General features: G+C 38.6%; 4 protein-coding genes and 1 pseudogene across 17 annotated transcripts; 2 read left to right on the plus strand and 3 right to left on the minus strand.

The window, feature by feature from the left end:
* Window positions 1–25168: 25168 nt before the first annotated feature.
* Window positions 25169–266730, plus strand: TP63 (tumor protein p63; the record flags this gene model as incomplete). 13 transcript variants are annotated; one of them, XM_079922211.1, is made up of 18 exons in its annotated part: window positions 25169–25580; window positions 26017–26174; window positions 35297–35379; window positions 39501–39600; window positions 44282–44452; window positions 124747–124875; window positions 125640–125772; window positions 185928–186182; window positions 235696–235882; window positions 237860–237975; window positions 239016–239125; window positions 239773–239909; window positions 241815–241897; window positions 244755–244891; window positions 256244–256401; window positions 258592–258736; window positions 260046–260139; window positions 263470–266730. In XM_079922211.1, the coding sequence occupies 14 exons, from the start codon at window positions 44442–44444 to the stop codon at window positions 263764–263766; spliced, it is 1992 nt and encodes a 663-aa protein (XP_079778337.1). The 13 variants fall into 13 exon arrangements, with proteins under 13 accessions (XP_079778337.1, XP_079778345.1, XP_079778342.1 ...); XM_079922219.1 differs by having other exon boundaries at window positions 239773–239897; XM_079922216.1 differs by having other exon boundaries at window positions 44287–44452.
* Window positions 266731–283571: 16841 nt separating this feature from the next.
* Window positions 283572–283845, plus strand: LOC307186353 (TP53-regulated inhibitor of apoptosis 1-like; the record flags this gene model as incomplete). Its single annotated transcript, XM_079921409.1, is given in 3 exon segments — window positions 283572–283664; window positions 283668–283687; window positions 283689–283845. Coding segments are annotated over 3 exon segments (270 nt in total).
* A 41034-nt stretch (window positions 283846–324879) lies between these two features.
* On the minus strand, window positions 324880–470988 carry P3H2 (prolyl 3-hydroxylase 2). The gene is made up of 15 exons (XM_079922017.1): window positions 470387–470988; window positions 366944–367096; window positions 365332–365521; window positions 355114–355245; window positions 353341–353483; window positions 352924–353013; window positions 347569–347609; window positions 345494–345588; window positions 339110–339237; window positions 338455–338550; window positions 337772–337922; window positions 336544–336661; window positions 335512–335587; window positions 331262–331402; window positions 324880–325926 (listed from the first exon to the last, which is right to left on the minus strand). Exons 1-15 carry the CDS (start codon window positions 470858–470860, stop codon window positions 325834–325836), a joined length of 2121 nt encoding a protein of 706 aa, XP_079778143.1. The 5' UTR covers window positions 470861–470988; the 3' UTR covers window positions 324880–325833.
* LOC307186647 (RAD52 motif-containing protein 1-like) lies at window positions 394625–396017 on the minus strand (annotated as a pseudogene). The gene has a single exon. The product of its transcript is annotated as an RAD52 motif-containing protein 1-like (transcript).
* Window positions 470989–520068: 49080 nt separating the features above from the next.
* Window positions 520069–520904, minus strand: LOC307186677 (nascent polypeptide-associated complex subunit alpha-like). The gene has a single exon (XM_079922092.1). The coding sequence runs from the start codon at window positions 520847–520849 to the stop codon at window positions 520202–520204; it is 648 nt and encodes a 215-aa protein (XP_079778218.1). The 5' UTR covers window positions 520850–520904; the 3' UTR covers window positions 520069–520201.
* Between the last annotated feature and the right edge of the window lie 55812 nt (window positions 520905–576716).

Here is a 576716-nt window from a genome sequence, read left to right on the forward strand (position 1 = left end):
ATTTCTTATAAGGTCCTTATCAATGTGACATTCCAGAACTCTGGAGGGATAGAATAAAACGAAAGGAGAAGAAAGAATGTTTTGCATACTTTTGCATCAGTGAAGATATACTTCCTGCCTTTTAAACCCCTCACCTTCACAGTAGCAAAATTCTAAGCTCAAGAACAGACCCTGGTATATCCTCTCTGAAGAGTTACAGGCAAAATGCCCAGCATTGCTGTGCCAGCAGGACTATTCCAGTAACCCCAAATAGCAGACTTCTCCTTTCCACCTTCCCTAATGCCTTGTGCTAGCGGAGGGGCAGGAGAACTGCAGTGGAAGAAAGCTGGGTTTGACAGTTCACAGCACTTCAGGTTGGTTGGTTTGTTTTTCAATAGCTTACTGCTACCAAGATTTTCTCTCACTCATTATGTGCATGAAGTGAGTGGACAAGAGAGATACGCTCATCACAGACACTCAGGGACAGAGGCTGATGGAGGCTACATTTTGGTACACACTTCCATGATTGCAGACACAAAGAAAAAAGAACATGGTGAATCATGTCCTGACTCTTGAAACTTCTACCCAGATTCTGAGGTGATAGCAGTGGTATCATGCCACATAGTTTTGTAATTCTCTGTGTTTTTTCCCCTAAGGGATTACTAAGCATCCCAGACACAATATCTTTCACATTTCAAGAGAAATATTATCAAATACATCTGTTTTTTTTTGTGACTCAGCCCCGTAAAACAGCATCAGCCAGAATTTACATGTTCAACTCTCCCAACTCTTAGAAATGGGAGAGAGATAGTACATTTTCTCCATACATTTTCAATTTTGACTTTTGAATCCTAGAAAGTTTAGATCTGGAAGGATCCTTAGAGGTCTTTGATCTTCTCACTTGGTAAGTATAGAAACTGGAGCTCAGCAAGAAAGACTGTTGAGGAGCGTGGGAGTCAACAGTGGAGCCTTTATGCCACAGATCATGTGATGCTTTTCCCAGAGCTCATTCTAAAACATTTGTTATCCATGCTCAGCGCTATTGGCAGATGTGGTTATAAAATGCATACTACTTACTGCATAAACATAAGAAGTAACTGAGATCAGTAGGGTAAGCCACAAGTGTAGAGAGCTACCCATGGGACCTGTTTTTTCAGTTTTTTTGGCAAGGTCACGATAAGTAACTAAAGAACAAAAGGACACCAGACAACTGAGTGGGAAGATTACCATTAAATGTGGAACAAAAATCAGAAGAAAAAAAAAAGCCAAGGGAAAGAGCAAGCTAAAAAATTCCACAGGGACACTGGGATCTGTTCTTTTGACTGTGCGTGCCAATGAGAGCCACGCACAACAGTATTTTGCCATGTGCACACATGCAGCCTAATTGGAACATTGTCATTGAGCTGAATGACACATGGTAGCATACTTTGCATGTTTATGAGCTATTGTTAATGCTGCCAACTTGATTATAAAGGAGCTTTGTTCCAAAGGCTTTGTTAATTGAAGCAACACTGTAATGTTACAGATGGCTTATAAAAGATGCCGATGAAATTGGAAAGTTAGTTTCGAGATGCCTGGTTCATCACCCACCAAGCTCTCCAAATCCCACAGCTGGGGTCCTTTAACTCTGACTGTGAGGTGAGCATTGTCCTAATGTCTGGGGCCAAAATCCATTCACTTTTTTTGTGTATTTATCCATTCATTTTTCCATCCATTTATTCAACAAGTACACCTACTTATGTTGGAAATTCAGCTGCATCCACCAACAGGGAGGATAGTCTGACACTGGCTTGTTAATAAGTTTGACCAGACCCCTTCTATGTAATCTATCTGTTACCAATATATTGATATCTTGATTCCAGTCTACCCACGTACTTGTTTCTAAGTTTATCAGCTTAGTGTTCACACATATGTGATGACACTTCCTCAATGTTCAATGCCTTTAGATATTACAGTTAAAAATTAAATGCATAATGAAGTAAATATGGATTTCCATTCACTATTTGTTATTTCATTGATATTTCCAAAGGTATAAGAAAAATATAACAAAAGAAAAAGGTAGCAGAAGCTTATAATATCCTTCAAGTTTTAGTAAATATTTGGCTATTGTCATCTGTTGTCAATGCAAACAAATATATATTTATTCTGTTGTTATGTAATGCCATCACCTTGGCTTTTAATGTAGGTTGCAAGAAACCACTTTGGCATTTTAGATAAAGCCTTTATAGATAATCTTACTAAAATGTTTTATTTAAAAATTTCATACTATGAAAAATTATATTTTCTAAGTAGCATATATGCTTTTTCTTTTTGATAATGAGATTTATGTATTGGATAATGTTTCCTTTTTTGCCTTGGCCGCCTGGAAACAGATTCAGATGTGATACTATGCTTATTCATAGAAACATATCAACCCTTCAGTTTTATATGTTTATTTATTTCATTTTTACTTTGTACTGAATTTTTTATTTGTATTTAGTAAACAAATTTCACAAATAGGCTTTTTTCCCTAAGCCATCTTAAACTCTAGCTAAAACTGAAAATAAATTAAAATGTATAAGGATCATAAAATAAACATGTGTTTACATATTTTAAATTGTCTAATAAACTTTGGATTTCAGTCATGATAGAATAGTTTTTATTATACTGAAGACAAATATAACTATTAAAATATGTATTTCTTTTTCACATCTTTATTGGAGTATAATTGCTTTACATTGTTGTGTTAAAATATGTATATTTTATGTTTATATATAAAACAAGTATTTGAAGGCATTTAAGAACAAATAATATAGGCATGATCTGAGGGCAATGAACCCCGAAAGAATAAATGCACAAGTATTCAGCTTCAAATTCACCTGCCAGTTCCCCCGGAAAGATTTTCTCATTTGCACTGTAGGGCAGCTAGGGGTGGGTGGTGCGGCGCCTGAGCAGAAAGCAGCAGTCTTACCAGGAACAGGAGCCAGAGGTTGAAGTTTGTGGCTACCAAAGTGGCAAGGATTTAAGGTAAGAAATCACAGAGAAGTGGAAACCCTACAAGTGAACTCCAACATATGATATAAATATTTCATTGGAGTTTTGGCTAACTCCAGTGCTGGACATGGGCAGGACTAGAAATCCAGAAGGAAAAAATGCAGAACAGTAGTTTGGAGACTACAGACATGGTCAGAAATGTAAACAACCATGAAGTGTTGGGAACACAGAGATTGGGGCTCAAACCCCACCAAGGTGGAAGAGCCTTGATAAATACTCAGGCTTTCAGTTGAGAACCCAGAAAGGACCATGACTAGGAGATAGGACTGAGGGCTGTGTCTTCAAAGTATGAGCAAAGCTGAAATAGAGCTGACCTAACAAAGTCAAAAACCAGTCCTAGTAAGACCAAAGTGATGTGCAGGTATTCTATCTGCCTGCCTGAGGAAATCTTATTCCTCTTTGGAGAAAAATAACATTATTCAGAATGTCTAAAGTGCTTTACTCAAAATATCTGAAATCAAATTAGGAATTATAAAACATGGTAAAAGCAGAATCAAATGACCAAAACCTCAGAGAAAAATGTAGATAATTGAAACAAAGCCATAACATAGTTATCAGATGGGGACTTATAACTAGGATTACTATGTAAGAAAATAGAGGAAAAGAGAAATAATTTCACCAGTAACTTAAAATTTATGAAAAGGTCAAATGGAAATTGTAGACCTATAAGATACTAAAGTAAACTTACAAATTCAATAGATAAGATTGGTAGCAGATTAGAAGCAAAATGATGGAAGATAGTGAACTAAATGACAGATCAGTAGAAAATATCCAACCTAAGCACCAAAAGGAGAAAGATGAAAGATAAAGAAAAGCATCTAAGAAACATATGAGACAATTTTTTTTAATATAACAAATAAATGGAATACAGAAGGAGAACTGATAAGAGAGGGAAAGAGGGAGAGGACGAGAGAGAGAGAGAGAGAGAGAGAGAGAGAGAGAGAAACAGAAGTAATAAGATTCTAGTTGTTTTTCAACACAAGTGAAAGGCATGAAACCACAGTAAGCTCTATGAACCTCAAACCAGATAAAATCAAAAAGAATATCTAATGTACATAGAAGGAAGCACAGGGTTCATAGTACATAAGCTTATTTCAACACTATGAAGCATTGCATAACACCTGAACCTGGCCATTAAAAAGCTGCAACAATACCACTAGTAAACCACTATGTCCAACAAAATCTTGTCTAGTGCGAACCGTAGGGCTGAACTTAAACTAGAACTCCAGAGCCTGTGGAGAGTATTAATCCAACCTGGCCTGTTGTCTGAGGTGTATAAAGTCAAAGGAACCTAAAAAAAAAAACATATTCAGGGGTAAGGCATTCACCCGAATAGTCTGGACAGGGGCAGAAATCAGACTCACAGAAATCCATGCATGTATGGGATAGAATTTGCATGTCTCAGACTGAGTCAGCTCTTGGGAGAAACCAACAGAAGGCAGGTCCTGGAAACATTTCCCAAGGTTCAGAGGCCTAACTGCTAAGAATCTGTATGGGGTATCATGACCTAGACCACAGCAAAGCAGAAACTGAAGAGCTCATACTGGTTTAAATAATGCCCAAACGTACCTCTGAGTCCCTCCAGCTCCTTGGCCCCCTTTCAGTCTTCAAATTTGGAGCTTGCTTCAACATTATATTCACCTCTTCAGATCTCAGTCTCTCTCTCCCTACCTTTACTTCAATTTTTGCATGCATAATTATCTTGTTAACTGGTTTCTGTTTTCCTAGTCTTTGCACTTAGAATTTGCCTCATGTTGAAACTTTGACCAATTTCCTGCTGCTACCAGCCACTTCACTGCCTCAGCCTCATACCTGTATCCAACTTGGCCTAAATGTAATCAATAGTCTTGGATTTCAGACTCTATGAACTCTCTGGACCCATCAATTTCCATAATTTACAAGGGCATTGGACTTACAACCATGGCCTGCTTTCTCAGAGGCTCTCTCTGTTCTTTTCAACCATCATCTTCATTTTGAAGCTGGAGTACTCTGAGAAAATCATGAATTAATCATCTTTTTTTCAGAGGCAGAAGAATATCCAAAGTGAATAATGATGAGAGACCAGAACAGTAACAGCAACAGCAGCAGTAACAGCAGTAGTGGCAGTAATGTTCAGTGAGGCCTGGCAGCTTCTTCCTTATGAGCTGTTTCTAGGGTTGCAGACTAAAGAGTTTACCAAAGCCAAGTCGTTAATAGGTTCTGTGGTGCTAATCCATATTTTATAGTTCTTTCAGAAGAGTTTCCTGTCTCCAGGAACACAGAGCAAGGCTCCATCTCAACCTGTTTGGTAGCTGGTTTTATCATTGTCTGGGTAAAATATCGAATTTGAAAATTGTTTACCCAACTTTGTACTTCATTTGTTCTTTTCTCTCTTTTGAATGTATTTATTTCTCTCAGCAACGTTTGAAAAACCTTTATGTAATTCATTTACATAAGCTTCCTGGGACTATTGTTGAAACAGGAATTTTTCCTATTTCACAAACAAATGGGTAAGATCTCATTCCAAAACACATAACTGAGAAGTAGTAGCATGTTGAAGAGATGAAAACAATTCATTTGGAATCATAAGACCTTATGTTTGAGAATTAAATTTGTCTTTTACTTTTGTATAGGAGGAAGTGCTGAGAGAACTCCAATCCTGAGAAGAGTTTGATAATACTTGTTTAATTGAATAAATACAAATAACTTATGCAGTACTATTGGGGAGGGTGGTGGAACAAGGGAAAGGAGGGCATGGGTTCTAACTCCAATTCTACCTTAAATTTGCTACATGACTTTGAATAATGCATTTAACCTCTATAGGCTTCAGTATTTTATCTTGTGAAATGAGAAAGCTGACTGAGTTAAAAGTTAACATTTATTAGACACTTACTACATGTCAATTATTCTAAGCCCTTTATATTGAAATTATTTAAAATAACCCTAAGAGGAATGCAGTTTTGTTGTTGCATCCATTTAACAGATGAGCACACCAAAGGACATAAAGTTTAAGCAACTTGCCCAAAGTCTAACAACTCGTAAGAAGCAGAGATGGGGGTGGGAGTGGGGGGGAGAGTTTAGATAGTCTAGCTCTCAAATTCATTCTCTTAGTTATTACCCTCTTCTGCCTCTTTATACTGTTCCCCACTATTTTAGATATTCTCTAAAGCCTTTATTCTAATTAATGTTGGCTATAAGACTACTAAAACTCCTGTCAGGACTGTTCTCTATTAACTGAAGAAATTTGCCTTTTAGAGTTTTTCCAAAGGTAGTTCCAATAAAGGTGGCAAAAACACATCTGCAGAATCTGGCAATTACATATTAGTATTTAATCTCCCTATCAGCTTTTTTTTAAAAAATTATTTATTTATTTATTTTTGGCTGTGCTGGGTCTTCGTTTCTGTGCATGAGCTTTCTCTAGTTGTGGTGAACGGGGGCCACTCTTCATCGCAGTGCACGGGCCTCTCACTGTCGCGGCCTCTCTTGTTGCGGAGCACAAGCTCCAGACGCGCAGGCTCAGTAGTTGTGGCTCACGGGCACAGTTGCTCCGCGACATGTGGGATCTTCCCAGACCAGGGCTCAGACCCATGTCCCCTGCATTGGCAGGCAGATTCTCAACCACTGCGCCCCCAGGGAAGCCCTCCGTATCAGCTTTTGAGGTCACCACAAATACATTTTTTAAGATCAGCACATATATAAATTCAAATGTCCATTAGGAAACACACATACCATCTGATGCAGCTGTCTATGCTATATAGAGAACCTAATTGAATCTCTAATCAGTATAACATGTGCTGAATTTTAGTGTTGTGTTTCTATTACTTTGTGATTTGAGATTTGCACTAGATGTTTGGTAAAAAGCTTACACTTCGTTTTCTGTCTAGAAAGTCGGTGCTTATTTTTGGTCCCAGCGTTGATGTTTCAAACCCTTCTTCAGTTCAGGTTTAATGTGAGTTTTTTTAGACTTTGCTCTTGGATTTAAACTTCAATCTCGTGAGTAGCTAAAATCTGTGCTTTTGTGAAAGTCCAGGAATTTTTGATGAGAAGGAAATAGGGAATTTCTAAATGGTTTTCCTTTTAGCACCCTTGAAAAAGCCACATGCACTCATTTACTTTTTTTCAGAAATGCCCAGATCTAGCTTCCAGAAATCATTCCCTCACATGCCTCACATGTCTGGTTGGAGTATATTTGGATGTCAAGAACCACTTGTTTTCCTGGAGCCTCCTGCTTTGGGAGTGCTGCGTATCATCTTTGAGCCTTCCTGGGCACCTAAGCTCTTCATTTGCTGATTGCTTTTAAAACCATAAATACTCTGAAAGCCAAAGGATTCATTCAAAAATTCTGAATTTACCACCTTGAGTAGAAGCCCTTATTCTATCAGGTGACTCTCCTGTCTTTAGAATATTGAAAGAGTAATGAGAGGAAGTCTAGATAAATAGCTAAACTTTTCCTCAGTCATGAGTAGTGTTCATACACACATTATTCAAGTTCAGAAATGAAGATGACATTGTGTTACAAATTATGGTATTTCTCGGGGAATTCGTAGATCTATTTCCCATATTCGGGGCAGTCTAGTGGGTGATGAATACCTGGTTCTTGGAGAAAGCAGGTGGAGCTCTGATTTGCAGTGTGTGTCAATTTCATACTCACCATGGCCAACTTCAAGCTACTGATAGGAGTCACTGAACATGAGACTGTAAAGAGTTGCCTACAATTTGCTCCTGTGAGGCACTGCAAGCTGGATCTGGCACACCCGTACTAGCCCAATGAGAAGTTAAATACTGCTTTCAAATGATGCATGACAGTAATGAGTGTGAAAGAGTGGGAATCAAAATCAAAAGATGTGACTTCAAGCCTTATTCTGCCACTGATTGTGTCACCTTAAGGAAACCATTTAAACTCTCTCTCTCCTCTCCAGTGAAAAATGAGGACAAAAACAGCTTTCTTGTAGGTTCTCAGAAGGAGTTCAATAGTAGCTTGAAGTGATAGCACTGAAGATAAAGAAAATAAAGTAAAATGACTAATTAAAGATTATCTTTGGCGGGGAGGAGAGTAGATATAGAAAGAAGATATGTTGGATGTTAACTAGACTTACGTGATCATTTTGAAACTGAATCATTATGTTGTACATCTGAAATTAATATAATGCTGTATGTCAATTACAGCTCAAGTTTTTGAAATGATTAAAATTTTTATAAAAAGAAAGGAAAAGATTTGTGAACAGGAAGTTACATATGACCATGGCATTGGAAGAGTTAGCTGGCCAGAGTGTTTATAATAACAGCAGAAGAAAATTATTCACGAATGGAACAAACTCAGACACTCCAGACCTTCTGAGGTGATCAGAGCGTCACAAACATTGTCTTGGTCTATTCAAATGTACCATTGAAGGGACAGTCCACAAGCCAAGAAAGGAAGGAGGAACTCAGAGCCAGCCTGCCACGAAATCCCTCAGATCTTTTTTACGTGTGGAAGTTGTGAAATGTTTTTGCATATATAATTAGGGAATGAAGTGGAATAGATAGCTACAGCTCAGTTATAATTAAAGTATAATGCACAGTAAAATCACCTTGTGCAGCCAGTGATGCATTCACACCAGAAAATATTAATTCTCTTTGACTGTGTTTTCAGCCTCTTCTTTGGGCTGCAGGGAATGGCTGTCACATCATGACATGGATTTCACACACTCTTTTTGTACCAGAAGCTCTGTTTGCAAATTCTGGATGGCCCTGTATTCAATTATATAGCTCATAGAGTCTGCTGTTTCATAATGAACACTCTATTGTTAAAATAGAGGCACATGTTTCTTTTTAATAGCACAGAGCTAATGTGCCGCCATAGATATAGGCTCCTGGGTTAAGAATTCATTTATACGCTTCTCAGATGCACTAGTACGTTAGCTCTGAAGGATAAACATCTAATGCAAAAGGATAGAGTCTCTTTTTTCCTGGAGCTCAGTTGCTAGGAATATAAGAAGGTTGAAAACCAGTTATGTAAGAGTAGAGGCACACATGAAAATTCCTGAAATGCTGTGTGTATGTTTCTCCTCCCTTCTACATAAGCAATAATGCAGTGGTGGAAGCATCACTGGGCTGGAAGCAGATGGCTGTGATGTTCATCTCAACTGGTTTCTAACTCCCTGTGTATTCCCAGGCAAGTCACTGACCCTCTTTGGGCCTCTTTTCTCACCCATAAAGTGAAGAAGTTGGACTACATATCAATGCGGGCCTTTCAGGTTCTGTTTTCTTCTTTCCCCACTCTGAGTTTACCGTATGACCTATTTCGTCTATAGTAAATATACTATTACTAATTCTAACTTTTCTTGAGAGAAGCATGGCAAGGCAGAAGGGTTTCTTCCTTTGAGGGTTTATTTTATTTTGTTTAGCTTGCCAAAGGAGGTGAGATGTCAGTGGCTCAAACTGATTTCTGCTTCTCTTTTGCCAGGAACCGTTGGACACCCCATGTAAGCAACAGGTAGTCACTTTTGGAGGTTTTATTCCACCCTAGTTTTTATTGCTTCAAAGAAAAAAGAAGGAAAAGAAGCACAGTTCTGAAGTCCCAATTTTTTTTCCCTCTATTCTCTGACTTATTTAGACATTTCACCTACATATTTTTTCTTTAAATAATTAAACTACTTTTTACTATTATAACAAAAGTGTATAAGGCATACCTTGGAGATACTGAGGGTTCAGTTCCAGGCCACTGCAATAAAGCCCAAGTCTCAATAAGGCAAATCACACAAATATTTTGGTTTCCCAGTGCATATAGAAGTTATGTTTACACTATAGTCTATTAAATGTGCAATAACATTATGTCTAAAAAACAATGTACGTATCTTAATTTTAAAATAATTTATTGCCAAAAAATGCTAACCATCATCTGAGCCTTCAGCAAGTTATAATCTTTTTGCTGTTGGCTGTGACAATTTCTTAAGATAAGACAACAGTGAAGTTTGCTGCATCAATTAACTCTTCTTTTCACGAACAATTTCTGTAGCATGCAATGCTATTTGATAGCATTTTACTTACAGTGGAATTTCTTTCAAAGTTGGAGTCAATCCTCTCAAACCCTGCCGTTGCTTTATCACCTAAGTTTATGTAATATACTAAATCCTTTGTTGTCATTTCAACAATCGTCACAGTATCTTCACCAGGAATAATTTTCATCTCAAGAAACCACTTTCTTTGATCATCCATAAGAAACAACTCCTCATCTGTTCAAGTTTTATTAAGAGATTGCAGAAATTTAGTCACATCTTCAGGATCCATTTCTAATTCTAGTTCTCTTGCTATTTCTACCACATCTGCAGTTACTTCCTTCACTGAAGTCTTCAGTCTTTCAAAGTCATCCATATGGGTTAAAATCAGTTTCTTCCAAACACCTGTTAATGTTAATATTTTGAACTTTTCCCATGAATCACAGATGTTCTTAATGGCATCTAGAATGGTGACTTTTTTCCAGAAGGTTTTCCATTGATTTTCCCCAGACTGATTGGAGGAATCACTATCTATGGCAAAAATAACCATACAAAGGATATCTCTTAAGTGATAAGACTTAAAAGTCTAAATTGCTCCTTGATCCATGAGGTACAGAATAGGTGTTGTGTTAACTGGTGTGAAAACAATATGAATCTCATTGTACATCTCCATCAGAGCTCTTGGATGACCAGGTGCATTGTCAGTAAGCAGTAATATTTTGAAAGGAATCTCTTTTTCTGAGCAGTAATTCTCAACAGTGGGTTTAAAATATTCAATAAACCATGTTGTAAACAGATGTGCTGTCATCCAGGCTTTGTTCTTCCATTTATAGAGCACAGGCAGAGTAGAGTTAGTATAATTCTTAATGGCCCTAGCACTTTTGGAATGGTAAATGAGCATTGGCTTCAGCTTAAAAGTCACCAACTGCATTAGCCCCTAAGAAGTGAGTCAGCCTGTCCTTTGACGCTCTGCAACCAGGCATTGAGTTCTGTTCTCTAACTATGAAAGTCCTAAATGACATCTTCTTCCAGTAGAAGGCTGTTTGTTTACATTAACAATCTGTTGTTTAGTGCAGCCACCTTCACTAATGATCCTAGCTAGGTCGTCTGGATAACTTGAAGCTTATACATCAGCACTTGCTGTTTCAGCTTGTACTTTTATGTTATAGAAATGGTTTCTTTCTTTATTTTTATTTTTTACGTATTTATTTTTCTTTTTGCGGTACGCGGGCCTCTCACTGTTGTGGCCTCTCCCGTTGCAGAGCATAGGCTCCGGATGCGCAGGCCCAGCGGCCATGGCTCACGGGCCCAGCCACTCCGTGGCATGTGGGATCTTCCCGGACCGGGGCACGAACCCATGTCCCCTGCATCGGCAGGCGGAATCTCAACCACTGCGCCACCAGGGAAGCCCAGAAATGGTTTCTTTCTTTAAACTTCATGAATGAAGCTCTGATAGCTTCAAACTTTTCTTCTTTATCTTCCTTACCTCTCTCAGCCTTCATAGAATTGAAGAGAGTTAGGGCTTTCTTATGGATTAGGCTTTGGCTTAAGGGAACGTTGTAGCTGGTTTGATCATCTACCTACGAAAACTTTTTCCAAATCAGCAATAAGGCTGCTTCACTTTCTTATCATTCTTGTGCTCATTCGAGTAGCACTTCAATTTCCTTCAAGAACTTTTCCTCTGCATTCATAACCTGGCTAACTGGCACCAAGAGTCATAGCTTTCAGCCTATTCTGGCTTTCAACATGCCTTCCTCACTAAGCTTAATCATTTCTAGCTTTTGATTAAAGTGGGAGACATGTGACTCTTCCTTTTACTTGAAATTTAGAGGCAACTGTGGGATTATTAATTGGCCTAATTTCAATATCGTTGTATTTCAGGGAATAGGGAGGCCCAAGGAGGAGAAAGATGGGGGGAATGGCTGGTAGATGGAGCAGTCAGAACACACACATTTATCATTTAAGTTCACCGTCTTATACGGGCGTCCCAAACAATTACAATAGTAACATCAAAGATCACTGATCACAGATCACCATAACAAATACAATAACAATGAGAAGGTTGAACTATTGTGAGAATTTCCAAAATGTGACACAGAGACACAAAGTGAGCAAATGCTGTTGAAAAAATGACACCAGTAGACTTGCTCCATGCCGGGCTGCCACAAACCTTCAATTGTAAAGTGCAAATAAAACAAAATGCAGCATCACTCAATGTTGAAGGACTTCAGCCCTCACCTGGAAAAGATGTTTTCGTTTTTATTCTCCCATCAGAAAAACTAAACAAAAACAAACCAGAGACAAAACAAACAATCAAAAGCCCCTCTTACTCCAAGATCAGCCCCAACAGTTAATTTTCCAGTCAAGTTCCTACCGACAATTTATCTTAAACTAAATGGTCAGCTACTAAATGAATAGGTTAATGGAGCACTTGAAAATCATAAATTTACTTTCCTTAACAAAGAATGAGTAGAAAAGACAAAATTATTTTACTATCGTAGGGAAGCATTGTGCAAAGGACATGGTCTTTGGAGTGAGAGTCCTGTGTCTGGATTTTAGATACGGCACTACAATGGGGTGTGACCTTGGATAAGTTTTTTTACTTCTCTGAGTTTCATCTTCCTCATCTGTAAAACAGAAAAAAATGAAACCTAGATTGCAAGGTAAGTGAAAGGATTAGATCTAGTAAATATAATGTGTTTGGTAAACTGGCACTCATTAAATTATATTATTTACCTCTCATCTATCTGATAGATTTTTAAAAATATGCTTTCACTCTTCTTCACCCCCACCCCCACCCAAATCCTTACCCATCTAGCCAGATTGGGAGATTTTTTTGGTAAAAATTAAGAAGTAGAAAGAGGACTGGAAATTTTCCACATGAATTCAGATGGGTTAAAGAGAAACCTAGGCCTCTGCTAATTTCCTTTCTTGGATATTTAGCTGAAGATAACCTCTAGGGAGATGTAAACAAGGTCTTGGCTAAAAGCATGGTGAAACAGGATCTCTAGGCTAACAAGAACCCAAAATTCAACCATGTGTTAGAAAGGTTTAGATTTCTTGTAAGGTGGGGGGAAGGAAAGTTGGGATTGAGTTTGGGAAATGGGCCATTTAATTAAACTATATTTTATTATGTTACTCCCTAGGCAAAATATGAAACAAAACTGAGAAAACCACCATTACAGTTTGTAAAGTTTGTAAAGCCTTCACATTAATTATCTTATTTGATCCTCTAAAAATCCTGGGATACAGATAGATGAGAAGTTCACTTTACATGTCTTATTTACCTGGGAAGAAAAGAGAATATGTCATCTTTCCAAGCCTTTGAACAAGTAAGCAGAAGGACTTTCCTTAGATGCACACCTCCAGACATCCTATTTATTTTTCAAACACAATATAATGACAAATAAAACAACAATGAAAAGCTTGAACTATTGTGAGAATTACCAAAATGTGATACAGAGACATAAATCATACCAGTGACCAGGCTCTGATGTATTTTTTCCCCAGTGACTACCACGCAGTATCTCAGAGCTTTCTAGCAGTTTGGTTCTCTTCTAGGGGTATCACTTGTCCTCACTGAAACAACACACAGAATTGAAAGAGAAAGGCATATGACCTCCTGAGGGCTCAATTTCCTACAAACAAAATGAAAACAAAGATGCCTGCCTAGTCTACTGACACCAAAGCCAAGAAGGAAACTCTGGCTCCTAATGTGAGGCCACTGCTCCTCACAAGTCAATATACTATTTCATTTAAATTTGACAAGAAGTTTCATATAATTAGTAAACATTTTCTCAGAAGTATGTTTTTGTCAAAGGTTTCTCACTGTCATTTGGAGAAAATACAAGAGTATCTGAGTTATCCTTCAAAATACAAAAGCCAGATACCTACCTTGAAAGTCCCATTGTGGCTGAGTTATTTGTACCTGCCTCTGTGCCCTCATAGTAATATCTTTGCTTCAACGATGAATTTATACTGTATTATGTCACAATTTGCAAAATTGTCTCCCTGCTAAACAGTGAGCTCTTTGAAGGTAGAGCAATGTCTGATCTTCCAAAGCCCAGTATGGATCCTGGGACCTAATATCAGATCTATAAATATTTGTTCAATAAAATGAAGAACCATGAGAAACCCTCAAGTTTTCTTTTTCTGGTAGTATGATGGTTAGGAAACTGGATACAATCTCACTGAAAATAACTAAGTATCATAGAAAAAAAATTCTTAATCTTATATGCATCAGTGAGCTAGAGAAGTAGTAAAATATCCTCTTGATAAAGCACTAAGTGAAGGTAGGAACACAGGAATATGATGGAGTACCAAAGGTAAATTTCACTCTGAGGGTGTTAATTGACCATTGTGAACTTGAGCTTTAGTGTTCACAGTTTCAAAGAGCATAAAGAACAAAAAATAAAATGTCTACCCAATATAAAGAGTCTACAAAGATATCAACCTGCCATTAAACTGGGGTATCAAACACTACACACAGTACAAAATATTGAAACAAAACTAAGCATGTATTCCCTCTCACCAGGATGACGTTAGGGGAAATCAACAGCCACAAACCTAAATAAGAGTAAAAGAAGAAAACATCACTACTCATAATTTAGAATCTTAAGCAAATTCTTGTGCCAGTTTCAGCCTAAATTCACAGTATGTTATTGATCCCAAGGTGTAGAGATGAAAACTTAATTGCACATTGACTGGTAATTCCCATAGGTACCTGATAGAAGCAAATGCAAATGCTCTCTAGAGAAATTCACCTTCGTTCCAGATCTCAAAACAATTGTTTTGCCACAAATAAAACTGAATAAAACAAACTGTTTGCAGTTAAAAATAACAAAACACACAAGGAGACAAGGCACCAGGAGTGAGAAGCGGTAAAAACAACAGAGCAGAGCTAGGCCTGATAATAGGGAAATTATTAGGTAGAGTCTATAAAATAACTGCTTAATTGTGTTAGACAGGTTTCTGAAATGGTCCTCAATTATTCCCACCTCTTAGTATTCACTTTCTTCTATAATTTTCTCCCCTTGAGTGAGAGAGCCAGATGTGGTGACTTACTCTGAGGAACAGAAGACATCAAATGTGATGGAATGTCGCTTCCATGATTGTGTGTGACTGTGACTTCGGTCTTACCAGCACTCTCTGTCTCCTTGACTTGCTTGCTTTAATGAAGCTAGCTGTAATGTTAAAGAGCAGCTGAGGGTGACCTCCAGCCTACTGCCGGTGAGAAGCTGAAGCCCGTAACCCAACAGCCTGCAAGGAACAGAGTCCAGCAAACAACCATGAGTCAAGCCTCGAGATGTAGATACAGCCCTGACGGATACCAGGAGTGCAACGCTGCAAGAATCCCTGAAGCAGGGGACCCAGCTGGGTTGTGCCTGGATTTCTGACCCATAGAAAATGGGAACTAATAAATGTGTGTTGTTTCAAGCTGCTATGTCTTCAGGCAATTTGTTATGCAATGGATAATTAATATATTACTATATTTAAGGAAATGAAAGCAAGCATGAAAAATACATGTGGAAATTTAAAAAAGGTAAAGAGGAACTAAATATTTTTGAAAAAGTACCAAATAAATCTTTCTAGAGATTAAAAAGATACAAAAAAATATAACAAAAGCCTGGAGGAGGGGCTTTGCAGCAGACTGACACAGCAGATGAGAGAATTAAAAAATTAGAAGATAAACTTGAAGAAATGGCCCAAAATGCAACATAGAGGGACAGACATAAGAAATAGCAAAAAAGAAGTTAAAAGAAAGGGATAGCAGAGTACAGTCAATATTTTAAAATACGCTGGCTGATAATTTTCCAGAACTAATCAAAGATATCAACCAAAAGTTTCAAGATGGTCATTAACGTAAAAACTGGTGAATTTGTCTAGAGTCTGTAGTTTAGTTAACGTTAATATTTTTAATCTTGACAAATGTATCATGGTTATGCAAGATATTAACACATAGGGAAGCTGGGTAGCATGATACATGGGAACATGTCTACTCTCTTTGTAACTTTTCTGGAAATCAAAATTATTTCAAAAAAGTCAACTCAGTAGAGTCATTTGTGAGAAGGTATTTATTGCAGCCTTATCTCTTATTACATATAATTTTTCTCAATTGTAAAAAATTGAAGAAAAGTTGAAATTTTTATTATAGTAAAATTGCTAAGTAAGTGGGAGCATTTTAAGCCAATAGACATGAAATAGTTTAAACTGATAATTATGACTATTGTGAGTATATAAAAATTTCTTCTATTATAAGGTTAAGTTGAAAAGCAGAATATTTATAATAATAGTGTACAGGTCATTATAAATATACATATACATATATATATATATCTCCAAAAGTCGTTTACATACATAAATTTGTATGCTTTTAAACAAAGTCTAGAAGGAAGTACCAAAACATAAAATAGTGGATAGCAGGATAATTATGTTTTTCACTTTAATGTATTTATGTAGTTTTTAAGATAAGTATAAAATGTTTTTGAATACAAAATACAGTCTCTCAAAACTAATGATCCTAGTATTCTATCATTGGTGGTAAATTTAATGAAAAGCTAGCAAACATAACTCAAAACTTCATTTGACTTGAAGAACGAACAGTGAATTTGGGAGGTTTAGTCCTTATGAAAAGAGGGAAAAAGTTTTAAATTGCTTAAGATATAAAGATATTTGATCACAACAAATTCATACGTTATGAGTTAATTAACTACTATAACCTGGCTTTTTAAAATAAAATGATTATGGAACTAATCAAGTTCCTATTTCTAAGTAAAGCAAGAAAGAAGGAGGTATGTGTGTTTGTGTTGGGGTAGAAGATGTGGATACTCTTGAAAATCCCTGAAAAGTCCTGAGGAAAGACATTTATTAAGTATAACATCAGGCCAAATGAAAGTTTTGTAAGGAATTAGAGCAGTGGGCAGAGTCCATTGTAATAAGTTCAGTTCCTTAATTCTCATCTTACCAGCTCATCTGTGATCAGATTTCTAGAAATGAATTTCCTTGTGATTCATCCTTCAGCTCATGGGCTAAATTCTTGGGCACGTGATAAGCCAGGGTTACTGAGGCCATATGTCTTTCATAGTCAGAAACACAAGGAGACAGGCAATGATTAAGGTGTGAGATCATGACAGGTCAAAATTCCAGAGTGCAGGTGATGTAAAAAATTTTATATATTTTACTTTCTTGGGCTGTTTATTCAGCTTGCCTTGGTTCATTTTGTACCTCATTTTCAAACAAATTTAAGGCAGAATGTGGTTTATATATATTATCAGTTATTTACATAAATTGTCCCTGAAGGTATTTATCCTATCTTTTTTCACCTTGAAGCTAGAGCTCCAATCAGCAATGCCATAATTTGTTACCCAAACACTAAGCCCTGATTATTCTGTCAGGATTATAATTATTTTAATATCTTTCCAAAGAAACCCGCATTCACAGCACTTCAATATTAAAATCAAAAGGGTACATTTTAAAAACGTCACAAACTTCCAGTCTCTCAGTAATATACAATAGTCTTTCCCCCAACATTTGAAACATCAGTTATGGACTTTATGAATGGGTACAACTGGTTTCAATCTTAGGACTCAGGAAAAAAATGCTGTAGTTTCATATGATGATTTTTTTCTTTGTCCTTCTCATATTATCTAGTTGAGATACCACCAGCCTGATTGTATCATTGCATTTTTATATTTTCTGAATTAGTAATCATTAAGGGCAGATTTCTGATGAAAAATACTCATAAACTACAAATGAGAAATCATTTTAGTATAAATCTTAATTCTCTTTTTAAAATTCTTTCTATATTTGAATGACAAGTGAGTTTCATGAAGCATAGAACAGATTTGTGAGCCCAGTTTATCTAAGTGAATGCTTCTCCTTTTTTCTATTGGAAAACAGTAATATTCAATGAGTTGACACCATTAACAGAGAGTAAATAAGAATTGAATTACAATGCTTTCAATGAAGTGGTTATGTTATCTCTCATTGATGTTTTTTTCGAAGAGCAATCAAATTGACTAAGCTCAAGGTTGGCAGATGTTCTTGAAGATTCTGTGTTCTTTGGGAAAGTGTTGCCCTGTATAGCTAGCACCCAGGCAACCTCGCAGACTCAACAAAGCTAAGTGGGAACTTACTCCTTTTCTTTTTAACTGCATCCAGACCCTTGTAAACAATTCTTTGTATACAGATATATGTACACACAGAGATTTAATTCCTTCATGATTTTGGTTTTCTTATTTATTTCAATATGGGTCTAGGGGTAGAAGCTCATGTGTAGGACATTTAATCTGCAATTGACTATAGGAGTCGGCTTTCAAAAGACAAGATATGGGGCCGGGGGATGTTTGAAAGGTACAGCAGGTAAGCTCTTTCTTTCTTTCTTTCTTTTTCCATTTACATATTTTCATTCTTTCTGAAGCTGTGGCCAAACACCATGATACAAGAGGTCTCTTTGTGGGCAGGGTAAATACCTCACAGAATAGTGTCCTTCGTGAGCATATAGACGTGGAAAAATTTGGATAAATAAATGAAGCTTGCATTTTGCTAATTTCCAAGAAGTTATGAGGAACCCACGGAGGAATATCTTCTCATTGTTGTGTCATTCTTTCCATTTAATGCATGTGAGTAATTTATAAGATTCTTGTTTAAAGTAAGTCAGTAGTTGAAGCATGTTCAATATTAGCAATTTTGACAAACTTTCTTATTTGCATATATTCATGAGAGAAATATTTATATATTGAAGACTTCTTTTTTAGGTTTCAATATCCATTTATGAAGTGAATGTGCTCCATGAAAAAGATCTTGTAAGTTCTCAATAGTAACTGGCTTTAAACATCAATGAGTATTCTCACTACACTTTTTTTTTCAGAAAGTATTTTTATAAAGGCATAATAACTGCAGCTGTGAGGTAATTTTTTTCCCCTCTGCTGAGATTTTGAGAGCTATACTATCCTTTCAGAGTTCAGACAAACTACCTGAGGAATTATTATTATTATTTTTTACATCTTTATTAGAGTATAATTCCTTTACAATGGTGTGTTAGTTTCTGCTTTATAACAAAGTGAATCAGTTATACATATACATATGTTCTCATATCTCTTCCCTCTTGCGTCTCCCTCCCTCCCACCCTCCCTATCCCACCCCTCCAGGCGGTCACAAAGCACCGAGCTGATCTCCCTCTGCTATGCGCCTGCTTCCCGCTAGCTATCTACCTTATGTTTGGTAGTGTATGGTAGTATGGTAGTATATGTCCATGCCTCTCTCTCGCTTTGTCACAGCTTTACCCTTTCCCCTCCCCATATCCTCAAGTCCATTCTCTAGTAGGTCTGTGTCTTTATTCCTGTCTTACCCCTAGGTTCTTCATGACATTTTTTTCCCTTAAATTCCATACATATGTGTTAGCATACAGTATTTTTCTTTCTCTTTCTGACTTACTTCATTCTGTATGACAGACTCTATGCCTATCCACCTCATTACAAATAGCTCAATTTCGTTTCTTTTTATGGCTGAGTAATATTCCATTGTATATATGTGCCACATCTTCTTTATTCATTCATCCAATGATGGACACTTAGGTTGTTTCCATCTCTGGGCTACTGTAAATAGAGCTGCAATGAACATTTTGGTACATGACTGTTTTTGAATTATGGTTTTCTCAGGGTATATGCCTAGTAGTGGGATTGCTGGGTCATATGGTAGTTCTATTTGTAGTATTTTAAGGAACCTCCATACTGTTCTCCACAGTGGCTGTATCAATTTACATTCCCACCAGCAGTGCAAGAGGCTTCCCTTTTCTCCACACCCTCTCCAGCATTTATTGTTTCTAGATTTTTTGATGATGACCATTCTGACTGGTGTGAGATGATATCTCATAGTAGTTTTGATTTGCACTTCTCTAATTATTAATGATGTTGAGCATTCTTTCATGTGTTTGTTGGCAGTCTGTATATCTTCTTTGGAGAAATATCTATTTCGGTCTTCAACCCATTTTTGGATTGGGTTGTTTGGTTTTTTGTTATTGAGATGCATGAGCTGCTTATAAATTTTGGAGATTAATCCTTTGTCAGTTGCTTCATTTGCAAATATTTTCTCCCATTCTGAGGGTTGTCTTTTGGTCTTGTTTATGGTTTCCTTTGCTGTGCAAAAGCTTTGAAGTTTCATTAGGTCCCATTTGTTTATTTTTGTTTTTATTTCCATTTCTGTAGGAGGCGGGTCAAAAAGGATCTTGCTGTGATTTACGTCATAGAGTGTTCTGCCTATGTTTTCCTCTAAGAGTTTGATAGTTTCTGGCCTTACATTTAGGTCTTTAATCCATTTTGAGCTTATTTTTGTGTATGGTGTTAGGGAGTGATCTAATCTCATACTTTTACATGTAGCTGTCCAGTTTTCCCAGCACCACTTATTGAAGAGGCTGTCCCTTCTCCACTGTACATTCCTGCCTCCTTTATCAAAGATAAGGTGACCATATGTGCGTGGGTTTATCTCTGGGCTTTCTATCCTGTTCCATTGATCTATATTTCTGTTTTTGTGCCAGTACCATACTGCCTTGATTACTGTAGCTTTGTAGTATAGTCTGAAGTCAGGGAGCCTGATTCCTCCAGCTCCGTTTTTCGTTCACAAGATTGCTTTGGCTATTCAGGGTCTTTTGTGTTTCCATACAAATTGTGAAATTTTTTGTTCTAGTTCTGTGAAAAAATGCCAGTGCTAGTTTCATAGGGATTGCATTGAATCTGAGGATTGCTTTGGGTAGTATAGTCATTATCACAATGTTGATTCTTCTAATCCAAGAACAGGGTATATCTCTCCATCTATTTGTATCAACTTTAATTTCTTTCATCAGTGTCTTATAATTTTCTGCATACAGGTCTTTTGTCTCCTTAGGTAGGTTTATTCCTAGATTTTTTATTCTTTTTGTTGCAATGGTAAATGGGAGTGTTTTCTTGATTTCACTTTCAGATTTTTCATCATTAGTGTATAGGAATGCCAGAGATTTCTGTGCATTAATTTTGTATCCTGCTACTTTACCAAATTCATTGATTAGCTCTAGTAGTTTTCTGGTGGCATCTTTAGGATTCTCTATGTATAGTATCATGTCATCTGCAAACAGTGACAGCTTTACTTCTTCTTTTCTGATTTGGATTCCTTTTATTTCCTTTTCTTCTCTGATTGCTGTGGCTAAAACTTCCAAAAGTATGTTGAATAAGAGTGGTGAGAGTGGTCAACCTTGTCTTGTTCCTGATCTAAGTGGAAATGCTTTCAGTTTTTCACCCTTGAGGACGATGTTGGCTGTGGGTTTGTCACATATGGCCTTTATTATGTTGAGGAAAGTTCCCTCTATGCCTACTTTCTGCAGAGTTTTTATCATAAATGGGTGTTGAATTTTGTCGAAAGCTTTCTCTGCATCTACTGAGATGATCATATGGTTTTTCTCCTTCAATTTGTTATTACGGTGTATCACATTGATTGATTTGCATATATTGAAGAATCCTTGCATTCCTGGAATAAACCCCACTTGATCATGGTGTATGATCCGTTTAATGTGCTGTTGGATTCTGTTTGCTAGTATTTTGTTGAGGATTTTTGCATCTATGTTCATCAGTGATATTGGCCTGTAGTTTTCTTTCTTTGTCACATCCTTGTCTGGTTTCAGTATCAGAGTGATGGTGGCCTCGTAGAAGGAGTTTGGGAGTATTCCTTGTTCTGCTATATTTTGGAAGAGTTTGAGAATGATATGTGTTAGCTCTTCTCTAAATGTTTGATAGAATTTGCCTGTGAAGCCATCTGGTCCTGGGCTTTTGTTTGTTGGAAGATTTTTAATCACAGTTTCAATTTCAGTGCTTGTGATTGATCTGTTCATATTTTCTATTTCTTCCTGATTCAGTCTTTGCAGGTTGTGCATTTCTAAGAATTTGTCTGTTTCTTCCACGTTGTCCATTTTATTGGCATAGAGTTGCTTGTAGTAATCTCTCATGATCTTTTGTATTTCTGCAGTGTCAGTTGTTACTTCTCCTTTTTCATTTCTAATTCTATTGATTTGAGTCTTCTCCCTTTTTTTCTTGATGAGTCTGGCTAATGGTTTATCAATTTTGTTTATCTTCTCAAAGAACCAGCTTTTAGTTTTATTGATCTTTGCTATCGTTTCCCTCATTTCTTTTTCATTTATTTCTGATCTGATTTTTATGATTTCTTTCCTTCTCCTAACTTTGGGGATTTTTTTGTTCTTTCTCTAAGTGCTTTAGGTGCAAGGTTATGTTGTTTATTCAAGATGTTTCCTGTTTCTTAAGGTAGGATTGTATTGCTATAAACTTCCCTCTTAGAACTGCTTTTGCTGCATCCCATGGATTTTGGGTCGTCGTGTCTCCATTGTCATTTGTTTCTATGTATATTTTTATTTCCTCTTTGATTTCTTCAGTGATCACTTCGTTATTAACTAGTGTATTGTTTAGCCTCCATGTGTTGGTATTTTTTACAGATCTTTTCTTGTAATTGATATCTAATCTCATAGCATTGTGGATGGAAAAGATACTTGATACCATTTCAATTTTCTTAAATTTACCAAAGCTTGATTTGTGACCCAAGATATGATCTATCCTGGAGAATGTTCCATAAGCACTTGAGAAAAATGTGTATTCTGTTGTTTTTGGATGGAATGTCCTATAAATATCAATTAAGTCCATCTTGTTTAATGTATCATTTATAGCTTGTGTTTCCTTATTTATTTACATTTTGGATGATCTGTCCATTGGTGAAAGTGGGGTGTTAAAGTCCCCTACTACGAATGTGCTACTGTTGATTTCCCCTTTTATGGCTGTTAGCATTTGCCTTATGTATTGAGGTGTTCCTATGTTGGGTGCATAAATATTTACAATTGTTATATCTTCTTGGATTGATCCCTTGATCATTATGTAGTGTCCTTCTTTGTCTCTTCTAGTAGTCTTTATTTTAAAGTCTATTTTGTCTGATATGAGAATTGCTACTCCAGCTTTCTTTTGGTTTCCATTTGCATGAAATATCTTTTTCCATCCCCTCACTTTCAGTCTGTATGTGTCTCTAGGTCTGAAGTGGGTCTCTTTTAGACAGCAAATATATGGGTCTTGTTTTTGTATCCATTCAGCCAATCTTTGTCTTTTGGTGGGAGCATTTAGTCTATTTACACTTAAGGTAATTATTGATATGTATGTTCCTATTCCCATTTTAATTGTTTTGGGTTTGTTATTGTAGGTGTTTTCTTTCTCTTGTGTTTCCTGCCTAGAGAAGTTCCTTTAGCATTTGTTGTAAAGCTGGTTTGGTGGTGCTGAACTCTCTCAGGTTTTGCTTGTCTGTAAAGGTTTTAATTTCTCCATCAAATCTGAATGAGATCCTTGCTGGGTACAGTAATCTTGGTTGCAGGTTTTTATCCTTCATCACTTTAAATATGTCTTGCCAGTCCCTTCTGGCTTGCAGAGTTTCTGCTGAAAGATCAGCTGTTAACCTTAGGGGGATTCCCTTGTGTGTTATTTGTTGTTTTTCCCTTGCTACTTTTAATATGTGTTCTTTGTATTTAATTTTTGACAGTTTGATTAATATGTGTCTTGGCCTATTTCTCCTTGGATTTATCCTGTATGGGATTCTCTGTGCTTCCTGGACTTGATTAACTATTTCCTTTCCCATATTAGGGAAGTTTTCAACTATAATCTCTTCAAGTATTTTCTCAGTCCCTTTCTTTTTCTCTTCTTCTTCTGGAACCCCTATAATTCGAATGTTGGTGTGTTTGATGTTGTCCCAGAGGTCTCTGAGACTGTACTCAGTTCTTTTCATTCTTTTTCCTTTATTCTGCTCTGCAGTAGTTATTTCCACTATTTTGTCTTCCAGGTCACTTATCCGTTCTTCTGCCTCAGTTATTCTGCTATTGATCCCATCTAGAGTATTTTTAATTTCATTTATTGTGTTGTTCATCGTTGTTTGTTTCATCTTTAGTTCTTCTAGGTCCTTGTTAAATGTTTCTTGCATTTTGTCTATTCTATTTCCAAGATTTTGGATCATCTTTACTATCATTATTCTGAATTCTTTTTCGGGTAGACTGCCTATTTCCTCTTCATTTGTTAGGTCTGGTGGGTTTTTATCTTGCTCCTTCATCTGCTGTGTGTTTTTCTGTCTTCTCATTTTGCTTATCTTACTGTGTTTGGGGTCTCCTTTTTGCAGGCTGCAGGTTCGTAGTTCCCATTGTTTTTGGTGTCTGTCCCCAGTGGCTAAGGTTGGTTCAGTGGGTTGTGTAGGCTTCTTGGTGGAGGGGACTAGTGCCTGTGTTCTGGTGGATGAGGCTGGATCTTGTCTTTCTGGTGGGCAGGTCCACGTCTGGTGGTGTGTTTTGGGGTGTCTGTGGACTTATTATGATTTTAGGCAGCCTCTCTGCTAATGGGTGGGGTTGTGTTCCTGTCTTGCTAGTTGTTTGGCATAGGATGTCCAGCACTGTAGCTTGCTGGTCGTTGAGTGAAGCTGGGTACTGGTGTTGAGATGGAGATCTCTGGGAGATTTTCGCCATTTGATATTATGTGGAGCTGGGAGGTCTCTTGTGGACCAGTGTCCTGAAGTTGGCTCTCCCTCCTCAGAGGCACAGCACTGACTCCTCGCTGCTGCACCAAGAGCCTTTCATCCACACGGCTCAGAATAAAAGGGAGAAAAAGTAGAAAGAAAGAATTAGTAGAAGTAGAAAGAGAGAAAGAAAGAAATAAAGAAAGGAAGGAGGGAGGGAGGGAGGAAGGAAGGAAGCAGGGACAGAAGGGAAAAAAAAGGAGATAAAGTAAAATAAAATAAAGTAAGATAAAATATAATAAAGTTATTAAAATAAAAAAATAATTATTAAGAGAAAAAAATTTAGAAAACAAAACAAAAAAAAAGGAGGGATAGGACCCTAGGACAAATGGTGGAAGTAAAGCTATACAGACAAAATCTCACACAGAAGCATACACATACACACTCACAAAAAGAGGAAAAGGGGAAAAAATCATAAATCTTGCTCTCAAAATCCACCTCCTTAATTTGGGATGATTCCTTGTCTATTCATGTATTCCACAGATGCAGGGTACATCAAGTTGATTGTGGAGCTTTAATCCGCTGCTTCTGAGGCTGCTGGGAGAGATTTCCCTTTCTCTTCTTTGTTCTCAGAGCTCCCAGGGGCTCGGCTTTGGATTTGGCCCCGCCTCTGCGTGTAGGTCACCGGAGGGCGTCTGTTCTTTGCTCAGACAGGACGGGGTTAAAGGAGCCGCTGATTCGGGGGCTCTGGCTCACTCAGGCAGGGGCGGGGGAGGGAGGGGCACGGAGTGCGGGGCGGGCCTGCGGCGGCAGAGGCCGGCGTGACGTTGCACCAGCCTGAGGCGTGCCGTGCGTTCTCCCGGGGAAGTTGTTCCTGGATCCCGGGACCCTGGCAGTGGCGGGCTGCACAGGCTCCCCGGAATGGGGGTGTGGAGAGTGACCTGTGCTCGCACACAGGCTTCTTGGTGGCGGCAGCAGGAGCCTTAGCATCTCATGCCCGTCTCTGGGGTCCGCGCTTTTAGCCGCGGCTCGCGCCCGTCTCTGGAGCTCCTTTAAGCAGCACTCTTAATCCCCTCTCCTCGCGCACCAGGAAACAAAGAGGTAAGAAAAAACCTCTTCGGCAGGTCCAGACTTTTCCCGGACTCCCTCCCGGCTAGCCGTGGCGCACTAACCCCCTGCAGGCTGTGTTCACGCCGCCAACCCCAGTCCTCTCCCGGTGCTCCGACCGAAGCCCGAGCCTCAACTCCCAGCCCCGCCCGCCCCGGCGGGTGTGCAGACAAGCCTCTCAGGCTGGTGCGGGCCGGTCGGCCCTGATCCTCTGTGCGGGAATCTCTCCGCTTTGCCCCCCCGCACCCCTGTGGCTGCGCTCTCCTCTGCGGCCCCGAAGCTTTCCCCCTCCGCCACCCGCAGTCTTTGCCCGCGAAGGGGCTTCCTATTGTCTGGAAACCTTTCCTCCTTCACAGCTCCCTCCCACTGGTGCAGGTCCCATCCCTATTCTTTTGTCTCTGTTTATTCTTTTTGCTTTTGCCCTACCCAGGTACTTGGGGGATTTCTTGCCTTTTGGGAGGTCTGAGGTCTTCTGCCAGCGTTCAGTAGTTGTTCTGTAGGAGTTGTTCCACGTGTAGATGTATTTCTGGTGTATCTGTGGGGAGGAAGGTGATCTCCGCGTCTTACTCTTCCGTCATCTAGCAGCAGGTAAGCTCTTAACATTAAATCTGTACTGATTCTGCTGAACCATATGTATAAAATAACATATCACATGTAAACTGGGAACGGAGTTGGTCAGAACATCAGACACTGCACTGTCAGCTGTAAGAGGGAGGCTGTGTCATCCACCTACACAGCTACTTTCCACTCAAGGATAGACAATGTTACCCATGTAACCCATTCAGGTGAAAGCCTGTCTTGATTTGGATTGGTATTAATTCACATGATTGCAATACCTTCCTAACTAATCTTCCCATCCCCCTCTTTCCCCACCTCCAGTCCATTATCCACAGGCAGGAAAGAGTCATCTTTTTAAAAACTTTCACTGGATCAGATCACATCTCTATGTGAAGCCTTTCAAAACTGTTTCGTTACTTCTTAGAATAAGACCCAGACTCCTTTCCTGGCTTGGTATGATTTGGCTTCTGTATATCTCACTCTCCACTTGTGCCATCTGCCTGTTGTTCGCCCTGGTCTGGTTGCACTGTCTTCTTTCAATCGCTTAAATAGTCCAACCTCTTTCCCACCTCAAAGTCCTATGTATGCTGTTCCCTCCACCTGGCGTGCTCTTCCTTCCACTTCACATGACTCACTCCTTGCTCCCCAGATCTCAGCTTAAACACCGGTTCTTCAGAAAGACCATTCCCACCTATGTAATCCAAAGTAGTTCTTATCACTGCTACTGCCTCTCCCTCCCATTATTCATAATTCAGTCTCTTCACTGGTTCCTTTAATGGTACTTGTCACATTTACATAATTTTATTTGTTTACTTGTTTGGTCGCCTTTCCTGAGTTCTGGTGGAAGTTAGCACGTGACACAAAAATCTTCACACGTTGTGCCCAAATCCATATGTCCGTGCCCCTGTGCTAGACCTCCTTGCCTCCTGTCTTCCTGCTCTTTTCTTTCCAGTCCCCTAACAAGAGAGTCAGGCCATTGCTCACTGCCCAGACATTTTTTTACATCTGTTTATTTTATTACTTCAGGTCATTTCTTCTTTCTTCCTCACAAAGTGGGTGACCAGGTTTACTAGTCACAACTCCACTCTTTGGTAACATTTCTCCTCCCTAGTGGCTTTCAAAGCCAACTTCAAATGTGCTGGAAGCAGCCACTTGTCCATTTTTGGCCTTCATCCACTTACCCAGTTCATAAATCATGTTTTATCTTGAGGAAGAGGAAAGCAGTTCCTGCCAGGAACTGGTTGGGCACCATCAGCCAAACCTCGGTATTGCTAGAAGCCGGCCTGGAACTCATATCTACGCCTTGCTGTCCTCCTATTAAACACCAACACAATGTCACAAAGTATCAGTGTTAGACAAGGCCTCCCCATGACTATGATGGGTCAAGACAAAAGTAAGACCAGTCTGTAATCACTTATAAACACTAAAAAAGATGAACATTGGTCAAACCACAAAAATGACCACACAGCCCCTTATCACAGCCGATATGATTGTGTGGCTTCTTTGCCCAAGTATAGCTTCAGCTTCACTTCATTCATCCTGTCTTATAGATAAGATTTATCAAGATGCCCATTCATAGGATTGTCCCACCTCCTGACAGCATCCAGTACATAGCAAACTCCCAATCCCTTGAACACTCCCCCAAATAGGCTAACACAAACCCAAATTCTAGAGTCATTTCTTTCTAACACTCTTACTGAGATGTCCAATGAACCCCATGGTGTAACTTCTTCCTTGCTATAACAATAAGTCCTACGTGTTCAGCTACAGAACTGTGCGGTCTGTGGCTAGAGGGCATCGACAGGCTCTTCCACCTCCTTCAGCTAGTCTTAGGTGCAAAGTTGAGGAGGCTTTCTGGTGCAACTGCTATAGCTGACAGGTGTATCTTAGGTACCTTCTCATGGCTCTGACCTAGTTCTGGTCCTGCTCAGGCCCAATATGGGTGTACCATTTTCATCTTTTGTTTGACTGATTCCAGGCTGACTTTATGATTTAGAAGAATGGAAATCACCCAGCTGATGATGCGAAGTTATAGATACATGGCCATTGAGTACCCCACGGTCAAGTATTCTATGGCTCTCGAGACCTGGTAAAAACCAGGAGCTCTTTTACCAAAAGGCGTATTATTTTATCTACCGTGGGTCGTGTAAACTTACTCCAGAATATTAGGGTTTGCATTGTGATTCTCTCTTCGGGGCTTGCCATAAGTTTCATGCTGCATATTTTTCCACCAGACACCTGAAGTCTTCAGTGTCACCCAATACCTGGGCCTGAGCACTATTCCTAGGCATGGGATATGTTTCCTCCAGAACCCAGAAAGTGCTATCAGCCTCCCTTGCTTCCTTCTTTATGGTAGGGGATGCAACGTGCAGCATTTTGTGTTTTTTTAGAAGGCATATTTTGACAAACTCCTGACCACTGGATCCCTAAAGACTTCACCGAATTATCAGGATTCTGAATCTTTGTAGGGTTTCTCCCCCATGCCCTGGAGCATGTGCCTTATCAAGGCTTCCAGCAAGGCTATCTCTTATTCGTCCTGCCTGAGCAGCATGATGTTATTGATATAAAGCATCAGTGTGATGTTCTGTGGGTTGACCAGGCAGTCCAGATACCTTCATTCTACAATACGACAAAGAGCAGGAGAGTTAACATAGCCCTGAGGCAAAACTATAGATGAATATTGTTGCATGTCCCATGTGAATATGACCTGTTTATTTTCTTCCTTTATAACCAGAATAGGCAAGAATGCATTTACCAAATCAATAGCTACAGCTCCTATACCCGAGAGCTTGTTAACCTGCTCTAGCAGAGATATCACCTCTGGCATAGCTTTGCAATCAGAGCTATTACTTGATTGAGCTTTCAAGAGTCTAGGCTTAGTCTGCAGGACCCATCTGAGTTCTGCACACATTGAGAACCTAAACAGAGATATGATCAGGATACTCCCTCCACCCCTGTTCCATTCCTTACACTATTTAATGAGATCATTAGTCACCATCCTTCTTGGAATGTGATATTACTTTTTATATACCCTTTGGCCAAGTGAAGTAGAGGGCAGTTTCAGAGGTGTTCACTTGAACTTTCCCACTCTGATAGCTCTTACTCCGCAGGCCAAAAACCCAATGTGGGCATTACTCAGTCAAGTATATTAATTCCAATTACTTGATGACTGGATAAATGACCACTGGGTGGGTCTCCAGACACAGTGGACTCATTGTCTGGTGGATTGGAACCAGAATTCCATATATGACCTGATCACGTGAGCTCCCACTTCAACAGGGTACCATGACTAACTTAAGGTCTCTGGGTATCAATGTCAACTCAGATTTCGTGTACTCAGGTCAATAGCTGTAAGCAAGACTGGCTATATAATTTGCAAGGTCCACTACTAATGAAAATGTGGGGCCACTTGTTTAAAATTATTAAAAATTTCAAGAGGGTGACAATACAGCATTAAACCAAGTTAGGAACCCTTCTAAATACAGAGCACACCCTTGAGGCCGGCCCTGGCTCTAGGTTTCTTAAGGGGAACCTAAAGGCATTGCCATGGCATATACTTGCCATAGCATTAGAGGTTACTTTTTCCCAGGAATCCATCCAACTCTTCAGTCAAAGGATTCTATATCTAAAAATTGACTCAGGTCCACAAATCAAGCAAGACACTGTGACTTTGTGTTGGATGACCACCTTTAGCCTCCCACTCCCCCATCTTGCTTTTCTTTGGCTGTAGATTTAAGCAGAACCCTGGTTGGCTTAAATTTATTTTTCCTGTCCATTTATTTTTCCCCTAGGTTGGCCATGACCATCTCCACAAACTTCCTGCAGGCCAAACCCCCTTGGCCGCACCTCTAACATTTCTGGTCATTATGGTACTTATGATCTCCTGGAATCTGGCAGCTAAGTGCCACTATCTGGACTCTATTACCTGGTGGTAAATGGACATCATTGCCATGAATATCATTGAGCCCAACTCTGTGAGCATCTCTCCCACAAGCAGCCTTGGGTTGCAGAGGAGAGCCAGCACTGAACTTCTTAGTGATGTGGCTACTCTTTTCCCTAGCATATTTCTCATGGCCTTGGAGGATTGTGTGTCTTCTTGGCCCATCTAAGATATTTCCCCTGGGAATCTTCTGGCTCCTCAGAATATATCCTTCTAGCATGTCTACCTCCCTTAGACTCTTTATTCCTTCCCACCATCTGCTAGAAAAACTCAAGCAATTCCTCTTTACTCATCATTGTTCATCACTTTTTCCAGAGTTATAAGAACCACTCCAGCAGTGATCTTGCCCCATCCACGATGGTTCTTACCAAGGTTTTAAATCCCATGTCATGAGAAAGTACACCTAGGTCAATGAACTCTTTCTCATGTAGTCTTATATTCCAGCCCCCTCAATCAAGAATTCTCAAAACCCAATCCCAGGGATATTTCCCTGACTTTTGTTGGTACAAGCTAGATAATTCTGGTAACTCCTTTGGTATATAATTAATTTTTTCCCTTATTATGACCAGCTGGGTTATGCTGTGCTGTGCTTTAACTGTATTTAGGGTCCTTGCAGCCAAGAGAGAAGGTAAAATCATTCCTGATGTGGAATATTTACTGCTTTTATAGGAAACACCTCTGTAGCCACTTCCAATATGAAGGAAGTTCTTACTAGGAAAGGGTAGTCCATTCTACAAGCTCTGAGGGTTTAGGGGAATGCTACGGTCAGAATATTTCTGTCCCCTCAAAATTCATATGTTGAAATCCTACTGCCCAGTGTGATAGTATTAGGAAGTGGGGCCTTTGGGAGGTGATTAGGTCATGTGCCTGGAATACTCATGAATGCAATTAATGCTCTTATAAAAAAGACCCCACTGAGCTCCGTAGTCCCTTCCACCATGTGAGGACACAAGAAGAAGTCTGTAATCCAGAAGAGGGCCCTTCCACGACCATGCTGGGACCCTGATCTCAAACTTCCAGCCTCTAGAATTGTGAGAAATAAATTTATGTTGTTTATAAACCATCCAGTCGGTGGTACTTTGTTACAACAGCCTCAACTAAGACCAAAAAGCCTACAGAACCAGCTTATCAGAGGCATCCACTTAATGTCCCCAGTCCATATTTCAGGGTCTCAGGTATTTCCAACCAGCCTTGGCTGACCGTTCAAATGTCTCTTGAGCTCTGTGACTTGATCAGGAGCTCAGTCTGTTGCTTAGCTTGTTTATTTTTGCAAAGAGGCCCTCAGGTCTTTGTAAGCTATCAAAGAGGCAATCTGACTCTTACTTACTTAGCCTTTAACTGCCTGTTAAGAGCCCTTTGTTTCTCAATATCCCTCTGCAGAGTGTCAGTACAACCGAGCAGTAATCATACAACTCTACTTCCTTGTAGGAACTGTTTTCCCTTGTCTTCCTAAAAGCCTGAGTCTTAGAAGCTGCAAGTCTGCCCCTACAGTGGGTATTTTCCCAGGTCAACATTGGTGAAATCTATAGCAATTGGGCCTCCATCTTGGAGCAGAAACAATCCAGACTCCACATAGCTCTGGATGCCATTCTGTTTGCTTGACATGTACAGAATGAGTCAGTCCTAAATATTCAACTTCTATCTGCATTCTTGGACCACTCTCAGGACCGCTTGTATCACTTTGTGTTCTCTGAGAAACAGACCCCAAGATGGAATCAGATGTGCAAAAGATGTACTAGGAAGAATGTCTTTGGAGGATAAAGAAGAAGAAATCAGAATAAGGGGGGTTATGTCAGAGGGTGATAAAAACTCTCTCTGAAAAACCAAGAAGAGGAGAAAATTAGGAGAATTCAGCAGAAAGAGTTTCAGACCAAAGTTTAGTCAGCCCAATGAGGTATTATTGATGCAAAATCACATTGGAGGTGTCCCATGTGTTGCCAGAATGGTCCTGGTTTGGTAGCCCCACTAGGTTCAGTGCTTGGCTGGGAGGAGCCTGGATGTACAATGGCCTCAGTGAGAAAGCAATAAGGATGGAAGGGGCACCAGCTGTGGCTGTCAGTCAGTGATGTGTTCCACATTAGAAGAGCTGAGCTGTGTATTTCCTTGGCCGCCACATTCGTATCACAAATGTCTCATAAAATCCTTTTTTTTCCCCTCTTGAGCCAGTGGTTGGCAATGGACAGAACTCATTGCGAAACACTGCACCCTGACTTGGTGACCCTGGGCCACACCATTCCACCCTCATCCGCCAACCCACGTAAACTCTCTGAGTTCCGTTCAACCTCGAATGCCACACTTCTAAGCATATTTCAAATCAGGGTGAGCATTTATTTCCCATTTCTTAGTAGAAATTCTCCACATAGAAACAAATCCATCAGGAAATTGAGACTCATTCTTTGACACCCATTCATCCTGGCATAATTTGTGTCACCCTCTTATTGTGCACACCTTCCAGAGACAAATTCTTCAGGAAGGTATTTTTGATGGTTATTAATGATGGGGTTTTATTTTATTCTTTTGAGTATCAAAATGTAGTATTTTCACTGTACAAAATTTGAAAACTACAAAAAGGTATCAGCAAGAAAATATTTTCTTCACTCCATAACCCCATCCACTCAGAAATAATAACTGTTAAGAGTTTATTAACTTCCTTTCCTTGTTTTGCCTTTGTGATAGGGTCCATATAAATCTTTCCACACCATGAGAATACATTGCCTACATTGTTTTATTTCTTCTATTAAAGGGCTTTTAAAATTTACTTTTTAAATAATTTTGCCTTGATATTTTGTCTTGATTATTAGGAGGAAAATAAGCAAGTTAGAGGAGAATGTAGTCTAATAAATACTCTCTCTGTCTATAATTATTGTGTATATATATAAATATATATTTATTAGAAATATATTAGATATATATATAAATATATGTGTGTATATATAAGTATATACACATATTATAGGTAATATTTGTAAACATATATATTTGTAAATATACACATACACATATATCTGTATATTATACATATAGACATACATATATCTCTGTATAAATATCATCACTATATCTTGTGGCTCTCTCCCTCTTTCCTCTCTCTCTCTTTCCTGTATATATATATGTAAACATATGTATATATATATATATACACACACACACACATATTATAGGTAATATTTGTAAACATATGTATTTGTAAACATACACATATATCTGTATATTATACATATAGACATACATGTGTCTCTGTATAAATATCATCACTATATCTTGTGGCTCTCTCTCTCTTTCCTCTCTCCACATATTTCTCTTTATGAGGATCTCACAATCTGAAAAAGAAAGATGATTTTTACTTTGAAAATATATGTCTCACAATCATTATTCTAACAAAAATGATCATTCAGGCCCATGGGGAAAATTATTTACTCTCTTCAGAAGTATAACATAAGTGATACTGAGTAGGGATCCAGATGGTCTAAATGGATCAGTGGCTGAGTAGCAGAACAATATGTTACCTACCCAAAGGCAGCCAAGAGTAGTTGTGTTTTCAGACTGATGTTATTCCTGCAAGGTTGTGCTTTAAATTTACTCCTAAGAAACTTGGCACAGAGACGTTTCTGTAAACAAGACCCATTCAAGGGTCATCCCATGTGGATTCCCCTGTAAGGATACCCTGAGAATCACTTCCATCCCACAGAAGCATCTGATCAGTGCATCCACTCCCACATGCTTACACAGTGTGCACAACCCAGATTTCAAAATAAGCAGCGTTAACATTCTTGACTCCCAGCCCAAATGTGGGTGCTCGTCATGAACTCAAGCCTTCCTTTAGGAGCTGGCATTTGTGGTGCTTATGTTATCACAGGCTGACTGGCCCAGGAAAAAGTCACCAAAAGACATGTGCTGGAGACCGTGCATAGCCCTCCAAGACATAAAAATATACACAATGCATTCTGGATCTTTCGGCAGGGGAGCGGGCTATCAAAAGTTTGGTGATATTTTCAGGCAAACAGGTTTACCTGAGTTTCAATCATGATTCTACCACTACCTGGCTGAGTGATGAATGCAGAGTCACTAACTATCTAGAGATAATAAGACCTAACTTGACTAATTCCTAGAGTTTGTATTGGCTATCTATTAATAGATAGATAATGGACATGAGATATTTAATAAATGCCAAACACTATAAAAATTTTGGGTTTGTAGAGGTGCTGTAAGGAAAGAAGATACAGTTTATAGTTACCTTTATTTTCCCAGAGTCCTGCACAATACAAGGCATACCATAGGCATTTAATTCGTGTTATTTTATTGAGTAAATGGACTCATGTCTGGGAGTAAGTGAAGCTGGGTCCACTGCCACTGATGTTTATGTGATTGTGTGACTAGGAGTTTGTTTCTTAAGCTGCCTGAGTCTTAGCTTCCTCATGCATACAATGGAGGAAATGACACCTCTTGTCCTAGTATTAATACATCTACATGACTTTTGGGAGACTGATGAGATACCTTCTATGAAAGTGTTCTGTAAAATTTAAATCACTATACACATGCTTGTTATTTTTAAGTCATTTGCTGGGGTGTTTTTCGAAGCAAATGATCACTAAATTCCTTTTTAACTTTGAGTATAGCTTATTTTTTTTAAAAAGCATTTATTAAATGTCTCCTAGTTCCTCTGTTGGGAGCTGTGCTCCATTGGAAAACAGTATATCTCACAAAGCTATGTACCAGAAAAGCAGCCGGTCGTTTAGGAAATCATCACACCATAGTTTTTGGTTGTCACTAGTATATACAGATCAGATCTTTTTTTTCTTGGCCCACACCCACTCCTCTTCCTTCCACAAAGGATGGCTTTTGTGGCTTCCTGATAATCAGGATTCAAAAAATAAGGCACACATTTTTGAATGCGTGTCTGAGGGAAGGTTCAGCCACAGCTGTCTCTCTTGGGCTGAAACCTCAGGAAAGTAAATAAGAATGCTACATTCTATCCTCTCCCACCTACACACGTTTCATGAATTCTAGTAAACATATTCTTAGCTCGTCAATTTAATCAGGCACCACATACCTCAGCGAGCAAGTTGGTCATCGGCAACTCAGGGACACAGCTCTGCAAAAGTCTTTTGTTTTTTCATCTGTGAAGCTTAAGATGCAAAAAGGCAAAGAAGATCGTTCTCAACTCTACTGGAGGCCAGAGACTGGATCTTATTGATCTACTTTATGCCCACAGCTCCCAGGACGCTGACAGGCACACAGAGGAAGACTTTAAGGAATATGCACGTTGAAGCTATTAATCAAACATCAAATCAGTGAGTAAGTACCATAGAGTCTTGCGAGAGAATTATACTGGAAACCACTAGAAATTCAGGTCTCATTACAATATCATCCCTTCTCATTTATTTGTAATAAGCAATCAAACAAATGCATTAGATTCAGAGTCTAGAAGCTGAAGGTCAATTTATTTTACATATTATCTTTTCCCCTCATTCTTTTAACAAATATATATTTTGTACCTATGATGTGCTGTGTGTAACAAGAGCCTAAGCAATTATTGTGGATAAAAAAAAATTCATATAAGTAATTGGTTGCTTAGAAGTTCACAGAAAAATAAATGGCCCTTTAGCACAAGTGTAGAACATCATGTAATACATTTTGTGGGCAAATATTGTCCTTGGTTTCCTCCTATTTTTCTTTCTCTTGATGTTTATACTGGTTATTGATTTTATCATTTACCTACGTATTTAATTTTTTAAACTTTTTCATTGTGGTAAAAACCACATAACATAAAATTTACCAGCAAAGCCATTTTTAAGTGTACAGTTCACATTGTTGTGCAATGACTCTCCTGAACTTTTTCATCTTGCAAAACTGAAACTGTACCCATTAAACAACAACTCATTTCCTCCTCTCAGCCCCTGGTTACCCTGCATACGTATTTTTTTTTAATTTTTTAAATTTTTAATTTTTTTTTGCAGTACGCGGGCCTCTCACTGTGGTGCCATCTCCCGTTGCGGAGCACAGGCTCCAGACGCGCAGGCTCAGCGGCCATGGCTCACGGGCCCAGCCGCTCCGCGGCATGCGGGATCTTCCCGGACCAGGGCACGAACCCGTGTCCCCTGCATCGGCAGGCAGACTCTCAACCACTGCGCCACCAGGGAAGCCCTGCATATGTATTTTTAAATCTCCTTCTGTGTATTTTATAAGCCACCTCAAATCACTCTGGAACAAAGTGATTTTGTGTAGATGGATAGATAGATAGATAGGTAGATAGATAGATAGATAGATAGATAGACGATAGATAGATGAACTCTCTGTAAATGTAGCCTACAAGCCACGAGGCTTGTGGGAGTTTAGTTCCTCGACCAAGGATTAAACCTGGGCCACTGCAGGGCAGTGAAAGCACCAAGTCCTGACCACTGGACCACCAGGGAACTCCTGAGGCTACAAGTTTATAGTCTTGGACTCTCAGGGTTGGACAGAATCTTAACATCATATATTCAGCCTTATCTTCTGCAGCCCCAATATAAGAATTAACAGACACACTTGCTGTTTACAGCACTGACAGACATTTGTGTTCCTACAAACACACACAGTATAAGGATAAATACTATTTAATGCAACTCTCATCATAAAAGACCAAATAATGTATGGGGCATTTATAATTGTATATGCTGAACAATAGACAGGGAAAACCTGGTTTTGATATTGATTCCTCTGCTTACAAGTTTGTATGCCTGATAAAAGGAGGAAAACTTTCCACAGAGAAGTTTCAGTCTCTGTGCAGTTCCAACTCTCCTCCACTAGTCACACATTTTCCGTGGCAGCCATTGTTGGGGACACGCATATTGTGATGTGTCCTCCAGCCTGGGTCTTCAGTGACACCATGCCTAGTGTCATGGGCAGGAGGAGTATATACTTGGAAGCCATTCCTATACCAGGATGAGTAGCAATACTTTAACTCTACACAAACACAGCTACAGACCACATTAATGTATTCCCCCAACCCAAACTAAAAGTATCCTCTATTCAACTTGCCCTTTCCTGGATCTTAGAAATCCCACGGCCTCTCTATCACCACTCTATGTGAGACGAATGGTGATGAAGGGGAAATTGGAGTAGAAAGAGATGGTAATATTAGAAGACTGTATTTAAAATATCTCACATTTGTATATTTTACAGAAACATAATGGCCATGTATACATATTACTAAGATATTTCCTAGAACCTTAGAGGGGACTATCTATGTAAGTAAGAGGTCTTGACAGTCAAACTTTCTTAGGTTCACAGTAAATCTGTGCCTGAAATGAGGCTTGGAGAAGACCCTTCAATGGGCTTTAAAAACGGAGCAATTCCTGATATGATGCACTGAGATGTACACAATATCACAGTATCACAGGTGTTTCTGCCAAAAGTAGAGAACTCAATCTAATCATGAGGAAACATCAGTCAAACCAAAACTAAGTTACATTCTACAAAATAACTGGTTTGCATGCTTCAAAAATATCTGTCATGCCGTTAAGACTTGCGTTTTCCAGGGAAGGGTGGGAGGCAAGAGAGGGTTGGATTGGGGGTTTGGGATTAGCAGATGCAAATTATTCTATATAGGATGGATAAAGAACAAGGTCCTGGGACTTCCCTGGTGGTGCAGTGGTTAAGAATCTACCTGCCAAAGCAGGGGACACGGTTTCAATCTCCGGTTCAGGAAGATCCTACATACTGCGGAGCAGCTAAGCCCGTGCGCCACAACTACTGAGCCCGCGTGCCACAACTACTGAAGTCCGTGTGCCTAGAGCCCATGCTTCCCAACAAGGGAAGCCACTGCAATGAGAAGCCCACACACCACAGCAAAGAGTATCCCCTGCTCCCGGCAACTAGAGAAAGTCCGTGCGCGTCAATGAAGACCCAATGAAGCCTAAAATAAATAAATAAATAAACGAAAAAATAAATACATTTATTTAAAAAAAAAGAACAAGGTCCTACTGTGTAGCACAGGGAACTATATTCAATCTCCTGTAATAAACTATAATGGAAAAGAATATGAAAATATATATTCTTCTTCATATATATGTATATATATATATAACTGAATCACTTTGCCATACACTTTGCTATACACAACATTGTAAATCAACTATACTTCAATTAAAAAAAAAAATCTGTCATGAAGCACAATGACTGAGGAACTGTTCCTGATTACTAAAGACTGAAGAAACAGAACAATGGAATGCAACGTAGGATCCAGAATTTTCTGTTGCTATAAAAAAACGTCATTGGGACAGTTGGCAAAATCTGAATAAGGTATGTAGAGAAAGTAATCGCATTTTATCAATGTTAATTTCTTCATTTTCTAACTGAACTGTGATCATATAAGAGATTGTCTCATTTTAGAAAATATGCACCAAGACACTTAGAGTCAAGGTGCACCGTATCTGCATCTGACAAATGGTTCAGGAAAAAAAAATGCCAAATGCCAAATAAGGACTTCCTGTGTCTCCTTATTTATCTCTCTCTCACGTGGGCACTGAGCAAAGGAGGGGTGGGAGTCAGGAGCAGCCCCCATACAGCTGTTCAGGGATGTCTGGAAAAGAAGCCCACCCACATTGCTCTGGAACACTGGGTGTGACTTGGAGGGTATCGGGTTTGTCTGTTAGGGACACTGCCAACCTCCTCCTTCCCCAATTGGCCTCTGTGTTTCCTTGCATGCCCTCTGATTAGAGAAGTGTCCCTTTCCTCAGACACTTCTCTAAAGCATCTTCTTTCTTCTCAGTAGACTCTGAGACATAAGCTTTATGCACTTTCATTCTATTTGATGAATTCCGGTGACCTGTAAGAAGGTGGAGGTCAAATTAGAAGAAGTACATGGCTAAGCTTGCAATGCACTTGCTTTTTCATTGATATCAAAAAGCATTTGACCCTAATCCAGGACACTTGAATTCTTGGCCCAGCTTTACTCCTACTAGATGTCCTACGTCAGCAAATATTAGATTAATAGAGCATAAAGCTGGGAGGGTTGGTAGGATCCCCCCCAAAACAGAGCCTGGTTTCTACTTCTATGAAACAGAGATTGTGGAGTTGAACTGAAGTTATGTCCAGAAAAGTGTTTTAAAACTAAAAACCATCAAACTCTTCAGTCCCTTTGATTTGGGTGACACTTGATGAATTTACTCGGCCACCTCTTATGCTAGAAAGTTCTCTCCTCATCCCCATATTATAAAAGAAGGGCAGGTCAGGATGACTTGGAGAAGAGAGGACCTGAGGTCCAGTTACCCTGACAAGAAATTCAGCTTCTCCAGTCACACAGCCACAGACAGCCAGAGCTCTAAGGAATGTGAGAGATCATCCACTTTAAGCCCCTCGTGGTGGCATCTGTTGTTTTCTGTTGCCCTGAACCTATTGCCCTGTCCTCGCTTAATAGAACCTCTATTTTCTTTCAGAAACTCTCTTTGCTCCAGTCTTGGTAGGGCTATCAATCAAGGCATTCGGATTTCTCCTGGCCTAACATGGCATCTTCCTTCTGAGAATTTGAATCTTAAGGTAAGTGACTCAAGTTTAAAAAACAAAAAACAGAAACCTGTTGGGTCTGACTTATTGCTATGGTGGCACTATGAAATGACTCTATTCGTTCCTGTTACTTAGATCTCTGAAGCTATTCTGGTTCCAGCCTTTTCCCAAATCTTGTTTTTCAACTTTCTCTTCCAGTCTGTGAATTTTCATATTTTAATCTATTTTTATATTTTTAGTTTTACTTAGCAGGAGTTAGTTTCCATTGCTAATAACAAAAGAATCCTCACTGGTACATCCTTCCTCTTAAAGATCAAGAATGTAAGGCCCAAAGACAGTAGGCTGCTTGCCTAAAGTCAGGGAGGAAGTTGGGACCAGAGCCCAAACCAAACCCAGGTTAGTCAGTTTCTCTCTACATCTGCTGCCTTCTCTAGAGCTACAGCAGCCTTGGAAGGAATGAACTATTCCACATCATTAAGGGACTCAATGGAATGAGTCATTATTGAGCTCTTAAAAAGTCTATTGGACTTCTGCTTTGGGCCATAATTGAGGATATGAGACCAGAATTTGTTCTTAATAATGAAAAAAAAAAAAAAAAGAGCAATCCACATGTTCAACAGCCATAAAAAAGAACCAGTTACTGACATACATAACTATATGGATGTATCTCAAAAGCAATATGTTGAATGAAAGAACCTACTAGGCACAGAATGCATGCCATGTGCCTCCGTTTATGTGACATTCTAGCATTGTGAAGTCCAGCATGGTAGCCACTAGCCACATGTGGCTTTTTAAATACAAGTTGATTAAAATTAAATAAAAATTAAAATGCAGTTTCTCAGTCACATTAGCCGTATGTGGTTAGTGGCTACCATGTCAGACAGTGCAAATGTCGACTATTCCCTTCATCACAGAAAGGTCGATGGGATAATGTTGTTCTAGAAAACATACGTCTGATACATAATGACAAAAAAAACAGGAGAGTGATCGTTTAGGGTCAGTGGTGAAGAAGGATTAACCACAAAGGGGAGTTTTTAAGGTAATGGAAATGAGGGGATTTGGGGGATAATGAAATATTCTATGTCTTGTTTGTGGTAAAGACTATATGGTATATACTATGTCAAAATTCCTCAAATGGAAAGGTAGAATTAGTGAATTTTATTGTATGTAAATTATACCTCAATAAAGTTGATTCTAAAAAGTCAAGTGTTTCATGGAAGTACTTTTTTTTTTAACAACTTTATTGGGGTATAATTGCTTTACAATGGTGTGTTAGTTTCTGCTTTATAACAAAGTGAATCAGTTATACATATACCTATGTTCCCATATCTCTTCCCTCTTGCGTCTCCCTCCCTCCCACCCTCCCTATCCCACCCCTCCAGGCGGTCACAAAGCACTGAGCCGATATCCCTGTGCCATGCGGCTGCTTCCCACTAGCTATCTAGGAAGTACTTTTTTAACCACTTATAATAATTATTAGATGTGTGTTTTTTGTTTTTTTTTTTTTTGCGGTACGCGGGCCTCTCACCGCCGTGGCCTCTCCCGTTGTGGAGCACAGGCTCCGGACGCGCAGGCTCAGCGGCCATGGCTCACGGGCCCAGCCGCCCCGTGGCATGTGGGATATTCCCGGACCGGGCACGAACCCTCGTCGCCTGCATCGGCAGGCGGACTCTCAACCACTGCGCCACCAGGGAAGCCCCTAGATGTGTTTTTGCAAAGATATAAACATGTTATTTGTCCACTAGACCGTATTTTGCTAGTCCCTGGAGATACAGAGATGAATCATAGCAAACCCACCCTCAAGTTGTTCACGGTCCAGTACAGGAGATGGGTCTTATGCAAAAATAGCTCAAATCCAGGAAGAAAGTAGCAGGTGCCCTTTCACAAGTGAAAATATCATGATTTAAGACATTAGAGGTAGCGTAGCTCCCTTTACCTAGAGGGATGAGAAAGGCTTCCTGTTCTTTGAAGTATTTGTGAGATATATGCACATGGGGTTTAAAAACATTCTGGATGGAAGACAAAATATGGTCCAAGGTGGGGGACAAAACAGAAAAGTATGTCACCCAGTGGATAGAGTGCATAAAGGAGAGCAGTTAAGAAGTAATTCACATGGATATAAATGAGAAGGGTTTGTGTTTTGAATACCTGAGTTTAGCAAAGTGCACATACTTGGCTGCTAGGCGCTGAAAGGAAAAAGTGTACTTTTATCTTACATTGTGTCCAGAGTTCCAGGCCCTCAATGTTACTGTTTCCCTAAGCTCTTTACTTTCTCCTCCTCTTCCTACAAATCAAAAATCTTCACAAACAACATAATTCAAAGATGTAGGTCATGGTCAGAAAGGCAATCACCTTCTCCCAGCCTCATGCGTAACTTATTCTATTACAATCTCTACCTAAAAGACTTAAGGTGTTGGAAAAGCATCTAACTTGCACAGCAAAGAAATAATTTATGCATTTGTATAGTGACTTGAGCCGCCCTGGGTGAAGAGGGTTGTAATATAAATGTAAGTGGCAATTATGGTAATTATAGTATAATTGTCACTTATTTTCCCAGGTTCTGGATGGTTGTGTGCCATGGGTGTGCTGTTGAATTCTGGAGAGTTTGCCTTTTGCCCTTGGTCAGGGTGGCTCTCTGCATTTATTTTCACAATGCAGTAGGAACCAATATGTTTCATAATTATTTACATAATTTTTTACCATTTAGTATCTGTCCCTCTTACCTAATAATTTTACGACTTTTAAAAATAACAGCTATTGATGTCAGGGCACACATTTTAAATGGTCTTTTTTATAAATTAGGCTATAAAACTTTTGAAATTAAAAGCATACTAGGGCTTCCCTGGTGGCACAGTGGTTGAGAGTCCACCTGCTGATGCAGGGGACACGGGTTCGTGCCCCAGTCCGGGAAGATCCCACATGCCTAGGAACGGCTGGGCCCGTGAGCCATGGCCGCTGAGCCTGCGCGTCCGGAGCCTGTGCTCCGCAACGGGAGAGGCCACAACTGTGAGAGGCCTGCGTGCTGCAGGAATAAAAAAATTTTAAAAAAAGCGTACTAAGAATATTTGCAAATTAATAATTTCTGTGGGAGCCTAGAGCCTCTGTTGGTAAGTTAAAATATTTGGAAGAGCACTGCTTATTTCCTAGAAGTATATAAAAGTATATAAAAAGCCTGAAAAGAGCACTAGGTCTTGCTACTCAAAGTGTGATGCAAGGACCAGCAGCACCAGCAGCAGCTGGGAGCTTGTGAGAAATGCAGAGTCTCAGGCCTCCCCCCAGACCTACTGAACTAGAATCCGCATTAGCAAAGTTTCCAGGTGACTCGCAGGTGCATCAACATTTGAGAAGCACTGCATTAGGGACCATTATTTCACCTCTCATTTTATAAATGGGAAAGGCCAGGCACTTGATGGAACTTGGCCATGCTCAAAGGAAATTGAGTATTTTTAATTTAAGAACTCTATATACTCCGGTCATCTGTATTTGCTAATAGCAGGGAATAAAGCCAAACACTTTAACTCCAATTAACAAATCTATAATTAATTAGTAAAATGACCTTCCCTCAAATTTCCCATTTTGTAGAACAAGCTGTTTGAATTGGCTGGGGCTCAGGCCGGCATATTTGTGAATTTCACAATTCACAGATGTTAGACACTCTCAGGCTAAGTAAGGAAGAGAATGTCGAGTTTTAAATAGCTTCTCCCTTCTATCCTGGCTGAAGCAACAAATAAAATATTTTTATGAAACATATTTTGAACCAAAATTTCTCAAAAGGAGATGTCAAATCGCTCTGGAAATGACCTTAGATTATCTTACAACTTTGATAACTTCTGATGTCACCAAATTACAGGTAACCTATGGTTGGGGGTGAAAGGAAGTTATGAACTTGCCATGTTAGTGACACTTGGGCACGCTGTTGTGTGTTTTTTTTTTTTTTCTGTTGGAGTCTATTTTAATTTAGCTTCTGAAACATATTTCATTCAATATCCAAATCCACAAAACCATGATAGGTTTACAGCCTGTATTCAGAAAGGAAGTGAATTATTCTGTATGTAGATTTTTTGATATTATATTAATTTTTGGATATATGAACAAGTTAACGGTTTTACTCCAAAGTAGCTCGAGCCAAAGCAAAACCAAAACCAGCAAAAACAATGACATAAATAAGAGAGTGGGAGAGACTGAGAGAGATGGAAAGAACTCGAATGTTTTCAGTAACAGGCAATTTGAAATAATTTTGTAAGCTTTAAAATAGTTGAAAATAGTGCATTATTTTCCATTTTAATATTACTTTAATATTACTTTAATATGTGTGTGTGTTTGAGGTAGGATATTTGAAAAACTCAGTAAAGGTTATTATTATTTTTTAATTAGGGAAAGCAAAGCTAAGGGGATGTGAATGGGTATCTCTTTTAGTTGAGACGAAGAGTGAGTTCTAGGTTAAATATAATCAAGGAATTTCCCTGTCTTTGCTATTTGAGATTGTGACCACAACAGGCGGTTGGCTGAAAGGGAGAATGAAGGGTGGGGGGAAGGGGGGGTGGAGGTGGAGATGAAGAAGAAAAACAAAACAACTTCCTAAGCAGCTCTGTGAAATATTTAGTTCTAGAAGCAGTTACAGAAGCCCTCAAATCAAATCAGTATGCAGAGACAAGGAAACATTAATTAGCTGGAGCAGGGTGGACACTCATTAGCTCTTGTTCTGTTGTGAAAGTCCAGGCTGCTGAAATTAAACTCTGATGCCATTCATGCCAGCATCCAATCACCAGAGAGACCAGAAGTTCAGAGATGACTCCAAGTTGCCAACAAGTGTGGCCACTATACGACAAGGACTCTAAAGCCGTGGTAGAGGGGGAAGAACAACTTTAGAGAGGATGCCCAGCTGGTAAGATTCGACTGTTTCTGATGTTTTAGTCCCTTGATGAATCTCATTGGCTCAAATCAAGAAACGCTCCGCCTCTTTGCAAATGTGTGTGAAGGGGGGAAGTGTCTACACTTCTATGTCTGATAGCATTTGACCCTATTGCTTTTAGCCTTCTGGCTTTATATCTATGTATACACAGGTATATGTGTATATGTTATAATACTGTTCTCCATTTGTTGATATCAAAGAGAGTTGAAGGAAATGAATTTTGAAACTTCACGGTGTGCCACCCTACAGTACTGTCCCGACCCTTACATCCAGCGGTGAGTTTAAACGTGACGTAACTTCTATCAAAACTTAATTGGAGTGCCTTGTGTATGATGAGTGTTTCTGCTGTGTACAAAGAGCAGCCTCTCTTTGTTTATGAGCACAGTGATATTATTTTGCACTTTCTGTGGACTTAAAGTGGTCTGTGGGCATCTCTTCTGGTTTTCTTTTTTAGTTCCTATCTGGATGTACAAAGTAACAAAGTTTGTAGACCATCTTCCCATGGTTTCTTAAAAAATGGTCACACCATTTTAAGATGTTTAAAATCTGTTATTTGTCTGGATCAGCGCTCACCAACCCAAGAAGAAGACATTTCATTGGACAGGAATAGAATAGTCTGTGGGTGATCTTCAAGTCAAAAGAAACACAGAATAATTTTGATTTATACCTTAAAAACAGATAAATAGCCATTGTTATACCAAACAGATTGTGGCTTGTCATTTTGGCTCTGTGGCATATTTTCTTCTTGATTTGTTTCATAACAAACAGCATCTTTTGACAAATCTGACTTTTAAAACTTAACAATTATACTCAATTTTATTTCTGTTTATAGGAAGGAACGTTTGCCTAGCACTAAGAGGGAATATTAGTGAGCATGCACGATGTGTGTGTGTGTGTGTGTGTGTGTGTGTGTGTTTCAAATTAGAGTTTGCTATTTTTAAACTGGTAAATGAAATCTGAACAGTGTTTTTCCAGTCATAAAGTTATGGGAGATATTCAAGTCGTATGTAGCAGTGTGATGTTGTTAATTTAACAGTATGAGATTTGATGTTGGAATTTCATACTTTACTTTCTGAGACTAATGAGGGAGGTCCTCTGATTGCTGAAAATGGTGTGGTTCCAAAGGGGTTAACTTGTCATTCACCATGGTGCCTATTAGAGCCTCATCCCAGCAGTCCAGTGGGCTCTCTGGCCAGGACTCACGGTCACATTGCTCAGGCAGTTAAGGAAACTGTGTGATCTTTTTTCATTAATAAGATTTGTTACCTTGTAAACATGAATGTGGACTATGTAGACGTAGCTTCTTTTCCTGGGAGATTTTTGGTGGGCTGTGTGAGACAGCAGAAGAGGAAAAGTAAGAGAGAAATGTAAATGGAATGGTGGACAGAGTAAGAAAAGAAAGGAAGAAAAAGGAAAGAGAGAGAGGAAGCAAGTTTGTGGTCCTCCAGGTTGAAACGGGAAATGTGAATGGTGATTTGATTCCTGCCTTGCTGTGTGCCATGAACAATAGTAGCAAAAATGAATGGCTCTGGAGTTCACGTTCTTACATAAGATTTCGTTGGTGTTGGGGAGTGGGTGGATAAAAAGCAAAACACTAAAGATTTTCTAGTTCTTGAAATTTTTTCCAGCCTCAAAATTTTCTACTTCAATAAAATCTTTGAAATACTATTTCTAAGAGGGTAATTGTGGTGAAACATTTGCTGTATAACGCTTCCCTTGATGGCATCTTTTTTAAAGTAGGTACATGGATCTATCTCAGCTCTGGCAGAAGTTTTTTTCTATTGACTAGCAACCCACATGTCAATCATGTACACCTCTGTCCAGAGGTATTCCTAGTGATTGATGAGGGAAGCCTGTAAATATAGATACATGAGGAAATTGCTTTTCGGAGTGTCCCGGAAACCGGCTAATTCATGGAGCAAATATCACCTCAGTTTTTGTCAGATTGTAAAATTTAAAATAATAATAGTACTTTAAAAATACTTTAAATTTTGCTGAATCCCTGAACTTTAATTATGGTGAGTGTCACTTTGGGGGAAGGGGGGGCATGTTGGGGAGCTGTGAGATGGTGGTGCAGGGTGGTCAGGGAATATTTATTTGCCAAGTAAATTGTTTTAGGCAAGATTATGTACTTTCCATTTGTAATAAAAACTTAATCCGCAAGTAAACGAAAGAAAAATATTTGCTGCCGAGCATCTACTCTGTGCAAGGCACTGGAAATACAAAAATGAGTAAGATATAGCTGTAATGCTTATTTATTTAACTTTATAGTACTTATATATTTAATAACATATATTTGCCTCATATATTTTAACTGCTTTGTCAGATATTTCTAGACTACTTAGTGAATGAATGAATGAATAAATGGGATATCACTATAAGAAATCTATAATAATATATATTGTCGAAGCAAGAATCAAACAATATTCTCTTTGCTACCTAAGGAGTGAATGAGTTTGAGCTGTTTTTTCTAAGCAGACAACCCTTGCAGTTCTCAGTTTACAAAATCTATTTTAAGTAAGACCAAATTTAATCATTCCATAATCATAGTCATCTACATAGTTAAATTTGTCTTTTTCCTGACCTTGTCTTTAGAAAGAAACTATAAAAGAGAATTTTCAAAAAAGGAAAGAACAGGATTTCTTGTTATTTTTAACTCTAAGCTACCTTAATGCATAAATTTCTTTTTATCAGAAAATCGAATAAATGAGAGCTGTTATTATCATTTACTGCTAAATGTTAATGCCATTCCTCAAAAGCCAATTTTAATATACATTTCAAAGTATGATGGTAATCATTCTCTCAGTTAAAATAGAGATTTCACCCTCTGTTATTTTTTCCTTTGCACCTGAACATATTGACACATTATGTATTTAGTTGTGCTCTGATGTGGATGCTAATTTACTCTAGTCTTTACAAAAACTTTTCTGAAAATCAAAACAGTACTTAAGCTATAGAGCTTCGATTTCCCCTTTGATGCTATTGACCATTACAAGAAAAAGAGAAGGTGGACAAATCACAAGTTTTGTCATTTTATTGCTAACTTAATTTTAACAAAAATAGATGAAATTATGCAAAATCAATAAATAAGAGCCAAAGGGTAAGATACAGTTTCCTTATAGATTAAAACCATAACAGTGAGTTCTGTTTACTTTTTATTAGTAAATATTCAAAATGAATCTAAAATTTAGCATTTTACAAGTTAAACTTTTGTTAATTTATGGTTTGGGTTATAATTTGGGTCTTCTTGCACCCTTTAGTTTTTAGAATTGCCACCTAGTTTTTAACATAAATCTCTTTAACCAAGTAATTCTAAAAGACAGATTAAATTCCTCCAAATATCATTTTGAAAATAAACCAGCTAAAATGATAAAAAGGAATCCAGATTAAATTTTGAAACACTGTGATAGCTGAGGACTAAAAATAAGAGAAAGTAAAACATATTACTATTTGAACCACTTGTAAAATGATTTTGAGTTATTTTTTTCACTCACCCTCTACTCAAAAGAAGCTTGAACTGTTAAAGTACTGTATGGATGAGTAAGAAGTATTTCCTGTGTAAATTACATATTGATTGTGAATTTTATGCTTTACTAGCTTAAAGGTCAACTTTATTAACTGTATTTTCTAAATATATCCCAAAAGGAGGAGGAGGGGAGTGGGTGACAGCGAACTTACAATGGATCATTTTGTTTGTCAAATGCAATCGCATAAAGACAGATGTAGTCCTGTGTTGAGTGTCTTCCACTTGCTTCTCCACATCCACCCTACATCCTTCTTGTTCTGAATCCCAGGAAGCTGACTTATGAAGATTGCATTGACAGTTCCTTTCTCCTCTGGTTTCCTCTTGGGTTCAACCAGTGGGCACCTCTAGTAGGAGATCGAAGAGCAGGAGGAGAGTGAATTTGGGGTATATGTTTCCCTGCTGTTCTGCTACGTTTTCTACTAACGGCTGCAGGTCCTGTAGGGGCTCTCAACCACAGTTCCGGACGTCTTGAGTTTGAGTAACTGCTCTCTCCTTTTCCTTCGAGCATAGGAGTGGTGCTTCCTTCGAGCATTTCTAGCCACTGCTAACTCCAAAAAGCCATACCATATCTCTTCTCCCTTGATCAATAGTTCCTTTATTAAACTATCTCCAACTGCTTTTTTTTCAAATGCTCTTTTTCCTCCCAAGGTCATACCCAGTAGAAAAACACATGAAAAATGTGCCCATAGTGTTGTTTATGTGCACACGGAAACTTCAAAAATTGATATAACATTTAATAATATAATTGCTGATGCCAATTAAGGATGTATCCATCCATTTCAGTGAGCAGGCCAGTTTTTAATAAGGCTAATCCGTTAATTTTAGCTAGCTCCAGAATCACTAAGTTTCTTTGTCTGACTGAAAGGAATGAGCTGACATGCTGCAGTCTGTGTAGGTTGTTATGTCAGTACTTGAAATGAAGCAAGGCAGAGGACAGGAAGAGCTGGTTCATAAAGAAATACAAAGGTACAGTTTATCAGCAGGGACTAAAGTAGCCACCAGTTGTAGTCAAGAAAAATCTGCCTCCAACCCTTACAATTTCCACAAGAATACATGTCAAAAGACCTTCATGACCCACTGTAGAGTTAGCCAAAAGTATGATGTATTATAATTCTGTATGCTGCTCCTGAGCTGTGAGTGCATTTAAATGGCAGAGAGGCAGGGAAGTGTGTCAGCTGAGGGCACATAGGACTTGTCAAAAGACTGTTATCCAATAGTCTTAACTCCACCACTCACTGATTATGTGACCTTCATAAAATCACTTAAGCTATCTAAATCAAAGTTTCTTCATGAGATAAGTAGGGATAACAACTTCTGGCCAACTGTTCACAACTAAGACATTGAGAATTAAATATTAACCCAACCAGAGTCTGAAATGCATCCCCTTAGGGTATTGCTCAGCTCTACTCTTGTGGGTATGGCACAACAGTGAACTGGAGATTCCTTCCCAGCGACAATTGTGTCCTCATGGAGGCAAACCTGAAGTTCCATTTTGCTCTATATCATCTTTCAATTAAGCACAAAGATGATTATGAGTCTTGACATGATCTTGACTTGTCCCAATTCTTCTGCTTTAGAATTGAGAAATCTAAAACCTTAGAGAGGTTAAGTGATTAGCCCAAAATCACACACACAAAAATAGTAGCAGAACCAAGTCTAGAATTCAAGTCTCTTCCCTGTTCAGTGCTATTTCTACCATAGAACATAACATTTTATTAGATCTGTATAGAACTTTATGATTAACAAAGTGCTATTCAACACATTACGTAGCTGATCCACTGTGGCAGGTATGGTAAGCAAAATAATGGCCTCCAGAGATAGCCACGTCCTAATGCTCAAAACCTGTGAATATGTTAACTTACACAGCAAAGGGGTATTAGGTTGCAGATGGAATTAAAGCTGCTAATCACCCAACCTTAAAATAGGTAGATTATCTTGGACTGTCCATGTGGAGCCCAATGTAATCGCAAGAGTCCTCAAGTGGAAGTGGGAGGTAGAGAAAGAATAAAAGTGATGTGAGGTGAGAAAAGATTCAACAGATTTTGAACATAGAAGAGAATCAGGATCCAAGGAAGGCTGGCTGTCTCTCGAAGGTGGAAAAGGCAAGGAAGCACATTTTCCTTTACAGCCACCAGGAGGAACACAGTCCTGCCAACACCTTGATTTCAGCCCGGTGAGATCTGTATCAGGCTTCCAACCGGTAGAACTGTGAGATGATACATCTGGGTTGGTTTAAGCCACAAGTTTGTGGTAACTCGTTACAGCAGCAATAGGAAATGAATTCACCACATAACGGATTTTTATCCTCAAATTGTAGGTATGGAAACTAAAACTTTGTTTTGATTTGTTTGTTTAACTAAAGTATTCCATGAGCTTATTTATTTTCTTGGTGCTGAGTGGGGAAGATAGAAGGTATGAGTAAGATACCATCCTAGACCTCAGGGAATCCAAAGAAGAAGTTCACACATAGAAATACTACAGTGAAATGTCTATTTAGGTCTTCTGCACATTTTTGGATTGGGTTCTTTGTTTTTTTGATATTGAGCTGCACCAGCTGTTTGTAAATTTTGGAGATTAATCCTTTGTCAGTAGCTTCATTTGCAAATATTTTCTCCCATTCTGAGGGTTGTCTTTTCATCTTGTTTATGGTTTCCTTTGCTGTGCAAAAGCTTTTAAGTTACATTAGGTCCCATTTGTTTATTTTTGTTTTTATTTTCATTTCTCTAGGAAGTGGGTCAAAAAGGATCTTGCTATAATTTATGTCATAGAGTGTTCTGCCTATGTTTTCCTCTAAGAGTTTGATAGTGTCTGGCCTTACATTTAGGTCTTTAATCCATTTTGAGCTTATTTTTGTGCGTGGTGTTAGAGAGTGTTCTAATTTCATTCTTTTACATGTAGCTGTCCAGTTTTCCCAGCACCACTTATTAAAGAGGCTGTCTTTTCTCCATTGTACATTCTTGCCTCCTTTATCAAAGATAATGTGACCATATGTGCGTGGGTTTATCTCTGGGCTTTCTATCCTGTTCCATTGATCTATATTTCTGTTTTTGTGCCAGCACCATACTGCCTTGATTACTGTACCTTTGTAGTATAGTCTGAAGTCAGGGAGCCTGATTCCTCCAGCTCCGTTTTTCTTTCTCAAGATGGCTTTGGCTATTCGGGGTCTTTTGTGTTTCCATACACACTGTGAAATTTTTTGTTCTAGTTCTGTGAAAAATGCCAGTGGTAGTTTGATAGGGATTGCATTGAATCTGTAAATTGCTTTGGGTAGTATAGTCATTTTCACAATGTTGATCCTTCTAATCCAAGAACATGGTATATCTCTCCATCTATTTGTATCATCTTTAACTTCTTTCATCAGTGTCTTATAATTTTCTGCATACAGGTCTTTTGTCTCCTTAGCTAGGTTTATTCCTAGGTATAGATTGCCAACAAACACATGAAAGAATGCTCAACATCATTAATTATTAGAGAAATGCAAATCAAAACTACAATGAGGGGGCTTCCCTGGTGGCACAGTGGTTGGGAATCCACCTGCCAGTGCAGGGGATGCGGGTTCGTGCCCCAGTCTGGGAAGATCCCACATGCTGTGGAGCGGCTGGGCCTGTGAGCCATGGCCGCTGAGCCTGTGCGTCTGGAGCGTGTGCTCTGCAACGGGAGAGGCCACAACAGTGAGAGGCCTGCGTACTGCAAAAAAACAAACAAACAAACAAACAAAAACTACAATGAGATATCACCTCACACCAGTCAGAATGGCCATCATCAAAAAGTCTACAAACAATAAATGCTGGAGAGGGTGTGGAGAAAAGGGAAGCCTCTTGCACTGCTGGTGGGAATGTAAATTGATACAGCCACTGTGGAGAACATTATGGAGGTTCCTTAAAAAACTAAAAATAGAAGCACCATATGACCCAGTAATCCCACTACTGGGCATATACCCTGAGAAAACCATAATTCAAAAAGAGTCATGTACCACGATGTTCATTGCAAGTCTATTTACAAGAGCCAGGACATGGAAGCAACCTAAGTGTCCATCGACAGATGAATGGATAAAGAAGATGTGGCACATATATACAATGGAATATTACTTAGCCATAAAAAGAAATGAAACTGAGTAATTTGTAGTGAAGTGGATGGACCTAGAGTCTGTCATACAGAGTGAAGTAAGTCAGAAAGAGAGAAACAAATATCGTATGCTAACACATATATATGGAATCAAAAAAAAAAAAAAAGGTCATGCAGGACCTAGAGGCAAGACGGGAATAAAGGCGCAGTCCTACTATAGAATGCACTTGAGGACACGGGGAGGGGGAAGGGTAAGCTGGGACAAAGTGAGAGAGTGGCATGGACATATATACACTACCAAATGTAAACTAGATAGCTAGTGGGAAGCAGCTGCATAGCACAGGGAGATCAGCTAGGTGCTTTGTGACCACCTAGAGGGGTGGGATAGGGAGGGTGGGAGGGAGACGCAAGAGGGAGGAAATATGGGGATATATGTATATGTATAGCTGATTCACTTTGTTATAAAGCAGAAACTTTATAAAACACACCATTGTAAAGCAATTATACTCCAATAAAGATGTTAAAAAAAAAGAAGAAGAAATACTACAGTGAGGTGCAAGGAAGGGTAGAAGGCCCTGGCCGTGCAGGCTGGGGACTGCAAGTACAAAGCACCCCTCTGAAGGCAGCAAGTTTGAAGGGTGACTTTGGTTAGTAGCATCTGTTGAGGTTTCTCAAAATGCTTCATAGTGAAATACATTTGACTCTTAGGAGGTAACTGAAACTGTGATGCCCAAATTCAGATTCAGGAAAATATAGTAATATACACATTCACTTCTGATGCTGTCAGGAATTCAGAGAGCTGTTACATCGATACCCTGAGACTATGACTTGATAAGTCCAGGTGGAGCTTCGGAATTGCATTGTTAACAAAAACAAACAATTCTGATTCATGAACGTCTCAGACCACTCTTGGGAAAAAACAGCTGCAGGCCTTCTGGTGGTATACGTTTCCCAGTTAATTTTAGGTTTAAATTACACTGATGCCTCCCTCTGAGAAATTGAGGGTGAGGGCAAGGAATGCAAAAGCAGCATTTTTATCAAGCACACCAGATGATTGGTTTGTATGCACACCCAATTTTGAGAGAGCGAGACAAACTTGCACCCAATGTCCCAGTTGAAGCTCGTAAAAAGGTACCCCCAGTGGTATGAACAGCAGAGACCACATGCCTTTCCAAAGACAGACTTCATGTTCTCACTTTACTTAAAAGCCGAGTGGATTGTGAGATTAAAGTGGCAATTTTCAATCTGTTTCAAGTCAAGAGAGCCAAGTTTTTGATTAGCTGTTTTGTAGCTCAAATTTGTCCTGACAGGGTTTCTATCTCCTTTAAAGAACTCACCAAGGAATACTCCTCAAGCAACAAGTGATGGATGGATAAAGCACTATAATTATGATCAAAGTCCAAAGACTCCAGCCTATGTAATTATGCACTTCCCAGCCTCTGAAAGTCACTTTGTTCCATTTAAAATAGGATGAGACATGGACATGGGGTGGTGTGTACTTTTTGGTTTGTCAGGTTTTGGGAAATGACAGTTATTAACATTTCTGTTTTACCTTAAGCCATAATATTTGGGGGATAATTTAGACGGAGAGAGTTGTCACTCTATTCTTATCGTTTGCCTTCCAATCTTCACTTACATTTGACTCTTTTTATTATGAATTAGACTCTTTCAAGTTCAGAGTTAAATAATTAAGCTTAGAAGAAGAATTATGAGGGCTGAAAATCTCCTTGCCACTTTTAAATTTCTCGCATCTTTTTCTTTTGTTTCAAGAGAGCAAACTTAATTTCTCAAGTTGAACAGCACCCATTCGCACTTTCCATGAACTCGTGCAGCTGTCTCATAATTGAGGGCAATACCAGCATTATAATAATAAGACGGATAAAGCATTTTGAGTCAAGAAGTACAAAATTGGGGGCTTCCCTGGTGGCGCAGTGGTTGGGAGTCCGCCTGCCAATGCAGGGGACACGGATTCAAGCCCTGGTCCGGGAGGATCCCACATGCCGCGGAGCGGCTAGGCTTGTGCGCCACAGCTGCTGAGGCTGCACGCTGGAGCCCGCTAGCCACGGCTGCTGAGCCCACGAGCCACAACTACTGGTGCCCGCATGCCTGGAACCCATGCTCCGCAACAGGAGAAGCCACCACAATGAGAAGCCTGCGCACAGCAACGAAGTAGACCCCCACTCGCCACAACTAGAGAAAGCCCGCACACAACAACGAAGACCCAACACAGTCAAAAATAAATAAATTTAAAAAGAAAAAGAAGTACGAAATTGGAAGCTAGTGTGATAATTTAATCAGCCACATGGTTACCTAGAGTAGATTTTTTTAAAAAAAATTTATATACTTTCGGCTGCATTGGGTCTTCATTGCTGCACACGGGCTTTCTCTAGTTGTGGCGAGTGGGGGCTACTCTTCGTTGCGGTTCATGGGCTTCTCATTGCGGTGGCTTCTCTTGCTGAAGAGCATAGTCCCTAGGCGCACGGACTTCAGTAGTTGTGGCATGCAGGCTCAGTAGTTGTGGCTCGCGGGCTCTAGAGCGCAGGCTCAGTAGTTGTGGTGCACGGGCTTAGTTGCTCGGCGGCATATGGCATCTTCCCGGACCAGGGCTTGAACCCGTGTCCCCTGCGTTGGCAGGTGGACTCTCAACCACTGCGCCACCAGGGAAGCCCTAGAGTAGATTTTTAATGTAAGCTTTTTTTACAGATGGTGATATAGATTGAAATAAATAATAGAATACGTACAAATTTATGACAGGGGTAACACTGCAATAGAGACTTTTGCCTCTAAAGTTAAGTGTGTCATGTCTTAAGATTGTTGATTGTATTTAACTTATCCCCCATGTTGATTGTATTTAACTTATCCCCCAGTCATATCCTGACATTTCATCAAGGTGGTCAATTTTTAGAGCTTCCTTAAAAATATCAGGCTTTAGATATTTTATTTGAAATTTAGCATTAGCTTTTCTTTTCCTTTTCTGACTCAGTGTTTCCATTTCTGTGCTTGAACTTAGTAGTGTCATTTACTTCTTAACTACCTAAATAATTTATTGAAGATTTCCATGGGAAAACTCACTTTCTTCCAACTTTTTTCATTGCAACCTCCCCTAAGTAAAAAGTGCTAATAAGATGTATGTTTCCATTTTATTTTTCTTGTGAACACTTTTATCTCAGGCAATGAATGAAAAACTTTCTTCTTGACAGGATTTTCCAACTAAATTATGAGCAATCAAAAGTCAGCATCTCAATCTAATGTGATATATCTATGGACCTGCATAAGCTATTTTTTAGTATCCTGTAGAGGCTGATGTGGTTTTAATGAATATTTCAAGCTTAGTGAAGAGATCTCACTGGATGACTTCTCTTCACATTAGCACTGGTGTGAATGTGGCACACTTTATAGAATCTTATGTTGAATCATGTCTTCACTGAGTGAAAGGCTTGTCTATGAAAGCACTACTTGCCCTTCTATCTGACATTTGAGGACCCACCTTATCTTCCTACATAAAATGTATATACAGTTTTACCTCTAAATCTTGAATATTTTCCCTCTCTACTTTTCTCCCCCCTTTCTTCCTTCTCTCTTTCATAGAAGCTCTGTGTATCTTTGCTTCTTGGGAATATAGAATATTCCTGAAAAAGCTAAAAATGTCACAAAACAGTTTTTTAAAAACTAGTTCAAGCTTTGCTCTGCAAAAGTAAAATTGGGGCATTTTGTGAGAGAAATTATGACAGCCACATATCAAAAATTAAGAACTGACAAAATATATAACTTCTGGATTTTATTTAAAAATACGTCTTAGTATTGCTATCTAGTTTATCTGAGTTGCTAAGCAGATTTTAAAGGAGTTTTGTAAGTTAGCAAATATTTAAATAAACTGATAGATATTGTTTGTTGGGGTGACAAGGAGGAATAGAAAAAAGGAAATGACAAAGGCTTAAATAGTCCAAGCTTATTGGAAACTACAAAATTATTCAATAATGTTCAGTAAATATTTATTAAATGAATATATGATAAGAAGTTTAAAAATTCAAAGTTTTTAAGTACTGGTTTTTGCTATATCAGATCTTCTAGCACCATATGAATTAAGTGCAAGTTAAAGAAAGATCTTTGAAGCTCAGATCGAAACATAAATGTCAGAGCACTTTAGATGAAATATTCATTCTCAGATGAAATATTCAGATAAAAGCATTTGTGACTTGATATTAATGATATCAAAAATTATTAGAGAAATGACGTGTTCTCAACAATAGTAGAAGCCAAAAAAACAAATCTAGTAAAACAGTTGTTTTCCATGTCATCTTCTGGCTCCATAATTTTTATATATAAATTGTAATCATAAAATAATTTCAATATTCTATTACATAAATTACATAAGACCTTTCCATTTGTCATATATTTTGTATTTATGATAACTGCATAAGGATTTCATCATATCAATGCAAATTAATACATTTATTTCCCTTATTGAATATTTAGATTGGTTATTATAAGTTAAAAATAGTATATAGCCACTTTTTTTGAGTTATTTTCTTGGGTTCATTTCATGAACCAAATATTTAAGGAAAGCAACTAATACATGTTCAATCTATACAAATTGCTCTGTAATTTACCCTTGTTATCTCATGTAATCTGTTTTTTCTTAGCTATGTAATATGCCCAGTTTGCAGATGAGAAAATGATGCTCAGAGAAATGACTAGCTGAACCAAGATGACTTAACTAGTATGTGGAAGGAACTCTTTGTATTTTCATTTTTACCTGAGTCAGAATTTGAAACCAGGACGACCTGATCTAAAGTCTTTTCTGTTTCCCCCAGAATATGCTGCCAGCTAAGAAGTAAGAGGGTTAGCAAATAAAAGTGTATATACTTTTTCAAGTTTCTGGAAAACATTGTTCATTAAAAGGGTATGCCAATAAACTTTGCCTAAGAGTTCCAGTTTTAGATATTATTTTTAAATTTTGCTAATTTAGTAGATGACATATGGTTTTAATTAGCACTTTTTTATTATTAACTAGATAACTACAGAAACCACGATTACTAATTTTCTAGGATCTCAACTTCTGATCCTGTATTTTTAGAAAATGAGGATGAGACATAAGCCACTAAATATCTAGTATTTTTTGAATTCTTATTATGTGTCAGAAACTGTTCTAGGCACTTTACACATTTAATTCTCAAATCACTTTAAGAGGTATTTACTAGTATTATCTATTACTAACCAAGAGACAGTAGTATAATGTTTAAGAGACTGGTTTTTGTGGCCAGGGTGCCTTGGTTCAAATTCTCTGCCAGTTGTTAGATCTCCTAACTTAATCTCTGTGTTTGTTTTCTCATGCATGATTGATAGACCACCTACCTGAGTGAGTGGCTTTGAGAATTAAATGAGTTAATTGTACAAAGGACTTAAAGACAGCAACTGGCACATAGTAAGTATTGTATAGGCGATAGCTCTTATCCTTATTCTACAGATGAAGACATTGAGGCACAGAGAGGCTGTGTAATCTGCCCAGGTTAAAATAGCTGGACACTGGTGGAGATGAGTAGGATCTTGATTTCTATAACATTATTTTTTTATGGTCATACCTTAATTAACTCTCAGTAGATTCTATGTAGGGATGACTTTTGTCCTTAGTTTAATTGTTTTCTAACTGTTGTTGTTTATTTTGAATCACTACTTTTGCTCCCCCATTGCTGTTAATAATTCACAAATCCCTCATTCCCTAATTTCTGTTATGAAATTTGGTGACATAAATAGAATCCTCTTCCACATTCTCTCAACTCTATCCAAATTAATTCAGCCTTTTTTCCCATTTCCACTACCCATGTGACATTTTTTCCGGTGTGGTATTTTGACTTGCCACCACCTTGACCTTTTGTTCCTTGTACTCCTCTGCTAGCTCGTCTCAACTGAAAGCTGTTCTTTCTCTGCAAATACCCATATTACCCATTGTTCTTCAGTAGAAGCAAAGCCTTTTTATTCAGAGGGCCAAGGGATGGACCTAACATATTTCACGTTCAACAGTGCTGTTTTCAGATCATTGTTTACCCACCATCACTCATTTATTTCATGTCTTCTGAAACCTCTTCCATCAAAGTGATTTACTGAACTTCATGACAATGCACTGACTTTAGGAGCTTCTCCTCGGTAACTTGGCTCCATTTTCTTCTTTACTTCTGCCAACTCTTTGGGAACTTCAGTATCCTTTTGATGTCCTTCCTATAATGTAGTCTCACATTTCCTTGGCTTCCTTAACTCAAGGAGCTCCCATTTCTGCTCTGTTCCAGTTACAGACCCATATAACCATGTCCTGGACTTCCTCATTACTGGAAGTTATTGCAGTCCCAAATCATACCACCTCACACTTCCATTTCTGATCAAAATCTATTGTCCCTTTCCCTCTCTCACACCCCCAGCCTGCCCTGAACCTGTTCTGTCTGCACACTCTCACACGCCCCCTGCAAAAACCCCATCCCTTCTTCAAGGTTTGTCTTAATTACTGTTTATTTCATAATGTCTTCTGTGCGTATTTCCTTACAAGTTTCTGTCCACCTACTAAACCCTCACTACTCAAAGTGAAGTATATGGAATATTACAGAATCTGGGGCCCTGCATCAGTCCTACTAAATGTTCTTAACAAGAACTCAAGGGGATTCATGGACACTAAATTTGAGAAGCACTGCTCTAGCCTCGTAGTTCTCCAGGTATAATCCTGAGATCACAGTAATAGCAGCACCCAAGAACAAGGTAGAAATGCTGACTCTCAGGCCCAATCTGAGCCCTACTGAATCAAAAAAATACCTGGAGTTGTGACCCAGCAATCTGTATTTTAACACACTCTTTAGGGGATTCTGATCACACTGAATTTTGAGAAGCTACTTATACAACTTTCAAGTGGTGGGACTGTCTTGTTTATTTTGATATTCCTTGAGTGTATATAGGAGGTGCTTTACAAATGCAAAATAAACGAAGAAGTGAATGGCTGAGTGAATAATGCTTTTGCTTATCATTGCAAATAATGTGTTATATTTCTTTTCTCATATGCCATAGAACTTTATTTATATTTCTGTAAAGGTATTTATATGTATTTACTTAAAAAAACTAAGCTCTTAATTATTTATGAATATATACCATGTCTAATATTGAGTCCGGAACATAGTAGGTATTCAATAATTGTTTAATTCAGTTAGAATGTTTTTGTTCTACATTTTTATATTTTTGTTCTCTCTCCCTCACTCCTTATCTACCTTTCCCTTACTTGATACATTGTTTCAGATCAAGTAAAGGACCAAATAGGAGACACAAGGCAGGCAGGGACCTGACCTATTGGAATTCATATCCATATAACAACAGAAATAAATCTTAGGGGAAAAAAAAGTTGATAGAAGTGAAAAAGGCAAATGAATTGGGTTTGAGACTAGAGGTGGTGGCTGGCCACACCTATAATCTATTCCCTGACAGAATGGCTTTGGTTGTCATGTCAAACCCTGTGAGAATGTGTGCAGTGCAAACACTACTAGAAACCAGAGGCAACTTGGGTCTGAAAGAAGCTTCGCTAGTCATAAGAGAGGTCTATGATTTTCATTGCCTAAAGAACTCTGTTCAGTCTCAACCAATGAGAACCCTGAAATGAAATTGTCAGGCTGGGTAACTAATGCTGCTCTTGGCAACAGCAGCCCATGGATTCTTTTCATTGAACAGGGACAGACTATAAATAATAGCATTTGTGTCACATTTTGTCACTTCCAAGAACTCCAGAAGCACTGACAAATAGACACCAATGTTCTACGCCAGGTTGCAGGTGGATATACAGGTTTTTTATACTCAGGGAGGAGGGCTGCTGTAACCAGATAGGAACCCAAATAATGATGTGTTTCTTCAGTTTAAGATTTTAGGCTAAAAATGACCATTCTGTCATTTTGGACTTTTTCTTTGTTAGTCATGCCCTAAAATTTAGGTCTTTATTGGGGCATTAAAAATTTCTAACATAGTGAGTATCTGTGCTAAAACAATGACTGCTTCGTATGTCTCAGTTCTGTGATGAGCAGTTCACCAAGGTCATTAAATATAACCCATAAACTAATTCCAACTCTCTCCCTCTTAGAGTGCCCACTTCAACAGGTCTTCCTCTGGTGGCTTCTCTAGTCACACACTGCAATCCAGAGGGCTGATGGAGGGGATCAATTGATTGCGTTTGCCTAGAAAGCCATTTCAGACTCTACATGGTTGTTCTCTGGAAGCCTAACATCCCTTTTGCCATTTTCCTGATCCTACGAGGCATGGTTGCCTGGTCATTGTGCACGCAGCCTTCCTAGGAAGGCAAAAGCCAAATGATGGGACATTGTCTTACGTACATAAAAAAAGCCTCTGCCTTTCTACCTTTCCTCCACTCACCACCTTGCTTTAGCAGTTTCCAGAATAGAAAAGTTAACACTAAAATTCATGAGTTTCAAAATAAGTGGACTAAAGAATATGTATGAGTTTTAAAGATATTACTATTTATTTCATTTGCAATGAGAATTTTGCTTCTTTTAAAGAAATCAGTATTAAGAAACCTTATGAGATCAACTGCATTTTGTAAGAAGCTTACAGATTTCTGCATGGAAAGATTAATTTCAAAGGTTTTTACAATAATATTTCTTCAAAGGTTTATTATTATAATCTGCTACTTCAGTGGGAGTACATATTTTCTATAATTTTAAGCAAAATATATTTATAGTATCAAATTTTTGAGCAAAAAAAATAAAAGCGGAAGGAGGAGGAGAGAAAGTCTTTCAATGGCAGTGCATGCTCAGATGTCATGGCCTCTTATTTAATTGCAAACTCATCCCCTTCCCCTTCCACATTTCCAATCCCCAGTTCCTTACTATGCTATTTTGTCCGTATAATACACATCACCTTCCAAAATACTACTTCATTTACTTATGTTTATTGTTTCTTACCTGTCTCTCCACAGTGGAAGGTAAGCTCCATGAGGATATGTGTCTGATTTATACCCTGATTTATCCCAAACGCCTAGGAAAGAGCCTGGCACGTGTGGATGCTCAGTGAATAACTTGTTGATTGAAAAATTACGGAGAAGCAGTTAATTAAAAAATCCTTAGTCACTGATGCTTTCCCTGATGACTAAGGTACAACTTCTTTAAAATGACTGAAAAAATCTGATTGAGAAAAGGAGTTTTTTCTTTCATCAGGGATATGAGGTTTAAAAGGGTGGCGACCCAAAGTCACAGAGCTGGTCAGTGGGAGAGCTGGGACTTAGTCAGCATTTCACACTCAGGATTCAGTGTGCTTCTCACTAAACTTTGCCGCTTATCCTGTCTGTAAGCCTGGATATCTTGTTTGTCCAAATCTCTCATAATTTTTCAGGGTTTTATTATGTAAAACCCTTTCACATGTAGTATTTGACCCACAGAGCTATTATTAGTTGCATTTTATAGATAAAGAAGCTGAAGATAGGGAGCCAGTGACTTGTCAAATATCACACAGAAGTCTAATTGAGGGCAAAGGCAGGACTAGATTCCTGGAAGCTAATCTAATAGCCTTTGTTATTACACATTTCTCTTGCAACTGTTGATTTAACAAATGTACTGGGTACCATCTATGCATCAAGCCCTATTCCAGGCACTAGTGAGCGAAAACTCATCCCCGCTGTCATGGAACTGATACCTTCAGTTCACAAATAAACACATGATGTGCTGGGTAGTGCTAAGTCTCTGCATAAAAGCGAGGCAGGATAAGGGCTATGTAGAGAGAATGACAGGTTTGGAAGGAATCCTATATGAAATGGGATGTCATCTAATAAGTCCTCTCGGATGAGGCGACCTTTGAATAGAGATCTGAAGAGAATAAGGAAGAAATCTGGGGAAGAGAGAATTCCAGGATGCGAGGAGATTGGAGTGGCTGAAACAGCGTGGGCAAGAATGGAGAGATGAGATGAGATCGGTTGTTAGGGAGCAGGGCTGCAGCGTCTAGATGTAAAAAGGGGTTGACTTTTCTCTCATAAGAATTTTATTGTCTTACATTTTAAAGAATTACTTTGGCTGTGTGCTATGTGGGAAACAGACTGTAGAGACCAGATCTAGGGGCTATTGCTCTAGATGAGAATTGATGATTCTTTGTACTAAGGTGATAAAGAGTGGTAGTATCAAGGATACATTTCAAAAGCTGACCAATAGAATTGTTGAAGCTTATAGAGAAGGACCTTATTTGGGCCTTGGGTGTCATCCATAGAGAGCATCTAATTTCCACAGCATGGTATTACCTCAGTGAATACGTCAATGCAAAGCTAACCCTCAAACTTGAAAGCTTAGAGGTCTGATGCTTCAGCACAAGATCACTTCTTTGTTAACACTCAGACTGATATACGAACATGAGAAAGCCAGTGTATCATCTCTTACAATGGGAAATATGGCCATCTTGAATAAGCTTCCTTCGGCTGATAAGCATATTCTTTTCTTGTAGACATATTGTAGGGGACAGCAAATTAGATTCAGGATGTTGCTAGATGAATATGACATGGCAGAAAAATGGAGGTCAATGGATAACTTCATAGCCTGATAAATCCATCTCCATACAGCTAACTCCATAAAGATATACACACTGAGAGAACCATGTAGGTACTCATGTTCTTGAGCCAGAATATACATGTGTCAGGACAAAGCTGGAGACCCAATAAAATGTACCCCTCTTCTTGTTCCTCAGCCCTGACAATAACCAACAAATTCTCTATCCTTGACTACACATTTTTCCTTTAGATATGTTAGTATATTTGATCAGATTTCACTCTATTTTTGGCCTAAGATCATTTCTGTCTCTTGACTTTGCCAATGAGATCCAGTATATTTTTGTTTTGCTCACGAAAGGCAATTAATCTTATTTCTCAGTTTCTGAGTTGTCCCCATTATTGGTTACTATTATAAACTATCTTATATAATTCTCCTAAAACTCTGCTCAGTAATTATCTGCTAAATTTAGACCAATTGAATCAAAACAAATACAGTTTTCTTTTCAAATCATGGTACCTGCTGGTTGTTGTGGTGGTGGTGTTCTTATTATAATAGTAAAATAACCTAATTTCCAGATGTCTCAGTTCAATCTACCTAAAACTAGACCTTTTTGGATATATGGTATGATAGTTTTTATGAGCTGTAATTATTAAGCAAAAATTCCTTTAATTTTCTTAAAGCTTTTGCCCTAAACCATGTTTTATTTATAATAAGCTGCTTGTCTATAACCTTTATATATTTAATGATTAAATATAAACAGATTCTTAGTCTTTGTTATTTTTTTTTTTTTTTTGCCGTACGCGGGCCTCTCACTGTTGTGGCCTCTCCCATTGCGGAGCACAGGCTCCAGACGCACAGGCTCAGCGGCCATGGCTCACGGGCCCAGCCGCTCCGCGGCATGTAGGATCTTCTCGGACCAGGACACGAACCCGTGTCCCCTGCATCGGCAGGCGGACTCACAACCACTGCGCCACCAGGGAAGCTCTAGTCTTTGTTATTTTAAACCCAAAAGAGTATGTTAGAAGCATCTCAAGTCTTTCATGTGGTTCTTTGTACTTGGGGGAGAAATGGTTAAATTTCAGCCCACCCTCCCCTAGGGCTGAAGAGATTAAATAATCAAATGATGATTAGATCCTCTCTTTATGCGTGTTTGTTATTCATAGAACATTCTATATACCTAATCTCCCATTTATTTGTGAGACATATTTGTGCTTATTACCTAAACCTGGGAAAGCGTAAGACCCGTTTGCCAGCAGTGTGTCTTACAGTAAAAAACCAGTTGAAGTATCCCACTAAACATATGAAATAGTTACTTAAGTAAAAGAGTGTTAACACGGAGGTTTTGAATTTTTTAATTTATAACCATTCTAAAGAAGCAAATGACAAGGGATTGTTCATGACAACGTGAAAATATAGATTATTAAAATGGAAATGTATATTAAAGAAGATGAGTTATATTTTCCTTTACATGCTATAGGACAAAATCATTTTAATCTTAAAATCAAAACATGATTATTTTGTTTACTGGCTTTAATATTAGAACATAAAAGTATCTGAGGTTACTTGATACTCATATCCTTTACGACATTTACTAAAGGGTAAAAAGTGTACAAATTGTTGGTATATATATAATTATTTTTGAATAAAGTAATTTTAAGAAGTATTTTTCAGCTGAATCTTTGTGGGAGAGATATATTACTAATGCTTACCTTGAAAGAGACTAGAGTTCTCAGATATGCCAATGTTGTAATGGCTTTTTTCCAAAAACATCTATCTAAAAAAAAATCCTAAAGAAATGATCAATAGAATAAGTTGGAAAATCTAGAAATCATAAAGCCCTTTCATATTTGCATTAATGACCTACGTATTTAGAAATTTCATGTACTGAGATACCTCACACTCAGATTTCAACATAAAATTTCCTGGCCCAAGTCTTTTGTGTTATGTCCTCTTATTTTCCACGGTCACATGCCCTCAACGTACTTTTTTGTTCAGCTTGATGAGCTAGAAGGGATCTTAATTGAGTTAGTGGAGAGAAGCCAAATTTTTGCTTTTGCATTCCACTGAGAACACCTGAATGGGAAGGTCATGGGACAGTTCTTGAAATGTAGCACCCTGCAATGAATTTTATAGTAATATCAAGCCTTGATCATCAGTTAGCAAGAAATGCCATAGCTAACCTTCTCATAGACTCACAGAATTTGTGGAAGTGAAAGGAACATTTGTCATAATTTTTAAAGCTATCTTTAGTCTACTGGAACAAAATTAAATGGAAGTTGAGATATCTGCTTCTGTAAAATCTTTAAAAATTAGAGAGACTTATGGTTTAATTTAACTCCAATATGCAAGGATCTCAGAGACTGTAACTTCTCTTACAACAAGAAAAAGCTGGACTGAAAAATCAACAACTTTTCTTGTACCTATTAGAAAAGTGAGGTTGCAAGACAAATAGCCACCATAAAATCTGAAGAGATAGGTTCATGCAGAGAGAAAGACAGTAGAGATCTGCCTAGCTGCAGCAGAAGCCATAAAGTGGTGGGATCATTTAACTGATTAATTGCTGGAGGTTGTGTCCACTAGCTTAAAGCAAGAGACCCTTTGAACTGCAGTCTTGGAAGAGACCCACACTTTCCTGGGCTTCTACTGGGAACCCCACCAGGTTCTTACTATGAGGATCTGAGTAAGATCCCCCATGGAAGGGAAAGGAAAGAGAAGCCAATGTGAAATAGTGTTCTCTATAACATTACAAAAGGACTATTATCTAGAGGGAAAGACTACCAGAGGCTCATCAGTTGGTAATCTTCCCTCTCAGGTCCCATCCACCCTTAATACCTTTGTAAGGAGGAAAAATAACAACATTGAGAGGGGCCAGGGTTTCAAGAAAATAGATTGGGAATACTGGAGTCAGAAAAGGGAATAGAGGTCAGGAGTAATAAAGCTATACTAGTGGAGAAACACTTGTGAAGATCACATCCCTGTGGTACAGATCCACTAAAAGACTGAGGTTTAATTAGAATCGAATAGAACCTTTTTCCTCCCCAACACCTTATCACTATACCAAATGGACTCCAGTATAACATCAGTAGATTACACCTGAAAGATCTGTGAGTAAGAGACTTTCACAAAGGAATGCCCCAAATCGAAGCAAGAGCTAAAAATAAGGACGCTGGAGAAATTTGAAGCCTCTGACACCTATACCTACGGAAAGTTTAATCACAGTCTGACTTCTAGCAATATTAACATAAATCATTAAACTAAAGGAAAATTTACTTTTACATGTCCAGCTTTTGACAAAAATTTCAAAGCATGTAAAAGGTAGGAAAGTCACAGTTTGAAGAACAAAACAATCATAACCTCAGATATGACACAGGTGTTGAAATTATCCAAGAGGAGATTAATATGTTAAGGGCTCTAAGGGAAAAAGTCAAAAACATGCAAGAGCAGATGAATAATATAAGGGAAATGGAAAATTTAAGAATCAAAAGGAAATTATAGAAATCAAAATAATGTAACATTATGATTTATTCCAGGTATACGAGTCTGATTCAACATTCAAAAATCAGTTTATGGGGCTTCACTGGTGGTGCAGTGGTAGAGAGTCCGCCTGCCGATGCAGGGGACACGGGTTCGTGCCCTGGTCCGGGAAGATCCCACATGCTGCGGAGCGGCTGGGCCCGTGAGCCATGGCCGCTGAGCCTGCGCATCCGGAGCCTGTGGTCTGCAACGGGAGAGGCCACAACAGTGAGAGGCCCGCGTACTGCAAAAAAAAAAAAAAAAAAATCAGTTTATGTAATCAATCACATTAACAGGCTAAACAAGAAAAATCACATGATTATATCAATAGATGCAGAAAAAGCATTTGACGAAATCCAACATGTATTCATGATTTAAAACTCTCAGCAAACAGTGAATTAATGGAACTTCCTCAAGTTGATAAAAAATATATTTTATAGATATTTTTTGTATGTATCTATGCAAACAACCTACAGCTAACATCATACTCAATGGTGAGAAACTAAAAGCCTTCCTGCTAAGATCAGGAACAGGCAAGGATGTTCCCTTTCACCATTGCTTTCAATATAATATTTGAAGTCCTAACTAATACAGTAAGTCAAAAAAAAAAAAAAGGAAATAAAAGCATACAAATTGGGAAGGAAGAAATAAAACACTTTGTGTGCAGATGATATAATTATCTATGTAGGAAATCCAAAAGAATCAACCAAAAACAAAACAAAAAAACCCAAAAATCCCTCTTGGAACTCATAGGCAGTTATAAGGAAGGTTGCAGGATATAAGTTTAATATACAAAAGTAAATTGCTTTCCTGTATACCAGCAGTGAACAAGTGGAATTTGAAATGAAAAACAATGCTATTGACATTAGGACATAAAAAAAGAAATACTTAGGTATAAATCCATCAAAATAAGTACAATATCTATATAAGAAAATCTATAAAACATGGATGAAAGAAATTTTTATAAATGGAGAGATAACCCAGGTTCACAGAAATATTTAATATTGTGTCCTTCCCAACCTGATCTATACATTTGATCCTTGAACAATGCAAGTGTTAGGGACTCCAACCCTCCACACAGTCAAAAATCCGTGTGTAACTTTACAGTTGGTCCTCCATATCAGTGGTTCTGCATCTGTAGATTAATTAAACGAACTATGGATCATGTATCATACTACTTATTTATTGAAAAAAAATCTGCACATAAGTGGACCCAAGCAGTTCAAACCTTTGTTGTTCAAGAGTCAACTGTATATTCAATGCAATCCTTATCAAAATCCCAGGAAGTTACCTTGTTGATATTGACAAACTGATTCTAAATATTATATGGAGAGGCAAAAGACCCAGAAGAGTAAACATATTATTGAAGAACAAAGTTGGAGAACTTACATTACCCAAGCTTAAAACTTAAAGTAATCAAGACACTGTGGTAATTGGTGAAACAATAGATAAATCAGTGGAACAAAATAGCCCAGAAATAGACCCACCTAAATATAGTCAACTGATCTTTGACAAAGGAGCAAGGTAAGTACGATGGAGTAAAGATAGTCTTTCAACAAATGGTGCTAAAATAAGCAGACATCCACATACACAAGAAAAAAAAAAATTCTAGACACAGACCTTATACCCTTCATAAAAATTAACTCAAAATGCATCATAGACCTAAATGTAAAACTTAAAACTGTAAAACTCCTAAAAAAAAAAAACAGGAGAAAATCTAGATGACCTTGGTATGGCAATGAATTCTTAGATATAACACCAAAGGTGTGATCCATGAAATAATTGATAAGCTGGACTTCATTAAAATTATAACTTCCACTCTGTGAAAGACAATGTCAAAAAAATGAGAAGACATGCCACAGACTGGGAGAAAATATTTGCAGAAGACACATCTGATAAAGGACTGTTACCTAATATATACAAATGACTCTTAAAGCTCAATAATAAAATGAATAACCTGATTAAAAAGTGGGCGAAAAACCTGAACAGACACCTTACCAAAGAAGATATACAGATGGCAAATAAACATATGAGAAGTTGCTCAACATTATATGTCTATGGAGTTGCAAATTAAAACAATGAGATACCACTGCACATGTACTAGAATGGCCAAAAAGCAAAACACAACACCAAATGCTGGCAAAAATGTGGAGCAGCATGAACTCTCCTTCATTGCTGATGGAAATAAAAAACGGCACAGCCTCTTTGGAAGACAGTTCGTCAGTTTCTTACAAAACTAAACATACTCATAAAACGCAATCCAGCAATTGTGCTCATTTATATTTTCCCAAATGAGTTGAAAATGTATATGTACACAAAAACCTGCATATGGATGTTTATAGCAGTTTTATATCAGTCTTATTCATAATTGTCAAAAGCTGAAAACAACCAAGATGTCCTTCAGTAAGTGAATTGATAAACTGTGGTACATCCAGGCAATGGAATATTATTAAATGCTAAAGAGAAATGAGCTATCAAGACATTAAAAGACATGAAAAAACCTTAAATGTATATTACCAAGTGAAATTAGCCAATCTGAAAAGGTGGCATAATGTATGATTTCAACTATAGGACATTCTGGAAATGGCGAAACTATGGAAATAGGAAAAGGATCAGTGGTGACCAGGATTTTTGAAGACCGAGGGTTGAAGAGGCAGAGCACAGAGGATTTTTAGAGGAATGAGAGTATTCTGTATGGTTCTATAATTGTGGATACTTATCATTATATATTTGCTCAAAGCTATAGGATGTACAACACCAAAAGTGAACCCTAATATAAACTATGGACTTTGAGTGATAATTGGCCAAGTTAAGTTCATCGTGTCACAAATGTTCCACTCTGGTTGATGATGGGGGAGACTAGGCATATATAGGAATAGGTAATATATGGGAAACTTCTGTACTTTCTGCTTAAATTTGCTGTGTATCCAAAACTGCTTTAAAAAATAAAGTCTTAAAAACAAACAAAAAAACAGTATAACAAGAATGAAGATTACCTTTTATGGGTTCATCCGAAGACTCATCAGCAGCCCACAGGCAGGGGAAGAAGCAGTGAACTGGAAGATGTCAGTAGAATCTTCTTAAACTGAAATTCATGGAGAGAAAAAAAACAAAGGAAAAAAAAATAACATCATCCAAGAACTGTGAGACAATGTCAAAACATGTAACGTATTTGTAATTAGAACACCAGAAGAAGAGAGAACTGAGCAGAAAAAAATATTTAAAGCAATAATGGCTGAGAACATTCCCCAATCAATGGAACAAAGAACTGCAGATCTCGGAAGTTCAGTGAACAAGAAGCATGATAAATGCCCCAAACCGAGCACACACACAACACACACCGCCTCCGCAGGAATATCATATTTAAATTGTAGAAAACCAAAGATAGAAAATCTTGAAAGAAGCTGAGGGGGCAGGGGGCACAGAGGGACTCTTACCTGTAAAGAGCAAGGATAAGAATTGCAGTACACTTCTCTGAAATCGTTCAAGCAAGAAGTAGAGTGAAATACTGAAAGTGTTGAAAAAAATACAAACCTAGAATTCTACATCTAGTGAAATTATCCTTCAAAAGTGAAAGAAAAGGCTTTTTCAGACATATAAAAACTAAGGGAATTCATTGCCATCAGCCTGCCTATAAGAAATGTTAAAAGAAGTTCTCAAAGCAGAAGAAAAATAATATAGGTAAGATGCTTAAGTAAAAGTATCTTTCTTATATGAAGAAAGGAAGAGGGTTGGGGAAAGAATAAATGAAGGTAAAATAAAATATTTTTCTTATTCTTTATTGGTCTAGCGAAGATAGTTTAAAACAGTAATAGCTACAATGTACTGTGTGATTAAAACATATAGCTAAGTAAAATGAGTGATAGCAGTATCCCAAGAGATGAGAAAAAGGGAATTGAGAATTTTTGGTTGTAAGGCACCTACTACATGAAGTAGTATATTGTTATTTGAAGGCAGATTTAGATTAGTTGAAAAAATGTAATGTGAACTCCAGGGTAACCACTAAAAGAATGTTAAATTATAATTGATACACAAATAGAGGAGATAAAATAGGGGTGGTTGGGAGGGTCAAATAACAAACACAATAAATAAAAACAGTTACAAACATGGTCACTGTTAACCCACCTAAACCAATAATCACGTTAATGTGAATGGTCTAAACATACCATCTAAAAGACAGAGATTGTCAGAGTGGAATGACAAAAACCAATATCCAAATGTATGTCATCTACAAGAAACCCAACCCACTTTATTTTTCTTAAAGAGTTTTTTGTTGTTGTTGTGGACCATTTTTAAAGTCTTTATTGAATTTGTTACAATATTGCTTCTGTTTTATATTTTGGCCTTTTGGCCACGAGGCATGTGGGATCTTAGCTCCCGACCAGGGATGGAACCTACACCCCCCCCACATTGGAAGGTGGAATCTTAACCACTGGACTGCCAGGGAAGTCCCAAGTAACCCACTTTAAATATAAAGACTCAGATAGGTTAAAGGTAAGGGGATGGAAATAATATACCATGCTAACACTAATCAAAAAAATAAAAAATAAAAAAAGGAAGGAAGGAAAAGAAGCTGGAACATTTATATTCATAAGAGACAAAGCCAAGGAAGTCTGACAGGTGTTACATAGTAATAATAGATTCAGTTCTCCAAGAAGACATAATATTACTAAATGTGTATATACTTGATAATAGATCATCAAAATGCAAGTGGCAAAAAGTAATAGAATTAAAAGGTGAAATAGACGAATCAATACCAAAAACTTGAAGCAACCAAGATTTTATTCAATAGCTGAATGGTTAAATAAATAAACTGCAGTATATCTATATAATGGAATGCTAGTCAGCCAAAAAAAAAAAAAAAAAAGAATTATGGAAGCATGAAAAAATGACATAGATTAATCTTAAATTCATATTGCTAGGTTGAAGAAGCCAATCTGAAAAGGCTATATAGTGTATGATTGCAATTAAACAACATTCTGGCAAAGGCAAAACTATAGAAACAAAAAAAAGGATTAGTGGTGGCCAGGGATTTGGGTTAAGGAGGAGATTACTGAATAGGTGAAGCATAGAGGATGCTTTTGGGCAGTAGAAACTATTCCCCGTGCTACTGAAATGGTGGATACATGATAATGATGCATTTGTCAAAAGCTGCAGAACTTTATAGGACAAAGAATTAACCTTAATATATACAAATTAAAAAAAATCATTTAGGAGATCAAGAATCTTCCAATGGAATGTGGAATGTGACAAACCCATATTAGACTTGTATAGAACTTCTCTTTGAAGAGGATGGAGGAAAGGTGCTGATCTAAGTAACTTAGGAAATGAGTCTGTAAGATGAAAGGAAAATGAACTGAACATAAAAACTGTACTCTAGTTGACAAAGTTGTTTCCTGTGAAGATATAGGTTAACAATTCTGAAACCACTATATATGTATACTGGAATTGAATAATCAAATTAATGGATGGTGGATAGTAGAAACAGATATCCCAACAATGTAGTGGAGGTTATGGATAGCAGTGGGAAGAAACTAAAATTATCCATGTAATCATTCAAGTTGGAGACATTGGTATGAATTCATGTATATTTAGGTCAATATAGACACAGATGGTCACATATAGAAATATTTATGGACATGTGTATATTCAAGGGTTAGCACAAACCTATACATCTCCTTGCTCTATCAGCTGAGAAACAAGAAGCAATAATATCTCAGTAGCAATGGGCACACTCCTTAATTCTAGGACTGGGCATAGAAGCAAGGGCACTGCAGTAGCAATGAGCACACCTAGTACTCAGGACTTTGTTTCTAATACCTAATTCTAATATTAATGTTTCTTGGAAAAATGGCTGATTCTTGAACTGGGGCAAAAAATATACAAGATAAACCTGGAGCATTTTGTAGTTCTAGAAGGTAAAGATTTGCTTAAAATAAAAACAAAATGAACCACAAAACATAGGGATGGGCTTTTCCAAAGGGACAAAAGCACTAACTGAGAAGCTTCCAATGTCCAAAGCTGGAACAATTTGAGTAACACAAGATGTGGGAAATCGAAAGCAATCTTGACAAAGAAGAACAAAGGTGGAGGTATCATGCTACCTGACTTCAAGTTATACTGCAAAGCTATAGTAATCAAGACAGTATGGTATTGGTGCAAAAACAGACAAATAGATCAGTGGGACAGAATAGAGAACCCAGAAATAAATCCACATGCATATGCTCTATCAATGTATGACTAAGAAGGAAAAATATACAATGGGGAAAAGACAATCTCTTCAATAAATGATGTTGGGAAAACTGGACAATGACATATAAAAGAATGAAACTAGTGCATTTTTCTTATACTGTATACAAAAATAAACCCCAAATGAATTAAAGACTTAAATGTAAGACCTGAAACCATAAAACCCAAAAGAAAACATAGGCAGTAAGATGTTTGACAAAGGTCTTAGCAATATATTTTTGGGTTTGTTTCCTTAAGCAAGGGAAATAAAACCAAAAATACACAAATAGGACTACATCATACTAAAAAGCTTTTGCACAGGGAAAGAAACCAAGAGCAAAATGAAAAGGCAATCTACTGAATGGGAGCAGATATTTGCAATTGATATGTCTGATAAGGGGTTAATATCCAAAAACAATCCAATTAAAACATGGGCAGAAAGGGCTTCCCTGGTGGCGCAGTGGTTGTGAGTCCGCCTGCCGATGCAGAGGACACGGGTTCGTGCCCCGGTCCAGGAAGATCCCACATGCCGCGGAGCGGCTGGGCCCGTGAGCCATGGCCACTGAGCCTGCGCATCCGGAGCCTGTGCTCCACAATGGGAGAGGCCACGACAGTGAAAGGCCCGTGTACCGCAAAAAAAAAAAAAAAAAAAAAAAAATGGGCAGAAGAGTCTGAATTGACATTTTTCTAAAGAAGACATACAGATGGCCAATGGGCAATGAAAAGATGCTCATCAATAACCAGCAGGAAAATGCAAATCAAAACCACAAAGCAATATCACCTTATGACAGTCAGAATGACTGTTATCAAAAAGACAAGAAATAACAAGTGTTGGCGAGGATGTAGAGGGTACACTGTTGCTGGCAATGTAAATTGATACAACTACTACATAAAAAAAAGTATAGAGTTTCCTAAAGAAATTAAAAATAGAACTACCATATGATCCAGTAATCCCAATATTGGGTATTTATCTGAAGAAAATAAAAACACTTGTTTGAAAAGATATATGCACCCCAATGTTCATTATAACATTATTTACTATAGACAAAATATGAAAGCATTCTAAGTATACATCAAATGGATGAAGAAGTGAATGGATGAAGATGTAGTGTGCTTAGACAATGGAATATTACCCAGCCATAAAAAAGAATGAAATGTTGCCATTTGCAACAACATGGATGGATCTAGGAGGGTATTATATTAAGATAAAGACAAATACTGTATGTTTTTACTTATATGTAGAATCTAAAAAAACAAAACAAACTTGTTAGATAAGTTATTTATCTTATTCTGACATTGAAGGAAAAAGGAAAGAATTATTCTTAAGCAAATGTCTTACTTTCCATTTCAACTTGTCTTTTTTGGGGGGGAGGTTAGGATGGTTCTTTACTTCAGTTTTTTAAACATATGTGGATTTAGGATATAGTTTAAAGAGAATAGTACTGAAAATGAGGAAACATAGTTGGAATCTAAATTTGACTACCAAGGGATTTCTGGGACTCATTTTTTTCCCATGTAAAATTGGGTGATTTTACCCTAATCTGTGGCTTCTGTATGTCCTCTGAAATTGCAGATTGAGCTATCATAAAATGGACATTTTTCTAGGGTGTAAATTTATGGTTTTGGCCAAATCACTATCTGTCTGTTACTCATAAAATGGCTAAAGCTCTCTGACCCTGCTGATTTCTGTAGCTTGAACATTCATTCTGTGGAAACCTGGAAGATGGTATTCTTGACTAATGTTTACAAATGTCAGTAGGTACCAAAATGATTTTAAAAATACAATTTGAGTTCTTTACAATAGTGACTATAGTTAAAAGTATAGAATAGAGTATGGAAGGATTTCAGAGTTGGCAAGCACCATAGAATCCAGGTCTTTTAAGCCTTGTTACATCAGTGGAGGAAATTTAGATTCAGAAGAATGGATTTACAGAAATACCAAAGGATCTCACCTTAAAGCTTCTACCCTATTCTTCACAGTCCACAGAGATGAGCAGCTACAGATCTAAAAGGATGTAAGGGCCAGTTCTAGGCAAGATGAACTATCTAATTCATAGTTTGAATATTTCATTTCATTCATTGTTTCATTCACTTATGCATTTAGCAAACAGCAAGTTTCTAATATGGGCCAAGCACAATTTTACATGCTTTGGATACAGGGGGAAAAAAAAAATATATATATATATATATATGTATTATACCATTTGGTGTATATATATACCATTTCTTGAATACCTACTAAAATGCTTTAGCTCACTTAATTCTCAAAACATTTTAAAGACCTAACATCATGGAGACTAAGAGACATTACTTGCACATTAGTTGTCCAAGGCTAAAGAGATGGTATGTTACAGATTTGGCCTTCAAACTCAGATCTGACTGCCCCTCTAAGAGTATATTCGTTCACCTTTCCTGTCTCTCTCTCTTAAAATCTGCACTTAACAAACTTAAAGTTTTGGGGTGGGGGGAAATAGACACATGAAACAATAATATACATGTCAGCAACAACAGTAGCATAATATCTAGCAAAATTACTTAACATAAATTCAACAAATCATTTATTGAGGGCCTATCTCATTACTCACATCTTTTTTGTAAGCTAGAAATAGGAAGTTCAAAAGAGCTATACTCAAAGGCATACAGAAAGATTTTTTTTTTTTTAAATCACAGTGGCAAAGTTTAAAACTAGATGAGACCTTCCACTTTACCTGTTGTCGCTTCCCTATTTTCTGAGAAAAACCTGTTCCTGCAGTGAAATATGTCTTGACCAGAACACACAAGACTCAGAGGTAGTTTGAGGAATATTGACTCAGAATTCAAGATTTCTGGCTGTAAAGTTTATTCAAGATGTCATTTTTCAGTTTTCTTTTCTTTTCTTTTTTTAAATTAATTAATTTATTTTTGGTTGCATTGGGTTTTCGTTGCTGCACGCGGACTTTCTCTAGTTGCGGCAAGCAGGAGCTACTCTTCATTGAGGTGCGCGGGCTTCTCACTGCGGTGGCTTCTCTTGTTGTGGAGCATGGGCTCTAGGCGTGCAGGCTTCAGTAGTCGTGGCGTGCGGGCTTCAGTAGTTATGGCACACGGGCTCAGTAGTTGTGGCTCGTGGGCTCTAGAGCACAGGCTCAGTAGTTGTGGTGCATGGGCTTAGTTGCTCTGTGGCATGTGGGATCTTCCCGGACCAGGGATTGAACCGGGGTCCCCTGTCAATGCATTTTTCTGCCTTGGATAGTAAATATAATAAAGTTTCATCTACTTTCATAATGAATGAAATAGTAATATTTCTTTCTGTATAATTTTAATAAAATCCTTACCCTTTTATGTGTGCATGTGGTAGAAGGCTATAATTTTAACAAAGGCAGAAAGGAGATGGCTGATGGGGAGACAGTGGCATGCTGGAGCTAGCTCATACCTGTTCAGAAGAGCTGGTTATTAAATTTTCAGGAATTTTGTAAATCAGTTGTTAAACACAGCCATTATTTAAAAATAAAGCCTATTAACTTATAACGAAGTAAATAATATTAAAAATAAAGGCAATTAATAATCAAAACTCATTACTTTTTCATTATTTTACTACAAGAACATAGATAATAGTAAAATGTAGTAAAGTAATGAAAAAGTAATGAATTTTGTAAATAATATTAAAAATAAAGGCAATTAATAATCAAAACTCATTATTTTTAAATTATTTTACTACATTTTACTATTATCTATGTTTTTTATGTTTATATTAATTGCATTTGTGTGGTGAAACTACTCCCTTTTAAGAGTGTGTTACTACCCATCTCTTCTCAACTCTGCATTCAATGGCATCATTTTTATAGCTTAAAACTGGCCACAATGGGAGTACTTACACTATGGAAATTGACATATGCTACAGTTCAGGGGTATTTTTCCCCAGAGATTCAGTTGATAGCCATGTATCAGCATGCCACTGGGAATAGGGGAATATCACAAATGCTGATCAACGACTGCTAGCCACAAAGTCAAGCCTAGTCTGGTATTATAATCTTGCGTTTATACCTATTAAACTGTTTTGGTACTGGATCAGGTCCCAGTTTGGTATGTTCTGTGTAAAAATCCCAAATAGGTTGGAGTCTAAGCAACTTGAGGATGAGGTAAATGTGATACTTGCTGCCATTGCATCTTCAAACTGTGAGGGGACATGTCTAAGGGCATAAGCCAATGTGTTGAGGGCAGCAAAGCAGGAAGAAGGGAAGAACTCCAGTCCTTGATAATGTTATTGACTCACTGAATCAATTAATTCTAGAATCACACTTCAGACATCTTGTTATGTGAAAAATATATTATTTTAAAGCCACTGTTGATGGGGGTGTCTATTACTTGTAGCAGAGTGTAATCTGATATACCAATTACCCTTTTTATAGATAAAAGTCAGCTAATTTCTACAGACGAAACAGTTAGGAAAGTTCACTTAAGGTCTTATTAGCACTTCTATTTTAAAGGCTTGGTTTTTTAATTTTAAGTACAACTTTGACTTAATTATAGCCTCCAGTATATGAAAGTGTTATTTGAACCTAGGTTCTTTATGTGAAATGTAACCAGAAGGAAACCTTTAAAAGTATGAACACTCCAAATATATGTTTATATAATTATGACTACTAATGACTATGATGAATATCTGATATCCAACTTAAACTAATTTTCCTTAGCAAAGAAAGTAACAGCAGAAGCCAGTTATTCCAAGATTTACTAAGCCTTTCTCATTTTTGGAGGTTGTTTATAGCTGTAATATACTTATTGAAAAAGTTATCAGTAAGCATGAATCCAGTTATAAACTGATGAGTAGCACCTAATTAAACATCATTTTTTCAGTTCCTTGAAAATTCTAATAGTTATAGAAACAACATCTAGTGATCCAATTTTATACTATGAAAAATGTGACCCTATAACAGATAAAGTCCATTTTGGTTGAATAAAGAAGAAGTAAGCACTTTACTATAACCCAAAAACCCCTGAGGAGTGTTACACAAAAGTAAAACCAACTAGTATGAAAAGACTGATTACAGGAGGTCATTCTTTCTATGCAGTGGAGAGACAGAGTATAGAGAAATAAATTTCTATGATAAGCATGATGCTGCATATTCTACCAAAAACAATTAAAATTGGAAATGTTCAAAGTAAACCTACAGTCTGAATTCCAATATTGCAGTGAAGGGAGAAAAAGAGGGAACTAGAGGAAGAGAGAGAGAGATGAATATTAATAAATGATTTGGAACAGGTAAACAGAGTAAAGTAATAACAGATTATACAATATAGGTTAATATACTATTTGATTTACCCTGTGGGATGTCAAGGATCTGGAGGGCAGCTGAAGAAATTCTTTGCAGCTTCTAAGGAGAAGAGTAGAATGATGTAATACCCTAAATTCAAGTTTATTCTATATGGGTAGTTCTCTAATAACATAGCTTGAGTATAATCTGCTAACTGGCTCTAGGTCTATTAAAAGATAAAATGTTTTCATGTGTTTATTCAGTCATATGCTTTTGCAAAAACAATATATTTGGTATTTTAAAGTGACAGTAGAGGAACTTATGCTTGTGGCCATATACAACACTTTAACATTGGACAAAACATGAGAAAACTCTTTTTAGATATTGGACAACAAATAGTGCAAGCCTGCAATTCTTGAAAGAAGGAAAACTTATGAAGTGTGTTCCATGACTGTCCTGGCTCTTTACCAGGGAACGATTTCCTTAACTGTGACAGAGGGAGCTGAAGCCTAAGCAGACTTCAGGGGTCCAACTGAAGTTAGAGCAGAAATCAGAATTAAGAGTTGCTGCAGCAGTTGGAATCTGTAGGAGAGGACACCAGGGAGGGAGGAGTTGAGCTGAGTGGGGATCCCAGAAATTGTATGGGTGCTTCTATCAATTCTCTGGCTAAGAGCTGAGCTTACCAAGCTCAGGAAGAGACTATGGGAAGAATGGCAAATTAAGGATGAGCTGCCATTTTTGCTGAATAAGTTGGCCCTTTTCTTTTCTTTTCTAAATTTAATACTCAGTGTCATAGAGGTTCTTAGGAAGTGGGTACCTTCCTATATTGCTAAAGATGTTACAACATCATGGGGGAAAATACGATAATATTTGCCAAAGCCTTAAGAACGTTCACCATTTGACCTACGAGCTTCATTTCTGGGAATTGCTCATAAGGGGAAAAAAACAGATATAGACTGTGTACAAGGTTGTTAATTGAAGTATTATTTATAATAGCAGAAAACAACCCAAAGAAAATCAATATCGAAATGTCCTCTATGGCTTTAGCTAACTGATTTTGCCTAGGAAGCCTTTCGCCCTTGTTCTTCTCTGAAAATTCCTACTCAGAAGTAACACAGGCATCAGTCCTGCCTCTGTGAACTTATGGTGTTCCCTACATACTGCGAGGGTTCCACTTACCCCGCTGCACCAAAACCATCCTCCCACTTCCCACGCTAGACTGGGATTCTTAGAGACGATGGGTCTTTTTATCCATGGAGGCTCAGTTACTGAATGATACATAGAGAGTATTATAAATGTTACTAATGAGCCCTGGGAATCATGCCAGGCACTTCCATATGCTATTTCATTTAATTTTCATAAAAATCTTATCCTTTAGGTGCTTTTATCATTTCCATTGTACAGATGAGAACATTCAGGATTATCAATTAATTAATTTACCAAGTCCATATAGCTATTAAGTGGTAAAGTTGAGATACAAGCCTAGGTTGATCGTAATCCACAGCTCTAATTCTTAATGATTATAAAGACATTACCTAAAAGAATAATAGTATCTAACTTATAATAGATAACCACGTTCCATGTATTAAGTGCTTTATATGTATCTATTCATTTAAGCTTAACAACTTCATGGGATAGGTATTACCATTATACCCATTTCACAGATGAGAAATGGGGCATAGAACAATTATATAAGTTGCCCAAGGCCCGAGCTAATGAGTGACAGAGCTAGAATGAAGCGGCATCCATTACCCTTTGCTGTCTTGTAAAGTTCTTACCATTTGTATGATGCTTTGATAACAATTTATAGCACATGGTCAACTCATTCGCTTCCTTTAGAGACAAATCTTTCTTTGAAGACCCGTCGCTGAAATATAAAATGTCAGGGCAGCAGACACAGTAGGAACCATGAGAAATGCCACTTCTGAAACATGAAGGGCTATATTTCTTCCTTAGCATCTGGTGAATCAGTTCCATTCCCTATCACATTTAGCATATTGAATATCCCACCATATAGTCGGACAACTTCAGTTCCCAAACACAGCCAAAAATGATGACTTCATCTTCTGTTCCTTCACTGGGAACATGGTCTCCTCTTTATACTTGAACATGAAGTCATCGCAGTAGCCCGCCAGTCGTACCCCCATCTCACTACTTCTGAATTTGTAGAATCTCTGTTTTGCATGACCTGGAATAGCAACATCTCAGCACCTGCTCTCAAAGTGTTAAAGTGCCCAATGTTCTCATCAGAAGGAAATCTGCAGAATTCAGACATGTCACCTAGGACAAAAAATAGGTTCACTAAGGTTTTACATTCAAAGTTTTAGGGACTAACAAGATTTGATTACATCCTAGACATCTGCAGTTTCAACAACTGCAGGACAGCAGTTGGTGAAATATTCTGACTGCAGTACGTGGTGTGAATGGGTGAAAGAGAACCCATAGAATGACGTGGTCTTCCTCTAGAAATGTGACAACCTCAAGACAATACAGCTATATTGCCCCCCCCCCCAAAATTCTTTCATTATCTTCCATTTAGGAATTCAACATTTATTTTGTACCTATGATGTGCCAGGTACTTTGCTAGGTGTCAGGAATACAAAGCTGAGAAAGATACACGGTGTCTTCAAAAACCTAACATCCTATAGGGAAGAGAGAGAGTTAATCAAACAATTGCCCTACACATTATAAATGCTGTGGTGGACAGCTAGACAAGGGGCTTTGAAGGTAATATGGACAGAGCGAACAATTCCCCTTTAGAAAGTCAGAATTGTGGAAAAGGGAATTTCAGAAAGCAGGAACTGCATGTAAGTCGACATAAAAGTGAGAATATGGCTGTATTTTGAAGATTGTGGGTAGTTTATTGTGTCCAAGACTGATGGCAGGAAATGGGAATAGGGCAGAAAGGAAATATGCCATCTTGTGGGTAATATTAACGAGCTTAGACTTAATCTGTGTATCCATAGGGCGTTACGTAATTATTTACTCTCAAGAAATGGAAGTATAAAGAAATGCAGAGTAGAAGTAAAAATGGAAAGCTGTTAGTTAATAATGTGCTGTGAGGAGAGGAATGGTAGTGAGTTAATGGGAGTCTCTCATGTCTTACTCTATAATCTATATTTTTTTAACTTCCATGGTAAGCATGTACTAATGTATTATGTCTGTAATGAAGTCAATAAAACAAATAAATACAGAGAAAAAAAGGAAGAGAACAAAGAAGACCATAAGTATGATAGGCCCTAAGGAACCTAGAAATAAGGAGAGCCGAACAGAACGTGGAGAAAATAAGACTTTCCTAAAAATCTATGAGATTATTTTCAATATAGCCAAAGACAGGAACCAGTGAATAGGTTGCCACAGCACAGAAGAGACCTCAGCAAGGGCAGGAGATTGCGTGGTGGGGGGCTGGGTAGTGGGGAAGGAGAAAAGGGCGTGAAGAGGGTGTTTAGGAACTTGCATGAGTATGTTTGTAAAGACCAAACACCAAATGGACTGGAGATGTTGTGTTTTTGTCCCTTCTTTCACTTACTTCCCTGCTTTTGTCCCCTGCATGTGTTCCTTCCTCTGGCTCCCTTGGTTTTGAATACTTCCAGCAGTTTCTTTCTTGGTCTTCAGCGCTACTCCCTTTTCACTTCTCCTGCCTTTGTTCTTCTCACCTGGCTTCTTCTATGCTCTAAGGCCCAAGCAGATGAAGTTTTCTAGAGCCCACTTCTTTTAGGTCTTCTTCCTCTGAATAACTGTAGCACCTTTGTTGAACTTCTCTGGTAGTACATGGCTTCCTATATGCGTCATAAAAACATAAAAGTCTTAGATAACAACCAACATGGAGCTTATTTCTAGGACTGGTTCATAGTTGATCTTCAGTAAGTTTGTGTTCAGTGGAAGAAAGAGAGAAGGATAGGAAAGAGGAAAGAAAGCTCTTCCTCTCTCAGCTGCTTTTTCTATAGAATTAGAATTGTGATAACAATGCTTATTGAATGCATTTTTCTCTTCCTAGTGGTCTTACCTTGAAAGGGTTGAGGGGTGAATGAGAAGTCGTATATTTCTTCTTCAAAGAACAACCACCGTGAGACAATATGATCTCAAAAAAGATGAGAGTAGCTAAAAAACAAATGAACAGGGAGAAGGAGAAGGGAGCAGTGAGAAGAGTCTTGTTTTGGGAATTGGGAGCTCCATATTTTAGCCTTGACCTTGTACCAAATAGCTCTGCAGCCTAGAATATTGCACTTCACATTTCTGAGTCACAATTTTTCCCCTGTAAAATGAGTTTGACTATTGAGGCTCTAAACTGTTTGATCTTTGTGGTAGAAGGACAGGGAGGGAGGGTGCAAAGCTGTGACTAGTCCTTCCAGGAGAGGAAAATAAGTCAAGTAGGAATGTGTGCTTGAGTGTCCAGGTCCAGGTCCACTCCAGGCACTGATTTCTGAGTTTTCCCCTTGAAGCAGTATTTGCAGCTTCTTCTCCTCAACATAGGCTGGGAATGGAAGACAGTGAAGTAATCTAAACAAGACTGACTGGAAAGGGAGCTCTCTCAGGGGCAGGGTGGTAATGCTTGGCAAAGAAACTGAGACGAGGTGTAGCAGAATGTTCTCGACTCTTTGGGACCATAGACCCTCACATCTCAGCTTTCAGAGAGTGATTGGCAGATGGCTTTCACTGTGGCTCCCTCCGGAATAGATTCATGGACCACTAGAGCTAAGTAGGATTTTAGAGTCCACCTGATTGAAAATAAATCCAAAAAACACTAAAGAACTGAAAAATAATTACAAATTTCACTAACTTTCCAGGCAAGGGAGCATACTGCTACTGAAAAAACATCACTGAAAAGTTATTAAAGGGGAATTCATGATTTTTAAGTGCTAGAAAGAGAAGTTTCATGGTGATTGGGCTACTGAAAGAGTGGAAATTTGCTCTCTGGGTAAGGGAGAAGTAGTCTATAGGTCTGTACACGGTTGGGCAAAATAAGCCTCATCATTCGTTGGTCAGGAAAGAGTCTTCAGTCAGGTTTAATAGAGTCTGGAGAAGCAGGATCACTCAAAGTCCATGGTCCCTTACTGGCTCACTGGGTTTGAATTAGTTGTGATGAAATAGAACTGTTTTGATACTTCCTAAACTAATGTTCATGTAAATGCAAAGCTTTCCTTTTACAAAATCCAACCCCTTCATTCTAGAGTTGGGAAAACCAAGACAAGAAATGGGGAAGCACTTGCCGGGTTTGAAGGGGCTTATCTCTGTGTCAGGAGTCCCTTTGTCTTTTACCCTGAATGGCAGCCTGCTGCAGAATTTTGACGGCCCCTTCCCAGCTCTTTCTTCATTGACGTCTTTACTTCCTTTGAAAACTGGGAACCTGGTTTGTGCTCTTCTTTTATAATTTCAAAGGAATTTGGAATTAGGCATGAAAATGAAGTGGGCTACTACAAGAAATAGTGAGACTGTCAGTGATCTGAGTTGCCCACGGGATAACAAAACAATGGCAGGGTCACTATAAAGAAATATTAAACTTCACATGTGTGGTTTACTAGATGCCCTTTAAGGTGCCTTCAAATTCTAAAACTCTGAATTAGAGAGACTGTGAGCGTTGTATTTCCATTATCCCATGCGTATGGGATGCTTCGCTACCATGAGTATGTTGAATGTAGAAATGGTGTCTTATTCACAATGCTCTGGAATGTAGCAGGTGTCCAAAAAAATGTCTGTTAAATAATTGAGTGAACACGTAAACTGTGGAGCAGACGATTGGAGATCTCTTTGGAAGGATATCTATCAGTATTAGAGTATGTTATTGCTCTTTATTTTCTTTTCATTTCAGAGAAACTTTCAATGCTCTGTGGTCTCTGCAATTTTATTAGAGGCAAAGTGAAGCAATGATTAGATCAAAAAGTCCAAAAATATGATCCAGTGTCTGGTTCCTTACAAGGAATTGGGGGTTGGGGGTATTAAGTTTAAAGAAATATTTTCATTTTGAGAGAAATACACTGTAAAGTGCCTTAGAGGTAGTCTTGTCTATCCTCCCCATGTCCCCCACCCTCCTGCCCCCTGCCATTGTAGAGATGAGTAACTTGAGAACTAGAAAGAGATATAATTTAGCTCAAGTCTTCAGATCTCCAGGTCTCAAATATTTCGAAATGTTACCAGTGAATGTGAGTATAGGGTGTGATCTTTCCCAAGATAAGAAAGATTTATTCTGATGCTTTTGTGCCTGGGGAAGGCTCCTTGATTGCAAACACTCGGTTGCTTAAGAAGATGGAGTTTACATTCGTTTCCGACACTGAAAGGATCGGCTATAGCACCCCTACGTCCAAGAAACAGCTGTTTGGTTTCCTCTTGTTCTGAAGTTATTTCCTGACCCATTCTCTCCCTAAACCCAACTGAGTCCTTATCACTGTGCTCTTTAACAAATGAAGATATGACTGCTGACAGGGTTCCATCCTCTAGGGGTTTATGGCCCCAAAGCTTGGCAAGGGAGGTGATCAAAAAACTGATATCCACTACTAGCAACCCTACTCAACTGTCACACCCTAGGACCTAGCCAGGAGCAAACACGATGTGTTGTCTATGTAAGTGGTGACTTGAGAGGTCCAGCAGGGTTTCTGTTTAGAGCAGGTGAATCTAGCTCTAAATGCTTATTAGAGAGATAAAGCTGTTTCCAGCCCCACATTTCTCCTTCTCGAATTAAGAATCTCAAAACATTAGAGCTGAAAAGTACCTTCCAGGTCATCATGTATTAATTCCTCACTCTAAAATTGGCAGAGACTAAGCCCCAGAGAGGGAAAATAAACCTCCTTGAATCACACATCTGCCATGGCAAATGGGGTTTCCTGACTCCTAGAATACCTTCCACTGTACTCTGCTGCATCCGTCAGCAACATAGAATGATAGATTGGCCAACTTATAGGTGGAGAAACTGAGACACTGAAGTCCATTAAACTTGTTCAAGGTCATACATCTACCTAATGGCAGAGCTTGTTCTTAAAAATTCTTTACCTAAAAATTTTAAGTCCATTGATGGGCTTCTAGGGAGTCCATGGACTTTCGTATGTGAAAGTGTGTCAAAACTGTGTGCAAATGTATGCGTTTTTCTGAGAACACTGATAAATTTCATCAGATTTTTGAAAGGGTCATGACCCCAGGAAGGATAAATATGTCCCAGATTACCCACTTTTCGTGGCAGTTAAGGTTTTTAAAAAATGTCTTACGGCCATACATAGGAAAGAGTTTCTGTCTTGAATTTTTGGAAAACTCTTTCCAGTAGTTTATCTCCTTGTTAAAGTGATATTTATACTGAAAGGTCCACTTGAGACATTATCAGCTACTTTATGGGACGAGGAATTGAAGGAGAATATGGTGGATATCGAAAACAGGTAAGGCTGGTTTCTTTTCTAAACTCGTATATTGTGTCTTTATATTTTTGTCAGGGAAAGTCCTTGGTTTTTTCATCTGGTAATGGTAATCCTTGCCTTCTTTCCTCTACCTTGCCACTCCCGCTGCCACAATGAGTCACCCAACCAGTTAAATATCTTGCACTTGGAATGAGACGACATGGGTTTCAAATTCAGGCTCTGCCACTTGATAGTTCTGTGACCTTGGGAAACTTGTTTTTCTTTTCAGACTTCCAATCTCCTGGAAAACCTTTCAGTCAACTGAAGTCAGATGCTTTCTACTATGTGGGTAAAATGAAATACAGATACAAAACCCCATGAAGACTGTGCAGAGTAGGTAGAGTACCTATTAACTTAATCTGCACATCACCATCCATCTAATGAAGGTCAGGTTATCCATGAGAACAGGATTCTAGCTCTGCCGTAACTGGTTGTTTATCATTGGACCAGTCACTCTCCTCCATCCCCCATCTCAGGACCTCTGTGTCCTTGTCTGAAAATTAGGGTCATTAAAACAAATAATCTCTCCTTTATTTCTAGCTCTAACATTCTGTGGTCTCCCCAGCTGTCAATGAAGTCTCGTTGGATCTGTGAAAATTATTGTCATTCCATGATTTCCCCACAGCCACACCTCGTATAACTTCCTACAGACACCTTTCTTTGAATTGATTTTGGGTGATACCCTCAGAATCCAAGAACTAAGTTCTTCAAGAAGGAACCCAAACCTGGCTGGAATAAGGGGGGGTGAGGTGAGGAATGAGGCCTTAGGACTGTTACTGGCATCCTTAACTGTTCTATTATATTCTTCTTTGCCTAGGTCTAGACCAACTCCTTGTATTATCCATTTTTATAGAATCCCTCTATTAATGTAGTTTCTGATAATTACAGAACTATTTTTAGAGGCATAGTTAATTCTTCTGTATGATCTCTTGTACTTTCAACTAGAGTTGAAACACATTTCCACGTGTTTGAAGTTTGTCCTGATAATGTTTGTTTCACCAGACTCTTGAACCCAGTGTGTTATATAATAGAAAGCTAACTGGAGTTGGCACTATCATGAATTTTCAGTCTCTGGTCCATCATGACAAGCAACATACAAAGTGATTTAAATTATTCACAGTATATTTATTAATATAACCTCTGACACATAAAAAGGCAACTAGCTGTGTGTTGGAACTCTGGGTCTCTCAACCTTCACACTATTGCCATTTGGGGCTAGATAGTTCTTTATTGTGGGGACCTCTTCTGTGAATTAAAGGATGTTTAGCAGCATCCTTGGCCTCCTTGCACTAGATGCCAATAGTGTGTCTATTCCCAAAGCTGTAACAACCAAAAATGTCTCCAGACATTTCCAAATATTCCCTGTGGGACAAAATCACCCCTGGTTAAGTACCATTGCTTTAAATGATCCCTTTCTCTGCTTAAGCTTCAGGGTTCCCAACTGTAAAAGGAAAGCAGCCTCCCATTCAAGGAGTCTAAGAGTCTGTATCACTGTCCTCTGGAGTCTACAGCACCAAATGTTCTCTTGTTCTCCTGCTATCATCCCTTGGGTTTCTATTGTTATTTACTATATAAACAACCCAGTTTTGTTGTAACTGAGTGGCTAACAGAAATGCAGAACTACAGAGCTAGAACCACTTAAGTAGATCATCTTGCCCAAGACACTCATGTTTGAGTGTGAAAATCAAGACCAGGGATAGAAAGTGAGCTGCTCAAGGTCAAGTTTGTTAATGCCAGGACTGGAACACAGCTTTCTTACCCTTTCTTTCTGCCATAATTCAATTTTTTTTTTTTATGGTTTTGGATTGTCATCTTCAGAAGCATCTTTAATCTTACCATAAGGGTGTTATTTTTACATCTCTATTATTTCATTGATAAACACCAGCTACAATTTGATACTGAAATGACTATTTAACAAATTACTGAGTTCATCTCTACACTAGTATTATCTTTTTTCCAGCTTTATTAAGATATAATTGGCATATAACGTTGTATTAGTTCAAGGTGTACAATATGATTTGATATAAGTATATATTGTTAAATGATTACCACAATAAGTTAACATTCATCAGCTCACATAATTAGAAAAAATTTTTTTCTTGTGGTGAGAAATTTTAAGATCTTCTCTCTTAGCAACTTTCAAATATGCAAAACAGTATTGTTAGCTATAGTCATCATGTTGTACATTACATCCCCAGAATTTATTTACCTTATAACTGGATGTTTGTTTCTTTTGACCACCTTCACCCAGTTCCTCACCCCTACCCTTCATCTCTGACAACCACGAATCTGGCCTCTTTTTCTATGAGTTTGTTTTTTTTTAATTTGTTTCTTTAGGGACTTGGCATTCGCTTCAACAAATATAAAATACTTTTGAAAGTTCGGACATATTTTTCCTATTTTGTGTTGGGATGGGAAAGAAAGCTGGAGACTGCATTTCAGTGACTCTGAAACATTGAGTTTGAATGCAAGTACCATCAGTTAATTATCCAGTTGTCTGTTGTTTTTTCCAAGGCAATGATATAAAAATTCCAGAATGACCAAATGTTGGCTAAGTAGAACACAGCTATACTTAATCAACATAGATTTGATCTTTGAGTTAAAAAAAAAGGATTATTATATATATGAAAAATTCTAGAGTTTGCAAAAATATAAATCTAGGTATTTTGACATAGCTTTATGCATAATAGCATTGATTTTGTTGAAAGTCGCCTCTGTTATTACAGAGAGAATTTTAATTTCTTTCCTTGGCCTGAAAGAAAAAGGGAAAAGGAAACTAGTCTTCACATTTAAAATTTTGATGTTAAGTGGGTTAATTAAGCTTGAGTTATGATACCTTACACAAATGTTTACCAATTTGGATTCTAGCTACTAAAGGAATGTGTTTTAAGTCATCCCAGTTTAGGCAGTATCTGATTTTAGATACAGAAGAGTTATGTGTGCTGATGCTGTTTGGTGACTAGGGAACACTTGTCTGATTGCAGTGCTGAGAAGATAAATCCCCTTGTACCTTTCAGAAGACTTAGTAGCTTAATCTGCATGGACATTTGAAGTGTCTGGAGTGAGACCTGATAAAAGGCGGATCAACAGGTTGTGCAGTAACTTGAGGTTAAATGCCTGCCCAGAGGCTCCTAAAGATGATTCTTTTGATTTTTCTAATTGAGGTTGTTAAACAGTAGCTGTAGGAGCAGCACTGTGGTGAGCGAAAACTAGCAGGATGGTTTTCTGATATGTCTCCATTTTAAGTAATAGAATCTTCATGAAGAAATGGTACCATCATTCACAGATTCTGTTTCAATAAGCACTTACTGAACACCTTACTCTGGGGTGGGCTCAGTGTTTGGTGCTCCCCTACACTGTTTCATTTGGTTCTCCCTACAGTGTTGCTGCTTAAGCATTATTATTATTTCCAAATTACAGATAAAAAATGGAAGCCCCACGTGGTGAAGACCAATAAATAACATGGCAATTTTCTACTTGCAAATGCAGAAACTCCAGTATGGGATATATAGCTAGATAGGTATCACCATTCGGGATCAGAGGTTCTTAGGAATTACTGACTGGGCAGCTATGACAAAATAACATGTCTTATGGGCCTTGAGGTGGTCAGGGTAAAACTTCCATTTTCATCTTTAGGCTGATGCGTGCTAATGAAAGGAGTTGACACACAGAGAACAGGACCCTCTAGTAGCACTGACTTCTTCACTTCTTGAAGTTAAGGTAGTGAGTTCTTTTACACCCTCTAAATCTTTCAGGGATAATGATTATGGTGATAATAATAATCACATTATTCCATTCTAGGAGCCTAAGAAGGCTTGGGTCATATTAACTCATTCCAAATCTTTTTGACAGTTAATATAGTACAGAAGTGATGTTATAAATTGTGGTTAGGCAGATTACCAAGGTCCATCCAAATCAGAGAATCTGTGATTCGTGACTTCCATAAAGCATAGTTAATCTTGGTTTCCAAGTGTCTAAAAAGAGCAATAGAGTTTGAAATTAGAGATTGGAACTAGGTTTACGAATAATGGGAAGATGATATATGGGGTTATTATCTTTCCATGGCTTATGATAAAGTGGATTAAATAAGACTCCAGAGATAAGTCTAGTTTAAAACGACTCGCTACCTCCTGCTGTTAGCTTATTAGCTGCTTAGAGTAAGTTATTACTCCAGGACTCAGTTTCTTTGATTGTAAAAAAAGATAAAATAAATTGTACCTGTCTTAGATGGTTAGTGTGAAGATTCAATGAGCAAATGTATACAAAACTGTTTAGAGTCGAGCACAGAATAAGTCTCAGTAAATATTATTTATAAGTAGTAGTATTAGTATTGTATTGTACTTCAAAAAAAACCCTTGTATTACAGGGAGATGACTCTAGTAATTGCTCCTAAGGGTTATATGTGTCAAAACAGAATTAAGAATTTGTCTATTTCTGTGAGGAGATGAAGCTATGAAAATTCCTCTCTTGACATTTCTAAAAATCACAATCAATGATAAAACAGAAATTTAAGTGAGGCAGACCCAACATGAATGAGAGATCAGGGAAGTCCTACTGATCACGGAAAACCATCTTTCAGGAAGTCAGAGATAAGGGTGTATGGGAACAGACTTGTGGTAACATGGGGATATGTATGATTTTTAAGCTGAGCAGGGAGTGTGGGAGAAATACAAAACAGTAATTATTTGGATAATAATTACTCCTATGGAGAATAAAAATGAAAAAAAAAAAAGATTCACAAGTTCACAAGGCTCAGTGGAAAAAAAGCCTGGACCTGAGTTTGCCGATAGGGAGCCCAATCCCTTTTCTGTCACTTACTAGATAATGAACTTGGTTGGGTCGCTCAGGGTGTCTACAATTATTTTCCCGTTTTGCAAAGCAGGGGTGATAATGCCTGGCATAGAGTCATTTTCAGTAATGTTAGTTGAACGCATTCTTTGAGTCTGAACTACCTCTCTTGATTTGGTACTAGGTGTTTTTTTTTCCTTTTTCTTCTTCTTTTCCCAGATCAACACCACATTCAGGATTTACCCTTAATAAACTGAGTAAGTGGGTAACTTCTCTGCAGGTTTGAAATTCCTGACTGTGATGCATTATTTTACGGGGCATCCCTCATAGTATAGGGTTGGCCACAGAACTCTCCTCGAATTAGCCCTGGGGCACCTGTGCTTGAGAATTAGTCCTGCTGAATTGGCCTTTGGGGGTTCCTTGAATCTGAAGCTACATTAGTGGGTTAGTTACTAAGCTTCCAATGGACTGCTTGTTGTTTTAGTAGCTTCCCTGGAAGAATTAAAGGTTTTAACTGAATGTGAAACATCAGACAGAAACTGTAGGGAAGATTTATTGACAATGAATCTCAACTTTCCAAAAGTTCATTTGAAACCAACTTCCTTCTTATTCAAAATGATTCAGATTTGAAACGCTCCAGGGGCCTCTCCTGGACTTTAGAGAATTAGGGAGCTTTTTACCTGCTGTCATAGATTATCTCTCCATTGTTTCTTGACTTGTTGAGGGGGAGATTTGATTGGTAAGTCGCCTCTTCCCTAGGGCCTGAAATTCTTTACTCATTCAGAAGATAAGTAGGACTCCAACAATACATTCCACAAAGCTTTCTCCCCTGCGTGGATCCCAAGGTAACCAGCCTGAGCCATGCCAAGGGTATAAGGAGCAGGGCAGATGCCACAGGGAAAGAACAAAAGGAGCAAGATGAGGTTGAGTGATGCTGGGGGTTGCTACGCCTGCTACTCTGTTTTTAACTAAGTACAGAATCAGGATAGAGTAGAGCAAAAAGCACAGACTTGAATTTGAATCTTTGCTCTGTCACTGGAAATGTGATTTTGGGAAACTCAATAAACTTTCATGTTCCTTTTCCTCTTCTATAAAGTGCACTGAATAATTTCTATCTTGAAGTGTTACTGATATTATTAGAAATAACATATGTATAAAGAATAGTAGGAAATTAACAAATCAAATCATTAACAACAGGTGTTGAGCACTGACTCAGACAATGTGTGCCAGGCACCGTCTATGTGCTCCATATGTATTTTCACATTTCAGCCGCTTGAAATCTACAAAGTAAGTGTCATTGTCATTTTCACTTGGCAGATGAGAAACACCAGAATTGGTGAGTTTCAGTAACTTTTTTCCAACCAGCTGGTGAGTGATGTTGCCAGAACTGGAACCAGGACTGACTCCAAAGCCTGTCTCATATTAATAAGCCCCTTTCACTGCTTCTGTTTACATGGGGCCCAATTCAAAGTTCTGTCTGTATGAAAAGGAAAAGAATAGGCACGTGGCTCTCTGCGTAGGGTTTGCATGTGATGGGATTGAAAGAAGTGGTAGAGAGCAGGGTTGTTTAGGGTTTTAAATAAAAGTAGTTTTCAAAATCCAGTTCCTTAAATCCTAAGCAGAGAAGAACCAGGAAGTGCCTCAATGCTCTCTATTTTGGTCACACAGTCATCAGTGATCCATAGGAGAATTTAGAGCTCTGCTATTTGTATTTCTTTCTCAAAAGAAAAAAGAAACAGAGGCTCAGAAAGTGATCATGACTTATCCAGAGTGAGGTAAGTCAGTTGGGAGAACAGTTTACCGCACCTTGTGCGCCTTCATTCAGGCCTCTAAGGAAGGAACCACAATTAATGAGATAGCGTCAAGATCCCCAGCACTGATAGGAACCTGCTAGCTATCACTCACACTTTAGTGTGAATTAAAGGCACCTTGTTGTTACCGGTCCCAGAGAACATTTCTCTGGCTTCATATTTAGGCAACCAAGCCACATGTCCTTTTTCTACTTACCACCCAGATTTTACTTATAGGTTAGGCTAGTCCTGTGCAATAGGCTGGAAGAGAGAAGAGCTACAGTGGGGGCAGGAAAGTAGGAAGGATGCAGGAGGGTATGTGATGTGTGGATGATGCATGTGTGTGGGTTTCTGTCCTGCTCTGACTTAAAAGGTTAAGTGGTGAGGTCATGTGGACTCATGCTCTTTTTCTTTCCAGAATATACATTTTCTGGTTCTCTATGTGGCAATATTGAACTAACTTTTTAAACCCCAGTTCCCATTACTTCCCACGTGAAGCTGCCCACAATTCGTAAAGTAGTTTTTTCGGCTTTCTAGACAGCCCAACATTTATATAACATCTCCCCAGTGTTCAGATCCCAGTTTGATTGTCCCCGTCTCAGGGAAATGCCTTGATATTAGGCTCATGCACCCCAATACATGTTTTTTCTGTGCCCTCTATTCCTTTCTTCATGCACTTGTCAGAGTTCTATGAGTGTTACTAGATCGATTGATGTCTATCTCCCTCACTAGACTCTAAGTTTAAGGAGGGACAGGTCTCTTGGGTCCAGAGCTCTAATTCCTCAGGACCTAGTATAGAGCTCAGCATGGAATCACTCAATAAATATTCCTTGACTGAATGAGTAGTTTGTGTCCCTTTGCATTGTATATAACTTTCGCATTTCTGGCACTACCATTGAATTTTGTTTCCTTAGGGTTTTGCACAGTGTTGACACTTAGAAAATGCTAAAAAAAAGATTTTTAAACATTTTTGAAAGAGTAAAATGGATAAAATTGGTTAAAATCCCTCCCCCATGGAAGTTTTGTAAATTTCGATAAATCCAGGCAGCTACAAAAATTCCTAGGAGTGACGTTTTCCTCTGAGAGGAAAAATATAAAAATCACAGAAATCTAGTGTCCCAAATATTTGTAAATTGTTATGATTTTTAGATTTACATTTATCCAGCTGTATGACTTCCCTCAAGTGTTGTCCTGGTGGCGCAGTGGTTGAGAGTCCGCCTGCCGATGCAGGGGACGCAGGTTTGTGCCCCGGTCCGGGAAGATCCCACATGCCGTGGAGCGGCTGGGCCCGTGAGCCATGGCCGCTGAGCCTGCGCGTCCGGAGCCCCTCAACGGGAGAGGCCACAACAGTGAGAGGCCCGCATACCACAAAAAAAAAAAAAAATGCGTTATGGTCTTAGCTCTGCCACTTTCTGGGTGTGCTCTTCAGGAAAATTGTCTAAGCACTCTGAACCTCAGTTTCCTCATACGTAAAATAGGGATGGTAATAAGAGCCCCCATCTCATGGGTTTGGTATAAGGGTTAAACGGTAATAAGGGTTAGTAATGCACAGTGTCTAACATATAGTAATAAGTTCAGTGAACAAGTTTAAGCTAAAAAATAAAAGGTATCTAGCTATCTCAGTTTCTCAAAAAATGTTCTCCCAATAATAGAATTTTTATTATTTAAAAGAATTTGAGTAACTATTGTTTTTAGGACTATGAGGCCAGAAAAGAGGGGACCATGGAATCAAAAAGATGTAAGTTACATGTCTCAATAAGTGTACAATATATATGTCCTCAAATAATCAATATTACATCAAAAATGAATCATCCATAAAATGATTCCATATGGTGACATCTTAATTTATAATAGGAATATCAATGCCACAGAGTGGTATCATCATTTCTAGGTAATTGGATGTATGAATTTCTGCGTATTGCCACTGAAGCAGAGGAGTTACAGCAAGGCACTGCTGGGGAGTAGAAAAAACCCTATGCCCTGGGAATAAAGAAACTATGGATTTGCTCTTACCTAGATCACTGCAAACTTGAGCAAGGAAGTGTCCCTCTGTGGGGTCTCAGTTTCATTGTTGATGAAAAGAGAGGGTTAGTTGGTCTAGGTTTTTTTTTACTCTTCCTTCCTCCTTACTTCTGAACTTATATTTTTTCAAATGAAATTTTACTAGAAAACAAAGACAACTTAAACGAATGCAAGCTGAACTGCTGTTCTTGATGCGAGTGGAGAAACAGCTATTTATTTATATATATAATAAATACATATTTATAATATGTATTATAATAAATACATATTTTATATACATATATTTATATAAATATATATGTATTTTTTCACTTCAGCATTCTGGCTCTGTTCTTCATTCTTAGCTTGCTGTTGGTGTTACCTAACGCATATCATTACTATAACTGGAGTTTCACCTTAGCACAGAACTGCCGTTCTCACCTGGAGGGATGATGCCTTCCACCCTCAAGTTAAATCAGAACCTCTAGCGGGCCTGGAGAGCATGTTGAGTCCATGAAACAGATTTAATATAATATAGAATTTCATATTTGGAAAATTGAAAAGGAACCTATTGCTTTCAAGATGTTGGGTAACGGAAGATCCTCTTGAGGGTACACTGGATTCTCCAGGTGTGTGAAAGATTTTTTGTATGTCAAAAGGTGTAAAGGAACACTGGTTTAGACCTGGAAGAAGATCATTTGCCACTTTAAGTTGCTTGTATTCTGGAGAACGTATCAGTCTGCTGTGGATTAACCATGCCAACAGCCCTTTCACAGTAGCTGTGACACTGCTGGGCCTGGGAGATCTGAAAAGAAGGCAAGATCAACTGACTTGCAGAGCTAAAGAAGAAGTGATTAATTCCATATTGCCCATTCGGACACCATGTCTACCAGACATGGACTGCTCGCACCTTCTTCTGAAATGTGCTTTTTAAATATGGAGAAAATCTCTCTATCACATTGTAATATGTCGCAATTGCCCCCTAATATCATCTCCACCCTCCCCCTTCACACACAAGATGACAACTATGGCAAACATCTCGGCAAGAAAATAGATCAGTTTGCCACTATGACCTTAATCCTTAATTCTGGTTTTTGCCCTAGAGACTCCTCCTATCTTCTGCCTGTGAGCCCTCAGCTTCTGTGACATCCAGCCATACACCTGCTGCTGGTATACTTCTCACCCATCCAACACCTATAAATCAGATCCAGGATTACCTAGATCCTACATATCAGCCAGGTGAAAGGTAAAGCTCTCTAAGACCATGGAACATAGGTTATCACCAGCTTTGATTAATAGGTAAGGTAGGACCCGAGAGAGGGCTTGAAACATTGCCTAAAGCAGTAGCAGTTCTGACCCCAGAGCCCTGCTGCTAAAATGGAAAACCCAAATAGGCCACCCAAACCCAGAAGGAATAACCCTCCACATACTGCATAATCTCTTCTACCCACAAAAAGATCTTCCAACTGTATGTAATAAGTCTCATTTCATTTGGTTTCCTTTTGGTTCCTTGAAAGCACTCTCCTGCTAGCTTGCTTTCATTAGATTTTAGCAATATATATGTGGATGAAGCATTTCAGCTTTGTTGATAATTGTTGTCAACACTGATTGCATTTTAGAACCATGCTATGATAATTTTTAATAGCACAGTTTTATAACATCAGCTAAAAACAGAATTTTAAAAAACGCCTCTGTGTGTTATCACTCCAGCAAATTAAACATTTTTATTTTCCTGTTCCCTTCCAATATCTAGCTAGATGCTTGCATAATATTTGAATAGCTGTAATCACAGCACAGACAAAATTGTATTACTTAAATGTATCATGTATGCATTTTTCTGAATCTGCCTCAGAGTGATCATTTTAAGGACCGCATATCATTGTGCCGTGTAGATTTGCCAGCATACGCTAAAAACCAGTCTGTTATGTTGATTTTAGGTGAGTTGTATACGTTTTGCTATTATTAACAATTCTGTAGTCATCTTCTGTATACGTTCATGTATTTTCTTTGTTTTGAAAATTATTTTTTGGAAATAGCTTCAGGTGTAGGTTTGTTGTGTCAGAGGGTAAGGATGTATTTTACATATTTCATAGTAAAACCTTATTAAGGCAGAATGCCACTAATTTGAAATTTAGATGATTACCCTGGAAGATTATTCTTTAAAAGACAAAATAATATTATAAATATGAATATATCATAATAGTATAATTACTCATATTATAAATTCAAAATGCAAATCAAAACCATGAGATATTACCTCACACCTGTTAGAATGGCTATTCTCAGAAAGATACCAGGCAACAAGTATTAGCGAGCCTGTGGAAAAAAGGGAACCCTTGTGCACTGTTGGTGGAAATGTAAATTGGTACAGCCATATGGAAAACAGTATGGACACTCCTCAAAAACTAAAAATAGAGCTAACCTATGATCCAACAATTCTACTTCCTTATATTTATTCAAAGAAAATGAAGACACTAACTTGCAAAGATGCATCATTCCCATGTTCATTGCAGTATTATTTAAAATAGCCAAGATACGGAAATAATTGAAGTGTCCATTGGTGGATGGATGGATGGATATATAAAGAACACACACACACAAAATGGAATGTTACTCAACCATAAAAAAGAGTGGAACCTTGCTATTTGTGACAATATGGATGGACCTTGAGCACATTATGCTAAGTGAAATAAGTCAGACAGAGAAATACAAATACTGTATGATCTAAAACATGCAAACAGACAAACAAACAAAAACAAGCTCTCAGATACATAGAACAGATTTGGGTGAAGGCAGTCAAACTGTACAAACTTCCAGTTACAAAATAAAGAGTTATACAATAAATAAATAGGTCATGGGGTTGTAATATATATCTTGGCAACTATAGTTGATAATATTGTATCATATATTTGAAAGCTGCTGACAGAGTACATCTTAAAAGTTCTCTTCACATGCAAAAATAATTCCATAACTATGTGTGGTGATGGATGATAACTAGAACTATTGTGGTGATCATTTTACAACATATACAAGTATCAAAGTATTGTTTTACACCTGAAACTAATTAATCTTGTATGCCAATTATATCTCAATCAAAAATTAAATTGAAAAAAAATCAGTAAAGCAAATTTAAAGCCTGTAACTGGATAAAGTATATATGGGATCCTTTCTGTATTATTTCTTAAAACTGCATGTGAATCTATAATTAATTCAAAGTAAAAATATTTTTAATTTTAAAAATTAAAAAATAAATAAAGGGCTTCCCTGGTGGCACAATGGTTGACAGTCCACCTGCCGATGCAAGGGACACGGGTTCGTGCCCCGGTCCGGGAAGATCCCACATGCCACAGAGCGGCTCTAGGCCCGTGAGCCATGGCCGCTGAGCCTGCATGTCTGGAGCCTGTGCTCTGCAACAGGAGAGGCCACAACAGTGAGAGGCCCGTGTACTGCAAAAAAAAAAATAATAATAATAATAAATAAGTAAATAAAAACTTTCAAAAATTGTACTGTACTTATATAACAAGAAATTTATTGCTAATTAAAAATGGATCTTAACTATTCTTTAGAGTGGCTTTCCAATATTTTTGATCAGTAGCCATAATAAAAACATGCTGTTTAGGTAGCATATGTACACTGTGCACACACACACAAACACATAAATATCTATAAGGTGCACCACAAAATTTCATAAAACAATACTTACCCATACTACATGCAGTGGGATCTGATATATTCCATTTGTTCCATTGTGATTTATTTCATTTCAGAGTCATCTATTGCATGCTCTCATTCTCCCTCTCTCTCCCCCCCCATTTCTTTCCTTAAGCTAGCTGCAGCCCACCAAATTTATTTCATGATCTTGATCAGTAGATTAATAAATACTCTTTGGAAGCAGCTTTGCCAATATGCAATATGTAGAACTTAAAAATGACTTACTAACATTGAATTCAAATATCTATATGTACTATCTTTTTTTTTTTTTTTTTTTTGCGGTACGCGGGCCTCTCACTGCTGTGGCCTCTTCCGCTGTGGAGCACAGGCTCCGGACGTGCAGGCCCAGCAGCCATGGCTCACGGGCCCAGCCACTCTGCGGCATGTGGGATCTTCCCGGACCGGGGCACGAACCCGTGTCCCCTGCATCGGCAGGCGGACTCTCAACCACTGCGCCACCAGGGAAGCCCTATATGTACTATCTTTTAACTTCAAATTTGGCACCAACAAATAATCCCTCACCAGTGGTAGCAGTCATAAGAAATATATTCAGTAAAGGAAACCAACTTGTTCTGTGAACAGAAGTATAAAAGAAACCACAATCTATCTTTCTGTTTCCTCTTTCATTCATTAGCTAGAATCTGACTTTTATTTCTGTCGCTTGTACATTTTATACCAAAATCTAAACTCTGACTCATGGCATGTAACAGCATTCAGTTTGGTTGCTTAATTTCTTCTCTGGCATGAATAAATCTGAGGAAAAACTCAAGTGGCATGTGCTTACTGAGCTACGGTATGCCAAAGTAGCTAGTAATGTCTGACATAAAGAAGACCTTTAAAACGTGTCTGCTGACTACAAATGGACAGATTATAAAAGGGAGTGTATGCAGGAATATTTAGAGTAGGCTGGCCAGGGGCTTAAATCCCCAAGACTACCTGGTACTCAGAGATTTAGTCATTGATTCTTTCATTATCCTCTATTTTATTAGACTACAATGAACATTGCTTAAACTGCTAGAAAGTAGCATAACATGCAAGGGATAACATTCACTTATTAGAATATTTAAAAATATAATTACTGCTAATAGACTTCTTTTTACCCACAAATTGCTCTGTAGCTTAAAGATATGGACAGAAGAGTAGTTATGAACCTTTCCATTGTTCAAGAAATTGTAGAGTGCCAGTTAATTTTTTCCCATGTTCCTACAAAATGCAATCATCTCATGTATGCAGAATGTAAGTTATTATAGTATGTCGTATTACATTCCACCATGTAGTTACATGTCCCCATGTAGTTATTTAGTGTTCAGCCCTGTTTTTTCTTTTTTCCTTTATGTCATTTTTAATCCATTATAATATAGTACATTATTTATCTTGTACATCATTTAAATTTAAAATTCAGCTGAAATATAGATTTTTTTCCCCACATGATTAAGTTAGTAATTACTATCTGGCTTTATTGAAAGCAAGGAAGATACAATATTAAATAAAATACTACTTGCCGCCTGTTGGTAGGATTTAAATTTGCTTTTATAACAAATTGTTATGATATTTTCCTACTTTTAAACTAAATAGCCTTTTTTTATTCCAAAAGAATTGAATTCATAAATTAGTTATAGCTTTGCTTCAAAAGACTTTAGCAAACATCAAGATTATATTTCTCTCTAAACATTTCATCATTTTGTCTTAATTTTTTCTGTTCTTTTTCCATTATAGGGACAAAATCTAAAACTGAAGTATAATGTTAAAACTTTGTCTTTATGTTAAATTAGTCCTTAATATAGCTTTATTTTATTAACTCAATGGAAAACGTAGTAAAGAGAACATTGATTTTTGTTGTTGGTGGTGCTTTTTTTAAGAATTACAGTTGCAGATTTTTGTTGTTGTTGCTTTATTTAAGAATTACAGTGGCTTTTTTATTTACGATATCTTTACTAAATATTTCTGTAGATCATTGGCCTTGTCTTCGATTTATAACCTCAAAGAGGATACTTTGAGACAATGTAATAAGGGGAAAGCTATAGTAAGCAATTATAAAACAAAGGGATTGTGGTTCTTCTTTAAAGAGTTGGGCCATACAACTTAACCTTTATTCCCATCTTTTTTATCCACATAATGGATACCTGTGACCTTGCTTATACTTCATAGAAATATTTGGAAATGAATAAATATTTATGTCAATAAGTGCTTCAAAATCTTGAAATAAGGACACATCATTTATTTAGTAATAGCAAGAAGAATGTGTTGTGAAACACCTGGATATCAAATACTTATTTAAATCTATTATGTTTTTAAAAGTGTCTATTTTTCACTGGACTTACACTGTACTATTAAGTCATGGAGATCTGTGTATGTGTTGGGGGAAACTGATGAAGGAGGAAAGAAAAAGAGAAAATGCACTAACTTGTCCTTATGTGCCAGACCTTGTAAATATACTTTCTCAGGTAATTCTCCTAACAACTCTGCTGGGTATACACTATTACCCCCATGTCGTACAGGAGGAAAATATAGCTCAACGAGAGCAAATAACATGCCCATGTCTCCCGATTGATGAGTTCCTAAGCTACAATTTGAACCCAACTATAAACTCAGCTCTACAGGACACCACGAGGTTTCTCAACTTTCAGATTGCTGCTCTGGAAACTTCTGTTTACAGCTAAAATAGGAAAGGGCAGGGCTAATTTAATTAAAAGAAATAATTTATAATATTACCCAAAGCAATTTCTTTTTTAGCTTCTCTCAATGTTTCCATGACAGTTGTAGCTGAAGATTTGGATCATTTCTTATTTTATCTTGCTGGTTTGCCCAACTCTAGTTCCTGGGCTTACAAAAATATACTTGCTAAACATGAGGGAAAGGGCAGGACTTATACTGCGATTTCTCTGCTTGGTTATTTATGTAATTAACATGGTCATTTCAGAGAGGGACTGGAGATTGAGGAAAGGAGGGGAGGCTTGACGGAGATAGGGAAATTCCAGATGACAGGGATTGCCAGATTTCCTGCTGGCCCTTTAATACCAAACTCTACCTCCTACTCTTCTTGCACAGCTGTGTGCTTCATTAAATAGAGATGCCTACAAATCACAGCAGGGTTAAAATGCAGAGCAGGGGGAATTCCTGTACACTGGCTGCTGCCAAGTTCCTAGAGTTTTAACAGCACACTCACCAAACTGCTTCCCTCCCCTCCAAAAACTAGAGATAGGTTCAATATCGAGTGTATTCACCAACGATAGTGCCTCTCTGTTCTCTTGGAGAGTTTGAAACATCTCGTAGATACATTGGTAAATGTGCCGACGGCTAACGCAACATGGTGTGGGTCTTGCATTGCCAGATATAAGACTTTTGACCTCGATGTTGCCATTAGTCTTCCAGTTGAGTCACGGACCATTACCTAATCATTTGAAACAGATTTTCCCATTCACAGTTTGGGTGTAGTGCTTGTCAGAAACCTGCCTTATGAGATTTAGGGCTAAGAACCCTGTTGCTACTGCTCAGGGGAGGGATAAAGGGATATGACTTAATTCAACAATGTATATTGAAAGTGGATGTGTGCAAGGCACTGTCATGACTGAAGCAGAGGATGACAACGTAAGTAGGAATGGACTAATATACACTAATAGGGCTAGTGTGAGGGAAGCTCTGATGAGTGGTATGCTGGAGTTTTTAAAAAGGCACAATGGGCATATGGGGGGGAAATGCAAATTTCACTTGGATGGATTGGAAAATTTCAAGGGAGAGGTAACACTGGCTCAAGACTTTGAAGGATAGATAAAGATGGGGAAAAAAAAGTATAAACAAAGGTACAGAGAGTGGAGTTTAGTGGATTATTAGAATGGTCTGTTGCCTTGTGTTAAGTAGCAGCATTATTTAACTGCATCATAGTACAATCAGTATTGTTTGTCTGGCAATTAAAAAATAACGTAGTTGTCTTCATATGGGCATTTTTGTCTCCAGTCAGGCCCATCTGCATCTTATCTTACACCAGGTGTATTCTTGTATTTATGTTATGTTCATTGCACGTATAGGCATTTAAATTTGTGACCCTTGGGACTTGAATAAAGAACATGAGAGAAATAGGCAGATCGATGGACCTTCTGTAATGGGAGGATATTTGTATGGTTGTTGATGGATGGACAGAGGATGAACAGGAATGTGAAGGATCAAAGTGAAGGGTCTGGGGGTCCCTGGAAGAAAATTAGTAGCTAGCTGTTAGGCAGAATTTAAGTCTACCTTCATCTGGAGAATTTCAGTACCCAATCCAGACAAGGAAAACAGAGTAATTCAAGTTAATTGCATTTGTTGAGCACATACTTACACAAACACTACAATAGATACAGCATGGATATTGAGATACGGTAATATATTGTCCTGTCTCCAACTACAAGAAACAGAGACAGACATGTAAGCAACTATTGCACAAGATAGAATTCAGTAAGTGCTAGTAGTTTGCCATGAAAGTATGGAGGAAGACATTTATTTTGACTGGGGAGGGATAAGAAACATTTAAGAAGAATTATATTTGAGGTGAGATGTAAAGATTAGCTGGGTTGTTGATTATTAAACAAATGTGGAAAGGTATTTTTGATTGAAAGAAAGAGTAGGCCATAAAATGCAAGTACTATTTCAGAATTAAGACTAGGATATGAATTATATTTTATTATGAGATGAGATTAGGGTCAGATCATCAAGTGTCCTCAAAGCCATTCCATTGAGTCTGGACTTAAAACTTGATCATTGAAGGTATCTGAGAGGTGAAGTGAAGCAGTCAGGTCTATGTATAAGCTCAGGGGTGTTGGGGGGCTCCATTATTGCCACAGCTTATAGCTCTAAGAAAGAGCTAGGCTTGTCTGAGAGTTCCCCAGACAACCATAGCCTAGGGAGATAGGACTGGACTGTAATTATTGATTATTTGGCTTAAGGGTCAGATATATATTGAGATGCGCAAGCTTAGCTCTTAATATGGGTTTGATGGCCACTCCTTCTCCAACCCCACCTGCTTCTGTGGGCTCTTATAGCATTTTATTTATTCTCTCCTATTTCTATTACTTAACACACTGCCTGGTAAGTAATAAGTACTCAATAAATGTTTGCTGAATGAACAAACTACTGATTTCTTTTAACACGTGAGGGAGAGCCTGGTGATCAGAGCCTGAGTAAACAATCTGTACATGAGCATCTGGTATTGAGCAGGACAGAAGACTAGCCTTTGATTCTTTTCCTTTTGTCCTTGAGTACTTGGATAAATCACTCATTTCCTGAGGTGAGTCTCCTTCGTTTGAAATCGTTAGGGAACACTCTTCACTGTGCTTTACCCCCAATGGACTGATCCAGTTGCAGCTTCAGAAAGTCAAGCTTCACATCTCCCCAATTTATTTCCTCTTTGAATTTTGAAAGGATCAGAGTTTGAAGGCTGCCATAAAACAACTAAAATTTTTCCAAAAAAATACTATCTTATAAATACCAAGGTTGAACAGATAAATTACAATTTCCTACCTAGAACAAATTTTCCGAGATAATTATTAAATTCTTAATATTATATTAGGTATATATTACCTGGAAAATTTTTATACTCCTTTTCATAACATTTATAATTGTATATTATATTAATAAACAAGTCAATAATATTATAGTAAGTGCAAATCAATTTTTAAGTCTTTTAAGAGATATTACAAATCACTAATTAGGAAATATTTGATCAGTGAAGAGTTTTTGTCCACTATGGAAAGAGTGGTTAAAGTCTAGTCTTTGTTCTCTACAAAGTATGTTTTTAATATTTCCCATTTTTGCTTGACACATCTGAAATCAAAAAGCAATTTGGGCAAAGTTTGGTTTCCAACTCTCCAGTTTATATGGGGCATTCCCTGATACTCAGTGATACATTGTTGTTATCTAGAGGCATATTAAAGACACCATGTAAATGAAATTGTCTGTGTGTGTGCGTGTGTGTATGTGTGAGAGAGTGTGTGTGAGAGAGAGAGAAAAGGAGAGAGAGAGAGAAATGCATGACAACACAGGACCAGACCCTCATAAGTTGGAATGTGGAAGAGGCACTATTACATTTTTAAGTGTTCTCCCTTCAATTTCTGGGCTCATCTCTTCCCTGCCGTGCCACTGTGAAAGATGGTCATGTTTCCAGCATTCTCTCCTAACCCTGGTGCTCTGCTTGTCCTGAAAGCTTGCAGAGACACATGCAAAGGGATTAGGACTCAGCTCTGGTCCCTTCAAATAGTGTAGGCTCATTGCTCAAGCCATAGAATATATCAGAGAATAATGTAGATATATCAACAATCAAAGGATGAGTATAGAAAAAAATCTTGCTTTGGCAGAGGTTCGATAAAGTGTGCATTTACAGTCAAGTGCCTGGAAATTCTATATACTTTAATGCTGTTTAAATGATTTCTTCTGTGTCTTAGAGACTTCTCTTTTAAGACTTTCTCTCTCCTTGGTGTACACCACAGTCTCTGGTAGATTCCCGTTGCTTGGGGATCATCCTTACACCTTTCCAAAGTACTCTCAAAAATGAGAGGTCACTGGTTTCTTAGGAGAGAGTATGAGAGAAAGGAGTAAAGAGATGCCAAAGATTTCCTTCAGCATATGATTCTCAGAATTAATGAGTCAATTTTACACACACACACACACACACTCTTCCATTTATATAAAAGGCATTTTTTAAAGTGCTGTCTAGATTGACATATATATATACTAATATGTATAAAATAGATAACTAATAAGAACCTGCTGTATAAAAATAAAATAAAATTAAATTAAAAAAGAATAAAGTGCTGCCTAAAAACCAAAACCAAAAAAATAAAATAAAATAAATCCAAGAAAGATTTTTTTGGTGTGTGTTCACCAAACCGTTTTATTTTCCTTTTGGGCATAGTTAAATATATGTTCCAGCTTCCCTTAAACTTAGATGTGGCCATGTGACTTGTTTCTAACCAGTACAGTATGAGCAGGAGTGCTGCATGCTACTTCCAGACTTCCTAAGGTTACAAGAAGATCCTTTGCTTGCCTATGCCTCTCTCTCGCTTTGGTACACTACCAAACATAAGGTAGATAGCTAGTGGGAAGCAGCCGCATAGCACAGGGATATCAGCTCAGTGCTTTGTGACCGCCTGGAGGGGTGGGATGGGGGGGTGGGAGGGAGGAAGATGCAAGAGGGAAGAGATATGGGAACATATGTATATGTATAACTGATTCACTTTGTTATAAAGCAGAAACTCACACACCATTGTAAAGCAATTATACCCCAATAAAGATGTTAAAAAAAATAAGTAAATAAATAAATAGATGGTGAAAATGAAAAAAATTTTTAAAAAAAGAGCCTTTGCTTGCTCTCTATCTTCCCCTCGCCTCCCCTCTCCTTCCCTCCCCTCCCCTCCCTTTCATTTTTCTCCCTTCTCCTCCTCTCTTCACTTCCAGGTTGGATAGGTAGGACTCAGAGGAAGTTTTTGAGCCCTAGAGGATAGCCTGGCTACTAGATGGAAGAATTCAAGATCTCTGTCTAGAACTTGTAGGAAAACTGCACAGGAGAGTAGCCTGAAAGGAAATATCCTCCTAAGACTGTGTAGTGAGAACTAAACTTTGATTGTGTCATTTGTTTTGAGACTATGGCATTTAATTTTCACTGTAGTTAGCTTTTACTCTAAAACAGGATCATGTAGAGTATGTTCCGGTCAGCCAAAAGATGAAGTTCTCCGGGAGAATATATTTGATCTTTCTATGAATGTGCTACTTTTGTTCTTCTAGGGAATATGCCTTGATCAACATGAAGACCTGCTAAATATGTACAGTCAGCAGAAGATAATTACAATTTCCTACTGCCATTGATGGTAAATGACTCTATACTTTTAATAAGGTCACAAGTACTGAGTCTGACACCATCCCTGTGGTGGTTTGGGGTCCAGCCACCATGGTATATAAATCTGGCACTAAAATTAGAGCAGTTAGCCATGTGAAGAATTTGGGTTCTGTACCTAAACCACAGTGAACCTTAATGCAGAATAGTAAAGATTTATCACTGTATAAATTTCCGTGCAGTGATTTGGTTTGTTTGTTTTTCTTTTGTTAAAAAAATCAAGAGACCATAAAATTGTCTGAGGAATAACTCTGTGTCTCCGTGAATACTGAGGCTCCTGTGAACTGAACCATGCCCCTCAGTATAACCCCTGTGACTCATCATTCTCAAGGGGATGAGGATTTAACTTTAGACCACAGTATAGAACAGGGATAACCATTACCTCCCTTTTATTGAGTACCTGCCAGGTACTGTACTAAACACTTTACTCTTACAGCAACATAACACATTAGGTGTTTGTATTTCCTGTTCTCCAAATGAGGAAACTGAGGTTTAGGAAGCATAAGGAACTTGCTGAAGGTCAACCATCTGTAGTGTGGCAAAACCAGAATTCCAAAATTCCTGTTTCTACTAGTGCCCAGGCTCCCGTTATGGACCTATGGACCTTTAGATTATCTTTAATTGTATTCGATACCTCCCTTTTATATATAATGCTCCCTCTCATGAATATATTTTTTGTCACTTTTATTTTATTTTATTTTTGAAGTATAATTGATTTACAATGTTGTGTTAGTTTCAGATGTACAGCAAAGTGATTCAGTTATACATGTTTATATATCTATTCTTTTTCAGATTCTTTTCCCTTATAGGTTATTACAAAATATTGAGTATAGTTCACTGTGCTATACAGTAGGTCCTTGTTGGTTAACTATTTTATATATAGTAGTGTGTATGTTAATCCCAAACTCCTAATTTATCCTCCACCCACCTTTGGTAACCATAAGTTTCTTTTCTATGTCTGTAGATCTATTTCTGTTTTGTAAGTAAGTTCATTTGTATCATTTTTTAGATTCCACATATAAGTGATATCATTAGATATTTATCTTTCTCTGTCTGACTTGCTTTGTTAGTATGATAATCTCTAGGTCCATCCATGTTGCTGCAAATGACATTATTTCATTCTTTTTATGGCTGAGTAATATCCCATTGTATGTATATACCACATCTTATTGATCCATTCATCTGTTGATGGACATTTAGGTTGCTTCCATGTCTTGGCTATTGTAAATAGTGCTGCAATGAATATTTTGTTGTAATGAGTTTACACTGTAAAAGTTTTCTCAGATTCTCAGTCACTGGACTTCGGATACATCATGGAAACAGTGTGATCATTTGCACATTTTATGTTCTCCTTAAATTGTTTTGAATTTGAAACTCGAAAGATCATGGAAATGTTACTCTTGATCACTTCCCTTTCAAAAAGATAGAATTTACTGCTTTTTTTTTTTTTCATTCAATGCCAACATTGGAATGGTCCTATTAGAAAAGGAACTTTTCAGCTTTCACATCACTAAACACAGTGGAGATGCAAGAAATCTATGGCTCTTATTGTGACTAGACTGAGTAATGCTATGATAACCTGAATTTTGCAGAGAAACCTTTGAAAATGACCCAAAATAAAATAATAATTATCTCATTCACATTCTTTTCCCATTGTGGCACTAATTTTTTTGAAAAATTTTTACCTATCATTCCACTTGTCTCCTCCTGAAAACATTTGCCAGAATCTCCAAGTATCGTTAGATGTAATTCAAACCATGGATTGCAATAACCTCTGAAACATGATCTCACACTTGTACAAACCAACAGATGTGTATACACACACACAAAAAGCAGTAGCTTTTTCTGCCCTAAAGCTGCTCCTATGTTTCAGCATCTCTGAAATTAAATAGTTGCTACTACTATTTGATAACCTTCCTAACACACAAATACCTACTATTATTTGGACCAATTATAGGTCATCTCATAATAAACAATGTACTAAGTATTATCTTTCACATGGATCAAATCATGTATTCATTTGAGACAGGGTGTCATGTAATACTTGTGACTAGGTAGTAGCTTTGAAAAATAAATAAATGAAGTTTTTTGAAAACAAAGATGTGGAGAACATAACTACAGATAGCAGTTGACTGCTCCTAGAAGGATCTGGATGAAATGGGAATTGAAAACAGATACACTGCTTTCATACGGCTGTAGTTGTAGTTTTTTAAACACAAATATGCTGAATTTAAATTTTCCTAAGCTCAATACACTAATAACATGACCTCACAAGCCTACAGGTCATAGAGAATATCTGAAATTAGGGTGACAGATATCCTGTTTAAATGAGGTTGGTCTCATTAATCTAAAGTAATCATGCTTGTCCAATCCCTAAAGCTGTTTATTGCTTCCATAAAATCTGGGAATTAGGCCTGAGGATATATATGTTCTGCACTGGATAAGCACCTTCCTTTAGAGCAGTTTTCTCTGTTTCTGTTCTTGTTTTCCTGTTAACTTGAAATTGGATCCAACCTCCAAAAGTCAGTTTTGCCCTAAGCTTGGAAAGGGAAGACAGAATTAGTAGCAAAAGCCAACAGGTTATATGCAAGGGATAGAATTAAAGAATGAGTTAATGTGGAAAAGGAGAAAGCTCTTTGTCATCTGCTGTTTCCCTCAGGCTCCAGGTAGGTAAAATCAAAAATTGTTAAAGGCAGATAACACCACAAGGGGATCATCCGATAGACAGGGCACGCATGTTGGAAAAACAGTGCTAATCTGTAATGAATAAACTACAAGAATCTGTCGTGAGCAGATCTAGAAATGGACTTCAAAAACATTGATTTCGGGGCTTCCCTGGTGGCGCAGTGGTTGAGAGTCCGCCTGCCGATGCAGGGGACACGGGTTCGTGCCCTGGTCCGGGAAGATCCCACATGCTGCGGAGCGGCTGGGCCCGTGAGCCATGGCCGCTGAGCTTGCGCGTCCGGAGCCTGTGCTCCGCAACGGGAGAGGCCACAACAATGAGAGACCCGCGTACCGAAAAAAAAACAAAAAACAAAAAACAAAAAAAACACCCACATTGATTTCCAAGTGTCTGGAGGGAATTCCCAGAGACAGCTTTGCAGTGACCAGAGAGCCAAGATTGAAGAAGACACAAACTCCTGGAATAGGAGTGATTTTATGTTTGTTTTGGAATAAAATGTTTACAGGGAAAAATTAACCTGAGAATACTGCATAAATGACATTAAACAGGCTAAGAATGAAGACCCTTGCTATATTATTTAGAAATCTAACGGTTACTAGAGAAGATAATCATATGGTTAAAGAAACACGTAACATTTTGAAGTTAGCCAACTAACAGTGATTTGGTTTTCCATGGGGACAGAGAATCTATGAATGTGAGACTGAATGTGGAAATGCTTTTGAAATTTACCTTGAATCACTTACCTTAGGGGGAAAAAAAAGCAGCTAACTTTTTAGCTGGGAAAGGGGCATATTTAACATAAATAGGAATATAGGGAGGATTTAGATGAACAGATGTCTCTTGTTTAAATGTTCCATGTGAGGAACTTGGATGTCTCTCGGCCACAGACATGACTGAGTGAGAAGAGGAAGATTACACAATTGCCACAATCGAAGAGGATGGTCAGGAGAAAACAGTGGCAAAGACAAAACCCGTAGATTCAAGAGGGAGAAAACAGTCCATAGAGAACAGTGTTTCGATGATTAACATATACAGATTACCATGTATAAAATAGATGAACAACAGAGACCTACTGTATAGCACAGGGAACTATATTCAATGTCTTGTAATAAGCTATAATGGAAAAGAATCAGAAAAAGAATATATATATATGTATGTGTATATATATATACACATATATGTATATATAAAACTGAATCACTTTGCTTTACACTGGAAACTAACATAACATTGTAATTTATATTTCAAAAAATGGTTATTGAAAAAATTTTTAAAATAATAAATATGTAAATAAAATAAAACAGTGTTCTGAGTTGGTTTGGTGGCAGTGAGGGGACTTGTTCCTAGGGAAGCTATGCTCCCTCTGGTAACCATAACTTTCTTTTATATGTGCTCTTCCATCTCCTAATTTAAAATGAATCCGTAGCTTTTGGGTGGGGGGGACTTATCTTGTTCTGAGTCCTCAGCTTCCTAATCTGTTTGTGGAGACCCCATCAGGCTCATCTGTTCTCCCTTGATTACATGTCCATACTTCACACATTCATATGTGCCCTTTCACATCTAATTGATCAGAAATCCTGTTATTCCCCTCATATCATTTTTATAAACATTCTACCTGACTCACTTACCCAGTCTCTCCTTTCTAACTTGAAGTATTGAGGATTACGCAGTTAAAATTTTATTTTGTAGGTCAGGGTCAGCAAATTTTTCTTGTAAAAGGTCAGGTAGTAAACATCTGCAGCCTCGCAGGCCTCATGGCCTCTGTCACAGCTTCTCAGCTCTGGCACTGTGGTGTGACATTGTCCATAGATGGCGCCTAAGCAGGGCTGTGCTCCAAAAACCTTCATTCACAGAAACAGTCGATGGTAGTTTTTGTGGATAGTAGTTTATAGACCTCTCTGGTAGATGAGAATCTTCTATTTTTCTTGAGTAAAATTTCCTTTGAGAGTCTTTTTCTATGGAATTATGGCCTCTCCTTTTCTTACTGTTTTTGAAATATCTTTTCCTGAAATGTAGATAAATGTCTTTAAAATGATCATTTTTCATATACCTTGGAATCTATGACCAACCTGGGTTTGTTCTCTAAGTGGGTTGCCATTTAAGAAGCACAGAGCCATCAAATCGAACTTAAAAGAATTTTCTTTCATTTCATTTCATTTTTAAAAAATTCTCATTTATTCTTTTTCTCTGGAAGGATATTAAAAAAGACCCAATCCATAACTTTGAGTGATAAGTTCCTTTCTTCTTTACTCTTCCCCCATTTTCATATACATTACACTCTATTCATCTCTTCTCCACCAAAACCTATCCCAAATCCCCCCACCCCCAAGCTCAACCCACAAAATTTTCATTTTTTACCCTGTCACCTCTTTGTTCTTCCCTTTTTCTCCTTCCTCCATTCAGAAGTCAAAGAACTAGGGCAAAGAGGGAGAATCTAGGCTACTGGAGGCCAGGTCAAAACCCGTGAACATTCCTGATTGTTTTTTATCCTGTCAAATATTACCTTTATGATTTTCATGATCATTATTAGCTTAAGTATCAATATATTTCAATTACTTGTAAAACACACACACTTACACACAGTACCCAGAAAGAGTATCATGGTAAGCAGCCTCAGAAGCCATTCTACCTTCAACCCCTTTAGAGAGTGCATCTCTTCATTAAAGACTGGAAGCTGGCAGGGAGAGGAAAGGGGGAGACTCCAGCTACCGCTTCTCTGCTACACATTCACCGGCCAGCACCTTCTGGAAGACTTGGCCATCTCACGCTAAGACAAAGCAGGCAAACAAACACAAAAGGCTCACAGGACCACACTGCCACCACTCTGTAGCCACCTTCTGAGCATCATTGGACAGCTGGAGCGGGTAAGGCCAAGAGCCTGTCCGTAGGCAAGTTGGCTCTCTCCAAGCCATGTTCATAAAGGCAGGCTGCCTGCAGGAGGTGGGATGCCCAGAAACGAAGGAGGCAACTACCATCAGATGGGGTGGCTATAAGAGTGCATCGAGAGGGAAGATCTTTGTGGAGATGCGGAGGCCTGAACTGAAGTTGGGGCAGCGGTAGTTCTTTCTATAGGTAGGAAATTTTAAGAAAGAAGTCTTTGCAGCCGTGGTGTTGGCTTGCAATGGGCAGTCTTCCCCAGGGGTCAGGAATAGCTCTGTGTAGATGCATTGTCTGGTGTCAGCTGAATGCAGCAAAACTGGGGCCGATTGTGTTAATAGTTGAGGGTCAAGAGGTTTGGGGCCTTAAAATAGGAGACTAGCAAAATGGGAAGGAAGCTTAGTGATCATCTAGTAATCCAATAACCTTCTTTTACACGTAGGGGGAAATCAAGCCTTGAGAGGAAAAGGGATTTCCCCCAAAGTTACCTACCCAGTTAGTCTGCACGGAGAAAAAGAATATGGATCTTACCATCAAGTGTGTTTTCCTCCGGATTGCTCTTCATGATTAGAAATATTAACTTGGTGTGGAATGCAATAGGATCCTTGAGTTATTCTGTGAAGATGGGTAACAGGAAAGGGTAGTGAGCCACCTTGCTTTAGAAGTTCAGCTAGAACTTTGTTTCATAAAGGGGTTTCTCCAAACCTCCTGGAAGATGTCTCCATGTTTGCTTCACATGCACAGACTTCTCTCTCTGGGAGTAGGGATCAGCCAGCAACCCAGGTGATTCTGATTTGCTTATTTTCCCCACTTGAGAATCACCAGAGCTAGACGCCAATGGTTCTTAACCATGCCACACATTAGCAGCTCTTGTGGAACTTCTGAATTTTTCAATAATACTCCTGCCCAGATTCTACTCTTCAAAACTCTTATTTAATTGGTTTGCAGTAGTGCCCATCCATCTATATTTTAAGCATCTCATGTCTCCTAATATGTAGCCAGGTTTGAGAAGTAGGAGACCAAAAGAAGCCTGAACGTTTTGGCCTGGGTTGGGATAATAGCACACAAGTGGAGGGGTAAGAATAGCAGTTTGGAGAGATGTTACTGAGGATGAATTAGACCAGAAGAGGGCCATTGCTCAAGAGGAGAGGAGGAAAGCAGGGCAACAGGCTGGGAGGCCTATTTGGGAGAGTAATGAGGTTCATATAGACTCAGGTGGAAGCACTCTGCAAGCCTGATTAAACAAAGACGTCAGGGCTTCCAAGGAAACTGTGAGGACAGATCTACCGGCTCTGAGCTGAAGTATATTTGGTTTCCTCAGCAAGAAGGAACGGCAAAGGACAGATGACTCAGAAGGAAGTTTTCTGAATTGGCAGGTAAAGAAAAGATAATAATGGGGCAGTTCTAGAAGTGGGAGTGTGTTTTACTGTCAGAAATTCTAAGGCCTTTGTCCATCAGATAACAAGTTCAAACGTCTCCTGTAAAATGAATAATAGAATCTTGGGACCAAAGGGCCTTGGAGATCATCAGAGCCAGCCTTGTCACTTCACAGGGGAGGCACTGGAATCCCAGAGAGGGTCAGGGACTTGCCTAAGATCACCAGGAAGCCGGGGCTCTGACCTCTGTCTGTTCTGGTAGAGTCAGCACAGTGTAATGGTTAATAGCACAGCCTGCTGGGTTTGCTGCCCTCACCAAGTGTGTATCTTTGGGGAAGTTACTTGTGCTCTTTGTACCTCAGTTCCCTTACCTATAAAAATGAGGGTTATGAGAGTCTACTTTATCATAGGTTGTTGGGTAGATAATAAGAGTTGATATCCATAAATTTAGAACATTTAGAACAATGCATAGCATGTAGTCTGTGTTCTATGATAGTAACTATAATTGTTACACTGTACTGTTTTACTCAAGTGATAAAAAGCCATCTTAGTGAACAAGACTGTGATAATACCTTGCCTATTCAAGGATACAGATTTGGAGAAAATGCAGATTTATCAAGGTATTCTATTTTTGTTAACAACTCCAAAGGGATAGATTTCAGGTGAATTCCAAAGCTGTGTGTTCTCATGTGCGGTTTTGTTAAAGTGCAGATTCCTGGGCCTCATTCCAGGCCATCTGAAACAGAATCTCTTGGAGGCAGGGACAGGAACTCTGTATTTTCCAAATGTGGACCAGGTGATTCTTTTGAATGTTAAAGTGTGACACCTACTGCCCCTTGCTGGGGAAGTGGAATAACCTCCCATGGTCAGGATCCAAGGCCTTCCCTCTCCATGAGAGATAGGTGCTATTCTCTTTTCACTGTGACAGATATGGAAATTGAGGCTCAGGGAGGCTGAATAACTTGCCTAAAGTGACTGACTTTGTAAATAACAGACTAGAGACTCTGAGGCCAGATCTTAAGACCCCAGAGTTGTCATCTTCCCAGTTATCATGTGATCTTGAGGAAGTAAAGTACCACTAGGCTTCAGTTTTCTTATCTATAAAATGGGGTAATACTGGTATCTACATCACAGATGTTGTGAAAAATGAATGCACGCCAGGCACGTTGCAGAGTACCTTGCCTATAGAAGCAATCAAATATTAACTGTTATTTCTGCTATAGATGTTGGCATTGTTATTTTTACTCCAACTTCCCAAATATTTCCTTCAATAAGCATTTGCTTGACACCCCCTTGGTACCAGATACTCTGCTAGACTGTGAAGCCACAAAAGCCAGAAACTGAAATAAATGAGATTCCTATCTCAAAGAACCAACCACTCAGTAGAAACTGTAAATAAGAGACTATACTGTAAGAAAAGATGTGACCCTGATCAGAAAGAAACTGTGAAGTGCTGTAATGATTTAGCAAAACCAAAGCTTATCTACCAGGCTCTCTTAGAAAATATGTCATTCTGGGTGGGTGAGTTTTTTAGATAAATTCTTTAAAGAGCATTTTCTTTTTCTTTTTATACTGGAATATAGATATTTCTGAAAATAAGACATACTTACTTTGCTGTCCTTCTAAACCAAGAATAGTGTGTACCATGAAAACTGTTGATGGCTCAAGGGTACCATTGGAAACTTCATTCATTGGGTTGTATCATCACACCAAAGTCCTCAGGGGCTGCTGGGGTGTACCTGTCTCTTTGTTCCTGCTTTTGGTTTTAAATTTTTTTCTCTTTTATTGTTACAAAACATCCAATTCCTTCCTTACAGAGGTTATTGTGATCTATCAGAAAGAATAAAACTTCAGAGTTAATCCAACCGGTATTTATATACTAACCATGCTAGTCTGCATGAACTAAGGCCATTCATTCATTCATCAAATGTTTATAAATGCCCTATTATGTCAGGAATTGTTATTTATAGGGATACAAAGATATATTCATGTAAGTTTTTGCTCTTGAGAGTCTATAATGTGGAAGTTTCTTAACCATTTATAACTATAATTTCCTCACATCTCTCAAATAGAGCTAAGGCAATAGCCAATATTGAAATGTCAGGAATTTGGGGGTGTGGTAGAAGAGGGGTACAAAATACCTATATTAGTACAGTAATGGCTTTTTTCTTAAAAGCAAAAATCTTCTTCAGATTTCTTTCAGTTCATGAAAACAGACACTAATGTAGTTCTTTAGTGAGAGCGAAGCGACATAACAGGAACTTTCAGAAAGCAGGGATTGCTCTTTGCTTTATGCCAGTTCGACTTATGAAAGGTTTCATAGGGATGAGGTACTTTCAGAAAGCAGGGGAAACCTGTATTTCCAGGTGCAGTGCTAGGTCCTGGGATGCAGCAGTGAACAAGGCAATCTGCTCCCACTGACTTTGCATTCTGATGGAGGACTGACAATAGTCCAATAAATACATAATACAATTGCAGATAAATGATCTAAAAAATATATAGAAGAAGTGTGTAGAGAGTGAAGCATTTTCTTGGGTTCATTTATTTGTCTAAATTCAATCCAGTACATTCCTCAATCCTAAGAAAACTCCTCTGATTTCCATTTCCCCATAGTCCTTCCAGAACTCTGTGCTCATATGTCTGAGCCATGGATGTTACATGAACTTCCCATCTGGACTTCACATTAGTGCAAAACCATAACATATCCAAAACCTGATGTCATGGTTATTGCATCTATTCAAATATCTCCTAAATTCTAATTTGGGGGCGGTTTATAGGTAAATGCCTGTGTGTAAGCATGCATGTGTCTATATTTGCATGCTATAATGTTAAAAATGATATTATAAGTAAGGTGGACTCAAGTCTCCCTTATCATGATCTTCTACCAGATGCCAGATTTCAGGTTGAGTTGATCAGAGTATTAAGTGATAAATTTATTATAGGAGAGTGATGCATGACAATAACATTTTTTTAAGTTCATGGATTTAGAGAGACAGCTCAGCTGGTGAAAAGTTTTAAATGTACACTTTCTTTTGCAGAGCATTGCAGTGGGATCCAGGAAGGCTGGGGCTTAGCACTAAGGCCCTATGGACATCCTGTGGGACTATCAATAAAATCCCCATGAGTCCTCATTTATAAAGTATACGTGATAAGTAAAGTCCTTTCCTATTCTGTTGTTGTTGTTGTTGTAAGAACCAGGAGATTAAAAATATCGTTCTTGACTTCCACTTCCTCACTTGTTAGTTGGGGCAATACCATTTCAACATGAGTAAATTACAATAGAATGGACTAAGGACAAAAATACTTGAAGCACGCCAAATTGAGGAAATGAACTCAAACAAAAAACAACAAAAAATTGTAGTTCTATGAATCCATTTGGGTTGCTATAACAAAATACCACCAACTGGATGGCTTATCAACAACAGAAATTTATTCCTCACAGTTCTGGAAGCTGGGAAGTCCAAGATCAAGGCACCAGCAGATTCAGTGTCTGATGAGGTCTCACTTCCTAGATCATAGATGGCTGTCATGCCTCTGAAAATTAACATGGTGAAAGGGGCAGGAGAAGTCTCTTGGAGCCCCTTTTATAAGAATACTAATCCCATTCATGACGACTCTACCATCATTACCTAATCACCTCTCAATGACCCCACCTCCAAATACAATCACATTGGGGATTGAGTTTCAACATATGAATTTTGGGATGGACACAGACATTCAGTCTGTTTCAGTAGCCCTTCTGAGCTGAGTTTTGTACTGGGTGTTGGCAAATGTAAATAATAAAGCTTGGGGGAATATAGTGGAGTATAAGAGGTTGTAATTTGCAAAGGCTCCTGGCTGAAAACTAACATGTAGGATACAGCTGGATGAATGATTTGCCAAAGGGGTTCAGCCCAAAGGAATAAAGGATATGAGGGGCAAGGTCTGATTGGGTTTTGTTCAGGGCACAAAGATGAGAGACTATAAATTCTGAGTTAGGGAAATGTAACCTGATGAAAATGCTGTTGGTCTAGACAGATGATCATACATAGGTTAGGAGAGAATTCGGACAAAAGAAATGAAGGCAGGAAGAAGGTTCAGTGGGAATTGGGAGTGTGAGAGAAGGGGGCTATAAGTCAGAGAAATCTTACCTTTAAGGCTGCAAATGCTTAGGACAAAGAGTGGGGCACAAAATATGAATCTTAGAGGATATGGTTCTTAAGAGAGGAAGAATTCACCTCAGAATTAAAAACTGGTGATTGACACTAGATATACAGACTTTGATGAGAGAATTTGGGGCCTGGGGTGCTCAGTAAAGAATTCTAAGAAAAACGAGCTGTGAGCAATCAGGTCTTCAGACAGGTAGCGATGAGAAGAGAAAAGTCTTCTGAAGATGAAAGGGTGGTTAATTAACTATGGTAGAAAGGAGAAGAAATGAATGTTGAAAAATACAAAAGAGAGTTTCTTAAGAATTAAGTTTATCAGTTCAGTAATATGATATAAAAAGGAATTCCTTGGTTATGTTACTTTGTTGTTTAAATTGTGACAAATCAAAAATGTTAAGGCATAAGATATGCTCTAAAAGCAATTTACCCATTGAATTTTTTTTGTTAGGTTTTTTTCCGTTTTTTCTTAATTGATCTACAATATTGTGTTTCAGGTGTACTGCAAAATGATTCATATATATATATAGTATATTCTTTTTCAGAGTCTTTTCACTTATAGAATAATCCAAGATATTGAGTAGAGTTCTCTGTACTATACAGGAGGTCCTTGTTGGTTATCTGTTTTATATTTAGTAGTGTGTATATGTTAATCCCAAGCTCCTAAATTACCCCCCTCCCCACTTTCTCCTTACTCATTTAAATTTTGTTTGCCAAAAGTGAAGCTGGGATATAGGTTTGACTTTGGGGTGAATAGATGAGGAAGAGACCAATCATTTTTCAACATGAAGCTGAAAAGAAAAGATTTCCATCCAACAAAAAAAAATTCTTAATGGGCCTGATTTAGATTATGTGAGTGACTTCCTGAAGGTGGATTCATCTCAAGTATTTGAATAAATTTACTCCTCCAGGGCTCTTGGGCACTGCTGGGTACAATAAAGAGGCAGTTTACTAAAAGACATCTGGGTGTTCTTCACCATCCTTAAAATTAAGCATGACAATTATTAATGATAGTGATAATAATAGCAGAGTAAACTGAAACTGTGGGAATGTTTCTGAACAAAAAATATAAAAGAAATTGTGTGATTTAGAACGCTGTTGAGGCCAACCAGAAGACTTGCTCTGGAAAAGATCCAGAGAGGTTGGTAATACAAACAAGACATAATTTGATGGGTTGATCGATTGGATGGATGGATGGAAGTAAGGTTGGAAGAAAGAATGAGAAGCCATGTTCAGAGGTTTTTTTAAATTAATTTTTATTGGAGTATAGTTGATTTACAATGTTGTGTTAGTTTCTGCTGTACAGCAAAGTGAATCAGTTATACATAGATATATATCTCCACTCTTTTTTAGATTCTTTTGCCATATAGGTCATTACAGAGTATGGAGTAGAGTTTCCTGGGCTATACAGTAGGTTCTTATTAGTTATCTATTTTATATATAGTAGTGTGTATATGTCAATCCCAATCTCTCAATGTATCCCTCCTCCCCCTTTCCCCATGTTCAGAGTTTTTAACAACATTTATCTGAGAACTGGGGACATTCCCCGAGTATCTGAGTACTCTAGTCCTGATGGTGGGCAACAGAGACCTCAGCTGTCTTTTCTTACACTACATTTGTCAGCTACTCCTGGCAAGATGGAAAATCTGCAGAAAGGCTGGATATTCTCTAATATCACTCACGGATTAGTACTAATTTTCCCACACCATTTCTTACTTATTTTGAGTGTGAAGGATAATTATTGTGATGAAACAGAATTAGTAGGCTATTTTGTTCCCTTATAGAAAAGAAACATTCTAACTGTGAAAAAACCTTCATATTGTGAATGAAAATTAGAAGTCATATATGTAATTTATTTAAGAATGAACTTTGAAGTTATACAATCCTAAATTTAAATTCCAGCTCTATCACTAGCTGAGAGACCTTGAACAACTTCCTTATCCTCTCTGAGCCTAAAGATGGTCATATGTAAACTGGAAAAGCAGGGCCTATGAAGTGAAATCCTGGCACAACCAATGGTAGTTCTTTCCTGCTAGTCACCAAGCGAGTAGAGCACAAGCCAAAATGAATGACCTAGTCTGGCTTTCCTGTCCTTGGGAAGGCCGTAGTCCAGTGGGAAATTAGGAGTTGGAGCACAAAAGGTAAAAATTAGACAAACATTGAAGGTGTTTTATTTCCAACACTAAACTATGAAAAACTTTCAAAAAAGTAACATCTCATTCATTCCCTACATAATAGATACTCAATATATATATTGTTGAATCATTTGCACATAAACCTTTACTTGAGATACAGTATTAAAGAAGGGCAGCAACAAATTTTTACAGAAAATTTTATTATTTTTTAAAAATCTGAGCAATTTCACTACATTATTTTTTTAAATGTATTTCAGGAACAGAGATAATGGTAAAATAATTAGGAAGTGATCAGTTTTGAGTATTTGTTATCTTTGTTTTTCTAAATTATTTAAGTTTAATATTTTATAATAAATAATAATAATAATTGTGTTTAACAACTAACTAGGAAAATTTCAGAAAATTTAGCAGTCTGCTTTCATTAGCCAATACTCCAGCACAACAGTGGATCCTAGGGTAAGTTCTTCAGGTCTAGACCTCAGTTTCCTTATGAAATAAGAGAGCAAGACTAGACAGACTCTGAGATCACAGCCAACATTGACATTCTATGAGGTCCTCAAAGATTTAAACTCATGTGTGACCCCATCTTCCCACCTGTGAGAGCAGTTGGTGAGGCGGCCCCTCCAGGTCTGTTCTCATGGAGATTTCTGGTGCCAGATTCTCTCTCTAGCAGAACAGCTGACACCCAGTCAAGGGGACCTTTGAGTCAGGAAATCTAGGAACAGCCCATGTTCTTCTCATCTGCATCACGACTAACTGCTGTTTTATTTCATTAAGTGAATTAGGGGATGTTTGTCTAGAATCAAGTATATTTCCTAGTTTTATAACTTTAAGCTTGGATGATCTAAAGGGAACTAAGGAGGCTTTAAATATTCAGAACAATTAATGGGAACTGCTGCAAGAAGCTGAGTTGGGTAATTCAGGGTGAGAATTAACATCTGATACATAAATTTATTCTTATTGGACTGTGAATAAAGACCGATGTTGAGTATAATATAGCAGAATGAACTGATTTCTTTTCAGATTTCAGCTTTTCCATATATTATATAAATACATATAATATATGATGTATTTATTATATATATATGTATTTTCATATATATATGAAAAACTGCGCTGGATGGTCTTTGAGATCTATTCATTCTAAAATCCATCTATAACACTAAGGTTGTTTTGAACTTTGAAATTTTAGAGATTTGGAGACTTTTCAGGAGAGCTGAAAGAACCTAAATGTTAGACAGACTCCAGTGATGACTTTTAGGTAAGAACAGGAAAAGTGAGAGGGAATACAGGCTGTTATCAGATACCCCTTGGTGTTTTCAGGTCATTTCTACACAGTAGGACCTTTCTTCCTTCCTTCCTTCCTTCCTTCCTTCCTTCCTTCCTTCCTTCCTTCCTTCCTTCCTCCCTTCCTCCCTCCCTCCCTCCCTCCCTCCCTCCCTCCTTCTTTTCCAGGAAAAACAAGCTGAAAAGAAAAAAAAAAGACTTAAGGCTTGCTGTCTTTGGGTGTGACTTTTTTTTAAACATCTTTATTGGAGTATAATTGCTTTACAATGGTGTGTTAGTTTCTGCTTTATAACAAAGTGAATCAGCTATACATATACATATATCCCCATATTTCCTCCTTCTTGCGTCTCCCTCCCACCCTCCCTATCCCACCCCTCTAGGTGGTCACAAAGCACCTAGCGGATCTCCCTGTGCTATGCAGCTGGTTTAATGAAACCACTTGAACAGTGATTGGTCTATGAGTGAATTGATACTGAGATTCACCCAAAGGCAAAATGTTGGAAGATAGGTAGGACTTTACCTCATTCTTCCTGCCCTATGACACCAACAGATCACTTTCCTTCCTTTCTCTTAAAAATGATTTACATATTTATTCAGAAATGGAAATCAATAATGGGTTTGCAAAGAAGAGACCTTGAAGATCCTCAAGCCTAGACCACTGATTTGTTTTTTTTAACAGAACCCTTTCTTCAAATGAAATCTTGCTCAGAGCGCTAATACACCTAAGACAGGCAAAAGACAGACTTCATGGTGTTAAGGAGAGAGGAGATCTACCAGTATGGCCATGTCTTTACATCTGGTGAATACACTGAGGCACCTAGGGTTTCATGAAACACAATTTGATAACCACCAGCCTATCCCACAGCCCACCCCCATCTTTTGTTATAAAGCCCTCTTGATGCCTGAGGCCCTGGGGCAGGAAGTTGCCCAGTTTAATGTAGCAAGCCTGAGACAAAGGTGATCTAGGAGAAACTGAGAGGTGATGGGGGCATTGTTTTGGTCCAAGGACACAGATAACAGGATGAAAGGTTTGAACTGGATTGAAATGAGGGATAATTCTGGTTTAATGTAATTACTTCTGTGTGACACTTTTGCAACTTTAGCAGACTTTTCAAATACACTATTTAATTAGCTCAATTCAGTAAGTATTGCCTGGATACAAATTATATAGTATTTGACCTAATAGAACCAATGTATTGATTGTGTAAATGTGAAAATGTATAATACATTTTCTTTAAGTAAACCTTTCAAGTAAGGCTTTCAACCACCCTGTGAAGGAAGCATAGTTGAAAAAAGTAAGTTACAAAAACGTTAAATAACTTGGGAATGGCCTCATAGAATGCCAACGGTAACCTGAGATTTGAATCCAAGTCTGTCTCACTCCAAAACCCATGTTCCTTCCACTCTAACCTCAAGGAACTATCAAACTGCAAGAAATGCAAAGATGGGAGATATAGGCTTAGCCCTGAATTACTTAAAATCCTCTATAGTAATTGTAACACAAGCAAAAAGCTAGCATTGACTAGATCCAACAAGAGGCCAAGAAAATTTAAAGAAACAAGATTATATTTCAAATAAGCAACCAGGAAATACGTTGTGCGCAGGAGAGCACTGAGGATTGGGTAGGCATTTGAAAGGCAGTGGAGTAGAGATGATGATCCTTATGTCACATTCAAGGAAACTGAAGCTCACAGAGCTGAGGGGCATTTCCAAGGTGTTGGAGCTGGTTAATGGTGACATCAGAGATACAGGGAAGGTCTTTTAGAAGTCAAAGAGAAACTAGAGGGAAAATATGAAACAAAGAAATAGCAGAGTAAGCACAAAAAGAAACCAGAACTTCCATGTAGAAATAGTGAAAGAAGTAGAAACACTAAGTGACTATGGAGCCAACAGTATTTTTCTCTCTTTTGCTTTAGAGGAAAGTGACAGTGTCTACTTCCATCTAAGATCCTTCTTTCTTTTTGAATCAGCCCCATACTGCCTGTTACTTAAGATCTAGGTTATGTTAACTGTCAATCTCTTAGAAACTACACCTATGTTTCTGCCAACTTTAAGAAAAAATTCTCCTTTTTTGTATTGAATGTCACATACTGAACATCACTGTTACTGAGAATCTACTTCACGTTGCTGAGTTCACCTTGTAGTGCTCACCTGGCTGTCAGGCTACCAGTCATAGTGTTAAGGTCTTTGGATATTAGGGACATGCTTATGGGTCCATGTACATGACAATCCATATGACAGTTTGTTTACTTTTTGGAGTTTGAATAATTCATATATTTGTTCACCTCCGTTTTTGTCACTGGTTAGGAATTGTTTTTACTTTTATTCTCCCCACTTCCTTCTCCTATTTTATTTGAAGAAAAATTTTAATGTAAATCAAACATATTCAAAAGTACCATCTATGGGAGAAATCTTCTTAACTGTCAGTCAGTATTAGATCTATTAAATTTTATTTCCTTTCTACTCACTAGTTGGGAGTGTATAAACCAAGTCTGGGTTCCAACTCCAAAAAAAGAAACAAAGAAAATTAATTTACCCTTTCAATTTAAAGATATTGGATTTTCAGGTGCTTTTCTAATTATAGACAGATTTTCTAGATGTGCCCATCAGGGACATCATAAACTCTGATAGCCCACTCTTGCTTCCGATTCTACAAGGCAAACTTTCTCATTCCTCATTGCACCTGCTCTGCAAAGGTCATTGTATTCACTCTCATGGATTTATTTTCACCCTATGATGAAGATTTCTGTTTCTAAACTTCTAGCCCATTTCTCTCCCCAGAGTTTAAAGTTTATTCAACTGTCTGCTTCACTTTTTGTATATCCCATTGATCCTTCAAACTTAACATGCTAAGATGGATCTCATCATCGCTCCTTTCTTTCCAAGCTGGATCTTCCAACTGTGTTTACTGATTTAGTTAGTGGAATCATCAACCACTCAGTCCAAGAAAGCTGGAAACTTGAAGTCATCCTTGACTCTACTCTTCCTTCTTCTTCTGTCAGTAACATAAACAATATCTGACAACCTTTTCACTAATAATTAAAATTTGCTCCATCTTTTCCATCCCCACTTTTATCATCCTATTGTCTTACCTGGACTTGTGCAACAACCTCCTAAATAACTTTACCCATAAACCAATAAGCTATAAATCCTTCCTCTATACAACTTCTGGATTTATCAATGTAAGACATATCCTATTTCAATCTAATGCTTCAAATCCTTTAATACTGTAAGGATGGATACACTAACCTACATATGTGATAAAAAATTATATACAAATAAATACACACACACATAGACACACACATAGTAAAGTACAATAAAACTGGGAATTTCTGAAAAAGATCAGTAGATTATATCAATGTTAATATTCTGATTCTGATATTATATGATAGTTTTGCAAGCTATTATATGATAGTTTTGCAAGATGTTACTTCCCATCGGGGAAAACTGGATAACTGGGACATGGATAATCTCTATATTTTTTATTACAACTGCATGTGAATCTACAATTATTTCTAAATAGAAAGTTCATTTAAAATATCTTACAAAAAACTCTTCAATACTCACTAGGCGTATTGAAATATTTAAGCTTTTTAAAAAACATATCACATAAATTTCTACTTCCCTCTCCAGCTTTATCTCCTGGCATTCTCTGCCCCAAATTTTTACACTGTGCTAACAGTACCATAAACTGATCACTCTGCACCATTAGTCCTTATCTGGCCTGACTGATTTCTTCTCATCATTTAGGGCTCTTTCCTTGATCCATCAGATGAGATGATATATTTCATCATTGTGCTTTTATAATATTATGCACACTTTTAATACGTTTAGTAGGGATTTGTTTTCCTGCTTTACCTTCTCTACCAGGACCTTCTAGAAGGTGACATAGTCTTATTCACTTTTTATCTCCAGTGCCCATTATCTTCTTGGCAAATAATAGATGTTCTCTATATATCTGACTTTAGTAAATGAATGTGCATCTCCATATAGCTTAAAAATCATCAACAATAAATCCAATGCTATTATCTTCTATTATGTAACTAGACCAGATCATTCATTTGCAAATTTAAGGGATTGACTATCCTATTACACTGTTTATTTAACTCTCTATAATAATAACAGTAATGATTAAGAGCTTAGCTAATTTCATCCTGGAGTAAAATTAGTCTACTGATAATCACAATGAATCACATCCTAAGATGAGATGTGCACATAAAATGCAGATTTGGAGAAGGCATCTCCTGAGAAAGCTCGTGTTGTCTTTCACAGGTATAGGGAGCAAGGTTAATTTTTTATTTTAAGTAAAGGCAAACTTGAGGACCCTACAACAAAATGAAACAAACAGAAATACCTTTCATTTGCAATCTACTCAGATGTTCGCTTATCCCTTGGTCTGACGTGAAAGTTTTGAACTGTATACTCCGGTTTTGAACTGTATACTCCGGTTAAAAACCACCCCCACACACATTAAGATATGTAACAGGTGATTAAAAAAAACTGGATCTAGAGGTCTGAGTTTATTGTCCCTGGGCCTGATGCTAAGATGGTAATTATGAGGGGGGTGATTATGCTGAGGGTGAATTTTTTTTTTATCTTGTTTTTTGTTATTATTCACACATTAATATTGTTAATAGTGATAACAACACCATTATCTATACAACCCTTTTACAGTTTACAAACTAAGTTTATATACATTATATCTCTTCTGTATCTGAGGGTGAAATTTAAGTTTTCTGAGCTCATTTTCATTTTCTGATTTTACTTTTTACCTGCTGGAGGCTGAATGGGCAGATAATCAGTTGAGACATTTATGAAACGGATTTAATAATAGGTCAGACTCGCTGTCAGACTTAATGAGGGAATGTTTATTTTCTTTTTGAAATCGGCAGAACGTAGATGGATAGTGGAGGTGCAGAGTGTAGCAACATTATTATTTAAGAATGAAGAGCTTTGATAGAAGACTTGATTGCCTGATTTTATGGCAAAATGGGATCCTTGCCACTGCCTAAAGAAACACCGGTTGTGTAACTTGTAAAATTTGCTGTATATCCCTGCATGATTTTGAAGATTCACTTGATTTTTTGATTGACTATACTTTAATTTTAATATCCAGTATCCTAAGTGCAGAAACTATAATCCTAGTTTCATTTTTGTCCTTTTAAGGTTCGTAGAAACCCCAGCCCATTTCTCTTGGAAAGAAAGTTATTACCGATCCACTATGTCCCAGAGCACACAGACAAGTGAATTCCTCAGTCCAGAGGTTTTCCAGCACATCTGGGATTTTCTGGAACAGTAAGTATCAGATAAGCAAAAAACTGTTGAACTATTATAAACAGGTAACTGTGGATGGTCAAAGTATTGCTTATTAGGGCATGTTTCTAGAATCAATAAAAATCAGTTAATGTTGTTGGGAAAAAAAATATTCCCTGCAATAGTATCTCTGTGCTCAAAATTCAGTGGAGATTTATTCAATTTCCAGCACCAAAAGATCATTATTGTTCTAAGGTGGTATAATTGTGGAGGATCAGAAGCCTCTCCTACCTAACCCAAAATAACTTCCCCAATGACTCTCTGATACTCAAATTTGTTCCTTTGGCTTAAAGATTCTCATTTACTGTTACGTTGCAAATACCCTCTGAGAAAATAAAACACTAAATTTTGTTGGTCTGTATGCCTTGCTAGGAAAAGATCTCCTTCTTAAGATCATGTTTGGAGATGTGAGTAAATTAAGGGAAAGATGAAACAATATCAGAGCATTGGGGACCCAAAAGGTTAGGGTATGTCCCTGATACTTTCCTTCTATTCTGTGTTCCACCTAGCAGTTCTTTGATGAGGGCAAGGATCATGACTCCCATTTTACAAATAGGGCTTCAATTTGGAATGCCAGAGATTTCACATCTGGTAATTGGTTGAGCCAGGATTCAATCCTAGGGTTTTTGACTCCAATCAACAAGCCTTGCCAACTTTAAAGCAAATAGAGCTCATTGTTACCGACTGAATGAGTGTGTTTTAGTCCCTTTCCACACTTAACACACTTTTGTTTTCCTTTATGGTAGGCCCATCTGTTCAGTTCAGCCCATTGACTTGAACTTTGTGGATGAACCATCAGAAAATGGTGCAACAAACAAGATCGAGATTAGCATGGACTGTATTCGCATGCAGGACTCAGACCTCAGTGACCCCATGTGGGTGAGTGGCATGGGCTTCCCCTTTAAATCTGTGGGCCATGCAATCCACATCTCTGTTATACCTGTCTCTTTCATGGCACATGAAAAGGCAGGTGGCTCTGAATGGGCAAGGCCTTTGGAAAGCTAGTCAATGTGGTTAGCAGAAAAATAATTAGGAGCTGTGGGATCTGGGTCTGCTTCAACTTTTCATGATGCATACGTTTCCACTGGTATGGGGAAGGGGGTTGGAGATAATTCCTTGCATTCTTTTTTTTTTTTTTTTAACGTCGGTTCATTGGTTTATTTATTTATTTTTGGCTGTGTTGGGTCTTTGTTTCTGTGCGAGGGCTTTCTCCAGTTGTGGCAAGCGGGGACCACTCTTCATCGCGGTGCACGGGCCTCTCACTATCGTGGCCTCTCTTGTTGCGGAGCACAGGCTCCAGACGCGCAGGCTCAGTAGTTGTGGCTCACGAGCCCAGTTGCTCCGCGGCATGTGGGATCTTCCAAGACCAGGGCTCGAACCCGTGTCCCCTGCATCGGCAGGCAGATCCTCAACCACTGCGCCACCAGGGAAGCCCTCCTTGCATTCTTTATCTAAATTGCTCTTCATGTCTATCCCAACTTAGAGCAGATGGTGCCAGCCCAATGTTTTACAGTGGGTGGAGACAGAACCAAAGCCAAGATCTGAATTGTATACAAAGTACTTTCCACTATGGCAAACTGACTCTCTCATAGAATTATCCTTCTTTAATGACAGGGGATGAGGTAAATTGTACGCAAACACACAGATTCAAGTAATAGAGTAAGAGGAAAGAAGCTAACTAATATATAAAATAGGCTTTTTTTCTGACTTTACCACTGAGTCCCTCATGACCTTAGACCTCAGTTTTTCCTCTATAAAGTAGCAAAATCTTACATGCATACACCTCCCAGGCAGCTAAGGAGTGTACGGGTTAAGGATAGTAAAACATTTTTCTGAGGCGTTTAGATGAAATTTCTTGTATTTGTGCAGTCCATCATGCTAACCGGTGGGTTTTCTTTTCTTTTTTTTAATCATTCATTCACCACATAAGCCCTCCTGCGTTTTCTATAAAAATACAAAAATTTGTAGAAAAATAGAAACGAAAGGAGCTAGAAAGAGGGTGGGGTGTCAGAGTGTCTGCTGATGTGATTAAAGAGAGCACTTTATAAAGTGGTATGACTTTCTTTTGTGGGGGGAGGGGGTGGTCACCAAATTACTTTATTTGAAAGATGGTACAGATGAAAGATGTTTTGGTGTGCCTTGCCTCTCTGGTCTGATGTAAGATTTTCCTGGAATTCTCACTATATACTCTTTAATATAGATTGTACTTTTTAATACTGGGAGAAGGGGAAGTGGCGGAAGAGGACAGGACACAACCAAAAATAGAAATTGCAACTTTTCAAATACACTGATATTTTGTCACCAAATTGATAAGTGAAAAATACATTTCTTCATTGGCCCCTTCCATCTTAATATGGATACGAGTCTCAATTATCCTTGAGCTAGTAGAAGGAAACTGACAGATAAATCCAAGGGGCAGGTAATGCAAGCCCTTGGAATGTGTGATAATTAAATATAAATATTTATAAATATATAAATTCTGATTTGACAGTGACTTAGAAATTAAGATATCCCCAATTCATTTAATAATATCACCTCCTAAGCTAACAGGTTTTCCTAGGCTGGTGCTACCTATCTTTTTATATTCTCTCCAAGCAGGGATTTTCTGTTTCTCATAAAAGCAAACCAAGTTATTTAGTTTAAAATGCAGAATCAAGACTTTTTATTTACAGTTCTTCTTCTTATTATCTTTTCACATACTGAACCATGTGGTTTCTTAATGTTCCATGTTGTTTCTTCTTTGTTTTATTAGACATTTTCTCCTTGAGAACATCTCATTTTTTTTCTCCTATCTAGCCAATCCCTATCCATCCCTCAACACCAAGCTTGCCTTACCTTCTCTAGAAAAAGATTCCATATCACTGTTCTCTACCAGCCTAAATTAGAGACTATTCCTCTGAAGAAACCTAGGTATATTTTTAATCATATTACTTATGTCACAATATTATAGTTGTTTCTTTCTCTGTCTCTAAAGGGGACAGGGACCATATTTTGTCATGCCCAGTATTTGTTACCATGTTTGGCCCATAGTAGGACCTCAGGAATTTTTTAAAATTATTTATTTATTTATTTATTTATTTATTTTGGCTGCACTGGGTCTTCGTTGCTGCTTGCGGGCTCTTCGTTGTGGCTCACAGGCTTTTCTAGTTGTGGCACATGGGCTCTAGAACACATGGGCTCAGTAGTTGCAGCACACGGGCTTAGTTGTGGTATGTGGGATCTTAGTTCCCTGACCAGGGACTGAACCCGGACCCCCTGTATTGGGAACGCAAAGTCTTAACCACTGGACCACCAAGGAAGTCCAGGAATTTGAAGTCATAAGAATGAGACTTGTCTAAAAAGTCAAAATGTTCTCTTTAAAACAGTCCTATTCAAAAGAATTTTTTTTTTCAACAGTGGAAATGTCCTATATTCCTATTGTTCAACACAGTAGCCACTAGCCACATGGCTCCTTTGGACATCTGAAATGTGGCTAGTGCAAATGAGGGACTTAACTGTAACTTTAGTTAATTTAAATTTACATTGTTTCATGTGGCTAGTTGGTAGTTTATTGGGTAGCACAGCTCTAGAATATCACCAATCAGGGCACCATTCTCTGCTTCAACATTCACAGCAGCAAAACTTCCTGTCCTGTCCTCCTCGTGTATTCCTTCCCTTTTGATTATAGTGGGTCAGTATAAAAAGTGTTATGCTTTTTCTTTACCTCCATTGTTTCCCCGGTTCTGCTTGAAAGTACCCTGATTTGCCATTTGAGTTCTAAAACTTCAGTCATTTAAAGTTCATTTTGGTGCTTTTACAAAATAGCTAAAGGAATCTTTGGAGAAAACCTAGTGGAGTATCTGAGAAAGTGTCAGCTAAGTTATACAATGATCTTAGAAGAGGGTAAGAATGAAGGAGAGAAAGCCAAGAAAATTCATAGATATAATTGCTCTTGTGATAAGTATCTTGGTTAGCTAAGAATGCACTGCCTTGTGGTTTTTTAGGTTATTATTATTTAAGAAATATTTAAGACGATTATTCATAGGTATTCAAAATTTTTCCTGAGCATCAGCTATGAATATATACACTTGATGTTGATTCTTTTGGAATTGATTTTTACTTATGCTCATAAGAGCAGTGGCCTGATTGAAACTGAGAGTATTCAATTTGAAATTGATCCAAATTTTCCTCTCGGATGTCTGAATTACAAATTTTCGAAGCTACGGCTTTCTTAGGCTTCATTATTGGATGTTGATTAACGCGTCTGATATTTTATTTAATCTTTCCCGGAACTTTGTGAGGTAGCACTTATTATCCTTTTTTTATAAATTAATAAATTTAAAAAGTGGTTAAAAAACTTTTCTAGGATGACATGTGTAGTCAGCAGCAGTGTCAGTATTTTGTCCACCTTACTGGGCACAATCTTTTCTCTTCTCAATCTTTCTCTAAGGTATTGTATTTGAGAGGAACTTGACCTCTATTTCTTCTTGAGTACCTCTTTTTCTATGAAAAACACAGAGGTTTATCTGTGTGGGTAAACCTCCGTGCCTCCGTCATGAGAGAGTCACCACACCTTTCCCTCCTCTGGAGACGCACAGGACACCACTGCTAACTAGGAATGATGGAACAGAGTTCTACCATCACTTACTAGCAACTTGGAACTTGAAATTGTACGTCAGATCGAGGGTAACAAGAAATCAGGAAATAAGAGCAGGATAGAAATATTTGCAAGGAGCAAGGGATTGAAGTGATTCAGGAAAAGCTGGAAAACAAAATGAAATGGGGTTTTGCCAGTAGGGGAAACAAAATACATCACTTGGGAACAACTGCATTGAAAGGAGTGTACAAGTGGAGTGAGACTGAACTTAAAAAATAAACTTGCCTGTCTGTGGCTGGTCTGTTTTCATTGCCATAAAACTGAGACATTGCTGTTAAAGTATAGTTCTATATGAATCCTGGGTTTTCCCTTGTCTTAGGACCATTCCAGCATCCTCATAGATGTCCATGTGAGGAGGCCACATGGGTGAGACTAGATAACAATGATAGTCCTAAGCAACAGGAATGGCAAAACAGTGGACTAGCTCAGGGTGTAATAACTGGTGTTCTGGTTTGGAAAATAAGAACTAGGAACCTCTGAGATTCCTAAGTCCTTCTAAACTGAGAGCTGCTGCAACTGGTATGAGGCTCTTTTCTTCCATTACTTGGTAGCATATTTTCACTTTTCTGTGTATAGGTTAATAGCTAAATAGTTCCAAATCTCTGCACATAAATTACCTTCCTCTTGCATATAATAAAAAAAAATTGGGATCCCTGCCAAGCATTCTTTCACTATGCAAGAAATATGAATCTGTGGACTTGAAATGACTTGTCAGATTATTAAGGACAAAAATCTTAAAATTGAGAATGTCATCCCATTTTTATTGATTTTTGAAACAACCTTTACCTTAAGAACTAGTCATGAAGTGGAGTCCTAATGTTTTGCTCTGATTATGAACACAGGGAGTATGAATTGCAAGGAATGTGTGTGCCCCCATCATTAGGATGATTTTAGTGTCACTGAAGAATAAACTACATTGGATTAGCAAATGGAGGTGAACAAGATTTCTCAAAAAATGTTACAATTTAGGTTATGTTTCCAAGATCCTTCCTGTTTCTTGATTCTGCGGTCTAATGTATTACTTTATATCTCAGCTTTGCCTTATTTATAAGCTGTCTAAGCATGCCTGTCATGTCCTTAAGAGGCGGACGATGATATTAACACTTAAATGTTTTCCTGGAATGATGGATGGAAACTATATAACGCTTACTTTTGTATTTCTTTATTCTTTGTACTTTGAAGGAAGCCCTATTTAGTTGAATTGGGTTTTTCCCTAGGGATTTTCTTGGTAATTATCTAAAACCATCCATTTTTGTAAATTATTATTGTAGCATCCAGTTATAAATGAAGGGTCTTCACCTGTACCTACCAAAAAACAGTGTTTTTGTATTTGGAAAGACTTAGGTCACAGCACCTAGCATAATACCCTGTATCTTCTGTGACCCAAGATTATATAAGATTTCAAGTAGACTGTATAGACGAGATCTAGCCACAGGCATTTCTTTAGAATTTACTTTCCTGTATGCTATGTTCTTTGTGATACAGATGAACAAATCATGGTCTCTAGCCTTGAGAAGACCATAATATAGCAGCAAGTCAAGTGTGTATAAAATTACTTTTGAAAAGTACTCAAATGTATGTATTTTTTAAGGCACATAAAAAAGAAATGGTTTATTGTGCCTGAGTAAGACTGGCAATATGTTACAGAGGAGGTGCTTTTCATTTAGGCTTTGAAATATGAGTCAAATTGATCAAAAAGAGGAAAGCAAAGAGTAGTTCAAGTTTAGGTAACCATTATGAAAGTAATTTATTAAAAAACTAGAACGTGAAGCTCACAAGTTTTAAAAGATAAGACTGAAAATTTTGGGTAAGGGGAAATGTATATAGAAAAGAAAGAATATAAATTTAAAAAATTATAATGCATGACAAAGGTTTAATTGCCCAAATAAACTAAACACTTGAAAACTGGGAATTCCCTGGCAATCCAGTGGTTAGGACTCCATGTTTCCACTGCAGGGGGCGTGGGTTCAATTCCTCGTCAGGGAACTAAGATCCTGCAAGCTGCTCAGCCCAGCCAAAAAAAATAAAATAAAATAATAAGAGAAAGATGAATCTCCCCCTTTGGCAAAGAGTATAAGTAATTCACAGATGTTTAACATATATAAAATGTTCAACTTCTCTAATAATAAAAAATTGTGAATGGAAACAATAAGATTATTTATCATCTATTTGATCAGCAAAGGTTTAAATTATTGATAATATCCAGTACTGGTGAGAGTGTTGGGAAACAGTCAACCTTTTTACTTCTGGTAGGAGTATAAACTGGTATATTTGGTGGGCAGTTTGCCCATTCTCATTTATTTAATGTTAAATGTACTTACCCTTTGGTCTATAAGTGCCCTTCTTAGAAGTCTTTTCCACAAAACCAAAATATATAAATAAGTATATGTACGAACACACAAACATATACAGCAATGAAGGCTTCATTGCAGCATTGTTTATAATATCCAAAATGATATGACCAGATAGAATTCTATAGACTTTAAAGTTTGGGGGGACTTCTCTGGTGGTCCAATGGTTAAGACTCCTCACTTCCACTGCTGGGGTCTTGAGTTCGATCCCTGGTCAGAGAACTAATATCCCACATGCTGTGCAGCATGGTCAAAAAAAGTTTCTGGACTGTGATAAAGAGGAAACTACAGTTTAAAGCAAATGAAGATTAAGCCCACCATTGAGATATGGTATTAGTAATTATGATGTGTAGTCTTTTTCATCTCGGCAATGCTATTTTTCATGAACCTCAGTGTGATTTCTGTATTTGTGCTTTATGTGAGGCATCCTTTATATTCTGATAAAGATTATGTAGAATTGATATTATTTCTTGTGAAATGTTTGGTCGACTTTGGCTAGTGAAACCATCTGGGCCTGAATATTTCTTTCTGAGGCGTTCTTTAATTATAAATTTAGTGTCTTTAATAGTTACAGGACTATTGAGATGATCTATTCAATCTTGGGTAAGTTTTCATAAATTGTGGGTTTTGGGGAACTGGTTAAATTTATCAAAGTTTTTAAATTTATGTATGTCAAATTGTTTGGTGTAGTCCCTTATTACCCTTTTAATGTCTGTGGGATCTGTAATATCCTCCTGTTTCATTTCTAATATTGGTAACTTGTGTCCTCTGTTTCTCTGTCGGTCTTGCTAGAGATTTATCAGTTGCATCGATCTTTCAAAGAACCAGTTCAGCTTTTGAATTTTACAGTTATTTTGTATTGTCTTTCTGTTTTTATCTTCATTATTTCTGGTTTTATTTTATTTCCTTTCTTCTGCTTCTTTGGGTTTATTTTGCTCTTCTCTTTTAAGTTGTTTCAATTGAGTGTTTATATTACTGAGTTGAGATCTTTCTTCTCTTCTAATGTTAGTATTTACATTTATAAAATTTCCATTAAACACTGCTTTAGCTGCATCCCATAAATTTTGATATGTTGCATTTTCACTTTTGTTCACTTTAAAATATTTTCTAATTTCCCTTAAGATTTTTTCTTTGACCTATGTGTATTTACAAGCATGTTGCTTAGTATCCAAGTGCTTAGATATTTTGTTATCTCTCCATTACTGACTTCTACTTTAATTTCATTATGATTAGAAAACATAATTTCAAATTTTTTAAATTTGTTATGCTTTGTTTCATGAGACAAAATATCGTTTATTTTGGTGAATGTTCCATGGGCACTTGAGAAGACTGTGTATTCTGTTTTCGCTGGGTGCAGTGTTCTATAAATGTCGATTATATCCAGTTGGTTTATGATGTTATGCAGTTCTTCTATATTCTTGCTTATTTTCTGTCTACTAATTCTATTGATTACTAGCACTCAATTACTTCTCTCTATTGAGAGAAGAGTGTTGAAGTCTTCAACTCTACTTATGGATTTGTCTCTCCTTTCAAATCTGTCAGTTATTGCTTCATGTTTTTGAAAGTTTTGTTTTCAGGTGCATCATATTTAAGTTTGTTACATCTTCTTTCTATCATTGTATAATATTTGTCTTTATTCTTGGTAGTGTGCTTTACTCTGAAGTCTACTTTGTGTTTATTTATATTAATATAGCCATTTTAACTTTCTTTTGATTAATGTTTGCGTGGTAAATTTTTTTCTCTATCCTTTTACTTTTAACCTGTATTTATCATTATATTTGAACTGAGTTTCTTCTAAACAGTAGATAGTTGTACCATGTTTTATCCATTCTGACAGTCTCTTTCAATTGGTTTATTTACATCATCTACATTTAATGTAATTATTGATATGGAGTTTTTTGACCTAACATTTATTTTTTAGCTTATTTTGTCCTTTGTTCTTCTGTTTCCCTTTTTTTGCTGCCATTTAGATTATTTGACCTATTTTTAGCATTTGATTTTAATTGTTCTATTTTGGTTCTGGCTATATCTCTTTAAACAGTTTTTAGTGATTGCTCTAGAGACTGAAATATTCATAATTTTTCACAGTCTATTGAGAATTAATATTTTACCACTTCAAACAGAATGCAGAAAACTTACCACAATATTGATATTATAACCCTTCCCATGATGTTTTAGTTGTCATATATACTACATCTATGTACATTGAATGCTACCTCAGACAGTGGTAAAATTTTTACTTTCAACTGTCAAAAGCATTTTAAAGAACTCAAGAGAATAGTCTGTTTTATTGAACATGATGTTTATCATTGATATTGTTCTTCCTTTGTAACAAAGTTACAGTTCTGACTGGATATTATCAGAAAAAAATAGGGAATTCCAAATATCCTTTTGTTCATCAGAATGAATTTTTTTCAAAGAAAAAGAGATGCTTGTATTTTCTAAGCAGGACCATAAACCACGTCAGAGCTTTAATTTGCTGAATTTTTATTGATCAAAAGGTTATAAACATTCCCTCCATGCCTCCCTCATTCTTTCCTCTCTCCCTGTCTCTACACACACACATGCACATGCACACATGTGCACGCACACACATGCACACACACGTGCACACATGCACACACATTGACTCACATATAACTCAATTTGAACATCTAGATATTTTCTAACATTATAGAATTATATATATATATATGTATATATATGACACATACCCTGTGAAAAAAGTGTTTTTAAGTAAGTCACTCCAGTCAAGTTGCAAGGGACTGGGTAACAGCATTGCTACCTGAGTCACGCAAACATTCTAAATCTTCCTTCCTGCATGTCTTCTCTTGGCTCAAAAAGTGGAAAGGCTATTTCATACAAGTAGCAATAATTTTCTATGTGTCTTGGTCTCTTAGGCACCAGAAACGCACGATGTTACCCAACTCTAAGTCTGACACTAATATGAAGAGCTCACATCAAGCTCTCCATTTTCCTTCTATTCACTTCCTACTTTGATCTCCTTTAGGCTTCCAGAGCCACCCTCACCACCCCTACTGTCCTCCTTTTTTTACTTCTATACATTCCCTTGCTCCTTTCCAAGTGTCTTGCTTCTTCCCATCTCCACCTCTCCCTTTTCTGGTCTTCCAGAAAACCACTAGAGTTTAGTGCAGGCAGATTTGATCAACTTTTTTTTTCACTTTGATGACTGACTACCTGCTATTTAATATAGGGCTTTACAATTTATTACTTACTTTAGAATTACAGCATGAGATTTATAGTCAGACATACTAGAGTTGGAATTCTGTTTTTACCAATTTTAGCTGTGTGAACTTGATAATCTCTATGAGTCTCTCCTTCCTCTTTTGTATGATTGGACATAATATCTATCATCAACCTTGAGAACTGTGAATTTGTTTTTCATTACCTGATTTGTTTTCATTCAGAGTTCCTGGTGTATAAATATACAGTCAATTGAAAATTATTATCTTTTTATTACTTGCCTATGCTGATTTTCATAACAACTCTTGTGAGATAGGTGAATACGCATTACATTTTATAATAAAATACAAATTAAAAGATAGCTCTGATTATTAAAGCAATGCACACTTATTAAAAAGAATTTTAGAAGTAAGTATCAAAAGTGTATAGAATTCCTACCTAATGATAATAATTATGAAAATTTTAGGTTTTTTCCAGTTGTTTTCCTAAAAGAAATAGATTTTATAAGACATATTTGGATCATGTCGTATATAAATTTTGTAACCTGCTTTTTCTTTTCATTCTATGGTGAACATTTTTCTCTTATTCACTAATCTTCAAAACAACATTAATCACTATTATATATCACTACATAGGTATTACATAGGTATGTAATGATTTATTTATCTGTTTTTCTACTCATAGTGGTTTTTTTGGTGTATAATTGCTCTACAGTGTTGTGTTAGCCTCTGCTGCACAACAAAGGGAACCAGCCACATACATTCCCTGCCTCTTGGACACCCCGCCCAATCCCACCCATCTAGGTCATCACAGAGTGCTGAGCTGAGCTCCCTGTGCTGTACAGCAGGTTCCCACTAGCTATCTATTTTATACATAATAGTGTATTTATGTCAAACCTAGAGAAGAATATGTACATACAGAACCCTATTGTGCTAGCTGCTTAGAAGTATAATTATTAAGTAAAATGTATGAACACCAGTGTTATGGATACATATTATCAAATTTCTTTTCATGAGTTTTTATATTTTTCCAATTTACGCTCACACCAACTGTGCAAAAGTGCCTATAAAGTGGAAATCAATTTTGGTTATACAATCTCTTCTCTAAATAATGCAAATATGTCTACATGACTAAAGGAGTTTCCAGTCATTTGCAAATGAAGATGAAATAATCCCTCTTGATACACTTTTAAGTGCAAAAGGGATGGTAGTTTTGCCTGGAGATGAGTAAGACATCTTAGAGAATAGAGCATCTATGAGTGGGGTGTGTAGACCTAATCAGAATACAAAACATGTGAGGAAAGAGATGGTAAAAGGGGGATATGCAAAGTATGTTTCCAAGCTTTACCTTAGGATTAGCGCAGAACACGGGACTGGGCGTATTTTCTCCTTTGCCATCCAGCAGTTCTTAACCCTTGCTTTTAGTATCTCTAGCATTCTTACCCCTTGGCTAGTACCATTAAACAATCATCAACCATAATTTGTGTCTAATACATAATTGTGAACTAATACATAATTATGTATTAGTTCTATGGACACAAATGAAACAAACAAGAACATATATTCTGTAGAGCAAAAGCACTCTAATTTTTGGAAGATGGGTTTGCAGTTACTTATGTTGCTTATGAGGTGGCTCAGAATCCACTCCATTTAGATTAAGTTCAGGTGTCACCAGAAGAGCAGACTGTTTTTCTGTTCCCTTCTTTGTACAGTGTAACCAATCGGAAGGCACCACTTTGTTCAAGAGTGCCAAGCCAGGGACTTTACCTTAAACCCAAGTATGCATTTCAAACCTTGAACAAACAGTCTGCTTAATAAAATAAGGGAAAGGGTTTTCTTTTTCTCTCTTCTCTAGAAATTCACAAACATCACTTGACAGGTGACAACTCCTCCCTTACAAAAGGGGCTGTTTGCTTTTTGCTTTGGTGTTTGGGTAAACTGCAGCACGCACTGGCAGAGAATTTATTGCCTAGGGGAAGGTGTTTGCAGTCACTGTGTTTAATCTGAAAAGAAACCCTTTTCCTGCTATCCCCTCCCTTGGTTGTGGAGGAGGGAGAGTTGGAAATGATAGCCAGGGGGGAAATAGTTCCCCTAACACCTGTCTTTGGTGTAACCTCAGCAATGTTACTTAAGACACTGTGCTCAGTGTGTATGCATTCAGAATGACAAAGTTGAAGAGGGCAGATAAACAAAAAGGGATTTCAGCAGAAACACTGGAGCTGATTCTGACCTTGCATCCTCTTAAAAACCAATCAGGTTGAAATCCTAGCATGCTGGCTTAAAGAGAATCTGATTTGTTTGAAATAATACTCATACTATTAGTCACCTGTCCTTCCTTTGGTCACCAGTTTATTTAATATAGTTTTAATCTATAAAACATGAAACAATCTAGAATATTAGACTGAGGAACTATAGACATGATCTAGTCCTGGTCCAGCCTTCCTTTAATAGATAGGAAAACTAAGATCCAAGTTGATTACTGCTGGCTCCTCCAACATTTCCAGTAAAGTTTGTGGGAGAGAGTCAGGGATGACTCAGTTTTCTGGGTTTTCTAAACCTGCCTCTATCTACTATTAGAGATACGTGAAGAGCTCAACCTCTGGAGGTAGATGGCTACCTGCATTTGAATCCAGTTCTGTCATTCACTATTTGGATGATCTTGGTATGTTTCTGATTCTGGTATGTTTCTGAGCCTCGATTTCCCCACCTGCAAAATGAAGATGATGCTGTTGGTGACATACCATAGAAAAGCTGTTTAGAGAATTGAGAGAAGACAGGTACAGCAGTCAGCACAATACATTGCATGTGGTCAGTTTTCAATGGTGATGGTTGTTGCTGTTACTGTTTAGAACGTGATAATCTGGAAACCAGAAATTATTCATCTTAAGTAGAGCAATTCCTGATGAAGGAAAAAAATCAAATTTGCTTAGATTTGTATTTTTGTATTTCCATAAAAAGAAAGTAATATTTGAAGATATGCTAGCATGCTGTAAGAATCTGTCTAGCCTATCCTTTCCCATTTGAAACTAGAGTTGAGTTTTCTTCAAGTTAAAGTAGAATTTTGAAGCATATTTCTTTTAAAAGCTGCTCATAGAATTCAAAGAAAACATTTTCACTTTAATTATTAAATATTATTAGTTTTTCAGTTATTTGGCTGTCATTCAGTAATCTTAAAATAGTAAAATATTACCTTTTCCAGTCTACTAGTTAAAAGCACACACTTTGGGTATACCTGGGTTTAAATGTTAGTGTGATAATGAGGTCAGAGCTGCAGGGATTCCCAGACATGTTAATTCAGTGGTTCTCAGTGTGGTCTCGGGCCAGCAGCATCAACATTACTTAAGAACTTGTTAAGAAATGCAAATTCTTGGGTTCCACTCCAGATGTGCTAAATCAGAAACTAGGAGAGAGAGGGCAACAATCTTTCAATAAGCCCTCCAGTTGATTCTCCTATTTGAGAAACACTGGTGCAATCCATTGTTTTAATATACCTATTTTAATAGGTGGGGAAACTTAGGCTCTGAGTGGAGAGTGACTTGCCCAAGGGGACACAGCCATAATGACAGAGAAAAAACTTCTAGGTCAGTGTCTACTTTAAAATAGATATTTCTAGCTGTGATTCATCTTAAAACATGTAGAAAGCTCTGCTGGGTTATGTCATTTCAAAAATAAAAAGGTAGACTGTAACACTTTAGAAGAAGTAATTAAACATATTGGCTACATGGTTGGCTACATGTCTTTATCAGTAAGATGTTGTTAAACAAGATCGCACACCTGGTTTGTTTTTTAATTGTGAAGGTCATTCATAAGAATCTTTTCCCTGGCGAAATGACAAAAATGTCAAGTTTGTATTCTTGTCAATTCAACAAGAAATTACTGATTATTTACTAAGTTCAAGATATTCTGCTATGGGTACATGTTTAATAAAATAGCTAAAAAAAAAAGAGCTGAGTATATCACTACCTATAATATAGAGTTGGTGGGGGAGACAGATATGAAATTAATGAACTAGATTATAAATGATCTAACTGATCATACCTACTGAGGGATAAATAGAAAAGATATTGAACACCAGGACAGAGTTTAGTCATCAGCAATGATTGCTGCGCTGTATAAGTTCAGTGGCAATATTCACATCATGCTCTTTATGAGCAGCTCAGTAGTTCTGCCATCTAGTTAACATTTGATGCTTGCTATACTTGAGATAATCTGGGGAATTAACAAATAAACAGAGAGCACATTCTTATCCCCCAAACCTCCCAGTTTATTATGGGACAGGAGACACATACAAACAAATCTTATCAAGATAGAAAATAAGTACCGGAGGAGAGTATAGATAAACTTCAGGAGGAATTCTGTTGATCATTTCTATTTCAAAGCTCAGGAAATATATTGGCCATGTGAAAGAGCAGGGAAAGAAATTATTCTAGGCAAAGAGAACCATTCAAGTTAGTTAGGTTAAAGGCTTAAGCGTGTGAAACATTCAGTGGAAGAAAACAGGAAATTGTGATGCTTAGAGAGAATACTTGCCTCACTTGGAGTAATGCAAATTATTATTCTTTAAAATTTCCTGGACCCACAGAACATATGTATCCACTCTCAGTTTGAGACCCCTTGACTTAAGTGTAGACATGAATTTGGTAAATTGTAGCATGGGAGGAGGGTCAGTTTGGTTTGGCTAAAACCCAACAAGCAAGAGGAGTATGGGAATAGACAAAGAGTTGAGTTGGGTTCACTTCAAGGAAAACAGTAGTACATTCTAACCTGGTGGCCTTGCTGAACTGATTATAGGGTACAGAATGTGGGTGACTAGAGGATGGGTGGTTGGAGGCGTCGAGGCGCCCACGCGCTCACGTGATGTCAGACCCTGCCATGCTGTGTGCTCATTGTCAAGAGAAGTGAATGTGTTGGGACTATGATTAAGTCTCTCTGGATGACTGTTCTTTTCAGATAAGGACTTGTTCACTGTCTAGTTTTTCTTCCCCAGCATTTATTCAGAATATATCAAGGGCCAGTTCTTGGAGTAGGAATAGTGAGTCCCTTCACTTTACAGCCTAATGGGAGATAAAGGTGCATATCCCACTAATTAGAAAACAAGAACCATGTTGACAAAATGTTGGACTAGAGATATAAAACAAGGCTGATAAAACCTTACCTGAATTAATTATTTCTAATTAGAAAGATTATCGGACTTTTCCTCTGGTAAAAGGTAAAATGTAAGAAGTGTGTGTGTGTGTGTGTGTGTGTGTGTGTGTGTGTGAGAGAGAGAGAGAGAGAGAGAGAGAGAGAGAGAAAAAGAGAGAGAGAGACTCTTATTTTGTGCAGTATGACCCTCACACTTCCTTTGTGGATATAGGTTAGCTGAGTGGGGTGCCTATCAGAAGTATATTGTCTGCAGTGATGTGAGCTTACTTTTGGTCCCTTTTGTCTATCCAAGTTATTCTTTGTGTTTAGGAAAGACATATAATTCACCTATAGATTAAAAAAACAGTTACTTCATTGTGTTTACTTATCATCCTCCCAAGAAGCTGAGAGCTTTTATGGATATTATTCAAGCCATTTCCCACCACACCCTCTTAAAGAGGTAGAAAAAGAGCAAGTATTTTTACCACCTCAATAGCACAGGGTGGTGAATCAGAAACTAATTTAGAAATAAAACCCATATGATTTGTCTTGGACTAGGGTATGGTTTGTTCTGATGGACATTACTATCTGCTTTCTTTCAAATGAGAGCTAGATGTTTCTATAAAATATGGCTTTTAAAAATAGCCCTCTCTTCAGTGGTTAGGTAGAGTATCAAGATGATTCTTCTATAACCTCAACTTTATAGTGGAGCCTTACGGATTTAGTGATGTCAGCTTCTCTAGATGAAGGGAATCAGCACAAACCATCTCTGCCATTGAATTAAATAGATGTGGCCCAGAGATATTTTATTTGACTTTCAGTAAGGGTCTGTTAGAAAAAGAGACAGCTCAGCTGTGGGAAATTGATCAGATAGAAGAAAAACTAGGGAGGATATAGAAGAAGAAAAACAAAATCTGTTTTGTGAATAATCAATACTGGGAAACAAATGTATTCCAAAATGTTGTCTCTTTTTCTTGAGGTTTAAGAATTAACACATCACATGTAAAATTAAGCTCTCTGGAGGACCTTCGGCATAGGAAGGAAATTTAGGGTTTTAAATATGGGGCTTTAAAAATTTACTATTCTTTGTATGTTGAAAGGCACTCAGACGTATAGCAGTCATGAGTTTTAGTGACAAAACAGTGGCCTGAGAGTCGGGAGCCTTGGCTGCTGCCTCGCACTGCTGTCCCTAACTGGCTTTCTGTTGATGGACAAATAACTTCCCCTTCTTGGGTCTTAGTTTTCTTATGTGTAAAAACATGGAACCAGACTAACTGCTTACTCAACCCTTTCATCCTCTGTAATAGATAAATCACCAATCCCTTGCTTCTGAATCCAGCTTTGCTAGGACTCCTCTTGTGTCTTAATGTGGGTACGTAGCACAAGCAAGCACATTTTCCAGAACCATTCCTGAAAGGACCTGTAAACCAGTGTGTTCTGTTTGAAACGTGGAACAAAACCTGTCCTACACAGTAGCTCTGCTGCATGGAATCTAAAGACTTTGTTACGATCTTTCTTTTCTTTTGGTTCTCTAAGGGCAAGGAGTTTGGGGGGATTTGGTAAAAAACAGAACACAAAAGCAACACTTTTATATCTGAGAAAATGAATACTTCCTAATCATTGTTTCTTTGTGGAGGCGAGGTGGGCGGTGAGGGATTGCACTCATAAGATTAGTCATAAATGTGAATACTGTCTGGAGCTGGTGAAAGGAGAAGTAACTCACTCCTTCTGTTATTCTCTCACTCCCTCTAATGTGTTACCTCTGTCTTCCTCACAAGTCCCGGAGGCAGTGTTCCTTCCAAACAACTACCCGCCTAACCAGTTCATTGGAATGTCTTTCTGCCGACTGTCTCCTCATTCAGATTTCTTCTGAAAATGAACCTCTCTAAAAGCATAAATCACATTTAAAAAAAAAGTGGTAAATGTTGCACACAAAATCTCTCCTTTGGTTTTAAAAAATGCACAAATCCACTTACCTACCCCTCCTTGAAATAGCAAAAGCAAAAGCATTTAGGACGATAGTCACCTTACTCTTTTTAAAGAGAAGACTTTTTTCTTGGTTGCATTTGTTCTTTGGGGTGACAGGAATTAAGCTCTTTTGATGCAGTCTTTCCTCTTTATCACATGCATGCCTCGTGATCCCTCATCCTGCAGCCTAAGGGTGATTTTATGAAAATATTAACTCATGTTATCTTTGCTGGCATTTTTTAATTAACAAACAAAATTTGAAGCAAAACTTATAAACTATGGATGAACACAAATCTTGCCTTATAACAAGTTTTGCCTTCATATGCATATAAAAAGGTCTTAATCTAGGAGAGAAATTTAATAATTACTGAGTACGTACTGCAAAACTTTTCTTTTTTGTATAATAGCATCTTAGGCAATAACCAAGGTGTCAGTGAATTTTCTTTTCCTTTTTTTTTTTTCCTGATCCAACTGCCTATCTAGTTCTACCAAAAAACCCTGAGTGGGAAGGAGTCACATAACATTTTCTTATTCTGATTGTGTACAGTTCCTAACTAAATAGGGATGGTTTGTAACTTGAATTCATGAAAAAAAAAAAAAAAAGTAAAAGTGTGCCGATCTATCAATTTGTGTAGTGAAAATAGGATGCTATTCATAGTGTCCTAGAAATTGAATTTCTTGCCGTATCTGATGAAAGTCTGAAGGGTGAAGGATAAAACAGGCATTTTCTTTGCTGCATTTATTTTTGAAGGAATTCTCAGAATCATTTGAGGTTTGGCAAATTTGAAGTGTAGCTTTGATTTCTAGTTCCTCTCCTGTAACAATGTAATGAAACTATCCTATTCGTCTATCAAGAAGTTCATCTAAAGAGTAGCTCATGGTTGGAAAACCACGAGTCTCAGTTTTTACCATGAAGAGTGTAGAGTGCTAAATTATCTGATAGACAATAGAAACAAGCCATTATCTTATGACTGAATTATAAGAAGAAAGAGACTCTTGGTTCAAATATCCCTGTAGACTGTGCAGTCTATACAAAAAAAAGACTACTGTACAGAGAAGAGGATGCTACCTTAGAAGTTTGGAAACCTAAATTCTGGTCATGAATTCTATACTATTTAGCTGAGTGATCTGACACATGTCATTAACCCTCTCTAGTTTCAGTTTCTTCACTTATAAATAATCTAGATAACTGATATTCAAATCTAGATAAGTTGATATCTAGATTTAGATATCAAGGGTTTCTTAGAATAACCCATAAAACTGAACTCTCATGCTATCACATGCAACAAATCAAGTAATATTTTATTATTAGAGATTTATGTCAAGGGCTACATACTTTGGGCTCTGGGTTCAAATATCCTGGGCATATGAATAACTAACCCTCTCTAAGCTTTAGGGTTTTTGCTGTTGTTATTTTTTGTTTTCTTTTGTAATATGAATATGACTACTGTGAAAACAATGAGATAGTAAATATAAAGAGATCATTGCAACAGCATTGCTCAATAAATGTTGGCTTTTTAAAATATTTACTTTTTATTAGGTCAGTCATGGAACACAAAGGTTTGTTTTAAATAAGCACAATTTAAGGGGTAGTTTTGTATAGAAATTATAGTGCTTTACCAGCCTCAAGATCCATTTTTTTATTTTGGTATAGGTGTTATTATTGTGTAATTCTTTTTAAAAAAAATATTGAATCCCAAAGATAATAAGTAGTTGCAAATTATTATTTTAAACTCCCTTTACAATCTCTGGATAACTGTTCATCAAATTGCTCCAAAATCCTGAAAGATCTATATATGTAGGTATGTATCTATCCATATCGTTCTCTAAAATTTTGATTCTATGTAATGATAAAGTTAAAAAGCAGAATAGAAATTTATTCTGGGTGAAAAGAAAAGTAAAATTTTATTTCATTAAATGTTATCTATAGTCAGTCCCTTTGAGAATACTGGGCATAAAACAAAGTTATGGATGTTGTTATATATGTGTGTATTTTTGTTGCAATTCATGTCTGAGAAACCAGCTCTTCCATCTATTTGGATTAGAGATTATGTGCCCAGTGGATGCAAGAGCTATGTTTGATCCTTCCTTGGTATTCTCCCACTTAGTTGGTATTCATTTGAAGCATAATCATTTGTTTAGTTTTAATCCAATAGATAAAATAATATGGTCTCTGAGTAAAAATGTGATTATAATAAATATATACTATAGATAGTTGATGTACCCTCTCTGAGATGCATCAAAAGAGAAATAAAACTTTTTTAAAAAGACTGTACCCATTTAGACATTCAAACATGCTCCACTTCAAAGTGGCCACCTTGGGCAATTCTGTTCCTGGACCATCTCCTTTGTCACTCATCTTCAATGAAAGCTCAGCAGGAGCATAAGAAAATGTGTCCTTATTCTAACGCTAACATTTTTTCTGAATTAGAATCATCTTATCCAATTTGATCACTCATTTTATACACTAAATTTGGCAGTGCTGAATCCATTTTTGGTTCATTTTTTTAAAGGCTGGAAATTTGTCACCACTGATTACATTCCAATAATGAGTCACAAACTGATTCATAAATGACAACAGATTGTTCACCAGGCTCAAAATTCCATAAAAGCAGGAACCATTACTTTCTTTTCTTTAAAGACATTACAAAGCCTGGCACCATTTAGTTTTGGGCCAATGCTTTTTGAATGGTTTGGAGATGCAGTGGGCTCACCTCTTTAAATTGTGAGTGCCTTAAGGAAGTTAGTTATATGATCTGAGTCTTCTGTGTGCCACATAGAACTTGATGAAGATGCTATACTAAGTGACCCTTAATCTGTTAATTTAAAATCAGGTCAGTCCTGCTTTCTCATTGTCTTGATGTAACTTTTGAAAACTAGATACAATCCCTCTAACAATTTCTTGTCTATCCTTTTTGGAAGTTTGCCATCCCCCTATGTTTTCTATGGCTTTTTTTGTTCATCTGGAACGTGTACATCTTAATTTAAAATGCTTCTTTGACATCTATTAAATGGTTCGCAATAGATTTAAGCAACAGAAGTTTGGGCATTTGGGCAATTGTCAAAAAGTTTTGTGCCTAGAAGGCTGTTCTTTTTTTCTTTGAACAACATTTTTCTCTGACTTCATGCAAATTTGAAGAGGCTAATCCAAGTCATCGCTAAAGATTATTAGGCAGGACAAAACATTTAATGTTGCAAGTTTTCTCTTGAAATTAATCAGTCACTTCCACTGCATAAATTATGTTCTATGCCGGAGGTTTTAGTTTGAATGAATCAAAACTAATTGCAGTAAGGATTTAGAAAATGATACATATTCATCAAAAACAAACAAATAAATAAAATATCTTATGTTTGAATAACCTTATGCAATTTAAAAAAGTTATTTCACACCATTATCACTCTTGATCTTCACAACTGCATGAAATGTGTATCTAGTGCCATTCTAAGTACATTAACTCTTCGGATTTGGGTGTAATTAAGTGTTATTAAAAGCCATTTAACTTCATTAATGTACAGGTTAGTATGTATGACTAAATAAAAGGCATCCCTAATATTTTATATTGTTAAACAAGTGAAACTATGGCTCTTGTTCTGGAGCTCCAAGTTAAAAAGAATAGGATCTCAAAGACACATTTTCTTTAACGTTGTTTCATAGTCTACCTGCAGGTGACATTTATAGTATTATATGTTATAATATATATAATATAACCATGAAAGGTATTTTCAGCACTGACCACCTAATTGGTCCTGAAGAAACCATCACTTTATTACTCATGATTGCCTTCTTTTCGATAATATTACAAACTCTCTCTTAGACCTTCTGAGTTAAATATTCGGGCATACTCAATTGTATCAGTACTACTTAAGAATGAATAAGGGTTTGCTTGGTTAATTGCTGGTTATCAGAGAGTGAGATCTTGGGTGTAATTCAACTAACTCAGAAAACGTCTGGGCAACATCTTTTCATGTCGATCAATAGGTCAGTTCTCATCACCGTTCAGCAAATTCATTGATTCACTTAAAATATGTTGAAAATTTTCTCTGTACAAGACCCAGTTTAGTATTTGTATGCCCAACCTAATGGTTTTAGTCGGGATATTTTCCTCAGTAAGATTTGATAGTGTATTGAAAACCTTGTTTGTTGAGCATAGTGAAGTGATAAATTGGCTTTTGTTTACATGACTAATTGTAAGGGTTTGGAAACACTCCTTTGATGTACTAAGAGCAGTTAATGAAGACAGTTAAATAAACAAACCTTTCTAATGAATCTAGGAGTTCATACAGACACACTCTGCTAATTTGCTTCTTGTACCTGGCCCAAACTTTCATGTATCTCTTCCCAAGAGGAACACCTATTTTGAATTTAATGGAAAACCAGATTGTCTATCACTCACTTAGAATGTCAGTGCTCGAACTGGCTTTCGAGATCATCTATTAGTTAATGCTTTTTTTTTTTACCAATAAGAAAACCACAGCTCAGAAAAGTGAAGTGACAAGCCCTAGATTACACAGCCAGTTGGTGAAGGAGCCAGCCTAGAATCCATGTTTTCTGATTGTTCCCACCACACTATGGTGCTTGCCTTTAATGTTTTAATTATATATAATATATCTTGAACCTAACTTTGTATTTCACCAATTAATATGTACCAACTTGAGACTATCAAACTTTTTATGGATAATGTTAAACAGTTGCTCTCACATTGTCAATTTTGCCTAACTGCAACTCATATTTACTTGGAGAAAGTATTGAGACTTTTCCTCTCATGTGTTTGGTGTTCACTCAGTGTCAAGTTTAGTGCCTAGACCGTCATGTTTGAAGGAAAGGTAGATTGAATTTCTGCCGCATTGTCAGGAACTGTGCTCTAAGAGCATGCCACCCCCAGTCCCCAGATAATCCCGTCCTGCAGCCTTGGTGGTGTAATGAATTCGTCTTGCACGAGTCTGCTGCTTCTGGAGGGCTAAGCGGGGGATCAAATCCTCCCTTTGTAGTGAGACAAGCTGCCGGAGAAGTGATTGATATTGCAGACAGAAGTAGGACTTCAAGGAAGGAATAAGCAGATAAGTGGGGGTAATAAGTAGATAATACTACTACTTTGCACTTAGTGTCTTTTATCTGAGCATCTGAAGGCAGCTGTATCTTCAAACATCAAGGCCCCTCAGTGTAAAGAGAGAATAGGGTCTCTCCATTTACTCAGCGGGCGCCTCCACGATCAATAAATCAGTGAAAAGATTTCCAAAGGAAGACCAGTGGTAATTTTTTTTTTCTTTCTCTGAGAAGCTAAGTCACCAGGATATGAAGCAATCACTCTAAATGTTATCTTGATCTTGGTGCAATGTTCTGTATGCACTTTCCCCTACAATGTTTGTATCTGAAAAAAGAAACTTCTACTGTATCAACTAAGACATTTACTGTATCTTTTAATCCCTTCTGATCATGTCAGACTACATACACCCCCTTTGAGTCTCATTCTTGCATTTGTTTTACTCCTGAGAAATTTCCCTTGTGAATCTTATTTTAGGTCTAAGTCCTTATATCATAAATCTTTCAGACAGCTTCAAGCCATTATGTCTCCAAGAAACCATTGTGAAGTGAAGCTGTGTTTAATAAGGTGGATGGACTCAGATCTCTTTGAGTATGCCTTCATTAATTTTGTACACATCTTGTTAATTCAGACAAAGAGGGTGAGCTGCCAACCAAAATTGTTTCCTTTTAGCAGACCATGACTCAAAATTCAGAAGCCAGTCCTTAGGAGAGCTGAAGAAAAATACTGACTGCCACATGTTTTTTGTAAGTTAGGTAACTTTGTTCCTTATTAAGTAGAGATTAGAATAATTTTCAAGATGTTAAACCACCATGCATATATACTAAGGGACATTGAAAATACTGTTGAATCATCTTCTCCATCTTATTTTTTTTTGTTCTTCTTTTTTCTGTTTTGTTTGCTAGTTGGCTATGTTGTGTGAAAAGGAGATTGTTGTTGTTTTTCTTTAATTATAGAAAACTCAGGGTGAGTGAATGTCTCAAAAGTTATCATACATCTAACCACGAAAGTAGTCTGGACTTTAGCTCCATAATTACAGTATGAAAGTAACTGGCCTAATTTTAGGTGGAAAGGAGGACACAGATTCATCCAGTCTGTGTCCCCTGAAGATCAGAAAAATATCACTTGATATGGAAAACAAACAACAAAACAAACAAACAAAAACAACCACTTAATTCGTGGCTAGATGTTTCATGTTTTGTCTAAAGACAAATTTGTTTTCTTTTAACAAACAGCATTTCCTTTAAAACAAATTTCAGGGCTTCCCTGGTGGCACAGTGATTGAGAGTCCGCCTGCCGATGCAGAGGACGTGGGTTCGTGCCCCGGTCCGGGAGGATCCCACGTGCCGCGGAGCGGCTGGGCCCGTGAGCTATGGCCGCTGAACCTGTGCGTCCAGAGCCTGTGCTCCGCAACGGGAGAGGCCACAGCAGTGAGAGGCCCACGTACCGCAGAAAAAAAAAAAAAAAATTCATACTTGGCAGAAGATAAAAAATAACTATATATTCATTAGTGCCTCTACAGACATCTTTCATTGTGGCCAAATTCTTTTGTGAGCTCATGGGTTGAGACAATGAAAGAGAAAATGTGAAAGCAGTTGTATTCATCTGGGTGTTTGGGGGAAAGAGTGTGATGAGGAGACCCCACAGATGATTGCATGTATCACTTATTTGGCAATCTCAATCTACTGTTGGTTATTCTCATCTCTTTTCCTTTTCCCTCCCACTTTAAAGTTTGTAAAACACATTGTCTCATTTGACAGTTCTCACTGTTACCTTGTAACTGAGGTGATGTATGTGGTGGTATCCCCATTAATAAATGTGAAAATGGAGTTTCAGGTCTCTGCCAAGCCCACAGACTTAGCAAGTATCAGGACCAGGACTTTAAGGCAGGCCTTTTGACTTAGAGCTGCTGCTCTTCCAGCCAGGGATCAAAAATATTCAGGAAAAAAAAATTCCAGAAAGTTCCAAAAAGCAAAACTTGAATTTGCCACAGCAGCAGCTATGTACACAGTGGTTACATTGTATTAGCTGTTATAAGTAACCTAGAGATGACTTAATGTATATGGGACGAAGTGCATAGCTTATATGCAAATGCTATGCCATTATGTATAAGGGACTTGAGCATCTGGAGTTTTGGTATCCCTTGGGTTCCTGGAATCAATCCCCTGCAGATACCAAGGAACAACGACATAGCACATCAGTCTGTTAATAGGAAGGGCTGTACAAATATTAGTAAATACTGTCATCAAATATATCCTCAAGACCCATGTCCTCAATTGGCCTTTTGGGTGCAAGTCTTTCTACAGAAAGGAAATAGAGTTTAAACCTATGTATAAATAAGTCATTTGCCATGAGCTGAATTCACTTGCTTTAGCTTAATAGGTAGATAAGCTTTTCATAACCCCAAACTCTCTTCTCCCTCAAGTCAGTCTTACTTCCTTTTTTATTTTTCAGCCCAAACCCAGGGGACGCTGCTCCTCTTGCTAGATGCCAGGTTTTGTCCTTTCAGTGTAAAGTGAAAACTACCTTCTACACAACTCCCTGATGTCACTTTTTCCTCTCCTTGTTTCCTCTTAGTTTTGTCTTTCTATTTGCTTGAGCGTGCTCTTTTCTTCCAAGCTTTTGTGAGGTAACTTTTCAATATACATGAGTACCCATTATACTTCTTGGAGTATCTGAAGCATCATGTCATCAGTTTTTACAGATATCGAACTTGCCTTTTTCACTTAATTCATATTTCTTTTACCTTTTAGGAGGCTCAGACTTAAAACTGAAAAACTTTTCACCAGAGAGAAACAGAGATTAATGGAGATTAACATTTACTAATACCTTCATATGTTTATTAGAAAACCCATCATAGTGACCAAAAGTTAACAGATTTCAAAGCAGAACTTGAGGCAGCTGAATGGAGTCCATGAGATGCAATTCTGGTACCCTTAGAATGCAAGCCATGGCAACATATGTAAACACATATTTCTCTTAGTTAAATGCAATGGGTAATGTAATTCTTTCAAATGATGCAATACTAAGAATGAGGAGTGCCACTTCATATTCACAAAGTAGTTGCAAAGCTTGGGAAGCTTATTTTCCATCTTTGGGTTTTATATCGTCTGTCTCTAAAATGAAAACTTTGGGCTATATGATTTCTAAAGTTTCTTAATGATGTAATATTTTTTAGTTCTCTTTTTACCAGTGCTTAGAATCACTGCTCCTGTTGCCAACACTAAAAGTCAGGCATTGTCTTTCATCCCTTATCTTTAGAATACCACATTTCTCTCCAGAGAAAGTGACGGGACCCTTTGTCCTTTGCCTGCTCTTCTTGATGGGGCAAGAGAAGAGAAAGTGTGTCTACCTATAGTCCTAGGAAATAACGGGAAAAGGAATTATGAGCAAATTCTTAATTGCTTGCTAACTACTGAGACCCATATGAAGAAATGGGTCCTTGTGGTTGAATCCCTAAACCATCTTGAGAACAAACTCGAATATCCTTCCTAGGCCAGCCCCAGCTGGGTTAGAGTCCTCCAAGCCTGTGGATCTGTTGGAGGACTGGTTTTGCTTTACAGTTCTAAATGTAAGTGTTAGCCCCAGATAGGCAGAGCACTGAACTCTCTAATTAGCCTTGCAGGTCAGTCTTTAAAGAAGTAAGGGTACAGCACCTAGTAGTTTAAAATGGCATTCTGTGCATTGTTTGCTGAAGGTCAGAGGGCAAATGCTGTTGTGACAGTTGGGTGAACTTGGCAGGCACACTTCTCTGGAGGGGATGAGAGAGGGAAGAATAGTTGATGCTGATCTTTGGTGATAGCAGTGGCAGAAGACTGTCCCTTAAACTCTAGAGTCTCTTTGATATCCTTTCAATTCATGTGGAGATTTTCCATTTTTAATCCAAGGAATTAGAGAGATAGAGTCACAGGAAATAAGAGCTGATCTAGCCCAAACCTTTATCTTCAGGGAAGATTTTTGCTTCTTGTTTTTGCTTTTTAAATGTAAAAGCCAAATTTATTGAACATAATTTATGTACAAAAAGGCATCCAAGTATGTGAATGAATCTTGACAAATGTATACACCTCTGTAACTGTTCCTTTTTTTTTTAATTTAATTTAAAAGCCAAATTGATTGAACTGTAATTTCAGGGGCATAAACTCATAAATCAACTTATAAATCATAAAGGCTTAGTTCCCTTAAGTATGAGAAAGATAAAGATAACTGGAGTCCACCACAATCGTATTCGAACGTATCTCTCCTATACTACCTCCCATCTCCCATATCCCGCCAAGCTCACCTAACTCCATCTTATTCTTCTGAATACATAATTTCATGTTTTTGTCTTTTGGCCTATGCTTTTGTTTTCATTCAGAAATGTCTCCTTTCTCTTCCTCCCAAATCCTTCTCAACCTTAAAGACTCAACTCCTTATCTTCAAATGGGGAATTAATGAGTCCTCCTGTGTTTCCATAGAACTGCTACTTGTAACTTATCACTTTAGTATTTATTTTAGTTACTAGTTTACATACATTTGTAAACATATTAATTTTTTTACATATGTCTCTTCCACTGGATCAGGAAGTCTGAGGACAGATAATCTTATTCTTTTTTGAGTCTTATTGCAAGACCGTGCACAATAAAGGATTCGGTTAATATTAGACATGAAAAGTATATGTGTGTATGTGTGAAAGAAATAATATGGTCTCTAAATTATGGTCTCAAATATGCCTTCTAGCATTAGTGTACCCCCAATGGATCTATTATTTCACCTTAAGATAATAACAAATCAACAAATTTTTAAGCAGCTACTATCTAAGCAGCTACTATTTAAGCCTTGACTTTTGTTTTTCTATCTAGATTGCCTATTTAGAAAGGGAGAGGAAGTAATACTCAAATCTGACCCTTTTCTCAGTGAGGTGTACCAACATGAATGTTTGACCTATTCCTCTCTAGAGTAACAGTGGAGATAAAAGGGGAGGTGATCTGCTATTTGAGGATCATGCATGAGTTTTAGTTTACCTAAATAGTCTTCTAGCTATTGACCATGACTAAAATGTATTATGGTTGCTGAATAAAAATTGTAAGAATATGAACCATTTGAGGAATGAGTTGGGAGAGAAGAAGATGAATGTTATCTTTTAAAGAGATGCTCAGACTGAAGTATCGGTATCCTGGTTCGGTCATAATCCTACTCACAGATTCAGGACACACCACTTATACTGTCATTGACTTAGCCCTTTGACAATGTTACTTAAACTCCTTACCTCACAGAGAATCTATCTGAATTACAAAATCTAGTGCATAAAAAGGAATAATTTTAAAAGAGGAGCATAAGTAGTTGATTAAGATGGGAGTAGTATATATGCATTTCATTCACTGAGCAACTGAGTTACAAGTAATGCCTCAGTTTTATTTTCATTTTGTTGGGGCAGCTGCTCCATCTACTCCATAGCGCGCGTGTGTGTGTGTGTGTGTGTGTGTGTGTGTGTGTGTGTATGTGTGTGTGTGTTTTCAGATTATGTATAATGACGTCTGACTTTGCACGTTTCTTTCTGTGATTTGAACACAACAACTGCACTGGGTTCCATTTGAAGAAATGATTTCTTTATTATTAGGAAGCTATCATGCTGAGTTTCTCTTTACTTTTAAGCAACGTATAGTTGAATCCTGAAGTCAGTGTCAGTCTTTGTTGGAAATTACCTAGAGTTTTTAGATGCAGCTCTCCTCGAGTCTTTTTTTTTTTCTTTAATCTCTTTGAGACAGCTGTTGCAGAATTGTCCAGTTAATGATCAATGCAGATAATGTTTTCTTACAAAATCAAACCAGTGGCCTCCTCAGGCCAGAAGATCTGGCTTAACCACTCAGGTCACGGAGGCACACCTACTTAGTTGCACCCCTTTTTAATCAAGCGGTGAATCAAGCTTGGGAAGCTGAAATTAAGTCAGTTCATTGTGTCTGTAACAGTAGGAAGCTCAGGAGATCAAAATGAGGGGGAAAAAGCTGCTAAAGGGGAAAGAATATCTTTGGGAGTCATTTGTGGCAACAGGACCGCTCATTTTTCCTGCCTAGCATGCAAACAGATTGATTTACTCTGAGGCTGAATTCATCCGCATTGTTAAGGCCTGTGTGTGACAGGGTAATCTCTTCTGTGAGAGGCAACTTGTACGGCACAGGAGCACATGCAACCTTAAGCATAGTTTATATGTGAATTTGAATATAACATTTAACCCCTCTGTAACCTGATTTCCTTATCTGAGAAGTGGGAGTAATAATTCCAGGCCTGCTTTGCAGATGTGTCTGATGGATCAAACCAGAATAGTCATCTGGTAAACAGAATTTGAGTGCCTATTCTGTACACTTCCCAAGCTGCAGAAGTGCAGAACTAAATCTGGCATCACCTTTGTCCTCATATTTTAGTGTGGGACTCATGAAAACAGAATTAAAAAGCAATGAGATGAGATCTATAATAATATAGGTATCCATAGAATTGGGTAAAAATTAAGAGGCCAAAGTAACTGGCTGCTTAGAGAAGACAAGGAATGATCCAAAGGTGCTAGCACCATGCTGGGTACATAACAGACACTCAAATGTTGAGTAAAATAGAGGAAACACGTTATATGCGAGTTGAAAAATGCATTTGAGTTTGCCTGTCTGAGAGGATGGAGGAGCCAGGGTGTACAAAGCTGCAGCATTGGGAAATATAAGATCTATTTGCTCTTAAACTGCAATGTATGATATACATCCTAAGGCTCTTACTATAAATCCCCTAAACTTCTGCATCCTTCTTTGTCCATTAATAGGACTTTTTAAATAGAGGCACTCCTAGACAGAAACGTAGACTACTTTAAAGCTAGAATTGATCATGGGATCCATACCACCACATTGTCATATATGTACTCTTGATGTTAGATTTGGTTTTCCTTTTTGATAAGCAATCCCCAGGGTTTACCTCCAAACCTTACCTATGAGACTTCTAATTCCATGTATGCTTTACTTTCTTCTGTGTTCAGAGTCTCTGGGACAAAAACAACACCAAGAAGCCATTTTTTTAATGTTTTTATTATTTTTTTGGACCAAGGCTTATTGTACCCCACACTTAGAGTGAGTGGTACTTTTACTCTCATGGCATGCTGTCACAGAGTGAAGATTACAGCAGCCTGGTGACATCTCTGTCTGAAAGAGCAGCCAGTGCATGCTGCTTTCCCAGTTCTGAGAAAACACCACAGTTTGTCATTCCTAAATTACTTTTACCCCTCTGCTGAAGGTAGTTAGGGACATCATTTATACTGGGTCCAGCTAGGGCTTCAGTCTTTCTTGTTTTCCTGATCATTTTGACTTCTTTTTAAAGTGTAACTTTCCTTATTTTATGTAGCATTTTTCTGCCCAAACAGACATTATCACAACAGTTGCATGGTAAGAGTATAGTTAGTATCCCTTATGGAGACCATAAGTGTGTGGGTTTATTTCTGGGCTCTCTATCTTGTTGCATTGATCTATGCATGTGTTTTTGTGCCAGTACCATAGTGTTTTGATTACTATAGCTTTGTAGTATAGTCTGAAGTCAGGGCGCATGATCTTCTTCTTTGGCTATTTGGGGTCTTTTGTGTTTCCATACAAATTTTAAAATTATTTGTTCTAGTTCTGTGAAAAGTGCCATTGATATTTTGATAGGGATTGCATTGACAGAAGAATGGATAAAGATGTGAGATATATTACACACACACACACACACACACACACACACACACACACACAGTGGGATATTACTCAGCCATAAATAATAATAAAATTTTGCCATTTGCAGCAACATGGATGGACTTGGAGGGCATTATGCTAAGTGAAATAAGTCAGAGAAAGACAAATAATGTATGATATCACTTGTATGTAGAATTTTAAAAATATAACAAAGTAGTGAATAAAACACAAAAGAAGCAGACTCATAGATATAGAAATACAAATTAGTGGTTACCAGTGGGGAGACAGAAGGGGAAAGGGGCAATATAGGGGTAGGGGGAGAAAAAGGGTTATTATGGGATTATATGGAGCCATGTGTGTGAAACTTTTGAAAATTGTGAAGCACTATAGAATCTAAAGAATCTTTTATTCAATTAAAAAAAAGTGTATGGAAAATCTGAGACTGTCAGGCTGAGATAGGACTTTAGAAATCCCATAGGAATTGGCCAACCCTTTGCTGTACCTGTAGGGGGCTAAGAAACACAGAGGCTAGATAACTACTTCAAGGTCAGATAGCAAGTCACAGGGTGCATAAAGTGGAACTTAAAAATATATATATATATTTACATATATTTTATACACACACAGCATGTTCACGTACACCACTTTTTCATACTTAGGATCTAGATGTAGTGCAAGTGTGAATAGTGCAGCAGAGAGGATGAGTGAAAACAGGGCTCCAAGAATGGCTCAGTTCAACCCCCATGGTCCCTGATACAAAGGCAGCGTGCACACTGGGGAGATTCACAGATGAGATCATTGAAGTTTTCCCAAAGTTACAAACCAGTGACTTCTCCATTCTGTTGCCTGGTGCTATACTGTGTTTAACAGTGAGAGACATTTCCTATAACTGAAGATGAGTGCAGAAATAAAAGAAAGACATTAGAATTCACTTTCTCTGAGAGTCTGAATTAAAAGAGACAAAATGTAATATTTCCCTGGAGTTTGTCCAGGACTCCAGAGTAAATGCACCTCCTTTTTATTTTGCCTATGGATTTTTTTTTTTTTTCCTGGAAAGGGTGGAGAGGACTTATGTAAGAAAGAAAGCTGAGTTGCCTCAAAATACAGCCTCCAGGAAGAATGAGGCATCCCCTGCCCAACCTATATTCCTGCTGAGGAGAGAAAAAATGAGGAACTAAAAGTGAAGCCTAAAATCTCCAGCTTGATAGAAAGATTGAAAGCTTGATAGAAATCAACTGGTCTATAAAATCAACTGCTTTCACCAGCTCTTTAAAAAGGAAATACTGCAAGGAAAAGATGTGAGATATAAAGTTGATAGAGAAGTTGTCTGTCTTCATCAATAGTAAAATTTAGAAGATGGTTAAACAGAAAAACGTGAATACCAAGGAGACTAGAATGACAGTAATATAGGATGAGAAATATGTAACAAACCTAAATCCAATTAACAGATTAGAAAACTGCAAGATAGGTGGGGAAATGTCCTGTTTCCAGTAATATAATCAATTTACTGACAGAGCCAGAACTTAACCCAAAGTCCATGACTCTTGGAACAATATCCTTTCATGCATGATCCTTAAAGACAAGATGGGTTGATTTCTCTATAGTTATTAGGTAGAGTAAATTATTTAAAACCTATTATCATATTGAAATATATCCCAGTATGGAAACAAGGAAAGGTGATGTGTTATGCATTTAGCTTGAGTGAATATTTGTTGATTATCCATCCACTTAATGAAAAGGACTAACTCTAAATGAGAGTTGAGACCTGGACCCCAGGTTTCTGCTGTTGATTCCAGTGCTCTTTCCGCTCCTCCAAGTTGGCAATTGACTGAATTGTCTATGACCACTTAACTGCAGCAGCAGCTATTTGGAGGATATGGCAGTAAGCAGAAAGGAAAGGAATGAAATATAGTTTTAATCAGAGTATCTATTGAAATACTAGAAAATCTAGTGTTTAAAAAATAAGAATTTTTGGGCTTCCCTGGTGGTGCAGTGGTTAGAATCTGCCTGCCAATGCAGGGGACACTGGTTCGAGCCCTGGCCCGGGAAGATCCCACATGCCGTGGAGCAACTAAGCCCGTGGGCCACAACTACTGAGCCTGCGCTCTAGAGCCTGCGAGCCACAACTACTGAAGCCCATGTGCCTAGAGCCCGTGCTCCGCAACAAGAGAAGCCACCACAATGAGAAGCCCGCGCACCACAACGAAGGGTAGCCCCCGCTCACCGTAACTAGAGAAAGCCCGCGTATAGCAAGGAAGACCCAACGCAGCCAGGAAAAAAAAAAAAAAAAGATACCAAAAAAAAAAAGAATTTTTGGAGGTATTTAGTAGCATGTCCAGACTACAGATACGAATAAATAAAAGGATAAAAGGGTTCTGAAATCCATTTAGAACCTATTATAAACTAATCACTCCTATAGGTTGGTTAGGAAGTTAAATGTTATAGGGTGATATTTTGATTTTATAGATGAAGGTTCAAAGAAGATAAGTAAACATACCAATATTCAAATACACGTTGGTGTAATTTAAAGATCTGCACTTTCCAAAGGTGACCAACTAATGGGGATGGAGATCAGTATGTTCATTTTAATAAATAATGTATAATAGCAGTAGGAGAAAGTTAATTTTGTTTGTTCATTTTTACTCTAATGCGGCGAGCCGTTTCCGACCAGCAGAATGACGAGCCGCCACACGCAAGATTCTTCTCGTATCACACTTTATTGGAGCACAGCTTGGTTGAAGAAAGATGGAAGGAAGACCCCGCAATCCTATAGCAGTCTGCTTATATAGGGATTAAGAACATGTGTCGCTCTGTGATTGGCTTTCGCCGATGGTGCGATTTGTGAGCCAGCATCGGATAGGTCGCTACTTTAAAACCTCATTAGTATACTTAGCGCAAGCGCAGTGGCCACAGGAAGGATGACTCAGCTTATTTCAGCTTCCTGCCGCGTAGCAGTTAGCTGACCGCGCCCTACATCTCCCCCTTTTTTATTTATTAGAACACCAAGCAGAACATAGCCCGTACGAGGGCAGTTTTCTGTTGGCATGTCTGAGGCACCCTCCTGCGTGCAATGCCAACAAGGGCCGCAGGGTGCAAGGGCTGCCTCAGAATAATGGCTGATTCCCTATAGAGGTGCAATGGCGACAAGGCCTCTCTGTGCAAGGGCAATCAGGACAATGGCTGACTCCCTATAGAGGTGCAATGGCAACAAGGCCTCTCTGTGCAAGGGCAATCAGGACAATGGATGACTCCCTATAGAGGTGCAATGGCAACAAGGCCTCTCTGTGCAAGGGCAATCAGGACAATGGATGACTCCCTATAGAGGTGCAATGGCAACAAGGCCTCTCTGTGCAAGGGCAATCATTTCGAATTATTCAGGGCGGAGAGCCAGGCTGCGGGAGAATCTCCTTCATTAATAGCCAGAAGTGCCTGAGTGAGCAGGACCCTATCTCGATGTGCCCTGATGCGCACACGACAGACCAACCAGAGACACAGCATAATCCCAAATACACAGCAGACTCCAAAGATTCCTACCCCCACCCACTCCCCAAAGAAGGAAAAGGCAGAAGAGAGCCAAGAGGCAAAATCTCCAAAGGCAACGGGCTCCAGCCCGGCAGCACTCAGTTGCACAATCTGAATAATCCTTTGTGGAATTCCAACTAATACAAAGACTGCGATTAAGAATCATCAGGAACATCCAACTCAGCATCTTCTCCGAAGTTTTCTTCAACAATTCTCGTCAGTCTTGATGGCACCCAGATCGGATCTTGATCCTGTGGGGAGACACTAGAGATCCCCTGACTGGACTACTCACCGACGGTTCACTCCGTGTGTCGAGTTCTGAATCGGTCCTCCATGCAGGGCGCGAAGTTCCCGGGTTTCGGCACCACTTGCGGCGAGCCGTTTCCGACCAGCAGAATGACGAGCCGCCACACGCAAGATTCTTCTCGTATCACACTTTATTGGAGCACAGCTTGGTTGAAGAAAGATGGAAGGAAGACCCCGCAATCCTATAGCAGTCTGCTTATATAGGGATTAAGAACATGTGTCGCTCTGTGATTGGCTTTCGCCGATGGTGCGATTTGTGAGCCAGCATCGGATAGGTCGCTACTTTAAAACCTCATTAGTATACTTAGCGCAAGCGCAGTGGCCACAGGAAGGATGACTCAGCTTATTTCAGCTTCCTGCCGCGTAGCAGTTAGCTGACCGCGCCCTACACTCTAAAATATTAAAAATATAGAAAATAATTATAGTTGCTAATGCTGTTGTGGCAGGGTGAGCTCTGTTTTATATTGACGGTTTAAAGAGAAACTGGTATAATATCCGGAAATCAATTTAGTAGTATCTATTGGCCTTTAAAATATTTAAATATCTCATAATCAAATAATGCAGCTTCTAATAATGTATTTTAATTAATAGCTTAGTACAGTTTTTTTTTTTTTTTTTTTTTTGCCGTACGCGGGCCTCTCACTGTTGTGGCCTCTCCCGTTGTGGAGCACAGGCTCAGCGGCCACGGATCACGGGCCTAGCCGCTCCGCGGCATGTGGGATCTTCCCGGACCGGGGCACGAACCTGCGTCTCCTGCATCGGTAGACGGACTCTCAACCACTGCGCCACCAGAGAAGCCCGCGTAGTACAGTTTTGCTTTAAGATTATAGTGTTAAAGAAAAATAGAAACAAATCGAATGTCCAATGACTGGGAAATGGCTAAATTAATTCAATAGCCCTATATAGCAATTTAAAAACATAGGGTTTAATTAAAATACCTGAGTAATGACCTGAGTATGCAATCATATTAACAGGTTAATTTTTAAAATAACTATATGCATACATTTATACAGACACATATACGCACTTCTAACAAAATATATCTTTAATATGTTCTATCATATGTTCAGTTTGTAAAGCACACAGAATTATATGGAATATATATCTTTGGAAGAGAAAATACCAAAATTTTAACAGTGGTTACCTCTAGGTTCTGGGATAAATGGCTAAGAAGTCATTTTTATGTAATAAAGTAATCAGAATTTCTATTTCAATATATTTAATACTAAACAAAGAAACTTGGAAAATATATGACAAATATGTCAGAGTTAATATCTTTATTAATAAAGATACCAGTGAGGTAGGGATTGGAGGGGAAAGCAAAGGACATTACTAGATCATCTAAAGAAGGAATGCAAAGGGCTAAGAAACATATTGAAATACATTTAACTTTGCTCACAATCAAGGGGATTCATATTAAAATAAGAAAATGTTTGTTTTCATTTGTATAGTTGGAAAAGATCATTCTAATACTGTGGTTCTTAACCTCATACAAATGCAATTTGATTCAGCCCTTTGGAAAATAACTTGATTCTGTACCTATCAAGTGACTTACGTTTGGAAACTTTGACCCAGTACTTTTAGATGTAGGAATACTTAACATGGGAAAATGCTCATAATACCATAATAACTAAAAAAATAATAATAATAATATGTTGAATATAATCCAATTTTGCTTACAGAATATATATATAAACATAGAGAAAAGACCAAGGAAACTTTTAGCAGTAGTTCTCTATGAGTGTTATGCTTATAGATAGCATCTATTTTTTATTTTTATTTTTCAGTTTGGGGCTCTAAATATCACATTATTTTTATAATCTAAAACTTTTAAGTGCAAATTAAAGACAGTATGAGAGATGATCTTATCTCTTTGCATATGGACACCTATTTACTTGGACTGTTTTGGATCCCTTCAAATCTCGATTTCACCATTTAGTATTTATTTGCATATCAGTATTTTCATTTTCATCTGTAAGACAGGAATAATAACAGTACATACATCACAAACTTCTATGAGAATTAAATGAGTTTGATATATATAAAGTGCTCTGAAGAGTATCTGATCCACAAAATATACAAAGAGAGAAACTAAACCCTGTCTGCTATGTTACCTTCTACTTGAAGGTTTACAGAAAAAACAAACAAACAAGCAACAACAACAACTATATATATAGCTTGAGTACATCTATAAGATTTAGGACAGAACTTATCTCCCGTTCTGTACCTATGAGGCTTGCTCATCTTTCAGAGCCTCACTAGGGACCCTAAAATGGATGTGATTTTTTATCTTGCTTTGGAATTTAGCTTTAGACTTAAGAGAAAATTGATTTGGTGAATTAATTTAGTGGCCTTCAATAGCGTCTACAAATGCGAATTCTTCTTACCTGTCTGGAGCAGGAAAGGAAGGAAATCACTTAACTTGAGAAAGATTAGAGCTGTGAAAGTTACTCACTGTGTCTTGCTCGTCATCCTTTGACTTTATGGTGGGTGGTATTAAAATGATCTGATTGATTTTGTTCTGGGGCAGCTTGGAAAGTCCCAACATTTCTTAGCTTTCACACAAGCTCTATAAAACCCCAATATTTTTTGCCTGTTGCTGGTTTATCATGCTGACAATTTGCCTTCTTGACAAATAATTATTGAAGATTTGACATACTATCCTTGGGTTGAAAGCATCATTTTTCTCTCTCTTCTATTGTAATTAGATGCTGTTTATTGCTTCCTATAGGAAAGGCATTCATGTCATAATAAATATTTTGAGTAAAGAATCCATTTTCAACTTTCTGGTTTTTTCTTACAGAGTTAAATTGTTCAACTGGACTTATATTCATCAGGCTTTTAGACATGAAATGTGATATGATGACCAGAAGTGTACTCTGACCTCAAAATTCATAGCCTCATAGGGGAGACAGATAATTATACACATTTTTTCATTGTAAGGTAGCATTTTATTATTATTTTATATACATTCATATAAAATAAGAGAAGACTGAACTTCAACTAGGGAATTGGAGAACTCAGATTCATTGGAAGAATTTGAAAATGTTTCAATTTATCAGGTAAAGAGAATGAAGACATTTCAAACTGAGGGACCAGATTGAGCAGAGGGGCAGAAATGGTCAGCTGGGGCCAGCATGTAGCAAGCAGAGTGGAAAATAGGGATGATGAGGCTGAGAGGGTAGCTTGGGACCAGCCTGTGAAGAAGGATCTTGAGTGCCTACAAAAATAATTGGTTTTTTCCCAATGGCATGGACTCATCCTGTGGAGTAACATGATCATAGTTGTTCTTTAGGAAAGATAAAGTGATGGTGAGGGGCCTCTAGAGGGAGGGGAGAATGTAGAGATATTGCTAGATATTCATTTTCCTATCTTATTCAGGTAAATTTTTGGTGAAAGCATAGAGGGTTGATAAATTTAGAACCAGGCACATATTCTTTCTTGGAATCTCAACTGCTAATATAAAAACAAGTCACCAGTCTTTGTTTACTTTAATAAATGACTAACTAAGCCTCTTCTAACTTCTCTGGTCTCTCAATTCAATAGAACTAGAGTCTTCATGAGGCGAACCCACTAAAACACTTATCTCCATTTTTATGGCTTCATGAAACCTAAACATTTCCTTGTTCTCTGTACTTACCCCAAGCCACAGGGGGCAGGCATAGATCTGAAAGACAAAACTGCTTCCACTTTTTACTTCCTAGAATTTCATAGGTACCCTGTTTTTCCCTACCCAAACTTACAGTGTGGATTAAGAACTTCAGACAAGTATTTTCTGTGTGCTGAAGATTTATATACTTGCTTAACTTTCTCACATAGAGATATAAAATGGAGACATTGATATTTGGTATATTATAAAGATTGCATGTCAAATTAGAGAGAAAATTATTCAATAAAATGATGAAGATAAGTTATATATTTTGAGTGAAAGTATATCTTCATTTATTTCTCATACCAATACAAATTCTAGAGAGTGAAAAGATTTGCATATGAAACAATTCAAAAACTGATAATAATATGAAATGATAATACGGCTGAAGGATTTTATAATGTTGGGCTGGCAAAGGCCTTTCAAACTATTTTTGAAAAGTAATAAATTATAAGAGAAAAATGATACGATAAATTCAGTTATGGAAAAAATAAAACTCTTCTACACCAAAAAGCAAACCATAAATCCATATACGAGTTGAAACACCAGAAACACACACACAGGAATACACACAGTGGAAAAATATTTGCAGCACTTATGATAAGGGTTAATATCTTTAATATACAAAGAGCTCTTACATGAGTATCTGTTAAGAATGATATTCAACAAAGTTTTAACAGTATTATTTCAGGAAAACATACATGTTAATGTTACATCTTGAATGACTTCTCCTTCCAATGCACTAGATTTACAGCAGTGGCATTTTCATTCAAGGGATAGTGCTGATGCCTGATTCTGACACCATGAAGCTTTGAGGAATTTGAGGGAAATGGCTGGGAATGAAAAACTATGAGCTGTGAGTAAAGTTAAATAAAGTTGTTCTGACTCCTGAGGACTTGGGAAACCTACTTACAATCTTTGAGTTTATTTACCTGTAAAATGGGGATAATAATACCTACATCATTAGGTTATTAGGAAAATTAATGCATATTAATAAACCTTTGAGATCCAAGATAAGCATTGTTGCATGGCGAATACAGAGAATGGTTGCTTCTCTGTAACCTTTTGCTTAAGTAAATGCATGATGTTTACCTCAGGTATTCGCACTAATTCTGAAATCAAAAGTTATCAGATGTACTTTGATTCACTCTTTTATGAAAATGTTTGTGCTAAATTCAAATTTAAATGGATTAGTAGCTATTAGTGAATTTAATATGAGGATATCCTAGAGCAAAAAGCATGGATTTTCCCCCTAGTACATTGTACCTTTTTCTTTATGTCATTTAAGCATCTTAGTATCTGTGCAACTCAACTGCTTCATTGTACAGTTCAAAGATGAGCACACTGAGGTACAAATATCCCAGCAAAATAAGAGAAATGTAAATAATCCTCTAAATCACTTCCATGAATTCTGGACAGAGACTCTTATCTTTATAATGGTCTTTAGAAATCATTTAGTTCTGCCTCTCATTTCACAAACGAGGAACCTGAATCCAGAGTGGTTAAGTAACCTGCCCCAAGGGCACAGAATTGGTAATAGTTCCTGTACCTCCTGGTTACTCCTGTAACCCCCAGTCCAGTACTCCTTCCCCTCATGTACCCAAAACACACAAGTAGCGTCAGCAGATGTATCATATCTTACATGTAAGATACACGCATTTTAGATTTTGATAGTTATGTAGATAGAGATCATAGTCTGACTGGCATGTGCTGAAGGCTAAGGTGGTAGATAGAAGGAATTTGATCTTTTTAATCCATCCCATTCTGCTGGGAATCTTTTGACTCTGCGAAAGATGAAATTTGTTTACATTTGATAGAATATCATCAACATCTGAAACTGTGGACCTTAGATTTAGGGGTTCAAGTGGCTACACTACTCTATTCATGGAAAAAAGAATTCAATAATGACTTTCTGGGCAGTTGTGCTAATGGCATTTACTCCAGATTAATTTCCAAACCCGACTCATTCAGAACTTCCTACTGGGCTGTCGGAAATACAGATGTACGGGTTGTGTACCTGGAGAGTCTTATTCAGTAGATATGGGGCCAGGTCAAGAAATCTGTTTTTAAAAAGCACCCTGGTTGATTCTCAGGGTCATCCAAGTTTTTGAACCACTTAACTAAGCACAGCTTTAAGGAAACAGCTAACTGCTTTCTACTGTTGACCCAGAAGCTGGCAGTGGGTGTATAATTTAAATTCATGGTACAAATAATGAAATTGCATTTTTCAAGTCATTTCTTTTTTACTTTCTTTCCCTCTCTCTTCTTCTTTTTTTTTTGCCTCGTAGCTACAGCTTATTTGGTTAATTACAGGTAGTAAGAGATCATCTTTCCAATATTTCAGTGAAGAAATGAACATTTTGTCTGATATAAATTTGTAACATTAGTGTTGTCATATTCTTGGACACTTGAGATCAGATGATATTACTGAAAAATTTTTGCAGAAAAAGAAACATTCTTACCAGTAACTTAGGGGCTAAAAAGTAAATATCACCCCATGATCATATTATCCCTATGTGCATGCATTTTATGGATGCAAAAAGAGGAGGCAAATCCAAGGTCATGAATGCATTTGCACACTTTATTTTTAAAGTTTATATACTAACCTATTCTGGCTTCTAATTTTCATCTAAATTTTAGAATAAATCTAAATATTAACTTACTGTACAGCTATCTTGTCCAGTTATAACTTTCACGCAGGACAGGGAATTTGGCTTCCCAAGCGTGGAGAGAGGAGTGACGTTTAGATATAAATCTAACTGAATTATGTAGAATACTCGACAGCAATGAGCATATTTTAGTAGATCGCACAATAACCATCAGTGTGCATTTCATCTTCACTAAATCATGGTAAGCAAGGCCAGATTCTACATGAATGTTGTCATGTATTTATGTAAATATATTTTTAAGGCAAAAGCTAATTGGTCTTTCAGACTTTAAGATTTATTCTTTTTATGAGTAATTACCTGTTTATAAAAATATTATCTTTGAGCATTAATAAAAACTAGATATGGTAGAGAAAATAAATATTCAAATAGATTAGCTATTGTATTGATTCCATGTTTCAAGAAATATGATAGAAAGAAACAGGTTTTTTTTTTAAAGGGCTTTAAAAAAACGGGCACTTTCCCCAGGATTTCTATTTCCTGTACATAATGTGGATGTTTGTTTGTTTTCACAAGTTAACGGGACCAATGGTTTAAATTGTTATTGAGAAACATGCTCTGGACGATCAAGTGGCTTATGTTAGCATAGCTTTGCATGAAACCACTGGCGTTTCTCTTGGGAGAAGAAGTTGAAAACCCTTCGCCTGTCAGGCAGTGGATTTTAATTTTTATATTAAGGACATATAAGCATGGTTTCCCCAAATTTCTAACTGTGTAATCATTCTTGAAACTCCACATCTAGGTTTAAAAAGCGAAAACAGCGAAACAAAACTTTCAAAAGCTTTCCCTGAAGTTTTACTTTTCAGATGCAGAGTGTAAAACAACTTTCTGAAGTGCCTTGTGTAAGTCCTGGTGGTGGTACGGTTTGTGGTTTCTTTGGGGAGATTTTGTTTTCAGGAAAGAGTGTACTTTCTTATGAAAGAGACAAGGGAAAGTTTTACCTGTCTCTCTCCTGTTTTTTTTTTTTTTTTCTCCCCTCTCTTTCTTTTTCTTTTAAAGATTGGTGATAAGGAATTCTAACTACTTAATGAGATGGGAGAGGCCTCACTCCATTGGAGTGGAGGAGTCCAGGTGGAAGTTGATGGATTGGACAGGTAAAGAGAAGAGTCCCGCCCCCTCATGCCTATAGTTGGGTATATATTAGGGAACCTAGAATTATGTACAGAGAGAGAAAGACAGAGAGGGACTTGAGGTCTGTTATCTTCTTAGTAGATTCCTACTGTAAGGGTCTCAGAGGGGGTGGGGGGTTGGCAAAATCCTGGAGCCAGAAGAGAGGACAGCGGCATTGATCAATCTTACAGCTAACATGTTGTACCTGGAAAACAATGCCCAGGCTCAATTTAGTGAGGTAAGGCTTTTAGATTTTAGCACTCCATTTAGAGATGCTATTTCATTTCTATTTTTTAAATAAGAGCTTACATATTGGTGGTTCTTGGTCACCCAATGTAATGTTTTTGCAAACTGTGTATAGGAATCTCTTTTCTTGGTTAATATTTTCTGTGGAGACTGTAAGATTCTTCTTTAAGTAAAAGATGAAACAGTAGGAGAAAAGGGAAAAGAAAAATTTCTGGGTGATGTTATGTACTTGAGGAAGCCCAATATTCAGGAGTTTATAAAATCACTTTGTATAAGAACAGACTGAGAGAGCAGATCACGTTCTGCCAGATACACTGAACTGACTCCTCTGTTGGGTGTTCATGTATCACTAAGACAAATTAGTTGATTGTGTCTCAACTCAGTTAAGTTCTCAGTTCTATCTTCAAACTTCATCCTAAAAGCAAATGATGCTTTTTTTTTTTTTTTAAAGTAATCAGGTGAGATTTTTTTAAGCCATCTTCATTTTGAATTCTGTCAATCCAGAGACCCACTTAAATCCTGAGGGGACTTCACTCAAGTCCCTATTGTCTGGTGATTGACTTCGACTTTCACTGTATGATGACAAAGTTATTTTGGAGCAATGCATTATTAAATATTTATACATGCATACATGTAAATGTATATTATAGCATATAGGATTTTATTTATGGAATTGATGTTTGCCTCCCTGATCTCTCCTCAACACGTTTGTCACAGGGATTTAAATCTCTGAAGGGATAAGAAAAAAATCCTAACCAGACTGTAAGGCTTTGAGGAAGTTTCCTAAGGTTGAGGGAGGTCTAACAACAATATTAGTTTACATTCCTCAGAATAGGGCAGCTGTGTTGACACTAATCAGATGAGGGGGAGAATGCAGTGTGGAGAGAGCTAGTTCAGTGTTTCAGATGAAAATGCTTGCAGGTGAATGCTTGGAAAAGTAGAGTGTAGTACTCAAATAGAGCTCCTTAAAAATCAAAACAAAGTGTATAGTACTCGGACAGACAGCACAAGGAAGCGTCCCCAACAGACAACAAAGCAAGGCCAGCGCTATCACATATTGACCACACTATTGTCTAGACACCTGAACTATGTAAATATAGCAGGGGAAATATCGAGTTATCTAAAGAAGGAAAAGGAAGTGCCTATTTTCCTTTAAAACATTCAAGTAGGCTTGCTTGTCCTCAGTGGAGAAACTTGAGTTTCTTGTTTTTGCTTTAATATTGAAAGTTAGCTTAAAATGTTACTAAGCAATATTTTTTTTTAAAAAAAATGGAGGCAACTTGTATGATGATCTTGTTTCTATTTGATCCAATGTCGTCCAGTTTTGATCATTAAAAAGAAGATCTGTCGGTCATATCATATCTGACTTTGTGTTCATGAGATATTTCACGCGCAGTCATTTATAAACAGGCTGGGATCTCTGTGTGTGTAAGTAAAAAAAGGTAGAAGCAAAAGTTGATTTAGAAGTAACTGTAAGAAAAGTATGAAGTTGATGTAAAGTGGAAAGAAATGATTATTTCTCATAAAAGGAAAAAAATTGCATGAATACTGTGATGAGAAGGTATTTGTAGTAATGACTGCCTTTTATGGAGGTAAAAGTGTCATGCTGTATGTGAGAGTATGGCATACTGACAGTGAAAGAAAATACCTTTACATGAGTCTGCGTTTTTCAAAACTTTAAGGGATATGTGATCACGAGGCAGCAGCTGTCTGTTTTCTCTTGAAATGCTGCTCATGTACATAGAGGCTACTGATGAAGAAACATGGCGGCATTTCTCTACCCTCCTGTGTCATTTTGTGTATTTCTATCATGATTTTTATATCTGTCTGCTAGTGTGTGTAATATGCATTATCTTCATGGCTTCATTTCCATTCTATTGCTTAGACCAGTTTTCTTTTCTGCATAGGGTTATCTTTTAATAACTAGCCCTTTGTAGAAATGCAGTTCTACATGTAGGTATATGAAAAGCCTGGGACCACAGGGCCCTGAGAATCCAGAAATTTCATACACAAGTTATAATGCTTTAGCATTCACCTTCTGGTAACATTTATTAATAACTGTCAATATGGAATCAGCCATTTATGATTATCACATAAGAATTGTTAAAAAATGGTCAGATTAAGAATAAAAAGACATGTCACTCCCCGTAAGAGTGAAAATTACTTGAAAACCATAACCTGTTCTCTGACTTCAAATAATTTTTGAATTTAATTTGCTAGCAAATTCTTCGGATTGGTAACTCAAAAACGATATAAGAACACTGTTCCTCCCCTTTCCCCTTTTCCACAATTTTCCAGTTCTTCCCCCCCAAGCAGAGCTGGATTTGGGAAAGCTGTTACTGAACAGGAAAGGGTCCGGAAGGGAGGGGAAGGCGAGCAGGATATAACAGGCAGGGCTTAAGTTTCCACCCTTGGGTTGCAATGAGGAGGCCTCAAGCAAGCACCTTTCCAATGCGCCAGGGTGGAATGATACAGCCTCTGGGATTGGTCTCATACTTGGAGAGCGAGGCACTAAAAAAAGGAAATTGTTCGTAGATTAAATTTTAGTTCCATTTTCTTGCCAGAAAACCTGGGCTCTGTGTGTGTGTGTGTGTGTGTGTGTGTGTGTGTGTGTGTATGTATGTGTGTGTGTGTGTGTGTGACAGACAGACAAAGAGACAGAGAGAGAGAGAGAGAGAGAGAGAGAGAGGGAGAGAGTGTTTGAGAGCCCTCAAACTCCTCCTTAGAAGAATTGACATTTTATTAAAAATCCCCATCTGGGCTTCAGTATGAAGATGGAAAGGTACTTTGGTGAATGGGTTACAACATTCAGGACTTCAACTCATATAATGAATCACCTCATTTTACAAATCAAGGTTAATGATTTCTCTTTTTGTAGTTGAGAGAGCTATAGATATAAAAATGAGTCCCTGTTTACTTAACTTTTTCTCTTTAGACAGAAATACACTCTAAAAAGGGCCACTGTGATTCATGGTAAGTGCTTCGAAAAGAAGTTTCCCTAAAGAACTGGTATGCAAATCTAGTTGAGAGTAAGAAGAAAAGTGCTGAGGCAGCAGTATAAACTCTAAGTGTTCAGATCATTGCCAATTAATTGACCTCTGGGCCTGCATTGGCAAAGAAAATAGTCTTTCATGTTCCAATACTGTTTCCAAAGGCTGACTCACATTTTTTCCCATGGGAGTGGTTTTTCTCTTTATAGTTAATAAATGTATTCTTTTTAGCGTTCCCAAGTTGCACCTCTGAGCTATTTAGCACCATAGGTAAAATCACAGCAGGTAAGAAGCAGAAGCAGCAGACTTGATTCGGGTGTCAGCCAGGCTACGCTCCTCACTCCGTGCTGTGGTCTTAGATTGCACTACTTGTTTTACAATTGGTTGCCCTCAAGCCCAGAGGGGACTGGGAGAAAGAGATCTTAGATCACAGATCATAGATCATACTTTCCTTCACTGCTATTGGAAAAATGAGTGGTGATAATAAATCACTTATCCTTTACCTAGATAAGGAAAAAGCATGTTTGGTTTGTTTTGTTTTCTAGAAGAGCAGTGATCCTCAACGGGGGTGTGGAGTGTACAGTAGGAAGTATGAATGAATGGCTGGTTAACTATAGCAATCAAAAAAATATTGGTTGTTCTTTCATCACACCACATATATTTTCTGAATACAAAGTTTGTTAAAATTTTCTTAGACAATAAGCATATACAGAATTTGGTTTCTTTTTATATTATCAATTGTTTCATGTATTTTTTTTTCCACTTTGAAAAATTTTTTTGAATTTATTATATTTTTTTTATACAGCAGGTTCTTATTAGTTATCTATTTTATACATATTCGTGTATATATGTCAATCCCAGTCTCCCAGTTCATCCCACCACCACCACCACTACTCCAATTACAGAATTTAGATTCTTTATTCTTCCTATTAAGGGAGGGAGTATATATTTGAGGTCATGAGATTTTATGTTTATCAAGGAAAGATATGGGTCAAACAGTTGAGAACTATGTTACCACAGTGTACCCAAGCTTTCTTTGAGGTGCATGTAATTGCATTGGGAGGGACTTGTGCTTGTGAGATAGAGAGGAATGGGTAAAAATCCTCCCTTCACAGTAACAGTGTGAAATTAAACTTTTCCTCTGTTGAATACATTTTAAACTTCTAATTGTTTTATGTCAGTAAATAAGGAAGAGCGAACACAGATACCCAAAAGACACCTCAGTGAAAAATGACTTGGTTATTTCCATAAATGTCTTACTGTCTTGAAAATGAAAGATTTTCCAAGTCCAATGGACTCAGAATTTTCTTTTAAATATATGCTAAGCAAAAAGTCAGACGACTGATACAGCGTTATTGTTCAGTGTCAGTTTAGGGAATGAGTTGCCTGTGAAGGATATCCAGTAGGGTAGTGGATTTTGGTTCCGGAAGAGAATGGATTGAAATGTCAAGGTAAAACAGTTGTTACAAGAGTTAAGCTTAAATCTTATTCCAGATCTTCTCTTAAGGACACAATTTGGAGGCACAAGAAAATAGGGACCTGTGGCTTATTAATGTGTTATCTCTATAAACATTTTATAATTTTCACTTATAACTTTTAATGAAGTTGAAATTTGTTAATATTCATGAGGAGTAGTATTGAGGAAGAGAAACGTAGGTTAGAAAAAGGACTATAGACTTTGTAAAGAAATGTTTGTAAAGAAATGTTTACTGAACATCAGTTACATATAAGATGGTACATAGGATACAAAAATGAGTAAGAAACAGTTCCTACACTGATAAGTTACAGTTCATAGGGGGAATGAATACATACAGTTATAATTAATACAGGAGAGATCTTAAGTGTCGTATGAGAAATGTGAGCAAGATAATATAAAGGATCAAAGAGAAAGAGAGTATCTCAAAGCAGGAGGATCACAAAAGTCTACATGTCTATGTGTGATGCAGATTCACTTGGAAGGACAAGTAGAACTTTCTAAAGTTTTAGAAATAAAAGAGGGAAGGGGGATTTCAGGCGAAGAAACAGGCATCAGCAGAGGCACAGAAGTAGGGTGAATACTGGGGTACTCAGAAATGTCAGATAGTTCTGATGGAACTGAAAGGATGAAAGAATTAGAAAGTAAAGGGAGAATTGCAAGGTAGAGTGGCTCACGGAGCACCATGACACATTTAATATAGTGGCAATGATAAACCATGGAAAGGTTTTAAACAGAGGAATGGTGTAATTGGGCCTGCACTAAGGTGCACTTGTGGGGGATAAATGGCTTTGTTCAAGGCTGCCTAGAAGTATAAAAATGCATTTCTCTGAATTGCACATTGGGTGCTCGTTTTGTAAGAATATCCATCACTTCTCTGGAACCTTTTGAAAGGGTAGAAATGGATTGTTTCTAAAGTCTCATGAAACTTGTGTTTTCCCTGCCCATAGCTCTCTTTAATAGCTATGGTTCCTGCCATAGAGAAGTTGGGAACTATTGGTCTTGGTTTGTCCCTATTTACTCTTGCTATTTAAGTGTGATTATTAATAGCACCCCTTTTATTTTCCAAAAGTGTTCCACTTAGAAGATAAAATGTATGGTCATGCTGTAAGTAAATATCCACTATTTATTTTATTATCTCTCCCCACTCCCCACCCCAAAATAAAAAAAGTAGTATATATTTGGTTATAAACTAGATACAGTGTCTTTGATATCCCAGCCACAAATCATTTCGATTATTTCCCTTACGAAAAGGAGCATTTCCTTACAACTCAACACTTACTGAGAGCTAGTTAAGTGCAGTCACGGTGCTTGTGCCAGACACTGGAAGGAAAGCAGAAATAAGTAAGTTGCAAGCCACTGGCCTCTGAAAATTCACAATCCTAGTGTGTACGTAAGGTATTCATAAGTGACTCCAGTTTAAAACAGAATGTGGTAAGAGACACCAAAGGCTCTCAAAGACAGTGAAATGGGTCAAACCTGCTCATGACGAAGGTAATATTTCACATAGTTTGAGAACTAGAATTTAGCCACAGGGAGAGGAAGGAAGGTCATTCTGGGTAGAAGGTAGAAAATTAATAAAAATACAAAGAATAACTGCACAGGACCAAATGAAAGAGCATGCTATATTGACTTGAAAAGAGAATGTTGATTTAAACACTGATCTATATTTAATATGTATGTCAAAATGGAAAGCTTTTATAAGAAACAGCAAGAAAACATGTCAAGGGCTTTTATCTCACTAAGAGCTAGAACCCATGAATATTCTGAAAGCGTGGGCAGTGTTCAGAATTCGAGATTCAAAACTTTTTCTACATGCTCTAGGAGTGACAAGTGTCATCCTGCAAGGAGGGAGAAAAATTAGTCCAAATGATTGCTTGGTCTGGGCAAAGTTAATTGTTTCCTGTTCCCATTCCTTAGACCTCTATAGAGATAGATAAGGTGTCTCACTCTTACAGGGACTTGGTAATTACATACTTAAAGTAATCAAAGCTAGGAACAAACTCTAGACTGATTTTCTATGTTAATTAGGATTGACTTTACTTATTAAATAGTCATCTTAGAATCAGGATGAGAAAAATCTCTTCCCTGATCACTGCTCTCAAAGAAGATAGGGATCCTGGAGCTAAATGGGGCACCATATGCCAAGTATGACTTTTGTTCAAGATGAGAATCCCAATTGGGAAATAATAGAGCAGACCTAAATATGAATGTATCATTTAAGAAACAACCCCCCCAATTTACCCCAAAACAATAGCAATACAAAATCAAGATCTTGGCATCACAAATTTCAAAATCTTTGCCATAAATTTGTCAAATCTCACTTTGGACAAGGATATACATTTTCATTTAAGATTTGAACAGAAATATTGGGGGAAGGCATGTCTTTACTTCTCTTCATATCATCGCCTCCCACAATCTCCTTCATCACTTCCATTTCACCCAGGAAGAAAATGTAGGCAATTTAAAAGATAATGGTGGGGTAGGCAAGGGTAGGTTCTTGGGGAAGGTAACTCAGTCACTTGATTTAAAGGCAAAGGGAATGGGTAGGAGGGAGAATGATGCTCTTTGAAAATGGGGGGATGTCCAAGATTGTATCTCATTCCTTTCTCGTCCTTACCAAGCTTAATCCTCTTCTAACACAAAGTGAATTTTGTTGAAATGTGTTTTGTTCTGCCTTTAACTCTGCAAATATTAGGGGAAGCAGTGAAGTTCCACAGATGACCCTGTTGCTATTCAACCTCCTTTGCAGAAAAAATTAGTTACCTAAAATGTCTGTAAAGTCTTTTCAGAAACAGTACTTTGTGCTTCCCCACATTTGACTTTTTTATTTGGTCTGACATTGTAGCACCCCTATCCTATCCCCAAAGCATTCCTTTCCATTTTCTGCGGAAAAAAAGGCTTAGAAAGTTCTTTCTAAATTTATTTCGTGTTTGAAATAATGACTAACTTTATTCTGTTTCAGTCTCTTTTCCAAAGACATAGTAAAATTGAACCGTCCTGTAAATTCTGAGATAGCTTCCCCAGATAGTACTTACCTGTCAATGTAACATTCAGTAACTAGTGTTAAGATAAAGCACATGTTTATTCTAGCTAAGGGAATAACTGGCAACAATAAAACATTTTTGGAATGTCAGTGGATGTGTGTAGAGTGTAAACTGATATCTTATGCAAAACTTGTGATCTGAATTGCATCTTGTCTGTGTTTCTTAAATGGGACCAAAAAAAAAAAAAAAAAGATTTCCTTATAAAAGCTGAAAGAGGGAATTTTGAGTCAAGCTGTGGTGTGTTGCCAGGGGCGGAAATTTATGAAACACTCTCGTCAGCTCTTCTGGAAACACTACAAAAGAAATAGTTCGACTTTCTTATTGCTGCTAAAGCCACTAATAGGTGCAGTTTAGTATAATACCCCTATGAGCATTACCACCCCCAAAGTGAGCTTGCCTTGGAAGGAACTCTGTACAGGCATTTTCTTTTTCCTTTTAAGCTTGCGCAAAACACCCAAAGGGGCCATTTCCAATCCAGGCAGCGATCTTTCTCAAGTTCATTCTTTCTCAGATCACAGAGACAATGGGGAATATGCCCTGTTTACTCAAATCAGTCTGGATTAGTGTCACTCTATTGATGGAATCAGAATTAAAAGGAAAACCATTACTCTCTCAAAGGGCAACATCAGATGTTTTGGGAATGGCTTGATTACTTTTAAATAGACCATTTGAGACTCTGTCACCAGACTAACGTTGAGGACTCCACAAGATCTACACAGAGAGAAACGGTAACACTGGATAAAGTGGAAAGCCCATAATAAGCCTTAGGCCTGGGAAATTATTTCGGTAGATAATCCCAAAGTGCTTGAAAGCCTGAAAATCAGAATAGTGAGAATTCAGAGAAGTTACTTTTCCTGCCTTCTTTCTATACGCCAACTCTACCCCTCAAATATTTACCTTCAGGTCAGATCCTTTACAGTTTTTAAAGCCTTGCTAGGGGCCTGCTTCACTCTTAAAAATGTCTCAGATTCCACCGCCCCCCCCACCCCCATTCAGAATCACCCGACTTCCTCTGAACTCTTTGTACTTCTCTGTTCCTCCCTCATTGCTCTCCCGGTCTCTGGACTGGAAACTGTTGGAGGGTAGAGGATATGTGGTACTTATCTCTGTATCCTCCCTGGGGTCACCAAATAATGTTCCTGAATGTGACGGAAGCATGCGTCTGTTGCTACTGCTTGGAGGGCTATCTTCAGATAAAAATGTGGCATAAATACCTACAGAAATGGCTGTTTGTAACTGATCTGTACAGAAAGCAAAGCAATTGCACACCCTGTACGAGCCTGGTCTCCGCCTGGATGTTCTGAATCATATGGTTTTCTCTGACATCTTGTAAGACTTTTTTTTTTTTTTAATGAGTCCAGATATTTATTTCCATTCTATTTCAAGTGGCAAGAAAGTTTTTGAAACACAGGGAAGTTTCCTGAGTAAGGAATGACTTGTTCTCTAACAGAGGTAAACAGTGTAAAATGTACTGCTTTCACTTCATTGATTACTCGGGAGGACAGGGAATGTGTTTGATTTTTCTACAAAACGGAACCGATTAGATTTTTATCTCGCTTTGCACTCACTTTTTAAATGTGTTTACTTGCTTCCACACCATTCCCTTCATTCATTTTGTCTCCTGATGTCTCTCAATCATCACCAGGGATGTGGGTGGTTTGCTCTGGGTGAATAAGCTTGATGATTTGCAAACACTTTCACATTTTATTTTCTATGGTGTTATTACTAAAGGATGTCTGAGAAAACTTTAAGTCATTTTGTTCTTAAACATGGTGCCCCAGGTTTTTTTTTTTTTCTGTCCAAATAAGACACTAATGAGCTGTTGTAATTATTAAACTGATTGATTGATTGTTACTTTCATAATGGGGTAAATAGAATGAAATGAATAGATGAGTGTCTTTTCAAAGTAAGGCATGTCTTTGGCATAGCTGGAAACTTTGGTTTTATTTTGCAGTTAAAAGTGAATCTTAAAGGAACATTTCAATGTTACATAAGTCACCATGTCTAATTACAAAGCATAGTAAGTCACTGAAAACTTTATCTCAAATAAAATGAAAAGTGTAGCAATCAGCAAAGAACTTGACAAGCAAAAGCAAATTAGAACTTTAAAAACAGTGTTCCTCATTTGAATATGTACAGATTGAGTAGTATAGTCCTTATTTCATGTTTTAGTTTTCCATTTGCAAATAAAGGCTAGCGTTTCAACCTGTGTGTGTGTGTGTGTGTGTGTGTGTGTGTGTCTGTGTGTGTGTGTGTGTGTGTGTGTTATATAGTCTGGGAAATGAAGTCATGAATTTAGACCATTTACAAGAAATGCTTTGTAAGTCTGATAAACTACAATCTCAGTTCCTCAAAACATACTTTTGTAAGCCCTTAATTATGGCATTCTTCTAAACTGAATTCTAGCTAACTGGGCAGAAAATCATGGAAATTAGAGAGGGAGGGACCAATTTTGTGGCCTCTCTATCAGAAACTAACATCTTACTCGAGGCTTGTGTCTGGGTGGTTTCTCTATCTGCAGGAAGTAAATCATTATATGACCACAAAGATTTTTATTCTTATTGCTGACCTAGATGCATGAGAAACAAAATCTAGACCATCAGGTAAGAAACACTGCCTTGGCACAAAAATGTGTATGTGTTTATTTCAAGGAAGTAGAAGCTCATTAATAAACTTCCCAGCTAGGTGTGAACTACCAAGTATTACTCATGGCCTTGTGAGTGACAGGACTGGCTATTCTGCTACTAGTTCCCATAACAGCTGAAGCTAAAAGCACAATTCCCACCTACCAGAACAAATCAAAACACAAAGTAAAGGTCACTGAGATTATTTGGAGATGCACTGTAACATTCAAGGGCAGTAGTATGTAAAGAGGTGACTCTGATTTGGAGACAGACTTACTTCAGAGTAAAAAAGCAATACTTGTTTGGGTTATAGTTGAATTAGAATAAAATATATTTTCTGAAGGTGATTTTTATTTTGAAATGTTTTGCATTTATTCTTTAATATTTGCTGAACACCTACTATGTCCCAGGCATGGTTCCAGATATTATACTCAGCACTAAACAGATATCATCCCTCATAATTGTTTAGCAGAGAAGAGCAACATTAAAAAGTACTTATACAGGGGCTTCCCTGGTGGCGCAGTGGTTGAGAGTCCGCCTGCCGATGCAGGGAACACGGGTTCGTGCCCCGGTCCGGGAAGATCCCACATGCCGCGGAGCAGCTGGGCCCGTGAGCCATGGCCGCTGAGCCTGCGCGTCCGGAGCCTGTGCTCCGCAACGGGAGAGGCCACAACAGTGAGAGGCCCGCGTACCGCAAAAAAAAAAAAAAAAAAAAAAAAGTTCTTATACAGATAATTAATTTTCAATTATAATTATGTGGTACAAAGGGGAAAGTTACTGTGCCCTGACCATGTGAAACAAAGAATACCTATCTGGGCCCTCCAGGAAGGCTTTGACATTGAAGCTAAAACTGAAAGATGAGTTGGGAAACAGCCTGCAGGTGCAAAAGGCTTGAGGACTGAAGAAGTTTGCCTTTGAAAAACTGAAGGAATGCCATTCTTTAGTGAGCAAAGAGGACAGTTTCAAATAGTATGGTGTAGGGCAGTTTAGAGATTTGAGGCTTGTGTTCTAAGAGATTAGAAACCTGCTCAATGTGTTCAAGCATGAGGGTGGCATGATCAGATCTTCAGGGAGTTTCTGGTGCTGGGTCCAAGGAGCTGGGTCTCCAAAAGAATGGCTGAAGTGTTATATCCTGTCTTTAATGAGTGGAAAATATTTTCTTTAGATATAAAATAAGTATGCTTTCATAGAGTGTAACTCTTATTTATCTTTTTTTTTGAATTTTATTGTATTTTTTTAATACAGCAGGTTCTTATTAGTTATCCATTTTATACTTATTAGTGTATATATGTCAATCCCACACTCCCAATTCATCACACCACCACCACCACACACCACTGCCCCCGCCCGCTTTCTCCCCTTGGTGTCCATACATTTGTTCTCTACATCTATGTCTCTATTTCTACCTTGCACACCGGTTCATCTGTACCGTTTTTCTAGATTCCACATATATGCGTTAATATACGATTTTTGTTTTTCTCTTTCTGAATTACTTCACTCTGTATGACAGTCTCTAGGTCCATCCATGTCTCTACAAATGACCCAATTTCATTCCTTTTTATGGCTGAGTAATATTCCATTGTATATATGTACCACATCTTCTTTATCCATTCGTCTGTCGATGGACACTTAGGTTGCTTCCATGTCCTGGCTATAGTAAAAGTGCCACAATGAACATTGGGGTGCATGTGTTTTTTGAATCATGGTTTTCTCTGGGTATATGCCCAGTAGTGGGATTGCTGGGTCATATGGTGATTGTAGTTTTAGTCTTTTAAGGAACCTCCATACTGTTCTCCATAGTGGCTGTATCAATTTACATTCCCACCAACAGTGCAAGAGGGTTCCCTTTTCTCCACACTCTCTTCAGCATTTATTGTTTGTAGACTTTTTGATGATGGCCATTCTGACAGGTGTGAGGTGATACCTCATTGTAGTTTTGATTTGCATTTCTTTAATAATTAGTGATATTGAGCAGCTTTTCATGTGCCTCTTGGCCATCTGTGTGTCCTCTTTGGAGAAATGTCTATTGAGGTCTTCTGCCCAGTTTTTGATTTGGTTGTTTGTTTCTTTGCTGTTGAGCTGCATGAGCTGTTTATATATTTTGGAGATTAATCCTTTGTCTGTTGATTCATTTGCAAATATTTTCTCCCATTCTGAGGGTTGTCTTTTGGTCTTGTTTATGGTTTCCTTTGCTGTGCAAAAGCTTTTAAGTTTCATTAGGTCCCATTTGCTTATTTTTATTTTCATTTCCACTACTCTAGGAGGTGGGTCAAAAAAGATCTTGCCGTGATTTATGTCAAAGAGAGTTCTTCCTATGTTTTCCTCTAAGAGTTTTATAGCATCCCGTCTTACATTTAGGTCTTTAATCCATTTTGAGTTTATTTTGGTGTATGGTGTTTGGGAGTGTTGTAATTTCATTCTTTTCCATGTAGCTGTCCAGTTTCCCAGCACCAGTTATTGAAGAGGCTGTCTTTTCTCCATTGTATATCCTTGCCTCCTTTGTCATAGATTAGTTGACCATATGTGCGTGGGTTTATCTCTGGGACTGTAACTCTTACATAAATATTCCAAGCAGAAATCTGAGTGACTCCGAGTGAAGGATACTTAAGAAAGTGGGTAAATCTCAAGACAGATTGACTGGTTTCACGTCTGAGAGCTCTGTCACTTACTACCCTGAGCACTTCATCTTGTGGAGCTTCAGTTTCCTCATCTGTAAAATATGTGTAAAACGTGGGATAATAATTCCACTTAACTCATGAGAATTAAATGAGTAAATATGTGCAAAACACTTAAACACTCTGAGGAACGTAGTAAGACTCAGAGAGAACTTAGTGGTAGTAGCAGAGGAGGAAGAGTGATAGTAGTAGTAGTAACAGCTAAGATTCCTCTCCCAGAGGATTAAAATATGGATGCTAAATAGGGTTCAGACTTTTTTAATCTTGATGGTCACCATTATTTTATTGAAATTGATATGTCTTCAGTTTCATATCACGGTGAGCAAAACTGCCTCCTGTGATAAAACATTAATCACATTTAATCACCTCAGTGTTTTAAGTCGTAATTTCTGATATGGTTTAGACAGATACATTATCAAAGTTATTTTTATATATTTTAAACTCACTTTAAAAACCAGCAAAGCATTATTGATAAATCTTCTAAAGTTACCGTGGTATGCTTTCCATATACATGGTAAAACCCATCACTAAAGATCTCCATTACTGTGTACTTTCTTCTCTTAGCATTACCTTGTCTGCTTAAAAAACTATTAAGACAGGGATTGTTATAGATTGAAACTTTCCTCAAACACATTTTTGACCCAACTTTAATAAATAACTCCTGGTTCACTTTAAATTAACTGAAACTCTGTATACTTTTCCCTATTATTTGGATCAAGAATTACTGAATATTAAAATTATACCTTTCTGCTAAGCCCAATGCTTCCTTGGTATGTAATGGTGAGGTCAGGTTTTCTTAGAATTGAGATGCTCTTGATTATAATTTTATTTATTTGTCATTATTACTAAAAGGGAGTACTTAATGAAATCATAGAACTTAAAGTTTAGTTTTCCTTAATTGAGCTCTACACAGCGTAATTTAGCTAAATTTGGATTGAGTTCTGGCTTCTCTACGTTTCACACTTCCTAGCTTTTCAAGTACTGTGGCTAATACTTGTTGACACTGTTGTCTACCTGATTAGCCAACTTTGTATTTATTTGTCTCGCCTGCCCTTGTCAGCCTTGGCTGGCGCTTTTAGGGAGCTCTCTCCTAAGTTATGGAATCTTGGACCTCAGAGGAATCTTGACACTTTGTGTCAGAGCATAACACATTCTAGTAAACTCTTTGCAGGCTGTCTTTCTAGGTTGTGGGTTTTAATGCTTTATTTTTACATTTTGTTCATTATAAGGTATGAGTATATGTTACCTCCACTCACTTTCTAGGATCATTTGGAAGACAAAAGAAGTGAACTATTTTATATCTAACAAAACCTGGTTTTGAGAAAAACGTGATGCTGAATACATTCTTAAGGTGAAAAGATGGTGCTTTAATTTAACATTAGAATCCAAATATCTTCTTGACCTCAAATGGAGCCCATTCAATCAATTGTGTTTAATTCTAGCATAAAACAAACCATCATTCTTTGAGGTGAGGCAGGTGGTAGAAGACTAAAAAATGACAGGCATTTCTCCCTCAGGCAGTGCTTGTTTAAAAGTCACTATTCTGCCAATATTTGGGGATAAAAATGTAGTACTGTCTGCTGGAGCATAATCCAATGGATGCTTTGCAAAGCCAGGGTCATGAAGAAAGCTGTTTTCTTTTCCCAGGAGGGGCTTTAGAGCGTTCAGAAAGCTGTTCCATGAAGCCTGAGGTGAAAGGTTATATTAGCTGAGGAAACTATATATGCTGCCTGAAATAATTTGGATTTGTAGGTCTGGTCTGGCAAATCTGTATGAAGAAAAAAAAAACAAAGAAAAACCAGTTATCTCATTTTTTTGAAAGCAATCTCATGGCATTATTTTTACACAGTATTGTAGATGAGAATGGTCATCCCTAGAAAAATGTTAGAACTGGTGCACCATTTACGTTTGATCATCAGATTCAATCTCCTCAATGTTATACAGATTTTACTTTATAGCAAACTAAGGTCCAGGTTGTTTAAGTACGTTGCCCAGGGGTAGATGGCAAATTAGTGGCAGTGTTGGGCCTTAAACCCCATGTTACCCAAGTCTAAGTTCAGAGTTCTTCTGCATTACTAGAATCCATTCACGAATCGAAGGAGCACTGAAGAATGTTTAATTCCCTAGCCTCCTCTAACAGTCAGTCAAGGATTATAAATATAATTTTCTTCAAATGAAATTTGGGCAAGTTATTGTTTCCTGTGACAAGGATCCATTTGAATTGAGGTAAATAAATTGATTATATGTTTCCAAAGTAACCTCTCCTATGCCTGATGGGGTCTGCATTCCCATTTTTTATTAATCTCTTGCCATATATTATTGACTATCGTTGCCATAAATTAGCTATTACAGATAGTAATATCTAAGAAAGGCGAGAAAAAGAACTTATAAAATTTCTCTTACACAGATACATTGGAGGAGAGAGATTTTCAGAAATGCAAATTATATCTATGTTCCTGTTTCATTGCACTGGTCATATGACTTGATTGGAATTCTTTTTTGATGTTAAATTATTTTACAGGAAAGTAATTACAGAGTCAACTTTAAGTAGGTATAAACCCAGGTTTATATTCAATATTAATTCAATATTAAGTTTTGTTTACAGTGATATATACTGATATACACTATTGCTGAGCTGATGAGAAGAAAATTCAGGCCCACAATATATTCAGAATTTAAGATCATTTAACAATGTAACCCAGGAAGGAAAAATAAAATGAAACTAAAGGAACTGCATTTATATAGTACGCTTTTAAAACAACGACCAGTCAGGAGAAATCCCTATTCTTTATTGCCATTTTAATACTAATCATCAAAACAAGAAATAAATCAGTCTGTAGATGACTATGGGTATGCGAAAGAACTTACGGGGGGAGAAAAACAAACAACAAGGAAACCCTCTTTCTGTATTTGGGAATGGTAGTTATACTTGCTTTTTCCTAATGGTGGAAGCAGGCAGTTTGACATTCAGCCCCTGGTATCCCTACACTTACCATACCAGCTCCATGTTTTAGAACACCCCCCAGAGTGTTCTGTGATTACCCGGAGTATATGAAGTTTCTGTGACCAAGGTGTGTTTTATCCTTTCTGTGGGCAGATCAGCTAGTTTGTGATGAAGTTGAGTACATTTCAGCTACAGATGTTGGTAATTTTCTAGGATCCAGGCAGTGTCTTCTATTTCAAAGTTATTTTGTAGGAAATGAAGCATCTGTTCGAATTCAAAGGAAATCCACTGTTTTACTTTATCAGGCTTATAATAGATATCAGGCAAATCGTGTTCATTTTCACCTTTTATATGTTGTGGAGAAAAGACTGTCTCCTCTTTCAGACATGATAGGGTAGATATACAACACTGTTCGTTCATTCACTGAGTCCCTATAGAGTATGTTAAGGTTATTCGAACATCAAGATACCTTATTGTTGGAAAGGGACAATCTACTTCCTATTCCATTTCAAATGTTCTAATAGCTTTTGTTGCATAAGAAACACATGAGACACAGAGGACCCCACAGAGTTCTTCTCAGGGCACTTTTTGGTACTCATACGAGTGTCATGTTTTAACTTTGGAGGCTATTTTACTTGTCGTCATAAATATGCATCTCATTAGCATCCCAGCAAAACACAAATTTCTCCCTTCTCTGTTTATGAAGTAAACAAAGGGTACAGGTACTGCTTCCTTCATCCCGCCAGCTTCACTTTGGTGGAAAAGAAGAAATAAATATTATTCACATTAACCTGGCACAGAGCTAGCTTCATAGGCTGCAGAGTTCGCAGTCATGAAAGGGCCCTGTGCTTTGTTTAATGTTCTGCTGCCACCCTTATGAAACTCTTAATAATTTATGAACAAGAGGCCCTGTGTTTTCATTTTGCGATGGGCGCTGTGAATTATTTTGCTGGTCCTACCTACCTAACACTTGTCCTTCTTGGCTATGCTGGTCTGCCCTCTGCCTCTAATTGTACTTTGTCAACACGTCCACTGTCTTCAAATCAAAGAAATAAGCAAATAAGAAACTTTTTTGGTCGTTGTCCACTAAATGCTTTTAAAATTAACTTCAAATGTACGAATTCCTATGGTAGGTTTATGATATAAATTTTTAATAAGGCCATGGAAAGTCTGCAAGAAGATTTTTAATCATACAGTTCTTACTTTGGTGGGTTTGTTGCTGTGTGTTTCAGGCTAGTTAATTCAAAGTTAGTGTTGCTTTTATGCTTTTTTTTTTTAAAGACAATTGAGTATACTACTTAGCTTTTGTTTCTTTAAAGTAAAATTTGAGGAAAGCTTAAAATGAAATATGTTTTCCCATTTTTATCTTGAATAGTCAGCAGCTCTTTGCCCAAACCTGAGAAATCTAGTTTTACATTATATAAATTGAGGCGTCAGCCCTGGAAGCAAATCCTATTGGGAAGAAAATATTTCAGCCGAACTTTTTGGGATTAAAAATTATGGCATGTAAAAGCCTAGCCATCAACACCTATTAATGGCTTGAAATAGAGTTTCTGCTTCTTTGGTGCCACCCCGTATGTTCAGTCTCACTGCTGTCCCAGGGACGTCGTCTTTGTACCCCTGAGGTAAATGGAGTTTCCATTTCTCTTATGTCCTTCAAGCAGCACTGAGTGTTTACTCACTGGCTTTTAAAGCTGGGTCCCCAAACTTTTCTCTTTACATTTATTGGAAAAAAAAATTCAAAGGGCCATGTTTCTTTGTTCTTCCCCAAGCGCACAATTAGCTGAAGTTCCATTCTGTGTAGCTAGAAGGAGGAGGAAAGGGTTGGCCCAACAGGCTTTTTACTGCCTGTGAGAAAGTGCCTGGCGAATTTCTTTGTCCCCTTTGTCAGGGGCGGCTGCCTCCCTAATTGTACTGCTCTAGGGAAGCACGTGCCTCTGGGAGCATTATCTGATTCCTACAGGACGCTCAGGAGTGCTTTGTATACTGACCCTTAACTTGAACACAAATAATAATTTCAATCCCCTTTCTAGGCTGTTGCCGCAGGCTTGGACACCTAAGAGCTTTCATTCAGCCAGGGGTGTGGACGCCTTCGTCCGGGCCTCAGGTTTTAGTTTTGTCTCTCACAGCTGTCTCACCTGCAGTTTGCCTCACCTGTCAAGAGGGGAAGCTAAAGATGGAGGACAGGCCTAGGAGCTGTGGAAGTCAGGGGAGAGAAGGCGAGACTAACAGCTGCTCTTGTCAGCAGGGGGATAAGTGTAAAGAGATTAATAGTTATTTGAAGAGCAAATGGGGACATGGCATTCGGCAGTGGAATGCGAATGCATACGTGTAATGGAATGGGCATGCAACCGTTAACATTTAGACAGATGCTCTCTGGACTGAATGGAATGGCAGAGTCCTTTCTCCTCCCCATGTGACATACTTAAAGTTTAGTAAAATCATTTTCTTACGCTTAAAGTGGAATTAAAATTGTTTTCAAGCATCCATTTCTTTGTGAGTTTGTTCTTCTCTGTAGTTTGACTTAATCTGGGACTCTGTTATGTTTCAGTTGAAGAGCCAGACTTCTCATTTCCTTTATAAAATATGTACCCACAGGACTGCCTTCTTTTTGCTTTTCATTTGTTTTCCTGTTGCTAACTTGAAGAAACAGTGAGGTTTCCACGTGTCAGAAGATTTCACAAAGGGAAAATGGTACACAGGCTGGTGGCCCCTTCTGGAAATGTGTCCAATTGGACTCAGGAATGACTTGAATTATTTTATCAGGCTGACAGGTGTGATGGTGTTGGCAGGGCCCTGGACTTGAAATCGCAAGATTTGGTTTCAAAATCCCTACTCTTTGCTTATTAGCCGATGCTTGAGCAAATCACTTCCCCTCTCTGATAGTAATACAGTAAAGATTTTTTGCCGATGGAATGAGAAGTTAAATCATTCTTCCCATAAACATCTTATTGAATACCTACTTGGTGCCGGTTTTCCTAGAAGAAATAAAACACCTGGCAGAGAAGCGATATGAATTAATATACTTCTGAATTATTTCAAACATAGAATCTTAATCATAACTAGATGATATTTCTCTTACACATGTTCTACTTTAGAAAATAGTAAACTGCTACAAAGAAAATGAAAAAACAGATGAAAAATTAGGCTGTTTGGATGGTCTGCTAGCATGTAACCTTTTAAAATATATAGTTGCCTCTCCCTATCCCTGCTACTCATTTCCCTCCAGTCTTCATGAACCCAGTCCCTGGGGGCAAGTCGGTACCCTGAGACAGAATTTAGAATGATGACTAAAAGGAAATTTGGAGGACAACTGATTTTTCTCAGTAAACAACAATTTGATGCTTAAGTCTCCTCTAGAACATATCTATCTAGTGGTCTTTTTCATTCTGAATACCAGGACAGAAGAAGAAGAAAAAAAGAGTAGCAGTCAGTATTCATTTTAAAGAATTCATAAGCAGCTACAGAGCACTGGTACTTCTTGCCCAGTTTGCGAATGAGCACATAATCCACTTTCAAATGCTCTCGGGGAGACCGCAGTCTCCAAAGGTTGCCCGTGAAGCTGTGTGAACTGTGCAGGTCATTACAAAACATACACACACCTGGGGTTTCTCTTGGAGTTTCGAACTATGCATGACAAATCGGTCATTTTCCCTTGAGCGCGAAGTGTTGCAGACGTGACGTGGAACTCTGTAGAAGGCACTCACCAAATGATGCCTTTTTGGCAGCAAGGATCTGCAGCTTAAATGGCTAACGTGGGGGGTTTCTGGGTGTCCCGCAGCCACAGTACACGAACCTGGGGCTCCTGAACAGCATGGACCAGCAGATCCAGAACGGCTCCTCGTCCACCAGTCCCTACAACACAGACCACGCCCAGAATAGCGTCACGGCGCCCTCGCCCTACGCACAGCCCAGCTCCACCTTCGACGCCCTCTCGCCTTCGCCCGCCATCCCCTCCAACACCGACTACCCGGGCCCACACAGCTTTGATGTGTCCTTCCAGCAGTCCAGCACCGCCAAGTCCGCCACCTGGACGGTAAGAGCACCGGGCACCCATGTGTCCTTGAACCTGATTCCCAAGTACAAGGGTCTTCTCCATCACCCCTCCCCCACCCCGGCTCTCTCCCCCATCAAAGCTTAGAGCTCCATATTGAATGGTGCAAAATTTCTCCCAGTCCTCTAAGGACATTTTGGTTTGAAATATTCAACACTGACCCAGAGACAGAGAAAGTGCCATTTAGTAGGAACAGCCCTGATCTGGGAACCAAACTGCGTTCTGGCTGGCTCCTAGCAATTTCAGTTGATGCGTTCTAGCCTGCCGCACACTGTTGGGAGGTCCTTTGTGTGAAGGATTTTTTTTGGAAAAACGTAAAGCATTACGCCAATGGAAAATACCGTAATCATAGGATATGTGTTTGCAGTCTGCAGAATGTAGGCGTTACCAGTCTCATTATTTTGAAAAAATAAATGACCCAGTAAGGTGCGATTTAAAAAAAAAAAAGAATAAAATCACAAACACAGTGTAAAAAGAAATTAAGATCTCATCTATTAAGGAAGGGTTAAATTTGTGCATGTGGGTTCTATAACATGAATCATAATTTATTGATACATATATATCTATTACATGTAGAAGCAAGTTTCCCTCCCAAAATCCTCCTAAACTACACATTAGGGGCCTAAATTAGTTTCAAAGAGATTCTGATGAAAAATGTTGAAAAAAATCTTATGTATAACTTTTCTAAGAAAACATGGAAATACTTTTAAAAATTAAAAAAGCTACAAGAATGTTGATTCTATTTCAGAGTTTATTTTATTATAACATGAATAAAGCTTAAATATAAGGGAGGAAACCTATAAGACTGGTTTTAACTGGTTGATCAAAGAATGCCCAAGACCAAAGTGACACACATTTTGTCAAAGAATTTAATGTTTGCTGAGATTATAGAAATGCTTCCAAACGTCATCGTCTTGTTGAGAAGTAGCTTTCAAATTGTTTTAACAGATTTTTCCCTCTTTGGCAAATAGGTTTCTTTGGAAATCATTTCTGTTTGTATGTTACAGTATCCAGGCTTTTCTCCAGTTGTACAGTTTATAAAATAATCTGCATTAGTAACACTAAATTCCAACATAATTTCACACGTGTCCCCTCATTTTGACCTCACTTTTTTTGTGAGCTAGGTAGGGCGCATTTCACAACTCCCATTTTACTAGTGAGGAAAGCTGAAAAAACATGGGGATTCGGTGGCACCCCTAAAGTTACAGAGACTTTTGTGTAGCTGGTCCTATTTCTGATTCTGCCACCCTCCTCCCACTAGATTATGTCCTTTCTTTTTCTTTTCACCATTTCACGTCAGGATGTCCCATAATTGTCTAAAAATTTATCTTAGCGCGTTTCTTCCATAGTTTGAGAAGCGGTTCTGTCATGGTTCCTATTTCAACCATAAAGTAGAAGTGTTAGCTTAAAACTTGATCTCTCTTCCATGTGCTTTTTTTAGTCAATTGTGTCATACTGTTTAGTCTCTTTTATATTAATAATTGTGGAGGTGGACACTCCAGGTGAGTAAACTTAGAGTAAACTTAAAGATATATTGGTTGATTGATCCAAGTAATGTCTTGCTGAAGAACCACTAAAATAACCATTTTATAAATGGATCACTGATGTGTTTTTGAATAGGAGTCACACCAACTGGATGTTTACAATCGCTGAACTTCAAAGCTAACAGTTTTTCATCTGACATTTGCAGAGCTCTACTGTATTAAGAGTGAGCACATCTGAGGGATAATGGGCATGTTGGGGCCACTAAATGAAGAATCACTGCCCTCCTAAAATGGCTTAAGAACCTTGGGGATGGAGCATGATGGAACATCAATCTTTCTTCCTCCCCCCTCCCTCCCCACCTCCTCATACAGAAGTCTTAACACTTTTTTTCAGTTTTAGTGCAGTTCTGAACCATCTTCCATCAAATCCCCTCTCTCAGAGAGGTACACTGTCTCAAAAAAAAAAAAAAAACGGTTGGGGATACCTACATAAGTGGTAGGTTAAATGTAAAGAAAATGGGGCTTCCCTGGTGGCGCAGTGGTTAGGAATCCGCCTGCCAGTGCAGGGGACACGGGTTCAAGCCCTGGTCCAGGAAGATCCCATGTGCCGCAGGGCAACTAAGCCCGTGTGCCACAACTACTGAGCCTGTGCTCTAGGGCCTGCGAGCCACAACTACTGAGCCTGTGAGCCACAACTGCTGAGCCTGTATGCCACAACTACTGAAGCCCGCGCCTAGAGCCCATTCTCCACAACAAGAGAAGCCACTGAAATGAGAAGCCCGTGCACCGCAATGAAGAGTAGCCCCCGCTTGCCACAACTAGAGAAAGCCAGCACGAAGCAACAAAGACCCAATGCAGCCAAAAATAAATAAATAAATTAATTAATTAATTAATAAGAAAAAGTAAAGAGGGGCTTCCCTGGTGGCGCAGTGGTTGAGAATCCACCTGCCGATGCAGGGGACATGGGTTCGTGCCCCAGTCCGGGAATATCCCACATGCCGCGGAGCGGCTGGACCCGTGAGCCACGGCCGCTGAGCCTGCGCGTCCGGAGCCTGTGCTCCACAACGGGAGAGGCCACAACAGTGAGAGGCCCACATATCGCAAAAAAAAAAAAAAAAAAAAAAAAAAGTAAAGAAAATGTTTTGTAGAGTACCCTAGTAAAATTTCCTTACATGTGACAGCAGTGGTATCAGGACCCTGAAAAAGGGGTAGGCACTGTGGTGATGGGAAAGAGCATCTCTTGAGAGCCAGAAAACCTGGATTCTCACTGTGATCATCCTCGTGACCTTAGCCAAGTTACTTCATCTTTCTAGAATTCAGTCTGTGCCTCTGATGAGGATGAATGGGGTGAAAACTACTTCTTCTTTTCCTTAAGATGAGATAGTATTATTAATCAACATAGTTTTTAGAAGAACTTAGCTTCTAATCAGTTCATTTGCCTGCCATTAATAAGTGACCTTGCTTAAGCTGGTTTGCCTTTCTTGGGTTTCTGTTCAGTTGTCTACAGTGTATGCTATAGATATTACAGAATAAAATGATTGAATTAGATGTCCATTCCATCCTACTAGCATATCACATGGTATTTATATTTTTATTCATGTTCTTTCTTGTTCGCAATTAGACTTATTTTAGGCCCAGCTACATTTCATCTAAATCCAGCACATTTGAACCCTTGTTTGAGTAACTCCTGAGATCACCTAAAAATATGTAAATTCTTAACCATGGACACCAGTGTCTTATACATAGCAGCACCTAACTCTTCGAGCCAAATTATATATCCTCACACTTATACACAGACCTCACATTTTTAAGTGTTCTCTCATGCGACTTGGAGCCTCAGAACCGAGGCTGTTACCCCGTTTTAGAAATGAGGAAACTTCGAGAAGTAAAGGTTACATGGCTGATCACCAGCCAAGGAAATAGAGGAACCCAGGCCTCCCCCCTTCCCAGTTCAAGTCTCTCCACCATCTTATCTAGACTGTCTTTCTCTTGATTGACAGAAGGCGATACAGACACTCGCAGGCCCTGTGTAGTATGGAGTGAGGCCACCTGACAAAGGACAGATTTTTTTTTTGTTTTTTTCTTTTGCGGTTCGCGGGCCTCTCACTGTTGTGGCCTCACAGGCTCCAGATGCGCAGGCTCAGCAGCCATGGCTCACGGGCCCAGCCGCTCCGTGGCATGTGGGATCTTCCCAGACCGGGGCACGAACCCGCGTCCCCTGCATCGGCAGGCGGACTCTCAACCACTGCGCCACCAGGGAAGCCCCAAAGGACAGTTTTTATGCTACATTATACAACACCTATTTCTTAGGCATCTGTGCATTTTATAGCAATTTTTCAAAATAAAAACAGTATATTTTAAAAACTGCCCACAAACTGGAAGCAGCAAAAGCAGCTGTCATTAGGAAGGGTCACATGTACCTCATATTCTTCTGGTAATTCTTCAGTAAAAATTTTGTTAGTACCATTTTATCACTTGTCATCCTTTTGTGTTGTTTGCTCTTTTAATTTCTGGTTTTACTAAGAGTCACTGCCAAACTATAATTAATATATTTAAAGTATATACACATATTTCCTTTGTTTTCTCTGTTTCCAATAATGAATGTGTGTTCCCAGTTCCATAAAAATATGGTATCTATTTTAAAATTCTTCCAATGAAATAAAGTGAAGAGCAATGACATTCTTCCGTATTCTCTCTTTCACACACACACACACACACACACACACACACAGACACACACACACACACACACACACACACAGTCACACCCAACCTAACACGGAATTTAGGGCTTGGGTTTCAGATTTTCTTCTTATTTCCACAGTGTAATTGTTACTTACTGATAGAGGCCTAACATTTAATATAATAAAGTGCTGGTCTAGCATTATAGCTGGAACTCATCAGCCACAGGCCAGCTGACAGTATGGTACTTTGGAAATGGCGAGAAACTTAGGTGCAGATTTCAACCCTGAAATTTACTAGCAGCATCTGGGACCTGCTCAGAGAGTTCAATCTCTTTGAACTTGACTTTTTCCACCTACCAATAGGGATGTTCATACTTTCCTTATCGTGAGGATTACATGCCACAGGTAGGTGCACATATCAGCACCTGGCTAGTCATAGGCATACATGTGTTTACTGAGTCTGAATTTGAATCCCTTTGCTTCACGAGCTTATTATAGTTTTGTTGAGGGTTCAGTTACGCCGCAAGTAATAATTTGAGAGAATGCAAAGCAAAATGTCTTCTACTTTTGTTTTTTCTTAGTGCTTTTGGGCTATTAGCATGCATACTCCAGCCCCACAGGACTGTGATATTATCCACTACTCAAATATGTGAATAGTTGGCATAGGATGCTATCAGGCCCTCCCATATGCAGACTTCTGCAGGTTGGCCAAGCTGCTTTCCTAGGTCTGTCCAAGCAGATGTAGGCGCTCCTTGCCGGCACTAGGAAAGGTCTTTTCCAGCTTTAAGAACCTGTTGAATTCCAGCATTTATTTCTCATTTATGGGGATGTCCTTTTTTTTTTTTTTTTTTTTAAATTCTCTGTGTTAAATAAAGAATAGCAGTGGTTTTGTGGTGGCAAAAGTACTGGAGGCAACCTACACACTCGCCAGTTGGGAACTGGTTCCATAAATTGTGGCATATCCACATGACAGAATACTCGATGGCCATTCAGAAGAATCATAGGTACCGATCTGGAATGCTTTTGGAGTCGCTGGTGAGGATGAGATAAGCCTTCTACGGCACCTCCTTGAGCTTTGAGAGGACTGGTAAGGACACTACTTCTGCGGGCAAAGTACTTTCTTTTGCTGGACTCCAGGGACAAGGCTTTTTTTGTGTGTGAATATAGATCAATCCATCTTGATTATCAGTGTCACACACCTTTGACAGTTTGAGAGCTGTTTTCTCCACAACCCAGGACACACAGTATAATCTGTGTGCAAATACTGGGAAAATCCTCAGGTTAGTGTTTTTCTGTTGTGCTCTCCGTCTGAGATAATGACCCTGGACTTTGGACATACATCCCTTTTTGCTCTTGTGATTTTTTTCTCTTCATAGATGTCAAGGTCCTGTAGTGCAGGCACCTGGACCTAGTGCTCAGAGCCATGTCCAGCATATAATAGACCCTTAGTAAATATGAAAAAACTTTTTTTTCTCCTCGTGGCCAAAGGAAATAATTGCAGTCCCAAGCAGTATCCCTCCATTCTGACCTTGACTGTTAACTGTCCATTAATTCGATGCCATTTGCCTCCACCCGTGATTTAGAGAGCCCTCTTTGCCTTTCCTAATCATGCCAGCCTCATGTCGTGTTCAGAGCTTTGAAGATTCTGACTTGAGCAAGTGGAGATTAGGGAGGTGGCATTTGAAAGGGGAACAGCCAGTTCTCCGGAGAGTTTCATTGATCCCAGCATATCGGGTCTTGCAAGCTCGCTCCCCTTGGCTCTTCCACAGGCGAGCTGAGATGCCTGCCTGTGGCCCACCCTCCCTGTCATCAGGTTACCTGTAATGTAAGACTTCCAGAAGAAGGCTGCCAGCTCTGCAGAAATCTAATGCAAGCCAGCCCATTGCGTGGCCCTCTGGAATTTGGGGACTCTTAAGAATAGCCCATCAAAGGACATGATGTACAGACAAACTTTTCCATGGTGAATATGATTTATCAGCTTCCTTGCACAAAGGAAACGCTTCTCTCACCAACGCTTGAGCTTTTACTGGGGCTGGTCTTAACTGAGTGGCTGTTAGGTTTCATTGCTGAGGGACAGAAGTCAGGAGACTTATCTCTTGCCAGTGGTACATTTGTTAATCATAACAAGGTTATTTTCACTTCTTGCCAGAGCTATCCTCTAAATCTCCAGAGATACATAAAGAAGTGTCTTTTTGTGCTCCTCCCATGATAAAGAAAATAATAACATTGAGCATTGTCACCTGTTATCCAAGCTATTTCTTAGTTGACGAGAGTATTGAGGAAGAATGTCCTAAATAAAGGGTTTGGAGATTCTTGGGGACGGTTCATGTTACTTATTTAACTCTAGGTTTTGGACTTTAAAGTGAATTTCAATTGTAAGCCATGCTGTAGGGGTGTTGTCCCCACATCCAGAGCAGAATAACTTAGCAAGTTTGCCCTAACTTGTTTAAATTAACTCTAGGTTAATGTATTCGTGATAAGGCGGTTTCACCTACTCTGATGTTTAGGGCCCTCCCAGACTGTGCTCAGTGATTTCCTGAATCCACGGTAGAGTTTCTATTTAAAGGAAAAAAAAATTATATTTATTTATTTATTGCATCTAATGTTGCGAGAACTGACCACTGATTAAGAAGAAATAAATAGCAAATTTAACTAAACTCGCCTTTCTTTTTCTACTACAGAAAGAATAACAGCAACCCCCCCTTTTTTCCCTTCTTTTTCTTTGTCCTGTTCCTCTTCCTCTTTCTCCTTCTCCTTCACTTATATTATTATTCATAGTAGTCAATTTCATTTTGTAGATATTACCAGCCATTTGGTATTTTGTTTTTCCACTGTGGCTTTGGTTTCCCAGAAGGGTGGATTATTATGAGGAGGATTGTGGTATAAATAAATTACCATGGAAATTTCCATCAAGAGCAGGGATCCGATCATCAGGCCCATTTCCCTAAAAAATCACTTCCACTAATAATGGACTACCTTGAAGGTGGCAAACTCAAATATCTGTGGCACTAGGGGGTAGTGTAAATGAGTCAAATGGTGGGGATGGGGACAGTGGCAAAATGAGCTTACACACCTTCTCTGCAAGGGAATCTGCTCTGCAACTCCACCCTGGTGTCATGGGGGAAGGTAGGGCTGGAGTTAAAAGATGACTTTTTCAAGAGCATCTAGAAACCTGGATTTGCATGTAATATCTCCAGATCTTTAAGTGATATATTCATTTAAAAAAAAAAAAGTTGTAAAACCCACAGACCAAACAAAACAATAGTCAGACTGAAGGCTGTCTTTGCAGTATATTTAACAGTGACAAGGGACAGTTGCTTAAAATTTAAATAAAATAACTGGAAACTAGAGCAAGCATCTAAGGGGAAAGTTATGAATAAATATATTCCATTTGGAAATAATAATTCTCTGTTCCTTTCAAAGGTCCTATAGATTGACTGCACCCTCCCACCCCCTGCAATAAACTAAGCAATACATTATCAAAGTAGATCTTTCTCAGTTTGTTTTCATGCAGTTAATGACCTTCCTACCTTCATATTCCTATAAAATTTATTTTATAAAATATAATGATCTGCGCATTGGATCCTTGGCATAAGGAAAGAATCTTCTTTGTTTTGTTTTATTTATTTTTTTATTTTTAAAATTTTTATTTATTTATTTACTTATTTATTTTTGGCTGCACTGGGTCTTCGTTGCTGTGTGCAGGCTTTCTCTAGTTGGGGCAAACAGGGGCTACTCTTCGTTGTAATGCGCAGGCGTCTCCTTGAGGTGGATTCTCTTGTTGCAGAGCACAGGGTCTAGGCACGCAGGCTTCAATAGCTGTGGTGCACGGGCTCAGTCGTTGTGGCTCATGGGCTCTAGAGCACAGGCTTAGTAGTCGTGGTGCATGGGCTTAGTTGCCCCACCGCATGTGGGATCTTCCCGGACCAGGGCTCGAACCGCGTCCTCTGCATTGGCAGGCAGATTCTAACACTGCCACCAAGGAAACCCTGTTTTGTTTTAATACTTAGAGAATTAATACTTAATACTTAGAGAATTTATGGGACTCCATAACTTAACTAAAATTGGCCAAAGCTGTACCCAGAAAAGGCAGTGAGATTGAAAGTGCTTCGAATCAGTTTTCTCAGCTCACTAACCAGTGGCTCATTTGTAATTAGCACGTAGAGGGTGTGGCAGAACAAAAATCACCAGAAAATTGAGGTATAGACAGAGAATAATGTCATTGTATTTTTCTTGAGCCATTAAAAAAATACTATGTATCATTCAGTTTGACAGAGATTTCTTCAAGTCAGCCCTGCATGATGGGTGTCATTTATTGCTCTCAGTATCTTCCCATATGTGAGCTTTACACCTTCTCCTGTTTGCATTCCCTGATGTTAACCATTTCCATAGTGTGATCAAGTCTTGTAACTGTCCCCACCCCCTCTGGTGGAGAAGGGAATATGTATTTTTCTCATGAGAGGTATTTAGCAATCAGCTGTCATGTCATGGGTAAAAGCAACTACATATGAAATAAATCCTCATAGTTTTATAGCAGCAGCAATTAGTATGTCTGTTAGGTCACTGGAGCCTGAAGGAGGCATGAGATAACATAGCTTTCTGTTCAACAGCTTCTAATTTTTTGAAATTAAAGTTTATTGTAGAACAGAAAGGAAAATCTTAGACTCTTTGAAGCCCTGCAGATGTTTTGTAGACGTGGAATGGTGTTTAGAACAAGGGGTCCTGTAATTAGGCACACAGGGGCCTAAAGGTACTGATCTTAGCAGCCATCTCTCCTGTGGTTTTTAATAAAGATTACGACCCCATCATCAGGCTGCCCTCAGCTGAAATTTAAAGGAAATTGAGAGTAGCCGGAGACCCTAGGTCTAATTTACTGTGAGGTGAATTAGGGAGGGATTCTCACTTTATAAATAGAATCAGCCTTCTCATTTCACTTTGAATCTAATAATGAAGACTCATGATTTCTTGGTTAAAAAAATAAAACAGTATATTGCCACCTTGTTATTTTATTAGAAGGTTCTGAAGAATTGGAATGTAATTTCTAATTGTTTTATGCAGAGTTAATTCTGTGTCTTCAAGTTCATCAAACAGGTGTTCTTTTGTGGGTTACTCATTTAGGTTGCATTTTTGTTTTCCTCTTTATGCTGTTTTACCAGTATCATCTGCACTAAATCTTGTAGAAAATATAACAAATAAGATGAGGACACCATTTCAAAAGACTCTTCTTTTACTTGGAGTGGTTTCCAAGTTGTATTAATTCAAAACAATAATGATTGCTTACTTAAGGATCCTCATTTGAATTTGAGGAGTCATCTGACAGGCTCCTGAAGAGTGTGGCTCATTAGGTAGAACACAGAACTCAGAAGGACAACTTGTGGGCTCTAAAAAACTCTGTGATCTGGGGCAAGTGACTCTGTTTGTGCTCATCTGTTAAATGGGTATTGTAATATTTACTTGGTAGGATTGCTGTGAGCCTTAATTAAAATTTACAAAGTACTTTGGGAGCCTGAGAGGTGAAACTCTAAAAACACAGTATGTTATTATCTTAGGATCCTGCATTTTTGTTTTTAGATTTACCTGCGTGAATAGTACATCATATCCATGCTTACAATTCAGGCAGATTTTCGAGGTTTTCCATTTATAAGCAGACATGAAATGAAGCAGTATCGATCTATAAGTCCCTAGAAATAAACGTAGGATAAATATATATGTTTGCATATGTGTGTACTTTTTTTTCTAATGTAAAATAATTTCTTCTTAAAACATGTTTAATTAGATCCTGTAATTGTTAATCAGATAATTTTTTTCTTAGAGTCTCAGTGCTTTATTGGTAATATTTCAGCAAACCAGTAACAGAGTTTTAAATTGTGATCATTTTGACTAGGTCATTAGGAGAAAAATTTACTTTTTATTAAAAATGCAAAAATACATACATGTATTTATATAAATACAAATATTTTACGCTTGTTGAGTAACAAAGGAGTTAATTTACTATAATTTGGGCTTCAAAGCTATTCCTTCTTTCTCTCTCCCCCTTTGCTTACTTTTTTCCTTCTACTCTATCTGTTAATTTGAGATTTTATGAATCTAGAGCCCTAACATTAAACGTTATAAATTGCCTATCTCTCTCTTTTTTTTTCTACTTTGTATTCTTGGAAAAGCAAATTTCATTTTCCCATAAGAACAATGTTATAATTATAGATTATGTTTCTGAACAAGAAATTGTCATCAAGTAAGTCATAGATATGATTAACTGTATGTCATAAAAGCAAAGTTCTATAAGCTACGGTAATTGTTTAAAACAGCAAAATGATTCTCATAGTTCTATAAAATTTGCTTAAATGTCTTGTATGCCTTGACATATGTGTGTTAAGTGTGTGTTAAGTTTACTTATAAAATCCTAACAGTTCTTTTTATAAACTTATCTAAAACTGATATGCTATTGTAATAAACATTTAAATTAACATTTGACAGACCAGAATTTTATGCATTTGATATGTAACGATTTGAGAAGCCTATGTTTCTCAAAATAGGGGAATTAGAATGAATAGTTACAAAATGTATTCCTTTTGCTAAGAATTATATTCAAAAAATTTCTGTAGTATAGACCATTATTTATTTTAAGACAGTGAATCAATTTTAAAAGATATTATTACCAATTTTGCACTTAAGAAAAGAAAAGAAAAACTGGATCCTTTTGAATTTGAAAATAGAGTTTTGGTGTGTGTTTACTATCCCTGCCTGCCACCGCACTCTCCAGAGTGGAATGGTCTTGAGAGGAAAAGTTTCCCCCAAAGCAGCTGGTTATGAGAAAGGCTAGGAGTGCTACTGGAGAGAGTTCCATTCCTTTGCATTAATGATTGATAGTGGAGGTGTTTGAGGACACAAATTGTGTATTAGACCCAGGGTTTGGTGTTTCCCTCTAAACACTATCAATTCAAGTTTATCACCTACCCTCACTCTTCCAACCATTCTGTATGAAACAATGGAATTAGTGGGGAAGGCCTTTGGGAAATGGTGTTTAGTTGGTAATTAGATAAAGCAGATTGCCCAACATGTAAAATACAAAGCATTTTCATAATAGAAATTTGGAATAACTTTTTTGTACTTCTGATGCATAGGAAATGTCTCCTGTTGTGATGATTAATAATTCCTTTTCTGAACTAATCCACATAGATAAGTAACCTCTTTTTCCTTTACTTATTCTCACGCCTAGCATATGTTGAAGTTATGCATGTATAAATAAATGCACACTCCTTTTAAATGCTTTAGTCTAACTTTATTCCCTTTGAGTTTAGGAAGACACTTGGCAAATAACTATTTTAATTAGCCTTTCAAGAGAAAATCATCAGCCTCTAAAAGTTACCATGGATAACTCATTCTTTAGGCTTATATTGTCCTTTCATAATATTCACTGGTAATGGATTATGTTTTATGTTTATCTTCAAAGACTACAGCTTACACTTTTGTATATAATTGTAACAAAGGCATATCTTGCAGGTATTTATATTTTATGTCTGAGAATCATCATATAATTTAACAAATAGTAACTCATTCATGAACATTTTGATGCAAAAGTTGGAATGACAAGTGATGAGGAACTTGAGATCTAGGGAAGAAAAGATGTCTCATTCAGCAGCAGAACCAGAAGAAAATATAGACTTCTTCCTGTCTAGTTTCCTACTCATGAAACAATTAAATATTAGCTATTTGTATAAGTTTCTATAATGTATTCATATTTCAGAATTGATTTCTTGCCTAGCACTCCACAGTTCTCAGCTATAATGCTTTTCTTTGCATAAAAATTTTAGACATAGGTGTTACAAGGTGTAAGAATTGTGCTGGGAACAGTCTTTTTGTTAAGTTTTCATGGAATCTTCTCTCAGCCTTCACCCAAGTGTAATTATCCTCTTAGGTACTTTGGGATTAAGAGTGGGAATAGAGAGAGGATACTCAAAAGAAAGAACAGGAGAGAGAGGAAGTGAAATGGTTTCTAAGAAAGTAGTGAGTGGATCCTTCTTTAAAGGAAAATGTGTACACTTTGAATTTGTAAGTTCAATGTTTTCTAAGACACTTTTGTAGTCCTGATAGTGTATTTTCATGATATGGACTTCTACTTTGAGGAAAAGAGCCAAACCAATTCAAATGGAATGTTCAAATTCAGTCTAAAATCTTCACTTCATTGATTACTGCATTCAATAGTCTACTGGATGTTTTTCTTTGACGTATAAGAAAATACCTCTTATTTCCTTTAGTTGTCTTTTTAGGAGCGCTGACTAAGCTATGTCAGAAAAGGAGAGGAATGGGGACTTCTTACTTTCTTTTACCTAGCAAGTCTTATTTCTTTTTGAGAACTGGGCACTTACTTTAAAATTTACACAATACTAGATGGTCTTAGTCAATAACTATACGGTAAGTAAATATAATTCTATATACTTTTCTAAAATGCTTTGAAATTTCCTGGAAAGAAAATCTCTGTAATTATCTGCTTGTGTTTTAGTAAAATAAAATTAAGCAATAAAATTTTAAGGCCCTTTTCCCAGGATAGTAATGATGGTTTTATTTTGACAGATGTGAGGTTTGACTCGTTAGTTGGTGCCACAATGTAATAATTGAAACCGTATCTTCATGTAGAAGCATTTTTAAATTTTATACATTCTTTCTACCTGTTAGAAGTATTCTTTTATTACAGTTACTTTTGAATATAAGTTTTCCTTCCAACTAACTCAGAACACAGCCTAACTTCAAAGAACTTAGGTTGGATTCTGACATTCATCCTGTTTGCCTTTGAGGATCCTAGTAGGTATCCACATATATATAGAAATGACCAGAGCTACTTGGATAGCTTTTGTCGCTGGTCTCAATAAAAGCGTCAGCCATGCTCAGCACACGGAGAACGCTTCAAGACAAGTTAATTAGAAGCAAGGGATTTTTCTTTTTTTAATTGGTTAGAAAATTTGTTTTGATGTTGTCACTTGGGCATATGTATGCTTGTGGGGCATAGATCAGCTCTTAACGTATTGCTTTCTTAATTTGTTTGGCATTAGAATTTAGGCTTCAGAAACCAAAAATAATAATAATACTTTGAAACATTTAAGCAGAAGAGGGACTGATCTTTTTTCCATAAATTCCTGATTTAAAATGAAAATATTATTTCAACTGCTAAATTACAATGAGATGTGATATAAAATATATAACCCTGTAAAATATGAGAGATACTTACAAGTGTATCTGTTTTAGTTACCTTGCAAGACTGAAAGTTACAAATATTGTGACCTATCTTAGCGCTTACCCATCCAACAAAGCTTTGCCTTTTTCTGAAAGAAGGGACTGTGGTTCTTGTACTAAAGAACAAGCAAAAGTGCCTAAGGAGGCAGAGTGGTGAGTGGAAAGAATTCAGGATTGGCGGTCAGATAGACCTGGGGTTGAATTCCACCTCTTTCTATCTACGTTGCCTTGGGCAGGACACTGTCTCCAGGGCAGTTTCTTCAACCCTAAAATGGGGATCATACATCTTTAGGTAGCAGGGTTATTGATAGGATTAGACATACTGAATGTACAGTGCATAACAGTGCCTGGTAAATGGTGATTTTTATTAGGATGAATCATGAATTTAGGATTAGAATTTGGACTAAACCTGCCCTTCTCACAGATGCATCAGGAACTGCAGTAGGGAATCCAATCTATGGAGTACCTCTAGCTTCTGATGCCTTCCACGATGTGGAAGAGGTGATATATTAGAACAGTCCTTTAAAACTTTTACCCCAATTAGGAGCAGGGCAAAATGAATGTCTGCCTCGGGCATCCTGAGGCTATAATCTGAAGGGTTCCGTAGAAAAAATATAATTTGTTTATTTTTTTGTAAAACTTGTTTCAATTTTGCATTTTAATACAAATATACATTTAAATATATTTATCTCCCTCTTTTAAAAAGCATCGTTAAAATTAAAATTCCAGGAAGATGAGTAATATTTATCTTGTGAGTTTGAGTTACACTCAGGCACACTGCCATTTGTATTTCTGAGGTACAAGTACCTTAACCATTTAAGCGGCACAATTTTGAGACACATTGATTTGCTCTGGGAGAGAGCCCTGGAGGTTAGTTATTTTTGCAGCTTCAACCCCAAAGGAACGAGGACGAGGACGCATGCTCCGAAAGGGTGCTATTGTTAATCAGTGACCAGAGCTCCTTTTTTAGTGCTAGCTTTTCTGAAACCAGCCACATTCTAGACTTGTTGCGATGGCCCCAGAGGGCACAATTAGCACAAAAGGGAGGAAGTCCCTGGGTGGCAGATTCCAGCTCAGAAGGAAGAATGGCCAGGGTTCTACAGGGCTGGAATGCGCTACCTCCAGTGATAGTGAGCACTCAGCCCCTGGAGCAAGTCAAGATAGAAATGAGACCCTTGGCTCAAGTTTTAGGTGAGAGAATGGATCAAGTGGCCTCTGAAGTTCCCATTGAATGAAAAATTCTGTGCACCCAGAAGAGAAGGCTTTTGTGTCCGGAAAGAAAGAAGAGGACAGCAGTTGACCCAGCGGTTGGTTAAGTGGGGAAAAGAGTACACTTTCCAGAGAGGCAGTGGGAACAGCTGAAGCAAAAACACAGAGGCCAGCCTGCTTTGCTCGCCTGGAGACAGGACTCTGCTATTCTGCCTGAAGCTGTGGTCACGGATAGGAAACAGCAGAAGTCAAGGCTCGAAAGGTAGGATGGGGCCAGCCTACGTAGGTTTAGGCATTTGGACTATATCCCACGGGCAGTGGGCTGACACTGAATACTTTTTGAGCACAGGAATCGTCATGCTCGGGACCGTAGATAAAACCCATTAATCCGGCAATGTATGGAGGTTGGTTGGAGGGGGCCTGGGGGAAGGGAAGCAATTTGGAACATGCCACTGTAGTGCAGATACAAGATGGTGGGCTCGCTCCCTCGGTGACACGGTGCACTGATGTGGGGAGGACAGAAATGAGAGAGGGCCAGAGGCAGCTGCTGAAGTTGTTGCTTCCAGAGGCTACACAGCAAGGCAGGGAGGAGGAATGGAGAGCCAGGCAAGGAGCTGAAGTGATTAACTCTCTTACTAGCGGAGATCTAAAGGCTGCCATTTTCTAGCTGGGGCCTTTGCAAATCTCTTAACGTCCGTGGTGTCTCTTATCTCTAAAACAAGGCTAATGACACCTGCTCTCCAGGGTTGTTGTGAGGATCCAGGGAGATAATGAAGTGAAAGTGGTTTGTAAACTCAGAAGTCTGTCCTCATGCAAACTGCTTCTGCTGCCTTGGGACAGAGGCGGCAGGAGAGGCTTGCAGCTTCCTGTCTTGCAAAATGAACGAACATTCGCATTTTTTCACCCTGAGCTCTAAGCTAAAGGTATTGGCTGAATGAGATGATTCTTATCCAGCCTATTTCAAAACTTCCTAGATGTTCTCTCTCACCCCCAGTAATAAAAGCTGAAAGCCTGTTAGCTCCCGAACACTTGGCCCTTCTGCCTTTCTTCTCTCCCTGAGCAGAAACCCAAGTAGTCTATAGACTAGAATCCACACTCTTCTCCTGGACTGATCGAAAGGCCTGGTTGCAGGAGATAAGGACCTTTTTGTAAGGCTCTTCTAACTGGGTGTACTGCAGAGGCCTCCCTATGGAGACGGTTATTGTCTATTAAGTTGGCTGCTGTCACAGACAGCACTGCCCGATTCCCTCAGTGCTTGATAACAGATGCAGTAACATCCATGCCTAGGTTATAAGCCATCCCTTCCAGGGACTGATTTCCCCCTTGAAGCACCAGTGAGGGGAGAGGCCCTTGTCTGTCAGAATTCTCATGACTGAATCATTGCCATGAGCTAATGTCTCCAGCTTTGTGAGTCAGTGCTGGCCCAGCCTCAGTGTTGTAGGCAAGAAAAATGAAGACACAGGTTAGACTCCCCTCCCGTCATTAGCTTGCATAGGGGGAAAGCAAACTGAGCAGTCGTCAGAAAGTGGTACTTTGGAAATCAGGTGTTTGGTTCTTCTCCTCTGTTAAGGATGTCAGATAAGTGTAAGTTTCTTTAAGCGTTAGCAGTAATATTTTTACAAATCCTGTGATTTTGTGTGTGCGCTTTGTTTTGCTTCAGGCAAGGTAGGTGAAATGATGTGCTTGGGAGATGAATGTTCTTGTAATAGGCAAGATGTAGCTTGCAGGAAAGCATCTGTAACCAACCCATTCTGCATGCGACAGGGCCAGGACTTGTTTGTGTTTTATTGCCTGTTCAAACATGTCTAATTTTTAAAAGATTTATAAACTTTTTAGAGGATTCCTCTTAAAATGTTATTCCTTCGTATAGCAAGTATATGTGTTAATAGCCTGGTGGTTAAAATATATACCCTCATGGTATGTGGACAGTGCTAATATTGAGCTAAGTGTTATAAAAATAGTTGTCAATATGAAGTAGATGTAAAACATATTAGGACTGTCAGGAATAGTTCATAAAGCTACCTATTAATCCAGTAGGCAGAAAGAAATTATGGTTTCCAGTTTTTTTACTCTTCGTGGTAGAGATTTTGTGCAAAGAAGCGTGAGAGGAGCACCTGGATATTTGTTCCCAAATACTCAGAGCTATTGCTCAAAACTTGATCAAAAAGAAAATAACAGAAAGGGGGAAGAAATCAGTGATGGGGGGAATAAACTTAAATACTATCAATATCAATTAAACAACAGTATTTTTAATTGTCTTGACCCTTCTCCGTCCTTTATCATATGTAGATCATATATATAATTATGTGTAATAAAAAATATCCCGTGTAATAGTGAGAAGCCTACTTGTTTTGTTGTTTTAGTAGATGTTACATGTGTACCTTCTTAAATCTGTGTACTTTAAGAAGTAGTAGGGTTTTATGGCCGTGATCTCATTCTTGACACCCTTTGGGGAAGAAGGTTGAGGGTATGTGCTGTAATTTATAACAAATATTCAGAGTCCACAAGATGGATTGCTATTCCCCACTACTTCTGCAGCCCCTCCTGTTTTCCCTTCTCTTTCCCATTCTTCTTTTTTTTTATTCTGTCAAAGACATGAGTTACAGTGGTGAAAAGGGCAAAGAAAGCAAAAAAAAGGATAGGAAATGGTAAGAAAAATAGGAAGGAAACTTCCAAAACTTAACGTTTAGTGGCTCTTTTTAGTAGAATGAATCCTTTGAGCTTCTAAAAGTGAAGTTAGTATGATGAAAGTTTTCTTCTCCATAAAACCAAATCTTTTCAGACTTTCTGAGGCTTCTGTGAGTATTGTGTGTGGCAAGGACAAACGTTGTTCTCTATCTTAGAAAATTCAGAAATATTTTGTCACTTAAAGTGAATCTGCGTTGATTATATTTGATCGGTTTCTTAGAAAAGGCATTATTTCACATTCAGAAGCTTAATTTCCCTTTTGTTAAATTTTTTTCTTGGAATATTTAAAGTGTTACCTTCTCTGAAGCTTCAGAATTACTACCCACCCAAACAGGTATGACCAAGTATACACTTATCATAGCTGCCATAGAATTTCCCCATTTGGTGCTATATATGTTTTGTATCATATGCATATGCACACATGTCCCCAGGTGCCTTTGTTGAAGCTAGGTTGATGACCCCGTTCATTAAGTCTCAGTTGTTACACTTCGCTGAAACACACCTTTAGTTTCAAAGTGCATTTCTGGAGCACCAGAAGGTGCACTTTGGAGAAAAACACACGTTAACTCCACAGTTTACGCGTAAGCAAGGGACCAGACCCCTCTGAGACTCAATTTCCTCCTCTTTAAGGTGTAAAGAATCTCCCTTGCAGGTCGTTGAGAATGCAGTGTGGAAGCCTTCAGTCCAATGCTGGCCACTGAGCAGTCCCTTCCTAAATCATGCTAGTTACTATTAGAGCTCGATGCTTTAGGGTAATCCTGTTCATAGGTAAGTTAGCCCTTCTTCAAAAAGCTCACAATCCGTCAGGGCAAACTGATAAACCTCACCGTAATTCAGTGTGACAGGTGCTATAATCTGTCTGGAATGTCCCCCTACCCACCACCTTCCTTGTCTGCCAGGCAGACTCCTATTCAGCCTTTAAAACTCACTGAAAGCCTTAATTGTAGATGAAGCCTTCCCTTGCCACCACTCACGTAGGAGTTCCTTTTCTTACGTTCATGACACTTTGTACATATATTCAGAAGCACGGTGTACCGCCTGTCTGTCTCTCCATTACCGTGTGAACTCAGAGGCAGTAGCTTTGTCTTTTCATCTCTGTATCTTAGTGCTGGCACATATAATGGGTCTCAACAAATATTTGTCAGATGGTATCCTTGTCTGAACAAAGCGTGATGCAGCACAGAAAACAAACTGATTTGTTCAGCTTCACAGAGGACTTCACGTTTACAGTTGGCTCTCCAAAGATGAGCAGGGTCTTGCAATGGGGAAGAAGAGAAAGGACATTCCAAGTTGAGGATCCAGGTAAGTGAAGGCATGGAGACGTAGCCATGTTGTGTAAGTCTAGGAGTAGGAAAGAGTCTGGCATACCCGGACTGTGCAATGTTTGGACGAATTGGAGAGGAGCAGGAAGTGAGGCTGGAGAGAAGTTCACAGAGCCAGAAGGAGAGGGCCTGTGAATCCTCCTAAGGAGTTTGGCTTCAGTCTTGAAGGCATTGAGGAGACACGGAAGGGCTTTGAGTAGGGGGGACGACATCATATTCTATCGGAGGAAAATAACTGGCAGCAGGGTGGAGGCGGGGAGACTAAAGGCAGGGAGGCTATTGCAATAATTCAGATACTAGATTAGGCAAGGGGAAACGAAGGTGAGTGTGGGGTTGGGAGCGGATTTGCAGTGTGCATTTCAGAGATGGAAACCCACTTCCCATAACTGGGGTTGTTTTGACTCCTAACATTGTAGCATTTCCTGCACAGTTGTTTTAGAGCTCCTTCTCATCAGGACTGCAGTCATAAACAAGTCAAAGAACATATTCCTCAAGTGTTGGGGGAGTTTCTGGTGTTACGCTTTTACTTTCTTCTCTTAGGATTCGTCTTGGTTGTGTATCCTACTGCTTTGTCTATGAGAGGACACACATGTCTGTAGTTAGCCAGATCAAGAAACACCTTCTGTTCTTTCTGGTTCTGCCTTGCATGGAAAGGGTCTGGAAGGAAGTTTTATTGATTGAAGAAGGAAGAGCCCTGGCCAGGGAGCCAGTGACTGGTTTGACGGCTTTGGCCCAGATCCTTTTGCTGCTTTGGACTTCAGTTTCCTTATCTATGAAGAAAACATATTGAAGGAGATCATTAATCCTTCTTCCGATTTCTTATCCTAAATATAAGAATGAACACTTATGGACTTTCACTGGATTAAAAATAATGTATCTAACAGTAGCTCACAGAAAATGGAAGTGTCTTTCACTTCAGTTTTGGGTGTAATGCAGAAGAAAAACAGGAATGCTATGAAAAAAAAAAAACAATGCTAGTTTACAGAAATCAGTAACTGGTCAAATATGCTTTGACCCAGGGCTGGCCCTCAATTCAGTTCAGTAAATTGAATTATAAAATCTCTCCATTCCTTTTTGCTGAATGTTAGAGGTGAATTTGTTACAAAGGATATTAACTGGTAAAACACAAACAAACAAAAGCTACTTTAATTTTTACCTGTACCCAAAGAAAGATTCAACATTTTCTTGACAGATACCATATTTCTAAACCTAGCTGTAGGAATTAGACCAAGAGGGAAGACTTTGTAAATCACCTGCCTAGAGATCCAAGCATCTGAAAAGAGGAATCAGGAAATCAGTGTTTCTTCCTGCTTTAGTACCTGGAACATACTGTTCTGAGAAGTACAATACAGGGAGTGTGCTAATTGGTACTAAATATAATATGATTAAGAGCTTGAAGCATTTTGAAAGCTAGATCCATGCAAACAAGTTAGAAGCTGACTGTCAGTTTTTAGAGAATCCAAGTCCCCTTCTCCTTTACCTAATTTTTTGACCCAGATATTAAGGGAGTGAATGGAAGAGCTAAAGAAGAGTGCATGTGTTATTTTAAAATTATAACTAGACAGTGTTTGGAACAACTTCTTTGAAAATTAGTTCATTGCCTTTCATAACTAAATTCAGTGTCAATGATCTCTATACTTTTCTGACAATTTTCTTCAAATATTCGCCCTTTTAATTCTTTCATTAGCAAACTAGAACGTAGCCTTAACTTTTTTCAACCAAGATAAACTATTTTTCTGGGGTAAATTTGTGCTCACTACACAGGCACATCTCACCTGATATATAAAAATCTCTCTTTATACAATTTGGGAAGTATTAATATTGATTAAATATTAGCTACACTGTCAGTCTTCATTTTCTTGGACTTAGGAAAGAATGGCCAGTGGCCATTTGCTGGGATTAGAATAGGATGGGGGAAGAGGGCTTTGGTAAGAGAGCATTAAACTGTTGACACGAAGACAGTTCAGCGTATCTGGAGTTCAGATTTTAAATCTGACAAAGAGACTCTAATTGGTGGATAAAGCTAGACCTTTATAAATTGTAGTTACGAGTTACCCTTTTATCAGTCTATCATAGTTCCTGATACAAAGGATAGATAATTCGTGGGTTTGAAAAACAAAACTAAATATTTTTTTTAAATCTACCTTTCAATTTGATTTATTGTAACTCCCATTTTCATGGCAAAGGTTAAGGATAAAGTTCATTTTATCAAATTAAAAAAAAATTCTGAAACTGTCTGGAAATTGTATATGAACATTAATTTTATTGGAGTGAGAAACTTCTAGTTTAGTGACAGGAGTTGAACTCATTAGCATCTTTTCTTTCCTAATGCTGAGTTTGTATCACAGACTTCAATGATATATTTCTTAATCTCAAATATATTTTTCATTTGCCTGCTTTGTATCAGTGTCGTTTCCCTTTACAAAGCATGCAAGACTATTCTTGTTTTATTATGTTTGCCACTTGAGTGAAAGATGGATAAGGTAAAGTTTCCATCTAGAATTCAGAGCCTTTTGGCTCGGAAGACAACTGAAGATCTGTAACTATAATAAAAGAACCAAATTAATATGTGTCGCAAGAAAAAAATAAAGTTTTTCTGGGCATTGAAGGAGTAAGAGAGCACGTTCAGTAAATATTATTGGAATAAAGGAATGAATGTGCAAAAGTGGAGTGAACATTACTTATAAGGTCTGGAGCAATTGAAACACAGAATTGTGTAAGACTGTAAGATTTAAACTATTGTGTAAAATTGTTGTAATACAGTACTAGGGAAATGGGAAAGACAAACCCCAAAGTTCCTGTACCAGCTTTTTCTGGCTGAGGTAGTCCCGAAGTGCTAACTCAGAGGAACAGCCTGGTCTTCTGTTGTCTGCGTGGTTTCTCTTTCCAGGGCCAATGCTGCCAACTTCCCCTGAAAGGAAAACTGATAGGGGTTCAGAGTCTAGTGAGGTGTTCTATCTCTGACAACAGCAACAGAAATCCTTGTAATTTGATGTGGAAGATAGTTATTTATCTACTTGAGGTTTCTTAGCCTAGTCTTTCTGTGCCTATTCAATATTTCTACTTGAATTGATTAGTTATCTGTATTATTAGTTTTCCAGCCAGTGGACTGGCTTAACTATCAATCTGTTGCAGAGCATAGTTTAAGTAGCAGAAAATTTTTCAGTTCTCTTTTTTTTTTTTTTTTTTTTTGCGGTACGCAGACCTCTCACTGTTGTGGCCTCCCCCGTTGCGGAGCACAGGCTCCGGACGCGCAGGCTCAGCGGCCACGGCTCACGGGCCCAGCCGCTCCGCGGCATGTGGGATCTTCCCAGACCGGGGCACGAACCCGTGTCCTTTGCATCGGCAGGCGGACTCTCAACCACTGCGCAACCAGGGAAGCCCTTCGTTCAGATGATTTTCACTCCCACGATGTGAGCTTCACAACAGCACTCCACGTTCAGTGTGTTATCCTCATCTTCCTGTGTAGGAGGAGGACACAGAAGCTCACCAGTGAAGTGAGGGGCCTGAGTTCTCTAGGCTGCTAGATGGTGGAGGTAGGACTCTGTTTTCTGGTCATGCACTCCTGTTACCGAAGTGGTGCAAGTCCGTTCCTCATCTGCCCTGTTTGGGCCCCCTCCCCCTTCCTAATTTTATTCCTCTGTTACAGGAGCACTATAATTAAAGAAGTGGGCATTCGACTGAGAAGTAGTCATTTTAAATTCACAATCCATAGCGCTTGCGTTTTATTTTTTTTAATTACTTTTTTAAAAATCCAACATGATCAAATGAGGTTTATTTTTTTCCTATTCTCTTTCAAATTCTTTTCCCATTTAGGTTATTACAGCATATGGAGCAGAGCTCCTCGTGCTATACAGTAGGTCCTTGTCGGTTATTTATTTTAAATATAGCAGTGTGTACGTGTGTGTACAAGGGCTTGCATTTTAATTTTTGGCGTGGAACTTGGTGTGCCGTGAAATCTGTCATGTTCTCCTTAGAAGAAATGAATCTTCAGACCGTGTGATCGTTCTAATTGCTTTTTCTCAGTGGGTTTTACTAAGTGACTGGCAAATGGGAAATATGAAAGTTAGCTTTGTATTCTCTGCACAGGGCTTGATGGGCCTTACTGTTCTTCTTATAGTCAGCCCCAGGGACTGGCACATGGGCAGCTGTTAGACCCAGTGTCCTGAATCCAAGGAGGCTGCTCAGGACCAACTGTCCTGAGTAGATAGCTCAGGTACAGTGGCTCAGATACAATAGCTGGAGCTAGAGACAGCTTACCAGCCAAAACCAAAAGTTACAGTAGTGACCTAGCAAGGGAGGGTCAAATAAAAACCTGTTTGCTTCTTCTATCCTTTTCTAATAAAACATACTATTGGACTTCAAATTTTACCTCTAGCAGGATAGTGAGTTACGCTTGTTCTCCTGAATATGGTGTTATGGTGTCAGGAGTTGGCAATTGATGGCCAGCTCCAAAATGTAGGTGGTGGAGATGAAATTGCTGGTTACCATTTACTGAGCATCAGGCCAAGACCTCCATGAGATACTTAACATTATGGTAACCAATTTATACAAGAATTCTGCAAGGTAAGTGAGTAATATTCACATTTCACAGATGCAGAGTTACATACCTTTCAGATCTAAAGTCATCTAGCAAATAAATAGCAAAGCGATGGAGATCCTATCAATCCAGGGATGAATGATCCTTTTCTTTTTTTCTTTGATGTGGACCATTTTTAAAGTCTCTATTGAATTTGTTGCAACATTGCTTCTGTTTTGCGTTTTGTTTTTTCTGGCCGTGAGGCATGTGGGATCTTAGTTCCCCGACCAGGGATCGGGCCCACACCCCCTGCATTGGAAGGCAAAGTCTTAACCACTGGACCGCCAGGGAAGTCCCAAGGAATGAATGACCCTTGAATGAAGTGTCCTTCCTGTTATTATCTTGGCTTTCACTATCTTATGTCTGTTACTATCTTATAGCTATCTTTTGCCTACCCAAATTTAAACACTCCTAATGAGATAGAGAGAGCAAGGGCAAAGGCAGGCTGGATCTTCCCCTATTCCCTATTGGTAAACAGTAAATGGGATTAGATTTGCTAAAGCCCTCCCTCCTCCATTCCCGGTTCCTTTACTTTGCTCCCATCTCCCTGCCCCTGGGGTAGGGAAATAATAGGAACTTCCACTCAATTTAAGCCCTGTATCATTATTTAATTTCCTTCCCATTTCCCTGTTGCACCTAAATCAAAGAAAGTATGGCGGGAGAAAGCAGGAGTGATGACAGTGATGACATCCAGAAGAAAACAGGGTGAATGAACAGGAGCGAATAAGAACTTCAGACCAGTATGCAAATAAGTTCATCTCTAAGTATAAGAAAACATTGTGCCTTTGGCTTGAAAACTACCTCCCCAATTTGTGAGCATGTTTAGGATTATGTAAGTACAGTGTCTTCATAACAAGCCCAACACCTCTCACCCAAAGAATGCAAAGTGCTTTGCAAACAGTAGAACTCACAATACCCCTGTGATCTAGAGACATTTTTTTTAATGATCTATTTTATAGACTGGGAAGTCAACTCAAGATCTACTGATCTGTCCATATCGACAAAATAGATCTAGGACTAAATTGTAACTCTAACTTCCTGTCTCAGATATAAACCAATCTAGAGTATTAATCTCACCTCAAAGATAGCAATTTTCTCCAATTTCTTTTTCTTTTTTAAGAAGGAAAACACAAACTACATAGTAGATACATTTGCATAGAAGGTAGATCTTGAAAACCTTTGTTTAAGATAATAGTACCTGTTTTCCTAAAAAAAAAAAAAAAAAAAAAAATCAGAAAATTAGGTCTCTGGGGCTTCCCTGGTGGTGCAGTGGTTGAGAGTCTGCCTGCCGATGCAGGAGACACAGGTTCGTGCCCCGGTCCGGGAAGATCCCACATGCCGCGGAGCGGCTGGGCCCGTGAGCCATGGCCGCTGAGCCTGCGCGTCCGGAACCTGTGCTCCACAACGGGGGAGGCCACAACAGTGAGAGGCCCGCGTACCACAAAAAAAAAAAAAAAAAAAAAAATTAGGTCTCTGCTCCACTGGATTTCGAAATCAGAGTAGTTTTAGCAGTTGGAAAAGAATTGTCCTTTTGCACTCTGCCGTTTGTCTTCACATGAAGAACCCATGAATTCAAGTGGAAAATATTTTATTTTGAAAGATGCACGGGAAATAAAGAATCGTCCCGAAGATGTTTTGTTCAGAATGTACAACTATATTAATGCAGGTAAAAGGGAGAAAACAGGTGGGATGTGTGTGCGCATGTGTACATGTGTGTTGCAGATAAAACAGATTTTGAAGGTTAGGAGACATGACGATACTTGTAAGGAATGAGGGAGACAAGACCGGAGGCGCCGGGAAGCTCGACTACTGTGGAGTGCTCAGTTGAGACTTGTTCTTGCCCATGGCCTGCGGCATTTATGTAGAAACTGGGGACGCTTTTACTCGTTCCAAAGCCTTACCTGATCAGACCTGCCCAGGTTTGAGTTTGGGAAAAAAAGTGTTTGAAGTAAACAGGAAAATTACTCACCTTAATGATGTGTTTTACTGGCACTGACAATGCTTTGATAGTCTGACAGATTCCTTTTTTTTTTTTTAAGTTTTGGAGAGTAGTGACTTGGGGGGACTTTATTCATATTCCATTTAGAAAACAGATTCTTAAGTTTACCCGCTTGGTCCTGTGAAGGCCGGGGGAGTGGGCTTTGTGCCGTTCACATTCATGGGATTGCTCGGGCTCCTTAGTCTAAATCAGGAATTGTTCATTAGAGATTTCTGCTGAAAAGCAACAAAAATAAAAGACCCTTCATTCTGTGTACATTCCGTGCATGTGTCTCCCCGACTGTACCGTTGTTGTTGCCACAGAAGAGATTCTTCCTAGCACTTGGGCTGCGGGTTCCTGAACTTGTAGGTTGCTTTCATTTACGATAGTGACTAAGACCATAATCCAACTGGTTTGGTGCACCAGACAGAGCAAGCACACCCTTTCTTTCATTGGAAACATAATTCTCTGCTTAGGATGGGTCATCTTTTTGGAAAAAAATATCATGTGTATTTTGATATTTTGTTCAAACATGATAATTAGATGTTGACTTCTTATATTTGCTTTTCCTTTCTTTTTTTGCTAAACTTGTTAAAGGATACACAGCTTTCAACTTTGAGAACTGAATCACGCATTTTAAAATATTTTCACCTTGATTGGGATAGAGATGGGTGGTCTGGTCCTATGAAAGGAGTCCCATGACAAAGAAAACCTGAGTTCTTAGTCTGATATGTCCCTGATTCACTGTGACCTTGGTGGAGTCCAGTCTTGTGCCCAGACTGGGATCCCACACACATAGAGTTATAGGGTTTACTAATTAAATTCCTGTGAGCTCAGATTCTGCATAGTTTAGGAAGCTATGACTTGTATAGTTTGACAGAATACAGATGGATGGTTAAATTTGATAAACTTCAACTCCTAATGCTAACAGACTAAAAGAGGGAAGAATAAATTGTAGGTTATGAAGGCCTTTAAAACAAGCAATCTTTGCCTACTCTCTCCCCTTAGTCCTCTGATTGGGAATCCCTTGAGCATTTTTTTTTTTTTTTTTTTTTTTTTGTCTAAGTCCCAACTGGAAATGAATCAGGTGGCCAATAAGATAAAATGAGTGGAAATATTGACTGTAGTGTGTGTATACCGGCCACCTGGTGTCTCAGATATAATGAGTATAACGAAAGCATTGCAACACGTTCTTACTACATGCTTAGTCCCCATTCTGTTAGCAGCTATTTGCTTGTAAGATGTTTCATAGAAGTGGGTTAGGAAAGATTTGGCTTACTCGTCAGATGTTACCGTCAGCAGAGCTGTCTTTGAAGGAAGTACTCAGAATGCACACTTCTTTGATTGATTGGATAGTGATTTATTTCCATGAGTATTTGCTGTTTTCAACAGATTTCACTCTTGGTTCTATCCACATTCCACAAGAAAATGTCAATTTTGGAAGAAGAGATTTTTTTTTAATTTGGTTCTCCTGAAGAGATAAATCAAATGTATGTGAGCAACTTAGAATGTCAGGAATCCCTCTTTGGAGAGTAGATTTTCTGATTTAAGTTGGCGTATAATATGAAACTGATGTGCGCAAAGTGTTAGAGGTTTGCAAGAGTCATCAGCGTTTATTAATAGCAATTTCACCCAAGGGAGATGGACTTGTTCAGAAAACACCTTTTAGCACTGGGGATAGTAGGCGATTGGAAAGTATTGGGTTGGACAAACCAAAGTGTTTTGCACTGTGACCTGTAGAAATAATGACATCAAGTAGCCAGTGTATGCCACCATTTCTCATCTCACTTCCCCTAGAGTCATAGAGTCAATGACGTCTTGCTGATAATGGTTTTGGCAGTATCTCTCATACCTATTCTCAATGTCTCTATCCTGCAGCAAGCCCGTAGGCCTCTGGTTCAGCTAGTGCACTTGGCCCCAACTCTGCTCCTCCCAACTCTTCGTCTTCAGGGTCAGCAGAGGGATCTTTCCAACACACAGCTCAGATCAAAGATTGTGGATGGCCCATTGTTGGTGACTTCACACTGACCTCTAAGCATGTCATGCTCTGATCAAAGTGTTCCTTTTTGGCCCAATCTACCACTAATAACGATAATCCCTTTCTGTTTGTAAAATGCTTTATGTTTTTCAACACACACACATATATATTATCACATTTAATCCTTATAACAAACCTGTCAAGTTGGCAGGTATTATCCTCACTTCTCAACCGAAGAGTTATGTAACTTTTCTTGAGATTACACACTAATCTGTACACAGGAGAGCAAGCCTTCTGCCTCTGTGAGGATTGTGTTCCCCACAGTATGCTGTGATTCCAAATCTACACTCTGACCCACAGTCAGGCATCAGAAGATGATTTTTGTTTTGTTTTCTGACCCCCATGCCTGTTCTCCTGCTGTTCCTTCTGTCCAAGATATTCCTCTCTTTCTTCCCTCATTCCTGCCTGTCAAAATTCCCTCCATCCAAAAATAAGGTTGGCAAAATGTTAGTAACTGTGGAAGATAGGTGATGGATAATGGGGTTCAATAAATTTGAAAATTTCAATAATAAAAACTTAAAACTTCTGTAGATTAATGCCAGCTAGGGTTGCCAGATTTAATAAAAACAAAACAAAATCCAAGATGTCCAGTTAAATATGAATTTCAGATAAAATTTTTTTTGGCATGAGGGCACTCCATGCCATATTTGGGATGTACTTACGCTAAAAAAAAAAATGATTTATTGGTTTTGAAATTAAATTTTAACTGGGTGTGATGGATTGTATCTGGCAATCCTGTTCCCAGCTCAAACGACAACTCTTTAAGCAGAAGTGAGGTTTTCATCCCTCTTACTATACTGAGTTCAGCATTAGTGGCGTGACAAAAGTTTGCACATCAGTTTTAAACTAAGCTATCACACTGTCCTCCATAGCCTCTTGGGTCTCCTTTCCTCTCTCCATCCTCCCTCCATTTTTTCCTTCTTTCCTGCCTTCCTTTCTTCCTTCTTTTCTCTTTGTAAGTGTCGTATCTGTTTCCTTCCTCTCTTTTCCTTCCTGGTCATGTTTCAAATTTGTTGGCAAGGGCAGCTGCTCTTAACAGGTTTGTTTTATTATTTTTCCTGCTATTTCTAAAACATTTTAATAGATACACTTGGTAAATCCAAGGCGTAACTAAGACAGTTAGGTTGCATTCTTTTCCCCATTGGGGCGAACGAGAATATTAAGTTTATGAAGAATGAAGAAAAAGTGAGCAAGATGATACATGTTTCCATCTTCAGCAAATGAACTCTAAAGAAATAGGAAGTAACATTATGATAAGCTTTTAAGAGGTCTTGCAAGTAGAGGTAAAGGTTTGTTTAAATCTCTCCCCACTCACCACCTCCTATCCCCACCCCGGGCAAACACACACACACAAACATATTCGTGGCTCCCGCAGTCCCTAATTATCCAGCATGGAAATAGACATCTCAAAATTATTTTAGTTCTTATGGATTTATTTAAAAAGGGGGAGGAGAGCAAAAGTTTAAGACTTGAACTAAAGGTGTTCAAGGGCAAATCTGATCTAATTTATTAAGTTTCGTCTTGCCTTTTTGGCAGCATCTTAACAATACTCCTAGGATCTCAGTATTTCAGAATGCTGACTTCCTGTATTTATGTAGAATAAAGAAACTCAGCAATTTGTCTATAAGATGGTATAGCCTTGAATGAAATTCATCTTATTGTTGGAACCTTAGGGACAGCTGTAGTTGAAGGAACCCTAAAGTGTCTTAAACTTTTCTCAAGTTCATTGTAGCACACTTAAAAGTTGTAATAAAAATACAGAAAGTCGAAGGAGATCAGCAAGCATGGTGTCTGTTTTGAAATCCGTTTGCTACTCATTTCCCTCATTTTTAAATCCTATTATATTTACACCTGGGCATCCATTTCTCTGAGATGAAAGGAATGAAGGATATAAAATATCAGAGTAACAATGATTCTCAACAATTATTGTTGGTCCTGTTTCATGGAGTGATTTAACACTCTTTGCTAATCTGACTTAGTTCCTATCAGAAGGACGGGACAGTAGGATTACAGTTTAAATATCGTAGATAGAAGCACAAGAAGAGACGCTGCTGCCACCACACAGAAGCAATAATAAAACATGATGCACTATTAGGAACCTCAGAAATAGAATGAAGAATCCAGTTTCATTGATTTCAGTTACAGTGATAAAGCCGCCTTCCAATTTTTTGTCTTTCCGCCTCTACTTTCTTTATTTCCTGATTCACCCCAGAAACATATCTTCCCATACATTAGCTAGGACTTGAGTCAAAGATTAGTCTTTAGAAGTATGTTTTGAAGTCTTTGTGTCACTAAAATAATTTTGCTGGTCGCTGATCTAGCAATAGAGCTGCACGGTGGAAATAACTGCTGAGGGCTGCTATTCGTCAAGCATTTGCCCGGGACCCAGCACTGGGCTGTAGACACTGCAGGGTTTCCCCCATTTAACCCTCACAACAAGCTTATGGTGGGTGGTGGCATCATCTCTGTTTTAGAGAGGAGGAGCCAGAGGCTCGGGCAGGTTGCACCACTCGGCTGACCACACAGGGGTTTGCAGGGGGTCAGACTGTTGCTTCCCTAGTACCCCGAGCTGTTGCTGTACAGGTTAAGAGCGAGGGCGCTGCCATCAGGGGGCCCTGGAATTGAACCTGTCCCTGCCACTTAGTAGCTCTGAAAGATTGGGCAAATTATTTAACCGTTTTGAGTCTCGATTCACTTATCTGGCAAGTGAGAGCAATAATATCTACTTCACAGGTTACCGTGAACATGATATCAGACATAGGAAACTTAGCGAAGTGCCTAGACTTAATGTCAGTAAGTGTTAGTTTGTTTTTTAACAGACATCAAATGTGGGTCCTGTTCCTGCAGCTATATCACCAGTGCTCAGGACTCAGAACATTTTAGCATTAGGATGGCGAATGTTGTGGTTCATTGAAAGATACAGATCTTAAAATTTTCTTTTCCGTGTACTAATCCTCAAAACTGTAGCTATTTAGTCATAATTCAGTCTACTAATTGAAACCTGAAATTGGAAGCTGTACCATCGTTTTAGGAATGGATTGAGTTGTTTATCTTTTCTTCTCAAAATAAAAATCTGTTAAACTCTTGATGTTCTAAAAGCAGTTTAGCTGTGTGTGTGTGTGTGTGTGTGTGTGTGTGTGTGTGTGTGTGTGTGTGTGAAAGAGAAGGGAGGGAGAAATGGGGGAGGGTAAGCACATACAGTAAGGGTTTAGAGGGTATTTGTTGCAATGTCCTACATCCCAATAACCTGGGATTTTTTTTTTTTTTTTTTTTTTTTTTTTGCGGTACGCGGGCCTCTCATTGTTGTGGCCTCTCCCATTGTGGAGCACAGGCTCCGGATGCGCAGCCTCAGCGGCCATGGCTCACGGGCCCAGCCACTCCGCGGCATGTGGGATCTTCCCGGACCAGGGCATGAACCCGTGTCCCCTGCACTGGCAGGCGGACTCTCAATGACTGCGCCACCAGGGAAGCCCTAACCTGGGATTTTGAAGCCAGAAAGCACTTTGGTATTTTTGTTGTTTGATTATTTTTGTTGTTTCATTATTTTGTTGTTTCATTATTTTCATATTTTTTGTTTCATTATTTATTTCACAAAATAATGTTTAAGTTTATATGCTTTTTGTGCCAGCTATGTATGTATATATAGATAGATAGATAGATATAGATATAGATATAGATATAAAGATATATATATCTTTCCCAAGTGGTAAGTTTCTGGAGGGTAGGGACTCGCCCCCCTCCTCCTGTCCTTGCATATAGTACAGTGACTTGAACGTAGCAAGGGTTCTGTAAATGCACAGGGAGACATCATTCAGTGCACCATATGATGTGTGTACAAGTACTGTAGGTGCCCTGGATTTGACGTTAAAACCTAGACTAGAGGCTTGACTCTCTCTTCTACCCTTGTTTTGTTGTGAGCAAACTAGTTTACCTACTTGAGCCTCTTTCTTCCGACAGAAAGGGGATAAAGGTGATTTTCTCAGAGTTAGCTGAGAATTAAATGAATAGCATTTATGAAAATGTTCTATAAACTCTGAAGGACTCCATGAATGGGTGAGCAATGGTGTCATTTTTGGAAATCAGTAGATGCTATCACCCTCCATACTCTCTGGATATATTCTCCCATGTCTTCTCATAAGACTGGTTCCTCTAGCCTTCCAGTAAAAAGAGTCTCTCACAGATCCAAACACATTAAAATGATTGGAATAGAGGGCTCACTTTTGGGGTTAATTTGCAAGTGAGACTCCAAAATGAGCAATGAGTCTAACAACAGACCAGATATGATGGATATCATCTTGCAAAGGATGCCTGGGCCATGATGTAGGGTAGGACTCTAAGTGCCTCTAGCAGTCAATGGGTTCTAAACGTGTTTCTGTTCTCTGCAAAGACACAGCCTTCAGCAGGGAATAGAGGTTTAGGAACTGTGCACTGTGAGTCTTTTTAACAGAGAACACCAGACCGTGCATGTGGACGTACAGGACACTTCAACCCTAGTGTCCAGGGGTTGAAGAAGGACAGCCACTGAGGAGGAACTCCTGCTAGTTTGGGATCCACAGTGTGAGGCAGTGTCCTGGACCAGGGACTGGCACACATTCCTGCTGGGCAGTGGCCCGAGCTCTGGGCAGGACTGGTGCCTTCACAACCCAGAGGCTGCCTTGTTGATATGCCAAGGTGGGAGCTGAGGAAGGAGTGGGGGCATCAGGTTTGTGCCCCAAGGGAAGAGGAGTGACAGATGTAGAAGCCCAGGGCTTTGCAGGCTATTGGGAACAATGAGTCACCCTGAGGGGGAAGGAAGACACTTTCTCTCCCTTAAGGGTAAGTGATGGCTGAAACTCAGAGCTCTGCCCTGGAGGGTGGCGTGGTCAGCCAGGCATGCCACTGCGGCAGTGGAAGGGAAGCCGGTGGTTGGCATTATCGTCTCTCGCCTACAGTGTGTGTGTGCCCAGAAGGGTCTCCGATGAGCCTGGATCACACCTTCTTAGAAAGAAGAGGTATAGGAATGAATGGTTTACAGTGAAAAGATCACGGGGTTGGAAGTTAGGAGTCACAGGCTCTAATTCTGTCCCATTGCTGACTTCTGGTGTGACCTTTCCTCTGAGTTTGTTCTCTCATCTGTCTGTTGGAGAATTAAACTAGGTTTGTCCAGTGGGGCGAGGGGTAAAAATACTCTGCCCACCATGGTTGTTGCTAGAAGCATTTTCACTTCCCAGATAATTGTATCTTCCTGTATCACTGGGGGACGTCCAGGTTTGTTTTATTGAGGGACATGGAGTATGACAGGGAGTCAGGAGACTTGTTTGCAGGTGTTTAATCAGCACTGAGAAGAGGACAAAATCCCTGAAGTTCATCCTCAGCTCTGTCATTTATTGGAGTGTCACTTTAAATATTTGAGCCCCAGTTTCTACACATGTGAAAAAGGAGAGCATTCTCACTACAGGCGTCTCCTCATGGTTGTTGTGACTTCAGAGAACACTAAAGGTCAGCTGACATTTATTGAGCACCTGCTGTATACCAGTCACTCTGACAAATGCCTTCCAGTGTCTGCTTTGTGAAGGTCACTGTGAATGGGATTACTAGTCAGGGGGTGGCACTGACAAGAGACACTAAATGAAAGGTAAGTTTACCCTCCTGGGGAGATAAAGTTGCAAAATTACCAATCAGGACTGTCAAATCTTTTTCAACTGGCTGTCCAAAGTCACACCCTCAGGCAGCTAGGATGAGGCTGGCAGGCTCCAACCCCACCCCTTTCCAAGGTCGGTGCCAAAATGCTGCCCTCCAGCAGGGAGGCTGCAGCTGCCTCCTTTGGGCCAGGCTGGTGTCCAGGGCTGGCCACAGAGCTGCCTGTGGCCTCCTGGAGAGGTCCCAGGGCATGTTCCTCTCTGCCAAGATATAGCTGCTTTGTGGTGCAGTCTGAGTGTCCCCCCTCAGCCCCACCTGCCAGGCCCCGTGGGCTCCCGGCTGGTCTTCATGGTAAGCGGGTAGTAGACAGCCCACCTGCTTGATGTCAACATCTGTGGGCGCGGCCCCAGGAAGAATGTGCCTCTCCCAGCCTCGGCTCAGGTAATTAATCCCCACAACTGACAGGTGGCAACAGGCGGCCCTTTGGCTGGGGCCATCAAGAAAAGTGCTTGGAGGAAGGATTCTTTTCTCTTAAACTATTAAGAGCACAAATCGTACATGTCTGGCAGCTAGACGACTGTGGCAGGAAGGGAGACGTGGAGAAGAAGTGAATACCATGCCAGACGACTCTGGGGCCAATTTGGGGATCTCCACCTGCCTGATCAGTAGGATAGATCCAATAGGATATGGTGGCCCGCGTCCTGTTTGCAAGCTCACTTTGCAGAGTTCCCTTCCTTTGAAGTCGATGTAGCCCAAAGTGGAATACCTTAGCTGCTAATGAAGAAATTGAAGCCCGAGAGGGGAAATGATTTGCCTCAGACGCTGCAGGAAATCATGGTGCAGGTGGAGGACCAGAGCCCTGTCCTCTTGACTTCCTGTCCACAGCTCTCTAGGCAATATTTACTGCCCCAGTATACACATGCAGTTCAGAAATGAGGTGATAAAATTGTGGTCTAGTCACAGGAGGGTAATTAGTTGGCTCTTGAACGCTATTTTGGTTTTCCACCGAACCTTTTAAAGTTGGCTTTTCAAGAGGACACCCACAACCCAGCCCCAAACCATATACCCTCATTCACTCCCTCTTTTCATTTTTGGTGTTTCGGTTTGCCATCCGTCATAGAACATTAGACTGATATTTGTTTAGAGTGTATTTACTTCACTAAAACCTTTGAAGTGGCTACTTTTTAATTATTAATTTTATTTTTAAAGCCTCTCTTCCTAGATGTGAGGTTTATAAAGTTTCTCAAGTGAGTTGATTTGTAGAGAACAAATCCGGAATATAGCGTATAATTATCTCATACAGTTATATAAGGTTATTCAATATATATACAGTATGTATGCAATTATATAAGGTTATTCGGTATATTTCAAGCAGCTCATACAGAAGCTGTGTCTATTTCTTTCTAGCTAAGACTCTTTTTCCATTTTAGTGAATTGGTTATTTATCATTAATTTTCCAAAGCCTCTTGATCAAAAATTAGGTTTTGACCCTTATATTTTTATTTTCAAGTATCTCATCTCTCCCCCTTATTAATCTTTCCCCTGCCAAAGCAATTGCCGTCACTTAATTGTGTCCTCTCTGAATACCCCGTCTGCTTTGTATGATTTTCTTTCCCGACTATTCCAATTATTGATTTCATCACCCTCTTACCCTTATAAAAGGGCCTTTTAAATTTGGCACTTCCCAAGAGTACAGTTTAGAAAAGAAAAAAAATTTAAGTCACTGAACGTTTTAGGATTGCTCTGCCTAAATTAAGGCAGGCTTCGTACTTGTTGATCGCTGAGCGTGGATGAACGCTGTCGTGACAGCTTTTGAGCTTACTTTTTTTTTTGCCCCCTGCCAAATATTTTACGTTATTTAAGGTAGCACAGACCCACGCCTTTCACCTCTTGTATTCTTTGAACTCTCTGAAAAAAAGAATTAAAAACTAGAAGTGCACCTAGCATTTCCTGTTAGTGAATGGTAGTTGTCTTTTAGATTATCTGTAAGTCTCATTATTTTTTCTGTTAATTTTAATCAACCCAAATTCTTGCAGAAGGCCAGAAATGTCACTGATGTTTTTAAGCATTAGCTTAGGTTTAACTCTCCTTTTACGACCCAGCCATCTTCAGAGTAGGTAATTGGCCCTAAGTCTTAATGGACCTCACCTGCGTCTGGTTTTATATGCTAAGGTTAGTTCTGTGGGCTAATGGCCAGTAGTAGGTCATAATGTACATAGTATTACATGAGAAAAAATTTAAGACATTTTCTTCTAGCATGACAGCATGCCAGATGTGGATTTATCTGGAAGCTGGCACTGTAGCATCAGGATGGAATTGATGCTACCCTACACAATTGCTTCCCTTGAGTAGTAAGGTGGATTATATAATTATTGATTTGTTTATACTATCCATATTCTTGGAGAATTGTGGGTCAAGGCAGCCTCGCAATTGGGATTTTCATATAGTGTGGCATTTCTTCTGGAACAGGTTGAAAGAGTAAAGTTGTTTTTTGTTTTGTTTGATGGAGTGGGGAGGAAGGGTCTTTGTTCCACCTTTAGGAAAGAGAGCGGTTAAAAAATTACGCAGGTGTGTGCTGATATTAGCTGGCATCTCTATGCATTGTGATACTGAATTACCGGTCTGGCAGCCAAGAGCGTGTAATATAGTATGTCGACTGAGGCAGGTGGTGACGGTGGGACATAGTTAGTGGAATGCTTTTTTCCCCCCTTCTCTTTGCAACATGTTATTAGTAAAGGAGCTGAATTTACTCTTGTTTTCCAAAATCCCCGGAGTTATTTTATTTGAACATGATATTTGGCTTTGATCAGCTCACTCCTCAATACACCAAACCTCTTCCCTCCCCTTCCCTTCCAAAACAAAACTTAGGCAAAGCTTGCTTTTGCATTTTGTCAGGGATAGTGTATAGCAACAAAGAGTTTATTTCATGTGTTAGTTTTGAGGCATCTCTGTTCCATACCACTGTAGAAATACTTTGCTCCTGTGGATGTTCAAGACTGTGTAAGAGGAAATTTGGTTGAGGCCCACCCCAAAATTTGCCTCTTCATTCTTGCTTGTAGGCTAGTACTTCCTAGGAATAAACACACTCTCGAATGTGCATACATACACGTAAGTACATACATTGACTCCTACTCTTTTATATATTTTCGATCTGGAATCAGAAAGATGATCAATACTTTGTTTTCCACACTCTTTATAAAGAGTTACCTTGCCAATGTGAACCTGGTAACTGGTGTCTGTAACAGATTTGTACCAGATCATAAAATATTCAAAATAGAAGAAACATTATAGATCATCTAACAGAGCTTCCTCATTCTCGCCCTGTGGATTATTGGCTCAGGGTTCAGGGAGATCCTATGCATTGCCTGAAATTCCTCAGTGAGTGAGTGTCAGAAGTCCATGACTTCTTTGGAGAGATCAGATACTTCTATCTTTGGAAGAAAATTCTTTCACATGTGCTTTCTTTACTTGTTTCTTCTCATCACAGTATTTCATCTTCTAATTTCACATTAAGATTTGCATAATTTAAGCAGCCACAAGTTCACGTGCAGTCTTACCTAACTAGGTACAAAGATTAGTACAGTCCACTGCTGACTTATCAAACCTAGGATCAGCTGGAGTAGAATTGGTTCTTAAAGAAACTGGTGGGCATTTCATGTTATTCTTTTGTTCAAGATCCCATTCTGAGAATATAGTTACAAAATAGGGAAGAAAGATCTCAATTTCTAGAGAAACATTTACTAAACTAAAAAGAATGTGATATTGGGTCGAAAAAGCACTATGGAATATTGTACTCCTGTAGGAAATTGGTGGTCATATTTTATTTTTTAGATGACCTCTGAGCTTTGTATCTGTTTTTCTAATCATATTGCATTTATATAAATTCACTCTGCCACCAAATACACCAGTTCCCTTTTGGCCCCATACAATGAGCGCCAACTGCATGATGCATGGCGAGGAACAATGGTCTTTATGTCAAGACGGTCCTTATTGCTGAATGGATTTAAGCAAGTCTCATTTCCTCTCTGGAATCAATTCCTCTTGGGCTCCTCCTCTGTAACTGTAGTGTCTGGACCAAATGATTTCTAAGCTTTTCCTGATCTAACCTAAGAAAAGCTTAGCAAATGTGTCTTACACTAAAAATTCCTTGAAACAGGTGAGTCAATAAAAGAAGCATAGAACCAAATCCTTGGTTTAAAATGTCAATTTTTTGTGTGTGTGGAAACTCAATCATTAGAGTATGTTAAAGTTGTAAAAAATATGCGCTTTTCAGAAGTAGGAAAATCTGAGTTTATTCCCATGTTGCCTAGATTTAGTTGAGCAACCAGTAGAAATCATTTTTTCAGGGATGCCCTCCTAACCCTCGGGACTAAGTAGAGACCCATGTTTTATCCTGTTTCCCTCTGCTTTTTCAGAACATATGTCACAATTTTAGAAATAATTTATTTAATGTCAGTGCTTCCTTTAAACCAACTCCCTTAGGGTAAGGAATACTGCTAGTTCCCTGGAACCTAGGACAGAGCCTGTCATGAAGCAGCTGCTTAATAAATACTTGTTGAATTAATGACCTAACTTCACCTCTCTAAACCTAACTTTTGTATCTGAAAATCAAGAGAAGCAGGTTTAGACAAGATGTGCTGTAATGTTTCTTCTGGGTTCTAATATCTTATTTCTATATTCTGTGTCTTCTAAAATCATAAGTCTGCAATGATTTTACAGGTTGGTGCTGCCCATGCTAAATTCATTTAAGAAAAATTTTAATTAGGAAATATTTCAAGCATATAAAAAACAATAAGTAAAGTTAGACATCTGAATATCTACCAAAATGTTTCCATATTGCTTCAAATCTTTTCTTTAAATAAAATATAGCAGATAAAGCAAAAGATCTCCCTCCATTCCACTTCAATCCCTTCTTTCCTTCCAACAATTAAGATGAAGGAAATACATCTGTATGTGAGAACATGAATAAGTCTTAAAAACATGAGAAATAGAAATGCCAGACCACTGAGATTAAATTTTGAGCAGTGTAGTGTAAGTAAATATTAAGTTCACATAAAATTATATTACATGTACTTATGGATATATGCATGCATATTTTACAAATGTGTGGAAGCAGATCAACAAAATCCATTAGTTTTTTACACAAATGAATCTAGTAACTTGAATCCAGTTTAGAACCCAGTGATTACTAGCAGATAAATATGAACTGTGTGATTCATTGCAAATGGTTAATCTTCAAACTTTAGCAGACTTTTATTATCTGGCAACAACCAGTTCCTGAAAGGTTGAAATAATCATATTTCCACAGTGTTCCCAAGATTACTTAAGCTACACTAAGCACTTTCTGTGGACGATCTTAGAAATAGGAGGCTTCAGTAATAATCATAATGCATACATGCCTTTTATGTTGGTCTTTGCCATTGACTAAGGCTTCTCATATCTGTGATTTTTTTCCTCCACTCTAAGAGATGTATATTGCATATTATAATTTTTTTCTATTTTATGTTTGTGAGAGGTGAAGTAACTGCATAAAGACTCAGGGAATAAATTGAAGAGGCAGAGTTTAAATCTTGTCTTTTGACCCCTAGTCCAGTAAATATTGCTTCCCATTATTGGTTTTGGATAAGAGTCCTTTTCCAAAGCTTTTGGCTTTAAGAATTAAGCCCTTTCCTCTTCTACAACAAAATTGGCCTGTTAATTCCAGTGTTACCTCATGGTATTTTATTTTCCTTGTCCGGAATTAGAACAAATCATTTTTTCTTTTCTCTATCTGTTGATGAGTCCAATGACTAAGTCCTGTCTCATTTTGCTCCTGAATGTCAGGAGCCCTGTGTTAAAACTAACTCTCATTCATTCTACTTTGACTTTAGAAAAGAGATAAGAAAATGACATATTATTTTTGCAAGCACTTTAGTTCTAATGAATAATAGTTCTTGGCCTGTTTCGGTACTTCCATGCGTATCTTTCACGATGAAAGCTAGAAGACTGAGTTTTAGTAATTCCAAAATATTTCTTCCATCTCTTCACCTTTTTCTTCATTTGTACTGCTCTAGTTTAGGCTCCCCTCATTTCTTGTCTGAATGGGTCCTAATAAGTCTCCCTTCTCCCTACTTTGCCTCAGTCTTGCTCCTATCAGCTTTGTTTTACTTACTACATAGACACTGATTAGGTCTTTACCCTGCTTTGCAATCGTCAGTGACTCTCCTTTGCCTGCTGGTAGAGTCCACCTGTTTCTTGTGACATCCAAGTCTCCTCTGAATCTGGTAGCTGCCTTCTTCGCTTAGCCTCATTGCTTTCTGCTCTGCCTCTCCTCCTTCTTCCCCCAGCACATCTCTATTTCAACCATATTAACATCTCTTTGCTTGTACTCATGATGTTCTTTCTTCATAGAGAGCCTGCCCTCTGCCTCTTGACTCTTCCTTCCTCCTGTTTTTTGGTGTACCGTCTAGTTGGTGAATAACTTGTCTTTTTTAAGGCCTAGTTTAAATATCACTACCTCTATAAAACCTTTCTTCTCTGCTTTAGTGGAATATATTTACTTTTCTCTTTCTCTCTTATTCCAACCAATCCATCAGTGAATCTGGTTAAAATATATCTGGAAACCAGATGCTCTTCACCAGCTCCCCTGCTGGTCTAAGCCACTCTCATATTTTTCACTTGGATTATTTGCGGTAGCTTCCTTGCTGGTCTCTCTACTTCCATCTTTGGTCAACAGAGTTTATTCTTCACATAACAGCCAGAATCTTATTAAAATGCAAATCAGATCATGTCACCTTCTCAAACCTCTCCAGTGGCTTCCTCTCTCACATCAAGGAAAACTGAAATCCTTACTCTGGCCAAAAACCTTGCATGGTCTGGGCCCCAACTTCTCTCTAAATTCTGATCATATCCCCTATCACTGTATCCTTTGTTCACTGCTCTCCAGTGACACTGGCCTTCATGACAGACATACCCACCCCAGAACCTTAGCACTTGCTGTCTTCAGTAATTGGAACATAATTTCCCTAGGAGTATGAATGGCTCACTCCAATGCTTCCTTCAGATCTTTCTTTAACTATCAACTTACCAAAGTATTCTTCTCTGACAACTCTAGATAAAATAATGTCTTCCTCATATAATGGTCTCTAACTCCTGGCTCTTGACTCTCTACTGCCTTTAAATTTACTCTGATTTTCTTTATCCACTATCTGACATAGTATTCACTTGTTTATTCTAGAATGTGAGCACCTTTAGAGCCTTTGCTTTTGTTCACTTCTGAATTTCCAAACCTAAAACAGACTCTTAAATATAGTACTTTCTCAATAAATATCAAATTTATTAATTAGTAGTTAATTGCTCTATCCTCTGTAATTCCATAACACTTTACATACCTATAGCATTGTTTGTATTTCACTCTACTTCTAAACTGTGAGCAACTTGAGGGTAAGGACTGAGTAATTTTTTCTTCCAATTTATTTTACATTTTACATTTCTCCATTTGAGGGTTTTTAAGTCTTATTTCTGTCTGTTCCTAGTACAGAATAGAGTACCTGGCATCATATAGTATGTGCTCAAGTAAATGTTTGTTCCATAGTTATTGAATGATGTGCAAAGGGGTAGATAAATAGATTTGATTTCTAGTTTGCAATGGCAACTGCTTAGCAGATTCTAAGGTAGTCAACATTTTATTTTCCACTAAAATATTATGAATTCCAGAAAAATGCCTAACTAAATTAGACACTCAAGCTATTGACAGTCTCCTGTAGCAAATTTATTACCTAAAAAGTATGGAACTGAATTGAAAAATGTCAAAGGATGCCCATACTAGCTCTTGCTATAGCTTGCTATATTCATGGAAAACTACAAAAGCAAATTAAGGGCCTGTATTTAAAAAAAAATAAGCATAAGGGAACATGATTTTAATGAACCAAAGAAAGCAAAAGCATCGAAAAAACTGAAAAAAAAAAGGTTTAAAATGTTGCTTCAGTACAAAGTAATAAAACATAAGCACTGTAAAGTTGGAGAAGAAAATAATAAACCTAGAGTAGCAAGTTCCGATGAAAAGATGACTGGATAAGGTAAAAAGGGAGATAGATGAGATAAGCAAGTTCAATTGAAATGCAATAGAAGAATTTCAATTCTTTGTAGTAGAATAGAACAGAATTAACTCTAGAAAGCCATACTTATGGTAGAGAAAACAAATTTGAGAAACTTTCCCAGAATGCAAATAAAATAAAAAGATGTCAACAATTAGTGTTTGAGTATATAAAATGTATGGTGGATAGAGAGGGATATCCAGAGTAAGACTTATATGTTTCTAGAAACTAATAAGAGCAGAAGGAACAAAAACACAAGTAAAAAAAAGGAAAAACTAAGAAATTTACTGATTTGAGTTCAGGCATGTAAGTTGAAAGAGCTCACCAATTTCCAAGTTATTTTGAGAAAAAAAAGGATATATTTAGAAACATTCTCACTTAAAACAAAAACAAAAACAGAATAAAGAAGGAAACAAAATCCTGAAAATATCTAGGGAGAAATAAGCAGCTTGCTTAATTTAAAGGAAAAAAATTCAAATTGACCTCAGACTTCTACAATGCTAAAATATACATTGACTCAATTATCCAGTTTCAAGAGATTCAGTTAAAATTAATTTATGTACTAAAGATTTATATACTAAAATGTGCTCTTCAGCTCTTCAGTGTTATTTTTAATATTTTTACAATGGAGTAATTTATACTATAAAAGAAAACATGCTTAAATAAATCATAGTATATCCCTTTTTAATACTATAAACATAACCACATAAAATTATATTTTAAAACTAGAACAGGCTCATGATATGTTAAATAAAAAAAGATACTAAACTTTTTATGATATGCCCCAGTTTGTGTATATGTGTGCGTGCGTGTGTGTGTGTGTGTGTGTGTGTGCGCGCGCATGTATAGGAAAAAGTCTAAAATGTTAGGGGTATGTATCTCTGGGTAGGGGGAATATGTCATATATTTTCTTTTTTCCATAATTTTTTTATGTATACATGCTGTTATAACTATGAAAACAGACATATTTATTTAAAAAAAAAGAAGTTGGATAAGTTTTTAATCTCCATAACTGCTTCTAATAGCAACAGCACTACAGGGAGAGAAACTTTATAATTTCAAACATAAAGTTTGGAATGTTTAATATCCACCCAAAAAGCTGCTGGAAATTCAATGCAGTGGACTTGGATCACCAAAGAAATTCTTAAGTTATAGTAGATTCTTTTTCAGGTATAAAATCAGTTGGGTTCTTGATTTGATACCTGTCAGTAGGAAAAACCTAGCTAGAGATAAATATAACCTTGGAAGAACAATGAAAAAAAATCTGTTTAGAATGGTAAGAAAATGTGCAAAGGGGAAATAAGTTCAAACTAGAAGTGGAATCCATGAAACAAACCAAAAACCTAGAGAAAGAATTATTTCTCTCAAGAATGTTGTATAGTCCCTTATTACATTGGATACGAAGTATAATAGAACCCAACCCCCCAAAAAGAAATGCTTCATGTGTTCCTCAATGTTAAAAATTAGATACATCAGAATGTTGTAGATATAGCTAAAGGAGTGCTTAAAGTGAACTTTGTAGAATTAAATGCTTATATTAGGAAAATATGAAAGTCTAAAATCAATGATCTAAGATACCAATTTAAAGAAGAAAAACAAAACAATAGCAAATTGAATGATAGTTCAATTAATGTAGTTAGACAAGAATAAAAAATTAAAAGTCATGCATGTTAGAAAAGAAGAAATGAAACTGGCTTTACTTGCAGTTGACATCATCATCTATGTAGAAAATTGTACTTACAAAAAACTACTAGAACTAATAAGTTTAGAAAGATTTTGTATATTGACAGGATATATGGTCAATATACAAAAATCAATTATATTTTATGTACTAGAAAAATACAATTAGAAATGTAAAATTTTAAAGTATTATTTACAATTAAAAAGTATTAAAGAGGGCTTCCCTGGTGGCGCAGTGGTTGAGAGTCCGCCTGCCGGTGCAGGGGACGCGGGTTCGTGCCCCAGTCCGGGAGGATCCCGCGTGCCGCGGAGCGGCTGGGCCCGTGAGCCATGGCCACTGAGCCTGCGCGTCCGGAGCCTGTGCTCCACGACGGGAGAGGCCACAGCAGTGAGAGGGCCGCATACCGCAAAAAAAAAAAAAAAAAAAGTATTAAAAAAGTAATCTAACAAATTTGTGCAAGATTTGCACAATGAAGACTATAAAATATTCCTGAGAGAAAGTAAACATGTTCTAATTAAATGGAAATATATACCATGTTCATGGATTAGAAGATACAATATTGCTAAGATATTGTCTTCAAGATGACCTATATATTCAACACAGTCTCATCCAAAATTCTACCAGGCATTTTTGTGGGAATTGACATATTTCTTATAAATATTATATGGAAATTCAAAGGACCTAGAATAGCTAAAACAATTTTGGAAGAGAAGAACAAAATTGGAAGAATTAGATTACCTGATTTTAAGACTTGCTATAAAGTTAGAGTAATCCAGACAATGTGATACTGTTGTATGAATAGATCAATAGAAAAGAAGGCAGTGTTCAGATAAAGACCTGAACACATACGGTCAATTAATTTTCACAAAAGTTGCCAAGGGTATTCAATAGGAGGAAAATATAATCTTTTCAACAAACTGTGCTGGAACAATTGAATATCCATTAAAAAGAAGAAGAGAAAGAGGAAGAGAAGGGAGAGAAAGAGGAGACTGAAAGTAGATATAGGACTAAATGCAGGAGCTAAGATTATAAAACTTCTACAGGAAAACATAGAAAATCCTTCTAACATTGAATTAGACCAGAATTCCTTAGGACACAAAATGCATGTGCCTTAAAAGCAAAATAGTGATAATTTCTTAAAATTAACTGTTTTGGAAAAGCACAGAGGTGGGGTAAAAAAGGCAATCTATAGCCTGGGAGAAAATATATGATTTTTTAACTTATATTACATAAAGGACTTGTATCCAGAATACATAAAGAACTCTTTTCACTCAAATTATGAACACAAGCAACCCAATTAAAAAATGAAAATTTAAAAAGTATAAAAGATTTGAACACACTTCAGAAAAGAATAGCAAATAAGTATATAAAAATAATATAAAGTGAATATAAATATATTTATATTTTAAACTTTTCATTATATTAAATATAAACAAAGTATATATGTATATGAAAAGATACTCAAGATCATTAAACATCAGGGAGATGCTAATTTAAACCACAGTGAGGACCACTACATACCTGCTAGGATGGCATTGAAATTGACAATACCAAGTGCTGGCAAGGATATGAAGCCCTCATACGCTGCTGGTGGTGATGTAAAATGGCACAACTTCTTTGTAAAACAGTTTGGAAGTTTCTTATGAAGTTAAGCATACACTTAATCAGCAATCACGCTTGCAGTACTTATCCAAAATAATGTAAACATATGTCCTAAGATTTGTATATAAATGTTCATAACGCAGTTGTCCCTCCATATCCATGGGAGATTGGTTCCAGGACCCCCAGTGAATACCAAAATCCACAGATGCTCAAGTCCCTTATATAAAATGGTATAACATTTACATTTAACCCACATACATCCTCTTTTACACTTTAAATCATCTCTAGATTTCTTATAATGCTTAATACAATGTGAATGCTATGTAGATAGTTGCTGGCATGGCAAATCCAAGTTTTGCTTTCTTGAACTTTGTGGAAAAATTTTCCTCCATATATTTTCAATCCATGCTTGGTTGAATCTGTGGATGTGGAACCCCCAGATATGGAAACCAACTGTAGTTTTATTCCTAGTAAATAAAAGCTGGAAATAATTGGTGACTTGATAAATAATAGAATTCCATTCAATAATAAAATAGAATGCTGATACATGCAAAAACATCGGTGAATCTCAGAAGCGTTATGCTAAGTGAGAGAATCCAGGCACATAATGGACAGTATTATTCCATTTCTATAAAAATTTAGAAAGGCAAAAGTGTAACAAGAGAAAGCAGGTACAGATTGCCTGAGAATGGGTTGGGGTGAAGATTAACTGCAAAGGGGAAAAAGATAATTTTGATGAGGGGTGGGGACTCAGGGAAGGCTGGGGAGGGGATGGAAATAGTGTGTATCTTACTCATGATAGTGGTTACATTAGAGCATACACGTGTCAAAAGTCACCAACATGTACACTTAAAAATTGGTGTATTTTATAGTAAATTACACTTCAAAGCTGATTAAAGGAAAACAAAGCATACATACCCCAAAGAAGAAATTGGTCTTTAGATTTCCAGAATCTCAGGTCAATGTTTGGGAGCATTTTAGAGGTCAATTTTCAAAGCCCCAGAGAGGAAGAGAGACATTCAAAGAATCCAGATGTATTCCAATTTGTAGTCTCTGCTGACTTAAATCACCAGGGTATTTTAAAATCTTGGCGTAAATTAGATTCCCGTTTTTAGTGATCTTGGAGAAGCATGGAAAATTGGTGAAGATGATAGTGACTATTTGGTGGGGGAAGTGGGCAAGTCGAAGGAATTATGAATACACTGTAGGCCAGGGAGACTGAATTTAGTACCGGAAAAATATTAAATGTCATCACAGAACCAATTTGCAAATAATGAAGGAAATAGAGTAGCAGAAACTTGGCTTTGTCAAGAAGGAACCATGCCAGACCACTTCAGCCCCTCTGATTACTGAACAGCAGTTCTGGAAGTTTAACTGGAAGCAACAACTGGAACGTATCCTGGCCCTGGTCAGACATTTAGATTCAGTCAGTAGTAAACCCTCATCACTAAAATTGGAAAATATGGTTTACAGCCCCAGATGCAGCCCTAGCTTAAGAGTAATATCTAAATTTTCCTGGCACGGTGTGGAGAACAGAAGGAAAATATGTTTGAATTGTGGCTGATGAATGTATGGTGCGTTTGAGGCATGATGAGGTTTGCATGGGTACAACATGGGAGTGGGAAGTGCGTGTGTTTGGGGGGTGGGGGGAGGGAATGAGAGAAAGATGAAGCCAGAACACAAAGGGCCTTCATACACCATGCGAAAGAGCAGGACTGCTTTCATGAATTCCCCAGAGCCGTAATAGAATTACTGACAGACAGCTGGTCCTAGACTCTAGGTCGGCTTCCTCCTAGTCCAGGATTGTTTCCCTTCTATCACTTGCTGCTTCTCCCTGCACTGAAATGAGCAAACATTATTATACTGAGACATAAATAAAGAGGAATTATTGATGGTAAGTAGATCATTTCTGAGCTCCATTTTAATGTTAGAGAAGATTGTGTACCTCTTAGGTTGATTCGGCAAATAGCCACACGTTTGAGAATTAGAAAAAAAGTAGAAGTACAGAAATATGCACTGCAGGGCCGAGAGAATGAGAGATGAGGAGCTGCTGTTCCAGGACTATGGGTGATTCCTGTATCCTGGTGGTTAACCAGATCTTCTCTGTGACCTCAGGCAAGTCCTCTGCCTTCTTCTTATCTATAAAATGGGGATAATAATACTGATCCATTATCTGTTATCTGAAATTCTGAAATTCAAAGAACTCTGAAAAACAAAAGTTGCTTTGCTTTTGTTTTAATTTCATAAGTTCGTGGCAAACTCAGGTGGTGGTGAAACCTGGCCTGAACATTGAGGGTTTATGGTCATTTCCTACTTCGTGTGAATCTTCATGGATTCTGCAGAAATATTAAGATTTGCTTATAGGGTGGCCCACTAAATCCTCCTGGAGGTGTTTATAACATACGCTATATGAACTCTACTCCCTTTCTAAAATCTAAACAATTCTGGATTCTGAAACATCTGGCCCCAGGGGTTTCAGATAAGAGATTGTAGATCCGTAGTACCTTCCTATTAGGCTTCTGTGAAGATTAAATTTCTTACTCCAGCGCTCAGAAAATGGTGAAGTTATTATTGAATATCATTACTGAAACACAGAAATTAGATTCCCCCTCCCACCTCTTAAGGATGAGTGAAGATTTAACCTGATGATGCCTAAGATTGTTCTTAGTACTTTTACGTTTTAGTCTGTCAAGTGTGATTTACAGTATATCAGCTATTGAAACAGAACGTTTTTCTTAACTGTCCTACTTATCCTTCTTTTCTTGCAATCTTCACACGCTTGGATGGGTGCCTTATTTGCCTTTAGGTGTTAGCTGACAAACTTTTTTTGCAATCATCTTTCCTGAGGTGCATTTTATGAAACTCATGTTCAGATTATACATCTCCTAGTTTAGTTAAAACACAAACAGATATGCTTATTTTCTGAGAGTTCTCAATAAAAATGAGTTCATAACATGCTTTAAGACGTTGTCTTTATTTGTAAAGTCATTGGTTAAAAACACTAGAGGAAAAATATCCACCTAGATTTCATTCAGTGTTTCCCAAGTAGAATTCTTTTTCTGTGGTTGATTTATGGCATGCTTCCTATTTCTTCACGCTATATAAAACCCTTTTGCTGTGTTTAATCCTTGACCTGTGGGCATGGAGAAACAATTATGTAATACACATCTAGTATTAGGAAATTTTTAACTGAAAATTTCATATAATGAAATTCTTGGGAGAAAAAGAAAGATTATTTAAATAAATATTATATTTCAAAAGGAAGAGGTAAAGCAATTTTTTTTTTTTTTTTTTTTTTTTTGCGGTACGCGGGCCTCTCACTGTTGTGGCCTCTCCCGTTGCGGAGCACAGGCGCCGGACGCGCAGGCTCAGTGGCCATGGCTCACGGGCCCAGCCGCTCCGCGGCATGTGGGATCCTCCGCGGCATGTGGGATCCTCCCCGACCGGGGCACGAACCTGTGTCCCCTGCATCGTCAGGCGGACTCTCAACCACTGCGCCACCAGGGAAGCCCTTTTAAATGCGTTTTTCCATGGGACATTTGCCTCTATTCAGAGTTGGGTTGGAACATAGCAATAATGAATCCCTTTGCCACTCTGGCTCCTGCTCCCCAGTGTCTTTTCCCTGGAAGGATGTTGCTGCCAATTTAGGATTGTAACCTGTGTGTGTCTGTTTACCTTTGTTTGGGTAAGTGTTACTAGGTACCCTGCTCTTGGCCAGCAATTCCACTACCTGGGTGGTTTCACTCAACATCAGAATGAGGAGGAATGCAGTGATGAGGCATTGACCCAGAGAACAGGGGTGATAAGGTTTAAGATGGTGTAAGGATTAGAATGTAGACTTTCTGTACGGTTTCAGAGGTGGGAAGAGGAAACATCAAGGATGGAACTTTTTCTTCAAGGTGTCATGCTTTCTCCACCCTGTTTTCTAATTTTACAGTCAACCAACCACTGAACTTCCTCTCCCTACAGAAGGTAGTGTGGGGAGGAAAAATTTCAGTCGCTTGTGAGTGAAAAGATAATCTTTTTGCTGTGTTGTAGTAGAGCAGTCCTTCTTTCATGAGAGCGTATGACCAAGTGGCCCCTTCCAGATCCCTCATTCTTTTAGGCTATGACCTTAGAAGATAAGTGCAGCCATTTGCGGGAAATTTTGCTTTGCAGTTTTCTAGTTGGTTGACCTCAGGTAAAATGTCTTCGCTATCTGCCAGATATTCTATCTTAAAACATTTTTTTCCATAAACCCTAATTCCTATGAGTATTATAAGGGGGGGATTAATTATAGTCTGTTTAATAATACTCAGTACATGAGGACATTGTTTTTCCATTTAGTTTCTGGTACTCTGTAAAGCTGTTCATAGTGTTAATCATTGAAATATTTCTGAGAATATCTTTCTTCATCCTAAAGAGAAGATAACAGGAAATAATGACATAAATGTGTTTTGATAAAATGTGAAATAGTTTGTAGACATAGGATTTTATTTAAAGTGGAAAGAAATGATTAATTTGATCAATGAATGTAATCCCCTCGAATAAGATTGCTAGATGTCATGCGTATAGTAGCCAACGGTGAACGTGATGCCGAAAGCTCAGCCTCTGCACCCCAGTGCCGAATCTAATCTCAGAGATAGAGTTTTGGGTGAAGTAGAAGAGAATAGCTTTATTGCTTTGCCAGGCAAAGGGGGGCAGAGTGGGCTCCTGCCCTCAATAACTGTGTGACCCAACCCTGGAGGATTTGGTGAGGAGTTTTATAGTGATGGTTCAAGGGCAGAGTTGATAAGATTAGGGTGGTGTGTGCAGAGGCTGCACTCCTTTAATCTGGTCTCAGGTAGTCTGATGAGTTTTTCTGGTTGCTTTAATCTGGCCTCAAGTGGTCTTCTCTGGAATGAAGAATGCTAACTCCATTTGTTGGGGGTTTTGGTTCTGTAAGGAGCTCAAGATATTGTTCTGTGGATCCCTTGAGGCAGAGCCAGGACCTGCCCCAAGGCTGCACTATTGTTTTTTGGCTGTTCCTCATTTGTCTCTGCATCCTCTCCCTTCCCTGATTAGCAAATGTTTGAAACTTCCCTTTGGGGCTCAGGGAGGGTCATGGAGGCTAGAGTCTGTTCCCTACAAACAAGGAATGGGGGACCTGGAAAGGCTTCTCTACCCAGGAGCCCCACAGGGTCCTGCTCGGTTTCATACAGGCAGCTATAAAGGTATGTGTTTACAGAAAGTAGATGCATGTTCCTTGTTCTGATTTTGAACAGGTATTTTGAACAGTGTCTCCTATTGTTTCTTTTCTTTCCTCTACCATTGGCTCATCTCTAAGCAGTATTCCACTGAACTGAAGAAACTGTACTGCCAGATTGCGAAGACATGCCCCATCCAAATCAAGGTGATGACCCCACCCCCTCAGGGCGCCGTCATCCGTGCCATGCCTGTCTACAAGAAGGCCGAGCACGTCACTGAAGTGGTGAAAAGGTGCCCCAACCATGAGCTGAGCCGTGAATTCAACGAGGGTAAGGAGAATGGGGATCTGTGGCCGTTCAACTAAGTTCCTTGAAATGGAGCTCCTGTGGAGACTTTTGTTTGGTGCCCACTTACCTGGTTCCAACCTCTGCTGGCTGATGGCAGCTCAGGCTACCTTTCTGGCTGACAAGACTGTCTGAGAATAATGATGAGTAAATTTCAGGCTTTCACAATGACTGAACTGTTTATTTTAATATTGGTAATTGCTCAGTGACCTGGACTTGCCTCTCTACTCCCTACTACTGCTTCCTTCCTTCTTCTTTTTTTTTTTTTTTTTAATGGGAGGGTTTAAGGAGAACATGTGGCCCCTGATCTGTTGGGCCCTGGCTAGGGGCTTCAGTGCCTCTCCCAGGGTGATTGTCAAGGCCAGACCAATTAGGGTCTAGAAGGGGAAGAGATAGGAGCATAAAAGATGAGAAATATTAAAAAAAAAAATAGAAGAAGGAAGTAAGAACTAAGGAAAAGAAATGAAGACAAATAATGGATAAGAAGAGTTAACAGAAGATCTAGAACGTAAGCTGGGGACGGGAAACAGTAAAGTGAAGGACTGGGAGTCAAAGAGCAGGTATCTTGGGGCGACCTTTAAGTGCTGTATCCATAGGTAAGTTAGGCCCCAGCCTCTGAGCCTCAGATCCAGTAACAGTTTTACAGAAGAGGTCATTATTTCCAAGGGTTCCCTTACATCTGCTGTTCTAAAGTTCTTTGAAGGCAGGCTAAGTCAAGAAGACAAAAATAGAAAAGAAGGACAGAAGAAAGCAAAAAGATTCATCAAAGCGTGATGAGGGTGCAGGAGGGTTGGGAGTTAGGATACTTTTTATAGAAATTATATGAAAAATGGAAAGATTGGTAGGTAGCCAGAGTGTGTATATGTAGAGAACATAATAGATGCTAGAGAAAAAAGTAATGGAGAAAGAAAATAGACATTTAAAAAGAGAAAGTTAAAATCCTCCCAGCTTAATACAACTATTTTTTACACATTAATTTCTAGTCCTTGTTTATATGATCTCATTATCCATACCTTTGCATCTTGCTTTTCACTTAACAATATGCTATAAAGGTTATTCCCTAGGCTTCATTATAGGTTTCCATAATTGCCCTCCATTCCTCAAGGTGACATAACCATTTCTTATTTTTTTTTTCTCACTGGTTGACATAATAGTTGTTTTTAGTTTTTGCCATAAAAGATGATGCTTCAGAGAGCAGAGAGCATCTTGATACACTTAGCTTTTTACTTGTATTGAATATCCAACTTGTAGAATGAGAACGTTCAGCCAAAGGTTAAAAAACACTTTCATGTCATTAACTCTTAGAGCAGCTTCTTTCTTTTCGAGTTCCACCAGGTATCACATTTTGTGAAACTGTGCCTATACTCTTTTAAAACTTGCTTGCCGTTTCTTACCCTCTAACCTGGGGCTCTTGCAGCGCAATAAAAACAGTAAGTTTCCCATCTTTATGACCAAAGTAAGATGGAGACTTCATGACGAAAAGAAGAATAGGCAAAGTGAAAGTTATATCCTTTCCATCCATAGCTTCCTATTGAGTGTTTTTAATGGTCAATTTGGGGGCAGTATTTTCTCTCAAGCTAATATTTTTTTTTAATTAACTTTGCTCCTTTTTCTTCCATTTTCCAGAGAAGCTAGAAAAATCACCTGTATGGATCAGGTCAGAGATGTAGTCATAGAGTTCTCTACCACTTGAATTGTTTACCTTGAGCACCAGAAACATGGGACTGTTCCCTTAAATACAGATGAGCATTCCTGTCCTTTCTGTGGCTGTATGGGTGGTGATACTTGCATGTGTTAGATCTCTGGCAACAGGATCGATTCCTCTTTTCAAGGATGTATATTGCCTCTATTACACAAGCCATTTCTTTGGCCACCAACGTTCTGTCCATACAGTTTCATTTTGTCTTCTCTGTTTTGAGAGTGAAGAACTAAGAATTTTTTTTTTCTTTCTCCGTTCTGCAGGACAGATCGCCCCTCCTAGTCATTTGATTCGAGTAGAAGGGAACAGCCATGCCCAGTACGTAGAAGACCCCATCACAGGAAGACAGAGTGTGCTTGTACCTTATGAACCACCTCAGGTAAACAGATAAGGGTTGGGCAAACTTGAGATCATTAGTTTTGGTGATAGGGGGTGTTTCAAGCATCAATTTCTATTTTAGTCCTTGTTATAAAACAACTAACCTTTTTGTGTTTCTTCTCTCCCTCTTCTCCACAGGCCACTTCTCTATCCCCCTTCAAAACTCCTAAATTTGTGCTAAATTTGTACTTGGTAATGTGGCTCTGTGCCCATGTTCCCATCTTAAAGGCAGACAATAATTGAATCTACAGTTGAGTTTATACGTGGCATTATTATCCAGAGATCTTAACTGGCAATTCAGCTAGTAGTGGATGTACACGAGTACTGGATACAAGTATTTTTACACTGGCCTGAAAATGGGAGACCCTAAGATGGAACTCTTAGCTGAAGTTTGAATGTACAGGTTCGCAGGTTAGAAAAGCAGAGTGGTGTGGCAGAAAGAACACTGGGGTAGTGAGAACAGAGACTCTTCGTTTGCTGACTCACTCTGTGGACCTTTAGCTTATAACTCTCCATCTCTGGGCTTCAGATTGCCTCACCCATAAATTCATTTTCTGGACTAGATGATTTAATTCTGAGGACCTTTTAAGCTCCAGAGTGTACTTTATAGAAGTGTACATTCACATATATGTTGTACTGTTTTTTAGCCACCTCGGGGAAATATCCCTGGAGCATTACTGCTATAGTTAGTAATTTTTTCATCTCTGTCTTTTCGTATATGTGATGAACCCTATTTGAATTAGGTGATATGATCAGCTTGCAAATGAATATGTAGGGTCAAAGATCGTTATTTTTTAAAAGCCTATCTCATCTTGGGTAGGGTCCAATGTTACAGATATTAGCTTTAAGCATCCCAAGATCCAAGGCAAAGAAGAAGCTACTGTGGATTTTACAGTTTGCCTTTGTAGAAGAAAGCATATCGCTTCCTCAGAAGTGGAGTTGTTTAAATAAGTGAGAACTAAGAAGGAAGAGCTGAGAAGAAAGAACGTCAGTTCAAACCATGGTTAACACCGACTGTTTTTTCCCCCTCTCCGTGTTAAGGTTGGCACTGAATTCACGACAGTCTTGTACAATTTCATGTGTAACAGCAGTTGTGTTGGAGGGATGAACCGCCGTCCAATTTTAATCATCGTTACTCTGGAAACCAGAGAGTAAGTGGCATTTGCAGAATTGTTATTCTATAGAAACTCTGGGCAGAGGGCAAAGTGAAATTGTGTTTGCTTTATCATTACCTTTGCATGTGCAGCAGAGAGCTACCCTTGATTTTGTCCTTTGTGCTTTAAATCCTCGCTACAAACACTTACATAAAAGATCTAAGAAAGTGGAGACAGAACGGGGTGGGTAAAGGTAGAGGAGAAAAAAAAAAAGAATTGGGAAGGTGTTCAAGTCGCTTCATACCTGAATTCTTGACATTTGACTGGAATAGTTTCTGATTAGACAGTGTTTGTTTTCATGTGGCCCCTAAAGGCATTTAACAGTTTCTTTGAATAAGTCTGAGCTGCCTGTGGGGATTTTATCTGGAGACATCCACTGGCTTAACTCAAGTTTCCTTCAAAATATGTAGCTAAATACAGCTGTTCAGCTAATGGCTTGGAGGTTCTTTGCAGAACAAATGGATGCTAGTTACTAATATTGCTCATGGCGTGTAAGCACTTTTGTGTTCTGCCAGATGCTTTGGGGCCCATCCTCAAAGCAGCCATAAGGGAGCTGGTAGTGGTGGTGCACGGTTGATGGCCAGCAGGGGTCTTTTCAAATTCTTTTCATTTAACCCTTTCTTCTCCTCTTCTCTAATTCCTAGCGGGCAAGTCCTGGGCCGCCGCTGTTTTGAGGCCCGGATCTGTGCTTGCCCAGGGAGAGATAGGAAGGCAGATGAAGACAGTATCAGAAAGCAGCAAGTCTCGGACAGCACAAAGAACGGTGATGGTACGAAGCGCCGTAAGTAGCTGTAGTGGCCGAATGGGGTAGGGTTCAGTCTTCTCCAGAGAGGGGGGCTGGGGAGTGATCTTTGAGAAGCTGCAGAATAAGACCTAAGGGCTTTAGAGGCAAGTATGACCCAGGGCCCCAGAGCTGATGGGAGCAGCTCTCGCTGAAATGGACTCCAGGTGTACACTATAGCTTTTCAAAAGCAAATCATCACGGTGAGGATTTCTTAGTCAGCAACGCTCCAAATATGACTGCCAAACCAGTAACGTCAGCATCACCTGGAAACTGGGTAGAAATGCAAATTCTTAGTTCCCAGACTTGCTGAATCAGAAATTCTGGGTGTGAGATCCAGGAACCTATGTTGTGTAAGACCTGCAGGTGATTCTGTTGCCAATTAAAGTTTGAGAAGCAGTATCTTAGCCTATTGGTATCCATCTACTTTTCTATTATTGAGCATGAGGGTTGAAAATGCCACCTGCCTTCCTCATGAGTCTGGGGGAATAGTGAGATTTAAGAACACATTTTATAAAGCACAGTCTGGGAAATATGCAGATCTGGGTTTCATTGAATCTTGATGTGTAGGACCCACTTGGGGCTTTAGTTACATCATTAATAGTGAGGCTAATGATTTACGTCAGTTGTTTCCCAACTGGTCTCTTTAAGCAGTAAAAGCTTTTATTAAAGAAATATTTCAAAGAATGCAAAATGCAAAGCAGAGCTGCTGTAGCTGAAGAAGCAGGAGTCGGGGTGGGCTGTGGTTTCATGCTCCACTCACACCACCTCTTGCCCATGAGGTACACGTCCCCAGAGGCCTTCAGGTAACAGAGGTTCTTCAGGTAACAAGCGTTTGAAAACCATTGATCCACACGAGCTACTAAAGCGTGACACATAATTCTAGAAGGTGTCTTGCATAAGCCTGATATCACTACAGCAAGTATTGTAAAGAACATCACACTATGAATTGTATCATGAAAAAGGTTTTAGTCTTTTTACTGATTATTCTGCAGAAGAAATAAAAATTTTTGTCGCATTTTACAGGACAACAGTGGTATAACAACTGACCTCCATTAACTTCTGGCTGTTCAGTGTGATTTGCTTTTCCAGTTAGTCTCTTTTTCTCCCTAATTATTCCTCAAAAAATCATATGTATGGGATTTATATTATATATACCATATCAATAGTACATATAATATCCATAATTATATCTCCACCCTTATTTTCCTCTTGGGTCTGTCTGTTGGCCTAGCTCCATACACTTCCCTGAGCACCTCAGTTACCAACAAATCAGTAATTTTCAGTAAGAACGATTATTTGAACTCTGGTAGGAGAATCCTCTCTATACCCTGGATCCTGGGTGTAGTTTCTACATTGTGGAAACCTTAGGGATTTATGAGATTAATTCACTCATTTTACCAAAGAGAAAACTGAGGTCCTGGAAAGAGAGACTGCTTATCAAAAGTTATGCGGTGTACATACTGACATCGGAAGAGTAAACTCACAAGGCTGAATGCACTGGCAAGACAACCTCTATAGCATGCATTTGCCTCCTTGGAAGATAAATGACCTGAAAAATAAAACACAAAACCAATGTATCTTCCTTTCCTGAACAGCTGTTCACAGACCCATGCCAGGAAGACACAAGGATTCCTGCAGCACTACTTAAGCCAGAGGCCATTTCCCAGCCTCCCCGACCTCCCCCGGGGTTTTCTTTCATTTGTTTTCCCTCACCTTCCCTCCTCCCCGCTTCATTATTGCTAGGTTTACACCTAAGGTAAAAGCAATCATCACCAATTACTGGCTGCTTAGAACTAGAAATTCTAATCTCATAAGTGTTGCTCATGCTACTGTCTGTGTAATAAATGTATTTATTGCTTCAGAAATGTTCCCAGGATGAAACTTGCATTTTTCCTCCACCAGCTTTTCGTCAAAATACACATGGCATCCAGATGACATCCATCAAGAAACGAAGATCCCCAGATGATGAACTGCTATACTTACCAGTGAGTCTCCCTTGGGTATTCATGATCACTTCATTTTCACCTTCTTTGAATGAGTTTTACTCTGAGGTCATCTTTCGATTATCTGTGACAATGAGAAGAGGGTCATGGAGACTAGTGAGATAAAACAGAGAATTTATTTTTTACAAAATTAGGAAATTACTCCTTCCCTCTACAGTTCTGGAACATATTAACAGTGTGGGCTCTTCTACTTATGGCTCACCCAGTCAAAGCTACCTTCCTAATAAAATTTTTCTTATGCCAATATTTAAGATTAATTTGTACTTCATTATTTAAGAGGGATAAGATGATTTTAGACAGCATGGTCATACCAATTTAGGACAGAAAGCCAAGTCAGGCAGACTCTTCAGTTATATGGGAATGGCCAGAGACTTGGCCCAGTTATTGTGTAGGAGCGTTTTTCATTCCTACAAGGAATATAAGCCCTCTCAAGGCCACCAAGGTGCCCCTTTTTAGGCCGTGGTTGTAGTTCATCGAATTCTTATTACCTTAGGTCTTTGCTATCTAGAGTGGCAGCAGAGTTTGGGTAACCAGTATATCCCTTGATGCCATCTACACTGACTTGCGACACAGACAAGCTAGGCCAGGAGATCTGACTGGGATTAACACTAAGCCACAGGTTTGGGTGTGCTGTGCTTGCTGCCCTTCCTTCTTCGGGCCCTGAAGGTCGGGTAAGGGAATTAGACTGCTTGCTGGCAGAATAATTAGACAGTGAGTTAGCTAAGATTCTCAGTGTCTTGTTTCTCAGGCTACATATGGAAACTGACATGTGAACTCTAAGTTAAACATTTTCCTGCTACACTAGATATTCCAAAAGACCTAGTATGTTTTCAGCTGATGAGATAGAAACCACTGGAAGAGCTGTTTTTCTCATGAAATTTCAGTTTGTACTCATGGAGGAGATACCCTGTATTCTGTTACATCTTATTTCTAGTGAAGAATTAGCCAAACTGAAATGTATAAAGAAAAAAAAAAACCTCTTAATTTACCATGAATTTGGTTGGTATTTTGTTGAGTGGCAGTAATGCAAGACCCTGAGCACTTAGAGATCGGTAGGGTACAATTCTTACCTTCCAAGATCTTGCCTTCTAGTGAGGAGACAAATAGGCATAATGCAATGAAATCAGTGCTTCAGCAAAGCTAGACATGACACTGTGGGAGCACATAGGAAGGATGGAAGAATCAGCCTAAAAGACTGAGGTCAGGAAAAGCTTCTCAAAGAGCATGATCCCAGAGCTGGGATTAGTAGGAGTTAACCCAACAAAAGGTAGAGAAAATCTTTCCATTTCTGAATTCTGACAAACTCTGCCTCTCATGCTCAGGGAGGAGACAGGTGATGTGCTAGGGTGCACAGGGTAAACAGACACTCACTCTCGGGGTCAGGCAAGTGCCCTTTGTTCTCCACTTGCCTGTCTCTAGTCCTGGTCCTGCTCAGACATTTTTGTTTGTTTGTTGACTGGGATTACTTTTTTTTTTTTTAACATTTTTATTGGAATCTAATTGCTTTACAATGGTGTGTTAGTTTCTGCTTTATAACAAAGTGAATCAGTTATACATATACATATGTTCCCATATCTCTTCCCTCTTGTGTCTCCCTCCCATCCTCCCTATCCCACCGCTCTAGGTGGTCACAAAGCACTGAGCTGATATCCCTGTGCTATGCGGCTGCTTCCCACTAGCTATCTACCTTACATTTGGTAGTGTATATATGTCCATGCCACTCTCTCACTTTGTCCCAGCTTACCCTTCCCCCTCCCCATGTCCTCAAGTCCATTCTCTACATCTGCGTCTTTATTCCTGTCCTGCCCCTAGGTTCTTCAGAACCTTTTTTTTTTTTTTTAAGATTCCATATATATGTGTTAGCATATGGTATTTGTTTTTCTCTTTCTGACTTATGTCACTCTGTATGACAGACTCTAGGTCCATCTACCTCACTACAAAGAACTCAATTTCATTTCTTTTTATGGCTGAGTGATATTCCATTGTATATATGGGCCACATCTTCTTTATTCATCTGTCAGTGGACACTTAGGTTGCTTCCATGTCCTGGCTATTGTAAATAGCTGCTCAGACTTTTTAAAGCTTTTAAGAGACTCTCTTAAAGAAGGAAGCACATTTTACCTCCACTGAAAACTTGTGTTCTTCTAGAGGTAATTACAGTTAGTTCTAGTTATTTGTGGTACTTATGCTTTATAAAGTCACTGTGAACACTGTACTCGCAAATACTGAATCATTGCTCCTAGAGGAAATACAGGATTAGGTTCCTGTGAGCCTCTGGTCATGTTTTTAGTAACTGATCAATGCATTACCTTGTTTCATGTGTGTTTCTTATTTAATATATGCTGTTGATTCATTAGCATTGAACTCACTGCCCATAGCACTATAACTCATGGCTGATCTAAGCTTATCTAACACATATTTTCTCCATAAGGCACATCACAGCCTTCTTGCACTTAGGAACATGAGATAGCATGGCAGCTGCCCTGGGGAACTATTTTAAACGGAAAAATCACCCACAAAAAGTGAAAAATGTGGCCCTGACTAGACCATGAGAAGGACACCTGTTTCTAGCATGAGAGCTGAAACAAAAAGGCGGAGCATCACTTTCTTCCCCCTCAGCCGGGAACTTGCACAATGGTTGAATCAGCTTTTCATCACTCTGCGCATGTCTGTGAATGACTGCAAAGCCTGCCAGTGTTGTTTTTCCTGTTACAAATAAATGTTAACAAGTAGGCGAATTCGTCCATGCAGAATCCACGAATAATGAGCGTTGCCTGTACTTCTGATAGTTCTACAGCTCTTCATTTTTTCTTCACTTTTCTTCTGCTCTTTGACATAGGTGAGGGGCCGTGAGACTTACGAAATGCTGCTGAAGATCAAAGAATCCCTGGAACTCATGCAGTACCTTCCTCAGCACACGATTGAAACATACAGGCAGCAGCAGCAACAGCAACACCAACATTTACTTCAGAAACAGTGAGTGTGTCCCTGTCTCATTTTAGGAGATGTGAGTAAGATGACTGTTTATTCAGGTCAGCAACAGGGTGACGGTTGGGTGATGTAAAAGATGAGGTTGTGAGCAGAATATGGTAGGTTCAGATGGGCTGGTGTGGGACACCTTTTTTCACGTCAACAATCTTCTGTGTTTCTTATAACCTTCCCTTTGAGAAGTTCCACCTATATTTTGAAGTTGAATACAAACCATTTCAAGTGAATTACAAAAAAGACTCACACTAACAGAATTAGTTCTCTTCTCTATGCCTCTGATCCAAGCACATCTATCAATAGTCGAACTTTGAGTACACACTCTATTCTAGTAATAATGTGTCTGTTTAAAAACATGTACTCTTCCTCATCTCGATAGACTATCTTGTCCCTCTCCTGGGATGCACAAAATCCACTTTTGGGAAGACTGTTTTGGAGACAGCACATAGGTTTTACTATAAGTGTCTTGAGTGCTGTGTTGAGGATTCAGAGTCCCAGTGCATGCTCATTTAGCAAACATCTGGAGGCAGAAGGGCAAAGTGGCATCATATTGCCGTGTTTTAACATCCCCATTCTAGGTCTTCTTCCAGCGATACGTGTTTACATCAATGAGGCCAGATTTTGCAACCATATTAGAATATACATACAACCTATTTACATGTTAATTTTTACCTAGATTCTTGGATCTTTGATTATGTTCATTGTTTTATGACTAACCTGAATAAAATAGCTCTTATAAAAGGAAGAGACTCCACTTATACTTACCTTCTGTGGTTAAGAATAATCACTTGTTAGCTTAAAAACTATTGTGTCTGTACTGGAAGTATTGCCAGAGTCTCTGCAGTTAGACGTAAAATATAGACATTTGGGGCTCATTTTAGTAATTCAAGCATTTGACTTTATTCTTCAGGCAAAAAAAAATAAACCCAAACCATCTTGCCGAAGTCAAAGATTGTCTTTTACAATAGAAATGTAAATGAGCAATAAAGAGTGGATCTTTTCTCATATATTATTAGCTACTCTAGAGAGATACCTATGGAAAGTGTAATAAAAAGAGATTGCTTTTCTTTTTTAAATCAAAATAAATGTAGGTGAGAAGGCTGGACTGCATTTCTGATAGTCAGAAGGCATCCTCTGAGCCCATACCTACTGACTGTGAGGTATGGGGTGGGCAGCAGGGGAATAGAAAATAAGTATGCTCTCTCTTTAAAGGACTTCAGGCTCTTTGAGCATTTAAGACCTTTTTTGCCTGGAAGAGATCTCACCCTTCACTTCTGGCACGAAAGTTTGCAAATCATAAATATAAGGTTTTAGAGTAAGGCTGACTGGAAAGTTGAATCAGGCAGTTCCTTGGGGACACAGGGTACTCCAAAGGAGAATTAGAATTCAAGGTTACAGAATTCCCATTGCCAATCCTATGTAGTCTTTAGGATATCAGATAGAAATATATATTAATACATTCAAGTGCAAAACTGATTTAGTTCTTATAAACTCATAAAAGAGGAATCAAAGAAATAGACTTGTAGCATCAATTACAAACCCAAAGGGGATAAATGCCTTCTCCAAGATATGCATGTCACGCTATTAAGACATACTCTCAGATCGTCACCAGTTCACTCTGGAAATGTTTGGCTTAGCGAAAATGACCTCAGAAGAACTACTCCATAGCAGATCATGCTGAACTCGTTGCTCCGTAATTTCCTGCCTCTTTTTTAACAGGAAAAGTTCTGTCAGTATTAAATGGTGTGGTTTGAAAGGTCTGACCCTCTAGCACAGGGGTTGGCAAACTTTTTTTTCTGTAAAGCACCAGTAGTAAATATCTTAGGCTTTCTGGTCCATATATATGGTCTCTTGTAGCTCCCCAGTTCAGAAGCACAGCAGCAAACCACAGACAATATGTAAATAAGTGAGAGCAGCTGTTACACTAAAGTTTTATTTTATGGACACTGAAGTTTGAATTTCATATAATTTTCACTTGTCATGAAACATTCTTCTTCTTTTGAATTTTTCCTACCGTGTAAAAATGTAAAAACCATTCTTAGTTTATGGGCCAGGTTTGGCCCATTCACTATAGTTTGCCAATCCTTCTTCTAGATAAAAGAGTGGCCCCTTCATGGCTTCTTGATGTTCATATTTTTTGATAGGAGTGTCTGGAAGCTAATCTATATATTCTAAAGTAGAGAGGTATTAAAAGATTTTAGGAAGTTTTTTAAGGTGTCATCTCAGTATCTAACAAAACAGCAGCAGTCTTTAGCAGAGGCTTCTCTTGTCTTTCTTCTGGCTGAAAAAGACATGCCCATCTAGACACAGAATATGGTTCATCATCAGCTAAGACTGGAATAGTTGACGTGACTCATGTAATAAGCTTTTTACTGACGATCTGCTACGTGAAAGCAGTAAAAATAGAGATGAGGTAGATGAGGTTCCTGCCTTCCTATAGTTTACGGTTTGGTGGTGAATTCCTAACCAGAACACCTTTTGAATCTTAAGAAATCTCTGGAAGTTTATTCTCAGCATCATGTAAGTTCATAGGACAATTTTAAACAACTTATATAGATTATACAGTAGAAGGAATAGTTTTGTCATAGTTTTAGAGACTTTACAAGCCAAGATGATCTGTTTCAGTTGGAGACATGTGCATTTGTTTGTTTACATGGAGTACACGAGGATATATAGTCCCATGTCCCTGGATGATGAGTTATCCAGGGCTTATAACTTATCTAGCCTAATTGGCTTGCATTGCTCTAAAGGGAAATTGTTTTATTTATAATTAATATTCCATAAAACAATCTATTTCATCAAAGAAGAAAATATATCTTAAAATTATTATTTTAAGAAGCTCAAAAGATTTTAGAGACATATTTTCACTTTTCTGCATGTGTGGTGGTCACAGATAAATAGCGAGGAATTTGTAGCCCCGTAGTTTCCTGTGGTGTCCATTTATATGTATAATTGCATGTTTTTGAGTGCTTGTCTCACAGTGTATAAGAGCTAACTTCAGCTGTGATAACTTGTGCATGGAAATATAACAGACTGCAAAATGAACTCTTTGCAAAATATAGACATTTGATCTAATTATGTCTTTGTTACATTATATATACATGGGTCTCCCTCCAATGATTGATATACATTTATATAAATTTTCCAGTTGCTGTATTCTTCAGCTCAGTTTTTTTCAGCTCTTTTATTTTTATACAAAGCTCCAAGAAAGAGCACGAATGATTAGACAAAGAAAACTGGAAATCTAATTCCTGGCAATCATTTGAAAAGAATACATCAGCTTGGAAAATGCCTATGATAGCCTGTGATTTCCTTTGCAAAAACTTAGTACCAATATTTTATGCTGGTAAGGAATCAAGTTTATGCTTTTCTTTATAGTAGAGTGAAAATTAATGGGAAGAGAATACACTCTGTACGAGGTAGCAATAAAATATTTTCAGTTTAATTGCTTCTATTAGTTCCTCACTATATGTTTTCTCACTGCTTGCTTTTCATTTATGCATGGTTTTCCTTATTCAAAAATTCCTTCACAATTACCTTCATGATCATAGGCTTTCTGGAGGATAAATCTTACACTGAGTTTTTGTGAATCGAGTTGTTATCAAAGCCATAAGTAGGCTTTATTCCATTTATAAGGAAATTTGATTTTAGTTGATTTGCTCACATTGGAATAAACATAGGGAGTTACGTCCATAGGAGCCAGAATCTAGTGAGAGGACAAATTGGACCCATTCTTGCCACTAGACTCCTTACCATCATATTTTCAAGGGACATTAACTCTTAAGACAGTTTTGCAGCAGCCACTTGAGACCTTTTTAGCAATCTTTTGACATGTGTACTTTTGACCAATACTATCTCTTGTTCATTTTTTTTCTTCTGTAATTTACCCTCCTTCTTGGGTAAGATCTGATCTGAGAGCAGCATTACTTTGTTAAAATTTTACTTAGCCCAACTCTGGAGAATTATTTTTAAGTTTCTACAGGATAGATGTACTTTGATTTTAATACAAATGTATGACATCCTGAGGAGCTCTTAGTGTTTCCTTCTCCTTTATGATCACTTGATGATTGCAGCTTATTAGTATCCATGATATAGGTCAGAGAATACTGGAGCAGAACAGGATCTTCAAGACTATGGTTCTAGCCCCATTGTGCTATAGCTGGGGAAACTGAGGCCCCATGAACTACACCTGTGATTTCATAGCCAGTTCATAATAAATCTGAGACTAGAATCAGATCTGGAAGACATAGCTCTTTACAATATTCTGGGCTGCTTCATTAGTTAAGAAAGTCATAATAAGAAAACACAAAGCAAGCATTCATTCCCATTTTTCTGTCCCTGTATCAGGTAGTTGGTATTTACCCTTGTGGTTTCAGCGTAAAGTCCTATTTCTCTAAGCTCATCTGGCTACGATTTTCTTCAAGAATGTTGATAATTCTTCCTCAGATTCATGTATCTGAGAAAGAAGCAAGTAATATTTTCAGAATTATCCATGTAGAAGAAAGCAGAAGACACAAATCTTTCTCTCTCTCACTGACAGATATGACTAATACCATATTTCTAAGTCTGACTTAGAAATTCTCCACACTTCCAGAATATTTGTTTGAAATTGCCAGTTTCATAGATTAAAAAAAAGGTAAATATGGGCAGTTTCATGGGGTTCAACCTTATAGGTCATGGCACTGCACAAGCCTTTACAGTTTACACAGTTAGTTTAGAACTTCACGAAAATGTTAGGAAGTTGTCAGGACAGAGATTTATTAGCTCTGAATTGGCAATGCAGAAAAACACCCTCAGATTAATTAAATTCAGATAGATTAAATCACTTTTCTAACTTCTCACATCTCATTGCAGAACTTGTCTCAATTCTAGTCTCAGTGTGTAATTCTCTGGTCCAGACATTTTTTTCATAAGTGAAGGATGATTTCTGCATGTTGTCTTATTCAATCCTTGGTCCAGGAGAAGCCCCAAGATGTAATATCCACACAAGAAGTCGAAGCCATTGTTCTTTAGTTGGTAATAAATTGCTTCCCTACTAATTTGTATTCTGGCATCTTCTTTAAGATGATCCCAATTCTTGCTGGTGAGATGGCTTACTAAATCTCAGCACTGAGCAAGTGAAAATTGCTTTGTTCCTTTGCAAGGAGTAACCATATGTGATTCAAAAGCCATCCGGGCAGTAATTCCCAAACAGTTCATGGGGTTGCACAACCCTTAGGAAAATAAGAGGATTTGTTCCTGGCATCCTTGTGTCATAATTGATTTCTTCATTATGCAAAAGTTGCTTTCGTGAGTTTGATATGTGCATTTCTAGGCCAAGTTTGTGACTGAAAGGATTAGGATATTTATCCATCACAATCTGGGCACATGCAAAATGCTCATTAGTAGTTCTTTACAAAGGCATGATGACACAGCCCCCAGACTGATAAGATCATATTTCTTCATACTTCAGAGTTAAGCTAGACAGGAACAGTAATGAGGTATCATAATTGGGAAGATGACATTTTACAAAAGATTGAAGTTACTTCTTGTCTCTGCATTCCTTTTTGCAATTAATTGAGCCCAATATGCCAAGCGCCATACGAAGCATCTTGACCTACCTTGTCTCAGTAGTCCTCAACTAAGTAACTTGTGGAACTTCTTAAAAGTGTATGTATGCCTGGGTCCCAGCCTGGTCTCAGAAAGGATCCTGGAAAATAAATTTTTTAAAAGTTCCACAGGTGATTCTAATAGTTCTAGATAGCTACCATTGCCTTCTCTCATTTCTTCTTCATAAAAGTCTTGGGAAGTCATCTCTGAGTGATCTTAAAGGAAGGTAAAGAGGAAGGAACAAAAATAGCCGTGCGACATTCTGTTCTGACTATACTATGATCATGAAGGTAGAAGGATGTGTTTCTGTATTCAGTTGATTTGAATATATGAAGTCCTAAGCCTTCATCTTTTCTTTTCTCTGGTTCCTCTCTGCAGTCTCCTTTCAGCCTGCTTCAGGAATGAGCTTGTGGAGCCCCGGAGAGAAAGCCCGAGGCAATCTGACGTCTTCTTTAGACATTCCAGCCCCCCAAACCGATCAGTGTACCCATAGAGCCCCATCTCTGTATTTTGAGCGTATGTGTTTGTTGTGTTTCCGTGTGTGTGTGTGTGTGTGTGTGTGTATGTGTGTGTGTATGTGTGTGTGTGTATCAAGCCCTCGTAGCCAGGACTTGAAGACACTTTGGCTCAGAGACCCAACTGCTCAAAGGCACACAGCCACTAGTAAGAAAATCTTTGAAGGGACTCAAAACTGTACAAGAAAGGACATTTTCTGCAGATTCTGTATCCTTAGATCTAGCATTGGTCCATCAGGAACCCTTGTGTCTGTCTGTGAGCTTTTGTGTTGTTTCTTGGGAGGGAGGAGCTCAGGTTGGGAAGAGGGGCATTACGATGTTTATTGGAACCCTTTTCTGTTACCTTCTGTTGTGTTTCTAAAACTCATGAAAAAGCTTTTGAGCAGGTCTCAAACTTAAGATGTCTTTTTAAGAAAAGGAGAAAAAAAGGTTGTTATTGTCTAGGCAGAAGTAAACTGTAGGTTACTGAGAGACTCAGGCCCTTTTAATGGTGGTCATGCAATGATACTGCAAATAGTAACAAGCTAAGGTGTCAAGTGTACTGCTGGACAGAGAGGTAATAACTACCATGAGTAGCCACTGCGGGGAATGATTTTTTCTTCTTTTTGAGAACTTGCATTACCAGTATCCTCCCCTCATATGTAGTAAAAAGCTCATTAATTCTGTGTCAGGTCCTGCCACTGCCACCCCATGTCAGCATCTGATGTGATAGTCTTCCTTGCTTTTGGAAACCCTCCAAAATTTGTGTTTGGACCCCAAGGCAGGTAAACCTCTTTTGTCATTTTAAGAGGAGGGTAAAACTACCCCAGTAATATTCTTTCAGGCAGTCATATATCATTCTTCCGTGTCCACCATGGAATTCAAAGTCCTCTCACCAAATCTATAATTAACTCCTTTGATTGGAGCGCCATAAAATCAGCCATATCACTGACACTGTTCAAATTACCGCGTCCAGGACACTTATGCTTTGTTTAAGTGATGTCCAAGCGGACACGTTTTTAAATCAACACTCCTGGCCTAAGAATTAAAGACAGGAAGAGTAGATAATTTTTCTTTTTTGGTTCAAAGACTTTAGAGAATCTATTTCCATTTTAAATCATATTTTAAAGTAATAGTATAAAGACTTAAAAAATCTGCTCCCCACACCAGGTCACCAGCTCTTTATTCTTTGTCACCACAGCAATGATTTCTTGTTATTGAGGCTGTTGCTTTATGGATGTGTGATTTTAATTTTCAATAAACTTTTGCATCTTGGTTTATCTCGCAGTTTTTCTTTTCTGTCTCTTTTGCTTTTTGAAATTCCTTAAATGCTAGAATATTTTCATTTAAGTGCCTGAAGTACCATGTGTAAGTCTAAAGAACAAGAATAGGTCACTTTGGTTCTGTCTACACTATTGTCATAGTTGGTGTTTTTATTTAAGATACTCTGTATCAAGGTCATCAGTCCTAAAAGTAAATTTCAATGCCCATGCTAACTTGAAAATTTATTTTAGCCCTGTGCATGTTTAATTTCGTCATAAAGAGCTAGGCACTATAGCATCATTTGTTCACATCTCTGAATAAGCCTTGAGTTATATCTTCAGTTGCCAAGTTCACTAGAAGAAATTTAAATCAAATTCCAGTTTATTAAATAAATTGGCTTCTGTGACACTGGTGTTAGGAAATATCCAGTGGAACCTGTTGTGCACAGGTTTTAAAAAAAGTTACAATACGTTCTGATCTTTGAGTAACAAGTTTTAAAAACTTCATAAACCACCGTTCCAAATAAAACTAATATAGTCACTTAGAAAACTACTTAAGGAAAACAAGAAAAATACTTAAGAAAAAACATGTTTATGTTTTAGATAAAAGTATAATAGTAAAATCAGATGATCCTGTTACATTGGCACCGTTTTCAATTAATCTAAAAACTTTCTAATCCCTTTTAAGGAATTCACAAATTCCTTAAACGGTTAGTATGTTTAATTTTTTAATGTTTGTTTTTTCTTCTGGAAGTTTTTTTTCCCTTTCACCCTATTTTTATGGAAGTTTTTAATGTGTTTATAGTGATGTTTATATAAATGCATACATTTGAACTGATAGAAAATATTTTATAATTACAGTTGACTTAGCTGGAGAATAAATGCTGCCTTTCGTCTTTAGAAGCAAGATTCCTCAGCTAGAGAGAAAAGTTACATGTGGGGAGGTACTGGGCAAAATTTCGAGGAGGAACAATTCCTTTTCTCATGTTCATGTCTTCCCTTTTTCTGACCTGCCCCATATCCACGGTGTTTTGCTCTACCCCCAATATCCCTTTCCCTTCTCGGATCCCGCCATGCAAAAGTGGTTTGGTAAAATAGATTCACCCTGATGTATTGCCAAATTCCACTAGAGAGTTGCTTTTTCATTAGCAATGGAAGATTTAAGGCCAAAGAAGGAATCCTTTGGTGGAATTCTAGGACAAATTGTAGGACAATGTCCAGGGCACTTACATAATCTCATTTAATCTTCATAGCAAGTCTTCTGGAGTGAGTGTAATGCCTGTTCTACAGATTAAGTAAATGAGGCTCCAGAGACCTATATAATACCCAAAGTCACTTAATTGATTTGTGTCAGATCGAGAATGTGAACTCTAATATTTCGATTGGCTCCAAAATTTATGTTCCTTCTTCGTTTCTCTATGGTTTGTGACCTACCTTCCTCAACAATAATTTAAGTGGCTTAAAATAAATGAACTAACAAAATGGTCAAAAATAAAGACCACCAAAAACAGGAGAAAGGAATTGTAACAGGACTTGGAAGAAGGCGTTCACTATAATTGAGGGTCCAGGGAAAATTCATAGCTCTTAAATACATTTTTACTTTCCTAGTGGTGGGCATTAATGGTTCAAGCAACGCTTCCATTAGCTCTTGCTGTACATTTGACTGATTTGCGAGGATGGGAGAGTTATGTAGACATTTCTTTAGGTTACAGAGGACCAACCTGCCTCTGGAGTCTGGGTAACCTGGCATCTTTGTTGCTTTGTGGTGGACAAAGGTAGAGGAAGAAGCACCTGGCAAAGCTTCTCTTGATCACCTTGCCCTGAACATTCTTGCACTTTGATATGGACTTACAGAGGTTCCTAGGTGTATTCAAATGTGCTGACTCTTATGCAAGGCTTCTACACAGGGATGGAGTGGGTTTGAGGATAGCTGGGTCTCCCTTTACTATATCCCTTGCTCCCTGTTCCATCTTGGTCTCCTATTTCCTCTTACTACTTCACCCACTTCTTGATGTAACCTACTGCACTCCACTGTCTTACTTCTGGGAAGGTGTCACAGAATGAAAGGAAAAACTCTTGGACTAGGAGCCAAGAGACCTCTCAGCCCATCATTTAACAATGTGTGACTTAGGCACATTTTTTCTCAGTCTTATATTTACCCATCTGTACAACAGGCATAATCATTTCTGCCCATCCCTACCCTGCCATCCCATGTCCTCCTCCACGAGATGTGAGACTCATTTGGAAAATGGATAAAGGAGAGCTTGGTAACCTGAAGAATCTAACAGTTGGGAGAGTTTATTATATAAATGCCCATTTATACAACATGGATCTAAACCTGTCTTCTTGAGAAGGGCTAAAGTGAGAAATCAATACCCTCCTACTTTAAGACAGTGATTCTAAAATGCAGCTGAATCGTCAATTGCACATTAATTGTCATGTTCATTTATGCAAATATAGCATAGTGTTTGAATTCCTCTAGCTGTGGCTCTTCAGTGATACGGAATGGAGCCTTCCCTGTTTTGTGTAATTATGGAGAATGCAGAGCTTTGAAGTCCAAGCCTAGCACGACTGTAGCACTCAGGTGTTAGAGCCACTTGTTATTTTTTCAAACATTATTATACCATGTTTGTTTGGAACTTGGATTCATTTACAGAGCCTCCTAAATCGGATACACATACACACACACAAGCAAATAAAACTCAAAGAAACATTTCTCTTCTCTTCTCTAATAAACATATGTCTGCAGCAGGGAGGAGACGAATAGGAACAAAATAATACCTTTTATTTGAGGAGTGTAAACGGGGAGGTTTTCCCCTTTTACATGCTCAGCCCAACCTTCATTCTCTGGTCACAATAATGACTCACTGTAAATGCCTGACAGTGTGTACAGTTCTTCCTCATCTTGTCTTTTTGGTTCTCACCATAGCCCTACAAGGTAGGTTGGATTGTTATCCCAATGTATCCACTACTCTATGAGCTTCTCCGAGATGGGACCATTTCTTATTAGTTTTCCCACCTCTAGCATCTAACTCATGCAGTAAGTGTATATATTTTAAGTTTTTATATATTTTAGTTTTCTGATGAGGGATATTTACTGGCTTGCACAGGGACCTATAGCTTTCTAACATATGCTGGAGGGAGACTTAAACGTTGTTTATCTGACTCTGTATCCTTCCCCGGTTCTAGATATCACTAGTTCTATATTCAAGGGAAAAGTCAGGCATGGCAGTTGAATAGGGAATGTTGTATGTAATATAATACATAGTATGACAAACCAATTCTAGTAAATTTACAAACTGAAGTAATGCCGAATGGAAAACTGTTTGTTTTTTTTCTTTGTCTCTCAAGAGACTTGTAGAAACTTAACAGAACAGGTGTTTGGACTCCTGGGTTCCCCTTGTGTAGAGAGGCTATTGACGTTCCGATGGGTTCCCTCATGGCCCATGAACAGCTAAGCTGAGAAAGCGTGTTTCCGTGTTGAGGCCTCTGCATGATGGCAGGTCGTGCTACCAAATGCCCTGTTTGACTGGCTTTGTGGTTATTTTCTGTATATGCCCAAATGGCCTAGGAAGCTAGAGGTGAAACGCCTCAGCTGCAATTTAGCATGGCGTCTCCATGTCTTTCATAAGCCTTTGGGTCTTCACTCAGTTCTTTTCCCTTATTGATTTTCACATTGAAAGGGATGGAGAAAACAATAGAGGGAAAAAGAAGATGCAATGATTTCCCATCTCACAAAGGAGATGCTTTAGGAAGATATTCAGCTTTGTCCTCTACTCATGTAGGAAACACACGATCTGATGATAGCCTTGTGATCCCTGCCAAGGTAGGAGAGATTCTCAGATAGAAGCACAAATAAGTTCCTGTCATTGTTCTGGAGGAATATTTTGGCAAGTGTACAGTTAAGGCTATGTTTTAATATGAGACCTGTTGGAAATGACCAGTCCCCACTCTTCAGCGTCCTGTGCTCACCATCCTTCCCGTGTTTGTGTTCCCAGGACCTCGATGCAGTCTCAGTCTTCCTACGGTAACAGCTCCCCACCTCTGAACAAAATGAACAGCATGAACAAGCTGCCTTCCGTGAGCCAGCTTATCAACCCTCAGCAGCGCAACACCCTCACTCCCACCACCATCCCCGATGGCATGGGAGCCAACAGTAAGAGCATCTCCCTTTAGCTGCAGCTGGAGGACCCATAGGGCTAGTGTAGGGGAAGACTTTGCTCTGGGATGGGGGGAAGGCTTGCTCTGAAGCTACGGGAGAGGCACAGTAGACAGGACAGATCCAAGTTGAGTGGCTTAAATTTCTCACGGTGAACTTTTTCTCACTTTTAAGATGTATGGTTCATTACAGAGCTCACTGGTAGAGACAGAGAAGGCTGTTCCTTTAGTAGGGATAAGGATCTCTGTGAAAAAGAACAGTCCACTTCCTACCAACCTGGATGGGGACCCACCTTCTACATTCTTTGAGATAGTCAAAAGGAAATATGTCCAACTTGTGGGAAGTAGCATAGTGTGGTGGACTTAAAATCTAGAGAAATAGATCCTAGTCCGGACTCTATTGCAGCATTAGCTGCATAACTCTGGACGAGTCACCTCTCTGCTCTAATGCTCAGTTTTCCATTCATAAAATTATCACTCTGCACAGTTAACAAGTTTATGCGTCTGTGGCCCTACACTTTTGGGCTTCTCAACTCATCTATTCCATCCTATACACAGTTATTAAGGAATTGACATAGGGAAAGGAGTCTCCCTTTTATTTATTCACACACAGATTCCTCACATCAACTAAGTATAACTATAAGAGACAATGTGAGAATCGGGCCTCGACACGGATGATGATTGGTGCATAGCTTTGCTGTAAATATAATTAGCTTGTCCCCTAGAACTTAACCTAGCAGAGTGGATACCCAAACTTGAAAGGAAAAAAAGATGGTAAAAATGCAGAAGGGATGCAAAAGCCTAAATACTGTCCATGTATCCTGTAATCACCCTCATAAAACAGTGCCTCAGTCTTGTCCTAGAAATCGTTCATTATTTTGATCAAGGCTTTACACTTGCATTTCACTGTTGCCTTGAAGAGACTGGGTTTTTCTTAAAGAAGTTAAGGGAGGCTAAGATTATGACTCTTTCTGGTTCTGATAGCACATGTTTAGATTTTAATGAGATAAGAGATATATGAGGTTTGGTTACCTGGTATGACAACGAAGACATTAGAGCCAGACTGCTCTCTCACTCGTGACAAATACATCCTAAGACTCTAAACCTGACCCTTTGGCAGGTCTGCTGCTTCGAGAGTAAAAGGAAAAGGAACCATTTGTTTTTTGCTTTCTTTCTGGTGACGTCTTAGAGTCCTCAGCTTTTTCTTGAGATGACAAAACAGTGGTAGTGGTAATGATCCTTCACATTTGTGTTCCAGTTTACTTACTTTTTCTTATTTATGCTTCATAATTTTCCTCTAATGGCATCAGGAGAGTCAGAGGGAAACCGATAAGACATGCTAGGCCTATGCTCTTTAGCTGGGTAGCTGGTGGCAGAGGCCTTTCCCCTTTGGCACACTACTGTTCACTGAAGTAGAGGCAAATTACATTCATCTTTTTGTAGATACGTTATTTCGCTCTTTTTTTTTTTACCTGAAGACAAAATTTGTTTCATAAATATTATTGGTATTGAGCTTTTCTTCTCTATAAGTGAATGTTTACAGTTTATGGTTTAGTAAGAAACCAATCCAAGTTGGTGGTGTTCCCAAATATAATCCTGAAATGGACCAGAAAACAGAGCTGGGGTCTTTCATTGCATCCTTCCTTATGAGGCATTTGGTTCCCTACAAATATTGCAATAAATCCTCCCATTCCCAAACCAATATTCCAAAGGTCCCTCTCTCATTCAAACGTTTGTTCACTTAAGTTTTCTGAGCATCTGCTCTGTGCCAGGCACTGTGCTCGGGTCTGTGGGGACCCAGATGTGCATAAGGTCTAATCTCCATGCTTCAGGAGACTAGCCTAGTGAGGGAGACAGAAATATAACCCATGAAGACAAATACAAGAAGGACTGTATTAACACCAGGAGCAGCAAGCAATTGGGACAGAGCATTAGAAGTAGAGAACAAAGTGGGAAGAGGTCGTCCTAAGAGAATGTACCAAGGTCAAGAAGTAGGTAATTAGTTTGGAGTTTGGTGACTGTTCTGTTCATTGAGATGTAGGGTACTTAAAGGGGTGTAGTGATAAGACTGCAAAGGAAGGCTGGTAGATTAGGCCCTTGGTAACATTAAGCCAGGCGAGGTGGACCACTGGGATGCTGGTATGTGATGACGGCAGTAACCCTCTCTGTTCCTCCTGCTTCTGTTCAGTTCCTATGATGGGCACCCACATGCCAATGGCTGGAGACATGAATGGACTCAGCCCCACCCAGGCCCTCCCTCCCCCTCTCTCCATGCCATCCACCTCCCACTGCACCCCCCCACCTCCGTACCCCACAGATTGCAGCCTTGTCAGGTGAGTCCACAGCGTGTGCCCCTGGGGGTCTGTCCTAAGCATCTCTGGGTGGTGGAGGGTGGACACCGTCAAAGTTAATAGCACAGTTGGAAAGAAAGCAAAGCAGCCCAGTGGTGGAAGTTCAGCCACTGTTATCTCTGATCTATGGAGTCATCAGCAGCGTTTAATCAAAGTAAACCACAACAATCAGCATGGGAAAAAGTGAAAATGTGAGTTGATAGGCATATAATTTTTCATGCCTGTTTCCCCCATCTTCACTTACTCCCCCCCTCCTCCATCACATTTTTACAGTAAGCTGTGGCCTTCAAATTGGTGCTCAGGGCTGGGGTTCCCAAATGGGCACTCAACTTGCTATCTCGCTCCCTTTCCTGCTCTCTAGGCCTCACAGCTCTCAGCCACCATGGGATCATTATTTTGGAGTTGGATGTCCATAAAAAAGTTGGAATGTTAGTAAAAATGACAGGGACTTTCAAGAACCTGATGGCCTCTTTTGCTTTGTCGTATGGGAACTGGGGACATTCCAGGAAAGGGAGTTCAGATAGCCAGAAGAAAGAAAGGCATGAAGTCTGGAAAATTCTGTTTCCAGCAGAGGCAAGCATCGGTGCCCAAATTTCATGCCTAGCGCCCTGCTTCGTGTGCAGAATGATTTTTTCATTTGGCTGCTGGAATAATACGTGTTGGTTCCCATGTGATGGATGCAACAGTACTAGCAGTGTCAGAGAGATGGCAAAGTGCATGGCTCATCATCCAGCATCTGGCTCTGGGACGGTGGTGGCATCACCGATCTGACACCAGAGCCGGAAAGGAGCGGGTCTGTATTTTGATGAGGACACCAAGCAAAAAGCATGAGTGACTTCACAGTAGAGTGGCCTACAATTTTTTCTTAGCCACATAAGCCATTCTCAGAAGCCCCAGATATAAACAATTGAAGGAGAGGTGCTCTTTTTGAAGTGAAGAGCTAGGAGGCAAGAGGGCTGGAAACCTGAGCACTGGACTCCTTCCTTTCACCCCCTGCAATGGCTCCTAAGACACTGATACGGAACCCCTAGAATTCCACCAGTCACCATTTGAAAATCTCTGCTCTGCAGGCATCTTTAAACAGTTGATTTTAATTTTAGAGACCTAAAGTTCGTGCCCCTAATCATCCCCAGACCTCCAACCCAAGGCCCCACATATATTTTATCTGCCCCTAATCTCTTATGTAGGGCATCCCAGGGCAAAATGTTGGGTTTTCCTTTATCTTGCCAATGCAGTTGGGGTGAACTTTCTTTTTCTGTTTCCTCCTTCCTCTTCCCTCCTCCCTCTGCAGTTTCTTAGCGAGGTTGGGCTGTTCATCATGTCTGGACTATTTCACGACCCAGGGGCTGACTACCATCTATCAGATTGAGCATTACTCCATGGATGTAAGTAACCGTTAGACTTTTCTCTTGAGTTTTATTCCTTAAGTTCCTCCCTTTGGTGACATTCACCTTGTAGTTGAATCCCCTGTGTTTTTTGTCCTACCCCCAGTCCTCAGTTTTGCTGGGACCCATAACCATATTAGAAAGATTCCCTGGCCTCCGCCTCTACATATGAGAAGCTCAGGATCAGTGGTCCTCAGCTTCTCTGATCAGTCAGCAGTTGTCTGTTGTGTGCATACTATATGCAGAGTGGGAGTGAGATCTGATTCCCACCTTCAAGGAATGTATGATCTCTAAAGAATTCAGAGCACTTTTTGGTTGTTCTCATTAATTGGTGTCAGACCCCAGGGAGGATAGCAGGAATCAGGTGATGTTATTCTCACTTTAAAACATGGAGAGACGACAGTATGGTCATTTGCCATGACGGGTTGATGACAGAACCAGGAATAGAACCCTGAGATGTAAGCTTCCAGTCTTTAACTCTATTGATTGGCCTTTTCTGCCTTTCTTTAAAATAGGATGTCACAGAGGATTGAGCTGTGCCTCTCGATTAGAACCATGTGTTCATTCATGGTCAATTCTACCAGAATAGGGCCCAGCCATCCCTGATCACTGGGAAAGATCACTGGTCATGGGTTCGAGTTCCAACTATGCTTCTTAGTGGTAATGAGAACTTGGGGTTATCACTTTGCTTCTCTGGGCCTCAGTTAATCCAATTAGGTTCAAAATCATTGCCTTCTGGCTCTGATAGTCCTGGAAGCAAGCTGGATAGGAGGGGACATTTTCTTGCTTCCTACAGCACTTCTTGAACTACTGTTCACATGGGTGGGAGCTCATTTTCTGGTTTACAACAATCTGGTTTTCCTCCCAGGCTGCTCTTTATGCTGCTGTCTTTGGGGTTCACTATCCTCCTTTCTAGCTTCCAGAGGGCCCTTTGGGCCGGTGGAAGAAGATATTCTCTGTCTCTGCTGCTGCTTCTGTAGTTGGGACCTCTTTTTGCCCCCCACCCCCCCTTGAGCACCGATGCTAGAGATGTCCCTGCAAGCGTGAGAACACCTCTGCCCTCTGGTGACAAGTATATGCTGTGCTGTCCCTACGCCCGCCCCTCTCACTCCCTCAATCACCCCTGGCTGCTGCTCCCTAAGGGAAGAAATTATAAGTAAAAGCTATAAAGAAAGCTTTAGGAGTATGTTCTGACAAGTTTCAGAGAACTTCACAATGATGTCCATCCATTGAAGGCAGTTTGACACAAGACAGTGTGTTGCCCTGTGTCTGAGAGCCTTACATGATGGAACAGGAAATTTGTCCCTTCCCTATATTTTTAAAGTTTTACCTTCAACTGGCTCACTGTCCCCACTGGGGAGTATGTCAGGGTGCCCCTTTGGCTGCTAAGATCTGCTGATGCTCTCCACAAATCTATCTCTGCTGGTGTTGGCTAGGTCCTGGGCCAGGCTCTGGGCCACAGCTTTCTCACCTGTCAGTATAAGTTAAAATCTATCCAGAGAGTAATGCAGATTAATGGAGCCTAGTGTACAGAGAGTTTTGGACTTACTGGGAGTTTCAGAAGCATAAAGAGCTATGCTCACTTATCTATTTGTGGAATAACTTCTTTATACTGTATATTTTTTAAAAAAATTTTTATTGGAGTATAGTTGATTTACACTGTTGTGTTAGTTTTGGGTATACAACAAAAGTGAACCAGTTTTACATATACATATATCCACTCTTTTTTTTTTATTCTTTTCCCATATAGCCCACTACAGAGTATTGAGTAGAGCTCCCTGTGCTATACAGTAGGTTCTTGTTAGTTATCTATTTTATATAGACTAGTGTGGAAACATTGTCCATTTATTTCTTGTTTCCTTGGCTTCTTAGTCATTCATGCCCCCGGTGGCTTGGCTGCCAGACCCTGCCGAGAGCAAGTGCAATAGCTAAGGGATCGGGCCGTGGGAGGCTTTCTGCCCCATTTGTACTGTATGTACAAATTGGACTACCCACACTGCACATGAAATTGGACTACCCACACTACACATTTCCAAATTAGGAAATATTGGGAGGCTATCTAATTTCCGCATCCTCACTTCAGCTTCTTCCTGCTCATCACTGGAAGTAGACACCTCCTTTTCTTCTTGTCTCTCAACACCAGTCTCAGTTACTTCACATACCTCCCTGGAAAAGGAATATGGTTAAATTTTGGAGGTGTTATAAGTATTCCCTCTAAGATGCAAGGATGGGTTAATCATGGTATAACATAGTAATAATTCAGATGATTAAGATTTACATAGTATGCTTTATAATTTGCAAAATACTTTCATATCCACATCTGCATATGAGTCCACAGTATGTGTTGACCTAAAAAGGAATTGCATCCCATTTTGCCAAAGAGGAAACTGAGGCCAGTAGAAAATAAGTGACTTAATGAAGGTCTAGAGCCAGTGAGTGACAGAATAAGAACTTCTGTCGAGGTCTTCTGACTCTAAGCACAATGTTCTTTCTACCTACCATACTGCTCCATAAAAAACGCGAGCCAACACTAAAACAAACTAATGAGGAGCTAGTGCAGGTAAACAGAGATGCTACCACAGTTAGTTAAGATCAGTCATCTTTGTAATGCCTTCTACCCCCAACCACAGAACATGGACACGTACTCTGTATTTTGATACCCTGATTTATCCAAACACCAAGAGACCTTTTGGCCATTAGGGCGGTTTTAGGCTCAGAGGCGGTCCTGAATCCACAGTTCATTGACTTAATTGTGTAACTTTAGAATTATCAACCTCTCTGACCTTCAGCTTTTCTGTCTATAAAATAGGTGGAATAATATCTACCACTAATCTTAGCATTAAATGAGATCATGAATAAAAACTAATTAGTTCAACCTCTGGCATGTCGAAAGTGTTCAATATCTGTTAGTAATCTTTTGTTCCCATCTCCTCATTTGAGAAGTGGTGGCATTCCATTAATATCTTTCTTCCAGTGATTAGAGCAAGGTAGATTTGAGAGTTGGAAGTTTCCTTTATCTGATGTTTTTGTTTGGGGATTTGTGTTCTCTGATCTAAATATTACCTCTGTTTTACCACTGAAGAAACTGAGACCAATAGAGAATAAGTAAAATGCTACCTACAAGAAGAGATGGGACCTCAAGCCTGTATATCTGTGCTTGGTTACCTATATGCCAAAGATTAATAAAGAGCTAATTTTATTTTCCGATTTAGAGTTCAGTAAATGCAGGTCAGTTAAAGCCCAGCATTGGGGAATGACAGAATGGTGTGGACTAAATGTCAGTTTGTCTCTTTGTCTTAATTCTTCCTGGTTTGCTTCCCTATTGCACAGGATCTGGCAAGTCTAAAAATCCCTGAGCAATTCCGACATGCCATCTGGAAAGGCATCCTGGACCACCGGCAGCTCCACGACTTCTCGTCCCCTCCCCACCTCCTGCGGACCCCAAGTGGTACCTCCACAGTCAGTGTGGGCTCCAGTGAGACCCGGGGCGAGCGTGTAATTGACGCTGTACGCTTCACCCTCCGCCAGACCATCTCCTTCCCACCCCGCGATGAGTGGAATGACTTCAACTTTGACATGGATGCTCGTCGCAACAAGCAGCAGCGCATCAAAGAGGAGGGGGAGTGAGATGAGCGTTGCGGTTCGAGCTCTTTCTGTCTTCCCACCCGCTAACCCCACCACTGTTTGACCAGCCAAGCATTCTCCCTAGCTCCTCTCCTTCCTCTTTTCAGTCAGGTTTCTTAAGGGAAGGAGAAGGTAGAGGCTACATTTTACCTAATGTACAACCTGGCATCTGATTCTGATTCTGGCTTTAAGCCTTCAGATCTCTTGCTTGCAGGACTGAAATTGCCGTGGCTAGGTAGAAGTGAGCAAAAAAGCAGTGGGTGTCTCCTTAAGCTGCAGAGGTCTCTCCTTGACTTTTATAAAGCATTTTCACCCTTATAGTCTAAGACTATATATATAAATATATAAATATACAGTATATATTTTTGGGTGGGGGGCATTGAGTATTGTTTAAAATGTAATTTAAAGGAAAAAAATTGAGTTGCACTTATTGCCTTTTTTTTTTCTTTTTTTTTTTACTTTTTGGATGGCTTATCTATACCCCGTCTCTCAAGGCCAGCCATGTATGGTAATAGGTATCTAGATCTTGATAGGACATGTGAGTGACAGTGACATGTAGGTGCCTTCAGTTCTTTTGATGCTAAACACATGCCACATCAAACCTTTGGTTAGATCTGCTTGTTATTACATGGGTGAGACTGTATGCATACATATGTACACGATTCTCTATGTTGGTATATAGTTTATGTTACTGATATCCCTACTACTGATAGTGGTTGCCTTTGGGGTAATTTAGTTCAAGTACAAGAAAAAGTTCATGTTCACACTATCACTCACCATAGGAAAGGAAATATTCTGTCTTGCTTTTGGTTGGGATTGGGGAATGTGAGTCATGGCTGAAATTCTTAAAAAGTCATGGAAGCCAGTTAACTAACACCTGGTATCACGTGTCTGGGTATTTCAGCAATCTCCTCAAATTTAATGCCAGACACCTTAACTCTCAGTATTTATGGGCAAAGCATTTGCTGCATTTACAAATGCCTGTAAACCCAATTTCACTACTAGACTGATTAACTCAATTACACATTTGCTCCCCTTGTTAGAATTAAGGTTGATTTGATTGGGATGAATGCCATCTGTCTAGTTCTTGCAATAAAGCTTTAACGTCTATTAAGAATATCCAGGAAAAACAGGAATCATTCAGAGTTATTGAATCTCCACTAAACAGTAAGAGATCTCAGTGAGCCATGAATTGAAATACTTGGAGGACTTTGTGAAACATAAATAGTATTATTTGGTAAATGTTTCTTCTAATGACCCTCACGTTCTATAAAATTCTGCATATAGAGGCTTGTTGATCTCTCTCTCTTCAAGGTTTAAAATAGGAGCAGCGATTTGGAAAATATAAAATTATGAGATCAGTTTTCCTAAAGCATCAGTTGTATCACCATATCACTTTTCTTTTTGAACAATAATAGTTTCACTTTGTTGGAAAGTAACTTTGAGAACCCAGTTTCCCGTCCAACTGTCTTTTGGACTGTGCATACACATAAAAATGTCCTGACAGATCAGAGGATAAGCCTTCCATTGGAGATGTTGCCTGAACCACATAAGCAAAGAGTTGTCTTCAGACTCTGAAAAAACGTGTAAACGGAGATATTGCTGTACATCTTTTAGAAACATACTTTGTAGCAAATACTTTTTTTCAAACTATAAAACAAGTATTTTGTATATATGCTAATGAGCTCTAAAAGCGTGCCGTGCCTTCTGGTAAAGGGCTATCATTGCACATAAGCTTCCATTTTTATTTTAAAGTGCAAAAGGACTAATGTGGCTTAAAAATATATATGAGTTTCATCTGAAAACTGTATATATGTTTTGCGTGTGAACGTGCATACTTTGTGTTTCACTGTCTTTTTCTTCTTGGGATACCGGGTTTTCCAGAACCAGAGTTGAAACTTTTTTTGTTATTATTATTGTTTTTATATTTTCCTGGAAACACCATTTAGTAAGACTACAATGTCAAATTTTAAAATGCCATTACTGTAAGATGGGGGGAAGGGAAAAATTGTTTCTGTTTTTTATTTTTTAGTTTTGTATGTTAAAGAGAGTGAGTCCTTGATTTCAAAGTTTTATTTTGCATAAATGGTAATAAGCACTGTTAATACGTGGAACAAGCATGCAGGTTTGAAAACCTATTAACAGGAAGAATGAAAGCCATGCCTTGGCAATGCTAGGAGGGCAAATGGCTTCCTGGGCTATCATGAGTGTTTGAATAAACCTAGGACATCCTCTGAGCTATTTCAGCACTCTTCAGGTGGCACTAAGGACTCAGAAATTCCTTCACTGTATATCATGGGTTTGGCATGAGCCAAAGTGAGGCACAACTACTGGCCTCACATCCTGGTGGCGACTTACGTTTTTTGAGTGTATGAGTAGCTAGCGTGAGGGGCGAAAGAATATTAAGACAGACAGAGGGGGCATGGGCTTAATGGAGTTCTTGTGGCCTCAGTTCAGTACAGTTAGCTGAAGAATGGATAGATTTTTGTTTGGAGTTGATTAGAAATGGAAATGGAGACTAGAACTTACTTCATTAAATCCATTTACCTTTCGTTTTCTTGATATTCCCCTAAAGTATAGTATGCAGGATGTTGAATGTTAAAAGTTTGCATTTTTTTATTATTTTTATAATTGTAAAAAATTAAGTCAATGCCAAATGTTTTATATGCTTTATTAATGTTTTTGAAAAGTTTTTCTTATAGATGTGATGCTTTTTTTTTTTTTTTTTTTTTTTTTTAAAGCTTCAGTTGCTTGTCTTTTGGTATTTTGGGTAATGGGCTTTTGGTGAGCCAGAGGCAAACCCACAAGCCACTTATGTTTGCCAGGACATGCAATAAAATTAAAAAATCAATAAAAATGCATTGAGAAATGGTGTTGGGTGTGTGTGTGTGTTTGTCTGTCTGTCTGCCTGCCTGCCTGTCTATCCTTTGGCCTTATTTTTACTGAGGTGGAGGAAAAAATACTGAAAGAAACATTAGAGAGATTCAAATATTGATACTTCTAATCCTGAAACAAAATATCATTATTTTCTCATTTTAGCCAATCTAAAGACCAGGAATATACACCTCATTTGGTACACAAGATACTCGCAGATTATTTAATATGTTATTTGATTGAGGTCAGAATGGGTTTGCTTTGGAACAGGGACTAGACTGCAGATATTCCTAATGTCTCATTTAGTGACCTTCCCATGGAGCTCAGCAATGACCTCCTCAGGACTGCAGGCTGGAATGCAGATTACCCTGATTTTATGTGGGAACAGCACTGCAGATGGTGGGCTATGGCATGTTCCCCTTTAAACTCAGTGTTAAATATCACCTTTCAATTATATATATTGATTCAGCAAATGAAATATCTTCTATCAAAACGGTTTAATGATTTTTTTTAAAGAAGTAAGTTTGTTCTTTTATGGACTGACATTAGATGGCATGAAAACAATTTAGTAACTTAGATTTATAAATAACTTTACAGCATAACATATATATAGTATTTACATATATAAATGTGTTTTCCTATTAATAGTTGTAATCACATGATGAAAAAATGCATTCCTATTGGCAAGGCAGTTTCAGCTTAAATTAGGGGTACCAAAAGATTCCAGTTCTTATTCCTTAAAATTTAGGTGTTAGATCCATCAAAATGACATGATTGGTAAAATCGCTGCCAGAAAAAGAAAAAGCAGTGAATTTATTCCTGTCCTGCCCCTAGGTTCTTCAGAACCTTTTTTATTTTTTTAAGATTCCATATATATGTGTTAGCACACGGTATTTGCTTTTCCCTTTATGACTTACTTCACTTTGCATGACAGACTCTAGGTCCATCCACCTCACTACCAAGAACTTGTTTCTTTTTATGGCTGAGTAATATTCCATTGTATATATGTGCCACATCTTCTTTATCCATTCATCTGTTGATGGACACTTAGGTTGCTTCCATGTCCTGGCTACTGTAAACAGTGTTGCAATGAACATTGTGGTACATGACTCTTTTTGAATTATGGTTGTCTCTGGGTATACACCCAGTAGTGGGATTGCTGGGTCGTATGATAGTTCTATTTTTAGTATTTTAAGGAACCTCCATACTGTTCTCCATAGTGGCTGTATCAGTTTACATACCCAACAACAGCGCAAAAGGATTCCCTTTTCTCCACACCCTCTCCAGAATTTACTGTTTGTAGATTTTTTTGATGATGGCCATTCTGACCAGTGTGAGGTGATACCTCATTGGAGTTTTGATTTGCATTTCTCTAATGATTAGTGATGTTAAGCATCCTTTCATGTGTTTCTTGGCAATCTGTGTATCTCCTTTGGAGAAATGTCTATTTAGGTCTTCTGCCCATTTTTAGATAGGATTTTTTGGTATTTTTGATATTGAGCTGCATGAGCTGCTTGTAAATTTTGGAGATTAATCCTTTGTCAGTTGCTTCATTTGCAAATATTCTTTCCCATTCTGAGGGTTATCTTTTCGTCTTGTTTATGGTTTCCTTTGCTGTGCAAAAGCTTTGAACTTTCATTAGGTCCCATTTGTTTATTTTTGTTTTTATTTCCATTTCTCTAGGAGGTGGGTCAAAAAGGATCTTGCTGTGATTGATATCATAGAGTGTTCTGCCTATGTTTTCCTCTAAGAGTTTGATAGTGTCTGGCCTTACATTTAGGTCTTTAATCCATTTTGAGTTTATTATCATGTATGGTGTTAGGGAGTGTTCTAATTTCATTCTTTTACATGTAGCTGTCCAGTTTTCCCAGCACCACTTATTGAAGAGGCTGTCTTTTTCCATTGTATATTCTTGCCTCCTTTGTCAAAGATAAGGTGACCACATGTGCGTGGGTTTATCTCTGGGCTTTCTATACTGTTCCATTGATCTATATTTCTGGTTTTGGGCCAGTACCTTATTGTCTTGATTACTGTTGCTTTGTAGTATAGTCTGACATCAGGGAGCCTGATTCCTCCAGCTCCGTTTTTCTTTCTCAAGATTGCTTTGGCTATTCAGGGTCTTTTGTGTTTGCATAAATATTATGAAATTTTTTATTCTAGTTCTGTGAAAAATGCCAGTGGTAGTTTGATAGGGATTGCATTGAATCTGTAGATTGCTTTGGGTAGTAGAGTCATTTTCACAATGTTGATTCTTCCAATCCAAGGACATGGTATATCTCTCCATCTGTTGGTATCATCTTTAACTTCTTTCATCAGGGTCTTATAGTTTTCTGCATACAGGTCGTTGGTCTCCTAAGGTAGGTTTATTCCTATTTATTCTTTTCATTGCAATGGTAAATGGGAGTTTTTCCTTAATTTCTCTTTCAGATTTTTCATCCTTAGTGTATAGGAATGCAAGAGATTTCTTTGCATTAATTTTGTATCCTGCTACTTTACCAAATTCATTGATTAGCTCTAATAGTTTTTTGGTAGCATCTTTCGGATTCTCTATGTATAGTATCATGCCATCTGCAAACAGTCACAGTTTTACTTCTTTTCTGTTTTGGATTCCTTTTATTTCTTTTTCTTCTCTGATTGCTGTGGCTAAAACTTCGAAAACTCCATTCTACTTCCATGATTTTGGATCATCTTTACTATCATTACTCTGAACTCTTTTTCAGGTAGACTGCCTATTTCCTCTTCATTTGCTTGGTCTGGTGGGTTTTTACCTTGTTCCTTCATCTGCTGCGTACTTCTCTGTCTTCTCATTTTGCTTAACTTACTGTGTTTGGGGTCTCCTTTTCGTAGGCTGCAGGTTCATAGTTCCTATTGTTTTTGGTGTCTGCCCCAGTCAGTAAAGTTGGTTCAGTGGCTTGTGTAGGCTTCCTGGTGGAGGGGACTGGTGCCTGTGTTCTGGTGGGTGGGGCTGGATCTTGTCTTTGTGGTGGGCTGGGCCATGTCTGGTGTGTTTTGGGGTGTCTGCAAACTTAGTATTATTTTAGTCAGCCTCTCTGCTAATGGGTGGGGTTATGTTCCTCTCTTGCTAGTTGTTTGGCATGGGGCATCCAGCACTGGAGCTTGCTGGTCGTTGAGTGGAGCTGGGTCTTAGTGTTGAGATGGAGGTCTTTGAGAGAGCTCTTGCCGACTGATATTCTGTGGGGCTGGGATGTCTCTGGTGGTCCAATGTCCAGAACTCGGGTCTCCCATCTCAGAAGTTCAGTCCTGACACCAGGCCAGAGCACCAAGACACTGTCAGCCACATGGCTCAGAAGAAAAGGGAGAGAAAAAGAAAGAAAAAGAAATACATAAATAATAAAAAGAATAAAATTATTAAAATTAAAAAATTATTAAAATTTTAAAAAATTAAGTAATTTAAAACAAAAAGAAGAGAGCAAGCAAACCAATAAACAAATCCACCAATAATAAAAAGAGCTAAAAATTATACTAAGATAAACTTAAAAATCAGAAACAGGGCTTCCCTGGTGGCGCAGTGGTTGAGAGTCCGCCTGCTGATGCAGGGGATGCAGGTTCGTGCCCCGGTCCGGGAAGATCCCACATGCCGCGGAGCGGCTGGGCTTGTGAGCCTGGAGCTGCGCGTCCGGAGCCTGTGCTCCGCAACGGGAGAGGCCACAACAGTGAGAGGTCCGTGTACCGCAAAAAAAAAAAAAAAAAAAAAAAAAAAATCAGAAACAAGTCAGTCACATACCCCAAGTCTACAGTTGCTCCCAAAGTCCACCTCCTCAATTTTGGGATGATTCATTGTCTATTCAGGTATTCCACAGATTCAGGATACATCAAGCTGGTTGTGGGGATTTAATCCACTGCTCCTGAGGCTGCTGGGAGAGACTTCCCTTTCTGTTCTTTGTTCGCACAGCTCCAGGGGTTCAGCTTTGGTTTTGGCCCCGCCTCTGCATGTAGGTTGCCCTCAGGCAACACTTAGCCCTCAGTCGCCCAGACAGGAAGGGGTTAAAGCAGCAGCTGATTAAGGGGTTCTGGCTCACTCAGGCCGTGGTGTGGTGGGGAGGGAGAGGTATGGAATGCGAGGCGAGCCTGCGGCGGCAGAGGCCAACATGACATTGCAACAGCCTGAGGCGCACCCTGTGTTCTCCCGGGGAAGTTGTCCCTGGATCACGGGACCCTGGCAGTGGCGGGCTGCACAGGCTCCCGGGAGGGGAGGTGTGGATAGTGACCTGCGCTTGCACACAGGCTTCTTGGTGGCTGCAGCAGCAGCCTTAGCGTCTCATGCCCGTCTCTGGGGTCCACACTGATAGCTGCGGCTCGCGCCTGTCTCTGAAGCTCATTTAGGCAGTGCTCTGAATCCCCTCTCCTGACGCACCCCAAAACATGATCTCTTGACCCTTAGGCAGTTCCAGACCTTTTCCCGGACTCCCTCCCGGCTAGCTGTGGTGCACTAGCCCCCTTCAGGCTATGTTCACGCAGCCAACCCCAGTCCTCTCCCCGGGATCTGACCTCCGAAGCCCGAGCCTCAGCTCCCAGCCCCAACCCGCCCTGGCGGGTGAGCAGACAAGCCTCTCAGGCTGGTGAGTGCTGTCGGCACCGATCCTCTGTGTGGGAATCTCTCCGCTTTTCCCTCTGCACCCCTGTTGCTGCTCTCTCCTCCGTGGCTCTGAAGCTTCCCCCCCGCCCACCCCCTGTCTCCACCAGTGAAGGGGCTTTCTAGTGTGTGGAAACTTTTCCTCCTTCACAGCTCCCTCCCGAGATGCAGGTCCTGTCCCCATCCTTTTGTCTCTGTTTTTTCTTTTTTCTTTTGCCCTACCCGGGTACATGGGTAGTTTCTTGCCTTTTGGGAAGTCTGAGGTCTTCTGCCAGCATTCAGCAGGTGTTCTGTATGAGTTGTTCCACATGTAGATGTATTTCTGATGTATTTCTGGGGAGGAAGGTGATCTCCACATCTTATTCCTCCGCCATCTTTAAGGTCCCCCCTCTCCAGGTACTTCTTGACACAAGAAAGATAGAAAGCTCATTCTTGCCTTAGAATCCTAAACATTAATTTTTAGGATAGGCATCCATTCTGGTCAGTGTGTACCTTCTGAGTGGTCTGTGCTCATTCTGTATGGGTTGTTAAATTGTTTGTATATATCCTCTTCTTTTACTCATGTTACCACAGTGTGCTCTGTGTTTTCCATTTCATGATCATATATCTCTTGAAAGTTCCTCCTGCATAGTGGCCATTTAATATTAAATTTTCTACCCCAACTCCTAAATAAAGTGCTTAAAACATAGGAAGTGTTTAATAAAAGTTTGATAGATTATTTTCTAAGTTATAAACACTGTGCAAGAAAGAAAGGCAGGTAATATGTTTTGCTTTCTCTGAATGGCTTTCCGTGTAAGGAACTAGAATGGTAAGGAGATATTAGATAGGATATTTAAAATTTATCTTCATATGCATATATAACTTTTTCCTTAAAGGTTACCTTTTCAATCACACTATATGGGCATTAACTGTGGTTCAGTTTCTATTATAGAAGGAAAAGAGCTGTGACAATGGGGTGACTCAATTTCTGGCTGGGAAACAACTTCTTGGATTAGAAATCTAACCTGCTCTTTCCATCTTCACCTGGATTTCCTCCTGGAGTCTGAAGCTCCGCTAACATGTACTCCAGCTTCTCCTTGACTGCCCATTGGCTTGCTAGACATGCTTCCTATTAAGGAAAAAAAATGATTTAGTGTCAACAAAGAATACTTTAAGCCCTTTAATGTGTACAGAGGTTTTTAGTATACACAGAATTTGTACTTTAAAAAATACAGATGGTCCCTGATTTAATGATGGTTTGACTTAACAGTTTTTTGACTTTTTGATGGTGTGAAAGTGATATGCATTCAGTAGAAACCATACTTCGAAACTTGAATAGTGACCTTTGACCCAAGCTAGTGATATGTGGTTCAATACTGTCTCTTGATTCTGGACCACAGCAATGAGCCCCAGCTCTCCATCAGCCACATGATCAACAGAGCAAACACCCCATACACTGACAGCCATTCTGTACCCACACAACCATTCTTCTTTTCACTTTCAGCTCAGTATTCAACAAATTACGAGGTATTCAACACTTTATTATAAAGTAGGCTACGTGTTCGATGATTTTGCCCAAATCAGGCTAAGTGTTCTCAGCATGTTTAAGGCAGGTGAAGCTAAGCTATGATGTTAGGTCGGTTAGTTGTATTGAATGCATTTTCAGCTTACACTATTTTCAACTTACGATGGGTTTATTAGGACGTAACCCTTTTGTGAGTCAAGGAAGATCTGTGATACATATTCACGTACTTACACCCCAGAAAGTATGATTGTTAACATTTTTTCAAATTTACTACAAACCTATATGTATGTATATGTGTGTGTACATGTCACCCATTCCAACAAAGTTAAAGTCCCCTTTATCTTCCATCTGCAGGTCTATATACCTTTCTCTGTTACTTCCCCCGTTACCTTGGGCTAAAAACATTCTGTATCACAAATTTAGATTCAATTAATTTTTATGTCACTTTCCATAGTACAGATATGTATATTTCATAGACACATAATAACCATAAACATGATCATATCAGCTGCTACCACTTATTGAGGTCTATTTTTACGTCCAGATTCTCTACCCTCACACAGTCCTGTAAAGTCAGTGATGGCATTGTCATGTTACAGACGAGGAAACAGAGCTTTGAATATTTGAAATAATTTGACCAAGACCATGCAAAGAGTAAGTAGAAAGACCATGACTGAAACACGGCTTTTTGTACTCTAAAATCTCTGTTCTTTCCTCTGCGCCTTGCTGCCTCTTCTAAAATGACTGAATAAAATATGTGGCAATGCTACTGAACTTGGACATACATATATTTTAAATGTGTTCCAGACTCTATGAGGTGTCTTTAGGAGCAGGATAGATGTGAATAAGACCTGCCCCTTGCCCTTTAGTTGCATATAGTCTAGAGTTTGGAGAGAAAGTAGTGGAAGATACAGAAGCATAAACAAATATCTATAAGGATTTTCAGAGTGAGATTGTGGTATGAACTACTTAGAAGAATCTAGCAAAAAAAGAAACACTTTTGATTGGAGATATCTGAGGCAATGTCAGAAAAGAAGCAGCATTTGGACTATCTTGTGTGGTAAACATCTCGAGCGAAACGATCAAGGCATGACAATATAGGAAGCCAGTTAACAGGTGGTTTCATTAGCCTGGGGACCTGAACGGGAACCTGCAGACCTGCAGTGTCACATTTGCATATGACCAGGAAAAAGAGACCACTGCATCTTCTTTAGGGCTTTTTTTTTTTTTTTCCTGAAAGGATTACAGAAGTTTAGAAAAAGTCTATTCTCTTGGTGCTTTACAGCTTAACCATTTAATAATTGCTAGTGGGGTTAGCCACCCTTTGGGACATTCAGAAAATTTCTCAGTTGCCTCGGGAGTAACTTGCAGTTTTAACACTTTACAGGATATGGGGTGATGAGCAGGAACGCTCTAGTGCCTTGGGGTCAATGCCTTTTGGGGAGTTGTCCATGTAAGGAACGGCACCAAGAAACGGAGGAGAGCTTAAACAAGCTTTATTTGGGAACGCTCCCGGGCGAGGTTCACTGGTCCGAGAGAAAGGGGCCAGAGAAGTCACGCCCGGGTGTAGGCGCGAACAAAATTTATAGGGGTGGACGCAGGAGAGGTGCTTGCTGTGTGAAGCAGCCCTTTTTTGGTAATCTCTCGGGTGTTGTGGCAATGTCAGGTGTCGGTTGCATCAGCCTCAGAGCCGTTGGTTCCGCCCCTCGGGGAGCGGGAAGACCGGGGCCGAGTGGTGTGGCAATGTCAGGTGTCGGTTGCATCAGCCACTTTGGCGGGGGTTCCGTCTGGCTCCCTGGGCCCTTCCCCGGACCTGCTGGCCTTACAGTTCAGTCTTGTGTGCTGAGGCTGGCTGATACAGGAATCATTTGATGTCCATAGAAACACCAGATACTACTGAGAAAATGACAAAATCATAGAGTACTGGCAATGGTGAGCTTGTGAGGATACTGTTGCCCAGGTAATTCAACTCAGTCTCCTAAGGTCTCACAGCCAGCCAGTGATAATCTGGAGTGACTTCCCAGGTGCTTCTCCACAGCCACAGCAACACTCTTTCCATCACTCCACGGTAAAAACATTCCTAATTGCTTCTCTGATTTTCCTGTGCAAAGCACGCTCCAGTTTGACTTGAGCTAAGCAATAGTACACTGGCAAGATCCTGAGAGTGAAAATTACTTCCTAGGTTATTCGATGAGGGCAACCTGCCCTCACTGCTCAGGTCTTATGTGGTAAAGAGACAAGTCTGTTCTTCCCCAAACCTCCCTAGTGTTGGTAACCGCACCTGGGCCTCAGGGGAAAGGGCCTCTCCCAGTTATCTGATGAAATTAGCTTGTGCCACCACGCCCATATACTGCTGTTCCTAGAAGATTTTTATTGCAGAGAAGATGACACACAGGAAGGTGACCACTGTGGGCCCAATTGGAAAGACAGTCCCATCAGAGCTAGATAATACCTGCATTCTTCAAAGGCCTTTAAGTATTCATGCTGCTTCAGTGCCGCCAAAGTCTGCCTTGAAAGGAGACCCAGAAAGCTTTTTTGCAGCAAAGTTAATCCCGGTGAAAGCTTCTTCAGCTAAAGCAAGCTCTAGGGGTTGAGAAATAGACAAGTGTATTAAGCCGTAATGACTCAGCTCCTCTTTCCTCCCTGCCCTGGTCCACCAGCCAGGAATGTGGGGAGGAAATGAGTTAGGTCAAATTTAGGCTTGAGCTCTACGAAGCAAAGATCTATCCACGCCTAAGGTGATTTTGCTAAAAAGTGCTATTTCTTTACAGAAAGTCTTCCCTGGCCCCTGGCTCCAGTAAGTAGGAATTTCACATGTATGAGTCTGGGAAGAATGTGAATGGAGAGGAAGGCATGGGTGCCTATCAAAAGGCAATTGAGGTGTGGCTACAGTAGCGGCTTTTGCACTAAAAGAAACTGGGTGATTCACTATGTTAGGTTAGACTCTCTACCATCAGACCCAGAAACAAAAATTCATAATGTACAAGTGATTTATTGACAAAGTGTTCCAACAGAAAATAGTAAGAGAGTCCAGGAAACAGCACAGGGATGAAGAGAACGCCAACCAGGCAAGGGTACCGTGTCAAGGAAAGTCCTGGACTGAGCAACTTCAGCTTGAACTTGAAGTTGAACTCTCGAATATCAAGTTGCCTCAAAGAGGTCCCAAACTGAGGCCAGAGAGCTTGAGTTTCATGATCCTGTACCTATCATCATTGGTAAAGGGCTCGCCAAGGAGTATATAAACTCCAGGCCTCCAGCTATCTGTGTTTTCCAATAAAGGGCTCTTGGAATGCAAGAGCAGTCCTCCAAACACAGCCACAATTTCAAGCTGTTGGAACTGAAATATACCAAAGGCCAGGACATCGATTTAAGAAAAAAAAATTTTTTTAATCTGCAAACAAAGAAAAAAAAACAAAACACATTAGCCTGAAGGTATCTATGCCTTAGCGCAATAGTATCCTACCAGCTACATTTCTCCAAAGTTTTCTTTTGACTTGGAGATCTGTGTTCAAGAGAGTTACCTTCATTTACTAATTTATAGGCACTGTGCTAATGCATTTTATGGTACCATGTTTGTTACCACATATATTATATAATATAGCAAGACCATTGGAGCTTAGCAGTCCCAGGTTTAAATCTTGATTTGTTCATTTACTAGCTGAGTAAATTTATGAAAGTTACTTTACCTCTGTGTGACTCAAGGAAGTGGTTGTGAAGAATAAATGAAATAACCAAGTACGACTTTTTTTGGTGGTACGCGGGCCTCTCACTGTTGTGGCCTCTCTCATTGCGGAGCACAGGCTCCGGACGCGCAGGCTCAGCGGCCATGGCTCACGGGCCCAGCTGCTCCGCGGCATGTGGGATCTTCCCGGACCGGGGCACGAACCCGTGTCCCCTGCATCGGCAGGCGGACTCTCAACCACTGCGCCACCAGGGAAGCCCCCAAGTACGACTTTTAATAACCTGGTCATGGCACATGGGTAAAGTCTCAATGAATATTGGTTATTAACAAAAATGATAATAGCAATAATAATATTGTTCTTTATTTATTCATTTACACAACAAATATTTATCAAGCACCTACGAGGTATCAGAGCCACCTCTAGGCCAAGAATTACAAAGGTGTTAGACAAAGATTATGCCCTCACAGAGCTTACATTCTGGTAAGAGAAACAAATAATCACACAGATAAGTAACTAATGCAAGATCAGTTACTGATAAATGCAATAAAGAAAACTGCAGCAGGGCATAAAGTAAAGAAGAGTAGTGGAGTGGGAGATGGAGATTATCACTACGTGTGGTGGTCAAGGAACACCCTCTGGGAAGAACAGCTGAGCAGAGACCTGAATGTGTTAAAGGGGTGAGCCACGGATAGAGCCAGGGAGCAGTGTTCCGGGAAGAGATCATAGTAAGAGCACAGGAGGAGAATATACTTAGCGTGTTAAAGAAATAAGAAGAATCCAATGTGGCTACGGTAGAATGAAGCGGGCCAAGAGTACTAGGAAATAAAGCCAGAGACAGTGGCAAGGACCAGACCAGATCACGTAGAGCCAGGTAACCCATGGTAAGGAGGGTGACTTTTATTTAATCTGACTGTGATAGGAAATCACAGGGTCACCGTGACATAGACGGTGACAAACCTGAATTATGTTTGTAAAAGACTTCTCTTTTCCCCATATGCCCCTGAAGGGCACAAGAGCGTCTATGCAAATCACTTCCTAGCAACAGCCCTGGATCTCACACAATCCCCAAGCTCAATGGGCAAACTAATCTCTACTAGCAAACACGAGCTACCCATTTATTCATGTCCCTATGTTGTCTTTTGGAAAATAATAGTAATGCTGTCCAACATTGACAAAGAAATGCTCCATAAGTAATCTCTAATATAAAGCTATGGCTACCGATGCAGCATCAGAGTATCTTTAACCTTTAGTTCCTCCTATTTTGCTTGTTTCCAGTTTGTATCTTTAGCTTTTCTGCCTTTTTGGAGTATAGTCTCTCACATCAAAATAACTCCTTTAGGTTGATCTTAGGGAACAAGCCTGCCTGACTTGCTAGAAGCAAAATTATACACCGTTAGAAATTAATTTTTTGATATATTCTGTTTCACAGGACGTTATTCCATTCACATACCTCTGATGGCTCCTCACTGACTACAGATTGAAGTTCAGTCCTTAGCTGAGTGTTCCACTCCTTCTCTTCCTGAACCGGGCAGACTTCTCCAACGTGCCTCAGCTAACCACGTTCTTACACAAGGAATCACCTGCCATCATACAATTCTTCTCCACTGTCTCTCAAAGATAACATGCACAGTTTTACTGCCTCATCATTGTTTATTTCTTTTATTTGTCTAAGTATAAAGCTTCTCTCAATGCCAAGTTTTAGTCCCACCTCTGTGTGGGTCTTCCATGACAATCCTTCACTGATCATTCCCTCATTCTGAACTACTTCTACAGTTGTTAAACTTTGCATATGATCCCTTGGATTATTACCGATCTTTTGAAGAACACATTTATCTCTACAGGCCATCTGTGAACTTATTCAAGGTTGGGATCACATCTCTGTACTCCAGGCACTCTGCCTATTACACCTGACTTTCCCATCAGACTCATCACTGTTAAATCCTGCTGAGTTCACACGTCTGTTTACCCCCAGCACACCTACTTTTGTACTTTTTTTTGTTTTTACTGAATTGTGCAAGAAATTGATCTATCTTTATTTTTATGAAACCTTAACCTAATCTCTATTCCAAGCTCCCCTTTTGCATTATGGAAGCAGTCTCAGTCTATTCAGGCTTTTTCCTTTCTTTGCCTGATGTTTAGTTTAAGTTGTGTTTGGGGAACCTCAAGTATATTCAGTCATCTCTCCCTTCAGATATCCACAAAGATTTACATGACATGACCCTATTTGGTCCTTAGATGTGGTGTCATTTCTGAAAGGTTGCTTTCTCCTATGCCAATGCCCATCCCAGGCCTGAGTTCTCTCCTTGCTAGTTTCAGAAGCATGGTAATTTCTCTGATGCTATTCAGGGCTCCACCTGCCTAGACTCACACGTAATGTCCATTCTGAAGTCTTGCTACTTTCTCAGGGACCCGTTCTTACAGCAGGAAACACAGCTCTTCTCTGCAGTGCCCACCAACACCTATCTTCTCATCATTAGATATGATGGTCAAGGAAAGCCTCTCAGGGAAGAACAATTGAACAGAGACTTGAATGAGTTGAAAGAGTGAACCATGAAAAGATTTGAGAAGTAATGTTCTGGGAAGAGGCCACAGTAAGAGCAAAGGCCCTGGATGAGAATACACTCTTCATCTCTGAGTGAGGAAATCTTTGGTCTGGAGGAAGCCAAGTCACATCTTCTTTCCAATATTTTGTCTCTTCCCCAATTCTCTAAGTTGCCTTTAGAGATGTATAACCAAAATCCAGGAAAACATTAGCAAATCACTTTCTAATTCTGCCTTGAAACTTCTCTATCTTAAGACAATAAGGCTAGAACAACTTTTGTTTTGATTAGGCAGTTGTGTGGACATATAGATAAATTGCCAGGAAAAATAATGATCATGAGTATAAAATAATATCCTATCGTAATTATTTTAGTAACTAGCATAAACTTCTTCTTTTCCACCTGATTCATCCACTTGGGAGACAATTTAGACTCTTTCCTCTTACCCATCTCCATTGGTCTTATTGTACATGAAACCAAAGCCAAAGATAACTTTTTGGCCTAAAATTAGGTCCAGTAATAACCAGGCCCAGAAGATTCTGCTTGAAAAAAATAGAATGCATAAACAAATGAAAAAATTCAAAGTAGATGGGGATAAACTATACACAAGGAAGAGATAATGTGTTCTTGATGTTCAGATAAAGAAGAAATCAATTCCACCTTATGGTCTCTTGTCTTCCCTAAGCTTCACCCAACTGACTACATATACTAGATAGATATCATGATAATGACAATGATCATAGTATCCATTTGAATATCAACTATAATTTTCTTTGTTTTCTTAAAACAGGAATTTGGGGCTTCCCTGGTGGCGCAGTGGTTGAGAGTCTGCCTGCCGATGTAGGAGACACAGGTTCGTGCCCTGGTCCGGGAAGATCCCACATGCCGTGGAGCGACTGGGCCCGTGAGCCATGGCCGCTGAGCCTGCGGGTCCAGAGCCTGTGCTCCGCAACGGGAGAGGCCACAATGGTGAGAGGCCCCCATACCGCAAAAAAAAAAAAAAAAACAAAAAACCAGGAATTTGATGTTGTTTGGAATAAACAGAATTTCTTCTTTCCCAAAGCCCACTGCATGTAGTTATGCAGTGAACGTGGGCACAACTTCCAAAGTTGTGACCTTTACTCTAGATATCATATACTTGTATGTTTGTGACAACAACTGTAGCGAGCTGGGGGAAAAAAGTGTTTTGTTGTGACAAAACCAGCATATGATGACAATTTCCCAACAGAAAGAAGTAAAGTATCTTGGGTAAAGGACAACATTTTATAATTTACACAGTTGCCATAAAGGCTAGGGGCTCTCTAATTTGTTCCTCAAAGTTTTGCTTTTAAAAACCACCTGAGCTCTTGATTTCATTCATACCAGTAGGCTTTAGGAATACACCAAGAGCCATCATTTAGTTGAAAGAAAAAAAAGGCAACAGACAGCCAAGACCCCTAGACCTTTTCTCTCCTTCCACAATCATACATTAATGTATGCAAAACATGATAGTAGGGACCCACCTAGAAGGAGCCAAAGTATGATTACAGAAGTGCTTTAGACTTAGCCATCACCCTCAGAAAATTCCCAATCGAATTTATGAAATAACACAAAGACCAATAGAGTACGATGTGATGAGGAAGTGTTGAGGAAAGTACAAAGTGTTGAGGAAGCGCACCAAGAAGGAAATAACTAACTCTGCCTTAGGGGATAGGAGAGAGCTTCAGTGAGGAAACCACATTTTACCTGAATACTACAGAATTAGTGGGGACTTCCCAGGCAGAAAAGGGAGGGAATACTTCCCAGAAAAAGAAAATTGCACATACCTATTTCAGGAAAGTGAATGACTCTGTTACAAAATATTAACTGAGGCTGGACCTTGGGGTGCAAGGGGTGTGGAGGAGAGTAATGAAAGACAAATCAGGCAAGGCTGGTTGAGGACTGGGAAAATCATGGAGGGCCGCGTCTGCTAGGACTTTGAATTTTATATGAACATGGAGCAGAGAATTGCAACCATGTTAAGGAGAAACTTCAGAAGCTGCTGAGAAGAGTGGGGCACTTTAGAAGCTGAGTTTTAGAAATTTCTGACAGCATTGTGGACGTGGACTGGAGGGAATCAAAGGACTAGTGGAATTGCTAGTCCAGGTAGCAAAAAGACAAACCTAATTTCAGGAACCACTTAGGAACCTCTGGCCATGCAGGACATGATGGAAAAGCCCTAACTGTCTTAAGAACAAGAATCTGATTCTGACTCTTGTTCTGTCCATGGCACCAAACAGCTCATGCTACTAGTTCCCGGTATGCCACCTACTCCTAAAGCCCACCAAGAGCACAGGTATTCATTTACAATCCCTTTATGATTGGCTCTCATAGAATTTTGCTTCTTTTTTTCAGGGCATTTTTCTCATATTTGGAATTAGTCTTTCATATGTGTGATTATTTGACAACTGTTGGATGATCCTCACGAGACTCTAATCTCTGAATGATCAAGGATTGTGTCTGCATTTTGTTCATCACTATCTCTGGAGGCTAGTAGAGAAACTGACATAGAGTAGATGCTCAGTAAATGTTTGTTGAAAGAATGTTGACTGAAATATTGAGAAACAGTTGAGGTGATGGCATTCTGCTTGGGAAATGTTTAGCTTTTCTTGCTTTTCAAAATGACAAACAAAATATTTAATCTGCGATTTAATTACTATATAATTAAATTTTTTGACCCTTTATATCAAATTTCCTCTCCAACACTACATGTGAACACTAATTCTGTAAGTTAAATTCCAGATCTGAAATTCACTTGAAATGGGAACCAAATTTGATCACATTTTTTTATTTTATGGACTTTAAATTCCCAAAATAAAATAATACTGACTGCTTAGCCTGGATTTAATGATTAGTATTTCTCTTTCTTTCTCTCTCTTTCTTTCTTTCTTTTTCTTTCTTTCTTTTTTCCTTCCTTCCTTTCTCTCTTTTTTAAAAAATTTTCTTCTATAACTAAAGAGGACTCTTTTAACCTAAGGTAAACCAATTTTTCCGTCATGACTTTAAATTTGATGAGGTTCCATTAAGAAACTCCATGCATGTCCTACTTCTTACAGGCATACACATAAAGAGACAGTCAAAGCACTTCATCAAAAGCAGAAAGATTAAGGCAAAAGATTACACAACAAAACCACCCACATTCAGTTTTGCAAGTCTAACAGTCAGCCTGAATCATCACCCTAGAGCGCCTGCATTCCGTTCCAACCCAAGTCTTTAGCTTACCATTCAAGACCTGAGAAAACAAAATATTAGTATTGGTGACCAAAAAGGCAGGTGTGTTTCTCTTTCCTTGGTTACTCTTAGCCCTGGAGGCAGCAACTCTTTCTTGTTTTTTTACTTGGTAAACGCATCTCTTGTGAGATAATTAAAGAACCAGCAGAAACCTTAAGATCACCAAAGAATAACAACTAGTTCTAGCGACAGAATCTCTGGCTTAAGAATCTCAGAATATAGTTTTTGAATCAGTCTTACGCAGCCGTGGCTCACTCCCATAGCAATATCCCTCATGTTATTCATCCCATCCTTTATCCCATTTTTCTCTTCTTACATTTTTATTTATTAGCCTGAAGTAATGACCCTCTCCTGTTAATCCTAGTCCCACTTCAAGTGTGCACTCAAATGTCACCCTCATGTTCTCCCTCGTCATTTTAGGAAAACTATATTATTCTTCTGTCTGCATTCCTGCAGTACGTGGCTTATACACCTTTGCATACTATTTCTACTCTCTACTATACCAGTCACATGGTTGTCTGTTATTTTCCTGTTATTAGATTGCAAGCCCCTTTAAGTCAGTAAATGTGGAATTCATACCCATAGGCCTACTTAGAGCCCAATTTGTGCCCTAAGCAGTGTAGACAGGTGATAATAAATCATGAGTGAATGGATTATAAAAAGTATTTGAGAATCTTTACAATAATAGATATAGATACAATAAGACAATTAAGTTACAAATAAAAGAAATATTTTTATGGGAACAAGAAATGAAAATATAAAGCAAGGTCAATAGAGTTATTGTAGTGGAGCATTAAAAGTAACATTAACTTCCTGGCAACTGATGAAAAAAGAGAGCTAAAGAACAAGATTACTCATATGAATTGGATAGGAGTAAGTGGAAACTGAAACTAGACCAGTTCTCACAAAGACTGAAATTGAGTCTCAAATTATCACAATCCCTTATAGAATTGAGATGATCAACCTTTTTTTCTGTGAGCTAAAAGAAAATAAAATACCCTTCGGAGGAAGAAAAAAATACAGAGATGCAATAATTTTTATATACAAGGCCAAGCATTCAATCAAAAATTACCAGTTAGGCCAAGAATAAGATAAAATGGTGAAGACAAAAACAAACAAAGAAAACATAGCCCAACAGGTGAAAAAACACACAGAAAAAAAAAAAAAGTATTTTTCCAAACTGACAGAGGGAATTAATCCACAGATTCAAAAAGTTCTATATAAAACCACCCTTAGACACATCAGGGAAAAAATACGAAAAAGAAAACAAAAGCAGAAAGAAAATTTTAAAAGCATCCAGAAAAAACAGACACGTTTCTTTCAAGGAAGTAAAAGACTGATAAGTTAACTCTTCAAAGGAAATTATGGGACATCTGAGAGCTGCTGCCAGCGCCACAGACGCAGATGCCACAAACAGCATAGGGGAGGCTTGCACCAACATGAAGCATGAGTACAATTAGTTCTTCAATCACTTGTTTGCACAGATTCCTCAAGGGGGATGGCTCTGGGGACCCGGGCACCTACCTCTTCAAGCGCTACCAGCAGTGTGTTCAGAAAGCAATAAAGGAGAAGGAAATTCCTATTGAAGGACTGGAGTTCATGGGTCATGGCAAAGAAAAGCCTGAAAGCTCTTCTTGACCTTGACAGTCACCTTGAAAATGGACTCCTCAAATCAGGAAGTTGAGAACTCTGTATCGTGTCCATTAAAGCTGTGAAGATAACATCGATTTGATGCATTTGGGCGGGTGGAGGGGTTACCTTTCTTCCTTCTTGATATTTTTGTCTCACTTGTAAAAGATGATGAACCATCACTCTTTGCTTTGAGATTTCTGGCTTTGGCATCTCAGCAGGAACGTAGTGTGCTAAATAATGGGATTATGGTTGCAATAGTTGGTCTGGGATCAATTTTAAATATATCTTGTGTGTAAATGCTGATAAGCTTGTCAGGACGACCACGGTTGCCTGAGTTATGCTTTGAAGGACATTATGTATACCATACTGGGGTTATTATTCATGGAAGCAACTGGTTAGGATCTCTGTTTTCTCTCAGGGAGCTAATGCTCTGGAAAGGATTCCTAGCACAACAGTTTTGATCAGTGCTTGAGAGCACAGTTTCATTTTTATATAGTAACTTAACTGTTAAGATTGCTGGTGGACTGGGTTAGCTAAGAGGAAGACAGCTTTTAACCGTTCCCTACCTTAACTAGAGGTGTCAGATCTCATATTAAGATGTGAAAGCTTCAAGAACACTGCAGTGAACACCATTTCAGAACTCATGGTGTAGTTTAGGAATTAAGATCCTTGGAGTGGCTATGGAAGAAGATCCTAAATTTAAAAGATTTGCTCTTGCTAACTTTCAACTTAAGTCAATGAATTAAGTCAACCTGTATATCATAGAAGTGCCAAAATGCTGCATCTGGTTAAGGGGTGGCAGGGAGGAAGAGTTTGCTTCATTTGCCTTGTTTACCCACCCTACCTGTAGTCATGAAGACTGAAACAAATTGTAACATTTAGTTTCCATTATATGCCCCTGGAACTCAGTGCACTTTACGGAACAACTATCGCCCTGTAATCCCATACATCCCATATATACACTGGGGGGAGTTTTATATGTTTTATAATTTAAAAATGAAGATTTATCTAAGCTAGGTAGTATGGTATAACAAATGGAAACCTCACTGATTTCTCAACTTTCTACAGTAAGTTACACAAATATCTTTTTTTTTTAATGCCTTAGTTCAGACTCTTTCATTTCTCCCCTGGGCTATTACAATGCCTTTTCTTTTTTTTTTTTTTTTTCCAAATCTATTTATTCACTTATTTTTATTCATCTATTTTTTTGGCTGCGTTGGGTCTTCACTGCTGCACGTAGGCTTTCTCTAGCTGCGAGGAGCGGGGGCCACTCTTCGTTGTGGTGCGCAGGCTTCTCATTGCGGTGGTTTCTCGTTGCAGAGCACAGGCTCTAGGCGTGCGGGCCTCAGCAGTTGTGGCACGTGGGCTCAGCAGCTTTGGCTCATGGGCTCCAGAGCACAGGCTCAGTAGTTGTGGTGCACGGCTTAGTTGCTCCACAGCATGTGGGATCCTCCCAGACCAGGGCTCAAACCCGTGTCCCCTGCAATGGCAGGAGGACTCCCAACCACTGCGCCACCAGGGAAATCCCGAAATATCTTCTTAAATTGTTTATATAATGGCACCCAAAAAATGTCAGGGTCAGGTGGGCCCTTACACACTTTAGAATGTCAGGTAGTCTCCGTAATTGCATATCTTGAGTAATGTGGTTCAATTTTTTATGTGCCCATATAGTATGAAATTTGATTTACAGAAGGCCTAGATTCTATTACCTCTTCTCCACTTTACCAATTAGTAACTTCATATTTAACATGACCAGTCCTTACTGTCATTGCAATACATTTTGCATTTATATTTTGACAGGTTAAGGTCCATGATACAAAAGTTATTTGGAACCCAGCTGAGGGAGGCCAGGCAACAAGCTGGAGTTAATTATATCTGTCCTGAAATAAGCCTGGCCACAAGCTGGTCAAAACCTTGCACTGTTTTGAATCTTACCACAAAACTGTTTGGTTGAGCTTTGAGAATAAAACAAATTTTATTGTAATTGCTACTGAGGGAATATTTTTTCTGAATGTTCCTCATGCTATTTTGACTTTATCCTGCCCATAAAATGATTCCAACTATCTCAGCTATTTCAAGGGCTTTACATTTTGAAGAGGAAATCTTATTGCTCTTTAAGGGTGGTTTTGTAAGTATTGCTGTTGTTTCTCCTAATTCTTATGGCTACAGGAAGGTTTTAATTCCAGAAACAAATAAAGCCAGCACTATATGCAAAAAATAAATAAATAAATAAATAAGGGAAATTATGAAAGCCATAAGAAAATAAAATGATACTGAAAAACAATGAAGAATAAATCTTACAATCTAAAATTATATACCAAGGGAAAATATCTTTCAAAAGTAAACATAAAATAGAGACATTTTCAAATAAATAGTGAGAAGATTCACTGGCATCAGACAGGAACTAAATGATATACTAAAAGGTATCCTTTCAGTAGAAGGAAAATGATCCTAATTTTCAGAAATGCAAGAAGGAAATTATCTTACAGAAATGTAAATAGGAAAAAGTAATCACTGGGAAGTAAGTAAATAAAAATGAATATTGATGATATAAGCAATACTGGTAATATAATGTGGGGTTTAAAATATATGTATAATTAAAACACTCAACAATAATAACAAAAAGCGCTGAATGGGGAAAATAGAATTTAATTGTCCCTAATTCCTCACATTTTTCTGAGAGATAGACAAAGTGCTAGTATAGAGTAGGTGCTAATAATTCCAGGATTTATGCTGTAACCCTTAAAAGAAGAGAAAAATAATTTATAACTAATAAGCTAATAGGTGGGAAAATGGAATAATAAATTAAAAAATGATTAATAAAAAGAAGACAACAAAAGAAAAAAGAGGAACAGATTGAGCAAACAAAAAACAAATAGAAAGATAGGTTTAAACTTAAAAATATCAGTGATAAATTATCTGTAAACAGACTACATATTTCAGATTTGATAAAAATAAAAATGCACATTCAATTTATGGGTCACACTATAAACATAAATCTGTAGAGAAGTTAAAAATAAAGGAGTTGAAAAAGATATTAACCAAAATTTACCAAGTGTTATTCTATTAACCTCAGGCAAAGTAGGCATTAAGGCAAAAAGCATTATTAGAAATAATAAGAAATAAATATTGTAACAATTATAATTCTGCCTGTACCTAATAACACAGTCTCAATATATAGAGTAAAATGTGATATAACTACAGTCAAGGTGAGAGATTTAAAACTTTCTCTAAATATCTGATAGGAAAAGCAGACAAAAGTCAGTACACACAGAGAAGAGTTGAACTATATAATTAACAAACTTGATCTTAATGTTCCAAAGTATTAAAATAATAGAGTATGTTTACTAGAAAAATATAATATAGCATACTTACAAAAATAATGTAAAAATCTCAAATGTTTGCATATTAACCAGTATACTTCTAAAATAATCCATGGGTCAATGAATAAATTACAATGTAAATTACAAAATATTTTCAATGGCATACAGAAAAATGTGGCATATGAAAACTTGTATTATACAGCTAAAACTGAGGTAAAAGAAAAACTTTTGACTGTACAGGCATGTATTGATACTAGAAAAGAAAAGTATATTATATACATTTGTATAAATATACAAATGAAAATTTAAATCATAATATGAAAATAAGATTATTGAATATAACATTAAAGTAAACCTGTGAAAATAACATTAAAGTAAACAGAAAGAGAACAGAAAGAAGATAAGTTCAGAGTACAAATTAACAAATAAAACCCAAAAGTACAATAGAGAATATTAAAAAGCTGAAAAAAATTAATGAAATGATAAACATTATAGCAAGATTGATCAAGAAAACAAAAAAGGACAAATGACCAGAATTAGGGAGAAAAATGAGACATCATTATTGATACAGATATTAGATAATAAGAGAGTGTTAAGAAAAAATTTTGACCAATAAATTTGCAAATTAAATAAAATGAACAAACTCATGAGATCATAATTTACCAAAACAGACACAGAAAGAAAGAAAAAATCTAAATAGTCCAATATCTGATTTTTAAAAAAGAGTTTGTAATTTTAAAACATCTCACAAAAAGTACTTGCCAGGCACAGATGGCTTCAGAAGTAAAAGTTCTCAAACATTTGTAAAAGGAGGAACATCGCAGAAAGAACAAACGAAGGCAAAATAAAACATTTTTCTTTTTCTTAATTGATCTAAAAGATAACCATTTGCTGAACATATAAGAAAAACAATGTATTGGGTAGTTATAGCATATAGATAAGTGAAATGGATGACAACGATGCCATCAGAAATAGAAGGGAGGAACTAAGAATCTTCTGTTATAAAATATCTGCATTACATGTAAGTGGTATAGTGTTGTTTAGACAGTGGACTTTGATTAACTTGAAATGGATATTGCAAACAATAGGGTGATCATTAAATAATTTGGAATAAGTATAATAGATTTGCTCAGAGAGGAGATAAATGCCATCATATATAATAATCAGGAAAAGTTTTAATTAAATTAAGTCAGAAAAGAGGGAAAAAAGAAACAAATATCAATCCAACTATGTCAATAATCACTTTAAATGTGAATGGTCTAAACACGTTGAAGAGAATAAAATGTCAGAGTGAATAAAAACAAACAGGACGCAAGAGTACATTGTTTTTACAAGAAACTCATTTTAAATATAAAGACTCAAATAGGTTATTAAGTAAAGACATACCATGCTAACTATAATCAAAAGAAAGCTAGAGTAATTTTATTAACTTCAGACAAAGCAGACTTCAGAACAAGGAAGAAGAACAGAGTAGGAAGACTAAAATCAATAGAAGAGAATAGAGGCCAGAAATAGACCCATACAAATATAGTCAACTGACAAATGTACAAAACCAATTCCATAGTGAAAGGATAGCTTTTCAATAAATGGTACTGGATGTCCATATGCAAAAAAAAAAAAACAGTAAGGAAAATAAAAATTAACCTAGATAGAACTTACACCTTTCACAAAAATTAAGTCAAAATGAATCATAGACCAAGATGTAAAATGCAGAACTATAAAACCTTTAGAAAAAGAACAGGAGAAAAATCCATGTGATGGGTTTTTAGATACAACACCACATGTACAATCCATGAAATAAAATTTTAAAAATCATCAATTGGTCAATCCCAATCTCCCAATTCATCCCACCACCACCCCATCCCCCTTGGTATCCATACATTTGTTCTCTACGTCTTTGTCTCTATTTCTGCTTTGTAAATAAGATTGCCTATACCAATTTTTTCAGATTCCACATACATGCATTAATATACGATATTTGCTTTTCTCTTTCTGACTCATTTCACACTGTGTGACACTCTCTAGGTCCATCCACATCTCTACAAATGACCCAATTTCATTCCTTTTTATGGTTGGGTAATATTCCATTGTATATATGTACCACATCTTCTTTATCCATTCCTCTGCTGTTGGACATTTAGGTTGCTTCCATGTCCTGGCTATTGTAAATAGTACTTCAATGAACATTGGGGGTGCATGTGTTTTTTTGAATTATTGTTTTCTCTGGGTATACGCCAGATTGCTGGGTCATGTTGGGGTTGATATATATACACTATTGATACTACATATAAAACACACAACTAATGAGAACCTACTGTCTAGCACATGGAACTCTACTCAATGCTCTGTGGTGACCTAAATGAGAAGGAAATCCAAAAGGGGGGGATATACATATAAGTATAGCTGATTCACTTTGCAGTGCAGTATAAACTAACACAATATTGTAAAGCAACTATACTTCAATAAAAAAATCATTTGGGCTTTATTAAAATTAAAAGCTTCTCTTTTGAAGATAATGTTAAGAGAATGAAATACAAGCCACAGATTTAGATAAAATTCTTGTAAAACACATAACTGATAAAGGGCTTATATCCAAAATGTACAGAGATCTCTTAAAAATCAACAATAAGAAAACAAACAAGCCAATAGAAATGAGCAAAGGATCTGAGCAGACACCTCATGGCAAATAATCATGAAAAGATGCTCAACATAATTTGTCATTAGAGACTTTCAAATTAAAACAATGAGATACTACTATGCATCTACTAGAATGGCTGAAAATTTAAAAATTGAAAACAAAACCTGACAATACTGATCACTGCTGCAAATGCAAAGAAATAGGGACTTTCATTTAGTGCTGGTGGAAATGCAAAATAGTATTTAAAGGTTGGAAGACAGTTTGTTAGGTTCTTACAAGGCTAAACTTATTCTTATAACATGATCCAGCAATTGCACTCCTAGGTTAATACTCAATTCATATGAAGAGTTATACCTACTCCAAAATCTGCACAGAAATATTTACAGCAGATTTATTCATTTTCACCCATCCTGGAAGCAGCCAAGATGTTCTTCAATAGGTGAGGGGATAAACAAATTGTGATACATCCATGCAATTGATACTATGCAATGATAAAAATAAGTAGCCTATTGAGTCATGAAAAGACATCTAAGAACCTTAAATGTTGGTTGCTATGTGAAAGAAGACAGTCTGAAAAGGCTACATAGTGTATCATTCCAATTATATGATATTCTGAAAAAGGCAAAACTATAGAAAGAATTAAAATATCAGTGGTTGTCAGGGGCTCAGGGAGAGGAGGAGATGGTTGAATAATTGACACATGGATGATTTTTAGGTCAGTGAAACTATCCTGTATGATATTGTGTATATACATAACATCATGTGTTCATCAAAACCCATAGAACTTTATAGTACATAACATAACCCTTAAGGTATGTCAATTTTAAGCAATCACTTAGGAAATCGGAGGATCCCAGGAAGGAGGGTAGACTGTGACGAGGAAATTTAACTGTATTACAAATATATAAAATAACCTCCCGGAAGGGCTTAAGGGAAAAGGTGTTGGATGAAATTTGGAAATTAGTTGAGTGCGTAAAACTAAAAGCAAAAGGAATTGCACAAAAGCATTGTACTCTAGTTAATAACGTTGCTTCCAATGGGAGTAAGGGTATTAATTCCTAAACTGCTATATGTATACTTAAACTGACCAATTAAGTAAGTGAATGGTAGGAGCTGGATTTCTCACTGTTGGCATGAGGGTTTACAGATAAGCAGATTAAGGGGACTAGAGTTATCAACGTTTTGGGCTTTTTTTTAATTGTTTAATTTAATTTTATTTATTTTTTTATACAGCAGGTTCTTATTAGTCATCAATTTTATACACATCAGTGTATACATGTCAATCCCAATCACCCAATTCATCACACCACCACCACCACCACCCTGCCACTTTCCCTGCTTTGTGTCCATACGTTTCTCCTCTACATCTGTGTCTCATTTTCTGCCCTGCAAACTGGTTCATCTGTACCATTTTTCTAGGTTCCACATATACGTGTTAATATACGATATTTGTTTTTCTCTTTCTGACTTACTTCACTCTGTATGACAGTCTCTAGATCCATCCATGACTCAACAAATGACCTACTTTCATTCTTTTTTATGGCTGAGTAATATTCCATTGTGTATATGTACCACTTCTTCTTTACCCATTCATCTGTCAATGGGCATTTAGGTTGCTTCCATGACCTGGCTATTGTAAATAATGCTGCAATGAATATTGGGGTGAATGTGTCTTTTTGAATTATGGTTTTCTCTGGGTATATGCCCTGTAGTAGGATTGCTGGATCATATGGTAGGTCTATTTTTAGTTTTTTAAGTAACCTCCATACTGTTCTCCATAGTGACTGTATCAATTTGCATTCCCACCAACAGTGCAAGAGGGTTCCCTTTTCTCCACACTCTCTCCAGCATTTGTTGTTTGTAGATTTTCTGATGATGCCCATTCTAACTGGTGTGAGGTGATACCTCACTGTAGTTTTGATTTGCATTTCTCTAATAATTAGTGACGTTGAGCAGCTTTTCATGTGCTTCTTGGCCATCTGTATGTCTTTGGAGAAATGTCTATTTAGGTCTTCTGCCCATTTTTGGGTTAGGTTGCTTGTTTTTTAATATTGAGCTGCATGAGCTGTTTATATATATTGGAGATTAATCCTTTGTCCACTGATTCATTTGCAAATACTTTCTCCCATTCTGAGGGTTGTCTTTTCGTCTTGTTTATGGTTTCCTTTGCTGTGCAAAAGCTTTGAATTTTCATTAGATCTCATTGTTTATTTTTGTTTTTATTTCCATTACTCTAAGAAGTGGATCAAAAAAAGATCTTGCTGTGATTTATGTCAAAGAGTGTTCTTCCTATGTTTTCCGCTAAGAGTTTTATAGTGGCCGGTCGTACATTTAGGTCATGAATCCATTTTGAGTTTATTTTTCTGTATGGTGTTAGGGAGTGTTCTAATTTCATTCTTTTACATGTAGCTGCCCAGTTTTCCCAGCACAACTTATTGAAGAGATTGTTTTTTCTCCATTGTATATCCTTGCCTCCTTTGTCATAGATTGGTTGACCATATGTGTGTGGGTTTATCTCTGGGCTTTCTATCTTGCTCCATTGATCTATGTTTCTGTTTTTGTGCCAGTACCAGACTGTCTTGATTACTGTAGTTTTATAGTATAGTCTGAAGTCAGGGAGTCTGATTCCTCCAGCTCTGTTTTTTTCCCTAGAGACTGCTTTGGCTATTCGTGGTCTTTTGTGTCTCCATACAAATTTTAAGATTTTTTTGTTCTAGTTCTGTAAAAAATGGGTAATTTGATAGGGATTACATTGAATCTGTAGACTGTTTTGGGTAGTACAGTCATTTTCACAATATTGATTCTTCCAATCCAAGAACATGGTATATCTCTCCATCTGTTGGTACCATCTTTAATTTCTTTCATCAAGGTCTGATAGTTTTCTGCATACAGGTGTTTTGTCTCCCGAGGTAGGTTTATTCCTAGGTATTTTATTCTTTTTTTTGCAATGGTAAGTGGAAGTGTTTCCTTAAATTCTCTTTCAGATTTTTCATCATTAGCATATAGGAATGCAAGAGATTTCTGTGCATTAATTTTGTATCCTGCAACTTTACCAAATTCATTGATGAGCTCTAGGAGTTTTCTGGTGGCATCTTTAGGATTCTCTATGTAGAATGTCATGTCATCTGCAAACAGTGACAGATTTACTTCTTCTTTTCCAATTTGTATTCCTTTTAATTCTTTTTCTTCTCTGATTGCCGTGGCTAGGACTTCCAAAACTATGTTGAATAATAGTGGTGAGAGTGGACATCCTTGTCTTGTTCCTGATCTTAGAGGAAATGCTTTCAGTTTTTCACCATTGAGAATGATGTTTGCTGTGGGTTTGTCATATATGGCCTTTATTTTGTTGAGGTAGGTTCCCTTTATGCCCATTTTCTGGAGAGTTTTTATCATAAATCAGTGTTGAATTTTGTCAAAAGCTTTTTCTGCATCTGTTGAGAGGATCATATGGGTTTTATTCCTTAATTTGTTAATATAGTGTATCACATTGATTGATTTGCATATATTGAAGAATCTTTGCATCCCTGGGATAAATCCCACTTGATCATGGTGTATCATCCTTTTAATGTGTTGTTGGCTTCTGTTTGCTAGTATTTTGTTGAGGATTTTTGCATATATATTCATGAGTGGTATTGGTCTGTAATTCTTTTGTGTATAATATCTTTGTCTGGTTTTGGTATCAGGGTGATGGTGGCCTCATAGAATGAGTTTGGGAGTGTTCCTTCCTCTGCAATATTTTGGAAGAGTTTGAGAAGGATGGGTGTTAGCTCTTCTCTAAATGTTTGATAGAATTCACCTGTGAAGCCATCTCACCCTGGACTTTTGTTTGTTGAAAGATTTTTGATCACAATTTCATTACTTGTGATTGGTCTGTTCATATTTTCTATTTCTTCCTGGTTCAGTCTTGGAAGGTTATGCTTTTCTAAGAATTTGTCCTTTTCTTCCAGGTTGTCCATTTTAATGGCATAGAGTTGCTTGTAGTAGTATCTTAGGATGCTTTGTATTTCTGCAGTGTCAGTTGTAACTTCTCCTTTTTCATTTCTAATTTTATTGACTTGAGTCCTCTCCCTCTTTTTCTTGATGAGTCTGGCTAATGGTTTATCAATTTTGTTTATCTTCTCAGAGATCCAGCTTTTAGTTTTATTGATCTTTGCTACTGTTTTCTTTGTTTCTATTTCATTTATTTCTGCTCTGATCTTTATGATTTCTTTCCTTCTGCTAACTTTAGGTTTTGTTTGTTCTTTCTCTAGTTCCTTTAGGTGTAAGGTTAGATTGTTTATTTGAGATGTTTGTTGTTTCTTGAGGTAGACTTGTATAGCTATAAACTTCCCTCTTAGAACTGCTTTTGCTGCATCCCATAGGTTTTGGATCATCATGTTTTCATTGTCATTGTCTCTACATATTTTTTGATTTCCTCTTTGATATCTTCAGTGATCTTTGGTTACTTAGTAACATACTGTTTAGCCTCCATGTGTTTGTGTTTTTTCCTTTTTTTCCCTGTAATTAATTTCTAATGTCATAGTGTTGTGGTCAGAAAAGATGCTTGATATGATTTCAGTTTTCTTAAATTTACTGAGGCTTGATTTGTGACCCAAGATGTGATCTATCCTGTAGAATGTCCTGTGCACACTTGAGAAGAATCTGCTGTTTTTGGATGGAATGTCCTATAAATATCAATTAAATCTATCTGGTCTATTGTGTCATTTAAAGCTTCCAGTTCCCTATTTATTTTCATTTTGGATGATCTGTCCATTGGTATAAGTGAGGTGTTAAATCCCCCACTATTACTGTGTTACTGTCAATTTCCTCTTTTATAGCTGTTAGCAGTTGCCTTATGTATTGAGATGCTCCTATGTTGGGTGAATATATATTTACAATTTTTATATCTTCTTCTTGGATTGATTCCTTGATCATTATGTAGTGTCCTTCCTTGTCTCTTGTAACATTCTTTATTTTAATGTCTATTTTATTTGATATGAGTACTGCTACTACAGCTTTCTTTTGATTTCCATTTGCATGGAATATCTTTTTCCTTTCCCTCACTTTCAGTCTGTATGTGTCCCTGTTTCTGAAGCAGGACTCTGGTAGACAGCATATATATGGGTCTTGATTTTGTATCCATTCAGCAAGCCTGTGTATTTTGGTTGGAGCATTTAATCCATTCACGTTTAAGGTAATTATCAATAGGTATGTTTCTATGACCATTTTATTAATTGTTTTGGGTTTGTTTTTGTAGGTCCTTTTCTTCTCTTGCGTTTCCCACTTAGAGAAGTTCCTTTAGCATTTGTTGTAGAGCTGGTTTGGTGGTGCTGGATTCTCTTCGGTTTTGCTTGTCTGTAAAGCTCTTGATTTCTCCATCAAATCTGAATGAGATCCTTGCTGGGTAGAGTAATCTTGGTTGCAGGTTCTTCTCTTTCATCACTTTAAGTATATCATGCCACTCCCTTCTGACTTGTAGAGTTTCTGCTGAGATATCAGCTGTTAACCTCATGGGAGTTCCCTTGCATGTTATTTGTCATTTTCCCTTGCTGCTTTCAATAATTTTTCTTTGTCTTTAATTTTTGCCAATTTGATTACTATGTGTCTCAGAGTGTTTCTCCTTGGGCATATCCTGTATAGGACTTGCTGCCATTCCTGGACTTGGGTGGCTATTTCCTTTCCCATGTTAGGGAAGCTTTTGCCTATAATCTCTTCAAATTTTCTCTCGAGTCCTTTCTCTTTCTCTTCTCTCTCTGGGACCTCTATAATGCGAATGTTGTTGCCTTTAATGTTGTTCCAGAGGCCTCTTGGGCTGTCTTCATTTCTTTTCATTCTTTTTTCTTTATTCTGTTCTGCAGCAGTGATTTCCACCATTCTATCTTCCAGGTCACTTATCCGTTCTTCTGCCTCAGTTATTCTGCTGTTGATTCCTTTTAGTGTAGTTTACATTTTAGTTATTGTATTGTTCATCTTTGTTTGTTTGTTCTTTAATTCTTCTAGGGCTTTGTTAAGCATTTCTTGCATGTTCTTCATCTTTGCCTCCATTCTTTTTCCGAGGTCCTGGATCATCTTCACTATCATTATTATGAATTCTTTTACTGGAAGGTTGCCTATCTCCACTTCATTTAGTTGTTTTTCTGGGGTTTTATCTTGTTCCTTCATCTGGTTCATAGCCCTCTGCCTTTTCATCTTGTCTATCTTTCTGTGAATGTGGTTTTTCTTCCACAGGCTGCAGGATTGTAGTTCTTGCTTCTGCTGTCTGCCTTCTGGTGGAGGAGGCTATCTAAGAGGCTTGTGCAATTTTCCTGATAGGAGAGACTGGTGGTGGGTAAAACTGACTGTTGCTCAGGTGGGCAGAGCTCAGTAAAACTTTAATCTGCTTGACTGCTGATGGGTGGGGCTGGGTTCCCTCCCTGTTGGTTGTTTGGCCTGAGACAACCCAACACTGAGGCTACCTGGGCTCTTTGGTGGGGCTAATGGCAGACTCTGGGGGGGCTCAAGATAAGGAGTACTTCCCAGAACTTCTGCCAGTGTCCTTGTCCCCATGGTGAGCCACAGCCACCCCCCCCGTCTCTGCAGGAGACCCTCCAACACTAGCAGGTAGGTCTGGTTCAGTCTCCCCTGGTGTCACTGCTCCTTCCCCTGGGTCTCAATGTGCACACTACTTTGTGTGTGCCCTCCAAGAGTGGAGTTTCTCTTTCCCCCAGTCCTGTCAAAGTCCTGCAATCAAATCCCACTAGACTTCAAAGTCTGATTCTCTAGGAATTCCTCCTCATGTTGCCGGACCCCCAGGTTGGGAGGCCTGACGTGGGGCTCAGAATCTTCACTCCAGTGGGTGGAATTCTGTGGTATAAGTGTTCTCCAGTCTGTGAGTCACCCACCCAGCAGTTATGGGATTTGATTTCACTGTGATTGCACCCCTCCTACCGTCTCATTGTGGCTTCTCCTTTGTCTTCGGATGCGGGTTATTTTTTTGGTGAGTTCCAGTGTCTTCCTGTTGATGATTGTCCAGCAGCTAGTTGTGATTCTGGTGTTCTCACAAGAAGGAGTGGGAGCACGTCCTTCTACTCCGCCATCTTGGTTCAGGGTTCCTCATATGCTTTCCGTTATCTATGTTTTAACTGATTACATTTGGAGACATCAGTATGAACTGAAGTTTAGCTTAAATTATACATATAGTTGTTTACAAATAGAAATACTTATACATATTATATATTCACTGGTTAGTATATTCCCTTGTTCTGTCAGTTGATGACATGTACAACTTTTTAGAATGATACAAATTATTGAAACCAACACAAAAGAAAGAGAAAATATGAATAGCCTTATATCTATTAGAGAAATTGAAATAGTAATTTGAAAGTTGCATCCATGTAAAACCCTAGTCCTTATGGCTTCACTATTTTTAAAAGTCCTATACAAATTTTTTCATAAAAAGGAGGAAATATTTGCCTACTCATTTTATGAAGTCAACATTACACTAATACCAAAACCAGACTAAAACACTATCAAAAAGGAAAGGAAAAAAAAAAAAAAAAAAAGAAAGGAAAGGGAAAAAAAAGGAAAGGAAAAAAAGGAAAAAAAAAAGAAGAAGAATCTGGAAGACCAGTCTTCTTCAGAAATACAGATGCAAAAATTCTTAGCAAAATATTAGCAACTTAAACCAAGCAATATGTAAAAACTACATCAAATGGGGTTTTTCCCAGGGATGCAAAATTGAAGATTACACATTTAATCAATCAAATTCATAATATAAAAAGAATAAATGAGAAAATATTATCATTAAATAGATACAGATATAACATTGACAATACCCATTCATTATAAAAACTCTCCTCAAATTAGAAATAGAAGACACTTTCTTTAACTTGATGAAAGGTAATTTCCAATGGAAATAGAAAGTAACTTCATACTTAATGGTAAAAAGAGAAATTGACAAAACTGCGCTGGTTGTAAAAAAGGGTTTGAAGAAAACAAGAAAACTTTTTTTTTCTTTTTTTGATTCCTGCTTATGAATTGACACAGTTAACTTCTGTTACAGGTAAGGTCAAATGAGCACTTTATTCACTTCGATGGGAATATGAATTGGTATAATCTTTTAGGAAAACAACTCCATAACATGTTCAAGGAGCTTTAAAATGATCATACCCTATGACCTAGAATTTTCAATTCCTAGAATCTTCTAGAGAATCTTATCAAATATACAGGTAAATATCTAAGTATAAGAAAGGTTACTGAATAATTTTTTTTTTCATGGAACCATATATCGAACTTGAATTGAAAATGATGGTAATTAAGATTCCTTCACTTTCCTTTTTGTGCACACACTTTACCTCCTAATCTATTTAGGAACTCAATTGTTTGCTCCTCCTACAACAAAGGGAGGACAAAAGAAAGGAAAGACATTCAACTATTCTGTGACCTGTCTTTAAACTGACAAAGAAAGGAGTTCCCTGTGGGTGACAAGACTGGTCTAGGGAGGCTTACAGCTCATAAGCAGCTGAACAGAAACAAACAAACAAACAAAATCTGTGCTCCTCAAAGAGTTTCAAGGAGGATAATCTTCTATGAAACTGCCCCATTTTGGAGTAGTTTGGTCAAAGTTTTTATCCATTCAGTTCAGTAGAGCATTGATGTGACAAGTGCTAACAAGACACTAAGCTCTAAGTTTTACCAGGTGGACTTTCTCTGTTAGAGATTAGGGTTCTATTCTCTCTGTAGGTTCTTGAGATCATTCCACCCCTCTTCACATTTCACCCCTCTAGGCACAATCTCAACAGAGTGGCTTACGTTTTAAACTAATGCTCTTTGTTCCATCATCTCAGGCTATTTATAGAGATGCTTACTCTATTAACTAAAAATAACTTTATAATTTTCGAATACCAAGCAATAGATCATATTTTTTTCACACACACACTCATTTTGCAGCATTACTTATTGCTTATTGTGAGGTATAGGCTCAGAGGACCCAGAGAAGATCCTCTGGGGAGTGAGGATTTTTGTAGAGATCTCACCCTAAAGTAACAACAATAAACGCTAGCAATCAAAACAGCCGTTAAGGAGAGACTGGTCAAGCAAATTGTGGTATGACTATATAATATTTTTCATCCAAAAGTTATATTTATGAGCCAAGACTGAGAAAATTTCACCATTGTTTATAGTAAGTGCTCAAAAACACTTGTCGAATTAATTTGTTTTTCATGTATCTTATAGCATGGACATAATATTATATATACAATTTACATGCTGCCTGTTTCCCATTTATCACCATGAACATGCCTATAAACATTCTTTGCAAACATGACTTTTAAGTGACTGTATAATATTTCATTATACATTAGTAAACAAATTGTGACTAACTATAATAAAATATATCAGGCTTGTCCGAGGATAAAAATATAAATGTTATTTTCCTCAGACTTATTTCATTGTACCATTGTATCCTATGATAAATGTTATCAAAAGAATTTTCTCTCAAGATTTACACATGTATCTCTATCAAAAAAAGAAAGAAAAGAGAAAGTGGCCTGCTCAGAAGCAACTCTATAACTCTCCAAGGTCACCAAAGGAAACTCTGTTGGGTCTACTATGAAATGATTATATGCGCATAGAATTAATTAGTTACAATAACCTTTCATACTGAGTATATCATTTGAAATTTATAATAACCTTGTAATGTTGACATGACATGCATTAATGCCATTTTAGACATGAAAATACTGAGATCAGAGAAGTGACTTACCCAAAGTCACATGGATAATTAATGATGGAACAATGGCTCAGTTTCTCTGATAACATAAATTCAATCAGTGCTCTTTTCATTACATCTTGTAGTCTTTTATAATATTGCTCTGTAAAAAGTAGAAAGCACCAAGAGTGGTTTTACAAAAGAAGTACAGAGTATCTCTTGACTATATATAACCAGTACCTGTATATAAATATAAAGTCTTATGTTGTTTTTTGCCTCCATTTTAGTTTTTACCAGGCTTGCCTCTCTGATGCTCAGACATACTGAAATTCTAGGAGGAATGTTTCTTCTAATGCCTCAACTACCAGATTTTGAGCAATATTCTAAGTTCTTGCTTTGCAACAGAATTTGTAGAAAGTTTAGCAGATTGTTAAATCTTATTCTAAATCCCAGTGCAAGGAGATTGACAGTGGGGCAATGGGTATCACTGTTTGAAATTTACACTGTTTAATGTTTCTCTAATTTCAGTGGACATATGAATCACCTTAGAGAGGTTTAAAACATAGAATTCATATGATCTCTGACTGACCATATCAGATTCTCTTAGATTTGGGTTTAGAATCTGCATTTTAATAAGATATCTAGGTGGATTTAATGCAGATACTCATTAGAAATAATTCTCTATGGCTCTATAGATTTTTTTTTAGTAAGGAATGTTTGAAAAAGCGGTGAAAGGTCTTTGGAGTCCATGTGTTCCTCCACAAGGATTAAGTTTCATATAATCATGTCTTTTTAAGCAAGAACACCTCTGCCTAACTTTTGTTCCTCATTTACCCTGAAGAGAGTATTAGCTATCAAATAGAAGAAGGTGTCAACTTAGAATCAGGTCATTGGTTGCTGACTAGCTGTGTGACCCTGAAACCTTCAATAAAGTAAAGGGAATAATCCACCTGGACAAATGCATACAGTGGTATGGCAATGAAATTGAGTGATAGAAGTGAGAAAACTTTGACAACCAATTCCCACAATAAAAGAGTATTTATTAGATTAGTTCTCCTACTCTGCTTCATAGTAGAACCTGAGGAATGTCTTAAAATTTCTGATGACCAGGCATTAGTAATTTTTTAAAACTTCCCAGGGAATTTCAAAGTGCAGCCAAGTTCAAGAAGAGTGGGATTAGACCAATCTTTGCATTTTTACCTTCTCGATTGGTTCAATCTCATTAGAAGTTAATAAGCATTGATAAATCACTGCTGTAAAGTCCATTCATTGGATTCTCTGGGATCAACACCACTCTCACCATAAATCAGCCATGTTTTATGATGGACAAGAGCACAGCTGCCAAGCCGGCCATTTTCATATTGTCCTTCAGTGTAGCCTTAGGTACTGATTGGCTTGGATTAAAGAAATTGGCAACCAAGTCAGAAGAGTCTCAGGAAAACAGCTGCCATGCTGTACATTGCCACAGGCAAAAGATCAGCCCTTCATTTGTGGGAATGCTAGTCATGAACCACATGTCATCAGTCTTACCAACAGCTGAGCTCCATTTTCCTTCAGTTGAGGTCGAGTCACTTTTCTAGAATGATGACAGCAATAGAAGAGGGTAGAAATAAGAGATGTGTTACTAACACAAGGATAAAGATAGCTTATCTCAATTTATTCAACGTACATGCCTCTGGGTACAATCAGTTCAGAAAATCATTAAATTATTCAGGCATCAGTCTAGATAAGGTCCTTTACCTCATAAAAGATTCATTTAGGCTTAAAGGAGGCAATGGTTTGTTTCCGATAGAGATCAACACGTAATCCCCAATTCTGTCTTGGAATTAAGAAGAAGCACCATGTGACTGAAGAAACGTGACCTGACAGGGGAATTTATTTATCACTCTCAGCCTTCTGATAGCTTCAAAGACACTTGGACCTATAGCATTGTTCCAAGTTCCTTCGTATATACCTGCATCAGAGCACCAATCTTACAATTCACTCCCTTCACCATGGGGGCAGCATGGAATCACCTCCAACACCCCTCTAGCACTTACATTAATCCTCATTGCGACATCACAAAATGGCAGCTTTCTTTTCCTACTCTCTTAAAATTTAATTCCATACCAGGAATGTGAAGAGCTGTATTTGAGTGTAGCCTTAATTTAACTAAATAACTGTAAGTAGTTCACACATTGTTTCTGAGTCTTAATTTTCTCACCTGTAAAATAGAGTTAGTAATTCTGATTCAGTAAGTTTTGGGGAGTTTTTTATTTTTTTAACATCTTTATTGGAGTATAATTGCTTCACAATGGTGTGTTAGTTTCTGCTTTATAACAAAGTGAATCAGCTACACATATACATGCATCCCCATATCCCTTCCCTCTTGCGTCTCCCTCCCACCCTCCCTGTCCCACCCCGCTAGGTGGTCACAAAGCACTGAGCTGATCTCCCTGTGCTATGTGGCTGCTTCCCACTAGCTATTTATTTTACATTTGATAGTGTATATATGTCCATGTCACTCTCTCACTTCGTCCCAGCTTACCCATCCTCTTCCCCATGTCTTCAAGTCCATTTGAAGACACTTTCTGAACTATAAAACTTTTACAAGTAAAATCATTATTACCATTATCCAGAAACCCAGGACGCCTAAAGAGTTTCTCTCTTCATTTAGAATATTATCTTCCAACCTTGCTATAATTTCCCATTTGTTCCAGGAGAGCTTTCGTTGTGTTATTGTTGATTCTTTGGGGTTTTCTACATAGACAATCATGTCATCATGAAAAAAGATAGTTTATTTCTTCCTTCCCAATATGTATACCTTTTATTTCCTTCTCTTGTTTTATTAGCTAGCATTAGCTAGAATTTACAGTACAATGTTGAGTAAGAGTAGTACAAGCAGACATCGTTGTCTTATTCCTGATCGTAATAGGAAAACACCTATTTTCTCACCATTAAGTGTAATGTTATTTCCAGGTTTCTTGTAGATGTTCTTTACAAAGTTGAGGAACTTCCCTTCTATCCTTAGTTTGCTGAGAGTTTTCATCATGAATGGATATTGGATTTTGTCAGATGTTTTTACTATATCTATTGATAAAATCGTAAAATTTTTCTTCTTTAGCCTGTTGAGGTGATAGATTACACTAATTAATGTTTTGAATGTTGAACCAGACTTGCATACCTAGAATAAATCCCACTTCATCATGGTGTGTATACTTTTCATTAAACATTGTTGGATTTAATTTGTTAATATTTTCTTGAGGATTTTGCATTTTTGTTCTTGAATGGTAACTATATTTTGATACATGAGTTGGAAAGTGCAGTTGTAACAATAGTGTGAAATTGTTTCAAGTAATTTGCCACTCATTGTGGATATATTTATCCACTAGCCTGTGAACAACTCAGGAGCACTAATTGTCACATTTATTTTTGTATTATCCTAGAATGCAGCAAAGCGTATTGCATAAAGTAATACATTAATAAATATTCATTCATTCAACTGATCAAGTGAATGATTAATAATGTTAAAATTAAGTAGGAACATTTAGACCCCACTCTGTGCCTGGGACTGGGTTACGGGGACACAGAGGTGAATAAATCTCGACTCTGTCCTTATGAATATCACTGATGAGTCACAAAACTTAGAATTGTTATAAATATGATAACTACTCTAAATTTGGGGCACCATTCAATGTAAAAATGGACCAAACAGCAATATCCTGTATTTGAAAGCAAATTCTCTATAGCTAAAAGCAAATTTTCCAGTAGATTTTCAGGGTATTGAAATAGTGCAAATTATAAGTGAAATACTTATCTACTATGCAAACAAAGGGGTTAGAAAATATAGTTTGTAGGGGCAGTGGATGTGGGATTTTCCCTTTTTCTTTATTACTTTAATCACTCGATTTAATTTAATTTTTTCCTTCCCAGTCACCCCACACCACCACTAACACTTATCTGAACTCCAGAGTAAACAATGAAATGGATACTTAGAGTACACGTAAAGTACTGGTAAAAGTGTTTGCAGTAACAAAGGTAGGACACATGTCTGCTATTGGCTTTTCTATTCAAGGGCAACACTGAACTTTGTCACAGGAATCTGAAGCATAGAGGCAGAAAGAAAGTAGTTATTTAAGAATTAAATAGAATACTGTGTGGAGTTAGTTGTCTAGAAAGATATTCTTTCATTCATGATGTAATTTACTGAACAAATATTTACCAAATTCTCATTACATGCTGGGTCCTATGCTGAGTACATCAGAGATGAATAAACTATGGTTTTCATGATTTGAAAGGAACACACAGTCAATGGAGAAAGATAAGGGATACACGTGGATAATTCTAGCTCAGTGTCTAACATAATGCAGGTGCTCTTTCAACAATTATTGAGATCCATCACTTCCCAGACACCATTCTAGGCCCTTGGGATACAGCGCTGAACCAAACAGACAAAAGTCCCTGCCTCCAGGTTACTTATAACAGGGTAAGAATTTAATGGTATTGAGAGAGAGAGAAGCTCCTAGTACCCTAACAAGAAATACAGGTAAAAAGTTATAGCGTCCTGTGGAATTAGAGGGTGGTTACATTGGATTGGGGAGAGTCAAGGAAAGTGAGCCATAAATTATAGTCTCATTTTGTTTCATTTTCTTTTCTTTTTTTGAGATTCGAAAGAAATGCAACTGAAGCAGAAAAGAACAGGTGAGTCACAGTCTACAGTGAGGCAGGCAGGTGTGTGTGTACTGGATCCTCAAGCACTTTATTGTGGCTGGTTGGGTAGGATGTGTGGTTGGGATGCTAAGACATAAAGTTGGAGAGTTAGATGTGAGTCTAGGAACTTTAAGTGCATGGCTCTGTAGCATGGATTTTGTCTTTAAGGCAGAAGAGAGCTAATGACAATTTTAAAGCAGAGGATGATGTTAGAGTGATGTCTTCAGAAAGAGGGATGTGTATCACTGAGGACTAGAGAAAGGAATTGGAAGCAAAGGCACATCTAAGTATGTTAATTTAAAACAGTGAATAAATGTGCATGCGAACCAGTTCTAGTCTAAGAACAGAAGCTGAAGGTTGTCTCCATGAACTATGCATCAAAGTGTATGATCTCAGACAAGGGCATCAAGATACTGGAGAAGAATATTCTAGAAAGTCATAGCTGGTCTCTCAATGTCTACCCTGAGATTTATAAAGCTTTTGAGGAGATTCTACTTCATCTATGAGAAAAATAGCAGAGTCATTAAGGAGTATGATCTCAGTGTCCCCACGACCTGCTGAGTCGTGGGTGACAATGTCGACTCTACCTCTTTTTGCCCATATCCACCTCCAGGAAAAGGAAGGGCATTCAGATCTCCCTAATACCTAGGGCCTTTTTTGTCACAGCAGTGTTCCTGTGCCTTACTTCTTATCACTTTAAGCTGAAAAAATAAAAAAGAAGCAGGGGGAACGAGAAGATACCACAGCTTTGCACATGACAGTTATTCAAAGGAAAGGGAGAGAAGTGAGGAACATCAATGGAATGGAGATGATACAGACAAGGCAGTGACAGGCACATAACTGTCTCCCAAAGATGCCAAACAGTAAAGTTTACATCTCCTTATACATGCAAGGCCATGGTATGTTGGGGAATAAGAAGACAAAACAAGATAAAAGATAAAACATGAGGAAAGACAACATTAAAAAATACATATACACACTGATGGCTGGTGGATGGTTCCCAGCTATTGTAGTATAAAACTATATCAAATAATTAAGTTAGCAAGTGGAATGTAAGATCACCCAGAGCCAGCCTTGCCTGGGCTTCTGAGTGCTTCTAAGACAAAGTGTCATGGAGCCTTGAGTGAAAGGACATGGGCTATTTTTTGAGTCTTAAATTTCTCAGCTCCTACTTTTCCCCTCTTTTCTCTCTCTCTCATTCACTAAACTGTGGATTTTAGGTACACGGTGCAAATTTCATGGCAACTTTAGAGAATGACATGGCTATGGTGAGCTATGGAATATTTAGGAAATGAAATTAACATTCAAAAGCTGGATCATTTACTTTGTCTTAATTGTTCCTATTTACTTACTTAAGTCCATTTGTTCTTCTAACTGGCACGCTTCTCCGTGTGTGGCAAACTCCTAGTCATTTTTCAAGACCCAGCTCAGATTTAACTCCCGTGTGAAGCTTTTACTTTCCCTCTCAGCCTAAAGCTACTCTGGACTTTTAACTCCATGTTTTTCTTTTGTATACATTTCATTTATAGAAATTATAAGGCATTTAATATTTTATGATCTATCTTTCACTCCAACTAGACCTAGGCCAGGGCTATCTGATTCATCTGTTTTCCCCATAGCAAATAACACAGCCCTTGCTACATTAGGGGCAGACAATACACACTGATAAAATAAACAAATGAGTAAATGAGTCGGTTGGCCACTTCCTGTCTCTTCCTGACACTATAGGTGTAACTAGTACTTTTTCAAGTACTTTGAGGACCTGCCACTCCCATGCACCATTCTCTGGCTGGCCCAGTGGGAATGTGCCTGGACTCTGCCATGTAGTTCATCCCTTTTGGGGCTGGAGAGTCATCAGACTGGGTGTTAGAAATCAGCTCTACTACCACTGAGTCACGGTGCCTCTGGGCACTATGGTTCTACTCCATGTGAAAGGTCTCTCTGCAGCATTCTTGCAAGATGAGTTTTCTAATTAGTGTGCCCTTATAAGGTGCCAAGGGAATGGCTGGTCAGCATGGCGGCCCATGGATGGGGAAATTGTGGCCAAGAGACTTTGCCTAAGGCTTTTGGGTGGCTGAAACCTTCCAGTTAACATCTGGTGAGAACATAATGACTCAGTGCTCTACTCCTCTCTGCAGGTTCCCTCACCCATCAGCTATCTTCATTCTGCCAGACCTGGACCTCAAGTGCATGAAATGGTGATGTGATTCTATGACTGAGCTCTTGACTACATTCTGCACTGAAGCCAGACAGCACAGGCTTAAGGGACTTTGTCTTTAAATAGCTACAAAAGGACATGATGCTTCACTGAGTACCCTTTGAATCTAGGGCCTTCGATTGGGGCTACTCCCCAGGAAAAGGGTACTACAAGGCCTAAGAATTTACAGAATGTCGAGAGACTGATAATACCTGAATAGCAATAACACTCGCATGTATTATGCCTTATGACAGCTTAAAAGATTTGTATACTGCTGTATATAGCCTTATGAAGTATGTTTTTTTAAAAATATGTCTTTTTAAGATAAATTAATAAACTGTTCTGTGTTAAAAATTTGAAAATATTGAAAAAACAAAACATAATTTTTCTTATAATCCCACTATTGTAGTTTTAGATATTTCTCTTCTCTCTCTCTGTCTATATACATATTTTTTAACATGGTTCCTGACACTGTAAGAAAGGGATGATATGATCTTCATTTAATGGGTGAGGAACTGAGATTGAAAGTTAGCTGGAAGAGTTTTAGGAATGGAAAGATTGACTACTCTGATCATTTACTAGGCAATCTTGGCTACATCTTAAAATTTCTCCTGACCCTTACTTTTCTCTCCAAAGAAATTAAAGGAATTCAGAGCCAGTGTCACTACAAGCTCAGAGCCCTGAGATGAAAGATGATCTTTAAATTCCAAGTATTAATGTAATGACAAGTTCATGTATATGTAATGGGCAAAGACACCAGCTAAATTAACCTTTAACTTCAGACTTGCTGCCAGGATTCCCATGAATTAAAAGACTGTCTTATGAGTTAATTATTTACCTGACCTATATTCTTTTTCACTCTGTCCATTTTTTGGGTTGCTGAAGTCTAAAAGGGAAGGGGATGAGGTAGCCCAAAAGATAATGAGACGAGGGGATCAGGTATTATTTTGATCCAGGAAATTACCAGCGAATGAACCATAACATTAGCCAGCCCTACACTAGTAATTAGCTGAAGTCTAAAAGACTGATTTCTGCATTCAAATGATCTCATGTCTTAGGAGTTAAATATATCTCTTTTGTGGGGTTCATACCCTCTCCTCTGATGCCCGGACATCATGACAAGGGAACTCTACCTAAAATAGGCAAAGATTAAAGGAAATGGGGAAGTACCCACCCTTGGCCAGAAGAATGGCAACCAGCTTCAATACATATATCTCCTGACCAGGAAAGCTGCTGGGGCAGGAAGGGAAATGGATTCTGGGTTTTCATATTTGCATTGCTGGTCTGTAATCTCTTGAGACTTTTTTTTTTTTTTTTTTTACTATGTCTTTATTTTGATTAGAAGTTGCCTTCTATTTAGGAGAAAACTTTGATTCTAGGGGCAGAGAGACCAGGGTAGGATGTAGAAGAAAAAGGCCAGAGCTGGAAACATTGGCTTGGTCCTGAGCTCTGAAATCTGGGTTCAGGGAGAGAGAGGATCCTTCTATCTACTACTTGCTGTAACACCAAATTTGGGGTGGAAAACAAGAGGTGCTCAGAGCAGAAGATCCTTTTTTTTTTTTTTTTGGCGTTACATGGGCCTCTCACTGTTGTGGCCTCTCCCGTCGCGGGGCACAGGCTCCAGACGCGCAGGCTCAGCGACCATGGTTCACGGGCCCAGCCGCTCCGCGGCATGTGGGATCTTCCCGGACCGGGGCACGAACCCGTGTCCCCTGCATCGGCAGGCGGACTCTCAACCACTGCGCCACCAGGGAAGCCCAGAAGCTCCTTTTCAGAATAAAGGCAAGGCATTAGCTGGAGCATTCCTCGTATTGTATCATATAGTGGATTGGCAGCAAAAGGCAGAGAACATCTCAGGTATATAATTTACAGAAATACCCAAACATTGTTATTTAAACTAAAGCGAGTAATGGCGATGACGATGATGGGGTTGATCATAATTACTGCTGTCGGGTATGTTCTGTGCGCCGCTTGACGTGCATGATTCTCTCTACAACCTTGTAAGTTAGGTATTTTTTATTCCATTGCACAGATGAGGAAGATAATGTTCAGAGAGAAAGTACACAACTCTTTCAAGATCACCCAGCTAGTTAGGAACCAGGCCAGAAAGTGGGGCTTTCACAGCCAGTGAATTACTTTCACTACCTGCCAGCCCCAGTTTTGTGCCAGAGCCTTGGGTTTGGTCCACTATCAGTGCTGCAGCCCCTCAGCAGAGAATGCAGGAAGCCGAGGCTGGGTTCTCTGGGGACTCCTGCACCTAAAGTGTCAGGGCTACTGATCTAAAAAGCCCTCACCAGCAGATCCAACTTCATTGGGTGGTAGGGTATGACGGCATTATGCAGTCAAGACTGCAGCCTGAAGGGGAAGATCAGCCCTCATGAATTTCAAATTATTTCCTAAGGTAGGAAAAGAATTATTTCCTAAAGGAAGGAAGACAGAGGGGTGGGGCCTGAAAATTATGGGGAGAAGAATTGCAGGAGGCTTGGGGTGATTTCCTGTCTCTGTCAGAGAAGATCACACATTCACATCTTCCTTCAGACCCAAGCAAGTACTTATTATTATTTTTTAATTTAGAGAAGACATTATCTTCAGACAAAAGTGGTACCAATATCCTGCCACCCTGATTAAAAGCAGGAAGAAGATAAAATGATTTCTCTATCCTTCGTGGCCTGGGAAGACAACACCTCCGGGGGAAATGGCCCTTTCCCAGTGGCAGGCCTGCTGTTCACTTTTGAAGCTGCCCCCAAACCTGTTTGTTTGGGAGCTCCGGTAAGAACTGTGCTCCCTGCCCGCAGGCTGGCCCCGCACGGCTGCTCCTGCAGAGACGGTGGCTGGCTTCGCAGATGAACAACCACGACAGTCAATTACATCAAGCCAATTAGCAGCAGCGCCCACTTAGTGCCAACAAGGCTCCCCTGTGGTCTTACCCACGTCTGGAAAAGGGCCCCGGGGCCTTGGGGGGAAGTTGGTGAGTTGAGAGGCTAAATGTTTAGCAGTGATCTCCTCTCAGAACCTCTTGTCTTAGAGATAAGTGAGGTAACCGGGAAAAGACCAATCTCTTACACCATTGTCTGCTAAACAGCCTGCACAGAATATGGTTTTCAGCATCTTCCACTGTCTGGGAACACAGGCTTCCCTCAGCTCCTAGTGAACGATCAGAGGTGGAGCTTTATCAGATATGGCCTTTGGTAATAAGGCTGTGTTTGCCCTGCCTCTCACAGAACCTGGACTAAGGACGGGCCCTTTCTGTGGAAGGGCGGAGGGAGGCCAGGGAATGGGACAAGCATTTTCCTAGGTTCCATGCTCTGTTCCCACCTTTACAGAGAATCAGAAGTCTGGGTTCAATGGCAAAGTCTAATCACCTATTAGGCCCTTACCTTGAACAAGTTGCTTAAATTCTCTGAGTTTTGGTTTTTTATTTACTAAAATATGATTGTACAGGATATAGAGATGCAGAAGAAACCAGGGATTTACAGGGAGCTGGGGTGGGGAGGGAATGACTACAAAGGGCAGCACGAGGGTGATGGGACAGTTCTGTGTCATGATTGTCATGACTTTACACATTGGTCAAAACTCATAGCCTGAAAAGGGTGTCTCAATCTAAAAATAAATAAAAATTTTAAGTGTGATTACAATAACTTTTCAAAGGTCCGTTATAAGGATAAAGATGATAAAAGGTTTGAAATGACCTAGCGCAATGAATGGCCCATACAGGTCTTAAACATATACGAGGGTTCTTTTGTTTTTCTTTTCTTTTTGAGCTTGCTGTTTTCATCCATAAAATGGGTATGAAAATATTACTTCTTATAAAAAGTTTTATCTTCTTCCTAAGCACGGTGCAATGATAATACGAGATTGTAAATGTAAATACTTCATTGGCAGTCAAGATGTAGCAATTCACACATCCATTCACATTTTTCAATGTTTTTGTTGTGTCTGGTCCTGTGTAGGCTCTGCTGGATACGTACAACAGAGCTGTGCCTTCCCTACTGTAGGGAAGCTAGGGAGGGAGACAGAGGTGGAAACACCAGAGTAGCGAATGTTGCACGTGTGAAGTTCTGGTGGCCAAAAGACGTTTCTAAAGGACATCTCAGGCAGCCTCTTATCTAAGTATTTCCTGAAGTGAGACCTGGAAGGCAAGTAGGAGATGGGCCCAAGATGCAGCAAGGAAAGAGGCAGGGTACTGCAGGCTGAGGAAGCTCTACGTAGAAAGATCTGGAAGTGGGGAAGACCGAGGCTCGTTTACGAGCAGAGGACCTTTCTGTCTGGTTGCTGTCAGGGATGGTCCATTTTGAAGATTCAAGCCTTTGACAGGGAGCTGGACCAAGTGAGCATCACGGAGTCTTGTAATCTCTTGAGTGTATGATTCTACAGCTATCCTTGTCTCCCTCTTTGTACGCAATTGAAGGCAACTTTGACCTTGGTCCTTTTCTTCTCATTGAGCAACTGGAGCGAAACCTAGGAAAAAGCCTTTCCCTTAGGAATGTGACCTCTAGGTTTCCTTGCATTTGCTTTTGAAGAATCACTCAGCTCCCAACCTGAGGTTTTCACCACCAGATAGGAGGAGGCAGGAGTCGTAGAAAGGTTTCAGATCCTCTAAGGCTGCTCAGTGGTGTCAACCCAATTACCAGAAACAGTGCTGTCTGCCCGGCAATGCCCCTCAGGTGTCTGCACTTGTGTGGCTCTGGGTGGAATTCTTTGATGTGACACTTGGCTGACAGATATTCTGCCCCTCTCTGCCTCTTTTTTTTCTCCTCCTGAAAAGGAAGCAGAATCAGCAATGAGGCAAAGCCCCAGTTGCTTTAAAAGAGCTTCAGCAGTTACAAGGAAACCCTGCAACTTTGGGTACTCTGAGAAATAAATATTTAAAGGCCAGGCCTGATATTACACTATGATGGAATGGCTCTACCAGTTATTAAATAATTCCAGACTTTTATAAATAGCGACTTCCCCCGGCCCAGCCCCTGGACCAGTCCAACCCCTGCTGCCCCCTCCTCTAAAACCCCTGGGACATCCTCACGATCCAGCAACTGACAGGGTAAACCCTGCATGGAGGGCTTCCCCTGGACTCTCCCCCGCCCCCCAGTGCTTTATTTGTTCTGATTGGTTAGAATATATTGGTTGTTATATATTGTAAGTATCACCTCTCTGGAAGAAAGACAACTGACCAACTGACTTCCCTGAGCAAATCATTTCTTCTCCCTGGGTTTCTATCAGTCAATAAAAACTAAAATTAGTATCATTTTATTAGATATGTGGAGTTTTGGGATTTGTTGATTTCTCAGGTCTCTTTCACCTTTAACATTCCATGATTCTACAAACTGTGAAGTTCAAATTCCTGTATCTGTGGTCTGGTTAGTTCGAGTACTTGTCCAGAGGAAGTATGCGTCTGATAGGAGTAGGAACTTCTCAAAATCATGGATTTAAAGTACTTTAGAGCTGGGAGTGGCTTAGAGTTCAGTTCACCCAGCAGGCTTTTTGGAATGTGTTCCACTGAGCTCTAGGGAGACCACAGAGGCCGACGAAGAGTGGAGACTGGACAGGGCTCCAAAGTCCTGGCTCCTGCTTCAGCCCAAGCAGCCACAACTTTTCCTGTTTTATACAGTGGGATTCTTCCCAAGATTTTATGTGTCTGGATGGCAAGATGCTAAAATCCTTCAATCCTGTCTTGCTTGGCAACTGGCTCTCACTAGGGCCATGAGTAAGTTACTGAACTCCTTTGGGCTTTGGTTTCCTTATCTGTAAAAACTGATGGCACTATTTCACAAGGTTTAGAGCACACCAAAGCGTTCAATACAGCATCTGGCAAGAACTAGGGGTTTGATATCTATTAGTTGGATCTAAATTCAATCCATGGTTACTTTCTTGCAGTGGAATCTAAGTTCCCAGAGCCACTTTGAAAAGATGATAAACGCACACGCACACACACACACAAACACACACACACACACACCCCAGGAACTGCCAAGAGGACATTTCAACAGCAGCAATTACACTTGCAACACTTGCTATTGCTGTGTTACCAAACAAGGTGACAACAGCAAAATCCTATTCAACCACAACTGCAGAGGGAGATCGCCCTGATAATCCCGCAACACCAGGGATTTGGTTACTGTTGAGTAACTCACTGACCTTACTGGGCTTAAGTCCGTATCCATACGGTAGCTCTACAGGAGAAGCTGAATAACCGGTCTGGTCCCTCACAATCAGGGTGTGGCAGCTAGAGCACTCGAAGCACTTTAAATTGACTAATCCATCCCCTTCCACCCTCTCTCCAAGGACCCTCTCTAAGACGGTGGCCAATAGGTTTCTCCCCTCAAGACAGGTGGGCAATAGACAGAAAGCTGTGTGCATCTTGAATTATTTCCCTTTGCTGAAGGGAGGATACTTTTCCAAATGGAACCATCTAGAGCAGCCTCTCTTCTGTTAAACTGTCCATTCTCATATGACTAATTTGAGAATCCACCCACTCTGGGGGCCATTAGGCAGGTGTGCCGAAGGATTTCCAAGCAGTGTTCTAACCACAAATCGTATCAGTGCAGGGCTTTATAATCAGATGGGGATTGGCCCACTTTGGGTGTCATTTTCCAGACTGCTAGGATAATTTATCCCTGGGCTGAGGTTCAGTCTTAGCCCGATAATGAATTGGATGTGTTATCTTGGATCAGCCATCTGCCTCCTTTGCATCTCCTCACATACGGAATTCCCAGGTCTCTTATACATCTATCTTTTTGTCTCAGTTGGAACTTCCACAGTGCTCCTCCTTCCCTTGTTAATGTTTTCTTCCTTCGGAGCCCTCTTTAATAACAAGATTGGATTCTGGCTCTTACGTATCATTGACTGCTAGACTTTGAGAATACCACTGCTTGGAGCACCCTTAAAGATCCCTGAGTCCAAGGCCTTCATTGTAAAGATGGAGAAAATAAGAACTAGAGGGAGAAAGGAATTTTCTCAATCTCACCCAAATCCTGTGTGGCTGAACTAAAACTCGTGACTCTCAGTTAATTGTCCTTTGATTGTGTGTCCACTCCTTCCTATAATCATGTATACATGAATTCAATCAATATTTCTGAATTTCTACTCTGTGCCATGTACTATTTTAAACCCTGGAAGTGTAGTAATGAATAAAATTCCTGCCCTAGAAACTATATTCTGCATGGTGGGAGACAGGCAGCAAACAGAATTTATTAGGTAAAATGTTAGATGGTGATAAGGGTATGAAAAATAAAGCAGAGAGGGGGAGTGGGAATGGCAGCTGCAAGAGTTCAAGTGTAGAAAGAAGTCATGGGAGATCCCCTAAGATCTTTTAACTTTTAATCTTTTAACATTCACGCCCTTGACTCCATAGGTGTGAATGATGAGCCATGTGAACACCTGAGGGAAGAATGGTTCGGACATCAGCAACAGTAAATGCAAAGGCCCTGAGGCAGGAGCATGCTGGATGTGTTCTAGGAACAATAATGAGGGCAGTGCCACTGGAGCTAAGTAAGGAGAGAGTATATAGAGGGAAGAGCAGAGGGTAACTGGCTTAGCCAATGAAATGGAAAATGAGCGAAAGATTTTGAGCAGAGGGGTAAACATGATCTGACTTATGTTTCAGAAGGATGACTCTAGCTTTTGTGTGGAGAATACACTCAAAGGAGACAAGGATGGAAAGCAGGACAGAAGTTAGGAGGCTTCTGCGATAATTCAGCAGAGAGACAACAGGTGCTTGAACCAGGATGTTGAGAGTGGAGGTACTACAAAGACATCTACTGTGGATAGCAGGGGAGATGGACCTCATCTCAGTAGTTAGGAGAGTGAGAAGGGTGGCAGCAGGATGGGGGTGGACTACTTACTCAGTGGGGAGATGGAAATTATAGCCTGGGGCAGTAGCGGGTCAGGAAAGGCTTCCAAGAGGAAGAAGAATGCAAGACAAAAGCTGACTCACGTGTAAGGTGACCAACTGTCCAGGTTTGCCTGGGACTGTCCTGGTTTGAACACTCTCCAGTCCCAGAGAAACGGGGATGGTTGGCCACCCTCCTGTGAGAGTTTCCTGATGAAGCTGGAAAGGTTTGGAGAAGATGAGAGTGTTCTGGGGAGAGAAGACAGAATGTAAACATCTAAGAGGCAACAGCGGGCAGTGTAAGGTAGGGAGTCAAGGAGAGAAGAAGGTACACAGGGCTCCAATGTGCACAGTTCTGTCACCGTAAGAATAGTGACACTGGTTTTGATGTCAGTGGAAGGATGTTAAGCGATGAATGGTAACACTAATAGCTTGGCAGTTTTATCCCTCATTTCAGTTCCTTCTTGTAAAAGAGATATATGCAACCCCCATCATTTATAAGTATCAGATGATAAGTGGAAAGCAAGAAATCAATAAACAGAATAGGAAATAACTTTGTACCAAAGCATTCCAGCTGAGGGTTGACTTGCCACTTGGAAGTCCTCCTGTCCTGTAAGGTCACATTCCCTCTGAAACCAGTTTATTTTTTTCTTCACTTCCCAATTTGCATTATTGACATCAGTCTTTTCCTAGGCTCATAATCTCAGAATCATGATTTTTATCTTCTTTCCTTGGTGATTCCATCAACTACCAAGTCCTTATTTCTTTTTTCTTCAAAATAGCTTTTCTCAGTTTTTTACACTGCGGCCAGCCTGATTCAGGCTGTCTTTACGTTGTGCCTTGACAGTGGTAGACCAGAGGGTGTATGGGGCTAGGGTAGGAGGATGGTGGGATTTGACCCCCCGGGTTGCGGCAATAAGGGAGTGTGTTTTCTGTAAGGAATTTAAAACCAGTCAATTTAAGGTCCATTTGCTTTGTAGCACTATTTACAATAGCCAAGACATGGAAGCAACTTTAATGTCCATCAACAGATGAATGGATAAAAAAGATGTGGTACATGTATACAATGGAATATTAATCAGCCGTAAAAAAAGAATGAAATAACGCCATTTGTAGCAACATGGATGGACCTAGAGATTATCATACTAAGTGAAGTAAGTCAGAAAGAGAAAGACAAATACCGTGTGATATCACTTATATGTGGAATCTAAAAAATGACATAAATGAACTATCCACGAAGCAGAAACAGACTCACAGACATAGGGAACAGACTTGTGGTTGTTAAGGGGCGGGGTGGGGAAGGAGTGGATTGGGAGTTTGGGGTTAGCAGATGCAAACTATTATGTATAGGATGGATAAACAACAAGGTCCTGCTGTATAGCACAGGGAACTATATTCAGTATCCTGTGATAAACCATAATGTAAGAGAAGAGGAAAAATAATATATATATATACACATATATATGTATATGTAGTTAAATGAGTCACTTTGCTGTACAGCAGAAACTAACACAACATTGTAAATCAACAATATCAACAAATAAATTAAAAAAATTTTTGTTTTTGTTTTTGTTTTTTTGGTTGTGGCCTCTCCCGTTGCAGCGCACAGGCTCCGGACACGCAGGCTCAGCGACCATGGCTCACGGGCCCAGCCGCTCCGTGGCATGTGGGATCTTCCCGGACTGGGGCACAAACCCGTGTCCCCTGCATCGGCAGGCGGACTCTCAACCACTGCGCCACCAGGGAAGCCCTCAAAATGTTTTTAAAGGTCAATCTTCTTTGTATTATTTCTATGTGCCAGCAGTTAATGGCAATCATAAAATCTCCTCCCATCTGGAGCAGACCACTCCCACTTACTGCCACCACAGCCTCAAATCCTGTAATATTTGCTTTATTGGTATCCTGATTTCTCTCCTTTTCTTCCATTCCCTCGTGTGCCAGATTTGCTATGCAACTGCAGCAAAGAACCACCCATCGCTAGTTTCCCTAAACCTCAGAAACCTTCCTGAGGTTTACAGGATCAAGTCCCAATACCGCAGTCTAACTCTTGGTCAAGCTCTTGGTAACCCGAAGCCAGCCTAACAGCTGAAGCTTATCCTATTACTCTGCATCCCAAACTCTCTTTGCTTTGAGAGTCTGCGTCACAAGAGCCATGGTTTCCTGCTGCATTAGCTGGGAGAAAAACTAGTTTGGGGAGCCTAGCCCTAACAGAGACTGCTTGTGTGACCTTAAGTGCGTCACTTTCCCTCTAAGGGTCTCAGCATTCTTACTGGTCAAATTAGAATAATACCTGTAGAGCTGAAGTCGCAGGATTTCAGCAAGGGCCAAATGAGGTCACGGTTGTGAAAGCCTCCATCCACGTGAGCCGTGATGACTGTTATAAGACATAGAGGTAATACTTGTTGCAGTAGTGGTTGCCATGGTTACAGTGCCGATGTTGATGGCAACGCAAGACTCTTTGGTTTTGCTGTCTATTTTACCTTTTGCCTCATCTTTGCCATTCCATGTCCAGCTCATCATTTAACTCTAGACCAACTCCCTCAAAAACTCTTCCTGTGGGCTTCCCTGGTGGTGCAGTGGTTGAGAGTCCGCCTGCCGATGCAGGGGACGTGGGTTCGTGCCCCGGTCCGGGAGGATCCCACATGCCGCGGAGCGGCTGGGCCCGTGAGCCATGGCCGCTGAGCCTGCGCGTCCGGGGCCTGTGCTCCGCAACGGGACAGGCCACAACAGTGAGAGGCCCGCGTACTGCAAAAAAAAAAAAAAAAAAAAAAAAAAATTCTTCCTGAGCTATTTAAGCCTACTCTAAACTCTGCTCTCTTCAAAAATCTCCAAAACACACTTTCTTTGTGTTTGCATAGGTACCATGCTTATCTTTTATTGTGCAGCCTTCCCAACCTGGACTCTCAGTCCACCTCTTGTGTTACTTTAGCACCCCTCCTAATATCGAACACACAACAGATATTAAGCCATGACTTGTCAACATGAATGAATGAATGAATGAATGCACAGAGGCATCTCTTTTTTTAACCCCTTAAGGCAAAATATGCCGACAGTGCCCTCTGCTGCTAAGCAATGATTCTGTGTTTCCTACACAGTGGAAAAGCAAGTGAGAGAATGTTTAGTGAAAGGAATAGATGAAAATTGTTGTGCTTCTCAACATGCTGAGACAGAGAGGACCAGGAAAAGCCATTGAATTGTCCTGGTCTTGGGGAGGCTAGGAAGTCAGAAGGGCCAGATAAGGTGGCTGCAGGAAAGGCAGGCATCTCCTTTCTAGACTGATGATTGACAGTCAGTTTGGAATTGAAATACCCTCTCGATTTTGTACAACAAATTTCCCTTCTCCTGTGCCCCTGTCCCAGAAATAAGTGTGTTATTTGGGGCCAGAGATAAATCTTAAATCTAATAGTGTGAACATTAACTTTGAAGATTCCAAAATGCTTCATGGGAAAATGCATTTAAAAAAAAATGTCATGAGAGCTGGAAAACATTGCTAGAGAGATCTTTCTTCTCTAGCCTTCTCATGCCTTCTGTTGAGGCATTCTGATATGGAAAAATTAACAATTGCCTTTTAATGGTGGCCTGCTAAGTGCTTTGTGTTTTCTTTCTATTATCTCAATTAAATCTCATGACAACTCATCAGATAGCTATCACTAGCCCTTTACAGATGAAGACATTGAAAGTGAGAGGATAAGAAATTTGGCCATTATCAGAGAGCTAGTAAAATCAGCAAGGGTTTCCAAGTCTAGGAGGCATAAAATCTGAGCCTTCCCTTCTATTGTATACTGACTCCAGGGATGGGGCTACCTGGGACTTAAGCTCAGATTCTACCAGTAACTTTTGTAATAAAATCAAGTGAATAACCTCTTCTCTGGGCCTCAGTTTCCCCAACTCTAAAATAAGGGGTGTAAGACCAGATGCTCCCTAAGGCCCCTTCCAACTTGCAGTCTGTTATTTGCAGCGATCTTCATTTGCTGAACTATAAATACGAAGCCTTATTGTGACCATGATTCTCCCTTGTGTTTCCACCACAGGCTTGATCTCCCCAGTCTAACCAGATTTGAACAGTTCAATGTGGACTGAACACCACAAGCACTCTATGCTCGGCTTTGAGGACTGAGATATTTTTCTACTTAATTTGTAAATCCGTCTGCCTGTAACCGATGCATTTCATTTCCCCATAGAGTTCAAAGCATGATGGATATTCTAGGCTGGTTCCGAAGGTAGAGCAGTCTGAAGTTGCAGCATGCCAATCTGTCACATTTGACATGTCTGACCCCCGGTCTTTAAGTGTTTTGGTGGGCAGTGTGTCCCGGGTTGGTGGGCACACCTCGGTAGAGCGGGGTCCCCAGGAACAGCATCTCCCTGTCCAAGTGGTGCTCAGCCTTTGAAGTGGATCAATGGTGCTTCAAAGCAAAGTTCATGGTACAGGGAGCAGCATCAGATGTACTTTTATTACCCTTAGAGACAAAAAAAACATTACTCAGAAGCCAAACGACTGGGAGAAAAATCTGTACCCTGTGCTCAGCCCTGCAGCTTGGAAGTTCAGAGAAGATTCAGAGCGTTCCTCATGGGGAAACCGGAGTGTACTGGAACAGAGCTGGAATCAGACCTGGTACCCTCAGAGCAGTGGGAGCAACCATCTTGCTGAAGACAGGAGCCTCCTTCTGGATTTCCAGAAGGTATGGAGGAGTGGGGAGACCTAGAATCAGATCAGCTCATGGTAATTCCTCCTGCCTCCTAGCTTTTCATAGAAAATGATCAGAACTGCAAAACAACCTTAGAGAGTACAACCGCTTGTTTTTTTTTATTTGGGAAACTGACATCTATCAACACTATGACTTTAAGTCAATTTATTCATCTACTCTGGGTTTCTTTTTCCCTCTGTGTGAATAACGGTCCCATCTCCTGGGATGTTGTGAAACACTTAGTGACCACAATGCTAAACAGCGAAGGCAAATGGAACGTTCTCCAGGAATCTTGACTCTGTGTAGTCAGCAGAGGTCCCACGATGCCTTCGTGCCTGTTCTTTACTTGAAGTAGCTAAAGGTAGAATAAATTGCATATTAAGACTTCTCAGAATCCAACTGTGCTAAAAAAAATGTTGTTATAACTTGGATACTGAGAGGAAAAAAACTGAATAGATTTATTTAATTACCACTAATAATTCCAAATAAGTATAATTCTGATTCATATTATCTTGTGAGGAAAGAGTATTAATTATGCCCCATTAATGCCTGTTGGAGACGGTTTGCTTCCAAGGAACCCCAAAGCTTCTGAAACTCTGCTCCCTGTTTGACATTGAAAGAGATGTCCTTACTAAAACATTCCACAGTTCTCTGGTTTCACCATAAGCTCGACTGATTTACCAGATGCTTTAGGCTTTGCAGAAAGCATTCCTGAATATCATCAGATGGGCTGGAATATTGTCATTATTCCTATTTCTAAGGTGAAAGTGTAAGAATTTGAGAGAGTGGACTGGCCCCGGGGCATATGGGATAAAAGCTTTCTTGGACCCACGGGCAGAGGGCAGTGCCGCTGCGTGAACTCATCGCCCAGCACCTGAATGATGGGGTTCCCCTCAGCTTTTTCTGATGCCAGCTGGGGCTCTGCTTTTCAGCAGGAAGCCTGGTCCTCAGCGGCCTCACTCCACCCACTTAACAAAAACCTCCTCACAAGGGAATAAAATAAAACTTTTAAATTGGTATTCATGTGGATTTTCACAGCATTCATTAACATGCTTTCCCAGAAAAATTTGTAGTAAAGATCCTACCCCACCCCACCTTCAAAACAACAACTGTAAAATAACCTCTCCAACTTTTCTGAAAATTTAATATTTTAGAACCCAAGAAACTACTGAGTTCGAATTCAAACACTTTTTCAGTTGAGGACATTGTGGCTCATTTCTGCTTATTGGTGACAGACAGACACTCAAGACCCAGCTTAACTGCCACCTCCTCTGCAAAGCCTTCCCTCTCTCCAGCCACTCCTTCTCTGAACTCACATGGCCTTTTTTTTTGTACCTGCCTCTATCATAACCCTTCTGTCACCGCACTTACCTCATTCTATATTTTTCATCAGTTTACATCTAATTTTTCCACTGTACTTAGAATTTCTTAAAGGAAGGGATGAAATCATACTCATTTTGGAACCCCTCTCTAAACCCACTACTAAGTAACAAACTGTCTAAGGAATGAATTCATGAATGACCAGAGCTTTCCTATACCTCCTTCGCTGTGCCTGTTCCCTTCTCTGCTTACAAAATGAAGATTGCACTGATGTGTCTCTTAAGATAATTATGTACTTACATATGACTGCCAAGTGCTTCAAGGTCATAAAAAAACTTTATAAATGCCAACCATGATTACAACCCTTTGAAACAATGGGATATATGATTTACAGACGGAAAAAGATGAGACATAACAGGTAATCCTTCTTGTCTGATCCCCACTTTTATCCCCACCCACCATCAGATAGTAATTCAGAGGTAACAATGTCAGCTTGGGAAGAAGGAGGAGGGTTTAACTGGGGTCTAGCTAGGATTTCCAGGGCCTTTTTAGGTACCTCTGTCTTGAGGGAAGTTACCTGAATCTGACAAGACGGGCCAAGGGCAAGAGTTCCCAGAAAGATGGGTGACACCCAATTCCCAGTTTCAAGAGAGGACTCGGATAGAGAAGGCAGCTGGTTGGCCCTTGCAAAGCAGAAGATGGCTTAGAGAAGGACTATTAAGGTGGAAATGTTGTCAAACTCTGCTCTATCCTCAATCTCCGGTAACCTAACAGGGAAAGAAAGGGCAAGACTTACCATGTTCACCCTCTCTCCAGGTGTATCATAGCAAGTAAACAGAAAAGGTGGGTTGTATATTGAATTAACAGAGCATGCAGAATTTCCTCCCTAGCAATGTGTGTCAGGAGAAGAGGGGGCTGGAACATTTTGTTTGGCTATTTTTCTGGTGGGCTCTTCATAAGATCTTTCAAGAAACTATTGAGTTCAAATTCCATAGTTTCAGAGGTGAGTCACTCAAAAGCCAGCTTTTCACAGAGCTGATGCCATCCACCGTAGAGCGAGGCAGGATCAGTGATCAGATTGTTCCAGACTTGACGCTGTCTGGCCTCCGAGGTCAGAAGCAGGCACAGAAAACACCGTGATTTACCCGGGGATGTGGGAAAGAGGAGACTCTGACAGCAAGAGCCTGCAGCTGCTACCCAGCAGTGAGCTCAAACGGTGGAGGACGTTATGTGTCTCAGTGTGACTGAAGAAATCGCCCAGGTCCAAAACGGAACGGGCCCTTGTGTCTCGTGTTGGAAACATCAAATTATCTGGGGGTAGGGCTTCCCTGGTGGCGCAGTGGTTGAGAGTCCGCCTGCCGATGCAGGGGACACGGGTTCGTGCCCCGGTTCGGGAAGATCCCACATGCCGCGGAGCGGCTGGGCCCGTGAGCCATGGCCGCTGAGCCTGCGCGTCCGGAGCCTGTGCTCCGCAACGGGAGAGGCCACAATAGTGAGAGGCCCGCGTACCGCCAAAAAAAAAAAAAAAAAAAATTATCTGGGGGTAGAAGATTTGCGGGTGGGATGAGGGGCTGTGTGGGGAGGTCACTTCACATCACAGGCTTCTTGGCAGGATGTAGCCAGGGATCATAACCATGGGCTCAATCAAACTTGCAGTTTGGGAGTTTCTACAAGTGGCTCCTGTCTCCCGGAAGAGTTTTGGATGTGGGAACAGTTCAACTTTTTCTCACTTCTCAGCCATACCATTGTCAGTCACCTTGGGATGTTTCATTCTTTGGCAGCAAGAACTAGTGAGGTGGCCCTCATTACCTCCTTTCTTGATGTCAGTGAGCGAGTTGTTCCCCATGGCTGTCTTCTGTGAAATAATTCAGCATTTGTACTGCAATTAAAACTCATAGGTATATGTTATTAAATGGTACTGACTCATTCCACGGTTTCTCCTCAGCTGAAGAAGTACCAGAAAATGCTATGCACAAAGCAGTGATGAAGACTGTGTGCCTCACACACCCAAAGAGATCACTCTGTCCTGTGTCGGGGTTTTCTCAAGAAGAGATTGAAGTTCCAGATTCTTTCTGCCTTGGAGGGAGAGGAAAATGGCCCCTGACTAGAACCTTCTTCCCTTCTTCCCTTTTGTGAGTTTCATAAAAGCAGGGCCAGCCACCAGGTATTTGCTTCATTGAATTAGGCAACCACGATCAAAATCCCTCAGAGGAGATACACACAGGAGATACGCCTTCACACATCAGCAGGAAAATAGAGGAGGAGAAAAAGTTTAGATTTTATAAAAACCTAACTCTGTTCTTTACATGAATGTGCGATTTTAGATTAAATATGCCTGGGGGCAAACAAGCTGGTACTTTATTTCTTCCCTCCTGTTCAAAAGACATGTCTGCCTCAGACATGGACACTCCAAGCCCAGGGACCACAGGCTCTGACTTCTCTTCACTGCTCTCCGTTTCCTCATCTATAAAATGGGCATCATAATCTGGGCCTGGAACAGCTCTTGGGGTTCCTAGTGTGAGAACCTGTTCTGCGTCATAAACATTCAATACAACAATACGGGTGAAAAAATAAACTCTGTAAAACCGCGGGCTTTGGGCTTCCCTGGTGGCGCAGTGGTTGAGAATCTGCCTGCCAATTCAGGGGACACGGGTTCGAGCCCTGGTCTGGGAGGATCCCACATGCCGCGAAGCAACTGGGCCCATGAGCCACAACTACTGAGCCTGCGCGTCTGGAGCCTGTGCTCCACAACAAGAGAGGCCGCGATAGTGAGAGGCCCGCGCACCGCGATGAACAGTGGCCCCCGCTCGCCGCAACTAGAGAAAGCCCTCGCACAGACACGAAGACCCAACACAGCAAAAATAAATAAATAAATAAATAAATAAACTGCAGCCTTTTTACGCAAGGGATAGTCATCAAGACAAGTGGCTGTTCTCCAAGCGATATCGATGAAGAGTCCTAGACTTGGAGTCATAAAAATTGAGCTTCTTAGCCTAGGCTGCCTCAAGCACATACAGTACTTTTAAGTGAATTAGAAAAAGGCACCCCTTGTGACACAGTCCTGCAGGGCTGTGGATTGATGAGCAAGTAGCATTTGGGGGCCAAATAGAAAAAGGCACCCCTTCCTCTAGTGGACGCTGCCCTGTGCCTGGATTCTCGTGTAACTCAATTCAGCAGCCCTGGCTCTTCCTGCTGAAATTCTGGAACCACACAATCATTTTTATTACCTCTGAGCCTCCTTTTCCTTCCAGACAGAAAGATAGAATTGAATTGTGATCTCTATGACCTCCTTGAGCTCTAAAAGCTACAGAAATTCTAATGAGCTTTCCCATCCTTCTACACAGGGGACTAGACATCACATAGATTGAAATTCCTCAGCTTGGTCTTTTAAAAATCGTCTGATGACACTCCCTAATATTTGAATGAAATTGTGTATGGTTTGATGTGGGGCAGATTAAAACATAAATGCTTGAGAGTATACGTGATGTCCCAGGTAGAACCGGACATGGGTAGCCTGCCAAACAAGAATAACGACTCTGCGCTGTCAGCAAGGAAACAAGATGGGGATCTACCCCAATGCCCATCTATTGAGGTCTCTGCTCACTGTCTGTGGGGCTGAATGGCAGTCAGTGCCGGAGTCCTAGCCTCTCCCAGAGCGCCCAGAGCATCCAGGAAGCGTGGGCTGCAAGGAGCCAAAGACTGTTTTCTTTGTTGACGCCTTGTTGCCAGAAAACAGAAATTAGATCCTTGGCCAGAACCTCCTATCAGCAAATCCGAGTGCCAGCAGATGCTTGTCAGTAAGAGAGCAGACAAATAGCGACCTCCCTTTCCAAAGCTCAGGGATTTTCAGCCCTAAAATTAGGTTTCAAGTCTTAAAATCACACATACACGTAATGGACCCATTCACAATTCTGAAAAAGTTGGTAGAAGTAAATTTGGTTGTATTTGTGAGTATTTCTAAAATCAGTTTTATGGTTTGTTTCATTTTAGCTTTGTTTTGTATTTAGAGCAAGAGGGAGGGCTTTTGGAAACAATGACAGCCAAGGATGTCATTTTCAGAGAAGGAAACTGAAGCCCAGAAAGGGAAAGAGAGTAGCTCCAGGTCACACAGCAGAGCATATTTGATCAGGCTGGGATTATAATCTGATGCTCTTTTCACTCTCCCATGATGAAAATGCAGCCAGAAGGTTGGGTGAAAAACGGATGGCACATAAATCATTATGACCCAATTTTTCAGTCTCAAAGGATGAATGTTCTTACCAGCACCCAAGATCATAAATGGCAGAAAGTAAATGTGATTTTAAGAAAATGCTTTTATCTGTTGGTTTTCTTAAGGGCTACAACCTCTACCACTGCCCATCACAGAGGCAGACGATCTCCCATGGGTTAGTGGAGCAGACTCCCTCAGCTAGAACAACCTCAGTCCCCACCCCCCAAAACATTGTCTCTGCAGTGTCTTCCTTAGAATTCACACCAAGGACCAGATGTTCTCTGGATTAACACCTGTTTGCTAACCATCTGTTTCTTCACAAGTAATGCTCCCACCTTCTTGCGGCCCCAAAGCACCTGCCAGCAAAGCTAGCCATGGCCCAGTGTTACCCCGGGTGGTCCCCAAAGCTCCTGGGGGATCACAAAACCATTACCTGGAGACAAACGAAACATTTGGGGGAAGAAAAATAAACGCCAAATATTAAAAGAAGGCTCCCTTTATTTAAAAAATCAGATACAAGCACTAAAATCCGTGAGCTGGAGAGCACCAAAGAGAAGGGGCCCCCAAAATATATGCAGATGGAGAGTGGAATCAATCAGAAATCCATTTTATTCTTGCTGAAGAACAAGACACACCTTCTCAACAGTGGAGCCCACTCTCAGGCAACGTGGCCATGGTGCCCTGATGCAGGTGGGATTAAAGATTTCCTTCCAAAGTCACTGGGATGAAGACCCATGCCACTTCAACCCCTGTACAACCTTTTTAAAGACACAACTCCTCGGGCAGTCCTTTCTGGCACCCGGTTGCAGGGCGAATTGAAGTTTCCAGTGTAAGGGTGCTCTCTGCTGAAAACACCAGAGTCACAAACTCCACCCAGGCCCTGGGAAGGCTGAGCTCCCCCGTCTCACGCCGTCCTCATCAGAGTCGTTCCTTTGCAGAGCTTGGGGGCCCTCAAGCCAGCAATACCTGAAGCAGTTCTGACCTCACCAGAGATTCCTCAGACTCAAACTCATGGCCATCAGCCCTGGGGGAGATGGTGGCTGAAAGGCACAGAGCCAGGAAGGCCTTCTGAGTTCAAATCACATGCTAACTTTAGACGTGGGCATGTCTGGGAGCTGTTGTCTCGCCAAGAATGGACTGACTCTTTCTGCTTGAGTTTTAGGATCTACAGCAAATGAAGTGTGTGTGTGTGTGTGTGTGTGTGTGTGTGTGTGTGTGGTGGGGAGGGCGTGACTGGGCTTTGAGAGATGACCTGCTGAAAAACCAAGACACAAAGACCGAGAGGGGCAAAGCAAAGCAAGCATCCTTAGGCACAGAAGGGAGATCTGGTGACTCATAGTAACCTGTTAATATATACCGTGGCTCTGTACAAAAATAAAAAGGTTCTCATAAGATTAACAATTTATATAAATATCTGATAGAACACTCTTTCTCTCGTTTTCATAGCTCATCTTTGGGGTTGATCTTTGGTTTGTGCTTCCCTTGCTGTGCTTGATCCAGGATCGCGATCACTTCATCAGCCTGTGTTCGCTCCTGCAAAAAAAGACAATTTCCACATTGCTGTTACAAGCGTACTAATCAGTGGCAGAAGCTTCCTCAACACTTCCAGGCATCCATCTGTACATGGATGGGTGCTAAATCTGGCTAAGAATGAAACCTCATCTCCATCCCTACCCGGGTACCTTCTCTTAACTTCCCTATGTCCTGAGCAATTACTTTCCAAGATTTCTCTCTTGCCAAGCAATCTTGTATATTCAACTGCTGGCTTCCCTTGCTACTTTGTGGTCCCACCGAGATCTCCAGTTCAGTTCTCCAGGTCAGTGTTCAAGCTGAATTCACCATTTTCTCCCCCACAGGCCTACTCTGTCCTCTTCACATATTTCTTCTCTCAGTAGAGACCACCACTGCTCCCCCTGACCAGGGTTTCTTGGATCTGATAAGTCACCAGTCCTCTCTGTTCTGCCCCCTCTTTTTTGCAGTGCACATACCGTCGCCTTACTTCAGGCCACTGTTTCTCAGCCTTGACGGCTGACGTCTTGGAGCAGATAACTCTGTTGGGTGGGTTGTCCTGTGCATTGTAGGATGTCTAGCAGCATCGCTGGCTTCTGCCTACTACAGGTAACCAGTGGCACATGCCTGGCCCCAAGTCGTGACAACCAAACATGTCTCTAAATGTTGCCAAATGTGCCGTAGAGGACGCAAAATCGCTCCTGCTTGAGGACCATGGGTTTACGCTCTCATCATCTCTTAACTCAGTTACTGCGGCAGCTTCCAAACGGATCTGTTTCACACCCCCTCCCACTTGCTTCTGATGGACTCTCTGCACTTGAATCACGAGCCCCACCCTTTCCTGCTCACTGCTCACAACCCTCACGTGGGTTCCCATTGCTCCACGCTCCAGCTCGGATCTTCTTTTTTTTTTTTTTTTTGCGGTACGCGGGCCTCTCACTGTTGTGGCCTCTCCCGTTGCGGAGCACAGGCTCTGGACGCGCAGGCTCAGCGGCCATGGCTCACGGGCCCAGCCGCTTCGCTGCATGTGGGATCTTCCCGGACCGGGGCTCGAACCCACGTCCCCTGTATCGGCAGGAGGACTCTCAACCATTGCGCCACCAGGGACGCCTTTTTTTTTTTTTTTTAAGAAGATGTTGGGGGTGGGAGTTTATTATTTTATTTATTTATTTTTGCTGTGTTGGGTCTTTGTTTCTGTGCGAGGGCTTTCTCTAGTTGCGGCGAGCGGGGGCCACTCTTCATCGCGGTGCGCGGGCCTCTCACTATCGCGGCCTCTTTTCTTGCGGAGCACAGGCTCCAGACGCGCAGGCTCAGTAGTTGTGGCTCACGGGCCCAGTTGCTCCGCGGCATGTGGGATCCTCCTAGACCAGGGCTCGAATCCGTGTCCCCTACATTGGCAGGCGGATTCTCAACCACTGCACCACCAGGGAAGACTCCAGGTCCCACCTCCTTGATGTGCTTATAAGGACTCTGACTTTTCTCTCTTCTTCAGCTCACCTTGTCTTCCCCTCTCGCCTCACCTTACATTCCACCTTCCTGACTTACCACACGGTCTCTGAACACAGCACTCTGAGAAGGACTTCCTCATCCTAGTCCAGGTTAAGTGCCCCTAGGATTTAAAGGATGCTTCCACTGTATCCTATGCTTTCTCTTATCCCCACACCAATCCTTCAACAGGCCCAGCTGGTCTACCTCCAAATGGCATCTCCAATCGCCCACATCCTTTCACCGTCTTTATCGTGACTCTAGTCTACGACGCGTTAGCTACAGTAATCTTTCCTCTCCTGTAACTCCTGGGGCTGGAGGAGGTGAGGAAGGAATATGGCGTCCCCTGTAAAGTTAGAGTAGAATTCATATTTCTTGAGCAGCTTGTCCATCCGATCGCCGCCTCCTCTGTGCCCTCTTTTCAGCCCGCTCTCCGCCTTGCATGCCCTGTTCTGGCCACCCTGGATTTCTTTGCTTCTTGACTGTTCTGTGCTCCTTCTTGTCTCTGGGCCTTTACAACCTCTTCTCCCCCTGGAATACTCCTCCGAAGACCTTTACCACGGTTAGCTTCTTCTTGTCACTTGTCTGGAGGCCCCTCACACTTCACCCCCGGCTCTTTTTACTCTCAGATCAGTTGCCTTGTTCTCTTTCCCGCACATCATTTCTCACTATCTGAAAATCCCTCAATTATTTATTCTTTTACTTATTTGTTGTCTTTTTTCACTAGAAGGTAAGCTCCATGAAAGCAGGGAGTCTTGTCATGTTTGGTCACTGTTGTTTTTCCTGTGTCCAGAAAAGCTCAACACATCTGGCAAGGGAGTATTATAGTTGATGAATAAATACAGAAGTGGATGAAGGGCTGTCCCTGTCTAAAATATCTCTCCCTAAGGAAATCATGCTCATCTTTTAAGGCTCATGTCAGATGCCATCTCCTCAATGAAGCCTTTCCTGGTTTCCTCTTTGGTTTCCTCTTTGGTTTCCTCTTTCTATCCCCTAAACACCATGCATTTTTTTAATTAATTAATTTTATTTTTAGCTGTGTCTCGTCTTAGTTGCTGCATGTGGGATCTTTCGTTGCAGTGTGCCGGCTCTTCATTGCGGCACATGGGCTTCTCTAGTTGTGGCATGCGGGCTCTCTAGTTGTAACCCGTGTGCTCCGTAGTTGTGGCGTATGGGCCGCGGCATGTGAGATCTTAGTTCCCCAGCCAGGGATTGAACCAGTGTCCCCTGCATTGCAGGACGGATTCTTAACCACTGGACCATGAGGGAAGTCCCCACCATGCATTTTTGCCTCTAATAATTCCTACTGAACTTTGCTATGCTTTTATTACTCAGGCCCCTGTATTATCTCTTCACTTTGACTTTAAGCTCCCTGAAAATAAAAGTTATGTCTTATCTAGTTTGTATCTCCTATAGGTAGTCCTTAGCACAATATCCAGCATAGTAAGTTATATAAAGAACATTTTATGACTTGGAAACAAAGCCTCTTGTATTCAAGAGCTTGTAATTGAGCATAACGTTGACCAAAAGGCACCTACAAGGACCAAATATACTGAATAACAGAAAACTAAACTGTCTTGATGTCCAAATAAAATGGGTATTACTTTTATGAATATGGGGAGAACATCTTGCTGATTAGCAAACTGATGTAGATACAAAATGTTGCAATCTGAATGCACAGGAGACTGTTGTCATGTACGTCCTGAAAGGAAAGATGTTTAAGAGCTGCAAGTCTCTATACAAACAACTGAAGCTTCTAATATTGGGCATCCTTACCGGTGTATGTTGCTAAATACTCCTTGAGAATTCTGTGCCTTTTAACTAATCTATGAGCATGGAAGTCTGCCAGTTCTCACGATGTATTGATAGGCAGGCTTTCTTTGCCCAGGGATGCAACCTGAGAGCAGACGCCTAACTCAGGGACTCTGAAGATTTTTTTGCACATTGAAATCACCTGGAGAGCTTTTAAAACTTCCGACACTCAGGTTACAGCCCAAATCAATTAACCCAGAATTTCCAAGGGTGGTAGACAAAATGTCAATAGTTTGTAAAGATCGCCAGTTGATTCCCAAAGTCTGGGAATCACGTCATAGGCAAAATTTTCTAGCAGTTGCCTCAGAGGCTCTGGTCATTTTCGTCTGTGACCACTAGATGTCGCCACAGCCTGGAGAGTGAAGAACTTTCTTAACTCTGTACTTGCCAGGTTAGCAAGGCTCAAAGAGAACTTTGTGTTAGCTTATTTAGATATAAAAAATATCTTGGGAGAGAGGGCTGAGGTAATGAATAATAAAACAGGTTAAATGTTTATTGAATTAAACACTAAAGAGAAAAAAGGGCGAGGCAATTTTTCAACAATGTGATAGCTGCACTGCGTACTCAGGTACCTAGCTTCCTTAGTCCAGAAGGAGTAATGTGGAGGAACGCTGACACTGTGGATGTGGAGACACAGGAGGAGAGAGGAATTACAGGTGAAGGAAGTGAAGTTTTCAGATCTCTCCCTGCTCTGCTCCCTCTGTCAGGACCATTCTTATCTCTTTCTGTGGCTGGCTATCATTCTCTGCCCTCTTAGGATTGCGCTTATATACGTAAGTCTTCCTTGCTATCCCCCTGCAAATGCAGACTGCTGTTTTCTCCCCGTCATTTGCTTTTCAGCCTTTCCAAGCTCCTCGTGGCCAAAGCTATGCTTTGTTCAACTGTGTACCCCCAGGGCCTACCTAGTGAGTTTTCCAGGCACAGAGTAGATCTTCCATAAACATTTGTGAAATATATGAAAGAATGCTTAGGGGATATGGCTTAAAAACGGAGTCAGGTTTGATGGCAAAAAGTATATGAGAAAGAGAAACTCATTTTAAAGTTTCTGATGAAATTGGATTCAATTTAGGGATGTAAAGAGGAAATTTGATTAGAATGCCATTTTCAACACTAGAATTTCATAGCTTCATTAAGACTCAAGGCTGGAGGAGACTTTGAAGTCATCCGGTTTAGCCCTTGCCATGAAGTTTCAGGTTCAGGTTCAGGTTCAGCGTTCCATGCCAAGCAGTTGCTGAGGCTTTGACTGGAGCCGTCCAGTGACAAGAAACTCAATACTTCCAAAGAAGACGAGTCCACCAAATAGTGCTGACAATTAGAAAGTTATTCCTTATGTTGAGCCTAGATTTTCCTCCCAGGGGCTTGTATCCAGAGGTCTTAATTCATCCCTCTGCAGCCTCACAGACAGACACCATAATCTCTGCCCACAGCATCCAGAAGGATGTGATCACGGTCTATTACCCGGGCTAAGTATCCTTAGCTACTTCCAATAGAATAATAACAACATTTTAATATTTAATTTAATAGTAGTAAATGATAAACTTTCAGGTGTCCTCACCCTCTTCTACATATGTTTCATAAATTATTCAGTGAACTTTTCAAGGATTTGTTGAGAAAACAGATCAGTCTTCCCAGTGACCAGTAAAAAATGATTCCTCTCTCTTGATGCGACAATTTATCAATAAACTCAAGACTAATTAGAGACTGCCAAATATGGCTGTGAGGTCTATTTCTGCAAAGCTTCACTTCTAAGAACTCATCTGATTAAGAACTGCATTCATAGCCCTTCTTTTCCTCAAACTCATCCTACAAACATCAAATGCGTAATTGCTAGGTTACGGATCTGATTAACAAAATTTGTTCTTGCTTAGAAAACAGAGCCAGTGTTGGAAACCAGACAGAAAGGATTCTGTAAAAGTTTTTGTTTTGTTTTGTTTTGGTTTTTTCCCCATGATCTCTAAGATCCCTGAAGGGTTATGGATCAAAAGGGCTTTTCCGATAAATCAGTTCATGAAGCAGGTCTATAGGATGTCTCAGTGGCTTTCTGGGTGGGTCAGAAACTCACCAATTCTCTGTAGAGTGGGTCCAAGGTAAACCACAGAGCCACAGCACACCTCTGGCCCTTGGTGACTGCCTTCACCCCATGCGGGTTCTCTCCTCCAGATGAGAAGCTGATCATACGCCCACACTTTGGTTTTATAGAGGCCTGAGAAAGAGAGTGAAAGTTTGACTCTCAATTCCTATACTGTTACCATTTCTGCAATCCCCCTTCTCTATCCTTCTAATGGAATCCTGGGGTTGAAAGTTGCTTCAGTTTCCTCGACTGTAAAACAAAGATAAGGTCAAAACAATACCTAATTCAGAAAATAAAGTTATCAGGTAAAACGGTTGGCACAGTCCATGGCAAATGGCAATCGCTCAATTCATGCTATGTTGGTGGCTGGTAAACTCCATGAAGCAAAGGCTCTCTTTTAATTCACGTCTCTAATTTTAGCACTAGCACAATATCTGGCCTAAGTAGATGTACATTTAATATTTGTGGAATGACAAAAACAAATCAAGGGGACATGTAGAGTGCTGGCAAATTCTTATAATTGACCTACGTAGTGGTTCCTTGGAGGCACCCTTTCTAATTCCTTATTGTGCATTTATGGTTTGTGAACTTCTCATAATACAAAATTTTTTAAAAGTCAAGTCTAATCCCATGTGATACTTTAATTCCTGTTACAATATTCCTGCCCAGTAGTCCTTAGCCAATGTTTTCATACCTCCAGGGATCAGAACACACCACCCCTTTAGGTGACCAATTCCATGGCCTCCAGGGCTCTGGAATGATGGGCACAGCCCTTCCAAGCTTGGCTCAGATGGAGCTGTCCACTACTGATTAGGTAGGACAGGGTAGAAGGGAAAGAGGCACTGCTGGGGGCCCTGAGCCAGAGCATTAGATCAAACAAGCAGGCTCTCCAAACTGAGTAAGCTGAAGCAATGGAATATTAGGGGCCTTGCTTCCGTGAATAAAGTGTCTGCTCTAAGCAGAGTTCATTTTTCTTTCTTGGGAAACACAGAAACCTGACTTATTCCATAGTACAGCTTAGAAATAAAAGCAAGAAAGTGGCACCAATCGTTGTACTATTTGATAAGATGGACCAGTTCTAACCAGCTATTTTCTGAATTGACTTGAGTTGATATATGACCATTAGAAGAACCTTTGGTCCCCTTCGCCATAAAATGGGATCGGCTAAGTTTTTCCACTGCCAGCTTCAGGAGGAATATTTGGAAGATTTCCTGAAGTCCTTGGACGCTACTTAACGTAGGTACTCCCAGACTGTGTGACGAACTTGTGGAAGGTCAAAGGTAAGCGGAGTAGTCAAAGATCCTGAGGGGTGTGTGTGTGTGTGTGTGTGTGTGTGTGTGTGTGTGCGCGGTGTGTGTGTGTGTGTGTGTGTGTGTGTGTGTTAAAAGGAAGAGCAGAGAAAAGCAGTCACTTTCTGGGTTACTCTTCTGTTCACGATAATTGAGGAGTTGATTTGTCTTTGCTAGAGAGAGTTGCTTTTCTCAAGCAGCTTCATCAAAGTGACTTTCTGATGTGAATCTAGGTTCCTAGTTACTGGTGCCTCCAGCATCCATCCGATTTTGTGTTTCTGGAGCAGGAATTTGTTGTGCATTTTCACACAGAAACAGCAAGTTAACTAATACTAGAAGACATATGAAGCAGGACAGGAAAGCCTTCCTATACGCATGGTTTTAGGATCTAATTTCAATTTTTCTGAGCTGCTCATTCCCTGGTGCTGGTCAAGGGCTTACTTATCCACACGTGCTTGCCATTGCTTCTACGTGATTAGAGTCTTGGCATCAACATCTTACAATACTAAAGAGAGGCTGTGGGAACAATTTAATGCTTTGTCTCTGATGGAAGAATTGAAAATATGTTTACACATGAAGAACTTTGGGAAAAGAAGCTATCCATTTGCCTGAAGCGGTTGGGATTGGTTGCAGGTACGTGGAGTCACAAAGGACTAATCTTATCAAATGGAGAGCATCACCTCTCATAGATCAGGTATGCGGAGGAATAAACAAGCTCCACTAATGACATTGCTTCTAAGGGAAAATGTATTCTGAAGTTTAAATGATTGTAAACATACGTTTGGAACACAGCCCCACTGAGTTTAGTTTTTCATGAAGCAAATGGAACTCATTGGATTTTATCTTTTTCAAACTTGCACAGAGAAACCAAAATAACGAAATACCCAAGTTTCACAAATATGCTGCTGTCGAAAATAATCCATGGCTCTTCCAAGTATGATGAAAGAAAATTCCTTTTGATTTGCATCTAACTGATGATTAAAGTCAGAGAAGGCTTTGTGCTGTACTTGCCTTGAATAAATGTACATCTTCAGCCACCATTCAGTAATTCTACAATTTCCAGATTTTTCCGAAGTAAAGAACTTAGGAGACTATTCTTCCTTGCATAGCACAAAGCTGGGGCATTTCCCTGCTCCCATTTTCCCTCCAGAATCAAGGGAGGGAAAACTGAAAAGGAAAACTGTCCATTACTCTTTGCTATTGGCACTGGTTAACTAAGAATTTTAATTATCTACAACATGCTCCCAAAACTCTACCATATGCATTAATCTGAAGTAGAACTAATTTTTGAACATAGATCTCTCAACTTGGAGCTTTTTCATTAAAACATTGTTTAAATTAGTTTTACTTTTTTAGGGGATGGTGGTGGTTAGATTCAGTACTTTTAAAAATAGCTGCATCTTTATCTTAAAAGTATAAATCTTTTAAAGAGGAGTAGCATCTGCTTTCACATCTTTAAAAAGCAGAATTACAGTTAATTTTAATTCAAAAATTGGTGAATTCACACATATTTAATGATTCATTTATGATTCATACATATCAATAATATTCCCGCCTTACTTACTTTCAAACATTGAACATTTCCAAATATGGCCACTAGATGGCGCAGAAGCAAAGAAATCTTTTCAACCACCTGCCTGATTTTCTTTCCAATTGTGTGAGATTCAAGCAGTTTTGAACCTGTTAGCAGAGCTCAGAAATCAAATGCTTTCTGCACAGAGGCTTATCAAAAGTTGATATTTTTGTATTGGCATTTAAACTGAGCCTGGATCATCAGTCTTGATTTAATTTCCCAAATCATGAAGCATCAAAATACTCCCATGATAATATTTAAGCTTTTCACAAAAAAGAGTGTGAGGCATCATGACCTTTTAAATATACAGTACATTAAAGTGTATGAAATATTGTTCTTAATTAGATCAATGTTTCTGGACAATTTTAACCAGAATTCCCATAGGTTTTCCCTTTAAGTCCAGTAATACATCGTTTTTATATCATTTGCTTACACCCTGGTAGTATGCCATGAATGAGACCAAGAAAAGGGTACAAAATAAGAGGGGAAAGAAATAAAACGCAGAAAAAAGTTGTGGAAATAGCTTACATAATGCAAAATCCTTGAAATCTATCACATACATGTCTCAACTATTTTGATTTTGTATAGAGGAAAGAGATATCTCATAATCTACTTATAATTCAATTATCTCCTCAATCGGAAAACCTCTTTTTTCTACCATGGCATATGCTGTTCGGCTTAAAAACCAAAGATTCTGGCTATACAGTTTATATGTGTTCAGTAGGCTGGTTGTCCAAAGGCATTAGTTTGCTTAGGAAGATGGTGGTTGAGTTTAACTTTTGATTTTTGATCTACGAAGGTGTGCTTAGAATCTCATCCAAAGTATGAATATATAACACGTGTGTCTGTGTGAATGTGTATATATCAATTTTCAAGTATAGGTTTACTTACTATCAGAATTTTATATATATATATATGTATATATATGTATACATATATATATACACACGCATATCATAATTTGGATAATGAGGGGTATGGAAGCCAATGCTCACCTAACATACAGAGCACCAGGGTACCTGAAAGCCATTCTGTAGAGTCATTTGACTTGTCATAGTCGTGGGTGATTTAAGAATAGGTGTTTTTAGGTTCCCATCAGATTACTTGGCAAAGAATCAGAAGACCTAGGTTCTAAGTCTAACACAAACTAACTATATGATCCTTAATATATATTCTTTAAATTACCCATCTGTAAAAAGGAAAAGAAGATTTTTATTGATGATTCCATTTCTAACATTTTATAATGTATACATTTACTGGATCTCTCTCCACCTCATGAATTCTCAAGCTCAGAAATATTTGAAATCCAGCAGTCTTTGGAAAATGGCAAAATTGAGACTAAAAATGCTAGATAAATTTGCAAGAATAGGCTTGCTTACGGTCACAGTTTTGGCATCCATCTCAGTGAATATGAATTCGCCTCCTTCAAAGTCATCATTCATATATAGGAGAGCACTGTAAGAAGAAAGGGAAGCAATTTGTACTCCTATATGACTACACAACATCACCGCAGAATACTGCAGACTGGGCATGAACTGACCAGCCTGATTAGTAAGTTTCCTCTGAACTAAACGTTAAAATGATTGACCCTCCTAACCTTCAAGAGTAAGATCAGATGTAGGGTCATAACCCCGAAGTATTTATTTATTCCACTCAGGTTAAAGTTTTAATTATACGTCAAACTTCATCTATCATTTCACCTCCTCCAAATAAAATCTAGCTAGGTTTAATCTAGCCCTTTGATCTCGCCCACAGAATCTAAAACTCTGTTCTTTCCTTTTATACTAGTAAGTCAAAAGGATGTATTTTTTCCGTAAGTAGCTGGAGAGATCTAAGGGGTGTATCCAAGTCTTGCAGATAGGGGGCGCTCAATAAACATGTTTGTATAGAGCACAGTGTAGTAATAATTAACACGTTATATACATGATGACTACAACTGACTCTTTACACAGTAAAATATCATTCAATAAGACAAAACTTTTTTGTCCTCAGTTTTCAGTTTCTTACTTACAAAATGCAGACATAGATAAATGATGTGCTGTGATCCCTTATGCCTGCTGAGACGCACACCCTGTGTTCTCAGACTGAGATATTAATACATATACCACAAGGAATATGTTTAAATAAAAGCCAAGTGAGAAAAAAAACCATAAACTTTACTTTTTATATTAAAACAAAATGGGCATTCTGTGGAATAAGATGCAACAAATCGTGCAGGGATTTTTAAGATAAAAATATGATATGCTGAAATCACTTCTCAGTTGTGGCAGCCGCTTCAGAAGATTATTTGAGCATTTCTGCTTCATTGAGATGAATGTGATGACAAGCAAAACAGATCAGCTTTCTAGTTTCCATGGGGTTTTGATAACTGTTGGGCAAAAGCTTGGTTCTGAATCAGATGCTGGCGGTACCTGTAGTCCCGGAATGTGTAAGCAGGAGGCTCCTTCCAGCATTCATTGGCCTCTGGATCCAACAGGCAGTTGTCAGCATGGATGGGATGACTCAGGTCATTTCTTCTATCCTGTTGACCTGCCAGAAAAGGGAACAGGGAAGCATGAGAAATTGAATGCCGTAACCTCCAAGAGCAAAGCTGGCAATCTGTCTTCTCCTGTGGCTGGTGCCCCTTGCAAATTTGAGGATCAGAACTCAGAGCAGGCTAAAGAACGCTGGGCAAGCACCGTGAAGAGACTCTGGTCCTGCTTCGATATGAACTTGATGTAAAAAACTGTAGGCAAGTCACACCTGTCTCTTCAGCTATAAAAGTTCTCCGATATAAATATACATGCAGAAATTCCATGCATTTCATGGGCTGTACTTTGTGTGGGGCAGTCAAAGGATGAGGATAAAATGCAAACGTCAAAAAGAAAAGATTTGGGCTTCCCTGGTGGTGCAGTGGTTGAGAGTCCACCTGCCGATGCAGGGGACGCGGGTTCGTGCCCCGGTCCGGGAAGATCCCACATGCCGCGGAGCGGCTGGGCCCGTGACCCACGGCCGCTGGGCCTGCGCGTCCGGAGCCTGTGCTCCGCAACGGGGGAGGCCACGGCAGTGAGAGGCCCGCGTACCACAAAAAAAAAAAAAAAAAAAAAAAAAAAAAATTAAGAAAAGAAAAGATTTGATGCAGCTGAAGGTTCACAAGTGGAAAAGTCTACTTCTGTGACATTCTCTCCCCCCCTCCTCCTCAGGAGGGTATAGAAGAGAAGATGTAGAGAAAAAAATAGTGACGCCAGGGAGTGAGGAGGTCTCTGCCTTTTGAAAACATTTCTTTCAACAATCCTTTTTATCTTCTATGCTTCCCCTCAATGCTGGTGGGCATAATGGTGACTGTAATTTCCAGGTTCTTGAACCCTGAAAAGTGAAACCTAGAGCAGAAAGGGATTTTTCTGTGTGATTGTAGCAAGCAGAAGAAATGGATTTGAAAGGGAAAATAGGCAGCGTGATGGTCTTCTAATACTTTAGGGAACCAGCAAAGTAGAAAAAGAGGGAAGGGAAAAATCAGAGTGAGTAAGCTTCTTTTGTTCTAGAAATGTAGAACTCTTCTGAACCGTTAGTCTGACATGTTCACAGAGCTTTGTTCTGCATTGTTTTCTTTCTCATTTCACTGTGGGTAAAAGGGAACATGTTCAGATTCTGGAATCTCACCAGACAGGGCTGTGCGGCAGACCATGTGTGTATAGGAAAAATACAGGGTTGAGTTCAGCATGAAATAGGATTCGACAATCTTTCGAGCCTTCTCGCTGATGTCATAAAACAGACGGGCACTCTTCAGGGAGACTCGGCCTTCATAACCAAACTGAAGAAAAAGAAGAATATTAGAAACTACCGGGTTGATTGGAAGGCTGGAGGAAAACAGATGCTAGGTTTTATTAAGCCAATATAGGATGCTCATCTCTCTGTTGGCTCGTGGGAATACTACTACAGACTTGCGGATTTGGTTTAGGAAAATGAGGGAAAGTTGAGAGCTAAATATCCCTCTCCTCTCCTCTCAGAACACTTTCCTCACTCTTCTACAAAAACACCTCTCGCAGTACAGACTGATAACTTTTTTGAGTACGTTTTCACCATTGGACCTTGAGCTACTTGAGGACAAGGGGGTTGTGTATTATTTGTCAGATGCCAATCTAGGAAATAGAGTTTGATCAATTGATAACCGAATGGAGGAATGAAGGAGTGATTAAAAACAATGAAGGTGCCATTTCATACTTGCTCCCTTCAATGAGCTGATAGGTCCATATCTTAAACCTTTCTCTTCCCTGTATCTGCCATTCCCAGAAGATCCTGGGTTGACCCTTAGGAATTCAAATCCAAAAGAAGTTAAGTTTTACTTTGAGTGCTCTCAGGACGGTTGCACCTTCAAACTTTTCATTGGGTGTATGGGGTGAAGTTTTTCCTCTGTATCCATCACCAACAAGCATGATTCCCTAGAAGCAAAATACAAGGTGCTTTACTAATGAGGATAACGAATTCATCCCATCTCCCTTTCTGCCTTGACTGCCAGAAAGCTGAGAACCAAAGTCAATACTCAGAACCGTCTCCATTTTATTCTAGGATTCCGGTATCATTAATTCTTCCAACCAAAAGAGGCATCTTTATTTAACTTTCACCCCGCATTTTCATTATAAAATGGTGCCACTGCTTTCTGTAGAAATAAGTAGAACATAAATACTTAATATATTGATTAATTATTGATAAAAATAAAGAGACTTTTCCCAGCGACTTTATATGATAGGCAGGGCACATGCTGGATACAGTTGTCCTAGGAATGAAGCCTCTAGCTCTTCCAGACCCAAGAGCTATGTCCAGAGCTGGACAAAACTACAATCACCCCAACCCAAAGGCTATGAAAGTGCTTCCACAATCAATGTCCTTCTCCTAAAGAAAGTAACGTTTCAGGCCTGGTTTCCTGGCTCCAAGTAAGTCCAGGACCAAAGCTCTTTCATGCTCAGGCCAGATCAGCACAGCAGGGCTGCCGGTCCTCACACTAGCCACGCTGTGCAGCTCCCGGCACTGTTCTTCTGACAGGACGTTATCCAGGAGGACGCGCTGAGTCCCGTTCAGCTGCTCGGAGTTGTAGACGAACGTGATGTTCTCATAGAGCAGAGGGCCACCTGCAGGGACAAAACACATGGTTGTCCTTGTTACCTCTGTCCCCAAGGCGGGAAGCACAGAACACCCAACAGCTTTCAATGTGCAGTTCAGGAGTCAGTTTCCTCACGAATATTTAGGAACGCAAAGACAAATTACAAATCTGGAAGCCTGAGAAATGCAATATGGATTCAAGAAAAAAGCAGATGTCTGGCTACCAGGTTTCCCCATGATGTTGTAATTAATATATTACATTTGTATAGGATTTGGGGATTGATAAGCTGTTTTTTTTGCCACTTGATTCCAGGGATGATCCTGCAAAACAGACTGGGCATCTCATAGGATTCTTCTCGCTGAAGACTTTCCAGAATTTTCTCAGCAGTGGGCCCCTCCCTTCTCCACAGCCCTGGGTTCCTACCTCTGCCACAACATCTCATGCAATTACTGGATGACATGACCTCAGGGTAGGTAAAGACTTTTTAAAGAGATAGCAGGACAACCAAACAATTGAAAAAAAAAGAAAGAAACAAAGAGAGAAATAAATTATTTGACGACATGTTTGTGTCCTCAGTTCCACCGGTATCTAGAGCAAAACCTTCACCAAGTAACTCAGGGAATAAATGCCCATCAGGACAGTCATAACCAAGTCACCTGACTCCTTTCCAGTCTTCTTTCCACCACCTACTGACTCTGGATGGTCTGACTTTTGGAATATCTCTTTTTCTCTGCTCTCTCCCCCACAGGACAGTTTCCTGTAGGCACCTTCTCCCTCACTGGACAGAGCTTCCAACTTTATAAAATTAGCTCCATATTGGCTCTTCAAAGCATGATGCTTTGGGGCTATGTTTTGGTGGCGAAATTACAAAATCTAGACCTGACATGGTTCTTTCCTCATAGAGAATAGGACTGATGGACAAAGCCTCTGATGGTGAGGAAATCTTCCAGTGTAGCAAAGTACAAACACCTTGAAGCAGAAAACTGAATAGAAAAGTAAAACTTGTTTTTCTCCTCTTTATAATATTCCTCCTAAGGGACCTGATGCCTGTCAACAAGGGCAGCTCACCATGGAGGGCACGGGGGTGAGGAGGGCTCCTCCCATCCCCCCCCCAGTTGGGCAATGGTCACCAGCACACTGGTCTAAAACACATCATTGAAGGAGAAGGAGACAACTGAAATTGATGTCTACTCTTTGGCTTTAAAACAGATTAGTCAAACTAGGGAATGGCACTGAATGTTATTAGGCCAGTTGGGATAAAAGAGTTAGTACAGCCCGGAATCAGTACAATTCCGTGATTAATGGAATATTAAAATAATGGGACAGTGTTTCTCAATCTTGAGTAATGTATGGTTATCTGTTAAAGCAAAAGTTCCCTAAGAAGCTTCAGTGAATTATTTGTACTGCACTTTTACTTCCATGTTTGCAATCATAAAACTGTAGGTACAGTATTTATTTTTATAGCTTCATACAACTATCATACCCAAACCAATTTACAAGATTAAATAAAAGCAAGACCATAAAACCAGCTAAATTCAAATTAACAATATTAATAAAATGGTTAATATTATTTTGTGGAAACTAAAAAGCAATGTTCCACATGAATATTCTAATGAGTGATCTGGCCCTGGTTCTTCTGAGCCAGCATTCCTCAGAGTGCTTTTGGTGTGTGATGACTCATTCTACTACAAGTTTTCTCTGTTGAAACTACTGTGGAATCTTAGTGGACCATAATGAATTTTAGCCTTCATCTGGTCTTAATACATTATTCATAAGTTTGTCCTACTTCAATTCTTATTAGTCTTTGATCATTGAAGTGTTATTAACCGATGCCAATGTGATGGTAACTGCATCCATACCCACTGAGGTATGAAATCTCATGGCAGTCCTTGGCTATAAGGGGTTATTCAGATGACCCACTAGTTGCCCCTCTTATTATTTTTTTTTTCCTCTTAATTTTTTAAATGGCCATCAACATTTATAAATACAGAATTTCTTGGATTCCAGGAATATATCCACAAGCTCCCAGTTTTAGTATCAATCTTTTGGATGAACAGAAAATACATACATAAATATCTATATCTATCTATATCTATATATCTCCTATAATTCAATGTTTTTCAAACTGTGTTCTACAGAAAAGTTGTTAATGAAAAAAGAGTTTATAGATCAAATATGTTTGGGAAGTACTGGAGTAAACAAAATTTAAGAGGACTTCTTGGAACTTTTAATATGTGAACAGGCATTATGAATCTCCTAAATATCAATATAATATGCAGCCGTTCTCACCCTTAAATTAACACAATACCCACCCTTTCTTCCTTCCCTGTTTCCTCCCTCCCTTCCTCCCTCCCTGTTTCCTCCCTCCTTCCCTCATTTCCTTCCTTCCCCTCTTCCCCTTCTTTCCTCCTTCCCTCCCTCCCTCCCTCCCTCCTACCCTCCCATCCTCCCTCCTTCCTCCCTCCTTCCTTCCTATGGCAGAGAGACTCTAGGTTGGCCCCTAATGGTCACAGCCTCCTGGTACTCATAGGTTTGTGTACTTTGCTTCCCTCAAGTGTGGGTGAGGCCTGCAGCTTGCCTCTAACTAATAGAATATGGCAAAGGTGATGGGATATCACGTCTTTGATTGGTTACATAACATTGCAATTTCTATGTTGCTGGTTGACTCAGTCTGTTGCTTTCTCAGCTTATAGTCTGATGAAACAAGTGGCTGTATTGGACAGGCTCACACGGCAAGGAATTGAGGGCATCCTCCAGCCAACAGTCAACAAGAAACTGAGAACAGCTTTCAGGAATCGAATTCTGTCATCTGAGCTTGGAAGAAGATAGTTTCCCAGCTTTAGAAGAGACGTCAGCCCTGATCATCACCTGATGGAGCCTTGTGACAGACCCTGAAGCAATGCACCCAGCTAAGCTACCCCCATAGTCCTGACCCACAGAAACTGTGAGATAGTAAGTGTATGTTATTGTAAGCTGCTACCTTTGTGCTAAATTTTTTCACAGCGTGGAATGGACCTCTTAACAAAAAACAGTTTGTCTGGGAAAGGTTGCTCTAATCTATATAGTTTACATTGAGACCGTCCCTCAAATATTCCAAAGTGAATGGCATATTCCATTTCCATTCAGAAACACAGAGAGAGACGTTCCTTCAACAAGAAAGACAAGATACTTGCACGTTCACTGGAAAGAATTTTCTAGTATAAAATTCGAATAGAAATGGAAGACAGATCAAGGGTTTAGTGGACTAGGTTGGTTTGTACTTTGTCATGTTTTTCTCATTTTCTATATTGAGAGTGTATCACTTTAAATATATTAGTTTATTTTCAAAACATGACTTCAAAAGTTATTTTAGAACATTCAGAAAAATGCCTACCATGCTTAAGCTCTGTATAAGTATTTTCCATTATTATGATGCTCATGTTTGAATTGTTAAAATGTGCCTGGTATATTGTGTTAAGTTCGAATGAGACATCTTAATAAGCATATGGCATAATGGATCATATTTAAAAGAGAGCTACTGGGATATTGACAATTTCCCCAACCATGGCATAAGCAATATACAAAGATCAGGTGAAGGGACAGAGCTCAACACAGAGTCTAAAATACCTAAATTCTAACAGGTTTGGGCAGAATCTGTATAGACATCTGCCTTTCATGCAGCTCGCACAACCACCACTAAGCACAGAGTTTCATACAGAGGTTTCCCACACATCCATTTAACAAAAAACAGGCAACTACCTACCCACTAACCAAAAGGAAAACAAAAATGTAGAAGGAAAAATAAATCCTGCCATTCAAAAATGCAAGTCTACCAGCCTATAAATGACTAGTAGCACAACAGACAGAGAAAAACATTAAAATAAAAATAAAAATGTAGTCCAATAAGTTGTGGTTCCTGGGATCTGATTTGACAGCTTCGGCCAACTCTTAACCACAGCCTAAGGAGATTTAGTTAAACAACTTAATTCTGCTCTCATTCATAAAGTATGTGCCTGGCTCTGACTCTCCATTTGCAATAAAGAGGAATCTTACAGGAAAATGCTCTTTTGTGTTCACTGCCTATGGCTCATGGCAAGAAGATATATTTTACCATAAATACGACAAGGTCATATAAGTTACGACGGGAGTGTGCTAACAAGCCCTTATATGAGCACCGCCCTTTACAGTTTACAAAAGACTTTCATATTCGTCCTCTCCAAAGAGTTGCTATCCTTCTGTTACAGGTAAAGGACCATAAGGGTCAGAGAGAGTGAGTCTCTAGTTACCCATCACTCTGGAGAACATCAGACTAAGATAGGCTTCCTGACTCCAAGTTCAAAGTTATTTCTACTCTACCCCCGCTGACTCTGGGATTATTCTCGAGCAGGGCTTTTGGAAAACTGGTGGTTGAAAGAAGAATGGATAAGTGACAGATGTTTTTAATCAGATGACATGCATATTCCAAGGGCTGGAGTCGCTCTGGGGTGCAGTAGCCCTGAGTCACTCCCATCTTAATGCTCGGGAGACATCCAGTATGAATACTACTAAATACTGTTAGGTAACCAGAGTAGATGACAATCTCTTTGTGGAAAATGAGAAAAGCTGAAATATATTCTATCTGGAAGCACGCATCCCTTCTTGCCTCCCTGACATCTGCTTTCAGTCAAACTAAGATGTTGAAAGTGTTTTCTCATTGGGAACTTTGCCTCTTGTCTACCACTGTTCTTTATTTAGACCATATTTTGATCTCTAGTGACTGCACAGAAGGCTTTCCAGTAGGTTCCCAGGGAACATCCTATGATTCATTAGCGCATTCAATGGCAGAAATGATAGAGTTTGGCCACCCAGTCAATCATGACCTTTCTCCATCTTGTGTAGTTTTCTGTTCTACTCTTCCCATTAGCCTTCTTAGTCAGTTGCTGGACATCAGATCCCCTGGTAGCCAGGAAAAAAATGCTTTGAAATTTGGCAACTGTTCTGGAGCTTCCCAAACGTTTACAGCAAAGTGCAGCTTACTGGCATGTACTTCCTGGGTGATTTCTCAGCTTAAAAAGCAACGTGAACTCTGGCTGACCATGAAGCTCTCTGGCACTCGTAAAATAGCTTGGGCTTGGTGACTACAAACTGAGGTCCAGGTCAGATTAGATGAGCATATTATCCTGTTTACTGCCTCAAACTGACTTGGAAGCTGAGGAAGGAAAGGGCTGGGAAATGTGAGAGCTGCAGACAGCCAGAAGTTTTCAAATCAACTAGAGGAATGTGCTGACATCTCTCCTGTTGGGGAAAGGGGGACTGTACTTATTCTCAATGCAGGTTTTTGAAAAACGTCTTCTTATCTTGCAATTATTTAATCAATAGGGGATACATTTCAGATATCTAGACACTTCTATGTTCCATCATCAGGTGAAGAACAGAAAATGGGATTTGGATTCAAAAGCCTGCTTAACCTATTACAAGCTCTGAGGCTTTGGGTAGGTCACTACATCTCTGTGAGCCTCAGTTTTCTTACCTGTGAAGTGGGGGACACTTGTCTCACAGGAGATGCTGCCAGTATTAAAATGAACTGTGTATAAATATGCTGGGAAAATTGTAAAACATATAGAAGTAATAATAATTGTTAAGGATTACTACTGTTGTTAGTACTACACTTGCTAATAAGTTATGATTACAACAATGTTTGGCTCTATTTAAAACCTACGTTTGGCAACACTCTACCTGTGGCTCCAGTCATTCTGAGGTTATGTAAACAGGCATCTAATATCCTGCTGTCTCCATCTCTGAGCATTTTGTGTCCTTTGTTTCATCCACTTGAATGGCTTCCTCCACACTTCTGTCAATCTAATCTAAATTCTACTGATTTCTCAAAGCCTTGATCAGATATGTGCCTCAAGGATCTTAAGTTAACTAATATCCCATGTGACCTGTCTCTTCAAGTTCCCCCGATACACGGTCTATTGCATGCTCTCTAGCACTCCCCTCCAATGTGAGAGAAGTAAGCCAGGTAACCTCTCCAAGCCTCAGGTACTCAGCTGAGGACGGCAATGATCATATAGTCCCTGCCTAGCTCATAGGACCCCTGTGAGTGAATTTGGTAGCGCTTTTGTTGAAAACCAAAAGTAGTGATATACACGACTGAGACATTCTTGTTTTTGAGACTTGCTTGCAGAATTTTATGAACTGGAGTAGTTTAGTCCTGTTCTTTATTTTTCAATGAAAATGGGTTCTGCCCTGATCCGGGTAAGAACTGGCCAAGTCCCAGCCTCCCCTTCCCCTCCTTCTAAGAGCGAAAGTGCAACAATACTTACCCTCTCTTAGGTCTCGGTCTATCTTGGGTGATGACTTTTTCTGCGCTGGTAATCCATGAACTTCTGCCCCCTCCGCATTCACTCCGGAAGGGACCCTGCCCATTCAAAAAAAAAAGTTGAAATAGCAATATCCCATCGAATAAAGATGTTCAAAGGCAAAGGATACCTTACTCAGGTAGTCTATGACTTCATATTGTATAGTTTTGTGGTTCACAAGTCCACATCTTTCAAGATCAAATTAGATGCCATTGCCTCCATGAAGCTCTTCTCTATTTTCCCACTGAGTGGGCTCTATTTCACTTCTCTAAATCTTCTTAGCAACCTTTATTACAGTTCATTGTATCCATAATGTAAACCCCTTGAGATTAGACTTTGAGTACCAACAGAGCATGAAACAATGGTCACATGCATGTTTACAATGCTCAGAGTGTTGTATTATATGTCTTGAATATAGAGTGCATCACTGAAAGATGGTTGAATTGAAATAAATCATGTCCGAGTGTAGTGGTGCTCGACTATTCCAAGATAGAAGACATGAGTTTGTGTCAAACCTTGTGAACACACACAATAGCATGATGCCCTTTCAATATATACAAATTGAGCAAATCCAAATATGCATATACATTCTTGGATCCCTTGCAATAATTTGAGGTCACCCAGGGGTTGAGCCCTTGAAGCTCAGTGAAAGACCACAAGATTTTGAATAAGAAGGTCTGGATCTGCCAGTCCTTCATGGTGAGACACTGAGTCCTTTGCCTTGTCAGGGCCTCAGTTTCTGATTTTGATAATAACCTGGACTTCAAGATCTTGTGGACTAAGAATGCCACCTGCCATATCAGTAAATGAAGGATGTTGCGACCATCAAGCCATCAGCCACTACAGCCTCCCCTGATGGTGAGCACTGAAGGAACTGAGGATGGAAACAGGATACACACCATCAAGCAGTCAGGCACTGCAGCCTCCCCTCAACGGTGCACCCTGAGGGGACTCAGGATGGGAAAACACAGGACACTGGCCCCAGAGAGCTGAGGTGCATATCAAAGGAATGATTTCAATGAGCCCAGGCTCTTGAAATCTTCCCATACATAGAAAAGCGTAAACCCTAAATTAACTAGGGATGTCTTGTTTTCTTTAATTAACAGTAATCTTTTGCTATTCTGACTGTCCGCTTTTTGTTACAAAACTCATATACATCCTGGCTCCTCCCTTAACTCTTGGGAGCAGTCCCTCAGAGCCATCTGAGAGGCTGTCTCCCGGGCTTGAAGTCCTCAGAAAATCCACTGAATAAAGCATAACTCCTGGGCTTCCCTGGTGGCGCAGTGGTTGAGAGTCCGCCTGCCGATGCAGGGGACATGGGTTTGTGACCCGGTCCGGGAAGATCCCACATGCAGCGGAGCGGCTAAGCCCGTGAGCCATGGCCACTGAGCCTGTGCGTCTGGAGCCTGTGCTCCGCAACAGTAGAGACCACAACAGTGAGAGGCCCGTGTACCACAAAAAAAAAAAAAAACCGTAACTCTCAATTTTAGAGTGCATATTTTTTTCAGTGGACAATCTCAAACGTGTTACTCCAAAATTCTATGACTCCTTGAAATGCTCAGAACATGTAAACTGACTTTTGACATCTATCATTTTAAAAATTGCGTTTTCTTCATTTCTGATTGAGTTCATGACACTTAATATTTTAGCTTGCTGTAAAACTTTCCGAGCTTGATGCTTTCAAATAAATGCAGTAAGAAAATTTAGCATGAAAAAGATAATTTAATTGTTTTTTTCCTATTAAAAAATCAAAAACAGCATCTAACTTTCTCTGATTTAGAGTCACAGAACATTTAGCCATTAGAGATCACCTGATTCAACCCCTTGATGTGAGGAAAAGCATGAGACCCAGAGAGGAAGATAAATTATTTAAGGTGCCTTGGAAATACGGGACCAGAATGCAGAACTCCTAATTCCCAGTTCAGAGCTCTTCTAATTATATCCCTTTGCCTATTTCATAGAGCCCAAGTTCTTTACAATAAATATGATTCTAAGTGTTTCTTCTCATTACAAATAAACATTCTAAATGGAGAACTTACTGATTCTCATCCTGTCGTCCTCCATATTGAATCCAATAATTCTGTTTTAAATTAAAAAAATAACAAAAACTCAGTAGTTTTGTCACTAAAATTCCATGTACAGAAGTAAGATAAAACACTCAAAGGACCTAAAATATTAGAAAACTTGCATATTATATAAATCTATAATATAGTATTTATTTTTAAATTTTAATAAAAAGGAAGGCTAAGGTTGGTGCAATTTGGGCTAAGACAAAATGGATTAAAAAAATAGCATGGAATTAGCCTGGGCATCCATCCTTTTGTCCAAGAAAGTGATTTAGAATTTGGTAGCAAGAAGACACTTAGAAGATAATTAAGTATGACTCCTTTCACTTTTATAAATAAAGCAAATAAACAAAAAGTCCAGTCTGGTTAATCATCTATATAGGATCATAAAGTAAGTGATTGTTTTTCCTAGGGTCATTTGGGATAACATAACTTTCAAAAATAGTAAGACCGGATATAAACATATTAGAAATGTTACACTAGAAACGTACATTAAAATTATCCTAATTTTAAAAATCTGTCAATAAAAACATAACATAACTAAGAAAGAGACGAAAACTGTGTTACAAATAGGATATATTATAAACAGTGCTTTTTATATTAACTATTAACATGTACAGTATATAAAGAACTTATATAGCAATGAACAGATAAATGAATAAAATACATGTCCAGGTAAATCAAATGAGAGGGCAAATACTTAATAATAATTTGTGAAAAGTTGATTTTTGCTGGTAATCAAAGGAATACAAATTAAAACAACAGTGGTGCACCATTTTGTACATAATATATTAGGCATATGAATGAGTTTAAGATGTTATTTCTCATTGCTGAGAAGTTCATGGTAAAACCATAAACTTTTATGAACTGTTAGGAATAATGAAGGTACCAGAAAACTCTCCTAGAAAAAAAATTTCAAAAATTTTAAACCTTCTCATATCCTTTGATGGCAGAGTTAACCCACTATTGGAAATTTATCCTATGGATATAGTTCAGTAGAAAGAAAAATGCTTAATGCATTCATTAGGGCACAAAAAAACAAAAAAAAAATAAACAAATGTTCAACATCAGGAAGAGGATTAACTTATTTATTGTACATCAACTACAGATGTAGCTAAAAATAATTTTGAAAGCTGTAAAGATAAAGAAATTGCTTATGCTATCCCAAATAAAAATCAATAAATAAAAATAGAAATCTATATATATAGAGGTACTACTTCTACAAAAGGGATGTCTTCATGTGAAGAATGTTTAAAAGACAACATGGGGGACTTCCCTGGTGACACAGTGGTTAAGAATCCACCTGCCAACTACAATCTGGTTCTTTGAGAAGATAAACAAAATTGATAAACCATTAGCCAGACTCATCAAGAAAAAAAGGGAGAAGACTCAAATCAACAGAATTAGAAATGAAAAAGAAGAAGTAACAACTGACACTGAACAAATATAAAGGATCATGAGAGATTACTACAAGCAACTATATACCAATAAAACAGACAACCTGGAAGAAATGTACATATTCTTAGAAAAGCACAATGTTCTGAGACTGAACCAGGAAGAAATAGAAAAGATAAACAGACCAATCACAAGCACTGAAATTGAAACTGTGATTAAAAATCTTCTAACAAACAAAACCCCAGGACCAGATGGCTTCAAAGGAAAATTCTATCAAACATTTAGAGAAGAGCTAACACCTATCCTTCTCAAACTCTTCCAAAATACAGCAGAGGGAGGAACACTCCCAAACTCATTCTACGAGGCAGAGGGAGGAACACTCCCAAACTCATTCTACGAGGCCACCATCACCCTGATACCACCATCACCCTGATACCATCACCACACCCTGATACCAAAACCAGACAAAGATGTCACAAAAAAAGAAAAACTACAGGCCAATATCACTGATGAACATAGATGCAAAAAATCCTCAACAAAATACTAGCAAACAGAATCCAACAGCACACTAAAAGGATCATACACCATGATCAAGTGGGGTTAATCCCAGGAATGCAAGGATTCTTCAATATACATAAATCAATCAATGTGATACACCATATTAACAAATTGAAAGATAAAAACCGTATGATAATCACAATAGATGCAGAAAAAGCTTTTGACAAAATTCAACACCCATTTATGATAAAAAACCTCCAGAAAGTAGGCATAGTGGGAACTTACCTCAACATAATAAAGGCCATATATGACAAACTCACAGCCAACATTGCTCTCAATGGTGAAAAGTGAAAGCATTTCCACTAAGATCAGGAACAAGAAAAGGTTGCCCACTCTCACCACTATTATTCAACATAGTTTTGGAAGTTTCAGCCACAGCAATCAGAGAAGAAAAAGAAATAAAAGGAATCCAAATAGGAAAAGCAGAAGTAAAACTGTGACTGTTTGCAGATGACATGATACTATACATAGAGGATCCTAAAGATGCTACCAGAAAACTACTAGAGCTAAACAATGAATTTGGTAAAGTAGCAGGATACAAAATTAATGCACAGAAATCTCTTGCATTCCTCTACACTAATGATGAAAAATCTGAAAGAGAAATTAAGGAAACACCCCGACTTACCATTGCAACAAAAAGAATAAAATACCTAGGAATAAACCTACCTTAGGAGATAAAAGACCTGTATGCAGAAAACTACAAGACACTGATGAAAGAAATTAAAGATGATACAAACAGATGGAGAGATATACCATGTTCTTGGATTGGAAGAATCAACATTGTGAAAATGACTCTACTACCCAAAGCAATCTACAGATTCAATGCAATCCTTATCAAACTACCACTGGCATTTTTCACAGAACTAGAACAAAAAATTTCACAATTTGTATGGAAACACAAAAGACCCCGAATAGCCAAAGCAAACTTGAGAAAGAAAAATGGAGCTGGAGGAATCAGGCTTCCTGACTTCAGACTATATATACTACAAAGCTACAGTAATCAAGACAGTATGGTACTGGCACAAAAACAGATATATAGATGAATGGAACAGGATAGAAAGCCCAGAGATAAACCCACACACATATGGTCACCTTATCTTTGATAAAGGAGGCAAGAATATACAATGGAAAAAGACAGCCTCTTCAATAAGTGGTGCTGGGAAAACTGAACAGCTACATGTAAAAGAATGAAATTAGAACACTCCCTAACACCATACATGATAATAAACTCAAAATGGATTAAAGACCTAAATGTAAGGCCAGACACTATCAAACTCTTAGAGGAAAACATAGGCAGAACACTCTATGATATCAATCACAGCAAGATCCTTTTTGACCCACCTCCTAGAGAAATGGAAATAAAAACAAAAATAAACAAATGGGACCTAATGAAAGTTCAAAGCTTTTGCACAGCAAAGGAAACCATAAACAATATGAAAACACAACCCTCAGAATGGGAGAAAACATTTGCAAATGAAGCAACTGACAAATGATTAATCTCCCAAATATACAAGCCGCTCAAGCAGCTCAATATCATAAAAACAAAGAACCCAATCCAAAAATGGGCAGAAGACCTAAATAGACATTTCTCCAAAGAAGGTATAGATTGCCAACAAACACATGAAAGGGTGCTAAACATCACTAATCATTAGAGAAATGCAAATCAAAACTCCAATGAGGTATCACCTCACACCAGTCAGAATGGCCATCATCAAAAGTCTACAAGCAATAAATTGCTGGACAGAGTGTGGAGAAAAGGGAACCCTCTTGCACTGTTGGTTTGAATTAAATTGATAGAGCCACTATGGGGAACAGTATGGAGGTTCCTTAAAAAACTAAAAATAGTACTACCATATGACCCAGCAATCTCATTACTGGGCATATACCCTGAGAAAACCATAATTCAAAAAGAGACATGTACCACAATGTTCATTGCAGCACTATTTATAATAGCCAGGACATGGAAGCAACCTAAGTGTCCATTGACAGATGAATGGATAAAGAAGATGTGGCGCAAATATACAGTGGAATATTACTCAACCATAAAAAGAAACAAAACTGAGTTATTTGTAGTGAGGTGGATGGACTTAGAGTCTGTGTGTCCTACAGAGTGAAGTAAGTCAGAAAGAGAAAAACAAATACCATATGCTAACACATATATATGGAATCTAAAAAAAAAAAAAAAATTGGTTCTGAAGAACCTAGGGGCAGGAGAGGAATAAAGACACAGATGTAGAGAGTGGACTTGAGGACATGAGGAGGGGGAAGAGTAAGCTGGGACGAAGTGAGAGAGTGGCATGGACATATATACACTACCAAATGTAAAATGGATAGCTCGTGGGAAGCAGCCACATAGAACAGGGAGATCAGTTGGGTGCTTTGTGTCCACCTAGAGGGGTGGGATAGGGAGGGTAGGAGGGAGACACAAGAGGGAGGAGATATGGGGATATATGTATATGTATAGCTGTTTCACTTTGTTATACAGCAGAAACTAACACACCATTGTAAAGCAATTATACTCCAATAAAGATGTTAAAAAAAAAAAAAGAATTCACCTGCCAGTGCAGGGGACATGGGTTCGATCCTTGGGCCAGGAAGATTCCACATGCTGCAGAGCACCTAAGCCCATGTGCCACAACTACTGAGACTGCACTCTAGAGCCCATGAGTCACAACTACTGAGCCCACATGCCACAACTACTGAGCTCACGCTCTGCAGCTACTGAAACCCACATGCTCTAGGGCTCATGTGTCGCAACAACTGAGCCTGTGTGCTGTAACTACTGAAGCCTGCATGCCTAGAGCCCATGTTCCACAACAAAAGAAGCCACCTCAATGAGAAGCACATGCACCGCAACAAAGAATAGCCCCCGCTCGCCACAACTGAGAAAGCCAGAAAGCCTGTGCAGAGCAAGATCCAACGCAGCCCCCCAAAATAAGAAAAAACAAGACAACATGGACACGTGGAAAAAAGTAGTCAGCATGATAGGTAGTACGATTGTGACTGATTCTGTTCTTTTGAAGTCTTTTTATTGATTAAAATGTTTAAGAGAAATGTTTAAAAGAAAATACAAAATGTTGTATACAGAAATTAGGAAATAACACAATCCTGAGGCAAACATATCATATTCAAAACATTTCTTTCCTATCCAAGTATATTTGCTTCTGACTTTAGCTCTCAGTGACATGGAAATCTGTTAAAGTCTTTTACAGTTCATCACATATACGGGGTAAACACCTGCTCCCTCCAGTGTTTGTTTACAAAAGGCAGGGGATTATAATCTTCAACAAAAGGGGCTGGGGAATACAATCATAAATAAGAAGTCCACCGAATAGTTCCTTTAAAGACCTTTTCCTCTCTCCTCTTTGTTCTTACCGGCTCAGTGTATGAAAATCCCAGACCCTCTGCAGCTGATTTTATTAGTTTTGATTCCAGTTTATGATGCTTCACAAACATCGCCAAATCCTACAGAAAAAAAAGAAAATGTATATTTAAATAACAGTTAAAAGGTATGATTAATGTTCAAGTGGAAATAATTTTCTTTAGACAGTAACAAATGAGCTAAAAAAATATTCACAGCTGCAGAAAATGTCTCTATCTCTGTAGATTTTCACAAGCTAGCACATAGGCGAAAACCACGCTTTTAGCATTACTAATTAAAGTTGCAAAGAACTGAGTCCTAGAACCTTTACTAAATTGTTAGCTATCTTTAAGAGAAGTGTTATATTTTTACCAACTCTCCCCAGAGCACTGAGCAGAATAATGAGTTTCTTCTCAGAACATGGGTCTCACCTCTCTGGCCTGGATAGATGCTGGGTCAATGCTGTCATCCAACAGACTCTCATAGTAATCCACGTTGTCTCTGACATCCTCGTCATCCGGATGGAGTAGAAGATAGGCCTTGGCACACTCCAAGGCTTTCACATATTCGCCAACTGAAAAATCCAGGAGTTGCGGCATTAGAGTCAGCCTAGGTTGGTCTACAAAATTTTTTAAAGATATGTCAACATGTCCATGAGAGTCAGCATGAAATGATCAGTAAGAGGGAAGATGCTACCTACTGTATAGCACAGGGAACCCTACTCAATACTCTGTAATAACCAATATGGGGAAAGAACCTGAAAAAGAATGGATATATGTATATGTATAACTGAATCACTTTGCTTTACACCTGAAACTAACACAATATTGTCAATCAACTGTACTAGAATATAAAATAAAAATTAAAAGAAAAGAGGGAAGATGCCGTGAGGCTGAGCAGAAGCAGCAGAAATAGTTGCAGATGAAAGGAAGGACAGGATTTCAGGTATTCCAAAGGTACTAACTTCGGTCTGCTATGCTGCTAGATGTCTTCAACAAATTATCAAAAGCTCCACCTGAAGATATTTGCTGCCAACTTACATTATTTAATACAGAGTAGAATTTTTGAAGTTAATTCTGATTTTTGTACTGAATTTGAAAACATGATATCTAAGACCAATTTCAGCAATACAAATTCTATTAATTGCTTTTAAACATAAGATGCTCACTCTTTCTTTCTCAATGAGATAAATGGAAATTAAAACTTTATTGAGCTATCAATTTTCACGTAATGATTTGGGAATATTTAAATTTTGATAATATATTCTGTTGCTGTGCAATGAAAAGTGTACTCCCATGTGGAGAACAAATTGGCAACATCTGTCAAAATTACAAACAAATAAACCATTGATGCAGCAACTGTACTTCTAGAAATTTATCCTATAGATATTTACATGCAAATGTAAATGACATGCAGGAAATATTCATTTGATCATTGATTGTAATAGTAAAATATTACAACCAACACAATGCTCATCAGTAAGGAGACACATTAAATAAATTATAGTATGGTGATATCTAGATATAAAGAAAAATGAATGAGGAAGATCTGTATGTACTGAAACAACTAGATTGAGCCCTATAAAACTTCCCAAATGTGACCATTTTTGACCAAGCAAAAGGGAATTTCATAGGTCCAACATACTAAAAAAAATCTGATATGTATTGTTAAGTGAAGAAAACAATGTGAGGAAGAGTGTAAATAATGTGCTATCTTCTATGTGTAGGAGGATAAAATAATTCAGAGACAGTGTGTGTGTGTGTGTGTGTGTGTGTGTGTGTGTGTGTGTGTGTGTGTTGTTTCTGTATAAAATTTTGGAAGGGTAAATAAGAAACTGTGGATTTTAGGGTGTGAAATTGGGTTGTGGGGAAAAGAAAGAGAGAGAGGTTTTTAAATATTTAGTCTTTAAACCTGTGAGTATATTATCTTTTCAAATTAAGTCGAAAAATTAAATTTAAAAATCACATAAAATATCAATCTAGTATAACTTTCAGGGCATTGTCACAACATTTGCCCACTTGTGGTTTCACCGTCTGCTCTTGTTCTGAGCTGTAGTGATGTGAGGTGAGACAGAAAATGCATACACACCCATAGCTTGATTACAACTGAGGAAGGTGGAGGACTAACCCACAAAAATTCGATGTGTCTTGTGATGAGCCACACCCCTTCCCCCCAAAGTTTTTCACAGATAATCCACGCTTTACCTCGATAGTAGGCAAACTGCAGGTAGTCATAATGTAGGGGAAGAAAGTTCTCGATTGGTGAGAGGCGGCCAGGGCGGGTGGCAAGTTCCCTCACGCATTCATGCTGACAAACCAGCACCTGCACATAGTGATCTGAAAAACAAGAGCCAAGAAGTGGGTTCCTCTCATCTGCTCAACGTCCAGACTTCAAAGTGAGAACCACGGTTATGCAGGGCATCGCACCTCACCATACACTCTTAGAGAGATATCATTATCATCCTCATGCATGACCAGAAATCCTTTTCACAAAGAAAGTAAGTGACTCGCCAAGGCTTCCTAACCAGTGATCACTAGACTAATTACTAGTAGATTCTAAATGTATAGCACTCTTTCCTTCTGTGTATTCTTTTTCTACATCTCCTGAAAGTGACATAGGCCATCTCATCCCACCCATGCCCAGCTGAGTAGATTACTTTCTTATTTAAAAACTTGGGGGTCTCTTTTTGGACTTTAGATGGCCTGAAGTGTCCTGGAGTCAGGATGGGAAGTTCAGATCCCAGTTATGTTAAGGACCGGTTGAGAGAAAGGAACTGCCACGTATGTGGGGAGTTCACACAGAGAAGCGATAAAATAGGAGAAGGATGAAAGCTAAAGAATTTGAAGAAGCATTTTGCCTCTTTTTCTTTGTTCCCATTCTTCTCACTTGCAAACAGGCGAGGATCCTGAAGTGCAGGGGTTTTCATGCTCCTTTTAGCTCTGGGTTCTATCTCATACAAGCATGAGCAGAGGAAACACAAGTGGCTAATGTCCCAGAAAGAAAACGCTTCTTACATTTTGCCCCGACTCTGATTTCTACAATGAAGATAGAGGCAGTCTTTTCCATTAAGAGAATAGTCCATTCATGCTTGTGCAGAGCAAGTTCTCCTGAGAATAATGATAAAACCACCCGACTTCATGACTGTACAGTCTAATCCACAACTGCCTCCATTCAAAAGGCTTTCTATTATGCAGAGTCTGGCTTGTATCTAGATGACCTTGAATAGGGACCCCCAAAACACAACAGAAAGGAAATATCTGTTTCCTGGTGTGTAGGGAAATGTGCTAATTCTCTTAAAACCTGGCTAACTCAATCTAATATAGTACCGCTAATAAGATCACTATCATCCATTGGTTCTTAATTTCAGTTGGAAGACATGAAGAGAAGAATGGGTTATGTTTATTTGATTAGCATGTTATAAATAAATAGCTAGGTATTTTATTTCTTAAGAAAACAACAAACAACTCTCAAGCATTTCTCATAGTTTCGCTGGCCATTTGCTTTCCTCTTTACCTTTTAATATTCACTCCTAATTCCAAATGACAAGCAAAAGGAAAAGGTGGGAAACACACCCAACAGGAATCCACAATCTGAATGAAAGTATTTTTCAAAGTAAGATATTAATAGCAGCAAAATAAGAGTGACAAAATGATATCCTTTAAGGCTTCAGTGAGCATGGCTGGTAATAAATAACTGCATTCAGAAGCCATTTGTAGTTTTCTCCAATTGGTAATGTTCTTCCAAGTCTAAAAGTCAAAAACTCTGGCTTTCTAAATACATTCTGTATTTTAAAAGCCAGTTTTACTCCTAATCGAGAATAGTTTTGAACCAGGCAGGAATTTACATAGTTAGAGTAATGATATCCCTTTTTATTAGTTGTATTCCTTGCCTCCTTTCTATATCAAATGTTACTGTGAAATGATTATGTTTTAATAGGTTTGAGATTCAAGACACTCGCATGGGAATACTTTTAAAGATTTCCATCTCATTATGAATTGGATATGCTTCAAATTCCTGAGAAGACTTACCATATTCCTGCAACATATAATATTTGATTAAACTTGAGGGACTATGAATTTTTTATCACTTTTCTTTATTGGAAGTGGGGTGATGGTGGTGGTAGCTGTGTTAGTAGCCTGAGTTAGGAGACTTCTATTCTTTTCCAGCAACCAACAGGCTGTGGTGACCTCAGAAAATTGCAAAATGTTAATTTGTGGGAATTTGTCAGTCAATTCTCTTAAACCAGATCTAGGACATTTGCCAAAGCTGTTCAGTGGCCATTGGTAGAGGTAGGTGTAGAGATGAATGTGGGAATGAAAGCAGGGAACCTATCCTTAAAAAAACTACAAGATAGTAAACTGTAATAAAGGAAAAGCCTGCCCATTCTCAAATAAAAGATTAAGTTAAAGAAATATTCAGCAGTTGAAATGTGAAGCACACATAAAAGTGACATTCAAATGAGCAGTGTTTACAAAAATGCAAGTAAATGGCTCTGGTAGAGGCCCAATAAAATAAAACCTTATGGGAAAAAAATCCCCAATAATGCTGTATTGATTTTAAGTGAATTGAGTTGAACTTGGGTAATTGAATGTGTAGCAAATAAGTCACTTGACAAATAATATATTTACAATAGCCAAGGTATGGAAGCAGCCTAAGTGCCCATCAATAGATGAATGTATAAAGAAGATGTGATATATGTGCACACACAATGGAACAGTACTCAGCCCTCAGCCATAAAAAAGAATGAAATCTTGTTACTTGTGACAACATGGATAGACCTAGAAGGTATTATGCTAATAAGTCAGAAAGAGGAAGAAAAATACTATATGGTTTCACTTATATGTGCAATCTAAAGACAAAACAAAACAAAACAGAACAAATGAACAAACATAACAAAACAGAGTTATAGATACAGAGAACAAATGGGCCAGAGGGGTAGGTGGTGGGGGAGGAAAAAATAGGTGAGGGAGCTTAAGACATACAAACTTCCAGTTGCAAAATAAATAAGTCATGGTTATGAAATGTACAGTGTGGGGAATACAGTCAATAACTATGCAATATCTTTGTATGGTGACATATTTTAACTAGACTTATTGTGGTGATCAGTTTGAAATGTATATATATATACATATTTCTAAAATGTAAAAAAAAAAAAAAGGCTAAAAGAAGGCACATTGATTTTCAGTTTACTTCTTAGTCTAAATTTTGATAGATATTTCCTAATTACCCCTCTAAAAAACCTCAACACAAACTTGCACAAGGCTCTTAGATAACCTCATCCACCAGAGGGCAGACAGCAGAAGCAAGAACTACAATCCTGCAGCCTGTGGAAGAAAACCACATTCACAGAAAGATAGACAAGATGAAAAGGCAGAGGGCTATGTACCAGATGAAGGGACAAGATAAAACCCCATAAAGACAACTAAATGAAGTGGAGATAGGCAATCTTCCAGAAAAACAATTCAGAATAATGATAGTGAAGATGATCCAGGGCCTCAGAAAAACAATGGAGGCAAAGATCGAGTAGATGCAAGAAATGTTTAACAAAGACCTAGAAGAATTAAAGAACAAACAAACAGAGGTGAACAATACAACAATACAATAACTAAAATGAAAAATACACTAGAAGGAATCAATAGCAGAATAACTGAGACAGAAGACCGGATAAGTGACCTGGAAGACAGAATGGTGGAATTCACTGCTGCGGAACAGAATAAAGAAAAAAGAATGAAATGAAATGAAGACAGCCTAAGAGACCTCTGGGACAATATTAAATGCAACAACATTTGCATTATAGGGGTCCCAGAAGCAGAAGAGAGAGAAAAAGGACCTGAGAAAATATTAGAAGAGATTATAGTCGAAAACTTCCCTAACATGGGAAAGGAAATAGCCACCCAAGTCCAGGAAGCGCAGAGAGTCCCATACAGGTTAAACCCAAGGAGAAACATGCGGAAACACATAGTAATCAAACTGGTAAAAATTAAAGACAAAGAAAAATTATTGAAAGCAGCAAGGGAACAATGACAAATAACATACAAGGAAACTCCCATAAGGCTAACAGCTGATTTCTCAGCAGAAACTCTACAAGCCAGAAGGGAGTGACATGACATATTTAAAATGATGAAAGGGAAGGACCTACAACCAAGATTACTCTACCCGGCAAGGATCTCATTCATTTTCAATGGAGAAATCAGAAGTTTTACAGACAAGCAAAAGCTAAGAGAATTCAGTATCACCAAACCAGCTCTACAACAAATGCTAAAGGAACTTCTCTAAGTGGGAAACACAAGAGAAGAAAAGGACCTACAAAAACAAACCCAAAACAATTAAGAAAATAGTCATAGGAACATACATATCGATAATTACCTTAAACATGAATGGATTAAATGCTCCAACCAAAAGACACAGGCTCACTGAATGGATATAAAAAGAAGACCCATATATATGCTGTCTACAAGAGATCCACTTCAGACCTAGGGACACATACAGACTGAAAGTGAGGGGATGGAAAAAGATATTCCATGAAAATGGAAATCAAAAGAAAGCTGGAGTAGCAATACTCATATAAGATAAAATAGACTTTAAAATAAAGAATGTTACAAGAGACAAGGAAGGACACTGCATAATGATCAAGGGATCAATCCAAGAAGAAGATAAAACAATTATAAATATATACGCACCCACCATAGGAGCACCTCAATACATAAGGCAACTGCTAACAGCTATAAAAGAGGAAATTGACAGTAACACAATAATAGTGGGAGACTTTAAAACCTCACTTACACCAATGGACAGATCATCCAGACAGAAAAGTAAAAAGGAAACACAAGCTTTAAAAGACAAAATAGACCAGATAGATTTAATTGATATTTATAGGACATTCCATCCAAAAACAGCAGATTCTTCTCAAGTGTGCACGGGACATTCTACAGGATAGATCACATCTTGGGTCACAAATCAAACCTCAGTAAATTTAAGAAAATTGAAATCATATCAAACATCTTTTCTGACCACAATGCTATGATATTAGAAATTAATTAAAGGGGAAAAAATGTAAAAAACACAAACACATGGAGGATAAACAATACGTTACTTAATAACCAAGAGATCACTGAAGAAATCAAAGAGGAAATCAAAAAATACCTAGAGACAAATGACAATGAAAACACGATGATCCAAAACCTACGGGCCGCAGCAAAAGCAGTTCTAAGAGGGAAGTTTATCGCAATACAATCCTACCTCAAGAAACAACAAACATCTCAAATAACCAATCTAACCTTACACCTAAGGAAACTAGAGAAAGAAGAACAAACAAAACCCAAAGTTAGTAGAAGGAAAGAAATCATAAAGATCAGAGCAGAAATAAATGAAATAGAAACAAAGAAAACAGTAGCAAAGATCAATAAAACTAAAAGCTGGATCTTTGAGAAGATAAACAAAATTGATAAGCCACTAGCCAGACTCATCAAGAAAAGTAGGGAGAGAACTCAAATCAATAAAATTACAAATGAAAGAGGAGAAGTTACAACAGACACCGCAGAAATACAAAGCATCCTAAGAGACTACTACAAGTAACTCTACGCCAATAAAATGGACAACCTGGAAGAAATGGAAAAATTCTTAGAAAGGTATAACCTTCCAAGACTGAACCAGGAAGAAATAGAAAATATGAACTGAACAATCACAAGTTATGAAAATGAAACTGTGATCAAAAATCTTCCAACAAACAAAAGTCCAGGACCAGAATTCTATCAAACATTTAGAGAAGAGCTAACACCCATCCTTCTCAAACTCTTCCAAAAAATTGCAGAGGAAGGGGCACTCTCAATCACATTCTATGAGGCCACCATCACCCTGATACCAAAACCAGGCAAAGATACTATAAAAAAAGAAAATTACAGACCAATATCACTGATGAATACAGATGCAAAAATCCTCAACAAAATACTATCAAACAGAATCCAACAGCACATTAAAAGCATCATACACCATGATCAAGTGGGATTTATCCCAGGGATGCAAGGATTCTTTAGTATATGCAAATCAATCAATGTGATACACCATATTAACAAATTGAAGAAGAAAAACCATATGATCATCTCAATAGATGCAGAAAAAGCTTCTGACAAAATTCAACACCCATTTATGATAAAAACTCTCCAGAAAGTGGACATACAGGGAACCTACCTGAACATAATAAAGGCCATATATGACAAACCCACAGCAAACATCATTCTCAATGGTGAAAAATTAAAAGCATTTCCCCTAAGATCAGGAACAAGGCAAGGATATCCACTCTCACCACTCTTATTCAATATAGTTTTGGAAGTCTTAGCCATGGCAATCAGAGAAGAAAAAGAAACAAACTGAACACAAATTGGAAAAGAAGAAGTAAAACTGTCACTGCCTGCAGATGACATGATACTATACATAGAGAATCCTAAAGATGCCACCAGAAAACTACTAGAGCTAATCAATGTATTTGGTAACATTGCAGGATACAAAATTAATGCACAGAAATCTCTTGCATTCCTACACACTAATGATGAAAAATCTGAAAGAGAAATTAAGGAAACACTCCCATTTACCATTGCAACCAAAAGAATAAAATACCTAGGAATAAACCTACCTAGGGAGACAAAAGACCTGTAGGCAGGACACTGTAAGACACTGATGAAAGAAATTAAAGATGATACAAACAGATGGAGAGATATATCATGTTCTTGGATTGGAGAATCAATATTGTGAAAATGACTATACTACCCAAAGCAATCTACAGAGTCAGTGTAATCCCTATCAAATTACCAATGGCATTTTTTACAGAACTAGAACAAAAAATCTTAAAATTTGTATGGAGACACAAAAGACCCTGAATAGCCAAAGTGGTCTTGAGGGAAAAAAAAATGAGCTGGAGGAATCAGACTCCCTGACTTCAGACAACACTACAAAGCTACAGTAATCAAGACAATATGGTACTGGCACAAAAACAGAAATATAGACCAATGGAACAGGATAGAAAGCCCAGAGATAAACCCATGCACCCATGGTCAACTAATCTATGACAAAAGAGGGAAGGATGTACAATGGAGAAAAGACAGTCTCTTCAATAAGTGGTGCTGGGAAAACTGGACAGCTACATGTAAAAGAATGAAATTAGAACACTCCCTAACACCATTCACAAAAATAAACTCAAAATGGATTAGAGACCTAAATGTAAGACTGGACACTATAAAACTCTTAGAGGAAAACATAGGAAGAACACTCTTTGACATAAATCACAGCAAGATCTTTTTTGATCCACTTCTTAGAGTAATGGAAATAAAAACAAAAATAAACAAATGGGACCTAATGAAACTTCAAAGCTTTTGCTCAGCAAAGGAAACTACAAACACAAACACAATGAAAAGACAACCCTCAGAATGGGAGAAAATATTTGCAAACAAATCAACGGATAAAGGATTAATCTCCAAAATATATAAACAGCTCATGCAGCTCAATATTAAAAAAACACACAACCCAATCCAAAAATTGGCAGAAGACCTAAATAAACATTTCTCCAAAGAAGACATACAGATGGCCAAGAAGCACAGGAAAAGTTGCTCAACATCACTAATTATTAGAGAAGTGCAAATCAAAACTACAATGAGGTATCACCTCACACCAGTTAGAATGGGCATCACCAGAAAATCTAAAAACAACAGATGCTGGAGAGGGTGTGGAGAAAAGGGAACCCTCTTGCACTGTTGGTGGGAATATAAATTGATACAGCCACTTTGGAGAACAGTAGGGAGGTTCCTTAAAAAACTATAAATAGAATTACCATATGACCCAGCAATCTCACTACTGGGCATATACCAAGAGAAAACCATAATTCAAAAAGACACATGCATCCCAATGTTCAATGCAGCACTATTTACAATAGCCAGGACATGGAAGCAGCCTAAATGCCCATCAATAGACAAATGGATAAAGAAGATGTGGTACATATATACAATGGAACATTACACAGCCATAAAAAGGAATGAAATTAGTTTATTTGTAGAGACGTGGATGGATCTAGAGACTGTCATTCAGAGTGAAGTAAGTCAGAAAGAGAAAAACAAATATTGTATATTAACACATATATGTGGAACTTAGAAAAATGGTACAGGTGAATCGGTTTGCAGGGCAGAAATTGAGACACAGATGTAGAGAACAAATGTATGGGCACCAAGGGGGGAACATGGCAGAAGGGGGTGGTGGTGTGTTGAATTGGGAGACTGAGATTTACATATATACACTAATATGTATAAAATGGATAACTAATAAGAACCTGCTGTATAAAAAAATAAATAAAATAAAATTCAAAAAAAAAAACCTCAACAATTTAAGACCTATATTTTCACAAATGTATAGTATTATTAACCTTTTAATCTCTGCAATGTGATTGATGGATAGGTCGTCGCCTTCCTTCCTTCCTTCCTTCCCTCATCCTTTCTTCCTTCCACCCATTCATTTAACAGATATTCACTAAGCACCTGCTATTTGCCCGTCACCATAAGTAGGCACTGAGGATTAAGCACTTAACAAGATAGGGCAATAGCCAAGTGAGAGAAGACAACATTTTCAAGTCTGTAAGTGGAAATGAGCCTGGCGTACCTTAGGAATTAAAATAAGTACAGATGAACACTAGTACGCAGTCATGAAAGTCCTTGTTAAAGGTTTTGGGTTTTATTTCAAGTGCAATGGAAGCCAGTGGCGTGGCAGGGGGTGATTCAGCATATCTGTGAGCAGACTTTCTGTTTTTTGGAAAACTGTTCTGTCTGCCTACAGAGTGAAACCTGATCAGAACGTGAGGACCAGCAAGGAAACTATCACAGTGAATTAGTTAAAATATAGTGTTGATTTGAACCAGCGTGGTAGCAAAAGGAGTGGAGGGAACCAGGAAATCTCAAATGCTATTAGGAAGTAGCATCTTTCAAAGTTGGGTAACAAGTCGGAGGGGAATAAGAATTGAAGGAAATGTTGGATTGAAAGATAACTTCTAGGGATTTGGTTTGAGCTACTAGGTGAGTGATGCTTTTTATGAAGACAGAAAACATTGGAAGTTGGGGAAAGAAAACTGACTTTATTAATCTGCATTTCTATGAGTATATGAGAAGTTGAACATTGTTTTTCATGTTTTGTAACTTGGAATACAATATGCACTCAACAAATATGTGTTAAACATTTATTATTGAATAAATAACCTTTGCCCATTTTTTAACTGTGTAGATCTTCAAAGTATGGGCTCTAGAGTGAGAAAAACCTAGGTTTGATTCCCAGTTTCACCTTAATCCCATTACTTAATCTTTCTGAGGTCTAACTTCCTCATTTAAAAGGGGAGAAGAGGGTGAATAACAATACCTACAAGGAGTTGTTTATAGGATTAAAAGAGATATAGCTATATAAAATGCTCTGTATATTTTAACTGTTAAATAAATTTTGCTTATTTTTATTACTACCAATAAATAAGAAATGAATTACCAGTACTACTAATAATTCACAGTCTGTGTTTAAGTATTAATGATATTAACTGTTTTCCTGTAAACATTTTGCAACTTTTTCCACTTGCTATTATAAATCAATTTGATTAAAGTAGCTTTTATATTTATAAATCTTATGTAAAATCTATCTTTTTCTTAAAATTTCTTGTCTTTCATCATGCTAAGAAGAGCTTTCCTACTGTTATACAAATATTCCCTTGCATTTTCTTCTAACAGTTCTATTTTTACTCATATTATTAATATAATAGAATTTATTTCATGTATTTTTTCATATGCAGCAGAGAACTCAGTCCCCACCATACATGGTTAACTAGTCAACCTCCCCAATTAATGTATAATGAACTTTACCTACTATTTTAAATAGTGGTATATTAAATTCCCGTATGTAACAAAATATTCATTTAAGTAATAGAAGAAGACTATACAAAGATATTCACTACTACATTATTAATCATAATAAAAAACTGCAACTTGCTTAGTATTCATCAGTAAAGGACTGGTCAAATAAATTACACTTTCCCCATATAATGCAATAAGGTAGATCTACATGTACTTACATGAGAAGTCCACAATATATTGTTAAGCATAAAATGAAACAAAAACAAAACATATACTGAAAATCAATATTTACAGTGTTGTCTTATTTTTATAAAATGAAATAATAATTATAAATAAGTACCTAAATATTTGTGTGTGTATCTGAAAAAGCTTGGAAGCATAGTCACCAAAATTTAAGCTAGGGAAAGTAATCCACGGGAGAGAGGATGGGATACGTATAGGAGAATTTTTTTACAATTATACTTTTTACAATATATACGTCTACATTATTGGAATAGTTTTACAGATGGCATGTAGTATTTCTATAATCAGGAAATCAAGGGAAAAAATAAACTTTACCTGCAATGGCTTCATAGAGACCAGCTTTATACCCTAAGTACTCATATTCCTCAAATCTCTGAGGCCCCTCACACAGGGCTCTGCACTCTGTATCTTCATTGAAATATTCTCTTAAAGCTTGTTCAAAGTACTTGATAGCTAGTTCAAAGTCATCTGCCTCATAATGTTTAACTCCTTCACTGTAACTCTCCTGCAAAGAAACACAGAAAAATTTTTTTCAAAGAGCACCCAAGGGGCACTTGAATGGCAAAATGCAGGCAGACTCTGGATCACTTAGGTAGGTGGGTGTGGGACTCTTGCGCTGTGGAAGATAAAGAAGGATCGCACTGGGAGATAAAGGGAAACTCCCCTGGCTTCAACTAATTGTAAATGAGAAGGGACTGACTGAGCAAGCCTACTGCTGTGGCATCAATCAATTTCATTTTCTTCCCGAGCTCACTCAAGACTATATTTTCTAACCCTTTTAAATGCAGGTAGGGCCATGCAACAAAGTGCAGGAAGATGGATGTGGGTGGACGTGACACTCAATTCCAGGCCTGGTTCAAATTTTTGTGTGTGTGTGTGTGTGTGTATACTGCAATTTTATTGCAATGGCATAAGCAAAGTTAGTGTGTAAGAAATTTAAATGAAACAGTATGGTAAAATTATCAGAGAACCAAAAAATCTAAAAAGGAAGTACACCTAAAACATGAGAATTCAACATTCATTAATGTTTCATCTTCAGTTTTGATTGACACTTGATGCTTGCAAATTTTGAAACAAACTTTGAGATCATGATGACTATTTTGAATAGATTTCAGCACCAGCACTAAGATTTGTGCATTCAGTTGGTTTGCAGTTGACTTGTTAGCCATTTACATAATGTATAGTACAGATTTGTCACAGATCAGATCACAGCGTTGAAGGAAAGAAGTACCTTCCTGTAATTAGAAAGGATCCCCTAAACTGCACTCAGCTTAAGACATCCAATGTACAAGAGCACGGAAACCATCATAAAATAATGTGGCTCCAGGGAACATAGTTCATTCTTTTAAAAAATAAAAGGAAAAAAGACTTTCATCTAAAATCTTCCTCTCTTAGCCTTTTCTTCAGTCCTCTTGGAGGCCACACATTGAGAATGGTGATGTATCCAATTGAAAAAGATGCCCTTTCAACACACTGTGAATTTCAAGTAAGATTTCATTTAAAGGAATAATTATGTAGCTTAAAAAAATCAAAATTTGAAAAGGACAGGTACCGTGGAAAAAGCCACTGGACTAGTTGCTGGGAAACCATGGTGTGACCCTGAGCAATTCACATGGGCTTCAACTCCAGTGGGTAAAATTGAAGCGCTGGAGTGGGTGCTGAGGCTCAGAGAGGGTTACAGACATTTACGTCACATCTTACTTTTCACCATATCATACTGATTTTCTAAGTTAATTTTCTTTTTCTTTCAATTTTTCAACCCTGAATTACAATACTTCATCTTGGGAACTCTGAAAGTGTAAAAATGATACTGTATTGGACGTTGGAAATCAGTGTGAGATATCCATTCATAGGAATTTGCTTTGAGTCCATTGAAAGTTAGGAGCACTAAGTTCCTCATGGTTAGGACAGGGTCCCCAAAGCTCACCAGGTGTGGTTTGGCATCCCGATCTACCAGCTGGAGGTCTTCAACACCCGCCATCGTTCTGTAATTCTTGATGTTCTGCTGCATTTCCATGTGCTCAGGGTTGGCCATGAAAAATGTGTGTGCTGCTTCCACTGCCTTTTCCAGCTGGTTAAGCTATAAAGAGAAAAAAAGAGGATCAAATGAAGGCAAATATTTCTAAACTGGGTTCAGTCCAAGGTCTCACAGAAAGTGTCAGGGCTGAGTTCTAGTTCACATTCACTCTACCCAGCCTCCACACTAAAGGGCAAGAGGTTAATAAACAGTGCTCCTAAAATGATATGTGGGTATTTTGGCATTGGTGAAAATGGATGAATGTGCTTTGTTCCAAGTTCGTTTTCTTCTCCCTCTTTTCTAAGCCATATGTGTTTTCTGGGAAATTGAATCTACATGCTTCTGTTTGTCTTACGATTGATCAAAATTAAAATCTGCCAATGCTGGGCCACCTCTAATTCACATTTTCAATATTTTTGTCTTTTATTTTCTCTTCTTTTCTTTTTGTTCCTTTTGCCTTTAATCCTGACAATGGAAGAATAAACTGTGACTTTCTGAAGGATGAGATTAGGGATACCTCCCACTCCTCCAAATCTGTTTTCAGGCTTTAGAATGTGAAGAACACAAGGTTAAAAGGAATAAATTTTTCCAATCCAGAAGAGATGCTAAATACAGCACACAAAATGTTATACCACATTTCTTTGATTGAGAAATTGATTCCAAACTTACAAGTTGGATTCTCATTAATATAAAAGGAAGGATTTTTAATAAACTACAAAGACACTATAAATCTCTTAAACCACTTAATAAGCTGCTCTCCATGTAACGTGCAATGATGCATTTTTTGGTAAAAAAATGTAATTAAATTTACTTGATTTAATACATTTTGCCCTATGCTTTATTCATGGAGAATGTCTATAGACAGAACGCTTTGCCTCATTTCAGAAAAGTGAATATTCTCACTAGTACTAGTCATTTTCATGGTGAAATCCAAATTATGCTTGGTCTATTTTGAAGTATAAAGAAATGAAACTCACTGTTACTGAACAAATAAATATAAAATCATGGAAGGCATATAAGATTCACCTGAGTAGGCTTTTGATAGTCTGGCCACTCAAGTATTAGTAAGAAATAGAAAGTAGTAGTAAGTTCCTGAGTTCCCAGTCACTGCCTTCTCATGATATATAAAGAATCGTATCCCTTACTACAGAAAACATAAACTGCCCTATTTTAAGATCTGATATCCTTAACTTTGTCTAATAATAGTAAAGCCTTCTCCTTTTCTTTTTAATTTGCATATTCTTCGCTACTGGCCTTCCTTCCATCAAATCTTGCCTGAAATCAGCTTTCCTTGCCACTTTCACCTTTGTTCTCGATTCTGTGGTTTCAGAATTATTTTTGCTGTCAAAATCATTCAGTTTGAATTCCTGGTTTCTTTCTTAAATTTCCTCAATTTCTCATACACCAACACAGACAAATATGAGCTGTATGGATGACTACATAGTGACAAGCATATAGCTATAGAGGAAAATGAATAGGTCCTAAATCGGGTATGTGTCTACACTTACTGACCAAGTGAACCTGGAAAAAGTCATTTAAACGCTTGTGTCTTGGTTCTCCACTAAGAAACTGTCATACCACCACCTACTACATAGGATTTTGGAATGATTTAATTGTGTATTATATATAAATGTGCTTCAGAAATCACTAAAACCCTAAAAAGAAACAACAACTGGATATATTTATATAAGATCTATTCATTTCAAGGATGTGAATATACTCTCATTAATGCTGGGTATGTATAGTCTACAACTCCCATAGACACATAATTCATGAGGATATAGTGAGGTACTTGTGGTTGGTGGAAACTGCCTCCAGTTAAGGGCCAAACTATAAGTTCTGAACACAACAGGTTAGTACTGACACGCTCTAGTTTTATAACACCAGCCATTAACATTGAATGAAAATAGATAAATTTTGCACTTTCCTACCTTCATGTTTTGCTCAGACTGTTCCACTGACCTAGAGATCCTCTGACACTTGGATTTTCTTGCTGAAATCTAACATATCCTATAAGGCCAAGCTTAAATCCTGCCTTCTCTAAGAAATTTTTTCTCAACCCTAAAGCTACAGTCAAGCATTGCAATATCATCGTATCCCTGTTCTTCTACTGGCACTTATCATACTCTGCCATACGTGGCACCTACCTAAGTACATTTGTTTTTCCTAGTAGAACTTTCCGAGGATAAGCACCACATGACTTATTTATTATTTTGTTTTCCATCTACTTTACATATAGACGATGTCTATGATATGTCTAGGAAAAGAGAAAAAATAAATTCTAAGAGGCAAAACATTTTCACACAAATCAAAAGGTATATTACATGTGAGTGTGCTTCATAAGCTATAATGGACTAGAAGGATGTAAGTTTAATAACATCTCTGAAGTCATCATCCACACTGAGAGCTTCCAATACTGATTATCACTGATGAATGTGATTCAGTAGCTCTTGAAAACTGTTAGCCAACACTGATAAATTGGTTCCTTCTCTTAAATTTGACCACATTGGTTTTTTGCTTATTTGGTGCTTTCCCCATTTATAACCCCGTATTAAACATAATACCATGTTCCCCAATATAAATATAAAGAAGATTCCATGACTTAAGGTTAATCCATAAAACTTATTCATGAACTGGCTTTTAAATTATTGTGAACCAGTTCAGGAAACTAGGATTGGCTGCCAGAGATTATATATAAAACAGGCCATCATTTTAACTGGAAGCCTGATATGTTTGTAGTTCATTTTTGAAATTAGATACACACATCTGAAGTGGTAGGCAAAGTCCAGGTGAACATGCGTGTGCCACATACAAGCCTGTACTATTAGCTGGAGATTATTATAAGGCCGTATAAGTACTAGACTTCAGCTAAGGAAGGATCTACCTGCTACTCCATTGCAACAAACAAGAAGCTAACTGCCTTTAAAGGCTTCAAACTGGATTTCCTTTAAGACCAGGCCAAATTAAAACATACCACAGGAGAAGGTAACTCTAATGTGACGGTAACTCTATGCATTAGAAAAGTAAATTGTGAAATAAAGAACAACTGAGGAAAGGGGAATGATTCAACAAGATGGTATCATGCTTTGGGGGAGCCTGCTGCTCTACTGAGATATGAGAAACAACTGGTAAGAAATGCCTTCAACAAGCACTGGTTCACTTCATCTCAGGCTGTGAAGAACTAAGGCAAAAATTTTCTCCTGCCAGCCATGCTGCATGAAAAAAGGCTGATTAAATCAACACCCTGCTGATGTTTGGAAGTTACTCAGTCAACTGGTGAGTGAACCAGACTCTACTGACACACAAATGGTTTTCCATAATGAATAATCAAGGAGCATTTCAAAAATGCTTAAAAACTGTCAATAGCTATCCATTGACCACAGAGGTGATTCCAGAAACTATGTACCACGACATTCAGGAAACTGTAGGATTTGGCCCCTGGCCTATCTTTCTAGCATAACTTCCTATTTACCACTATGCAAACTTTTCCCAGGAAAGTTCTAGAAAAACTTCTAGAAGTTTTATAATTTACCAACCCCCATTCAAGAAAACACAGGCTCAGTACTCCAGCCATACCAAATTCTTTATTTCACTCATTCATTTATTCAACAAATATTTATTTTGCATTAAATCCATGCCAGGCACTGTGAAAGTCTGAAAGTCGATGAGAATAACCACATGGCCAAAACAGACAAAAACCCTGCTTTCCAGATGTTAACAGTCTCATCCAAGGGGACAAACCTCAAGGAAACCAATCATTAATGAAAATAAGTTTAGATTGCACTAAGTGCTATGAAGAAATAAACGAACAAACAATTCAGTAAGAGCTGGCTGGGCTGGGTGAAAGCAGGACTCCTTTAGATAAATTAGTCAAGTAAGGTCTCTGCAATGTGATTTTTGAGCTGAGACTTAAACGTTGAAAAGCCAGTCATGAACAGAAGAGGAGGAAGAGTGTTCCAGGCAAAAGAGAGCCAAGCAAAAAGGCCCTGAAATGGAAAAAGCTTGACATGTTTTAAAAGCCGAGTAGAAACTAAGAAGAGAGATTTGAGAAGCTGGATAACAGATCACTTGTACGCTACAGTAAAGAGTTTGAACATTATTCTAAGTGCAAGAGGAAACGATTAAAGAATTTTAAATACCTGATACGTATTTTCAAATGATAATTCAGACTGCTATGTGGAGAACAGATCTTTGGTAGCAGGCAGGAGAACACTGCAGTAATCCAGCTCAGAGGTAATGCTTTCACATCACAAAATAAAAATGGGACAGCATAGGTTTGCCCCCTCTTTTTCACCCCTCCCTCTTCCATTACTTTCTCTTCCTTTCCATTTTTGCCCATCCTTGCCATAGCAAAGTTTCTCAATTCCGAAGGCGGACGCATAGCCCCAAAGGAAACAATTCTAAAATTTCCAAACTTATTTTAGGAAAGATATACAAGTTCCCTCTCTTGTGAATTAGCATAAATATGAAGCTCAAATATTTTGAGTATGAGTTTAGAACAGCTTGTAAGACATGTGCAAGAAAGGAAAGGGACTAATTCTAAAACACATTAAAACATGTAAAGAACACTGCGTCCATATGGGAACATATGTATATGTATAACTGATTCACTTTGTCATAAAGCAGAAACTAACACACCATTGTAAGGCAATTATACTCCAATAAAGATGTTAAAAGAACGCTGCGTCCTTTTGTAAGAGAATATTTAAGATCACATTCCGTTTTCTGAAGCCTTTTATACAACCAGTATAAAACATCAAGCCTGAAATAAGTAATTTCCATTCTTGTACTCAAACGACTTTTTCAATAAGGAAAGGAATTCTTTCTCTACTTTCCCCACCCTAACTTTGGGAATTCATCCAATATCATGCATTTTAGTTTGATGCAGTGCTATATTTTTGCCTTGGCTCTTAACTTAAATTTCACAATATAGCAACTTTAGAGAATTTTTAACCCCATATGAAGTTTCTTACCAACTGCCAAACATGTAAATAGACAGTGAAGACATCCTGTTTCTAAGCCACAGCAGAATTTTTAAGCTCTGATTAGTAGCATAATCACACTAGATGCAGGGGGAAGGAAGTCATCAGATTACAGCATGTACATCATCCTGAACACTAAAAATTCATGGGCTAAAAACTTTCTTTTATGAAGCGGGAGGATTTTGTTTTATTAATGGTGATACCCAACATTTTTGTAGATACTTCAGCTCTTGCTAATGTCTCCAAATTTACCTCAAATTTTTGTCAACCTAAAGTTAATTTTCCTTCACAGAACCACATCGTTAAATAAATAAACTTCAAATAACTGAGCAACGTATTAAAAGAATACTGTTGGGAATTTCCTGGCAGTCCAGTGGTTAGGACTCCGTGCTTTCACTGCCAAGGGCCCAGGTTCAATCTCTGTTTGGGGAATTAAGAGCCTGCAAGCCATGGCACGGCCAAAAAAAAAAAAAAAGAGAATACTGTTAAAATAAAGACCCATCCAATTTTGAAACAAAATTTGGAAGCAGTTTGTTTGAACTACTGAATTAAACTAAATCCTACAAATTACAGTGTTCCAAATGTAATGACCAGGCTTTTTCATGAGAATTCAATCTTAGGAAATTCCTAAACATTTCCATATAATGGAGTCAGATTTTTAGAGTCCAAAAATAGCTATATGAAAAATAACTTTTCCTTCTTATGCCATAATTTCTGGCGATGTTACCGTCCTTTATTTTGTTAATATAATTTGCAAAAAGCCCCATATATTGAGCCCTTTTCATAATTCAGTTATAGTAAATAATTGGTTGATTTTCCTGATTAATGTATCAGATTAATTTCACCAGACATTGAGGACTACATGATAGACTGTGTTGTCCTTTTTGTCTTGACTACAAGGAAACTCAGAACTAAACTGTATTTTCATTTACTGTAACTGTATCATGCTGGTTTATAGTATATCAAAGTGAAGCTAGTATATTTCCATTTTTTTCTTTGAGTTATTTTTGCTCCCATTTCAAAAATCTAATTATACAAATAATTGCTTTCACAAGGTAACTCAAAGTTCTTTTGGATACAGAAAAGGTGCAATTTACTCAAAAGATAAACCTCCGTAGTAAAGGAAATTTCTACTAATTAAGTTCTTTCCTGCATGGCAAGGGAGAAAATTTAGAATTTTTTAGCTTTAAAGAACACATAGGGCTTCCCTGGTGGCGCAGTGGTTGAGAGTCCGCCTGCTAATGCAGGGGACGCGGGTTCGTCCCCGGTCCGGGAAGATCCCATATGCCGCGGAGCGGCTGGGCCCGTGAGCCATGGCCGCTGAGCCTGCGCGTCCGGAGCCTGTGCTTCGCAAAGGGAGAGGCCACAACAGTGAGAGGCCTGCGTACCGCAAAAAAAAAAAAAAAAAAAAAGAACACATAGTAATTCACACATTAGGTGTTCATGCTAAATGAAGAAAATTAACTTATCTTTGCATTTACAGAATGTTAGTCTAAAGTGTAGTCATGGTTATAAGTAAATATTTGTAGCTTTCAAAATGCTATTTGGTAAGGATTAGATGACAAATGATATATTTAAAGAGTAACATTTTCTCTGTGGAGTAAGCAGGAAAGGAAACATATGTCTTTTTAAAGCACTCTCTTTTGCCAGCTGCTTGTATCCTTTCCTTCAATTACTTACTGTCCTGAGCCTGAATAATAGACTCCCGTTTTTGCTAAACGCTCTAAGTTTTAATCTGATGTTTACAACTGAACGTTAAACACTGATGGTGCCTTGCCACCGTCAAATGAGGTTACCCGTATGAACTCAGTGGAACGACAGATTCTATCAGTTAAGCTTTCAGGAAGATTTCTTATCTAAAGAAAAACCATCTCTCAGGGTGACAAAAACACTAGAGTGAAGGAGCAAAACTTTTAAACGAGCTACTTCATATTAGAGACTATTTAAAACAAAAAGTCCTTGAGTTTTTGAGAAGAAAAAAAACCAGGGAACTCAAAGTATTTACCAAAAAATATGTGTGTGCTTAATTGCACAAAGTCCCTCAGGCTGTCTGTGTATTGTTGTATTGTCTAAGTCCTAACAAGAGAACACAAAAGACTTGGATGGCTGCTGGGTAAGGAGAGAGTACTATCTCAGTGATGGAACGTAAGCAAGTCATATCTGCCACGGATCAAGTGAAATTAATGTGTGGTTTATTGGTATGTTACTGTTATTTTTAGTTTTAAACATTAGGACAGGGTAAGACTGAACAACTGGGAAGGCATCTTAACCTCTGTGGTATTGTCCAGAAGTCTCCCTTGAGGTGTCAGAGAATGACTAACGTTACCGAAAAGAAAGTTTAGGCTAAGACCTCTCTGAGCCTGCACGTCCGGAGCCTGTGCTCCGCAACGGGAGAGGCCACAACGGTGAGAGGCCCGCGTACAGCCAAAAAAAAAAAAAAAAAGGATGCATTTGTAGAAAAAATAGAACAATATTCTCTCTTAATTTGAAGGTATACTCAACTCACAAAGAGCTCTGTCTCTATGTGGCTCTGATTGGCTATTACATTGCTGGTGATTAACCCTCCTTGGCACATCTTGGGTTTTCAGTAACTGGATGAAAGGCTGTTCATGTAGTTGTCCACTCATCAAACACTGGAGAGTTTTGCTTAATGTGTCAGTGTAGGCTAGCCACCAATTATACGTGATAGGCACACAGGACATGAGTGTGTCCATCACAATGTATCAATATCAACATAGTAAGAGATGACAGCATTGTGAGAGCTACAAAAAGTAGATAAACAATAATCGGGTGGTGAATTAAGTACAAAAGAGAGTGATGTGGGTATGCAGAACACTTAACTCAAAACTGGTGGCATTTATTCTATCCCCAAGTTTTTCAAATTATGGAAGATGATTAAAAACTATAGCACTCTCCCGATAGCTGTTTTCTGAAAGGAGTTTGGTTAAACTGGAACTACTAAGTCATTCTTGAGCAATTTTTGAAGATAAAAATAAACTAATGATAATGATAAGAATCTGTTAGCAAACTGACTAACTGAAAGACATTTACTTAAATAGGCATAGACTTCAGCCAGCTACCTGATGACAGATTCCTTGGTGGAAAGACAAGCAGGTCTGTCTTCTTGCCACATGGGATGGGGCAAGGGTGAAACATGTAAGAAGAGAAAAATATACAAATAAAACCTGTAAATTCCAAAGAGAAGACAGATTTTCCTTGTAAATATTTTCCCTTAGGACTTCTGACATCCTTTAGGGAAATGATGATTTTAACAACCCTGGCTTTGCATGCTGCTAGGTTTTCAAATATATTTTCCAGAACTGGAGGGTAAATGGAATGGTCCTGGCTGCCAAATGCTGATGGCTTCAAAAATCCTCTATGAGAAAAGAAAATTGAGTCAATTAAATCATCACTTCATCATTTTCGCATATGAAATATTGCACTGAGACCAAGAATTTGGTGTGGGTAAGATATCAGTAAATCTGATTTGATCCCAGTTTTAAAAAATAGGAGAAATTATTTATCTTTTTCTTTGTATTTGTCCTCAAGAAAAATACTTCTTTGGGAATTTAGGGAGAAAAAATCTTCTTTGGGAATTTAGGGAGAAAAAAACTTTCGGTGGCAAAATATAGATAAAATATAGACAATAGATAGCTGATTTATGAGGAGCACTTATTACTTACAGGTGAGGAATTAGAAAGAGATAATGTGAAGAATATAATACGTGCTGGTCTTTGAGGAAAAGCATGATTTGGCTATGAGGAGTGAGCGCTCGGCAAAGGTTTGTTAAACTAAAAGAATGAATGGGTGAATGAAGAAATACTTATTTCAGGTCTACATGAAATTGGAGAATTTTTGGAATTTTCTTTTCATTGAAATTCCATTCTCCAGTTGTATCCAAATAATTTTTATTCTTTCTGAAAGAAAAGTAGACAGGGGACCAAGAGGTACGGTTATGTGAGAAAGCATATCACTGGGGAAAGAGAGGTAAAACTACCTAAAGGAAGGGATACTTTAGATCAACCTTGACAGATGGATAGGGTTTGACAGCTGAAAATGGAGAGAAAAATGTATTCTGGGAGAAGTAACTATAACTGAGAAAAGCATGCTATGTATTGACAAAGAAGTTATGATTGGCTGCAGGTGAGGTTGATGATGGGGAGAGTGTGAATGTCCTCGAATGAATGAATGTAGACAACAGCCCTAAGCCCACAACATCCCCTGTGGCTTAAGTCAAAATGAGGGGCTCACTGTTTTCTATGCCATTCATGGGGGTCTTGTGGCTTCTCCAATGCCTTGGTCTTAGCATGAGAGCCTTCTTTATCTATCATTCTGATCTATATCACTCTTCCCCATAGCCAGCAACATGCTCTCAAGCTGATATCTTCAGAACTGCAGAAAATTCTTTACTAGACTTGTGAGGAAGGAGACACTCAGGTCATGAAGAAAGTATGGGACCAGGACACAGGAGACATGGATTCTAGTTCTGGCAACTTGCTGAGTAAACTTAAGTAAGCCAATCAATATTTCTGACTCTGTCACTTCTGTAAAATGAAGGGGTTGGGCCAGGTGATTTTTAAGATGACTTCTAGCTTGCTGTGTTTACATATTTAGATTATATAAATTTTAAGAATGAAAGGCAAAAATAGTATAATCAACTTAATCCCTTTTAGAAACTTAATTGTGAAAGACTTTGAAGAATGTTTCAGTATATAACAAGCCTTACCCAGAGACCCTCCGGCTCACCCTCCCTTCACTCACTGAAGAATAATTCATTCCCATCCCATAAGAGACTGTATTCCACAGTAGAAATAGCACTTATCTAGTTCGGAGCTCGCGATGAACTCTCCTCGTCTGTCTTACTCATCCCCTTTTGACCAGCCTAGACCTACTCCTCAAGATGAAAGATCTACTTGAGAATGGGTCCCACATTTCTGATCTTTCCTAAACTGGCACCTTTAGGATCAGGTTTAGTTCAGCATCATTGCACTCACTGGGCCCATCATACAGAGGGTAGATTGAGGTCCTCACTACTTTAGCCTTCTGGGTATTCCCGGAATGAGCCAGTACCTTTGGAGAACCACTTCGGACAAATCATAATGGCTATATTCTTGCCTGGCCTTAAATTCTGCCCGAAGGATAGGACCGGAGATGAATGGTCCACTGGAAGTAAGCAGTTAGAAAAATCTGGATAGAGAAGTTTGTGTGTATGTGTGTGGTGGGAGGGAGCAAGGAGGGGAATTTGCATTCGCTTTTTGAATGAGTGTTTTCCCTTGGAATTCAGGCATGCTGGTAGGTCTCTAGTAAATACACTTGCTCTTTAGTTTGTTGTTCTCTCTCTCAATCCTGTTAGTCAATCATCAGTCACTCTATCTCTGGCTCATTTATCCTAAGGGAAAGAAATCCACAACAGAGTTCACTGGTGGGATTTCCTGTTCTTCTGCTGATTTCAGTGTGTGGTAAATCCTAATCTGTCTTAGTTTAGTTGCCTGGTGTGTTTAATGGGAAGAACAGTAATGCTTAATTTTTATTCAATGTATCTTATTTTTTCATCTGGAATATGATTTGTGGAAAGAATGACAAGTTCATAAGTTACAAATCTAACATAAATTTACTATATTCCCACTGCTTTTTCCATTGAATCTCTGCAATGGAAAAGACCATAAGAGTCACTTGGCCAAACCTCCACCCTCTCTTCTGGTGCTTAAATCCTCTGCAAAGTTCTGTCAGTGGTCATGTGACTTCTTCTTGAATACCCCCCGTGACAGGAAATTCACAGTCTTCCAAAGCAGCCCATTCCAGCTTTGGACAGCTCTGGCCATTCCAGTGTCCTTTCTTATGCTGACTAGAATCTCTCTTAAAATTTCTACCAACTCAATCCACTAGCCACAGCCATTCCAAATAGGTCTAAGGTAGCCCTTCAAATGTGTGTACAAAATCAATGAGTTCTTTCAGTAAAAAATCTGGTTCCTTTAAGAATATTTTTATCAGTGGCTACCGATATCTTAGATCTGAAGCCAGATAGGTGGGCAGCACACTCTATCATGGGACCTGCCCCATCCTCTCTCTGTGTGTTCCCTTGAATTTGTTCTTTAGCGCCTTTCCAGCTGTCCTGTCAGTCAGAAGTAGTCTTCTGTATCCTAAAGAATTTTGTTCAAGGAAGCAGTATATCACACGGCAATGTCATTTATTTTTCCTTCATAAATCAGGCAGCCATGGCTTGAGCAGTGCAGTGAAAATCTACTTACAAGTATACATTTAAGCCACCTCAGCTGCTCTCTCAGGAAAGAAAGAAAAAAAAAAAAAAACTATTTTACTGTTGGTTCTCCAGTTACCAAAGTTTGGGAATCATCCCAAAAAATATTTCAAAAGGAGATATTATTTCCAGAGGCTAAATAGCACACACATGGGATGCAAAAGGTTTGTTGATTCTATGGAGCCAGTAACAGCGTGGTAAATATATCTGACTCCTGACAATAACCAAAACAAGTCCCAGAGACAGCTTGGTTAATGGGAAATGGATTGAAAAAGGAATTCTCCTCTGGCTTTCTCCTTAGCACATTTACTGCCAGCAGTACACAGTTATGTGTTTGCCATGGAGTTACACCCCTAAGCCACAATGCATTATACATGTGGTATGAGCTGTTGAGTGCTGTTGATGCCGCAGCCCCTGCTGGTCTTGGAACAGGAGGCAAGCTTTGTTTGTGGATACACAAGCAAACAGATGAACATTATAACTCTCCACAGTCTATCTCCTGAAAGGTTTCTCTCTTTCACTTGAATGATCTTGTCTCTGTGATTAAAGCCAAATTATTCGGGACATTGGAATGGCGAAAATGGGTCCCAAGCGGGCAGAAAGTGATTTAATGCCACAGAAAACTCTGTAATGCCATAGACACGTATTCCCCCATATATACACATACATATTAACCTAAGTATAACCGATTCGAACAAGTCAGTGAAAATGAAGGCGTTCAGCTTATCTGTCCCATGAGTTATCAGGTCAGTGAAGACACAGCGGTCAATTCCATAGCCTTTTATGAATTTATCCTTTCATTATGAAAGCTTTTACATGCAGCTGCTCAGAGTTATATGAAACTTTATATGGAAGTGTTATTTTACTCAGCAAAAATAATTTCTAATAAGAGGACATCAGCTTTAAATTACTTTCTTAGCCATTGTGGTTAGTTTTGCTAAACTAATTATTCACATTTTCTCACCAGTTCAATCTCACTTGTACACAGATGCACATTTCTGCAAAATGATAATGGTAATAATAATAATAGTAATAGCTACCACGCATTGTACTGCTGTGCTAAACACTTTAAATATATTATCACATTCAGTCTCCTTAACATCATTATAAGGTGAGTGGTAATCTCATTTTTACAGATGAGAAAAACAAGGCTTAAATGTTAACTATTTCAGGTATTTCTAGCTCTACTACTTCACACTGGTAGTTTACCTTCACACTACAGGCCTAAGGAGAAAATGAATTATAAGTGGTTGTGGCTGTATTTCCACATGTTATCACTTGGACTGTTACACTCCTCTCTTTAAACAGTTCACTATTCTAGGACAGACTAAATATTTCTGTCTTTCCCTCTAATACAGATGTCTGTAAGCTCCTTGTGTGGTAATGGGCCAGATTAGTATGGAAATAGATGCAGAAACCTTAATGCCACTGTGACTAATGTAGGAAGAAACCACTGGATTCTATACCACTTGTTCCTATCCAAAATACACACAGGAGACTTAGAACACCCAAGGAAATTTAGACTTAGCTTGACCAAGACCTCCCTTCAAAAAGTCAAGAGAATTGCCATTCATTCAGTAACTGGGAAGATTCAATACAGTCACTTCTTTGACCTGACATTTAAGGAAAGTTTAGTCAGACAAACAGAAGAGAAAAATCCCCATGAGGAACTGGCCCTCCCAGAGTCTGTGAACACAGACTCCTCTCAGGCAATGGAGGTTAATGACACTGATATTACTTTAACCATGTTTTTCCCTAGAATAGACACCTATTTTTGTGCCAAAATACAAGGTATTTCTTTCTAATCCAGAAGTACAATGTGAGAATCTCATATTCAGAATGGCTGGAGAGGTTAAGCTTAGTTTCCAGAACTGAGAAATGGTCAAAATACTCAGCGGCATTGGTTCAATGATTTAATGATTTAGTCTTACATGAGAATGTCCCTCTATCCTTACATCCATAAATGGCAGGATGCCTACAGTCATTCCTAATTCAGTAGACCCTTGAACAACGCAGGGGTTGGGGACCCATCCTCCACGCAGTCAAAAATCCCATATAACTTTAGAGTCAGCCCTCCATGCAGTTCCCCCATACCTGTGGTTCAGCATCCTGGGATTCAACTATTAAAAACAATGTGCGTATAAGTGGACCCATGCAGTTCAAAGTTCTACGGTCAATCGTATTGTTAATTTGACACTTTGTAATTGTAAGAAGACAGATGAGCTGGGTCTGTCTTCCATTTCGAGAACTTCAAACAAGTCACCACACTGCTCTCCTAGTTTCAATAAACTCATTGATGAAATAGCAGTGATGATTCCTGCATGGTCTACCTCGAGGGGTTGCTGTAAGGAACAAATAGAAAAATCTATGTAACACTACTTAAAACTCACATGCACAAATACATACACCAGCAAACCCACAATTGAGGTTGCTGCAATTATTTCTGTTTAAGTATGTCTTCTCTCCATCGTGATGACAAGAACTTGCCATATTTTCTTGTTATCTTGAGTATTTAGGACAGATAGGCATTTAGTGAATGTTAACGATAATGATGAGAATGAAATTAAACATGCCTTGCCCAGTGGACACAATTCTGCCAGTAGTCATGATTGCTGGCAGCAAGAGGTGGCACAAGCCTGAGGACTTTGATTAGAAAGGTTCACAGTTGGTCTACTTCTGTAATAAAGTAGGAAGCTCTGACGTTAGTTCAAAGTTTCTTCCATTAACTGTGGTGACCACCACCTCCAGAAAGGCTAAGCCTTCAACATCAGGTTTCTGGTGCAAACAAAGGTAGTGATTCAAGAAACCTGTATCACGTGTCTCCACCACACCAGATGAAGTCAGCATGCAAGTGGGTCATCTGGATAATGTAAAAGTCAAAGAGATTTGGGAGAAAGTAAAATCAATTAAAAGTAAAATCAATCCCCAAAATATTCCTTTTGGGGAACACTGGGAAAACTTTCCTAAGAGCCAAGTTTGCCTCTTCTTTTCCATCTTAATCCAACCATCTTATCCGTTCTTTTTTTATTTAAGCAGCTTACTGGATCCCCAAATATAGTATCAGCAGTAACTTCAAAGAAGCCATGATGAGTTCTTCAAGGACTTACCCTCATAAGCATCTTTTTTATGGTTGAACAGACCTGACCTCCAGGTCTCATCTTAAAAGTCAAAGCTTTCCCCTTTCATGAAAGCCTCCTATGTCTGATCAGTCCCAGCTACACAGCAAAGTTAAATAGGGTCACAGTTAAGTGTGGGTCTCTAGTGTGAAGCCCATCCAGGGGTGGGGTGATTTTTCCTGTGCGTGGTCTGGCTGGGCAGCTGCCACAGACACACGTTGATTATTTTAAGCCCGCTGAAGTGCCTGAAGACTAACTGGCCTTTCAGAAAGGCTTCCTGAGGAGTCATTTTTCCAAGGAGGAGTGAACTCAGTCAAAAATGTAAAACAAAAGAAAGCAATGTCTACAAAATCCTAGTTAAAATGCTGGAGTGAAAACTGGCTGGTTCTGCAGTTGCAAGGAGCTTTTAGGCATACTTTAGTCCAAATCCCACAATTTTGTAAAAGAAGAAACTGAGAACCATAAAACAGAAATGATTTTCCCAAAGTCACTTGGGAAAACTCCATCCCCAAGGCCCTAACTAACCATCTTTGACTTACACTATGCTAGTCTTCCAGATGTTTAGTCTAAATAATGCCTAACTACAGACTTCTGGAAACCCATGCTTACAGAACACCCAACATGAAAAGTTTCCAAATAATCAAAACTTTGGATTGAAAAATTAATATAACCACAAAAAACATTTGAGCAATTTCAGAGATTTCACACCTTTTATGTAAATGTTTTAATCTGATGGAGAAGTAAACACATCAGAAAGTACAAAAGTTTTTCCATTTCTTATGCATCATTGTAGCTCATTAAAGTCATAATAACCTGCCTCTGCCTCTGCTTGTTTTTTAGCATTTCTTGAGCCTGGAAAGTGAAATTCAATTGGCCTGGTTCACTTTGTTTTTAAAGTCTTCCTTTTTTGATTTTTTGGGATTTTCAACACTGCTATAATGCATAAATCCAAAACAAACACATTTTTTCTCACTTATAATTTCCTTTTTTGAAAAAGTAGCTTCCTCTTCTCTGCAAATATTTTATTCCTAGATTATGTAAACCCTTTCTCAACCAGTTTTTAAAAATAAAGTCCACACTTAAAGCTGAAATTGTACAAATTTGTAATATTCATACTGTCAGATGCCTATCTACCTGGCTACGCATGAGCCAGGCCGTCCATCCATCCGTCCATCCATCCACCCATCCATCCATCCATCCACTCATCCATCCATCCATCCATCCATCCATCCATCCATCCATCCATTGACTTCCTTTCTGTTAGCCTATTTACTTAAAAATGAGATTCTTGAGAATTCTTATAATGCCTTCCTCATAGTATTGTTATAACAATTAAACTGAAATGAGGAGAGCTTTGTAAACTGAACATATCATACAGATACTACTTGTTCTAATGTTGCAGCCTGGTTCTTCAATCAGTGAAATGCATGGTCCTTATTAGGAGCTCTGTGAAAATTTACTGGGTGTATAAAGCTATGAAATTAAAAGTTTAGGCAGGGGTGAAAATCTCTAAATTTTATTTAAAACATTTGGCTTTCTACAAGCCAAGCACTGTTTTAGGTGATTTACAAACATGAACTCATTTAATCCACATAACGCTCTTATAAAGTAGGTACTATTGTCATTCTCATTTATATATGGGGAAACTGAGGCACTGAAAGTAGAAGGAACTTGCCCAAGTTCATAGAGTTGGAAATAAGAGAGAACATCATTCCAACCCAGGCAGTTTGGCTCTGAGGCATGTGATTTTAAGCTATGATGTCTAATTCCTTGCCAATTAGCTCTGGAGAGAGAAAACCCCAAATAGATAATACCGTACTCTGAAGTACGGATGATATAAATTTACCTCTGTGTTCTATCCATAAGGACAACCAGAAAAGGGTATCACAGCCAGCTAATTCCACCCCTATGTAAAATAACTAATGAGAGGAAGAATGGCTGGGTACCTGAAAAGTCTAAAATAGAAGAATTCACTGTAAGAAATTATGTCCATATAACAAAACATAAGATTATAAAGAAGGAAGTCATTACTTAACCTATATTGTAAATATCTGTTGTATTTTCAGTAACATAAAATTAAGTAGCTCTCTAAATAAAGTAGATGCTGTTAATATTACTGACCCTTAAATGAGTAATGGACTCAAACTACTAATTTCCAATCATTCCCTGCTCAGGATTTCATGTAGCTGTCTTCCCACTGGTTGCTGGTCCATGTGTTTTGCACACAGGAGGTCCTCTGTTCTGGGTCTGAGCATACACCCTCCTCCCTGTTATCACAGAATACATTTCTAAGACCAGGCTTCTGCTCCTCGCTTTGTCTATATTGCTGACTGAGCCCTCTGTACTCCATTCCTTGGCTTTTCGTTTGAAGTGGCTCTCCTATTCCTAGCAACAAGTTCCCTCCATTTCCACACATTTCCAGAAGAGTGACTGATAATCCCAATATCGTCCACGATTTGAAACCCAAATTTACAGTACCATGCCCATAAGAGACAAATAATAAATGTTAGCCCTTTCCTTAAAGGGATAATTACCATATTTAGCAAAAGAATAGGAAAGCTACTCTCACGCAGAATACCCAGTAGTAATCCGTTTGTGTCCTACTTTAACAGAGCGCAAAGTCAGGGTTAGGGGTTTCATGTAAAGTCAGGATTGGAAGGAACAGGGATACATGTTTAAAGAGCTATCCCAGCCAAGCCCTGGAGTCCAGAAATCCTCCACCTCTTCTTTTAAGTTGACACACTTGAAGGGGATGTTCCTTGTTAGATGTTTCCATGCTGAGAGGCTCTCATGGTGATGCACCCAGATCAGCAGCCATAGCTCAAACCAAGGGTCTTTTTTTTTTTTTTTTTTCGGTACGCGGACCTGTCACTGTTGTGGCCCCTCCCGTTGCGGAGCACAGGCTCCGGACGCGCAGGCTCAGCGGCCATGGCTCACGGGCCCAGCCGCTTCCCAGACCGGGGCACGAACCCGTGTCCCCTGCATCGGCAGGCGGACTCTCAACCACTGCGCCACCAGGGAAGCCCCCAAGGGTCTTTTTGACCATAGGTGTCTTGACTTAATCTTTGTAGTGCCCTGCATAGGGTGTGATATGCAGTGAATGTTCCTAGAATTAACTAAAATTCTATGATTCTTAGAATGGAGACCCTGTGTTCTATTATGACGTTATTATTATTTGGGGTTTTGTTTGGGTTTTCTCTTAGTTTCCTTACAAAGTCCATTCTTTAAAAGCCCAAAGATGTCTCTGAGGATATAAGAGAAGAAAATGATAATGTGTCAGGACTTGGGCTAAGCGAGTCTAGGGAGAGGAGAGTGAGGAAAGCAAGGAGAAATTTCCAGGAGCCAAGATGGAGGTAGAAAGCAGGAAGTTGCCATTAACTCACAATGTCCCTTACAGGCCTCTTTGATTTCTATTAGGTTCTTGCCAGCTCCTAGAAAGCCGGCCTGTGTTTCTTAAGTAAATATTTTATTACCTCTTAAGGACAGGGTGAGGGTGGTTAATATTTACTGAGTATCTATTGTGAATTTGGCATCTTGCTGACATCTCACATATGTTATCTGATTTAATGGAGCTCTCAATAACTGAGTACCAGAAGCTGGTGATCCCAGCAGCTGAGACTATTGATTCAATTAACCATGAAGCCCTTGTATCAGAGATAAACCTCTTATTTAATCTCTTGCTGATAATTATTAACAAGAAAGTTTTAGGGGAGCAAAAATATCCAGGGATTTTTAAAAACTGCAGACTGTTACCCATATTTATTCTTAAATAGCCCCCAACTTGACAATTTCATTTGGTGAGAACTGTATGTTTACATGTCAAATTGTGGTCATTCCTTCACAACTGATAATCCTTTAGAAATGCCAATAGGCAATAGGAAATTGGTGACTTTCTTTCTTTTTTCTCTTTTTTCGTTAAAGTATCTGATCTGTGTCTTGCATTCAACATAATTTTGGACTCAGAATCATATTTAATGACAAAATATTAGAGAATCATTATCCACAGTGCTATTTAACCCTGTTCTGGAATTTTGATCAATAAATCAAGATATGACAAAAAATTATAAAAAAGACAAAATTTATCATTACTTGAGGAACAAAAACAATTTGCTAAACTGTTAGATTTAATGAGTTCAATCAAGTAGCTATATAATAGATAATACAAAAACTGTTTAGTTTTCCTGTATTCCTTTAGTAAACAATATAAATATATAAAGATAAAAGATAACATCTACAGATTGAATATGCAAACCTTTAAAACAATGACTTTTGTAAGTTATGTATTACAGCCATTTGAAGAACACTAAAATTTCACTAAAAGATAGAAAATATCTAAACAATCAGAAAAACAGTGAGTTTCTCTTAAACTTGACCAAATGATTCTGATGTTCCCTTGAAAAACTGAAAAGACCAAAGAGATAACGTTTTGAAAATCAAAAGCAACGAGGGCAAATTTGCTATAATAAAGCCAAAGTAATGAAAATACTCTATTAGTGAGAGAAAATTGGACAGAAAATCAGTGGAACAAACTAAATAGCTCATAAACAGATCTTAGAATATAAAGGAACTTACTATAGTAAGAATGAGGCAATACCAATCAATGAGAATAGTATGTGAATTCAGTTAATGATATTCGAAAAACTGTTGATTATTTAGAAAACATCACTTTGACCTTAGCCTGAGATCAAACTAAATAATAAACTGCAGATGGAGTAAAGAGTTATAGGCACTAAAATGCATTTCAAATTATATATTTAAAAAATCTAGAATAAAATGGATGCAAATCAATAAAATTAGAAATGAAAAAGGAGAAGTTACAACAGACACTGCAGAAATACAAAGGATTGTAAGAGACTACTACAAATAACTATATATCAATAAAATGGACAACCATGAAGAAATGGACAAATTCTTGGAAATGTACAATTTTCCAAGACTGAACTAGGAAGAATTAGAAAATATAAACAGACCTATCACAAGTAATTAAATTGAAACTGTAATTTAAAATCTTCCAACAAACAAAAGTCCAGGACCAGATGGCTTCACAGATGAATTCAACCAAACATTTGGAGAAGAGCTAACACTAATCCTTCTCAAACTCTTCCAAAAAATTGCAGAGGGAGGAACACTCCCAAATTCATTCTACAAAGAAGCCACCATCACCCTGATACCAAAACCAAAAAAGATATCACTAAAAAAGAAAATTATAGACCAGTATCACTGATGAACATAGATGCAAAAATCCTCAACAAAATACTAGCAAACAGAATCCAATAACATATTAAAAGGATCATACACCATGATCAGGTGGGATTTATCCCAGAAATGCAAGGATTCTTCAATATATGCATCAATCAATGTGATACACCATAATAACAAATTAAGAAATAAAACCCATATGATCATCTCAACAGATGCAGAAAAAGCTTTTGACAAAATTCAACACCTATTTATGATAAAAACTCTCCAGAAAATGGGCATAGAGGGAACCTACCTCAGAATAACAAAGGCCATATATGACAAACCCACAGCAAACATCATACTCAACGGTGAAAAACTGAAAGCATTTCCACTAAGATCAGGAACAAGACAAGGATGTTCACTCTCACCACTCTTATTCAACATAGTTTTGGAAGTCCTAGCTACAGCAATCAGAGAAGAAAAAGAAATAAAGGGAATACAAATTGGAAAGGAAGAAGTAAAACTGTTACTGTCTGCAGATGACATGATAATATACATAAAAAATCCTAAAAATGCCACCAGAAAACCACTAGAACTAATCAATGAATTTGGTAAGGTTGCAGGATACAAAATTAATGCACAGAAATCTCTGGCATTCCTATACACTAAAAATGAAAAATCAGAAAGAGAAATAAAGGAAACAATCTCATTTACCATTGCAAGAGAAAGAATAAAATACCTAGGAATAAACCTACCTAAGGAAGCAAAGGACTTGTACCCAGAAAACTATAAAACACTGATAAAAGAAATCAAAGATGACATAAAGAGATAGAGAAATGTACCATGTTCTTGGATTGGAATAATCAATATTGTGAAAATGACTATACTACCCAAAGTAATCTACAGATTCAGTGCAATCCCTATTAAGCTACCAACGGCATTCTTCACAGAATTAGAACAAAAAATTTTACAATTTGTATGGAAACACAAAAGACCGTGAATAGTCAAATCATTCTTGAGAAAGAAAAACGGAGCTGGAGGAATCAGGCCCCCAGACTTCAAACTGTACTACAAAGCTACAGTAATCAAGACAGTATGGTACTCGCACAAAAACAGAAATATAGGTCAGTGGTACAGGATAGAAAGCCCAGAGATAAACCTACGCACATATGGTCACCTAATTTACGACAAAGGAGACAAGAACATACAGCGGAGAAAAGACAGACTCTTCAATAACTGGTGCTGGGAAAACTGGACAGCTACATATAAAAGAATGAAATTAGAACACTAATGAACACCATACACAAAAATAAACTCCAAGTAGATAAAAGACCTAAATGTAAGACCAGACAGTATAAAACTCTTAAAGGAAAATATAGGAAAAACACTCTTTGACATAAACCACAGCAAGGTGAGGGTGGTTACCCACCCTTTTTTTTTTGACCCACTCCCTAGAGTAATGAAAATAAAAACAAAAATTAAAAAATGGGACCTAATGAAACTTAAAATCTTTTGCACAGCAAAGGAAACCATAAACAAGACAAATAGACAACCCTCAGAATGGGAGAAAATACTTGCAAATGAAACAACAGACAAAGGATAAATCTCCAAAAGATACAAACAGCTCATACAGCTCAATATCAAAAAAAAAAAAAGTCCAATTAAAAAAATGGCTGGAAGACCTAAATAAACATTTTTCCAAAGAAGACATACAGATGGTCAAGAGGCACATAAAAAGATGCTCAACATCACTAATTATTAGAGAAATACAAATAAAAAGTACAATGAGGTATCACCTCACACCAGTCAGAATGGCCATTATCAAAAAATCTAGAAACAATAAATGCTGGAAAGGGTGTGGTAAAAAGGGAACCCTCCTACACTGTTGGTGGGAATATAAATTGATATAACCCCTATGGAGAACAGTATGGAGGTTCCTAAAAAACTAAAAATAGAACTACCATATGATCCAGCAATCCCACTACTGGGCATATACCCTGAGCAAACCATAATTCAAAAAAGACATGTACCACAGTGTTCACTGCAGCACTATTTACAATAGCCAGGACGTGGAAGCAACCTAAATGTCCATCGACAGATGAACGGATAAAGAAGATGTGGCACGTATATACAATGGAATATTACTCAGCCATAAAAAGAAACAAAATTGAGTTATTTGTAGTGAGGTGGGTGGACCTAGAATCTGTCATACAGAGTGAAGTTAAGTCAGAAAGAGAAAAACAAATACCGTATGCTAACACATATACATGGAATCTAAAAAAATAAATAAATAAATAAAAAGGTACTGATGAACCTAGTGGCAGGGTAGGAATAAAGACGTAGACATAGAGAATGGACTTGAGGACATGGTCGGGAGGGGGAAGCTGGGGTGAAGTGAGAGTAGCAGCGACATATATACACTACCAAATGTAAAATAGATAGCTAGTGGGAAGCAGCAGCATAGCACAGGGAGATCAGCTCAGTGCTTTTCGAAGAGCTAGAGGGGTGGGATACAGAGGGTGGGAGAGAGGCTCATATCCCCTGAGGCAGGGGATATGGGGATATATGTATGCATATGGCTGATTCACTTTGTTGTACAATAGAAAGTACCACAGTATTGTGAAGCAATTATACTCCAGTAAAGATTTATAAAAAAAAAAAAACAGATTTTGAAAAAATAAAATAAAATACATGTGAATATTTCTTATACCTACATAAGGATAATTTTATTATGCTTAGAAGTGATGGAAGACACAAGTAAACTGCAAATCAATTAAAATACTAAATACCCTAAAATAAACTATAAAACAACTAGAATAAAATATTTGTAGACATTTCTGATTTCTATAACGGAAGACATCAGTAGGAAAAGCTTGTCAATGTGAACATAGACAAACTAGAAAAAATAAAACCAAAATAAACCCTTATGTATACCTAATAACATAATCATGTGGGAGAAATATTTTTAAACAAATGTTAGTATCTTAATATACAGGGGGTTTCTGTAACTTTTAAGCAAAAATCACTAAAACTCTAATAAATATCCTACAACTCACAAAGAAACAAATGCAGGTTGGTAACGAACATTTAAAATTTCAGCTAAGATTTGTAACAAGCATTTTAAAAGTTCGACTAGAGATAGCTGACCAATACTCACTAAAAGTGCCAAGATCATGAAAGACAAATACTGACTGAGAAACTATCAAAGTGGAGGAGACTAAAGGGACATACCAACTAATACAACGTGTGATCTTGGACTGGATCTTGGAGCAGAAAAATGACATTACTGGAAAAATTGATGAAATTGGAATAAGTCTGTAGTTAATAGTATGGCATCACATGTTAATTTCCTGGTTTTGACAATTGAATGTACCATGGTTATATAAGTTGATAAAATAAGGAGAAATGGGTAAAGGAGATCTTATTTTTGCAAGATGTCTGTCCTATTTTTGCAAGCTTTCTATAATTCTAATATTTTACTCAAAATAAGAAGTTAAAAAGAATTAAGTCACCATGTGACTAAAGGGGAAGAAAGAAAGCATAATAAAATGTGTTGTATGCTATCAATAAAAATAAACTGCAAAGTTTTTCTTGGGGAAAAAATAGCTCAATTACATAACAAAGAATTACAAACAAGAATTAACAAACCGTATGGTTTAAGCAGTTTACAAAAGAGTGCAGAAGCCCATCTAGCCTGAAATCCCATGTTTATGTTTCTTTTCCCAAGCAGAAAGGAGTAACATTCATATTCTATCACTCAAGATAAAGAGGTTTTCCCCCTTTCAACAGTTTTGTTCTTTTACAGTCAAACATTCAATAAACAGAAATTTGCAAACAACGGTTCCCTTGGCAACCAGGGAAGCTCCTGTTTTCTGCTTTTGGGTATATATTTGATTTCCTAACATAGTTCTCCCTACAATTTCAAGCACATATTATGAAATACTTTTTAACGCAATATTCAACCGAACAAAATGTTCTAAAAAGATTTAATGTTTTTCCCCATCAAGTGGCAACATAAGACTCGCATGATGTAAAAGCATGTAAAGGAATTTACATAGACTTCTAAGTAACAGTGCTGTGCAGAGGGCTGATTTAAAGAGGTAGCTGATATACCTAATCACATATCAATAATTATTCCTCATAATCTCAGTCAAAAGTCTGATGTAGTAATGATGGTGACACTCAAAAACCCTAACAGCCAGACTTGCATTTTCTGTGTTGGTATTCCCTCTAGGTATATTAGGTACAGCCATTAGTGGTATAATATGAACAATGATTTGCCTCAGAATTTGGACATCATCTTTCACAATAAACATGGGAATTCAGCGGTTTCTACAGGATTGCACAGTTTCAGATATAAACAAAAATATAGGGAAATATTCACATATTTTCCAGGTGATTCCAAGCACTCATATAAAAAATTTGAAAACAAAGAGAAGCTAGACTCAAAGCTCCATACTGTTTGATTTCATTGATAGACATTCTTGAATTGGCAAAACTTGAGGAACAAAGAGATCAATGGTTGTTAGGGACTGGGGGCAAGGGAGGGGATGAATATAAAAGGGCAGCGTGAGGAAATTTTGGGGGGTGATGGAACTGCTCTGTATCTTTTTTTTTTTTTTTTTGCGGTACGCGGGCCTCTCACTGCCGTGGCGTCTCCCGTTGCGGAGCACAGGCTCCAGACGCGCAGGCTCAGTGGCCATGGCTCACGGGCCCAGCCGCTCCGCGGCATGTGGCATCTTCCCGGACTGGGGCACGAACCCGCATCCCCTGCATCGGCAGACGGACTCTCAACCACTGCGCCACCAGGGAAGCCCTGTACCTTAATTTTGATGACAGTGATTGCTTGACTCTATGCATTTGTCAAAAGTAATAGAACTGTACACCGAGTGAATTTCACTGTATGAAAATTCAAAATAAATACATTTTAAATATTTGAAAACATCTGACTGAATTATATTTCTTTCTCTTCTCTTTCTCCTTCTTGTTTTGTTTCTAATTTGCTTCTTTAGCCATTAGGAATAGTTGTCAAAACAAAGGACTTGGCAACAGAAGACCAGCATTTGACCTTCGACTTCTGCATTATTTGTTGCATGACTTTAGGAGAACATTTTAACTTCTCTGGTTCATTATATATAAAATGGTTATGAGAAGAATTGACACCCCACCCATTCCACTGTATTTAGGAACTGAGTGAGTTAATCAATATAACATCCTATAAACATTATCACATTTTATCTGAACATAAAGCTTATTACATAGGTAAAGTTTTAACTCACTAAAAATTACAGAGTCTTAAACAGTTAAATAATTTATTCTCTATTTTGAAATTGTGATTCCATTTTGGGGGACATCCTTTTTGTCATTCCGTTTTGATCCACCAGCTATGATCTATTTACCAATTCTCTGTCACCCATCAAGGAACCTATGGGTTTCCCTTTTACTTCTCCTATTTTGTTGATATGGTTAACATGCCCTTTGCCTTAATTTTCACTAAAAGGCAGCAGGGTTGGGGTGTTGCACTGTTGATACCTCAAAGTTATTCTTCTTTAAACAAAAGCAAGAACCATCTGTTGAGCTTGAGGGCATTTGGGAGATTTGAAGCAAACCCAGATCTCATGTAGGAATGTCTTACCAGGCTTTCTTCCCCTAACATGTGCTGCTAATTAGCACTGAGATTTGGAGTAGGGGAAGGGAACAAAAGGTATAAGCAGAATATGTGCTCAATTGTTAAGGACGTTTAGTTTGTCATAGATGGGAAACTGCAGTGAAGAGTCCCTGGAAACGACCTACTACTAATTTTATTCTATTACAATCACTGTCTCTGCTACTGTTATACTTCTACATCATTTGGCTTCCCATTTTTCCACTTTCAGAACAAAATTTACCTCTGAAAGTCCTAGCGGTCACTACCACCTCCTTCCTACCTCTGTTCTTCTCTAATATGAAGTGGCAGTTTCTGTCTTTTTTACCACATGACTCTCCCTTTTCTTCCAAATTCTTTCTCACTGGTTTTTATGTCGTCTTTGATTCTCATTTGAGAAGTTTGCTGTCAACTAATGATGCAGCCTACTTATCACACGTGTCCCCAAACAAATAGCAAATAATGAGTATACACAGACTACATATATATGTGTGTGTGTATATATATGTATATATTCAAATATATATATTTAAATAAATAAAATACTAGTGAAATCCTATCAGAACAAACGCCAAGAGAGTGATCTAATCATCTTGCACTTTGGAACTGTCTTGAAATGATTATTCCTTAATGACTAACAACATTTAAAGTAGTATATCACTTTATAGTTGACAAGCAGCAACCTACAGATATAATTGCATCAGGCTTACTATAATCTTGTGAGATCATTCTTTTTTATCTCCGTTTTAAAAATAGTAACATTGAGTCTCAGAAAGAATATGAGAACTTACGATTGCATGGAGACAAGGCAGGGAATTCAACTCATAATCTAATGTCAAAACACATTCATCTCTATTCTTTCTATTTCTTCCTCAACCTCATTCACTCAACCTACTATTGACCTTTATTCAAAGGAAACAAAAGTAGTTCTCCCAAGTTTCCTTTGTAGAATCTGACAGAGGCCAGGGATATCCCCGGCTGTGCACTAGCACAGTGGTCACCCTGCTCCTGCCCTTACTATGATATAGACTAGGCAGTTGTCATGGTGTATTAGATACTTACATTGATTCATTTAAAAACAAAGGCTTCCAAAAACATGGAAAATCTATGAACTGGGTAATCATTCTTTGAAAAACTAAGTTGACAATATTGGCAAGGTAGGAAGGATATATTTACTTGGTAATATAATAAAATTTTTAACTAACAAATAAAAGTATCATGGATTGGCAGATGCAAAAGCCCAAATAACCTAAGATAATAGTAATAATCTCTATGTGGTATATTTTTTATTGTTTATTTTAGCCAGTCACATAACCCATTTTATTTGACTCTCAGGTGAAAACAGAGTATCTGCCCATTTTAAAGATAAAGACACCGTAGTTGAGTAATTTCTCTGAAGTCACACAGGTGGAAAGGAAAGAATTAAGGACTATAATTTATGCCTTTCCATCTTTTTTTTATGCATAGCTGATTTACTTTGTTATAAAACAGAAACTAACACACCATTGTAAAGCAAATATACTCCAACAAAGATGCCAAAAAAATAAAAAACTAAAATAAAATAAAATGTTGCCATTTCCTCCAAACTCTCAGTATTCACGTCTCATTATTAATTCACCACTCTGTTATTAGGGGTTACCACTGAATCAGTGATGACTCCAGAACTTCTGTAGAAGGGGTTTGGGGCAGGTGAGCAATTCATTCTGGGAAAGAGAGTCTAAAACCAAGTGAACGGCCCTTTACATTAGCATGGGCAAACTTCCCACATCCCACCTTGTCTCAACAGAGCCATTAATCTAGAAAAAACTACTGTGTCACTTTTCAGAGGTCTACCCTGTGTGCACACATGGAGAAGACACTTAGAATGTTAAAGTCAGCGTGTTAAGTAATTTTCTTGAAATACTGTAACTAGCACCCTATTTACTTTCTTCACAGTCCTTTTCATAATCTATTTAATTTTAGTCCTTTTTAATTGTCTGGTACACCTTTAACACCTAAACTCCAAGACAGAAGGAGCTTCATCTTATTTCCAGTGCCTAGCACATAATGGTTTCTAAATGGAACTGATTCCAAGATTGGCCTCATTTAGGAATGGATCTGTTGTTATAATCAGGCTTCCGAAATCTTTAGTATCAATATGGAATCCTTTCCTCTCACGTTTCACAGGAAGCTAGACTTCTTAAAGCCCAAACATGGATACGTCTGAAGTTTCCTTGACTGATTTAAATTGAATTAAAATAATTATATTGTACAGGAAAAACTTTCAAAATTTTTACATTTTTCAGAACATAACCACCTTTTCTTTCTCTACTTTCTTCCCTTCAAAACAAACTTTGCAACATTGGGGTGAGTTAAATAATCAGAAATCTAGCCCCAAATTAAGCTCTCAATGACATGAAACACACTTTTTGCTCCTTTTTAATAAAAATCCTATATGCAGTACATTAATGTTTTCTTTTAGAAATTACGTTGACAACTTAATCCCTAATTTGAGGCATCCATATAATTGGTTTACAGAAAGGTTCTTCGGCAAAATATTTAACACAAGATATATATGAGATGCTGAGATCTGGGTAATATACCTTACTTGAAAGGCATGAATAGTTTTTAAACACTGTAGCATAATCACACTTAAGGCCATAGTTACTTTCTTCCCAAATCCCTGCAATTCTATTAGAGGGGAGTTCTAAAAGGCCTGTGTCTTCTCCTGTATCCACAACTGTAGACGTACACTGATGGCCCTCGATCCTGCTCTCCAAACTTCAAATAAGGGGCCAGAGACAAGGCTCGGGACTTGGAAAAGTCCTAGAAATTCCCTGCCTCAAAAGCAGTTTCAGAGTTTCACCTTTTCCTAAGGATGACAGAGCTGAGTAGACATGCCAAAGTCTTCCAAATCCTGCTGGTTGTTTTGAATTATGGCTACGCTGGCTGTGTACCCCTTGAGCTTTTATCTCCGCATACTTGAATTAAATCCTGCAGTTCTTCTTCAGTTCTAGCATCTGTGACCTCTTCACACGGTCTACATGCCACAGCTGTTTTACCACTTTCTAAAACCACAATCAGCTGTTTCTGGAATGCATCTCTCATAGCCTTCTGAATAGCAACCTTCTGGGTTAGCTTCCTTTTCATAAGGAATGATAACGACCCTTCCTCCAAGTTATCCACAGGTTCCTCAGCCATGCCAACTTCGGGACTCCTGCACTTGTGGGAGGGCAATACCGCCTCTAAAGCACAAAAGAACTTCAGGCTTTGCTTGTGAAGTGGTGTCACAATATCTTCCTTTTCCCTTTCTTCAAGGTTAGAAAGATCCTGAAGCCTGATGATCCTTTTTGACCACCTATTGAAACCAAAGTAGTAATTTGCCAATTCTTGGTATCTGGAGCCGTTTAGGGCAGGCGTATTATGTTGAACCGCCTTATATCTGGTGCCGAGACGAACCTTCACTGGAGATGTCTGAAAAAGCTGCTTCTGGTCGCATGCCTTTTGGGCTCTGTGGGCATCCCTTGCTAAATAAAACTTGATGATGGCATAGAACCCAGGACCGGCCACTGCTGCATTTGGGAAGACTCGGACCGAATACAGAAGGCCAAACTGGGAGAAGATTGCAAGGCCTCGGCCGTGGGTCCAGAGCTCAGCTCCCACACCAGCAAGGTTTTGTCACCCGTGATGGGAACCGCAAAAGGTACCAACTCCACCATCCTATTGTCACTGCACGTGCCTATGCCTTTCCATCTTAATTCTAGGATCTTTCCACCAAACACACTGTCTTCCCTAAAAGGAGAAGTAAATTATAAGTCAAATATGCATTAGTGATTTTTAATATTACTGGATTATTACTTTTAGAAATTAGCGTAAACTTTAGATTTCTCCCCAGAAGGACGCTCGTGTGCACACAGTCGTGCATACAATATTATGGATTTCATAGATCCCCAAGCCTCAACAAAAATATGGACTCTGAGGAAAAATCACTGCTCTGGATAAAATCTTCAGAAAATAATAAGATACCGTGATCTGAGATTTTAGCAAATGGATTTTTAATATCAGTCCTTTTCCCTCAGTCTCAATACCTCAATCTCCCGTACCTATGCATCCTATGCATTTGCATAGTATTGCTATCTTCATATAGTTATTAATCAGCATGCTTTTTAAGGTTATTTTAAATGACTGATGCACATTAGTCGTTTGAAGTATGAATGTTGATGAATCTACGGTAAGGCATTTTGATCAAATCAAATCGTAAGCAATTTAACTGTGGATGCTGTATCTAATTTTTTTTTTTTTGCCTTTTGCTTTTCTTCTGATGACATATATTGCAGACATTCAATGTTTGTTACATGAAATCATGATTTAAAAAAAGTAAGACAATGGATTATTCCCATTGCAGTGAATAAATAGAGGCCCTGAGCTTCTGCACAGGTGGCATAAGGCTGGCCCTTGCCACAAGTACCCTTTCCTCCCTGCCCCGACTGTGATTTAGTGACCTTCAAACACACCCAGAAAATCTTCTTGTGCCTTTTGCTTATGTACTCCACCTTGACCCCCAATAAAGGCACTTGCCCATGGGTCCTCTTTCTTTCTCGGCCCCCCCAGCTGCTTGGTTGAGCTGGCCCCATTGATGTTCCCACTACATGACTCCCTCATGGCATGCAGTGCCTCTCTTTAGAAGCTGTGGATATAATAAACTTTGTTTTCCTGAACCTTGTCCCCTCTTGTGGCCACACCTGACTAATCATCTCATGAAAGAATGCAAAATACACTCAAATCGTTTCACAAAATGCTTATCTACTGCACCTAACGACATAGCAAGTGAAGACCTGGCACTAACATGGAATCCTGTTGGTCCCAAGCCTCATAGAGGCCATGAGTGAGTAACAAGGTAAGACACACAGAACCTCTTGGCACTTGAGCTGCTGAGGCCTCTCGCAGCCTCCTGAGCATCCGCTCTACCTCCAAACCTTAGGCACAGCCCGGCATTATCTCTATCACCTCCCGTGTGTTCCTAGATAACAACCTAGATACGCACAAGAAAAACTAACTCCAGAATGGAAAAAAAAAATGTAAAAGACACAAGCGGGAGTCAAGGAAAAAAGTTATCTAAAATAAAAGCTAAATATTTTTCAGTTCACATTCCCTGTAAAACTCAAGGGATGAAATAAGGATAGCAACTGGCATTGCAGCCTAAAGGAAGTTGTTCCTCTAGGATGCATTAATCATTGAAACCAGAGATGGAAGTGACTGCATAGGCCATTTATTTCTTCCTCAAGGCAAGCCAGAAACATACCTTATAGTTTCCTCCCGAAGTACATACAGCATTTATCATACCCTGAATAGACCCGTATACCACAATAATTCATATTTTATGGTCAAGACAGAGGTTAAGAGTTTGACGAATAAGCTATACTTAATATGCTTCGTTAGAACCTACCTTAAATTTTTTTTTTAACAATTGAGCATTATAAGGAAGGAAAATTTTATGGGATGCATGATGGTTGAGTTTTCCACTAATAGTAAGGCCCCTGAGATCCCTTCAAACATCATTGCCAGGTGTAGTTAAATGGCAACTGAGAGTTAAATGAAAGCATATATTCCATTTTAATAAGAGTGATTCTTTTCATTGGTATAGTGTTTCACAGACTGCAAAATTTAATGCATCTAATTTTGATATCATAACTTTATAAGATGTAGCATGCATTATCCTCACTCCCTCACTTACAGATGAGGAAACATGTAAGTTCATAATATACACTAGGAATAATAGTGGGAACCAGGGATACAAAGATGAGGAAGACACAGTCTTTGCTTCCAGGAGTTCCAAGTCCACCAAGAAGCATGCAAGGAACACACATAAGATTCTAAAGACAGACTACACTATATCCCCAAGAAGGGCTCCAAAATAGCATGGGGACTCACAGGAGGGAGGGATCAATATGAGAGATTATTTGAGTTGATTTTCTACTTATAGTGAACTTGCTAAGGGTAGAAAATAGGACTTATTCATTCTTTTTTATTTTTGTATTTATTTATTTTTGGCTGCATTGGGTCTTCGATGCTGCACGCGGGCTTTCTCTAGCTGCAGCACACAGGGGCTACTCTTTGTTATGGTGCACGGGCCTCTCGCTGCGGTGGCTTCTCTTGTTGCGGAGCACAGCCTCTAGGCACCTGGGCTTCGGTAGTTGTGGCATGTGGGCTCAGTAGTTGTGGCTCGTGGGTTCTAGAGCGCAGGCTTAGTAGTTGTGGTCCACGGGCTTAGTTGCTCCATGGCATGTGGGATCTTCCTGGACCAGGGCTTGAACCCGTGTCCCCTGCTCTGGCAGGCGGATTCTTAACCACTGTGTCACCAGGGAAGTCCCAGGACTTATTCATTCTTGTTTCTCCTCAGAGTCTAGAACATCCTGTAGGTGTTGGATGGATGAAATAAATAAAATGAACGCATTAAGCTGTCTGTTCCCTGTATTTCCTCTATGTGATATAGCTAAAATGATTACTGTACACTCTAGGATTAAGAAACAGAACAAAAACTCACTGGACAAAAAAAAAAAAAAACTCACTGGACTGTGGAGAAATGAGAAAGGTAACTATGGTTGCATTAGACATTTCTTAAAGGTATATTCAGCCTTTTAATCCTTTTCCATGCAATGACTCAGCATTTGTGTATCGATGCCCATAGTAACTGGCACCACAGAAATTTGCCTTACAGTTTATCACTGTAAGGCATTATGTATTATGGGGATGTTTCCAAGGCACTGATAGAATATTTAAATAGTTTTTATTGGCTCTATAGCATGATTACGTAGCTCATTTAATCCACAAACCTGAGTTCAAAATAGGGTGATTTCGGGGCTTCCCTGGTGGCGCAGTGGTTGAGAGTCCGCCTGCCGATGCAGGGGCCACGGGTTTGTGCCCCGGTCCAGGAGGATCCCACATGCCGCGGAGCGGCTGGGCCCGTGAACCATGGCAGCTGGGCCTGCGTGTCCGGAGCCTGTGCTCCGCAACGGGAGAGGCCACAACGGTGAGAGGCCCGTGTACCGCAAAAAAAAAAAAAAAAAGGGTGATTTCAGGCTTGTAAGAGAGAATGCCAACTAATGGTTACTGAATCTGTCACTTGCAGAATAACTGGAAAATCAACTTGTTCCATCAGAGTCAAGACCTACAACTGGATCATCTTTTTGTTAGACATGAATCTGATCTGAATGGTCATCCAAGGACAACTGATGTATGAACCAAAGGAAAAAAAATCATATCCATCATATCCATTCTCCATGAAGGCAATGCTTTCATCTTCATGATCAGGAACATGGAAAGTAGCATTTTTTGAGGTGTGGTGATGATTTTGACTTAAGACATGTGCATCTTTTAGTTTGTTGGCCTTATACAAAGTAGCCTCAACTCAGAGCAAACTGAATTCTTGTCTGGAAAGCTACTGGCCTTGCAGATAGACTGGATATATTTCTATCATACTATATGCACAAAGTGAGTTAACCAATATGCGATCCATTCAACAAATATTTACTGAGTATCTACACACAGCTCGTATGTAATAGTCATAAATTAAGTTCCATTTGGTGGCTTGTGTGACCTTTAGGGAAGCACTAAAATCTGTGTTCAACACAAGTTCTTCATTTGTTATTTTCATACCCCGTTTCCTTTCAGCTTATTAAGAGTGCACTTTCACCAAGAGGGTGGGAATAAAGAGAAGAAAACTTTACTGCCTACTCAGCAAAATGTTTAAAGTCTCAGTCCAATGAAGGGTCCTGAGAGGCTCACAGCTGGCTTCTACTTAGTGCAATTACAGAATGAAAACCAGCCTGCTTAAAAGTTTCCATGCCTGACTTGCAAATGCTTAAAGGAAGTAACAGCTATTCTGCAACCTGAAAGGCCCCAAAGACCTAGGTCAATAGCTCAGCATCCGGTTTGGTCACTGTTTACTCTCCATTAACATTTTAAAACTTAAATTAAGTAATTTCTCCCAATTGCTTTTATGTGGCTTTATATGTCCCCAAGGACAGAGAGAGACAATCTGCCTTTATTGGCCATAAGGACAATTCTGAACTGTTGAGTGGAAAGTAATACCATAAACAGAACTTAAAAATTCATGGTCATGGGAAGTTCAACTTTTTAAAATTTCTCAACATATCAGAAAGTAATTGCTTCATTTTGGTTACCTAGTTTTTTACAGTTTAGAATCACATATACACCCAAAACACATTCCTCTAAGGGAAATACATTAATGATTAAAGTCTACAATTGCCTGGATGTCATCTGGCAATTAGGTGCTTTAAAGACAGTAAACTGGCCCCTATTTTCCCAGTGCAATGGTGGAGCAGTGGAGCTCGAGGGAGGAAGAAAGTTATTTATTTTGTTGAAGACCCATCTGGAGTAGAGTCCTCTGATGCATAACTAACCTAGTAGACATAAATAGGAATCTCAGATTATGTACTGTGTTGGGGGCTGGGGATCACTGGGTATTTGATGCTTTTTAAAAAAACTGGTCCAGTCCATAAAGTTTATTGCACGTGTCCACGAAATTTCAGTGTAGACAGCAGGAAGAGTACAGTATTAGGAATCAGATGATATGGTTCCAAAATTTGTTTTCACTTGTTTACTTTGTCTCCTTGTCAGGACATCCTATGAATGTCATTTTGTGTGTGTGTGTGTGTGTGTGTGTGTGTGTGTGTGTGTGTGTGTGTGTATGTATGTGTATATATATATATATATATATATATATATATATATATATATATATATGTCTCCTGGCCATCTGTCTCACAGGAGTATTGTGGGATATATCAAAATATATCAAAGTAGGTTACAAACTCTAAAGCTATATAGCAATGTAAGAGATTATTATATTTAAGCAATGATTTTAAAGATTAATATGGCAACTTCCTTCAGAACAACCTACGAATAAAAATACCATATTTTCTTTTTCACATCATCTCCAGTCCCAGTTTTAGTGTACTAAAACTTTTGGCCTGGATTCAAAGGAATGGTGGTTCCTATTTCACATTGGCATAGTTACTGATACCTTTTAAGGGTATGTGGGATGCCAGCATGTTGACTGTTATTAGTAACAAGAGGCAGTGAAAATTTGTCCCCAGAGCACCACATTCTGGAGAAAACTGGTGAACGCTTATGTTTGCTTTTCACAGAAATAAAAGAACACTTTGGTAGAAAGCTTGAGTAGGAAAAAAGGCTGATCGATTCTAATGCTAAAAATGAAGGCAGGTGGAGCTTTTCATTTGAAATTTAACCATTAGAGATAGTCATTATATATTTTTCCCCTAAAATAATCTCCAGTAACAGAACAGAACCAGATACATGGCCTATTAGTGAAGGGCTGTGAAAGAAGAAATATAAGAAAGTGCTTGGAAATATATGGAATGAAACAATTCCAAAATCACTTTTACAATATCACTATTATAAACGAATAGAGGTGTGTGTGTGTGTGTGTGTGTGTGTGTGTGTGTGTGTGTGTGTGTGTTTGAAGATGGAGTCTTACATTTATCACATTTCTAGTTAACTATAGTAAGGTCTCATCTGAGACTTATTACATGCCTTCATGAAATGCAGGCAGTTCTCATCCACTAAGAACCAGAGCAACAAATCAAAATTAAGGAACTAGTGTCTCTAACATCCAGAAAGCCATGAGGATCCCACAGACAAATGGAGATGATGAGGCCACAGAGTGATGAGTGGAAAGAGTGCTGATTTGCTGTGGGTAATTCACAGCTTTCAGCAACTTTTCATTCTTCTGGAACTAGTACCTTATGTTGGTGGAAGGGAGAATGGCAGCCTGTAAGATCTTTATTGGGAAAATATTATACCTCTTTCAAACCCTTATCCTGTTCTTGATATCAACCGAGTGTTTATGTCATGATTAGAAATTAGAATGAGAATAATGATAATCAACCCCCAGCCGACAGGTTCCACAAGTCCTCAGCAATGTTTCCCAGGGTTAGGTGGAGGAGGCTGAAGTCAGAGAGTGACACGGTGTCGGGGCTGAAAGGAAGCACAGAGGCCACCCTCTCTGATCTTCTCAAGGGGACACTGCAGCTCAGGGATAAATGGGGTGAGGATGGAAGGTTTGTTCAAGGTCCTAAGGGTCAATAGCAGAATCAGAGCTAAAATTCAGGTGTCTCACTAAAATATTCTTTCCACTGTACTCACAGTCTCCCTTTTAGTTTTCTAGCAATTGCAGGAAGAGGAGGGAGATACGGAAATATAACTAATTTGACTGCTATGTCAGCAAGTTCATTTCTGATGGAAAAGGAAAAAAAAATAAAACAAACAAAAAAGCTTTGAAGCCAATAAGGCTTTGAATCTCAGTGTTATCAACTACTGGGCAAAGTACTAAGCCTCTATGATTCTTACTTGCTTGTCTACAGTTTAACTAGGCTATAATTTATGCTTATTTTCTCTTCCTAGTTTCTAGGACAATATTTTTCATTTAGTAAATACTCAGTAACTGGCAGTGCCTGAGGGAGGCATGATGCCTTAAAACAAATCTGGGGTTTTATAAAAACTCCAATCAATTTCCTCCTCTATGTCTGCATCTACACCACCACTGGACGGTCCAGGCTCTGTGCGATCTCCTTCAGGGTTAAGGAGCTCACTGGATTAGATTTGACTGTGCTGCACTGTGACTTTATAAAATCCTCCCATCCCTGAGTGGTTCTGACTTCTCCAGGCATTTCTAAGAAGTCCCACCTTATTTCTTCCTTACACTCATTCCAAAACTTGAACACAGCTCTCAAATTCCCATGTTATCTTCCCCCCCCAGTTAAATTTTCCCATTTCTTAGAGCTAAGTGAATTTCCTGTCTGTCTTTCATCAGCAACTATTATGACTTGTGTTTCATGTACAGTGTAGGACAGGACATGCTACTGATGACATGAAGCAGGCCATCTAACCATGAGGTGGTTAATCATTTGATAATAGTTTTTTTATCCTGTCCAAAGGTGGTCCAAAAATTTGTATAAATAACATGCTGCTAGCTGGACCTCCATGTGCAACATTCCTCTCATTTACTATTTTAGGTTTACAATTACTACCCAACTTCAGCTGGAGAAGACATTCCTTTTGTAATTTATGAACATTAGCAAAGCTACTGACTATGGGTCAAGGTCAGTCACTTAAATAGTTAGCATATGTAAATAGAGTAACCTGCCTTTATCTATGATGGTAAAGTTTTCTGGGAAGAAAAAAATCCAGGCAACAGAGTTATTTCATAATTCAAATAATACTGACAATGTAGGTGGTCTTAGTGCATTGAGGTACAAACAGAAAATTGCATTCTTGCACAAGGGACTTCATAAAAGCAAATGACATTTGGGGAAACTTTCTCCTTCTGAAACTAGAACACTCACATCTGCAGAAGAACAATCATAAACCACAAATATTATTTTCTGATAATCATGAAAATTATAATTTTCTCTTCTGAGTTCTATTTTTGTTGGTATATATTATCTATCCTATTATACACGCTTTTATGACTATCAGAGTAGGAATTGGTGAAATTCTATGTGGCACATTTCCAATTAAGAAATTCTTAGAGTGGCATAATCATTAATCTGTTACCAAAAACTGCCCTAATGATACCCTGATAATCTACATAAATTCACGTTCCTCCTACCAGAGAACAATATAGGCAACAGAGAAAATAAAGTACAACATATTTCATAAAATATCTGCTAACTATGATAGTCAAACTTTGAAATTATAATCTGCCCATAAAATGATGCTATTTTTTGAACATACACGGTGAAGTAAAAAATTTTTCTTTTCTAGCAAATCTGCCTTAAAATCACGTCTTTGTTACTAAAATTGGAGTTTTGGAATGTTATCTGGATGAATTCCAGGGAGAAATCAAATCAAAACAACAGAAATATCTTGCTTTACAGGCTTTCCCAGGTAATAATAAATTCTTTGCAAATAAGTATAACATTACAAAGAAAATTGTTTACATATTATTTTACTTTTAGCATATTGCACATCTGTTAAAGTATACGCAGGGTCAAAAAAATGTCTTTAAAATAAAAGCACAAACAAGGGAATGAATAGGTGTCCAACTCCTTTTTCGAGATATTTGGAAAGTCATCAGCCAATCCTTCCTCAGCACTAGTTAGAGGTAGAAGTTATTCCCTAGATACTCACCACCTTCTCACCACACTTCATAATCACGACACATTACATATTAGTTTTGGCTGAACCAGATGCCAAATGGGAGAAATGTTACTGTACAGAGGAGTCAGCGTGGTGGAATGATACAGAAAATTTCAGCCAAGGCACATTCCCTCGGCTCCCTATTCCCTTGCAGCTGCCATGAGGCTTCCTAGAATGCATCACACACAGCATACTGTTCTGACATCTGTGTCCCTGTGGTCCCAGTGAGAATTCTAAAAGGTTGATATATTATATTCCACTCAGGAGTGGAGAATGAGACACCTCACCAGGGACACTTGATTACCTCTGCAAAGGCACACATTTATCAACAGAGTGTATACACATAAAACTTCCAAAAATAATATTTATCGTAAGGCAGCTTAAAATAAAAACGTATATAAAAGGAAAAGACAGTATTAGAAGGAAAGACCAAAAAAATACAGAAAGGAGTGATGAATTGTACCTGGAAAGTAAATTGGGAATCATTTATTCATTCCATAAGTAAGGAGTAAAGCTCTACTAAATGTCAGGTAAGGCTCTTGTCACTATGATTTAGTGGAAAACAAAAAGTCTCTGTTCTCCAAAAGATGCAGCTAAAGTGGAGATATATAATAACTAAGAAAACTGTTAAATCACTAAGATTATTATAGATATAACTTTTCAATATAAAAATTAAAATTGGATAGCGGGATAAAGTAATTTGGGGATGAGGGGACTCCTTTAGCTAGGGTGGCCAGGAAGCCCTCTCTGAGGGGGTAATATTTGAGCTGAGATGCCAATAGCAAGGCCAGGAAAGAGAAGACTTGGAGAATGTGTTCAAGGCAAAGAGAAAAGAGCAAAGATTCTTGGGAGAAGCACTTTGGCATTTTGAGGAAAAAAAAAAAAATGTTGGTTTGTCTGGAGCTTAATAAGCTGGATAAGCAAAAAAGGCCCAGATCATCTAATGCATTGCAGGCCAAGGAGTTTGGATTTATTGCTAAATGATGGGAAAATTAATGCAATTAAAATTAATGCAATTTACACTTAGATCTGAGCTTCCAAGCAGCTAAGATCTTTATACTTGTTTTTCCTTCAGCAAGGAAAAATAGGGCTCTCACTGTAAGAAAAGGCATCTGAAAAAAAACAATCAACAAAAATATTCTTTTTTCCATTAACTTGGCTTCCTGTTTAATAGATTTTATTCTTGCCCATCCCCCTGCCCCAAAATTCTTTCATAAATCTTAGTTCCAATTATAGCAGAGAGAAAGAGAGAGACAGAGGGATAGAGAGACAGACACACAGAGAGAGAATGAAAACTAACTGCAGAAGTGTAATGGCCAGTTTCATGTGTCAACTTAGCTAGGCTACAGTCCCCAACCAAACATTAACCTAGATATTGCTGTGAAGGTATTTTGTAGATGTGATTAATGTCCATAATCAGTTTACTTAAGTAAAGGAGATTATCCCAGATAGTCTGAGTGGGCCTGATTCAATCAGTTGAAAGGCCTTAAAAAGAGAATTTCTTCTCTTCCCTAAAGAAAAATAAGTTTCTTCTGTAGGTGGCAGCTTCAACTCATGACCAAAAGTTCACGTCTGCTCTTCCTGATGGCCTGTTCTATGGATTTCACACTTACTAGCCAGCCCCCCAATCATGTAAGCCATTTCCTTACAATAAAGCTCTTAATATATATCTGGTTCTATTTTTCTCGCTGAACCTCACTGGTCCTATGTCACACTTACTTTGAAGTAATGTCTTAAAGATAATCTGTGCCAAACATCAAAGGGGTAAAGATAAGCATAATTCCTTCACTCTATGACCACACTAAATGGATTTATTTATGTGGAAGACGAGGAAAAGAATAACAGTCAACTTGTATAATGGGACCAAATTCAAAATTCAATTGTTCTGAACAAACGAAATCATGGTAGATGATGATGAAGACAGGATCAGGGCTCTCACCCATTTTGGGTGTGAGGGCCACTCTAGTACCTGATACCTTACCACAGTGACCAGTGATGGCAAAGAATTAGGAATAAACGTTTCAACACAGAAACCTCACAGATGAGAATTTACTTTAGAATTTACTGTAAATCTCATTGACAGATGAGAAACAATAAGATATGAATGAAAAAATTGATATAAAGGGATTTTTCTCAGGAAAATTTGCAATTAAACAAAAAGAGGATTAAACTAACTAAATGCTTATCATTAGTGTGAATTAAAGAAATTTGGGGTAATTTATATCATGAAACACTCTTCAGCCATTCTACTTAGTGTTATAGAAGAAGATTTAAGAATATCGAAAAACTTTATGATATATTGGGGTTAGAAAATATAGGTTACAAAAAGTATTAGTAAGGTGATACCAGTTTTGAAACAAATGCTCATAAGTTGGAAACAAAAGGGACTTGGAAAAATACCTCATCGTGTTACCAACGACTATCCTTGGGCATTGAGATTTAATAATAAATTTAATAATTTTCAGTTACTTCTTTTTACTCATCTCCATCCTTTATTTTTTCTTTGACAGTGAACACATATTATTAAAAGAGTAAAAACTATTCAAGTTATTTTAAGAACTGAATAGCCAAGAAGTGTCCTTCACTTTAAAATAAATATACTTTGCTTGAAGTTAAAAATCATTGTGGCTAACAGTAAGTATGATGTCCCTATCACATCATCCAGCCATCTTCTGACCCATCAGAACTATCAGGTTGAGCCCGTGCCTACCATACACTTTCTCACATCCACAGCATCTTCAGTCTTCTCAACCTACCCCAGTTTCACCAGCTCAATGTCAATTAAGTATCCTCATCCCAACTGCATCTATTCTTTATATCCCTGGATTCCTTCAACATTAATACAAACCTTCTTTCTATCATGTCTAACATGGCCATATCCCATTCATTTTCCTGGGGTATCAGTTTGCTCTCCCAAATGTTCACCACCTCCGTAATGGTGCTTCTGCCTGAGACCTTCAAAAAGAACCCAAACTTGACTACAGTCACTCTTAAGGACCTTCTCTGCTCTTCTCTGACAAAGAGCTACATCAGCCTACTCATCACCTCCTAACAAGCTACAAACTTCCATCCATACTCATTAGGTTTTCTATGCTTTAAACCCCTTTTTGAACCCACCCTCTTTGACACAGCACAGAATTCTACTCATAATCCAAGGAAGAACTCAATGATCACTTATTTCATATCCTTCTAATGCTTCCAATCACAGTCAATTCCACTGAGCTCTCACAGAATTGTGTTTTCCCTCCACTCTGGTACTTAAGATAACCCGCTTCTTATTCTAGATAGTTGAATCCATTTTCCTCTTTAGAGCACACTTTTGCCTTTTGTTTGTTTAATCTCATATAGTAGACATTCAAAAAAGTAGCAGACAGAATTGAAATGATCTAGAATGTGAAAGAAAGAAATCATAGACCTTAAGAATGAAAGGATAGATTAGACCTTCCATCTTTGATCTCTAGTATCAGCATCATGCTGGCAATCAAAAGTACTGACTGCACTGGACTGAAAATCCAATGACTTTACGATTCTATCCTTTTGTGGGGAGCAGTAGTAGTTCCTAAACCTGGGGGCACAAAAGACTCACCTAGGTAGGTTTTATTAATTTATTTATTTTAATATTTTGGATGCAAATGCCAAAGCCTAACATAAGATCTACCGATTCAGACCTTCTGGGTCTGTGAGCCCAAAACCTGTGTTTTAAAAAGCTTGAGATGATCCTGAGGCATAGCATTGCTTGGGACATCTGACCTAAGAATATATCTTTATGTTTCCCTGGTTTGGAATGCAATGACACTAAGAAAAACAAAATATAAGCTAGGCCATGTTATTAAAAAGCAAGAGGTAATTTTTTTGGCTATTGATCTAGACTTGACTTACACTGAATCACAGAGAGATTATTTCATCCTTCCTGATTCATATGGGTCTTATGATTTCCTATATTCTAGAGTAGTGGTTGTCACACCAAGTTCCTGGAGGTACCTCAAGGACTGTAAGCCACAGAAGAGACACAGTTTTACCAATAAAACTCTTCATTTATTGTTATATTTTTTTCTTTTTTAAAATCAAAATCATTCAAGACTTTTCATTTGAAAAATGGCTTCTGCTAATTTTAAGAAAAACGGTTTGGAAATAATGACTCCAGATTTTGCTTCACTTTATTAGAGATCCTTTTACTTAGGTTATTGATGGACTCTGACATTAATAACTAAATACTTTAAAAAGAGAAGGAGAGTGAGAGACAGAAAAAGGAAAACATAAGCTTGATATTATATCTTTGGCCTATTTCAAAGTTATTATTTTCCATTTCTTTGGCTAAATGTATGTTATGTAATATTTACATAAAGTACTCATACACATGTACTCCTGCAGCAGTTTACCCTATTTGAAGACTTACTATCTGATTGGACTATAGGGACAACAGCTGGATATCAGCTGCAACATATTTGGGGAACACTGTTTCTTCTTGATCAGTATTAAATCACTCACGAGTTTAAATAAAAGTCCTGTAAGAGACAGGAAAGGGATTCTCTTTACTGTTTTCTATCTATATGTCCTCCCAGTCCTAGAACCTTCCAGAGGAACAAAAAAAAAATAGCTTTGCAGGTGTGTGCATATATGTGTGATTAGCATTTCAAGAGCTAAACAGCAGTATTGGAATTTGCTTCAGATTTTGGCTTCAAATTACAGAAGACACGAGTAAAGGCATGTCCATGACTCAATCCTCAACCCTTGCCAAAGTAGTAGTTTTCTAGAAAGAAAACTACGGGGGGGAAAAAAGCCCAGAAAGTCAGAAAAGAGACAAAGAAACTGCTATGCACATTCATAACTTGTGCTCATAACTAAATCTTGACAGTGCCATAAGGAGCATAGGATCGGTGTTTAGGAAAGAGAAATATACATACATAAGGCCTACCCAACATTTCTGCAGACACACGGTTATTTTCAGTCACATTAATTAAGCTCTGTGCATGGTGCTTGCACATAAATAAAACCAGATGTTTAAGTTGTGGTTCAACCCCGTATCCTCTCACATCTACTCCTGCCCTCCCTCACCACGCTCAATAAATTGGCTTTTTGCCTAAACTGCAAGGGAGGGGAGGGGAAAATTAAAAAAAAAAAAAAGTTCTGGAGATGCAGGCTTACTTTTCTCTTGATGAACGGTTGATAATGTGTGGTGACTATAACAGGCTTTCATGATCTCTCTGAGGGAAAGTGGAGAATTGTAGTCTTTTTGAGGCAGTTGGGATCCTAAAATGATTATTTATTCATCATGCTATCAATTTATCAACCATCGAGACAACTATGTTTCAATTTGGTCAGTTATATATGAGCATGCCTTCAAACTCACTCTCTGACGGCATGATGCCAAGTGAAATAAATCAGACAGAGAAAGACAAATACTGCAGGACATCACTTATATGTGGAATCTAAAAAATACAGCAACTAGTGAATATAACAAGAAAGAAGCAGACTCACAGATATAGAGAACAAACCAGTGGTTAGCCGTGGGGAGAGGGGGGAGGGGCAATATAGGTGTAGGGGACTAAGACGTACAAACTATTAGGTATAAAATAAGCTACAAAGGTATATTGTACAACATGGGGAATACTGCCAATATTTTACGTGGAGGATAATCTTTAAAAATTGTGAATCACTATATTGTATACCTGGTACTTTTATATTATTATACAGCAAATATTATATTTCAATAAAAATGAATTAAACCAAAGTCTAACAAATTATATTAAAAAAACTCACTCTCTGATACACAAGCACAGGAAACACACACACAAATACAAGTGTTAGTTAACATGTGAATTAATAAATATGGAGAGAATGGTTTCATGGAATCAAAGTCATTAGGTCTCCCTCCTCCAATGCATTTTTCCATATGTGTTCTGAAGCATATTTGTTCCACAATATGTGAGACATTTTTAGGATTTAAATTAATTTGAGAAATAACGGGTTACACAAAGTTAAACAGGTTTCTTTAATGTAGGACTTTCAGAGCATCTAATATGCTGATGCACACTGTGAATATTCAAGAAGCAATATCCCATATGGTCTCTCTCAAAGCTAGTTGACTCAGAGTCTTGGGGACTATCTTGTGAGGGTAGTGATCTTCAGGGCATGCTGTGAGAAATGCTAATCTAAATTAACCCAAGATATTTGTCCAGGCTCTGGGTGAATTTTTCCTGAGTGAAAACCACTACTTTCCAAAAAAAAGTCCATTCTGTCTTACAAAACATCTAAGTCAAACATAATTTCTTTAACATTGAACCGTAATCTACTTCCCTATAACTTCCACACTGCTCTTGGTTTTGTATTTCGGAAGAACAAAAACAGGCATAATGCAATCCCTTTTTCTTACGATAGATCTTCAGGCATTTGAAGGCAACAATTATATTCCTACACAGCTTTCTATTGTGCAGAAAAAAACTTCAGTTCTTAAATGAATGTGTTAAATTACATGCTCTAATCCTCTCTATTTGAATATCTTCTTTAAGAGAAGGCACCAGAAATGAATACAAATTCAGATATGCTTCAATAGATGAAGTCCTAGATCTTATTAGTTTTTGTCTAGAAGACATATCTTGTTGACGCCTATTAATTTACTAAAGCTTTTGAGTCCTTCTCATAAATTTTGTGGCAGCGCATGAATGTATGCACGAGTTTTTTGAGGAATGTTGGGAGAACACAAGTCTGCTAGATGTCATTTGCCCTCCATCACAGAAACTCTTCTGTATAATAAATTGGTTCTCCTTTCTCAGTTATCTTACCTCAGTCTCACACACATTTTATCATTTTAAGAGAATGGGGTGTAGTATCCTGGCACTTACTATCAAAGTCCTCTTTCCAGTTTAATACTAATTCATTATTTGACACCACGTAAATCCTTCCGAGCTATTACAAAGCCACATGATACCAATCAGAAAAAACTTCTTTAGCTGGTTATGAATATTAGAATATAATAAAAGACACTGTCAAATGCCTTCTGAAATTAAGATATTAATCTGTAGCAATTTCCTGGTCTGCAAACCCAAGTAGCCAATCTCATAGCTGTAGATAACGTAGTTCTTATTAATTCACCATCTATGTCATCAATAACAGTACCATCATATAATTTGATATGTTACAAATGTTGTGGGAATAAGACAATGTTGACTGCAGCTGGTGTAATTGCAGGTTAGGATCTGAAGGAAGTAGGCTGTCAATAGCTGACAGGTCACTTTAAATGACAGGAGAGTGAGGAAACAAATGAAGAAAAAAATCACCATAGTCATGATGATAAGCAACCAGTACACAGGAAGGCTTTCCTTTTCGTTTTTGTTTTTTCTTTATAAAAAATGGGAATGGGAAAAGAGGTGACATAGAATTTTATAGCATTAAAATAAACAATGTCATTTCACTCTGCTCAAACTATGCAGTTTAGTATGAAAGGGTTAAATAATTTGCTCAATCTTCTGTACCACTAGACTCCTCCGTTAAAAACAAAAACAAAAACAAAAAAAAAAACCACCCAAATAGATACAAATCCTGGGTATTTAGTAGCTGCAATAATAAGATTTTACCTAAAGAAGAGTTGATTTTGAAAAGTTATATAGCTTAGTCTACTTTTTCTTAAAAAATTAAAAGAAACAAAGGAAAACTGTCACTGGCAAATTCAAGTGTCTTATTGAATTGTCTTAGGCCATACAAAGTCGCTCATCTGTAAAATCCCCAATGATTTAATTGCAACATAGAAAATAATATCTGCAATACATATTTGTCATTTTAAGAACAATATTACTTTCAAATCGCTTTTTCTCCCCGGGATTTAATCTGCCAGGTTTCAGCCCACAGTGAATTCTCGCAGCTGGGTTAGGATCCCCCAAGAAAGGGCGTTCAAAACAGAAATGCTGAGGAAGGCATTTCAGCCATGGAAGGCATTTCAGCTGTGGAGGAGGATGGAAAGTTTCTGAGCGCAAGGATTTCCCCTCTCAGGCCCGGGAATGCCATCTCACAAGGCTTCTTCACAATTTTTTCTGCTTATGCTTCTACAAGAGTCAGATCTTACCAAAAAAACCCAAACCAAACAAAAAACCCTCTAGAAAATAGTTCTCGAGGGAACACAATTTTGCTCCTGGTAACAGACATTCTCAAAAATAAAAGAAAAACAGACAGGCAGAATAAACAAATCAGTAAGGTTTAAAACGAAGTGAACTATTACCACAGGGTAATAATTTTAGCTAACATTTTTTGAGATCTTGCTCTGTGCCCATCATTGTTGTTCTCCTTGAGGGAAATAACATTATATCACCGTTTTAGACAAATATAAACTGAAGGCAGAGAGGTTATTAATTTGACTAAGAACACGTGACTGTGTGCATGGAAGTGTAATGAAAGTGTATATATGTGAGTATGCATATATGTGTGTATGTATATGAGTACATGTGTGCATAGACATGCATATATATAATCTTTACTGACATTTAATTGGTGACCAATAGATTACACATATTAAAGAACACAATTTGATGAATTGTAACATATGTATTCACCCACAAATGCCTAGCATAATCAAGATAAGGAATATATCCATCACCCCTAAAAGTTTCTTTGCAGCTCTTTGTAATCTCTCTCTTTCCCTTTGTACATTTGAGACTACTGATCTGCTTTCTAACCTATAGGTTAGTTTGCATTTTTAAAGAATTTTATAAAGAATTTTATAAAGAATTTTATAAAAGGAATTATACAGCATATACTTTTTTATCTGGCTTCTTGCACTTAGCCAACACAGAGATTCAGCTATGTTGTTGAACATACCATTAGTTTATTCCTTTTTATTGCTAAGCAGTATTTCATTGTATAGCAATACCACAATTTGTTTTGTCATATACTTGTTGATGGACATTTGTTTCCAATTGTTAACAATACACATAAAGCTGCTAAAAATATTCAGGTACAAGTTTTTAATTTCTCTAATGATGTTGAGTATCTTTTCAAGTCCCTGTTTGCCATCTATATATCATCTTTGGTGAAGTATCTGTTCCAATTTTTTCCTGCTTTGTATTTTTAATTGGTTTATCTTATTATTATTGAGTTTTGTTCTTTATATATTCTAGATACATGTCTTTGTCAGATACATATTTTGCAAATAATTTCCCCTGGGCCATAGCTGTCTTTCCAGCTACCTTTTTATTACGGTGTCTGTCTTTCCAGCTACTTTTTTATTACTTTTTTTATTGCTCTTTTGAAGAGCAATCCTTTTAAATTTCAATGGGGTCCAAGTTCTTCATATTTGCTTTCATAGTTTATGCATTCCATTCCCTATTTAAGAAATAATCACCAAATTCAAAGTTGCCAGGATTTTTCACCTATGTTTTCTTATATAAATTTTATATTTGTAATTCTTATACTTAGGTCTATAATCCATTAGAGTCAATTTTTGTATATGGTGTGAGATAAGGATTGAGCTTAATTTTTTTGCACATGGCTATCCAATTTTTCCATCACCTTTTGCTAAAAAGATTATTCTTTCTCCATTGAATTACCACGGTACCTTAGTTAAAAATCAATTGACTATATATGTAGGGGGTTATAACTGGACTCTCTTCTCTTATGCTCTTAATCACTACACAGCATTACACTCAGAGGCCACTAGCTAAACACTGAGGTCACTGAAACAATACCTAACCAGAGGCCCCCACTCCCACCTATACTTTAGTTTCCAAATGCCTAATTTACTATCAATGAAGTGATGTAGGCGATGACAGTAACTGGCTTATGTAATTATGGTGTTCAAAAGAACACCATAATCCGAGGAACCTACATTTTGAATAATCTGCAGGTGAACTGAACTGGTCTCTGAGGATCTAGTAAAGTCATCACCTGCTATTCAGACTGACCTGAGAGCTCATACCAGAAAGGATATTCAGCTTTGTCTTATCTTTGGGGTCTTGAGGGAGGTGCAGGGAGAAGAACATAGAATCTCAGAACTGAGACAGACAGTACTGGGCTAGCAGGTCAGCTGTTTGACATCAGGATTATCTTTATCATGTATGATATCTTTACTCAGTTATCAAGGTTTGACTGGACTCCTACAGAGAGGCCAACATCCCTCCCTCCCCCTACACAGAGCAGCCCATTCGTCGAAGGATCGTCCTCTTTCTCACACTGTACAATTCCTATGATCCTGAAACTCTCACCTATGAATCCAAGTTTTGTAGCCCCACATGGATTCTACCTGCCCGGCCATCAGTTGTATGAAGACACAATCAGGTACTGCCCTAATCTCCCCACCACACCCAGTGTTATGGGTGGGAATAAAGGAAACTAATCTTAATATTCCCCCTTCTTCACATTATAGAGTTGTATGCCCCTTACCATCTTGTTCTCCACTTTGAGAACAATAGCTCTCCTTTTACAATATTCTTCTTAAATGGTTAGCCCAAAACTGAACACAATTCTTCTACATGGGCATCCCATGGTAATGAGAATGCTGACCTCTGTTCCCATAAACAAGCTTTAATGGGGCATTTTAAAGTTAGGAATAATAACAAGGTGTGCATAACAAAGTCTTATGTTCAGTAGTCTCCTTCTTACTTATCCAAATTTGTTTTAGTTTGGATAAAAACTAAATATTCTCAAGTTGATTTTTGAGTGACATTATATTTAATTTTTGTAAATCTGAGTTTGAAAAATTGAAATTCACATTAATGTGTTTTTAATTACACCCCTTTTACTTGAATAACAACCATGATAACAAACAATTTTTCAAATCTTATAACAAGGACCTTTAGATGCTAAATCAAATGTAAGCAAAATTCTGGGATAGAAAGTCTTGCCAGATACAAAGTGTTATTTTTCTCTTTCTCTAGTTTCACTAAATATCAAAAGGCCCAGTACTTAGATGTGTAAGGTATCCACTAATTACATTTCAAGAGTCAGGCAATGGTCATAGTTATATTTCACAAAACTATCACATTCTCTTGAAGGAAGTCAAAGATTATTATGTGGGCATTGAAGCAAGTATGAATAAAATAGACTCTGGTTTCCAAAAAGGGAATACAGAATACAATATCATTCTCAGTTTTATCCTCCTGGCTTTACTGATTGATACTTTTGATAGATAATAAAAGTAATCTTTATAAAGCAATTCCAGGTAATACAGCTCTAAAAAGAGCCTATATCTTTCTTCTTCTTAGCATGTATCATACTTTGTAATTAGGTATTATTTGTATGTTTAGTTGTGTTGTAGACAGAATGTTTGTGTTCCCCTCCCTACCCCCCAATTCATATGTTGAAGCCCTAACCCCAGTGTGGCTATATTTGGAGATAGGGGCTTTAAGAAAAAAAAATTAAGGTTGAATGAGGTCATTAGGGTGGGGTCCTGATTTGTAGGATTGGTGTCCTATGGATCAGGCTATAGAACAGAGGGTCTTACAACCCCCTCCTCGGATTTGAGTAATTTGCTAGAGCAGCTCACAGAACTCAGGAAACCCATTTATTCACTAGAGTACTGATTTATTTTAAAAGGATACAACCCAGGAGCAGCCAGATGGATGAGCGGTCCCAGGCAAGGTAGATGGGAAGAGGAACAGAGCTTCCGTGCCCTCTCCAGTCACACCACTCTGTCTTCATCTCCATGTGCTCACCCAGAAGCTCTCAGATCTCTGTCCTTTGGTTTTTATAAGGAGGCTTCAGTGCATAAGCATGATTAACTAAATCATTGGCCATTGGCAGTTGAGCTCAGTCTGCAACCCCTCTCTCCACTCTGGAGGAGAGGTGGGAGCAGGGACTGAAAATTCCAACCCTCTAATAACCTAGTTGGTTCTTCTGGCAGCTAGCTCCCATCCTTAGGTTACCTTAGGGCTTTCCACGAATTGCCTCATTAACATAATAAAAGACATCTTCCCTGGGAAATTCCAAGGGTTTTTGGAGCTGTGAATCAGGACCCTGGAAAAACACTAACTCTATATGTGAAATATATTCTGGTCATCTGAATGACCAAATACATATTTCTTATAAATCATAATATCACACTCTGAAAAGCCATATCAATAGGAAACACTATTTCACCGGGGTGTGGGTAATAATCTGGATTAATTCATCCGTCTTTAAAGAGTCTTACCCATAATCAAGCTTCTAAGCACTAACAGAAACGTCAGAGACTTTTTCCTAGCTCCAGGCCACTGGATGCCTTAAACGTGCCAGCACAGAGTCTATTTCCATGAGTCCAGGAAACTGGATTAGAAAAACACATGCAGCTGCTCAGGCTTCCCCCACTTCCTCTGCCTGGGGAACGTCCTCAAATACATGCCCTGCCTACACCCTGCTTTGTCTTACACAGACTACACTTCCCAGGCCTTAACAGCCCAGACAGACTCTCTGCCTTCACCGCAGCCTAGAAACCCATCTTTGGAAAATGTGATCTCATCCCAGGGTAACCTGGGTTCATTTATACTGGAGAGAACCCATGAAGCTGCTGCCAACCTTCAGACAAAGGAGGAGGGATGCAGGGGAACAGAAAGTGATGTAGAACAGAAAGAGACAGAACTACCTACAAATCAATTTTGGAACATTTGGAAGACCTGACTTTAAATCTCCTCTTATCCTGCTGCCTTTTACATAGTGATGGGTAGCTTAGAGTCTTGCAACCCAGGGTGTGATCCCCAGACCAGAAGCAAAGACATCAGCTAGTTGGGAACTTGTTAGAAATGCTAACCTCAGGCTTCACCCCAAACCTACTGAATAGAAACCACATTTTAACAGAATAGCCTAAGTGATTTGTATGCACATGAAAGTCTGAGAAGCACTGATTTTCACAGTTTGGAGTAAGAGCTAGAGAAGGTTAAGTCCCCAGGGAAATGTTTGAAACCTACTAGTTCTGATCCCTAGTCAGGCCCTGGACAAACTCTTTGCTCCCTCACAGCTCTCTTTTGAGGTCTCCTTCCATCAGCGCCAGCCCTTGTCTTGTCCCCTGGGAACAGAATCCTGCAACACTCTTCCATCTGAAGCAGGCACTTGGTCCTTTGGGGATTTCCCATAGGTGTCTATCTAGGTTAACGATGTGGATGCAGAGAAGAAAGAAAGAGGCTGCCATGATTTTGTACCTCACAGATCCTCCTGTAGGAGACAAAATTCAACCAAAGTTGCTAAAGGGTGGGGCAAATAGAGATGGTGTGGGGTGAGGTCTTGGTTTTAGGCAGAATTTAAATTCCTCTACGTTTCAGAAAACAAACAGAAAAAAAACCCCTTTGTCTATCAAGAGCATCGTTCCATAAAAACATGGGAGTGAAGAGAGAGATGAAAGGAGAGGCACAAAACTACTTTCAGAGCCTAAGGAAGACATGGGGGTGGGGGATCACCATTAGAGGCTCCTCTCCCCTCTTCCCTTCTCTTTCTCAGTCACTCACAGCACTAATGCATAGCTGACCTTCAACCTGAAATAGTCAGAAATGAGAAAAGAATCTGAGATCTGGTTATGGAAGATGTGGGTAGTTGAGATACAGAAGCAGCTGGGGCAGATCAAAAATGGGATGACAGGCTATCCTGTCAGCAGCACCTCCCCCAAAATAAGAGTACAAGGGAGGGCATGGAAATTCCCAAGATCCCCTCAGCAGCTCTTGACTGAACAGAACTTAGGAGAGTGCATATTCTTCTACACGTATACCTAGGGAGCCAGCACAATGCCTTGTACACAGAAGATTTTAGTCCATGTCTCTGATCATTGCCTTTTTGAAGACCTAATCCTTTTCCAATAAGATGGGGATATGCCATACTCTCCTGTGTACAGGTAAGCAGCACTTATCAAATATTTTATGAGTCAATTTTTTAATTTCACAGTGAAGATAATGGGTCCTGATGGCCCTCCAGGAAGTAAAAGTGTGCCTGAACCAAGGTGAAATCTGCTGGGATCCACAGGAACTACAAGAGACAAACTCCTGTTGTTTCAACCAGGGTCAAAGTTCTGAGACGGAATGGGGAGTCAATGATCCCAAGAGTGCTGGAAAAACTTGGTAACAGAGTGCGAGTGAGGGCAAGAAGGGGAATGACCAGGAATGGAAAGGATGACATGTTTATATCAACTTAAAAGAGCAAAAGAGACTTATTGCCTTGACATGTTCAACAACATGCTGGAAGCTGGGGAGAGAAGGGGCCCTGTGCTTCGCTGATATAAACAACAAGTTACAGGGACTATGTGAAAAGGTCAGCAAATGTCAACCTTCATTTGAGCTACTGCTGTTATTTTAACCCTGTTGCAAAGGGTCACAGTGTTCCATCCCAGATAATGAATGGATGTGGGGAAAAGAGCAGAGAAAATGGAAATTCACCAAACAAAGGCCAGATTTTGTTCAGGGAGAAATCAACTGGCTTCTGCTGGAGAGTTTTTGTAGTGATACACTGTGACATCCTTTCTCCCCTGCTGTCCTACTAGCTTAATGGATTGAGGAAGGAGGACGTTATTATTAGCTACCAAGAAGGCACATCCAGTTGTGGAAGTTCCATTCTGATAACCACATTCCTGGATTGCCTCCTGGTACCCAGGACTGTCCTCAGACAAGGCTGGGCCAGAGAGGAAGCAGGCCCAGGCGGCACCTGCTTCGTGGCAGCTGGCGAGGCTGCAGTGGCTTCCTACCCTGAGCTTCTGTAGCCCTGTGGGCATGCTTCATTATGTCCCAACCTGTGCCACAGAACATAATGATCTGTCTTCACATCTGTCTGCCCCACCGATTGTATGTTCCTTGAGCGGCAGTTCTGTGTACTTTCCACTTTTCTAAAGCTGATGTACATCGCAGGTGCTCAGGATGTGTTTGGCAAACGTATCACAGAAAGATGGAGTAAGGGACTCAGAGCACAGCTGCAGTGGACAACGGCACCCTCAGCACAGCTGCACGAGGCAGTGTCAAAAGCACATAATTGTCATCCAACACTGGAGAATGGAAAATTGAAAAGGTCACTGGTTTCCATCATGGAGCCCCTTACTTCCTCTGCATCTCCAGCCATAGTGGCATCTTGAAAGAAGCAAAGACCAAGGGAAGGAGAAAGCTGTGAACTGTCAGTACTGGAAAAAATGACATTTTCCTATTCATCCTCATATCCTCATTTCCCTGCTCTACTCAGCTCCCAGAACCGTTCACCTCCACTGTATCTGCCACAGACACCTTCCAACAGCTCTGGCCACCGCCCACTAATGCAGGCCTCCTGGTTCTGGGAGGTCTTTAGGATGTGGAAAACAAACAAACAAACAAAACGGAACCACAACTAAGAAGTCCGCATGCCGCAACTAAAAGATCCCATATGCCGCTACTAAGACCCAGCACAGACTAAATAAATAAATAAAAGTAAATCTTAAAAAAAAAAAAGAAAAAACTGAATGCCAACTAAGGGACCAGAACAAATATATTCTTGAACTTTCTTCTGCATCCTGCAAGAAGCCTATCCACGCTCTCTTCACAGCACGTACTTGTTTATAAGTCTGACTTCTTATTTCTCACACTGTGAAAGTGAGGGTGTTTCCTCATAACCTGAGATTTTGTAAGACCAAGGAGTACCATCATGATTCTAATTAAGTTACACTGGGAAAACCTAACTATGCGAAACCATATTTAACCCTGAGTTGTGGTTCCATTTTTAAAAGAAAAGATAAGAAATTTTTACCAATTGACAAGTTAATAAAGAAATTCAAAGTAATAATCTTGGATTGCTGAGATATTAAGGTTTTGGCCAAAATCAAGAATTTTTTAAAATAGGCTTTATATGTCACTTTAGCCTTTCGAATGTTTTGATGAGAACATTTTGCTTCAATCTAATACAATGCCTGAGAAATACCTGAGTATTTTAAGAAATAGCTGGAAATGTTTGTCTTCAAGCAGCCTTTGGAAGGAGGCACCGAATTGGCTGAAATTCACTGCTTTAGAAATTCCTAAAATGCGTGGAGGTTAGGGGAAAGAGGTAGCCATTAGAAAAATACAATACCTGCCACTACAAATAAAGTATATGGCTAAATCCTAATCTAGGTATCTATTTTTAAATTACACTTAAGATTTGTAAGGAAGTTCACATCTAAATTGTAACTCATTCAACAGCCAAAGCTACCAAGTTTCTGAAAGTTACAAATGAACACAAAATCTATTCAAGCTCATGTACTAATTTTGTGGGAATTAGAGGGACCATCAATGCCGAATAAGAAAAAAATTCTGGATATTTTTAACAGTCAGTGACTCATGGAAGTATTTCCCTCTTACTTGCTCGATTTCCAACTCCTTTTTTTTTTTTTTAGTCGATGTTCGTCTTTTGGTCAAGTCATCATTTCTCTGTTCTTAAGTAACTGAATGATATACTGTATCTTATTCACAATAGCCTAATTTAGACTATGATCTCTACTTCCTGAGATGAAGCATATCCCCAAGGGACAAAGCAAAGATTTCACATCAAAGTATAATGTGGTGCTATTTTGTTCCACTATCTCATAAATGGGAGAATCTGATTATAAAAACTTCAGAGAAATAAGAGTGCATTGTAAACTAAAATCCACCCATTAGCACGCTAGAAATGTAGAGAAGCGGAGGTTGGGATGGCAGGAATGACTACATGGTTTGCTTTATTTTACGTAACACCAAAAGCCTGCTTTATTCCTGTTGGTGGGGCTCTCGGCACAGCCAATGCTGTTGTTTCTGACCATGGAGCCTTTACAAAGTGAGACTGAGCTGGAATCAAAAACAAAACTGAAACATCTTCTTTCCCTACTTCCCCTCTTCTTTCTTCCCCCGTAATTGCCAGAGAATCCCTGCTCCAGTTTATTTTCCCTGGGCCTCATGACAGCATTCACAAAGTATACTGTGTTTGGGAATTTACTGTGTACTAATCTCAACTGAGGGAGAACTGATGTCCCATAAGGCTGCACATTCCATTGTAAGGTTGATGTCACGAGCTTATGGGTAGACTTTATTTACGGCTAGATGGTTCAATGTTTTTAATGAAAAGCTCTGATGATAAGGTAGAAGTGAGAACAAAGGCTCAAGGAAAGGTCGGGCATTACAAAGATCTGGAGCAGGGTGATGGGAATGTGGGTTTAACCACAGAACTCAGAGACAGAAATAATTCACCCAGTTAGTGTTTACCAACCCCCTCCTACTGTATCCAAATAATAGTAAGCCTTGCAGATTTCAATTCCACAATGTCCTACAGACCGTTTCTTATTCTCTATTCTTCTACCAATACCCTGCTTGAGGCCACCGGTACCTCTTAGTCTTGCCTCCTTCCTACTCAGTAAGCAAACTGATGCATAAGAAGTAAATATACTCATGTATTCTTCTCTTAAGAAATTTTTAAGAGCTCCTCATTGCCTTCAGAAGAAACAGGGTATGATAGAGTGAAAAGAACATATGTTAGGATCCATGCAAGCCTGGATTCCAATCCTAGTATATTTCCAGTTGACCTTGGGCAAGTTCCTTAGTCTGTCTAGGCTTCAGTTTTTCCCTTGGTAAAACAGAGAAAACAACAACTATTTGTGGTTGTGAGAATTACATGAGAAAAAGAATGTAAAATGCCTGGCACATATTAGGTACTCAATAAATGATAGATGAACTTTCTCTCTTATCAAGTCCTCTGTGATATACTTTACTAATCTCGTCAATGTGCAACAAACAGAAGGATATTCTTTCCCCAGCTTCCTGGACAGTGGTTTATCCTTCATCACAGTCACCCTACATCAATTGTATTCAAATGCTACCCATCCTTCAAAATTCAACTGGAATATCATCTCTTTGTTCTCAGATACAAAGGGAGTGGGGACTCCCTTCAACCTTCATATTTCCCTGTGAATCTCGTAGCTCTTTACGTTTACCTGTCTTTTGGCACTTCCTAAATCCTGTGCCCTGTACCATAAAGAGATGTATATGGCATATCATATCCCCTTCTACTGCAGAACTTGATGCAAACATCATTTTATTTAACTCTCTAGTCTCAGAGTGCCTTGCAAGAATAGCCCCATTTAACAAATTCAAATTGAATAAATGAATAAAATAATTTCTTATTCTCAAGAGCAAGCTCTGATAACTGAAACCCCATGGGCGATGCATTACCCATTGCTCTATCGCTGAATGTTGGAAAATTATACTTGTATACTGTAGGCTTAATAGATGTCCAGGGAATACTTACCAGTTAATAATAACCCTGGCACTATTATCATGTGTGAACATTGCATTTTCAAAGCAAAGCTACACTGCCTATGTTGAAATCCCAGCTCTTCTACTTACTAGCTTGGGTGAGTATCTTAAGTATCTTAAGCTCTCTGTGGCCTGGATTTATCATTTGTAAAATGGGGCTAATGATATCTTGCTTCAAAGTGAGTGATTTTTCCATCATAAATATAAATATCTCTTATATCTGCAAACCCCATTCTCTACTCCAACTATCACCAAGGACTTCAATAGGGAGCAAGTTCCTGAGACAATGAACTGATGAGAAGAGAAGGCTAAAGTGGTATAAAACCAGCATTGGGAGCAAGGATGAGAGTGTGGAGGCAGGGAGTAGTTGGGAGCCACATAAAAATCCTATGGGACAATTTTGTTTATGTTGAGTTCTAAGCTTCCATTAATTTATGTTTTTTTTTTTTTGCAGTACGCGGGCCTTTCACTGTTGTGGCCTCTCCCGTTGCGGAGCACAGGCTCCGGACACGCAGGTTCAGTGGCCACGGCTCACGGGCCTAACCGATCTGCGGCATGTGGGATCTTCCCGGACCGGGGCACGAACCCGTGTCCCCTGCATCAGCAGGCAGACTCTCAACCACTGTGCCACCAGGGAAGCCCTAGTTTATGTATTTAAAGAAGTTATATCAAGTTATTTTTCTATTAAGCCCATATACAGGGTCCAAACCAAATTCTCCAATAAATGGCTTCTGAAATGTTTTACTTCAAAGTTAAGAGTTCTACCTTTACAAGTTGCTTCAGAATCTATGAAAAATGTGCCATGTGTGGAATGCAGCTACTGGCAAAGGACAGGTTGCTTCTAGTTAGTCAGTGACAAATAGCCTGCAGATAGCATGAGCTGTGGGTTATCAAAACGTAAACAGTAATTCTGCCCTGGAGAGACTCAGAATTCATCATTTTCAAGCCCGAGCACAGAATCCTACTTCCCAGGATGCCAAAGCCAAAAGGAAATGTTCTTGGGATAAAGATATTTTGCTAAACTCTCACACAGGTTAATGAATTTGGCTATGAGGGACAGACGGCAGTACTAATGGTTCTCTTTAAATAGGACAACTCCACCAGACACTGCTTGGTAAAAAAAATTATTTTTAAAAATCATAACTGCAGTTGCCTCCAAGACTTCTGTTTTGCATCTTTTCGTTTGAAAGGCTCTGTCTGAATTTTTTATGTTCTATTAAATACCAGGTATGTGCTTTGTCAGAGATTCAGATGATAGTGCTTCAATAAAGTTTCCACCCCTGGTGTTCAGTGACATGTAAATGTGTCCAGTCTCCTCCTCTTCATTGTCATGGTTGTTGTGATTACAGTGAATATTATTCTTGGAGTGAGTGAAGCCTGTGGTGAACCAGCAGAGACCCTCTGAGCTGCCTCTGGAACTTACGCTGTCACTCCAGATCTGCAGGGAAAGGACTGGGAAGAGAGAGGCAGAGGCCTTAAAGGGAACAGCTCATTTTTTTTTTGGCGGTACGCGGGCCTCTCACCGCTGCGGCCTCTCCCGTTGCGGAGCACAGGCTCCGGACGCGCAGGCTCAGCGGCCATGACTCACCGGCCCAGCCGCTCCGCGGCATGTGGGATCTTGCCGGACCGGGGCACGAACCCGTGTCCCCTGCATCGGCAGGCGGACTCACAACCACAGCGCCACCAGGGAAGCCCCAGAAGCAGCTAATTTCTTAACTATTTTCTGCAAGGAAAGAAATTGAGGAGCCTCCATTCTCTCTTCCCTGATGAGTTAGATGTGAGATTATTTATATTTAACTATGTATCTATGGAAACAGTTCAATTTAAATCAACCCTAATAAAAAAGTAAAACAAAATAATTTTAGCATAAAAATTCTCAATAACAAAATTCTAGGACAAAATTAGGTCATTTTATCTCTGATCCTTTCTGAGGAGTGAGTCAGGAGACAGGGCAAGGCTGAACGGACAAATGAATCATATTCCGACATGAATATTGAGAGACTAGAGCTGACAGGTTCAAGCTGGGGCTTATTTTGTAACTTGATATAAATACCATTAACATCTCACATTTCCAGTCTTTGTGAATTCACATATGTATTTATTGTTTTAACCTATTTTTATTGAGAGTCAGGGTGTGCAAGGCACTTTGGTAGGCACCAAGAATAGGTGCAGAGCAAATAATGGCATAGCTCCAGGCTTTACTGAAGTGATCCAATGGTTCAAATGTGCATATGTTAAAAATCAAAGATGCCCACATTTTAACAAGATGAAATTTGAGTCATTCTGTATAATTTTGTAAATCTCCTTTAAATTAACAGAGCATCTTGAGCATGTTCCTGGAAGGGGAGCTAGCAGGATGACCTACTGGAGAACCATAAAGTAAGCCTTCCTGTTTTGTGCCGGGCAAGATTCAGGCACAGAACAGAGCCTTCAGATACAGAACAAATTCAAAATGTAACGCAGGCATATTAGGTACAAACAGGAGACTGAAGGGGCGTTCAGCTAATTTCATCTTCAAGGCCAAGCCTGCTTTTGCACAGAGAGTCTGGGCTGTTGGTTTCTGACAGGTTGGCTCACCGGGCTTGGAGGACTCCCTGCCTAAAATCTCCTTGCCCCGGAATGCAAGATGTCCAAGGTCTCCAGGAGAGCACGGTCTCCATGGAAGAATCCAGTGTCTCCTAAGATCAGTGCAGACAATGCCAGTATTTCAAAGTCTGTCTGGTTGTTCACTAAACCTGCTTTCCTTTCACCTTGAGCACGAAGCTAGAGCATATTTTCCAGCCCCTTTGCGTTAACTGTCACAGTACTGAATTAGACAATGAAGTATGGATACAAGAGATACGTCATTTCCAGGTTTACCCAAAAGAATCACCCGTGTAATGCTGCACTTTCTCTTCCCTTGCCTACCAGCTGGTTGACCAATGTCAATATCCAGGATTACTTTGGAAGCCATTTATTGAAGATGGTAGAGGAGCAGTACTTGCCACCACTCCCCACCACCACGTGGACTTTTTACAAGAAATAAACTCTTATTATGTTAAGGCTTGAGATTTAGGAGTTTATCTTTTACAACAGCCAGAGTTATGTTAATAAAGACCCAGAGTTTTGTTTTGCTCTTTTTTCTGTACCTGCTCCTATGGAATTCTAACTGAAGGCTCTCACCCTCTCTCTCTCTCTATCCCTCTCTCCAGCCAAATGCTTGGTCAACTTTGGATTCAAAAAGAAATATTGTTTGGTTTATTTTACCCTTCCCTTAGTTTTATATATAACATCCCAGAAATATTTGGTCATCATATCTGCCTTTGTCACCATATGAGAAAGCCTTTCTGGACTACTGCAATAGCCTCCTATTCAGTCTCCCATGAGACTGTCCTCTTACAATCTATTGTCTGATTAATGAAACAAATCTGATAGTGAAGTTCCTCTACTTAAATCATTTAAGACTCGCCATGTACATTACAAATTTCTTAATGCGCCATTCAGGCTCATGCCCAATCTGGCTGCAACCTATATCTCCAGCCTTGTCTATTCAGAACTCACACAAAAAAATAAAAAACTCACACAAACAAACAAAAAAGCGCCAGAGACCCCTCATCTGGCCTTTTGCTTATGTTGTTCCTCCCACCTAGAAAGTCTTCTGAATGCCTTCCCCTCCTACCTTTCAAGATCCAGTTCAAATGTCACTTTCTGGGTAAAGCTTTCTCTGAAAGTCACTAGCTAAACAGTAATTCTCTCCACTCTATCGACAGTAGTTTATCTTGACACTTAGCATTAATTAACAGTTTCTTAGCTCTTTGTAGACATAATTTGAGTCTGACTCATCTTTTTACCTAGTAAAATGCCTGACACATGTCTTTCAAGAAATATTTATTGAATAAATAGTAAATGAAGAGAAAGGGGAAGGAAGAAGGAAGGAGGAATATGAATAACTGTGAGGTCCTTTTCTACAGTCTAGAAACTTGAGTTCCATGTTTCTGTCACAGAAGAAATGAGACAAATCCTTGTGTGATTCTCATATTCCTTTCAGTCATTATTTCCCTCACACACACACAAAACAAAAGAAAAAGAAATAATTAGCGACAAAAACTCCCAGTGACAAATTTTCAGTGCCCTTTCCACTATTCTATGTCAGCTCAATTTCTCTACGGTTTCTCTTTGGAGACATAGTGGTTCTGTGTTACTCTCTGGTATTTAATATTAATTTACCTATGGTGCTGGCCCATTCACCTACTAACCATATACTTATGATTCTTCCCACCCATAAGTGTCTGACAAAAAGTTTTTTTTTAAGTATTTACAAAAGCTGTTTAAGATAAATTTTAGAAATCACTTAAAGCATCCTTTCTCAGAACTTTAAAGAGAATGTATTGTCAGCAAACATTAAGAAGGAAAGTAACCTGCTGAATTTCAACAGACAATTAAAACTAAAAGTGAAACCTAAATAACAAGAACTAGAAAGTGGGCAAGTTAGCCTTGTCCCAGCCTCTGATATTGACAAGACCCCAGAGACCTCAACCCCAATGGTCACTGTAGGTCCCCCCCCCCCGGGTCTGGCCACACGAGGGGATGCTCAGCCTGTTGAACAAATATAGATGTCTGTGGGACGTCATCCCCCTCTCTTTTTCTCTCACAGAAGTTGCTGGGTATTAAAAATGCCAGATTTAGTAAACTGGGCTCACTCTAAACCTTAACTGATATCAAAACTGAACAGTTTCCTATCTTTTTTCCAACGTTTCTAAGAACCTGGCAAAGACACATAGAGTAGTACTATGTAGGAGATTAGTTTCTTTGGAAAACTACCATTTCATCAATTTACCAATGCAATATTCCTGGAGGATGAAACAGGAGCAGAGAGGGCAGTTTCACAAAAGCCAAAGTTGCAATTTCCTGAGTGAGAACGCTTATCACTCAAAAGGGTCTCCTGTTTTGCTCAGTGGAAAGACTGATATTTGCTGATCTACATAATGTATAATTTTCTTCTTTGGCAATAATTTTCAGTTCTCCTATATATTGATTCTTTTTTTTTTTTTTTTTTTAGCCGTACGCGGGCCTCTCACTGTTGTGGCCTCTCCCGTTGCAGAGCACAGGCTCCGGACGCGCAGGCTCAGCGGCCATGGCTCATGGGCCCAGCCGCTCCGCAGCATGTGGGATCTTCCCGGACCGGGGCACGAACCCGTGTTCCCTGCATCGGCAGGCGGACTCTCAACCACTGCGCCACCAGGGAAGCCCAATATATTGATTCTTTTACATCCAAAAAATGAAATTAAAGTATAATTTCTAAGACTTTTATTTTTAAAAAAGAAGTTGCAATTTGTTTTCAAAGACCAGATGTAATCTCCTAGTATGACTCTCTAAATTCTTGCTACACATACCATTCCATGCGCAGTGGTATCCTGAGAAACCATGAAAAAATGCTTCATATTAATGAGGTCAGTATTTTCATAAGTGACACTTAAATTAGTTTCAACAAAAATTCTATTCTCTGATATATTTGTCCAAAACAGCCTCACGCATCAGTGCCTTCCACACAGTAGAAACTCAATAACTACTCGGGTAATTAAGGAATGAATGTCGGCCCCTATGTGGTTTAGCCCCAGGCCCTGGAGTTGTATCCTTTGGAGAGAGTATACCAAGAAAAACAAGAAAGTCTATGGTGACACACTGTTTGTTTCTCTTCTGGAGCATTGCTAAGACTTTGGTTTCCATGGTTGCCAATAAAAGGAAATTGCTACTTTCAATGTGTGGCTTAATTAGCTCACCAATCTCACTGGGTGTGAGCATCCTTTGACTTTTCACTGACCTTCAGGGTTAAAAACAACTGAGGGTTCAGAGTCCCTAGAAATCTTTTCCTAGTCTCAAAGTAGATACAACATATTTGATGGGACATTTTAAACTCCTTCTATAAATAAATCTCCTCTTCACCTACCCTAAGTTCCAGCCAAAGAAAACTTTCCTATAAAATTTAAACACGTTCACTTTTCCTCCTTTCCCAGTCCTCCCTATGCGTTAAAATTCTGCCTATCTCTTCAGTGACTGAAATGTCCAAGCATTCCAACATTCAGAGGTAAAGTAAAACTGAAGATCCAGCAAAGGAGATAGAAAACAGCCAGTTAAACAGAAGGAAGTCTAGCAAGAGTGAAGGAAAGAATGGCTAGAGAAGGAAGGGTTTCAAGATACAGTGTGTGAAATACTACTGAGAGGTCAAGAAGTTGAAGTCAGATAACTGATCATCGGTTCTAGCAAGGTGTAGACCACTGGGGACATTTATGAGTGCCATTTCAGTGCATGGTACAGATGGAAATCTAACATGAGTACTGAGGAAAGTGAGAGAGAGGAAGTAGAGACAGAAAGTCCAGACAAGTTTTTAAAGTTATAATAATGGAGGAAAAGTAAGGTCAAAGGTGGTTTATTTGTTTTAAGATGGGTGCATTCAGGTAGGTTTGTGAGCTGATGGCAATCGTCCAGTGACTACAGAGGAACTGATGATGTAGAAGAGAAAAAAAGGATACTTGTAAGCATGAAATCCTTTGGAAGGCTAGAGGAAATGAGCTAGATCCAGGGTACTAGGAAAAAATCTTGATCTAATGTTGATTTTGTATAGAGATTTATTTTATTTCCTTTCATATTATTATTATGATTATCATTAGTATTGAAATAGGAGGGAAAGCAGCAGTGTCTATCTACCTACAGAAGCTGGTGGTGGATTGATGGACTTGATTGTGACAAGATGGGATTGTCCTCATCTCATGACCTCTATCTCATTCTCTTAGAAGTCATAGTACATTAGCAGATGTAGAAGGGGTTCTAAAAAGAATCTGGTTCAACTTTCTTGTCTTGCATTTAGGGTAACTGAGTTCTAGGAATGTCCAGTGAGTTTCTAGTTACAAAAAGCCATGTGTCCTCTGAAAGAGTATTGGGGATTTCTCGTAGTCATGCTGCCTCTCCTTTTTCTCTCCAGCATTGTCAAGAGAACCCCATCCAAGGAGGGAGTACAGCAAGGAGGCAAGAGTTTATGGGACAATAAATCTTGACTATCTACATAGTCATTTCTCCTTCCCACATTAAACATTCTTATTTTTAACAGGACATATTCACAGCCAGGCTTCTCAAAAACTTATCTTTAGTAAAAACACATTGTCTGCCTGAAGCAGGAATTTCCATTACCTCAAACCTGCCTCAAATTCCAGGCTCCTGCTACAGCTTCATCTTTCACGTTTATGTGTTGCCCTCACTTCATTAATTTCTCTTAGTTAAGCCCAAAATGTTGGTCTTTAAGCTGACCAGAGCAGAACATATTAAACATAGACGGCACAGGATCTTTTTCAATGATTTAAAAGCAGAATAAATTAAATCAAGGAAAATAATTTATTAGAGAAATTTTAGAAAGATAACTTGGCTCTAATTCTGGATTCTGGAACATTTTTTTCCCACTAGCCTCCAAGAGATACATCAAATCTATGTACCTAATTTCTTCAATAAATACCAACATGTTCCAGGATGACATCTTTGCACTGAAATTGATGAACTAAGCAAAGTTCCATGACCTTGGCTTTAGCTGTCATGATTTGTTTTAGATAGTAGCCAAACTTTTGATTAGAAAAGTTAAAACTAAGATAATTACTATTCAAATTATTCCAAGGAGGATTTTAAAAGCACTCTTGGACTATTTCACTACTTTCCGTTCCAGAAAAGATCATACTCACTATCTTCTTGTACTATCCATGGGTCTTTCTAGGCACACACATGTTGAAACCAAAAAGAAAAAGTTGCAAATGTGAAAGAGTCCTCTGAGAGTGATTAAAAAGGGGATTTACTTTTCTAGTATTTAGGATTTATTTCAAATTAGCTCTGGGTAAATCTTCTGATCTCAGGTCTAAGTTTGGGTGATAAACAATTCAAGAAACAATGACGAACTAAGAAAAATATGTGCAGGATTAATATCCTTAGTCATAAAGTACATCCTATATAGCAACAAGAAAAATAATCGATACCTCAATAAAATGGACAAAAGGCATAAGCAATGATCAATAAACATTTTTAAAGATGTTTTATATTTCATAATCAACAATGCATATTAAAACAAGATGTACTTTTTATCCATCAAATTGTCATAGTTTCCTTTATTTAGGTATAATTTACAAAGCTGGCAGTGGTTCTAGGAAACAGATACTCAGCCTCTTATATTTAGAGTATTAAGTGATACCAACTTTCTCAAGGGCAATTTGGCATTATATATCAAATGTCTTAAAGCATGCATACTATTTGATCTAGCAAGTCTACTCTTAGGAATGTATTTTTAAAAAATGATGACAAATGAATATTTAAATTAAATAATGAGCATCGTGCAGTATTTATGAGAGTGTAAAACTGTACACAGCCCAAATAACTAACAGGTATTTGTTAAATAGATTATAATATATTCATATAATAGTTACATTACAGCCACTTAAAAATTTAAGAGGTCTATTTTTTTTTTTTTTTTTTTTTTTTTTTTTTTTGCGGTACGCGGGCCTCTCACTGTTGTGGCCTCTCCCGTTGCAGAGCACAGGCTCCAGACACGCAGGCTCAGCGGCTATGGCTCACGGGCCTAGCCGCTCCGCGGCATGTGGGATCTTCCCAGACCGGGGCACGAACCCGTGTCCCCTGCATCAGCAGGTGGACTCTCAACCACTGCGCCACCAGGGAAGCCCCCTTAAGAGGTCTGTTTTATATTTTTTAATTAATAAAAGTTACAGAACAACATGCACAATATGATTCAAATTTTAAGTATACGTGAACATGCAGTGTGTGCATACCTGAAATGGTATACATTAAAGTGTTACAAATGGTTAGGCTTAGGGGATGAAGCTGACTAAGTATTGATTACTTAGATTTAGATTTCTTATTTGTACTTTGCTTCTCTGTATTTTGCAAATTACCTGCAATGAGCATATATTTTTCCAGAAAAATAAATATTGCTCTTAAACCACTTAAGAATAAGTATTATTCTTAAACTCCTATTGTAACAGCTTCATGTCATAGTTACTACCTTCCTGTACTGTTCTTAAACTGCATTTACATGACTGCAAATAGCAAAAACAAAATCACATGATTATATAAAAAGATGATATAAACAGTAGCATGTAATCAACCCTGTGAAAATGTTGATTATCAGAATCTGGCACTAATGAAACACAGGTATCTAAATTGGAATTCTGAATGGACTGCAGATGTTGGTAAACAGTCTTTGTTAAATAGATGTGCAGTTTGTGACTTACAACCTGTGCGATTTTTTGTGCGTATGTGAAAAAGATTAAAAGTGAATCCAGCCATTGACCCCTGACTTGCTCCTACAGACTCACAGCAGAGCTAGAAGGAAATATGAAAGGTCACTGAGGCTAACCTCTCACCCCAACTCCTGAGTGCTACAGATAAGAAATGCTGCAATGGCTTGGGTGTCATTCCAGTTTGAACAGCTCTGAGAAGACCTTATTCCTCACAATGAACCACAAACCATCTGCCTCCTTTCAACTTCCAGGCAAGTTTGAGCTAATCAGCTACAGGCATGCTTGAATGTAGACAGTAAAAAGAGCATCAACCACTAAGGCCTAGAATGTACCCTGTCATGTGGCTTGGGAACTGTGGCTGCCATCGCAACTCTGGTGGGCACAACTGAAGGAAAATGACAGCTGTGTGCCCAGAAACTACAGTGTGGTCAACGAAAGTAGGACAAGTGCAAACAGCAGGGCCAGAATTTCTAAGGCTTGGCTGATGGCAACTGAATTTCTTTTTTCAAAGCCAGTGGTGCAGTGGGGTATGGATGTTTTCATAATCATGAGCTAAAGGAAGAGATGTTTGTGATAATGGAAACAGACAGTCCAAGTGCAGCCAAAGACTTTTGTTCTTTTTGAACTAAAGCCATGCCTCAAATGAGCTACAAATAAGACTGTTTGGTGAATCAGGACTTTGCCTAAATTTTTAAAATGATAAAGAGGACTTACAAAGAATGCTTCTCAGGGCAGTTTGCTTTTTTTGTGTAAGGATCAGCTATTGAAGCAGATCATTCAGTGAATGATTTGTCATTAGATTAAAAAATATCTCCACACCAAAAAAAACCAGGATACTTAACCTACAAGTCAGGACACTTGGATTTTACTCTGCAGTCTTTATAAAAAAGCTATGTGACTCTAACTAAATTACTTAATCTTGTACAGTGAACCACTTAAGATCTCATTTATCCCATTGAGTCTGAACCTAAACCTAGAACACTAGGATTCTAAATTTATAATCTCACAGCAAAGATTTCTCTATAAAGAGAAAGCGACCCCCTAATTTTATAAAACACAATATAATTCCCATGTTTACAAAAGCTGTACTTGTATGAATATCAGAGAACCAACCCCATCTCATTACAGCCACAGGGGAAAAGATAAAGAGAGAGGGGATGTGTGCACATGTAAACACAAGCCTATTGTCTCTGTACCCAACACTCTTGATTGTTAACTATTTGTTTCATGTCTTTTTCTCTCACTTGCTCATGCATCCTCTTAGTTCCCTCTAATACATTTTAGAGGGTTTTTAGCTCTGGTTGATTCTGACTCAGCCCCACTGGCATGTGTGATTCAATGGTTTGTGTCAAACATGAGTTCCAGCCCAGTGCCCTCCATCCGACGTGTTCTCATTCCTCAGCCTGATGGCAGAACTGGTCTCCTAGCAACACTGAACATTTTCTCTGCCTAGTCATCTGTAGCAACTGGCTCTTTTTCAACGTTCTCCTTCGCTCCTTCCCTGTCCAGACAAACCAAAAACCTTTATGCCATTAAATGGATCTGAGGTCTGGATTCAGATCTGGAAAATCAGTTGAAATTACATTTTTTCTCTCCCATGCTAGGTCTCCTTCTCCCCTTTTCGCTAATCTCTTTTCTGTCTCTCACTCAAATACACACACACATCAGCAAACAATGGTCTTGATATCTATTCTGAGTAATGGCAATATTGTCTAGTACAAACACATGGAATGCTCCTTACTAGTGGTAAACATAGGCATCCTCATCACCTCTTTAATTACGTCATCACATAAAAGGGGGATGATAAATACCCACCTCACAGAGTTTGGGTGAGAATCCAAAGATACAATGAATAATAAAGGGTTTTGAAATAATAAAGGCTGCATAAACATTCATTATTACATTAACTGAATTAATTTTAACAATAAGCAGAGGAAATGACCTTTACATACAGATTTAGGAAGAGAAACATAGGAACAACGTTGTGAAAACTAGTCATTATTCACTTACTATCAAAGTTCTGATCATGACATGACCGGAATTTACCCTCTCTTTATCATTCAAATTCCAAGTTTAATCAGAGCCTCCCAGAGAGGACTGATTGCAGCTGATGGGAATATGAGACGAGGAAAAGGGAAACGTCATTAAATATAGCAATTTTCAGATGGTTCAAAATGCTCCTGTTGGCCCAAGGCAAATCTACAGAGGGCCCTTCTGCCTGCTTCCAACATAGCTCAGACTAAAACGGAGGTGCAGGAGCTACTCTGAACCCTTTCCATCCCCTTCCTCAAGAGACAATAAAGTAGAACTAGAGTTTGGAGGTAGGTAGGGTGGAAAAATACTTAAGGGGGAGAGGAACTTGGTCAGCCTTCAAAATCCCTAAATTGTAAACTTCATAAATCCAGAGACCAAAGGTTGTTTTATTCTTAAATTATCATTGTGTCTTCATTGCTCAGAATAGGGCCCAATGTTTCATAACCTTTTGATAAACATTTGTTGAAAGATGGAAGAATTCAGTAGTCAGGGATATGAAGCTGTTTATTTTAGCAGTTTTGCTTCCATTTATGATGAATTTGATTGAAACTAATATGATTACTACTATTGAACAAGAAAATATGTGTCAGTCGTTTGGCATTTAATAGGATCTCAATAAATGGGAGCTGCTGTTGCTTCATCTTCTACTACTATATAATTCAACCATCATTTATTACCACCTGCTAAAGGTAAGTGATTAGAGGAAATTATGTACAAGGAGCTTTATAATTTAGCAAAGGAGAAGTACAAGCAGTAACAGCCCCACGAGACAGAAGAGCATATATTATACGAAGACCAACTGGCATACATGTCCACAGACTGGAAAGGGCTAGAGGTAGCAATGTCAAGTATTACCACCCTCACTCAATTTCATAGAGAAGAAACAACAGGCTCAGTTCCCTAGGCTCTGACTGTACATCTAGACTTGTCCTTTGTTTGTTTTTTATTTATTCTTTATAAGATTATCATTGACTTCCTGCAAATGAAGACTTTGCACTTTCAGGGAAGCAGCAAAGAAAGCAGTATGTATGCCTGCATATTCTTAGTCAAAGGATGCAAGAATCGTCAGACAGCTCCCTTGGACCCTCCATTAGAAGGTACAGGATGGTGAGAGGACTGTTTGCGTGGAGGCTGCATGCACAGTGGTTGAAGGTGTGGGCTCTGGAGCCCAAATGCCCACCATGCCCCAGTCTGAGCTCGGTCACTCACGAGCTACGTGACCATGGACATCAACTTAACCACGCTGTACCTCAGCAGCCCACTTTGTAAAGTGGGGACATAACAGCACCTACCATAAAGGATAATTGTAAGAATCAAGTTAATACATGTAAGCACAAGGGAGCAATAAATAAATTTTATTTTTATTAGGATATGATCTGGCAGCATCCCTTTATTTATTTATTTATTGCAGTACGCGGGCCTCTCACTGTTGTGGCCTCTCCCATTGCGGAGCACAGGCTCCGACACACAGGCTCAGCTGCCATGGCTCGCGGGCCCAGCCGCTCCGCGGCATGTGGGATCTTCCCAGACCAGGGCACGAACCCGTGTCCCCTGCATCGGCAGGCGGACTCTCAACCACTGCGCCACCAGGGAAGCCCAGCATCCCGTTAGATATATGCCCACAGGTCATAACATCTTATTTCCTTAACAACAAGTTTTCCTGGGATTGAGAGCCCACTAACGTCCCAAAGACATAGAAAGACACTGCCAAGTGTGCATCTCTCTTTCCACCTTAACTGAGTATCCACCAACACCATGCACAGGGCTTGGAACTGGTATACAGAAATAAATAAGACATTGAACTTCCTCTTTCTTAATTCATAGACTTGAGGTAGTATGTTTACTGGTCAAAAGTCTGGGCTCTAAAGCAGATTGATCTGAATTTAAAATGCTGTCTGTCATTTACTAACTGTGTGCCCAGTTTTCTCATCTGTAGTGGGGAGGGAGAGTGTTAATAGCAATGTCAGATATTTATGATAGGCCATTTACATAGTGTATGAAAAGTGATTAGGACAGTGCTCAGATTACAAAACAATTCAATAGATAACTTCACTGTTATTATATAGTAGAGAAAGACAGGTTATACATTATAGTAAAGGCAGAAAAAACAAATAGAGGATCTACAGGCATGGACTAGTTAGGTAATTTGCTATACAGTCTTGAAAATCTGTTCAGAGGGTGGAATTAAGGCTTGAAAGGCAAAAAAGAAGAGTATGGATAAAACCACAGATATGGGGGGGCGGATAAATTGGGAGATTGGGATGGACATATACCCACTACTATATATAAAATAGATAACAAATAAGAACCTACTGTGTAGCACAGAGAACTCTAGTCAATACTCTGTAATGACTTATATGGGGAAAGAATCTGAAAAAGAGTGGATATATGTATAACTGATTCACTTTGCTGTGCAGCTGAAACTAACACAACATTGTAAATCAACTACACTCCAATAAAAATTAATTTAAAAAACACAGATATACAACTGAGCATGATGAATTCAAGAAGCTGTAGGCATAAATAGTGGGCAATGAGGCTGAAAAGAAAGAAAGGTTACATCATGTAAAGGACCTTGGGTGTTGTGTTAAGAGTTTTAGTCTTTATCTCATTGTCTCCACATGATCTTGATGACAAACCTGGAAGAGAATGAAATTTGAGCAATTTTTATAACCTCCACTATAGGTGGGGGTAAAAGTTGAGGGAAAAATCATGTAAAAACCCATTAATCCAGGCAATGTCTGTGATGAAGTAAGGGAGAACAAAATTAAAATAATGGCCTTCCCATCTGCTAGATTCGCAGACACGTTCTAGAACCTCTTAATTAAAGAAAAAGAAACATTCTGATGTTTCATTCCTAAACAGGCAATAATTTATTTCAAAAGCAGTGCAAGGTTTAGATTACCATGCTCATGTGAGCAGCTCTGGCTGACATTCACACCCAGTTAAACTATCTAATACTTACAGTGACGCCAAGCAAACAAACGGTACTTCTGTGCCTCAGTGTCTGAGTTTCCTACATAATAGGAAAAGCCTATATATCTTTTTCATAGGGCTATAGAAATTATCAAAGACTAGATTATAATAAGTATTACACATTTAAATAAAAGTCTTTACGATTTTCTTACCTGATTTATTTTTTTTTACTTTGGTATATAATTAATATATAAAAATATAGCTTCATGTTACCATCGACCCCAAATAGAAGGGCTTCCTACATTGAGTTGTATATATGTTTACAAAACTGAAATTGAATATAAGTTGAAAGAAAAAGAGTGATTTGAAAAGGGAAAATGGCCTTCAAGTTTTTTCAGGGAAACGAGTCTGATTCCTAAAGTGAACTACCATCCAGTTTGACCGTCTTCTCTTCTTCAGGCCTAAGAGCACAAGAAACGCTTTCTACGCCCATCATTCTAGTCTGAAGGAGAAGCACAGTGATACATCTGCCAGCACTGTGCCTACCCTAGGTATTATCATTTTTCATTGCATTATTCTCCTCAAAATTTTAAAATGATCAATTTACTTTAAACCAACTCTACCTTAGAACAAAAACTAAGTTATAATATGAAATGCAGAAAAACTGAAGGGATTCAAAAAGTCAGTGACAGGACTGGAGCGGTAGGAAGAACATGAAAATACCCAGCCATTCATTCTAACAAAATTACAATTCACGGAGCTAAAAGATGTTCTGAATTTCTGAGGCACTCTGAGACATGAGACTCAAGGCACTCAGCTGAAGAGGCTAAACAAATCAATGGCTAAAACACTGGCCTTGTTATGAGATGAACCTCAGATGTCAGTCCTGAATTTGTCTTCTTCTAATTGTATGAATGTGCAGAAGGCAGTCTTGATTTCCTTGTAGAAAAATGTCTACCTCAAGATTCTTATGAGGAATGAATGAGTATATTAAGGCATGTACTTAGCAGAGTGCTTTGCATAGAGGAAATGCTCAGAAAGGATTAACTACAAATCCTAATGTCTATAATAAGGGAAAATGGAGAATTACAGGAAGAGACTATACACACACATATTTTTTGACAAAAATTGAAATTTTATTGTAATCATGTTTTGATTAAAGCACATAGTACTCCAAGTTTAAGTGGGTGAATATGTATACGTAACTAGAATTTCACAATGCAGAGAATCACGAAACTTACCTGCATCCACCCAAGGTCATCAAAACTGAGCAGTTAATAAGGGTGTCTAGCACTTTCTCTTAAGACAAAATTGATTTTCTGAAGTCTTGAAAACCCACTTATGAAAATACTTTGCAGTCTTCCTTCTTCAGTATAATTTACCCAAGATCACATTTGGCCTGAGAAATGCAAAACATTTTACATATTTTAAGGGAAAGACAGGGAGAAGAGATGGGATGCTCATGGCCAAGTCTGAACAGCATGAAACACTAAAGTCATCAGAAGTGTCAGGGAGGAGGCATGCCTCATTCATCTACATCAAAGGAAGAAAGCCCACACCCTTTCTATTTTGGATAAGGAAAAGGAATTAACTCCCTGGTGTGTTCTTTTCCAATAAAAACTACAGCCTGCATAAATATCCTCAAGACTCAAAAAAATTCACATTTGCAAAAAGGACCAAACCATTTTCAAAGGGTTTTTAAATGTTAATCTTTTAACTGGGGAAAAATGAGGGGGTAGAAATTACATCTGTCATCAAAGGATCCTCCCTTCTAAAAATGTGTAATTGTGGTGTGGCCTGCCCCATCACTGGCATAAAAGCAGCTCTAAATAAAAGTTCTTTCTAAAATCAACTGTGTATAAAAATTACCTAGGCACCCATAGAGACCTAATCCATCCTCAAATCGTGTACAGCCTTTCAGGAACATTTCGGATTAACATCAAACATTTGTTCCCCTTTGCCAATTGCACTCAAGAGCAACCCTGGGCTCCATACAAGAGAATCCTGCCTTGTGGCCCCCACTGGGCTTGTATTTGTGTTCAGACAAAATAATTAGCTTGTTTAAAAATGAACAAATAAACAATAACCACAAACTTGGCTGGAATTTAAAAATGGGAATTGGATGTTTTCGTTATAGTAACAATTGATACGTTAAAAGCCTTTTAATGTGCTCCATGCCCATTATTTTGAAAAAATATTACCTCGAAGGCAAAAGATATCTGTCAAAGCAACTTGAGCTGTTAGTGAGATGATTTGAGGAGCAGTGTGATTCCTCAGTAACTTAGCTCGAGTCAAACAGCTATTAAAGGGCAGAGTCAGGATTTGAATCAATTCATGAGAAGCTTAGGACTCAAATGAGCTGATTGTGTATACTGTGCCTACTGTGTGTGCAGCTAGAATTCCTGAATCATTCCTCACTATTCAGTTCCTTGATCCTGCAGTAAAATGTCCTCAATGTATTTGCAGCTAACGAGCTTCAGGATGGGAAGATTTCATAAATAAGAGGTCTCTACTAGCCCTTTGAATGTGGATGACAGAGGATTTTTTTTTAAACCAACCTTTGCCACGACCTAAAACAGCATTTAAACAGCATTTTTCATCATCTAAAACGTAAATAACATTATTTTATGTCTAAATTATTCAGAAAGTTGTCCTAATTTTCTCCATCTCTTGGTCAGAAGATGTACCTTTAGTCTTAGGTCATGTTATTTACTTACGAGTCCTAAAAGCATATTTGAAAAGGAGGGAAACTCAACTGTGAAGACTCTTTAAGAGTCAAACACCAATTGAATAAACGAATAATTATGGATGCTAAAAGTAAAGCTGTTATTCTAGCCAAAGGCCTTGCAGTTGTAAAATCGTATTAAATGTTAAAAAAAAAATAATATATTAAAATATGCCAACTCTATGAAATGCCTTTATTCCATTTCTTTATTTTTCCTTTAATGAGACAATATGAACTAACACGAAACACACAAGCTTTGGAGTCAAACAGACCCCATCTCCAATCTTTTCTCAACTGAACTTTTTGAGCCACAGTCTCCTCAGTCCTAGAGCAGACTTAATATCTATCTCACAGTTTTTTATTCAGGTTAAAAAAACACTGTACAGATTTTGGAGAAAAAAAAATAGAATTATGTTCAACCCAAATGCTGAATTAGAGAGCATATGCAGCATTGGCTTAAAGAACTTAGATATGAATTATTCTTATGTTGCTCCTGGTGAAACGCTCTCATTTCACAGATATAACAAATGAGGCTCAGAAAAGAATCGTGGCTTTTTCAGGGTCATAGTAAATGAGGGGAGGAAAAGGAGCTAGAATCTAGTGATCCATCTGCTGCACAGCATTGTCTAATGATGCAGCCATTTGTGACGTCTGCTGTTTTTACTGGGGGTTTTAGTATAACCAAGAGGGCCAAAATGTTGACATACTTATATCTGTAGATGCAGACATACTTAAAGCTTGCTAACCCCCTGAGATGCTACAAGTCTCTGGATATATGCGGTTAAATATATAAGCTTTTAAATGGAGAACAGAAGTGTTGCCATAGCAGGAAAGTGACTGATTTCCCAATTGCCAGACAAATGCCTGCACAGATTAATTATCTAATCATGTGTAGCTCTGCACAATCTAATAGATTAAACACGTTTCTTGCAAATGAATGCCTCTTCAGAATTGTTACTCTTATTGGAGCTGACTACCTATGTTCCCGTTCATTGTTCAGTAACAATTACTTTTAACCCTTTATTTGAAACAGATTAGAAAATCCAGAGGGAGAAAATACTAACGTCTACACATAGAACTGACTTTTGAATTAATGACATATTTAGTATGTTTGTGAACGTCCCCCGCCACAAACATGGATTGTAAAACTGTGGCATATTTTCACTTTGTTGAAAACTTCGTCCTTACCTTGCTTAGATCTCAAATTTAAAAATCCACACTTCTATATGTTCCCAGTAAGTTTACAAAATTAATAACATGTAATGGTTTGATTTTTAAATTTTCCCCGGACAGGCAAAGAGAGATGAGAATATTCTATTGAGTATAGCAAAGCATGTTAAAAAGACTTCAATAAAGTTCCTTCTCTATTAGTGCAGAAGACTGCATGTTTGTGTTCCCTCCCAAGATTCATATGTTGAAACTCAATCCCCAATATTATGGTTTTTGGAGGTGGGGACTTTGGGAAGTGATTAGGTCATGAGGATGGAGCCCTCATGAATGGGATGAGTGCCCTTTGAAAAGAGACCCCAGAGAGCAACCTTGCTCCTTCTACCACGTGAGGCAAGAAGACAAATATCAAAGAACCAAATTCAGTATCTGCCAGTGCCTTGATGCTGGACCTGACAGCCTCCAGAACTGTGAGAAATAAATTTTTGTTGTTTCATAGGCCACTCAATCTATGGTATTCTGTTACAGCAGCCCAAAGGGATTAAGAAAATTACCAAAACTAGCCTTACTAAATTTACTTCCAAACTCATTATACTGTTTATTTTGACTGATGGCATCACTAACTACATCACCACCCAAGCAACAAATGCTGACATCATCTTCAACTACTCATCCACCAAATTCAAACTAAATCCGTATGACTCTAATCTTCCTAGTATATCTTGACCCCATTGTCTCCTCTTACTCTTCACCGAGTCTTCTAATTAGTGTCACTGGATAGTCTCTTCCTGGATGAGAAAAGAGGATGGACAGTGCAGAGAGGAACCCCTGGAGAAAGAATCAGACTTTTATGAAAGAACCTAAGTACCATAGCATGAGGTGTCAGCTTCCCTGGGTGTCACCTAGAGGTACTGCTGGCCCCCAGATGCCCAGCTCTTCCTTCTACCTCCCAACCAGCAGCGGCCTTCCTGGTTTCCTCAGCCTGCATATAGCCTGAAGGGGATCCAGTCCTCCAGCTTGCACAGGAGAAACTTTAGAATTGATACAATCATGGTTGTGCAGAGCCCTGAGGTCATGATGCAATGAGAGTGCAGTGTGTAAAGATTTCAGTTTCATAAATGGTTAGGACTAAGGAAATCATAAATCTGAACTCTTCTGCCTAAAAGGTCAAGTGGGACCAACTGTACCTCAGTGAATGTCAGTCCAGGGGCCAGAGCCAAAGGACTCCATAAGGATCTGGACAAATCTTCTCTCCTGATACCAAGAAGTTACATTAAACCCTTTCGAATACTTAGAAACAATTTCTATTATGTTGCAAAGGAGCATGGGGAAGTAACAAAAAATCTGAAAGGCTGAGCATTTTCCCAAAAAGATTGAGTTATTTAAAACAGACAAGATGGACTTCCCTGGTGGTGCAGTGGTTAAGAGTCCGCCTGCCAGTGCAAGGGACATGGGTTCGAGCCCTGGTCCGGGAAGATCCCACATGCCGTGGAGCAACTAAGCCCATGTGCCACAATTACTGAGCCTGCGCTCTGGAGCCCACGAGCCACAACTACTGAAGCTCGTGCACCTAGAGCCTGTGCTCCGCAACAAGAGAAGCCACTGCAATGAGAAGCCCATGCACCGCAACGAAGAGTAGCCCCCACTCGCCACAACTAGAGAAAGCCCACGCACAGCAACGAAAACCCAACATGGCCAAAAATAAATAAATAAATTTATTTATTTTTTAAAATTAAAAATAAAACAGACAAGACCATAAGGGGATGAGATGTCATTAACTGGCAAGTTAAAGTCCCTCTCCATAGCCCAGCCCCTGGCTCACTCTCTACTCAGTAGGATAGAAGCTTATGAGAAAGGTTACATCTGTTATGGAACATAAGCTTTAACTTATTTGCACATGTGAGTAGTAAGTAAATTTGCAACCCCTATGTGATTATCCATGCTATTGACTCTTACTTGAACTCTGCAAACTCTTACCCATCTACCCAGACCCAGTTAAGGTCACCTCCTCTTATAATGTCACAGCCTGACAAATGCCACCAGGTAGAACAAATTCCTTTCTATGCATATTCCACAACACTCTGCATGTACCTCTCTATAAAAGTATTTTTCAAATTCTATCACTACTCTTTCAACATCTGTATCACCTGCTTTAAGATTCTTTAGGAAAAGGTCAACGTCTTATCAATCTACACTGCTCTACAATATAAATTAAAGATCTTAGTGCACCTCAGGAACTCAATATTTGCTGAAGAATTGATTAGTAATTCCAAATTCCTATCTATAAAATCCCATAATGCTCCTAATTCCTGTGCGGTTTTGTTAGTTTTGTTTCTGATGAGTATTCTCGGGTACAAAGTGAGTGGGAAGAAAGAAGAGAAAGACAAAAATTGTCTGGATTACTGTAAATTAAAGGGAGAGTTGACTACCCTACAGTGTCATAGATAACTAATCAGAAGGATGCCTTATTATACTTCATTGACAAATAAATATTAGAAATAAAGGCATTGGCCCAAGTTTTTAATAAATTCTTGAAGCAATTGCCTTCTGACTCCTCAACACATGAATTACACTATTAAAGTTTTTCTTATCAAAATTACATGCTAGATTTTCAACTTGACTTTAGTCAAGGTAAGTTTAACAGAGACCAAATAAAAACTTCCATCTGGAACACATGGAAACAATCTTCATTTCAATAGATCTAAAGTCTCAGTTGTTGATAAACATAAAAGTTAAAGCCTTTTTTAAAGGAGCTCTTTCTTAGGTCCTTAAAATGAATACCCCCTTTAAACATTTTTGGAATCATTAAAACGTTGTTTCCTCAGAATATTAATGTACCTAATATTGCATCTGTATAATCATGCTGTGGGGTAAAATCCCTTGGCAATACTGAGTGACATAACTGTATTGGACTACATTAGAAGCTTCTGAGATGTCTTGGGTGGAAGGGAGAGAAGGCAGATTATTCATTAAGCCCAAAACTTCCATGTTTCTTTGTTGATCTGAAAACTAAATCTGTGCTTCTTTCTACACTGCTGATGGTAAAGAAAACATGTGGGTCCCTCTTGTGGCTGGACTGTCAGCAAAATGAGTCAGACTTGGGGACAGAAGGATAAGAATTGTGTCTAATATCATACCCTTCTCTTGGCTTATACTTGATAACTGCAATATTGGGGTGAACATTAACACAACCTATGAGACCAGATCAGAAGAAGGGTAAAGGGAAATTGTTTTTTCTCCCCTGACTAACAGCTATGGACTTGTGAGAATGTCAAGGACTGATCTAAAGGAAGATCCTTGTGCTTGGATCTCTTCTCACTTTCAAAAAAAAAGAAACTAATTTTTTTTTAATTAATGAGATTCATTTTTATTAAAATGAAAAATTTTGCATAGCATTTTTACATATATGACTGCCAAGGAAACAGTCCCTGTAATACTTGGGGATATTCAGGAGTGAACTACCTTTCACCCATGGAACGTGCAATATTTGACTCACCCCTAACCACCCTCCAGCTCCCCTGCACATACACCATCCTGAGCACCCAGAGTGTATGAGAGCCAGAGGGAATAAGAACTAGATCTAGTTCTGTTAGAAGTCTTCCCTGCAGCCCCTGGTGTCCTCAGGCAGATGCTGGGGGTTCCACAATCACACCGCACGCTCTAGTCCTTTATCTCTTAGGACCCCTGCCCGCACCATCCACAGACAATGACCAGGGAAATTTCCAACGGAGTGAATCAGGGGTTGAAGTTAATTAAAAAATCCCAAAGTAGTCATATGAAAGAAACACAATGCAGGATGGGCCCCCATGTCCTGAGGCCAGATTATTAAGAACTGCTTAATCTCCCCCTCCCTGTGATCTTCTCCCCCTGCCCTCCTAACCAGAGGCAGGACTGGGTGGATGCTCTCTACTGACTCTAGAGGGTAGTCACAAATGCTTACCATATACCCCATCCTCTACCTCCCCTCTTTTTGTATTTTGTCAGTGTGTGGATGTACCTTTTATAGGAATAAGCCAGGGAGGCCTTTGAGACATTTGAAGGGAAACATGTCAGAAACTGGGAGACAAGTGTTTGGTTGTCATGCTGGGGCTTTCCAGCCCCATGGAGTCATAACAATCTGGGCAGGGCAAGATGGGTGTCCAATTTGTGAGGTCTGTTAAAAAAGACTTGGAAACCACAAGGCTACCACCCTAGTGCAATTTGGGTTTTCGATCCCATATTTAGCTCTAGTATTGCTTGCTTCCACATCATATTTCAGTCACTGAGTGAAGAAATGATGAATGGAGGCCTTTGTGGGGAAAGCTTTCTGGGCCTGGCACAGTCTCAGTGGTTGATGAGGTAAAGGACTTGTGGTCTGGTGTCTGTACCATAAAGTGAAAGGAATGTGAAGTCAGTGAGTCTCTCTGTAGGGAGATCATCGAAGACCTGGTGGGTAAGTCTTCACAACTGCTCCCTCCTTTCTGCTCCAACATCATCTTTTCATTTCTCATTATGCATCAGGTCACACATGTTTCTTACCTAAATAAACATGGCTATGTCCTCAAATAATTGGTTATTTATTTAGAGGACAGTATTTGTTTCCTTTTCATTTCCTTTTCTTTCTGGGGTCTTCCAGATCATAGGCGCTAAATATGTTGAGTTTAATGCTTACTGAAAACAAAATGTTAATCTGGCAAACAGGCAAACATTTGAAAGATCTCATTTTGCAGTTCTCACTGTGCAGATGAGAGATGTGAAAAATCTTTACCAACTATTACCTTAGAAAATGGACTGTATACCTAGTAGAATTCCTCATTGAGCACTTAGACATCTCCAAGGCTTTATACAGGATACTCCTCTTATTTGGATCCTGTTTCCTCTGTGTGAGGACCTCTCACTCATTTGTAAGGCATAACTTCAATGTCAACTTCCCAGAGAAGTTTTGCTTGACTCACCCAGAGTTATACATCACTGCTGAGTACTTTCATAGTCCTTTTCACACACTATTTTTAATACTGAGTTATGTGTCTGTGTACCCCCTCCCAGAACTATAAATCTCTAAGACAGGTTCTGTCTTAGACTTTCTGTTATGTTTACTATATGATGTTTGTTCTCTAAATGAATTAAATACTGAAGCTAACTTCTTATTGTACAAATGAAGAGGAATGACAACCACAAATAAATCAAAAAGCAGGTAATCCTAAAATGATGTGTGTTGATTTTCATATTAAGTCTATTTGAAGAGGCAAATTTACCTTCTATGTAACGTTTGCCGAGGGATAATATCAAGCTTAAGTTTGCTGAATGCCTTGTGGTCTGAGCTAAAGCATCCGGATTAATGCAAGTGGTTCTAAGAGTCACATTTGCCATGCGGAAGAACAAGTGGACACATTTGTTACCTTGATTTAATGGTAACTTAATTTAATGAATATAAACTCTCAATCTCATGCTTCTCCCTAATTCACAGTGAATGAAATAATATTATAGGCTATCCAAGGCTGTTTCCCAGTTCAAGAAAAGAAGCAAGAGTGCTATTACAACAAGTGTGCAGCACCACTGACAACTTAGAAAGAGATGCGCCTTGATGTCTGTAAATGGATATTTGGCACTATTATATATATATTTACGTTAGATAATTTTCTTAATGCCGATATATAAAAGTTTAAAGAAATATGGCAGAAGCCAGACCTCCAACAAATAGACAACTTGTATGACTGTGGAAAGAATGAAGTTTTTTAGAATATGTAGACTGGCAGAGGAAAAAGGCATCTGACGTTACTAGAGGAAAAGGATGCTGGAAACTCAGTACCTGTTTCTTGTGTCTTGACATTCTCTATGAAGTGGGGAAGGTGGGATACAAAGAGACACACTGTAGAAAAGGAAGAGAGAAGCTGACCTGAGCTTTATGTGTCATCAAGGATGTGCAGCCACATTTCCCAGTAGGTCGTTGCCAGACTCTATTTCTATCAAAGAGGAAATGTGTCAGCTGAAATAATACACAAGGGCCATGTAGGTAGATATTCGGGGCAACTTGCTACTAAAACAAGTTGGCACCAACTTGTTGGCACCCTTGGCACCAACACTGTCAATCTTTGACTTGCTAAAAAGAAAAACCCTCTGAGGAGAGAGTTGGCTCAGCAAAATAGCCGGTCCTTAAGAAAGACATAAAAATCTAGAAAATATTCCCATTAAGAGCTGCATCTCACTTACATAGCTATTTTTAAAAATAAGAGGAAGGGCAAAGGACTTAGGGCATTTTTCCAAAGACAGGATGCTGTTCTAGTTGTCTGACATTACAGAGCTTAAACTTGATTTATTAAAAAGATTATTCTTTCTGGAAGCCAGGACCTGAAATCTTTTTCGTCTTTCTGGTATGTGCTATTTTATTTTGGAAGCTGATTTATTTGAAGCAATAAATTGTTCTATTTTATGTAAGGTAATTAAGCACAAATAATTAGATTTTTAAAAAGGGCAAAGAGGAACAAAGTGGCAAGGGAAAGTCACTTCCTCTCTCCCTATCCTACTTTCTTTCTTATATTTGCTTCTGTTCATGGAATCACAATCCATCAGTTCCCCAGGCTCCAAATCTCTGGGTCAATTCTGCTGATCTCCCTCTTTTACCTTTCCCTTCCTATTGACAAAAACAATATAAATGCTTATTAATTTCACTTTCTTAATGTCTCATACATGTGCCCTCTCTTCTCCTTTCCCAACACACCACCCTAAATTCCGTCCGTTATCAAAGCTTGCCTTAGTAATGTGGGAGATAAAGTTATTCCTAGAATGAAGGATTACAGATTTGGGGACTATAAATGATTCTGGACATCAACTCACAGAAAAAATACTGAGCAACACCAGCAGAAAACTGCTGAACGACACTAACACCCCAGCTGTGAGCACACAGTGACAGTAAGCGGTAGACCTCAAAGACATGGCTGTGTGACACTCGTCTGCAGTGTTCCGCAAACAGGGGTTGAGCCTTGCAAAGCCTGACGAGATGGAAAGCTATGGAAGAGAGTGACTGCAATCCTTACTGCATTACAAATGCCCACAGGCCCCTATATAAGTGAATAGTTAAAGAAGCTGCCCATGGGCTTGGTTTGGACAGAAAGGTAAACAGAGGAGGAGCGGACATCAAGGTAAGTTCTGAAATACTAGATAGCTAGGAAGGGAAAAATCAAGTAGAGAAATTTGAGAAGTTTAAAGGAAAACTCTCAAAGCAATGTCCTCATGATGGCTGAATTCACAGAGGCTGGTAGTTGACAAAAGCAAGGACAGTGATGAAACCACAAACCAGAAGCTGAAGCCATCCAGAAAGGTATCCAGGAGGGCAGGAGGGGGATCGGCAGACAGCACTGGTGAGAATGTGACAGGATGTGGGGATCAAAATAAGTGACTGTACAAAGACTGTTTGTTTCCTTCTGTTTTGGTTTGGTTTAATATCATTGTCACCAGGATTAGCAGTAGATACATTAGAAATAATTGAAAAATTGGTGGCTTTTTTATAAGTTTTGCAAAACTCACCATATGAATCTTTAATGAAAATGCCACGAAAATGGAAGATTAAATGCTGTAAGTTTATACTGTTCACTGAAAGATTCTACTGAAGTTATTTAGGTGTCCTTTCACAAGATGAAAAATTCACAACCTTTCCGTTATCACCTCTGCTTCCAAGAAGAAAAATGGTGCCGTGTAGCATAAACCAAAGCAATTTAGAATAATTCTGAGATTTTCACAAACATTTGTACAGAGCAATGGCTAACAGTCTGATATACTGTTTCACCAAAATTGAGAATGTGCTGATCTGGCAAATGGATCTCGATTCTATTCCCTGCACCTCTGGGGCTACATACATTGCAAAACCCACTAAACGGCAATCTAATACTGATACTATTCCTTCCACCCAGGAAAGCAAACTCTTGGACCACATCCTCCCATCTACATCCACAACCGTTTTGAGTTACAAGCAGGAAATCCCAAGCCTCGAGCTACGTTTCTTATTTTGCTTTCTTCAACACTGCAGTCCTAGCCTTGGGATTCTTGCAGAAGGCATTACTTTGGGAAGTTATTTTCCATTTCTCTTGTATATCCGGTATCCTTCAATTCTATGACCCTGGTTGCTGCTAGCAACGAGAGCCATTCTAGATACATCTGTCCTAATATATGAAACAGTGAACGAAATTTAGCAGCCAAGTCAAACAGCCTACTGATTCACGTTTTCCCTGCAATTTCCACAGAACCTAGGCACAGCGCCATAAGAATTGGGACAATGGTGGCCTTGGAAAGGCTGACTCAAGGTCAACAGCCCTGATGTAACAGTTTGGTTGTGCTTGAGCACATATACCAACAACAGTAGAGTACTAGGTTCCTTTGACATTCTGCCCAGTCCAAAATAGAAACTGATAAAGCTGGGATAAGAAGCCACATGTACGTAGTATTTTGCAATATACAAAATACTTATACAGCCAATACAAAGAAATGGCTCCCCAATAATCTTACAAAAGTAAGGAGACCAAGTATAAGTATGCTCCTTTTCTTCACCGTAAGAGAAATCTCATATTAAAGATGTAAAAATATTTGTCCAGAGTCATGCAACTAGAAAGGGAATGACCAGGACAATATCCAGATTTCCTGACTGGTCATCCACCATTGTTTGGTTATAGCAAGATAATTCTGCCATAGCCAGGCCAAACCTAATCAATACCACAAGTCTGAAAACTTACTAAAACAATAGAATCAGTATTTCCCAAAGTGTGATCCATTCGATTTAACAGAAAAGCTAACATATGTTTCATGCTAATGACTTGTTAGGCATATCTAAGCACTTTACATGAATTAGCTCATTTAATTGTCATAATACTTCTGGGAGTTGCTCATCTGACAGACAGGAAAACAGACTTATTATCATGCTCATTTTCCAGACGACGAAAGTGAGTCCTAGAGACATTAAATAACTTGCCCAAAGTTACAAAGCTATACACACACAGGAGCTTGAAGTTGATTTGTACCTTAAGTCCAAAATCTATAAAATATAAAGAAATACTCCTGAGAAAGACACAGTGTTCAACATTTTGCTTATAATTCCCAATAGGAAAGAACAACAAATTCCATCCAACGCTTTAAGAACAGGGATTTAAGTGGAAATTTCTCTTGGCCACATAGTGAATAAGAACAAGAGAGGGCTAAGTCCATGAAGATATATCAGCTTAGGGGAAAACTCAAAAACGAGTTGCTATTCTAACTTATTACGACTCAAGGGAAAGACATGTACATATATCATGAAAGGCAAAATCGAAACCAAAACAACAAAACCACATGTAATTGTAAACCATCTCTTTCAATGTACTATTTTAGATTCTGAAAATCATGTAGTCTTCAGCTGATCAAAGAATGGAATCCACACTGTACATCAGTGTTTACACTGAGCACAAGTAGAATATTTACAAACTAAATCCAGACATAAACCAAGAACTCGACAAATATAATTGAGGAGCATACAACTGTTATTTCTTTTATGTGAAATGGACAGTTGGGACTATTACCCAGATGGCTCAAGGAAGACGAGTGGGATGTAGATTCCATCTCAGATGGAAAAAGCTTTGGGGTAATCCCACATTCAGCTGTGCCACTGTGCTAGCTGTTGGCTGGAAACAGTATTCTCATACCCAGCCCCTCCTATGCTGTCATAGATCAATGAGCACAGACACCCAACAGGGCCAAAAGCGCCCATATATTAAAGAGAGGGCCAAATGACTGAATTAGAATCTCTTTAGCTCAGAAATACCACATATCAGAAAAGATAAAGATACAAAAGAGCAGCATCATGAGGGCCTTGAAATGGAAACTTATTAGAATATATAGTTTTGTGGCTACAAAGAACTCTCCAAATCTTAACAGAGAACAGCTGTGACATGTCGGCAAGAACGTTGGCCTTGGTCCACAAAAAGCTCCCCTGAGTCACAGTGGACATTCTCTCAGCGTCTGACTGGACAGATCATGAAACTTCAGCTTTCCTTCTCACAGGACTCTCCTGAGGAAGTGAGGACATGTGTATAAATGTCCTTCACAGATTTCCAAGCATGATGCAAACACAAGCAGTGATTATCTTCATTTCCATTGTAATCGTCACCACTCAAAAACAAATAGAACCCAGTTCAGGAAGCTGAGTGCTGGGATATATTAGGCATGTCCTGACTCTGTCACTGATACACTGCGTGACTTGAAGGAAGGAATTGCTCTGATTTTTCCAACACTGATTCTTTCCATGCATTTGAATATCGGAAATAATGATACTGGTTTCTCATGCACAGTTCGATAATGCAGTCAATGAGAGACTGACTCATAAACAAGCTACTAATAAGAAACAAAAGTTTTTAAACCCTAAGAAGGCATAGCACTGACATAACTTCAGCCCTATGGTCACGCCAGTTGTGATTTGAAAAGTAATGAGACCCCCCACTTACTACACTATGGGGCCAACTCTGACCTCCCTCACATGTTCACATTCCTTAGCTTCTTTCTAACCTCCTGCATCACATCTAGAAAGTCTTACTTGAAGGCCCAATTTTGACTGCTCCTAGACTCCCCACAAATTGCTAGATCATCTTTGGGAGCTGATGTTATCACAGGAATTCAAAACAAGAAGCTGCAAATATTCTAACCATTGGCCTTATTAAACAATTCCTGCGCCAAGTGTTGTTTCAAGCAATAGCTTCCACTCCCTACTCCCCAACCCCCAGGGACAAAAGCATGCATGGGTCTGGAATGTATGAAAGGAAGTCAGAGATTTTAAAAATGTCAAGGACAAAAGAAACCTCTACATATGCTCTCTTACATCTTCACGGCCCATATTTGATTTATGTAAGCTCAAAAGCATTCTGAAAAATACTTTTAGGTCATATTATTAAACCTTATGGCTAGCATGGATGTTGTTATTGTGCAAGTAAAAATGAGCAGCTTACCAATCCAAAAATGGGAGGAAGACCTAAACAAACATTTCTCCAAAGAAGACATACATATGGCCAACAAATACATGAAAAGATGCTCAACATCACTAATCATTAGAGAAATGCAAATAAAAACCACAATGAGGTATCACCTCTCACCAGTCAGAATGGCCATCATCAAAAAATCTACAAACAATAAATGCTGGAGAGGGTGTGGTGAAAAGGAAACCCTCCTGCACTGTTGGTGGGAATGTAAATTGATACATTATGAGATGCCTTATACATTATGAGAATGTAAATTCTCCATTATGGAGAACAGTATGGAGGTTACTTAAAAAACTAAAAATATAACTACCATATGACACAGCAATCCCACTACTGGGCATATACCCTGAGAAAACCATAATTCAATAAGATACATGTACCACAATGTTCACTGCAGCTCTATTTACAATAGCCAGGACACTGAACCAACCTAAATGTCTATCGACAGATGAATGGGTAAAGAAGATGTGGCACATATATACAATGGAATATTACTCAGCCATAAAAAGGAACAAAATTGAGTTATTTGTACTGTGGTGGATGGACCTAGAATCTGTCATACAGAGTGAAATAAGTCAGAAAAACAAATACCATATGCTAAAGCATATATATGGAATCTAAAAAAAAACGGTACTGATGCAACTAGTGGAGAGGGTGTGGAGAAAAGGGAACACTCTTGCACTGCTGGTGGGAATGTGAATTGGTACAGCCACTGTGGAGAACAGTATGGAGGTACAAATAGAACTACCATAGCAATCCCACTACTGGGCATATACCCTGAGAAAACCATAATTCAAAAAGAGTCATGTACCAAAATGTTCATTGCAGCTCTATTTACAATAATCAGGAGATGGAAGTAACCTAAGTGTCCATCATCGGATGAATGGATAAAGAAGATGTGGCACATATATACAATGGAATATTACTCAGCCATAAAAAGAAACAAAATTGAGCTATTTGTAATGAGGTGGATAGACCTAGAGTCTGTCATACAGAGTGAAGTAAGTCAGAAAGTGAAAGACAAATACCGTATACTAACATATATATATGGAATTTAAGAAAAAAAAAATATCATGAAGAACCTAGGGGTAAGACAGGAATAAAGACACAGACCTACCAGAGAATGGACTTGAGGATACGGGGAGAGGGAAGGGTAAGCTGTGACAAAGTGAGAGAGTGGCATGGACATATATACACTACCAAACATAAGGTAGATAGCTAGTGGGAAGCAGCCGCATAGCACAGGGAGATCAGCTCGGTGCTTTGTGACCGCCTGGAGGAGTGGGATAGGGAGGGTGGGAGGGAGGGAGATGCAAGAGGGAAGAGATATGGGAACCTATGTATATGTATAACTGATTCACTTTGTTATAAAGCAGAAACTAACACACCATTGTAAAGCAATTATACTCCAATAAAGATGTAAAAAAATAAAAATAAAAATAAAATAAAATACTTACAAAAAAGAAAAGAAACTAGTGGCATGGCAGGAACAAAGACACAGACGTAGAGAATAGCCTTAAGGACACGGGGGGCGGGCGGGGGGGAAGTGGGACGAAGTGAGAGAGTAGCACTGACATATATACACTACCAAATGCAAAATGGATGGCTAGTGGGAAGCAGCCACATAGCACAGGGAGATCAGCTCGGTGCTTTGTGACCACCTAGAGGGGTGGGATAGGGAGGGTGGGAAGGAGACTTAAGAGGGAGCAGATATATGTATATGTATAGCTGATTCACTCTGTTGTACAGCAGCAACTAACACACCATTGTAAAGCATTTATACTCCAATAAAGATATAAAAAAATAAAATAAAATTATCTATAAAAAAATAAGCAGCTTAGTGTGGTAAAAAATGTAAGAGAAATTTTTATTACTATAGTAATAGTAATTTTTTTAACATCTTTATTGGAGTATAATTGCTTACAATGGTATGTTAGTTTCTGCTGTATAACAAAGTGAATCAGCTACACATAAACAAGTAATAGTAATTTTATGACATAAAACAATTTAACAAATTATACATATTCTTATATGAATAAGAAATTACTTGCTTTTTCATTACATTTGTATGAACTTGAACATTTTTTAAATTCCTTCCTGGGTCCTTATAGTAAACTTGTTGCATAAATAGAGTAAATATTTGTAGCATATCCCCCATTTCAGAGAAAGGGAAATCGTTTCAAAGAAATTAAAGACTTTTTCAGGGATCTGTGGAATCAGTCTATTGTTTTGTAATCAGACTGTATACCATTTAGGATTTAAACAACACTAGGGTAGAGTTAATTTCATGCTACAAAACTAAAAATTAAGAAGGTGAGGTCTGAAAATTAGAATTGTCACAATTCTTCTTAAGTTATATAAGCAAGATGCAGACAGAATAATAGATGATAGGCAGCCCATTAGAAAAATAATACTGAAAATAATATAACATCAGCAACAATTATTGTTTACTGAGTGCTTATACTATGAGCCAGGTGCTGTTCTAGGTGCCTGACAGGTATTTGCTCATGAAATCCTCACAACACCCCTATGGACTTAACCCTGTTTTAAAGACAGAGGCTTTAAGTAACTTGTGGAAGGTCATAAAACACCATCTCATTTACTTTCTAGAACAGTATTTCTTAAAATATATCCATCGTCCATGGCTTATTACAAGGACCGCCAACAGTTTCAGACTTAAAAGTGATTTCGTTAAAGTATACTGCACTAATTGAAAATGTAGGTTCAATTAAACTACATTTAATTGAAAATGCAGATTTCAATTTTCATAGAAATCCCATGATGGTCTTAATAATCATGACATTTTTAAGGTCATACAAGTTCTTTGCTGCACTACTCTGGGTGTTTTCTGTCAGTTACCATTCAGTTATCAAGGTGCATTTAATCTTTCTTACTTTATAACATTTACAGGTTGTTTATTATTATTAAATTTTCAATTGTATTATCATTGCTATGTTTTGATATAGTACCATTTTACAAAAATAAAAAAATGAAAAAGATACATGGTTCCTTAGTGATTCACCAAAGGCTGATAGTAGAGATAAAAACAGTAACAAACACCAGAACTAAAAATAATATAACTGATTAAAAAAAGACATTTTGCAAAGTTACACTCCTTATAGCAAAAATAATTACACTGAATACTACTGCCTAGAAGCTTATAAAAAAGAGTCTAAAATTAATAACATATTATGACTAGAAAGAAAGAAAATGAGCTTCTGGAAAAATTCCATCTTTAAATGACTGCAAAATGTCACATAATACAATACACACAATGAGGAAGGACAATTACTATCATATGTTTTGATATAACTATATTTTACTGTATAGTTGGATAATCCACTAGAGAAGAATCACATCTGGTCAACTGGTACACATGTAAGGGAAAAGTCAGGAATAACTTGTTCATTTATCACTAAAAGCCTTCAATGTTCCAGTTCAACTCATAATATTATGTGAATCAGAACATGCGTGTGTTGGAACAAGATATGTTGAAATCCAAATGGATGATAGAGCACTGATATTTTTATGCAGCAAACAAAAAGTACATTTCAAATAAGAGGTCTTGCCTGAATGTCGATACTTAAAAACTGCTTTATTTGGGCTTCCCTGGTGGCGCAGTGGTTGAGAGTCCGCCTGCTGATGCAAGGGATGCGGGTTCGTGCCCCGGTCCGGGAAGATCCCACATGCCACGGAGCGGCTGGGCCCGTGAGCCATGGCCGCTAAGCCTGTGCGTCCGGAGCCTGTGCTCTGCAACGGAAGAGGCCACAACTGTGAGAGGCCCGCATACCGCAAAAAAACCTGCTTTATTCATAGAGAACAGTTGGTATTGACATTTTATATCCTGATCTTGACATTGTCATTGTCCTTGTCCTTGTCATTACAGGAAATAACAAAAATGTTGAATAAAATTGAATCTTAACTATTAGCTTACAAATTTTCAGAAGGGAGTCTGCAGAACTGTGTAGTAAATACAACACTTTTTCTAACACTGAATTTAGAAAAGAGAGATACAGTTTTTGAATTGAGTGATGAGATCAAAATATTTCTTCAGGACACTGACACTGCTGAAAAAGACTATTTCTATGATTGCAAAAAGCTTGCCTATTTGGCTTTCCTCTTCAATATATTCAGTATTTTGGGCTTCCCTGGTGGCGCAGTGGTTGAGAGTCCGCTTGCCGATGCAGGGGACACGGGTTCGTGCCCCGGTCCGGGAAGATCCCACATGCCGCGGAGCGGCTAGGCCTGTGAGCCATGGCCACTGAACCTGCGCGTCCGGAGCCTGTGCTCCGCAACGGGAGAGGCCACAACAGTGAGAGGCCCATGTACCACCAAAAAAAAAATATATATATATATATATATATTCAGTATTTTATATTGCCTAAGCTTACCATTTTAGTGTCTAAATATCAAAATTTTTAATGTTGAGCATAAGATACGAGTATTTACTGAGGCCATATTGAGGTGCAAACAGTTTAATTGCTGAGAGTTTCACAGTTTACTAACATTTAATGACCTTGTTTTATTAAGGAAATATTCTGCCAAACATTAAAACATATTAAAGTTAATAGAGACTTTCAAGATTATACATTCCAATCACCTCATTTTATAAGTGAAGGAACTGAAGCCCAGAAAGGAGAAATTTATCATCTTATCACCATAGAGAGTTAGTGCCAGAGTTATAGTTAGAGCCACGGTCTCCAAACTCATTACTCTATCTAGCACTGTTTCTAGTGCATCCACCCAGCTTCACATTAATAATCGTAAATTGACCTATGAACTTGGCACCCTCACGAAAGAGCCCTCTTTAAAAATGATGACCAAGTGCACAGAGTGGCATTTTTAAATGCCTAACTATATGGAGTATATTAAAGGGATAAATTCATGCCTTAGGAGAATTGACAGTTCAATTTCAACAAACAAGTATCAAGTTCCTACCAAGTGTAAAAAATCAGTGATGTTAGCCATGTGTGCATGTTGAGGTCAAAGACTTGCACATAATAATCTGGAACATAGGAAGTATTGATTATGGGACTGTCATATGGATTTTGGGACAGTGAGAAAGAGAAAAGAGAATTGTTACTTAGCGTTTTTCTTATTCTAAACCCTAAATTAAATTGGTTTCCCATATATAACATGGTAGGTAAATCTTTATTAAATATCCTATTGGGAAAATGAACCAGAATGATCACATACTTATTTATGAAGAGTTAAATCACAGTATTCCAGAGGGGTCTCCTCTATGGACCTATAAATAAGTGAAAGGGCAGGCGGGTGGCAACTCAGCTATAAAGGGCTGGGACTTTTTACACCTCTAAGGAAAGACTTAACAACCTTATAAGAACCATAGCACAGTCCAGTTGATCTACTTAGGTTTGATTTAGTGGTGGTGAGATTTTTTTTGTTTAACTCACTAGATCACTGGCTTATTATAAAAGGATATAACTCAGGAACAACCAAATGGATGAGAGACAGAGGGCAAGGTATGGGGAAGGGGCTCGGAACTTCCAAGCCCTCTTCAAATGCCCTCCTCTCCCAGCACCTCCACATGCTCACCAATCCAGAAGCCCTCCAAATCCCATTCATTTGAGGTTTTATGGAGGCTTCATTATGCAAGCATGATTGATTAGCTCATTGACCACTGGTGACTGATTCAACCTCTAGCCCCTCTCCCCTCCCTGGAAATCAGAGGGTGGGACTGAAAGTTCCAACCCCCCAATCAACGTTGGTTTCCCCAGCAACCAGCCCCCTCCTTAGGTGCTTTCCAAAGGTCACCTCATTAACATAAACCCACCTGTGGTGGAAGTGATGATGAGATTTGACTAGAGATTTTTCTTAGAGATCAGAAAGGCTTCTCTGTAGCTTTTTGCAGTAAAGCATTGGTAACAAAGATTACCTCGAGTTTTTTTAAATAAAGTCCACTCAAATTGTCTTCATCATCATCATCACTATAATTTAAAGATCACTTAAAGAATCTGCATGAAGACTTCTGATTCTGAACAAGATGGAGTAAATTCATTTCTCCCTAGACCTTCTCTAGAGCACACCTAAAAACTCCGGACAGACACAGGAAGATTCTGAACGGTGGCATGAAGAGGCAGACGGGCTAAGGACCTGCCCCTTGAACACAGAGGTGAATTTCCTGGGTTTTCTTTTTGTCTCCCTTATATCCCTGATTGGACTCTGCCTGCAACCTGGACATACCAATGGGAGCAGACACAAAAAAGGCCCCCCCAAAGCATGCTCCCTTTAGTTAAAGAACCGAAATAGTGAGGCATAGCAAAATAGAAACATCTGTGATAATACTTGCCCAACTCCAGCCAAACACCAGGGGAAAAAAATCTTGCTGCCCCCTGCCCTTGGTCAGCTCCTAGGGCAGGGAGCCTGGACTTCTACTCCCCTCCTCCCCAAGGGTAGCAGGCACTCCTCCCCCTCCCAATTAGAGAGTAAGAAAATAATTTCAGAGGAGAGGGAGACAGATAAAGGGATTTTTTAAACATTCTTTAGGAACATTTAATATCCTTTAAATGTTCTTAAATACGATGATCTGGGCAGACCCCCTAGCAACTCATATGTGAAACTGACCAGAATGGACATTAGCAAAAGGTGTGATAACTGAACTACAGTGTGGAATACAGCAAGGTTTTCAGTTTAGCCTCTGGATAGCACACAAACGAGGCAAACTAGCAGCGCCAAGGCTCTGTGAATGAAATTGGGTTTTCTGAGTATACCATAATACACTCGCTAAGAGAGGTGCACCCACTTTCAACTCCTAAGCGTGTTTGTTCTGATCAGTTGTTACCCATTTAACCTAAAACTCTCACTGGTACTATGCAATTAAATCCTTTTCAGATGTTATCTCAGAGATACTCGAGCCAGAAATCACAGGACTGATGCAGATCATACATATGGATATTGTTACTGCTAAATATTCCGTGTGTGTGTGTGTGTGTGTGTGTGTGTGTGTGTGTGTGTGGTGTGTGTGTGTGTGTGTGTTTCCGTGTGTGTTTTAAGGCCTTGGCACTGTTTTTTTTTTCTTTCCTTTTTTGCCTTATGTAAGTTATTTATAGGGAGTGTGCTGGTGACCATGGTCTAAGATTACATTAGCCAGAATTAAGAAGCAGGATAGAGAAAAAGCTGTAAGATTTTTTCCAATGAAAAAGTCTTTAATGATACACCATCTGTGGGTATAAGACATTTTCATTTCATAAGATCATGGAGTCTTATTAACTCTGGATTGGAGAACATGTTAAATCTTATCTATCTCAACATTGCTTTAATGTTTAAACCTTAAATGCAACTTCCCTGTGTAGGCATTTGCCTGACTTATGTTTGAACACCTTCTTTCTGGGCTGTGTATTATATCTGACAGCTGTCAGTGTTAGGAAAGTCTTCCATATCTGAGCCAAGGTCATGTTTTCTGTAACTTCTGTTACTTGGGCCTACGTGTTCAATTCCTAGGTGCCATAAAGATCAAGAACAATTGTCTCAGATAACGATCTTTTTAAAACCTCTTTTTTTATTTAGTCTACTCATCCTATTTCAACTGTTTCTCATAAAACATAGTTTTGAGTCTTTTATCTATATGTTTTTGTCCTTCCTGAATGTGCCCTAGTTTATCTTGTACCTCTTAAAGTACCACCAAATTAAACATTAGTGTGTCCTTCTTCAACCTTTACTTTAAAATGACTGATTGTCCAAAGGCGAGGACTAGAGCATCAGACACACTGAAAGCACCTCCTTTCTTTTGACCTTTTAAACTTCCTTCATCTCCATTATACTGTTTTGTATTCCATTACCTTATCTCATCATTTTTCTTTTCCATAGGTAGATGGTTGGCTCACAGTGTACCAGTCCACTAAAGTATTTTAGAATCTCAGGCAGAGGTAGCAGAGTTCTTATAAACCATCTGGTCCAACTGTGCCCTTGTCCAAATGGTGACCTCACGGCATTAGTGCCACCATTGGAGACAGGGCCTAAATTGCTTGATTCCTGGACTCATAACTCACTATATTTTTATTTGAGCTACTCTTCCACTTGCCTGACTGTTAGACAAGAAGCAGTCTTATTTTTGGTATCTGTGATGAGATGTTTGTTGATTCCCACACCTAGGCCATCTCCCAGGAGTACCTGAGATCAGGGTAGTGAAGAGGTTTAAAGGGATTTAAAATTCCCAAGATGTGTTGGTCTGTGGGAAGAGATTTTTATCTGTTAATAGGAAACAGCGAAGGTTTGGAATGTGTTTGAACAGAGTCTATTTTTTGAAAAATACAAAGAAGAGGCCACAATCTCAGGAGATTGTGAAATCAGAGGGTTAGAGAATGTAATGGGGAGAGAGCAAAAGGACTTTTCTCAAAACAGCAAACAGCAATCCCAAGTTTTCATTAAGAAGATGACTTGTTTTAGTCTGATGGTGAAAGGAGACTGCTAAGCATATGCTCCAATGTCTAGAGAATCAAACTTGAAGTCAGTAGCTCCAACTGAGCAGGTAAAGTTTCTGTTTTGTGTGTCCCCAAGTTTTCTCTACCTACTGTACATGTAATTATCGTCTCAGTTTATCATGATATATTTGCCTATCTATTCTTTGCCTTTCATATTCCCTTACAAATTTTCTCTCTCCATAGCAGCTATGAGGCAAGGAATAAGTACAGTTGACCCTTGAACAACATGGGGGGATAGAAGCACCAACATCTGCGTGGTTGAAAATCACATATGATTTACAGTTGGTCCTCCTTATTCACGGTTCTGAATCTGTGGATCCAACAACTGGGGATCATATAGTGCTGTAGTATTTACTACTGAAAAAATCATGGACCCCCATAGCACAAACCCATGTCATTCAAGGGTCAACTGTACTTCTGTGTCAATGCTGACCTAAGTAAGCCCACAACACTTTTTTTAAAATTAACTTCTCACAAGAAACCAGTGAAGTGGTGTGATTATCCCCATTTTCCAGATAAGAAACTCAGGTTCATACATGTGAACTTTTCCAGTGTCACATAACTAATAAAAAGCAGGACTCTTTTGAATATAAGCCTGTTCCATGTCAAAACCCAAAGTGTGAGAAGCAAAAAAGAACTCCAATTTTGTCATCAGAAAAACCTGGATTCAGATTCTGACTCTATTACCGACTAGCTGTGTGATCTCAGACATACCATGTAACCATTTAATCAGTTTCCCCTATTGCAAAATGAAGAAATGGGGAACATTTGGCTACACCTAGGATTTCAAAGAAACCTGAAATGGCAAAGTGGCATTTCCCTTAACAGTTGGTAAATATTCACTGTTGTGCATGTGGAATCTGCCCCAGAGTCATTCCTTCCTTCTCTGTTTCACCAGGAAACTTAGTGGCTCTGCTACCCTGGGCTGTATCAAGGCAGAAACATCTCAGCCAAGTATGGGGCCTTTGGCATTACAGGAGTGAAGAAAGACCAACATCTGCTTCCGGATGATTGGTTTTATTACAGAGACATGGATTTCAGAGGATGCAACATGCATGTTTGTTTTTTGTTTGTTTGTTTGCTTTTTAACACCTTTATTGGAGTATAATTGCTTTACAATGGTGTGTTCGTTTCTGCTGTATAACAAAGTGAATCAGCTCTACATATATCCCCATATCTCCTCCCCCATGTTTGTTTTGTGCAAACTCCCTTCACATGTGGAGTCCTGCTTGGACTTTTTGATTTATTGTTCTTGCGTTCCTTTACCTAATTTTTGCTATCATCTCTTCATCTTCCTCCATCTATTTCTGCATCTCCCTCCGCTATGGTATGAATGTTTGTGTTCCCCCAACATTCATATGTTGAAACCTAGTCCCCAAGGTATTAGAAAGCAGGCATGTGGGAGCTGATTAGGTCATGAAGGCAGAGCCCTCATGAATGGAGTTCATGCCCTTATAAAAAAGGCTCCAGAAACCTTCCTGCAGTGTGAGGTCAGAGCAAAGCAAGACTCTCACCAGACACCATATCTGCAGGCACCATGGTCTTTGCCTCCCAGCTTCCAGAACTCTGAGAATTAAATGTTTGTTGTTTATAAGCTGCCAGCGTATGGTCTTCTGTTATATCAGCCCAAAAGGACTGAGACACCCTCTGACTCTCTCTCTCTCAATCTCACAATCATTTCTTCTTTCCTCTGACCCCCTCCCATTTTCCCCACTTTCCAGCCTTCTATAAGATGGCATTTGGGGTTTGAGTCAAGCTGCTTTCTAAGAGTATATGTGATACAGAACTAACCCCAAGAAAACCAAGAGTTGCAGTGGATTACTTTTACATGACTGAGTTCGGGTACTTTCCAAGTTGAATGAAAAACACATTAATTCTGGAGTTTGGAGTTCGCAATTGAAAGGTGTTAGTTTGTATTGCTAAAGTAACCTGTCCTGTCATGTTCGGATAATAAGTAGAGAGAAGTCAGATACTCTGGCTGAATCAGCGCAGCCACGGGCAGGACCAGCTAAGGGATATAAGCCCAGTGATTTGCATCTTGCAGAAAGAGGCTCTATTTCCAGTGGAATTCCCCTCATAAAAGATATGAAGCTATAGCCAAACCTTTTCATAAATATCATGATTCATCAGTGGGTATACTGCCATCTAGCATATGGGTTGTCCAACACTTGATTTGTACTTGTCTAATGTCAATGCCCAGTTATCTTAAACACGGCTACATGTTTAAATCAGTGGTTCTCAATGTGGGGTGATTTTGACCCCAAGAGACATTTTGCAATGTATAGAGACATGTTTGGTTGTCACAGCTTAGAAGCAAGGTGAAGTGTGTTGCTACTGCTGTTGAGTAGGTAAAGGCCAGGGATGCTGCTAACCGTCCTAAAATGCACAGGACAGCCCATCACAACAAAGAATTATGCATCCCAAATAGCAATAAGTCAAAGTTGAGAAACTCCAGTTTAAATGCCTACTGACCTGAATACCCGCAGATTCCACTGTGTAATTGAGCCCTTGATCATCCTATTGAAACAATAATTGTCTGTGAAAAGTCTCTGTCCCTAGTGGCATTTCTAAATGCCTTGTACTACAATCAAATGCTGATTGTTGATCCTGGATTCAATCTGAAAAATATTACTAAGAAATAATTCTTACTTCAGTGGGGAAATAATTTTTTTATGGTCTTCTGGATTAATCTTTGATACTATAATTTGAGATCATTTTTGAAAACAGCCAAATCTGGCTTTAAGGTAATTCACTGTGTCTGGTGTCCTAATTATGTGTTGATTTTTTTGTGCAAGCTTATTAATCTTGACGAAGTGAAAACTAAAAATTTAGCATTCAAGCAGAAAGAATAAATCAAAATTGGCTGAATTAACTTTCCTGTGATTCAGGGTTTGTTAACAATTTCTGTTTTGTTTTAGATTTATTTATTTTATTATATCTTTTGCTTTTCTCCATTCCTTTTCCAGAGTTCCAGTATAATTACACTGTAATCTTCAGCAGTGTCTCATTACTTGCACAAAAACTCAACCCATTATTTGTAGATAATGAATTCCAGCAGGATCATTCTGATAGCCCCGAACTTCTGGAAAATCTGACTTCTTGGATCTCCCTCCTTCTGGCTCTTATACCTTCATTTCCCTTCCAAAGAAGATTCTTTGCCTCATTCATTTTCATTAGATTTATTGGGGGAATAGCGTTAATCCAGGGGCCTGTTTATGAATTTTTCCCAGAAATGGGCAGAATAGTAGTGCAAGGAATAACATTACATAAGGTAGCTTTTATTTTCAGGGTCTATCCCATTTGGCAAATAATGTAACTGGCATGCTATGTGTGTCAAATTAATTTTGTTACGTTTGTGTTTTCAGTGTGTGTCTTACAAATAGTGGTCATCAGCAATGTCACAGAGGTGGGAATTGGGGCTCTTAGATTCTAATCCTGACTCTTCCATTAAATTGCTGGATAAATTTGGACAACTTGATTCTTTTTCAGATTTTATTTTCCCATCTTTAAAATGGGAGGATGGGGACACAAATGTTCTATGAACGTGGCAGGGAGCAGTTGCAGAAAGATGGGGAGCCGAGAGGAGAGGGAAATGAATATCTTTCCCAACATACGCTCAACTCATGCACAAATCATATGGGGAAAAGGGACATAAAAAGAATTTCATAGTAGATGCCTATGTCTGTGGAGCAAATTAAATAAGAAGCTGTATGGCCTTCATTTTATTAGAACCAAAGCCCTAACATTACCTCTACCACTACCTACTTCTCTCCTCCCTTGATTGATCCCAACAACCCTCTCCTTTGCAGATGTAATTTCACTGTGTAGATCATCAGTAAGACACGCAATGTGAAAGGAGAGAAAGAGAGAAATAAGTATAGAAAACAAAGTAAAGCAGAGAGGGGTGTGGTCAAGTGAAATCAGCTTCTTCTGACTATAGCCTGCAGCTCTCCTCAGTACTAAACCCCCAAAATCACACACACGGCACTGAAACATACCGTGCAGAAGGCTGACTACAAATCATTTTTTTTTAAAGATGTGTTTGGGCCATTTGGCAACTGAGGGCCAGCTCTCATGGAAATTACATAGCTAGGAAGTCAGACAGCAGGAAAGGAGGGATGCATAAAAGGACAGAAAAAGAATTATAGGAGAAAAGCTGAATGGAAAAAAAGACAGGAGAAATTATTTTTCCTAATGAGAAATGCAAAATTTTCCACCAGACAAGTGACTCTTGGCTAAGTGGCCAACATATCACATGAATGAAAATGCAGGGTGGGTGGGGTAGTGCAGGAAGCAGGGCCTTGTATCTGCACTGTCGCTGGAGGTACCAGGTCCACCGCAGGTCTCAGTGGCATCACTGATTCACCAGACTGCCCCTCAGGAGGTAGCAATACCCACTGCACAGAGTCCGGAAAAAGCACTGGACTATAAATTAAAATACTTACATTCCAACCCAGTTCCGCTTGCTTACCCTCCTTGATTTGTCATGGAACCTCTGAGGCCAGTGTCATCAGCTGTTAAGTGACAGGGATAGACTTCTTCATGATTTCTGAGGTTCCTTCAAGCTGTAGCATTTTTACCGTTTTAATAATTATCACTCCTCACCCTTGCAAGACTGCATTTCTTAAGGAAAATACTTATCCCTCCCTCTCTCACCCCTGCTTCACTGCCCCAAACCAATTATTTAACTTGGAGAGAGAGGGTTGAACAAGATGCTCTCTTGGAGTTCCTTCCAGCTCTCTAAGATCTGGGATTCTAAGACACCCAAGTTTTCTCAATTCCTTAGTAATACAAAAGAACCATTATTACACCAAATCCAATCAGTTTTCATTTTAGGTGAACTCATGCACTTTTCAGAATTTTCAAACTCCATCCACGAAGCAAACTGACATTTTATCAAACATTCCCAAAAGAATACCACACACCTATCCCTTTGGAGTTTATCACTGAGCAAATGATATTTGTGACAGAATACATTTGGTTCTCAGAGATGGGATCTGTGGAGACAAGCAGTTTATTACTTTCTTTTATTAAAACTTGTAAAGGAATACCTGTTTCGCCAGACTGAGATAGGAGAAAACCTGTAAGCAAGTGCTTCCCTCATCTAATTGAATTTTAAGGTGCTGTAGCACTGACTGTTTGTAATCACAATGCATGACTGATAAAGAGCTGACTGGGCTTTCAAATGGTCAGCCTCCTGGAAGGAAACAATAGAAATTCTATCTCCTTAGCACACAGGAACTAAATGCTGGCTACACAAAGAAGCTCCCAGGTTTCCTTCCTAAGGCATGGGACAGAAAGATGATGACTAGTGGATTTTGATGATTCAAGCTCAAAAAAAAGAAAAATTCCAAATGTAAGAAGAAAAAAAAGTCTCATCCCTTGAGGAAATAACCACTAGGAAACTTCAAAACAACTATTTCATGAAGACATAAAATCCACTTCCTATTTGAAATAATTTGGGGACAAAATGTACATAGTCTACATATAGGTAAAAAGATTTAAATACGGGATTTGGGAAAAGTTTTTATTCTGAACTAATAGAATATGTATCATGTCATGTGGCCTACGTTTCAAACTTTTTTAAAGGCCTTCATCTAGAAAGAGAAAGAAGTTGATAAAGCAGAATAAGAGCGAGGGAAATCCTTGAACTTACTTTTTCTCTTTTCTAGAAACCACTAATAAAATAAATTATGGTCAAGAAAAAGGAAGTTTGGGGAGCTGACTCTAGGAAGGAGATAGAATCGCCTAACTTAATTGCATTTCCTCCCCCCCCACCACCAATCTTAAGAAGAAAAACAAAGGTCACAGAGCACAAAGCACCAACTTAGAAACAAAACATGGAGGCGCAAGCTTGTTTTAAGTAAAAAACATAAATAAGCAGCACTGGTTGTCTTTTTTTTTTTAATTTTTTTTCTTTAACTAAATGGTTGGGAACACTGAAAGAAAAACAGATACTGTCAAAGTATTCCTGATTATAAAGTACACAGATAAAAAAAAAGAAAAGAATCTCACTTACATTTGTTTAAATTCCACAAATGTACATAAAACAGGCACAGCGTGTCAAGAATTTTCCGAAGCATAGTTTTAGGAAATAAGGATTAAATTAGAAAAAAAAATGGAGGGGGAGGGAAAGGAGGTTTGCAACATTAGCCGGAACTTGCAAGTAGAAGAGAGTGAAAAGTCAAGCAACCTACAGTCCTTCTATAACTTTCTCCCCCAACTGACCAGTCAGGAAACCAAATAACTAATTTGAGAAAACCTCCTGCCGCCACACAGAAATCTTTTTCAACAATATTTCATACACGAGCAACCAAACTATCATTCATTCAACAAACATACACTGAGCATTTACTGCTACTGCCCCCTGTTTTAGGTATTTGAGGGGAATATAAATGCTGAGCCCCAACTCAGACCTACTGAACCTAAATCTCCAATTTTAAATCACATTTTTAATGCCCAGGGGATTCATACTAATCATCCACCTGCTGATCTTCCAGATCTGGAAACTCCTACTTTAGGAGGTGCAAAAATGCCTGTGACCATTCTTGATCTCAAGGAGCTCACATTAAGTGATGAACAAATATATGAATTTCTCCAAAACAAGGTTAAAAGTGAAACATGATATGAGAGGAACATATTCTTTACTGTGGACATTCAGAGGAGCGAGAAATGATGGACTGTTGGGAGTTGCAGAGAGAGTGAAAGAGGATCTCACAGAAATAGGTATATTTGTGCTAGTACACTTACCATTTGAACACATAGAGAAGAAGGTGGGAAAATCTACTGTTATAACTAATAATAATAAGAGATACATCTCCAGTGTTTCTGGAAACAGAAATGGGCCCTGTCCCCGGTGCTTTATATAAATCCTCTCTTAAACCTAAACCAATCAGGTAGGTCCCGTTATCTCCCCATTTTGCAGATGGGGAAACTAAAGCTTAGAAAGTTTATGTGATTTGCTCGCAGTCACAGAGCTAGAGATTGAAGAGCTAAAGTTCAATCCCAGATCGACCCCATGCCAGAGCCTACATGTCTCCCAAAGAAGAATAAATAAACCCAGATGTGCAGAAGTGTCAGACACATAAGATTAAGCATCCATTGTTCCCTCTAGCTGAAGGATGGCAGAGTGGGAGGAGACTGGGTCTGTAAAGTTAAGGGGCAGCCAGGCTGAGGGGTGCTGTATTCAACACTGTGGGCTCTATACAGAAGCAAGGGGAAACCAGCGAAGGTTTCCGAGGAGAGACCGCTCTGATAAAAGCTTTATCTTAGGTTTTAGGCTGTGAATCATGAGTTATACCTTACAATCTGAAATAATAAAATTTGAAAGTTTGAAGAGTCTCACCCTGCCTTTAAACAAAAAAGTGTGGATAGGATCTAAGTGGAACTACCACCTCGTAGCTGTCCAGAGGATTTCCCAGCATGCCAGGGCTTAAGGAAGATTCTACAGAATAGCCCTTAAGATAAATGCAGTGAGTGTCTGTTACCCCACAGGACAAGGACTGACTCATTCCTGGAGCTGTCCAAATCTGGCAAAAGGACAGCCCTGGGGACACAGCATTCCCTGGGACCTGAGGTGACTCCACGGGACAGTGGATGTGCACAGGCACGACCAATTATTGGCAGAGCCCAGACCCCGGACTCCCAGTCCTGTGCTCAATTCATCAAATCAAATCATATGTGACACTGGGTGAGCCCCTTCCCTTGTCTGGATTTCCCTTTCCTCATCTGTGAAATGAGAAATTGATCTCAACAGGCCTTAGATTTCACAATTCTCAATCTTTCCCTTCCAACACTCTAGCATAAAGAATCTGCTTCCATCAGTAGCTCACTAACTGGGATTTGGGGGAGGAAGAGCATCTCCCAAGAGCTTCTACAGTTTGCAAACCCCTAGCTGAGAATAAATGTGTTTCCTTATCTCTAGGAAGTCTGCTAGTTCTGACCATATTACAGGATTCACAATTCTCAAATCTTGGCTACAAAGTCCTCACTGAATTCAATCTGGCCCAGGATTATTCTTTTCAAATACAGACTGGATCACTGATGTCCAAAGTAAGCAACACAAGGTACCATGATCATATGCAGGTATATGCAGGGAACCCCTCTATCTTCAGGGAATGGACACTTTAGGATTCAAACCTGTCAGAGCCCAAAGATACTGTTATTTTGCGAGTTTTGTTTTGCTCTCAGAAGATTGTGTGTGTGTGTGTGTGTGTGTGTGTGTGTGTGTGTATTTATGAGTGAAATTCCCAAGAAGCCAAGCAAAGGCTAAAATTGTGGCGTTCTTGCGGGGAGGGAACACCTTATTCGATGTTCATAAAGATGCTCCTGTAAACTCCAACCCATCAAAAATGAATTTCCAAAGGGGTAAGAAGATTTCCTCCTTAAGAGATGATCAATTATGTAGAAATTGTACCTATCGGAGCGGAGGTGAACAGGAAGCAGATGCAAGATTTGTTCTGCTCTCAGAAACATTGCCAGTAAAACAGAAATTGGCACATGAACTCACATAATTTTGAAAGGACTTCTTAAACTTCGTTGGTTCATCAGACCACAGACAGTAGTTCACCCACAGAGCTACCTGTGAGTGACTCTCTCCTATAATCAATTCACTGAAAAAAACTGAGGCATGTTAAACCTATGGCTTCATCTTCTTTGACCTCCAACCAGGAGATGGGAGCAGGAGAATGATCAATGTTAACATTAGCAGTGAAGCAAGTGTAATGACAGAACCAAAGACACTCACATTTTGAGAGTTACCTCGTGGTTATTTATTTTTATAGGAGTGAAAATAAATATGCATTCCTTTTCCAGACCTGAGAAAGGAAAATGTGCCCGAGATGTGTGACAGAACAATCAACAGGACTACCAACCTCACATCTGAGACTCCTGGGAAGACAGTATTACAGGGGGACCAAACCCGACCACCCACATTCTGCTCTGGGAACTAGCTTAGTATATATATCTTCAGCTGTCGGGTACTCACAAGCCCCTCTCTGCCTGCTACTGACTGATTTCTCTAAAGACCACCAAAAACTGTGCCACTCATTTAAAAGAAAGCAGATTTATACTTAATACATGCCTCAGCAAATGCTTCAGGAGGCACAAGCAAATAGAAGACAAATCCTGGAAAGGATTCAGGCTTTCTCCTTATTTCTTGCCCAAGATACTAAATCTAGCAACTTAGCCAGAGCACTGGGAGTTAAAGAGTTAGTTACAGTTGTGATTTCCTGAACTCTACCCAAAACTGCAAATCTGCAGAGAGCCCTACCAACTGTGAGCTCAGAGACCTTGTGGGATGAGCTGCAAAAGACATTAGAATATCAGCACCTGGTGTGTATTTTCACCACTCCAGAAATGCAGCCTGGTCCATTGGCTGGCATGACCAACCAACCAACCCCCAAAGCTGCCACTTCTCCAACAGCTGGAGAACAGACATTGATATACTGACATAGAAAGGCAGAAAGGGGAGAAAGTGTAAGTTCGGAGCAACATGGATGAGTGAGAGTGGGAGATTAAGGAACACGGGCTAAATCCTCTCTGCCATCATCTAAGTGAAGCATTCACTTAGATCTTTAAAACTGTGAATGTAGGGAAGATGTCAATATACACTGTCTGCCTCCTGGCACTAACTTCAGGCAAGTTGAATACACAAAAGTAAAACCAGAAAGAGGGAGCATCTGGTGGTGAATAACTCAGTCCGATGCTCACCTCCAGAAACTGGAAGCCTTCTATCAAAGGAGAAAGAGTCAGCACTTTGGGTACTTTTAGTGAGACTGCCTCACACAGATTCACCTCTTCCATGCATACCTCCTCTTTAACCTTTGATCTTCCCTTTTTGTGCTAAGTGCAGGGGAAAAGACAGAGGGATGGGTTTCGGAGCAAGTCTACTTTTAACTCTGCTGTTTTGAGACCGCTCTCTTTTAAACTTCAAAGAAAAGGTGCAGACTAGCTTGTAGGAGGGATGAGGGAGCGGAGATGGAAGAGAAACTGGGTGAAGACCAGGGAATGAAGCGAGAGGAGACCTTATACTAGACCCGGCTCTACCAACGTTCAGACATTAGTGCTGAATGGGTACTTTAAACGTCTTATCAGTACAGTCCTCTTTTTGAGAGAGAAGTGGATGCCGAAAGAGCTAATGGCTTGCCCAAATTCATCGAGTGTTGGTTACAGAGCTCGGGCCACCAGCTATGTAGATCCACACATGAGACAGAACCGTTAAAGGAGCCCCAGTCAGACTCGCTAAGGAGCAGCGCGCCGGCCAAGAGACAGGAGCCGCGGGGAGGGCTGGAGCGCATCCCAGGGCAGCGAGGGGCGGGAGGTGTGCGCTCTGGGTACCTTGATGTAGGCCCGCTGCAGGTAGTTGTAGGGCACTCGGCGCTGGAAGTCGCTGCGCACATCCTCGCTGGCGCGGTGGCGGGACGCGGGGCCCCCGAGGCGCTGGCTCTGGCAACTGCGGTAGCAGCGCGCCCGCTCAAGCAGGGCGCGGAAGAAGGGCAGCTCGGCCCCTGGGCCAACGCCGGGGGGCACGAGCGGGCAGCGCGCGGCGCAGTGGCGGGCGCAGCGGGCGCGGATCTCCCGCAGGCGCCGGTGGCTGCGCAGCGCCGCTTCTAGGTCGCGCACGGCCACCTCGTAGTCCCCGCTGTAGTAGGCGGCCACGCCGCTGGCGTAGAGCAGGTCGAAGGGCTGCAGAGGCCCGGGCTCGGGCTCGCGCTCCGAGCACCGGCCGTCCGGGGGGCCGCCCCACAGCGGCGGCGGCAGCAGTAGCCAGGGCAGCAGCATAGGCAGCTGCGCCCAGATACGCTCCCGCATCCTCCGCCGCGGACGGGCGCCGGCCGGCCACGCTCGCAGTCGGCTCTGGGCACTTGGCGTCCAGGCCCCGTCTCTCGGCTCCGCGGGCGAGATCGCCGGCCCCGCCGCCTGCCGGTTGACCCGAGAGCCTCAGGTGACCGGCGGCGCTCGGCGGACTGAGAGGCGGAGGCCGGCTCGGACGGCCGCTCTTAAAGGGACGCCCACAGCTCACACGCTCCTCCTGCTGCCCGAACCTCTGCTCGCCGCTCGCCGCCGGCGCTCAGCGCGCGCCCTGCAGGCTCCCGGCTGCAGCCGCCAGGAGGCCAGGGCCCTCACACCCCAGTGCCAGCCAGAGAGCCAGCCCCGCTGGCGGCCAGCCCGGGGGGGCCAGAGCCTGACGCGTGGGGTCCATTCGAGGTTGCAGAATGGACATGATTACTCCCTTTTTAGAGAGGAAGAAAAGCCGGCTTAGCGAGGATAGGGCTTTCATCATTTTCTGAAATTTGTCCGTGACCTCGCAGTTTGCAGCGTCCTTCACCTTCACATGGAAGCTCCCCCTCCGGCTGTGAGGAAAGCCCTAGAGGGCCCGTTGGCTCCGTTGGGAGGCCTGAGGAGAAAAGTGATTAGTCCACGTTTATAGAACTGTGAAAAAGCGAAGGAAGGACTCAACCCTGGGCCTTTCGAATCAAAGCTTGCTTACTGCTCCTTCTCTTAGAGAAGGTCCCACCCTTGTTTCTCATCCCACTTTGTATGGGTGTGTGTCTGTGCATTGGGGCAGGGAGTAGGGACACGGGAACAGTGAATAGCCCACCTTTCTGTGCAGGGGAGATCGTTACAGGACCCAGAGAATTGTTGGAATGGCTGTACTTACATTCTGCCTCGGTCAGTTTACCAACGCTGTAAACTTGCACAACTGAGCCTTAGGTTCCTCATCTACTATGGCAGACAAATATCCCAACACGTCAAACGGTTTTCAGGTCTAAGTTTTTTTTTTTTGCAAGAGTTGAACAAAGAGGCAATTTAATAAATCCAGTACTCCCAGGACTTAAGCAATGAGCGTCAGTCTAGGAATGGGAAAGCTGACAGAAGTGGGTGCCAGGCTCCAAAGGACTAGCTGGAGGCTTTCCTGTTCCTCTGTTTCTCCTCCCGCTTAAATACCTTCTGAGCCAAGGTGTTCCCTTCTTTCCTGTTCCTTGGCTTCACACTCTCACAAGGATTCCTGAGAGCTTATGCACTGGATCCTTGACTCCAGCCTGCCTCCTGGAAACATTCCTGTGGTCTCCTAGTGCTTGTAGCAATCTCACCCAGGTCTCCCTGGCCACTGCGATGGTGAGCAAGAGGGAAAGGCAACAGGAAAGAACACTTATCGTGCAGCTGATATGAATTCCCCAAGAAGGTTTTTCTGTGGAATCACCACTAGGCCCAGGAGGATGCCAGAGTTTCGTGCTCATTCCTTCACTCATTTTGTTGGGTTTGACCACTCTGGCCATAAACAGCCTTGGCTCTGGAACTCCAAGGGACCCCAAAGAATCATGCTCTTATTACTTTGCTCCACCAAACCTCACTTATTTGGCTTATTCCACTGATGGAAAAGCTTCACCTTGGAGCTATGTCCTCAATACTTTGGATGTTCAGTATTCCAGAATGTGTGCTTACGTCATCCGCCCAGACTTTTGCTCTAAGGATTTGTCTCTCTTGTCAGATAAAGACTTTGGAGTCTGGAGTTATTAATCCACTTGTGGAAGATTTTGAAGCATATTGGCTAGGAAGTCCTGCTGTGAGACTGAGGGCAAAGTGCCAGGATGCTTTGCTGTGGATTACCTCTACATTCCATGACATTTCCACATCATTTAATATATGTCAATTAAATTTATATCTTTGGATACCTACTCCCAAAGTAGGTATTGTGGGGGAAAGGGCTATAATACAAGGGCTAGTCTAACATCTACCATATAATAGAAATGGCAGATGTTAGATTAGATTCAAAGTGCTATAGAAATGCGGAGCCTGCAAAGATGGCTTCTGGTTGAAGGATCTAAGAAAACTTAGGGGACGAATTGGCACTGGCACAGAATCAAAAGCTTACAGGTTGTAGCCGTACCAAACTTTATGCTGATTACCAAACTGGCATTTGCTTTCAAACCTTCTGCATGTCCCATTACCTTTTCTCCCTCTGTACAAACCCTATCTGACTTTATAGAAAGTGTTCAATTGGCATCTCAAATGTGCTCGAAGTTTGGAATCATTTGAGAAGGCAAAAATACTGATATCTGGTTCTCACTCTGAGAGATTCTGGTTTAATTGGTCTGGGGTTTGGCCTGAGCATTGAGATTTTTAAATGTTCCCTAAGTGATTCTAATAGGAAGCCAAAATTGAGAACCACTGGTCTAGAGTCAATGCCATAGCCCAAAGAGTAAGTCTATGAGTCAGGGCCCAGGTACACAGAGGATTCAGGAGTCTGAGGTGTGCCATCCCTCAGAGCTCCCCTCCCCAAGAAGGAAAATCTGATCTGCCTTTTAAGGCTGAGCCAGAACAGAATTCATGACCATATGGTGATAGAAGCCACACAGAGTGGAGCAATTGATTCCAGCCAATGCTCTACCTAATGGTATCAATGCTGTGTTGAGAAAGTCCTCTCTCGCATTTCTGAATGTCTTTCTGGGTTTACTAAGAATGCACTTCTTCTTTACCTGGGCCATTTCTTAGACAACTGGGTCCCATCTCAGAGATTATGATTCACCAAGCCTGGGGTGGAGCCCAAAAATGTGCATTTCTAACAAATTCCTCGGTGATGCTGAGGCTTTTGGTGCAAGAATCATATTTTGAGAACCGTTTCATCAACACAATTCCTCATGAACAGTGGTACTCAAACTTCGTTGTATATTTAAAAGCTAATTAAAAAACAAACAAACATAAAAGCCCCAGAGGCCCTGGCTTTGTAATTGAATCCAGTCTGGGCCTTTATGTTTTTACCAAGTTCCCCAGGGATTTTGACACCCACCAAAGTTTGAGAACCATTGCTTTAATTAGTGACTTTTTCAGCCCAGGAGTCATTTGGCAATTGTTGGTTTTCACAACCAGGGGAGAGAGTATAGTCGTACTGCAGGCATCTAATGGGTAGAGGCCAGGGGTGTTGCTAACCATCCCTTGATGAACAGGACAGCCTCCCACTACGAAGAATTATCCAGCTTAAATTATCAAGAGTGTACAAATTGAGGAACCCTGGGATAGAACATAGTTTGAGCACTGCAAGTCTTACTCAATTCCCTTATTTTACAAATGAGGAAACTTAGGCCCACAGGTCACATAGATAGGCAGTGGCAGGAGTAGTGTGCTTAATTTTATACACCAAAATATAAAACATGTGTGCTGAATGTCATGGAGCACTGGATGATAGTAGCTTTACAAAATTTTTTTAAAAGAGAAAGAAAACAAAAATGCATGAAATTAAGAAAGAAACAAATGATGATTTGAGAAAAGGAGCCATTGGAAGCATAAGATATTGAAATTGCTGCTGGGAGCCTGCAATTTCGCTTTTGTTCTCCATTCCTTACAAATTCAGAGAACAGCCAAAGCACCAGTGAATCCATCCAAAAGCTCTAAAAGGGATTCCATCATTTCCTTTTTTTATTGTCTTTGGAATGAATCTTGACAGAAGCTTGAATTTCCTTTTGACTTCTGTGTACAATCAACAGCATCATCATTGCACCCCTTGCTTTAGGGAACCTCCAGCAGGAATGAATTCAGAAAAGGGAAGATCTTCAAATGCTTCTTGTTTTTCCCCAAATCAACTTAGTTTTTTTTTTTTCCATAGGTGACTTCTCTCTTTCCTGCAAAATCTTTAGGGAACAATAAAAAGTGTACTCAGACTTTAGCAGTAGACTCAACTGACACTTTCCATAAGCAAATCTAACGCTCGTTTATTTTGATCATGTGTAACCAGGGCTCTTGCTTACTCCAAACATCTTTGATTCCCTTGAAATGAAAGGAATAATTCTCACTATGCAGCAACCCAGGCTGTTCAGCTGCTGTTGATGTGGCGGCAAGGGAGCTGTTTGGAACTTTTTTTCTTATTCAAATAAGATCACCTGAAGACTTTTTTCCTCCAAATAAGTTAGTGTGAAGGGCAAGCCACCAACAATCTGTCAACATAAGAGAGAGAGAGAGAAAAGGGCCTCCCTGGAAGGAAGAGGGATATTTTTTTTAGAAAAATTAATATTTAACTTACATTTAAAATCAAACAGGAGCTGCCACATTCCAGGACTGTCTGTCCCTTTCCAACTGCCTTAATAGCTCTGTCCCTGTGCTTACCTTAATTCCTGATTGAGCTCTAAAATTCCAAATCAAATAAAACATTTGCAAACACTCTGTCCCCACACTCTTCTCATGGAGGCATTCCAACTTCATTCCTCAGGAGACTCACATTCTAGCTGAACAAGAAAAAAAAGTGAAATAAAGAATGATAATTATTCCCCAAATAATTTAAGTTAAAAACACAATTTAGATTGAAATTCGGAGAATCCAGTGGGCCTACCCTTATCCAGTGGACTTGGTATCATGCCAGTTCTTCTCACAAACGTGTAGTCATTTGACTTGCAAGGAAGGGTCTCTCTGAGTAACGTATTCGTACTGTAATTTTACCAGTGAGAAAGCTGAGGTTTATAAATGAGGGATGACTTACCAAAGGTTAGTTTGCACGTTACAGGGCCAGGACTGAAGCCTCTTTAGTGTTTCTCCCACTGCACTCCACTGCCTCTTTCTAGGCCTTAAATATCTTCATAGCCCCTGTCAAAATTCTGCTTGGGTTAAACTTGTACAGACCACATTTTTTCTTTAGTTACCAACTTTGTTTTATGTTCCTCATTCAGCTAGAACAGGGGTCCCCAACCCCCAGGCCAAGGACTGGTACTGGTTGGGGGCCTGTTAGGAACCAGGCCGCACAGCAGGAGGTGAGCGGTAGGCAAGTGAGCGAAACTTTTTCTGTATTTACAGCCGCTCCCCATCACTGCCTGAGCTCTGTCTCCTGTCAGATCAGCCACCGCATTAGATTCTCATAGGAGCGTGAACCCTACTATGAATTGCACATGCGAGGGACATAGGTTGCGCGCTCCTTATGAGAATCTAATGTCTGATGACCTGAGGTGGAGCTGAAGCAGTGATGCTAGCACTGGGGAGTGGCTGCAAATACAGATTATCATTAGCAGAGAGGTTTGACTGCACAGAGACCATAATAAATCAATTGCTTGCAGACTCATATCAAAACCCTATCAGTGGGCTTCCCTGGTGGCGCAGTGGTTGAGAGTCCGCCTGCCGATGCAGGGGACGCGGGTTCATGCACCGGTCCGGGAAGATCCCACATGCCGTGGAGCGGCTGGGCCCGTGAGCCATGGCCGCTGAACCTGCGCGTCCAGAGCCTGTGCTCCGCAGCGGGAGAGGCCACAGCAGTGAGAGGCCCGTGTACCGCAAAAAAAAAAAAAAAAAAAAAAAAACCCTACCAGTGAGTGGCAAGTGAAAATAAGCTCAGGGCTTCCACTGATTCTGCATTATGGTGAGTTGTATAATTATTTTATTATATATTACAATGTAATAATAATAGAAATAAAGTGCACAATAAGTGTAATGTGCTTGAATCATCCCCAAACCATCCCCCCCACTCCCCCAGGTCTGTGGAAAAGTTGTCTTCCACAAAAACGGTCCCTGGTGCCAAAAAGGTTGGGGACCACTGAGCTAGAGTCACAGGCTCATAAAATTTTTCTGCAGAATAAATGTGGACAAGGTGTGTGTATCTGTGTGTAAAATCATATGTATTGGACAGAGGCTGAATATGACTGTGAACTCAACTTGATAGGTGATCTAATGCCTGTAGAAACAGTCATGACCACGAGAGTAAATAGGTTTAATTCATTCCTACATTCGAGATGTCAGGTCACTGTTTGTGGATGCAAAGAAAAACCTTACCCATCAGAAATTCTGGGAGAGATGAGACTGTATGCATGAGTGATACATCATTCTGAGGTTACCCTCATGCCTTTCCTATCTTTGAGACCCACCCTCCCATCTCCATCCTTGAATTCTTCATGTGAAACCCCACATTTCACGCTCAGCCCCTGCTGTAGTAGTTGGAGGAGGCTTTCTCCCATGGGAAAGACAGCTTCACTGTTCCTCAACTGGCCTGCTCTGCCCTTGAAATCTGATTTAGAAACTGAAACCCATGTCTTCTCCTGTTTGAAGATATTTGGGTTGATAATCACTTCTCTTTTTCCAACTTCAATTTTGAAACCATTTGAAAAGACTCAGAAATGGAAGCAATAAATACCCAAATATCACTTTGTTGCTGAAAAGCAGGTTTGAAGAATATGGGTTTTAATATGCAGTAAATGACCTTTCTGTTCCTTCTGCCACCCACGCCCTGAAATCAAACTACCTGCTTATGCTCAGGCCAAGCTGGTCAACTTCTGAAATATTAATCTAGAAGTTTTCTCATCATGACAAATAAGGAGAATAGGGGCTCCCCTCCAACACTCTACTTATCTAAATAGAATAATTATCACCCCGTTTCTTCTGAAATGGGGCCCTGCTTGTTCCTGCTTGTTCTAACTGAGGCTATTTTCAAACCAGTCCCCTATTCCCAGCTTTCGGACATCACCAACGCCAGTAAGCTGCCTGGACCTGTGCCTAGTTCTTGTTGACAGTATCCTTAGGTCTGCCGTGGTACCCGCCTTCTGTCTCTTACAGTCACCCCTGATGTGGACTGCTTTGCTATCGGACACCTGGCTGAATTTCATCCTGTTGCTTACTGATTCTGTATTTCTAAGCCTGGCCTACTAAAGTGTTTCCGTTCTGTTGTCAGACCTTGCCTCTGTATCTGTTTTACCCTGCTTGTGACTGGTTCCCAAGCAGACACTGGGGCCTTTCCTGGCTACAGCAGAACTGTAGGTATTCTCATCTCTCCAGCCTCAGCTTCATAGTGAAAGGATGGAGGAGACCACTTCAAAATGAAACATATCAATTTCCAGCAAAAACGGACTGTTGCAGTTTCCACATTTTGTTGGGGACCTAGATGGAGAGCTAAATGTAGAACGCACAGGAAGGAATATAAAGGTATCATTTGTTTGGTAAAGAATTTCCATTAAATTCCCTGGTAGCATTAAACTTTTATCTTTGTTCAGGTTCAGCTAATGCTAATCGAGGATTCTGAGCTGGAAATATTTTGTGATTTTATTTGATCCTTGGAGTTGGGAGCTGGGGAGAAGTTATGGATATGTGGTTATACAAACTTTACAAATAAAGAAATTTGGGTAGAAAAAGTTAAAAGTTCACAGACCAAATAAGTTAGGGAGTCACGACTTGAGTGAGTCCAGAGCCCACTTTCCTGAAGCTCTCTTCCTTCTCCTGTTAGGGTCTCTAGACAGGAATTTCTTTTAGTACCTTCTGACAGAGGCTTTGTTCTAGACAACTTCTCCAGCCTTCTGGTAGCCACCAGATTCAGCTTCTGGTGGGATCACAGGGAAATAAAAAAGAGCCAAATATTTGGGCAATAAAGCCTCAGCTACTAAGACACCCTGAATTCTAGAGCTGTGTGCCTGCCTCTCTCAACTGCTTTGCCCACTGTTATCACCATTTCCTTCTTTTTGGACCATTTCCAGCCATGTCCATGTCATGAATGGTCCAGCCTATGGTACTCTGCGTGCTGGCGTCCCTGCTTCTCTGGAGAGCACTTAGATGTGCCTCTGCCAGGACTGCTGAGCCTTCTCCCCGGTTCTGTTCTCCAGGGTCTGATAGGTATTAGCAGCCCTCCCAAACTGCTGGAGGATGAGCTCTCTCCAAGTCTCAAGGAGATGTATAGTCCTTCTCCGCCAGCCCCAGAAATTTCAACATCTCATTAATAGCTTTGTCTGTGGCAAAACTAGGATGAATTGCTTTCGAAGTAATAAAATGATACATAATTTTAATTTTAAATATATATAAAACATAATTGCCCCATCTTTTATGAAAATTTGATTTGTAGACACAAAGATTAACAACCTATATGATTTGCTACCAACTATAGAATAAAAGGAAATTAAGTAAAGAGGCAACATTTACCATATATATATGGGAAACTTGAGAGGAAAGAGAAACAATTTTGTTTTCCTTTTGAATAAAGAAAAGTATCCTCTGCAGAAGTTTTCAAACTGTTCAATAAAATTTTGTGATCAAAATAAAATTATCAAAGCTAAAATACCAAACTCCATGTTTTTAAAATAGATTATTTTGCTTACCACATTGATTTTAGAGAATTCATTCGAACAAAAACATTGGCAGAACTCACCATAAAACGCACCAAAGTGGCTCTGCTGGAAACCGCGTCATGCATTGTAACTGACTATTTTAGGTTCTGACTTCACTACTCATTTTGGCTCCCCTGAAAATAGACTCCAGCTTCCTGATTACCTGACCACCTGTTCCTCCTCCCCAGCCTGGCTGGGTGCCTGCCTGTGGTTTCTTTAACCATGCTGCCTCATACACCAGCCCACTCCTGCTGGTTCTCTCCCAAATTACCTTTCATTAGCAGGACCTGACCATGTGCAGATTACCCAAATGGAAACTTAGTTTTAAAATACCTAATGAGGGCTTCCCTGGTGGCGCAGTGGTTGACAGTCCGCCTGCCGATGCAGGGGACGCGGGTTCGTGCCCCGGTCCAGGAAGATCCCACATGCCGCGGAGCGGCTGGGCCCGTGAGCCATGGCCGCTGAGCCTGCGCGTCCGGAGCCTGTGCTCCGCAACGGGAGAGGCCACAACAGTGAGAGGCCCGCGTAAAGCAAAAAAAAACAAAACAAACAAACAAAAAAAACCCAAAAACTTAATGAACATCATCCTCTTAGCCTTTTGGGAAGAAAGAGATTTACTACATCTTAACACTGTCTGTGTTCTAGAAAATAGTATTTGAATGAGTGAATGAAATAAATGTATTTCAAAAGAGCCAGGCACATAATATAACCCCGGACAGGAAATCAGAATGCCCTGGATCTTGTTCTGGCTCCGTCGTGATACCCTAGGCAAGACATTCCTTCCTGGGCCTCCTTTACCCCCAGTCAGGAAAGGAAGTTGTGGAACTGGACTTCTGAGATCCATTCCAGCTTTAAGTAATTTTTGATTCTTTCATTTTAAAAGTGTAATGTTATCACATTCTTAGTGGTTTTCCAAAGAATTACTCCCCCTCTTCCTACATTTATCTCTGGGATAAAGCTAAACTTAGATTCCCAGGCAAATTTCAAAGCTCCCTCTGGGGTCGTTAAAAGTCTCATCTTACTTCAGAGCTTGTTGGTTTTGCCTTGAACTATCAGCCAGCCTTAGCCAGTAGAACAGGAGACGAGTTATTGTTTTGAGGTAACCCGAGGCGTAGTAACAATTCCAGGCACTGAAGAGTTGATCCATATGCCTGCACTCCCTGGGGAACCTCCAACTTCAGCATATCCAGCGTATGTATTCTCCTTCTCTCTCTCTGCCTTTACCGGAAGGAAAGAATCATGAGAGGAATCCAGGATTTAGGGAAAATAATGAGTAGAGGTACTGCTACCCTTTTCTCCCATCCTAGTTGATAAATGGAGAAGGTAAGACCCAAATGCAGCGATGAAGTGGCTCAACTGAAAAAAACTTAAGAAATAATTGGCCAAACCAATATCTTAACTCCTCTCTTCCATTGAATCTGACACCCTTATCACCTTACCCTTGGAAGAGGTCAGAAGGTAAGTAGTATACTGACTTGTGTCAATTTACTTTTGGAGAAGGGACAATTTGTATTTACAATTTAACTTATCTCCAAACCACTTTCAGATTTTTAATCAGCACTTTTAAGGTACTGTAGAATATATTCATATACATATGATGTATATATATGCTTAAAAACTTTTTAGATAACTTTTTCCTCTTAGTTCCAATGAGGTAAATTAAATAAATAAAATCTCCATTTTCTCCCACTTCAGTCCTAATACACCTACAAAAAAACATGGGACACTAACTTGAACTGCTGCATCTCAAAGACTGCCAGACCTTTGATTCTACCATGCAAAATGTAACCATATGTCTCTTTGTTAAAATAAACATAGAATAAATTGTATGGTTGGTTGCCCTCAAAGTAGACACCCTGGATGCCATATACTAATTCCATTTATGATACCAATGCTTTGGGAAGGATTTGTAGAGAAATTTTGCATATTATTTTATAATCAAAACTGAATTTTTACAAAAAAAGGTCTTCCTTAACTTATTATCCAGAATCAACTTCAAGTGACATTTAGATGTTTCCGGGAATCAAATGTACTTTGAAAAGATAAAGAATTACTATCATTAAAAATATTGCAGTCGGGGCTTCCCTAGTGGTGCAGTGGTTGAGAGTCCGCCTGCCAATTCAGGGGACACAGGATCGTGCCCTGGTCCGGGAAGATCCCACATGCCGTGGAGCGGCTGGGACCATGAGCCATGGCCACTGAGCCTGCGCATCCGGAGCCTGTGCTCCGCAACGGGAGAGGCCACGACAGTGAGAGGCCCGCGTACTGCACAAAAAACAAAAAACTGCAATGACTGAAGCCAAACTTCTAATGAGTCAGAGGCTTTCCTTTTGATTCATGAATAATCATTTAATATATAATAATATTACTTTTAGTAAATGGCATCATCTTAATTTTTGTAGTACTTGATCATTTTCAAAGCCCTTCTACACATGCAAAATGATAGATTCTCTCTCCCCGCCTGGTCTGGTCTCCTAGGCATTCCTTGTACAAAGCCTTTGGGTTATATTGCAAAGCAAGGGAAAAGCAAAATCTCACTCAGCCGCTAAGACTGCTTTTAGCACACACTCATCCACATCCAGGAACTGAATACTCCAAAGCAATCCATTCCTCCTCTTTTTCCAAAACCCCATTCAATTTCCCTCACTGAAAACTTTAGCCAGGAGGGAAACAATTTTATTAAAGCAATATACTTAACTTTCTGAAGGTGTTGCTGCATTTTGAGAGATAAACTTGACCAAAATGATTCCCCAAATTTAGGATATATGAAAGAGTTACTATTGAATGTCCTATTCCTCTATTTTTTCCTCTACTTCATTCCTGATATAGCCACAAGAAAACAAGACTGACTTCTACACTCTGCATCTGAAAGACTGCCAGATCTCAGATTCTATCACTCCATATTGGAAATTCTCTAGGAATCTGCTTCTGTATTATTGCAGGATAACAGGAAAGAACAGATGAAAATAGGAGCTTATCCTCACTGCCTCATTTTAATCAGCAAAACTTATAACCCTTTTCTTGGAAGATTATGCCGTAATTGTCAAAGGCTTTCTGACAACCCTGAAGGACATTAAAAGCCAGAGATAAATTTTTTTCATTTATTCATTTTTTTTCCGCGGTGACATTCCTTTTAAGAGGGTCTCTCATCTAACATTTTAAGAACAGATCAATGAAGCCAAATTATGTATTTATTCATAATCTCTGTTCTTTTTCCACGAGTATAAATCAAAACTTCTCAAATTGTCCTGAAAAGGAAACAGATCAAGACCTGGGGATTTCTCTCATCCTCAGTCCCACAGTGAGTCTGGAACTAAGTCAGCGAATGAAGTTTGGTAACTAGCTTTCTGATGGTGGTAGGCCAAATCACCAGCCTCCTACTGCCATGCTTGTCCAAGTTTCCCACTACCTTCCCTTCCCCCCACAATCACACACTGACCTACCCTTCAGAGAGCAAGTTGAAGAGGTTATCATGAGCATCAGTCTCAACAGAGACAAGCTCGAATAGTTAAGCTCATAGGATGTTCTGGGATGAGAAAAGCTTTTAAGATCATCTAGTGCTTTTAAGATTCAGCTGAAGACCTCCAGGCCTAGATTGGAAAGTTAACACACAAGCATACAATGATTTCGTGGCTAAGCTAGCATGAAAAAATACTTTGGTAGACAAAGCTTTTTCTTGGGAGAAAGAATTTATCAAGATTGAGGTTTGAACTCTTCCTAGCTAATTTGCTTAAATTATCATTAGACTGCAATCAGTGAGATGCTTTAGAGGTACTTAGAGTCCTTGAGACCTTTTGGAACCCTTGCTTCCACTTCACCCAGAGCTCTTGGATTTTATTTGCATATAATGCATTAGAAAAGAAAGGTGCTGTGGTTTTGAAACTTGGAAAAACCCTCATTTCAGATAGGCCAAACTTTCAACCAGCGTACCCTCATACAAGTCTGGGCAGGATCCGGGGAGGAGAACTTCCTAAGGACAAAGAAAACATATACATAATTTCTCAAGTTCTCAATACCGATGTTCAAAGTTGAAAACATCAATATTGTTCAATTGCACGAGACTTTATAAATTGCTTTTGCTTTTATTTTACATTACATTTGTGATATGCTCAGATTTCTGTGGAAGAGAATATTATTTACTTCTAGGCTACAGGTCAGAATGTCCAAGGAAACAAAAAAAGCATGCTGTAGTCAGCAGTTCTGAATCTGAATCCACCAGATCTACAATCTGAAGACAGATCCAAACACAATGGAAATTCAATGAAGGGTCGGGGGTGAACTCTGAAAAATAATTTTACTTCCGAAAGGCAAGCTGGAGAAACTCGGGAAAACAAAGACAGAGCCACTGGGTAAATCCAATCAATTTTCTCTGGGAATACCAGACAAGAGAAAATATTTCTTGGGACTTCCCTGGTGGCGCAGTTGTTAAGAATCCACCTGCCAATGCAGGGGACACGGGTTCAAGCCCTGGTCGGGGAAGATCCCACATGCCACGGAGCAACTAAACCCATGCACCACAACTACTGAGCCTGTGCTCTAGAGCCTGCGAGCCACAACTACTGGTTTGTGCTGCAACTACTGAAGCCCGCACACCTAGATCCTGTGCTCCTCAGCATGAGAAGCCATTGCAATGAGAAGCTCATGCACCAAGATGAAGAGTAGCCCCTGCTCGCCACAGCTAGAGAAAGCCCACGTGCAGCAACGAAGACCCAACACAGCCAAAAAAAAAAAAAAAACAAAAAAAAGAGAAGATATTTCTTTATCAAGTCTCTTCCCTCGATTTCATTTTTTCTTTCCTAGTCTTCCCCATATCATTAAATTCACCAATATCCACCTAGTTGCTCAAACCAAAAAATCGAAAATTATTCTTGAGATCTAGTTTTCCTCATACTCAATAGCTAATCACTCAAATTTAAAAATATATTTGTCCATTTGGATAAAGAAGATGTGGCACATATATACAATGGAATATTACTCAGCCATAGAAAGAAATGAAATTGAGCTATTTGTAATGAGGTGGATAGACCTAGAGTCTGTCATACAGAGTGAAGTAAGTCAGAAAGAGAAAGACAAATACCATATGCTAACACATATATATGGAATTTAAGAAAAAAAAATGTCATGAGGAACCTAGGGGTAAGACAGGAATAAAGACACAGACCTACTAGAGAATGGACTTGAGGATATGGGGAGGGGGAAGGGTAAGCTGTGACAAAGTGAGAGAGAGGCATGGACATATATACACTACCAAACGTAAGGTAGATAGCTAGTGGGAAGCAGCCGCATAGCACAGGGAGATCAGCTCGGTGCTTTGTGACCACCTAGAGGGCTGGGATAAGGAGGGTGGGAGGGAGGGAGACGCAAGAAGGAAGAGATACGGGAACATATGTATATGTATAACTGATTCACTTTGTTATAAAGTAGAAACAAACAAGAAAAAAGTATTTGGTATTAAAAAAAATAAAATATTTGGCATTTGACTCAAAAAAAAAATATATATATATATTTGTCCATTCAAATTTTAAAATACAACTCTAACTCGTTCCCTTTGTCTCCAATCCAGTCTACCACTCTAGAGCAAATCACCATAATCTGTCACTTGGTAAACCGAAATAGCCCTTTTTCTGGTCTCCCACTTTTCATGATTGTCCTTCTCCAATTTATTCTCCATACAACAGCAAAAGGATCTATTAAATTCGTGTAAATATGATTGTGTCATTCCCCATCTTGATATTCTTCAATGATTTCCTATTGCAGTTGAGATAAAATGCAAAATCCTTAATTTTTCTACAAGGTAATGCATGATCTAGCCAATGCCAAACTCAGTCTTACTTCTTGTAAATTTCTTACTTCTTGTAAATTTCTTCCTACTTCCTACCTCTATTTTTACTGGACACCTTTCATTTTCATAAACGTGCCCCAATATTTCACACCTCAGATCCTTTCCACATGTTACTCTCTCTTTTTAGAATTCTCCCCGTTTTTTAGTTATCAACCTAAATATTACTTTCTCAGAGGGATTTTTGTTACCCCTACAATACTAAATCCCTCTCATAATCTATTGCACAGTACACCCTCATTTTTCTTCATGGCACTGAGCACAATGTATATATTTGTGTTTCATTTTTGTCATTCTCCTTTAATAAATCACAAGCTCTATGAAGGCAGGAATCAGATATTTTGTTCACCATCGTGTACCCAGCAACTAAAACAGTACCTGACGTTTACCAACACTGTCAATTGACTAGTCAACTGAAAGAACCAATGAATGAATAAGTGAAGTAATTAGAAAGATAACAAATATTCAGCTGATATACACCATGAAAAACTCAGGGAAAGCTTCCTTTTTCAATCTCCATGGTCTCTGCAGCTTCCATCACTTTGTTTTCATCATCCCCCGTGATGAACAGTAGAAAACAGTTAAGTGAATTCACTTGGCATCTCTTTAGATATTTGAAACAACTCATGTTTCTGAATTCTTTTAAATTCTTTCATCTTTCATAAGATACATAATAATTGCATGAATTTAGTATGTATCTTTTATGTTTCTGTTATGTTCAAGGGACTTGCCTGATTTAATGGAGAATGCAAGAGTAGATAATAGACCTGTCCTCAAAAAGGACAATCTAGGGGACGTAGAAACAAACACAACTCAAAGTATTAATACAAGGTGACTTTTGTTTTAAGAAACTTCAAAAGACTTTAATACTTCTAGCTTCTGAGAACTTTATGGAAGAGCTAGTAGTTGAGCTGAACTTTGTAGGACAGGTAGGATTTCAATAGAGCAACATGGGGAAGATATAATGGCATTCCAGGGAGAGAAAAAATATGCACATCTTTAGAAAACATAGAGCATGTTTTGGAAAGAGAAAGGAGCCCAGTTTTCTTGGAGCATATGTTATAAGAAGCAGCTACCTTATGACCCCACAATTCCACTCATGTGTATATATTTTTAAAAAATAAAAATATTAATTCAAAAAGATACATGACCCCAATGTTTATAGCAGCATTATTTACAATTCCCAAGATACGGAAGCAACCTAAGTGTCCATAAACAGATGAATGGATAAACAAGATGTGGTATATATAAACAATGGAATACTATTCACCCATAAAAAAGATCAAAATTTTGCCATTTGCAGAAACCTGGATGGACGTGGAGGGCATTATGCTAAGTGAAATAAGCCAGACAGAGAAAGAGAAATACTGTATGATATCACTTATATGTGGAATCTAAAGAAATACAATAAACTAGTGAATAAAACAAAAATAGAAACACAGACATAGAGAACAAACTAGTGGTTACTAGTGGGGAGAGGGAAGGGAGAGGGGCAATATAGGGGTAAGGGGGAAAAAAGGTTAATATGGGACTACGTGAAACCATGTGTATGAAACTTTTGAAAATTTTAAAGCACTATAGAATTTAAAGAATTTTTCATTCAATTAAAGAAGCAGCAGCAAAATATAACTGGTAAGAAGGGAAGACAACAATTTTTGGAGGCCATTTATTCCCTGGATTTAGTTCTACTTATAGAGAATTACAATCTATTAAAACTCTTTTGCACATGACAAAAGATTAGACTGGAGCATGAGAAACAATTGTATTATGTAAGGGGACCCTGCACCCCTAGTTGAGGGGATATTAGTGAGATGATTACTACAATTGCTTAGGAAATAGCACTACAGACGACAAGTAGGATGTGGTGGAGGGAATGGAAAGAAGAGTAACGTTAGCCATTGGTTGTGATAAACAAACTCAGGTATGTTGTATATTCTGTGAGATTTCTCCAGCGGAATTGAGCCTCAATCGCTCACAGCAGTACTATGACCCCTAACACACCTTCACTGGCTTTCTTCCCTTTTCTGTTTCACTTTCTCACTTCCTTTCCAGTTCTTCCTGGAATCACCTCCCAAATATGCTCCTCGCACTCACATCCGTGATTCAGAGTCTGTTTCTGGGAAAACTCAACCTAAGTCAGATGATATTAATAATAATACAAAATACAAAATTAGGGCAAGTTGCGGGTAGGGGTTGGAAGGAAAGGATCAACATTGATTTTGACATTTTCAGTGAAGCTGGAATTTGTATTATTAGCTGAATCAAATCCATGCAAAACATAAAGTATAACTTGAATTGATAAAATAAGCAAATATTTGTGAATGATGCCAAATTGTGAGAATTTACATCTGCAAATATTTTACATCTGCATCTTCAAGTTTCGTTATTAAACCATCTTTTTCCAGCAAACTGATTAAAAATCAAAGCACCTGAGGGCTGTGGTTTACACACACACCAAACAGCCCAAGGCTGAATTCCAAAAATCCTCTGAAAAGGCTCCATTAAAAAAATATTTTTTTTTGGCTGCATGGGGTCTTCGTTGCTGCGCGCGGGCTTTCTCTAGTTGCGGCGAGTGGGGGCTACTCTTCGTTGCGGTGTGCGGGCTTCTCATCGCGGTGGCTTCTCTTGTTGCAGAGCACGGGCCCTAGGCGCACAGGCTTCAGTAGTTGTGGATCGCGGGCTCTAGAGTCCAGGCTCAGTAGTTGTGGCACACGGGCTTAGTTGCTCCGCGGCATGTGGGATCCTCCCGGACCAGGGCTCGAACCCGTATCCCCTGAATCGGTAGGCGGATTCTTAACCACTGTGCCACCAGGGAAGTCCCCAAAGTCTCCATTTTTAATAGAGAAAACAGGAAAATAAAATCCCTCCTTTTTATTCAACATATACCAAATAAAATTCCAACAGAATCTAAGTTAAATATAAAATCTGTAGTCATGAGGGAATAGGAAAAAATAAGTCAATATTTGATCTATAAGTGATAGAGGAATTTCTGAAACATAGAAACAAACAACTCAGTTACAAAGTAAGAGATTAATAGATTTAACTACATATTTTTAAATATTAAAATTAAATTATTAACTGTGAAAAAATTTTAAGTATATTGTATACAAAGGGTTATTATCTTTAATATAAAGAATTATTGTAAATAATAAGCTGAATACTTCAAATGTTAAAGAGCAAATGACATCCTAGGGATACCAAGAGAAAGAAAATACAAATAAATAGCATACGAAGAAGTGTTAAACTTTTTGACATATTTCAGTTTCACTTATCAAATTGGTAAAATTTTAAAATAATAGTTGCTGACAATTCTATGAGTTGCTCTTCTCATCTGCTCTGGGAAGGAATATAAATTGGTCTGTATCTGCAATCTCTTATCCACACTTCCAAAGTTCAAAGGCTTTTCATAGCTTATTTGGTGGCAAAACCAGACTTGAACTGATATGAGGCTACTGAAAATTTTTATTTATTCTACTTAGTGAGAATATTAATACATTTTGCTAAAGAAATATTAATGTATTTGATTGAAGGTGTTTCTCTATACCTAAAGAAGGATGTTACCTTATGTAAGGGGAATGCAACATACTATCTTTCTAAAATCCTAAAATTTCTAAATTCCAAAACATATATGACTCTAAGGATAAGGGGTTGTGGACCTAGACTTTAATTTTTGGGAAAGGAGCAATTTTTCAGCAGTTTGGCTAGTGTCTTAGAGAAGTTCTACATTTGGCCTAAAAATAATAATATACTTAGGTACTTATTCTAAGAAGTCCTCAATAACATGCAGAAATATTTATAAGTAAGGATATTCACAGGAGTGTTATATCTAATATTAAGAAATTGAAAATAACCTTTATGTTCATCAAAAGGAGAATGTAAGATAAACAGTGGTGTCAACAGATGCTGAATACCATAGTAAAATCATACATTCAAGGAAATTGGATGACAGGTACCAGAGTTGAGGTAAGAACAAGACATGAAATAAATAATACCAACTGTATATTTATAGAAAAAAAATACTTGAAGGAAATTATTAACTCTGGAAAGTGGAATTATGGGTTGTTTTATTTTTTTTTTAAATTTCACTCTTATAAATAAATCCTCCACAAATTATGTGTGACATTTACAAGCAGAAAAAAGTATGAGTAATTTAATTTTAAAATTTGAGATTCTTTCAATTATTTAATCTCAGAAAGAGCTTTCAAAAATAGAGGCCCACCTTAGACATCTGGAGTAATATTTACATGGCCCAGACTCCCTGATGTGATTAAATCACAGATCACATATTAGCTTTTGTAACTAAAAGAAAATACTTTTCATCCAGCAATTATTGACTCACTCAAGTGTATATTTCAGGGTATTTGTTATTATTTGTCATTTAGTATAATAGAATGTAAAAAAGGGTTAGACACGCTTTAAACCTCAAAATTAAATGTTACAATAGGTTAGAAACATCACCTTACGTTTCTATAGCATCTTACAGTTTGTCGAGGATTTTCACGTATGTTTTCTAATTTGCTCTTTATGTGTATTTCTGTGATTCTGCATTTTATAAAAATAAGGTTGCAAAAATGCAAAAAAGCAGAAAGAATAACAAATTTCGGAGTTTTCACAATCTGGTATTAGTAACCATTAATATTTCCATTTTTATAAATAAGAATGAACATTCTCTAGATAAAACTGAAGTCCCCTATCCACATTCTCACAGGTATCTCAAATGTATGTTCATATATGTATATACACATATCTCTCCATGAACAATTTGTAGTATTTTTTTGTTTTGTGTGTAGGGGTTATTTTAAATTTTATACAATTTTATACTGTACATATTGTTCTGCCCCTTATCTTTATTTCAGTATTATAAGTTCTATCCATATTATACACACACACACACACACACACATACACACCATTTGTGTAAACTACCAAATTTTATTGTCATTTGCTCTTCAAAATAACACTATAAGGTAGACAAGGCAGGGATTTTCATCCTACTTTACAGATGAGTTGTTAAGTGAATTACCAAGATGTATAAGAGGCTTAATTGGAATTGTTCTAACCTTAGTCCGGTGTTCAGTATTTCTTCCCTGATAAAAAACAACTTTAGACAGAAAAGCCAGACTTACAGAAACATGGAAATTTACTGCTAGTTACAATTGACGTTACCCCAGAGAACATCCGGAGATTTGTCTCTTTTTCACCGACTAAAACAGTTGGAAACAATGACTTCAAGTTTTACTAGTATAACTCGTATGTTGAATTCATGACATAAATGATACATAACTGTATGTGATTCTTTAACTGTCCTTTAAATTTTAATCAATGGGAGTAAGTCTTCCCAGGCCCTGGATAACAGATCCATAGGTCTCATTGCTTCAGTTCTTAGGTTATAGTCTTATGGTTACTTTAAACATAAATAGAGTCTGAATTTAGATGTTATAATGTTCTGTCCAAGATACTAGCCAAATTTGTGAACCAAATTTCTGCTTCTTGACAAAGCAGCTAATTGTTCCCTGGCCAAGTTTGGGTCTATTTCAGGCTGAAGGCCTGCAGTGGGGAAGGCGGGAGACTCAGCATGGCAAGGTCCTTCTGCTTTCTGCTCCCTCCCTGCTTGCTTTTCTGCCCACTCACCAGCTATCTTCAGATTTCCTTCTACCAGAGTGGCAGCAGGAAAAGAAAGGAAGATAAAGGGTAGTACATTTCTAACTGCACGGGGTGGCTATCATTCATGGGGTGAATGGTAAGAATCAAATCTTTCTCTTTCTTGGTGAAGTTTTTATGAGTTCTGCAGACGTTCTGTGCTGGATCGCTCATTTAAATTTTCTGGATAACTCTATTCCAGGTAGCTACTGTATTTGTCATTCTTTCTTCAGCACCTGGTTCTCCAGGCTACACATACAGACTCTTCCTTGAGGTCCTCTTGCCTCTCCAGGCAACCCTTTTGGAGAGGATCAAGAAGACCTTAACTAGGGGCTTCCCTGGTGGCGCAGTGGTTGAGAGTCCGTCTGCCGATGCAGGGGACACGGGTTCGTGCCCCGGTCCGGGAGGATCCTACATGCCGTGGAGCGGCTGGGCCCGTGGGCCATGGCTGCTGGGCCTGCGCGTCCGGAGCCTGTGCTCCGCAACCGGAGAGGCCACAGCGGTGAGAGGCCCGCGTACCGCAAAAAAAAACCAAAACCAAAAACAACAAAAAAAGAAGACCTTAACTGACATTCTCTCATAGGACCTTTACTTGAACCTTAGAAAATATGCAAGCAACCCTTAGCCACTGGTGGTGGATCCCAATGCAGAAGCCCTTTCCAGGCCCTCCCCCACAAACCCGGACTGTTTTTGTCCTTTAGAATTCCTTGTTTGCAGCCTGATAAATCTTTCTGGGGAAAGAGGCAGGCATAGTGCTTTATACTGCCCGATTTTGGGGAACACATTTCAAAGCTCTTTTAGGGGTTGGCTTGAAACCCTTCTCCCTATGTTTGGGACAAAACATTAACTGTGTCCTTCCCCCTAAATGGGTGGGGTGAAGATTTAGAGCATAACAACATGTTTTGAAAGAAAAGTCTTTGCAAATCCTCTGATCACATCTTCTCTTCTAGTCTTTGCTTTTATTCTTCATCTGCCTGAGAGATTCCATATCCCCAGTATCATTTCATGTAAAAAAAAAATGTGTTGATAAGAAGGGGTTTGTTTTACACTGTGGTAACCAATATTTACACTATTGGCCCCTCGGTCAAAATGAAGAGGGAAAATCTCATTCTGATTTCCTGTGTTACCTGACCAAGTGACACAGGGCTAATTATTTAACCACTGCAATTTCCCCCTCATTTAAAATGAAGAATAAATGAGGTAATGGGATAATAGTAGTATTTAATTCATAGGATTGTTGTGATGATTAAATGAATTAATACATGTAAAGTCTTAAAACATGTCTGACTTGTCATAAGAACTCTATAAATGCTATTATTTATCTTTCAAACTTCCAGGTATAAAATAAATGTCATAGAGATATAATGTACAGCATGGTGACTATAGCCAATAATACCTTTTGCATGTTTGAAAGTTGCTAAGAGAGTAGATCTTAAAAGTTCTCATAACAAGAAAAAAATTGTAACTGTATATCATGGTGGATATTAACTAGATCTATTGTGGTGATCATTTCAAAATATATACAAATATCGAATCATTATGTTGTATGCCTGAAACTAATATAATGTTATATGTCAGTTTTACCTCAAAAGATAAAAAACAAAGCAAAACAAAAAATTTTAACTCAATTGGCATTTCCCTAACAAGCTTTACTTAATTTATTCTGTCAGTATTACATGCCTTCCTCAGTGTTCCCAGAAAAACTTAGGTGAGTTCTGTCTCTTTGTGTTTTCAAATTCATGTATCACATTCCAATAAATAGGTGTCTATATGCATGTTTTCCCCCATAACCATTTAAGTCAGGGATTTTGATTGATTTATTTTTGTTTCCTAAGCATGTTTGATGGATATACAAGTGAACACGAAATATATGATGGTGAGACTCAAGAGGGAGGGGATATGGGGACATATGTATGCATATGGCTGATTCACTTTGTTGTACAACAGAAACTAATGCGGTATTGTAATGCAATTATACTCCAATAAAGATCTATTTAAAAATAAATAAATAAATAGATCGAATTGCTTAATAGTGTCAGTAATCAACTGCTGAGGTAGACAAATGAATGCATAAAGCCTGAATAGCAAACAAGTCTCTGAAAGCTCTAAAAAATCACAGAAACATACACAGTTTACACATGACGGTGCCAATATTTTCCTATTAAAGCCATAAGAATTTGTAACAAAAACAGACTAAGGAAGCATTGGATCTTACCAGATGTTTAATGATACCAGGCTGTGTTCAGAAAGGAAAGCATGTATTTTACAATCATCCCATGTGGTAATTTGTTGAAAGAAATATAAATCTAAAAAATAGAGATAGCCATTGTTCCCTGTTGCTATTGGGTAATTCTAGCTGATCATTATGCTTTAAACCTCAAGGAGAGAAAATGAAACTCACAACTGATCAAAGTAGCTAGGTGTTGAAACTACTGATTATTAACACTGAAAAGTCTGATAAAATTAGAAACAATATTTAATTATAATTACCTTGTACTTATAATGACTATGGATAAGAGACTACAATAAATACAGAGTTAAATGTAGCACAATTACATTCTTTTTCTTTTGATTCATAAATAATTTTTAGTATTAAATTAATTCTTTAAAAATATTATAAGGTTAACTAAGACTGAAAGGCACCCAAACAGAAATAAAATTGATTTCCTTGATATTCAAAAATAATTTAATTATTTTTCAATATTTTTCATTTTTTCAAATGGATACTTTCTTCAATGGTAGAAGGCAGATGCTAAAAACATTAGCAATCATTAAGAGAAAATAATAGTGAAGAAAAGTCTTGCTCTTTTATGTGTTATTCCTCTTTAAGCCAAAATATTCCACTTATTTAGTTCCATCAGATCTGAAACTTGGGAATGTTTTGAGCCATAAAAAATAAAGTTATATTAACCCTTATAATGTTCCATGAATTCCTCTCCGTAGCATGGAGAACTACTCTGGAAGCTATGTTGAAACTTTGGATATGTCCTCTTGTGGAATTGTTATCCTGCTTACTTCAGTCCGAGTAAGTCCTGGTAAGTCCCTGGAAAGGTTTGGATGCTAATATGGGAAATGGGGAATGAGTTAGACTCATTCTGCCTTTGCTTTGCTATTTCACTTTGGGCAAGTTATTCAAGCTCAGCCCTAGCTATAAAATGGGACATTCGTTTAACTATTGGTAAAGTGGAGATGAGTACATTTATTTCCCAGGGTTATTTAAAAGCCTAAGGTCAATCTTTATTCAGTGCCTTAGAAATTCCCACATACCCTATAACAACAAGGTTATTATGTTAGTAATAGATTTTGATTCCAAGGAACAGAAACTAGTTCAAATAGAGGAGGAATGGGTGGGCAATACTCTTCATGGCGGGCGTGGAGTGGGTCCACTTTCCTCTGTTCTCAACTTGGGATGTACTCGTATATTCAGTCCTGCTCAGGGGGGTTCACCCCTTGTCTCGGCAGGTGTAAGCACACTTATTTGGTGTATGAAAACTGGAAGCTCAGGGAGGGTATTTAATGCGCTCACAGTTTTGACTAGATATTTAAATCAGAAGGACAGGCAGGATCACGTTCCTCTTTGTACTAGGGCAACTCTTCCTAAGAGATCATCAGCTGGCCAAGGCGCAGAGTCAGTTCTGTGGAAAACAGCTCTGAACACTTGGATCATCTTTCTCCAGGTCCTCAGGTCCTGCTGGATTATAAGCCACAGACCACCTATGAACCACTCCAAAGCTTGGAGCCCACGAAGCACCCTTGTCCCCTTGTCCCATTTCTGCTTTCATAACCCCTCCCCTTTAGACTTTCTCTTTCAGAAGTTCTCCTTCAGTTTCTTATCCTGCACGGGCTTAATAACTAATCAGAAAGCGTTTAATAGCCAATCAGATGGAGCCTTAGGGCGCAGCGGCACAAAATACACTTCATACCCTCATTGAATACATGGGGTCAGATCATTAGAAATACAACTGCTGCTCTTTGTCATCTGTGAGGAAAAAAGAGTGATTCATTTCCTTCTTGATACATCAAGGGCTGACAACTGGGCCTTCTTGATAAAGCAAAAAAATAAGTAAATACATAAAAGTCCAAAGCACAAGCAGTTTCCCAGCCTTGTCACAACATCATAGGTACTCAAACAGATTTTCAAGTGAGGAAATAAAGTGCTGTACCCAGGCCTCACAGGAAGTAGTATTCCAGGTACTGAGAAGACTACCTCTCAGAGGCCACACCATTTTTCCTACTGCTCTTTCTCTCTGCACATTTTGGCTCCATTCTCCCCTTTATTATCCAGCTTCCTTGATATATTCATCTTGCACATAATCATTATTATGATTATGATCATTATAGTATGATCATTATTCTCGGATATACATTATGACTTCTTAGGTCTGGCATCTACCTTCAACTGGCAACGGTCTCTGTGTCTCTTAGGTCAGAGAGACAAATAGATTAGCCCAGATTAGTATCAACTCTCTGAAAATACCAGCAAGGTAACCTGATGACCACCAAAGTAACCCGTTGATAAAGGAGAGTTTATTGCTCAGTAGCATCTCAAAACAAAGGAATAGAAAGGGTGGGATACATATGAGGATTTGGAGGTCTAGTTCAAAGTCTTTCAATGCTGGAGCCAACTTGAGATTGAACAAGTTTGTGACTTAACAGTTTAGGGTTGATGGACACAGAGAAGAAAGGGTTTCTAAGGGTGTTGAAAAAACAGTCTTCTGATGAACATACTGAAGTTACCTATCGTCCTAAGAAGGAGTAAGAGTAGTTGAGTAGTCAGTTGTTCAGATAAATGGATTCAGAGGGTAGTTATTGAAACAAACACTAAAGCCACTTGGAACTTCATCTTCTTGGGCTAGAGTTTCCCAAAGTCATGTTAATTTAGACAGTAACCTGTGTGTTTTAGATAGTTTCCTGTTCTCAAGTCTCAATGCTGACTGTGATTAGAATCATTTGGAAGGGAGGGCATTAAAAAAATACACATCATCCCACATTGGGACGTTTAAATGTTTATCTTTAGGGGAGGTGCTTGGGCATCGGTAAATTTTTTAAAAATTTCCCAGCTGATTCTAATGTTCAGGTGTGTGGTAAACCAATGACTTAGATAATCTTTTGAAGCCAGGCTATTAAAGTCATATATATATGGCCACTCAGTGGTTTTGCCATGTTTGATCAGCTATCTATCAGTGGTGGTGAGGGAGGAGGGAAGAAAGCTGGGACATGAGAAGTATAAGATTGCTCCTTCTAGGGACAGTGGGTGTGGCAGCTAACTGGAAACTTGTCTACCAGAGGTATTTATTATCCCTAGGGAGTGCCTGATCCGAGATGAACCATGGTATGTGCACTCCACCCACATTTTTTATCCAGGTGTTAAAAGACCAACACCCCTGGAAGTCATAAGGGTTTGAACTGCCAGGACATGAGTATGTCAGGAGCCTGTGTAGGCTGGATACACAAGGTGCCATGATTGCTACTGATGACTAGAAATGGGTGGAGACAGCAGAGGGAATCTTGTTTCGTTCCTAGGCTGTGGCCCAGAGGTTCCAAAGAACAGACACTGAAAAGATGATGAATCAGCTAATCAGTGTGGGAGTGCCAGATTATGGTCAGAAAAAGGCTGTGGGAAACAGAGGAATGGAGAAGTGGGGAAATGGCTAGAGGTCTATTAGGGCAGAGAAGGGGTTTGACAGGGATTTAAACTAGTGTCCCATCGTGTTCTCGGTGGAGGAGGGTAACGAAAGCAGGAACTAGAGGTGAGGCACTAGGGACAGCAGCGGAAAGAATCTGGCCACACAGTAGCAGAGAAGAAAAAGGATTCAGTCTGGGGATAGTTGCTGTTGGTGTTCTGATCTCAGGCTACTTGACAAAAGTAGAATTGTAAAGATTATCTACAATGACCTACCACAGCAAGCAGGGAATAGAGGGTTAGTAGCAGGAAATGGGAAGGGACAATCTTTCAGTGTTTTCCCCAGTGAGACAAAAAACAGATGAATAAAGAATACCTCAGAGAATCATTGTTCTCAGGGAGGATGGCATCAGATCCATAAGTTACTTACTAATGGACCAGAAAAATTGGAAGGGAAGAAAAGCAGCCATAATACTGAATAATAAGAATAATAAGGCAAAAACTAGTTTGGCAAGATTATGGAAACACAGCTATGTCATATACTACTAGTTTATGAAGTCCCTTTGAAGAGCAAGTTGTTCTCAGAAAATGATTTAACAATGCCATTTCTACATATAACTCTTAGAGAAATTCTTACAGAAGAAGATATTCACAAGGATGCTCAAAAAGTGTTGACTGTAAAGACCCATAATTAGAAATAGTCCCAATGGTTGAAGAGGGACTAAATTAATTATGATACTTTAATATCAGGGAATACAGTATGTAAATTAAAATAAATAACTTTGACTCTAAGAATTGACATTTATAGATAATAAGTGAAAAAGCAAGTTGAAAAGGAACACATGTGGTGTAGTAGTACTTATATTTATATATATTTAAATATATAGACAAGTGATATATTTCATTTATTGATACATACACATATTTAGGAAAGATATAAAAATATAGATTGCATATGCACCAAAGCCACAAGAACAGTTGCCTCTGGAGGAGGAAATGAGGTTTGGAATTGTAGCACTACTTGCTGTATAATAATTTATTTTTAAAAGTCTGAAGCATATATGATATATTATTATCAGATTGGTAGGCTCATGGGTGTTGTCTACATTTTCTTTTGTCTTTACTGATCTTAAAACAAACTAACCAAAAATAAGTATACAAACAACAAAAAGCTCAATCACTAGGTGCTTTTCACAATATTTGGTGAAATTTATTAGTTCAATTTATCAAATACCGTATAGGGAATTGAAAATGTAAGGACAATAAGATTTAGTCCCTGCTCCCAAGACTCTCACAACATCTGAAGACACACACAAAATTATTCAATATAAAGAAAACACACACACAATTATAAAGGTAAGTATAAACTTTTACGGAAAGACATATAAAGAAGATATTAATTTTTGTTAAGAAATGGGAATTTAAAAAACTACAATGTGGATAGAACATTTTAGATTGGCCACTAGGAAAAGTAATTTTTACAGCAGGGCAAGGAAGAAATGGTGTTCAGAAAGGTGGAAGAGCACAAATAAAAAGGCAAAGAGATACAACATGAAGATATTTTTAATAACAATACTTAGTATTGTGTGATTGGATCATATGGATTGTGGAGGTAAATGGCAGAAAATGGACCTAGAAATTGGGGCTAGTTAGTAAAGAGCCTAGAATGCCATATTAAGAAGTTTGGGGTCCAAGGTGCATTGCAGTAAAACAATGCTGCTGGTGATATGGAAGATGGATTGAATTGATGTTAATCTGGAGGCAGGAATATAAGAATACAAGTAATAGCTACCCATCATGCATTACTAGATGATGAACAATGTTCAGATGGAGTCTCTTCCATGTCAGTCACTACAAATAGAGCCTCATGTCTGTAGAGGTGAGCTGATGGTCAGAGCTGGAAGGATTATCTTGCTCATGGCAACCCCAGAGAGAAGCCCATATTGAGGCTCAAAATAACGAGAAAAGTAGAGCACAAAGTTGCTCTTCACCCAGTGGAGAAAGATTTCTGTTGACTATTTTTCATTATAAAGAATAAATAAATATGTTTTGCAAAGCAAAACTGGCTTTCTTGAATGGTTCCACTGTAAACAGGAGCCCTTTGTAACTGTACCCTTAAGATTCTGTTCAACCTGCCAAAGGGTGGGTCCCCTTGGCTGGAGTAGTAACACAGATTGGCTCCTTCACAGGAAAATTGAGAATTTGCAATAAACCATCAAGGACCCTGAAAGCACTTGTTTGAGTGATATTGGTGCTTGTGGTTAGAGTGACCTTCTGGCTGAGACAGAAATTTTTCTTTAACTCCCACCCTACTCTCCCCATACCTTAGAAAGAATACTGGTTTGTATGTCAGAGGACTTTGAGCTTACCTCAGTGAAACCCTTTCATCCTGTGAGTTATTTATAAAGTTGCTTTACTCTCTGGGTTCCAGATCCCTCATCCGAAAGTAAATTTTATTTCTCTCAACTAATTCCATCTTTGTCTGGGTGTGTGGAATACAATAACCATACTACTCAGTAGCTGGGCTTGACTTCCTCATTCGGTGTCCTTCAAATTCCTTCCACTAATAAAAGTGAAGGGAGTGGAATGTTTTTGACATGTCTCAAAAACATTCCTGTGTGTCATCTAGACTCTGAGGGGAATGATGATCCAAATGTGGTTCCTGATCCACAGAGGCTTTGGCACAGAGCAGTAAGTATCAGTAGTTCAAGGCCAAGCGGATGAAGATGGGTGTAATTCAGCTGATCCCAGAGGATCTCAGAACTTGGCACCAGGTGACTCTCCCGTAAGTGTGTGTGGACTGTGGCCTTTTCAGGCTTCCTGGAGAATTCCTCTGGGGACAAGTTATGTGCTTGGCTCTACCTCAGACTATTTTTATGGTTCTTATTTTTGTCACTAACATTTGGCCCAGTCAGAGAGTCTTTCTCTCTCTTATGATGAGGTTGAAGTCCTTACCCATCTTACACTTCAGAGTTTTGTTAGTGAATTCAAAGTAATGTCTGTGCCTTTCTTCTAAAGAAGGAATTTGAAACTGGTAATCTAAAGGCCATTTCAAAAGCAATATTCTTAGTCTTGCCCAGGTTCAGAACTGGGCTTAGGGTATGCAAGGCAGTGTGGAAAAAGCTTTGATAAAGTTCTTTTACTTGCTGTGAAACGTTGGGCAAATTATTTACCACCCAGGATCTTCAATTTATTTGTCATTAAAATCAGGAACACAATGCCCACGTATAAAAATTTTTACAATGGTCACTTGAAGGAGAAGATTCACTTAAGAAATCTTGGAGCCAAGGAGGTGTTCAGCACAGATTAGTTCAAGTTACTACTCTATTCAGCGTAATCAATCAAAAAAAAAAAAGAAAGAAAATGCTGTTGCTTTCTGATAGCAACCTTGAATTTCAAAATTGCATTTTCGTAGGTTATTTTTTTCGGTTTCATTTTAAGATTAAAATAATGTTATTAATAAATAGGTTACAGCAGTGAGAATGAGATAGAAGTGGGAGGTAGGATGGTGATTTAACTTTCTGATATACTCATCTTCTCAACTGGCTCCACCACTGCTGACTGTTGTCATGCCTTACAAACTAATGTATTTCTCTGGGACTTTTTTATACCTCTCTTTCCATTGATCTTTCTGGGTAAAAGCCAAGTTTCTGATTACTCTGTGTTGACACCTGAGTAGTCAAACGTAGCTGGAGTAAAACAGATAAGTATGCTGTGATTTACAGCTCACTTTATTTATTTATTTATGTGTTTGTTTTAAAATTTTTATTGGAGTATAGTTGATTTACAATGTTGTGTTAGTTTCAGGTATACAGCAAAGTGAATCAGTTATACATGTACATAGCTCCACTCTTTTTTTTTTTTTTAGATTCTTTTCCCATATAGGACATTACAGAACATTGAGTAGAGTTCCCTGTGCTATATAGCAGGTTACTCATTATCTATTTCATATACAGTAGTGTGTATATATCAATCCCAATCTCCCAATTTATCCCTCCCTCCCTTATCCCCTGGCAACCATAAGTTTGTTTTCTACATCCATGACTCTTTTTCAGTTTTGGAAATAAGTTCATTCGTACCCTTTTTTTTGATTCCACATGTAAGCGGTATCATATTTGTCTTTGTGTGTCTGACTCACTTCATTCAGTATGACAATCTCTAGGTCCATGAATGTTGCTGCAAATGGCATTATTTTGTTCTTTTTTATTGCCAAGTAATATCCCATTGTATGTATGTACCACATCTTCTTTATTCATTCCTCTGTTGATGGACATTTAGGTTGCTTCCATGTCCTGGCTATTGTAAATAGTGCTGCAATGAATATTGGAGTACATGTATCATTTCGAATTATGGTTTTCTCCGGATATATGCCCAGTAGTGGGATTGCTGGGTCATACGGTGGTTCTATTTTCAGTTTTTTAAGGACCCTCCATACTGTTCTTTAGATTTACAACACAAACCTCAGATGTGACCTCAGGGCTACTGAGCAATCCAGCTACACCGCCTGAGTCAATATACCTTTCTCCTCTCTTTGGACACCTAGTTTATGCCTTTTCCCATATCTGAAAACCTCTCTTACATCCTTACTGATGCATATAAATTTGCTTTTTATATTCACCTGAAAAACGAAAAAAAAAAGCCATCAAAATAGAGATTCAACATTCTCCCTCCAACAAACTAAACCTCAGCTGCATTAGAATCTGTATTTTGTGCTATCCTTTCTGTTAAAATGATGAACTATCCCTGTTCCTATTTAAAGTCAGGATTTTCACTTGTGTACTGAACCCTATTTCCTCTTAACTTCTCAAGGACATTACTCCTACATCATAAATCTTACACTTTCTGCCAAAGTATTCTGACATCGCAAACCTGCTATAATATATTTTATCTTAAGACAACAACAACAAACCTTTACAGATCCCATGCTTTTGGCTCCTTAGAAATTAGTCTGTACATGCTGCCCTCATCTCTTCCCTTCCATTTGTTCCCCAACACATTCTAATCAGGAACCCATTCCTCCGCTCCACTGAAACTACTTGTCAGGGACACCAACAAACCTCATTAACTAAATTCAATCATCAGTTCTGTTTTATATTATTTAACTTAGAAGCAGCATTACCAGAGTTATTGCCCCTTTTTGAAATGCTTCTACTTTTGGTTTTCAGTACCTTCTCGGTTAGACAAAGGCATTTTACATTTGTGAAGGGCACTGTCCCACAGCAGCTTCACATGTAGCTAAGAATAGAGAGAGACTTTTCTCAAATAATTTGTGGATGTGGCATTTTGGGTAGGCAGTGACATCCATTCAGTTTCATGGGAAATATATAAAGTTTAAGAGGGATATGCTGAGAAAAACACCACCAACTTTGATTAAAGGAGACTAAGAGAGTTCAAAAGGCAAAACAAATGCCTTTGGACTCAAATTTCTATAGGCAGGCAGTAGGCTGAGAAAAATTCTCAGCTGCAAACACAGGCCACTTTTTGATGAAAAGGAAAGACGTCTTAGAGGCAGAGCTGAGAAAGAGAAAAATATTGGATTGAATATGACAAAGAGAAAAAGAAAAAGTTATATGTATATATATATGTATATATATGTATATATATATGTGTGTGTGTATATATATATATATATATATATATATATATATATATAGCTGAATCACTTTGCTGTACACCAGAAACTAACACAATATTGTAAATCAACTATGCTTCAATAAAAAGAATCTGAAAAACATTGGATTAAAGAACAACTCTAATTGGTTGGACTGGAAATATTGGATTACGGAATTTAATTTAAAAACTATTCCCTGCTCCTAGAATAGGGGGTTCTGACATCACATGCTAGCTGTATTTCAGAATTGCTTACACACAGTGATTGCTATGTCACTCCCCGCCCATCCCTATTTTGACTGAGTGTGTCTATAGCTGTTTTCCTGGCTTTGTAACTTTATTGTTGGATAACTTCCTTTGTTAAAAATAGCTCCCTGGACTGGAGCTTCATCCGCTACTGACAAGCTTCATCTATATCCCAAACTGATGCAGATCACAAGATTTAGCACTCTGAGTCTAATATGATTGGATGATATTTGGGAATCTTGGTATGGTTGAGTGTAATCTGCATGTGGGAAGGACAGAAATTTTACAGGGATTGTTACAGTAATAGGCTCCCATGAATTTTACCTCCACGTATCTGTGTCCTTGGGTTGTTCTCTGCCATATTAACTCTGGCACAGAGACTTTGAAAAGGGCTCATGCACTGGGACTCACTTGTAATCCTTTACCACGCTGTAAAGAAACCCTGGCGGGAATGACCATGTGGAGGGAGAGGCCAAGCATCGTCGCTATCACAGCTAAGTATATCCCCCAACCATCCCGCCAACTGCATATAGCTACATAAGTGAGCCCAGATGAGATGGACAGAATAAACACCCATTCAAACTATAGAATCATGAAAAATAATAAGTCATCATTGTTTTAAGCCACTGTGTTTGAAGGTAATTTGTTAGGCATCAATAAATAACTGATACAATATATTCTTGGTTTCTAGAGAGCAAAGTAGCAGTTATATCTTTATTAACTGGGACTAAATGTCCAATATCCCATGTAGTCAAATACTTGACAGAAGAATCTTTATGTGTTCATTGTCCTTGGCCAGAATATCAGGTGATGGAGAATGGCAAAATAGTCTTAAGAGAGCTGAAAGCAGTTAAGAAAAAGGTATTAACAAATGCTAATATAATACTTGATTTTATTACTATTTATGGTTTAATTAGCTGTCTTTTCAACACATCCTTATCTATACACCTCAGGCAACATATGTGTATTTGGGGAAACATAGCATGCTTAGAAGTTAATAATGTAAGGTTGGTCACTTACTAGTTGGGTGATATCTGAAACGTTAATTTAAACCTCATTGTATGTGTCACCTCACAGGTAAAGAGAGAAATAATAATGGTGTGTCTACCGCATGGGATTATTGTGAAGATTCACGAAATTAATACAAGTAAAAACCTTAAAAATCTGCTCAGTGTAGTAAACACTACATGTACATTAGTTCTGATTACTAGTGGAGAGAGCACAAGTCTTCTGATCGTAGCTGTGCTGAGTATGTGACTACCTACTGTTCTCTGATTATGTATGATGTTGAGCAATACATTTTAATCTCTTGAAGTAGCCTCCATTTTCTGTTCTGTATAATGTGAATATTTCTTTATGATGTTTTAGCAAGATAATGAATATAAAAGCATGCTTTAAAACGACAAAATTTTACATCGTTTATTTTTAAAGTATTTATGGCATAAGGTAAGAATAATGGGTGAAAATTATGAAGAAAACAAAACAAACAAAAAAAGAATCCCCTAACACTCAATGAACAGTCCAAACCCAAAGATGGTACAGTCTGGTTTGAGATCGTTTTATTCCATTCTGGTAATCCTTCCGTCCTTCTTGGTGTATTCAGTCATTTATCACACATTTGTTGAGTATCTACTCTCTAACAGGCCAGTGATATTTAGAAAAGCATTCTCTCTCAGAGGAGGTATTCAAGCGGAGGTAAAGGTCCACTTCATACCGAACATCCATTGGTGAATGGGTCACATAAGGAATTCAGTCTTCAGATGGGTGGTTGAACTAGATTAGAGATTCCACAAACTAGGTAGTCTTTTTTTCCTTCCTTTTTTAAAAATTGAAATATAGTTGATTTACAATGTTTCATGTGCATAGCAAAATGATTCAGTTATATATATATTTCACATTATTTTTTATTATTGGTTATTACAAGATATTGAAAATAGTTTCCTATCTTATACAGTAGGTCATTGTTGTTTATCTATTTTATATACAGTAGTGTATATCTGTTTATCCCAAATTCCCAATTTATTCCTCCCCCACCCATTTCCCCTTTGGTAACCATAAGTTTGTTGTCTATGTCTGTGAGTCTATTTCTGTTTTGTATATAAATTCATTTGTATCATTTTTTTAGATTCCACATATAATTGATATCATATGATATTTGTCTTTCCCTTTCTGACTTACTTCACTTAGTATGATAATCTCTAGGTCCATCCATGTTGCTGCAAATGGCATTATTTCATTCTTTATTTAATAGCTGAGTAATATTCCATTGTGTATATATATATATATATATATATATATATATATATATATATTCACATTTTCTTTATCCATTCATCTGTCAGTGGACTTTTAGGTTGCTGTATGGATAAAGAAAATGTGGTATAGGTAACTTTTTAAAAATACAGATTTCTAGAACCTAGTTCTTGGTTCTACTGAATAAGAATCTAGAAAATGAGAAAGGGACATTACAAAGAGAAGGAATCTAAAAATTTCACCAAAAATTCTAATGTAGACAGTCCACAGACATTGACCAATTTAAAAATGGATTAAAAGGCCTCTTAGTTCTTTCCAATCTAAAAATATAATAAATCATTTAAAAGGACAATCATATAAAACAAATGAATGTTATTGCTTTCTTAATTTTGACATTTGAGGATTGCGATACAGGTCCCCTTCAGAATTTTCTAAAGAGAACGTTATCATTCAGAAAGTGATAATACTAATCAGGATGGTAGAAAAAAATACACTCCAACACCTCTTATACCAAGATCCAGAGTGTTTGTCCAGTGGTATTAAGTTAAGTACCTTGTTTAACAGATCTAGGTTAGGGGCAAATCCTCTTTTTGAGCTTAGGTAGTTTTGCTCCATTTTTACCCCATGTTCGAGTCACTCCAAAATGTTGATAACAAAAAGGAAAGAGGTTATAACAAAGAGGAAACATAACTGGATCAGCCTGAACCCATTTCTACTATGAGAAAGAGCATGTTATCTGTGAGCAATGGTTACTATCATCATCGTCACTCACAATAAAGGACTAATTGTAAGTTTTTTTATTTCAGGCTTCAAAGTTTAGAAAGAAATAGTAAGAAAATATTGGACTTTTTATTGTTATATTAAACAGTTTCTGGTTTTCTAATGGCTTATAGGTCAATCTCTTGTTAATGCCTAATAAAAAATGAGAATACAATGTTCGTTTTTAGAAGCAGAAAATAACATCATTTTGGAACACACATCATTAAAAATGGAGGTATTTTAGATTTATCTGTTTAATTTTCTCATTTAACATGTGTTTTCCCTATGTCCTGGAGAGTTAAGTGATCATGTATCATTGGCAGAAATGGGAGCTAGAATTTGTCTTCAAATTCCACTCTGGTGGGACTTCCCTGGTGGTGCAGTCATTAAGAATCTGCCTGCCAATGCAGAGGGCATGGGTTCAATCCCTGGTCTGGGAAGATCCCACATATCGTGGAGCAACTAAGCCCGTGTGCCACAACTACTGAGCCTGTGCTCTAGAGCCCACGAGCCACAACTGCTGAGCCCGTGGGCCACAACTGTTGAAGCCCGCACACCCTAGAGCCCGTGTGCTGCAACTACTGAGTCCACACACCTCAACTACTCAAGCCCGCATGCTCTAGGTCCTGCGTGATGCAACTACTGAGCCCACGAGCCACAACTACCGAAGCCCATGCACCTAGAGCCCATGCTCAGCAACAAGAGAAGCCACCGTAGTGAGAAGCCTGCGCACAGCAATGAAGACCAAAGCAGCCAATAAAAAAAAAAAAAAAAAATTCCAGTCTGGTGATTTTGTTGTTGTTGTTAAGTCATACCTATGCCAATTAGAAGTCTACACACTATTTCTAGTCATAAGATTACTTTATATGGATTTCAGAGCAGGCACCATAAATGTATAAATACCTATGTATTTATTTTAAATTTCTTGAATACTAAAGCATGTGAGCATTCGTGGTCTCACATTTAGTCAAGAATATCTTTCCACTATTTGTGCATTGAACACTAACAAGTAGATTCCTTTGGAAATTTGGCATTGCTTCCTGAACTAGAATTAAAGAAAGTTTTCTCCTGAAACAACTGGAAACATAGTACATGTTCTATTTGTTGCTTCATACCAAAGCCAGCCTTATAATTCCTTTTCTGATTTTGTCTGGACAAGCCCAAATTAGCTACTACATGAGTAGCCCAGATACCCTTTCATAATCAAAATTGGTTGGCGAATGGCAAGAACTTTGGCAAAAGCTGTGTTTTCCTGTGCTCTTATAAACTGCTTAGAGGGAAGTGAAAGTTAGACAATTGCTGTTTTCCTAATGAACCATCTTAGAATCATACAGTGGTAGTCTTTATTAGAACAAAAAGACACTTTGGGGATCATTTGGTTCTGTTTCTGTGAAAAGGACCAGGTGTTTGCTTCTTCCACTCCACCACCCATCTGTCAAATATTGATACTTTTAGAAAAACAAAATTAAAATTAATTAGTAGAAAAAAGATAAGCAAAATATAGGCCTTATGTTTTATCAGGTTTCCAAAAGAAGTAAAGTGACCCTGTCAGAATGTGATAGAATATTTCTAAATATTTGTTCTCGATTTCTGTACTCATCTCAGACCAGTAACAAAAATTTTAAGAATTGACACTAGTCTGAGGGTCCTGCACCAATATAATTACCTCCTTCATTTTATACATAACATCCCTGAGACTCCTGGACTGACTTTCTCAAGATCACAGAACCAGTCGTCATCAGAGATAGGATCTGATCTCATGACCTTCGATGTGTAAGTCAATGCCCTTGGTAACAGAGGGCTGCCTGCACTAGTAACTTTTAATGGGGACATAAGGAAATCTTAGAAGATGTCTGTGCAATTCAGGTACCTGTGCAAGTCACCACCAGAGTTCAAATTGATTTAAAATATGTCACTTTTATATAAATTCTAAAATACTTAGGAGTTGGGTTCTTTAACATTTCTCTCGTAGATGAGAAAGGCTAAGAAACTTTTAATGTAGTTTTTATATTTTTATTTTAAAACATAAGAGTATTAGCTTTGTTAAATAATTAAATTGAATATAACAATTTTAATATTTGACTTTACCCAAGAGTTCAAATCATAACAAGTCCATGTGATTTACGCATTTCATTTTTCTTATTTTTTCTGGATGCAGAATGATATTCAAACTGATGACACTTATTTTTGCCTTTGTAATTAAATTCTCCCTAGGGAATAGACTACCTAACTGACCTTGATAGTTTTTATAAGTGTCACAAAGGACTCATAGAAGAAGATAAAATACCAGAAAAAACAAAAACAAAAAATTTTACAGATAAGTTTGCATGTTGAAAATGTGGTCCCTCTTAGATACCCAGTAAAACTTCCTAGTTCTTAAGTTTTATTTTGGTTTACATGTTACTGATTGATAGATGAGAACAGTTAAGTTAATAATATTGTAGACATTTTATTATGTGTTCATAAAATTATGTACAGTATAAATAGTCAGTTTCTAACTTATCAATTGGTTGGTACATTAATGATCCAAATGTTAATTTCTAGATAAGACATTTCTAACTTATTTTTTTAATTTCCCAGAGGAAAAATATGTATAAATTCTTTCAAAGTACTCCAGTTATTATATAGATTTACTTTGTATATATGATTCCTGGATTATAATATAATACTTTCCTAGCAGAATGATAGAACCTTAAAGTTATGTTTAGATATGTGTTAATTTTTTAAATGTGTACAGAATTCCAGGGAAGCAAGAATAAACCTGAGTCATCCTTGATTAAACAAGGCACCACATCACTCTAACAGCCAATACCTTCCCATTAAAGAATAATGGATTCTCCTCTAGTTCCATAACAAAGGCAGTACCTATCACCTTGAAGGCTCTAGAGGGCAAAGAGATGGACATCCTAGCCAGGCACTCTAGGCCTTGAACTACTTACTTCCAATTAGCTGTAGTTCTTCAATTGTTCAAAGGCTTATTTGATCCCAAATATTGTGCTCAGAAATGTAAAAGCATATTTTTACATAATAGGGTTGAAATGAAATAATTTCAAGTCATATATCTTCTCTTAGTAATTTTGAACACACAAGAGTCAATAAAACATTGGAATGAAAAGTGACCCATTGGGAAAATTCAAGATGGTGGACTGTAAAAAGATGTTGAAGAGTTTAAAGAAATTCACAAATGTTGAATAAAAAACTTTCATAAAATCCCAATTAATTTACCTAGTTTAGTTTGTTCTGCAAAAGCTTCTTGTTATTGACAGCCTCCTCCCCCATAATAAGGGATGAAATCAACTCTTCAGTAGACTAAAGCAGATTTACAATGGAGCTAATGAATGTAAACTTTCTATAGACCCTTCCTGAGGTCTGGTAGGAGCCCTTGCCTTGTATCCCTATGGCCTTATACTGTTATAAAGTTTACATATTTTTCTTTTCACTCAACTTCCTTCTGTCACACTTCCATTCATGAAGTGTGGCCTTGGAGTGACCACAGGGAGGTTACATTTAGTTTGAGTTCAATGGACTATCTATATAGATATAGCATACAAATATTTAAGCTAAAGTATTTAAGTTCTACATAGCAGTTGCAATGAGCACACTTAGTACATAAATCTTGGTCTCTAGTACCATATCCACTGACAGGAATTGCGGCTCCTAAAGTTATGAATGGTACCAGTGTTGGGGCAGGTCAAAGTGAGCCTTGTTAGTCCAGAAAGTAAAAGAACTTGTTAGTCCAGAAAGTAAAAGTGTTCAAAAAAGTATAAGGGACATAGAAACTAGCTTGAAGGAGCTTCCAGTGACCACATATGGTACAATATGATGACCAAAATAAACACAGTAATTAATTATAAACCATTGAATAAATATGAATTCATGAGTCCACTAATAAATAAGCAAGTAAGTAATCAGAGGAAAAAAGAGAAAGCAAGCAAAAATATAGTAAATGCAGTAAAATATTAGCAATAGGGGAATACTGGTGAAGGGTATATACAGTTGTTCTTTTACCACCCGAAGGGATTAGTACTGTTATTACAGTACTTGGAGCTCACAGAAGGCCAAGAAGAGTGCCTCTTCCTACACAACCACACAAAGAAAAACTCCTAATTTATGGAGATTTTGTGTAGAGTGCTCAGAATAAGGGCATTGTCTCAGTGGCAGGGTAAAATGAGCCCTAGAATAAATGCTACACTACACAATCTTAGAAGAGCTTAAAAGCAAGACTCAAAAGGAACAAACTGTTCCCAAGTAATTTATCATCATACCAGAACAAAGATCAAGAATTTTTATAAGAATACAAAAATATCCAGCAGTATGTTAATTCCCTAGCTGCCATATAAAGTATGAAAAACTGTGTGGCTTCAAACAACAGAAATTCATTGTTCTGGAGTCCAGAAGTCTGAAATCAAGGTGTCATCAGGGTCATGCTCCCTCTGAAGGTACTAGAGAAGATGCTATTCCATGTCTCTTTCTTCACCTCTGGTAGCCTCAGGCATTCCTTGTTTTGTAGATGCATCACTCCAATCTTCTGTCTTCATATAGTGTTCTCCCTGTGTGTCTTCACATTGTCTTCCCTCTATATGTTTCTCTTCCTGTGTTCAAATTCCCTTTTTTAATAAGGACACTAGTCACATTGCATTAAAGCCCACTTTAATGACCTCACTTTAACTTGATTACCTCTGTAAAGACTCTTTTTCCAAATAAGGTTACATTCTGAGGTAATGGGGGTTAGACTTTAACATATCTTTTTGGGAGGAACATGATTCAGGTCATAACAAACACTCAACAATGTAAAATTCACAATGTCTGGCATCTAGTTAAAATTGCTTGGCATACAAAAAAACAAGAAATATGATATATAATAAAGAAAAAATCCATCAATCATAAAGGAAACCCAGAACTATCACAGATTTTAGAATTTCTAGAAAGGACATTAAAATACTTACCATAATTATATTTATATGTTCAAAAAGATAGAGGAAATGTTGGTTATATTAGGTAGAGACATTGAAGATATTTTTAAAAGACCCAATCAAATTTCTACAAATGAAAATTACATTGTCTGAGATGAAAAATACATCCTCTGGTTTAATGAGAGATTAGATAGAGCAGAAGGAAAGATCAGTGAATTGAAGTCATAAGAATAGAGAAACTATCAAAATGAAATGAAAAGATTAAAAAGAAAATACTCAGAATCAGTGAGCTGTAGGAGAATAGCAAGCTCCTTGCATATACTCAAGTCCCTGAAAGAGAGGAAAGGCAGGACAAAAAAACATATTTGCAGAAATAATAATCAAATTTTTTTCAAATTTGATGGAAACTATAAGCTTACAGATTCTGTATGCCCAGTAAACTTCAAACATAAGAACCATGAAGGGAGCTACACCAAGACACATAACAACTGAATTGCTCAAAACCTATAATAAAAAAGAAAAAAAATTTAAACCCAGGAAATAAAACTGATTACATCCAGAGACACAAAGATGGATAACAGACAATTTCTTGTAGGAAACAATGCAAAGAGGAAGACAGTGGTGTGGGTTCTTGAAAGTGTTCAGAAAAAAATGTTGTCAACCTAAAATCCTATACCCAGTGAAAATATCATTCAAAATGATGGCAAACTAAAGGCTTTTTGAGATATACAGAAGCCTACAGAATTCACCAGAAAACCAACACAAAAAAATCTTAAAGGAAATCCTTTAGGAGGAAAGAAAAAATAATACCAGATGGAAAGAAAGGAATTAAGAAGTCTAGAAATGGTAACTATATGTATTAAATATATGTATTAAGTATATGATATATATGTATTAAATATATACAATTTTGTAAAATTATCTCTTAAATCTATTTAAAAGATAATTAGCTATTTAAACCAAAACAGTACCAATGTAGTTGGTGTTTATAATATATGTGTAAGTGATGTGTATGACAACAATAACATAAAGGCCAACAGAAGAGAAATGGAGGTATATTCTTATAAAATTCTTATATATAAAGTAGTATAATATCACTGGAAAATATAAATTGTAATAAGGTAAAGAAACTTCTGGAATAAAAAAACAAATTGTAGCTAATAGGCCAACAAAGGAGATAAAATGGAATCCTAACAAGTGCCAAAAGAAAACAGAAAATAGGGAGAAGGGAACAAAGAACAGATGAGACAAATAGGGAACAAAAAACTAGATGGAAAATTTAAACCTAAACATATCAATAATCACAGTAAATGTGAATCATCTAAACTCACCAATTAAAAGTTAGAGACTATCAAATTGAATAAAAAGCAAGCACCAACTATATGCTGCCTAAAAGAAACCCCACTTTAAATATAAAAACACAGAAAGAATTTAAATATTCCTCTTTCAATAACTGATAGAAAAAGTAGATAGAAAATCAGTAAATATGCAGAAAACTTGAACAACACTATCAACCAACTTGATCTAATTAACATTTATAGAACACTCTACCTAACAAGCACAGAATGTACATTATTTTTAAGTGTACACAGGAAATTAACCAAAATACACTATATTCTGGGTCATATCAATAAAAACCAATATCGATAAATTTAAAAGCATTCAAGCCTTACACTGTAGGTTCTTTATCAATAATGGAATTAAATTAGATGTTAATCAGTGAACCTCATATTTGGAAACTAATCAATATACTTCTAAATATATGAGTCAAAGAAGATTTCAAAAAGGAAATTAAAAATTATTTTGAATTGGATAAAAATGAAGGTATCCTCAAAATTTGCGAGATGTTACTAAAGCAATATTTAAAGGGAATTTTATAGCACTAAACATCTATATCAGAAGGAAATATAGACATATGAGCTGGTGACTCTAGAAAGCCTTGGATATGTTACTAACAAAGATCTTCCGCCTTTATACCCTACAACATGGTAATAAAACCATATAAAATTGATCCAGGTGGACACTGATACTTCTTAGTAAATGTTTAAAAACATGACTGTATCAGAACTTTCCACGTACTTTCATATACACTTTCTCCCTAAATGCTGTAAGATATTATTGTTTCTTTTAACATATGAGGAAATTAACTCAGAGAGTTAAAGCGAATTTGAGGTCACATACCCTGTGAGTAGCAACCAACATCTAAGACTTTGGAATTATAACCTAGTCTTTTTCTTATCTGAGATACAAGAAACTCTATATGACTGTGAAGCATATATAACACCAAGGCATTGCACAGATGGACAACTGTAAATAGTAGGAAACTGGCCAATTTCCCTTTGGGAATTCTAGTACTGCCCAGAATACACATTCTGAGACCAATACAAAGCATTTATTGGGGGCTTTATTGGAGACATGACCAGGAACATTCACAACAGAGGCATTTTACAAGGTTTAGTCAGGAGGTTCTGGTGCCTTTTTCCATGTGATACATTTTTTAACTGAGGATGTGGTTTGAGGATTTAATCTCTCTCAGCAGTTACTGCTTGCTAAACCACTTTACTTTCATCTTTTGAAAGGCTTATGGAATTAAGCGGTGGTAACTTGTAGTGAAATACAGAATAGAGAAAAACAAACCACTTGAAGTGGGCTATATATTGAAGAAAAACACATTTTATTATCTTAGTCAAGGATGCCATTGACTGGAAGAAGATGACTTAAACGGGTTGCTGTCTGCCAGGCCACAGCATGTGGCAGAAAAACAGAGAACAGTGAGGTCATAGAAGTAGCTCATTATCCCTAACACAATATCGACTTTAACAGAAGCCTGATTGGGGCTTGGTGTCATGTTGAAAAGCACTGTATGGGAAGTCAAGACATGCGGGTTCTAGTTCTAGTTTGACTAGTAACCAGTTGTATGATTTTAGTCAATTCCTCTTTTTTGGCCTCAGTTTCACTATTTGTGAACAAATAATGAAGGGGTAAGTTTAGATGATATGTAGGACCTTTTCCAGCTTGGCAATCGATCAATATATGTTTATTTAACACCAATATGTGCCAGTAACTTTATTATGTGCTGGGAATGCACTAAAAAACAAAATAGACGTGATGTTTCTCTTTATTTGAACATGAAGGAAGAGCCAACAAATTGATGTAGAAAAACTTTACAGGACCTTAAATATTCCTGAGAATTAAGAAAGCCCCAGGAGTTCTACTGCTGTGCCGGAAGGGGACTATATATTTGTATTAAAATTTTACTGCAACTCCCTACTTTATCCTCTCATTACTTTTTGCTGGAATCATTGCAACCTCCTCCTCACTAGTGTCTTTGTCTCCATTCTCAGTCCCTCCATACAACCATACAAACTGCTATCAGAAGTTGCTATCAGTGTTCCAAGAAACGATTCATATCATTCCCTTTTAAAAATATTTTGCTTTCCCGTGGCCAACAAAAGCATGCACAAATTCCTTAAGATGAGATTTAAAGCCCTCATGCTCTGGTCTGAAATTTTCTTTCCTATTTTTACCCAGCACATACGTTAGTCTGTGCTCTAGAGGAGCTGAACCACTTATGTGGACAACCATAGTATGTACTATCTCTCTTACCAATGTTAATTTCTGCCACTACACCGGGGGCTCTAGGAGAACAGAGATAGTGTCATATTAATATCTGAATCCCGGTGTATAGGCTGGCACTTGGTGGCACTGTAGGTACTCAATAAATATTTGTGGAATTGATTGGATACCCTTTTGGCAGGCTCTTTCCCTACCTGTTGTGTCTTTCACACTGCAAGCTCTCAATAAATAACTGTTGATTTTTGCTCTACTAGTGCTAGGCCGTGGTCTGTGAACTGCCAGCATCAGCTACAGCTGGGAACTTATAAGAAATGCAAATTCTTGAGACTGTCCCAAGTGTCTTTGAAGGTGGGAACTACAGAAACACCAGGCCTCTCCAGAATTCTTATGCATGATAAGTTTGAAAAGCAGCCCACTAAACCATTACCAGAGACTAATTTATAGACTGACTCATTTTTCATTTGATTAAACTGTGGTATTTAACCAGTGCCAAAATACTTTGGCTAGGAGTTCCAGTAGTTGTTATACATCTAAAGACAAAGCCAGAATAAGGCTTGATCATTGGCAAAGTTGAGACAAATGTCAAGATTTTTCAAGCTACTTTGCTTATCACAGCTCCATCGTAATCTTTAGCTCTACTCCCAATAAGAAAATAGCAAAAATAAACACTTGCCAAAGTTGTATAATGTGATCAAACTCCCCTAAGTGTCCATCAACAGATGAATGGATAAAGAAGATGTGGCACATATATACAATGGAATATTACTCAGCCATAAAAAGAAACGAAATTGAGTTATTTGTAGTGAGGTGGATGGACCTAGAGTCTGTCCTACAGAGTGAAGTAAGTCAGAAAGAGAAAAACAAATACCATATGCTAACACATATATATGGAATCTAAGAAAAAAAAAAAAAAAGGTCATGAAGAACCTAGGGGCAAGACAGGAATAAAGACACAGACCTACTAGAGAATAGCCTTGAGGATATGGGGAGGGGGAAGGGTAAGCTGGGACGAAGTGAGAGAGAGGCATGGACATATATACACTACCAAACGTGAAATAGATAGCTAGTGGGAAGCAGCCACATAGCACAGGGAGATCAGCTCGGTGCTTTGTGACCACCTAGAGGGGTGGGATAGGGAGGGTGGGAGGGAGGGAGACGCAAGGGTGAAGAGACATGGAAACATATGTATATGTATAACTGATTCACTTTGTTATACAGCAGAAACTAACACACTATTGTAAAGCAATTATACTCCAATGAAGATGTTAAAAAAAAAAAAAGTGATGTGTGTTAGGCAAGGACTAGGGAGGTGTTAATATGCTAATCCTCCTGGATAACACAACTTGAATTTACAAAGACCTCCATGATATCAATCCTCTATTCACTAATGAGATCCTTTATTCTTTCAACTAACATTTATTGAAGGCCTACTATGTGTAATTATTATGCCAACTATTGTAGAGTTGCACAAAGGCACAGTCTTTGCACTCGAATTGCTGACTATAATAGAGGAAATACCCAATAAATGTGCAGTTTTAAAACGATGCCACTTGTGTTAGTTAGGAGTAAACACCAGGTATCAACCAGCCCAGCACGTGAGCCCTAACTCAGCTCCCAGGGCTTGGGAGGCTTCCTGAAGGGACTGGAATATCGGCTGAGGTCAGAAGCACAAGTGCGAGCCATGCAGGCTGAGTGTGCAAGGAGAAGCGATAAAGTGGAGGATAGGGTGAAAAGATGCTCCAGCTGGAGGAAGTCGCATGTACCTCGGCCACAGAACAGGGTGGAAGAGTAGCAAGGTGCCTTCATGAGACTGTAAGTGGCTCAGTTTGGATGGAGCATAGAATACGAAAAAAGGGTAAGGAGAGATGAGGGTGGTAAGACACGGACAAATCATGAAAGCCTCCCAAGCCATATTAAGGAGTTTGAAACTTAATCCTTAAGAAGGAGTGAAAGGAATGAGGGCGAAGAGGTGAGGAGAGGAGCCAAAGATCAGCCAAAAAGAGCAGAAAAGGTTTAAAGCACTGAAAAAGCCACAGTCTAATTTCTGTTTTGGAAGAACAGTCTGGCTGGACTGTGTGTAACACAGGATTGGAATGGGCAAGACTGGATGGAGGGAGGTCTAATAGATGTATTATGACCTGACCTGACCCAAGTCACAGTGAGGAAGGGAGAAAGGATGGCTGCAAGAGGCAGAGCGCCAAGAAGCAACAGGCTTGACGTAATGTTTGATGTGGGATGGGAAAACTAGTCTGACAGTACCTAAGTTGGCAACTGGTGGGTATGGGTTCACTGAGAAAGAGAATTTAAGAGGAAGGAGTCAGGGAGTGGACAGAAGTAGTCGTGAGAATAATGAGGGAGCTTTAACCTCAAAGTAAGGATGCTTTTTGAAAGCTGGAAATCTGCTGTTCTTCAAAGGCACACTGTGAGACCACCAGCTCTGCTCTGGACATTCCACAGATACCTCTGAATAAATACACTCCATTGCACAGAGCAAGGGTCTGCTGAGCAGTCTGGATTGAAGAGGAAGTGTAGCCATAAAACAGCTCTTTGTCTCATTATTCAGTTCCGTGACCTAAGGAAAGGTCTGAAGATCGAAGACTCTGCCCCTAAGTTGCTTATAACCTCCATATTTTACTTTTTTCATTTGAGAAGTGGGAAAAATATTCTATCAACATACTTTGCACAGCTGCCCTAAGGAAGTTCCACTTAAAATACACATAAAGTATTCTATAAATTGAACACGATCATAAATACGTAACAACTGACTTGCGCAACTTAAAAAAAATGTTTTCTAATCTGTGAAACTTTTCACCAGTCTGGAACTTCTTTGAAGTCGCAAGTCCTGAGTTTTTTAAACTGAGTGTTTACTACCCCACCCCTTAGCATAAGCTCAGGGAGAATATAATATTTCCTCTGATCTAATTAAAAGCAAGAAAAATTTTAATCTTAAAACTTTTGCTCTGGGATTAGAAACTCAGAACTCTTCATGCACTGCTGCTAAGCTTTGGGTCACTGGTTCTTTACGACTATCGTGTTTAAGTATTCTATTACCTCATTTTGATTAGAAGATGATATTTTGAAGGGAAAACTATCTCATGATTAGTTTCAAAGAATTTGAACTTGAGTCCCAGATTTGATATTGCCTAGCTTGGTGACCTTGGACAGTCCTCTTTGTCTCTTACACTTCAATCACTTCCTCTGTTCTATGGAATGAAGGTGATAGCTTTTGTTTTGCTTTCCTCACTGGCATCACTAAATTTTTATTTAGGAAGAGTTTACTTAGCACTTACTATATGCAGGGAAGTTTGCTAGGTTTGGTGAAACAGAGGAAATCCATAGTACGGCTGTGGAGACGCATATTTATCCAGAAACATTACAAAACAACATGGTACTTACTATTCATTTCTTCAAACAACTATAGGAAGACAAAGAACAGAACTAACAGCCTGGGCAAATCAGGAAGGCTTCATAAAGGAGGTAGTATTCAAGCTATAATCTTGAAGGATCTGGTTGAGTAAATAGGTGGTTGAAGGTTGTTGCATTCTGAATAGCATGTAATGAAAACATAGGGTCATGCTCAGGAACTATGACAGATAATTATTACTATTAAGAGTATTTATATGTCCAAGTACTACTGAAGAAGAGATGCAAAGCTCAGATAATCTTTTCCATCTACAAGGCCACTACATTTACCCATCATTACCTCTTTTATACAGACTTGCAGCACCCCAGTGTACGTGCTGCACACAAACTTTGTGGTCTGAAATAAGGGAAAGGTTATGGCCCAAAGGATATTACCCAAGGGATCCAAGAGCAATGCATTGGAAAGGTGAGTATGAGTTAAAGTCTTCAGCATTCAACAAAGTTCAAAGCCAAGGAATCCAAGTACCCATGCCAAGTCCAAAGGGCCGAAGGGAGACCACCAGATGGAAATGAAATCAAGGGTTAAGCCCAGGATGCAAAGTGGCATGGCATCAGCTCCTGAAAAGGGGAAAGTTCCTGGAATCTAGCACTGAGATATGGTAACTTTCTTTTACTGGTCATTGGGCGCATGGAATGAGTTGTATATGGTCAGTTTTATTTATTTTTTCCTAATTCTACTTTTGCATTTCCTTAATTCCACTTCTTGCATTATTATATGATCTGTATCTTGGTTTAAAAAGAGTTCTGGCTTTTAAATCCCACTTGAACTTCCCATCTATCTTTATCTTCACCTTATCTTCCCCAGACATTAATTCATTCTGCAGATAGTCTGATTCTCACCCTTTTTATTTATTGTAAGTTAATTTAGAAAGGTTTATCCAAATTTTGTTCAAATACCTACTAACGAAAAGAAGTAAACTATTTTTTTTCTTTTAAGTTTCTCTTTTTAAGATTTGAGGTGAGGGTTGGAAAATATAATACTTAGGATTCAGGAAAACAGACACATTCACATCATTTGCAAGGGGGTGAGAATATGTGTAAATATCTTATAAATGAAGAATGTGAAAGTCCACTGATCAAATAATTTTATTTAGATCATTGAGTAAAATTCTTAGGACCAAAATTTCAGTTATCTATGTTCAAAGAAATATAAAATATGATAGTAAGATACAGTTTATACTCTAGTAGATTTTTAAACTCTAAAGAAAGTTTTTGAATATCACATGTTGGCAAGTACCCAGGTTTCCCCAAGGCAGTGGGAAAATGGACATTTTTTAGGAGTGCTAATGAGCATTAAAAATAGTGAAACCTCTCTAGTGAGCAGTTTGACAATGTATGCAAAAATTTAATAAATGTCTCACTCTATTTGTCTCAGAAGATCCGCTTCCAGACATTTAGCTTCTAGACGGAAAGCATTGTCTCCACGTTCTGACTGTCCCAGAAACTCATTTCACAGTGAAGAAGGTACAGCAGTGAATGTCTGTCCCTGGAATAGAAAGGCTTCTAATGTTAATTTTAAATACGTTTTGAACTCTAGGCTCTTCCCTTGTCTCATCAGGAAGAGAATCCTAAATACTGTCTCAATTTGTGCAAGAACTATACATTGGGCATTTCTAACCCTGTGTTTGGTTCAATCTCTTGTGCGATGCCATCGATTCATGTCCTCTTTTCTTAATTATTAAATGATGTCTTTAGTTGAGATTTATCTTGCTTTTCAAATAGGAATTTTCTTTTAATTTTATTGGAAAGGGACTATAGGAGTTCAAGATAAAATCTGGGTACCTTAGAGCCTAGAAAACCAATGTGCTCCAAACCCCACAAACATATATATAGTTAAAAAATTAAAACAAAATTAAAACAAAATTTCCAGTTTTTAATAGTTTTTTTTATTGACTTCTCTGGTCTGCCACTTATGTTTTATGTATTACATTTTGTATAATACCTTAAATTCCATAGAAGTCTTTTAAGATGCAATATTATTTCTTTCTCACAACAACCTTATGAATAAGTCTCTAACTTTATTCCATTTTTCAGATGATGAAAATGAGTCTCAGGGTGGTAAAGTATCTTGTAGAAGATTCAGCTAATAGTTACTAGCTGGGCCTCAGAGCCAAGTATTCTGCTTCCTGGACCCAGGCTCTTTATATAACACTAGATGCCTTTCTGGTTTCCTCAAGAAGACCTCTCAGAACTGCCTCAGAATCTTGGCAATGTCTCCCTCTGAACTGTACATTTTTTCCAAAGGTCTTCTCAGCGGGATCCTCTGGCTGCGTCTGAGACCAGAACACTCAATAGCACAGTTGCTTTCTCAAGGTCATCACCGCGTTCACCTCAGAGTCCTGTGTCACTCAGCACAACTTTGCCAAGGTCACGTGCTTGGTCCCCGAGACCCTTATTGTTGTGACTATCTCACTTTCCCACCCCTTGCATACACAAGCTGCATGGCTGGACTGCTACATCTCATAGTCCGGAAAATTTTAAGATAGTTCTAAATTTAGCCTAACATTTATATTTCTTTTTGTATACCTTAAAAATGTTACTGCATCTGTTAAACAGCTTTCTGGAGCCCAACTTCAAATCAGGAATACTTGGAAACTGAAGAAATATTTACACTGCTCCCGAATCAGTTGTGAAAACAGCAGCATATAATCAGTTGTTATTTATAGAAGCTTTATAGATATTACCAGATGCTATAGAGTTCCCCAGAGAATACTGGCTCTTGCTCTGGTGTCGTTAGTAAAGACTCATAACCTACATCGGGAGACCTGTCTATTAAGTTCAGTAAGCTCTTACCTCTAGTATTTAAGACCCACAACCATACTGCTTAAATGTAGTTTTCGGTTTCCTCTTGCATTAGATTTCAAGGCTCCAGCTAATACGGATTATTTGCTTTCTTGAACATGCCTTTTGTGTTCACATTTCATGACTTTTACTCGTGCTGATCCTTTGACCCGGCAGAATAATAGTCCAGTTATTATGGAAAGCCTACATCTGCACAAGCATCTCCATATATATTATGTTTTATGGTCTTTAGAATAGCCCATTGCCATTTTACAAGTGAAGAAAATGAAAATTTGGGAGGGAAATGCTTTGTTTTTTTTAATCCAACAAGAAGCCATAACTTTATTAATGATAGAAACAGTACAAATTTCAAACCCAGCTGCAGTTACTCTTTTGAAACACCAAAAAAAGGTCCTCTTTTCAAGATGGTTACATTGTTAATTCCATAATAGCATTTACAATATCATTACTGTTGTTCTTCAGGGCTCGGACTGCCTTTGCTCTCAACACATTTGTTTGTGACATGACCAATTCTATGTCCTTAACTTCCACACCTGTTTCATCAACCTCTTCCTCTTCACTCTCCTCTTGTACAGTTGGAGTCTGTGTGTTTTCTTGAATGTTTGAGACAGCTTCACCCTGAACTTTGAATTTCTCAGCAGCTGCTAACTGTGCTTGCTGAGATAAATCCTCGATCTTGGCTTCCCCAAAAACTATGTAGGTATCTGAAGCTGGGCTCTTGTATGCATCTGGTTTTGTGATGACAAAAAGGATATTCTTAGATTTCCGGATAGTGACTCTAGTAACCCCTGTAACCTGTCGAAGACCCAGTTCGCACATAGCCTTCCGTGCCTTCTTTTCACTCCGGCTCTGTTTTGCTTTACTGACTGGTTCTTTATCGATTTCAGCTGCCGCTGCCAGCTGGGCTTGTTGTGTGGTTGCCTGTGTAGAATCCTGTTCCTCAAGCTCTGGTACTGATTCATCACTATCAGATTCTGTTCCAGACCCTGTCTCAGCCTGGGGCTGTGGCAACTCCTGCTCTGTAGCAGGGACGGTTTCTGTGGCTTCACCGGGCATTTTGTGCGGGGAACGCGGAACCAAGATGGCGGCAGAAAGAGAGCTAGCGAGAGCGTGACCCGCCGGGAAATGCTTTGTTGAATGTCTTACTCTTGAAATCTAGGCTTCAAAGCTTCACCATGCCAGACTGCCTTTCCTGGTACAATTTAATTAAAATTCAGAGAAAGGTACTTTCAAAAAATATAACCACATATTTATGATGTGGTTTAATAAAATTATATATTAACAAACTGATATAAATGACATTGGGATAAAAGAGTAAAGAAAATAAAAGAATTTAGACTTAAAAACAGCAAAAAATTGAGAGACGCATCCTTCACACATAGTATTCCCTCAGAGTAGAACATTCTTTCCCCTTGTCTTTTTCTAATTCTTACTCATCAGTGAGATCTTAGCTTAAGTGTCACTTCCTGTAGGGAGCTTTTTCTGACTTGCCCTTTGGAGACTGGGATAAATGGTCTTGCCATGGGACCCTGTGGCCCTGTGATTTCTCGATCATAGCAGTTAACACATTGTTATTCCTTGTTTAATTTTCTATTTTGCTATTAGATTGAAAGCTCCATAAGGGACAAAGTCTGTACTATCTCTTCTTTACTCTAATGTATAGCAGCACCATACATATCTCCTGGAACATGGTAGCCACTTATATTTGATGAATGAAAGAAAGAAGAGAGAGACAGAGAGAGAGAAAGGGGTAGGAGAAAGCCCTTAGACTCTAGAGTGTAACCAAACTTATCCATTTAAGAGTTTTTTACTTTGAACAGTTACTCAACTTCTCTCAGTGTACAGTTTCTCACCAGTAAAAGGGTCATACTAGGTAGAATAACAGCTATTTATAAGAGGTCTTATGAGATGCTTGGAACATAATTAAAAAAATGAAAAGAATTTCTTTTTGATATCCAATTAGATGACATTCTCTCATTCTCAGTTATAGTGTGACTCTGGAGAACCTCTGTTTCTAGTCTTTTGGTAGCAGTTCCTCTGATAACACCCCGTGTTCTAATCATGCAGAGAGCCCTTGGATATTTCAAAATCAACACTGAAAACTTGAATTCATTGTCTTCCTCTCAAAGCTTTTCTCCCCCTTTATTTCCAGTTCCTGTTAAATGTACCACAATCCACACAAAAGATGAAATCAGAGCCGGAAACCTTGTCTCCTACCCTCGCCACTCTCATTGTCTCCCTTAGTCTATAGCGTTGCTTCTCAGTTAGACATAATTTTGCCTTCGAGGGGATGGTGATGTCTGGAGACATTTGCCTTAGAGTTTGGTGATGTCTGGAGACATTTATGGTTGTCACGATAGGGAAGATGTGGTAGCACCTCACGGGTAGAGGCCAAAGACGCTGTGAAAACTCCTACAATGCATAAGACAGCCCACTATAGCAAAGTATTCCACTCAAGGTATCAGGAGTGCTGAGGTTGAGAAAACTTAGAGTGGGAAGTTAGTAAATTTCAAAACTGGCATTCTAATCATTGGTCTTTGAAACTACTGGCAGTACTGCATAATTTACTGGTGGAAAAAAAGGGATGACTTCCTCCAGAAAGTGCTGTAATTACCCCAAATGTCAGTAGAATTGGTGAGGTATGAGGCTGACTGTTTTGGAAGGAATTATATAGATTCTTCAGATTTTCTCTAGAATAGCAGTCTCAAAGTGTGGTCCTGAGACCTCTGGAGGCCCCTGAGACATTTTCAGGGAGTATTCAAAATTAGAATTATTTTTACAATAATATTAAGATATTATTTGCCTTTTTCACCCTTTATCTTACGAGAGTAGAGAGGAATTTTCCAGAGTCTATATGACATACAATATTGCCACATGTTAAATTCAGAAAGAAGTGAGTATCCACCTGTGTTATATTAAACCAGACATTAAAGAGACTTGGAGGGCTTCCCTGGTGACGCAGTGGTTGAGAGTCCACCTGCTGATGCAGGGGACACGGGTTCGTGCCCCGGTCCGGGAAGATCCCACATGCCGCGGAGCAGCTGGGCCCGTGAGCCATGGCCGCTGAGCCTGTGTGTCCGGAGCCTGTGCTCCGCAACGGGAGAGGCCACAACAGTGAGAGGCCCGCGTAATGCAAAAAAAGAGATTTGGAAAATTGTATAATAATGTTATCGTCATAACTTTTTGTCTTTAAAATATATGGTTATTTTTCATGAAAATGTTATTTATGTTAATGTATAATGGGTTTATTATTGTTATTTAAACTAATTAATAAATATTTTGAAAGTTTTCATTTCTAATACAAGAAATATTGATAGATATAGCCTATACAAACAGAAATACTTTGGGATGCTCAATAATTTTTAAGAATGTGAAAAGGGTCAATAGAACCAAAAATTTTGAGAATTGTTATTGCAGTGCAGTGTTTCTCATACTCTGTGTATTACTTGTATACATATGTATATATAATATATTAAAACACATATTCTGATTCAGTAGATATGATGCTTAATTTTTTGTGTCAACTTGAATGGGTCATGTATCCAGGCATTCGGTCAAATATTATTCTGGGAATGTCAGGGTGTTTCCGGATGTGACTAACACTTGAATCTGTAGACTGAGTAAAGCAGATTGCCCTCCCTAATGTGGGTGGACCCCATCCAATCATGTGAAGACATGAATAGAACAAAAAGACTGATCTGCCTAGAGTTAGAGGGAACTCCTCCAGCTTTGACTGCCTTCAGCTGGGACACTGGCTTTTCCCCTACCTTCTGACTCAAACTGAAACATCAGCTTTCATTGAGTCTCAAGCTTGCTGTCATTTAGACTAGAACTATGCCATCTGCAATCCTGGTTCTCAGGCCCTGAGAGTCAGATTGGAACTATACTGTCAGCTCTCCTAGGTCTCCAGCTTGTCTACTGCCTGGGATTTGTCACTCTCCATAATCACATGAGCCAGTGCCTTATAATTAACTCCATTATATGTATTTATCTCCAATTGGATCTGTTTCTCTCCAGAACCCTAATATAGTAGGTCTGGGGTGGGGCCTGAGATTCTGCATTCTAACATTCTCCCAGAAGATGCTAATGTTGCTGACCCATGGATCACATTTCTAGTGGCAAGGGTCAAAGCATCAACATCACTTGGGAGTGATGTTGGGAGTTTATTAGAAATATAAAATCTCAGACCCTGTCTAAGAACTATGGAATCAGAATCTGCATTTGGACAAGATCCCCAGGTGATTCATGTGCACATTACAATTTAAGAGACGCTGCTCTAGTCAACCCTGACTACTTAGTAGAATCACTTGGATAGCTTTAAAAAAGAGATGTCCGGACTCCACCTTGATCAAGTCAAACCAATTAAATCAGAATCTCAGAGAATGGGGCCTAGACATCCTCACATTTTAAAAGCTGCACAGGTGACATTAATGTGCAGTCATGAATGAAAACCACTGGTCTAAAGAAAAGGCTGAAGATCAACAGTTGCAATCTTTGAGGCTTTTAAAAACATAAAATTAATTACCCAGGGTATGGGATGAGAGTAAAAGAGGGCAACTAGCCACTTGGTGTTTTTGGATATGTAGCTCTCAAATAAGATATCCACAGAAATTATGGCATTACCGTCTGTAAGAAGAGATCATACGATTTCTTGCGTGTATGATGTTATTTTTTTCTGGAGTGGGGACTTAACTTTCAGTGTTTACAGAAAATTCTTTCTAAGTCTAGAGTTTCTTAAATTGTTATGTGCTGTACTGTATAGAAGTAAACTCACAGAGCTGGAAGGTGTCTCAGGGATTATCTAATCTAACTGCTTCATTTATAGATGGGGAAACTGAGGCTCAGAGATGCCAATTCACTCATCATAAGGACAGCAGTGTATCGTGGAGGCAACAGACCTGAGTTCAACTTGAAGCTCTCATACCTCCTCCGGAGTCATTCTCTTGTTCCAAGTTACACACTATGGCTAGCACCACCGGAAGTCTAGAAATACCACGATCAGATCAGTGCAGTGATGCCTTCATTGAAATTTTGCTTATTACCGAGTGTTTTACACTCACTTCTTACAATTCAACAACTATTTAGTGAGCTTGTGCCAAGTGGTGCTAGAAATTTAGTAGCTATCATTAAAAGAGTTATTTTGTCATACTACAATTATCTGTAGAATTATTTAATAGAACCCAAATCTCTTGATTTCCACTTCAGTATTTGTTTAACTTCATGTCATTCTGTTCTCCTTGGCAGATGAAGAGGGCTGAAAAATTGGACTATTCACCCAGCTGAAAAAGTGGGATTGGGATCTTGATTCTGGACTGATTGAACTGCTCTGTCTGCAAATGGACTGGGGTCTGAAGAGCAGAAACTGATGCTGGAAATCCTTGGTAACTAAAAGCTACTCCCAGCTGTTCCTCCTTTCTCTGAAAATAGAACTACTTAGAGAGAGAGGGGAATAAAGGAAAGAAAAGAAAAGGCACACTGTTTGATGTACTGTATGTTGGAGGGTTCTGGAAAAATTTATAATGTGTTCTGTACTCAGAGACAAAATTTTCCAAGAGGACATTTATACTATTTCCTTCCAAGAATCTGCATCCTGTTATACTCTGGAAGAAGTGACCTCATGGTGTTTGTATTTGTCTCTCTCACAAAACCTCTTTTATAGTATTAATGCATGTGCAGTTCTTAAGATATGTAATACATGAGGCTCTGACTTTGGCAGGTCATTCAAAGAACATGCTGCTCCTTTCATGCTGGTGTCCTCTTGTTTTACAGTGGCAGAGGGTCTGGGAGAAGGAGATCTAGATAGGAGGAAGTTCTACGCCAAGTTACTTGGAAAATATATGCCACAGCAATCTAAGGAACCTAATAAAAGTGAAAGAATATTAACTAGTGATACTTGTTATTAGTCTCAGAGGAACTGACGGTAATCACTATAATCCCTTGCAGCCTATTAGAATTATAAGGTGATTGCTTGCACATTACCTCATTTGTACAGTACTTTACAGTTTATAAAGTACTTCCTCATAGGTCATCTCGGTTTTTTCCAACATCCATGTGAGTTACTCAGGACCACTATTTCCCAAATTTATAGGTACAACAACTGAGGCTTTGAAATAAATAAAAATATGTAAATTCTTTGACGTAGAATTTAACAACATCAAAACCTCTTTGTATACACATGAATTCATTTGGTTTCCACAACAAATATCTGTAGTACATCATTTGCTTATAAGAAAGCCAAGAAACAGAGTAAATGACTTAGCTGAGATTTCGTGGCAAATTAAGTGGCAGAATGAGACGTTAGATCCAGACTCCTTAAAAAGTGCTCCTTCCACTACATAAAACTGCCTCTTTACAGAGCATGGGCTTGGAGTCAGCCAGACCCATGTATAAATCCTGGCTCTTGAACAGGTGGACTGTAGGGTGAAGTCTGAGAAACTACTTAACCTCACTAAACACAGCTTTCTACACGGTAAAGTAGGAAAAGTAATCCCTACCTCATGGGATTACTGTGAGGAAAAAATGAGCTAATGTTTCTAAAACGATTAGCATAGTGCTTGACACGCAGAAAGGGCCCAATGACTGTTATTGTAATAAAATGTTTCGCTGGGCTACTACACAAGCCCATCAGATCCCAACTTTAGTCCCACCAGTGCTTAACAATAGTGTTGGAAAATGTCGCTTGTTTTTTCCAACTGAAGCTGTGGACTCCTCTCTGAGCAGTGCGGGAAGATCTCTGAACAGAAGTCAAGATTCAAAGTGCCAATGCTTTCATCTCCCTCCTTTTCTGTCTCCTAGAACTCAGGCAAACCCTCTTGTTTCCAGCCTCTGTTCCCAGCTGTAGGTCAGAGTGAACAGGATAAAGTGAGAACCATGCTCAGAAGGAAAATAAACGGAGGCTGTGTCCAAACATCTGGTTAAAATTCCAGAGCCCAGGACCCCACACTAAGAGGATTCTGCTACTTTACGGGGCATCTTGTCAACCTCAGCTGTCTCCACTGCGCCTCTAAGAAATCAAACATCTGATACTTAAGGGGTTTGAGGCAAAGCAGCCCTTATGGCCAGGGAATGATGAAGGTGTGTAAAGATCAGCCCTGAACACTTATTTGTTAAACATGCTGCTCATCCTCATAGGAGATAGATCCTTCTCAAGGCTTTTCCGCTCACAGACTCAGCATCTTACCGCGGCAGTGATCTTCATGACGTTGCCCCACTGGCTTTGAGCCTCAGTCTCTGACACTCGCTGACATACACCTTGCTTTCCATTTGTTCTGAACTGTTTTGAGTTCTCCAAATGCACCTTGCCTCTCACATTGTAGTGCTTTTTCACAAGTCATTCTTTTTACCAGGAATTCTCACTCATTTGCTGAACTGTTGTTGGCAAGGTGAGTTCCTCTTCATCTTGAAGATGTAGCTCAAGTAGCTCTTCTTTGAAGGAAGGTCTCCTGGTGGCCTCTCTCCCTGAGGAGCTGTTTGGGGTAAAGTTGGTGATTTTATCTTTTTTCTCTCACCACCTTTCTTGTGGTCTTTAAATGCTATATATGTGTATATATATATATATATATATATTCACATGTCAATTTCCTTTGCAATTCTCTGAGCTCCCTAAGGGTAATTTTTTTCTGTTGATTTATGAAACCCAGTGCTAGGCACATGGTAGGAATGACTTCTGTGAGATGAAGTATGGAAGTTTTTGAATCTTAACCTTTTCAATATGCTGGCTACATTTGTCTGTCTTGGTCTCCAATGCTACTGTGATTTTTCTTTTTTTTTTTTTTTTTGGTCACTATTCATCGTTAAAGAAAATGCTAAATTTCAGTTAAAAACTAGTAGGAAAATGACTTTCTATTTGGTTCCAGATTAATGAGCCCCTTGAATTCTATTCTCATATTCCTGGTTAAGAAGCCCTAGTACAGGATTTACAGTCGGACTGAGATTCAATTATCAGCATCTCTTAATGCCAAATAAATGACATTCCTTTCCTGATTTTTATAATACTTACCTGTGTGTGAAGTAATGTGAAAAAAAAAAGTCAGACACTATCTATAATGATGTCTAACATGTGGCCACTGCTAAGTAAGTGCTATTTAGCAGCGTTATTATGAATAAGTGTTATTACTTTATTGAGACTTCATGAGACAACGAGAGAAGCCCAAATACCCTGGATTTCAATCCCAGCTTTACCTTTTATTCGTTATGTGACACGGGCCCCTTTAAATGTCAGTTAATTCATGTGGAATATGGGGCTAACAATACCTACTATAGAGCCTTTTTATAACAAGTAATACAGTAAGAAATGCGCTAGCAAAGGCTTGGAAAATAGGAAATGCTCAATAAACAATCAACTGAATGAATGAGTGACTGATATTTTAAAACATAATTAATTCTACTTCTTTCGGTCTGACAAATTTCACTTCTCAATTAAATTAAACATTCTCTCTCTCTTTTTTTTTGGCTTCATTTTTTTTCTGTTTATAGTTCTTTTATTTAGGTAAACTTTACATACAATATAATGCACAAATCTTAAGTGTACAACTTGCAGAGTTTTGACAAATGCATGTAACCAGGTAACTCATGCTCCATCAAGATATAGAACATTTCCATCATCCCAGAAAATTCCTAATTGCTTTTTTCTCAGTGAACACTTCTCAGAGGCAATCATTTAAAATTGTTTTCATTAGTTTAGTTTCACTGTTCTTGAACTTTATATAAATGAAATCCATATACAGTGATTCTTTTGTGTCCATTTTCTTTCTCAGGATAATGTCTGTGAGATTAATGCACAGGCATACCTCATTTTATTGTTTCACTTTATTGCACTTCACAGATACTGTATTTTTTTTTTACAAATTGAAGGTTTGTGGCAACCCTGCATGGAGCTAGTCTATTGGCGCCATTTTTCCAACAGCACTTTCTTACTTAGTCTGTGTTACATTTTTTTTTGAATTTTATTTTATTTATTTTTTATACAGCAGGTTCTTATTAGTCATCAGTTTTAGACACATCAGTGTATACATGTCAATCCCAATCTCCCAATTCATCACACCACCATCCCCGCCGCACCCTCCCCCCCCCCCACCGGCCACCGCCGCTTTCCCCCCTTGGTGTCCATACGTTTGTTCTCTGCATCTGTGTCTCTATTTATGCCCTGCAAACCGGTTCATCTGTACCATTTTCAAGGTTCCACATTGACAAATTTCACTTCGAAATTAAACATTCTCGGAAAGATAATACTGATTGTATCTACTCATTCTAAATCAGTTCAAGTTATGAAAAACTATTGATTATTTTAAAATTGAAAAGTTAAAATTTAATGATGAGATCAACTCTACCTGTCTCTTTTTTTTTACAAACACATTTTTACCAGATGCCAAGATTTTTCTGCAATCTGAAGAAAAAATCTGTAGAGGGGAGCTGCTTAAATAAACAAAACATATTTCAGTTAAAAGATTAATAGAATTATAAGAAAATAAAATTTTACATGAAGTTTACTTATTAGTAAACTATTTTAATGTATAAAACTGTTTAATATGTTACTTAGGGACACATATTATAAATAATGGAGATAAATACAAGTAAATATGAAATACTTTGAAAAAACAGTTAATAAGATATCTAAATACTTAATGAACACAAAGCCTAAATATTTATTGAACACAGATACCGGTGACATACAGAGACATGGAGCCAGTTAGATTCCACAATCTGATTGCTCAGAAGAGATGCCCAGATCCTGAACCACACCGCAGATTTGCCCTTCAATTAACTGCTGACTCTTGCATTTTCCCCAGCTGTCCATCTGTGCTCCAGTATCTCAAAGGCCAGAGTGGACGGCCAGTGTTGCATGTGAGCTGCACAAGTCCAGCCGCCCCAGAGGGCTTGTCCTAAGTCTCTAGCTGATATTTAACATGAGAAGAAAACATTAACAGATGCCGTGTCTTAACTGCCTGCTGTCTGACTGTCTTCTCCAGTGGGTCCCTCTCAGCCAATGACTGTAACTTTGGAAAGCTGCTTTGTAGAGTAAAGGGAGGGAGAGACAGAGAGAGGAAGAGGGGGAGGCAAAGAAAAATAGTTGTGTTGTGCTGAGAAACTAAGAAATCTGGAATGTAGCTCCACTGCAGCCATGAACTTGTGGGAACTTGGTAAAGATACTCTCCCTTTCTGCGCCTCAGTTTCCTCATCTATAAAATGAAGCAATAGGATAAGATGGTCTGAAATCCTTTCTAGAGCTAGCAATAATATTTACTGCTTAAATTACCATTTTAAATTACCACCTATCCTATACAGTAATAGCCCTACCAAAACAATAAAATCTCTATAATAGAATAACCTGAGCATTTGGATAAATCAGTTTTATTATTGCAACAATAAAAGGGAGGAGGAAACCAATACACAGCATGCTTACTGTCTGTCATACACTTTCATAAATTCCTTATTTTACATGATCACAAAAATGTAAGTAGACTTTCCATATTTTAGAGAAGAGTAAAATTAAGTTCTAGGGCTTCCCTGGTGGCGCAGTGGTTGAGAGTCCACCCGCCGATGCAGGGGACACGGGTTCGTGCCCCGGTCCGGGAAGATCCCACATGCCGCGGAGCGGCTGGGCCCGTGAGCCATGGCCGCTGAGCCTGCGCGTCCGGAGCCTGTGCTCCGCAACGGGAGAGGCCACAACAGTGAGAGGCCCGCATACCGAAAAAAAAAAAATTAAGTTCTAGAGGTAAATAACTTGACTAAGGTCAGGATGTTAATTAGCAAAGTCAGGATTTGATTCCTTGTATTCGTTTATTCATTCCTTCAATAAATATTATTGAGCACCACGCCAGGCACTGAATTAGGTATAGGGTTAGAACAGGGAACAGTGTCTCCAAAGATCATATTTCTTTGTCTGTGAGAGTGAAGGTATTCTCTTGCCAGAATATGTTGAGAATGTCAACCTTTTGTGTTCTGAGACTCAATTTCCAATACGCACAATAGGACAGGGGGAAAGACGAGGACCACCACACCTCAAAAAGCAATTCTTAGAACACTTGATGGGTGTCCCAGAAGTCAACTCAATTCTGACACTATCTACCCAGAGATAGCATCAGATTCCACAGTTTGAGGGCTCAGCCCTACAAGACTGCCTGCCCACCCGCCTCACTTCAAAGGCCAGTCAAAAGTCCAGGCTGTTATCTGTGCTTCTGACCCACTGGCTTATAAATCAGAGATTCCCATGACCCCCTTTCCTTGCATCCGAATAATTTGCTGCAGTGGCTTACGGAACTCCGAGAAACATGTTACTTACTGGATCACCATTTTATTTTAAGAGGACGTAACTGAGGATCAGCCAGCTGGAGGAGATGCATAGGGCAAGGTATGGGGAAAGAGCGTGGAGCTTCCACGCCCTCTCAGTACACACCGTTCTCTCCATATCTCGATGGTTCACAAACCTGGAAGCTCTCCAAATCCTATCCTCTTGGGTTTTTATGAAGCCTTCATTAATAGTCATGATTGATTAAATCATTGGACATTGTGGATTGATTCAACCTCTAGTCCATCTCCCTTTCCAGGAGATGAAAGGTACTATCTCGAGTTCCAACCCTGGATTCCAAAAGTCACCTCATTCACATAACAAAGACACCTTTATCACTCCCAACACTTAGAAAATGCCAAGTTTTGAGAGCTGTGAGTCAAGAACTGTGGACAAAGACCACATATATATATATGATAAATATATTCTGGTCATCTACATGAGCAAACATATATTCCTTATAAATCACAATATCACAGTCAAGGAACCAGATAAGTTAAATTTTCCAAAGTACATCAAATATTTGAGAAAAGAGATCCTCAAGCCACTGTTGAGTAGTTTTCCAACATTTAGGCTCTGACTCTTCCTGTTTTACATTTAAAACATGGAATTCATAATGAGGAAAAACAGATGTTATTAATCTCATCTCTATAAATGCAAAGCATACATGTAGTTCTCTTTTTTCAAAAAGGAACACGGGACTTCCCTGGTGGGTCAGTGGTTAAGAATCCGCCTGTCAATGCAGGGAACACAGGTTAGATCCCTGGTTCGGGAAGATCCTACATGCCGTGGAGCAACGAAGCCCGTACACCACAATTACTGAGCCTGCTCTCTAGAGCCCGTGAGCCACAACTACTGAGCCCACGTGCCACAACTACCGAGGCCCACGAACCTAGAGCCTGTGATCCACAACAAGAGAAGCCACTGCAATGAGAAGCCCACACGGGTCGCAACTAGAGAAAGCCCACGTGCAACAATGAAGACCCAATGCAGCCAATAAATAAATAAATTTATTTTAAAAAAAGGAACAGCACTAATATCTCATAATTTTCACTACAAAGTTGTAGAGCATAAGAAACATTTTTAGAAAAAAAGAGATTCTCTAATATAGAATACAAATATAAGCACTTAAGGAAAATAATATTAAAAGATTAGAATAATTAGAGAATACTAAGATAAAATGTTTATCCCAGGCACGCCCTATTATGGAGTGCATTCCATGTACTTCACATTAAGCTATGTACTATGGAGGTGAAAAACTCAAGGGAATCCAGATCATACCAAAGGCTTGACAAGTTCTGCTGATTTCTTTCAGGATTGTTGCTGCCGCTGCTACTACTATTAAAAACAATAATCCACATTTTTTGTGTTCTTACTATTTGTCAGACACTGTGTTAAGTGCTTTGAAAGCATCATACCATTAATCTTCTTAGTGACTCTTTAACATACGTATTATCATTATTTCCATTTTATAGATGAGGAAGTCTGAGAATTGGAAATGCTAAGTAACTTGCATAAAGACACACAGAGAAAAAGTTGTTAAGCTGATATTCAAAGCCATATTCTCCTGAGTTAAAGCTTTTATCATCTAACCTAATATTCTTTTTTTTTTGGTACGCAGGCCTCTCCCTGTTGTGGCCTCTCCCGTTGCGGAGCACAGGCTTCGGACACGCAGGCTCAGCGGCCATGGCTCACGGGCCCAGCCGCTCCGCGGCATGTGGGATCTTCCCGGACCGGGGCACGAACCCGTGTCCCCTGCATCGGCAGGCGGATCCCCAACCACTGCGCCACCAGGGAAGCCCTAACCTAATATTCATTTTAAGATCTCAAGCCTAAGTAATTAACAGATAAAATTGTGAATACCATACAAATTAAGATATAAGCTGATTTGAAACAGAAGATGAGTTAAGTTTCAAATGTGTTCACCTTTAAATGACAGTGCGACTTACATGTAGACTTCCTATGGAATTTCAGCGTGAATAGGGTTTAGACCCGCTTTTCCAAAAAAGTCAGGCAAGGATAGAGTATACAGCAAGGCTTAGAGGACAGCAAGCTGGAACTCCGAAGCTAATTATGGTAGGAGAGATCGGAGAGCTTATACACCTAAACACCTATGGAAAGGCTAGGACTTCTGTGACTTTAAAGAGACATCTAGGTAGATTTCACAGTCTGATGCACCTAGAAGCATAGAGTAGGATATTTGTGCAAATATATTCAATATTTGTGCAAAGACCGAGGGTTAGCGTATAAAGTGACATGGTATATTTTGGAAAGTGGAACCTAAGGTCCTCCATTATATTAGGTAAGATGAAGTCTGAGAGATTCTATTAGGGCACTTTTTTTTTCTTTTTCTTTTTCAAGCTTTTTTGACTGTGATCCACAGTAAAAAATACATTTTTATCACAATCCAGTACACATATTCATATACATGCATATATTTAGCTGACACAAGTATCTCGCAGAATGAATATTTGCCCTTACTATGGGCATTGCTCTCTGACATTTTTCTACTGCATTATTTTTTATATTACTGGATGCAAATAACTTAAATTGCTTTCACAGCCTACTAATGGGATGCAATTTGTTGCTTGAAACGAATCAGACAAGAGGTCCCTGGAGGAGGCAAATGTTAGCAACCTATGTGTCCTAGAGGAAGAGAAGGACTCAGGTAGCCTATGGGACATGTCGGTCCATTATTAAAAATAAGATATTTGAGGATGAATTTGAGTTCAAAGTCATGAATGCAGTTCAGGAGTTCTGGGCACAGAGATGATGCTGGTTGAAACCTTGCAGTAGATAAGTTATTTAGGTGGAGTAAAGCAAAAGGAACAAAGCAACGCAGAAGATCAAAAATTGAATTCTACAGAATACCCACAGTTCTGCAGTGGAATAAAGAAGAATTCGAGGAAGAATAATAAACGTATGTTTACATAAAGAATTTAATGAAGTATAATTTATGGCAATTGTTTTGAAGTAGGGATCATTGATCTATTTAATATTGACTTTTTTTAGGTCAATATTATTGCCAGTGTATGCTGGTGTGTTGTGGACTATAATTTATTCTTCTCAGCAGCGTTTTTTCTTTTCTAAAAAAGCGTACACCAGTCCAGAAAAGATGGCTTCTTCTGCCATCTAGTGGTCTATTTTTATTACATTATCATCTATAAATTGACAAGTACTGAGCTGGGAAAAACAAAACCAAAATTAACCCGAAGACATATTTTAATTATGGTGTATGCTAGGTGAATATTGGAGGCCAGTCAATAGAGCTAGAAATATTAAAATCTGAGGTAGGCGTCCTCTTGGGCTCCCTTTCAATATACTCTTCCTCACAAAATTCTAGGAAAGCCCATAAATTAACTAGGAATAAGCCTAACATGAAGAAAATTGTAGAACCCTACCAAGGCATACAGAAGAAGGAAAAGGTATACTGCACTTTTTAAAAGAAGTGCAGTATATTATTATTATAAATATGCATACTGTTCCCAAATTTAGCTACAAATCCAACAAAATCCCAAAAGATTTTTGTTTGTTGTATACTGGAACACTTATAAATATGTTCTAATATTTAAATTTTAAAAAATGTGAAACAATACCTCCCCATAAGATAAAGGACCTGCTTAAGATATATAAAAATCATAAAATAATAGTCATTAAAAGATGACAAATTATGCAGAAATAAATGAGTAAGCTCATTGAGTAGCACACAGATTCCAGAAACAGAATGATGAAAAAATGTTGAAGTTCAACTGTTAATTAAAGTGACAGTTCAACTCAGTGGGAAGAAAGAGAGCAAGTCAGTATTCAATGAACGGCGTTGCCAAAATGTGTTATGCATTTGGAAAAAAATAGTTATTTTCAGCTTCGAGCCATCTACCAGTATATATTCCTTATGGCTTAGAGAGGTAAATGTAAAAAGCAAACTATAAAAGTGTTAAGGAGAAAATGCATGATAATTTTTACAACCATATGGTGGGGAAAATCTAAGCAAAACACAATCCCAGAACCATAAAGAAAATGTTTGAAACACTTGACTACATAAAAATTTTCAAATTCTCTGTGATGAAAGACACCATAAACAAAGTTAAACAACAAGTGGCAGACTGGAAATTACATTCTGAACATAAAAATGCTTCTACATCTACACATCATTAAGAAAACAGGTCAATAGAAAAATGGGGAAATGATTTGTATCAGGATTCACTTAGGATTTATAAATGGCCAATAAACTGATAAAAAGATGCTCAAACTTAACATTAAGAAAAATGCAAGTTAAAATCAAAATAAGATATTTGTATGTATTTTAAATTTAGTATTATCAAGAGTGTGTAATAATATGGGGAAACAGACACTGTCAAACACTCTTGAAGGGTGATTAAATTGGTGAAGCAGTTTTGGAAGGCAATTTGGCAGAATCTATAAAAGTTTTAAATGTGCACATCTTTAGCATAGCAACTCTACTTCTGGAATCAATCCTTAGGAAATATTCACATATGTGCACAAAGATATACGTCCATTGCCTAAATTTTTTTTTTTTTTTTTTTGCGGTACGCGGGCCTCTCTCACTGTTGTGGCCTCTCCCGTTGCGGAGCACAGGCTCCGGACGCACAGGCTCAGCGGCCATGGCTCACGGGCCCAGCCGCTCCGCGGCATGTGTGATCTTCCCGGACCGGGGCACGAACCCGTGTCCCCTGCATGGGCAGGCGGACTCTCAACCACTGCGCCACCAGGGAAGCCCCATTGCCTAATTAAAAAAAAAAATACTGAAAATGCGGAACATGTTAAAGTGAAATCACTTTCCTCTCTTGCTTTCCAAAATGTCACGCTCTCCTGGCTTTCTCTCCTCCTCAATGGCCTCTGAGACTGAGTCTCTTTTCTTGGTTCCTCCTCATGTGCCTCACCTCCTCCTGTTGGAGTTCCCCAGGACTTGGTCCTAAGATCTCTTCTCCATCTATACTCACTTCCTTGGTGCCCTCCTCTGGTGTCCTGATTCTCTGATTCAACATCCACTACTCTTCACTTGACAATTTCTATTTCTAGCTCAAATTTCCCCTCTGACCTCCAGACTCATGCATCCACCTGCCTACTGACACCTTCTCTTCCATATCTAATATACACCTCACACATAACTTGAAAAACAAACTCTTGATCTTGTCTTCCAAACCCGTTCTCATCTTGGTCCTCTAGAGCACGATAAATAGAAACTTCATCATTCCAGTAGCTTAAGCCAAAATCCTAGAAGTCATTATTTGAAACCACTTTCTCTCATATCCTCCATCCCATTTGTCAGTAATTTGTACAGTTCTATTATGGCTATACTTTAGAGATATATGAAGAATCAAACCATCTCTCACCTCCTCTATTCTTACTTTGCTCTGAGCCATCATCATTTCTTATCTGAATGCCTAAAACAGCCTCCTAATCTGGTCTCTCAACTTCCAGTCTTATCTGCCTGTGGTCTATTTTCAATAGAGCCAGTAGAATGATGAATCCTGTCTCTCTCCTGCTTAGAATTCTCCACTGGATTCCTATCTCACTCAGAGTAAAAGCCAGGATTTTCACAATAACTTGTAAGGCTTAACATAATTTTAGCCCTCACTTCTTTCCTCCCAGAGCTCTCTCCTCTTATCTTTCTCACCTCACCTACCAACACTCTCCTGGTTCACTCTTCTCAAGACTCTCTACCCTCCTTTTTTAAATTTTTTTATTTTTTGCGGTACGCGGGCCTCTCACTGTTGTGGCCTCTCCCGTTGCGGAGCACAGGCTCTGGACGCGCAGGCTCAGCGGCCATGACTCACGGGCCCAGCCGCTCCGCGGCATGCGGGATCTTCCCGGACCGGGGCACGAACCCGTGTCCCCTGCATCGGCAGGCGGACTCTCAACCACTGCGCCATCAGGGAATCCCTCTACCCTCCTTTTAAATCTTCAAAACGCCCAGACATAACCTTGGCATAGGGGCCCGTGCACTTAACTGTTCCCTCTGCCTGAACTTCCTCATATATCCCCTGAGCTATTTCAAGCCTTTACTCAAATGTCACCTCATTGAGCCTTTCCTGAGCACCCTATTTAAAAGTGTACGCTTTGTCATCACCATCTGACATAGTGTATATTTTATGCTTTTATGAAGTTGTGTTTTTTATTTTCTATCTCCTTCAACTGGATTGTTTTTTGACTGTGTTTTGGTTTGGTTACTTGGATGATTTTGTTTATTATGATCCACTGGGGCACCTCCACATCTTAAAATAGTTACTTGGTACACAGTAAGTGCTCAGAAGCATCAGCTGAGTGAGGAATGATGAAAGTCCATCAATAGGAGAGTATCAGAAGACTATCGTCTTTAAAATTTTTGTTCATTTATTCCTCATAAGAATTTTGAGAAACTATGATATTGACGTTATTTTAATCATAATGTTTTACTGCAAAAGATGTGATTTCTGATGTTCTTAAATTGTGCATATGCTTTAAATATATTTTCATCCAAGTCTGAGTGCTATAAATTCTCTCACTCAATTTATGGAGAAAGTCTGCCATATAATCTAAAGAGCAAAGACAGCTCTCATATTTATGTCAAAAATATTTGACTTCATTTTCAATTCAAATAGACGTATAAATACCTGTTCCAGGGACAACCATCTCGCTTTCACATTCCAGTGCTAAGCTATTCCAGTTGCCTGAGTGAAATCAATGTTACATTGCCAATGTTTAAACTTTCTGTGTCTTATTTTTCCTGGCCCTTTCCCCCAGAAGCTATGCATTTTCCAAGGGTCCTTTGATTTGCTCCCCAAAGTGCTTTATATCTTGAGGCAATTACATCATAGCAAATAAGGGGGATTGGTGAGAGACATGTTTTTCTGCTGTTAAATAGGAGAGTGGTGATTGATTGATTGATTGTGAAAGTGGAGAGAGGAAACAAGACCGACCTGATCACAGGAGCATTCTCAGGCAAGTCAATTTTGGGGCAAAGTACAATGGAAAGTTGAAGAATCTGGAAATCAATTTCTTTCTTCATTCCCATATGTTCCTGGAAAGTCTATGAGCAACCCTGGGTACTCAGGCACTGAAACTTTATTCTAAAGAGAAATTATACTGTAGAATTTTAGGCAACAGTAATTAAAAAAGAAGTGCATCTGTATGAAATGATGCAGAATTTTTTAAGAAATAATTTTAATTGAAAAGACAAATTGCACGACAATGTTTCCCATTTGTTTTTGAAATATGTAATTATCTGTGTATGAATGTCACTTCATAGAAGGGGACTGCAAGAATACAGACATATCTATTAGTGGCAGGTGCCTCTGAGGAAGGATGGAGGAGTGGTGAAGGGGACATGGAATAAGAGATTCACATTTTGCTCAGCTAATGTTGTATACTTAAATTATTTTTTCTTAATTTTACATGTTTGTTAAGAAAAGTTAAGATTAATTAAAAATTAATTAAGAAAAATACTAACAGACTCTGATTAATAGTGCTGAGGTAATCTTAGACATGTTTTGCCTTAGAGCAGTTTGTAAATACTAAAGAATATTATCAATAGCTTTCCAAAACTATAAGTCAGTTCCAAGAGCTCCTACTTCACTCTTCCCTTCTTACACTGATATTTTCCTATCCCATACCCTTGATATTCATGTTGAGCTTCCATCATGTCATGTGTTCTGCTATAGCTCTTTGTGTCTATAACTATTGTGTCTATAACTATAACTAGAAATATCAGTTATATTCCTTTTTAAGTTCAAGGTGGCCCATGAGAAATATGATAAAATACCTCCCTTCTACACAAAATCCATTAAAATGATATATACATATTTTTTTAATGAACAAATTTTTAGCCACACTCAAAAACAAGTAAGAGAAAGTTTCATGGACCAGAATTGAAGAAGTATTTCTAAAAGAGTAAAACAAACTCAAAACCACCAGAGTCTGCTGTTTTACTATCATGAAGCTGGAACCAGGGCTGTGTTGCTTGGAAAATAATTCTGATATGTCTCTGCCCAGCAGACAAATCTAAAGCTAGGCCATCTTCAAGTTTAGTATCTACACAATTGTGAAGCCACTACACTAGGAGAAATTCTCCCCACAGAATGTGGAAAGAATTCCTGTACAAACAACTAAGAATGACAAAACCGCTAAGTAACACCAACATCTTTACATAAACACAGATAAGCTCAACCACCAAAAGAACATATAACCAAGGAAGTAAAGGTCATAATGCAGCCTAAAAAGGATTTTAAAGTAATATTTAATAAGCTCAAAGAGCCAAAGGAGGTAACTTCTTCCAAAAACTATCTTCAAAGAGTTAGACCCAAACATTATGATAAAGAACAGGTGCTTATGAAGAAGCACAAAATAAAAATTCTAGTAAATAAAAAACAGTATTTTAATTAAAAAAAACAAAGGGATTAAAAATGTGCTAGAAAGCGGAGCTGAGAAACTTCCCTGAACGTGTCCCCAAATACTAAATATTAAAGAAAAGTCAAAGATAAGAATAGGTCCAGAATCTAAATATTTAGTTAAAAGAGGTTTCAGAAGGAAAAAAGGGAGAGAATAGAGGGGAGATAATATTAAAGAAATATGACCAAGAATTTTCCGAAAGTGAAAAAAACATGACTCCTAAGATTAAAGGTTTCTCTAGTTGCCAAGCAAGATTAAAAAACAAACAGAACAAACACCCATAGCTAGAAACAACAAAATGAAACTTAAGAAAATAATGGAAAGAAATTCACTTCTGAGGAGAAACTTTATATAGAAAAAAAAATAAACTACAAAGGAATGAGAAATAGAATAACATTAGTAATACTGTTTTTGAGAAGACAAAGTAGCAATATCTTCATATAATTAAGATAAAATAAACTTGAGGGCTTCCCTGGTGGCACGGTGGTTGGGAGTCCACCTGCAGATGTAGGGGACGCGGGTTCGTGTCCCGGTCCGGGAGGATCCCACGTGCCGCAGAGCAGCTGGGCCCGTGAGCCATGGCCGCTGGGCCTCTATGTCCAGAGCCTGTGCTCCGCAACAGGAGAGGCCACAACAGTGAGAGGCCCGCGTACCGCAAAAAAGTAAATAAAATAAAATAAAATAAACTTGAATGTAGAATTCTATACTCAGCTAACCTATTTTAGCTGGGCAAAGAATTTTAGACATAGAGGATTCATAAAGTTTATAACCCACAGATTCTCTTTGAAAGGGCAAGTAACAAATATAGTCTACAAAGAATAAAAATTAAGTTAATAGTATATACTAAGATGCAAGAAGGAATCACAACCAAAGAAATCAGTAAATGAGATTAGCAAATTTAAGTATTGTTTGATTAAAAATTAGCTTTAAATGACGAGGGAGAAGTAAACTTTTAGATATTATCAACATGGAGGTTGGATAAAGCTAGTGATAAGATTTTGTTAAAATAATTTTAAATGTGTATGTCAGATATTTAAGACATCACTAGATGATAGAAAAGAAAACTTTTAGCTTTCAAAATTTAACAAAAAATGAAAAGGAGCACTAATCAACTAGAAAGCTACAGAGAAAAATATATAAGCTAGGAGAGAAAACATGGCAATTCATAGTTTTCTTTCTATATCCAAGTTTTAAATTTTGATGTAAATTTATCAATCTTTAAAGCATTTATTTTTGTGTCTATTTAGGAAGATTTTATACCCCAAGGCTATGATAAATTTCACTATAATTTTGTTAATAATTTGGAATTTATTTTTGTTATCGCCATTTGTGTGTTAGTCCCATCTGTAATTTTCTTTTTTTTTTGCGGTACGCGGGCCTCTCACTGTTGTGGCCTCTCCCGTTGCGGAGCACAGGCTCCGGACACACAGGCTCAGCGGCCATGGCTCACGGGCCCAGGCGCTCAGCGGCACGTGGGATCTTCCTGGACCGGGTCACGAACCCGCGTCCCCTGCATCGGCGGGCGGACTCTCAACCACTGCGCCACCAGGGAAGCCCTGGAATTTGTTTTTGAGAATAAAATTAAGTGTGAATCTATTTTTCTACATAGATAATCAGTATTTTTGAGTAGTCCACACTTTCTTCACTGATTTAAAAATGTTAATACATGAGTCTTTTTTCTGATCTCGCTGGTGCATTTCATTGATCTATTTGTTTTCTCTTGTAAAAAATATTACACATTTCTAATAAGTTGGAGATGGACAAACTGAAAGTTGGGAGACTAACTAGGGGAACATGTCCAGACATAAGATGGTGGTAGTCTGGACTAAGATGATGGTAGTAGAAATCGAAGCAGGTGGTTTTGGAGATAAGAACTAGCACGGCCTGATTATTAATCAGAAAAAGAGGAAGAGAGTCTCTATAGATTTTAGGATTGAGAAACTGAGTCTGGGGTGATGTGATTTACTTTGATAGGAAAAAATAGAGAAGAAACAAGTTAAGGGTATGGGAAATCAAGAGTTCGATTTGGGACCTATTAATATGGAAATATTTATTAGACACTAAGAGGCTATATATATATACATATATATATGTGTATATATATATATATATATATATATTTTTTTTTTTTTTTTTTGTGGTACGCGGGCCTCTCACTGTTGTGGCCTCTCCCGTTGCGGAGCACAGCCTCAGGACGCGCAGGCTCAGCGGCCATGGCTCACGGGCCCAGCCGCTCCGCGGCATGTGGGATCTTCCCGGGCCGGGGCACGAACCCGTGTCCCCTGCATCGGCAGGCAGACTCTCAACCACTGCGCCACCAGGGAAGCCCAAGAGGCAATATTTTGATTCTTTATGTTGATCCAAGGCTAAAACGGACTGCCACCAAACAACTGCCTCACCCAGTGGTAGAGAGTGGAACATTTTAGACTTTATTCTTTAGAATAATTTTGGACTTTCAACAAAATGATGGGGTCATGCTTCATAGTGCTTGAGTGAAAGAATGTGCCTACTGGTCCATATCCTTCAAAACCTGGCTGAAATCGGACCTACACTCTAAATAAACTGACACCTATTCTGTCACACCTTCACATAGTATTCCTTTAGCACTGAGTTCTACTTAGTTTATACAACATTGCTTTATGTTGCCTTGACCTATGTTTCCTACTAGGAGTCTTAAATTGCTTTGTGCTTGAACTTTGCTGAAACTATTACTTCATGGGTTTATTTATTCACTTATCAGCAGTTATTCATTTATCCAAAACACTTATTTGGGATTTTACCATCCTATGCTAGGCACTGTATATTTTTACACATATATTTAGTTAATTGATTATATCCCTCTTCGTCCCAGTGAAAATTTGGGACAGCAAAGAAATAAGAACAGTGTCTTTTGTCCACACGGAGATCACAGTATAGATATAAACTAAATCATTATCACATAAATATTAAAAGGCTTATAAAGAGGTACAGGTAAAGTGAGACAGGAGTATAGAGTTGTAAATGTTACTTCCTGAGTCTGAAAATGAGGGAAACATGATGGAAGGGATGCCATTTATTTGTGCCTTGATGTATCATCTTAATTTTCAGAGGCAGAAATCAGAGAAAAACATTCAGTCGTTCTGCAACTCTAAGGAAATTGATTCTTGACCTGCAAATTCTTCAGCTCCGTGTCAATATGATACCTGAATCTCAGTCACTAATTTGCATTCAAATTAGTACATTGGTCTTTTTTTATACCTTAGTTTTGACATTTATGCATTTGGAAGGATGGTGATGTTTTAATTCTGCCCTATTTGAAGGATTAACTAATAAAAAATGGCTTCATGATATCTTCATTCCATAAAAGACGTTATTTTGTTGTAAATATTTATGATTATTGGTTATTTTCAGCAAAGCTTAAAATGGACACCAAAGAAATCATAAAATTGTATTTTAATATGGTCTCTAGATGCGTGGATTTGTTAAATTTTTATTACCATGTCTCAATAATACATGGTCCTTTAGTGTAGCTCTTAAAAATAAAATCAGTAGTGATTTTAAAGATCTCCAATATTTATAAGCTAAGTAGTTCATCTTATTATTCATGGCAAAGAACACATTTTCCTGTGAGAATATAACCCTCTCAGCTCTGCTCCAGAAACCATCTGCCGCTTGAAAAGCCTTCAGTGACTTGAGGATCTGAAAAACAATTTTTTCTGCCCATAGGGGGCGCTACATGAACACAAGTTAAATAAATAAATAATTAATAAAACTAAACCATCACTCAAAGTTTTCTTTTCTTTCATTTTCTTTCTTTTTCTCGTCTTTCTTTCTTTCTTCTTTCTTTCCTTCTTTCTTCCTTCCTTCCTTCCTTCCTTCCTTCCTTCCTTCCTTCCTTCCTTCCTTTCTTCCTTTCTTTCATCTTTCAGAGGAGCCAAATTTTCTTTACAATTCTTTGGTTATTTCTTCTTCTTTTATTTTTTTCCTTTCTTTGTTTCTTTCTCCATCTGTTCCTTCCTTCTTCTTTCTATCTCCTTTCTTCCTTCTTAAGTAAAAGAGAAATTACAAAACTATATACATTTTTTATATCAAAATGTTAGAGGAATTTTGTACTTGAAGGGGCCCTTGCTGATGTTCTAGTCTAGTCCCTCTGCCTGGGTTTTCAGGACCACAGTTTTTGGGATTTCAGGGTTCATCAGAAATCTTCCTTTCCCAACTGACTACATATGTAACAGGAGGCTTGAGAAAGAGAAGTTTTCTTTCTTTCCTTTTAAGAACTATGTCCACTACTTCCCGCCCCCTCAAGAGGGTGTTTTTCTCTCTATAACCAGCACACAGAATATCCTTTCCTCAAAGAAAAAATTAATTTTTGGCTGAAGCAGTGGCGATGGTAATTCAATTCTTTGCTCAGCGAATACTTCTTAAGCACATTCAAGTTGTTAGTATTTTATGTTAGATATTTCTCTCCTTTCTCTGCTAATAGCTATTAATGTAGCTGCAGCATCAGTGGGAGGCAAAAAGAAAGGACTTGTAGTCCACAGTAGTGAGAGAGGATCAAAAACAAATACCCACACTTAAAGTAAAAAGAAGGATGAAATCAGAAAATGTTCTTTCTCACCTAAGCTGTCTAGCTATCAGACCCCCCAACATTGCTTATGCCCTGGCCTTAATTATATGAAATTTGTCACTTTGGTCTCCCAGAAAATTCACACAATCTTTCAGATCTTCCAACAGAAAAATATTTTCTGATTCACATGCCCCGAAGGCTCATACTGCAGAAGACATTGCTTTTGATTTTGTGGCAAATTATTAAGGAAGTGGAATTATTCAAAGTTCCTCATCTTTGTTCTCGAGGAACTTAAAATTAAAGTGATGGTGGAACAAACCCCGTTGGAAAAACAAAAAACTCAAAGGCTATTACAGAAACATTGGACACATCCTTACACAATTGTGGTTGCACAGAGATAGACTTAATCCACGGGATTCACTTAAAACTCTTTATGGAAGAAACAGTCATTATCAGTGGTCAGGAGAAAAATGACTCTGTTCATTGGACAGGAAATTGGGCAGCAGGTCATGCAAAAGGGAAGGAATATGTGTGAGCTCCAGAGACAAATCAACTGCTTTGTTTACCTAGGAAGGTTAATAATTTTTCTGGTCAGAATAGAGAATACAAGATGGGGCAAAGCAAGCTATTTGAAGATAGATGGTAGGAGGTAAAAGATAAAGAGAAACGATTATAGTTTTGGAGTCATCCAAGTGGTAATTTGGAAAACTATAAAAGAAAATCTTCCTTTTACATTTTGCTAGGGAAATTTTCAAACCTACATCAAAGTAGAGTGGGATCAGTCTATGGACATTTAGTTGTTTCCATGTCTTAGCTATTGTAAATAGTGTTGCAATGAACATTGGGATGTATGCATCTTTTCAAATTATGGTTTTCTCTGGATATATGCTCAGAAGTGGGATTGCTGGATCATATAGCATCTTTATTTTTACTTTTTTAAGGAAGTTCCATACTGTTCTCCATAGTGACTGTACCAATTTGCATTCCCACCAACAGTATAGGAGGATTCCTTTTTCTCCATACCCTTTCCAGCAGTTATTATTCGAATGGATAAAGAAGATGTGGTGTATTTATGCAATGGAGTATTACTCAGCCCTAGAAAAGAATGAAATAATGCCACTTGCAGCAACATGTAGAGATTATCATACCAAGTGAAGTAAGCCAGACAGAGGAAGACAAATATCATATGATATCACTTATATGTGGAATCTAAAAAAAAAAGATACAAATGAACTTATTTACAAGACAGAAATAGACCTACAGACATAGAAAACAAACTTATGGTTACCAAAGGGGAAAGGGAGGAGGGATAAATTAGGAGTTTGGGATTAACATATACACACTATTATATATAAAATAGATAACCAACAAGGACCTACATAGCACAGGGAACTATATTCAATATTTTGTAACAACCTAAAAGGGAAGAGAATCTGAAAAAAATAGATATATATGTGTGTATAACTGAATCACTTTGCTGTACACCTGAAACTAACACAACATTGTAAATCAACTATACTTCTATAAAAAAATAAACAAATGTAAAAAAAAAAAAGCAAAAAGAAAACCCAAAGTACAGTGGGATCATGTGTGTCTGTTACGTATCTGTTGATAAATATCAACATTTTGCTAAATATTTGGATAAGTGAACATGTAAATTATTTTGTCTCTTATAGGTGGAAGTGACTGAATACTTACATAGGTTACCAGAAAAAAAAAAAAATCATGGAATTTCAAGCCAGAAAGCATTTAAACATTCAGAGTAAGTCAAATCGGTTCTGCTTCTAAATTAGCTTCCCACAGGCCAGGCACAGGAACAAAATGGGAAGTCCCTTAGAAGTCAGGTTTTTGATATGACAGTCTTGCCAAAGGAGCTGATGTGAGGTAGAGAGGCCTTCATGGGGACAGTGTGTCTCACTGGGCACAAATAGAAATATAGTTTAAGTGTAACTAAAGAAGCCAAGTATTCTTACAGACTAGAACCAACAATAACCTCCAGGTAATAACTATGTTTCAGATACCAGAAGTGGAAATGACATTTGATAAGAATGCTGCCAAATACTATGCCAGATATTTTACCCACATTACCTCATTTAAATCTCATAAAAATAACTTTTTAGAATTGTTTTCCTATTTTACACATAAATGAACTGGGCATAGAGCTCTTCAGTCACTTATTCATGACTTATGACCAGTAAGTGGTAGATCTAGGACTGCAGCCCAGTTCAGTCTAACTTCCGGTTGTGTTTGCTCCCCCGTTACAGCCAAGAAACCAGAGAGGAAAAAACAAAAACAAAACAACAACAAAAAAAGTGGTCTTGCTCAAGGTCATTGCTGCTCAGGGACACAAAGCAAGAATGATCTCTAAGAGGGTCAGATGGACCACGCTGAGCAGTTCAGGGTGTTCTGATACCCAGAAGGAGAATATGCAGTTCAGCTAAGAAAGTACCTTCTTTGTCAAGGAGATGGTGGACTGGGCACAACTGAAACTATGTTATTTTAAGTCACTACCTAGTGTGCCTTTTTGTCTTTTATGTGTTTGTGGTGAAAGGAGATTTGTCCACCCATAGGACACACAAAAGGACTCTGAAATGTGAGGCCCGGTGGTGATAGAAGGTTTCAGGATGGAGTAAGTGAATGAGTCAACCTGGTGAATTGGACAGGTATTGAGAAAGCACCTGAGAGGTGGAGAAGAGGGCAGTCAAGGGTACTGGCTCCGTTCCCAGCTGGACTTTCCCTCACAGCTTGTCTTTGTTTATGTCTTCTCTGAGATGAGGACAAGTTTCTTTGTGGCGTCCCAAAGGAAAGCTTGAGTTTCCCAAGGTACGATTTGTTTACAATGGATGACATACAAGATTTGGGGTTCAGGGGTAAAAGAAAATTTAAGGTTATCCATGAAATTCCGTGAGTATTAGAAAAAAAAATTTTCTAAATGTATGAATTCATAGACATGATTAATTAAAACAAAGCTAAAGTTTTGCATATTAATTTAGAGAATAATATTAAGTTAAAATAGTGTGGGCATTGTGGTGGTAGATTAATATAAAGTATGTCTGAGCAAGGTAGTAATTGCCGAGTAAGGCTAGATTGGAAAAAGAGGAAAGACATGACGAGGATGTGTGGGTAGAAAGGTAGGGATAAAGTTGGGCAAGCTAATGCCACAGGACAGTTGGCTGTACGTCAGTGACACACTTCATCATGTCAAAAATGGGAAATCTGAGGTCTGGAGGAAAAGATAATTACCAACTATCTCACAGAAAGTCTGTTACAGAGCAACGACTGGAACCTGGGGTTTTGCTTCATAATCCAGTGTTTTTTTGTTTTTGTTTTTTTTTACTAAACCAGTCCCTTCTTAAAAAATGGTGGTGGGGGCTTCCCTGGTGGTGCAGTGGTTGAGAATCTGCCTGCCAATGCAGGGGACATGGGTTCGAGCCCTGGTCTGGGAAGATCCCACATGCCGCAGAGCAACTGGGCCCATGAGCCACAACTACTGAGCCTGCACGTCTGGAGCCTGTGCTCCGCGACAAGAGAGGCCACGACAGTGAGAGGCCCGCACACTGCAATGAAGAGTGACCCCTGCTCGCCGCAACTAGAGAAAGCCCTCACACAGAAACGAAGACCCAACACAAGCAAAAATAAATTTATTAAAAAAAAAAGATGGTGGTGGGATGAATTGGGAGATTGGGATTGACATATATACACTAATATGTATAAAACAGATAACTAATAAGAACCTGCTGTATAAAAAAATAAATAAAATTCAAAAAAAATATTTTGATTACATATGAAGAATGTCACTACTCAATTCATCATGTTGTATGTTCTTATTCATACCCTTATTTTTACATTATCTGGTGTCACCAATTTAATTCAAAAAGTATTTGTCTAGAGGATGTTCATATCTTCATGATTTCATTTGAAAGATGTCTACAGGTAGATCCCAGTGATTGAAAACATTTTTTAAATTGCCTGGGTTATTAATGTAAAACATTTTGAAACAAAAAAGTTGAGACTTGGACAGTGCTGCTGACTGGTAAGAGCAGGGGCAAAGCACCACAGTGCTTTGAATTCTACCAGTTTGAACTCTTTGAATGCCAAATGCCTCTTTGAATTCAAACCGGAATTCTACCAGTTTGAATTCTTGTCCCCTGATCCACAGAAGGACTGTAAGCAATATCCTTAAGATTCTTGGGATCTTGATTTCTATAACATGGGAACAATGAAACCTTCTTGAAAGATGTATTTGAAAGTTATAGACAATAAAGAGCCCTGGTGCAGCTCCTGACACCTAGCGGGTATTAAATAGGTAGCAGTTATTATTATGTGTGTGATAGGGTAAGAAAGAGGAGAAGGAATGCTATGGAACGGTCTTGGGGCCAGAAACCGGAAGTATTTTGATGTGGTACCAGCAGAAAGTGGGTAAGTAGGAAGAGAATGATGGGTTTGGGTTTTACAATCACTTTCAGAGGAGCTGGTAGGCATGCAAGTCCTGCTTACATTAGCACCCTCATTCTAGAGAGCGAATCATTTTCCTACCCTTAGAGGTTTTGGTAGTTATGCTGTTTCACTTAATATTTCTGCAAAATAATGAGAATTTAAAAGGGAATTTCCTAAGCCAAAACTTAACTCCTACTATCTGGATTCCATGAAACTACAATGCTGACAGCTCTTAATGAACATTTTTAGCATCTGGATTATATCAACTTTCCTTGACTCAAAAATCTTTTATCTTTCCCACTTTTGCAAAAGCAAATTAATAATATTGCTTCCATGTGGCTATATTTCTTTGAATAGCAGGACATAGAGATATGCAATGTTTGGGGGGTGAAGCAAATACTTTTGTATGTGACTGGTGTTACCAGCAGACCTCTCAGATTTAATCTACATTATTTTTAAAGTAAATACAAATACATTCTTTACATTTATACAGTTCTTATGAGTTTGCCAAGTACTTGTATTTGCACACATATTAACTCATTTACTTTTCATGACAATAGTATAAGTACTAATGTTCTCATTTTCTAGATGAGGCAGCAAAAGCCCAAAGTTTCAATGTCTTGTTCAGGGTCATATGGCTCGTGAGAAATTGATCCAGATAATCTGACTCTAAATTCAACATAGATTTCATTCTGTACCTCCATTTCTTATTTCCATCATTCAATATATGATGAAACATGAAACATATTTGTCCCTGCCCTCAAAGAATTCCCAATTTCATTTGGCAAGGAACACACACACACACACATATCCCTGAGTGAAACATCACTACAGGCAAGACAGTATACGATGCTAGATGCCAAATGCCTCATTACTCACAGGGTTGTTAACACAAACAGGGAAAGAGAGATTGAGATCGCTATGAGATGGAGTGTTCAGGGGCATATCGTAGAGGAAGTAAGAAGAAAGGCAAGAAGAATATTTTCTGAGAGTAGAAGACAAAGCACTCATTTGGGATGACTATAGTAATCAAGTTGTCCTCCACCCCCAAGCTCTAACTCTCATCTGTAAACATTCCAAAGGGAGTAAGACATTGCATTCTTGGCTGGAAATTAAACAAGCAAATGAATCATCTGAAAATTCAGGGTTGCAGCAGGTTTTCATCTGATCACTATGAGAGATAGCCACGTTGATGGGCTCCCTGCTGACGATGTACCTGCAGTAACCAACTCTGTGATGTCTGGTACTTTTTACATGCTGCTACCTTACTCATAACCAGGCTTCAACAAACCAAACCATAACTTTTTTGTCAGTATGGTAAGCACTGTGGACAGGGAGACAAAGGAAAGATCACTGAATTAGGAATCAGAAAAACTGGGCTTTGTCTTAGTGTCGCAGCAACTGTACGAGCACGACCTTGAGCAACTCCCTTCAACTCTCTGTGTTCCAGTTTCGTCATCAGTAAAATGGGCCAAATGATTCCAGCCCAGTCTACTTTTCTGCAAAGGATGAATGGGGCGACACATGTGGAAGTGTCCTGAAAATGGTAAATTATATAAAATATTACACACATGTTCACATTATACAGACATACACTATATGCAAATATTATATACTGATTTCCAACGGATCCTTTTATAAAATCCCCTCCAATTTTCTTTTGCAACTTAGCAAGCACTTAATTTTTTTGCATCATCACAATTCCCATATATCTGATGTACACAGAGATAACTGTGAAATCATTGTACATAAAGACTGAGTGAAAAAATCATTTTCCCGTAAGTCTGCTCTTCAGTGAAACTGTTGATTGCTATTTTGAGCAGGATTCACTATATTAAGCGAGTTTTGTAGAATTATTAGCTGTGTGGGTTGATGTGGAGGGTTCTGGTAGGAGTTAGTGAATTAAAAGAAAAATGTAAATGTAAAGACTAAACAATATCCTTCTCTGAAAACTTGTTGAAATAGGCTAATAACAACAACTGATTACTATGTGACACTTCACTTTCTACCACTGTGCTATTAGAGAGGGGCTCTAGGGACCAACCACAAGGGAATATCACACAGAAGCTTGTTAGAAATGCAGACTTCCCTGCCCTGCCCCCAGATCTACCCCAGAATCTGCATTTTAACAAGATCCTGGGTGATTTGTATGCAAACTAAAATTTGAGACTCACTAGTCTATGAGGCACTTTCAGATACATTATAGCATTTGATTCTTGAGACTGTTGTGTTAAAAACAGTATTAGTACCTTGTCCTCCCAAACCCCATATTCCAGTGTAACTCAGAGAAGTTAAGCCAATGACATGGCTAGATGTGGTAGCTGAGGGATTTAAGCGTGGACTTCCTGATTCTAACGTTTGTGCTTCTCCCACCATAGGTCTCTTTTGCTGCATGTCTCTCTCTCTCTGATACTTTATATGAGGACCCACCTTGAAACTGGATATGACCTCCAGCAATCCTTTTTGACTTAAAGATCCACTAATTTATCTAAGGTACCCCACTCACAAAACCCTGCCTCGTGGTGCAGGAAACATCACACTAATAGAGGAAGAGCTGCTTCCTTTCGTAGCACAGTAAGACACTTACCTGTGCCAAGAAGATGACGGGGGAAATTCCCTGTCATCAGGGAATTTGTTGTTATTAGCCTATTTCAACAAGTTTTCAGAGAAGGATATTCTGTAGTCTTTACATTTACATTTTTTTTTTTTTTATCCAAGTCAATGAAATTCTTCTTCATTTACTTGGAAAATTGAGGTCTTAAATGACATCAGACTTTCTGAGATCTTTCTGGGAGTTCATTCTTGTCTGATGCCATCATCAGGATACCACTATTATAGGGTGCCACCCCTGGAATTCCTCAAACCCAGTGGCTGACTGGGCTTCTTTTGGGTGTCTCAAGGGAGCTCCTTGGAGTACAGAGTTTGCTTGCATTGTAAGATTCAATTGGGTACTAGAAGTGCTTGGAATATGCTGTTGGATGTCCTTCAGCTGTTCCTTTCTTAACAGATTCCCAACCTTGTCACAGAAATCATAAGGTAAGCAGTCAACAGGTAGTGGTTTGAAAAGTTTCACCAACAGTGATTTATATGCAGCTGAGAACTGGGGAATTAACTATACTCCATGAAATATAATATCTATGGGCAAAAAATTTAAAAATGAAAGAAAACAAACCAAAAATGAAAAATCCAAGGACTAATAAAGACACTAAGATTGTGCTTGGAAGCTTTCTAATACCAAGAGTGCCAACTGTAGTCCTATACAGAGTTGAGGCTTTTATTGTCTTCCTTAAGAGTGAACTCAATGGGCTTTCCAGGGTGGAGAGACCTGGGCTTACTATATATTACCCGCTTCCCGTCGACCCTTAGGATGTAACACAGAAGACACCAACAGATTCTAGAGAGCTTTAAGTTAAGAGTCAGTCATTCTCAAAATGAGAACTTATACCCAGATGGTTGTTTCTGTTTAGTTCAAGTCAATGAGCTATTTCTTCCCTGTTTATTCCCCACTAAGTCTTTCTATTCATCACTGGATCCCCAGCAGCTCTACAAGATGTACCTTTAACTCTTGCACTATTGTTACACCTATCTACAGATGTCCAAAGATTTTTGCTAATACTGTTCTTTCAGCCTGAAATGTTCCTTATCAGCTCAGCTATTTCAAATCCCAGGCATCATTCAATGCTATTCCTTTCTGAATCCTCCCCTGATTGTTCAAATAACCACAGATCACAACTTATATCTCTACTAGAGCACTTGGGTTTTCTGCCTGTTTTAGGGTTATTTGTGCAATCGTCAATCTCTCCTACTAGGCACATCTCAGTCTGTTTTACTAGATTATGTTTTTCTTGTTTGTGTGATTTTATAATACCTATTTCTGATCCTGAAACACATGAGTGCAACAATAAATCACCATTTGAATGGGAACATCTCTCTCAAGGTTAAGAAAGAAATGTCAGGCCTTGCTCCTGCCCTTTGGAGTAAGCAAGTTATGTTTATAACCCTCAAACCCTGTGGGCCTTTGAAGTCACCTGTGTGCCCCAGGGGCTGAATCCAAACCCGTAGAACTTGTTCTCCAGCCTGGATGAAAATAGTTCTTCACTTCAAACTGAGGTTCCACCCTTTCTCGTTTCATAAAACCTAATATCCTCTTCTAACATAGCACAGATATGTGCACTAGACTTTAAGAAGGTTTTTAAAAATCTTTAAGAAATTACTATTGTGTCATAAGGAGCATAAGAAAAAAAATCATGGACATTATAAGAATAAATATTATTATAAAGTCTATTATTGTCTCCAAATAAATGCGACTTAGCTTATTTTTTATATTGCTATAGAAATAAAAACATTTCAAACAATCCTGAAAAAAACCTAGTAATTACTCCATGATTGAGACTTACAAGGAGGATGGCTTTAGGGTAGGTACCTTCAAGGCAAAACTCTTAAATGTGTAAAAAATCTGTAAAGATTCCAATGAGAAAGAACTCGAGGAATAATCTTTGAAGGGATCTACAATATCTTGAGATTTGAAAGGCAGATGAAAAAAAATTGGAAAGAAAAATGTGAGATGACAAAAGATTGTGGGTAGGAGATTTGATAGCAGTGTAAGAGGTATCTGGGATATCTAGGTATCTTCCTCTCAATTTTGCTGTGAACCTAAAACTGCTCCAAAAAAATAACGTCTTCAAATAAACCTCCAGACACTGCCAAAGGTCCTCTAGAAGGCAAATTCTCCCTGGCTGAGAACCACTGCCTTAGTACTTGCTAAAAATGTAAACTGTGGGCTCCAGCCCAAACCCACTGAATGAGGAACTCTAGGGGTGAGGCCCAGCAAACAATCTGTGTTTTAACATGCCTGTCTTGCAGTTTATTCTGATGAAGCTTAAGTTTGAGAACAACACAGGTCTTATCTACTCCTCCAAGCAAGTGTATCCCAGAGGATGTAGACTAGTATTCCTTAGTGTGGGGACCATGAATTATCTACATCAGACTCCTGTTGGCTGTTTCTTGAAGCAGCATCTAGGGGACCACCCTAGAGTTCTTTAATCAGAATCTTACAGGGGATGGGAAAGATGAGAGTGAAGTAGAAAACAGGGATCCAGTGTTTTCCTTTTTCTTTTTTTTTTTTAAGTATGCATACCCCAATTTCTCTTATGTATGCAGAAGTTTGAACACCGCTGACTGATACAGACTGTGCAGACGTTCTTTATTTGTATCACTGACATGGCAATTTCTGGTTTTGTGTGTCCAAAACAACTTTCTGATGAGAAATTGGCTTCTGATTTAGATCTACCTACAGCAGTGTTTCTCAGCCCTGGTTGCATTTTTGAAACACCTGGGGAGCTTTTAAAAAACACCAATGCCTAGTCCCCACCCAAGACCAATTAAATCAGAATCTCTGGGGGTGGTATTTTTTTTTTTTTTTTTTTTTCAGTAGGCGGGCCTCTCACTGCTGTGGCCCCTTCCGTTGCGGAGCACAGGCTCCGGACGCGCAAGCTCAGCGGCCATGGCTCACGGGCCCAGCCGCTCCGCGGCATGTGGGATCTTCCCAGACCGGGACACGAACCCGTGTCCCCTGCATGGGCAGGCGGACTCTCAACCACTGCGCCACCAGGGAAGCCCGGGGGTGGTATTTTTTTAAGAGTCCCAGATAATTCTAAAATGCAGCTAAGCTTGGAAACCACTGGCTGGTCAAGGAAAACATTTTAGTTAGTTTAATGCTTCATATCTCATTACCAATTATGAAAGTAATATTCTGGTTTTTATTTCATTGCTCTGTGTCTCTAAATCCACTCAAGTTCTGAGGGTCAGAGCTCAATAACAGATCCTGGAATGCAGTCATGTAATTGGGATATTCTCCTTTCCACACCACATGCTGGCATTACCTGTATTCTCCCTTGCATCTCTTGTAAGTCAATCTTCAGGGTTTTGTGAAGTTAATTATACTAGAGAAATGGCTGCCAATTTCTATCTTCAAAAATAGAGGCATTTTAATGTTGATGTAATCAAGCCTTTATATCTTACTTCCAATTCACAGGGAGTGGGGGGGGCAGGTAGAAGAACAAAACAAATACCCATAAGGAAGGATTTAGACTAACCCAAAAGGTGAACATTTTATAGAAGAACTTTCCTGTCTCTTCAAATAATCAATATTATTAAAAAACTAAATAAATAAAATTAAATAATATGATATTAGAAGAAAGAATATTGTAAATTGAAAGAGACTTAAGAGACATAACTATCAAAGGCAATGTATGGGCCTTGATTGGATCCTAGTTCGATGAAACAGCTATAACTGAAATGATGGCAGTATTTGGAAGAATTTGAATATGATTTGGGTATTAGATGATGCTAAGAAATTATTCTTAATTTTGGTAGGTATGATGGTTTATGCTTACGTAGGGAAATATCCTTACTTTTTAGAGATGCATAACTGGGACAAAATGCCACGCTATCTGTAATTTAAACTACTTCAGTAAAAAAGAAAAATGATACAAATATAGCAAAATATTAACAATTGTTCAATCCAATTTGGGTTATAGACATATGAGTGTATATTATACTGTTTTCTCTTCCTTTTTTTCATTTCTTGAAATTTTTCATAATGAAAACTGGGGTTGCAAAAAGAAAAAAAAATACATATAAAGGCAGTTTAGATAGTGGAGAAACCTCTGGAATGGGAATAATACCAACTGGGTCTGGTCTTGACTTTGAGTGGTACCCTCTCTGGGCTTCAGTTTTTCCTGTGCTGAAGGAGGGTGTTAGACCAGTGTCTTTCCTGCTGTAATCCCAGGGTAAATGTCCTCATGCACAATTTTATTAGGACCTGAAACAGCAACTGGTATTTCTAAAAGCAAGATATTGCCCCCAAATACAATTTAAAACCTCTCTGGGTAATAGCAATTGTGGATGGAGAGGTGGGTTTTTGTTGTTGTTGTTTTTTGTTTGTTTTGGGTTTTTCTGTTTTTGGCAAAAATTTTCTGTTGCTAATATTTCAATAGTGAAGAGTTTACCATTTCTCTTTGAAGTTTATGGAAAACTCGAGTTCTGTAACCTACAGTAGAAAAGCCTCAGATCAAATTTTTTTAAATTATTTTTTCTTTTTCTTCTAAAGTATAGTTGAGTTACCATGTTGTATTAGTTTCTGGTGTACAGCAAAGTGATTTAATTTTATATATATTCATTTTTATATTCTTTTCCATTATGGCTTATCACTGGATATTGAATATAGTTCCCTGTGCTGTACTTGTTGTTTATCCATTCTATATATAATAGTTTGCATCTGCTAACCCCAAACTCCCACTCCATTTCTCCCTCACCTCCCTCCCCCTTGGCCACCACAGGTCTGTTCTCTATGTCTGCGAGACTGTTTCTGTTTTGCAGATAAGTTTATTTGTGTCATATTTTAGATTCCACATATAAGTGATATCATATGATATTTGTCTTTCTCTGTCTGACTTATTTCATTTAGTATGATGATCTCTGGGTCATTCATGTTGCTGCAAATGGCATTATTTCATTCTTTTTTATGGCTGAGTAATATTTCATTGTGTATATATACCACATCTTCTTTATCCATTCATCTGTTGATGGGCATTTAGGTTGTTTCCATGTTTTGGCTATTATAAATAGTGTTGCTATGCACATAGGGGTGCATGTATCAGATCAAAGTTCTTATGTGGAATTCTTGGTAGTGGAAAACACTCAGGGTGCAATCATGTCTAAAGTTGAAAAAAAAAAAACCTCAGCATTTTATTTTATTCCAGATTTGACTATGGAAAGGATACAATTCTAATGGGGTCAGTGTGCTCTATCAGGGAATCACGAACAGGCTGTTTTAAAGAAGTTCTCAAGGTATAAGCTTCCTCTAAAGTTGGAAAGTATAATAAAAAAATATTTCAATGCCATTCATTTGAGCAAATCCTCACTGAGCCCCTCCTAAATGATCTCACCTTAACTAATTGCATCTGCAATAACCTTATTTCTAAATAAAGTTACGTTCTGAAGTTTAGAGACTAGGACTTAAGCGTATGAATTTTGGGGGGGACACAATTCAACTTTCTTTCTAAGAGGAGAATTGAATGAGATTCTATACTAAAGTGCTTTACTGAGGAGCTAAGACATGATAGTTACTTAACAGGTATGAATTTCCTTCCTTTTGTATGATGAAACACTTATTGCTAATTTTTTTCCCAAACACTCCATTCTGTTGCTCTTTGCTATGATTCTTTCTTTCTTTACCTTTACCCTTCGCCTCCTATTATGACCTGTTGAGGCTAATTGCCTCTTCTGTTCATGCCCAGAGGAATTTCTGAAACCTAGGATGGAGTTATGTAGGTCCCAAACTGCACCTTTTATGGGAGAGTGCCCTAGGAATGAGTTCCCGACTATCTTTTCAAGGCCATCCTAATTCCTCCAGCTCTTTTTAAAAAGTGGAGATTGACCAACTTGACCCCAATCACGGAAGTGTCTGAGGGAGGCCCTGATGCCTAAAAGAGTAGTTGTGAATTCATTAAGACTTGGCTGCAAGGAAAAGCTCCTGACAAAATGTCCCAGAGAGGTACCGTCAGAACTTTCTGAGAAAAGTTCATAAACGTGTCCAAGCATGAGGGGGTGGTTTGAGCAGTGGATGCCAGATTCTGAAGAAAGAACAGTTCTGATGGAACAAAAGTTCACTGGGGCAAACAAAGGAAGGGAAATACAACTGCATCTTTTTCAATTCAAGTTTGTCTAAAACCAAGATGTCAGAAGTGTCTCCTCTGGTCTTTAGCTAGTTATTTCTCACTTGGGAGGTTGAAATATGGTTATAACTCCTACAGCAATCTGACATGCCCTCTGGGGACTGTGAAATATTATTTACCAAGAGGATTGCTTTAAAGCAACAGGCTTTAAAACTTCTATGGGTAGTTAGAAGTAGAACTTCTCTCAAAATCGCTGCACAGACTGTACACTAAAATATGAAAATTAGAGTCCAGAGGCTGGGCAGATCCCAGGCCTGCCTCTGATTTGCTGAATACACCTGACACACATCAAATAGTCAGACAGAAGTATTTCATTATGAGTGAAGGAATTCTTTTTTGCATGTAATACGTACAGGCTGCCCCAGGGCAGAGAGGCAGAGGGTAATTCTGGGGTAGATGTATTCGCAAGATAAGAGACAGACATTGGGAAACACGTACATTCCCTAAACCTAAGCTCAGGTTGCTGTTTGAAAAAATTGGGTCGCTGGATTGGGAATACCTTTTATAAGCCTCTCCTTAGGGTCTCGAAACCTGCGTGTCTACATCTCTAGATATCTGTGGATGGGACTGGGAGCATGGGAAAGGCAAGGAAAGCTCTTTTTGATGAAGGGATTCAGTGGGTGGAGTTGAAGTTGGAGGCTAACTCTCTTGGTGCAGGTGTGTGTGTGCGCATGTGTGTGTGCGTGTGTGTATGCTGACCTGGGCTTGGCTAGCTCAGCTGTTATTTGGGAGGGCAAAACAACAGCCTAATTCCCTAGTGCACCATCAGCTGGTGTTCCAGCCCCACAGTGCTGGTGGTCTTGGGGATCACAGCAGACCACCCACACAGAAAAGAAATGAAAACAATATCTAGCCCCTCAAGCAGGTTTTGAACTTTTAATCTCAAAGTATTCAGAAGCTGGAAATCTTTTACAGTTTATTATCATGAATTCCCTGGAACAGGCATTAGCATTTTAGAAGGAGGGAACCTAAGTCAACATGAGACATAATAATATCAATAGTGTATAGCAATAGCAATGGTAATTCATACTTTACATCCCTCTTTGAAGAAGTTTTCCCATGGAGATTCCTTGCAGAAGAAAATGCCCTTGGTTTGGAGTGACCTGAATTACTGTTTTGACTCTAGCATTAGCTCCATTACTTTGTGCAATTACCTTATCTGTGCAGTTAACTTAACTGAGCCATATTGTCTGTTCAGCAAAAATGAGGAGAATACTGCCCACACAAGGCAGCCCTCAAGACTGGCTAATCACACACACATATATGATATACACTCATATATGTATGTATGATAAACTAAATAACTGGAAAAATAAATTGTACTATCAACTATCACCCTGCTTATTTTGCAAAAGCCATGAAGAATTTCATGAAAACAGAAGAGTGATATCCCACTATTGATTCAGCTTTTGAAAATTAAGACTCTCTACTTTAAAGTATACTTTACCCAAAATGCAACTGGATTTTCATAATCAGCATTAACAAAGCAACTAAACTGGTGTATTTCACTACACTAGAGCTTGGAAGAGTCACAAAAAAGTAATGGAAGATGGGCTAGCTGGAGGGGCAGGACCTATACACAAGAGTCAGGCAGGAAGGAGTAATTAATGTGTAAACTCCTAATATCTTAATTATGAATGTCCCTCATGTATGATTTTGGACTCATTTCTAGACCCTGAAGACACTATGGCCTCCTATGTCTCATCCCAGAGGCACCTCCTTTTGTACATTTCAGAGAGTTTTTGAGGATTTATGGCTTCTACATTGCACTCTCTTCCTCACTGATCAAGGTGATGATTTTTTTGCTGGCATTGTTCTCTTCAATAAACGTTCCTCAGTGGCTCAGTGAGGTATACTAGTTCCCCTTGATCTAGTTTTGGAGAAAGCACTTATGGCAGGAATAGCCCAGGAGGATGGTAACAACATAGCTGCAGAAACTTTGGAACAGGGAGAAGAGATGCTATTTAGAAATTTGGACAGCCTTTCTACAAAACAAGAAGTTCTGAGATTTTAAATCTTCATGTATCCTCAATATCGCTAAACATAGATGTGGAAAATAGCAAAAACACTCCATGTTCCAATTGTGCCAAAAACTTGATTCAAGCCATCCTGTGCAGTGTCAAAATAGCCAAGTGCAACCCCCTTAAAGTGTACAAGCCCCAGTAACCTTTGGTTGCAATTGTCACCATGTAGCAGCACCCATGGTGTGCGGTGAAACTAAAGATTTTCCACACCCTTCCCTCCCGCTTATACAAGTGTTTGAGAGGGAGGATGGAAGAGCGAAGTGGTCCTCAAACCTTAGTGATCCAAATGAAAACTTGTTCCAAATGAAGATGCCTGGCCCTATCTCCAGAAATTCCCATTCAGTAGCCTTGGGGAAAGGTCCAGGCAACTGATTTATTGATACATACCTCAGGTAATCTAATGCAGGTGGTCTGGACACCACACTTTAAGGAATACTAACATAGCATCTAAGAGCTCAAGATTTCAAGTCAGAAAAATCTAGGTTTAAATCCCAGAGCCTGAAGTTCATTGCTATTTACCATTGGATGAGTTGTTCAACTGTTTAAGCCTTAGTTTTCTCAACTATAAAACTATGGGAGGTGGAGTACAAAGACCTTGGCTCAGTGACTGCCACACAGTAGGCATTAAATCAACTGTGGCTATTATTTGACATGACTCCATGCCTAACTAAACGCTGGCAACTCTTTAAAAGGTTTGACATCTTGAAGGATCCAAGTTTATTCTTGAGAGGAAAAAAATAATAGTGGAAACAAAAAATAAATTATTCACAATGATGGTGAAGCACAACAGTACAATGAGTTTGTGCCTTTTTATTCTAGTCAACTCCAAAAACCTACATTGAAGTGTAACAAGTCAATTTGGACATCAGGGCATGATACGTTCATCCCTGAGGAAACTGTCACATTGTAAGTCAAGTGCTGATAAAGGGTTTTGAGACAGTCGTATGAGGGTATTGAAAAAATATTTTGGTAGTCATCATGGTTTGAAGTAGTAAACATAATCTTGGACTAGGGATCCAGGTGGCTGTTCTCCTGGTGATATGTGATAATACCGGTTTGTCTTCTTCACAGGAATGTAAGAATCATGGAAATGCAAGAAAAAACAATCTGAAAATTGTGCAACACTAAAATGATAGGATGGTTATGATGAGGCCTCTGCTCTAAAAACGAGAAAAGTTAACACACAAAATAAGTACTAGTCTCCTTCATAAAGAAAGCCCAGTATTATGGGCTGATCATAAGTATAGTTGCATGTCACTGTTGTGCAACCAGAAGACTAGATATCCACATGGTAAGAATGACGAAGAGCTGATTCAAGAATCAGATAGGAGGTCCAGATTAAATCATTTCAAGATTTGCTTCTGTGCAGATATTAGAAGATTTTAAGCAATACCCCAGCTAATTAGACACTCAAAAAAATAGAGAGGGAAAATTTATTCCAAATTTTGCCAGTTAAGCTGGCACAATTTCTAGAGAAAAATGTAAAGTAAAATAAGTATTTTTAAAAGCCTGTAGTTTCGAGGCAATAGCTCGATCAAGTAAGAAAACAAAACCAAATTACAGACCAGGTGTTTACTAAGTGAAAATTCTGGCCTTCATTATGGTTGTGGGATTTGGATCTCCCAGAGCTATCACACCTGGCTTGTTGAGCAATAAATACCTGTGGCATCGTGAGTCACATCATGCATTAACTGGCAAGTTGACAGAATAAGGACACAGTCCTAAAATGACATCTTTCCACCTGTATGGGAACAACACTTACTACCCCACAGTGATACAGCTTAATGTGGACGGGAAAAGGGAAGGAAGAGGAGGGAAGAGGCCCAGGTTTGGGAGCTACCCTGAGGAAGATATCATTTCTGTTGACAAACCTTCAGGAAATCAGGCTCCTCTTTCTGTGTTCTCTCTATACTTTGTATTTATCTGCCCTACATTTTATTTATTCATATAAATCGATCCTTCCAACTAGATTTGAGGTCCTAGAAAAAAAGATTGATATTTGATTTATTTTTAGTCTCATCTTCTCAGTGCCTGATATTTGGTGTATGCGCAATGAGTATTTGTTGAATTAGTTAAACTGTCAGGTTCTAGGCTCTTTACGTATATTGTCCCCAGTTAGTATAGCAGGAAGTTGCTTAATCTAGGTAAGAAAATGGAATTCTATACTTTTCATAGGGTTCTAATTGGGAATGGAAGATCAAGTGTCCCTAAGACATGCACAAGGAAAAGAAAAGAAGCAGATTCTATTCAGCTTCTGGGAGAGCCACAGACTCAAGAAAATAGGGCTGCAACCACTGATGCAAGGGCAAGGCCCTCTTGCTATCTGCCTGGGTTTATGATCTGTACTGAGGATAACTGAGCGATGACTCATGGTTATTTGCCAGATGCCAGAGAGAGGTTGAAGCAGAGAACAAATCTTAACCTGGAGTCCTGGCACATTCCATGAAATGCCTTTCTGGGCTCCTTGCTGTGGGAATTGTCCAAGCAGAGGCTAGATACCTGCAGGGCAGGGATGCTGTAGGGGGAAACTTTGATGCTGAGTCTTAGGTAGAATTGAATCGGGTGGGCTTTTAGTCCTTACCTATTATATGTTTTTTTTTTTTTTTTTTTTTTGCAGTATGTGGGCCTCTCACTGTTGTGGCCTCTCCTGTTGTGGAGCACAGGCTCCGGACGCACAGGCTTAGCGGCTATGGCTCACGGGCCCAGCTGCTCCGCGGCATGTGGGATCCTCCCGGACCGGGGCATGAACCCGTGTCCCCTGCATCGGCAGGCGGACCCTCAACCACTGCGCCACCAGGGAAGCCCTGTTTTTCCAACTATTTTAAAAATACAAGCTATATCATTTATTGAGCATTGTGTTAGGTACTGAGCAAGGTACTTACTATATATATATAATTATAGCCAACAGTTGCATAGAACTTACTATGTGCTGAATAGAGTTCTTTGTGTATATGTATTTCATATACCTTCACACAAGCCTATGAAGTGGGTATTGTTTTAAGTTTCATCCTACAGTTGAGGAAACTGAGGCACCTGTGGTTCAGCAAACTGCACAAGGATATTCAGCTAGTAAGTAGGAGAGTTGGGATTTTAACGATGCGTCCCCTGCATCGTCAGGCGGACTCTCAACCACTGCGCCACCAGGGAAGCCCCCCTGCAAAGGCTTTTTATCTCTCCTTCCAACCTCTCTCCCCTCCCACTCACCCTTTAGATTGCTGCATGATGTCATTCAAGAATCTCCATTGACTTCTTCTTGTCTGTGGCATCATGTTTAAATATGTCAAACTTCTGTGACTTTTTGTAACCTGCCTCTCTTACCTTTTGCAAACTTATCTCTGACTCTTTAAAATATAGACTCTGTTCCTATTAGACTTATAATTGTCTTAGTCATATTTGTGAGCAGAAAATATAATACTAATATGTCCTTGTTAGGGAACATATTCAGTTTATATAGTCCTCAAATATAAGTGTCTCTCTCTATCTCTCACCTACATTCATTTTGGCCCCATGTCCCTACCCGTTCATCAATATACTCTTCTACTTGACATCACCATAGTCTTAGTTCAGACCCTCATCACTTTCAAATGAATTAATTATATATTTCCTGATTGTTCTGCTGCCAGTCTTGTCTCTTTAAAAGCCACTCTCAATAATGCTGATAAAAAAGCCTCTTAGGGCTTCCCTGGTGGCGCAGTGGTTAAGAGTCCGCCTGCCGATGCAGGAGACGCGGGTTCGTGCCCCAGTCCGGGAAAATCCCTACATGCCGCGGAGCGGCTGGGCCCGTGAGCCATGGCCGCTGAGCCTGTGCGTCCGGAGCCTGTGCTCCGCAGCGGGAGAGGCCACAGCAGTGAGAGGCCCGCGGACCTCAAAAACAAACAAACAAACTAACCTTTTAATTATACTAACTTTCTAGATAAACAAAACAAAACAAACAAAAAACATTTAGCCTAGTGGGCCTTGAAAGCCAGGCTGGGGATTGGATACAGAAAATTTTTATATAGAACATAATAATATTGGAAAAATTTATGCTTTCTTCTGGACAGTATGGCACAGGATTGTGTTATAAACCAAGCACAGGACATTGAAGATGCTTGAGAAAGGGCCAAAAAAGAGTTTTGTTGCTATAGCTTCTTTTATTCCTCATCCCTGCTGTGATTCTTTCTCTGGAGAAGATTGGTTTGATGGGGAAAAGTCAAGGGAAACAGAAGAGAATACTGTGGGTGGCAGGGTGGTAGCACAAACAGAGCTGCAAAGCTGTGGCCCTTACCTGGCTGAGATGACCTTTAAATATCATGATGAGAGCTTCTGACTCTCCCTGTAAGAGGATCCTACAGCCACCCAGTTGCAGGAAAATTCAGATTTTGGAATACACTGAAAAATGAAGACATCTGATCAATTCTCTTGATCTTATTTCTGACCTGTTAAGTCTTATTTCTGTTTCATTAAGGTCCTGTGGTTTCCTCATGGCTCCACAGTGGATCTTCATATACTTCCTCAGACATAAAGGACTTGTGCCTTTCCTGCCTGATCATAATTTGAATCCCTCAACTCCATTTTCTCTTACTTCTCTTTTTGGTATTAAAATTACAAGTTAAACCTTTTGAAAAATTTCCACAGTTCTTGGATATTCTGGGGTGGTTGTTTTTTCTGTTCAGTTTGGGAAGTTTCTATTCATTGATCTATCTTCAAGCTCACTGATTCTTCCCTCAGCCATGTCCAGTCTACTGATATGCCCATCAAAGACATTCTTCATTTCCATTACAGCATTTTTTATTTCTAGTACAGTTAGCCATCCATAACTGCAGTTCTGCATCTGTGGATTCAACCAACCATGAATTGATCAGCAGTTGGTTGAATCCACAAATGCAGAACCTGTGGATACAAAACCTGTGGATATGGGGGGCAAACTCTACTATGCCATTTCATACAAGGGACTTGAGCATCTGCAGATTTTGGTATCCACGGGGAGTCCTGAAACCAATCCCCATGGATACTGAGGCATGACTGTTTTTACTTTTGAATCTTTCTTAGAATTTCCATATTTCTGCTTACATTACCTATCTGTTCTTTCATGTTGTCTACTTTTTTCATTAAATTTCTAATATAGTAACCATAGTTATTTTAAATTCTCTGATACTTTCAAATCTGGGTTACATCTGAGCCTGTTCTGATACTTGCTTTGTTTCTTTAGCCTATGCACTTCCTTATTGTGGCATGTCGTTTTTTTTTAAAGCTGGATATGACATATCACATAATAGGAATTAAGGTAAATAGGACTTTATTGTACTGATTTATGTTAATCTGCCTAAGAATTGGGTTGTTTTTAATATTTGCTGTAGTTGTAGGTGTCAGAGGCTTCCAATTCCTGTACCATCCTTGTTTTTGTCTCCTGTCTTGACTTTGCGTTTCCCTTAGTACTCTTTCTCCGAGAAGGTCTGTCTTATAGCTCTTTCAGCTGTAATCTGTTATAATGCTGGAGACTGTTGGTACAGTGATAAAGTGTGGGGGACAGGAAGAATTCTATAATCTTATGATTAAATCTCAGTCTTTTAGTGTGTCTTTGTCGCTGGTGACGACCTTTACAATAGTTTCTTCAGTGATATAGCCCATCATTACCTCAGGTGATACAGGAAGGCTAGAGGGGACTGAAGTTGGAGACATGTCCTTCCCTCAATTGGAATAAAACTCTGATAGTATTTTTCCCTTGAGAGTAGGCCTTTGTCATGGAGAATACTTGTATATTTCACAATGATTATACCCTCCCCTCCCCCTTCCCCACCAGAGACATGAAACCATTTTCTTGGGTCTTTAATTTTATAATCTTATGGGATTCCTGGACGTAAAACCCACAAAACTGTGGGAATCTTTCTAAGACTGCATCCCGCATTTTTCACATCCCCATGGTAGTCTGTACTCAGCCTCTAGCACTCATCAAAATCACCATTCAATTTTTCCTATCAGTTTATAACTTTACTGCCTTTTGCTCTAGGTAAGTGGATCTCAGCTGTGTCTCTCTGAATTCATCTGTCTCTGTAGGGTGGTGGTTTGCCCTTCAATCTCACTTCTCCGATGGGTCAAAGAAAAGTCATTGATTTTCAATTTGTTCAGCTTCTTGTTGTTGTAAGGACAGGAGTGATGACTTCTAAGCTCTTTACACCGTTGGCACTGAAGTCAGAAGTTGGCTGTGAAATGGTAAAAGAAAGAGACATATATATGCTGTACCTTATTCAACTTTGCCTTAAGCTTTAAGCCCAGGAGAATAGAGTAGGAAGCTCAACAGATTGTAAAGTATTAGTGTTGAGTCAACAGAAAGGGACAAACTGTCCCACACATCAGGAAACTAGTATACTTAACAGAGTCAGTGAATATTCCTAAGTGTAATAATTACATAAATCATAGAAGAGATGTACAATACAAAGGCATAATAATGTTTTGCAGTGTTAGACGTGTATTCTTGAATAAAATTACCATTTTACACCAAGCAGGTTATTATTCATGTTGCTTATAAACCTATACATTTTCACCAAACAATAGCACCCACACAATTAATTCACATGTCTGCTGGTTCCCAAGCACCAGATTTTACACAGCTGCCTGGAATTTTGGCAGAGAACGTCCCAGATGCTGCCAAGATTGTGAAAGAGGAAATGAGTCTTAACCTAGCTGATTTCAAATTTTAGGAGGCAAGATTGTACATTTCTGAGTGTTTAGAAAATGTAGAGTTGGGAGGTGAGAACAATGGGTGAGGAGGAGAAAATTTCTCTATGATTGAGACTAAATTCCTAATAAGTACTCATTAATAGAATGTAGGTTTAAGTTATAGTCCTATGTTCAATAATAAATCAAATAAACATTTTATAGGGGTTTAATTGTGTGGTTCTGCCTTATATTTGTCTTCCTTTCCTACTGGCAAATTTTTCACAGGATAACTATCCTTTTCCCACCCAAGCCATGCAAAACCTGACCATTTCCTTCAGTTGTGTTGACTTTTGAAGCTCTATGTTTTTGTTTACATTAATATAAAGAGCTCCTCTGCCATTAAAATCTTACCATTTTTTTCAGGAAGATTAGAATGAACCTTGGGATAGTGGATTAGAATCAGAGATACCAGTATAAACTCTTGGTTTTCATGCAGACACACAGATACAGAAATGAAAAAAGATGTGTGTGTACACTTGGTCAGTTTATATACATATATTTCTAAGATTTTAACATCAGGGAATGCTGAATGTAGTTATGTGGGAAGTCTATTTACTATTTTTGCAACTTTCCTGTGAGTCTAAAATTATTTCAATATAAATAAAGGAAAAGAGAAGAGCTCTAAGAGTCCATATAACATGTAAAAATGTTTAAACAAACTAAAAAACTTGCTATGACTTTAAAGCCTAAGTCAGCAGGACCTTCACCAACACCCCCAGAAGTCATCTGTCCTTTTCCCCATACGTCTAGAGGCTTGAACCTCTATGATGCAATTTCAGAGATATTTTTTCTTATTCCTAATGGGATGAGTTAAGAAAAAGGTTAGATGTGAAGGAGAAACCTGGTAACGCTCTAACAAGTAACTCCTCATTCCTTCCCTGCCGCATTCATGGACTAGAATTCCATTTGGAATCCAATTGAGTCTCAGAGCAAGTATGCTAAGTGGTCATTCTTTCCCAGCAGCTGTGGAGCAGAAAAACCTGGCTGTGGTTGTTGGAGATGCACAAACCTGGCTTGAGGCAGGAATTTAGGAGTGGATTTTAAAGGGAGCTCATGCTCCCAGGAAAGGATTTTTTTCTCAGCTTAAAACAAGAATCAATCATACAGAAATTGTAAGTATCCCCAAACTCTTACACTCAGATTTTAAGTTCAGTAAATAATTGTGATGTTTATCCTGGGAAAGGAATATATTATAGCAAAGGAGTCTGGATTGAGAATCAAGAAAAACCCATGTAACTCCAATCAGGTCTATAATACCAGATGTGGGCATGCTACAATCCCCCTGTATGCCCATTTCTAATAATTATAAATACCCTTTTCCTGAAAGGAAGATGTATCCACATTGCTGTCTATAGCTATAATGTGTTAATTTTTCATTGTTTCAAGGTTTTCCATTGTATAACTATACCACAATTTATCTGTCCTTTATTGATGGACATTTGCCTATCATAAATTGTGTTACAATTAATATTCTTGTACATGTAGCCTATTGCACACATGCAATAATTTCTTAAATCCTAGTTTTTGTTAGATTTTATGGAAATAAATAAAGACCAGCTAAATGAGAAAAGCAAAACTTGTTTACCGAGAACTTGCTACAGCAAAAGTGTCAGTCACTGTCACTTGCATTTTGGCAAAGATTCAAAGGCAGGCAGAAGAGTGGGAAAGTTTTACAGTAGAAAAAAAGGAAAGGCTACAGGTGTACCATGATTAGAGGCTGTTGGTGTGGGGAAGATATAGGGGTACATATTTGACTTTCTCTTGTTGGTCCTAAGTTGGAATTGGGGAGTATTAGGGAGGCTGTCAGTTAATAATCAAGTCCTGATCGTTTGGGGTCAATTATTACAAGAATTACTGTTCAGCTTACTGGATTGTTACTAGAGAAGAAATCTGGCTTCCTACAAGTCCTTATTATAGAAGGCTGGCTTCCTGGACTGTTTCTTGTAGATAAAAAGTTGATTTTCTGGGCAGGTTGCTTTAGGTAGTGGGTCAGAGCTCTATTTTTATATATGGTCTGACCATTGTCTATTTGTATATTCAGTCTCTCACTTTTGTGATTTCTGTCAATTATCTAGTTTTCTTGAGCTTCAGAGCATAATAATAAAAATAAATTTCATATTTTTGTCAAAGCAGAATAATATATTGAATACCTACCTAGCTCTGACACGTATAAATATTCTCTCTTCTTTACATCTCTTTCAATTCAATAGATGCTTGAGTGTCTATCAGTGAACTTCAAGCAGCATTGCCTGAAGTGTAGATGTTAAAAAAATTCAAACATCAAAGTGCTGGAATGGTTATCTTGATATTCTTTCAATTCCAAGCATCCATGGAAGTGCTCCCAGTTGTAGCATCTTTGTGTTCTTTGTAAGGATAAAGATCCTTGGGTAAGGGCCAAGGACCTTGCCCAAGGTCATATAGCTAGTAAGTAGAACTGAGATTTAAATCTTGTTCTGATTCCAAATTATATGCATAATTTTTTTCTTTCCTATATATATATAAATGTCTCCCAATACTTTAGATATTTTCCTAACTCATCAGACCACAGGAATACTGATAAGGTTATAATGTATTAATAGAAATCCAACAGAGAATCATGAGCAATAATAAGCAATTTGAGTACAGTGGATAGCTAAAAATGATTTCACAACTGAATTGTTGCCAGCAATGATAAACATTCATTTTTCTAATGAGTTGCTTTTAACTTTATAACAGATAAAAATAGAGAATTCAAGTTAATTTATATTTTGTATTTTATTTTGAGTACCACTTAACATGAAAATCTTATTTTATACCTATCCATTATAGCAAAGAAAAGATGAACCACCCGGTAATAAGCTGATAGTCTTGAATTAGGATATTCTAAACATTATTAATGCTTACATCTTGGAAAGATTATCACTTTTTTAAAACAAAGGCTGTGGTTATTTAATTTATTTTAAGGAAATCTGAATTTTTGCTTATTTCACTCCGTCATAGTTTGAGAACCTCAAGATTTTGTTTTGTTTTCTCCTCTTAGCCACAGAATATGTTTTAGTATAACTTAGTTATTCAAAATAAATATGTAAGACATTGCATTTTAAATAATGAAAGGATACAAAATATGTTTGATATTTCCTAACATAATATTAAAATTAAATTATGGAAGGAGATATTTCTTTCATTGTTTTTCCATAAGAACATCTATTAGCATTTTCTCAAGGACCTTTTAGGAAATACTCTTGTGTTAAAGCTACAGGGACTAAGCACTCAGCATAAGTGACAATTAGGATGCATTGAAATTTTCCAACTTTGCCACGCTTTTTATAGCTGATTTTCACTCTCCTCTTATCCTACCAGCTGTTACTGAGAAGTTGGATTTTTTAAATAGCACTAAACTATAAAGAAAGAGGCATTCAATGTTTGAAATATTCCAACCGGAACATCAGTTTGTTTATACCTCCAACATAGAGTAGTGCTGAAGTTAGCTGATACTTATCATGGAGGGTTTTCTCCACCACGACTTTTAGAAAATAATTTTATGCATGTCTGATCCATGGAAATTATAAGGCATGGAATTATGGAATCCTTTCTACAACTTAGTAAAATTTGCCACCTTGTTACTGTCCTTTCAGAAAAGTCTAGGCCAGCTTCCGTCCAGCCTCCGTGGAATCAGGCTGGCTCGTTCCAGTCACCTGGCAAGGAAAAAAAAAAAAAAAAAAAGCCTGGCAAATGCTGCAGCTCAGAAAGGTTTTATTCTGTTTACAAGAGACACGTTTACAACATAAGGATATAGAAAGAATGAAAGCAGACGGATAGAGACAAATATACCAGGCAAATAATAACCAAAAGAAAACCAGTGTAGCTATTGTAATATCAGACAAGATTTTTAACAAAAGAATTTCTAGAAATAAATAGGGTCACCTCAAAATGATTAAATACTTAATTTATAAAGAAGATATAATTCTAAATTGTATGCAAATAATAATGCAGACAACTAATAACACAGACTCAAACGACATACGATAAAATAAAAGTTACATAACAAAACAACAGAAGTCAATTTCTCAATGAATATTTGAAAAATATAAATGAAAACTTGATCTAATTGACATATAAAATACTATACTCCAAACTTTAGAATATACTTTTTTTTTTCCAATTACTGAAGGAGCATTTACAATAATTGACCAACTCTATACCATAAGGCAAATCTCAGCACATTTCAATGGACTGAGATCACAGTGTGTGTCTTTTAACCAAAACACAATTAAAATAGAAATTAATGATTTAAAAAAGATAGAACAAAAATTTTTACTTTTTAAAAATTATGGTATGAACTTTAAAATGTGGATCAATGAAATAACAATGGAAGTTAGAACATGTGTTTAACTGGATGCTAACACAAGTACGACATTTCAAAACCTACAGATTGCAGGGTAAGCTGTTCTTAGAGGAAAATTTTTATCTTTAAATTCATATTTGAGAAAAGAAATGAGACAGAAAACTCAATCTTAGCTCATCTATCTCAAGAAGTATTTTTTTAATAACAGCAAATTAAATTCAAATAAAATAGAATGAAAGACATAGAGAATATAGATACCAATGAAATAAACAAATATCCTGTAGAGAAGATCTAAAAAAAAGTCAAATGTTGATTGCTGGAAAAGGCAAATAAAATTGCAAATTCTTGGTAAAATTATCAAGGGAAGAAAAAGGTAAGAAGGAAAACAGATTTGTTTCACTTTAATGATGGAGTGTGGGTAGAATGAAGAAAAGAGATTGTACTTTGCAAAGCAGCTGTTTATAAATGATCCACTTTTATCCACAGGGATTTACTATACCAGCTGGATTTTCCTTATGAGACTACTTATAAAACTCTCAATTGCTGATTTAAAAAAAATAGGTATTGTATCTTCCTCTAACGTGCTAACACAATGCAGAACATAGCCTCTTTTCCTCCTTGAAGTTCTATACAAAGACAGAGAGAAATTCCTCAACTCTATCGGTGAATGGAACCAAAACATTTGAATTTCTTTCTATGTTTACAATAGGCAAGAGAATGTGATTTGAGTTCTTTGTTCTGACATGTCTTTTGGCTTGCAATGAAACCAAGCATATATGAAAACACACTTGTTATGAATATGTTTACTTTTGTGCCCAAAGAATTTAAAGCATAAGACACAATGATTCCTGAAATCTTTTAGTAATAACCTAAGTATCTGTACTTTAAGTAGAGGAATTGGATAGATCTTATGCTTGGATTTTGAGTGTTGTTACGTTTTTTGTCTAAATATTCTAGAATCTGAAACTGGGCAGCAAAATATATGGAAAGATATAAAAATACAATAGTAAACACTGCTGTCAAAGATTTCCTTATTGGCTATCAGATCAGGTGTACATTGTTCATTCTGATGTTCTAAACATTCCACAAAATATTCCCAATCCCTTTCTCCCTCTTAGTTACTACTACTATTTACAAGAATCCTAAGCACAATCAGACTATTCCATGCTCCCCACAAATATCTCTGACATTCCTGGGATATCTTTGCTCAGACAGTTCATGATGAAACCATATTATCTTTCAAGTCTCCTCCATAATCTCTTTTCTTAATTCCCTAACAAGATGTGATTTTTCAACTCTGCAACATCATAATATCTTCCTTATATTTCTTGGGTAACTGTTTGTTTTTTTATAAATTGGACATCATCATTTGAGAACTTGTCTAATTTTTAATTTCTTAAGGGTTGGACTGTGTCTTCAAGATATTTATATGTTTATTATCCTGACTTTCACTGAATTGAATCAAGTTGTTTGGAACTAAAAAGATAGTAAATGAGAAGTGAGGAAATGGGAGATGGTGAGGAAAAAAACATTGAAAAAACATGTGGCTGGTTGAGAGGGTGGAGTTTGCCTGGTGTGGGGGAGGGAGAACAAGAATGAAAAGTTCAGTTTTTTTTTGGCTGCTCTCATGTATATCAGATCACAAAGGGGAATTGAAAGAACCTGAATTTTGGAGGCAGAAGACCTTGGTTTGAACAACATACCTTCCTGAAAACTTGGTTTCTATATTTGCAGAAGAGGACTAATGATTTCTTCCTCGTTTGATTCTGTACATATGATCTTAATGAAATCATTACATATTCAGTTATTTATTATAGAAAGCTTGATTCTCATTTTATGCCTTGTACTCGACAGAGGAATATTTTTGATATGGGGGAGACATTTTCTAATAAAAGTCATACAACGTAAGTAGACATATTATGAATAAAAATGATAATGAGAAGAGAATAACTAGCATATATCAAACTCCTTAGGTACCAAACATTGTGGTAAGGATTTCACACAAATATGTCATTAATCCTTACAATAATTTGATTTTTATTCCTGCTGTAGAGTGGAGCAAACTGAGGCACTGGGAATTCAATTTACCCAAGTTTACACTGCTGGTCAGTGTCGGAGCCAGGACTCAAATCCTGATCTCTCAAACTCAGAGGTCATGCTCTAACCACTCTCCTGTATTACCACACCAGAGGCAACACTGAGATTAATTTACTTGTACCTAGAAAAGTTATGGAGAAAGCACGTCTTGGACAAATCATTTCTTTCTCTGAAAACCTCAGCTTGAAATGAAGATAGGTAGTGGTAGAATCAGAGCCCCAATTAAAAAACACTGTTTTCCCCTCATAAGTATCAAATTATAAACATTATGGTGAATCTAACTGAATACAGTTTGGTGCCTTTTTGCTTCTTTCTAATTTAGTTGTAATGAGCTTACAGCAAATTAAGTCTGTAAGGAAGGGATACCTAGCCAGACCCAAAGAATGCTTTCCATGGGATATAAGGTAAAACCCTGTATATTTTAAAATTATGCTGTGGTTCAAAAGTGTTTGGACTATACAGGGATTTTTGACCACCAGCATTGTTGAGAAACTGCTAAGACTGCAGAAAGGGAATTGTGTGTACTGCAGAGAAATCTGGCAATTAACGATGAAGCACATATTGGTACCTTTAGCTCAGTAATTGTACAATCACAGAACAAAAAAGGAGTCTCCTCCCTGGAGACTTTCATCTTAACAGCATTTGTGTATTGCTGCATCTGTACCTACCCTCATGTCATCTGTCTCGCCAGGGGCGGATGCTCCCACCAATTATCATATTCAAAAAGAAAAAGTTAAACAGCTAGAGAGAATCCACGTGATAAACAATCATTAGTGGTCTATGTGCGGAGGAAACAATTCATATCACGGTTTTTATTTATTTGTTTGTTTTTGGTGTATGTTGCCAATTTTTCCTTCTAAACAGTCCTTATTCAGTGTCAGTGGTGTGCTTGTATTCTTAGCTCTTGCAAAGAACAGTCAGCAACAAATCTATGATAATAGCTTTGTTATTTTTTGCCCCTAGAATTAATCTTGGTCTTAAGTAGGAGAGCAGTTCTGAGCCCTAAACTTCCTTGGTTATAGTTGTATCATATTTTTCTCTGACAATTTCCTGTCTGGTAAGAGTCAGCTGACAGTTAACAGTTGATGAAGTGGACTAAAAGTCAACAGGTAACAGCAAAGTAACCCAGAGTTAGTAACAGCTGGAATTCTCTAACACACCAAGGCTGGAGGGACCAAGGAAGGAGGTGGTAAACTTGTGCTTGGGGTCCAGGGTCTCCTAGCAGAAGCTGGAACCATGGGGGATGATAACTAAAATCCAGAAGTGGTGGAGATAGTGCCAGAGATGATTCACAAGGTAGGGCAGGAAAGAGGGAAATATTAATAGCTGGTGTCTCCCTTCCTATGTCCTCCCATTTCCTGCCAATGTCTCCCATTAGCAAAAAACCTGCAGACTCATAACCTGGTTATCACAGTCTGCAAGTGTTAGCCTCCTTACAATGTCAAGCAGCACATGGGAAGAGGGAGGGATTGATCTGAGGATAATAGGCCTAGGACTGGCAAGGGACATGGAAATAGACGGAAGGGAGGGATCTTTTTGGAGACATTGAAATAGTTCAGTGGCTTAGACCAAGATAGTGGCAGAGAAAATGGAGAGAAACAGATGATTTGAGGTGTATTTAGGAAAAAATAACCCTCAGCATGACTTAGTGACAGATTCGGTTTGAGAATTAAGGGAAAAGAAAGTACTGTGAACAACTTCAACCATTTTCATAGACTGGGTTAGTTTTGTAGTTTCTGCAGAACGATAAGGCTGATGCTTAAAATAATCCCTGAGTGTTTAACCAAACTGTTCCTCCAATTATTAATAAGTAAGAAAGGGTAGTCAGCAATTGGCTAGAAGTTAGACAACAGAGAAGGAAGGAGATGAGCTGCTGCCACGGGTTGCCATGGTTATTGTTGTTGGTTATTGCTATCAGGAAGCTAAGGAGAGAACAGAAAGTTATATAACCAAGGAACAGAGGATTTACGGAATAACTCAGCTTCTTGATATCACTTGAGGCTGAAAAGGAGTATTGTTTCACAGTATTCAGTTACAAAGACTAACTCACTAGAGAAATGGGACAGCTACTGTAGTAAGTAGTTATGGTAATAATTGCCAGGGGTGTGTGTGTGTGTGTGTGTGTGTGTGTGTGAAGTACTTGAAAAATACTTTGGGGATATCTACAAAGAGACAATTAGCCAGTCCAAAAATAAGGCTTTAAATTCAACATATCAGAACAAAGATGGAGACTAAGGTGTGGTCTAGAGGAATTCATGAGCCAAAACAAACGGCTGCTGACTTGTCCCATGCAGTTGCCCCTGCATTTAAGCGGGGAGAAGTGGAGAGGACAAGAGGGCTCAGTAGTCACTAGACCTGCCCTTGGTAGCCGTTGCCTGTAAACCGTTAGCATAGAGCCAGAACCTTGACACCAGATGCTTCTGTTACCATTAGTTTATAACATTTTAACTTTAGTAACCATGTGTGAAAAGATAGCAGAATCAATTTTATTAAAAAGAATCCAACTTTATAATGATAAAGTATCTCTGCAGCCCAATAAAGCAACATTACCTAAGTGCTTACCATATGTATGGCTTTGTGCTAGTTCCTGAAAGGACTACAGAGAAATATAAGGCACACTTCAGCACAATCACAAGATCCTTTCATTTATAATTTTAGTAACAATTAATTAGCTCTAGCAACACTGAATTCCAAGCAAATTCATTTTCCTGGTACATATTGACATTTCGCATACACTAAAACCTCTAACTAAATTTGTGGGGGAAAAGTCTACTTCAAGAATGAGAAAAAGTTAATATATAGGATTTGAATAGACAGTTGAAATGTGAATATTACCAAACTAGTATGGAATGAGAATTTGATATAGACTGACGAGTTATTAAACAGGTTGTATCAGAGAAGCCCCCAAGTGTCATCTTGACCTACATACAATCTCTGAAAACTGAAAAGAAAACTATTAGAAGCTACATTCCTGTACCAAGAAAAAAAAAAAAATTGAAGGACTAATAAAATAACAGTGCAGAAAAGAAAAAGAAAAGTATCGAATGTTCTGCATAGGAAAATAATTGAAAACCAGTTAGGAAAAAATCAGATGACTTGCCAGAGCTGGGGACCTGAAGAGCAGGGTGCTAATAAGATTATAGAAAATATATAATGGCAAATTGACCAAACTACTGAGATTGATCGAGCAATCCCACTTTTTGGTAGTTATCCAAGGAACTGAAATCAGGATCTCAAAGAGATAGATGCGCTACCATGTTTATTGTAGCATTATGCATAATACTCAAGATAGAAACAACCAAAATGTCCATCAATGGGTGAATTGATAAAGAACGTATGGTGTGTACATAAAATGGAATATCTTGTATTTTGTGTTTTTATTAATTTTTTATTGGAGTATAGTTGATTTACAATATTGTGTTAATTTCTGCTGTACAGCAAAGTGAATCAGCCATACATAGACATATATCCACTCTCTTCTAGACTCCATTCCCATATAGGTCATTACAGAGCACCCAAAAGAGTTTCCTGTGCTATACAGTAGGTTCTTATTAGTTACCTTTTATATGCAGAAGTGTGTATATGTCAATCCCAATCTCCCAATTTATCCCCCCCACTTTCCCCCTTGGTAACTATGTTTGTTTTCTACATCTGTTACTCAATTTCTGTTTTGTAAATAGGTTCATTTTTACCATTTTTTTAGATTCCACGTATAAGCAATATCATATGATATTTGTCTTTCTCTGACTTACTTCACTGAGTATGACAATCTCTAGGTCCATCCATGCTGCTGCAAATGGCATTATTTTGTTCTTTTTTTATGGCTGAGTAATATTCCATGGTTTATACGTACCACATCTTCTTTATCCATTCCTCCATCGATGGACATTTAGGTTGCTTCCACGTCCTGGATATTGTAAATAGTGCTGCAATGAACACTGGGATACATGTATCCTTTCAAATTATGGTTTTCTCCAAATATATGTCCAGGAATGGGATTGCTGGGTCAATTTTAGTTTTTTAAGGAATGGTAGCTCTATTTTTAATTTTCTAAGGAACCTCCATGCTGTTCCTGTATTGGTAATGGCTGTACCAATTTACATTCCCACCAACAGTGTAGGAGGGTCCCCTTTTCTCTACACTGTCTCCAGCATTTATTGTTTGTAGATTTTTTAATGATGGACTTTCTAACCAGTGTGAGGTGATAACCTCATTGTATCAAAACTATCTTGCATTTTGAATCAGTATTTTATCCATGCATGATTGTGTAATATTAAGCACTGATTGTTTGTAAAATATTAGTTCACTAAGTTATACAGATTTTCCAAATGAATGGTACTATCTTTCCACAATATTAACAAATCAACTTTGTTAACATCACCA

This window comes from Stenella coeruleoalba, assembly GCF_951394435.1.
Source record: "Stenella coeruleoalba genome assembly, chromosome: 5".
Lineage (NCBI taxonomy): Eukaryota > Metazoa > Chordata > Mammalia > Artiodactyla > Delphinidae > Stenella > Stenella coeruleoalba.

Coding starts and splice junctions, on each gene's coding strand:
- LOC307186677 (XM_079922092.1), bottom strand. CDS start 520,849: ATGCCCGGTGAAGCCACAGAAACCGTCCCTGCTACAGAGCAGGAGTTG.
- P3H2 (XM_079922017.1), bottom strand. CDS start 470,860: ATGCGGGAGCGTATCTGGGCGCAGCTGCCTATGCTGCTGCCCTGGCTA. Junction 337,923..338,454: donor CCGTCCTGAGAGCACTCAAA/GTAAAACTTAAC, acceptor CTTTTTCTTCAG/TTTGGTTATGAAGGCCGAGT. Junction 335,588..336,543: donor TACACATTCCGGGACTACAG/GTACCGCCAGCA, acceptor TTCTTCTTACAG/TGCTCTCCTATATATGAATG.